This window comes from Astyanax mexicanus, chromosome 16 (genome assembly GCF_023375975.1).
Source record: "Astyanax mexicanus isolate ESR-SI-001 chromosome 16, AstMex3_surface, whole genome shotgun sequence".
NCBI classification, from domain to species: domain Eukaryota; kingdom Metazoa; phylum Chordata; class Actinopteri; order Characiformes; family Acestrorhamphidae; genus Astyanax; species Astyanax mexicanus.
In genome coordinates this window covers 23,924,160-24,376,876 of record NC_064423.1, presented here as the reverse complement: position 1 = coordinate 24,376,876, position 452,717 = coordinate 23,924,160, and the positions used below count along the sequence as shown (strand labels likewise).

The 452,717-nt window shown below is 38.2% G+C and overlaps 2 protein-coding genes and 2 long non-coding RNA genes across 18 annotated transcripts; 3 read left to right on the top strand and 1 right to left on the bottom strand.

Annotated features, from left to right (window-relative positions):
• The first annotated feature begins 7,310 nt into the window (after nt 1–7,310).
• Nucleotides 7,311–67,187, top strand: rgmd (RGM domain family, member D). Of its 2 annotated transcripts, XM_022669800.2 has the most exons (10): nt 7,311–7,397; nt 19,760–19,919; nt 24,463–24,677; nt 30,221–30,324; nt 36,661–36,740; nt 52,435–52,555; nt 58,999–59,045; nt 59,735–59,895; nt 63,705–64,216; nt 65,573–67,187. In XM_022669800.2, exons 6-10 carry the CDS (start codon nt 52,505–52,507, stop codon nt 66,275–66,277), a joined length of 1,476 nt encoding a protein of 491 aa, XP_022525521.1. In that variant the 5' UTR covers nt 7,311–7,397; nt 19,760–19,919; nt 24,463–24,677; nt 30,221–30,324; nt 36,661–36,740; nt 52,435–52,504; the 3' UTR covers nt 66,278–67,187. The 2 variants fall into 2 exon arrangements, with proteins under 2 accessions (XP_022525521.1, XP_049321730.1); XM_049465773.1 differs by lacking the exons at nt 7,311–7,397; nt 19,760–19,919; nt 24,463–24,677; nt 30,221–30,324; nt 36,661–36,740 and adding an exon at nt 42,705–42,720.
• Nucleotides 67,188–69,042: 1,855 nt separating this feature from the next.
• On the top strand, nt 69,043–93,689 carry LOC125782168 (uncharacterized). Of its 2 annotated transcripts, none has more exons than XR_007424718.1 (6): nt 69,043–69,231; nt 82,080–82,194; nt 82,391–82,562; nt 90,848–90,941; nt 91,607–91,789; nt 93,252–93,689. It is a non-coding gene; the product is annotated as an uncharacterized LOC125782168 (long non-coding RNA). The 2 variants fall into 2 exon arrangements; XR_007424717.1 differs by having other exon boundaries at nt 69,048–69,231; nt 82,391–82,566.
• celf5a (cugbp, Elav-like family member 5a) lies at nt 80,818–389,671 on the bottom strand. 13 transcript variants are annotated; one of them, XM_049465288.1, is made up of 13 exons: nt 389,492–389,671; nt 385,116–385,215; nt 360,478–360,560; nt 214,255–214,303; nt 143,936–144,064; nt 141,456–141,535; nt 129,140–129,286; nt 119,052–119,217; nt 94,710–94,925; nt 93,326–93,418; nt 91,682–91,825; nt 87,321–87,487; nt 80,818–82,692 (listed from the first exon to the last, which is right to left on the bottom strand). In XM_049465288.1, exons 2-12 carry the CDS (start codon nt 385,132–385,134, stop codon nt 87,360–87,362), a joined length of 1,254 nt encoding a protein of 417 aa, XP_049321245.1. In that variant the 5' UTR covers nt 385,135–385,215; nt 389,492–389,671; the 3' UTR covers nt 80,818–82,692; nt 87,321–87,359. The 13 variants fall into 13 exon arrangements, with proteins under 13 accessions (XP_049321245.1, XP_049321240.1, XP_049321235.1 ...); XM_049465283.1 differs by lacking the exons at nt 385,116–385,215; nt 389,492–389,671 and adding an exon at nt 382,216–382,699 and having other exon boundaries at nt 94,710–94,922; nt 119,073–119,217; nt 143,936–144,061; XM_049465278.1 differs by lacking the exons at nt 385,116–385,215; nt 389,492–389,671 and adding an exon at nt 382,216–382,698 and having other exon boundaries at nt 143,936–144,061.
• On the top strand, nt 109,415–117,945 carry LOC125782169 (uncharacterized). The gene is made up of 2 exons (XR_007424719.1): nt 109,415–110,523; nt 117,482–117,945. It is a non-coding gene; the product is annotated as an uncharacterized LOC125782169 (long non-coding RNA).
• Nucleotides 389,672–452,717: the final 63,046 nt, after the last annotated feature.

The following is a 452,717-nucleotide window of genomic DNA, read 5'->3' as shown; positions in this document are numbered from 1 at the left end:
ATCCTGGATATATGGTAATATTATGAGTGCATCATTAGTATCATGACATTCTGGATCATTGACTTCTGTTACAAATCTAATAAAAGTTTTAATTTAATTTTCATTTTGTTGCAGTGGTATATTTTTGAAATATTTTTTAGTTATCACAAAAATGAAATATGAAATGAAATATCATCATATTATTTTTGGGCCATATCGCCAACCCCTAATGGTTTCTACTTAATTCCATTTCTAACTTAGCTTTGTATAAATGTTAGAGTCTGCCATCATATTATTAGTCAGCTTATGTTTGGTAAAATGCTCTGTAAAACGGTCATCATTTTTAAAGTATTGTACTGTTACTGTTCTGGACTGTTGACAATAGACATCCAGATGCTATTGCTACTTGCAGTATCAGGTTTTAAGATAACATGTTTTAGCTAGTTAATAATGCTAGTACAAGCTGAAGACGCACATAAGTGGACTGTATTGGTGCAATGGGATTTTAAGACGATACATGATGTTTTTTAACATTGATTCAGCATGTTATGTATTCAGACAAGATGCAACCTGAAAAAGGGAAAGTCAGGAGGCGCTCATGTTGCCAAAAAATGGAATAGCTACTCATTGACACGTATGCAGACTCTTTCTTCTTTTACCCCACTTTCTTTCACACACACTTTCACTTGCTCTCTCAGATGCACACAAAGACGGGGGGCCTTGTGGGGTAAAGGAGCAGGCCCGGCTGCGTCGGATAGCAGCCAGTAACACCTGCAACAGATTAGTGCTTCTAATGCTGGGCAATAAATCCCCTCCCCCTCCACCAGCATCACCACGAGTAGCACACTCCAACACACACACACACACACTCTCTGCACACACCTTGAGTATGGCACTTCAAACACTACACACACACACACTATGTGAAAAGCACTCCAAAGACATGCACACTTTCTCCCTCACACACAATGAGTCTGAAATTCCAACACAAGACACAGACAAGTAAGGCACTTCAAGCACACATATTCACTCACTCACACCATGAGTCTCTCTCTCTGTCTGTCTGTCTACCTATCTGGATTTAATCTGTCTGATTATCTGTCTGGAACTGCTCCTTCTCCTTCGTCTCCTCTTGAATATAGAGAGTCTGTGTTCAGCTTTATTTATCTGCAGTTACGCTATAGCTGCTCAGGTCAGTCTGCTGTAGCTTCCCCGCTCTAAAGGAAAAGCTGGTAAAACACTTGTGGGCTTAAACACCATGAATCTCCTGTGCAAGAGAGAAGAAGACAGGAGCTGCTGGCAGGGCAATGCTATGGCTCATCCATCACTGTCTCTGCTTTAAACGGCCGTCACCATGAGGTCTGCTGTAGCGCTCGTTCCCATGTGACGGGGCAGACTGTAATCTGACAGCAGCAAAGCCATCAGCCAGCTTTCTGAGGCGTGAGATTCAGCTTCAGAGAATTTTGATTTATAAGGCAGTGCGTGATTCTGAGATGGTCTGTCTAGAATAACTGTAGAACGTTTTGACATTCTCTGAGAGTTCCCTGAACATTTTGTTCAAAATGTACAGTACTTAATATTCTTTGGACTGTAATCTCAGTGCTACCATCCATAAGGAGCAACATCAATGACAGATTGGAGTTTAAACTAAAGTCACAGCTTTTGTGTCCAAGTTGCAAACACAGTCGAGTAATGAGTGTTAGTATTATACACCTAAAGTTACAACATGTTAAACACCTAATGTGTTTGAGAGCATCAGTTGTTAAGAGCCAATTAAATACTTCACAGAGTATTTGGGTTTGTTTAACACTTTTAAGTCACAACATGATTTCTTACGTGTTCCTTCATAATCTGGATGACTGTAGTATTCATTTACAGTGTATGAAAAAAAATAAAAAAATTTAATGAGAGTGTGTCCAAACTTTAGACTGGAACAGTACGTTTTAAATACTATGAGATCAAAAAAGTAAGCAGTATAGAGCACACAGTTAACATAAAGGCTGTTAATTGCAATATATGGTCTACAAGTTTCTGAGGTGACCTGTAGGTAATCACTATAGACTGGCAGTCAGTGTCAGAAACTGGGGGACACACCCTATAGAGCCAATAGAAAAGAAGTGGTTAATGGCAACAGACTAAAGCCAATGAATAATTGGTTGATTTACATCAAAGATTTGTGTTTAAATGTATATGAAATAACCCATTTTAAATCAGACCTAGTTTGAGTTTAAACTAATTGTGTGTTTACAGTGCAATTTATACTAGTCTGGTCTGCCTGGATTGAAATGTCGCTAGCATTGCTGTCAGTAACTATTAGCAATTAGTCAAATGCTAGCCTTGCTAATGTTATGCTTGTTGGGACAATTTCTTTCTGTTGTTGCCAACTCCGGTCCCCATCATGAAGACCAGTGGCCACTAGCCCACAAATATTAAGGCTAGAGCAGAAGATCATTTTATGACAGTTTGTATTCAGTTCTATTGAAACCTGTATTTGGGACATTGGTGACACCATTCACAGAATGCCAGCGTCAGCAGTGACAGAAAGGGTGATGAGACGGAGGTGGTGTGAGGTAGGGGGCATGTGGCCTCGCCCGCCCCCTTCCCTCTCTCTCTTTCTCCCCCCTCGGCGCTATTCAAAAGCGCACAATGGTTGACACCTGTGTCCTTTCAGAGCTGCCACTATTATTGTTTATGCGTTCCGCAGAGGGGAGGAAGAGGCCAGAGGTGCTGTGAAGCGGGCCAAAGCCATGCCCCCCTCCCCTTCTCTCCCGCTTTTTCTCTCTCTCTCTCTCTCTCTCTCTCTCTCTCCCTAATTAAGTCTCCTCGCCCATGCCCAAACTCATACCAAGGGTGTGTGTGATGCTGCCCCTCTCTCTGCTTTTCTCTCCCAAATATATTCTGAATTAGCTTCCATTTAGGCTGCTTATGTTCTTCAGATTTTGCTTAATTTGTATTTAATAAACCCATTAATACATGGGCAAAATGCATCAGATCAGCCATTCCATTTAAACCATAGGTGAATTTAATGAGATTGATTGATTATCTGATTATAAAGGCAACTGTCATAGGGTGGGCTATACAGTGGCTTGTAAAAATATTCATACCTTGAACTCTCTCTCACATTTTGTCACCTTACAACCGAAATTTGAATGTATTTTATTGAGATTTTAAGAGATAGACCAACACAAAGTAGCACATGAAGTGGAAGTGGAATGAAAATAGTACATGTTTTAAATTTTTTAATCAAATAAATTGATAAATGCAGATTTTTGTAGCCCTCCAGAGTGACCATGAGCCTCTTGGCTGCTTTTCTGATCAGCGCCCTGCTTATTCGATCTCTTAGTTTGAGGAGAGTAAACCCTGCTTTAAACTTCTCCACAGCTTTATCTCTGACATGTCTGTTGAGTTCCTTGGTCTTCAACATGCTGTTTGTTCACTGGTGTTCTCTAACAAATCACTAAGGCCTTCACAGAACAGGTGTATTTATCCTGAGACTAAGCTGGACTCTATTAGCTAAGTAAGTGATTTCTGGAGGCAGTTGATTACACTGGATTTTATTTAAGGGTTTCAGAGTAAGGGGAGGTTAATACTTTTGCTCGTCACACTTTGCAGTTTGTCATTTGATGACACTTTTGTTACATTTTACAATGATGTGCTACTTTGTGTTGGTCTATCAGTTAAAATCTAATTAAATACATTTAAGTTTGTGTTTGTGAAGTGACAATGTAAAACAAAAAGGGGGTATGAATACTTTTGCAAGCCACTGTACACTAACATGCAATGGGCAAAGACAGAAACTAGTGTGTTTGTCTTGTTTTTTTGTCATGTTCCATGGAGGCTGAAGCAACATACACTGAACAGCATTGTGGGATATGAATGTATTTTCTGCCAGTTTTCTGTTGCATGTCTCTTTGCATGGAGAGTTTAAACCAGATGCCACCGGTCACAATCATTAATGCCTGCTACAATGTATTTCCGATGCACTTGTGGCACTGTGGATCCCATTCATCTGGCATCCACTTTCAGGCTAGAGTTTAGATTCAGGCTCAATAAAATGGTCTGTGAAGTAGGCGTCTGTTTTTAATGCAATTTTTATTTTGTATAAATATATGATATTATAATCAAAATATAGCAAATAACAAATCAAACTGTGTTTTAAAAAAGGGTCACAAGTTAGAATTTTAAAATCATGCAGCTCTGGGCTCACACGTGAGCTCCTCCACTTGTCCACATTAAGCGCTTGACTTGCAGCGCTGTGTGTTAAAGAACTGTTGTTAAAAAACATTGTTCTTAAAAAATAGGTCTTTGCTTCTTCAGTGTTGCAATATTAATAACCATCAATTTAAACAGATCTCGCTCATTGAAACAGCCTAAAATGTTGTGCAGTGGTCAGTACCTACCAAGAGATAAAGTACTCCAACAAAGAAAAACAAGTAAACCAGCAACAGTGTTATGGTCATCCAAGACTCATGCATGTGATCTATGAAGAGCCCACCTTGCAATCTATAGGACTTATAGCTGCTAGCATTTGCTGCTAACAGCTTATTTGGTGCCAGATACCACAAGACACTTTCAGAAGCCCGGTGGAGTCCATGTCTCAATGGGTGGGATCTTTTTTGTGTTTTTGTGGCAAAAGTAGGATCTACACAACATAGGGCTTGTGGTTTAATGTTATGGCTGATCAGCACAATATTACAACAACAGAAGGCAAATCTGTTCAAATCTATATTGATGCAATACTGTGTTTGTATGCATGTGGAAATGTGCATGTGCACGCATTTGATTACGAGAATATTCATTGCATTGTGTTATCAGTATGCCTTGTCCACCTACGCTTGGGGCACAAAGAATGTTGTCCGGACAATGGGCAGTTGTATGGGAGCCTTTTGAGGCCTTGCTTTGTGTGCATGGTGTTTTGGTCTTCTGACAGAATTCCAGTACAGGTTTTCTAATACAATTATATTTCTGTGTATTATTTAAGATGCTTTGCGACACATTTGGAAGTACTGGTAAAGTAAATGCACATAATCCACTCAGAACTTTACAGAACCATTTGATAGGTGTTTTTTTAATAAAGGGCTTAAATTCTAATGTTGCTCTTTTTTTAAATAAACAAGTTATGTGGTATCTTAGTATCTCACCTATTTAAGTTGCTTTGCTCTACATTTGGAGGTAAAGTAGTGCCACACACACTTGCATCTACTCTTAAACATAGTGATGCTATATGAGAACCACTTCAGTTCTCTACAGATTCAGTTTACAGGTGTTTTTAACAAACTTAAATTCAACCCAACTTAATTTTAAATTCAACTTAAATTAAAGCTCTAAAAATGGTTGTCATGATTTTTATGTTTTTGTATTATTTTCATGTGTTTAAGTCTGGCTTTCTTTTCAATAGTAATTTAGGCTACCTACACTGACATGCCAAAAGTCGTAGAACTGGAACAACTATCATGTTCCATGACTTATGCCATGTCTGATGGAAGCTAAAGCATGATGTATTGGCCTGAGGGATATGCTTAAGGGCCTTCTGTGAATGTTGATGTGAATAAATGTGGATGTGATCTCTGGATGTTGAACAGGTAAAATTGTCAGTGTTTTACCTAACTCAACAAGATAACACAATTTTTACTTCACAGTTTTTTACAGGTGTGGGCATTTATTTCGAAGCCATCTCTTGAAGAAACATTTCATGCTCAATTTAAACACTGCCGTCTCATGAATTTTGGCATGTCTGTGTAGTAACGAAAACATTCTGTTTCATTGATTAATGCTAAAGAATAACAGGGGGTTGGGAAATTGTCATATAGGAAACAAATTATGACGATTTTCATACAGAAACCCAGACAAATATCAAAAGTGGATTTCATGGGTAATAAATAATATACATGAAAAATGCAGGACATGGGGTCTTTAAAAAAACATTCATTTGAAAGGTTCTTTAATCTTTGCAATCGATGGTTCTTGAATAGCATTGCTGTAGAGAATGCCTTCATTTTTAAGAGTGTATGGTGCATGGGTGGCGGTTGGGGGTTGGATGAATTCTTCTTTCTCTCTTTTTCTTTCTCTCTCTCCTCCATAGACGAGTGAAAGACCAATTAACAAAGGATAAGAAGTGAACCGTAAATACCCTCAACAAGGCCCAACAAGAACAAGAGCTCTCTCTCTCTCTCTCTCTCTCTCTCTCTTTCAGTGTGTCTCTCTGTCTCTCCCCCTCTTTCTCTCTCTCTTGCTTTCACCCTGTGTCTCTCCTCCCCTCCACCTCTCACAAAAAGAAGGCTCAGCGCTTACAAAGTGCCAATTAACACTGAATGTTTGCCCCTCGCACCTCCCTCGCCGAGCCGCTGACAGTGATGGTGTTTGGGTTAATACCAAAGGCCTGCAAAGAATTATAAATCTCCTCCTTCAGCCCCACCATCCCCACCCCCCATCCCATCATCACCACCACCACCACCATCCCAACACACACACACACACACACACTCACACACACATCTCCCCTCCCTGCTCTTCTACCCTCTCCTCCACAATCCCTTTATTTTGTTTCCAATGGGGTGGTTTTACAGTTCAGTGCACGTTCAAAGAGTGATATAAAATGACTTTCCAAAGAATGTTCGTTCGGAGAGGAGGAGAAGAGGCTTGCCCGGGGTTAGGGGTAGAACCAGGGGTGGGGCAACAGCACCAGGGAAAAAGTTCTGGGCAGAGAGAGAAGGGAAGCTTCCTTTAGTACAGCACCATTGTTTTGGTTCGGTGTGCACCGTGTGCACTGTATTGCATGTTGTTTTGAGCCGTTTGTGTGACTGTCATTTAGCCGCTATGTTACAGAAGCAATGCTTACCTCATCAGTCATGGCATGTTTGGTCTGGTGTAATGTTTGGTGAAGCTATTAAAATACTTTTTACTAATTTGACTAAAAAGTATTTTATGCTAATAAGCCAATAAACTAATAACTTATTTGCAAAGTGGTAAAGCAAGATTATTTAGCACATTTACTTTAAAGTAATGTAAAATGTCAAACTCCTGTAAATGCTCCACTGACATTATAAGAGGGATCACTGCTACTGCATTATGGAACTTTGGTGGAGCTCCACAAGAAACACACATGAGAATGCACAAGATATGTAACAACAACAAAATAAATAAATATAACAATTGACTGTATAATACATTATTCCATGATATTTTTTGTTTTCATTTTTGTTTAACATTTTATCAATATGGCGTATACATTAGATATCCAGTATCTTCAATTATCAGAATATTTACTATCAAATTTGAGTTAATTACTTTCTATTCAGAATTAACACTGCATATGTCTTGGTCTGTTTCAGCACATTGCAGCTACAGTCATGGGAAAAACTTCTTCACAGACTTGACAGTTGTCCAGAAGACGATCATCAACACGTCTTATAAAGAAGGTAAGCCACAGGAGATCATTGTTGAGAAGGATGGCTGTATCAAGCCATATTAATAGAAAGTTAACTGGAAGGAGAAAATGTGATAGGAAAAGTAGAACGAGCAACAGGGATAACCATAACCTTGAGATGATTGTCAAGAATTTACAAAAATTGTCCAGTCGATTTAAGAACAGAGGCTTACAATGAATTGATTGAGGCTGGTTTCAAAAGACAATGTCAGAAGTGTCTTATCTTTTTAAGCACTTAGAGTCTGCAAAAACAGTAGAAAGGTACATAATTCAAGGTGTCTGGGGTCCAGTGTGAAGTTTATGTAGTCTGAGATGGTTTGGGGTGATATCTGCTGGTGTTGGTTCACTGTGATTTATCTAGTCCAAAGTCAACAAAAACATTTACAAGAAGATTAAGAGGAATTCCTGATTGCATCTGCTGACAGGCTTACTGAGGATACCTGCACACAGTGTTGAAACTGTGCTTGATTGGCCAGCCAATTCACTGGACCTGAACCCTAAGAACCCTAAGAGTCTATGGGTTCTTCTCAAGAGTAAAGGGGAAATTACCCCCAAACCAAGTATTGAGGGATTAAATGAACATGCTTAGACATTTCTGAATCAGACATTCTTTTCTGTTTAATTTTTTGAAATATTCTAGCAGTTTGAGATACTTCTCTGATTAAGTCTATAAGCTACACGCTATATTTGAGATATAGAAATTTACATTCACTACACAACAAATGCATACAAAATTTCCCACGAATCCTGTCTAACCCAAATGTGTTGAAGTGTGTTCTTGCCAGACAGACCGAGGCAAGTGTGAGACACTGCTGGTTTGAGTCATTTATCAAAGGGCCGGCAGTGACACGGTTGTTTTTCCTCCCCTGCGTGTGCCCATAAATCAGTGTGCTGAATAAAAGAGTGGAGAAGGCGGAGGGCGACAGGGGTTAAACCCTCGGAGAGACTCGCACCCTCCTCTCTGTCTGAAGATTCCTCCTGACCCCCAAATCTGCTTCACGATCAGTCCCGCTGTCCAAAGTCTGGTGATAAAGATCACAAACTGACACTTTCACGATAGCTGCAGATCCAGTGGCACATTATTATGGCAGCCTTGGCTAGGCCTGCAGAGACAACTGGATGACCCTGACTGTAATGATGGATTTGAACTTGCAGGACATAAACTATAAGGTGGGAACCGGCATAATTTATGGTTGATCAATTAGACCTGAAAGAGTTATCGTAGCCAAAACAAGTACTACTTGAAGATACTGTACATTAGCCTCATAGCTTAATCAAAAAATCGCAAAACACAAAAGATGATAGTTCCTTATCATTCATCCAGACTGAGTGGAATGCTCTGCATCAGCTGCACATCAGCCATAGATCACAACATATCAGCTAGTGAAGTACTGCTAGCAGTAGCATCCACCCAGTACCTGTGGGATGAGGTGTCTTGATGTTTGTGATCTATACACATCTCATTTCAGGAAGATGACATGACCCCCATAAGTCCCCCATGTGACCTCCAACAAACATATATATATATTTTTTTTTCTTCAGTATCCTTCCCTCTTACCTTATATATTTTTGTATTGCATTATCAATAATCAAAATAATCAATATGCAGCAGAGCCGCACAATCTGTAAGAAAGGTAGGATGTCTGTAACGTTTTTGAAATTGAATGTAATTAAATTACTACAGTATTACATTTATGTACTACACTACTATTATGGTGATATTGTAGTGAATATCTATGATGAACATGTACAGCTCTGGAAAACAATTAAGAGACCACTTCAGTTTCTCTGATTTTGCTATTTATAAGTAGATATGTTTGAGTAAAATGAACATTGTTGTTTTATTCTATAAACTACGGACAGCATTTCTACAAAATTCCAAATGGCTAAAATAACGAAAAAAGATGCTGAACTGCATGAATTTGAAATTATATGAAATATATGAATTATATGAATATGAAATTATTGAAATTATTTGAGCTTTCAGAGCTCAAATAATGCAAAGAAAACAAGTTTATATTCATAAAGTTTTAAGAGGTCAGAATTTAATATTTGGTGGAATAACCCTGGTGTTTAATCACAGTTTTCATGCATCTTGGCATGTTCTCCTCCACCGGTCTTACACACTGCTTTTAAATAACTGTATTCCACTCCTGGTGCAAAAATTCAAGCAGTTCAGCTTAGTTTGATGCCTTGTGATCATCCATCTACCTCTTGAATATATACTACAAAGATTTTCAATTTGGTAAAATTAAAGAAACTCATCATTTTTAAGTGGTCTCTTATTTTTTTCGAGAGCTGTATACTACTACATGTACTCTGTGACATAATTTCAAGAACCATTTAAAGTGAAGATTTTTAATTTAGCCTGAAAAGCACAATCCTGAATCAACACAGTTGATTCACCTTTGGGCAGTACACAGGTATAGGAAGTGAATACATGTCAACATTGTGCAAAATCTCACAGGATAAAACTGCTTAGGATGAGTTTGTTAGAATAGATTAAATGTATTGGTGGCCTTCATTTCATTCGCACTCTTTTAGGTTTTAGAGTTTGTTCAGTATGATTTACAGTTTTGTTTTTACAAAAACGGACCCGACTTTAAGAGCAGCCCACATACTTTCAGTAAGGTTAAGGTCAGGACATTGGGAAGACCGTTCCAAAAGCCTAATGAAAGCCTGCTTCATCCATTCCACACCCACCTTTGATGTGTGTTTGGGGTCATTGTCCTGCTGGTGCACCCAATTGTGTTCACCACCATCTAGCTTAGTCCCAAAACATCTTTGATCCATCCAGCAACTTGTGATGAAGACCAAAAGATCATGATGCAACCACCACCATGCTTAACAGTGTAACAGTTTCTTGTAATGTTTTTTTGTATATCACTGTGTTCGTTAAACTGTTTTCAACAGCATCTCTCTCCACCTCCTGTCCACCCACTGCCCACCAGTGGCCTTCACATTGAGCAAAAGGACAGGAGCGAATGATTATTTAGTGAACAGAGTGAACATTTTCATTTATTGCACGGAATTGTCTTGCAACAACTTCCAAGCACTGCTGCCCAACTGATGTCTGTAAAATTGGCCTGTTTTGTCCTGGAGTGAAGATGGCACCTCACGCACACACAGATGCAAAGAGCAGCCGAAATGGAAGCGATTACATCTAAGATGTGCCATCTGGGAGCGATTGCTTTAAAAGACGAATTTCAAAGCAGATGAAGATGACAGAGCGAAAAGTAATTGCACGGGATTCGCCAATCTGGTATCCTATTCACATCTTGTTTTCGTGGCCCTTGACCCACTGCATTCATGCATTTATTCATGCATCCTCTCTGACTCGCACACAAAGCTGTTTCCCATATTGTCTCACTGTCATCCACGAACAAATAGCTGCACTTACTGCGAGCTTGGTGTCGTTTTTTATTCAGTAGGGTTCTTAATTACTAGCTCAGTGCACTGTTCAAAACAAATCCACTCAAATGATTCATGCATTGGAGAGATAAATCTAGGGAAAAAAACTTAGAATCTAGAGTAGAAAACAGAAAATATGCTTTTAAGAAGCAGATGAACATGATATATTACTCATCCCAGATGCGTTCAATCAGGCAAGACATGTTTGGTATCTGAAGTCTGTTTCTTTACTCCAGAACAGAAGAGGCTAGTCTAGCTTTGCAATATGGCAAACACTGGAATATACTAAAGTCTTACAAACAGAACATGTTTGCAGTACTTTTGACGTTTTGTTGGGGTTGGGATCATTGTCTTGTTGGTACACCCAGTTGTGTCAAATTTTCAACCATCTAGCTGAAGGTCGGAGGTTATGCTGAAGAATTCTGAACTGCGCCATAATGTGCTGTTGCTACCACCCCCATGCTTAACAGTTGGTACAGTGACTGACATGCCATGTGACATGGGACAAGTATTGTGTCTCATGACTTTTGCCATGACATTTTCCACATCATCTTTTAATATGTGTTTGGCGTTGGGATCATGTTCTTGTTGTTACACCCATTTGTGCCATAGTTTCCACCATCAAGCATAGGAATTGAGGTTGTGCGAAATAATTCAGTAGTGCGGTAGTACTTGCTATTTCTCATTATTCAATCTATCAGAACTTCCACATAATGTTCTGGTGCTCCCACCACCATGCTTAACAGTTGATACAGTGTTCTGACTCTGACTGACATTCCAAATATCTTGTGATATTAAACTATTATTGTGTCTCATGGCTTTTGTCATGCCATGTTATATTTGAAAACTAATTATTTTTGCACTGACCTGCAGAATATTTGTGATTTGTGCCAAAGTCTCTTGTTTGATTCCATAGAAAATTTAAGACAGATTCTGCTGGTCACAATTACTTCAACTCACTGCGTTGTCTACTATGGGTAGTGGTTCTTCCTGTGATGTCTTTCCAGTGCTTATGTGACACTGTGCCTTGATGAGTCTTCAGTAGTTGAATGTCCTATTCATCCAGTACCAGCCATTTGGCCTCCCTCAAAATCATATGATAACAGCTCACAACTCATACAGGTATGGGCATTCCCAAGCCATATCTAATGTAGAATTGGAGATGATGGCTAACTATGTAACAAACAGTACAGTGAACATTTCTCACAAATACTTAAATACATTAAAATACTTGTTTTTTTAGTGCCACTATAAGTTATGAGATGAGTATAACAAAGGTAAAAAAAAGGTCAGTTAGTGCCATATATCCACTGCAAAACACAGTGTCTCCTGGCTTATTGCTTAAAAAATCTGTCTCCATCAAGTCTGCCCAACTGCTGCAGCACAAACAGTGTGGATGGAGGAGCTTGGCATATCACAGGTCATTTTCCATAATTTGGCCTGACTGGAGAGGACATAGTTGTGTTGTTTAATGGCAGCACAGTGGCCACTGCTTTCCCCTCTCCCCACCCGTGCAGACCCTCTCTGAGCCCCCCTCCTGGTCCTCTCTCCACCGTGTCCCCCGGACCCTCCCCCCTCCCTCTCACAGCTTGCTGTGACCCATCCCGCACCTCTCAGGGCCACAACAGACGCGGGGTGTGTGAAGAAGGTCAACAGTTCAGCCCACAGCTCTGTGTCTGAGTGTTTTGCCTGATCTACTGTTGCCATTCAGAGCAGGTTCAAACACAGTGCAGAGCTGGCACCAGCACCAGGGGGAGTGTGGGGGGATCGGAGTGGGGGACAGAGGGACTTGGGACAGGCCGATAGAGGGAATCGAGAGAGACTGTGAACGAGAGAGAGAAAGAGAGAGATGTGCTTGATTACACAGTTGCTAATTAGGCACTGCTAATTGCTGGGGCCTTGTTTGTCTTTCATTTTCTTAAAGCATATTGCATTTGTTTTAACCTAAACAACCAGTTAAATGTAAGCTATTAAGCAGCTGAGAGAATATGTGAATACATGTTAAAAATAGGCAGTTTAATTTAATTGTAAACAAACACTTCTAAAAAATGCACCACAATACATTATAAAGAAATGTGGTGTCAATAGGTTTGTAGTTTGCACGTATCAGCAAGTTCAAGTATTTAGTACATCTCAGATTTTATAGTCTCAAATCTCTTAAATGCAATCCAAATCAATGAGCCAAAGTCAAGTCCATTCATGTATTGACTTTTGAACTTCAAGTCTATAATGTCATGGTGATGATTGGGAAAGAATGAGTAACAGTATACCTTTTGTAATAGAAAAACAAACAAGAATTTGGTGCATAACATTTTGGGCTTTCCCCCTTTCACCATTATTACTTCTTCTGTAAAGTGTACAACCACAGTGCATGAAGCTACCTCCACCGTGCTTAACAGTTTTAACAGTTCTTAGAGTTAGGGTTAATGCTGCACTTCCCAATAACTTGTACAACTCTTGGGTCTTGGAATCTGCAGTTGTTTAGAAAGGGCTTCAACACACATATGAGGACACAGGGTCCCAAGAGGTTAAGCATAAGGTCTTACAGAATATTGGGTCATGTGGAGGGCATAGTATAATGAAGTTTCTCTGACACAAGACAAAATTTGTAGTTTGTTTAATACTGATAGTTAATACAATAGTTCCGGAGGAATTTCACTCCGGTGTGTACTTAGTTTTTAAGAAGTTAAATATTTCCTTTACTCTACTAAACCATTTAGCTCTCTTCTCCTCTGTCTGTATGAATTTGCCCATAAAATTAAGTTTGCTTCCATTTTCTGGGTGATGTTGTTCAGTGTCTAATTGCCGCCATATGATGACCTGTACCGCGCCCCTGAGATGAGGCCACAGTTTTCCGAAGCCTTCAGCACACCAAACTGATCTCTGAACTATCACAGGAGCAAAGAGGAACTGACAAATGTATTCTGTCTCTGTACTAACTTTAAACTTTAAACCTAAGTGCTGTGTATCACAATGCAGCCTTTAAGATATAAGGAGAAGTTGCTGAAAGTTGAGTGTGTATAATGTGTGAGTGTGTGTGTGTGTGTGTGTGTGTGCATGCTGCAAACTCAGCAACTGTGAAAATCTGTGAGTGAGAAAAGAGCAGCAGTAGAGCAGATGTGAAAACTGGAGTGTGGCCAAATCGAGCCCCTCTGTAGTCCAGCGCCTTCATCTCAGGAGAACACAAAGGAAAGGTGGGGGAGACAAGGAGAGCGAAAGAAAAGATCAGCGAGAGGCGAAAGGGAAAGACTTTCATCTGCTTGTTCACTTTCTTTAGATGCTACAGCAATGGTCGGCCTGATGGTCTGACTGCAGCTGAAGTCACATTTCATCTTCAGGCTTAATCTTCGAAAAAGATCTTGCAAATTCTATGTATTTAAAACAGCAGAGCTTAAGTCTGGGTTCCTATCTGGGTGGAGTTTCCATGTTCTCCCTGTGTCTGCATGAATTTCTACTAGGGCTGCATGATATATTGTTTAAGCATCGTTATTGCGATGTGCGCATGCGCAGTAGTCACATCGCAGGCAATTAAATCAAATATGTTGTGTTGCAATATTTTGATTCTTCACACAAGAAGTAGATACACAGCTCTGTCTCTGTGTCTGTGTAAGTGACAGGCTCCTGCTGCCTGTGCAAAAAGCGTGAGGGTAAAGGGGTGGGGCAGGAGTAAACCTCAGTTCAGCACAGTTTTGCGCATATATTTCCAGTTACAGCTGAATTCACAATTTTAATCCCAGAAAACTCTCTTATTTATTTATTTATTTATTTTATTTATTTATTTATGTATATATTTATTAAAAAGCTATTTAAATGGCTGATTAAAGGACTGATTACTGTTGTTTTGATATTTTCTTCGGGTTTTGAGTGATTGGCGCTGACTCTTGATTGGTCTGAAAGCGAGACAGCGCGTAGGTGAGGGGCTGGGCTGGTGACATCATGGGCCCTGCATTGTTTAATATTGCGATATAAATTGCCGAAAAAAGCAACGTTTGCAATGTACATTTTTTTCCAATATTGTGCAGCCCTAACGTCTACCACAGAAAGGTGAATAGGACACTCAGACTCAAATTTTATTTTAATTGCCCTGGTGTTATGAGTGTATGTGGGTGTGTGAATGTGCATATGATTGTATGCACACACTGATACGGATTGGCACTGTGTCCTGGATCAACTGGGTCAACTCCTCAGAGTCCAATGCAGTCTTCCAGTTGGACGTACGTTTCCGTTTGAGAGTACGCTGTGTGCTGTTCTCACTGGTGTGTGCTGGTTGGTTGAGTGCTGAGTGTAAATGATTGTTTGTAGAGTGTAATTGTAAGCGTCCTTGTACTATATACATGTAACTGTAATGTACAATAGTAGTAGTACAGCAGTGCAGAGCAACTATAGATTAAATCTGATACCCAGAGTCATGTCAGCATGAGTTCAGTAACTGTAGAAAAATCTGAGTCACATGTCTGAGGCAAAAAAAAAAGTGGAATCTGGTCAGATGTTTAAACAAATTCAGCCGGAAATAACACAGACATGCTGGAAGGGCAAAATAACAAGCAAAGTCACTAATAATAACAGTAGCTACACGTGACCCAATGCTGGCTTTACAACAACTGCATATTCAACAAAGCACACATGTGCAAGATGCTATCGTGTCAGTGGTGTGGAAATACAAATAGTCCAATTTTGTGCCCATTTGCACTCTAATATTTGTTTTGAACTCTGATATTTTGTTATTTTTGGAATAAAAAAGTATAGCTAAAAAAAGCCTGCATTTTGTACATTGTTAGCTGTGTACTACTTTCTGTTGTTTTTGAATAGTTTGTTTCAACAGTTTGAACAGGTACCTTCAGACATCAATCATTGAAACCTGCCAGGAAAAGTAAATATAACTATAAAGGTAAAACTGTCTCAATTATGGGCTAATTATGTTATCTAAACTGAGGTACAAAGGATGTTCAGTACACTTGTGAGGTACCAACTTTAAGGCCTCTGGGATATTTAGTATCTTTATTTTTAGTAAGTGTATCAACATTTTATTATGACTTTTTTTGAGATGGCTAAATGAATGCAAGGATTGATGGACAGGAGAAGGTGTAGAAGGATAAACAAATTAACACCCATACAGTTAGATGTGCAGATAGATTAATGAAAGGATAGATGGATGTACAGTGAGTGCATAGACACATGATTAGACAAAATTCAAATGAGGCAATGGATGAATCAATTAAAAGGCAGAAAGATAATATGTATGGATTATGACAGATTGATCGATAAATGGACAAATTAATGACAGAAACAAACATAGACAAATAAATGAATGAAGGGATGGATGGATGGATGAACAGATATAAATGCACAAATGGATAAATAGATGGACGGACAGACAGAGTGATAGATAGATGAATGAGCAGACAGAGAGATGGATGTACAAATGGACACACTGTTGAAGTGACAGACTGATTGAAACGAATAGAAGAATATATGAATGGAGCGAAAGTCAGGCGTAGACAGACAGATGTATGAATAAACCTGCACTCGCACTCGCTCCTGAAGGCTTACGCTACCTCCCGGCCGCTGCGCTCCTCCAATGAACGTCGCCTAGCTTTGCCAAACACTCACACAAAGCAATCCAGACTGTTCTCATACAGAGTTCCCCAATGGTGGAACAAACTACCTTCCACTACCAGATCAGGAGAATCTCTCGCTATCTTTAAGAGACTCCTGAAGACAGAGCTCTTCAAAGAGCACTTACTCTCTTAACACCTCTAACACACTAACTACTTCTAACCTCATTTCCTTCTTCCCCTCCTTCACTCCTCTATCCTATTATTCCCCTTTGACCTCCTTTTATCCCTATCCAAAGATGTTTTACCTTTAAACTTATTTTACATTGTACTTGACTATTGTAAGTCGCTTTGGACAAAAGCGTCTGCCAAATGTAATGTAATGTAATGTAATGTAATAAAGGGATGTGTGATTGAACAGGTAATTTACCAGAGGGTGAATGGACATACAGAAAAAAAAATGAATAGATAAATGAACAGACAGACAGATGGATGTAAGAATGGACAAGTATGAACCTATTGATCAATGAATCATGCAGACGAATTAATGACAGGATATACTGATGGATAGATAGAAGAGTGGATGGATGGACAGAGAGATGGATAAATAGATGAATATGAATGAATATGCAGATAGACAAGACAGGACACTAATGGAATTTGGCCACCGCCTTTAACCCATCTATGCAAACAGTGGCATACAGTGGACACAATACCCAGAGCAACAGCTTGCAGAGCCTTGTTTCACACAAACCGTTGCTCTATCCAGTGAGCCACCACTCAAGAAGGGTGAATTGATGTATGGACAAATAGATAAATAGAAAGCTAGATGGATAATCTGATGTAAAAACAGACAGACAAACATAGTAAAGAAATAGATAAATATATAACAATTAAACATGTTGGGTGTTGCTGTCATTGTAATTATATGGAAAGCACAGAGCTATATTGGTCCACTACCATCTTCCACCAATCAGACACTGTTGTTTGGATGGGTGATTGGCTGAAGAAGGCCAGTGCAGATGGTCATCAGACTCCATTCCAGACAAGCCCTTTCATATTGGGCTCCACCAGCAGAGAGAAAAACTGTACCCACCACAGTGGCTCTCCATGGCCATGTGGAACTCACTCCCACCCCCTTCCACCATCACTCCACTGGCATCACACACAGTCTGTCTGAATGAGCACTACTGCCTTGTTTTTCCATCAACACTGGACTGTGGAACAGGTCACTGGCCAACCGTCCGACTGCACCTTCAGCTGTGTTTTCCAAAGTATATGGGAGTGTGTGTGTGTGTGTGTCTGTCAGTCTGTGAGTGTGTGTGTGAGTATGTCTGAGCTCCATGTCGCCTGGAAACCTGCTGTTTACAGTCTGATTATTTAAGTTTGAAGACTGATGAAAACTTAGTCATATGGACATGAATATAGCCATAAAATATCATACGGCTAAATTATGCTAGGCACAGAGTTGTGCTTTCCAATCTGTTCGTTGATGGACACAGTAATGACCTGTAGAAAAACCTCACTGACAGATGCTCAGCTGGGTAGCTGAGGGCAGTGCTGACCATGGTGGAAATGTTAGCACACTGTTAGGGCTGTTAATCCATGTTTCAGTGAAAATATGAGCTAAAATTATTGCAATCATACTCTTTCAAATAAAGGTTCTTCATATGTTTCTATAAAACCATGTTTTTGGAAAAGTGTGAGTGTGGAGAACCTTTAAATTAGTAACAAACTGTTCATCAATCTCAAATAATTCATACCGGTTGTCACTAATAGGTGGACCACTGTCCACTAAATGGACCTTACCAATTTTTATCCCATTCTATCCCCAGTTCACAGAGCTCCCTTCGAATAGACAATTCTAGCCAGATGTCACCAATCACTATCATTACTACCCAGAAAAACTAGTGCATCCATATTTAATGCTGGAGGCCCAACATGCACATATCCCACATATCAGTGCAGTGTTTATTAGCTTATTTGGGACATGGCAAAAGTAACGGAACCCATTACAGGTTCCTGTCTTAATTATACTGTAATTTTCATAATAATTGACTAATGCTCAATACTGAAGAGTTTCACACCTCTCTAGCCCACACTTGACATTAAGTATGGTGACAAAAAGACTATTTAATTGACTTTTTCTGAATTGTGGATTAATACTAAAGCCATCCAAACTAAGAAGAAAAAACATGTAATTATTTAGTTAACAGAAAGTGCTAGACAAACCATAAAAAGAAGTAGGCACCTCTTGTTTAGATGATAGCTTTGCACATCTTGTAATTTTTCTCAGTCAGCTTTATGAGGTAGAATCACCTAGAATGACTTTCAGTTGCCAGCTGTGCTAAACTTGTCAAGAGATCATCAGTACTTTTGGTAAGAGTTAAAGATCCTATATAGTTTATAGTCTTATGTCAGTAATGTCCTAATCCATATAATGGCAAGAACTACTCAACAAAGTAAAGAAAAAATTGCTTTAAGAAATAAAGGTCAGTCAGTATGAAAAAATTCAAGAACTTTAAAAGTCAAAGTTCAAAGATCATCATAACAAAAATGTTATCATAACAAAAAGTTATAATGAAACTGGCTCTCATCAGGACCACTCTAGGAAATGAAAAGCAATAATTCATCAGAGTTGCCAGCCTCAGAAACCGCTGGTTAACAGAACCCCAAATAAGAGTTTTCTGCATGATTTCTTCTGTGTTAATTCATATTTTGGATTATGTGTTGTTTCATAGTCTGGATCACTATTAATGTAGGGAAGACAGAAAATAAGAACACTGAATGAGAAGGTGTGTCTAAACTTTTGACTGGTTCTGTATATGTTATTTTAGTCTTTCCACTAACAGAGACAGAGCATTATACAATAATAGAAACTGTATGTAGGTTTTATATATGGGTTATATGTACTTGTAATGGGATTTATAATAGAATTACTTTAAAGTGACCTGAAATAGACATTTTTTGAAATAGACTTTTTACATTGACTTCCATTGAAAGTTTAGAAGGATTTTTCTCTCTCTTGTAAAGTTGCTCTTTTGAAGATACTTGTTTTTCACTGTACAGCGACTATATTCATAAAGCAATGGATGAATGGGTGCTTGGATGGAAGAATAGGCCATCCTCTTTCTGACGTTAGTGTTCTGTCTATTTTAATATGAGCAATAAATGACTGTAATCTTTTTGCAGACATTTTGCACATTATAGCAAACCTGTAAAACGTAATGTTTTTCTTTCTTTCTCTCCACTGTGAGTAAAGGTTGAAAACTGGAAAGTTTTCATGGCAGAACATTGAGTGAAGAGACATAAAGCAGCAGCCACTGCTCTTTGTGTATGCTCTAGATACTGCTGCAATTTCCTTCTCAGCAGTGTCATTCTCTCTCAGACAGAACATTTGGAGGAGAGGCCTTCAAGCAGCATCTGCACTCTTCAAATGGGCCAGATGTGCCTTTGGCTCCACCGCCAAGTCTTTAAGCAGCAGCGGAACAAGCCCGCTCTCTCCCCAGGGGAGACTCGCATAATAGCACAACTGTTTCAGGCAACAGGTAGCCCTCCCTCTCTCCCTACACACACACTCACACACACAAGCTCACACACACCTCCTTATACTTATGCTGCTCACTACTCATAGTGCGAGACAAGCTGCAAGCTGCACCTAAGCACAGCAGCTTTACCCAGACAGATAGCAATGAACTTGACTTCTGCAGTGGTGCACAATGCTATCTGTGCATTCTATAGTTATTCTACATCCACTTTTCTTTTTTTATCATTTAAAACTTTTGGCTGTATGAATGCTAGTGGTGTAACAGGTCACGTTTTTGGCTCAAAACAGTTACGTAGTTCAGGTGATAATTGTCTAAATCTCGATGCAAAGGTTCAGTAGAAAGACAAGCCCCTGTGTTACATAAATAAAACCAACCAAACAATTTGCAGCATCACAGCTTCTGAAGTATAGAAACACCTCCTGCAACTTTTAAATCTTGTAAGTGGAAATGTTTAGTCTTCACTGTAACATATGCTGATGGTGAAAACAGGGACAAACCTGTCCTATGTATTATCTAGGCACTATGGCAAGATATAGCCATATGACCACAGCAATACGTCCATCATGGCACCACATTTACAGTGGCATCACCCGAGTGTGTCAGAGATCAAACTGGGAGCCAAGACACAACAACCTCTAATCACAACCTTTAAGAGAGGGTTAAAACTGTTACCACTGTTATAACTGTTATCTACTGGTATGTTTATCACTTGGGGCACACCGCAAAATCCCTTCACGCACACTTCAGTACTAAGAAAGTGCAGATGATTATTAGGAGGAAAAGATCAAAATAGTCAACAGTGGATGACTATTTGGAATAGTATACCTTGGATAATTTGTTGACAATTTTGACTTTTCAAGAGTCAAAAGGCTTTTACTGTCATTTCATCATTTCATCTATCTATCTATCTATCTATCTATCTATCTATCTATCTATCTATCTATCTATCTATCTATCTATCTATCTATCTATCTATCTATCTATCTATCTATCTATCTATCTATCTATCTATCTATCTATCTATCTATCTATCTATCTATCTATCTATCTATCTATCTATCTATCTATCTATCTATCTAATAAATAGTCAATTCATGGGATTGGTGTGGTTTTAATTCCAAAATAAGAGATTTGTTTATGTGGTAACACTTGTGATAAAACTTCTAGAGACCACAACTTTTTTGTAGATTTTACACGTATTTATAAAATGTATTCTGCATTTGTGTTTTATGTGATAAAAATCTGTGTAGATTATCACAGTTAAGATTGTAGAAAAAGATGTTATTTTCCTCGAAAAAAAGATACTCACCTTTCACACGTGGCTGTAGGGATAAGCACTTCTGTGGTGCTCAGAATAAAAAATAATGAATAAACTATATAATAAAATATAAATAAAGTTAAACATTTATATGTTTTTCAAGTGTAATAGATCTCTATTGGCGCGTATAACAAAAAAAGCGTTTTTATAGGCTGTCAGAGAAGATCTAATGATAAATTAGAATTAATATACATTATGAAAGTATAAATATATACATTATATGTACATAACATACATAAAAAATAGATTAAAACATGACATTAAAAACAACATGACTTCTATTCTTTAGGTGCCGCTTGTGCCACTGAATAGAACACAGCTCAACACTCAACAGACAAAGCAAAACACTCCCGCTCCATCACATGCTGAAAATACAACTACCAGCAACAATACTGAGACATCATCCATGTCATCACAGGTTTAACAGAACCAGTCCCAACACGAGCCCAATGGGACTGAAGGTGATCTCAGAGACAAGCCTGTTCAGGTTTATTTGAATACGTTTCTCTGTTGTTTTAAGGAGGTGAAACACATTTAGTTTAACTTGCCTTTGAAAAGGACTTAGAAAACAGATTCAGTGATAAGTGGGACGGTGCTGTGTTGTTTGGCTTTATAGAGATAAATTAAGCAGTGAACTATGCTAATGAAAAGAAATCCAGCTAATAACACACAACTATGTTATAATAAATCTGTTGTAGCCATATGATATCTGTTTTGTTTATTTAAAGCAACAGCCTGTAGGTTTTTGGTGATTTGCACAGAGCATGTGGAAAAGTACTTTTAATACAGATCAAGGTGTAAGTAATTTGCTTTGTTAAATTCTGTGTAATTGCATTCAGTAAACCTAAGAGACCACCCTGTTTTTAGAATAACTATATTACTGTTGCAGGGATGGTCCTGCCAGGAAACGGATGCCTTTATTTGAATATTTTGTTTCCTCCCACCAAGGAAAAAAAATAAAATAAATTGATATTTTTACCTTAATAAATATAGTAATAGCTTAAAAATTATGATACTCTACTGATTTACAATTTGGAAAATCCTGTAATATTCCTGTACTAGACCAGTCCACGTGCTTCTTTCACTTTTAGTGATGGTTCTGTATTTCTCAGCTTGTCCAGAAATGTATTTGTACAGCATGTTCGTCTACCATTCACCTCTATAATCATGTACCATTAATCTCTATAATCACCTCTATAATACTGAATTGAGGTTCAGTAGACCTCAAGGCATGTCTTGTAGGCACAATAACAAAAACATCCTGTTTATCTCTAAACTTTTTTGTCTGTTTTTACAACATGTTAATTCATAAAACTTTACAAATGTCATCTACCTCAGTGGAAAGAAAGAAATTACAACATGTTTAATAAAAACAGGTAGAATATGGACCAAGGCCTAGTCTGGCAAAGGTAAAAAGGGTTGTCTTCGGTATCTTTTCACAATACATGCAGAAGGCCCCGGGGGAAAGAATCTGGACAACATTTGTCTTTTAATCCATCCAGATGGATTGGACAGCATGCACTGGAATTTCTGACTCGCATTCACTCGCAGAGATCAAGGAGATATCTTGAGCTATTCAAGCAGAACTGTAAGGATTATTGGCTTTTTACATGAAGGCCACTCATTCTATCCAAATTAGTCTGCCATGAGAGCTTCCCAGGTCCACCCCTTTGCCCAACATGCATTGTAAAAGGTCAGTTGTTCTGGAAACACTGTGATCACAGGGCAGGAATTCCCATTGCAAAAGGACCTTCAGTCCACTGTAGAGTTATTAACAATGAAGAACAAATTGATCAACAGGGAGTGACACTTTTTTTATTTGACTGTAAAAGACAACCCTTCCAATGAACTGAGATGAATCATTTTTGCAACATTAAACAAATCATCCAGGTCAGGAGAAACCCCATGATGTCATTTTGTCTTGAGCCAAGTGTCACAGGTCATTATTGCAAATCTCAGAAGTGTTTCAGTCATATTAAATACATCTCAGAACAGAGCACATGTAGTCTTATACATAAGCAGCATTTTGTGACAATTGTTTATTTTATTTTTATTTATTTATTTTTTTTTGCTCCTGGGCCTACAGTGAGACAGAGAGTGTAATTTGTACTTTGAGCCACTTCCCAAACACATGCTTTACACATGCCTTTTTAGACAAGCTCAGACATATTATCACTGAATTCGAAAGATGCATGTGGATTGATGCAGTAGAGTAGTATGACAGAATTTTTGCACAGTATAAAGACATGCAGACAGTTCTCATATGAGCTTTTTACTGCCCACTCCTCTAAAGTTACAGAGTGCAGTAAGCAATCTTGCCTGGAGTGGTTATGATAAGAGATACTATTCTGCAGGTCACTATTTTACACTATTCTACAGGTCCGTAGAGCAGTGCAGAATATGTATTTTTGTGCATTGTTGTGTGACCTCCAGTCCCATCTATGCTTTAATTTTTTTTTGTCATAATAAATACATAATATTTAAGTTAAAATTCACATTTTTGTTGTGATATCAGTTGGTTCTTTTGAAGATCATGGGAAGACCAAAATTAAGTATGCTATTAGCATAGCCACCATTTAGCTATTTTTCATGTTAATGCTAATTCTATGCAAAAAACTCATGCCTTTAATTCTTGTTATTAAAAACATAAAAAAGTAACAGGAATGAGTGACAGTAACGGGAGTGATTTCTTGTCATAAATATCAATTATTTAAACATGCTGTCAACCATTTCTTTAAAATAAAGACTTTCTTGAGAGAAAATTAAAGGAATTAATGGACTTATATTTAAGCATGCTTTTTTAATGTCACATGAGTTTTTTTTAACCATTTTCGGCTTTGAAACCTTGTATAAAATTAGGTAAAGCTGCCTGAGTTTTACCAGTACATGTTTTGAATAGGTAAATACATGTGTTATTAGATTCAGAGTTGAAAAAAGATTAAAAAAAAAATAGTGTAATTTGGAAGAGTTACAACAAGCAAATGGCACCCATTCGGTGGAATAGCCCAGTACTTTCAGTCTTTTACTGTAATTATGCTGAAGTATGTCAAATCCTAGCATAGCTTTAGCAGTGTGATTTAGGATAGTAAAGAAAGAATGCATGGTATATCTATTCACTATATTTTTGTTGGAAAGCCTCTGTTGATAATGCAGCGTTTTTAAACCAGTCTGCCCATGATAGCAATTCCTGATGTGGTTTAACACAAATCTTTCTTCGTTACGTAGGCTGAGTTATTCAGGTAGGCCTGAGCAGGCCAGGAGAAGCCCCAAGACAAACACAGGGAGAGGAACAAAGGAGGTGAGAGGAAGCCTGAGTCCATGCTGACAGACTTCGACTCGTCTTTCATCCGACTGTGTGTGTGCAGCACCCCCCTTTCAAAGGCACGCTAGAACTCAGTGAAAGACGGGCAACACCGTTCTAACACCAAACAGCTCCTCAGGTCATCACCACTGGGTTTCAGATTTCACTATTTCTGGTAGTTGATATCAAAACATTTGGGTAATTTATACGGGATACCTGTGTTCTTATGGTTTTAAGCCGTTTAAATGGTAACACTTATTTAAAAGGGAAGTTAAAAGGTTTTATATAATTAAATGTTTCTATGTAAGTAAAGTAATTCGAAGTGGTTTGTTGTGATATAGATAAATCTACAGACCCTGTATAGAAAGTTCCACACTCAACTAATAACTGCCTAGGACTAAAAAGACCCTAAAAATATTGTTATTTAAATTTATTTGCAGAAAATGAGAAATGGCTAAAATAACAAGTTCATATTCATAAGGTTTTAAGAGTTCAGAAATCAATATTTGGTGGAATAATCCTGTTTTTTAACACTGACTACACATTGATTCTGCATCAGCAGTAGCTCGAAAAGGGGCAGTGGCTGACTTCACATGTATCAGAGGAGACGTGCTAGTTTTTACCCTTCTAGTGATGGAAGGCATACCTGTCAAGTCTCCCGTTTTGGCCGGGAAACTACCGTATTTTACTCCTCTTTCCCGCCGTCCTCCCGTATTAGTATTTTCCCGTAAATTTCCCGTAAAATATATATTATTGAGGATACAGGGCACTGACCGCTCTTGTGTCTCTTAACCAATCGTGGAGCCGGTTCAAGGAGAAAGTCCCGCCTTTCAGGAGAAACAGCCTGCAAGGAGGGTCCGTGTGGGGAAGCCCCGCCCTCTTCGCTGTGAGTTCAGGCAGCTAGTTGGAGCTGCTGATGTTAAATCATACATGCAGCGATTTTTCTAAAAGAAAGGTAACGGTAGTCTAATCATGGAAACTGCGATGAGATTTTTCTGATAGCTGCTTAAAAATACTCCGAAATAAAACACAGCTTAAACCTCTTAAAATAAAAAAAATTACAGCTTGTGACTCAGTTTAACTAGAAATGTGGAGAGGACCGACATTAACTGAACTGATCAGGGGTGGAGTGATCAAAAGGAAGAAGTATTAATTAAAAATTATTGTGTAGGCCCCTTAGTACTAATTTTTACTGATGGAATATATCTGGTCCATGTCCTTTTAGTAAAAGCTCATAATACCATTTTTAGGTCACCAACAGTCATTTTGCAGAATTTGTGCACTCTTTGTTCAATTTTAAATCCATTAAATAAATAAAAAATATATCATATAAAAGAGTGCATTTATTACAAAAAAGACATGAAATCTTAAATAAAAAAAAAGATATAGAAAAGGGTTTTTAATTTGGCTGTATTAAAAGAATGACATATGTAGGAATGTCCACAACATGTTCAGATTCTGATAATCTAATTGTAGTGTGTAAGTGGTTCACATGTGGTTATTTTAGATTTTTTGTAAACCTGTTTTAAAATGTAAGGGATACTGAACCTTCGTTGGGCTGGTGGGACGGCTTTAAGCGGACAGAGGAAAATATCCCTTATTTTTAAATCTAAAACTTGACAGGTATGGGAAGGAATTCCTATGAATAGGAATTTGATCATTGGTCTTCCAAATTAGGGCGTAAATGGGGCAAAATTAGAAAGAAATGTATTAAAATACATATTTTTGTTGTAGACAGGTCACATTTTCCATCACTCCCACATTAAAGAAATCAGAGCATGTTTTGCTGTTTAAACTGGTGGCAAAAAAACCCTTAGTAACTTTGTCAAATAAAAAAAAATGTACACACATAAACAAAAATGACATTAAATCAGACTTTTAAGTTGCTCTTGGTAAAAGCATCTGCTGAAAGTTACAACAGTAGATTTTAGTATCGTATGCGGCAAAATAATATATATATATATTTTTTTCTGAGTTGCCAAGTCCCTGATTTTTGTTCTAAACAAGCATTTTTTTCTCCTGCATGCCAACGAGAGGCCATTTTATTCACGTTGTTTTTTTTTTCTTCCTTTTTTCATGTTTTTGTTTCTTTCGAACAAACTGCGGGTCTTCAGTCAGACTGTTGCTTTGACAGGTGAAGATCAACCAGAGTCATCGCTATTGGCCACCATGTAGGCCTGAAAAGCGAAGGTCAGAACAGGGTCACCGGCAGCTCCGTCATTCTATACCTATTCAATAATATGCCCAACCCCCTCCGGGTCAGAGGTCACACACAACATACCTTACCCTCCGGAAAGTTCTCCGGAGCAGCAGCTCAGGATCACCAAAGCGCGGTCAGTTTCACAAAAAGAAGACCTTACGACAACAAAGGCTTAAAAATGTGCTGAAGAGGAAATTGTTGTGTCGAAGAAAGAGATACTGGCTAGTTAAGCCACTGTTATTCCTCTGTATCTCTCTTTCTCTTTCTCTCTCTCTCTTTCTCTCTCTCTCTCCCTTTGCAGTAGAGATCACTTAGGTTTGGACTCCACACGTTAAGAGAATTTAATTTCATTGCCCAACAACTAAGTCAATTGAAAGCAAGCCGTGGTGGGCCGTAAAAGGCTATAATAGCACAGGCACTTTCATTAGCAATTATCATAATGCCGGTTGTGCCTGTCACTGATGAAAAATTTCAGTGGAGACAGTAAAGTATACTTAACGAGGCTGTGCTAAACGCTGAGCTTTTAACTGCAATTAACAATTAATGCTTAACACATGGGTGGAAGCACATCGTTCTGCTGAACTACCTCATCCCCAGGCCTTTTAACTGACCAGCTTTTACTGCAGCTGCTGCAAACCAACTGTGACCAACTGCCCATATTTCTCAACAGCAGAACTCTTATATGGAAGAAAATTATGTGTGGTGTTCAAAAGAACACGGGCTTCAAACTTTCAGGCTTAAATGACTAACGTTATTAGTCCATTACATTTAAAATCTCTTTTTAAAGTCTCTTTTATACTAATTGAATTTTATTGTATGCTTATATAATAATGCTTTATCAATGTTGTTGATGCATTTTTAAATAATACAAATAAACTATTAGTTAGTAAACAGGTTTAGATTAACTAGTAGGAAGTAATTAATAAAATAATATTAGATGTCTCCAGAATGAAGCTGTAGACATTTGTAAAATAATTGTGTAAGTCAGTACTTAAAGTGGGCCAATATGCACTTATATGCACTGATATGTAGTACCAGAACTCTAGAACAGTACCAGAACCAATCAGGATCTTCAGTTTGGACCAGGTCGGGACTTCTCCCAAACTCATTAGCTTATAAAGCTTTTTTTTTTAAATATGTACTAATGAACTAATAATAATACACCTGTTCACACTTTATTTTCCGAGTCTTTTACTGTTAGCACACAAAGAAAATAATATTTTTTTCAGGAATGCTAGCTAACACAGATAGAACTGTGTTAGAGTTTGATGAATTTCTTGGTAGATAAGACATTGAGGAAGTTCTATATTATAGTATACTTTAAAACAAAGTTGGAAAACTGATTAAGCATCATAAAATATCCATTATTAAATAAAGTCTACAAGTTGAATTCATCTTGAGTAAACAACTGTTAAATCTTATAGGAATAGATTACTAAAAGAAACTCGCATTGTTCCCAAAAATCACGTTGATCAGACAATACGTTTGTAATGGATAAAGTTAGCTTCATTAGTTTAGAATGGAAGATGTTGGACTAATAATTTTATAATAATACACTGCCAAAAATATAATGTCTGTGAATACAAGCAAATGAAAAAAAAACAAATTAAAGTAGCTTTCCTTATAGATAGATTCTGGCAGTTATGTATTAAACTAAGAGAAGACTGGTTACATTCTATGTAAAGTGTATGTTAGCAATGTTAGCATAGCATCTCCTGTTCTAAAAGAAAGAAGCACACAATTGATATATATAATGCATATTGGTTTATTGACAGCATCTGGTGTCAGTGATGAGTTGTTTTCATTAAAATAGGTAAAATTCACTGTATGACCAACATTATTGGGACACCAGCTCATTTACTTTTTATTTAAAATATATCAATACCAAATAACTAGAGCTGTACCATTATAAACAGATAGAACAAAATGCAATAAAACTTATACATGTAAAAAATTGAATATCCTAAGAGCACTTTAACAGATTAGATTCAACGTATTACACATTTTACAAAATGAAAGTTCTTTGAGCGGAAGAACTACTTTGGGGTCCATAAAGAACCTTATTTGTAAAAGAGATGCTCAAGTATAAACAAACTTATAAATCTTCAAGGAATCATCACCTAATAAAAAGGTTCTTCACACTCTTATTCACATCTCTATAACAAACAGTGGTTCCCTCCAAGACTCTTTTGAAGTACCTTTATTTTGTCAGTCTGTATCATGTTGAATCAGGTGTGTTGTGGCAGAAAGTAGAGAAAAGTGCTTGAACTTTATCCTCAGCATTACCTGCATCAGCCTCAGGCTCTGAACCTCGAGTTGGACCTAAAAACAACGAATCCCATCTTTTACTTCCACACCCCCTCCCTCCATCTCCCCCAACACTCTGTGAAAAGTGTTTGGGAATTTCTCTTGGGAGACAGACGCAGATAATTGGTCGCAGATTTCTTTTTTCAGGAAACAAAGAGATCTCCTATTCAGGCTGATGCAGCTGTCCCATTCACAGGCCCATGCCGGAGCACCCCGCTAACTGGCCTCCAGAGCAGCCTCAACCTGAAGGCTCTCCTACTGACTGGACCTTCCCCTCGAACACAGCCCCATTCACTGCCCCAGCGGAGGCAGCATGGGTGCGTCCCCTCCCCTGGCCATGACCCTCTCTCACCCCCAGGATCCCTCCGGTTCAATAGACTGCCCTAAGCCGTTATTAGTCCAGCCTTTGATATTGGGTCAGTCATCAATTAGAGGCCACTGGGCCACTCGGAGGACTGCACCTGTTGGACAAGCTGCGGGTTCGATGGATGACTGTCACTGACAAGGGTCATTCTGGCCTGATTATATTTTGCTGGACCGGAGTTCACAAGGCATTAGGGAGTGGTTAAAGTTGATCCACCATGTTTAAGCTGCCAAGTCTTTACATAAAGAGGTTAAGAGGTTGTTGGGGATGAAGTGAAGAAAAGAACCAACATGTAGAAACATCTTGTATGTTTGAATAAGTCACTGGTGTAGGGCCCTATGAAATCCATTTTAAACTTTGGCAAAATTCGTTTTATTTCTTTCTGTTTCCGTTTTTTATCATTTTTTCCCCCAAATGTTGGATTTTTAGGTTTTTAATAGTGCTGTCAGGTGATTTTAAAATAATCTAATAAATTATGTGTATATGTTATGCAAATGTGTATGATGTCTGTACATTACTCTGGTTGGAGCACCAGTTTTTATAGGTAAATATTTTTAATGTAGAATAAAAGGTAACACTAAACTGTTATTTTATTATTATACCATGTTATACAGTTTAGATTAAAGCAGGTGTGTGATGTATATATCATATTTTATTTCATTTCATTTTACATATATTGAGAAGTAATAATGAAATAGTATAAAATAGTTCTTCTATACCTTGGTACCTATATAATTTCCATGATATCAGTTTTTTCATGATAACATGAAGGCTGGTGCCCTCCTAAATGTATGATTTTCTTCTCTTTTAGACTCCTGGTTAGTTGCTGTGGTTTTCTAAAACTGGTTTATTGTTGGTCTCACCCTATAAACTGGAGCATAATGTGCAGATCCTTGACTTCTTATTGCTCCCAAGGTATGGAATATTCATCTTCTATTTCTCCAACTCTGCTTTTCCTTTTTTTTTCCTTCAGCTTTTTTTTTTTAGCAAATCTTTACTTTTTGATTTGCCTCTCTTAATGCTCTTAAAGTTTAGTTTGTTATATTTGTAAAATTACATTGTACTCAACCACTTAATTAAAAAACATAATTGAGTATAAGAAATGGGGGGTATGATTGATATTAATTCTTTATATCAAAGTTGCAAAGTAGTAACTTAGCAACACAGTAATAATCACCTGTAATACTGTACTCAACCATCCTGCCACCATCTTGTGATATCACAAGTACCCTATGGCAACATTGCAACCACCCAACAATCATATTAGTATAGTAACAACACTATATTAACCACCTTGTATGAAAATGTAAGTTATTCTAGGTTATGGCTGTTTAAGCACAGAAACATATGATAAAATCTAATATAGTTGCAAAGCAAGGACTTACCAAACACTATTAACACTATATCAACCTAATGTTTGTTACCACCTGTCCACCTCACAGCCACTTAGCAACCCCTTACAGTAACAACACCATATTAACCACCTTGTAAGGAATTTATGCTTGGTTATGACTATCATAACCCATTTACATCATATGTAAATGTGTATAAATGTATTTTTTTTTGTTGCAAAGCGAAGACTTAGCAACTGCATTGCAACACCACTGCAACATGTGATGCTGTGCTCAGCCATATTGCAACCATCTAGCAACTCCATAGCAGTGATGATATGGCTACTCCCTTACCCCCTTACTGTAGCAATACCATGTTAACCAGCTTGGAACTGTTGGTGTTGCTAGGTTTTGACTATTATAGCACAGAATAAATATAGATATGTTTTCTCTGATACTCTGAATTGTGAAAAATGGAACAGGCCTAAAATGGTCACCTAAGAACATTAAATCAAAAGGAGTCCAAATGGTGGATGACTGTTTTGAAAGAGGCACCTCCTTGCACCCCTATCAATTCAGGCCATGGTTTGTGGGCCTCTGATACTTCCTGTCACTCAGCCATCTTAATGCCTCTCTCTCTCTCTCTCTCTCTCTCTCTCTCTCTCTCGTCTTTGCTCCATGATTCATGCTTTGTTTTACACTGGCTAAGAGCAGAATTCATTGACATCTGACAGTATTCATGTCTAAATGCTCTGAAAATCACACAGGGAGGAAGTGGAGGGGAACTGGGGCAATACTCTGCCTCTGGAAACAGTTGAAAGTGGGCTAACACGTTTTCAGCGGGACTGCTTCCTGTGCTTTCTCCCCACTCTACCTTAATGGATTACATGTGTGGAAATGATATATAGCACCAAACGAAAAGTGTCAGAGACTACATGGCGGCTATGACAGAAAGAAAGAAGGTAGGAAAGAAGGAAAGGAAGGCACACCACTGTTGAAAGTCCTGCAGACACTAAGCGAAGCTCCATAGTCTGGGGGGAAAGGTAAGAAGAAGCAGAATGATTGCTCTAGCAGTCACAAACAGTCTTGGAGCGAGTGATGATGGCATAGCCAGGCGAGGGCCGTCTCTCGGGACCCTCTGGAAGCCAGGGGTCAACCACCCCTTTCCTGATGTGCCATATGTTAAAGGAATTCGGCGGTGCATTGTGGGAGCTGAACCCCCACAACTTTGAAATTACTAACACATACAGCTCACCGCTGCCTCGGCCAGGATCCCTCTCCCTCTCACCAGATCCATCTAAAAGAACTCAGCTGCTCCGGCCTTAGAGAATAAAACTCCATTAAATACTGGCCTGAAAATCTTCAATTCTCCTGCTGTTTGCAGTCATTTCTTGACTTGATCAAAAGACGATTAAACCTTGCTCTGCTGTGTTGAAAGAAGGGTTGACAGAAGGCCCACAGAACTTAACCAAGAAACTTTAAACTGCACGTTGTAGCCTTCAAGAGATTGAAATAATGTCAAATAAAATTTTAAATACTGAAATACAGCCAATGTAGCTATGAGAACACCTAGTATAGCCTCTGAATGCGTTTTACGGTAAAGGCAGTAGTTTCTGTATCGCAGCATTAAAATAAGCTCTAGAAGAAGCTAACTATATCTCTTTACATTACATTACATTACGTTAGGCAGACGCTTTCTGAAGTACAAAAAGTAATAGAAGTTAAAGGTAAAAAACATCTTTAGATAGGGCGTAAAGGAGGTCAAAGGGAAATTATGGGATGAAGGAATAAAGGAGGGGAAGAAGAAAATGACTGTATGTCCTCTATGTCCTTTATGTCCTTGCCTACATGTGTTGACCTAATGTGACTTGTATCTGGATTGTGTCCTGATAATATTTTAACCACTTTTGTTCATAGCTAGTAGTGAAATCCGAAACATAAAAAGAATAAAGAAAACACATTGAATAAGAAGAGGCGTGTCCAAACGTTTAACCAGTACTGTACATAATACAGACACAGAATGCAGTTTAGGAGTAGCATATTTATATTGCATCTTCCAACCCACACATCAGCCAAAACACACCCATGATTAATTAAGAGAATTATTTCATGCCTTTTGCGCCAAGCAAGGCATATTTTTTTGCGCCACAAAAACGACATAAAATGACACACAGACGCCCTCTGAATCAAGCTGCTTGATGCTCAATTGACCAGTGCACTATAGATCACTAAAATAGGGCCCTTGGTCTAAAATAAAATGCAGAAATTGAGATGAGTGTGGGTTCCTGCTGTTTTCCTCTAGGAGTAAGGTTTAAACATTGCATACTTAGCAAATGAAGAAAGTTACTGCCTAGCGCTGTGTAAAATACCTGTTCACTGCATGCCACAAAGTGGGGGATAGAGGAAAAACAGTTACAGGACTGACAGATGTTTGTCAGATGTCAGCTTGTGAGAAGTGAACCAAAAGAAAAACAAACACAAGGTAAAGCTAACACGGTGGTCTGCAAATGTATTCACATAGCATTTAAGTGTGCACATCATAACCACAGGATCTTGTCAAGGGTACATTGATTAATATGTACATACAGCTCTGGAACAAAATAAGAGACCTTTGATTTTACCAAATGAAAAAACCTCTGGAATATAATCAAGAAGAAGATGGATGATCACAAGCCATCAAACCAAGTTGAACTGTATGAATTTTTGCACCAGTAGTGGCATGAAGTTATCCAAAAGTAGTGTGTAAGACTGGTGAAGGACAACATGCCAAGATGCATTAAATTGTGAGTAAAAAAACAGGGTTATTCTATCAAATATTAATTTCTAAACTCCTACTTTATGAATATGAACTTGTTTTCTTTGCATTATTTAAGGTTTGAAAGCTCTGCATCTTTTTTTGTTATTTCAGCCATTTCTTATTTTCTGCAAATAAATGCTCTAAATGACAATATTTTTATTGTCGAAATATTGGGAGAAATGTTGTCCGTAGTTTAAAGAATAAAACAACAGTGTTCATTTCACTCAAACATTTACATATATATACCTATAAACCTATACATAATAAATATTAAAATCAGAGGAAATGATTCAAAAACTGAATTTTTTTTCTAGAGCTGTATATAAAGAAAATCTGTCCAGCTGCAAGCACTGAGTATATGGGTGGGCTAAACTGCTGTAGGTTCCCTAGGTATATACATATACTGTATATACATATTTATTTTTGAGACGTCACTTTTGCTGTTTTCAGATTAGTTTATGCGTGTGGATTGTATGGACTATAGTGGGTTAATTCTACATTGTACAAAATACATCTATACAAGATTTTTCTTTTAATAAAAAAAAAAAATAATAATAATAATTCCACATGCTAAAAAATAGTTGAAACACCTCAGATAAAAAGCAGACCATTACAATAATTTAAAAGGTGTTACAGGATAAAAGAGACTATTAAGACTAATGCAAAAGAGGACTATTAGACTATACAGACTATCAAAGGCAATATATCACATAAGAGGGAGCTTGTTCCTGCTCTACTACTAACAAAGCTGAACTGTTAATAAGGAATTAGTTTGGTGAGTGAAGAGTGAAAATACAGACATAACAAAAGATCCAGCACAGCGAATGGGGCGGTGGTCAGGAGGTCTGAGTAGAGTGAAGCAATTCCAAAGGCCTGCTGCAGCAAGGGGGTTTAGGGTGTGGATGGTGTTTGCCAGCTGCTGTGGATCTTCATGGACAAATACACACACACACACACATACACACTCACATACACATGCCAACACATGAAGAATGGGGAAACAGGCAAGCTCCATTACATACACATATGTAGAATACTATAGCTCAAACAAATGGAAGTGTCCACACCCTCACACACACATTAACAAAAGTAGTCGGACACAATCGCATTCATTGTTACGTCTGAAATCAATGGTATTAATAAAGGTTTATGCTGCTTTTGTTGAAGTAACTGTCTCTTCTGTTAAACAAAAGCTTTCAGATCATTGCTCTGAGGATTTAATTGCATTAAATGACAAATTTTAGTGTTCTTATTAGATGCATTCAGAATGTAGGATGATCAGCAGCCCACATTATCCACAAACAACTAACTAAAAGTATCCTAAAAGTATTGGATGGAGCTCCATCATTCCAAATAAGTTTATGTTTAGAGTTAAGGAATAGTTTCACTGCTCCATAGTTCAATGCTAGGGGACTTTATACCTCTTTAGCACATACATGGCATTAAACATGTTGCCAAATATGGCTCATATTTATATGCATCAGAGAGTCCTATTTTATTGGCAGTACTAATTTACAGGGACTAGACAAGCCCCTTGTGAAAATTTGCTTATTTGTATCGGAAAAAGTGGAACTTTTTGAAGAGTATGGCTGATGAAATAGAACTAACGGTTATTGTTCTCCTCCAAGCATGTTAAGCCCTCAAGTGGTGTCCGTTAATGACATTAGAGGTAGATAAATAAGATGTGGTGTTGTTTCAAGGCTCTCAAAAGAAGCAACATACCAGAATACCCTCTGGTAACGCTGTGTGAAGGGGAAGACCTTGGGTAAAAATACCATAATAAGTTTTTGAAACTTTGGCAAAGATTTGTTTTAGACTGTGATCCCACAATACAGTGCTAAACAGAAAAGGGAAAAGCTATAAATGTCTGGAACATGTTTTAAAGAACTTGATGGAGTTATGTATGTTGGAATGGCAACGCTTAACCACTTCCCATTAGTACAAAACAGGCTTTTCATGTTTTATACTAATCCACACTATAATCATTAGTATGCAGTATACAGCACTGAAAAATCAACATTGTTGTTTTATTCTATAAACTACAGACATTTCTCCCAAATTCCAAACAAAAATATTGTCATTTAGAGCATTTATTTTCAGAAAATGATAAAGAAAACAAATAATGCAAAGAAAACAAGTTCATATTCATAACGTTTTAAGAGTTTTGAAATCAATATTTGGTGGAATAACCCTGGTTTTTAATCACAGTTTTGTGCATCTTGGCATGTTCTCCTCCACCAGTCTTACGCACTGCTTTTGGATAACTTTATGCCAGTCCTGGTGCAAAAATACAAGCAGTTCAGCTTGGTTTGATGGCTTGTAATCATCCATCTTTTTTTTATTATAATCTGTAGGCTTTTAATTTGGTAAAATCAAAGAAACTCATAATTTTTAGTGGTCTTTTTTCCAGAGCTGTTTACTTCAGTGTTGGTGTGTAGTGTTTAGTTGAAAAACTGTTACTGATATAATAACATGTAAAACATGTTAAAATGTAACAATAACTGGATACAATTCCCAATCCTGGTCAATCACACATAGAGTAGTCAAAAGTCAAAAGTTTGGACACAGCTTAAATTCAGTGTTTTTTGTTTGTTTGTTTGTTTGTTTCATGATTATAACATTTTCTGCATTGTAGATGAATAATTAAGACACCCCAGAAAAAAAAGAGTTACCACTGTTGCATAGTTACCAACCTCAGAAAACACAAGTTAACAGCACCCCAGATAAGAGCTACCTAAAGTAAGTTTAACGATTTAAACAAATTAAACTCAAGTTACTTCAAATGGAACCATGTTGTCCACAGACTGAGCAGTGAGGACACACACACACACACATAGATGCAGTGTGGAAAATGAGCGTAAGCTGTCTTCCACTCATTCTCACACCCACACAGATTCCTAATGGCCTGCTGAACTGTAGGTGCAGTGCACTGTGAGCACAGCCTCTCACTTTCAATGAGAAAAGCAGGCAGCACTGCAGAAAGCACGCTGCATACAGTAATTTATGAGAATGTATGCCTGTTTACTTGGTTATTTGTAATGTAAAGCTTATGTAGTATTGTTAGTATTCCTATTTAATATATGTTTCCATTATTTGATTTATTTGATTTATTTTCTCCCTCAGATCAAGAGGAAGAAACCTTGAGAGGAACAAAGTCTCAAAAAGAGAATGAATCAAAAAGGGGAATCATAAAGAAAGCAAAGGTATGTCCAGTGAATAAATTAAATAGAAACAATATGTAAAATTACTGTGAGATAATCTTGAGGTGAAAATATGAAGTCAAGTATTTTAAAATTGAACATGAATTACTTATATATTTTTTTATGATATATAATATACTGGTGCATCTCATACAATTAGAATATCATTAAAAATGTACTTAATTTCAGTAATTCAGTTCAAAATGTGAAATGTAAGATGTGAGAAATGTGAGATGTATTACACACACAGTGAGCTATTTTAAAAGATTATTTCTTGTATTGCTGATTATGACTGCTTATGGCCAATGAAAACCCAAAAATCAGTGTCTCAGAAAATTTGAATATTATATAAAACCAATTTGTACTTTTGGCAGGGTGGGCAGTGCTGGAAAATGAAATTCGTATCTTCATTGAAGTTGCGAAAGGGAAGCATAAAGTGCTGTAAGATTTTCTGGGAAAACACTGCACTGACTTTAGACTTGATATAACACAGTGGATCAACACCAGCAGATAACATTTCTCTCCAAACCATCACTGATTTTGAAAACTTCATACTAGACCTCAAGCAGTTTGGACTGTGTGCTTCTCCACTCTTCCTCCAGACTCTGGTCCCTTGATTTCCAAATAAAATGAAAAATTTACTGATGATCAGTGATGATTTGGAGAGTCATGTCATCTGCTGGTGTTGACCCACTGTGTTTTATCAAGTCTAAAGTCAGTGCAGTGTTTTCCTGGAAAATCTTGCAGCACTTGATGCTTCCTCCTGCTGACAACTTTTATGGAGATGTGGATTTTATTTTCCAGCAGGACTTGGCACACTGCCTACACTGCCAGAATTTTCATAGATACTAATCATACATAATCATCAACAATAAAATAAATACGCTTACAAACACTTGAAAATAGATCACTGTGTGTGTAATACATCTATATAATATATGAGTTTTAAGATGCACATATTTAATGGTGTGTTTATGTTTTGCTTTAATAACAATGTGCATTCCAGCACTATGAACTCCATGAATAAGTTGTGTAAAACCATGTTGTATACTGGGCAGATCAGACCCACCTGACAGTCATAATGGTCTAAACATGGTAAATATTCTACAGAATTGAACATACTGTATATTGAAATATTTATCAAAAATATCAAAAATATATATAATCTTTAGAATTAAGTCCACAAGCCCATGAAAGAAAATGTGTACTGTGGCCTATGTACCGAATGAACCACAATGTAACGCATGTAACCAAACGCAACCACAGTGTGGTTTAGAGAGAGGTCCGCAGTGTCAGTGGGCTAAAATCATGAACACTGCAGCATCCTTCACATTCCTGTCATTTAGCATCTGGGTCATGTGTTCACAGCAAACCGCAGGGTTGTGTAAGCTTGATTATGTGGGCTACTTAGATAACCAAATGGTTGCCAAATGGGATGATATTCGGCCAGTTTGAAAATCATTTGTCTCTTAGTTTTACCGCCTTCAACACTGATATATATATATATAATTATAGTGGGCAACCTATTATGAAGACAGTAATGCAATTCAAGTATTCAGGATATATTTTTTTTATTATTTAGAATACAGGATCAGTCCTCAATACATTTCAAAAAGGCAGAAATATAGTAACTTTTACGTTATTTAATAACATTTATAAAATAAACATCTATGGCAATACTGCATTAGCACATTTACTGTACATTTTATTACCTAATTTAGAATTTATAAGGGTCCCCTGATGCAGTTCTGCTTGGAGGACTGTGGGGGGACTGCTATTCCAACTTCTTCACAGTTTGGATTTACAGTACTCTTTCCAGGTCTTTGGTGTAGAACTTTCTTCATGAAACTTTAAAACGGTCATTCAAAGTATATTTCTAAGTTCCAAATTCTATAAAGAACCATAAATTGAATAGATCTTAATGGATTTTTAAATGGTCAAGCAGGTTTGTAATTACAGGTTTTTGCAGTTTTTTTCATTACAGTTGTTACAGTATGAGAGTCTTCATCTGCCATTGCAGTAACCACTCTCTGTGAGCTTTTCCATGATGTCCCTCTGGAAGATGCTGTTTTGATAAAGTTTTGAATTGAAGGAAATAAATTTTCCAATGTTACGAGATGCCAAAGAGCTGTGGAACTAGTGAAAAGCAGAAGACATGATGAAAACAGACCTAAACACCACTTTAATGTACCACAGTACAACGTATTCTTCAAACTGAATTTAAAACATTATTTCCAAAGTGCTGGTAGGTTTTTTTGTAGACCAGTAGCAAGGTTACTGACTATATCACAGTAAAAACTTATTAAACAGATTGATTTGTACTGCAGAAAATATTTCTCCCAAATTCCAAATACAAATATTGTCATTTAGAGCATTTATTTGCAGAACATGAGAAATGGTCAAAATAATGAAAAAGATGCAGAGCTTTCAAATCTTCAAATCTTAAATAATGCAAAGGAAACAAGTTTATATTCATGTACAAATAACAACGATACTAATGTTTTAAGAGTTTAGAAATCAATATTTGGTGGAACAACAGCTTTCATGTGTCCTGGCATGCTCTCCACCAGTCTTTCACACTGCTTTTGGGTGACCTTATGCAACTCCTCACGCAAAACAAATCGTGCAATTTATGTTTGGCTTTGTTTGATAGCTTGTGACCATCCATTGTCCTCTTGATTGCATTCCAGATGTTTTGACACAGAATTAACCCCTTAACAATCCAGGATTTTTGTCAATTGTCTACCTGACATTACACCACTACATTTTGAGGATATACACCAAGCAGCCATAACATGCAAAACACCTATCCAGTATTGCGTATAGGCCCCTCTTGTGCATCCAAATAACTCTGAACCATGAAACCATGGAGTCCACAAGACCTCTCTGCTCACTGTGTGGGCGTGTCTGTAACTGTTTTGAATTCAAATGAAGGTACAAAACTTTCTGGAAGTAGGCAGTCATAAGTCACTAAGAGTTTTTATTTTATTTATTTATTTATTTATTTTTATGTTTGAAAGACTTCTGTCCTCATATGTGCGTGAGACTTAGCGGGCAATCTCTTCCTTGATTGGCTGGTCGCCACGTCCGTATTTATTTGCATTGTAAAGTTTCACATGCAGATTGTATATATATATATATATTTTTTTTAATCTAAAATGTATTTATCCACTAAGCTCTAGTGCATCCGTGGCTTTAGGTCATTTATTTGTGAAAAATGTATGACTTTTTTTTTTAATATATATCATATATACTGTATATTTAGATATAGTAAATAAAGTGGACATGATCCAAAAAAAGTTGTTTTCAACTCAGCACATCTTGTGTGCACTACTTGCCATGATTTTAATTTATTTTTATGTTTTATTTGCTTTGACTTTTGAAGTCGTAAGCAGCCGGCAACATAAGACACATTTTGTCCTTTATGGCGCTCGAAAAGATGCTGATTTATGCTATTCTAAAATGTAAGTGTAAAATGAAAATGTAAAGAGTAAAAAAAAGTACATAATGTAAAACCGTCCTGGGGCCAAAAAATATGACTCAGAATTTATGAGGTGTTGCTGGAGGGATTAAGTGAACCCTGCTGTCTTATTTATTTATCCCTGTTTTTATTATGTTTTTTTCTTTAGATTTTTCACATATGCATACAGCCCACGTGCTGCTTGATGGATTTAGTGAGTGTGAACATTAAGATTTTTTTTTGCTTCTCAGCTCTGAGGAGGCTGGAAAACGCTGATGAATGTGAAAACTGTTTCAGATTATGCCGTTTTGATGAGTCGTGCTTCTAGACTTAAGACTGAAAATTCCTTTTTTGAAAAGAGGTGCAGGTGCACTGAAAATATTACCCTGCTACTGTCAACCAGATAAGGATAAGAGGATAAGATCAGTAAAATATGTATACCAGGGCTTGCAAAAATGTCATATTTAAAAAGTAAAAATAAAAAAAGTTACACATTTGTAAGACATTTAATAATAGGTATATACAGTGACTTGCAAAAGTACTTATACCCTTTGAACTTTTTCACATTTTGCCACCTTACAACCACAAAGTTAAATGTATTGTATTGAGATTTTAAGTGATAAACCAATACAATATAGCACATAATTGTGAAATGGAACTAAAGTGATTCAGTATTCAGCCGCCCATATCAATGCTTTGTGGAGCCATCTTTCACTGCAATTACAGCTGCAAGTCTTTTGGGGTATATCTCTACCGGCTTTGCACATCTAGAGAATGAGATTTTTGCCCATTCTTCTTAGCCAGGTTGGATGGAGAGCGTCTATGCAGCAATTGCAACAGCAATTTTCATGTCTTGCCACAGATGCTTAATGGAATTTAGGTCAGGATTTTGACTGGACTGTTGTGTTTATGCCTTGTTTATTACTTTGTTATTGCACAATATTATCACAATGTAATTATTGTGTTATTATATTTGTAGTATTACTATTGTTTTTTGCAGTGTTATTAGTTTAGTGTTTTTATGCTCTAATTAAAATATTAAATAGATATACACATAATGTGTTGAGGTTGAAGAAACTCTAGTACTGCAGTTGTACTGGGAAGGACAGGGAGAGGAGGACGGAGGCCTGTAAATTTGCACAGTAAACCTAAAGAACTTTTAGTTTGTATGAATTTGTATTTTCACAAACTAACCACTGAATTAGAAACACTGACTGACTAATTTATTGGAAATATTGGCCACATTTCTGCTGACTGACTAACTATCACTCTCTGGCACTGTTTTATTAGAAACACTGACTTTATATTTCTGTTTTATTAGAAGCTGTATTATTATCAACTGTTCACTTTATTAGAAACATTGGCTTTCTACTTCTAATTACTGACTTCTATATTAGAAACACCTCGCTTTATGCTTCCACTCACTTGTCACTTTATTAAAACATTCATTTTCTGTATTGATTCCCAAGCCACTTTATTAAAAACAGTTTAAACTGTAGAACAGTTTCTTTAAAAAAGAAATGTATTAAACTAAAAAAAAAATTCCAAAAGAAAATTGATGCATCGATACTCCAGTATCAAACTGACCCATCGTTAGTATTCGGTGAGTAAGACTACGTAAGGTCAACGTTCACCTGGTTCCTGTCCTGTCTCTGAGGACTCAGGATCCTGCCACTGGGGAGCTTTCTTTGGGGGCGGGGTTGCTCGGGTGTTTCAAATTACCGTGCGGGTGCGGGGAGGATTTTATTTGTCTATCAGGTGGTATCAGGGGGTGAACCCTAAAATCTGACAAATTGCCGAAAATTGCAGACATGCACTCGTTCCTGTTTGGACGCTTTCGGAACATCTGGTTGTGATTTTTGGCACAAAGGATCCTCTGCAGCCCCCCCCACTCCCACCCACTCTCCTCCTCACAGCTCTGCCACATTTTCTCCCAGGCTTAGAAGAGTTACAGGAAAGATATCCCATATCCCTCTCTTTTTCTCTCCCTCTCATTTTCTCTCTTTCTCTTTATTTATCTTCTGCTTCCTTTATCTTTCTCTTTTCTATCTATTTCTCTCTCTTTTCTTGTTTTTTTTTCTCTTTCTCTCTGTCTCACACTTTAACTATCTGTCTTTATATCTCTCCTGCTGCCTTTCACTGTCTCTCTCTCTCTCGCTCTCTCTTTTTTGCTCTCTCTCTCTTTCTCGGTGGGGGGCAAGTGTGAGGATGTTTGACAGATGTCCTCCTCAGAGCGTTCCTTCATGCTCTTCCAAGCCTTTACTGGAGCTGCAGTAGATTTAACCCATTAAACTCCAGTAGGGTAATTTAGTTGTTAACCATCCTTTCAAAATAGCTTAAATTAAAAGCATATTCTTCTGTTACCAGAATGCATGTATTTATTAAAGCATGTTTTTGTATGCTAAAATGCTTTTGTTTCATGCAGACTGGAATGTAGGATCATTATTGGTCCTATTATTAGAAGATCGCAGGCTTGATTCCTTAGCAATACCAGAAAGCACTGGACTGACCATGGTCTGTCTGGTGAGTATGCACCCTTCCACCATTTTGCTCCCATCACTCTGTGTTATTGGAGGCAAATCTGTTGGCTGATGTAAGAGAATTGGCCAGTTAGAGCCTGGTCACCTAATCAGTCTTGAGTATTAGGATTATATCTGAATAAGGCTAAGTGACATAAAAAAACAAGGGTAAACGCACCCAATACACATTTAGAACAAATACAAGTATGATATCACAAACCACACCAGGAAGTGTAAAAGCATCCATCTCTTAAGATGCATTCAACAACTCCTCCCCATGCACTATGATATTGCTGAGTTAATCTGTGTAAATAATAGATTTTTTTGTTTTCAGCTTGGACTGTTAAAGGTTTTAATTTCCCTACATTTTAAGAAATGAACAACAGCATGTAAAATTGTGAATTTCAAAACAGCAACCATTCTGTGAAAGCACAGGAAAAGGCTAAACAGATAAACAACAGTGAAACAAGCAGATCTGCATAGTCCAACTCCCACATGTTGATTATATTTCTATCTAACTAAACAGACATGGATTTAACTACTGATTGTAAATGCATGTGGCTAAAATCTTATCAGGATACATTCCCCATACTCGTCACCTGAAGTAACCGGATGTAAATGGGGTCTTTGGTTATGTTCGAACTGCAGCTATATGTGTCCCATTTGTTTCCCTATTAAACAGCAAAAAAACAAATAGAATCTGACATGTTCAATTCTGATTTGGGGCAGTTCAATATGTGGTATTGAAATCTGATACATGCATGATTTGTGACAATGCAACTCTGTCTGAATGGCTAGAATGAAGTGACATGTGCAGGTGTAATGAATCACGTATGAACCAATAAGGAGTCGGAATGGATTATGTTCGTGCAATCTCATCCAATTTATCTGGATAGGGTAGTTTTCGCAATGATAACAAGCTGAATTTAAATAGGAGTAACGATGTTATTGTTAAAATCTAAGGAGTAGAAAGTTCAGATAATTGTGTAAAAATGTAAGGAGTGAAAATTAAAAGTATAAATAGTAACTAATTACTCCAGTAAATATACATAACTAAAAAGTATTTGTTCTTCATTACTTGACACCTCTGTTTACTGCACACAAATGCAACAGCAGGCCTCCTAGTTGGGCAACCTTAAACAGAGCAGATAAAACATGCACAGATAGATTTGGTGCGTTTGGCGGCACCCTGGCCCATACTCGAATGATTAACGCTTCAAAAGGCCCAGACACCACTGACAGCCTGATAGAGGCTGCTCGGCTCGGCACGGCCCTCTGGGTATTAGACTCCATGGATGATTATGTGACTTATGCACCAGATGACTGGATGCTCGTGTTTCTGCATTCTGATCGTAGCTCCGTACGCCGGCTAGCACTTACACACTCATCGGCCACTTTATCAGAAACACGCAAACACCAATTAGGCTTCAAGGTCGCTGCCAGTTCTGTATTCAACTATGCTACATACATTTGTTCATGTTTACAGAAACAGTGTGTCGTACAGTGTCAGAAACAGCACAGACAAATCCAGCAGAGATTACTGAACAATCTAACATGGGTTGAGGTAAGGGTGTGATAATTTAAGTATGCAGTCTGAACAATGCAAATTGTACCCATTAGCTTGGTAGCGAACTCCAGACGGCAAATGTCATTGATTGACTGGAAAACTAAAATAAAAAACAAAAAATAAAAAGTAAGTAAGAAAGTTTGACTTCTCAGACCGAATACTACTCATGATACTTGAGTTTTTGAATGGTTTATTTTATAAGTGTATCTAGGCCCTTTTCAGGGGTTCTCAAAGAACCCAAATAAAATCTCAGCACCCATAAAATTAAAATTACGAAACACTATTAAAAATAAAAATGCTGTTTAGGGTTCTTTCATAATTGCCACCGAAGAATAATTTTTGTTTTCATGAACAGGCTGATGAATTAAATGTAAATGTTTATTTATGTTACTATTAATACATTATCTTTGTGATAATACAGTGCAATATAGTTCAGATATTTTCTGAATCTGCTCCATAAAATGCAGTAGTGCAGTAAACATGCCATATATGACCTGTGAAGGATTCATTATATAGTCAGTTATTTAAGTAGGTATTTGAGACTCAAAGAAAAACGCATGTCTGTTTACATTACTTGATGCTCATTGCTATCTTACACCCCGTCAGCAGTCTATTTTCACGACTATAACATAGCGTCAGATGGGTGTGGTGGTCTGGAAGAGAGATGTGTTTCATTAATTTCTTGTCTTTTGGTATCTTGTTGGCGGAAAACACAGGTGCGCCACTGACTAATTTAAACCCTCACTTGTTACAAACACAAACCACACTTTTACATCAACAATAAACAGAACACATAATAAAATAACATGGCTGTTCCTGTAAATGACCTGCTCATGCAGGAGTGCACCTGGCTCTTATAAGGAATGGCAAGTGACACAACAGTTGGTTTATTTCACACTATGCCCAAAACACACCCATGATTAATTAAGAGAATAAGTACATACCTTTTGTGCAGTTTGAACTGCGCAAATTGTACTTTTAGCTTCCTCACGAAAGACCAAAGACACACACATCATTCGCCTTATTTCACCAGTGCAGCTGGCAGCAAAATTGTGGAAATTGCTCTCTTGAAGGAACATTCTACTGACCACGACAGTGTGCTACCATTGCTGCTGGCAGTAGAAGGATTTCTTCCCCTGCTCAATTGAAAAACACTGAATATATGGTTTGCTGTCATTTTGCTACTACTCTACCGCTACTATTTTTTGTAAATGCAGTGATGAAATGAATTGTGCATGAAACTTAGTACTTTGTTCTTGGGTTTTAAGTGGTATAAAACCATGCAATTTCAAAAAAGACTTGAACATATCTCCTTTACAAGACGTCTTCACCAGTACAAGCTGAGGAGAAGTGAGAAAGATCTCAAAGTTACAAGCTGCCAATATAGGAAAGGCCTCCAGCCATGAATGAAATCATGGCTGGTCTGTCTGTCTTTTGATGAATGCTTGTCAAAAACCAACCCCAAGGACGCAATGATTTAACATCACTCAGTTCTCCCCGTTGCAGAGCAGCAAGAGGAGCAGAACGCAAGGCCAAAATCCTCACTCACAGTCCCAACTCCATCCGGCCCAGCCTTTCCAACACAGCTGCTGGGCTTCTCAGGTTTCAGATTCCATCATCCAGTTTCCTGCCCTCAACCCCAACAAGCTACCAAACCCCCTCAACAGACCCCACCATTTACACCCCCACCTCCACACACCCATTACAGAACCATGATGTCACCCATGTGCTCTGTTTGCCTTCATTTTTGCACTTCTATTGTTTGCTAAATAGTATCAGGTGCAAGAGCTCACAAGCTCCTTCTCATCTCTGTTCCCGTCACATCTGCTTCAGTTTGGACGTTGGGTGTTTGTTCATGTGTTTGCCCTTCTTCCCCAGTCCATCCGCTCCGAGAAGGGCAGTGGTCACACTTTGATGTATCAGAGCTTTGTGCCCTGTACAATCTGGACCTTAAGGCCTGTAGAGAGAGCATTTAACATTGTCCTAAGAAGTCAACATAAAAATGAAAACAAACCTTTTTTTTCTTTTACCTTTTAACCTTCTTATCCTCTTAGCTTCTTAGTTTAAATTGAGCCCAGAGTCAACCTTGTCTATTTGGATAGTCTTAATTTTTGGAATTATGTTAGCTGATTAACCAAGAAATGCTGCTTTTTGCTGTTCCCCCAGCCATATTAACAATAATTAATCATCTGATATTTAAAAGGATTGACAAATTGCAACCAGAACATCAAATACTTGATTAAATGTCCCTCAGCTTGTTACAACTTAATTCAGGAAAGTGTACTAATGGATGACCACATTTTTGCCCAACTGTGCAAAAAAAAAAAAATAAAATAATAATAATAATACATTTTATTTATATAGCGTTTTTTTTTTAGTTCTACAAAACCTCATTAGAACATTATTTACATAATAGGCACAGTTAATAATGTACATAGTTCCTTTCTTTCAGGTTCTTTAGACCCCTCCCCTTCTACAGAGGATAAACACACCCAGGTAAGTATAAGCCAAGAGCTAGCCCACTGGTACTCTTATAGACCTTCACAGGTAAGTAAGAACATTAGAGGTAAGTATTATCATTACAGGTAAGTATGAACATTACATATTAACCAGATGGTAATGTGTTGTGGTACCATATATCATTACACAATTTTACCTGATCTCCATGTTTTTGGACTGTGGGAGGAAACCTTTACATACACAGGGAGAACATGGAAACTCCACCCAGATAGGGACTTAAACCCAAGACCCCGATAATTGTATGTTTTTGCTCTATTATTGTAATTACTTACATCATCATTATATTCACTCATTACATTACATTACATTTCCCAACACTGATGACCTGAAAAACCCAAATATCGAACAAACAACCTTGTGGTTGATGGCCCTATGCTCTAATCGCTTAGCCACCACTGCCTTATGGTCGTGCACTATGGTATCACCACCATTGCAAAGAAATATGACTCTACAAGTTCTAAGCTCTACAATACACCATTTCTAATCAACCCACTCTGATTGACTTCACATCTCAGTGACTGAATTACACAGGCATTTGGGTAAATCAGTGGAATTCCCCTTTAAGCAGCTTCGGATGATATGTTGTGTTTATGGAAGGGCCTTTGAACGATGATCTTCATTACTACATCACCTTCTCATGTTGGTCTCCCAGGGTTCGGACCACAAATTGTCCGGCACCAATGAGATCTAGGTTCTCACAGACAAACCCAAACCTACTGATCCACTGCTGTGCCTCAGAGAGTGAGGGAGAGAGAGATAGACAGAGCGATAGAGAGCCTTGTAGGGAGAGCGGCGGCATTTTATAGCTTGAGAGAACTACATGAGGAATTAGCTGGCATTGTTGCAAACGCTGTTGTGCAGCTGTGGTCTTCACATTCCACTCCACAGCAAACAGCGCCATACACATTTCCATTCTCATCACAGAACAAACACACACATACACACATAGAACAACAGAAGAGCAGTTCTCCAAGAGAGAGAGATGGAGCAAGAGCAAGAGAGAGAGAGAGGGCAAGAGAGAGTCATGGTCCACCCTACACCTGCTGTGTTCAGTGAGAGCAAGCAACAACTGGAGTTCCAATGTAGTTGTGTGTATTTGTGTATATGTGTGTGTGTGTGCTCAGGGTGTGGACAAGACACATTCATTTGTCTGAGGGTTAGTGTACATGTGGATGTGTGCGTTGAGTAACATACCCATGCCATGTTTGTCTGTATGTGTGCATGTGAAATGATCTCGACTCATTTTAACCCTCTCCTGAAAGCCAGGTTGTCGCCGGGGGGCTTTGGATGATTCCATTCTTCTCTGAGAGAGAGATATGGAAAAAATGTGTGGAGCAAGGCGGAGATTACTGTCCGCTAACGGCCCAAATCCAGTGGTGCCAGCATGCCGCTATCTGGACCCTTCAGTATCTGGAAAATATGTTTGCCATGTCTTCCAGCGCTGTCACTCTGACACTACTGAGTCACTTTATATGTTAGTGTTAGCGTCTCTGTATGTGTTATTCTTTTGCAGTTTAATACAATTGAATAAAACCTATCCACAGCTTATTTGCAGCTTTTAACAGCTAAAAGCTGTAAACTTAGCAAAGTAGCTACATAGATCAGAGCTGAAAAACACACAATCACTATTCACTAAATAGCATTTGCTATATAGTGAACTAAATATGGAAGACCAAACAGCCAACAGTTTTTGTTTGTGCCACTCTGAGGATGTCTGACACAACTCAGGACTCTATTTTACCAATCTATAGACAAACCTTTAATCGTGCAGCTGGATTTAGATTGTATCGGTGTGTCTTTCATATTGTGAGGACACAAAAAATACACCTTGTGCAGCTCGAAACGTGCGAAAGGCATAAACTAATTCTATTAATTATTCATGGATGTGTTTTGGGTGTAACAGAAAATAAACCAACCAGCATTTCACTTGCCATTCCCTTTAAAACCGGGTATGCTCTGACTTTAGTGCGTTAGTAATTTAAGGAAATAGCAATTTTTTCCTTAAATTATTATAATATTATTTATTTTATTCTTTATTCTGTTTATTGTTGATGTAAAAGCTGGACTTGCTACGATGGGTATGGATGGGTGACTGTTGACTGTTGTCATGGTTTAAATCAGTCAGTGGTGCACCTTTGTTTTCCACCGCCAAGATTCCAGACCACCACGCCCATCAGCGTGGATATATTCCTAAACTCTGACGCTATTTTAACAGCATGGTCCGCAAGGCTTGAAAATAGACTGCTGACAGGGTGTAAGGTAACAAAGAGCATTCGATTTGCCTTGCACAGGGTAAACAATAGGGCACTGAATCCTTGCCTAATCTTTGCCTAATGCAATGCATTATGGATGTTTAAAAGTGAGCTATATAGGGGATAAATGTACAGTTGAAATTTTGAACAACACTAAAAAAAAGTCTGACAAACAATAGTTTACTGTTTCTTTAGTAGGGAGTGATACCAAACACAGCTCAGATTTTGCTGCTAGTTGGTTTTTGATGGTCTAAGCTGTTCCTTGATGGTCAAGATGGTAAAAACACACCTTATATTTAGATAAGCCAACTGATTATCCAACTCTTGAACAGCAGTGGGTATGTCAGTTTTGATCTAGTTTATATACCTATACCTATTGTTTAGTTTGGTCAGATTTATCATGCTTGTAGACCAGCTAAACAATCAAACCCAAAAGCATCAAATAAAAACATACATTATATTGGTCAAGAGCTAAACTGGTCAACCAGCTTAACAAGCTTAATCATCTTGAGCTGGCCAGGCAGTTTTTTAGGAGGGTACAAAGAAACCATGCTATTTTCAGGTAGTCGCGTGCATATATAATTTATATGGTACATATCTTTGACCACACAACCAGAGAAGGTATAAAAACAAACATGTGTGTGTGTGTGTGTGTGTGTGCCTGAGCAAGCGCCTGCACATGAGAGCAAGAGAGAGGGAGGATTACTTGTTAAAATAGCAATGGATCAACTCAAAGACAACATTGGCTTGATTTGTAATCACTGCTATTGGAATGAAAGGCCAGTGCAGCTGTCTATTTGAACAGCTGCTCGTTTGAAAATATTTGACAGAAACAAAAAGGAATTTGAACAAAGTGGGAATACCCGATGGCCCATGACCTTTCTTTAGACAACTTACATGCGAGCACCCAACTGTTATTTTGAGTCAAGTTAATTCTTGGTGAGCTGCAGTCAAGTACCCGAGATTTATGACATTATAATAATACACAACATATCACCGGGCATGTGTCTATAGACTGCCATTTTAATAATCATTTAAAGCCTGAGACTTTTGTAATTTTTGGACACTAATAACCTGTATATATTTTTGTAAACAAGTTTATTGAAGTTGGTGCATGACCGATATGGACCGATATAAGGTTAAAACAATGCAGAGAGATAATTAATACATTGTATATAGTCAAATATTACTAAGTCAGACATGTTAACTATTATAAACATTTGTATTATGTGTAATTTAATACATAACAATAAAGTACAATTATTTGTGTGATGTTTAGCATTATTAAGCCATTGCACAGCAAATCTGAAGCAAATAACATAAACATGTAGACTGTTCTGGCTTTTTTGTTGTGGACAAATTATAAATATGAAAACACTATAAAAAAAAACGCTATATGTGTCCACTTACTTTTTTTAAAATGTATTTCACATTGCCACATCTCTCAGCTTGTCTTACAAATTAAGCAAAAAGAATTCTTAGGAAGAATCCAAGTCTGGCAATCCAGATTCTGCCGTTACTGGCCTACCACCATATTTGAAAGTTTTGCATCAGCTCACTCTTTCTTGATTGGCTAAATGCAATGCAGTAAATGTGATAATGGTAATAAATTTCAACTGTGCAACCCAATACTTCAGACAGCTGTCTGTATTTAAATAATTTGAAATTTCTGAGATTAAATGGCAATGTAGCTAGAATATAGCTTAAATGAGTGTGCAACTAATACCAACAATAACAACCGGCTGCAACACTATTTTGTGCTATTTATTTCAAGTATTTATATATTTAAACATGCCTTATTAACAGTTATTATCTTTTTTCCATGGATCCTATATTACATCCTAGTATTTGCATTTTTGCATTGCTCCTGCATCGTTTAAATAGCAAAGATGCTTGCGAATATAACTACGCTGATGGGCATTGTGGTCTGGAATTAAAGGGGTGTTCAGATACATTTCTGGTGAATTGCTATTTGGCATGGCAATGGAAAGCACAGGTTCACCACTGACTGAAATGTACCTAGACAACAGTCAACCGTCAGATGTCCATAGCTGTTACAAAGACACACAAGGATGCACAGCAGTGCACAAACCCAACTTTTCCCATAAATTACCTGCTTGCGCACTTTCACAGTGTGAATGAGCATGTTTGTTAAAATATTGTTCCGCCAAAGTCAGAATGTGCCTGGCTCTTAAAGGGAATGGCCGTGATGCGCTGATTGGTTTATTTCACATTACACTCAAAACACATTCATGATTAATTACAGAGTTAGTACATGCTTTTTGATGACTTTGAGCTGTGCAAGGCTTTTGTCTTATTAATTTCTCTGTGTACTGTCATAGTTTTGTATGTTTTTACGCACCAGTAAAAATGTACTAAAACTAAAAAATAGACCAATTCTAATATTTACAGAATTTAGCTAAAGACAGCCAATATTTCATTTCACACACATACATAAACATAACCACAATACACAGTTCCTCGCAAACTTAGTTTTAGAAAAGTCATAATGTTAAAACTGCTGTAACAGCCTAAAAACTGTGGCAGTAATAAATCAGGTGACATAAAGGAATTTACTCTAAGTTACAGGATCTATACATCAATTAGGAAAAATAGTTTTCATTATACTTTTGTTTCCCCACATAGTCACCAGAATCACCATTCTCTCACCAAACAAGGTAGTTTGGTCCTACTGTCCCTGTTGTGTTCACGCATATTGCTCCTTCCGTACGCATCTCATTAGTTTCTGAGGACGTCCAAATCTAACACACTAAACTAACTAAACTACAAGTATATCTCCAGCCTTAGCAGTCCACGGCTATAATAAATTATTCAGCAACATCTATAAAACTAATATGCAATTTATGTGGAAACTGCAGGACTCCATGCAGGCTTATAGATTTAGGGGTTTAAATGCATATTTTTAATATACTGTATGTTGGAGCACACAGTGATTAATTCTCCAGCTTATATGACATATGTAGCACGTTTAACCCGCCCGATAGCGCACAGACTCCTCATTCATTTGCTGCATAGCTTTACATGCTCATATTAACAGCATGGCTTTACCATACAGCGCATTCACTCAGTCTGTCTTTCTGGACTTTGGAGAATATGGACGCTTGCCAAGGGTGACACATGTTGTCAAAGCCTCTGAATGTGTGTGTGTGTGTGTTGTGCATGTTTGTGTGCATGCATGTGAATGTGTTTGCGTTTTTTTCCTCTCTTTTTTTTTTTTGCTCCATCTAATCTCGCTTCCCCAATATGCAGGAATCAGAGAACATCGCTCAAGCAGAGGCTAATCAAAGTGCCAATTCTTTTAAAGACAGCTGTTGTCATGTGTATTAATTCCATGCTATCTCACTATCTCCCTATACAGAGCAATGCTGGATGTAGACGCATGGCATAATCAGCCAGGAAAGCAGAGGTAATTCTCCTCTCGCTGTGAAATGCTCCTCCGCTGGCCCTTCTACCACATACTGCAGCCGCAAAGATCCAAGGTAAGTTCTGTTTGGATTTTGCGCCATCTTTATTAAGCCTTTTAATATTAGTAGTGTAAAATTACTGTAATTTAAACTTCTCCATAAAGTGGATTCATATTTAATCCTTGCCAAGTTTAGTCTTGTTTACCTGTATTATTTTAAAACCAGCTTTTTAAAACAGATATTTTGATCTGTTTCAATAAATAAAATATTATTGCATTTTGCTTTATGAGCACAAACAAATATCTAATGCAGTATCTTTTCAGTTTAATATGCATTAATAACTGTGTGTCTATTCTGGTGATGAGACCAGAATCAGATGTTACAGCATGATCTAACTTGGTTTATATGTGTGGTTTTTGGAGTTCGTTGTAGTGCCTTTCCGTGCGGAACATGCCAGTAGTTCTGAGCCTAAACTTAAAGATGATTGGCTGAAATGCCTTGGATTACTGGCTGCTCTGGACTTCATCTACGTCTGCTTTTTCACAGCCCCACTCTTGAATACATTAAAAGCATCATGGCCAAGTCTTCAAACATAATATTTTTGTAATAACTGAGAATAAAGAATTTTAAGTGACTATTTGGCCAAAAATTGTATTTGCACACTTTCCACTTCTCCCAAAAAGACAATGAGTGAAGACATGTCTGGTGTCTAAAAGTTTCTTCTTTAATTTTGGACTAGAGCTATAAAGAAATGACAGCTAACAGGTATTAGAAGCTCTTCAGTCACCATTTTTGAGCTTATTAAAGACTTTTTTTTAAGTTTTCACTTAATAAAAAACTGTACGTGGTTGTGTATGCATATGTAGAAACCTTTAACCATGCTTTTAGTTTATTTTTTAGTTGGTAGAACCATTGCATGAACCCTTGGAGATGCTCTTTTTTGTTGTAATCTAAATGTTCTTGTTATTTCTGACACACATATAACAGACTTTGTAAAGATCAGAAAATAAGCATTCAATTTGCTATAAGAAAATTCTTACAGAAAAAAACTTCAGCACCCTACAAATGAACCACAAGTGCAGACGGTACTTAATTACTCACAGAAATCAAAAGTGAATGTCCAGTAAAGGTACTTTTACAGACTGTATCAAGGAAAGAGGGTGCATTGTGTTCCCATGCCTGAATTTCTGAACTTAAAAAAAAGAGGCTGAGAGTGGAGTCCCATTTGATTCCGGGGATTTATTTGGCCATTGTGCGCTCCCACACACTGCCCTGCAACAGCTGAGGGGTTTGAAATGAGATCCAGAGCAGGTGTTTGAGTGGGAGAGAGGGTATTTAGGAGAATTTGCACTGCTTCTCTTCCTCGGGCTGCTCTGCCTTCGCTGCCCGTACGGTTCGCTGAGAGAAACTGAAGAAGTTAAAAGAAAAAAGTATAGCAAAAAAAATACCAGTAGAGTTTTTGATGTTGGTAAGACAGGGGTCTGATGGCTAAATACAAAATGTATTTATTATAATTGAAAAATTATTTGTGATTTAAATGATCCTATTTTATTCGATAATGTTGTACTAAATTGGTATTTATGGTCATAGTAGGGCTGTTCATCAAACAGTATATTCTGAATTTTCTTCTCAAATGTTTTATTAATTCATTTAAAGGCAATTAAAAAAGCTGTCCATAATTAGACATAGCATGTATATTAACAAAGGAACCTGTGGGTTGTAATATAGCTACATAATTCTTGAAAAAGGTTGCACAAAAAAAGAGACCTTTTGACACTGTTTGGAAATTTTTTGAAAAAGTTAAAAGACCACTACAGTTTCTGAATCAGTTTCTCTGATTTTGCTGTTTATAGGTATATGTTTGAGTAAAAAGAACATTGTTGTTTTATTTTATAAACTACAGACAACATTTCTTTCAAATTCCATTTTTTTTTTCATTTAGAGCATTTATTTGCAGAAAATGAGAAATGGCTGAAATAACAAAAAAGATGCAGAGCTTTCAGACCTCAAATAATGCAAAAAAAAAAAATCATATTCATAAAGTTTTAAGAGTTTAGAAATCAGTATTTGGTGGAATAACTCTGGTTTTAATCACAATTTTCATGCATCTTGGCATTTTCTCCTCCACCAGTCTTACTCACTGTTTTTGTATAACTTTATGCCACTCTTGGTGCACAAATTTAAGAAGTTCAGCTTGGTTTGATGGCTTGTGATAGGTAGATAGGTAAATTCCAAAAATGTAAAAACAATGATTCTCAGAACATTATTAGACAGCCAGAACTGCACTGAATTATCATACATTTCTACTTTAGACTCTTTCTAAAATCTACAATTATCTTAAATCCAACATTGAAATTTCGGCCCAGTTCAGTCCATTGAGACTAGAGCAGGTATGCAATGGTTTCAGTCAGCTTAGTTTCTTGTCCAGTGTAAAGAGATCACAGGCTTTGCAACCAAACTGCCTCCCCCTTTCTGTTTCTTCTATCAAAGCAACCAAGACCTCATGACCCCGAGTCTAAGGTTACCTGTGTACTTGTGTTTTTTTAAAGCACTGATCAAACTAAAGATAGTTCTTTAGCTCTTCAACAGCATCTCCTCAACCGAAAAGAAGCAAATAATGAGTCTAGAGAAAAATAATACAATAAAATAAGAAAAGCAAAAGTCAAATCCTGATTGTTCTATTTATGACAAATACATACAAAGTGGGTAATAAAAAGCAGGTCATACACCTTTAATTATATATAAAAAAAAACTTTAAATATATGAACATTTTGCAGCCAAGCTTGTTTTTTTGAGGCGAAGTTTCAAGACTACAACCCTTTCTTAGCATTATGAAGTCTCTGTGTGCTATGCTTGCATAAGCATGCTAATCAGAAAATAACAAATTGTCACTGTCAGAGATTAAAAGAGCTACTTGAACTGCCCCCAAAAGGCCCCACTTCCCGTACCTCGCCTACCCCCAAGAGCCTGGTCGGCCATCAATCAAAGCGGCTAAGTGGGATTCTTCAGCAGAGATGCTATCAGGAGCAGCCTCTTATAGACCCTCACACTTCTGTCTCTGTTATCTGCGATGATAATTGCCCTGAACACCCAATCTCCGCAAATCCCCGAGCTATACTTTAGAGCCACTCAGCCAGTTAAGTTTGGTTTAATGGCTGAAAGGAGATGAAGCTGTAGCACATAGCAGTGTTTATTTCCTTATTTTTACATAGTGTCTAAAAGTGTGGACATAGTTTAATTTGATAGTTAACGTTGTCAGCCAGCAAGCAAAGACATTGCTATAGTGAGTTTTAGCTATAGTTATAGCTATAATAGCTAAGATAAGACCATGCAGGTAAAAGATAATTAAACAGAGAGCTACATTTTACAGATGTAAAAACGTAGTTTGCTATAGTAACAAACAGGATCGAGGAGTTTCTAATGAGGAAAACAGTACAACAGGGCTTTGCTGTGTGTAACCTTACAAAACAGAAAAAGCGTTTACTATATGCATTGCATGAACGTTGGAGTTTTCTTGAAAATGAACATATTAAGTGATATAAATGAATGCCAAAAAGCCAATACAAAATCATTTAGAGAACTTAATTAATAAAGTAACAGAAAAAAGAAACCTGCCAACATGGTAACAGCTGAATTTTCTCATTACCATTAAGAACCTCCAGCTCTGTTTGGGTGCTAGAACATAACATGAAAATCCAGCTAAGGGTGAGCAGCAGGGTTTATTTCATACTAGATACCCTGCTTTATATGGCTAACCTGGAGCTAAATATGAAGCAAATTGTGATGAGTTCAATACAGGAGAGTCTGTTTGATTACAAAACTAAGCATGGACATTGTATATCTAAATGGCAACTATACAAAAGGAAGGAAAAAAACAACAACTTTATTTTCAACAAATGTCAATATAATACGATTTTATACAATTTTTAAAGCATTTCTAATAGTCAATTCATCATAATTTCTGACACAATGTAAGGACAGTTGCCAGATCATTGTTCTGCAAAACTATGTTTTACCACACAATTAAATTTTTTATATACAGCTCTGGGATAAAATAGACCACCATATGTTATCCACAAGCAGTGTGTAAGACTGGTATCGGAGAACATGCCAAGATGCATGAAAACTGTGATTAGAAACCAGAGTTATTCCACCAAATATTGATTTCTGAACTCTCAATACTTAATGAATATGAACTTGTTTTCTTTGCATTATTTGAGTTCTGAAAGCTGCTCTGCATCTTTTTTGTTATTTCAGCCATTTCTCATTTTCTGCAAACAAATGCTCTAAATGACACTATTTATATTTGGAATTTGGGATAAGTATTGTCTGTAGTTTATAGAATAAAACAACAATGTTAATTTTACTCAAACAAATACCTATAAATAGCAAAATCAGCTAAAAACTGATTCAGAAACTGAAGTGGTCTCTTAATTGTTTTTCCAAAGCTGTGTTGTTTCTGTTGAGAAGTTCTTTATATTGTGTAAAAACATCATGATAATTGAACCAATAGAAATATTCCAAAATGTCTTTAAATTGACTTCTATTGAGAGTTAAGAAAGGTTTTTATTTCCTCCTTTAAAATTGGAGGATTTTGTCAGACACTAATAATATATTCTAACAATATTTAAACAAACTAAATGAATATACACAACAAAATTGCAGTGTTAACTACTATTTTAAAAATACATTGACACATTTGCTGTGTGATCTGTTTTTTAACTTATCTGTTGCATCAGCATTATACAGTCGATTACCACTGGCAACAACCCCTCTGTACTTAGAAAAGAACAGGACGAACTGTGACGTAAAACACTGAATTATTTGGCCACTATATTCTACTACAAATGTGCACTGAGTCGAAAGGGTTTCTTTTATTTTGTAAGTTCATGCAGGAAAACGTGTCAATATGACTGAATGTGGTAACGCCTGAATGTGGAGTGAATGCTGCACAAGGAGATCAGGCTGAAAAAAGCTTGAGTATTGCTTTAAGGCCCTTGCAGTGCAGCCAGTAGACCAAACCTGTGTGCCTGGCTGCCTGGCTGCCTCCATACCGCAGTGTGATGGCCCTAATAACAAAAACAAGCCGCACAGTGTGGATCTGCGCCCGCCGTGTGAGCGCCATAATGAGGACCATATGCAGCTGCCCAGACATACAGTCAGTGGAAACCCAATACTTCTTCCTCCTCTCTCTCTCTCTCTCTCTCTCTCTCTCTCACACACTCTCATTTCTCTCTCATTTCTCTGTCTCTCTCTCTCTCTTTCCTACTCTTGTTCTTTCTTTCCTCCTCTCATTCCTTCCGTTTCACACTGCCATTTAAGGCATGAGTAAAACCTTGGACAGTTGGTCAGCCTTGTCATGTTCAGCTGTTCTTTGCCGATACTAGCTGATCCCACTTCAGCCCCTTTTCATTTTTTTATTTTATTTTATACGTTCACTCAAGAGATGACATTCTAGGCTGGTAGCCAATGGTCTTACCCTGCTGTCTTCTTTACTTTTACCAACCATAAATGTAGTCTTTCTATTCCTCTAGCTGACTCTAATTCTCTGGCTCTTTTGCCCTCTCATTGGTCTGGCATTCATACTTGCCGTGAAGTGAAGGGCTAATTTTACCAGCCTGACATCATTCGCCTATTGTATAAAGAACAAGTGAGTCAGTGTCAGGAGAAATGCACTGACCTATTCTTTCTTTTCCTCTTCCTTTCTTTTTTCCCTTTCTTCTTTTTTCCTTTTTTACCTGATTCATCTCAGTAATTGACATCCCCCCTCCAAAACCACCACACCAAACCCCCAATATGTATATTCACTGGATCATGCAATGTAATATGGTCCCAAGCTCTGGGGAAAGAAAGGACCTTTTCTCCACCCATCACCCTCGTTCGTCCGTCTGCTGGCAGGAGGTGCTTGTAAGAGGCTCACCCATCCGTCCACCTGAGTGAATGAAAATGTTTGCTTCACTGGTCTGAATCTGAATGATGCCTCTGTAGTATCAATACCCTTACGGGCCTGAGAGAGGAATGACTTTTTTGGAGCAGCCAGCTCTCCTGAACTAGAGCAACCACATAATTAATTCTGCCACAGACAACACTAATGCACTTATTGTTGTGAGAAAGTTTGCGAAACTGCCCTTAGCAACAAGTCCCAAATGGTTTACAAACAAAATGTTAAGTATTAAATGAATAAAGACATAGTTAGGTCGAAAAAGCTAACGTTTCAATCAATAAAAACACCCATTGATTAGCAGTTGCAAATGACATTAAGCGACACAGTGGCTACGACATAGGCATGTCTGCTAAAGCTAAGCCTTGAAGACAACGATCACCTGCCAAAAAACACCAGAAATATGATCCTGTCATGTCAACATGCTGTTAGAAAAATTCATAAATTAAAGGCAGCATATATATTAGCATTCATAAATCATATGTCACTCTGGAATCATGACAGAGCTTCTGCCAAGTGCCATAAATGTCAAATATATTTGATGGATTGATTAATCTGGATGGATTCTTTCTTTCAGAATATCTGTCCACTCCAAATGGATGCAAGTAATCTCTTATTAAACAGGTAAGAAAACTTAGCTTTTTGTATGTAAATAATGAACTTTAACAAAATATTTATTTTGATAAATGTCTCTTAATCTGTAAAAAAACAATGGACAGCACTGAACAGCATCACAACTTCTTTGTAAGTACTCTGTGGTTAGTTCCTTTTTGCTGTATTTACGTAGTGTACATACTGTAGTTATTAGAGTAAGAAACTATAGTGTTGAAAGACATACATGCCCTCACAATTTAAGTTAAATATATTATTAATTATAATTATATAATTAATTTAATTAATTATAATTAATTTAATTAATTATATAATTATAACGTTTATTAAGAAAACTGTTTTATTAATAAAACATAACTAAATAAAATAAAACATAAAACATAAAATTAAACATAAGAAATTAGTAATATAGGCCCATCATACACACACACACACACACATATATATATATATATAAGGTAGCTATATATTCTATTAATGAATTATTGTAACTAGTTACTCTTCCCATCTCTGTTTATTAGTCAGTATGTCCTCATTCTTCTTTACTGGCTTCAGTAAAGGGGCTACTAATCACTGCTTGTCATCCTCCAAAAAGGGGGCTGGCAAACTCGAGGCTCCACCCGTGAGGGTCTTTCTTTAGAGCTGTTGGAGGGCCTGTGCTTCAGGAGGAGAGATGAAAAAGTTTGTGTGGCTTCTCGCAGCTTCAGCGTCGGAGAGCAGCAGCAGGAGCAGGAGCCGGAGCGCCCCATTCTAACTGAATGGATTGGCATGGGGAGAAGCGGACCTTTCAACCTGGCTAAGCTGCAGCTTTGGAACTGGATTTGCCTGGTGATGCTTTCCCTGTGCCTGCTGTTCCGACCAGGTGAGGCATGGTGTTCATTTTCGCATTGGTACGGAGAGCTGCTGGTAGATCCGTGGCGGAGCGCTGCTTACAGCTCTGCGGCGGGTCAACCAGGAGCTCTGCCATGCCAGCGCGAGTTTTAAACACATATTTTGGGGAACACAGTCAGATACAAACTCAGAGTTTGAGAAACTGTGTTTGTCTGTGTGTCTGTCTTTACAGTTTTTCATCAGTTTGGGATTATTTTAGAATCCACAAAAGCTGTGTAATGCGCGTTTGCGCCAATTGACTCTACCAGAAAGCGCTGCAGTTAGAAAGACTAGCCACCAAACACAGGCATGCTATGCTGTGCTATGCTATGAAAGCTTATGCTAAGCTAAGCGCGAGTTGTGCGCAGAGATTTTCTGTTACGGTCCCGAATTTAGAGCTTAATGTCTTCTTAAAGTCGTGAATTGCATGTGAACTTACTCGTGTTATTGCTGTGAAAGTACCTAATCTGGTTTTACTCCACGAATAACGAAGTTGTTTGTGTTTTACCGACTTAATACAAGTTTGAAAACAGCCAAACTAGCCAGCGTTAGCTAACCTAGCTAAGGCACGGACCACACCACAGTTTGTTTTTCCCCTATTATTTTGAAGTTCATTTGCTTTAAAAACTAAAAGCGAACTTTTTGGTAGACGAAACGCGTGTTAAACAAATTTAGGCATGTTTTCCAGGCAAGTTACTTTCTACTAGTCGTGTCAATGTTTATTTGAGTTATGTGTGCGCATATATACGCCAGTGTGCGTTGCGAATGCATTATTACGGTAATCAACAAAACAATAATAAACTTCTCATTAAACAGTGGTTTAACTGGTATAAAAATAAGACAGACAATATAACGGTACTAGAATAATGGAGATTAGATAAATAAAGCCAGTGTTTTTAACTTAAGTGTAAATTTAAAAGAACAACAACCGTGTGACAAAAAAAGTGTGGGAAAAGGACTTGGTCTTGAAGTTATTTCTCCCATTCTCCTACTGTTTGTTTAAAACATATGCATGGATACATATTAGCTATATACAGCTCGTGAAAAATTAAGACCACTTCAGTTACTGAATCAGTATCTCTGATTTGCTTATAAATAGGTATATGTTTGGGTAAAAACATTGTTGTTTTATTCCATAAACTACATACAACATTTCTCCCAACGTCCAAATATAAATATTGTCATTTAGAGCATTTATTTGTTAAAAAAAAGAGAGAGAAACGAGAGAAATGCCTGAAATAACAAAGATGCAGAGCTTCCAGACCTAAAATAATGCAAAGAAAATAAGTTCATATTCATAAAGTTTTACAACTTAAAATCTGTAAAATTATAATTATGTGCATCATGTCTATAGATGATTTTAACGTGGTTTGAAGGGATTTTGGAGGAGCCTGTCTTATATAAACCTATAGGTTAGTTTGGTTTGCTTTTATTTGTTGTTGGTGGTGGTATTGTATATTGAGAGTCATAAAGCTTTCTGTGGCCTTCAATAAAACGTTTGTAGATGCATATGGGTTTGTTTCTCTTCTGCTGTAAATGTTTAAAACATCCAACAACCAACGATGTCAGGTTGTCCTAGCAAGTTTAGGCCAAGACCAGACCACAAGACAGTAAGGACATCTCTAACAATATCAAAATATTGTCACTGGAACTTCAGGAAGCATTTTACATAGTTAATGTCTTTACATTAATGTACGTGTTTGGTGTCTGAAGTATACTTTTGGGTTGTACAATTAAGCTTCAGTTTTACACATCAAATAAACAAATATACTTTGCAAAGCTAGAACTGTAGTAGCAACTATATTTAAGCTTGTTTTTATGGATAGCTTATAAAATATATAATGCCCGTGTTGATTTAAGCATGCAGTTTGTTTGATGCTAATTGATGACATCTTACCACATAATACTTGTTGGCCACATTAGCCCTACCTCATGTCTGTGCAAAACTAAAGCATACCTCATATGTTTAACATAGGATTAGGAAATTAGGTTTTTCAGCTAAATCATTCCTTTATGGTGATAACATTCATAAATAAAATGCTTCCACTCACGTTTTAGGTATACAAGAGTTCAGATATAAAATAATAGCTTGCTAATCACACTATTTTCATCTTTTCTGATGTTAGCTGAATTTTTCTTTTTTTTTACTGTAGATAAACTGATCAGCTGCACATTTCCTTAAAGTGCACTAAACATATACCACTGTGTGAAGTGTGGGCTAGTGTTTGCATATCAGTCTTTAAGGTCTGAAACTACTTGTGCATTTTATTTGCATTGTATGTTACCACATGTTCTTTGCATTATGTGTTGCTACAGGGTTGTTTTTTATTATTATTACAGTTTTAATGAGCTGCTGTGCAATCAGTTGATTGCTCCCTCCCAGAAGCAGAGGCTAATTATGTCCATTACTTTTGGATTTCCTTTGCCATTAAAGGACAATTAGTGAAGTACAGCTTGAACTGTTGGTTTTATTTCTGGTTTGGAGAATGCGTACTTCAGAGGTCATGTTTGTGGTCTGATGGTTTTATTTTGTCTTTAAATTATGTGATACCTTGTTATTGGTATGATAAGTGTGCTGCTCAGTGGTATTGATATTTGTTAACTTCATACTGATGTTTGTTTGTTTAAAACATATATTGGGTATAAAAAGCAAGCCCTACGTAAGCCTAAAAAATGTTTCAGTTTATCTTTTACCACAAATGATAATGCATGTCTTGTTTGCAGTTTAGTGCATTTTAATCTAATGCACACATTTTAAAATATGAAAATCTGTCACAATAATAGATTATTGCGTAGATTCACAGGTACTAAAATGCTAGAGAGAGGTGTTTAGTTAATCTAAGTATTGCTTTTTTGCATACTGAAGATAACTATAACACATATTAAACACCTAATGAAAACTGAAATTCATAGCCCTGTATAACCTAAAAAAATAAATGAAAATATGCATTTTTTCATTGCTGCCCACCACACTTCTTCTCCAGTTACACCCTGTTTTGTTATGAGAAATGAGTTCAAAACTAGAGATGACCCAGTATAGCTTGACTTTGATTGGGTTTATTCTGTCTGATCATGATTTTTTTGCTGACATCAGCCAAACCCAGTGTCAGATTGCTCTAAACTTTAATTGAAACCATACCACCGTTACTGACTATGGATCTCCTAATCACATTCTTTTTCCTGGGCTAGTAAGTAGATGTCTAATGTTGTCTCATTTGTATTTTCATAGATAATATAGAATTAGAGTGCATACTTTAAGTTCACTTTAGGTTAATGAAGCAGTATTTATAGGGCCCTGCACACTACATTCATATTTGCTATAAGTTGCTATAATGTGCAAACATGCTTTATTTCAGTTTTGAACAACCCATGACTTGTTAGGCCTGAAACATACTCAAAACAGGTAATGGAGAATCCCTGCATGTTTAAGGCTGGAGAATACTGTATTTGTCCATTATGCACAGCTGATTTAACCAAGTTTGCAAAAGTATGAACTACAAGCTAGACCATCCTACTGTAAATAGAAAGCAGTTAAAGTGTAATCTGTTTTGCTAGTGATCTACAGTCACTGTACAGCACACATTGTAATATTTGTCATACTTTTACTGAAGGTCCTAGGCCACATTGGTTCTCTCTTCCTCACCACTTCACTCTTCTATAACTAGTTATACACTTTGTTACTTGTATGTTGTGTTGTGTATAAAAATGGGTATTTATCTTTTAGATATGGTTAGAACATTTCTATTCATCACTTGTGATTTTGGCCAACTTAACTTTACCCTCTTTCTCTGTTCCTCATAGTGTACTGTCAGACATGTCGGATCCAGAGGTGTAATGCAGAGTATGTGGCCTCTTTCTCTCCATCCGGTGGCCTTCAGGAAGAGGTCCTCACAGACGTGGACCATTGCATTGCCTTGAGAGCCTATTCCCTGTGCACCAGACGTACAGCCCGAGGCTGCAGAGGAGACCTGGTCTACCACTCTGCTGTGTTCCGCATTAAGGAGCTCTTTGCCCAGCACAACTGCTCCAGCGACGGCCCCACGTCTTCGGCCAAAGCCCCCAGCACTTCCAGGCCAGCCGTTGTGGACGTTTGTGACTACGAGAGCCGAGCTCTTGCCTCTGGCCCTGCGGCACAGCAGAAGAAATATGGCCACTGTGGATTATTTGGGGATCCCCATTTGCGGACATTCAGAGATGAGTTCCAAACATGCAGAGTTGAGGGCGCTTGGCCCCTCATTCATAATCGCTACCTGTCAGTACAGGTCACAAATGTACCGGTTGTGGAAGGATCAAGTGCAACAGCGACAAATAAGGTAAGCAATCAGTACATAGTTTAAAAATAAATAAATATATAGACGCAATCAGTTTTATTTAAAAAATTCACATAAATGAAACATTTCTTTCTCAAGCATTTCTTTCTGTCTAAGAAAATAACACTTGCAACTAGACAGGTGTGGAGTTCATGCAGATTATTTTTTACTTTACCTTAACTGTCAGTTCATGAGGTCAGCAGAACAGGGCTTTCTTTCTATCTGTTTCTTTTTTGGTCACAGTACATTAATACTGAGTATTGGTCAATACCAATCTGATATGATCTTACTATGTAGAATGTGCTGCTCTCAGTTCCTCAGTAAAACACATTTAAACCTCAGTTATCGTTTTCACGTTCCACTGTAAAATAATTTCATTAATGGTGCTTAGACGACACAGGAGGGTGCTATTCTACAAAAGTAAAAACAAAAAATTGGAAATTAATAAAAAGTATTGCTTTGTTTCTCCCAAATGTTAAAGCTCCTAGTCAGACCTATGTAAATGTATTTTGTATTGAAAGCATTTATAAGAAATTACACAAATGCAGTCAGTTATGGTTTGATACAGTTGGACAGTTGGTACTTTTGCAAGGATTGTTACAGGTTTGTTTTTTTTTTGTTTTTTTTTTTTTTGTTTTTTTTGGAGAAACTTTTGAGAAAGTGCCTTAGGTCACTGATCTCAATATGACATATCAAAGATATGAAGTGTCTGTAGATGACAGTAATTTGGAAATGTTCTATCAGTAGCCATAGTTACACAGCAGTCCAGAATGATGTACATTTTTATTTATTTATGTTTCTCTATTGACATTCATTTCTGATAATCCTTATATGATGAAAAATGGGGAAAAAAGTAGTATCTGCCTTGAAGAGAATAAAAATTCTTGTTAGTTGCCAGTTTGTTGTTAGATACTGTTATTCTCCTGTCATGTGTGCTGTTTTCTGTTCTCCTGCTGCCACACTGTGGTGTGAGATGGTACTTCACACCACAAAGTCAAGCTTTGATTTGTAGACAAATATGGACTATTTGGACTAAAGTATTACGATACCTGCTCATTTTTTTTTAACAACTGTCTTTGCTCTTCAGGGGAAGCTTTCTATTAGATGTTAATGCATTGCTGGGTATCAGTATCATTTTGCTTGGGTGAAAGTTAAAGTAGCTGAATGCAGTCATTAGATTGGTGATTTTATTATTTAAATGTCTTGTACAATTACATAACTTCTTGTGTAATCTTCACAACGGTTACTGAAGTTAAGTCTTAAGGACAGTTAATGAATATTAAGCCTGGGGTTCAAAGTGTAAAAACGTGATTGACTGCTTTCACTGTTACTCACCAGTCCCATTTGTCTTGTCCACAGATAACGGTCATATTCAAATCGTACCACGACTGCACTGAACAAAAGGTGTACCAGGCCACCACAGAGGACTTGCCATCAGCCTTTCAGGATGGCACACGCAGTGGCGGGAAGGGTGGCAGCCTGTATATCGTGGAGGATGGTAGCAGGAGCACTGGTGGACGGCAGGTGATGATCCAGGCCCGCTACCTTGGTGCGTCAATCATTGTGCGGCAGGTGGGACGCTACCTAACCTTCGCCATCCGCATCCCGGAAGAGCTGGCGGAGGAGAATGGTGGATTGCAGCTGTGCCTGCATGGCTGTCCCCGCAGTGAAGTAATCAAGGCCCATGTGCTCACTCGACAGCATGGTCTGCGTCCGCCGCGACTCCTGGGTTCCTGGTACGAACCGGAGGAAGAGGATGGTGGTGGAGGAGAACTGAAACCAGGTTTATCCGCTCAAAAAGATATGCTAGAACGTGCCACCACCAAGTGTAGAGAGACTCTGCAGGTGGAGGACGTTTACTTCCAGTCTTGCGTCTTTGACATCCTCACCACAGGAGATCTGGAGTTCTCCATGGCTGCGTACGGGGCCTTGGAGGATCTGAAGGCACTTCCACCCAGCACTCTCAAGCAAAGCTCACCACGGACTCCACACATTTATAATGGAGCCACCACAGCTTCGTCATCCCTTTTTGTTGCTCTGATCTTGGTGTTTCTCTTTTGCTGAAGTGACCAGATTATCTGGCATGAGCTTGAAAGGTTGGATTGCAAGACTTGATCTTCTGTTGTTTTTTTTTTCTAAATTGTTATGGATGGTTTGAGTTTTAGAAGAAGCATTCAAACAATTTTTTTATGCTTGAACAACCCCATCGAACCCCGAGAGACTGCAAGAGCAAAAAATATGAACTCACAAGGCTGTGATCTGTATTGCCACTTAACACTATATGTGTGATCTTTCCAGAGTGGAATTGTGTTGCAATATAATAATACAGATATATCTGAAGGGTACGTTACGGTCTGCAAATGCTAAGGGCAGCTAATCAGAATAGGTTCTTGAACGTCATTATCAAGTTGGCAGGACAGTGTCTTTTTAATACACATACTATTTTAACTTTCAAAATGATACACACTAATATCAGACTGCAGGGAGATTAAATGTTAATGAAGTATGGACATGGACACTACCCTGTCATGGACTGGTATGTACAGACAGTGTTTCATTCTTCCTACATCAAACTTGGCACTTACACTCCACCCTTTTAAAGCAAATGAAAAGTTAATGTAATGGGATCCAACAACTGATCGAAAATACTACCTATCCATACGTCTGGATCTGGGTTCAGAATTTCCGTAAAGAAAGCTACAGGTATTGTATGAAAAAAAAAAAAAACACTAATTCTTCAAGCTGCTCTGCTTACAGCATTAATGTTTAAGGTTAAGAAACAAATTCTTTATATAATAATATATTGAAAGAGTGTATATATGTGTTGTATAATGTGTACATTCTTCTGTGTATAGATGATTTTAAATGTGACATGTTTTGCAGCTGTTTTACTTAGATTTTTGTAAACTGTGTAAGAAGTAACTAATATGTAACCCCTCTTCTTTTCCTAATTAAAACAAAATATTGCGACCTATCTTGCTGTTTTACTGCCTTCTTCTGAAGTTTTTATGTGTAGGTTTGTTGCCTTATGTATAAATAATGTGGCTTGATGGCCTGCTGTACTGTGCTCCCAAGTTTACGTTTTTTTCGACGCATTTGAGACTGTCTGACATAATCACCTCTGGCCCTTGCCCAAGGACAATAATTGTTACTGCAAATGAATCATGGGAAATCAAATCAGGAGACAGATGGTTGTTTACCTACCCAAGCAGGTAATGAGTAAATAAATACATAAATGATTAGGTATACCACAAACCACTGTGGGGACAATAAAAAAAAGTTTAAACATCTGGAACAGTTGCCAAGGGGAGATTCCCTTAATTCACATGTTGTCCTTTGAGAGTGAAAATAAGGGCAAGGGAGAGGCATAATAGGAGAAACCCGAGGTTCTTTCACATTTAGGAATGCATCAATATGGTCTCTGTGCTTGGAATTTCTCATTAGAGCTGTCATTTCTACTGGACAAGGTATGATAAAGGTACAAAACACACTGCATTAGTCATGTTTTTCCATGATAAACTTAGTGTAAAAGGAAAAGCAACTTAAACCAATCAGATATAATGCAGGATTGACTGATGAACAAAACAATATAAAATAAATAGAGAATATCATGCAGCAATTTATTTACATTCACCTGTCTGAAAATTATACATTCTGAACAGAGAGCTTTCTTAATCCTAAAAAGGTTCTTCGGGGAGCCTGGGAGAATTTGTTCTTTGTTCTAAAAAAACTTATTTTGTTTCTTAGACGGTCCAACCAGAATAAAGCTGTTTTTTATCCATCAAATATCAAAAAAATGTTTATGCTATGATGGGGTGGAAACCTTAAAATATTGCTTAAGTCAAATGAAAAATGGCAATGGGGAACATTTATTGTTAAATAAATTATGTCAGACTGTGAGTTACATGATTCTCTGATCAAGTGGCATGGGTGTACAGTGATATATTCATCTGCTGATGAAATATATATATATATATATATATATATATATATATATATGTGTGTGTGTGATGTTGATATATGCATTTATATACTTTTTTAAAACTTACAGAGAAAGTAGACACCCCGGTATAGGTTTAGAAACTAATACAATTAGCCTAAATCATTTTCCAGCAGGACCTGACACTTCCCACACTGTCAAAAGTACCATTTGGTCTTCTATAATATTCAAATTTTCTGAGACAGATTTTTTAAATCATCAACAATAAAATAAATAAATGCTTAAAATAGATCACTCTGTGTGTAATAAGAATATAAATATATATTGCACCAGGAGTGGCATAAAGTTATCCAAAATCAGTGTGTAAGACTGGTGGAGGAGAACATCAAGTTGATTGAAAACTGTTATTAAAAAACAGGGTTATCCCACCAAATGTTGATTTATGAACTTTTAAAACTTTATGAATATGAACTTGTTTTCTTTGCATTATTTAAGGTCTGAAAGCATCTTTTTTGGTATTTCAGTAATTTCTCATTTTCTGCATATAAATGCTTTAAATGATAAATTTTATAGAGAATTTGGGAGAAATGTCCGTAGTTTATAGAATAAAACAACAATGTTCGTTTCACTTAAATATTTACCTATAAATAGCAAAATCAGATAAACTGATTCAGAAACTGAAGTGGTCTCTTATTTTTTTCCAGAGCTGTATAAGATATAATTCTAATACTATCGTATCCCCTACTGGAAACGTCTGGCACGTGACACAGTACAGCTTTTCAGAGGTAGCTTTCGACATTTTAAAATGCTTGTGAAAAAATATGATAATTGTAATCATAATAACGATATATTTAAAATATGGGTATGTAAAGCTTGTCATTAAATATAAACTACACAAAAGTAAGAAATTGTGCGGCCCACGTGACCCCTCCTCCGCGCGGTCTGTTTGATTATGCTTCATTCTCAGGTGTGGAAGCACCTGTAGTTGGACCTGTGTTTGGACATGGCGTCGAAAAAGCCTGAAGATATTTGACGGAAAAGAAGAGACGGAGAGACGCGGCTCGTTCGTAGTTTGGAGGTAGGACAATGTTTTAAGCCACAGTGGTTTAATATTGTAACATCGAGCTCGAGTACGCGTACCCATGCTAAAGCAGCCAGCTAACACGACCGTTAGCAGACTAGCTACAAGCCTTTAGCTTAGCTAGCTAGACATGTTAGTAAGCTAACGTTAAGTGTTACGTTGTAAGTAATTTATTATGACAAGTTATTTATTTTACATTGTGAATATGGATTTTTTTTAATATAGTTTATCATGGTTACTCAGCTAACGTAGTTCGTTAGCTAATTAGCTATGCTATTTCTGGCCAGGCTTCGCTAATTTATGGGCTTGAGCTTGCTGTTTCTTTTAGGCCTCAGAAGCCATTAGCCAAATTTACGTAGTTAGGTCAGCTTAGCATACTGTATTTCAGGCCGTTTATTTGGCGTTTGTTGTGTACTTTAAAGCCACTGGTATGTAATTGTGTAGCTACAGGTGATACTTTCACAAAGTAATGAGTTGGTAAATGGAAAACAGCTCTCTAGGCCCTCTAAGGACTGCTGCTTGTGAAAATGTCTTATGTAACTTAACGTTATTTTTATAGAAGACCATGGTCTCTTTGTAGAAATGGTGAAGTACTTGTGCTACTGCAGAAATTGTCGTTTTATTGCTTAAATACTAGGCTCGGCCTAATACTTTGTGCTGTGTATATAAAGTTCAGTTCTTCTATTATTCATGAGGCATTGCACAGATGCAGTAATGTTATAGGTATTTATTAAATTCCATTATTTTATTTGTGTATTTTAACGTGTGGTGCTATTGTAAATGAAAAAAAAAAAACAGTTTAGTGTGTTAAGATATTGAGAAGTTATTTTTTAGAAATAATGAAAAATGCATGATCTACTGAATTATTGTTAATTCCCTTGTGGTTAAAGGTTGGGTAGAAATGATAATTAGAAGTTTCAGATGGTCACCCTGTATCTATCTGATCAATCTAACGCCGTGGAATGTAATTTGGGATTCACATGATGTTATTCTTTGAGTTTGTTGTCTTGTTGCAGTTTCAGTGTCTTAAATTCTATCTATCTCTATTTTATCCATATATTTTATCTATTTATTTGTCTATCGCTGTGGAATGAAGTGTGGGTTTTACATGTTGCTTTATTCTGTGAGTGTTGGCTGGTTGCAGTGACAGAGATTGAATTTGAGACACTGTGACAATCTGTCTGTCTGTCTGTCTGTCTGTCTTTAAGTAATGTTTTTTGGGGTTTTACATGATGTTATTCTGTGAGTTTGTTGGCTGCTTGAAATGGCAATTAGAAATTGTCACAGTGTCTCTTTATTTCTGTATCTATCTCTATCTAATCTGTCGCTGTGGAATGAAGTTTGGGTTTTACATGATGTGTTAATCTGCGAGTTAGTTGGCTGGTTGCAGTGACAGTATCAGATTGTCAATTAGTTTTCAAATCTTTTTTCAGAACTTAATATTGAAGTTATTTTAGAAATAAACACACTAAAATACTGAATTTATTGTTAATTCCCGGGTGGTGGGGTTGGGTAGCAATGACAATTAAGAGGTATCAGTCAAAGTGTCTCAGATTGTATCTATCAATCTATTTATCTGATCTGTCTAATGCTTTGGAACGAAGTTTGCGTTTTACATGATGTTATTCTTTGGCTTAATTGGCTGGATGCAAACATCTGATTCCATTGTTCCATTATCTAATTACCCAAGTTTATGTAAATACATTAATCAGATTATAGACAAGCTCCAATGTTCCAAGGCCATTCAAAGTGAGTGTAGAACTGATGTTTGCCCTTGGCCTTCTCAGTGTCTAAACAAAGGCTCTGGATTACTCAGGGGCACAAAAATTGTTGCAACCAAATGTTGCCATATATTGGTTGGCATTACACACTTGTTTAGTCATTTTCAGTAAGGATACATTTATGGATGATGCTCAATCTAGGATTCACAGAAACATCTGCAGCCAAGTTAATCACTCCGTCAAACTGCAGGTCCATGGAAGGGGTTAAAATGTCTCATCATTTCAGCCTCATTCATCCTGTTATGGTGAATCTATTCCTGCAGGGTCATCTACCGCGCTCCACTCTCTAGTCCCCAGCGCTTCATCACCCTCGGTTTTAATGTCATCCAACATGAAAAGAGCAGAAGAGGCCATTTCTCAGGGGTGCTGAAACCTGTCAGAAATCATTCTGCCCAGTATGCCAGGCCAAACCGCTACTTAACATACTGACAGCTATAAGACTCCTTCTCCCTCTGGTTATACAGACTATAATATAGGGTTATATGCTAATATAAGGTTCCACAAACCTTTATTCTACAGTGTTCTTCCACAAAAATTACTCTATAGAGAAAGTTCTTAACAATTACAGCTTTCCCTATTAACTGTTCCAAGGCAGGTAGCATGAATATGATGGGATGAAAAGCTGAACCTGCTTCATTACATACTCACTTTCCTGTAATAAACAAGGGCAAGTATTGTGCTAATGATAAAACCCCCCTCAGGAGTGATTGATATTCGCAATGAAGAAATTAATTTAATATTAATAGGGCTTTTGGCAAGATAAATTGATGGTACAGGCAACGTCTTCTCCTTGATTGATAAATTGTTAGATTGATGACTATCTTTCAGAGCAACTTTGTGTTTTAGTAGGTTAATTACACTTATCTGTAAATGTTCCTGAGTCATCTGTTCCCACCAAGAATTTTTACCTCTAGGATTTTTTTGTGAAATGACAAAACTACAGAGGTCTGGATGCTATTGCAAACATCCCTAATGAAATCTGGCAGCTTTTACTCAAATGGACAGTTAAATCCATATCAGGAGGAAGCATTAATGTAGATTCTGATTTGCTACTTGAACCCTGCTTCCTGATATTCCAGTTTAAACCAGCCATCTGACTGGCCAGTGGATGGATCCTGCTTTTTGCTTAGCTGCTTGAATTCATAATTTCTGATTTGTTAGTTCTCAAATTTGACCTTCAGTTAAGGATAGGATTACTATATGCTGCCTCCTGATGAGATTTAACAAATGTAATCCTACTTTCTTACTATTAATATTATTGGTTTATTTGTTACTGTTATTTCTTGAGAAAATGAGGATTAAAATGTTCAGAACTGTTTTAAAAATGATTGAATTTATTGAAGACAAAAACTGTCTACCTTATTTAATAAAATAATTGGTCATTTATATATTTTTTTACACATTGTTGATTTAATGTTAAAGACATAAAAACAATTAAGGGTGACTTTTGGAATTTCGTAGTAAACAAACCAAAAAAAGCGTTTGGCCTCCAAATGGGATGAGTGAATTGTGGTGATTTGGGATGAGCTGGAACACAGCGTGAAGAAAACGCAGCACATCCAGGAACTCCTTCAAGACACTGAAAAAACTGTCCTAGATGACTTGTGAAGACACTAAGAAAATACCAGGAGTGTACAGATTTGTGGCTACTTAGAAGAATCTAATATTCTTTTTTGTTTACCAATTTTTGTTTAAAAAAATAATTCCACTTGTGTTCCTGAATAGCTTTAATGTCTTCAGTATTGAATTTACAAGGTAACAAAAATCACACAAGGAAAGAAAACACGTTAAATGAGATGATGTTTAACTGGTACTGTAAGTCAGAACAGGTAGTTAGCTTGTTTCATGTCTGAAATTCTACGTAGTGTTTTATCAACAGTAAGTAATGTTATTGTGATCTGTTGGATGTAAACTGAATTTAGAGCATTTGACTAGCATGTCAGTCAGCGGATATTTAGATTTATTTAATATGGATAATAAGGTAATATTAAGTTTGCAAACTAGGAAATGCATTTTATAGAATTAAAGGACAATGTGGCATCACAGCACAGGGCAGCCTAAAACAGTGTCTTAACAGGGTACTGTAGGTTTGTTGTTTTCAGGAGCCATGATGGGCTGTGGGTCTGAGTCAGCTACTAAGGATCATGGGAGGTAGTGCTCTCTCTTGATTGAAATGGTTAGGTGTGGGTTTTTGTTGAGTTGGTTAATGTTGAACACACACAGTGGTTGGTGTGGCATGTGGGTTTGTATGCCACAATGCATTGGCATTGTTATGTGGTCTCTGTGGATGAGACACATGGACCGGTAAATCAGAGCTCTCCGGTCTTCTGCTTTGTAGGATGTGCCAGCTTTGAGAGCAAGATCAGTAAAGAGTTTAAAATGAGTCATTTTCCTCATTCTGACCCTTTAGTATTACTTCAGTATTATTACATTTTCATGACTTCAAATAATACTTACTTAACCATTTAATGCCCTCACCAAGAAAACAGCAAAGCAGGATTTTTTGGCTCAATAAAATAAACAATTAAAATGTATGTTATAAATAGTTCCAGTCATCACAACCTCTGAAACTATAAATTCTGAAAATATGCGTACATTCAAAAATTCCACCAAAACCTTCCACGTGTGGAGATTTATGGATGAGAACTAAGACAGTGACATCTAGTGGATAATTTGTACACTGTAACATGTAAGGTAAAATCAAATATCCATTTATTAGCAGGGACTGATTGTTTTATCCATAGACATCTTATACATAGATACATAAATACACACATTATATACGTGTGTGTGTGTGTTTACACACAGACCACTTTAGTTTCTGAATTCATTTATCTGATTTTGTGGTTCATAGGTATATGAATGTTGTTGTTTTATTCTATTATTTATTCTCTTATTCCACTCAGTAATGAGCAGCGCTGATGCTCCCTCCAGTGGGAAATGGACAATCTCTAGGATGCCATAAATGGTGCATATAAAAGCGTGTAAAAAGTAATAATTTCTATAGTGTACATAACCTGTGTTAATGTGTGGTGTTTAAAATGATATTTGCTGCCTCCACATGGCCAAAAATTAATAACAAATAGTATTTATTGTGTATAGAGGGGGGGGGTTAATCGAAATGTATTGTTGGGCATATATTATTAAAGTATAACATACACTGTTTATTATATTATGTACATATACATATATGGGCCATACCACCTAATGGGTACCAGCTGCTTGTTGAAACTCCAATTTTATTTTTTACTCTGAACCAGTTTTAACTTAATATGAAAAGAAAAAACATCTCTGAAGGATTTTGATAAATATATTTTATGGTAAAGTTTATAGGTGTGTTTGTGTGTGTGTGTGAGAATATAAAATAATTTATAAACCTTATTAATATGCTGTACCATATGTCTGTCTTTGTCAAAAAGTATAATATAAAGTATTTCAGCATGAAAGTAATGTGTGACAGCGTCCTCTGTCATAACTATATCTCTGCTATTTGTAACAAACCAAACCGTGTAAAAATCAGGAAAAAATGGCTGGAGTTGTGATTTATTATAGGTGTATTTTACACCTTCCTCAGTGTTAATTAATGCACTCGGGGCGCAGGGTTGCCTCTTTCAATATGGCGGCCATGCAGGCATGTCAGCTTCAATATACAGCGTCAGTCGATTCGGCGTCTATGTATATGATGTCTATGGTTTTATCCTTGTAGCAAAATAACTTACACATGTATGAGTTTTTCATAAAGTGGTGTGGGCATTGCTTTAAGAATCCCTTAAACTGAGGTTATTAAAGAGATTATTATAGAACGTAGTGTTAATCCATATTGTATTGATAATAGGTGGTGATCAAATATTTTGCAAAGCTTTATTTACTTTTCACCATGCAGTTACAGTTATGTTAATGTTTATATTTTTAAAGTAGTAATGTACTGTAAGAGAATTGTCTATAAAGGTAGAGCCTTAATGAACAGTTCTTAAGCTGTTGTTCAGTTTCTAACCATGCTGAAATTGTAGGATTGGTCCAGTATATAATATACTCTTATTTGGTTAGTTAGGAAATGGTTATATATATTTGGAGCATTAAGGCCTCCAAGATTTGTAGTAGGATTTTTGGGAGGATTTTTGAAGTTTTGCCAATTGGTTTTCCCAGTAGAAATAAGTAACAGTAGCAAGAAAATATTCTATTTTTGTTTTGGAATTACATTGATCTTACTTTTGGAGATCCTGCCTAATAGGGAGATGAGTAAATTGTTCCATTTAATTAACTGATATTTTATAGTTAGAATAAAGTTAAATAAAAATAGTTTAAATATATATTCTCCTGGGTATTTAATAGAGGAAAGGTTTAAATGATAGACCTTTAAATGTTTGTTCTGATATAGGGAAAATGTTTGCCCAGTTAATGGAGTATTTTTGCCGAAGCTACTGATTAGATTGAGGACTCATAGGCTGAAGACTGCTGGATTTGTTATGTACAGTAATAAGTCATAGTAATAAGACTTATTTTATGGTGATTGTTTACAAGTGATTCCTTTTTATATTATTATTTTGTTGAATTGTAGCTACATAAATAATGCAAGGAGTAATGGGGATAATATAATTCCTACAATTTCCAGACATTGTGAAGCTGGAAAGTGTAGGAATTATAGTTGTATAATATTTTGATCTAGTGAGTAAAAGTTTGCCCTAATCCAATTTTCCTAGGGTAGCGAAAAGAAATGGCAGGCATACCCTGTCATGCATTTCCAGCATCCAGGGATAAAATTAAAGTAGGTGTTCTGATTGTGAATTGTGAGGTGGTAAAATATATTATATATTAAAGTATTCTCATATTTTTAGAATATTGTCTGTCTTCAGATACAGTATGTACTGATCAATCTTTCCTAGTTGTTCAGAATTGAGTTATTGTAAGCTGACATTGCCTAGAAAAGTGTTAATTTCATCCTCTGAACTTTGGATTGTTTTAATCTTTATACAGCAGAATACAATTATTACATGTTTCGTGATGAACTGCACAATTTAATTTAATTTAAGCTTAGCAAATAAATGAATAACTGGCACAGACATAAACGTTTCCCATTATAAACATCAGTTAGTAACTATTTAATTAAATTGATAAAAAGCTATACATTTATAGAACAATTACAGCAGATGGTGTCTTTACATTATGTTTTTTGTTTTTTTACATTAATTGCTAAAATATGCTGCTCTGTAATAAAAAATAGCAGCCCTGCTTAAAATTCTTAAAAATAAGATGGAAATAGAGAATTTAGATATTAGACCATATTTTTTTTATCAAATGTTTACTTAAGAAGTCCAAATAATAAATAAACATATTTTAAAGTATATAATTTTTTATTGTTTTCTGTTTTGTTTGGGTGGGTTTACGAGCACAGGGTGTTTACACATAAGGCTCAGTGACTATGATCACTGTGCTGTACACAAAACACTCACTGTGTATTAGGTCACAAGCCTGTGTCTCTAAACTTTCTAACAAATGGCTCTTCCACACCCAGAGCACGGAAAAACCCAGCTCGGAAATTAGGCAGCTATATCATAAATCTTGGAAAGTTATAATAATTTGCAATTCACTCCCTCATCAAAGGCAATATTAGCCTAATTTATTATCTCTGCGCGTGTGGGGCGCTCAGAGGCCGTGGAGATAAGAGTCTATCAGGAGGGGGATTGATTTTCATTAACTGATTGTAATAAAGATGAACTGCCAGGCCTGCGCGCTGACCACCAGCCACACTTTATTGTAATTGGGCCAATTTATTTTGTGAGACACTGCCTCCACTTTTTACTCTTTCTCCCTTGGCCTCTCGTTTTACCTCTCTAAGACACACACACAGACATGCACACAAACACATTATGGGTAACATTTCAATCAAACTGTTTATTCTCTTTTTAGTCTCCCTTTCAGCTGATCTATTCAATATTTTCAATATATTCAATTTGTTTCGTTTGTTGGATTTTGTCGATAAAGATTTGTGTATGATCATTCAGATTGTATTCATGATAGGATGCTATAAAAACAATGACTAATGCATTTTAACTAATGCCACATTTTGTTTTTTGTTGTTTTTGGCAGCTTTTACCCTGAATCACATTTTTATGATTAACTGACTACTAGAAATTAGTCAGAATTATTACTCTTTACATTAATCTTAATTTCCCATTACTTTATTAAGGTTTTGTTGATTTTTAATTTGTGTATGATCATTTTATTTCTAAATCCGCTTCTCATTCCAAATGCATTCATGACTATGTGTCAGGGCTATGTGAATTCTTTTAATCTAAAAAAGTTATTTACTATTTCTCGTTTACAAACAGGATGTCCAGACGTGCGCTCAATGCTTAATACCAAAATCTAAATGAACAGAGTTTAATAGCATTAAAAAAGCATTTAATTCTCGATTATATAAGCCAGCTTGTGGGGCTTTAGCAGTGTTCTTAGCTTTGTGGGATTTCTTTTAGAGCACAAGTATAAAAAATATAGAGAACCTTGAGAGGGAGTTTAACAGCAGCCCTACACCACCTACATCACTTTATGTGGTCATGTGTATAGCCATAGACTGTATATAGCTGGACAGAGCATCATCTCTCAAAAGTAAAACCACCACAGGTCGGGCGCCCCCTGCTGTTCGGCTGCAGAAAGCTGTATAACCCCACCCATCCCCATAGGTTTCAATGGCAAAACAGACAACTTTCAATCACGTTTTTTTCTAATATACTGTAATTCTACCTCCTTTATTTAAATCCAACTGCTAGTGTAACCTCTGCTTATAATGTCAAATTTTTATATCCCCACAGAATTCGTTTTTTAAAACGTTATTCAGCTCTATTCAAAAAAGGTGTGGTTATTGTAAAAGGGCTGGTTATGGGCGGGACCAATAACAGACTGTCGGCTCCGCTCCACAGTCTGTGAACGCGAGGCAGCCCTCAGGGACGGGGTTATTTAAATGAGTAGGCTGCTCTCCACAGTCTTTCTCCCTCCTCTGGTCTCTTCGCCAACATGGCGGAAGATTTTGGCTTCATTTTCATTGAATGAATGGGAATGGCGTCCATCTTTTTTTTACAGTCTCTGTGTATAGCCATTAGCAAAACATAAAGCATTGAACAAGTGCACAGAAGTCAAGTATACATTTAGTTTAAAATTTTATTGTAAAATTGAAAAAAAGAGAAAGAGAAAAGCCCATTATGCGTTTCCTTGATGTCTTTTTTTCGAAATGTAACCATTAAATAAGGTAATCCATGAACACAATTGTCAGAGCATCATTCATAAATAAATAAATAAGTAAATAGATAAATAAATAAATAAATAAATATTTAAAAATTAATTGGCAAATCGGTAGGAGTTGGCATAACAAAAAAACATTTTAAGCAGCTGAAAAGAAAAAGCTTACAGAAGAGCATTTAGTTCCTCAAAAGAAGAGTGAATGTATCTGCCCTTCATCGTAAAAAAAAAACAAAATATAACCCCAAAAAGAACCGACACTGCACTGTAGTTCAGTTGGTCATTTTGCACAGAGCGATCCCAAACAGGCTGTTTGTTTTCCGTTTGCTCATTTCTTGAAAACAAAGGGAAGAACATAAAAACCCTAAACAAATCAAATCAAGTGTAAACAGCATTGTCTCGTTGCCCCAGGCTTCAAGAGCATGGCCTGGGGCACCTGGTTGGCCCTCTGCACACGTCCGCGCAGTTGTCAGCAAAATCAATACTCTTGATATATTGTAGACTTCCATATGCTTTGTGCTGAGAAACCAGAAGTTTAACATGGTCTTCATAAAGCAGAAACCCCGTCCCGCCCTAAACCCTCCCACAACCAACCAACCCGCCCGCCACCCCACCGACCGACAGACCATCCTCCCGCCATAGAATCTGAGAAAAGTTCCTGTGCTGCTGTTCCCTAATATACACATTTTATATCTATAATAAGCTACTTTCCTTAGCATACAAACCATAGGTAAAGAATCATATTGTTAATACGAGTAGTACCGTTATTATACTTTTAAGACCCCCCCCCCCCCCCCACCCATCCCACCCGCTACCCCCTTCTGAGCATGCTCATAGATCAAGTTGGGCATCTAGGTGTGAAAAATGAAAACTGTCATGACTGTATGGGGAACATAAGTTATAAATGCTGGTGATTTTGAGCGAGAGGGTAGAAATAAGACTTTTTTTTGTGTCTCTTGTGGTCGACTAATGCCATGAGATTAACTCACGTTAACACACTCAGTCCACTCACTCACTTTAAACATATTATGCCACCATCTCTCCCATGTTTATTTCATTTTATTGGTTTCCTTCACCGTTTTTTCACCCCCTTTCTCCTTCTTAACGATATCATCTCTCAAACTTATTAAACTTCAGGCTAAGTTACCATTTTTAATTTGCAATACTCCTGCTGCTACGTTAAGGCCAAATTTAATTTGATTTTAATAATTCACATGTCTGGCATGTAGAGATTCGGAGAGGAGGGCCCCTCACAAACGCAGGGTTATTAGACCACAGATGCCCACAGGCTGCGCGCATGTATATATCACCATGTTCTCATAGGCTACCAGTGGACAGGAGAAGGAGAGACAAGATGAACAGAGGTCAGGAGGAAAAAGCCATTATAACCTGTGACTCGATCCATTTCGTTTTCTGCCTGGGGTGGGCAAAAAAAACCTGTCACCATGCGCCGCTCATTCTTTTCAAAAGAACAGATTTTCCCAGCTCCGCAAGAGCGAATATCAAACATGGCAATATGTTTCTGGCTATGACAAACAGGTCAGAAACGGTGGCTCCAAATTAATTGAGGTTAAAAAGAGGTTTTTCCATCAGCATCCATCCATTCTAGCGCTCTCTGGCCTAAGATGCTGAGTTGGTTGGGCTGTGTCATGTTGGCACACCCTGTAAGTAGTGAGGATAGATGATGAAAACTGCAGTAAATGATGAGAACTGAAGTCAAATAAAAGACAAAACTGACAGATCTTTATGAGGGACACTGTGCATATTCACTCTGTATTTCTGTGTATGTTTTAATAGGGAATGTAGAGGCCCTTCTGACCTTTTTAGAGACAAAACAATGGAGTGTGCTTGCATTCCACCTGCCAGACAAAACACTAGCAGAAGTTGATGGATAGTTGTGAAAGCATGGAATATTAGCACTAAATGTAATAGAAAAAAACAATGTTTGGTTCTATTAAAACCATGTTTTTAAAAACAGATGTATGAAACCTCTTTATGTAAAGATTCCCTACAGATTTGAAGGTTTTTAACACTTACACATCTGTGATAAACATGGTTCACAGAACCAATTGTGGTTTCCTATTTTAAAGAGTGCATATTTGGGTTTCTAATTTAGAGAAGATATTTTAATGTGATTTAAATGTTATTGTGTAAATAAGCTTGTGTGTTAGTGAGCTTTTCATGATATGTATCACTAGCTACTCAAATTCAAAATTTAGACATTTACTTATGATAAGTGATTTTCCACTGCATAGTATCTACAATACTTTGTTACTTTTGTTTTTCAGCTTTTTGCATGTTTGGTTCTTGGAACCGGGCACTTTTCAGTTTTTTGTGGTTCCAAACAAGCTGATCAGGAAATAAAACATTGAGTGTTAACCTTGCAAAGATTTGCGAAGATGGCCACAGAAATTTGGCACAATTTGTGAAATATCCACCACCCATTAATCTGCAACACAATCCCCTCAGCAGTGTCCATTTGTTACAGTTTTTTCAATTTAAAGAAGACATATTGACTTTTTTTTTTTTTACCAGCTACATTTTTGAATGGTGGGAGCTATGATACTGAAAAAAAAAATTCAGGTACCAAAAAGCATGTACAGTTGAGTAAGTAAGTGCAGGTACCATGCAGTGGAAATATGTCATTTCGTGCTGAGTCCTAAAATGTCTCAGAATTTCTAGTGTTGCACTAGGTATTTGAAAGCTGGAAAGTGACACGGGACAAGATTCTTTTATGCACTTTTCTGCAGCCACATTTTTTAAAGTAAGAAATGTATCCTCTATCCACTGGCCTCCAGCTTTTGTTATATGGAGTGTAAAAAAATGAACTTGGTTTGTCAGTCAATCCAGTGGAAATGTCAATGTGTAATTGATTGTGCGTTAGCTGCCCTGAGGCTCAGGCTGGCCTCTGGATCGATATCACCCGTATGCTAATCATGCAGGGTCTTGGGCCTCAGGTGTATGTTAAAGAACTATTACGGCTTGTAGTTTAGGAAGCTCTGAGCGCTTGCTGGAAACGGGAGTGGTCTCAGCTGGGGTCGCTCAATAGCAAAGACTATGGGTAAAACTCGCATTAATCAAAATTGGGCTTGTAACGGCAGCGTAATGGCTTAGCTAAAGAGCTCATCTCCGCTGTGGCAGGTGGTGGTTTTGTCAACCATGTGAAGGTCTAATGTGTCCGTGTTTACTAATATGTGCTTTGCTCAGAGTTGATGCTTCATCAGTCTGCTGGTGTTGTGTCTAGTCATGCTAGGCTAGTCCAGTCAAATATGAAATGGGTAAACAGCAGGGAAGTGTAACTTTTAAGCAACCAGTAGTAATATACTAGTCTACAGGCACATGTGCTTTATCTAATGTCTCTTCAAGTTCAGGGGGCAAATCTATAAGACGAGTGAAGGATGACCAGGATGTACTACACAAAGACTCTCTGAATGTCCATGGATGGAAAATGTCCGAACACGCCCTTAACAATCTCCAGTCCACATATTCTACTCCACTAAAATAGTATAGCTTTTAAAATACTTTTTTTTTCTTCTTTTTTGCTATTTTTGTTTAAATATTCTGAAACCCAGTAGTTATAAATGTAAAAGGAAAAGAAATCAAAATCCCTTTCCTCTTCTGACCTGAAGCGAGTATCTTCTTACATTTTCTTTCTTTCTTCTTTTTTTTTTTTTTAAACATGTAACATCATTAGTTTAGTAGTAGTTTGTAATCGTAGTATTAGTATCATCATTAATACTATATATTACTGTTGAACAATAAAAATGTTTGGTCCTTTGGTCCCTTGGGGTGAAAGGTGATTTTTTTTTTTTTCTTCTTCTTTTTTTTCAGTTGCACTGAAGCGATGGAAACCTCCGTGACCAGAGAAGGTCAAAAGTTCCGCGCTTGCTGAAAGAGAGAGAGAGAGAAACGGCGACAGAAGAAAGGAAAGAGGGAAAGAGAGAAAGTAAGTCTGCCAGTGGCATAGAGGAGCTTTCTTCCACTGCTTTTTTTCCTTGATCTTCAAGTTATAACCCTCATTAGTCCAGTATAATTAAAAGCTGGAAGCGCCTCTTCCGTTATATAGCATATGTGTATAGAATATGTATATAGAAATCTATGTTGTTCTTGCTGCTCTTTTATCCTTGCTTGTTTGTTTGTAGTGTAACTGACGACTCAAGTCTCAGCGAGAAAAAAGTTCCAGAGCTTAAAAGTCCTCGTCCTTTGAGATTTCCCTCCACGTTCCTGCTTTTGTCTTTCCTGCACTGTGCTGCTTGTGGTTTGTCCGTGGAGGCGCTGGTCCCTTTGCACCTCTCCGCTCTGCTGGACGTCCTTGTAAGTAAGTAAATGCTGATATGTCTTGAGAAAAAAAAACTTTAGTCTTCTTCTTCTTTTTTTTTTAAACTTGTTTTATTTATTTTTAAAGAAAAAAAATTACTCCTTTTGAGATTTCAGTCTTCAAAACCTATAAAAGATCAAACACATAGCAGATTAAACTTAGCTTTAACTTCAAAAAAAGCATCTCTTATTGAATTTGACTGTACTGGGGGAAAAAATATAAGCTTTTTCATACAAACTCTTTTGCATCTGTGCCAAAGACGGATTAGGCTTTTATCATTAAATTGCGCATTACAAATTAAGCCATTTGAAGTTCTAAATCAATATCTGTCTGCATAAACAATGGTGGAAACATTTCCTTTTAGCTTCTGGCTGTAATAGAAAATGTCAAATGATAGTGTGGATTTTTGTGAAAAGCCAAAGCTGTGAAAAGACCAATCAATAATTTGTGTTTTACACTGAAAGAACCAAAAGGATGAAAGCAATGCTGACTTTGTGAAAATAACCCTGAACAATTGTACAAAAGTGGAAAATGTAATTTTATGAAGGAAATAGAATGGTAGTAAAGTTTAAGGGGTGTCCCCTTTCTGGGTAGGGAGAATATTGGTATATTAAAATATCTGTATCTATGTAATAATTTGGTTTACAATATTGTGCCAATTTTCAGTAAATTATTTTTATTAGTTTACATGTATATACGGAGCCCGAGAGGGTCCATGGATAAAAAAAAAAATCAAATCGAGTGAACGATATAGCACTTCGTGCTCACGTTTTCTTTAATTCGAGTGAACGATTTGCAGTTTTCTGTAATTTGATCGAACAATTTCTATAATTCGAGTGAACGATTTTTATAATTCGAGCGAACTGTTTCTATGATTCGAGTGAACGATTTCTGTAATTCGAGCGAAGGTTTTTTTATGCGCACTAAGACAAGAAGCTCGGAGGAAAAGAAACATTTTGCTCTCTAGGGCTGTTACAGGGCTGCTGTGATTATACAGTTATACAAACCTGCTGATTATTAAAGCTCTAGTGTTAAAGGTAGAAAATACAGTGAGCAGATTTTGTCTCCACAGCGCGCGGGGAAGAGCCGACTGTGGCGTACCCACAGCTCCCCTGCCGTGTGGGTACAGCACGTGCAGTCCTTCGCACAGCTTATTGACCAACAATAGAGGTGCTGGTCAACGAATTAGAATAATTTGAAATAGTGCAATCATGAAATTCTTTGAATGCATTTTTTGTGCAGAAAGCAAATCAGGTGTTCACCGCACCTGTCCTACTCGTTAGACTAATCACAGAACTCGTTACCTGGAAAAAAATTTGCTCAGCTGAGCTTTCCAAAAGGCCCATTTAGGCCATTTAACTGTGACACTGTTGTTTTATTGAATTAGAATAATGGAGAAACCGTTTCATTGAATTAGAATAAATGCTCGAATTTTTGTTTTCTGTTCACTGTGCAGTATAAAGTCAGGGTTGAGTAGAATTTCTAAGTTGTAAAATCAATCATGGGTAAGCAGCGCGACCTCTCAACCGGAATAGTGGCTCAAATTCAAGCCCTTCGCCAACAAGGCTTGACCCAAACTAAAATTGCTGAGCAGCTCGGCATCAGCCAGTCTTCCATCTGCAAAGCTCTCAAGAAAAACTGCGGCAAGCGCACCAACTGTTGCGGCGTCCGAAAAACTTCTGCTCGCGACAACAAGCAGCTGAGAAAGATCGCAGTCAGCAACCGGTTCAAGTCCACTTCCGAGCTCACCGACTTGTGGAACAAGCAGACCGGCGCTGACGTCTCCAGATCAACCATTTACCGTCGTCTGCGCGAACTCGGCTTCAAATCTCGCGTTCCAGCAGTAAAACCGATGCTGAACAAGAAACAAATGGAGAAACGGCCGAAGTGGGCCAAAGAACACGGCGAGTGGACTGCTGAAGACTGGCAGAAAGTGGTCTTCAGTGACGAATCACGCTTCTGCATCTCCTTCGGTGACCGAGGTCCTCGTGTCTGGCGTCGTGGTGGCGAAACCTACAACCACGAGTGCGTGAAAAGATCCGTCAAGTTTCCCCAGAGCGTTATGGTCTGGGGATGCATGTCCGCTCGAGGTGTAGGGAAACTCTGCTTCCTCAAGAAGACTGTCAATGCTGCCGTATATCAAGATGTTCTGGAAACGTTCCTGATTCCGACTGTTGAGGAACAGTTCGGCGAAGAAGACTTCATATTTCAACAGGATCTTGCACCGGCTCATGCGGCAAAGTCGACCAAAGATTGGTTCACTAAAAAACAGCTTGAAGTTTTGGCATGGCCGGCCAACTCGCCTGACCTCAATGTCACTGAAAACCTTTGGGCCATCGTCAAGCGGAAAATTCGAGACAGAAAGCCTACTACGCTGGACCAACTGAAGCAGAACATCGCCACTGCCTGGGAAGCTGTGAGTGCGGAAACTTGCGACAAGCTGGTCAAATCGATGCCGCGGAGACTTCAGGCAGTCATACAAGCCAAGGGGGCAGGCACAAAATACTGAGAAAGTGATGATTGTAATTATAATAAAAATTATTCTAATTCAATGAAACGGTTTCTCCATTATTCTAATTCAATAAAACAACAGTGTCACAGTTAAATGGCCTAAATTGGCCTTTTGGAAAGCTCAGCTGAGCAAATTTTTTACAGGTAACGAGTTCTGTGATTAGTCTAACGAGTAGGACAGGTGCGGTGAACACCTGATTTGCTTTCTGCACAAAAAATGCATTCAAAGAATTTCATGATTGCACTATTTCAAATTATTCTAATTCGTTGACCAGCACCTGTATACATATTCAGTCAATTCCAGCCATTAATAATGAAACAAACATTTTTTCTGATGCAGTATGACTGTGTGCTATTAAAACCATATCAAATCAAAGTTCTGATACAATGTGGAATTGTGTTTATTCATTTCTTATTATTCAGCCAGCCTCCAAGAAAACGCACCCCTTCTTAAATCTGGTTAGCATTATTACTTCTATCATACGTATTTTTTATATATATTATATATAATATATATTTATTTATTAATCTTTGTAGCAAACAAAATTAAAAACATAATTCAGGAAATATAGCTGGAAGTTTATAATTATTAGTTTTATATCTTTTTGAGGCTTGTGATGTTTCTGAGCAGAACACTGTAATTTGACAATATGCAGATCTTTAGGCTATTTTATCAGATACAGAAACATCATATGTTCTATATGAAATGCGATTTTGTGTTTCCATCATTATGTACATGTGAAAGGAGACCAAATTGGAAGCTTAAAGAGCTTTGTCCTGCCGCTATCACTAAAATATGCACAAGAAACAGTGTCTGTGATTATACTGTTAATGTATGTTTCTGAGCTCATAAATCTGGATTATAGTTTTGATTTGTCGTCTAGTACATTATTTAATTTACATATAATTCCCATATAAGTTTATTTTAGATTAGACATATAAATTAGTTCCCCGAGTGCTGTGGGGACACCACCGCTATGACAAAATCTGCTCACTGTATTTTCTACCTGTAACACTAGAGCTTTGATAATCAGCAGATTTGTATAAAACTGTATAATCACAGCAGCACTGTAACAGCTCTAAAGAGAAAAGAGAAGAGAAGAGTCTTAGTTCACATAAAAATCATTCGCTTGAATTACAGAAATCGTGTGCACGAACTGCAAATCATTCACTCGATTTAATATTTTTTTTTCTCCACGGCCCCTCCCGGGCTCCCTATGTATAGATTGGTTTCAGACAGTGATTTTTTTTGTTAAATTCTGACCACCAGCAATGTTGTCTAATCATAAGATTAGAGTTTAGATTCTCTGCCTAAGCAAGCTCTACTTACTAAAAAAAATGTTGGCTTTAAATTGGACTTTTAAACTGTTTCTTGGCACTTGCGTTGGTGCTACTAATCGATTCTCAGGCCTTGTGCAAACTAATATGGAGACAGCACATTTATTAAACAATCACACAGAACTCTGTAAAGCAGATAGAAATGGCATGTCACCATGCCTAATGCTAATGTGGGATAGAGGGGTATAAGGGCCCCTCAGCAATGGAATTGTCTTCTTTGGAATGATGGTGCTACTTTTAATACTTTAGGGATGATTTGGGAAAAAGAAATGCAATCAAACAGAATTATTTTTAGAATTCCAGCACTAATAACCTACAATAATTATTATGGAGGTGTTTTTTCTTTACCTTTTTAATCTAAGGCCTGAGCTCAATAGGCAAGTGTAGTAATATTCACAGTTCATCACTGACCAGCAGCGGAGAAAATGCTGTTTAACTGTGGACAGAAGGCCAAAGCCAAGAAAACCATTCATGTTTTCAAATGCATCCATATTAGTGTGGACAAGGCTGTAATTGGTTTTGCTCCTGATGATGCCCCTGCAGAGTTTTATTGCAGCTCTAATCAGATGCACTTGATATCCTCATTCAGATGCTCCTGGAGGCTTGATGAACTCAATCAGGAGTGTTAAATTAGGAGTTTGTAAATAAATAAAAACTCCAGCAACAAGGCATGCAGTGCTGTTGCAGTGTTCAGTGTAAAATCAAGGTCCACACATTTTTGAAGATCTTGTGCCAAAGTTTTTACATTTTACAGTTTTTCAACATTAGGAAGGATAAAAGGCTTGCTTCCTTACTTTTGGCCTTCAGTTTTAGAATTTAACCAATCAACACTTCAGAACATTCTTTAAATGCTAAGTCTCTATCTACTTTCTTTGACTAAGTTTGGTGAGTGTGTTTGTGTGTACCTGTGCTGTTTCAGAGATCCTGGTGTGTATTGGGCTGTGTCAGTAAGGGCGGCTAGCGTCCTTCGGCCTTTTTAACTGTACTTTCAATCGCTTCATGCCGATCTGAAAGCCGTTCATGGCCTGGATGGCTGCCTGCGCACTCGCCGGGTTATCAAAACTCACAAAGCCTGCAAAAAAGAGGGAATGCCTGAGGGTCAGTGTGTGTGTGTTTTTTTTTTTTTTTTTTTTTTTAATCCCATTCCCAATACAATTCTTTGTCTCAGTATTACCCGCAACCCCACGTTTCACAAAAAAAAAATATATATATTTTTTAAATGCTGATTATGGTCAGCTTTGCTTTAGACAGCATAGTAAAAAGTTAATTTCCTCCATAAACATACATATAAACAAAAAAAAGACAATAACAATAAAACAATGTGTGTCTTGTTGTTTTGCAAATATGTATAATAAGATTATTATACATTATTATTATTACTTTTATTGGTGATTCATTCTGCAATTATTTATTTGGCCTTTCCCCCTTTTTTTTATATATATTCACAACTTTAACCCTTCTGACAATTATATCAGTCTTTTGTTTTTGGGAGAAACCAGTTGTTTTTATTGCTGTTATTTTAACTGTCTTTGTGAATGAAGTTATTTATAACGAAAATGAAAAATTGGTTGATATGGTTATTTATTAGAAGGGATTTTTGAGGATAATAAGGCTCTTCCGACTGTGTACCGATAGGTTATCGACCTGTAGGAGCATTCAAATTAAAATGTCCCACTTGAATGAATTCAAGAATTCAAATGGAGAGCAGCATTAGTCTAATAGAAATTGTTTTAATTAAATTGTAATTACTGTAGCTTTGTTAATAGTACAGAAACATTTAAGAGATAACTGCAAAGCATTTTAACCAGAAGGAGTTGAATAGGTAAGCTTTAGCCCGACCTGCCTTGACCACTAAGCATCTTCTAGGCAAATCTGTGAAAGCATTTCCAAGAGCTCTGCAGGATGTATAGGCAGCAGGGAAGTGTGGAAAAAGGCCTGAATATCCCCAAAGGATGTTGTAAGGGAGGTCACACCCGCTGGTCACAGCTGACCCTGGCTCATCCCCATGCACCATGTTCCCATCACGCTCTAAAAGCCCAGCCTGGAAAGCGGGTGAGCAGAAAGTGTAGTGGAATAGAGTGAGGCTCTGGTAGCTGTGTTCACTCTCTCTCTCTGATGTTTCGCGTGTCAGGAGGACACAGCATTGAGCTGTGAAAAGCACTGAGGGCCTCCCGGTCCTCCTGCCTCCTGGGAGAGGCGCAGGCAGGGTAGCTAACCAGGCCTGTCCACGACAACCTCTTTCAAGCTTAAGTGGAGTTATGAAATAACTGAATTCTAGAAGAAGAAGGAACATGCCTGAAGCTTCTCTACCTCTGAATCCTGTGTGTTCGTTATAAGTGTGCACATACATGCGCTAACGTCAGTGTTTGACAGTTTCTGCAGTCCACAACCACCCTCCCGTCACATCTTTTCAGAAACTATTTTTTTAATGGTACAATATTTAATCCCATTTAAAAATGTCTGATGAACTTTATAATTTATTGAAAAATTGACAAATTATTTAACTTAAATGTTGTATCTTAGTTTGTATAGTTAAACTTTCAAGTAACATCTAATTTTTTTTTGCATTTTTTCATATGTAATTTGTTAAAGCTCTATGTAATGCTTTGTTAAAGCATTCGTGTATAACTAAAATACTTTAATATAATAAGGAAATGCAGTGAGAGCCTTTAGATCCTCTACTAAGTGCCTGCAGGGTAGCTACTAAAGACCTGTTCAAGGTCTTTTTTTCAAGCTTAATAGAGAGTTGTCACTGCCATAAGAAACTTTAACATTGTTTAAAAAAAAAAACGCCTTACAATTTGTTCTCAGTGTTGATAAACTTAAAGGATAGTTATATTTTTGAGTCACAGTGTCTCACAGTGTCTTTTCTTTACAGTAATTTTCTTGTTAGTTGTGATTTATCTGTTGTTTCTTTAAACATTAATATTCACATGTATCTAAATAGTTTATAATAATAGGGGTGGTGCATGCAAGTTAGCAAATTGGACATTCCCGTTTTAAAGATTAAGTGCAATTTTATTTTCACAATTGCAATTAAAAATGAAATGCCAGCTGCCTTTTATACTGTTACATTTATAATCAAAAGTAATTCTCTCTGTCTGTAGTAACAAATCACGTGGAAAAATATATATATATATTTAATAGGCTAATAAATATTTTTTTAGCCATATGATCAGTAATAAAGTTCAGATACAAACATTTAATGTATTTTTATATTCTCCTGTAAAGTATCAGTTTGCACTATTTTCACAATAGCAGCAGCATTGAGAATGAGATGGACTTTATAGCAGTTCACAGAGGAATGCAGGCCAAAATCAAGGAATCTATACGTGTCACTGCTCTTATTCTACAAGTATAAGCCTGGCTCTCCCTCGTGTACTTCCTCAGTAGATTAATTACCCCACTAAGTGCCCGCTCGCTTGACCTGACATTGCGTTTTAAATGCATAGTGTATAAGTCAATACTGCAAATAGGTCCTCCTTCACACATTCATGTTATTAAGCTCCCTCTGGAGACTGCAGCCAGTGTTAATTGTGGCCTGAGAAGAGTCCCCCGTTTTCTGGAGTGATCTCAGATGCTGACCCATAATGAGGATTTTGTTTGAGGTTTATCCAACCTAGGCATTTTGGGGAGTGGGGGGGGGATTCAGTCACTTGGCCAGGTTCTTGTGGCCTGTTCAAACCAGTGCTTCCCCTCCTCAGGCTCCAAGATTAACAGACAGGAGAGCTCTGTCCCAGCATTATAGTTATGCTCTGCCAGGGTGTGAGTACAATGCACAGGGGTGGAGTTTCCTGATTGGTTGTACTACAAACAGCAACTTTCATTGCCCCCAATGTCATTCTTGTATTCTGCCAGAGGTAGAGCATCCTCATCTGGTCTTGGTAATGTTAGAGTACAACTCTCATGTTTCTCCAGATCAAGCAGCCATACCTGGGGCACATCAGCCATGCCTTAATATTTCTAAATGCCTCTTGGGCTTTAAAGGTCCAACAAAATGGACATAAAATAGTGAGTATTTGTTTGCCGGTTGGCAAATACAATAAAGTTGAACTGTGAGAGAATGCACTTTTTCCCAGCTTGTTCTTTTTCTTTACTTTTGAAACAGTAGACTCCTTTTCTGACATCTCAGCTCAGTAGGCAGTACTCCCCGTTGACATCCATTTGAATTCAAATGCCCATAAAAACTGCATTCAACATTTTTTGAAAAGATCATCCTTCCGTATTAATGTGAAGCCTCAAATAACCTGCTCTCTCACCATTGAAATTCACACTTTTACCCATTCATTATTAAAAGAGAAAGTTCAGAGACAATTATCACAGGTCTTGGGGTTGGCGCACAATTTACAACTCCGTCTGTCTCTGCAAAATTCAATGCCGTTTCCTCAGTTAATGGTCCAATACTTTGACTACTTTGGGTTTCTATGTGCAGAGAGGACTGATCATTCCCACAGGGGCACATTAGGATGAAAAATCTGACTGACTGAGGCCTAAACTTTTCTACAAGTATGAGAGAGCTGAAGGAGGTAACTCTTTATACTGTATGTCTATCAATATATATATAAGCTATAAAAATGTAGGCAGGACAGCCTAAATGATTATAGAATGAGTTTTGAGTTGAAACAAACATTCTACATTATTTTTTTGTTTCGTCAACAGCCAATAATGAATGGAGCTTCAAAAATATTAAATTAACTATGGTTAAAAAATTGAGTGTGTGGATCCTCCTCTGTCTATTCACTGTTAATTTCCATCTGCAGGTTAAGATTTCCCCAATCTATATATACCTGACAATAAAGGACTTTGATGGGATTTGATCCCCTTTGCCAAAATGTGCCAAAAAAGAAAGTAAAGCTAAATTTCTCAAAACTGTGTGTTAATTGTAATTTTACTATCTACTCATGTGTGTGGTAGTGTCCTGTAATAGGGGGAGTTCAAACCTGCAAGTGGGAGGAAATAAATTGTAGAGCAATTTTAGCTGCAGCTTGTATATTAATGTTTAAAAATACAGTGTTGATCAAACTGACTTGTGTTCTACAAAATGTAGAACACACAGATGTTCTGTAAAGTTATTTTATAAATGTTTTTTTTAATACATTGTTTCTATATAAATAGAATCAACAGTCTTTTTCCACACTTCACTAAAGGTTTGTTGTTCCTCTGTGTGTGTGTGTGTGTGTGTTGTGTGCAGCCTATCCCAGCAGGTCACTGTGACACTGACATCATGCAGATCTCAGAAATCTCTTTCTGCTCTTTAAAAACTTACCAAAGCACTTGCTCTGGTTGGTGGCTCTGTCCATGAACACCTTGGAGGAGATGACCGTTCCAAAGGGCAAGAACATCTGCATGAGCTCGTTATCGCCGAACTCCTGTGGTAGGTGGTAGATGAAGAGATTGCACCCCTCGGGCCCTGCAGCAAAACAACGGCGTTAGATTAAGGATTAAATGCGGAGCGAAATGTATCCCAGGGGAGGGTGCGGGTTGGAATTCAAGAGACAGAAAAGTCGGAATGTGTCAGCGCACACAGGCCGTTAGCCATGGCAAACTGTTTACGCTTGAAATACCATTACACTGTGGATTAAACGCGGGCTGGAACATCTCCCAGGGGAAGGCGATGCATGAAATTCAAAATGGTAATAGAAAGTGGTTCAACACAGCACTTGTTCATAAAGACTCCAATGTACTTAAAAAGGTCTTCCAAGCGCTGTTTTCTCTGCTCTATCTTTGCAGCAAGTTGCTTATTTTGAGGATGTGGGATTTAGGGCTAGTTCAGATTTTTTTTTTTTATCAAATGATTATCATTCAGAGAGGATTGTCAAGAACTGTGCTTCACTGTAGAAATGTAGGGTCAGGCAACTTAACATAATGTAAGAAATTTCAGAGGGTTATTTGTGTTAAAGTAATTTAGTTTAGTCTAAATATTCTCATATTACATCTCATACACTTCAGGTAACAGTTGAACTCAAACATTATTAAATAAACTGCCACTGAACATAGTTACATATTGGCCTCTTAAAGCATGCAGTTAGACAATTGTGCCACTCTAGAGCTGTGAAGCCATGTACAGACTGTCTAAGACATAACTGAAAGGTAAATTAACTCAGAACTGTGATTTATGTAGTGCTTTTTCTTAGCTCATGAGAGGCACAACAGTCAACTACCTGATGGTCAAGATACAGATGTCTTATTATAGACATTCAAATCCCATCAACCACCATTGGCAACAATAGAAAAAGCCCCAATTGAAAATGGGAATAAAGAGTAAACATATTTAAAGAGTAAGGGACACATGAATAATTTTATATGTAAGCTGCAGTCCATTTATTACTGTTTTTGAGGCTTAAGTCAATGTATACTGTGGACCAAGCTGAAATGCAGAGGTAACGTAGGAGTTAGGAAAATGTTTGCCTAAACTAAAATGAGTTAGCTCAAAGTTATGTATTCAGTTATTAATTAATTTGATTGATTTAAGGCTTGTTAATAGTGTAGACAAAGTGAATGAGATGGATTTGTTCACACCTGAAGTAATTATTATAGTAATTATTATACTTTTATATTATTTAATTGCTAACAATTGGGTTTTACACTAAAATATTAAAAGCCAATTGTATTGGGTAGATACATTAAACTAGTGCACAATTGCTGATATATATATATATATATATATATATATATATATATATATATATATATATATATATATATTTATATATATTAACATTCATAAGCATGTTAAATGTTCATGTTGGATTATAGATAAAATATCTATTTTTGTATTGCTGATTATGTGACCTCTGTTCACTTGTTGGTGTTTGACAATTTTTTTTTTTTTACAGTTTTTAAAGAAGTCAGAAGAACTAGTGACATGTTTTACTAATTGCATCTATTATAAGAAAGAAAAGTCTCTCACCCTCACCTTCTCTCTGCTGCTGCTGCTGGATGACTTGGGGTGGCTGTGGCAAGCTTTGACCAATAGGGGTCAGTGTGGTTGCCGGGTAGATCGCTATAAAGGAAACAAAGAGACAGCATGGTGAGCTGGCCAGGCTCAGAAATGGAAAATATTGTCATACAGCACTGACTGTGGGTTCTGGATGAGCTTAAACCAGTCTTTAGAATTAAAATATTACATATTAAATGTCACATTTTTATATATATATATATTATTGTTGTTTTATTGAAGAATTAAGGCAGGTTTTTGGGTAACAATGCATCAAAAAAACTTTTTAATTTTTGTGAGTATAAATGCAAACGTTATTAAAATGATTATTCGCGTCTTCACTGTGCTTGAATGTCTCAGCCACCGTGTGGTAGCAAAGCACCCTCAGACTCGTGAGAGACTGAGTGCATTGGTAAAAAGCCTATTTCAGCGTGGAAACAGTGTTTGCATCATGGATGTGCCCTAGATTAAATCTGCACGATCCTTCCCATTCATAAAGAATAAGAATGCATGACTTACTCTGGCTAGTATTCCAATGTGTATCAGGCTGTTAATGTTGTTTGGTTATGATGTTTATGGTAATATTCCATTCATTTGTAATTTAAAGGAGATACTGTGTGGGGCTACATGCACGATTTTTATCTTTAAATGTCACTGCATATAAGATTTTAATGATGCAAACATTAAACAAGCATCATTAACCAGTGCAAGCCAGCTGACCCATCTGTCTAACAAATGCAGCCAAATATGACTGAACTGGAATCTAAAGGCAGGTGTTTGCAAGATGTTTAGCTTGGGTTAGCTCAGAGTGACACGCCCCATTACTGAGCTCTTACTTTATCATTAGAGAAAAAGCCCAGAGGTCAATGCGGTTAAAATGGTGGAAAAGTAAATGACGTTGACAATTTTCACATATTTTCACATATTTTCCACTCATCTGCCACAGTGAAAGGATCTGTATGTATATTCTAAAAATAAAAAATATATACTGAATATTGGTCCACTTATCACATATAAAGGTCACTTATCAATATAAAAGGCAGCTGTCATTCTCAAACAAAAAGGGTTATTAAAAGGCAATGATTTTAGAACTAACTAAAAAAAACATTTTATTTTATTATTTGTCTTGCTCAGTTGTTCTTTTTTATAATGGAGATAGTCTTGTCCTTTCAAACAATGTGTCTAAGCAGCAACATAGTGTTATTTAATTTATGAAGAAAAATTTTAAACTATATAAAATCATGTTAAGATTGTGGCACTTTGTACTGTAATTTTTGTATTTGCATTTTCCTATCTGTCCAAGCTTTTTCTGGTTTGAAGTTTAAAAATACTAGGAAACAAAAACAGGCAGATGTACCTGTGTATTGTTGCACCCCAGTGAATGCTTGTTGGAGTGTGTCTGCAGCAGTGGGGCTTTGAGTGGAGTAAGGAGGCATGCCATTGGTGTAAACAGCCTCAACAGCTGGATGACCGTTGGGCTGGTGTGGGATGCCGGTGAAGCCATTGACGATAGGAGTGACGATGCTGGGGACGGCTGAAGACGTGATGTTTGCAGGCGGTGAGCTGAGACCTGCTGGAGCAAGAACATAACATCTCTAACACATGCCTATATATATATATATATATATATATATATATATATATATATATATATATATATATATATATATATATAAAATATGTACATTCAATTAACAACCATTTTATTTGTGCTAGTTGCTAAATTCCCACACTACCTATGACCCTAATACAAAATGTTACCAGTAGCACTGGGAGTGTGATGATTAGGGCTTTTACGGCAGCTAATTACCATATGCTGGAGTGATATGAGAAGAAGGACCATACAACCCACCCACAGAAAGTAAGGCCAGTTATAATTTCTTGAACTTCCAGCCTCCAGGTGGTCAAATATATCTCCTGATGATAACAACTAAGACAGTTAAGCCACATATATACTTTGTCATATTATCACACACTGAGTGATGCTGTAAAGTCAAATAAGATCTTTAGATATCTAAAAACATCCCAGGTGCCTCAAGTGAGTTTTCTGAATTCGTCCAGTTTTCCTCCATTAATTTCACAGTTGCCATGTAATTTAACCTTGGATATTTCCCCTAGCCTGATTAACTTAAAAAACTTTAACATGTAAACCTTGCAGCATTATCATTTTTTAATAATAATATTCAGAGACTATATCTAACGTTTTTAAATAATGATGAAATGTTAATGCTGTTAAAAAAAAAAAAACAAAGCTTAATTTTATGAGTATTACAGCATATTGCAAAGTATAACAATGAACCTCATCATCTACAGATGGACTAAACACTAGTGCAGAGTGACAGTGTGTGAAGGCTGGCCTCTGAGAGCTTATCTGTCAGAGTGATTGCAGAAGAGAAAGCTGGGGGAAAAAAGAAGCTCCCATAGGATCACTTCAATATGTGCCCACCAATGCCAGAACGACTGACACGCACAGACTGTCCGTCACGCAAGCCCTCAGGCGTACTTCAGCCTCGCTCTCAATCTTCTGCCACAGCTGAGGACCCTATAGATGAGTCTTTACAGGATCGACTGCGGCCTGGGATAGAGAGCCGGTCTGTCCTAAGCAGCCTATCCCACTAAAACCAGACCAACACAATTTGTTTCCTAATACCACCTGAGCCGTATAACACAGCTGCAACCTTGAAAAGCAGCAGCCCGGTCTGAGCTGAGGTGTGTTCTGTGTGCATATACTGCCTCATAAATGCAGAGTGATACAGTATTACCATTGGATGCGCAGGATGAATAAATCTCTCCCTCACATTGAGCTGGGTAACAAAATAAGGAAAAAAAAAAAAACTTAAGGCCAGGCAGGCAGGTAGGCATACTACAATCAACAAAATAATAACAAAAAATATTCCTGCGTTTCACTAAAGTGAACAGAAATTCTACACCCATAAAGCTCACCTACAAATGGTAGATATAATATAATTTCAAGATAGTTTGCATTGGCATACATACAGCTGAAATACAAAACTGTTGTCCTGGATTTTATGTGACAGACATTCTTGTGAAAGGTGTCATTCATGTAACAGATATCATCCATGCAACAGATATTGTCTGTGTGACAGATGTCATTTGGTGACAGACAATCTAATTGAAAGATGCCATTCATGTGACAGATGTCATCATTGTGGCAGAAGTCATCTGCGTCATCTACCTGACAGACATGCGTGACTGATCTTAACAAAATAGGCATTTTGCAACCATACAATCATGGCAAATATGAATAAAATATAAGTGTAGAATATTTTTGCACATCCATATAACTGAAGATTTAAATATAACTGAACTAAACCAGGGCATATATTTTATGCAACAGAAATTATTTACACAATGTAACAGCTGTCATCTGTGTTTCAAATTACACAAACGATGACATCCATAAGGCAGTCATCTTCCATGCAACAGACCTCATTAGTAAAACAGATTTATGCAATATTCAAGCTATTTTTGATCAATTTGACTGATTAACTTAGGTAAATGAACATTGTTCCCATTGTTAAACTTGGGAATCTGCAAAATGAAAAAAAAAAAAGAAAGTAAACATACTTCATATACTAAATGGTGAAGGCAAGGTCCTACAAAATACTTAACATAATTAAGTAATTTCATCTTTGCGACTAAAGATATTTGTGCAGCTCATGCCCTCTGTGCAAAAGACGCCACCCACATAACAACTGTCATGTATGTGTCAAACATCGTATATGCAACAAATGCCATTCATGCTACAGGTGTCATCCATCTGATAGACATCTAACTGTGCTAACCATGATAATCATCAACTTGCTACTGATCAAAGATCAGTGACCCTCTTATTTCCTATGCACCATATTGATAAATTACACAATGACTCTGCTTCTGTCAGAAGCCCTGGAGAACGTAGGTGTTCAGTCAGGTCTGATGGGTTGTTTAAAGGCATCCACACGGTTGTAGCGCTGGAATGATGCAAAGTCTTTATCACCACTGTGCACTACTTTTAAAAGCAGACAGCAAGGGTTGCTCACAATCTCAGCAAAGTCTGAGCTCACGGAGGCAGTGTTTGAGAAAATTGCTCATGCAGGAGATTGGGAAAGAGCTGGATAAGTTTGATATACATAGCTGATGTTGTCTGCAGCTGCATCTATTCACACAGCATGTGTGACAAAGCAGAAATATAGGACACTACAAAAACAAGTTCATTTATTTGAGATTCAAGCTCCTACATGCTAAATCAGTTCTTCCTTATGCAGAATGTGAGTGGTCACAAATAGCCTGCAGGGTTTAAAGTGGGCAAGCCAGATCAAAGCTAAACTGCCCTCGTGAAAATATAAAACGGGATGAACTGAGCAAATTAATATTTTGTGTGAAAGGTTTGCACTATAATATATTCCTTAACCTAGTGTTAGGAAAGTGTAATTATATTTGCATTATCAATGTCTGTTCCCTGCAAGCGTCACTGATTTACAATCTAGTGCGTCTGTGGCAGAGAATTACAGGGAATTACTTTCTGATGCATTTGCACCAAAGGATTTATCATGCAAACAGCCCTGTTTTGGACCCGTGATTATGAACATTCACTATGATCACTAGGCATAATTTTATCACAGAAAAAAAAACACACAGAGCTTAGACTGACATTCCGCACATTGTTAGATAGAAACTAGTATTGGGTCGCCCATTTACCATGAAGGCTAAAGAATTTTACATAGACCTGCAGGATGTGTGTGAGATGTTTCCTGTATTGAATGTGGATGTGCTTTTTGAGTGTTTTGTCCAGACAATTCAAACCTGGTGTTGTCAGTTACTATCGTTAGCACCCACTGCACTGTTTACTGTGGGTGGTAATGCCTTCTGTAACAGCTTAACAGTCACAATACTAGAAGTTGCCTTACCATAGGCACACCAGCCAGCGTTCAACCTTACTCACAAGATAAAACCTCACAACCTGTACACACAGATGAGAGGGAGAGCGAGAAGGCTTGTAGTGAATTTGTAATCCAAGTGTAAATAAAACCACCAGTGAATGTGGTTTGAAAGTTTGCACATGGCAAGTGAAACTCAAATGTGATCTGATCACCAAAATGCATGTTGATGCCTGAGATTTTTAGAGCTCACTGTGGTTCTACAACTCACTTCAACCACCAACAACAACCCAAGTTCAATTTCTGAGGTTTAAATATGACAGGCTCCTCCAAGAACTATCCAACCATGTTCTAAACATCTATGTTCTGTGCCTAAATCTAAAGTTATATGTATATGTTTTACATTTAGTAATAAATAAGACTGTCTCCTAACTTCTTCTTTAGATGAAGATTGAATTTCAGTAGGGGTGGGAATCGTTTACTATCTCACGATTCGATTCGATTCCGATTTTGGGGGCCACGATTCGATTCAAAATCGATTTTTGATTCAAAACGATTTGAATTATAAAAATTTCTGCTTCTGGCTTATGAATCTTATTGAAAAAAAACCCTCCATAATATACACTGGTCCTGGAGCAAGTAATGTGTTACAAAAACAATAAAATGTGCAGGAATGTGGGTCCTCAGTGACAGAGAAATCACTGGGATATCACAATGACGTTAATGAACAATAAATAAATAATAAATAACACTGCTTTATTACCAGGCTACTAGCGGTGGTGTGTAGGTGACGCTGCTGGGCTGATGTGATGATAGCAGTGAAGCGCTAAAGTTCAGGAGCAGCTGCTGATTAACTAGTTAACTTTAAGGTCGTTGTATTTCTTCAGAAAGGGGGCAGGAGGTGGAGAAATTAATTCATATTGTCCATTCCTTAATTCCTCTGTGATGAGGAGCTGAAATTAGCTCTGATTAGCTTATTGTTATTTTTCCGTTCCGCCTTAAATGCTGCAGCCCGCTGCCACCTGTAGCGTTATTTAAGGTGGAACTGGAAAGTTAGCTAGTTAGCTAGCTAACAGTTACTGAAACTAACTACTAGCGATCTTTTTTATGCTTGTTATGAAGCATTCTGCCATAAAACATTGAAACTACACGTTAATCTAAGGTAATATAGTGCTTGTTCTGCCATCTTACCGGTGATTCTCAAACACCTACGCTCTGTGTGTGTCTGGAAGATCTCCGTTTGAAGGGACAAGCCCTATCCCCAGGGTTGCCAGGTCCAACAAAAATACCCAGCCCAAAATCAGTCTAAAACCCGCCCCTCAGAATCGATTTTGGGACATTTTAAATCGATTCTGAATCGTAGTAAATGAGAATCAAGATTCTTATGTGAATCGATTTTTTGGCACACCTCTAAATTTCAGACTACATTTTTCAAATTATTTTTAAAAAGACTGTGTAACTGTTTAACTGTGATATTCTAGCCAATATCTACCATTACTATATTACCCATAAAACACACTTACTCCTAAGAAAACTAGGGCTAAGACTTCTGCACAGCACTGTATCTAACTCAAACCATCCATAGTCACCCATAGCTATTTTTTTAAACCCTAGCTGATCCTCTAGTGTTCCTCTACTGCAGAGAGAATATTCTGCAGCAGCAGTTCAACATCTATCAGTTTATACACCTGCAAAAAAAAAAAAAAAAAAAAAAGTCAAGGTGAGCCTCACCGTCCCCATCATCAGAACAGAAATGATCCGAGCCTCTCCGCCAGGTCACAAATAGTGTGTCAGACACCTCATTAACTCAGATTGTTGCTTTAAACACAACATTGTGCATATGCTGGAGCACAGAGGGCCTTTCATCCATCTGCAGAGGCTTCAGAACAGGTTCCCCCTCAGATTCCATCAAACCAATGTCAGAGCGTGAAGTTCAGAAAGAGACAAATCACACGTCCCCCTACACCCCCGGTTCTAACTCATTTGGTGCAGGCGCTGACAATTAGGCCTCTCCACTTCCCGTTCGCCGTGATTTCTTCATAGTTTAGGCGCTCGCACCTGCTGAGTATTACTCCAAAAAATAAATATAACGCACATCACCATGCATCATGGTACGGATACATGCTCTAATAGGAAGTGCCATCTGGCTGAGAGCGTATGCACCATCGAGCTTAAGTGCTTTACATCTGTTGATGGAGCAGACGTGCCATTGTTTTCCAAAAGCCCCCTTAACCTTTCTTCCAGCCTCTTAAACACTGCTGTTACACACACACACACACAAACTCATGTACGGTGGATTGATGCTCATGTTGGAAAGCACGTAGGTGATGAGGTGGGTCAAGAACACACAATTTGAACCATGAAGAGCTTAAGTGTTCTTGCTGCAGAAACACAAAAGGTTCAAAAGGTCTTCTGTGTGCTCTGATGTAACACTGATGCAATCAAGACAGGGTCATAAAGAAATAGGGATGCACAATGATATCAGAATTATTGGTATTGGCCAATAATTGCTTTTTTACATCTTTAGCTGAATTTTGCCAATATTTCACTGCTACTTGCTGATGTATTTATTGTATGCTGGAAAAGGACTAAGTGTCGCTGGCCACACTATTACACTTAGCAGAGAGAGGCTGTGCTACTTTAAAATCCACAGATCAATTACAGCTGTCAATATTAATGTGTTAACGCATGCAGTTAATCTTTTTAGAGCAAATTAATCACGTGAAAAAAAACTGACAGAACCTGATGATGCATTAGCAGTTTTATTTAGCATGAAATACAGCGATGCTTACTGTAAAGTTCAGAAGGTAGATTACCTTTTATATATGCTGAAGTTTATGCGCTCTCTCTCTAACACTATCGTGGTCATGCATATACACACACACACGTGCACAAACACACACACAAACAGAGCTGATGGCTTTAATGGATTTTAATGTGGAATATGGAGCTACATCAGGGTTTATTTTCTACATTAAACTCAGTAACTCAGCAAATTACAATATTTAAGTTTTATAAGCATCAAAGCTACTCTGAGATATTATAATACAGTAAATAAAGATCTAGTCTGCCAGGTGTAAACTCCACACCACCATTATTTTTATCCCCTTCCCAAAATATAGTTGTACCAGAATTTAAATAAAAATAATCATGATTGTATCTATGATTTAGTCACAAAATATTGTTGTGATTAATATAGTTATTTTTGTAAGAGATTGGCACCAACAATACAATTGGAAAATTAATTATTTTTTCCAATTGAATCAATTGACACTACTGGTTTCTTTAACCTGTTAATTTTAAAAAGAGGGTTTAAAGCTGTGACCAGTCCATGGAAGGACCAGTTAGCTAAATAACTGTCAAACCAAAAAAACAAATTGTATTGTTTGTGTACAGTTGGTTGAAAGCTAAAATATATGAATATATATAAATATATATGAATGTAACATTTGTTTCTAAAGTTATACCAGGGTGTCTAATCTCTCTGTAATATGTAACTGTATATATCAGTATCAGCATCAGCAAATCTCTAGATTTATTTTTATAAAGCAGTTAGACATGACAGGCCATGCATTACGGTACTTTTACCATGATTTTACAGTGAATTTAACCAGGGTGTTTTGGCTTGGGGCTGCTCAATGTTAAAAGAACAGATATATTCTCAAATTCAGTGGGTCTCTTACCCTCTCTGCATGTTAGAAAAATGCATATTAGAGGGTTTATGATACATTTGCAGAGGGGGGGCTTTGTGGTGCCAAATGTCATAGGATAGCATTATGCAAACTGATCATAATCAATTATAAACTATACAATTCTCAACAGACTGTCTCAAGATTAACAAGCTGCAGGATTTACCATGGCCCTCACAGCCCTCCATCCTAAACGTCATTCAAAATCTGTGAAAGAACATCAAAGAATCTGACAGGTCCTAAAGCCTTTTTGCAGTGAAGAATGGGTAAAAATCCAACAAAAAAGAATAAAAACTTTTTTGGAGAAAGTTCAAGTTTAAGTACTGACCCTGCAGGGTGCCTAAACACTTGCTTCAGGCCCTTTTATTTCTCTAAAACTATAAAAGCTTCACTGTAAATCAGAAACACAGCACAGATCACTTCAAAAAAAACTTCAATTGATACGGCAGAAGGCCTGTCATAACATCTATTTTGTAGGCGATGTATTGTCCCAATATAAATTTTTAATAAGTTATATTATTGTCACTGTAAGACCATTTTACACAGCTGCAATAATGATTATAATATAATAGCATAGTAATGCATTTACATAATTTTAAAGAGGAACGAACTTTCAAATATTCAGACACTGAAAGTGAAAGTTAAAATGTTTATTGCCTATACAAATAAAATAAACATAAAATGTTGACACACCATTGTTTTCACATTACTGGGTTTGTCTTGCTCAGTAAACACAATGAGTAATATTGGTCAACAAAAATGATTGAGGTTATGTCCATATATTGTATAATAAATTGGGAATATGTCTATCATCTATATGGCATATGTTATTTGACTTTCTGTTTTTGCTCTAATTAAAGGTAATCTTTCAGCCTGTAAAATAATATGATTTCTTCTGAATCTTTCTATAAAGTCAAAGATAAGAAGCAAGATTTTATGCACCACAACAGATCCAATTTACAAGTTAAAAGTCCAGAATCTCAACAACTCACTTTTACCTAGAGATATTTTTTTTTCAAAGAAACATCAAAGATTTGAGAAGCATTCTCCCCCATATTCAGCTACAGTATGTTCAGCTTTACATTGCACATGCTCCAACAGGGAATTCTACAATTGTGTGTGCACACACACGTGTGTGTGTGTGTGTGTGTTTGTGTGTGTGTGTGGTCACGTGGTTGTGTGTGGCAGATGTGTTAAATAAACCAGAAGTGCTGCCAGCAGGATGCAAAGGAATGAATGAATATGAAAAAATGAATATCTTATTTATTGTAGTCCTTGGAATATTTTCAACACTATCTGGTCCAGGATTAATAATGCAGCGGATTCCAATAGGTTCAATAATAGAAGGCAATCAGCAGAGTGAAGCACAGGCGGCAGCGTGGAGAATAGGGCGCATATTTCTCCTGGCCACAGCAGGACGGCACAGCAGCACCAGTCTCTTTCAATTAAGTCGGCGTAAGAAAGGCCTATTCACCCCGGCAGCCGCGCGGCATATTAATATGACATTGATCCCAGTCAGAACGGAGGAGATTCAGACAGAAGAGCGCGGCTGTCTTACGCACAGCTAGCTAACGTTTCATAAACACAAGCAAACAGCTAAGAGTGGAACAAACAAAAGAACTGTGATGCTGCAGTTAGAGGTATGAGATGAGATCTGAATGGAAAAATGTTTTTAAAGCAGTTTTTCAATCTCTTGTTTGCAGTTCTTGATTGAATGCTGCTCTACAAAAAAGATGAAACTGACCCTGGATTTTATTTCACTCACTTTTGTTTGTAAATTTAATGAAAACATATCTTGCTTTGTTTAACAGTGGAACAAATAATTTCCTTTCTGTTTTTCATTTAATCTTTTTAACCGCTTAGCCTGGTCCAGGATTGCAGTGAGCCCAGAACCTGCCCACTGGGTGCAAGGAGGCAGAAATACCCTCTGGACAGGGCTCTAGAACACAGTGGGGTAACACACACACACACATTCACTAAAACCCAGGGGTGATTTAGCAGAGCCAAAGGAGAAAACCCACATGAAAATCAGGGGAACAGACCAAACTACTCAAAAAACCAAGTACCCCTCGCTGCAGAACCACAAGTCCAGGGGGTGGGGCTGGATCTGATCCAAGGGGTGGAGCCTGACCTCCTGACCACCCATATCTTCTTTTCATTGGTTTTAAGTCATCGCATTTCAATTCGTCGTTAAACTTAACACGTGTCGCTTACGTTTCCCGACCAGGACTTTTATCTTATCAAATAAATCCTGGAAAATGTTATTTGCTACGTAGCACATTTAAATCACACAATACAGATTTAAAAGAAGGAACATGTCTGTGATTACAAACATAATAAAATGCTGTACATTTCCTATATAAATATTAACTATTTCATTTTTTATCTTTAATAAAAAGGGCCTAAAGACAAAATAAAAAATAAATAATTAAAATAAAGGATGCCAATGAGTGTCTTATCTACCAGCTACCATGTTCATTTATTATTACAGATATTAATACACAATCAAAACGGCGAACAAAAAACAGAGTTCTATAAAAAGAGTGTAACGATGTATAATTTTCCAAAGAGCTTGGAAAAATGCCCAGTACACTGAGAGTATAGAATGAGGATGTTGTTACTGCCAGATTGTTATTTATATTTTTTCTTTCTCCTCTTCCCCGTTCGTGATTGTTTACTTGACTCCGAAAGGCGAGTGAGTAAAACCGGATGGGGAAGAGTCCGATCTGCTTCAGACCAATGAAAACACGACGTAGGAAGAGTTGGATCAGATCCAGCCCCACCCCCTGGACTTGTGGTTCTGCAGCGAGGGGTATCTCCAAAAAACAGCAACCAAAACTAGGATTGAATCCACAAGCCTAAGCCCCAACAGTGTAATTCCACTGCCTGAGAAATATTGTGTGTGTGTGTGTGTCATTTACCCAAACACCCAATTACACTGAACAAAATAATATACAAGTGTATAAAAAAAAAGAGAGGGAAACTAATTAGTTTCAAATAATCATCACAAAGTCATCATTTAGATTTCCTACTAATTGAAGGTCAATATTTCACTAAAAAGTAAGTTACTAACAATTGTTACTTCCAAAATATGGAAAAGACTTTAATTTTCTGTGTATTTACCACTAAACCTAGTGTCTCATGTTTTTTAAAAGAACATGTGATCAAGCCTGATGCACTCTGATAAGTCCTATAAAATGCTAATGGTAAAAAAATCAATTGTGTATTTAAGTATATTTAAAGAAAAAGGATGCAGGAAATTATGGAAATAACTCCTCTCCTACTGTTAAGCATTAGGGGGGGTTGATCATGCGTTCGGCATGTGTTGCAGCCAGAGGCATATGGAATATTTCACAGGTAGAACAAAGAATGGATTTAATATGCCAGCAGATTTTGGAGGCAAACATCAGAACATTCAGCCTCATCTCCTAATGAATACATCCACACTGGTCATTTATCATCTTCTCGTAAAACAATTTGTGACATCTATCAGCAATAAAATGTCTAAAGTTGACTCTTATAGAGTTGTCTCACAACTCATAACATTGGTCAAACCCAACATTACTGTAACCAAGCAAAAATGTACCAACCAAAATCATATAATCATTAAGTTACCGTAACCTACACTTGTCTCTAATCACATCCTTAACACTTTAATATACAGCTGAACCAAACACTAATCTTACACTCTAATCCTCAACATGAAAAGAAGAATCTTTTCCATTTCTCCAGTCATTTCTGTCTATTGATTCTTTTATTTCCAAAAAAAAAAAAAAATCTGTCAGTACTGTTTTATTAATTTATCTTCGAGTACATGAGAGAGGTTTGTGTGTTACCTTGTGTATGACTTTCAATAGGGCTACTAGCGCATGAGTGGATACGTTTTTTTTTTTTTTACTGTAACAATTGAAACATTTGGATGTTTCTATCTGAGATCAGGTTGAATCTGTGGAAATGAAAAGCTTTTGCTTTTGCCCTCACAGTAGCCTAACCTAAAAATCATTAAATATCTGAGGAGAGACTCTACAATAGTGCGGCGATAACATCCAAAAATCTCACTGATCTAGAGTCTTTTGCAGGAAGAATAAGTGAAAATTCCCCAGGAAAAATGTGGAGACTCATCTGCCACAAAAAAATACTTACAAAATGAAACACTTATCAAACTGACCATGCAAATGATGCTTTGGAGCTTTTTTCTAAAAAAAAAAGAAAAAAAAAAAGATTGAAATATAATCTTTTCTCCACAAATTGGAAGAACAATTAAGAAATCTCTGTTCATATAAACTCCTCCTATAACTAGCAATGCTCCAAACCTCAACACTAATAAGGTGAAGACTAGCACAGGGCAAAATCTACCACCTCTTTTTGTCAAACTGCCACTGCTGTAACATTACTGTGTAGCCAGCGTGCTGTGTGGAAAGCGTCAGATCCCCAGCTCTGATACATCAGCTAACAGACGCCTGCGTGACCAACATCACACTAGAATTGATAAAGGGAAAAAGCAGCAGCTCCCCACCCCAGAGAGAGCATGGTCAACTGCTTGCAAAATGCTACTGTATACATCAATACTATAACATGAATAACATGCTAAAATTGGCCACTCCCTCCAAATTGACTATCCAATTGACTATCAATAGAGTGCGCTTCTTTTAATAAATGTGCCCTTTACAGTCTAAATACCTCCACATAATGTAAATCCTCTAGCAGTAGAGGTTGTTCCAAGAAGCAAGTGTCGACGCCAGAAAGCATTTAGGAGTCCTGATGTTTCGTATTTGATGTAGTTATTGGCTTGCTGGTTGTGGTGATTAGCTTGTTGGAAGAGACTTGCGGTAACAAACTTGATGCAAAATTGGCACGTCTTAACCAGACAACGTCCTGCTCCTGCTGTCCGCTTCCGATGGGCTATTCTTGTTGCAGGCACATGCTGGTCCGGCGACGCTTGTGTCCTGACGAGATTCATGACAAATTGCAGTGTCTGGCTGGCATGTAATTTTAAGAACAGCAAGACAACATCTACATATAACGTCACACATGGACGCCTTCAGCCTTCAAGAGCGAGAAAGAGGCTAACAGTCTCGCGTGTCACATTTAATTGGCCGACTTGCCTGTTTCTGAACGGTGACTTGTAAAAGATGTCACGCTGCATTCAAACCTCAGACTGATGAAGGAGCAAGGCAGCTATTTTAAAGCCTCAGCACTTGTCCTTATTTTTACTACATGAACAAGCATTAAAATCACTCCGTCGTTTTACTGCCTACCAAAAACTGTCTTCCATTTATTTTCACTAACAGCATTGACTTGTTTTTACAGTGTTGTTGGACTCTTAGTGCGGATCTGTTGACAAATAAGCTCTGCTTGGGAATATTGCAGAATCAGCAAATGCGACAAGATACACATTAAAGTTCCCATCAGATCCCTCTCTTTTACACTGCATGATGGGGACGTTTGAAGTGAAAAACAAACACAACCAAACAGAACTCCCAGTCTTTCATGTTCAAGGTCAGATTTATCTTCTATTTCTACATCTACTATTCATGTTGCCGAGGTGGTTGTAGCTAAAATTTTAGTAGTGACCTATAAGACTAGTCCTTATAGTGAAGTTCTTTCAGTTAGTCATCTTCTTGCCAGTGGCCTAAGACAGCTTGCTCACTGTCATTCAAGTACAAACTTCAATCTCAGCATGTTTTTCTGTTTATTTTAAAGTCTGTTTAAATTGACTTACAAAACCCTGTTGGCACCCAACATGGCACATAGTAGGCACAACATACTAGTGACAGCTCAAAGGATAAATGCAGTGGCTACGTCATGAGAACATGGAATTAAGGTTTTAAAAAAGGCTATGAGATAATGCTAGCTAATCAGGTAAAGAAATGACTGGAGAAGAGGCAGACCACCATTAAAAAAGGTAAGAGTTTTAATTCTAAAGCAAAATAACATATGTATACCACTGACCTACAGAGACAGTTTCATATAATACAGTCATCTTAGGGCTCTACTGGGTAACACAACCAATGACAGTTATTTCTAGTCAAACAAACACAAACTCCCATTTATTTGAATAGACACAGCCCTATAAACTCAAATATACTTGATTCAGTAAATGTATGTAGCAGTTGGTGTGTGTGTTTGTAGAGTTTACCTCACATAATAAAAGAAACTCTTTTGTTGATGTTTTTTTGGCTACTATATATCTCCACACTTCATTTTTTAAACCTCTGAACTGCTTGCTACTATTATTTATCATAACTCATAAATGTATAACGGATCATATATTCATATTTTAATCAATTAAGCAGCTTACGCATTAAACCATGTACAAAAATGTGTGGTATTTGAATAGTGAGTACACAATTCTCAATGTATTCAGTAACATACTCCATTACAATACATTAAAAAGTAATGTATTCAGAAGACATTTACAACACAAATTGGTAAGAAAGACTGTCAGTTTTTTTAAACTGCTGTTTCGACAATAACTCAGGCAAGACCACTATCTCCTGAACCCAGCAAACAAGTTGCTATATCCCAGTAACAACTGGACAACTCATGCTTTAACAGAGTTCAGTAACACTGAGATAAATAGCTGATCAGAACCGTGATTTATCAGTCTACTCATGCTTTAACAGAGTTCAGTAACACTGAGATAAATAAATGATCAGTACAGTGATTTATCAGTCTACTCATGCTTTAACAGAGTTCAGTAACACTGAGATAAATAGCTGATCAGAACCGTGATTTATCAGTCTACTCATGCTTTAGTAGAGTTCAGTAACACTGAGATAAATAACTGATCAGTACAGTGATTTATCAGTCTAATCATGCTTTAACAGAGTTCAGTAATATCAAGATGAAGAACTGATCAGCACAGTGATTTATCAGTGTGTTAATGTATTCAGTTCAGTAGAAACTTCTTATGATTCCTATAGTGTATCTGCAAGAACAACTGCATTTATCACATGAATGTAATCAAGCAAGGGTTTAAAAACTTCCACAGAATGACCACAAAGCCCATACATTTTATGTTTTGGGGGATTTTTTATACAGTGCATCATGAATTAATTCCATATGATCCCAAATAGTAATGTTCCACACTGACTGGCACTAAAATAATTAGCCCAATATGTGTGTATATAATCTTAGCAAAAGTAATCAACAAGACCCATCTAAATTTAATGTTTGTTTTTTTTGTTGGGTAACTGCAAAATGCAGGCTGCAAACCACTGTTGTAGAACAAAGTAGTGTGCTTTTGAATTTACATATATGACAGCCTCTTTCTATAATTCATTTTACCCGTAACTAATTAACTTCAACTATTTATTGCAGATCTAGTCGAGACAATAAAAAACATGAACCAGTCGCATGGATGCCTAGGAATGGAGATAAAACTATTTTTTTCTACAGGCATCATCCACTTCTTTAAAAATTACCTTGTACAGTTGGTGAGCAGTTAGATGTAGCCCATCTGTTTTATGCACAGTGTGTGTTTGTGTAACAAGTTTAAAAATACTTATTTGTTTTTCTGTTAAAATTCCACCAAAATCCTGATTTTTGTGTAAATATCTGTTTTATGTTCCATTTATTTCATATTTGTACTGGGGGATCTTTTATTTTAGAGTGTTGGTTTACTGTGTACTGTCCCTTTAAGAGACTCAGCTCTATTTGGCGCCATCGGCGTACTGATCTCAGTCTGTGTATAACTAACAGAGAGAAGGTACGTAGTTCTGATGTCTGTGCTTAAAACACATATTTTTCTGTTAAAACAGCATAATATGGGCAGTAAGTAGTGTTAAAAGCTAGAAACAGGATTGTGAATGTGTAAATATGCAGTAGTTTTAAGGTGAACTTTATAAAATGTCTTTTATGTCGAGTTTTACTGACACACGTGCTCTGTGGCTTCACGCCCCCCCCGTGTGCATTTCTGCTAACAGAGAGAAGGAGGCTGATAACCTGCATGTATATGAGAGAGAGAGCAGCGTGTATGTTCACTGCAGAGCTGTATGTTCAATCCAGAGCTTTATGAGCTTATTTATCTGTTTATACAGGTATGTTTCCCCCCCCCCCAGTCACTTTCATTTACTGTTTAAGCATATATCTGTTAATTCGTTGTGTTTTTGCTAATTTTATTTAAATGCAGAGCTGGTTTTAGCTAATTTTATTATTTTTATTTTATTTTCATATATTGCTAACTCATATGTAAGGTTGCCTATATATTCAGAGTATCTCAGTCTGTGTATAACTAACAGAGAGAAGAGAGAAGGAGGCTGATAACCTGCATGTATATGAGAGAGAGAGCAGCGTGTATGTTCACTGCAGAGCTGTATGTTCAATCCAGAGCTTTATGAGCTTATTTATCTGTTTATACAGACCAGCAAAATTAAAGCATCCAAACCAGCAGTGGCCGTGGTCCGAGTCCTTCCTCACCGTGTCACAGAACACAACGCAGAGTATCCATGGGTTAACGGGAGTGTGAATGGACAGTTCTGACCATCTCACAGTTCCAATACACACCCGTTACAATGGTGCCGTGACGCCTTTGGGAGGAGAAGATCGACGTCAGCTCGTTCGCCGTGGGAAGCTGCAGTTGCATGTGTTTCTGGTCAAGGTATTCACATAGACTGTGCTTAGGTAATTAATTGGACGGAACAAATTTTGGTAATTACTGACAAGTTCTATATAAGCTAAAACGCTAAGAAAAAAAGTACTTAAAACTGAATCAGGGACACTGGATTTTTTTTTAAGCTTTAAAAAGGACTGAACATTGGACGGTGTCTATATAAAAAAAAAAAAAAAAAAAAACGTCATGTTGGACATTGTTGAGAAAAAAAGCTAAATGTGGAAAAAAGTACTGAACTACAGAGAGTGTTGAGAGTATGATTTGTCTGTGATTGTTAAACTGCTGATTGCTCTGATTTGCATTTTTTTTTCTTCTTTTTTGGTGAAAAACTAAAATATGGCAGATGGACAGACTTATTCTAGTGGGGGTCAGGGTGGTGATGAGAGCTTTGTGAGACACCAGTTTGGTGTAGGGAGGGGCTTTATTCATCCCACAGTAACCAGTACACCAGGACCTAGATTTATGCCATTAGAAATTCCAATAATCACTTCCACTCCTTATGTAGACCAAGTTATGTCAGGTCTAACTGAACAGAATCCAGACATAGATACACTCATCACACAGATAGCTGAAAAGCTAGGCAAATCCATTACAGCTCAGCTACAGTCTGAAAAGGGCACACACTGTGTTAGACAGTCTGATCAGTCCTCAGAGATGACATTGTCTAATGTCAAGCTTATCATGCAGCATGATGCAAAAGAACCTCCAATCTTTAGGGGAGATAGCTCAGATAAGTTTACAGTGCAAGAATGGGAAAACCTGATGACTTTATACTTGAGGAAAAGGTCCATCCCAGTTCATGAACACTCACAAGAGATCCTGGATAGGCTTATGGGCAAAGCTGGTGACGTAGTGAAGATAAAGCTGCGTAACAACACATCAGTTGACCACACTATGAATCCAAACGTCATCTTCGACATTCTGAAACAACACTTTAGTGAAGTGACATACTCAAGCATGCCCTTAGCCGATTTCTACAATACGTTGCCCATGCCAGGCGAGGATGCCATGGAGTATTGGATAAGACTCAACAAAACTATGGATGTTGCAAGTGAATGCCTGAAAAGACAAGGTCGCTGTGTGGGGGACCCAAGCCACGAGGTCAGTATGATGTTCATCAAACACTGTCCAGACGAGTCACTTGCAGGTGTTTTCAAGTTCAAGTCTGCAGAAAAATGGTCAGCCTGCGAAATTCAAGAGCGCCTTGATGACCATATGCAAGAGAAAAAAACTCGATCAGCTCTGAGACCTCCAAGACCAAGTATGGTCGAACGTAAAGTCCATACTCAGTGCTCTGTAAATGAGGTAGATGTGTCAAGCACAGCTGCACCACCTCTTTTGACTCCAGCTCGTGCCAGTACAGACGGTGACTGCATGAGGAGCTTGGTCTCTTTGTTGGACAGACTAGTCACACAGCAGACACAAGGAGTGGTGGAACCACAGAGTAGAGGTGCAGTGCCTCAGTCTTTCCGAAGAGTGTGTAAAATTTGTGGTGCTTGTGAACATTCTACATTGTCTCATTGTAGAAGGGAGAACAGATGTTTGAAATGCTTTTCTCCTGGACATTGGAAAAAAGATTGTCCAAAGCAGACTGTGCGTCACTGTTCTCAGCCTCACTACAGTGAATCCCGTCAGAATCAACATTTAAACTAGATCACTCGCATCTGGAGAGGGGCGGTGTGAGTGCTATGAATGAATCCCTCTGTAAAGATGATGATTTGGCTCATTTATATGAAGACACTCGTGCCAGTGCTCCTAAGGGGTCGACAGTAATCGTCCAGGCAACCCAGAAGGTGCAAGCTTTTAGCGAACTGTTCTACACTCCAGTTCTTGTCAATCATCATGTGCAGCTTAAAGGAATGTTAGACTCGGGTTCTATGGCATGTACTATCAGTGGCCAGGCTGAAGAGAAACTCCGTGCTGCAGGTGTCCTACCTGAGAAGCAATACTCAAAGGAAAAAATTATCTTGGTCGGTTGTGGTGGTCTGCAAACACAACCCGATGGCTTTTATGACCTAGAGATTCAGTTCTACAACACAAATTGTGTTGTTCCATCTTTAGTTGTTCCTGGTCAACGTGACGACATAATCCTGGGTTCTAATGTCATTAAACATCTGATTCATGACCTGAAGAATGATGGTGAATACTGGAATATTGCTTCTAGACATGGAAATCAATCTAGTCCTGATATAGAGCAGTTCCTGTCGATGTTTACAGGTGTTGAGCGCTGGAGAGGGAGCAGTATTCCTGATAAGGTGGGCACCGTCAAGCTCACTCAAGCCGTCACGCTCCTCCCCAAACATGAACACTTGGTTTGGGGCAGATTACCCGCCAATGTGCCCTTGTCACCTGGTAGCACCATTATTGTTGAGCCAACAAACTCTAAAGCCAGACCACGAGGCATTCTCATTGGTCGCCTTGTCACACCTTTGTGGGGAGATAGGTGGGTACCCATGACTGTCGTAAACCCATCTGACAAAGCTGTCACTTTAAAAAGAAACAGCAAGTTAGCAGATGTTTCGCCCTGTTTGGCAGCTGAGGATGTTTTTCAAGGTTTGCACATCAGCTCAGAGACCCAACAACACCCTGACACCTCCTCTGGTGATTTCTCTACTGCCCAAGCCAAAAGCCTATCTGACATTGGACTTGGAGATATTGATATTAGTTCATGTCAAGTAAGCAGTGGCTGTATGTCTGAGCTCATCCAGCTGTTAACTGAATTTCAGGATGTTTTCTCCAAGCATCCATTAGACTGTGGTGAGGCCAAGGGATACACACACCGCATCCGTCTCACTGATGACCGACCCTTTCGTTTACCATACAGGAGAGTGCCTCCTGCTCATTATCAAAAACTAAGGCAAGTTCTAACTGAAATGGAAGAAAGAGGGATCATAAGGAAGTCCTTGAGCGAGTATGCATCCCCCTTAGTGATGGTGTGGAAGAAGGATGGGGGACTAAGAATCTGTACAGACTTCAGATGGTTGAATGCCAGAACACTAAAAGACGCACATCCTCTGCCACATCAATCTGACTGCCTGGCCGCCTTGGGTGGTAGCTTGCTCTTTAGTACAGTGGATCTCACATCTGGATTTTATAACATCTCGATGCATGAAGATGACAAAAAATACACCGCTTTTACAACTCCACATGGACTATATGAGTACAATAAAATGGCACAAGGTCTCTGTAATAGTCCAGCGTCCTTCATGAGGATGATGCTCGGGATATTTGGTGACATGAACTTTACAAAACTTCTCTGCTATCTTGATGATCTTCTTATCTTTGCATCTTCAGAAAGTGAGGCTCTGTCCAGGCTGCGGGAAGTGTTCCAGAGGTTGCGTGAGAACAATCTAAAGCTGGCTCCAAAAAAATGCCATCTGCTACAAAGGCAAGTCAGGTTTCTTGGCCATGTCATTGACGGTGGCGGTGTGTCCGTTGACCCTGCCAAGGTGGAGATTATTGCAGCAATGAGGGTGCAGGACTTAATGGAGGATGATGGAGCAACACCTTCTGTTAAAAGGCTCAAATCTTTTCTTGGCATGGTATTTTATTACCAGCACTTCATACCCAACTGTTCCTCCATTGCAAAACCTCTGTTCGCACTTACTGCTGGGCAAAAGAGACGAGGCAAATTGGCAAAAAATAAAAAGTCCCAAGGAGTGTACAGAAAACTTACACCTGCAGATTGGACAGCTGAGTGTGAGAGCGCTTTTGTCCAACTAAAGACAATGCTGCTAGAGTGTGTCGTGCTGGCCCATCCTGATTTTGACTCGCCCTTTATCTTGTCAGTTGATGCATCATTGGATGGACTAGGTGCTGTGCTCTCTCAAGTGGCCAAGGGAGAATCCAAAGCAAGACCTGTGGCTTTTGCAAGCAAGACACTCAGTACATCACAACGAAAATACCCAGCTCACAGACTTGAATTTCTGGCTTTAAAGTGGAGTGTGTGTGAGAAGTTCAGCCATTGGCTAAAAGGAACTACATTCACAGTCTGGACTGACAATAATCCGCTCACTTACCTCATGACAAAGCCGAAGCTGGATGCATGTGAGTTACGGTGGGTTTCAAAGCTTGCTTCTTATTCTTTTGACCTTAAACACCTACCTGGAAAAGTGAATGTGGTAGCTGATGCTCTTAGTCGGGACCCTTTTGCCAAATCCATTGGGCAGAGACTACTAGAGGAGCCATACCCTAACCTCATTCAGCAGTCAAACGGGGTTGAGGAGGATTCTGTACAGGATGTTTTTAGAGCCACTTGCCAAGTCCAGATATGCAGGACAGAAAATCATACGCCATTCAGAACTACATACAATGCAGCTGAGATCAGAGCTCTTTGTCAGTCTCATTGTGATTGGACTGATGCAGCAGAGGTCAGAGCAGTTCATTTAGCCCAGCATGTCCAACAACTTTCAAGCAGCCAAGAAACATCACCCATGTTCTCCATGGAGGAGCTTAAGTTGAGTCAGACAGGAGACTCAGTCATCTCTAAGGTGTTACCCTTTGTCACAGCCAACAGAAAACCATCCAGACGGGATAGGCAGGGTGCTGATTCTAAAGTCCTCAGATTGTTCAAGCAGTGGGGTAAGCTACGTGTTCGAGATGATGTTCTGTACAGAGTGACTAAAGACCCTCAATCCAAGCAGAGAAGGTTTCAGTTTGTCCTACCTGGTAGTCTTAGAGACAAGGCACTGTCAGGAATCCATGACCTCGCTGGCCATCAAGGTCAAGACCGTACTCTATCACTTGCTAGACAGCGTTTCTACTGGCCTGATATGGAGAAAGATATCAGAGAGTATGTCAAGTGTTGTCAAAGGTGTGTGTTGGGAAAGTCACCAGAACCAGCTGCACGTGCACCTTTGGAAAGCATCAGAAGTTCAGTACCAATGGAGTTATTGTGCATAGACTTTTGGACAGCAGAAGACAGCAAACAGCGATCAGTAGATGTCCTTGTAGTCACTGACCACTTCACAAAGCTGGCTCATGCTTTCGTTTGTACCAACCAGACAGCAAAGCAGGTAGCCAAGAAACTTTGGGATAACATTTTCTGCATATATGGGTTTCCGGAGAGGATACACTCCGACCAGGGCACAAATTTTGAGAGTCGATTAATAGCAGAGCTTCTCAATCTAGCTGGTGTTAAGAAATCCCATACCACCCCTTACCACCCGATGGGCAATGGCTGCACCGAGCGATTTAATCGCACATTGGGTAACATGCTCCGTACTCTTCCCCTCAAAGCAAAGCACAAATGGCCAGAGCAGATCCAGACCCTCACCTTTGCCTATAACGCAACAGTTCATGAGACCACAGGATACGCTCCATTTTTTTTAATGTTTGGGCGGGTGCCTAGGCTTCCAGTGGATATCATGTTCGAAACTGTCTTGACTAGTCCAGAAGTGGTTGATTACAACGTGTATGCAAAGTCCCTGCTTTCCAATCTCAAAAGCGCTATGGAGATCGCTCAGAAACACTCAACAGCTGAACAGCAACGTCAGGTCCAACAATACAACAAGCGCATCAAGGGCGGGAATCTGTCTGTAGGTGATCGTGTGGTGGTAGCAAACAAGGGAGAACGAGGCAAGAGAAAGTTAGCAGACAAGTGGGAAGACAAGCTGTACACTGTCATCAGTGTGGACCCTAACATTCATGTCTACAAAATAAAGGATGCAGCTGGACGTACAAGAGTCGTTCATCGGAACCTACTGATGGAGGTCAACTTCTTACCAGTTCCTGGGCTGTTTCAAAGCAAAGATACCAATAGAACTGACCAGTCATTTTCTGAAGAGTCTGATCCAGAGGATCATGATGATGAAAGACAAACAGCTTTGATGTCTGATGAACTAACTCAGGATGATATAGAGAGTTTGTCAAAGTCCAGTGATGATGATGATGAGTCACAGCTTTCTGACAAATCCATTGAGTCTGACTTGACCATTTCGGATGAAATTCCCCTAGCTGACCCTGCACCCTGCACTGAAAGCTCTGAACCCAGCACAGTTTTAACACAAACAGAAGCAGCACACACATCTAATGTAGATACTTTATCACTTGCTGATTCACACATACCACATACTTCCGAGGTAGACAGTCACGTTTGAACACGTGCAGGAAGATTAGTAAAATCAGTGAATAGGCTGATAGAGTCAATGGTTCAGAGACCATTCCTAAAAGGTCCACATGTTTCTATTGGGAACAGTTCCTAAACATTTTTTGTTTTAAAGCTTAAACTCATATAGAGCCTTAATTTGTTTACATTTTGTCAGTGCTTATGTTATGAGTTTATGGTGAACAAGTATTGTGTGGTGTATAAGGCATCACATTACTCTAGGGAATTTTGGAGACCTGATCAACCTCTGTCTTTCCTGAACCTTGCACTTGAGGTAACTTTTGAGTTGAATGTAGACTAGGTACTACTGTTTACTTGTTCCAGATTGTATCAGCATAGGGCACTTTTGACTCCTTATCGCATCCAATCAGGATGTTGGCGAATTTTAGGAGGGGTGAATGTAACAAGTTTAAAAATACTTATTTGTTTTTCTGTTAAAATTCCACCAAAATCCTGATTTTTGTGTAAATATCTGTTTTATGTTCCATTTATTTCATATTTGTACTGGGGGATCTTTTATTTTAGAGTGTTGGTTTACTGTGTACTGTCCCTTTAAGAGACTCAGCTCTATTTGGCGCCATCGGCGTACTGATCTCAGTCTGTGTATAACTAACAGAGAGAAGGTACGTAGTTCTGATGTCTGTGCTTAAAACACATATTTTTCTGTTAAAACAGCATAATATGGGCAGTAAGTAGTGTTAAAAGCTAGAAACAGGATTGTGAATGTGTAAATATGCAGTAGTTTTAAGGTGAACTTTATAAAATGTCTTTTATGTCGAGTTTTACTGACACACGTGCTCTGTGGCTTCACGCCCCCCCCGTGTGCATTTCTGCTAACAGAGAGAAGGAGGCTGATAACCTGCATGTATATGAGAGAGAGAGCAGCGTGTATGTTCACTGCAGAGCTGTATGTTCAATCCAGAGCTTTATGAGCTTATTTATCTGTTTATACAGGTATGTTTCCCCCCCCCAGTCACTTTCATTTACTGTTTAAGCATATATCTGTTAATTCGTTGTGTTTTTGCTAATTTTATTTAAATGCAGAGCTGGTTTTAGCTAATTTTATTATTTTTATTTTATTTTCATATATTGCTAACTCATATGTAAGGTTGCCTATATATTCAGAGTATCTCAGTCTGTGTATAACTAACAGAGAGAAGAGAGAAGGAGGCTGATAACCTGCATGTATATGAGAGAGAGAGCAGCGTGTATGTTCACTGCAGAGCTGTATGTTCAATCCAGAGCTTTATGAGCTTATTTATCTGTTTATACAGACCAGCAAAATTAAAGCATCCAAACCAGCAGTGGCCGTGGTCCGAGTCCTTCCTCACCGTGTCACAGAACACAACGCAGAGTATCCATGGGTTAACGGGAGTGTGAATGGACAGTTCTGACCATCTCACAGTTCCAATACACACCCGTTACATTTGCCATCATTTCACCTTTCATTTACAGTCTGTTTCTCTACAAAGAGCTTCTTCTTGCTGGATATTTTTAGATGGTGGACTACTCTCAACCTAGCAGTGAGAGTGTAGGGTGTGAAACACGCATCCCAGTGCTATAATCACTGTAAAACCTATAACATATCACTGCTGCATTTTAGGTGTTAGGTTAGGTGTTACAAACTGATGTGAACAGATGATGAATATAGTTCATAACAACTTCAATTGCAACTTGATAATAAATTAGCAAGTAGAGTAAAATCGAAATATACTAGGGCCCAATCCCATTTCACCCATTGGCCCTACCACTTGCCCCTACCCATTGTTTTTGAGTAAAATCCTCCACCCTAAGAACTGGGTCACCCTTCAAGCACCCGATACATCAGTAACCGAGCTGCTGGTTAACCAGTTAACATTAGGGCTTTATTGTATGTCTTCAGAAAGGTGGCGGATGGTGCAGAAATTAATTATTACTGTCCATTTATTAATTCCTCTGTGAAGAGAAGCTGAAATTTGCTTTGACTAGATTTTATTTTATTTTTTGTTTTCGCCTTAAATGTTGCATCTTCTGCCATCTGTTGCTCCATTTAGGGTGGAACAGGAAATTTAGCTAGCTAGCTACTGAGACAAACTACTAGCAATCTTTTTTTTGCTTGTTATGAAGAAATGGGCCATAAAACATTGAAACTACACAATAAACTATGGTAATATAGTGCTAATCGTCACTTTTAACAAGGAAAACAAAATTACATTTGTGGATTTCTTACCACTGATTTCCGTACTTCCTTATATGAAGTGTGCATCATCCCCCTACCCCTCCAGCCTCACGAGAATCGGGACAGGGCCAAGGGGTGAAATGGGATTGGGCCTAGGTGTGGGTGTTTGTATTAAGGAGCTGTTATCACATGCAATCCCACAATAAGCTTAAGCTTTTCCCACAACAGAGGAAATGAAGCGAAGTTGCTTACCCAGAGTCTGATGAAACTCACCCGACACCGGGGTCATGGGGGTGGGTGGGAGACTGTTGATGTTGAGCGCCCCCATCTGGTGGATCTGGGTGGTAGGGAAGGCCACACTGGGCGTCAGGTAGCCTCCATGACTGGCAGCCATGAGGGCCGCCTGCTGCTGCATCAGCTGCCAAAAAGAGAGAAAAAAAAGAGAGAGAGAGAGAGAAGTTACTAGGAGGGAGCAGCCTATATGGGCCAGTGATGGATGGGTAGTGCTCGGTAGAGTTGAGGAGAAAGTGGAGCGGAAAAAGAGAGAAAAATGTGTCAACCTATGTTTAGTGAAAGCGTCCATCTTCCTAGTCAGGGAGCTGTCACGAGCCTCTAGAAATGTTTCAGTAGCTGTCAGCCCTGCTCTTTCTAATGGAGGAATTGACATGCATATTCTTGTAGTCCTAAAGCGACCTGAGAGTTCACTGCCAAAGTAGTGGATTGTATTCATCCTTTCATTTCAAACTTCAGGGTAATTGTTTCCTAATGGTGGTGCCAGGATCCCGCTTTTGTCGTTTCTCTTTTACTATGTGTCAGTCCTTCTCAAGAATAGCAGCTGGAACAATTTTAGTAAAAGTATAAAAATATAGTGTATCATTAAAGAAGTTTTTGATATAATACATTCAACAATACATGTAACAGACAGCTGCAATTTGTGCTACTTGTGGTTAGCACCTTAGCTAGTTAGATTAGTGATTTAGCTTATTGTTAGGGTAGATAACATGGTAATGTAGGGGCTGTATGGGTAGCCCAACTGGGAACCAGAATATTTTGTCCATTTGCTTCATGTTGATATTAAATATGGGCTCTATGTGAAATGAATACTGGACTCTGTGCCTAGATTGGACCCATGTAAGATTATGATGTACTTTAACCACGGAGCCCATAAATGAAGCCCAAATGTGCCTCAGTACAATCACTTCCACAACCTCACTCAACACCAACACACCTGAAACACGTTTCACCCATGTGACACTGGCTAGATCTTTTATATCTTGCAATTAGCATGTTTAATATTTTACAGTTAGCATAGTGGTTTGCAGATATTGTGTTTGTTTTTTGTTTTTGATTAGCACATGTGTACGGCATTAGCATTTTAGCTTCTGGATTGATTCTCTGTAAATTGCTCTGTGAATCAGTGGAACTACAGTTTTACTGTATTTTATTTAGAAAACACTACACATATTATAAAGCTGTGTGTGTCTATAAAACCGGAGTGAATGTGCCTCTCACTCTAGCAAATAAAGCTACCTGTGGTTAGCAGAATTAGCCTGCAATTAGTTGATAATCTTGTGATTTGTCCGTTTACTCATGGCTAGAATTAATTAGATCAATTTTCTACCAATTTAGCTTGCAGTATGTACATGTGTAGTTGGTGTATTAGTCTGCAGACAATGCACCAATCTTTATTTAAACTGCACTTGATTTTGTTTAGAACATTGTCCGCATTAGGACGTTAGCTCCTGAATTGCTCCTCTGTTAGTTTTTAGAACTATTAGAACCGAACAAAATTGCTGTGGTTAAAATGAAATGTCTCTCAAATCATGCCACATTTTGACACTGTTTTTACATAAAAATAAAGCACAGTTTTTGTCTACAATGTCCTCTGAATGTGAAGTGATGTAGAGATCATGTTGGGGTACAACGTTTCAAGGAGACCGTGTGCTGTTGCCAAAACCAATGTCATTGCATCTGTTTAGGACATGGACAAATAGTTGGTAATAAGCTCCATCTGTGTAGAAATGTTAAGGTGTAGGTGGTCAAATGGACGACTCCCATTGTGTCCTATTATTAGTTTAGTCCCCCGTTGCGAAACAACTGACACAAATACCCAGAGCCTGCCACTTCAGCCGGCAATAATCCAGCAGCCTCTCCTTCTCGCTAGCTGGATGCTAATGACAATATTGCGAGGTGCACGCCGCTGTGCTCCATGCTGTATTTGCATGGAGTCCCTGGATGGGAAAAGCCAATTATTTTCCCTCAATGCCCCTGACAGGTAGGCTGAAAGCGGCTGTCCCGCCACAAAACGCCAGCCGCTGGCACCTCATCCATAAGCTCCCCCTGCCTCGCCCGCGCTATCTATTAACTCCTCCTGTCATTTGCATAATTCTATCAACGTGACCAATGAGGATCATCCATTTTGCGGGCGAGGAAGATGAATTGAGCTTTTTAGGTAAATAGAGGAGAAACGAACAAGAGGGAGCTAAACAAAAGCTTAATGACACGAGAAAGAAGAACACACAATGTGGAAAGGGGCATCTGAGGGCCATGACAGTTTGTGTACTATAAGGGCAAGTTGATGCATTTAACAAGTTTAGGTTGTGTATAGGATGAGATGGTCTTGTCTTATCTTCTGCCTCTCTCTGTCTCATTCTCTTCCTCCGTTTGTGTCTGTCTTTCTAGCGGCCCTTCGAAATCTCAGTGTCACAGTAATCAGGACCTATTGTGCCCATCTTATGGCCCGGGCCTGCGAGCTGAATGGGACTTGCCGAGTTAAGCTGACTGAAGCCAGCCGGGTGCCAGTTTGCTAATGCTTTTTTAAAAGCTGGAGGGACAGGCCTTGGGCAGAGCGCAGAGCAAAGCTGAAGGCTTCCGCATTTCTAATTTCTCACCATGCGCAGCTTGGCTAATGTCCCTTTTCATGGCAGCCACCAGATTGCTTCAGATAACAACGTAGCGTTCCGTTCTGCTCTTTAGGAATTAAAACACAGCAAATTGGAGGCTCAAGCATGTAATTATGTCGGGGGGAAGTGAGCAACATCGATTCGTTCTTGGGAGAGGAAAAGGGAAGGAAGAGGAGGTACGGAGGGAAAACAAAGGTCTATCGACTGACTGCGCCGACAAGACTATTCAAAACCTCCAGAGCAATTTCTCTGCCTTCACCCAAATCTCACTCATACATCCCGAAACCCATTCTTCTACTTCGCTAGGCTTCTTAAATAGGAAGCTACTGTCTGCTTCCAGGGAAAGGGGGACCGATTTACCTTCAACTGAGTCTTCATCATCAGGGTCATAACCTTTCCTTCCTTCAGAAGGAAGAAGAAAAAAAGAGAGAGGAAAAAAAAAAAAAAAAAAACGTAGGCTGAGGTTGAGGGAAGAAGTTGCTCCGGCGACGGTATTCTTCAGTGTCAGGCATCTGTTTTTTTATTGCTAGGCTGATGGCATTAGTTTCCCCTGGTGCCAGCAGGCAATCACCTCTTTATCACACGGCAATTATCCGGCCAGCCGCGGCGCGTGGCTCCCATACCTCTGCCTGAATCACATGTGACCCCTCTGAGGCAGTCCGGTCCAGGCACTACAGAAAAGCGAGGGATGGGTGGAGAGATATTTATAGAGGGGGAAATGGATTGGGCTACATGCGTAGACCCTGACTATTAAGGTCCCCAGCCTGGCTGATTGTCTGGAGCCGCTTTCACACACTGAGCCGATCTGAGTGCTGGACATATACAGCTGTAGCGGCTCTACACCAGAGGTGCAGTCTGTGTGATGTGCAAGTATAAGCACATAGATACTAAAAAAAGAAAAATAAATACATAAAAGCTGTTGTTAAATGCAATGGTATGTTGAGGGCAAGGGCCAATATCTATCATTTGTAAATATGAAAGCATACACTATCTACCTACTGCTCCGGGCACATGTGCTCACAATCTAACAGTGTGTGTGTTCTGAGTGTGTGTGTTTACTGCACAAATTCCATCTCTGCCCGGCACAATTACAGTGTTTATGCAGTTTTTTCATTTTGTCTATTTAATGCCTTTATATTATTGGAATGACAAGAATTTTTAGCTCTGGTTTAATTCCTTGTTGATATTAATCCCAATACATTTCATTTTGTTAACATAAGTATGTCGTGTGGAGTCACACAGGGCTTTATATTACTTTAGGTTTCTTTGAATTGATTTTAATTATTATAGAGCTGCTATACACCCCTGCAACTGCAGGTCTTTACCATGATCTTGACATTTCTTTTGCAGGAACTTGCTAGCCTCTTTTTTCTGCAGAAGCCTTGGTGTTGTTATGGATGAGGAGTTATCATTCTGGACTGATCTGGCTCAGTCATGCAGATTTTTCTTTGTAAAACCCAGGCAATTTTTGACCTTTTCTCTGTAGATTCAGCCCTATCTACTGCCACTGCCTTTTGCGCGATCTTCCTATACGTACAATCAGGTCCTTGCAACTGATCCAGAACATGAGGGCTCATCCTGTCTTCAATGTTTAAAGTACAGCCAATTAGCTCTTCTGCTAGTTTCTCTTCAATGGCTTTCTATAGCTGCCAGAAACATATTCAAAATGCTAATGCTGGCCTACAAAGCCAATCTTTTCTATACTTGATGGAAATGGTCAAAACTTGCTTGTCAAGATGCATGCAAGTCAAGCATCCAGACTTGTGGTACAACAAACTTCTCATGGGGGTCTGAATGTAGTTGTTTGCTGTAACCAAACACCAAATAAAGACTTTGGTAACTGAAGTACATAAATCAACACTTAACAAAGGCTTGCGACACACTTTATACATGTCCTACAAGATCGAAGCTTAAAGAAGAAATCTGGAGTAAATTGGACTTGGGGTGCAGTAAAATATGGTAACAACTACAAACTTATACTACTAGTAATAGGGGCATAGTGTTGCACATGCAAAAAAATAACACCATTAACAATCTCAAAGAAGTTCCACACTTGGCAGGTAAAATTCTGAGGGCCCTGATTTTTAAAACAAGGCACTGATTTAAAAAAAAAAAGACAAACTTTTGAATAAACAGCAAAGCACTTTTATTAGTCTCTAAATGTAAATAAAAGTCAAATTAAAATAGTGTTGGCTTACATACAGGGTCTAAGAGGTTAAGCACACAGACACACATTATTGTGATTTATGAAATGTAGGGCAGGAAACAGTCTAGTCTTGAAATACACAGAATTTTAAATGGAGAGGACTAGACTAGACTACGACTAGATTTTATCCCTGTCTGGGAAACTAGTCTGTAGTGTTAAGAGTAGGCTGATATCCAAACATGAGTTTAATCCGGTAGAGCAGAGTCAATTGACTCTTCATTTGGCTCTTCCCTTACTTTGTGAGTAAAATCCCACCAAAACCAGAGTTTGGTTTGGTTATGATTTTAACTTGAATCAGGACCAACAGGGGGCGATGTTGGTCAGCAGAAGAACACGGCTTGTCCCCCTTCCCAAAATACCAAAACAAACAATCCACCCTTCCATTTCTACCTGGTCTTGCAGCGTATTAAAGTGCTTTCAAGTAATTTGTGTGTCATACGAATCTAATGTGTCGCCTCACACAATTGCCGTCAACTGAAATAGGCATCTTTCAGCACCCTGCCATCTCCTCCCAACGAGCCGGCTTTCATTCCCTTTCCCTAAAAAAAGCCGCAGCCAAAGATGGCTGCTTATAGAAGAGGCGCGAGATCAAACACAAGAGACAGTAAAGAGGCGAGAGGAGAAAGGCTTTTAAAAGATATACAGCGGGGTGCCTGAAAGCAAATTAGCGCTTCTCTCTTTCATCATGCCTTCCTGACAACGCTCCAAGTCGCATTTGATATTTGGGACATATCTCAGTATATCCTTGTGCCACGGGATCATAAGCTGACTGCCAGGTAGAGGAGTAAGGTGAACCTTTCAGTGGGAAATAAATATATAAATATCGAAATAAATAAATAAAGCCTCCGTATTTTTGGCACTGTATTGTCAGGGCTGTTGCCCGTTGCCCCTCCAATTTGTTTTTGCAGCCCCCCTCCTCAGCTTTGACTAAAATCCAATTTGCTGGCTGTCAACTCAGCCCACTAATCCTCTGCACAGCTGTGTTTGTGAAGGAGCTTCCTAATTTGCTCATCCTCAATGTGCGATTCTGAGAGCACCGCAGCCGCACATATCTGTATCTGAATGTCTGGCTGATGCGCTGCTGACGCTATATTAAGGATACGCTGCTATACGTGCTGTGCGGTTTGGAGGAGGTTGGAATGCTGCTTTATTCTGATGAGGCTGTGCTACAGCAGCAGGAGGCTTACTGATACGGTCTAATTCAGACGGTGGACTGGGATCGTCACAAACAATCTGGCTACCAAACAAGGTGCGACTGTTAGCAGGCAGGCTAGTGGAATAGTTTTACATTAGTTTGGTGTATACTCTAAAAAGTGTGTTTTTTGGGTACAACAGTGGTTCTATATGTAACTTTGAGAACTTAAAGAACCAATTGGATGTATCAGTGTTCCTTCAGACTGGTGGAAAAAGACTTGCATATGGTTCTACTCATATTGAATTCTGCTATATCTCACCATATACATGTTTATATAGCATTTATACAGATGTAGCATTTATACGGTATGCATTTGCACAGTACATTGTTTATACAATTAATTTTGATTAGCAATAATTAAGCTCCTGAAAGGCATGTATTGGGCATGCTCCTTTTTTTTTTTACCTCACTATTACTCTAGCCTAATTATATTAAATGAGCACAGTTTGCAGCATGAAGATCAAACTCTGTTTCTCCATGAAGGTTATGCTGTTTGTTTATTATAGTTTTTATTAATTTATAATAGTAATTTATTTTACAGCCCCAATTATATGTGTTAGATATTTATAATTGATATATTGTGGCTGTCCAGATTTTACTTTTTGATATAATTTATATCTGGAAGTTGTTTTAGAAGTTGCTTCTACTTTTATTAAATAAAGATTGCAAAGAAAGAAAAAAAAGAAATGCTTCACGTGACCATTCTGTCACATAAATATGTTACACATATACAGCGTAAGGCTGAAATATATGTTCCATATAGATATTTCAATGTGTTGAATATAAATTAACTTAATTTTCTATGAACATGTTTTTATTGACATATGCCAAATTATTGTTTATTCTAAATAAGAATTTAAAATTTAAAGCACCACATGCTAATTTAGTACAGCCTACATGGAACAGTGCCCCCTTGTGCACAGTCCCCTCCCTGCTGTGGGTGTGCAAGTGAGTGAGTGAGTTACAAGCAAAGTTTTATAAGTCACAAGGTGCCTGGTTTCTAATATAGAATTAGAAGGCATGCTCATGTCTCTTCTGTAGAGCATTAAAATTAGCATGTTTTATATAGTTTTGCACAAAGACCCTCACATTTCTCTGCCAGAGCCCAGATGTACTACCTGATGGCAGTGTGTGGAAGGTGTGTGGGCAGAGGTTCTGTCTGGAACGCTGAGGCACTGAGACAATGTCAGAGCAGGAGAATTGCACGCTGTACGCATCTCTGACACACCACATAAAAGTCACTGCCTACCTGCAGGAGCCACAATGGCTGCCCTGCCTGCCCGCCTGCATGCCTGCCTGCCCGCCTGCCACTCCTGGACATTTGCATTTCCCACATTTCCCACGGACAGTCCGCATTTCATGAATTGTAATGAGGGTACTTTTATTATTTATTTATTATTTTCCTTTCTTTTTTCTACAGAGAGACTGCTTGGTAATTACTGTAGGACTGTCCGGCTGTGTATGTACCACTGCCTCGTGAAAAGCCTCTGATATGGAAATGAGGGGGATGGATACGGCCATGGGTTTCACGTCGCGTTGTTAGGGTCATTATAATTCAATGCAAATAAATATACATTTTAATGTCCACGCCTACCAGCTCCAAGTGTACAATGCATACAGAATGCACTACTGTACAAAAAAATGCTCAGAATCATGTCATATTAATAACTGTAGCTGCTTAATTCAGTAATAACTTGTAGAAGGAGGAGAAACTGAATGTTGTAGACAGAATGTATCTGTTTATGTATTCAACATTTTAATATATTACAACGCTTTTTGGACTCAAAAAGTTTAAAAAATAATAATAATAATAAAAAGTTTACAGTTATTTTGTTTTGAGATTATCTGCTTCAAAGTTGTATGCCTTTATCTTCACTTGTTTGAAATCTATGGACTATTGGAGTAATAGAAGTAGGGGTAATATCACAATATTTCATGGTGTTTTTGCTATAACAATACTTTTGGCGATAAGACAAAAAACTGAATTAGCAAAACTTATTTCAAGTAATTTGTAACAGAAGTTGAATGTCATAATAGTAAAAATGCACTACAAATATCTCTATATATCCAGTAATAAAATAAAATAAATGATACTGGACAGATATAATCTGTCTCTATTAGAAATATAACAGGAAATGAGAACAGTGTGACTTTTTCTTTTCCTAAAAAAAAGCAAAAAAGTAGTACCCTCTTGTGATAATTAGTGGTGGGTGACATGGGCGTGGTAGTGGGGGGAAAAGTGGACCTGACTACCCAGGGCCCGAGTAGGGAGAGGGGCCCATGAAAATCCTGATTTTTTTTTCGCTCACTTTCCTTTGTTTACTGGCATGGATAGGGGCCCATTAACATAGAGGGTGTACAGGGCCCAGAATTTGCTGCTACGCCCCTGGTGGGTGATATGGCATGATATTTGAAGGTATAATATTGTTCACGATATTTAATTCACAAGAACTGTTGATGTTAGGGTCAGAGGGGCAGGTGAGATGTGAGGTGTATTGGCTGTATTTGTATGTAGTTGGATGGCTGACAGCAAGGGGTTGATCTCCTTCAAGTGTGTGTAATCAGGCCAGAGTGTGTATAATCAATGAAACGTGGAGCAGCAGCAGCTGTAGTTGAATTCAGAAAATGCATGAGAGACGGTAAGCGTGGCGTGAGAGCGTGAGATTATAGTGTGAGATTGCATGAGTCTTACGCTCAGATGCGTGAGAGCTGGCGGTCCTTTGTTTGCTGATTAAGATTTAACACTGCATTTTCATCCAAACTGAATCAATTCCCTCAATAAATGCTGACCGCTTTAGGGTCGCTAAGTTGCTAAATAACAAACCTATTTGAGTGTGTATGGAGGGCTGTGGACTAGTTTTTTTCCCCTGAATCATTCTATCTACAATATGCTGTGTGCTTAAATTTAGTGTATAGGTTGACTATGGCATGACAAACCTAGTGTAATTAGTAGGGTACAATCTAAATGGTTGGAATTATTAAAAGCCCCTGGGAACCTAAATCTGAGTTTTTTTTGTATTTATGTAATTCTGATATTTCACCAGTATCACACTCCTCTCAATGTAAAATAGGCAAGACACCCAGCACCCAGCATACCTCTGTCCAATCACAACATTAGTATGGCTCCACCCTCTCTTCAAGCCGTGACTGGGGGAGCACAGCATTTTAATGGACGTTTAAAGTGTTTTATCAAATTTCTGCTTTGAGTTTGCTATTGAAACATTGGTGAACATTCTGCTTAACATCCAAGTTTAGTATGTGAACTCCTTGGGATTACTTGGATTTTGCATAAATTGATCATTAAATGTGTTCTGATCTTCATCTAAGTCAAAACAATAGACAAAAACAGTCTGTGTGAAACAGTTTTGTGAAGAGGAATGGTCCAAAATTCCTTCTGACTGTTGTGCAGGTCTGATCTGCAACTACAGGAAACGTTTGGTTAAGGTTTTTGCTGCCAAAGGAGGGTCAACCAGTTATTAAGTCCCAAGGTTCACATATTTTTTTCCCCATTTACAGTGAATGTTAACATGTTGTGTTCAATAAAACCATGCAAATATATTTTTTTGTGTGGTATTATTTTAAGCAGACTGTGTTTGTCTATTGTTGTGACCTTAGATAAGGGTCAGAAGACATTTAATGACCAATTTATGCAGAGATCCAAGTAATCCCAAAGAGTTCACATACTTTTTCTTGCAACTGTGTACAATAAAAACAAGTATTTACAAATAAAAATGTATTCCCAGGGTCTGTAAAAGGCATATAAGCATTCTGTATCATATTATATGATTTCAAACTTCTAAACTTCCAAACATTTCTGTGTAAAACTGCCTTTGATCTCATGGCCATTCTTCTTTTTTTATCTGTAGGATCTTCACACAGGCTAAAAATACACATATCATCTTTCCGACGGAATACTCTGCGTCATCCCTGGCCGGTCGTGAGCCGAGGGAACGTTAGCGAGTGAGTGGGCAGTTGGAGCGTGGGCTGGGGATGAGCTCAGTGCTGGGCACTGGTCAGGAGGGATTAGGGCACTCACCGCGTGTGCGTAGCTGCTGTAGGTGCTGAAGGGCAGGGCGATGGCCGGGTTAAAGATGCCGAACTGGCCCACCATCTGCTGCATGCGCCGGATGGTGCGCTCCTTGTCCGTGTCAGCAAACTTGACCACCAGGCTGGACGAGGCACCCTGAAGGGGAAGCAAAGGCGGCGTGTTACGATTAACCTGCTTTTTGTGCTGCCGTAGTGTTTACCTGCTATTCTGAAAAAGCATTTAGTGTCTTAGTGCTGCTTTATCATCTATTATATTTAACAAACAGATAAAGATATTCATACAGTGGAAACATTTCTAAGTACTTATGCTGGAGGAGAGCAGTTCATATTGTTAATTTTTCCTCATGTAAAAAATAAATAAAATAAAATAAAAAAGGCCAAATATAACAGTATTTAATGTATCCACATTCAACAGGCATGCCAATATATTGGTTTGCTGTTAATATCAACCAATATTAACAACATCATAATAATTTAATAAATTTCATAAAATTATAAATGTATAATAATTAAATGGACTAGAAGCGGATTGGTCTGCTACAACTTCATTGCCCAACAAGGTGCCTGGCAAGCTGTCAGCCTTTCATTGGCTCATTGTGTTACCTTTAATACGTGAAGTGTTTCCATTGGTTGTTTTGTAATTGTGTGTTTTAAAAGCTGGAATGTTATCAACTCTTGTCTTTTAACCCTGATGAAGGCCTGAGTGCCCAAACACGTTGGTTCTTTTTGTATTTCTAGTAAATTGGAAATTCTACAGTCAACAAGTGATGCTTAGAATTAAATGTAGAAACAGCCAAGAATAAACAGCAAACTCACTTTGCAATATACAGAATTTGTATATTTTGAAATACAGTTTGATGAGTTGGAGAGTTGGGGAAGAGGTATGGTTGTGATCATCTAACATCCTGACCATCCTGAACACTTTTATAATTAAATGCAATCAAGTCCTTACAGCAATGCTCCAGAATGTCCAACTAGCCTTTGTGTGACAGTAAAAACAGTTACTCCAACAAAAACAACATATATTTTTAATAAATAAAATATAAAAAAAATAACTAAACAGAAGCTTCAGTAATTTAAAAATATGATAGAAAACTGTCACTGTATCTCAGTATCAACAAATTTATAGGAACATGAAAAATGTGTCTGCAAAGATGCACCACTTTAGAGGATTCCAAAACTACTCAGAAAATTAAGCTGACATAAAAGATATCTATATATAACTATTTATTAATCATGCTTTTCACAATTGATTGAACAAAACATGTATTATGTATTATATTACAGAAAAACAGAAATATTGTGTTTATATGGTGAGTAAACGGGAGTATTTTGTCACAGTCACACAAAATCCTCTCCAAAATCTCCAAAATGGCAACCTTACAGTAGAAGAATAATTAGAAGCCTTATTAACTTTCATTAAAAGATATGTTAGAGCATTTCTAATTGTCTAGTCATCTTGAAGTTGTGACATAATGCCAAAAGCATATTATGAAATCATGTCAAAAAGTGAAAACATTACATTGCATTACATTTAATCTCTTAAAACCAGTCACAAAACTCATATAGTTCAAGTCAAAACGTACATAACGCTGAGTTCTACTACAACAACACTGTTCTCTCACATCAAATTTAACAAATCTCAAGAAACACACTCCAACACAAACTAACAACCATCTAAGCACCCTTTTCAGCATCTGTTTGATTGGCACTGATATGTAATGTAGCTAAATCTGACCTCTATACACAATGTTTTAAGTCTTTCCTCAATAGGGATTAACACCCCTTGTGAAAAGTCATAAGGATTAGAGCGGTACGTAGCTGCGATTCAAGACTGACATGGCCACCAGCAGGCGTTCCCCCAGTCCGACCCTGCAGAGCCGCTGCTAAGCCACTCGCTTTCATTCTACTCGGCTCTACAATAGAGAAACACCTGCTGCATGAGCCTCTTACGTTCATTACCACCCTCGCAGCTATTCAGCCTGACCTTTATCAGGTCGCGCCGGCCCTCTTCCTGCAGGGCCCCAAAATAACATCCGCAGACACGGATCTGAAACACGCGTTCTTATTGGATTTGAAGTATTCTGTCATTTTCACACATATTTCAGACTCGCTTCCACTGCCAAAGCAGATGTTGCTACATGCAGTCTGCCTTTACAAACATTTATAAAAAAAGGAGACATTCTGAAGTGCTAACTAAGTTCCATCATGGAATTTCAGATTCCACCTTTCTAAATATTATATTCCACCATCAGCTGTCCATCATACACCTTTGAGAAGAACAAAGACTGTAAAGCATTTTGTCTGACATCAGTATTTAACTTCACAAATGCTCTTCTGTACAAATGGACAGACAATCTGAATTCATAACTGGATGTCATAAAATCTCCTGTAGATGTCCCTGTACTTCTGTCCATATAGTGTATAATGTAAGTCATGGACTTTATTATATGAGGTTTGGTTTTGGGTACAAATCTTGCACAGCACAGACTCTAGATGTTATTAAAAAAAAAAAAGATAGAACAGGAGGAGTTGCTGCACAGTAAAACAGTGCAAGAAACTCTAAAGTCTGCCAAATCGTATATCCTATAAGGGGTTTGCTTTGCATTTCCAACAATTCTACCAACAGTTCTTTAGGTCTACCAAGAAAAAAAAAGTTTTTTGGCCTTCCTGACCTTAACTTGACCTTCGGTAGAAATTCTGGTTAACTGACAATTCTTATGGTGTTTTCACACCTAAAAGTCCGGACAAGATTCCAGCCAAAGTTTGTGTTTTTGTTACATTGAATATATTTACTCCAATTAGATTTGGTTTCACACTGCAGTTTATTGAGCTGACTAAATAACTTTAATACATCCCGTCATCAACAGCGTGGGCGAGTCTCTCTATGCCATGTACTTATCGGTTTGTAGAATGGTTGTTTTGAGTTTGGCAAATTGCTTTACCAGGTGTTGTGACAAATTCTAGCTCTCTGTCAGAATCTGACTCCCTTTTGCATACACACTGTACCAGATTACCCTTAGATTAATTTTATTTATGTTTATAAATAAGGATTAATCTACTGTTACAGTAAATAAATGTATTCATAGTCTAAATATCTGTGTCTATACTGCTGTGAGACGCGCCTGGCCACCATATTTTTTTCCACCAATATGTTTAAAGTGTGCCTCAACTTCATGTAATTGGTCCAAAAGTCTGAACGTTCTAGAAAAGTGCTTTTACACTGGAAATGAACCACCTCTTTTGGTGGGACCAAACTCTGGTCCTTTGGTGCGGACTGTGGTTTACGACCCTTTTAAATCAGCAGGTGACCTGAAAAAATGGCTACATGTAAACATTTCCCAGTGCTGTAGACATCAAATATGCTTAGTCATTTTGGCTTAAGGTTTAAGAAGTCTTTATATTTATTTATAAAACTTTGAGACCTAAGCAAAAGCATGCTGAAATGTGTTTTATAAGGTCTAGGACTCAGCAGACACTCATATTAAACTACAGTACATTCACTTACCTACAGTTCCTACAGTGAGCCACAGTGCTTTATTGCACCGGCTGAGGAAGTGTCTGTAATTGAATGTATTCTTGGCTGTACCTGATCCCGGTGAAAAGACTGAAATTAGGCGGCGACTTGGCAGGAAGACATCAGCCCAGATAAAGCTCTCACTGAGATTGGCCTGAGTCTGTCAATAGTCACTCAGGCTCAGGGGCAATTGTGAGTGGAAATTGCTGCTGTGGCTTGCGCTAAAGCATGGTGTTGAGGTGTGTATCTTTCTTTTCAAACCATGTGTACCATGGTCTGTGAACAAAGCCAATACAACTATCTGCATTGCGTTTTAAACGCAATAGTGTATTTCAGCCTTGTACAGAAACGGCTTCTTTATCTGATGGATCTTTATCAGGTCTGGTAAAACAACTGACATAAAACCTTTTTATCCATATGACTGAGATATGATTCCGATGTGACCAGGCCAAAACTGATCCCAAATCAGCAATTCCTCCACCTTCTGCCTGAGAGAACATGTCGATCACGTCTCATTTTCTGGTTCAGCGGCTTTCTCTCGAGGCTCCACGCCTTGCTTACTGTATTTGAGCAAGCTTCACAGAACACAGCAGGTAGGCTATGCTCAGAAAGACAGTCAGTGGAGTGACAAATAAACAGTGTCTGTCTGCTCTGTTTTGGCTACCAGGCTCGTTCTTTCTGCTTGTCTGCGTAGAGGAGAAGAGTTAGCTTGGTTAGAAGTCTGGAACAGCATCTAGAGACTTCATGATTAAATAGTACAGGCCTCTATGGATCAGAGGGACAGAAACCACACTTATGCTTGAGTCAACAGCTACATTTCTTAAACATAACAGTGTTACAAAAGATTCTTTTTTGAGAAGACTGCCATAGAAGAATGATTTTGTTACTATAAAGAACTACGACTGAACTGGACTGTTGAATCAAAATGACAGAACAGTTTTTCATTTTGCCTCAGTGCATTTTGGGATAACATAATTTCTTAATTTTAACGATGTACTGTAGATTTTGGGATTTCCAAAGTCTTCACAATGTAAGCGAACAGTAGGTTTAATCAAACCTACTGAACCTGCCATCAAACCAAGCTGAACTGCTTAATTTTTGGCACCAGGAGTGGCATAAAGTTATCCAAAAGCAGTGTGTAAGACTGGTGGAGGAGAACATGCCAAGATGCATGAAAACTGTGATTAAAAACCAGGGTTATTCCATCAAATATTGATTTCTGAACTCTTTGATTTCTTAAAACTTTATGAACTTGTTTTCTTTGCATTGTTTGAGTTTTAAAAGCATTATTTCAGCCATTTCTCATTTTCTGCAAATAAATGCTCTAAATGACAATATTCTTTATTTGGAATTTGGGATAAATGTTGTCCGTAGTTTATAGAATAAAACAACAATGTTCATTTTACACAAACATATAGCTATAAATAGCAAAATCAGAGAAACTGATTTAGAAACTGAAGTGATCTCTTCATTTTTCCCAGAGTTATATATTTATATTTAATGTATGAAAAGGCAAAACTTGATTTTCATTATATGGGCCCTTTACAACCATACTGATCAACCATTAATCTGTCACTGTGTGTTAACAGATTAGGACTGGTCAGCACACAGTAGGTGCAACTGCAAGCAGTGACGATAGCACAGTTGTAAATGGCAATACTGCGATAAAAAAAAAACATATATTTTGCAGGAGTACTGCTCCAGCTAAAGCTCCAGATAGACTTTTCTGTCCCTCCTCTCCAGGCCAGCGCAAGGCTGCAAGTCAGTACAAGGCCTTATCTAGTGTCGCTCCAATTTTTATCACGAAACCTGTTAAAATGATTGCTGGGTGTAACTCCAGGGGAGTCTGTCAGAGAGCGAGACCGGAATACCAAACTGCGGCTCATTCTGCTCATATTCAACCAATGAGGCATTTTAAAAGCCGGTCTGGGGCTGACTGTTGAAGTAATGAGAAATGGAGTAGGCCTATCAGATCAGTCCTCCATGCTGAATGCTAAGATTCTGCTGCTGCTGGATTTAATCTTTAGGTATTAAACTGTCTGCAAAGCATAATACTTTGGTTTACTGGTTTAAAGGACCCGTGTTGTGGAAAACAATTGTTTCAGTTTCAGATGTGGGGTTTGACACATTTTAAACACTGTCCAAAACAGTGGTTTCTGAGTGGTATTGCTTTTTAAGTGTTGTCTCAATCTCTGGGGACACAACAGGCATTCAGTGGGCAATGGCCTGTTCCATTTCTGAAGTTTTGTAGACATTTAATATTTCTGAACACACAGTGTGATGTATTTACTCAGAGTACATCATAGAAGGCATTACCAACCACAGTGGACTGCTCAGTGGGCAGAAATGATCGTGACCTGCGGCTTCTGGCTAGAACTGTCCTCACATACAGACTGGCTGTGACTGGCAGAAATTTGATGCAGAAGGTTGCACATACATATCCCACAGTTAAGTGCAATGTTCTTTAGCTTCTATAGGACATGGAGAAAGTCATGGGAAATGAAAAATGATTTCTTTAAAGAACCTTTCAATGGATTTTAATAAGCTGAAGACCAGTTAAATAAATGACGCTACACTTATACATAGTGCCTTTCAAGACACCCAATTATGTTTTACAATAAACACTCTCCATATACAATTCTTCACACAAAACACTGAACCAACACACACACACACACACACACACTGGCAAAAAGGGAGTGTCAGGAGGCAACCATTGTGGACATGGGTAGAAAATGGAAACAACTCAGACAGGGACTTGAACCAAAGACTCCGGTGATGGGAGACGATTGTGCTAGCCAACAACCCAAGTGTGGAGACAATGTAAACAATGTAGCTATTGAATTGCCCTATTTTCTTCCTTATTCTAGAGCCATATGTCCAAGCCAGGTCCACTGAGGAACCTTTGTATCCTTACAGTCTCAACACAACAGAGTTTACCTTGAAATTTCAAAAATATCACTGCCAGTACTCTCCGGATCCTTTTCTCCTGTATGTTTGCCGTCTCTCAGCAGGGATAACACATTAATATAAGAGCTGGGGGTGGTGCAGATAGAGAGAGAAAGAAAGAGAGAGAGAGAGAGAGAGAGAGAGAGGGAGAGGGAGAGAGAGAATTAGAGTGAGGTGGATGAACTATGAAGTAAAACTCTCATTAAATTTTAAGCTGCCGAGCGTCTGAGAAAATTCCCACCAGTCGTGGAAGACCTGAAGAAACGGATTCAGGAGAGAAGCTGTGAAAAGGAAACGTGCGGCTTCTTCTACAGAGGAGGTAAGAAGGGTCCCGGAATCAAAGGGAGGAGAGGGGCTTTATGGGACAGCTCTGCACAAGGGCACCCTGCTCCTTTTCTCAGCCCATGGGCTGACCACGGGATGTAAAGGAGCTAACTAAGCCTTATTTGACACCACTCCAACTCCACACATCTGTCTCTGTGCCTTTGCTGCAAGGCAATAAGGCCGGATTATCCTTCGCTCTCTGCTGTCCACTTACATAACCACCGCTGTCCTATTAAAAAAGAGGAAACGGACTGCAGGGTCGTCTCTTGAGTGTCATAGCAATGTGCCCGTCACCTGTGCCATGATCTAAGAGCTGCAGAGAGTAGGCTGGACTTACTTCTCTTTTATTTTACTCTTGAAATATGTGGTACAGTAGAGTTTTTTTTACACATTAGAGTGGCGAGTATAACACTAATGTCACATTTCAATGTTACATATATATATATATATAAAAAAAAGTGCCCAGACATTCAATGGCACAATAATTAACTATATACATGTACCACATAATGCATCACAAATTGGGCTGTTTTTGATAGTTTCTTTTTGCATAATAATAACCTTAAATAATAAACCTTAAAATATTCTCCAAAATCTTTTTGTACACTCACTTTTGAAAAAAGAATTGAGGTTATCCTGTGAAGGTTTTTGTGTAACAGAAGCAATATGCCCATATATTAATATTTAAAGTCATTCTTTCTTTTAGAACATTTTCTGTTTTGCCTTATTTAGACAGCAGCAAGATAATTTACATGTTTAAATATTTTTTTTTACTTTGCTAAAAGATTAATCTCTAAGTGAATCTGTGTTATGTAGTTATTTAAGAGGCTTCTGTAATTGTTCTAAATAGAAGTACAGCAATAACTGTGACAAGGGTGTCAAGGGATCCATTACTTTTCAAATCTGACCTGCTATAAGGGTTAATCAGTAAAGACAATGGTTGTATACATCAGCTCTCTGACCCCGCCCTCTCATGCTGTAATGCTCAGCACTCTGCATCACCAGAATTCTGATCACCAGCTAATCAGGTCCCTCTTCATAAGGGCTTCAATCAGTAGACTCTGCTGTGTATTCTATATACTGAGTCTTTGTATGTGTTTGTCTTGGTATTTCTGATCTGTGCTTTGTTTTTGGTCACGTCTTTGTTGTGCCTCAGATAGGCATGATAGCCTCTGCAAATGGCAGGGGGTGGGTGACCTTACTCTTCGCCAAAAACGCTTTCATCACATCCAAGCAACATGTGGAAGAAAACATCCGTACCACAACATCGACAGCCATTACTATGTTGGACCAGCCATTCTGCTGAAATTGGTCCTCATACACAGCCAAGCTCTTACAAAGAAATGAATATCCAGCCCAACCCAGCGGCATTCCACCTCAGGCAGGCGCATAAACGCCTCGGCACACAGCCGATCTTAATATCAGATAGCTTCTGCGGTTTCATTTCAGCGCCTGTATTTGTTAAGATACGGGCCAATCCCTAACGTGTGTACTCAGTCGAAATTGAGGGGTCGGAGTGGCGTGACCCCGACCTTCTCCGAGTGTAATTCTGTCCCAGGACGTCCGCCGTACAAGGCCCTTCCAGAAGTCTCGCAATTTGCTTTACAGCTCAAGGGTGTAAATTTTTAATTGTGCCACGTCCGAGGCGTGGGGGGGGGGGGGGGGGTGGATTGGGGGGTGGTGTATGGGTATGGGGGGGGTGGAGGAGACACACAGGGGGCATGCGTGCCTGGAATAGAGATACTGCTCAGAGCAGGAATCTGACCTGACCCATCATTACTGTTTCTCCGGCACACACAGACACACACACACACACACACACAAAGCTCAGAACACACTCAGTAGGGGTGTGCACACATGAATCCTATCACTCAATCTGATTCATTAGATTGGATTCTTTTTTTGGAATTATAAAAAAAATGGAAGAACTATTTACTCCATAATTAAAAAAAAATAAAAATAACAAAAACAAATTTCTACGCCGTCCTATTTAAAATAGCTTTGGAATATTTCTCCAGCCAAAAAGCGTAGCGCACACTTGTTACTACAATGTGACTATAATCGATTAGTATACACACACAGATGCGTTCACTTACCATCACATATACACTCATAAAACGCAAACACATTCAGTGCCAGCTTCCTGAGCTGGAAAATCGGATCAGTGAGTGTGTGTGTGTGTGTGTTCTGATCTATACTGTGGGTATGTGACAGTGAGGATAAGCGAGGGGAGGGGGGGTGCATGCATGCATGTGTGCATAAATATAATGCATGGAGAACAGGGGGCTGAGCTATGCTACAGGGAAGTGACCCCAGCCTGAAAGGATACAGCCTCTGTGAGCTACAGGGTTTGCATTCAAAACGGTTCAGCATCAAGCTGCTCACTCTACCTTCAAATCAACCTGCAATATGGCAGTAAGCGTACACTGCCTCAGTCCACAAACAACCACTGCAAATGCTCATATCACTGTAGTATACACTCTCACCAACCTCTGCACCTAATCAATCACGCAATTATCCAATCAACCAATCGTGTGGCGGCACAAAAACTTACAGATATGGGCCAACAGGTTCATGCAATGTTCTAATTGTCCATCAGATAAAGAAAAATGACCACACTCATTGAAAATTAGGCAGTCATAAATTGGACACTACCTAACAGACAGAAATGTTAATCAGTCTAGGCTGCTAAAGGTGGAATAGCAGTGTGCAAAATGTTTTTATGACTTACTTTGGGCCTGTTAATAGCAATCACTCAAATGCTACAGAATGTTTGAGTATTGTTGCTGACCATGTGCATCCCTTCATGACCACAATTTATCCATCTTCTAATCTTCTGGACACTTTAGGCATGATATTGCACCATGTCACATGGCATTAGTTGTTTCAAACTGATTTTCTTCTTAGTGCTCTTTAGTTTTCTCAGTAATTTGTGTAAACCCAGCATCCTGATGAACATCTTTGGGATGTGGTAGAATGGGAAATCTGCAGCATTAAAGTGAAGCAGGATCTCAAATAAAAAGTTTGTACAGCAAAGAGAGGCTCTTCTATTTTTTTTTTAGTTCTGTAAAAATCAGATCGAATCCTCTGAGAAATCGTCAGAGTTTGAGGCTTGATGATGACCTTTCATGTTCCTCTGCTATTCTGTGCAAGAGCTGGCACTGCCTTGAACTCTGCCGTATAAAACATCTCCATGCTTGGTGTAAACAGTTCCCCTAAAGGCCAGGAGAATGCTGGGGTCAAGCGGTCAGCCACCTCGCCCCACGGCTCCTCACGGCAAGGCTGTGATGAGGGATTTTATAATGAATTTACTCCACGAGGATGCTACACGCATGTTCAGCACAGCCTCTGGATGGTTCCCTGTGGCTCATCCTTCTCTCTCTCTCCCTCTACCTCTCTCGCTCTCTCATTCTCCATCACTCTTTCTCTGCCCTCCTGCTTATACACCTATGAATAATTCACCAGCCGATTTGGTGAAAGGTGAGGTAAACAAGTCTATTGCCTAATATCCCGGGAGGATGGGGAGAGGAGGGTGTGTGTGTGTATAAGAGAGAGAAAGAAAGAGAGAGAGGGATGGGGGTGGTTATATCCATACACAAGTGCACCATGCTTCACCATTCAGCCTTCGTGAATTGCACTTACATTGACCCCTGCTGTCACACCAAAAGCTGAAGGCATCTCCTTCTTTCCCCTTCTCCTTTTTCGCTCGCTTCTTTTTCTTTTCTCTCCAATTCAAAAATAAGCTTTATTGGCATGTCCAGCACATTTGTCTTTTGTTCTCTCTCTATGAAAGCACACACACGCTCATATACACACACACACAGACGAACGGCGCGCTCTGAATGCCACACATTGAGATTCGTCAGCCAGCAGGAGTTTGGGAGGCAAACAAAGCAGCCGTGAAAGCAAGAGATTCCAGGGCTACTTTAGTGTGCTGAATAGCGCGTGTGAAGCTGAATAGCTGTGTGATTCAGTCGGCCCGCAGTCTGAACAGCAGGCTCCTGGCAGCTCCGCCATGCACCGACCAGCCGACTGCACACCTCTTCAACAAAATTAATGTACGCACAGTTTGCAGGAGAGAGGAACGCACCGGCGATTTTCTCCGATAATGACTTGGCAAGGTGGGTATGCTCTCAGAAATAGAACAGTTCTTTTATGCAAGAGGGTCTCAAACTGGTCCGCAAAGCCCCCCCGCACGGACCACTGTTTTGTGCTCACTCTCGATGCTCAGCACAAAGGCAAAGAGCAAAATTATGGACCACCTGGTGGGACTTGAGGAACTGGTTTGGAGCATTGCTACTTTATGCAGTAACACAAGAAACACTTTTGGTCCCCAAGAAAACTGGAGATTGGCCAATGGATGATTCTTTAGAGAACTACAGTATGTTTCACCATTCAGTGTTCATGAATTACACTTACATTAAACCCAATGTCACACTAAAAGATGAGGGTATGCCCTTTGTTTACCCTTCTTTTTTTTGCTCTCAGGTCTTTTATACTCAAATGTCATTTAATTAAATAAACTCCATTTTTGGAGCTTCTGGAAGAAACATTGAGGCTGGGTATGAGAACCACATCTGTCTGCAATGACAGAAGATCCTCATGAAGATTGTTCAATTAATGCTTCTTCAGAAAAAACAAACAATGTAGGTACAACCTTACTTTTTCAATTTTCTTTTAAATGTGTTCTCAAATTGCAGATATAATGCATCTAAAACATACCCTGAGGCCTGGTGTGAGAATCACATAGCTGTACGCAATGACAAAGAAGACCCTCTTTTGGTTCCCAAAAAGATGATGGTCAATTCATGATTTTTCAGAGAATCATGTTTCATGGCTTCGCTTAACTTAAAAAGTTTGCAGAAGAGACCAAACCTCAAAAACTGTTACATTAGAGTATTTAGACACCCCCACACAATTTACATAAACACATCCTATTAGAAAAAGCCCTTGTCAAAGTTGGTGGCACACTAAAATGTAATGGTGACTTCAGGAGATCACTGTGTTGTTGATACTGGAGATCTGCATATTAGACATGTATCAGGCTAGCTATGGAAGTAGATTGCAAATGAGCATCCACACTAGGCTAAAAGCTAATACTATCTTTCACCACCTCCCCTCTTTGTTGTCCATTTAAAAACAAACTGGTCTACCCTTAGTTTGGGGGAATGGCTAAAAAAAACTGATAACTTATATAGTCTCATCAGCTTGTTTAACAGCACACCACACTGATAGGGCACAATAAAAGAACATAAGTAAGTAAAGAAACAAGTAGTGAGTTTTGTACAGTGTAGTTACTTTGTTAAAACTATCCAGAAAGGCAGTGTTGTAAAAAGGGTCACTAAACTGCATCTGAGCATTTACAGTATACATCAACATGCATCTTAAAATATCCAATAAACACATTCTTTGGCACCCAAAATTTAGTGTTGCTACTCTAAGTTCAAAGAATCATTATATCTGTATTGATTAATTTGAATAGCAGATATTAGTCAGTGGACAAGAGTGGACTCACCGGCATGGTCTGACTGCCATGCAGGGCACTGATTGCAGACTGAGCTTCAGCATGTGTGGAGAACTTAACGAAGGCGCAGCCTGTAAGCACACACACACAAACACACACACACACACACACAGAACACATCCATTAAACTCTGTGAAGCATTAAACAGAAGCGCGTCAAAACATTAGATTTAGACTGCGAAGCTGCTGGAGCACAGCAGGATAGCCCTCTGCAGGCTGCTGCAGCTCCAGGCTGCACGCTCCAGACTGCACTGATTAAGCAGAAAAGCATGCTAGTTAGCGGAATGTGGCCGCCTGCGCATACTAAACATAAACGCAGAACAACTGATGTTTTTAAAACTATTAAGTGATATTTGCTGATGCGTTTATTGAACTCCAGAAAAGCTGAATGCTTAAGTGAGGCTGGGCTACTGCGCTAAAATACACACACAGTGAAAGATTTGTTAGCAAAAATAGTTGCATCCAGAAGGAAGTGACAATGCTATTGCAATGCTATTCAGAAGGAAGTATAAACGATTACATTTTTAGACATAGAGCTCTGGAAAAAATTAAGAGACCACTTTAGTTTCTAAAAAGGTTTTTTCTGATTTTGCTATTTATAGATATATGTTCAAGTAAAATTAACATTGTTGTTTTATTCTATAAACTACAAACAACTTTTTCCCAAATTACAAATAAAAATATTGTCATTTCGAGCATTTATTTGCAGAAAATGAAAAATGGCTCAAATAAATGCAGAGCTTTCAGACCTCAAATAATGCAAAGAAAACAAGTTCCTATTCATAAAGGTGGAATAGCCCTGTTTTTTATCACAGTTTTTATCTATCAAGCCATGTTCTCCTTCACCAGTCTTACACACTGATTTTGGATAACTTTATGCCTAGTGCAAAAAATTCAAGCAGTTCAGCTTGGTTTGATGGCTTGTGATCATTCATCTTACTCTTTATTTTCTTCCAGAGATACATGGTCTATTAATTTTTCCCAGAGCTGTATATGGATATTTATAGAGCTACACGAAGTCACAAGTGTGTACTGCATGTTTAAAACAACATGCCAGAAGTTGTATAGGATCCTGCAACAATCCATCCAATTCAGGTTGAATATTTTTGAAGATTTTGCAGCAGGAGGGAAGTTGTGATAACTTATCAAATAGTCTCCCACACATTTTCAACCAGGGATAGGTCTAGCTATCTGAGTCTTTAAGGCAAGCTCTTGAGAAGACAGCAGTATGTGGATAATCATTGTCCTCTATGAAAAGACAGGCAAAATGAAAGGCACTGGTTGTAAATTCTTTTCAACATTAAGTTGGGCTGTCAAAGGGCCTGTAATAAAGACTGTACTGTACTAAAATGGACCTTCAGGACAGGTGATGTGTGAGAACAAACCATTGATTTTGATGTTGACCATGGTGCTTCCAAATATGGATTTACTGTCAGTCTCCACCAAGACAAGAGTCTCAGTGACAGTCTGGCGTGACTACATAAAAATGAACTCCTGTCAGGTGTCTCCATCTGGATGCAAGTATATATTTTTTTGACAATTAGTTTACATTAACTTTATTGAATCATCTGATTTAGTATTATTATGCACTGATTTATTAAACAAGATCTTGGATTACATATTATAAATAAATCAAGCGTCCCATATAGGGCATTTTAATGATGTTTTAATAATAATAGTGAGGTAAAATCACCATTTTTACTCTTACTCTAATATTATTCTTTTACAGCATGAAATAACTCACTAACTCTCAGTACTAACATATTAACAGTATTATGCGAATCCTTTCTCTTTTTGACATGGATCGATGCCTCATATTCTTAGGTCTGTTGTGACGCCACAAGGGAATGAGCTCAATATTAGGCAGGAGGTGTTAATGTTATGGCTGATTGGTGTATAAGACAGCACTACAGCAAAGTTATATGAAGATAAAAGTAGTGTAGATAATAAGTATTATTATTATTGTTGAAGTCCTTTATTTTCTCATTGTGTTTCCGCAGCTCTTTTTCATAAGTGTGCTTTTATTCAAAGCACAGGACTCAAGCGTTACATACTCAAGCGTTTATGGAAATATCTGGAATGGTTCTTGACAGTCATCTCCTTCCTCTCATCCACAAGACTGCTGCAGATCCTGAGAGCTACTCCCTAAGCTGCGGAAATAATCTCCCAACAAGTTCCATAACCACTGGCAGGGGAAAACTACAACTCCCACAGTGCTTTGCTAAATGTCAGACCATATTAGTGTCTATCAGTGTCCCTTAAGCCTCAGTGGGCAATAAATGGAGTCTGCAAAAAAAGAAAAAGAAAAAAGAAAACAAGCTCTGATATGCACTTATGTTTCCTTTACAGCTACAACGTGCCCCTTGTGGATGGATTTTTTTTTTTATAACAAGCTTTTTTTAAAGCCAAATAACCACTGCAAGCAGATTCTGCAGCTCCATCGTCATTACACGTCGGCAGAAATGATCCTACCTTTGCTGTTTCCGTCAGGGCCTCTTAGCACAGTGCACTCCTCTATGACTCCGTAGGGCTCAAACAGACGATACACGTCCTCCTCCGTTTGTTGTTTGTTTAGCATCCCCACAAACAGCTTCCTGTCTTCTGAAACAAAGAACACGCGCAGTATAAAACACTATTCTCTTCGCCTCCCACCTTCCCAGTAACATAACAAGCCCATAATAAGCCCCCACCCCCAAACACTGCCCCAAATCTGGACGGCAGCCACTATGTGAAAACAGGGACTGTGCTTTTTTTTTTTTTTTTTTTAATCTGGCCCATTTAGCTTGTGGAGTGGAGTCGCAGCAGTCATTGTTCCCCATGCCAAGTCCGTTCATTTTAATTTGGCCAATAATTGGGTTCAACCCCTCTTTTGAAAACTGTGGGCAGGCCTGAGGTGCTCAGGCTGCACTGCTGTACAGAGAACCCTGAGGCAAAGGCCAGCAGCAAGTTACTGAGAGCCAGTAACCAAGCAGTCAAAACACACATACAGAGCAGAGCTTTCACTACTGCTGACCTTGAATTTTAGAGAGCACATTCAGTTCTCAAACCCTTTGTCCTAAAAGTGTGCTGAAGTTCTAGTGAATGAGAATTTTAACTGTTTTTTTTCAGTGTTTGGTAAGGTTATACGTTATTTTACAGTTTTTTATTTAAGTATGAGAAGTGAAACTTCTAATAGATTGTAAAATATATTAGTACCATGACGAGGGTCTTATTATCTCAATTGAAAAAAAGGAATTATTCTGCCTTAAAAAATATATCAATGGCATAAAATTTTAGGCTAAAGATGTTCTTGCTGTTTGGCCACACGTTTGCACAGAACCAACTTCATCATGCATGTAATAGTTTACATACACGACACTGCATACATACATTGTGGATGTATAGTTAACAGCTAGTATATATAGTTGTGTAACACTACATAAAGAATGATACTGCAAATAGGATCCAATAAAGACAAGAATTGGCATACAGCCAACAATAACAGCATTTGCTGTGCTGGAACTGTAAGTAATTATACCATTACTTACACATTTACTCATACAGTATTTAGCAGGCTGAAGACCCTCCACAAGTAGAAGATCTTTGTGTACACATGCTTTTTGTTAGCACCATTGAGAGGGAGGAAACTGGCATGAATCCATAGCAGCAGGATCTGTTAGATAACTGTTAATATTACTTTTAGCAGCAATCCTATGGATGTAATGTATGAGAAATTAAGCATTTAAAAGACAAACTTGTAAATAAACTAGCACCATGACTAAGATCTTTTTAGGTTAAATGAAAAGGAAATTAGTCTGCCTTAAAAAAAAGAAGATATTTCTGCTGTCCATATTCATAGGATTGGTGATAAACAAAAATTCAATGATGCAAACACCCACCCATAAATGAGACACATTATAGCAGTGTAAATACATCCATCTTTAAAACTCCTCCAAGTCCAACCAAAACACTGCTAACATTTACTGTGCACAATCTCATATTATGTCCCACACAGCAAGTGGATTTTAGTCTTTTCAAAGATTCTATTGACAACCAGCTGTGTAAATAAGGGTCTAAGTAACATAATACAGACAGAAGATCACAAAAACTGCATCTAATTACTGAGGTAAAAAATAGGGAGTCGCCCATTCCCGTCTCCTATACTCTACCCTCCCAATCATTTACACATTTAATTACACAAAAAATACAAGATCCTAGGCCTAACAAATTGGTTGCCACTGCAGTGTATGATCCAATCAGTAACATTTAATAATAATAGATGAGACAATCCAAAACATCCAAATCCAAAGCATGCTCACAGGTAGTCACCTTATTTTATCAGGGTTTCACTAAACTAAGCCCTCAACACTCTGCAGGTCTTAGCAGTGAGAAAAAGTAGAGTTTAACAGGATTTTACTCACAAACTCAACACCAACAATTTTCAAAAGGTTATTAACAGTTTTTGGAAGATCTGAATATGTCATATGGGTACTTGTGGGTAAATCTCACCTGAACTAGCACAGTGTGATCCTGCTATTAGAAAGGAAATCGCTACCTTTTACAGATTATTTATTCACTGAAAAGTACTCCAAAAAAAAAATATATATATATATATATATATAAAAAAAACACCCACTGAAGCATTCTTAAATTAACTGAAAGTTCCTCCTCAATGGCACGGCTCCAAAGAACACTTTTTGGCACCTTCACAAGCACAGAGGCATGCCAGTGCCAGTCATCCCATTCTGCCTCTGGGCACATGGAACTATAGGCTTATTGATATTCCTGTGGTGCTGTGACTCTTCATAACCCATAATGCACCTCTGGAATAATCCTGAGTGTTGGCGCTGTGTCTGGGGACGGGCCGGCCCTCGCGCGGTCTCTTTATTGTTTGTGGCAGGATCAGAGGGTACGTATCAAAATAGAGACGATGCATTGTGACATCTGTCACGGTGCATTGGGAAGCATTTATCTGCAAAAAAACAGACCCTGAACTGGAAGATAAAAGGCCAAGGCGGTCCATCCCCGAGCCTGGAGGGGACGTCACCATCTGAAGGTGGGCCGCTGCCGCTCTTGGTTCAAATCCAAACCCAACGCTCGGCCCCCTCCATACGTCCCCACGTGTCTTCCTCTCACATAGGCACACATCTGGCCTCCAGCTCTGCTGTCTGAGTGCGACGTCGGCCATGCCTGGCTTAATGCATGCAGCTGACCTATATGAATCTCGTGCAGCATGTGCAGCGCCATGATATTTATGCCACAAGCACATTCTCCGCACTACGCTTTAAAATATGATGCTGCGGACGTCCCCGCTCTGAAAGATGGCCTCGCCGGGATATCACCTCCAGCTGAATGGAATAATATTTACGGCATGAGGTGGGAGAACTAGAGATGCACAGCCTACCGAAGCTACTTACTAGTGGGAATAAAAACAGAGGAAGAATTCAGTAAATGGATATAATAAAACACTTTTTGAGATAAACTGGCATCAAAATGGACAAATTTTGCCACAGTAACAAATGAAATAAAGCCTTACATTATATAATTTCAAAAACATTTTTTAGGTTCTAATGAGGTAGATGCAGTAAGTGAATTAATTAATAAATGTGCAAAACTGTTGTGTAGATCAATTTTGATTGTATTTACTATTATGGCTAATCAGAACTAGAAGCTTCAGTGCTATTTCTAAAAGGAAACTCAAATGCTTCATATCCTTCACACATCCTTCTCTATTGCAGGTGCTGTTTTGTTTCCCTCCAACCAGAGGTTTGGCACCACCCCTGTTTTTTATGTACAGCAGGATCTGCGAGGGTCTAGATGTTGCAGACCTGGGCCAACGATGGGGCCTACGCCAAAGTCTGTAACTTTACATCAATTGTAATCTATCTTATCGTTAATACTATCTAAATTAAAGTTGCTATTAAAGGTTGACTTGTGGATTTGTTCAGGTGAGAATGTGGAATTACAAAGAGCATAAGGAAGAGGCCTGTTAATACAGGTTAAATGTACATAATTTGCTAAATGAAAATCTGTGCTTTTGATCATTTTGTTTTGTCCATTCATAAAATATTGCAATACAATACATACTATAATACAATGATTATATAGAACAAACCAACCAGACCACTGTTTTTTTAGAATGAATATATTAGATGACACCATTATTTAGAATAATAAAAAAAGCAATTACCAAACTAAGTTTTGGGTAGATGACTGGAAATACTGGACATTCATCCAGTATATATTGCACAAAAGTATTAAGAGAACATTAGGCCATGTAAAGGTTATCAAAAAAAACTTGTTTCAAGGCACTGGTACAAATATTTGTCTTTAGTTCATGCAGTAACTGTCAGTGAGAACTTTTGAATTCATCAAGTGAAATATGTGTGGTACACTATGTGGCATCTCCAATTTAAAGTAGTTAAAATTTGGCCTTGGGTTGAGTCAGAAAACTTCCGCAATACCAGACACCTGGTATAGAACCTTAACCTTAGTATCTAAAAAATACTTTTGCAGCTCTTTTATTCTTTTAAATAAGCACTGAAATATTTGTGAAAAAAACACATTTTTCCTTCATTGAATCATCCAATGTCCCCACAGCATCAAAAGTGGTCATTTGAACCCTGCAAAGAGCTTAATATACAGCACACATACACTCACACACACTTCCCTCTCTTTCTGGCTTACTCCAGTATGAACAAATCAGCACGTTGGAAGAGCCCCATTTGGTGCTAAAGTAAACGTTGCTAAAGCATTTCAGGGCAAAACAGCCGGTGCTGCAAAATCTGTGTAATGAAGTTTAGGGGAGAAAGTAAACATTATATAACGGATCGTTCTCAGTTGTGGTGTGTTTAACGGAGCACAGTTTAATTAAATTACTGTTAGAATTGGTTAGAACTTAAAGCAAGACCTCGGCTTCTTGTGTAATCTGTGGGACACACTGTGTGCATGGTGAGTCCTGAGATGCACCGTCTTAAATCCAGAGGCCAGAAGTGTTCCCAGTTCAAAACATGTACAACACAGGCTTTGATGGAGTGCTTTTGTTCCCCAGCTCCGGTGCCACTAAGGTGCTCTTCATTTTCATCTTGTTTCTAATTGATTAGAGCTCTGTGCATTTGCATACCTTCCTCCCTAGTGTCCTTGATACTGGGCACAGCCCCGCCAGCTGTGCCGCTGCATCCAAAAATTACACCCATCAAGCTTCATCAACTTCACCTGCTACGATGAGTTCTGTTTAATACATTGCAAATTAAGCGGCGGGAATGATAAGCAGGCAGTATGATACTGTAGGTGGTTAAACGTCTCTGGGAATTTAAGGTGTTACGAAAATGGAGTGACCTCCATTCTTGTTTGTTTACTTTTAGAAGTGATGATTTTCATTTCATTAGCTGCTTGGAAATGAGCTCCAATCATGAGGCTACAGCTCGGTGGGACTACTGCATATGGGATGCGTAGATACAGGTTTAATTTAGGAAGTTCTTTGCGCTTAAGTACAACTTTAATGGATTTCACCTTCACTTTCTGGTTCTTTCCTGATGCTTAAGACCAGTTTTTGCTGGTAGCTGGGTTTACATGGTGTAAGCATAAAGGCCTTTGGTGGTCTTGAAAATGGTGGTTGAAAATATGGTGGTGAAAAAAATTGCCTGATTGTGGACCACCCTGATCATGCAGGTCAAAAAACTTTTAAATTTTTGTCAAAAAACTTTTTTTTAATGGTCTCATAGTCCTGGCACTCAAGGTCCCCCAGGTGGTCCAGAATTTCCCAGCTGATGTCCACATTCGTACAATAGGTTCCTTGGAGCACTGGTTCTCAAGGTCTTGACTGAAGGTCAATAATTTTGCTTTGTCGTAACACCTAGAGATATATGGGCCACATTGGGGACCATGTGTATGACCCTGTGGACCAATTTGTGATCCACAGTCACAAAAAAAGGTTCTTCAACAGCAGTGGTACCCAACCCTAGTCCAAGAGGACACTGCACCTTTAGTGCTTTTCATGCTCTCAAAATACTTGATCCATTTATTGTTGCTACTCTGAGCCTGGAATGCCGTCTAAAGTGTAATGTAATTCTGGTAAAGCAGACTAAACAATGCTTGAGAGAACTGTGTAACAATGCATTATACAAGCTAAGTATTTCTGTTATTTCTTTGATTATTTTAAACAGACTCTTTCCACATGTTACTTTTATTTTAAATGATGGTTCAGAAATGCATGCATGCAAACTATTCTTTCTGACTGTAGGGAAATACAAAAGCAAAGAGAAAAGTCCAAATAAAAACTAAATTAAAGATGAATTATGTGTTTCGCAGCTGTGTTCTCATAAAAATGGATCCTGATGCATTTCTAATCATGAAACAGGTGTTTGGTGACAATATTGCTTATTGAATGCATAGATGCATGAACTATGTACTAAGATCGATGTGGTTAAGTACAACTTTAATGGATTATCACACTATGTAGCTCTGGTGAAGCGGACAGGACATCATTTGCAAGAAATGCATAATGCTTCACGATCCACGTCATTCACCAATCTGCTTCTTCTTCTTGAAATTATGGTTAAAGTATGTATCTCTCAGCTTGTCCAGAAATGCATGTAGGCAAAGCATGAACTACACTTTCTGACTGTAGTGGTAGCCAAGGAATACTCATAATTAAGTATCAATTCTCGCCATAGACTGTATATAAAGATGGACGCCGTGTCGCCGTTCCCATTCATTCAATGAAAATGAAGCCAAAATCTTCCTCCATTTTGGCGATTCAGAGACCAGAGTCTGCGCAGTAGAGACCAGAGGAGGGAGAAAGGCTGTGGAGAGACCGCCTACTCATTTAAATAACCCCGCCCCTGAGGGCTGCCTCGCGGTCACAGACTGCAGAGCGGGGCGGAGCGGAGCTGACGGTCTGTTATTGGTCCCGCCCATAAGCAGCCCTTTTACCATAACCACACCTTTTCTGAATAGAGCCGAATAAAGTTTTAAAAACCAAATTCTGTGGGGATATAAAAATTTGACAATATAAGCAGAGGTTACACTAGCAGTTGCATTTAAATAATGGAGGTAGAATTACAGTATATTAGAAAAAAACGTGATTGAAAGTTGTCTGTTTTGCCATTGAAACCTATGAGGATGGGTGGAGTTACACAGCTTTCTGCAGCCGAACAGCAGGGGGCGCCCGACCTGTGGTGGCTTCACTTTTAAGAGACGATGCTCTGTCCAGCTATATACAGTCAATGATTCTCGCATAATGCTACTTTAAATTTGCTTTTAAGTCCAAACAAAAGTTTCAGGATTGTAGGGTTCATGAAGTTTGTCAGGGGAAGTTTTAACCTTCAGATTTTTTTTTTAATGATAATCATATAATAATACGTACCTTTGCTATTTGAAATTGGACAAATCCCCCCAAAAAACATGAATGCCACAATCTGGTTACACATTTTTACTATTATTCTGAAAGCAGGCACTACATAGTTTGCAGCTGCACAATGTCATACTGTATCTGTGGCAAAAGCACAACAAGAGCAAGGGCAAGTGCAGCTGAAAGAGTGTGCCTAGCTCTTCACAGGCCTGTCCAAGCCCTTAGGCCTATTAAAACCTCACACTGCACAGAGCTCCATCACATGAGCACGCATGAACAATCAGACAGTAGGGGTGATGGTAATTAACCTACAGTGAAGCTGCTAGATCTTAATCCAATTTATTACAAGAAAAGATCTTGTAGTGGTGCAAGATTTAATGAAGTACACCAATCCTCTATGACCTCATTGTTTTTGTTTCAGTCTCTTTTTTCGTGTATAATGTTCAGTGTACTGTGCTCGTATGATGTTGTTTCGTAAATGACTTTTAATCCCCACCTCCTCTCTCTCTCTCTTTCTATCACTGAAGGCCACATTTTACTGTTGTTGTGTTGGCACAGTCTGTGAGGTACCAGGAGTGTATCTCATCAAGGCTTTGGCAAAACAGGTTAATCTACCTCTGAAGTTTGGCACATTCCATCAAACAGAAGGGCATCAAAATTTGATCAAGAGAAAAGTCCCATTGCTTATTTCAGTGAGCCAAACGGACAGCAAAAAAAAAAAAAAAAAAAGCATGTGGGAACCTCGCAGAGCTGGCCTAAAGCCATGTTGCGTTAATGGATCTGTATATTTGCACTGCCAAATCACAGCCATATTCCCTGTCAGCGCTGGGGCTACTTTTAAGGACGAACGGGGACTGTTCATTGCTAATGGCCAAGTTTCATCATCGTTCTATTGAGATGTACTTTTCACAAACAGTCACCAACCAGCAGGGCCTTGATATGAATACCACAACACATCCATCACTAAGGAGTCCGCTGGGAAGCGTAAGTCCAAATGGCGTTTTACACACAAGCACACACACCCAAACACACGCACGCATAAACAGGCACCTGAACAATGGGACAAGTGAAGCACCTCTACCTCACACTTTTATTAGGTATATTTATGCTCCCTTACCTTTTATTTGCAAACAAAGTACAATTTACCTTATTATTTATCATTTTTATACTAGTTTGTGAAAAAAAATGATATAAAAATGACAGAAAAATCTATGGTGTCTTCAATATAGTTGCTTTGGCATCTTATCAAACATATAAATGAGAGATTAGCTAGCTACTGTACCAACATGCTAATGCTGCACAACCTTTCCAAAGGTATCTAACGGAATAGTTAGCTAGGGAAGGTTAAAAACTGCTCTATACAGCATTTAAAAGGATATTACTCTAATAAATGTTTTTACTACTGAATAACTCAGTTATGGTACAGGGAAGCTGTCTAGCTAACAGCTAGTGGTTGGTAGCTGTTTGCAATGTGTTTAGATCCTTAGATTGTATATCCTTACAGGTTAAATGCTGTCAAAGAAAGCTAATCTTAGTGGCTATCTTAACAACACTTCCAGGCAGATTCTATACTGGATATTGAAGTATGGAGAGAGTAAGGGGTTAAATGTAAAACTAGTAGCCAAACTAATTCTTTACTTACAGCATCACATCAATGTCAAAAATCTGTGTGTTTTAATATTTTGTTTGTGCAAATTTACTTCTTGCGAGTGCAAATGTGAAACTAGCAAGCAGTTTGGTTCTAGGATTAGAGTTACCGCCCCCAGTGAATGCTATTGGCTGATATCTCCAGGGTTTGTGACAGACCGCCTACTACCAACAGCCAGAGGTGGGCGAGAAAGAAGGACAGCAGAATAGTTAGCTAGCTAGCTATGCTAAAATCCCCAACAACCGGCTCTCCGGAGCTGTTTTCCCAGAATGCTCCATGGAACGTGCCACTCACTCCAGACTGTAAGAGTTAATGTCTTTACACCGCTTCCCTCTACAATAATATTTCAAGCGATGATACAAACAGTATAACATCAGCCAAACTAATAATTACCTCTCATCACTGACGCTCGGTGAAAAATAACACAAATATCAATAGATAGTTAGTCAGTGAGGGCAGTTTGGAAAATTATCCAACAGCATTTGTTGTGTTATGAACCTTGTTTTGCTGGTAACCGGTTTTAACCAGAAACTACATGATATACATAAGGTAACACTTTCTTTCGCACTCTGACTGGATAGAAATGTGTACCTTTAGCTAAACCTGAAGGAAAACAACTGCAAAATGACACTTTACAGAACTCAGTAACCCTCCACCACCACCAACCCCAAACTTTCCTTTCTTTACTCTTCCACTTCCACACGGAATCAGGTGTCCCCACACACACACACACACACACACACAAACACACACACACACAAACGAATCTGCCAAACGCTTCACCCAAAGCTCACTGCTCTGTGCTAGTACCCAGGCTGTAGCAACTATTGCATCATCTTACACCAAGCATTGGACAGGGAGTACGCATCACTTGAAGACCACTCTCAGCAAGCGGCTGACACATTTCCCACACTGTTCACTCCAGCGGAGTTTAAAAAAAAATCATGGCCCATGCTATTCTCTTTATACTCTGAAAGAGATATGTCAACTCTTTCACATTGCAATCAGACGGTAGAGGTGAACAGAACAGAAAAAAAAGGAGAAAGTCGGAGTATTGAAAGGCTTTAATTCTCCAGAGTTTCTTCTAGTTATCCAATGGCAGTCCACTCCCTGCTGCCCGAGGGATCACCGGGAGCTGGAAGCAGTGCTGAAGCTACAGGGCCAGCAAGCTAAGCAATAGCTTGGGGTGGGAATGAACGCCAAGCTACAAATGTTGCTCAGAATTAATGGATGAATCCTCACTGGCGCTGTTGTACAGCCAGTGCTTCTGTCCGGGTCCCTGTCCACATGTACCTAGACCTTTTTTGTCCGGGTGTTGGCTCATTATTTTGTCATTTTGAAAAAGCTTTTCGAAAAAAGAGAATTTTGAAAACTAGTGTTGCTGTGTGGGCAGGTAAAATTTAACTTTATTAAAGTGTTGACATTTCAATGCATGCATATGTATGGCTGAGTACTAGATTTCAGATTTTGACCAACGAATAAATATACATACTGTTCATATACAAATATATAATGCTCTAATTAGATTTAAAATCTGGAATTGTACGAGTCATACAGTACACTACATCGGGAGCAGTAGGGAGTAATATGGGATTAAGCCTCTCTGTTTTCTTCCTTTTTTGTGGTGTGTTTCTTTTATAAGATACCGTCAGCACATACACTGCATACTGTCTTTCAGCTTTTGGTTTAGTAGTATTATTTAACTTAATAATTTAACTATTTTCCCACTATAAGGCGCATCTAAAATTTAAAACGTAAATGTAAAACTTAATTTTCCCAAAAATCAACAGTGCGTCTTATAATCCAGTTTGTCCTAGTGAGGTATTAAGGAGCAGTAGAGCCAATCCACTGAAGTACAGCGTTATAAAGACGTTTCTGTGAAGTTTTTCTCCAACAATAAGGCTGAAGCAGTATTAGCATTAGCTGCTAATCGCAGCGCTAGCTCTGTCGTCTGTCGTCATTCAGAGGGGAGTATATTGGACTGTAGCCTGCATGTTTACTGTGTTAAATCAAGCTTTGTTGGACGAATTGGAAGCTGATAGCACCCTGGCTTACTAGAACAATCATTGTTCCATGGCTAGAACTGCTGCTAATTATGCTTAAATACTGGAAATCTAAGCTTACTGTAAGTAAATGGAAGTGCTTTACTTACACAAATAACAGTTTTCAGAACAGAAATCTGTGTAGACTAACACTCGTTTGACTTGATTTATGATTATTTTTATTACACTTTTGTTTACTTAGGCGCTTCCCCCAGCTTCCAACATGACGACAACTTTGTTCCTAACTATTGTGGCTTAAAATGTGTCTTATAACACCTTATGTATGTGCCTTGTGTATGAAAATAGACCAGAATATAGACGTTCATTAATAGTTGCCTTATAATACGGTGCACCTTATATTTTAAGGCATTGTACACGCCTTAAAAATCATTAATAATCAGTTATAACAAATATGTAGAAAGGGCAACAATGTAGATGGCTGTGGGTTCACTATTTGGCAAACCACAGGTCATTGTTGCCCTTTCTACAAATGTGTTATAACTGATTATTAATACTTTTTAAGGCATTTACAACCTAATTAGTAACCATTAATAAACTATATGTAAACCATTTATAAACCCTTTATAAAGGTACTCTTATTTTAAAGTGGTAGCCATTTTTCTTATAGCATCTTCCCTCAAGAGCATCAAATGAATCCACTCCACAGAACTCTGTGATGTCTGTGAGAAGCTAATAGAAGGGTTGAAGGGTTTACTCAGGTTCTCCAAACGTCTAAAAACTGCCACTGGCTGGAAGCAGTGAAGAGATATTTACGCACCACTGACTGGTCACAGCCTCAGCTCCACACACCAGCAGCGCTGCAGCACGTCACCCTCAGAGGGAGGCGCGGGACAAACAGAATGGAACAAGAAATGGACTAAAACATTTTATCTTCGCCATATACTTCACTGCAAATTTACACTCAACATGATAACTAAGGTGAAATATTACCCGCCGCCCGCTGCCAGCTTCAACGTATTACTGTGCGGCCCATAAATCTCACAATTGCCGCACAACGTCTACGCGAGCTCTATATAAACATTTACAATATTGCAGTACTATTTATATTGTCTGCCTTCATAATGCCATTGGCCGACCTCTTCCGTATCGGCTATGCCATTTTTTTTTCTCCATCTACTACTGCTGTTTCTATTACTCTGCGTGTGCAGCGCTTTTTCCCTATGTTTTACAGTAATGTTCCATACGTTTGGTCAACATTAGATCTCATCTGTCACCTTAGAACTGCATCTGTTACCTAATTATTTCCCTGTCAGTTCACTGGTACTGATTTATGAATCAGCTGTTGGACCTCCATCTATATCCCAGAGCACAAAGTGTGCCTCGATGCGGCTGCAGTGTGAACCTATAATGTAATACATTTGAAACCTATCTGAAAGGCTTTACCAAAACAGTATTCGTTTTTTTTTACAGGTTGTGAAGAGTTGTTGACAATCCTAGACAAGTATTTAAGTAACATTTTAAGCTTACACAGTTTACAATATATATTTATAGGTGGCAAGAATGTACTAATAGCATATACAGCATAAATAATGGCGCACATGAACTGAAATAAACTGTGAATATTTTAAATGCTTCCATTACTTTTACCACAACATACAATTCATGGGACAAACAAAAAAGTAAAATTCATATGTTCATTTAAAAACGGTCCACACATGTGACTTCTTGTAGTAGATATTGTAGGGTCCTATTTCAGCCATATATAGGCAACAGCACAGCTTAATTTAGGCTGTGTCAGTGTGTCTTTACTATTGTAGCAACGAGGAAAGTATGCCTTTTTGTTCTAGATGTAAGTAGCTCCTCCCTTTCAATTATGCATTGCATTGTGGGATAATGGTGTCTAGTAACTATATTCAAAACTGACTGGTTCTGAGCATTATATATCTTATATATTATACTATCATACTTCATATTCACAAACTTGTTAGTATTACTAATTAGTATGCAATTAGTGAGTTCCTGACTGATTATATGAAGCACCAGAGACCTAAAGAGCTTCACACCAAGAGAAGGAGCTGGTAGAACACAAGAAGCTCTAGAAGGTTCCTGAAATGTATTGTAATTAATGACCAAATAAAACAACCTCAAACCACCTCAGAAAGCACATGATTAGGATGATTTGTGATGATATAACAATTAGGCATGATATATGAGGCGTGTGTTGATTTACAGTAGGCATACAGTTAGCCCAATGCCACAATGCTAACATGGCCACATTTCCAATGTTAGCTACATTAGCCTTCCAGCCTCAATGGAAAACTACATTTGAGTTAGGCTGATTGAGCACAATTGATTTTTAGCTTGAACTACTCCTTTAAGGCGACAGTCAGGAGAGGCTGGGACTGGAACAGCTGTAAGGAGCTAGCGTTGTACACGGGGGGGGAAGAGTGAGGCGAGACAAAGGCTGGAGGCCGAGATGAAAGCGCAGAGGCCTGTGGTAAGAGAGTTGTCAGGAAGGAAAGCAGGCCTGTAGGCTATATGTTAGGAAATTGTTTCTCTTTCAGCGTGTGGGAGAGAGCTGGCTTGTTGGCAGATCTTAAGAACGGCGTATAAAAGCGGTTCAAAGGGCAGTCAACATGTCACCCACTCACTCGAGCCTTCCGGAGAAGAGCCGCGGGCTAGATAGAGAGTTAGCGAGCGCGAGAAAGAGAGAAAGAGAGAGTGAGAGAGTGAGGAAACGACGCACTTCACCACGCTGTAGCCTTGCCGAGACCTTGGCGAAGGTGGGATTGCATATGCGCCGGCCGCATTATGCAGGAGACCTCAAGCCTCGCGGATGCATTCCTTAATCCATATTCATTCAGTAATCTGGCAGTGTGTTGGCGCGCCGCTCCGTCCTGTATCTTTACTCTGAAAACTGCAGTGTTAACATTTATGCGTGGGAAAACGCTGGATAAGGTAAAGCCGTAAATACATAAATAAATACATAAGCCCAGAAAAAGCGTGTCCAATATTTCTGTAATTTCATAATAGCTCGGGTTGAGTTGTCTCATACTGTATAAGGGAGCCTGAAATGAAAGTGTGCTGCAAACTGATAAACCTTGAACTCCGCACCTTCTTTCTCTACAACTCCCCTCCAGGTTCACACCGCCCATCAGTCTGCGGCTGCAAAATAGGGTCTTACAGTAATATTGCAGGTTCAGGGAGATGCCAATCATTCTGACAAATACGCAGCCTCGCTTTCCATATGGTCCGTATAATGCAGAATTACACTGCGCAACTCAGCAAGAAAGTAACTAACTTGGCTAACTTTCACTGCAGATACAGCGCGCTGTCGCTCCGACAGAGATCATCCCACTTCTCTCTTTGTTCTAGAAACTTCACCATGGACGTCTTCACTGCGGAATTTTCTTTTCTTTTATGGTGGCATTCATTTTTATCACGTTGCCTGTTTTATCTTCTCTCTGTTCTGCTTAGTGTATATTCTTTTCTTGCGTTCTCTCAGTACATTTGGTCTCCTTTCTGAGCAGACATGTTTACATACATGTTGAATTGTATTTTTAATAGCGTGTCATCTCTGTAAAACAAAAACCTTGTATCACCATTTTTGATCTAATTGAAATCAGATGGTGTTCTTTACATTGAGACATATTGCATTATGATTTTATCAATAGTAAAGCTCTAAAAAACATTATACACTGACTATTGAAAGTTTGATAGCATTGTGATATGTTACAATAGGTTTATAGTAATTATCTAAAGGGCCCACCAATAGCTATGTAGTTACACATTAACAATCATGTAATAACCATTGGTAAAATATGCATTGTTACAGATTTATTACAGTTGTACAGGTGATGTAATGACGTGTGTATTAAGGTCAGTAAGACCATAATTAAACCTGAATACTGATTAGAATGCAAAAACAATCACAGCCCTAATTACATGCAAATTTAAAGTTGTTGGAGAAATTTAAATGTATACAAAACGTATTCCACACACACATTTTTACACATACAAACACACGCAATATGATTGCTCACACACAAGATCTAACTCTAGATCCAGTCCTATGCCTCTTGGCATGTCAATTTAGTTTAAAGAACTAAGCTTGGTTCCAGATTTCTCATGGACACCACAACCATCTTAACTGATGCTGTGTAGCTGCCATTTCATTCATACAAGGTTTTGGCATGAGAATAATAATACACTGAACCATGTGACAGGTATGTAGCAGCTGTGTGCCTTGAATGGAACCTAATTAGCTCAGACAAGAATAGCATGTTCAGAAACATTAAATGGTAACTACTGCTGCTAAAGTTGTTTACAGTAGAGATGGATTTTCTGTGATCTGGGCCCTTGAAGGTAACTAATGAATTCTCGTAAGTATACACCTGTCTACACACACACACACACAACACACACATGCATGCACATCAAGCCCTGAAGGGCCTGTCTGCTTTCTCTATCCGACGGGGGGCTTTAGCTAGGGAGAGAAAAGCTTCCTTCCTGGTGCTGCAGGCTTGCCTTTCCCCTAATGCTTATTAAAAATGGATTAGAGAGAGAGAGAGAGAGAGAAAGAGAGAGAGAGAGAGAGACTCATTCCCTCCCTATCCCAGGCTTCATCTGTGAGCTTTGACAGGCCCATTTGTTTTCATTTACAGGATGTTTTGCTCGATATCTAATGAAATACTGTAACTATCTATATATCGACCGGGCCATCAGCCGTGATGGCCGTAATTGGTCATCGGCTGTCATTTCACTCTGCATCTTCCACCATTCCGCCACCCATGTTTGTTTGATTACATTTGAGTTGTCACAACAGAGGCGAGCGCTTCTCTAATATGCATTCACTCTAGCCTGGGCCTGAAAATGGTCCCATATCCATTATAAACCTACATAAAAATACATCTTCAGGCCAATCGCTTCTACAGGACGTTATGCAATGCTGTTTCACCCTGAATATGTTTAGCTTGTATCAGTGGAACAGCAGGAGATGGAACATTAACTTAAAAGAACTCAAAAATATTAAAACAGAATTATTTTTTTCATTTTAAACACATGGACATTTGATCTTCATTTGAACAGTATATTGTTGGCATTAAGATCATTAAATGGCACTAATATATATTATACACCATGACGTGCAGCCTCGGTCTGTCCCAGCTGGCGCACATTGGACCAGCGTAAAGAGCTTCAGCCTTCACTCGAGAGATACGCTGATGGTGAGAGGAAGGCTGAGGCAACACAAACCCAAACACAAAAGAGACACTAATGTTCAGCGAGTAGAGCCGCACTGGGCTGTTACTATGTTTCTTTAAGTTTGTTTTGGGTGTTGATGGAGGCCATTTTTCCTAAGCAATGTACGTTTTGAGTTCATTTACTCCCTGTGTCTGTGTCTCTCTGTGCTTCTGCAAAATGGGGCAGGCCTACAGTCACAATATATGTAAGTGCATTTTGTAAGTGCAAATAAAATGGACGATATCATGATTATTAAAATGATTGAGGTCATGCTAATTTATAGAACGATACGTTGATAATGTAGTTAATATGACAGGCCTAGATGAAGGTTATATAATAAACAAATACAATCATATGTAGTTTAAATATTTCTGTGATTCTGCAGTAAAGATAGAGGGTTGATAGAATGTCCAATAACTTCCCACACAGTTTGATGTCCCAAGGCAAGCTCTTGGGAATCAGTAGTATGTGGACAAGCATTGTCCTGCTGGAATAGCACATTGGAATATGCATCTAGAAAAGGTAGGGCCAATGGTTGCAGGACCTCGTAAAAATAACTTTGGGCTCTTGATATAATTTTGGGCTATTAATTTGCCTGAAATGAAGAACAAAGTGATCGGGCATTGTATAAAATCACACCTCACATCATAACACCAGGCCTTCTGGATGTGTGATTACAAGTAAGTGGAATTTTGTTTTACATGAAATTTAATAGCGTAACAATTAATAATGAATCGAGACTGTTATGTTAGAGTTTTGGGGTTTTGGAAATGGCCCACTTTCTAGCTCTGTGTTTATTGAGACAGGTTTTCTTTTAAAGATTGTCTGTGATGTTCAGGGTATGTGTCCTCCCTCTACTGAACTCTCATTTTACAACTACTGTTTGTCAAGATAAATACAGTTTATATACAGCCATTTTACGATTACTGTAATATCACTCTGCTTGCATCATTGTTCAGGCATGTGGAATCAGTTTGTTAGTTAGTGTTGCAGAGTTACATCCGAGTTTTTAATCCTTTAGAAATGAAATTTGTACAGCTCTCTAATCAGCCTAACAGGCCTCAGACTTCCAGGCTCAAATACACCTCACCTGAAATAAGCACAGCCTGAGTGTCGTTACGGATAACCCTGGATAAGTAAATGATGAAATGGTGAGGAAATTCGAGGGAAAAGTGAAGTATTTCATCATACGGGGAGGATGATATTTGATATTTGTCCTGCGCATAATTTTTCATCTGATTTCCCCCCCCCCCCCAACACACACTTGATCTTTCTCTCTAAGGATGACTCTCAGGGGTCCTTTTTTTCCTTATTGAGGCTGTCCTTGAGCATTGGAGGGAATTTTCACTTAAGTCTAATATCCAACATGGCTGTCCTTTCGCTTCCTCTTAAAGCTGGCTAAATAGAGGAGAAAAACTCCCTCTCGCGCCTCATTTTATATTCCCTCGAGCCGCTGAAGGAAAGGTTATATATCATCAGTAGAATGGGATGGATTTAAAAACGCTAAAGCTCTCCAGAAATACAAACATTTATGGAGAAAGGCTGCACACCTGAACGGCGCCTTTACAATAAGCTATTACCGGGAGAGTGTGTGTGTGTGTGTGTGTGTGTGTGTGAGAGAGAGCGTGAGTGAGTGAGTGAGTGAGTGAGTATGTGTAGGTGTGTGTCTGCTGTTTGCTCAGTAATGGCTGGAGGAAAGTTTTAATCTTGGCGGCGCTCCGTCAGCGCTTCATTAAAAATCGTCCCTTTTCAGCAGCCCAAGCAATATGATTGACAGCGAGCGGGACTGGGGGCGTCCCGCATTTCAAATATCAATTGGCGGCGTCAGCGTTGCCAGGTAACATGAGGGATTATCTGAAATTAGTTTAGTCAGTTCATAATTTCAAAGGGCAGTCACTCCACTACTGATTAGTTATTGTACACACTTGTCAATTAAAGCTCCCTGGAGAGCCCCACAGCTCAGAAGGCTATTCTGCCATAAACCACAAAGAGTATGAGAGAGAGATAGAGAGAGAGAGAGAGAGAGAGAAAGGTATGGGCATAATGGAACAGAGTTAATATTCTAAGTCACATTTAATTCCATTTATTAAAAGATGATAGACTATAGAAGAACACAACAAACAGTAAAGATGCTTAAAAATAATTACATCTAATATATAATATATATATAATATATATAATAAAATACATACCCCTATATTGTATATATCTGTATTGCAGACATCACTATAAAGAAGCATAAAGAATCATTAAAATATATAGTAGATGAACTGTGCTATAATGAACCTCTACACAGGGTAAAAGGTGTTTGATATGTGCTTTTTAACAAGTCTAAAATGCTATAGTTGATTAGTTTTTGTAGCCTTGCCTCCATATGCAAGTGTTCTTTCACTTCTGGTCTCGGGTAAGTGAGTTTGCATTGTGTCACAGAAACTTCAAGACCTTCAAGTCCTGTAAAGTAATGTTGTGGCATTCTCTTGAGTGTCAAACTGATTTGGTGGAACATGGCCAAGATCCAGCGGTTCTACATTGGAAAGGAGATGGCTGGCTAATTAATGTTGACAACGACTAACGGTGACCAGGAGTTGGTCGACATTACACCTATGAAGGACTTTCACATAGGTAATGAGGTCACAGTAGCAGATCTTAAGGATTTAAAAACTGTCTTTGTTGGATTAATACTATTAGAACTTATTGCTAGCATTGCTCTTTATCCAATGGAGAAGCAGCTAAGAGTTTATTTTTTTTTTAGGGAGCAAGTAATGATAGATAAGAGAAGATAAGACAAAAGGATAGCTTTAGCTTTTAGCCTAGTTCCACTGTGTTCTATTAAACATTTTGCCATCAGAAATCTTAAGAGTGGTCGTGTGGCAGTAAAGGTTTTACAGGCCATAGACATAGTAAATCCATCACCAAGCCCATAACATTACATCACTGAAGCTGCTTCATTATTATATTAATCCCTGATCATTACTTACGGTTCTTAATTAAAGTGATGCCACATCTGGCAATATATTGATCGTATTCTCCCAATTATTTCACTCAGTCTTGATCACAGCAGACAATATGGATTTTCTATGCTGCTCAAAAAAAAACCCTTCAGTTTTCAAGTGTTTGCATCATTCAGAATAAGAGTCACATGTGCAGGGAGTGTTCTTGTCGTGCCAACTGGCCTCAACTAATTTCACTGACCACTGAGGGTTTGAAGATAGAAAGTGTGTTTTTCCAGGACTTGGGATGGAACTGCTGCACTTACACATGCTATGAGGAAACCTAAGTGCAATCAGAACACTGTGGTTAATCTTCACCCACATGCAAATGTGTTGTTTTTCTGAAAGCACCATTGTATGTAATTTGCTGAAGAGATGTGAGAAGAATGCTTTATTTTACACATTTACATATTATGGAATGAACTACATTTGAATGAGGAAATTCCCAACGCTCCTACTCCACCCACATAACTCAATCATACACTAAAATGTATACATTTGTTATCTAATTTGTTAACAAGAGCGTGATGAAGCTACAACCAAATACAATCAAACATCATCCCACTGACCTTGACTCAAATATTTTATTCTTATATCTTCCTATCCTACAATACTAATATATTAACACCTTCCTAAAACAGTTCTTATGGATATCTAAAAAAATAATCAAGGGTTTAAGAGGATAGTTAACATACAGCCGAGCAGCAGAACCAACAAGAATCAATCCTAATTCAACATTCTGAAAATACTGAAGGAACAGCCACAAACTGTAGAGCATTATTAGCTGGCTTTTTGGACTTAGATATTTTACTGACTAAAATGCTAAGTCACATTTTATTTTAGTCTCAAGCCCTATCCGGGCAGGATTAGTTTCTCAGGGGGACGCCTGAGAAAAATATTACACACTTCGTCGTTATTACACACTGACATAGGGTTTAGTAGCTCCTCCATTTCCACTCGCTGTGGTGTTTACGTGAATCTCTGTGGAAACACGCACCCAAAGTGAAGTTACAGTGCCTGGCAGTGGACAAATAGCTATTTTATTAAACGTGAGGTGACGAAGCTCAGAGATGTGCGTCCAGATGGGAATACATTTTCGGAGGACCACTGAGTTAATCGAAAAACTGTAGGTAACTGTGCCTGTAACACATACATGGTCATTCCGGACGGGAATATAATCACAGAGGACACCCCATAAAAGAGAAATTACCCCAGGACCCCCTGAGAAACTAATTCCATCCAGATAGGGCAATAAATTAGCTTAAGTCCCACTCTTGACATAGGCCATTATCCTTAAAGGGGTATATATGAATTTAGCCCAGGTCGCCATGCAGCATTATAAAAAAAACGATTTCTGGTGCTCACAAAATAAAAACATTATCACACATTGGAGGGAAAATTATGTTTGGAATACATACGATATCTGTCCTTAAATCCGATTGGCTGAGTCACGTCTGAATCACTATTTAATGACAATTCAATGTGCACACATCACCACGTACTTCAGTGGCATTTTGCACTATGAATGTAAGCATTAGTGTATTCAATCATATTACACGTGTTCATGTTTATATAAAACTGTACATTAAATACAAAGGTTAATATAAACCAATACGCCTCTTTTTTTTATCTCGAGAATTGAACAGTTTTGGTTATTGCTCATCACTACATTCCTGCCACTGCTATAGAGCACCACAGAGCTACCATAGATATTTTTAACATTAATGTACAGTATGCGCAGAGTGAGCTTTTTAAAAAGAAATATATGATGTGAAAAATCTCCAGCCCTGCCCTTTCAAAGACAGTCCACTCGTCCACTCATCCACACCCCCCACCGAACGTTCACTCTGCAGGCCAGCTATCCATTTGAATGAATATGAGCAATGAGCTGTTCTTTCAGATTTCTCTCTCCTCCACTGTAGAAGCCCTGGAGTTCCCATGAGGCCGAGAGAGAAGAAGGAGGCTTCCATAGAGGCATAATGATGTGCTCTAAAACGGCGGGGGGTTGGATGGTGGGTGGGGGTGAACGTAACCTTTCGCATCAGAGGACGGCGTTATTAAAGCAGGCAAAGTCAGCGCAGTCGTTTAAGTGTGTCCTGATGCTAACTGCTACTGCCATTAGTTCCTCTGCCTGTCTGCTGAAATGCTGGAAGTGTTGAGGGTTTAGGGGGGGAGGAGAAGGGGAGGGGGCGGAGGAGGAGAGGGTGGGGGGAAAAAATAAATGCCACCAGAACAAGAAATAATGGAGCCCTGTTTCCTACTATTTCCAATTCAATTTCCAGCCAGTGACCTGAGGTAAGGAGGAGAAATCAATGAGAGCGCGCCAGGGTAAAGGATTGGGCACGAGCAGGCAGTGGCAGCTCCTTCTCTTAAAGCCCAAGCGCATCCGTCAGCCCGCAATGTCAAAGTGACAATCCTGCTTGTCTGATCCTGATGCGCACATCCTCTCCCAGCGTAAATTAAACCCTTGAACCGTGGAGTTACCTGTGATTAATACACACTCCCCTCTCCTCAGCAGGATGGGGAAAGTCTTGATTGATCCCGCTCTGTAGCGGTTCAGAGGGGAACAAAAAGCTAGCGTGATTCTCCCCTGACCTCTCCTGACAGAGGACAGAAAACCCAAACCTTCCCTTTCTAAACAGAGGGAGAGTCATGGTGCAAGGCGTGCGATGGTGCAGTCAGAAATGCTATGAACAAAAAATATCCAACTGTTAATGTACTGGTGGAGAGTAGCCTTTTGCATCTACTGTAGTATAGGGCTGAACACTCAGCTTGGTCACCAAAAGTGACCAAACACAACAGATTACATATTTACTCACTAAATACCAGAATATTCCACATTAAAAACATCTCCTGGGCATTCAGATCCATCATTTAGCTTTTTCTACTGTTTTGAAGCGAAAGAAAAAAGCTAGAAAAAAAGAGATGTACCCACAAGAAGACAAGATGTAGGGCGTAGCAGAAATAATAATTGATTAATCAACAGATCAACTAATAATCATTAGTTGGGGCCCTACTGTAGTTACTTACATTGCACAAATAAAGTGCTGATGAAGTTGTAGATGTTTACAGATGATAACAGTTCTACATTCTAAGACAATGAGTGGCTTGAATAGTTCTATACACCATTTAAGAAGTTTTAATACCCAAACCTTTACTTCTAAACAGAGGGATAGTAGCAAGGAGCAAGGTATGCAATAGTGCAGTCGGAAATGCAATAAACAAAAAAGTAGTCTTCTGTTAATATACAGATAGGTAGTAGTACGGTAGTGTAATGCTGCAATGATTAGTCAACATGATCAACAATGTCAATTATAAAAGTTCCAGTGTCTATTGTGACACTACACAAAGTGCTGGGTATAGTAACACAATCGGAGAGGGTTAAGGGCTGCTTAATCATTCAGTTTACACTCAGCTTGGTCACCAAAAGTGATCAAACAATAGATTACATATTTATTCACTAAATATCAGAACATTTCACATTTAAATGTTTTCTTTAAATACAACATTCAGCTGTTTCTATCATTTTGAAGCAATAGAGAAGACTACTTTTGTTACTAACATATGCAGAAATATAGTGTCATTGAAGTTGTAGTTCACAGGTTTACACATGATAACCTTTCTACATTCTAATACAATAAGCAGTCAATAAAAAAAAAAAACATTATTATAGTATTAAAATGGTTCTTTCTGTGCCACGGTTCTATACAGAACAATTACCTTTGCTAAAGAACCCTTCAAAATCTTTTTCTTTTTCACAGAGTCAGTACTGCAATGCTCAATCTCACACTTTTATAATTCTATTTTAGAGAAGAAGCATTTCAAAATAGATAAGAATAGCACCTATTAATCTTCAGTTTTGCTGACAGATGCTGCACTCAACTGTCACTGGGGTGTTACCCTCAAGGGTACGTCTTTAGTACCTTTAGTAAAGGCACATGTTTCTTTTATATATTTTTTTATACCGTTTTTTTTCCCTATTTTAAGGGACAGCACTAGACCTGAAGGATCATACTGTACATTTGAGAGTCCAGCTGCACTGTTTGTACCTGTACCTTTACAGTACTTTTCTGGCAGTGTGTATGTTCTCAGCAGTTCTATTTCTTTCTATTTTGTAAGGAACTATAAAGACTGGACACCTTTTTGAGTTCAGTTGGGATAGACAACGTACGTTTAATTACCAATATATCACTTGAGCATGGATTTAGGCAGTATAAAAAGTGGTGGGTGATATAAACTCAAATCATATCATGATTTTTGAACATTGTAGCTCAATTATGAGGTGTCACATGACTATACATATGGTATGTATGTTTTTTCAAAAAGACAGTACATGAACACACATTGGGAAAAATAGTAACAGTAGAAAAAAAACAGTTTAGATACTGAGATGAGTAATTATTGAGTTGAGTTAAACTAATGTTCTATTAATTGACTTGTTTAAGTACCAAAACTACCAAAAAATAAAAGTACTGGGTAAATGCAAACTTGGAACACACTTTTGGCTACATAAATGTGTTTTCATATCAACTCCATTAACTGAAATATTTCTCCCAATATAACCTAGAGTTTTTACAGAATAAAGTGTACTAGGCAATACTGGAACAGGAATACTGTGGTTATAGAAACAAGGCCATACTGATAACAGCAGCATAGTGCTTTAAGAAACACAACCAACACATCTGGGATGAGTTTGATTGGTAAAAATCCAAATCTTCCTCACTAATTCTCTTATGTGGCTAAATGCAATCATAAGCAATCCTCACAGCAATGATCCAACATCTACTGTAAATCCTATCTAGAAGAGTAGAGACTACTGTGGCAAAGATTGGGTATACTTTTTAATCGTTTAATGGATGTCATTTCAGAATAAACACTGGATGAGCAGGTGTCCACAAACTTAGACCTGGGCAAGTGTAAAATCAGGAGGTAATCTGAGACACATTTGAGCCATATGTTACAGCAAATCTCTACAAAACACATTTAACAACCAAAACTCCTCCCAGTTCAACTGAAATTCCAATTATAATTAACAAATTAACAAATACATTTGTATATTCCATCCCAAACATCAATCAGACTCCAGTCTAACTAACTGAAGACGCATTTATCTACAGTAGTAAATGCATGTGGGCAAAATCTTACATAGGACACGATCTACATACTAGTTACTTGAAGTGACCAGGTGTACAGGGGATCAAAAGTGTAAAAATTGTGGAAAAGTAAAAAAGAAAATAAATCCTTGCTCTGTATATATTTTTTTATTATTATTATTCCTGGTTACTAGGGCTCCTGATCCTCTCTGGAACGAGTTGAGCCAGGGCTTCTGTCTGACGTTGCAGGCTGCAAGACTGCACGACTGCAAGACTGAGATGTGGCAATAGCTTGGAAATGTGAGGCAAGAATCTGCTGCACTGCTTTTAGATTGGAGCTTTCAATTCACATTCAGAGAGTGGAGTGTTTATGCTGCGCAGAGCTTCAAATTCAGAAGCCCTGTATGCTCGAGGGGCAGGAGAATCAATGCTGGACATGGTTGATTCATCGCCTAATGACAAGTACATCTGCACAGCTAGCCGCTCTAATAGGGTCCGGGTTCTTGTTTGCGGGAGCTTAGAAATATGTCTTTAATGAGCGACAGTGGTAGGTTGGAGGCACAACCTTGCTTTTTTATTACAGGTTTGATGCAATGATGGAAGCCAATCCCTGAATCCCTTCTGATCAGGGTCAGGAGAAATACTGTTTGATGCACATGAGTTTTTGTAAACATTTTTAGAAAACACTGAGGCTGTGCTGGGTCATTAAAGCAGCAGTACTTTGTTTCTGTTATTAATTTTCTTTTTTACTGTACACTGAAAGCACAAGTATTACTAAGTTACTTTTACTGGCTACCTCACCTTAACAACCGCAGTGCTGCTAATGGCATTAATACAAGAGGTACTGCAAACATGGAGATATCAGAATGGCAAACTCAGTCTTAATCTGCTTATTCATGCATTCTTAAACAAAAGAGACACAGAATTAGAACTGAAGAGAGCTGGCAAGTTGAGAGAAAGCGATTTTTTTCCGGTTACCTGAGCAAACACAGTGCTGATGCTAATGGTGCTGAGGCAAGAGCTACTGTAAACATGGACATATCAGAATGGCAAACAGAATGGTAAAGACAATAGAGTGCTGACAAATTGAAAGGGTGGATAGACAAGTGTGTGTAAATAAAATAAAAATAAATCAATCAATCAATTTTGAGGGAATTAAAAAAAAAAAAAAAAAAAAGAACTTATCCAGGCCCGTTGCAACAAGGCAACCAAACCAATCAATTGCCAAGGGCGCCAAGCAGGCCTGTGGCAACGACAAACTGTGTGAGCGCCCCTTTAAAATTCTTTGACGGTCAAAGCAGGAAAGTACCACAACAGTTTTATCAGAATCTCACTTAAGGAGGCCCCTCCAACTAGTTGCTGGCAGCAGCCAGCCAGGTTCATTATTCCTGCAGCCAGCAAAACATGAGACTTCAGCAATTATCAGGAAACCAAGAAACAAAGATGAGAGAGAAAGAAAAATGAACATAAGTAACATAAGTAAGTAACTCATATTTTGAAGTACATTTGATTTTATAGTTACTACACAACTTGTACTTTCATGATATTTGATTGTTATGAGATGGTGGTGGTCCATCTTGCTTGGGGCCCCTAAATGCCTTGAAATGGCCCTGCACTAATAAAAATAAATAAATAAATAAATAAATAAAAATGCTCATATAGTTGCTTTCAAAGAAAAGCATGTATCTAATTTTTTGCCAGTCCTTTACACTTTATGGGATGCTCCAGAATGGCGTAGCTGAATAACATAGTTGAAGATCATTTTCTCCTTGTCTTCTGTAAAGTTTTTGTTTTGGAGATACATACATGTTTTTTTTTTGTTTTTTTTAAGCGATAATATGTAGATTTATCCACAGTTAAACTGCTCTGTTTAAAGATCTCCTTCATCCATATATAAAAAACCATATATAAAAAATGTAGAGCAAATACCATAAAACAACAGTTTACAAGCGTTTACTCAGGCAGCACCCAACCCCACTCCATATTTCCTCCTCCTGCAGGTCGGTCCAGTGTGATGAATACTGTGATGCTTTCAGCGTGCGTGGTTTTTAGCCTGCACCTTGAGAAGTCAGCTTTTGAGCAATAGGGTCCTGTATATGCAGTGCGTGCAGATGAAGGTCACGGCTGTATACAGTATGGGTATACAGCACACTGGTTGTATGTACATTTATTATCAGACGGGTGACGGTGGCATTAAAAAGCTCAGTAGGCCGTTTATTTTTCCTTCTTTCTGTGAACTCAGAGAGGATAAAAAAGAGAAAAAAGGGCAGCTATGGAGCGAGCACTGGCCACCGTCTAAATATGGATTCTTATGTTTTGGTCACTTTTATCTTCAAACAAGGCTTTCAAGAGTCTGCTGTGTGTGAGGCGGTCAGAGTGGAGAGACCCCCAGCTCTGAAGTGGCTGGCAAGAAAATGGAGGGAAATGCAGTGAGGCTGTGACTCCGGTGCTGAATAGGAGGGAAAAAAAAAACGGACAAATAACTTTTGAAGCATGAAAGACTGCAGATTTACTTTTCCCTTTCATAAGAAAAGACTTAAAAAACATTTTCAAGGTCAGAGTGATTGTAAAATGTTAGTTTTTATATTTCCATTCTTGGTTATTTCCAAAGCTTTTATGGGCTTGAAAGGCACGGTTACACTACTTTAGCAGCTGGCCTGCTTCTTAAGTGCATGCAGGGTGTGCAGAATTATATGCGGCACATGGCCTCGTCCAGGTCCGTCTGAACGAGTTCCATTTCCACATCCACCAAAATTAAACTAGCTTTTATTTCAGTTTTGACCCTGCTGTTGGTTTAATAGTTTTAAATAGTTTTCTCCCGGTGGCTTAAAATATCTCTCTATACTCAGCAAATACAGTATACATATATTAACTCATAGGAGCCTGTGTTACGTTAACTGATCTATGAAGCAAGCACTCTAACATATATGGACAGTTCTTCAGTTCTCTGTACTTCACTGTACAGGCACTTCAGGGGCTAATCAGATTTCAGCTGGGGCCATTGATCCTGTGGCCCCGTCCCTAGAACTGCCAGTGCCACTGAGGCTCATGGGAGGGAGTTTGCTTCTGATGCTTCTTTATAAACTAATAAAATCCCTCAGTAACATTATCTGGATGCATCACAGGACTGTTTTTGAATGTGTGTTCATGTGTTGTATGTGTTCATAAAATTCTGGCATGCTTGGTTTGTGCTTGAGACAAAATAAGCTCAGTTTTATTTTTTTTTACTTTTTGCTGTTTTGTCTGTTTCAATGCATTTAACAACTAAATTACTTGATTAAATCATTACAATCATTACACTACATAACTAGTTTTTCTGACCCCATTCCTATAACAAAATTATGAAACACACATTATGAAATGTGTGTTTTATCAGGATTTAACCTTAAAATATTTACAGAAAAAGACGTGACCTCTTTTTGAAAATTCAAAAAAAATTTCAAAACTTGTATGCATTAAAGGCTTCATATCTAAGCTCTTCTAGTGTTCAGACAAATAAGAAAAAAGACCAAATAACTGTTACTAAACAACGCAAAACAAAACTTCTTTGGTACTTGGCCAAGTATGTAATTTTTAAAACAAGTGCATTCTACAAACAACAACAAAAAAAACACTCTAAAAACCTACAGTTAACTACTTTACATCAGAAGCAAACTCCCTCCCATGAGCCTCAGTGGCACTGGCAGTTCTAGGGACGGGGCCACAGGATCAATGACCCCAGCTGAAATCTGATTGGCCCCTGAAGTGCCTGTCCTGTGAAACATTTTGTCTATGAACAGTAAAAAGGCACATAAAGTTAATTTGTTGCCAAAGGTTTTACTCTAAATTATAAAATTTGAAACAAAAATTGCAGAATATATACATATAAAAACAAATAAATTAATCAATTAATAATTAAATAAGCATAAGAAAACTGGAGATTCCAGAAGCAAAAGACTTTAACAGCAAAAATTCACAAAAATCCACCATAAGAGCTGCAAAAAAAAAATGCAAATAATTTTTACAAATATTTGATTAATACTTTTACACCATATTTTATTATTTTTTTCTTTTGCCACAAAATTGACTACATACATTTTACTATCTAAGCTTTAAAATGACATCAAGTGTTTGAACATGGTGCGATTGGTAAAATAATACTTGAGTCCGCTATGAATACTGTGGCCCCTAACTCCCCCCCCCTAGATCCACCACAGCTCACAGCTCAGTGTCTAACACAGACTCTATTAAATCACTATCACCTACTAGGTTTAACGCTAGTCTGGCTTAAGCTGCATTGTATGGTTGCTAAATGCTAAATGATAAAGGATAGTATCAAATGGTGACAGCCCTTTGCATCCGGTCGCTCCCTCCTGTTCTTTCTGCTCACAAATACTGTTTTTTTTAATAGAGCCCAATTCCCTATGAAGTGGTCCTCATTTACATATTTTTTGTTTCTGTTGTCAGAGAACAGGATGAGAATGAAATAGTGAGTGAAAGGCAGACCATTAAAACAAGCCGTTTCCAAGCTGCTGCTCCGCACTGCTAAAATTCACATTTTATAACCACAACATCGTCTGACTCAATCACTACACACATGATTTAAACACAACGGCCGTGCTGCGAGTTCAGATAGCTGCTTCTGTGAGGCCCATTCAGAGAAGGGCTGATGGGAGGAAGCGGCATTGTGAGTATCACTTGTGTGAACCACACAACACACACTCAGGCTTTTTTCACTGAACATTAATATTAGGGGTGTAGCATATTGTATTGCATGCAATAACCTGATAATGTGAAACAATCTATATCATGTTCTGTTTTAAAAGCAGTCTTTGCATTTATTTAGCTATTCATTGTGAAATTTTAAGGGTATTTTTTGCATAATTGTTTATGTTTACAGTTTATATGCATGTGTTTCTTAATGCTTCAAGTGTATTTTCAAGGTTTATATATATATATATATATATATATATATATATATATATATATATATATATATATATAATTTTTTTTTTTTTTTTAGTTTTTCTTAAAAAAAAAAAAGAAAAAGTTCTGCATTAGGGATGTGCCATATCGTACCTTGTGCAATAATATCACAAAAAATGAATACTGTTACAACAAAAATACCCTGAAATATTGTCATTTTTGGTCCATATGGCTGTCTGTAGCAGATAATTGCCAAATACATTTAATATTCATTTGCATAAGTGTATTTTTAAATTATTATTATTTAATTCAACATTCTGTCATTTTGCCATATTTTTCTACATTATTATTAGTAGAATTATTAGTAAAAATCCAAGTTAATTTTTCAGAAATCAATTTGGCAACCACTGTCAGGCCTCACTTAATCTCTGATAATTCATGTCGCTTTGCCGTGAGCAGGCTGACAACTTCAGTGTTTAACTCTATTCAAATATAAGATAACACCTCACAACATATACAGGTGTGGGTGTTCCCAAACTGTCCCCTGGGGGAAACACTTTATGATCAATTGTCTGGTTTTATAACAGCCATTTAGCCAGTACTATTATTATTTCACAAATACATGCTTTCTATGTTGCAGTATTACAGCGAATTACATTGCACAAAAAATTACTTATCAGTAAAATAAAAATAAAATAACTTGAAAAGTAGCATAATCATAGTTGCATGTTTTTTGAAGGTTTTGATCAGAATGCATTGATATACAAAGTTGTGTATATTTATGTGTGTGTGTTTATGCAGGACTTGGTTCATCTGCTGTTCAGCCTTCAGAGACGCTGGAAGTGTGTCTCTGTCGGTGAAGCGAGTGCAGCAAATAAGTTTGTGGGATATGACAGCAGATTGCCATGCAGAACACACTCCACACTCCACGCAACACCAAATAAGCCCTAAACCAAATGGCCCGTAGAGGCAGCTGTTAGAGCGTGCTGGCGCTGATTGGCTTCCGAACCCTCCCCTTCATCACGCCGAGCCCGTTAAGCAAACTGAGCATGCTCTAGGTGTTACGTTTCTGTTACACCACTAATCCTCTTTGGCGAGACCAATCTGCACCCACGATGGAGAAGGAAGGAAGCACGACTCGCAGACCTTTCGTCACTCGGAGTGACGGCCTATCTCCCGAGTATATCGTGGAGATAGCGCTGGCGTACGAGCCCGTGTTCTGCCGATTTTCCTCCAATCTGCCAAACAATCCGTACTTCTCCTTTACCGTGAGACAATTTAGGCCCGTCCTTGACTTGTGTGCCGCAACACTTGAAATGTGTTTAGATTTGGTGCAAACATCAAAGAGACTCGCGGCTTACTTTCAAGTAGTTTCCGCCCCGAGGCGAAAGCGCGGCTTCTGAAGCTGCTGCTCCATGTAAATAGTTTGGCTTTCTGAGCTCAAGCTCACTGTGAATTTCACTCCTCCTCCTCCTTCTCCTTCTCCTCTTCTTCATCTCCTGCCTGTACACCTCCCCGCTCCACCCCCCCCCCAACACTCCACATCACCTAGAGCTACCATAGGAAAATCACTTCACATAATAGACCTGCCGACTGCACTGCAAAGACGTCGATCAGCGCTGCTGAATTGAAGGCGTTCCTGTTTTAAAAGCAGAGCAGAGCCGCAGTAAAGCTGCACCAAATCCAGACATAAGTTATGCTAGCAGTTAGCTGTTTACTCGCTACCTGTGTGAGCCTATAGGAAAAGCTCCCATGACCCAAAGTACAACCCATCTAAGAAGTTTAGCAACGTTTAAAAAAAAGGCTCTAGAAAGCTTGGCCTGTAACTATACAAAAAAAACATTCCAGGAACGTTCTGAAAAGATTGTGATAAATACATACACTAAAAAAACAAAAAAACAAACAAACAAACAAAAAAAAAAAAACAGTTTTCTGTGAATCAGTTGAAAGATAATTTTAGGAATTATAAACTTCTATCAGTTGTTTGGATGACTCCTTTATTGTAAATGAATAGAACCACCCTGGCACCACCCATCAGCAGATACTATTGGTAATCTAGTGTATCTGCCTATTATTCATTTTGCTAATTCTTACAAAAACACCTTGTATCTGCACTTCTTTTTTTTTTTACATAATTTGAATTAACTAACCATTAATTTTACATTGTTTCCAATGTTTTACCTCACATACTGCATTACTTAACTTTTTGAAATGCTGCAGTGTTTCTCAACCCAATTTCTATCTAATTTCTGATTTCAATTACTGCCTAATTCAAAACATTCTCTGCTGAAATACTGAAACTGCAAACCTACAGCTGAAGCCAACAGGCCGGTGCTGAAGCAGATGCCCACTGGCCTCTACTAAATGTCTGTTGCTGTTTTTTTTAGCTTTTTTCTCGGTTCAATTAAATGTTTTTTTCAGCTCCTTTCTAAGTACAGAGCAACTGTGCCACATCTAGAGCATACGGTTGATTTCAGCAGACTGTAATTTAGGCAGAGAGTGAAGTACTCCTTTAAAATCGCCATCTGCAGTGCAGTACTGAATGCTAATCAAGGATGTTTTCTGTGTGTGTGTCTATGTGGCTGTTTAGCTGAATAGCTGGTTAGCTCGTGAGTATTTGTAACATTTTCTTACGACAATCTGCCTAATAAGAGTTATAGTACGGCCATTTAAGGACACACATTTGCTGTGCTGGCGTTGCTATTTAAGACAGAATATAGAACTAAAAATCTGCTTAAATCCTTTGGGAACGCTAGCTCTGAGAATGTTTCTGAGAATGTCTTGTTCTGAAAAAAGCATGGTAATGACGTTATCTCTTCCTACTGTTCCTTAAATACAGTTTCGCTAATAATATTTCCAACAACAAAAAATCCTATATAATGAATTCATTCTGGAAGACTTGAGGGTGCAGCAGTAAGGTTTTCTGCACATTCGTTTCCAACACGGTCTACTTAGCTTTCATGTCCTTAAAGATACAAATAAAATAAAATGCCAAAATGAAGGTGAAACTAATTCCACCCACAGGCACAGAAGCACACACACGCACAAGCACATACACACACACACACACACAGAGCTCATCGATAAGCATGCCCTTTCAAGGAAATGTATTTATTTCAAATTCCCCCACATCACAGCGCATTAGTGCTGAACAAATTTCAGTTAATTACAAAGCAAAATGACTTAAAACGCTCCCCAGACCTTTTCAATCTGCTTCGCCATGCTCAGCACGGTTGCTCATATCTAGCCGAGCGACGCGGCCTTAGCACCTATTATTTCTCTCATCTTGTCGTGAAAAGGAGGGGAGAAAAAATACAGAAAAAAAAAGAAAAACACTTGTTTCTCCTCTCTTGACTTTGACCAATATTGGGGTAGCTCTATTCCACACTCTATTCCAGCCATGGAACTTTAATGAAAGGTTTTGCAACGATGCACTGCCTGCTTGGTTGGTCTAATGAGCTCCCTAACTGTTCCTGCCATCTGCCAACCTGGAGTCATGACATTAGCCATCCAGCCTGGCCGGATTCATCCATTTTTATACTCGCTATTCACTTAAGTCAACAAAAAGCCGAGGCGCAGACTCTGCAGATCGCTTCCCGAGTGAAAAAAACCTGAACAGCTCAGTGTTTTATAAGCTAATATGTCATAAAGACGTAAAGACGTGAGGTTATCAGTCAGCGCCATTTGAGTTTGCACACGCCACGCTAAGCAAACACCCATTATCCTTTTTATTTAGTTTATTGCCTCTTTTTTTCGTACATCAACAATTTTTCGACATTTCACAAAAGCTATTACCCCCAGAGAGCCATATGGATTGAGAGCGAGTCCATTAGGCAGTGTTATCAGAGGCTAACATTACTATAACATTATAGGTGGGCTGTAATGGGAGTGTAGCAGGCCAAATTTCTGCCTAGGCCTGCATTACAATGGTGGTGCTATTCTACCATAGTGCTGTTTCCTTTTTCTTTTTTTTTTTTAAAGAAATTCAGGACGCAGCCCCAGCAGTGCACTTTCCTCCCATCCACAAAATTGCCCTCGAGGTAAGAAAGAAAGCAAAAAAAAAAAAAAAAAAGTAAAGAAAAACGTTTGGGAGCTTCTGAAATATTGGCGGCCTGGTCTTTTTCATTTGTATTACTTTGGTCCAGTTCTGACAGTGTGCAAAGTGTCCAGCAAGGCTGAGCTTTAGATAAAACTCATCTGTAGTGTTTCAGGGGCGCACAACTGTCAGCCTGGCATTGAGGTCACTGTGTGATTGAGGGGAGAGAAAGCCGGTGTGATTGACTCGCTACTTAAAGGGAAAGGGATGGGGGGGGGGGGGGGGTGGTAGCGGTGGTGATGGAGGTGAGGTGGGGGAGGGTAGGTTAGCCTCTCTGGCCTGGCTCTCCACAAACACGCCGTCCTTCACAAGAGTACAACTTTGACCGACGCAGGGGCCTGCAGAACAAAACAAGCCGCAGAGGATCAGATACAGCCTCCCAATAGCAATAAGCACTTTCCATATTGCTTAGCTCATGAAGCTTCCGGTGCTGTCGTCCCTCAGCGCTCAGGATTACCTGTTCATTTTGTCTTTTGTTATCTCCTGAGTTTGCTTAATTTACTTTTGTGTACTTTACTTTGCGTTCAAAAGGTGCAAAGACTTTTTTGACAAGTGTTTCGACTTCTTCTTACTGGTTCTTGGAAAAGCTCTTAAAGTGGAACAGAGCCTTTACATTATGTTGAGATTCTTTAAGCTTTCAAAATGTTATTCACACAAACATATAGAGGCAGTTTCCCAGAGAGGGATTAAGCCTACTCATAGACTATATTTTCCTTTCAATGAAAATCTAGGCTTAATCCCTGTCTGGGAAACTGTCCCCTAATCTTTTAAAGAAGTATCCAATGAAAAGTTATTTAGTAGGAACAGACAAATGCTACTTTTTAAATGTAGACCAATACAGATATTTTAAGAAAGAGGTTGGTGGTAAGGACACTATGTTATTGATGACAGGGTTGTGTGTTCAATGCCAAGGTTCATCATGCTAGCACTGTTGGGCCCTTGAGCAAGACCCTTAACCTTCACTGCTCCTAGGTCATGCCTGCTAACATAGCTGCCCACTGCTCCGGGCAAGTTTGCTCACTTGTGTGTATGTGTGTGTTCCCTGAATGCATGTGTTGAAGGTAGAAGTCAATGTCAACATGATAATCTTTTTCTTTAACCTCATAAGACCTGGACATTTGCTTGGTGTGCATTTTTAATTTTCCCTAACTGTTTGGAATTAGTAGGACCTAACAAGTATAAGGACTAAACTTTGACTTTGTATAGGAAGTAATTTATGCGACTAAAAAACAAAGGGAAAGCAAAAGTTTAGTTTCCTACAGTAAGTAAATAAACTACTTTTAAACATACAATTGGATGAGAATATGTACCTGGCCCATTTTTAAGAACTTCTATCTACAGTTTTAGTGGTTAAATCTGAGCACATCTCTTTCTAATATATGTTTTCTGTTTAAAAATGTCATAAAAAAGCATATGTTCACTTGCTGTTTTGGTGTCTATAAACAGGTTAATAGAGATTAAGCCTTGTCTGTTTTGGAAACTAGTATATATATAGTATATAGTATTTAGTATATGTTACACTTACAATATGTTTCTAAAAACATGCCCAAAATGACCCAATCCTTCCAAAGTTTTCTCTACGATCCTGAACCCCAACTGAATCACGCTCTGCTGGAAAGAAAAGTAAAAAAAAAAATCTGGAAAAAAAACTGAACACAGTCTGCCCCATCTGAGACCGGATTAGACCCTTCTCCCTCAACATGCTTAAATTGCCATAATCTCCTATGCAGATCACATCTGCAGCTAATTGATGGATTTGCTGGAGGATCTGTAAGAGGCGCGGTCCAGTGTGTTTAAACTCAAGTTTATTTAGTCGAACGAGAGCATGAGAGAAAGAGAGAGAGAAAGAACGCGAGAGAGGCTTATTTCCTTTTATTTTTATTTCCTCATTTAGCCACAGAGTGGCTTGCTGAAGCTGGCTGATCAGCAGTGACCTGCTTGTCAAGAGGCATCTCCAGACATTTCCCCAGCAGCCGGGCCGTACATAATTACAATGTTTGTGCATGCTCTCAAGTGTGTGTTGGCTTTGCATGAATAATGCAATGCACAAGAGGCATATTGTTGTTGCCCCCTCCACCCCACCCGTCTAGAGTGGTTTGTTGGCCAGATCAGAGTGCATCAGTGAGGGAAATCCACAAGCAAGGCCAGCTAATGTGGGCTATGTCCTTACAAACTGGTGAGCCAAGGCCTAACACCTACATTTCATTACCTGCAGAAAAAAAAAACTAACCACTGTAAGACTTTAGTACAAATTAGAAGCAGCTGTGGTTATTGGAACAAGGCAAGAGTTTTTAAATTAAAACCATAGCAGGTTAAGTCAATAATACACAGATACGATTCAACAGGGGATGTCTACAAACCAGGCTGGGTACATTCTTTTTAGCATGGTTAGCTCACCATAGGGGCCACAGAAAGGTTTACTGGAAGCCATTGAGTCTATTGGGATCCACTAACTGGCAAGCTGGGGTTTGCTAATGTCAAAATAGGCTGGTAGTCAGCGTGCTAGCATCGCAGTAGCACTCCCGGGTTGCAATGCTTCGTACCTCCCAAAAGTGCTCCAAGGAATTTTTGTTCAGGTTTTAATGGTATCGCTTAGGGCTGTACGATAATTTGCATTTTTATTGTATCATAATATGAGCTGTGATAATGCCTTGAACAACAGAAATTTCAAAATGCATTACCTGTTTGCAGCAACAGAGGGAGCTCTTTAAGCGGCAGTTTGGGTTCAGGAGATATGACTAGGCTGGAGGCAGAGCGAGGTAGAGGTTCACAATGGATTCAGACACTAAACTACTTCTTAGCCTGGGATAATTGGATGCAGTCAAGTGTTGAAAGACCTTTAAGGGGCTTAAACTAATTTTGAATCCTAATTTATCGCATTTCACACGGAGATAACACATCAAATTTTTGTATAAATAGATATTGGTCAGACATGTTCTGGATGCCTACACAATATGTTATGACTGATTAGTGTCCTGACATATTAGACACATATTAATCTTTTACAATGAAGGTCCTACAAAGGGTTCTTTAAGAGATCCCACAAAACATTAAAAACTGTAAAAAAAAGGCTTTGAAACATGTTTTTTAGGCTTAAATGGAAGCCAAATTGGTTCTTCCGAGTAGGCTGGTGGCGTAAAAGTCCAAGTGCCGAATTCTATTTATGTAAAGTGAAGGTTTTGGGTAAAGCAGCAGTAATAAAGTAGCAATACTCCACTGCTTTCCACCTCTGCTTTTCCAGCGTTTAATGTCTTATGCATAGCTGCGGTTGGAACAAACACAAGCCCTGGAACACTCTGCTCTTAGTGAAACCACTCTGCAACACTAAATGGCTTTTAGGCATCTAGTTTACATTCACAAAACACCTTAGGGTGAGAACACTCTGAATTTGTCCTGAAAACTGTTCTGGTGAATAAAGTCTCTATGGTCTAAGAGAAGCACCGCTTGGTTGGGACTATGTGAACACAGGAATATTTTTGACTGTTATAAGCAGAGTGAGTACCATTATCCATTAGCACATATTTTAAACCTGGAGTTTTATCTCCATAGAAAAGCGTTGCTAATAGAACAGGATGCTTTGGAGCAGCTGCACGTGAGCCAAAGGTCACAATGCCCAATGGCAGGTATCAGTAAGGTGGGTATAAAGCGTCAGAACTGGGTTGTAAAGCAGCTGAACTGTACTATCTAGAGCTAAGGAGGTGCTTCAAAGAAATGTGGTATAAGTTGAAGTGGCATTTGAGTTTTAGAGCTGTGGTCCAACATTCCTGCGGCAGAATGCAACCAAATTTTCACAGCAACGAAACACAACATCTAGTGTAATGTCTTCTACAAAGAGTCCAGAAGAGATAATACAATAAATTGTGAAAAAAATGGATTAAACATGTACACTGGTTTCAGTAAAATATTGTTTCAGGGGGTGCCTACAGACCTAACCTACTTTTACTTTAGACTTTTACTATTTGAATCTACAGTGACATGTCAAAAAAAACATAGCACAAGAAGTTTTACATCTTTAAGTTGTGAGGTGTTATCTTGTGACTGAGGTTAAACTGGCCTAGTGGTTGCGAGATCGATGGAACATTCCGTTATCAAAAGTTGAGTGGGCTTTTAACATTCCTAAATTCACAGTGTCACATGTGTGTGACATTAGACATGCGTCACAGAAGGCATTACCACCCACAGTGGACAGTGCAGTGGGTGTAAATGATCATGACCAGCGGCTTTTGGCTAGAATAGTCCATGCATACAGATAAGGGATTCAGCAAAGGTATCCCTTATCCCATATCCCATGGCATATTTTAGACTATGACTGTCATAGTATAAAACATGCCATCATATGCTTGAAATATGAGTAAAAGAAAAGTGTACAACTGAACTGTTGGATCGAAAAGCCCTCAAGTGCCCGAGGTTTATTTTTATTTATTTATTTATTTATTTATTTATTTTACATATTCTTGAAAATCAATACAGTATTGCAAAATGTAATATTGTGATACTTCATTATATCAACATTTTCTTATTTTGTATGGGCAAGGGGGTATTATTTTATGCATAATTGAATGGCTGAGTCTGTTGCTAAGCACTATCACTACAGTATAACAGTTAACAGGTTAACAGGAAGGTTCAGGAGCTTGAAGGAGAGTTGTGTGTGTGTCTCTCTCACTTTGTGTGTGTGTATTTTGTGGGTGGGGGGGTACGTTTGTGGGCAATGATCTATTTTTTTCCCCATTATCCGGGCTGCATACGTGGGGCTCATTTACATTCATGGTTATCCAGATAATGAAGCTTTCAATCCAGGAGATCCTGCGGTGAGAACAATGAACCCAATTACCTCCTGCCGCCCGCGAGATGGGATGGCAGACTCCGAGACAGATGGGATAGGCTGTGGTCAGCCGGCAAACCAATCACATTCATCTCACACCCCTGTTCACTTTACCACCCTCCCCACCCCCAACACACACACACACATACACACACACACTCACTCACCTTCCGATCATTCTCACATCACGACTCATCAACAGGCTGAGGCCGAAACCCAACCAATCAAAACATCAAATACCACAGACACAACACACCTGCGTTACACACACCTATAACCAAGTCAAAGTGGCATCATGACGGTTGTGTTTTAACACAGATATTAAGCTTTGCTCTGAATGTAGAGAACTTCGAGTATAAACGAAGATGAAGCACATGCAGTCCAATTTAATGCACGTTATTAAGAGCAACATCCATTTCTCAAGCTTATAAATGTAATGCTATGACAATCACGCATAAGTGAAGTGTTCTGGATGGGTATAGAGAAGCATATGCACCCTTTTCCTAGTCAAATTGAAGACAATGACAAATGGGTTTTGGGGATTACAAATTAAAGACACTTAAAACAGATTAAAAGTAAAAACAGTAAGCCATTTTTTTTTAAATATTTGTTTCTGGTTTTGCTATTTATATGTATATGTTTGAGTAAAATGAACATTGTTGTTTTATTCTATAAACTACGCACAAGATTTCTCCCAAATTCCAAATAAAAATAGTAATTAAAAGCATTTATTTGCAGAAAGTGAGAAATGGCGGAGTTCAGAAATCAATATTTGGTGGAATAACCCTGTTTTTTAATCAGTTTTCATGCAATCTAACATGTTCTTCTCCACCAGTCTTACACACTGCTTTCGGATAACTTTATGCCACTCCTGCTGCAAAAATTCAAGCAGTTCAGTTTGGGTTGATGGCTTGTGATCATCCATCTTCCTCTTTATTACATTCCAGTGGCTTTGAATTTGGTAACATCAAAGAAATTGTTTTTAAGGGGCCTCTCATTTTTGCCTACATTACTGAACACATAGAACTTTACATACTTCATAGTTTAAATGTATGAGAAATTAGGCCTGCATTTAGCCACTGTTTGCCAACTGTTGAGTCTCACAGCCTTGGTGCAAATATAGGAAATTGTCTTGCAGTAAGTATAAAAGTGAAGTAGGGAGAAAATGTGCACCTTTCTGCATAAAACTATCCCCTTAAACAGTGTCCTGCAGCTGACATAATGCTAACCTAGCATATAAGCTTCTATTATCAGCTGCATTTACCTCACATCCTCTGTGCAAACCTAAAAAGAAAAAGCCAAGCTGATTACTACATTTGGAGTAACAGACTATTTTTATTTATTTTTATTTTTGGCCTACACCACGAGTTTAAATTAAGTTTAGGCGATGAATTGTGAAATGATCGACTGTATTTAGCTTTTGGAATTTTTGGGGATTTGTCTCTTATATTAACATTCGGATCTGACAAATGGAACTTTTTTTCGCTTCAGCGTAATGTCTGGTACATTTGACCTGTTGGAGCGGCGGAGGTGCGGTTGGCCTGCCTCTGTCCTGCCTATCGAATTCCTGCGCTGATGAAAGCTGACTGGAACACAGAATAAATATAGCGGACTGAGGAGAGGCAAAGAAAAAAAGAAAGAGCCCAAACAGCAGTTTCCTGGCAGCGGTAGGAGGCAGGTGAGGCTTGGCAGAGACGACGACACCAGCCAAAGGATTAATGGTCCCGGGGGAAGCCAAGGTAAGTGCGCGCTGCTTCGGCCTGACATCTTTGTACTTGTAAGAGCACACAAATTAACCAGGCGACGCGGTGAATAATGACCGGGGCGCTTCCATCAGTCCTATTTAACAATGCATGCAAAAAGCGCTGGGCTAGTGAGAAAAGAGCGAGAGCAAGAGAAAGAGAGAAAGAGAGAGAGAGAGAGAGAGGGAGGGAGAAATAAAAGGTAGAAAAATACAGAAGACTTAGGAAGCATAGATTTAGCCTTATCTGAATCTGAAGTTCAAGTACAAAACTCCCAACAGAGCAGAGACCTCCCAGGATCCCTTGCTAGTACCATGCAACCTAATGCTAACAGACAGTAGCATATTTTGCTGCAAGCTCCCTCAAATCAAGCTATTAGCATGTGCTGACTATTCAGCATTAAACACACATACACACAAATATACATGCAAATGTAGGTAAGTGCTGAAGGTGCGTGATTAAGTCTGCGTTTAACACATTTGAGCAATATATAAGTTGAAGTAAAGCGAAGCAGACAGCTAAGCGCGCTAGTCAGCGGCTCGCTCGCTGTAAAAATCCCTGGCTCAGCTGTTTATTCAGTGTTGTTTTAAATGCCTCTCATGCACCAGCCTCATTTACCCATTTCTCATTTTAGCCTCTCTTCAGAGAAGTTTTGTGGTGGGGTCTTTTAATTTCCTTTAATTCGCCCGCTATGAGACAAATTGCCCCTAATTCTTTAAATACCTGAGCAAGACCTGAATTCAGAAGTGGCATAATCAAGATGTGTTTCTCTCTCTCCCGCTCTCCCTCTCTCTCTCTTAAGCTAATCAACAGCTAGCATGAGGTGTTTTTTTTCTCCTCCTACTTGAGCCGCTGTGCTAATCCCAGCACATTTTAGCTGGAAGGTTAGCCCAGCAACTACGTGAAGCTAGCAAAGGCCTGAGGAGAGGAAGTGCTTAAACTCTACCTTTGTAGCTGTATGAGCTTCTCAGCAGTTTGCCTGCTGTTCCTCCTACGCTAGCTAATCAACAGCTAGCATGAGGCGTCTTTTCCTCTTCCCCTTTCTGGAGCTGCTAATTACAGCATATATTTCACCTTACAAAGAGAAGCTTGGCAACAAAGTTATACTAGAGGAGGCCTGAACAGTACTGAGCACAACTGATTTAACCTTTTGTCCTGTATATTAGCATTTCGCTACCAGTAGTTATCTGCAACTAATTATTAGTTGGACGAAAGTCTTTTATCCGTAGGTTATGGTAACAGTCTATGATCTATAATTTTCTATAATTGCCTCAGATTTAGTACATGGATTTTCGAAACTAAGAAGATTTTACCTTTAACTACTCTTAAATTCATTCATTCTGTCCATAATAATTGGTCTATGTCAATTTATTGAAGGGAAAGTGAGCAGCCTATACTGCATATTAAAAATGGCATAAAAACTAATAAAAATCTTCATTATTGATTTTAAAGCTTTTCTATTGGTTGCTATACTAACCAGTATTTGGTAAACCTTGGTATATGAGTATACGTTAATACCCTTTTTTATATAAAATTTATTTAAAGGGGACATATTATACCTCTTCTTACCCACGTTAGAATAGTTCTATGGGCTACACAAAACATGCTTATAAAATTCTCTGCACAAAATCACTCTCACATAAAGAGACCTCACCAGCTTCATTCCCTTTCAGAATTAACTGTTTACTGTTTGAGTTTTTTCAGAGGCAGTCGAGACCCAAGTGGAAATAAAAAGCACGCAAAAAAGTGAGTTTTGCATAATATGTCCCCTTTATGTCCTTCCCTCCTCAAACTTGTATACTGCTATAGCGCTACAACTTAGTCCTACTTAAAACCCCTCAAGATACTAACCATGGTGGATGCCTATCCTCCGTAAAAAAAAGGCTACATTTTTTACAGAGCCCGAACAGTTTCAAGAGCAAGATTTTCCATCCAGTTTTTTTCCAGTAGTTACTGCTAGAAAGCTGGATTTTATATCTTTAATCACCAGCCTGTACAATAGTGTCTATTACCTTAGTCAGGATTTCTTGTTTCTTGATTTCGTATTGCCATTGGGGAATTCTAAATGGTTGTTTTATTATTATTTTTTTTTTAATGCAAGCAGGATACTGTATTAAATAATACAAACTATGGGTTACAGGATTTATGTTTATTAAAAATCTTAATCAGATATTAGTTTATTGTAATTTATATTTAATTGTGAGTTTAACTGTCAGTAAATTAACAGGCACAGAAGTCTAAGCCATGGGCATCAAAACACCCAAGTGCACTTGCGGTTCTTTTTGTAGTGTTGTTCACGCCAATAATGTCGCACCAGTGAAACCAGTGGGAAAGCTCCTCGTTATGCTGCTCTAGTATAATGACGGTGGAGTCACTGCAAAAACTCTACCAAAGGGTAATGGTGGAGTTTCTAGCTGTGCCACCCTTCTCCACATTCTGCCTGTGTGTTTCTCCCTCGTTCTCTCCCTCTGTTTCTGTAATGACGAGGGTTCCAGAATCCCCCGGCCTCCCGCGGGCAGACAGCTGCACATTCACTCCTCCCTGGGCTTCCTGGACTCCAGATCTACGAATTGGCCGGTCTCTCGCTTTCTCTCTCCCCCTCTCGCTCGCCCAGACGAGCTGCTGAAGCAGCGTGCCATTGCCAGCGCAGTGGCTTAAGCCCACCCAAAGCCCACCAGCCAATTTACTCCCACAGAATGCCCTTCCGCTCCGTAATGGGGACACCAGGGAGCAGGAGCAGTGAAGTCCTTCCACAGACAGGGGGCGATGAGTTGCGGAAAGACCACGACCCCCAGAGACTTAATTTCAGCTGCGCTCAAACACGAACAAATCCCTGTTTGATACTTTCCAAACCAATTTGTTTTAAATGACCAAATCCTCCTGGAAAGGCTGTTGCTTTTTCCCCCTCTCTCGCCCTCTTTCTCTCTTTCTCTCGCGCCCTTTCGCACCCGCGATTTTCATGCATAGCCTCTGGTTTAGCTTAGCCTTTACGCTATCTTCAGAGAGTAACAGTCAAATTGTAGAAATGGCCACGCTGAAACTGTCTTTGTTAGTCTAACTAATCATGCAAGCCACGTCCGCCGCTCTGATAAGCAGAGTGCCTCCAGAAAGGTTCGCGCCAATAGCGTGCGCACATTCGCTAAGCTAATTTGCAGCAGACTGGCAGGGCTTTCACACTATTTGGAGATGCACTTTAGATTTCACCAGGGAGGTGAGGCGCTAGTTTATGGACTGCCATAGTCTAATACATGGGCTGGCTTGAACTGCCCTGCATTAACATTTCGGAGCTGTTTAATCTGCATGCTTGTCTCAAATTCGATGCAAAGTGTGTCCATACACTCTCCTATTATGTGCGTGATGTGTTCGGTTTATGTAAGTGATGAAATAAGGAGAAAAAAAGCACACTTTGAAAAAGAGAAAAGCCGAAAAGCTTTCTGCATTTATTTTAGCACTTTAGCTCTTTTAGCATTTTAACAAACATCTATTCACAAAGTTCTAAAGGGACATTGGAGAGTCATTCTGCAAAATAGATGCCATTTCCTGCCTGCAATTTTCAAAATTCTCTGCCAGGGCAAACAGTTTAAAAAAAAAAATCCACAACATGAAATATTCAAATGTTCATTCTTTAAAGAAAAAGATCATTTTTCCACCTCAGGCATACAATCCTTATTAATATCACTCCTTCTATACAGAGACTAGAACCATACATAGAGCAAAGTATGGCTGTGTGCTGGGGTGGTAAAGTTCAATTAACATGAGCAGGTGGATTAGGATGAGCCTGACAGACCTGTTCAGAAAAGAAAAAAAAAATCAAAAACATAAAAATGTGTCAGAATTTACCTGTTTTGGCTGGGTCATGTGTGTTTCAAATGCTTACTTGATCTCACTTTTGTTTGTGACATTATTAAAAGCTACAGTATACTCTTGGTCTTCTTTTCTTGGGGTGCTTCTGATTAGAGCCAGTTTCATCATATCGTTTTTGATGGTGTTTGTGACTGCACTTTCAAAGAAGATACTAATTTAAATTAAGAGTAACCTTTATTTCTTAGTTATTTCTTCTTCAGTTATTTCTTTCTTCTTCTTAGAGTAGTTGTTGCCATTATATGGATTAGAACATTACTCAAATAGGGCTCTTCCCTGTATACCAACTCTTCCTCTTCACAACTTTACAAATGATGCTCTCAAACACATTAAGAAGACAGGAAATTCAAGTAATTAACTATTAACAAGTTCAGCACAGCTGTTAACTGAAAGCAGTCCCAGGTGACTTTTTCATAAAGCTGACTGAGAAAATCCAGCTAAGATGTGCAAAGCTGTCATCTAAGCAAAACGTGCTACTTTGAAAAATCTAAAATCTAAAACATATTCTGGTTTGTTTAACACTTTTTCGTTTACTAAAATGTTTTTCTTCAGTGTTTCTCCATAGTTTGGACGACTTTATTCAAGAAATAAAAAATAAAATAATGAAAAAACACTAAATTTAGGTGTTCACAACTTTTGAAAGAACATTAAATTAGTGATATTACAAATGCAATGCTCTGGTTGGTAAATAAAAACATGTAAGAATGTACTAACTAATTAATATTTTATATAATTTTACTATCTGTTCTTCTATATTTTCTTTTTCTCACAACTTGGAGGGTCAATTACTACAATCCAGCTGAGGCTGACTATGGCTAGCAGCAGGACCTGGGGTTCAAACCAGAGATCCTTGGATCATAGTGTCAGTACCATAACTTATAAACCTTTAATGAACTAAATATTTAAATAGAACTGTACTTTTTACAAATTAATATTTTCTCATGCATTACATTATCAAGAATACTTGAATTGATAGCTTTGAATTAAGCTATTTTTGTTTTCAAAGCACATCATTAATCCTCGCAGTGGAAATAGAAACCATTTTGTGTAATGACTTGAAATTATAAAAATACTTTAGTATAGGGAGCAAACAGTAATGTTAAATATACAGTAATACAATTACTGACTTTCTCCCAACACCTTTCCATCCAATACAAACTAATCCAAATTAGCAACGGCTGTACCTTTCCCACAAACCACCACAGCCACTAGCTCCTCCAGATGCTCCTAAACACTCTCCCTTGGTACAGTGCACTCTCCGTGTTAACACGGGACCTATAAGTGGCTTTGTGCAGGTGCCAGTCCGAGGCTGGTTGGCGTGTGCCCGCGCCAAAGCGCTAGCCTGTCGCAGTCCTGGCAAGGCTAATCCAGCTGGTTCTCTCTGGAGCATGCCAGGACCTCCTATTTCCAAACACGTCAATAATCTGCTTCGAGGTGCTTCAGAACACATGGCAGCACTGTCCTCCGATAGGTGCAGCCGAGCCGGTGCCAGCCTTCACAACGCACCTGCTGGCCCTCTGGTCCTCCACCCAACATATTGGCTCAGAACTCGGGAACAACAGCAGCGTGCGACCATCACGCTATTATTTCTGCTGCCGATTGGCTGACAGTGGGTGTCGCATTAATCTTACTTGAAGGGATCTGCTCTGGAATGATGAATTCAAAACTAAACATATAATCACATAATATTGTAAACCATTATTAATAACAAAAAAGCATATTTGAGACCTTTTAGAGGTTTATCATGCTTTAGAATGTCTTGTAAACTAAAATTCAGTTTAAAGTTAATGACTAATATGTAAGTAATAATTAACACTGAACAACCTGCATGCTTCTTTCACTTTCAACGATGGCTGTGTAGCTTGTGTAGCTCAGCTTGTCCAGAATAACACGTCCTTTAGGGGTCTAAAGCCTTACAGTGCAAGTTACACACAGGTCAAGTTATGTACCATATGTGTGTATTTGCACATCTGGGTCAGCAATGGGTGCAACTTAAAGTAGCTGAATGCATCTATTTATTAGAAGAGTGACCACAAACATTAGAACATATATTCAATTTACATCTAGATGGCGATTAAAACAAAATTTGAATGTTCAAATCTGTATAAAATGTTTAGCTACACAAACTTTATATGTAACACTGCCTACATTTGACTGCAGATAGCTTCAGTGTGAAATTTAAAAGAGAAACTTAAAGTGACAGTTGGTGAGTATTGGGAATTTACCGACCCTGCACACAGAACAGAATGTGCAAGAGTACTTCTAACACATGATTTTTAATACATTTAATGTGGAATTTTTGGTCTTTTAATATTGTCGTGTTTATTTATTGTCTGTAGAGAGCAGTTACATCTAACAAACCTACCAGACAACTATGTTTTTAGAATAATATATTAGACGATGTAGGGATCGTACAGAGAGACTGATGCCATTCAGTTGATTATTTTTCCCTTTCCAACTCGGGTTTTCTTAACTGATTTCAATTCTTGAGAACAGGATTCAGGCACTGCTGCTTTAATATATATATACACTAACTAAAGTTTTTTTTTTCATTGCTACTCAACAAATGTTTGCTAAAATCGCCCTTTTTTTTTTTTTTAACAATGTGTTTTCATTTTTTTTTTCAACAATTCTAAATTTACCTTTTTTCCGTTCAAATTAATTTTTTCCTTAAAGCCCCTGGCATTTTACTGCAAAATGTTGTACACTGTGTTTTGTACCATTTCTGTTTATTGACTGGACTTGAAGAGCCTGAATGGCGAGGGAAAGAACGGAGGTGTTCTAAAACTTTTGACAGACAGTGTATCTGAACTGACCGGTCACATTTAATGTTAAAAAAGAAAAGTTGCAGAAATGTGATATTTTCCAGACTTTCTCTCCAGGCATCACCTGGACTGTGAGGACAGTGAGTGTACAGGGTCAAAAAGCTGAGTTTTTCCCTGTGGCTATGGTCGCCCTTTAGCCACGGCCTGATGTGCACAGCAGTGTGGCGGCAGGATAAATGTAGGAGCGAATGCTGATGGCAGATCAGACGCGACTGAAGGATGTCCCTGTGACTCTGCATGCGAGGGTGCATCTGCGGCAGGGCTAAAATATTGTGATCTGTGATTATTTCCCCTTCACGTTTCATTTACGTCAACCCGGCTAGGACCCGGGCCTCGCAGGGACTGAATGGTGGGGCTTTTTTTCCCCTCCTTTTCCAAGCCATGAAGGAAACGAACAGGATTACTGACCTACAATATGGCAAATTGCTGCATCTGTTATTCCTAGTATGAAGGGGGGCCTGCCGAGGGTCCGCGCACAGCGAGCGTTTAAGAACGTTTATTATTCAACAAGTAACAGACTGGATGCGCAAAAGCGTAAAGCGGGTTTTTGTCAGCATATTTAGACTAAAGACGTGCTTGTAATTCCATCGCCGCACACGCCTCGTCGAAACCATGCGCAGCTGAGTGCTGCACCTGCCCGGTGTGTAAAATAGCAGGGCCACGATTTTCTCAGCAGTACGTGGGGATAACAAAGGAGAAAAAGCAGGACTGAATGAAGCGAGGGAAGCAGACAGGAAAAACAATCACACACAAGCTCTGTGAGTCTTGTTTCTTTACTGGATTAATAATGCAGATTGTACACAAGGGAGGCTAAGAATAAATGTGGTAAATGTAGTGGGGCAGGACACAGCAGCACACCAGCAGATCAACACCACATTCACAGGGGTGTGAGTGTCTGCTTGGCAGGAATTATCCAGCTGTCAATAATTCCTTTAACCCCCTAGAAGTCCCGTCTTTTGTTACACTTACTGTCTTTGGGCTTTACTTTTTTTTTTCTAAATACAACTACATAACTGTATACTGAACTATACATTACATACAGTGCGTAATATATACTGTTTCAGTACTCCAGTACCCTCGGGGGAGGGTCATATTTAATTTTTCATTTTTACTTTTTATTTTTTATTTTTTTGTTTACTTTTATATACCTACAGGGCCAGGATGTACTGTATTGGCTTTTTAGCACATGTATATACGTGAACATGTACACTACATGAACGTGTACACTATATGTACAGTGGTAAACTTGGTTGTCAGCATGCATAGCCTTAGGGTATTAATACACTTGCTTTTTAGTACACATACCCAAAGACTTGCAGTATACTTGTTATCAACATATGAGCCACCATATATAAGCTTTTCAGAAAAAAATTCCAGTACCATGGGGTTGTGGTATACACTAACTTTTCAGTATATGTACTTTTAGCAGTACACTAGCTTTTCAACACTTTTTGACATTTACCCTTAGGGCAGTGATATAACTACTGTTAAGTACACATACCCCTAGGGCAGCAGTAGAATTACTGATTAGTACATGTACCCTTACGGAAGTGATATAATTACTGTGCAGTACATGTACACCTAGGGCAGCTGTATAATTACTTTTCAGTACATGTATACTTAGGGCAGCTGTATAATTACTGTTCAGTACATGTACCCTTCGGATAGCGGTATAGTTACTTTTCAGTACATGTACCCTTAGGGCAGTGATAAAATTACTGTTATGTGATGTACCCTTAGGGCAGCTGTATAATTACATTTCAGTACATGTACCCTTAGGGCAGTGATCTAATTACTGGTATGTGATGTACCCTTAGGGCAGCGGTAGAATTACTTTTCAGTACATGTACCCTTAGGGCAGCTGTATAATTACTGTTCACTACATGTACACTTAGGGCAGCGGCATAATTACTGTTCAGTACATGTACCCTTAGGGCAGTGATAAAATTACTGTTATGTGATGTACCCTTAGGGCAGCGGTATAATTACATTTCAGTACATGTACCCTTAGGGCAGTGGTATAATTACTGTTCAGTACATGTACCCTTAGGGAAGTGATATAATTACTGTTCAGTACATGTACCCTTAGGGCAGTGGTAGAATTACTGTTCAGTACATGTACCCTTATGACAGTGATATAATTACTGTTAAGTGATGTACACTTAGGGCAGCAATAAAATTACTTTTCAGTACATGTACCCTTAAGGAAGTGATATAATTACTGTTCAGTACATGTACCCTTGGGGCAGCTGTAAAATTACTGTTCAGTACATGTATACTTAGGGCAGCTATATATTTACTTTTCAGTACATGTATACTTGGGGCATTGGTATAATCACTGTTAAGTACATATACCCTTAAGGAAGTGATATAATGACTGTTTAGTACATGTACCCTTAGGGCAGCGGTATAATTACTTTTCAGTACATGTACACTTTTCAGTATAAATAAGCTTTTTCTTCCATCAATCACCTTGCATTGTGAATAATATAAAAAATTAGCCTGTGTTTCTCATGTATACAATGCACTGCTTCTTTTGATGACAACAGTTAATTACATTGAATGATAAAAAATCAATTTCATGCAAACACTTGTTTTTGAATCTGAGAGAATACCATTTATTATTTAATCAGTGCAATCATAGCCATTGTCAACAGAATTGCATTTGCCATTTTAAATCCTAATAAAATATCTCCTTTTCTGCTACAGGACACAAATGAGGTATTGATTGAGAGTTTTAAATCTACAGTTTGCTTCTTTTTATGAGCTGTGATGGAGAAATAATTCCAATTAAAGTACAAGCTTCTGCTACCGTTAGAGATAACAGCTTCAGAGGGTTAGCAATTACAGTACAGTCCCTGCTAAACAAACAACATTTTTAAGCCGGGGTGCTATCGACTAAATTCGATAAAGTACTTTTTTATTATTATTTATAGCGCACTAGTGCGCTTGTATAATGTCCGAGGAAGATTAAATCAGCACTGGCCTTGTCCAATCCCACCTTCGCTGCGGTCCAAGGGGCCTACACTCTCCAAATGAATCCTGGTTTGAAAGATATTAGCGGCAGCAGGCGTGTAGGCCTCTTCTAAATACATTCTCCCTCAAGCATATTTTGCAACTCCCTTATTCCCTCACAGCATTAATGGGAGGCAGATGTCCATGACCAGGTCCAAGTTTTTTGTCCATATTACAGCTTTAAAGAGATTCGAGCCCATGCCATTTTTCTAAATCTCAGACGACATAAATAGAACATGGGACTATCGAACAGTTTGTGTGTATGTATGTGTGTGTATGAGACAAAGAGAGAGAGAGAGAGAGAGAGAGAGAGAGAGAGAGAGAGAGAGAGAGAGACTCGTAGACTAATACAAGTGCCTCTGAAAGCCTCACACAAGAGGGGAAAAAAAATCAATACTTTTCAAATCTTTTTGATTCATTATATGATGTTGTCTTGTCATCTATTTGGAAACACTGCCAGCCGCACAAATGTACTCAACCTGGAACCCCTGGAGATAGCCGGCTGCTCTCTACAGATATATGAAGCAATTTTTACATTCAGAGCCCATACCACTACCTGTTATACAAACAAATGATTATATTGAGTGGGGCTGTCCTGATTAATCTAGCTTAGCTGATTAAAGGAGCTGTGGAGTTAAATTCATCTTCTTGATGTATCTGCTATGGTTAGTTGGTGATTTGAATGATGATGATGCATATTTTAAATAAATCCTCCATCGGTGTAAAGAACAGAGTGTGATAGCCACGCCCACCTGTTCCATGCAATACTCAAGGGTTGGATGGCACAATCATAATACTATATAATGCAGTGTTTAAATAAAATAACAGTATCTCCAAATGAGGATGGTATATAACATTAATGGCATGTCTGATGTGCCAGATTGTTTTTTTTTTATCCACAGTACTGTGCATGTAATGCACAGACAGTACAGCTCATTCATTTATTGTGCATTTATGTTAATTCGTAAGCTCGGTTACTATTTAAATTGCACAGGAGCAAAGCATGAAAATAGGCTGTTGGAGGGATGTATGAAAGCATAGAGCATCTCAACATGCCTTGTCCAGGATATTATATAGGACAAAATCCAGTACTGTTTGCAAAATCAGTGAAATAGCACAAAGAATAACATTTTCCTATGTTTATTATTATGCAATTAGAAATGCATAATAGTTTTATCTAGTTAATATACAGTATGATATTTTTTGTTGTTACACACAAAAACTGACACTTTAATATTATGCCCTTTTTATATTGTATCACATTATATCAAGATAAGACTTTAGTCATACTGCTCAGCTCTATGATCAAGCATTAATGATATCAAATGATATCAAATGCTTTCTGTGACGTCCACAGACAGAGCGCACCACAAAGTTAGCTGTTTGAAAAGCCATGAAAGACTGAAGGAGACAGCAAGCTCTTATCTCAGCCTGCCTTTCCATCGGCAGCGTGTGCGTAGGAGTTTTTCACAGCGATTTCTCCTGCTGATCACGTCTGTCCTCCCTTACACCGCGATCTCCGGCTGCTCTTCATGATAGTGCATCTCTGTCATTAGCCGCGAGTTCACTTGGAGGAGGCTAATCTGGAGAGAAAAGTCACCGGGGCTCTGATCTTGCCAATGAGCCTCCCCTGCCATCAAAGTGCTCTTTGAAGTTCATGTTCTTGGAGAAAAAAATAAATAAAAGATTGGTTCAGGTGTCAGGTCAGGGTTTCAGTAGCCAAAGGTAGGGTGACCATTTGAAGCCCTTGGCCGCCTTTGTGTTCTTACCCTTCCCTTCATGTTTATTACACGAAAGCAATCAGAAGGGGCTGACGCTGTTGCACGCCGGCTTTCTTCTTCCCAGGACTTTTCCCTCTGCTCTGAGTGTAATTTCTTTTGTGGAGATTACCTTTCAGAAGAGAAGCTGTTTTATGTCATTTTGTTTTGGCCTATGCTGACAAGACATGCCATGTAAAAAGGCTCTCTGTTGGAAGCAGTTAAACAGCACATTTAGAGCAAGTAAAGGATGTGCTAGCACTGCTAATAGGTCTTATCAGAACATCAATCGGCATGGAATTTAATAACTAAAAAGACTGACATGGCAGGAGGTGGGCAAGAGCATCCTTGACCTTCAAAAAAAAAAAAAAAACAGTGAAATATAGCAAGCAAGGACGAAACGGTCAGAACTATGTATTGTTAGCATACTCACTGGTAAGAAGTTGCTACTCTATGGAGCTAGCAGTGCTAATAGACCGGACGTCCATTTATCAGATAAAGTAAAGGGTACGTAAGTGCATCCTTGACCCTTAAAATAATAGCAAAACACAGCAAGCAAGGACAAACAGTCTGAACATCCCTGCTAAATTATATTAGCAGATCCACATATAAGAAAATTGCTACAGTTTGTAGCTAGCAATGCTAATATTTTAGAAGTTAATTCACCAGAGGGAGAAGACGGTGGACAAGAACATCCTTGACCCTTAATATAATGTCAAAACACAGCAAGCAGGGACAAAACAGTCCAAACATCAAATAAAACTACATTCCCACTGAGTGATATTAGCAGATCCACAGGTAAGCATTTGCTATAATGTGGAGCTAGCAATGCTAATATACTGGCTATTTATTTAGCAAAGGGAGCAGGGGGTGGGCAAGAACATCCTTGACCCTCAATAAAATATCAAAACACAGCAAGCAAGGACAAACAGTCAGAACATTCCGTGAAAACAACATTCCTGCTAAGCAACATTAGCAAATCCACAGGTAAATTCACTTGCAATATTAGCAGGGAGCTAACTATGCTGAGAGTTTATTTGCGTATTAATTTTTTTGTGAAGATTACCTTTCAGAAGGGAAGCTATTTTAAGTTATTTTGTTTTGGGTTATGTTGACAAAGGCCAACATGTAAAAATGCTTCTCTGTTGGAAGCAGCTCAACAGTGAGCTGTTGTTCAGAGCAAGCAACAGTGCTAGCACTGTTAATAGGTCTTATCAGAACATCATCAGCACGGAATGTGATAACGGAGGAGACCAGACAGGGCAGGACGTTGGGCAAGAACATTCTTGAACCATAAAATAATGGAGAAACACATCAAGGAAAGAAGAAACACTGTCAGAACATTAAATAAAACTTTCCCTCTGAGTGATATTAGCAGATCCAAAGGAACATGTTTGCTAAAGTAAGAAACTAGCAATGCACCTATGCTAAAAGTTTGTTTGTGGAGATTGCCTTTTAAATGATAAGCTGTTTTGGCCTAAATTTACCAAAGATGCCATGTATAAAAAAAAAAAAAAAAAAAAAAAAAAAAAAAACATCTGTAAATAGCCAAACAGCACATTTAGAGCAAGCAAAAGATGTGCCAGCACTGCTGATAGACCTTATCAGAACATCATCAGCATGGAATGTAATAACTGGAGACCAGACGGGGAAGAGGGGGGGGGGGGTAAAAACCTCCCTGACCCTCAAAATAATGGTGAAACACAGCAAGCAAGGACAAAATACAGTAAGAACAACATTCTTATTAGCAGATCCACAGGAATGCATTTGCTTTCAGTGCTAATATACTGACAGCTGATTTACGTATTACCTATTAAAAGGGAAATGGTTATGTGATTTTTGTTTAGAGGTACAGTAGCAGTCAAAAGTTTGCATTGCAGACTAATACTGAAGTCATCCAAACTAAAGGAACACCTCGTGCTTAGAAAACAGTTTTGTACATCTTGGCAATTTCTATTATCTCAATCAAGAGGTAGAGTCACCTAAAACGACTTTCAGTTAACAGCTGAGCAGAACTTCTTAAGAGTTAATTACTTGAATTTCTTGCTCTTTTAATGAGCATCAATTGTAAAGTTGTGGTGTACAGTATATAGCCCTATTTCAGTAATGTTCTAATCCATATTATGGCAAAAACTTCTCAACTAAGAAAAGGAAAAAAAAACAAATGAAGGTCAGTTAATGCAAAAAATTTAAAAAACTTAAAAAGTATACTCAAGTGCAGTCGCAAAGACCATCAAAAACATTATGATGAAACTGGTCCTCATCAGGATTGAACAGCAAAGGAAGACGAAGTGCTACCTCTGTTGCACAGGATAATTTTCACAGAGTTACCAGCCTCAGAAACCATAAGTTAACAGCACCCCAGGTAGGAGCACCTAAATGCTTCACAGAGTATTATGGTTTACTAAATGATTCCTTGTGTGTTCCTTCATAGTCTAGACGACTCCAGTATTTATTTACAATGTAGGAAAAAATAAATAAAAACATTGAATGAAAAGGTTTGTCCAAACTTTTAACTGGTACTGTATGTCGCAGCTCAACAGCACATTTAGAGCAAGCAAAATATGTGCTAGCACTGCTAATAAACCTTATCAGAACATCATCAGCATGGAATGTAATAACTGAGAGGAGCAGACGGGGCAGGGAGGTGGGCAAAAACCTCCCTGACCCTGAAATTAACGCAGAATCTCAGCAAGCAAGGACAGAACGGAAAGTCAGAAAGCTGTGAAAAACAACATTTCTGGCTAGGCGACATTAGCAGATCCACAGGTAAGGGTTAGCTACGGAGCGGAGCTAGCAATGCTAATACGCTGGAAGTTCCTTCACGCTCCGCGGCAAAGGTTACAGCTCCTCCGACTGTGCCACTTTTACAGCTGCCCAACGAGCTCTTCTCTTCACATTACCTGCACGCTCGTTTGCTTTCCCCAGCGGGGGAATCGGCGGGCCGCGTCAAACCTCAGCACGCTAACTCGTAAGTAGAAGTAAGCGCTGTTTAGTGCTCTTCTGAAGCAGCATGACTTTAGCATAATGGTGCGCTGCCCCTGCGAGTCCTGGCCAGGCCTGGTTTGGATCCAAGGTCTAAAGGCTGTCTGCCACGGGGCTATTTTTGGATGTGCGGTGGGCATCATAAATAATGGAGCTGTAAACGATCCGCGGCAGGTCTAGCAGACAGATGGATAGAGCTGGGGAGCGAGGAGAGCGTAAAGAGGGGAGAAAGTGAAAGAATTTAACCTACTTAGGTCCCCCCACCCTCTCTTCTTATATGGCATTAATTATTTGACGTCCACAGCTTGAAGATATGCTATCAAAAGTGCAGAATGCAAATTTTACTTTGAAGTTTTATGCTATACAATAGAATAAATAGAAAATTAATAGAACACCATATAAGAACAGAAGCTTTTATTGTCATTATACTTTTACAAAAAATATATAGTTATTCCCTTTGCATGACCAAGTATACAAGACACAAAAGAGCCAGAGTGCAAGATCAAACATGTTACAGCACCCCTGGAAAAGAGAGACTTACGGATGTGCTCAGAAGCTCAACAGTAGCTTAGGCAGTAAATTCACAGCCTGGGAATTGAACCCACAACCTTGTCAACACAAACCAACTGCTCCAAGCATTGAGAAATCCCTATACTAGAGATTCCATATAAAATATACATTTTAAAATCATATACAGCACAACAATCACTGTAGCCTATCAAATTGATTGATCAGCTCAAATTGCCTTAGGATCTTCTATTGTGAAAGACGCTGTTTTTTACTGTTAGTACAGGACTGATTAACCTCTTAAACCTTCACAAACAAACAAACAACTAGCTTGCTAACCCACCAGCTACCTCACGTGACTGTACTACTAATGACTAATCAACAAGCTTGATCTAAATATAATGCTTCATATTTGTAAAATAATTGAATACAAATATATTTTAATTGATGTTTTTGGATCATATATACTCCCCTCAGGCTAAAAAACACCGCACTACATCATTATCAATGTAGCACATTTTTGCATACAATACAACATTTTTACATATTTTCAATCCAATTTCTTAGAAATATGTGTAAATCATCAAGGGGAACCCATGAGCACCATTTGGACACCCATAAAATTACCGCAAGATGACACCACTTGTTTTTTCAAAGTGTTTCAGTAGGTTTACCACAGTGCAGAAAGTTAAGTGACTCAAAGCATCTATAAATTGTTTTATTCAATCTGTAAAAAGTCTAATTCAGATACAGAACTAAAGTCCAATGTAAATTTGAACAGAATGTAACCCATGCAAAATCTATATTTGGACACTAAACTCGTGAAAGGGCAGCTCTGTATAGTCCAGACCTGTTTCCCCAAACATTTTACAGAGTTCATATTGTATGTGAAACTGCCTTTAGAGAGGTTTCTAACATATCATAAGCTGTGTGTATTGGTACTGTGAAGCAATTCAACACTATGTTACACATGAGTCTCATATTTCATTTTCCAGATTCTTGTCAATTCCTGAATCGAAGGTGGATAAAGCAGTAGCTGACGATGACATTTTCTTATGAGTCTATGGCTACCCACACGCATAATCTATTCCTGATCCCGTCATCCAAAATCCCTCCTCCTTCCATCCAAAAAGCCATTAGTCTCATCATGTGCACATTGCTAAGTGTCTCTGAGGAAAAGAAAGAAAAAGACCCGGCCTTTTGATTTGCGCTCAAATGCCTCATATACTTTCCATTCACCTGACTTCTTCAGAGTGTTTTAGATCTTTGAACCGGAGGAAATTGAACCGCACTGAATTATAGAGTTTAAAAAGGAACACAAAAGAAAGTACATTCATTGAAAAGCTTTCCTTCAGTCCTAAGAAGAGCTCGAGAAATACTGTGATTGTTACTATCTTTGTCCTAAGGATGGGAAAAACATAAGTGCTCTCTCTCTTTCTTTTTTCATCTATTTAGGATAGGCCAAAAAAAGAAAAAGGGAAAAGAAAACACACAGCTCCTCATTCCTAATCTGATGGTGCTTTCTGCAGAGCACTAAAAGGGTACAGGTCAGTTTCTACTGGATTCTGCTTAGCATTAGGGGAGCATTACGGAGGAGTAAATTCATGATGTATCCTTGGTCTCCGTGCTCCAGCAACACAGCCAACCACACAAACCTTTATGTATGTGACATTTATAGCAATAAACACCAACATAACGTGTTTACAGCCTGAAAAAGCCAACAGTCTGAAAAGCAAATATCTGAAAAAGCCATAAAACCAAATTAAACCACATAAAATCTCAAAATGTAACACTTCTTTTAATGTTTTACAGCATTTGAAAAAGCTAACTGCCCTTTACCTTGCACAGATTATGCTGAATGGGCTTACAGAAATGATGCAAGATAGGTTTTTAGTATCTTTCAGTCATGTTTGCAGATGCCGAAAACATTTATTCTCTTCTAACTTCACATAAGTTAAGCCTAAGTTCACATTTACTAGTTTTTTTTATTTCACTGATAAAAAAAGACCCATCAGCGGAAGCTGCTATGGGTTACAAATAAGGCTGAATCACATCTGACGCTTGCTCTATTTCCTGTTAACGCTTTTGACACACTGTGTACTCGCCTAACCTTGGCCAGGCTGACTATTTTACACCTCCAATCCCGGCTGTGTAAAAAGAGCTGAGGTTCTTCTACGATTCACCCGATGCCGATGTAAATAGCATCAAACTGAGCAGGCATTCTGCACTCTGACCTCACAGTAATTGCTCCGGGTCCAGTGTGTGGAGTATAGAGGCATTCAGTGTCACTGTCCAGGTGACCTACACACAGTCCAGAAGAACTGCACAGATACACATCACATGCGCTATACACTGGTGTTTAGCTGCTGTCTTGGATTTATTTGATGAAATTAATGTGTTTTTAGTATTGGTAAAGCACTGCTATAAGAAATAAGCACTCAATGCCATTCTACTTAACGGTTTGATGGAAAGTATTTGAGTATCTAGGGGTCCAATCATGGAAGGTGTGTCGGAACATTTTTTTAAAACTTTTTTTAACTACCAATTTTATGATATTATAAATATAAAAATCACACACACAATAAGCCACTCAGACTCCAAATTTGGCACAGATTTGTTTTAACTACGCAGGCAAGTAAAACAACCCCAACTAGCCTGATTGTGGCACTATAGAGAAATGTTTTGCTTTTAGGTCAAAACCTTATTGCATCTAGAGTGAAAATAAATACAATATTAATACAAATATATTCTACATTATTTGTCATTAAGTGTGTGACTGCAGCTGAAGTATGAAAAATGTTTTTCAAAAAGTTTATTTACAATCCTGATATTTTTTGCCACAGAAACACACTGGCATTGTTTGTATCGGGAGCTTGTAAATATGAACTGATTAATACAGCTCTGATTGGCTGGATTACTGGAGCCAGTAACAGCATGTACAGCCCTGGAAGAAATTAAGAGACCACTTCACTTTCTGAATCAGTTTCTCTGATTTTGCTATGTATAGGTTTATGTTTGAGTTAAATAAGCATTGTTGTTTATTTTATAAACTATAGAGAATATTTCTCCCAAATTCCAAATAAAAATATTGTCATTTAGAGCATTTATTTGCAGGAAATAAGAAATGGCTAAAATAATAAAAAAGATCCAGAGCTTTCAGACCTCAAATAATACAAAAAAAAAAAAACAAGTTCATATTTATAAAGTTTTAAGACTTCAGAAATCATTCTGTCATTTTGAAGTGGTCTTTTTTTTCAGAGCTGTATATTGGGATTTTTTCAAACAAATTTTACAAAAACTGTCACAGTACAAAAAACTGAAAAATAAATGTTTACCTTGTATACTGTTACCTTGCAGCCTTCACGTTTGCCATTTATGCATTAATACAGCCTCAAGTAAATGTTAAAAAATAAAATATATCATATTTAATATTGCTTTTATTTTCCCACCCCTACAAAAGTGCAACAGATAATCCATTCCTGGAAATTCCAGTTTTTCCATGTAATATTGGTGGATTCTGATATGTGTCCTGGATTTTCTGGGTAACATTCAGCAGTTCAAACCTGTGGCTTAAAATCCTTGAGATATTTCTGCAGCAAGCCCTGTGTGTAGGAGTGTGTATGTGTGTGTTTGTGTGTGTGTATGTGTATGTGCAGCCTACAGTAAGCCACTCAGATGGTGCCGTAGCTGTGCGGAATGTTCTGAAGGATGCTTTGTGTGTGTGTGTGTGTGTGTGTGTGTGTGCTGGGTCTCCATGCGGCTCTACAGCTAGTTAGGCCTAATCTCCTCCCATCTGCTGATGGAGCTGCTCGCCCTGCACTGAGCCCAGAGCCTGCCCCGCCCCATCTGGGCCGCTCCAGCCCACCATCAGCCCCTCTCTGACCTGTGTGTATGAATGTGTGAATTACTTACAGAGAGAAAATGGTGTAAGGGGGAATGCTAGACTGAGTAATGTGTTGCACTATATATGTATATATTTTTTGCATTCTTTTAAATCTGTTTTTTTTTTTTACACTATGCATGATAAACAAACAGAACGGTGTGCGGTTCTGTATTACTGCATAATTCTGTAATTATTCAGATATATAAGAATTGATAACTAGGAAAAATAAATGATGATGTGTATGGAAGCCTGGTATTATATATTTTAATAAAATATGGTTTTCACACTCAAAAATGAGTGTGATGTCAAAAAGAACAGCATACCATTAATATACAGCTCTGGAAAAAAATAAGAGATCACTTTAGTTTCTGAATCGGTTTCTCTGATTTTGCTATTTATAGGTATATTTTTAGTAAAATAACCATTGCTGTTTTATTCTATAAACTTAGGACAACATTTCTCTCGAATTCCAAATAAAAATATTGTCATTTAGAGCATTTATTTGCAGAAAATGGCTGAAATAACAAAAAAGATCCAGAGCTTTCAGACTTCAAATAATGCAAAGAAAACAAGTGCATGTACATAATGTTTTAAGAGTTCAGAAATCAATATTTGGTGGAATAACCCTGGTTTTTAACAGTTTTCATGTATCTTGGCATGTTCTCCTCCACCAGTCTTACACAATGCTTTTGGATAACAGTTCAGCTTGGTTTGATGGCTTGTGATCATCAATCTTCCTCTTGGTTATATTCCAAAGGTTTCCAATTTGTTTAAATCAAAGAAACAATTTATTTCCAGAACTGTATATCCACCTACTCAGTCTACAGCAGTTTAGCCCCGCCCAGTCATGCAAAAAAAGTGGTAAAATAAGTGTTAACGCCTAGATTGCAAACAATCAGAACAAAGATCATTCAAATATATTGAGTTTCTAAAAGGCACAGTAACACAGGTTTGCAATGTTGCACTATGATATACTGTATAGTTTGATATTACAAAATATGGGAGTTTTCAGCAGATTTGGTACTGTGATACAATGTATTATGATAATAATAATGTCTTTTGTATATAAAAGTTTAGAGTTTAATCAATTATAATTGGGCATATATGATCTAGTACAAATGGCAATGAAAATGAGAACACTGCACATTTACTTTGTATTAAGAAAGTTATAGCAAGGTATGTTTAGTTTATAATTTCCCTTATGTGATATTTTACATTCTGTAATGTGATAAATAGTATGCATGCACATTTTGCATTGACCACAAAAAAGCCAGAAGCCTAAACATGTCAATAAGAAAGATAAAAAAAAATCAGAAGTGAACTATGGATATAAATAAAATAAAATAGAATAAAATATGTAAAATACAGACTCTTAAAAGTTCTCAAAAGACTGTTACAATCATTTTATGCATTTATCTGCAATCAAATTGTTGATTCTACACTGATTCTTAACATTTCAACAATAGTACATGTGCATATGTGTGGTATATATGTATATGTGTGGGTTTAAAAGTGTTTGAGGGTGTGTGTGAGTGTGTGTGAGGGGCAGTATGGGCGGAGCGGGTTTTAATGAGACGGCTGCATATGAAGGAGCATCATTAGCACAGAGAGAACGAGCAGCCCGGTGATTGCTGTGATTTGGCTGGGCTCCTTTTGACCCAGCCGGCCAATCAGAACACTCAGAGAGCCTCCTTCAGAGCGCATGCAATCAGCCAGCAACACACTCACACACTCCTCTCTACAAGAGCCTCCAGCCACACATCTAGAGCACACTCCCAGCGAACGTATACTGTATGAATGAGGACGACAAGACAATGTGCCTCTGTAAAAGCAGCACAGTCTATTAAAAAATAGTTTAAATTATATTTCTCATTGGCCGATCCTTACAACAGAAATCTAATCAAGTCTAATGTTATTTGAAGACATGTTTTCTGAGTTCAGTCTGACATTTTTTAAACTAACTGTTTAACAAAATCTAAATAATAGAATAAAAAAAAACATATTTGGAATTCTTTGGTGTCTTAAGTTTTTTGGCCATTTCTGAAAGAATTCTGAGGAATTTACATTATTAGGATGTCTTGCATAGACCATCTTGCGGTAAAAATACAGGTGCGACTATGTTTTATGCACAAAAAAAAAAATCAAAGACAACACAGACTAAAGAAACTGACAAGCCAATCGAAAAGAATTTCAACAATCAGTCAGTGTCTAGATTAATATAAAATATCTACAAAAACAGATGAGTGGAGCCTTTGTGGCTCAGACTAATGCTGCATTCCATTTAAACTTGGAAGTTGGATTTTCCAAGTTCATAATAGAAAATTTCACCTTTTTGCTACATGGAGATTGTCTACTTGGAAATCCAATATGGCTGCAGTGGTAATCAACAGTACTAAATGCAGTATTATTGTACAGTTTATTAGAATGTTGTATTCAGATAGAATGACATTAAAAGCATATTGACTTAACTTCTATCTATTTATTTGTCAGTAATTTAGTCTAATATCTATCAATAGACACATTTACAAAGTTCCATCTATCAGTAGACAAGTTATAGTGCACAAAATATGCACTATATTCACCATATATTGCAATGTTATTAACTGGTACAATGCTAACAATGAAAATCTGTGGTACCAAATTTGGGACATATTTTGTCTGGATTTGCCATAAAACACTGATCAATGATAGTCATGTTGTGATAAACTGCTATGTCTTTAGTTAGCTTTTTGGAAATGTTGTAAAATGTGTTAATATCCTGTCAAATAGCAGCCCATGGCATAGCAGGAGTGTCTAGCCAGGCAAGCTGTTACAATGACAACAGTATGTGGATGAGCTTTGTCCTGCTGGACAAATAGCCAGACGTCACAGTTAAAAATCCACAGCTGAAAATGTGTGGGATGCTATTCAACACGATATCAACACTCAAACAAATTATTTCATACTGCACACTACTTCTGTGTTAAGCTACATAAATATAGCCAAAATCGGTCTAAAATGGTATCATTTATTGTTCCTGGTAATATTTAACTTTTTTCTAAATAGAATTGCAATCAAACACTTCAATAATTAGAAGCTAAGCAGGACTCAACCCATGACGTCTAGTTGAAAGCCAACCTTCTGACTACAAGAACTCTTCTGAAATGCTAGAATGAACTTCCACCAAGCTGACAGATGACCAGACAATTAAGACATGAAACTCTATTGGGAGATCGCCGGTTCGAATCCCTTTCATGCAGCTTGCCATCAGCTGCCGGAGCCCTGAGAGAGCACAACTGGCCTTGCTCTCTCTGGGTGGGTAGATAAAACTCTTTTCCCCTCATCACTCCAAAGGGTGATGTCTATATGCACAAGGCATCTGTAAGCTGATGTATCAGAACCGAGTCGCTGCGCTTTCCTCCAAACATGCTGTGATGGTACTCTGCAGCTATTGCTGCTACTTTGGCAGCGGTTTGAAAAGAGGCTTTATGTGTCAAAGGAGGCATGTGCTAGTCTTCACCCTCCTTGTGATGGGGGATATACAGCTGAGTAGCAGCTGAATAAGTGAGACAGTTGGCCAAGCTAAATTGGGAGAGAAATGGAAGAAATTTAGAAAAAAAAGACATGAAATTTTACCGTTTGAACCTACAGAAGGAGAGCATTAAAAAGGTGAGTTTTTGTAGCATCTGTACAAGATGAACATTTGCACTCAACTGGGGTTTGACATCATTCCCCATTCCCACATCCAATTTCCAATGTAAATGGAAAGCAGCCTAACTGTATTTAGACATAGGAGGAAAAAATATATATATATATACAGTTGTGTTCAAAAGTTTACATACACTTGTAAAAAAAACATAATGTTATGGCTGTCTTGAGTTTTCAATAAGTTCTACAACTCTTATTTTTCTGTGATAGAGTGATCGGAACACATACATGTTTGTCACAAAAAACAGTCATACAATTTGGTTCTTTCATAAATTTATTATGGGTCTGCTGAAAATGTCACCAAATCTGCTGGGTCAAAAATATACATACAGCAACATTAGTATTTGGTTACATGTCCCTTGGCCATTTTCACGGCAACTAGGCGCTTTTGGTAGCCATCCACAAGCTCCTGGCAAGCTTCAGGTCGAATGTTTGACCACTCTTCTTGACAGAATTGGTGCAGTTCAGCTAAATGTGATGGTTTTCTTGCATGAACCCGTTTCTTTAGCACTGTCCACATGTTCTCAATGGGGTTTAAGTCAGGACTTTGGGAAGGCCATTCTAAAACCTTAATTCTAGCCTGGTTTAGCCATTCCTTTACCACTTTTGATGTGTGTTTTGGGTCATTGTCTTGTTGGAACACCCAACTGCGCCCAAGACCCAACCTTCGGGCTGATGGTTTTAAGTTTTCCTGCAGAATTTGGAGGTAATCCTCCTTCTTCATTATCCCATTTACTTTCTGCAAAGAACCAGTTCCACTGGCAGCAAAACATCCCCAGAGCATAATACTACCACCACCATGCTTGACAGTAGGCATGGTGTTCCTGGGATTAAAGGCCTCACCTTTTCTCCTCCAAACATATTGCTGGGTGTTGTGGCCAAACAGCTCAATTTTTGTTTCGTCTGACCAGAGAACTTTCCTCCAGAAGGTTTTATCTTTGTCCATGTGATCAGCAGCAAACTTCAGCCGAGTCTTAAGGTGCCTTTTCTGGAGCAAGGGCTTCTTTCTTGCACGGCAGCCTCTCAGTCCATGGCGATGTAAAACACGCTTGACTGTGGAGACTGACACCTGTGTTCCATCAGCTTCCAAATCCTTGCAGACCTGCTTCTTGGTGATTCTTGGTTGACTCTTGACCATCCTGACCAATCTCCTCTCGGCAGCATGTGATAGCTTGCGTTTTCTTCCTGATCGTGGCAGTGACACAACTGTTCCATGCACTTTATACTTGCGTATAATTGTCTGCACAGTTGCTCTTGGGACCTGTAGCTGCTTTGAAATGGCTCCAAGTGACTTCCCTGACTTGTTCAAGTCAATAATTCGCTTTTTCAGATCCACACTGAGTTCCTTTGACTTTCCCATTGTAGCTTTTGTAGCTGAGTCTAATCACTGGGTCAAATGAGCCCTATTTAAATGGGCTCATGAGAAGTCAACAGCTGTAGTCAATCAGAATCACTTACAAGAAGTGAAGAGGCCATGACATGAAGCTAATTTGATTGACACAACTCGCTACATCACCAAAATTGACAAATTGTGTTGCTGTATGTATATTTTTGACCCAGCAGATTTGGTGACATTTTCAGCAGACCCATAATAAATTTATGAAAGAACCAAATTTTATGACTGTTTTTTGTGACAAACATGTATGTGTTCCGATCACTCTATCACAGAAAAATAAGAGTTGTAGAACTTATTGAAAACTCAAGACAGCCATAACATTATGTTTTTTTACAAGTGTATGTAAACTTTTGACCACAACTGTATATATATACATGTGGTTTACAACTGTCATTCCTTTTGGTGTGCAAAACAAAAAAGTCCAAATGAAGATGCATCGTCAGATCATCACTCCAGCGTAATTCCGCAGGCTGGGAATACCAGGGGCCGGGCTGGCCCGCCCTGCTGTGTGGTTTTTCCTGCCCCGCTATGCGTTTTGCTGTAGGATAAGAAGACGAGTTTGTTTCTCAAGGTGATTGTGGTGGTGATAAGGGAGCGGTTCTTATTGAGGGTGACAGCGGCTGGCCGGGCGGCAGCGCTGACCGCATAACCTTGTGCCTGTGCGCCCTTCTGCAGCGGGCCTCCCCTGCCTCGCCTCAACAGGGACACAATCTGCTGGCTGGAATTACCTCGCAGCCGGAGGAAAACTAAACATGATTTCTGACCTTTACTTCTCGTGTTCAACAGTAACCTTTGGTGGTCCTCTCGCGCAGCCCAGCGCGGGTGCTAAAATGAATTCTCCAATGCTGCTTTGCATGATTAGGACTGCGTGAGTGTGTATGTGTGTGTGTAGGGTTGATATATCTCAGAGTTTGTTGGCCAAGGTAATATGTAGGAGTCCAGCTAAACAAACATTCACTATTTTGGAGGATATTAATTCATATGCTGGCTAGGTTTTGAGGTTAAGGCAAATGTTTTTTGCACTTCTCCTACAATCAATTCTCTTTTGACTCTAGTTTTGCTTCCCTACAGATCTGCTAATGTGGTTTCTGACACCGTGTGACTACTTCTGTGTAAGTTTCAATCATTTTATTTCTAGACATTACAGCAACACTACTGTAGCATTTTTATCAAAAAATAACTTTAAATCAAAGTGAATAAACCATGTAACTCCTGTAAGATAACTCTCATGAGAATTGATTAACACAACTCTCAACTTGTCCTTGTCCAGAAATGCACATCTTTAAGGGATAGCTCGAAAGGGGTTTACACTTCCTGACTGTAAGCATCCAAGAAAAAGGCATTTTTAGTCTGTCTGTCTGTCTGTCCTTCTCTAGCCATTAATAGACTGTGGTAGGGAACCAACAGCTCTGAACACCCAAACAGCAGTGAATCAACAGTTTTCAAATACCAACAAAACCATAGATTCTTGCCGTTTAACCCATACCTAATAAATGACTCAAACTACTAATACAAGTCTAGTTCAAGCCAAAGAACAAATGTCTGCTCTATCAGAATCATTTTCACTACCCAGATCCTCTAGATATAAGCGTATTTCTAACACGTGGCCCGGGCTTGGCCCTCACATTGCGACTGGCACAACCTTATCCTTTTCATTCTCACGCTCTCAGACTCATATTTACTCTGTGCCGAATGCAATCTAAGCAAGCAATCTACAGTTTCTGTCTCTCTCTGCAGGAAAATACACAGTTTCCACCACGCTGCCCTCTCATTCACACTCTTCCACAGCCAAGGCCGAGGAGTGCAGCAGAGGATGTCAGCTAAGCCAGTTCATCAAAGTGTTTGAATCATTACATTCTTTTCCAGATATCAACTGTGTGCATTCGCAGTACATAATCTTATCAAGCAAACTCAAGCATCACGGTTATCCACCAAATGAAATTAATCTGATTCTCACCTCACTACCTACTTCAAATACCTTAACACTTCACATACTGGAGTTTTAACGGCACATAAAAGTTTGATATGTAATGCAACATGCCAGACGTCTGCATGGGGTTGTAGAGGTTCCTAATGGAGTCAAATAGTTGCCCATGCTAAAGCAGCAGTGTCTCTCCAGGTAAGCTGTTACAATGGCAGCAGTATGTGGATAAGCATTGTCCTGCAGGAAAACCACACCAGACTGTGGGTTCAGAAAAGGTGGGGCCACAGATTGCAGGGTCTTTTTAATGCCACACTGGGCTATCAAACTGTCTGTAATCAAGAACAAAGATGACCTGGCTTTGTACTGATGATAAATACTTTTTTTCAGATGATGAGAAACTTCAATCGCATCTTGTTTACATTCCAAGTAATTTGAAGAAACGCGGGAGTCAACTCACTACAAGGAACCCCTCTGAAATGCTAGAATGAACTACCACCAAGCTGACAGATGGACAGACAAGCAGGCTAAGAGGGAGAATTAAGACATGAAACTCTACCTTTCGGACTTACAGAAGGTGAGTATTAAAAAAAAAAGGAGGTGAGTATTTGGGGCATCTGTACAAGGCGATGGGCATAAGGAGTGTGGAAATCAAAGGGTCTCAAAGCTGATTTATCCTCTGTTAGGGCTCAAAGGCCTCGGAGGGGCATTGAACAGCGCTTCAAAAAGCAATAGCAACCACCTTTATATCCAGCCAGTGCCAGTCATCAGCTTTGCCTCTGAAGTAAAATCAATCTGTTTCATATCAGAGCGCTGGGGGGAGAGATGGGGACAGAGATGGCGAGAGAGAGAGAGAGGGCTAGAGGGAGAGAGATGGAGAGAGAAAGTGTATCAGAGCAAGGATAGAACAGTGTTCAATAAACATGTCATCAAGAAAGCTGTGAAGCCGAAATCAAAACATGGATGGGTGCATTTGAAATCCCAGTCAAATAAGCTTTCGCTTTTAATTTTCGAGTTTCTAGTCGTCACACGCTTCCAGCCGCTATGAATCGCTGGACTGGTTGAATGAAAAGACTGCTCCCCCATTTCTGAAAAAAATGCTTGCTTGCTGGTTCTGTCATTTCCACTGTGGAACAACAACAACCGAGCCCGAGCTGAAGCCGAAGCTGTAGCTGAACGAATGTTCCAACAGCATTAAGTGTGTAGACATGATAATTGCTTGCTGACACTGAGATATCACAACCAGTTAGGGTGCCCTCAAGAATTCTAGAAGAAGGTTACAACCTGTCATCACTTGCTGTGCTTTTAATGATAACCCACCGCCGTCGTAATTTATCCAGGCAGTGTGTCAACCGGATGACCCATTGAGGAGATCTTTATATATGTATGTAAATGTCTAAGCCATCCTGCTTTATTACGGACAAATATGTACAGAGAATTGAAAAGGACAATTTTGTAATCACATTATCTCTGAAGTCTTAATAAGCAGAGGCAAGACAAGAGTCAGAGACACGATCCATGTGGACTAAGGTTTCTTTGGTTTAGATTGGGCCCTCAGAGAGGAAGTGATTGGCCAACCTACCCCTCTTCAAACAGGTGCAATGACCTTTTAACCACTTAATGAGATTAAGCGAGTAATTAAAACTGCAGACACCAAGGGTTCCACCAGCCAAGCTTCTACAACCCAAGAGAGCAACCACTGCCCATCCCTGGTGCCATCCAGCCATTATTGCGGGAAGCATAATTAAGTTCTTTTGCATGGATCCTCCACTACCTCGGGGAGTTGGAGAACGTCCCCATGTAGATTGTAGAATGAGCACATTATCTATCACTCAGTTCCAAGATGTAGCTCAACTCAGCCCGCCGCCTCGCCTTGCCTCTCCTCATCTTGTCTTGTCCTGCCCCGCTTCACCGCACTGGCATCCGTATCCAAAAGGATCCTGCAGGACGAGGCTGGGAGACGGTTAGAAACCGACCCAAACCGTTAAAGTCACATCGGTGTTGGATTGCTCCTGAGGTGCTAGTCTGACCTGTTCATTTAAGATGATGTGTAACTATTGGGTCTGGCCTAAGCACGCTCTCCATCTCCAGCAGGATCACCAGGAGTCAGGCAATAAGGGGGCCTGAGGACGGCCAAGGGGAGCCTGGGGAGCGCTAAAGCCGGCCACTTGCAGGGAAGTCCAAAGACAGCTGAGTGTCGTGGTTAATGCGAACACACACCTCCACAATGGCAAAATCAATGGAGCTTTATGAGGCATCAATCTCCACAGACCGAGACCCGCCTGTCTACCGCTGGGATGGACCATTTGGGGCCAAATTGGGAGCCCTTTCAGAGAAGAAAAAAAAAAAAAAAAAAGGAACACAGAAAGCTTTTCTTCTTTTAGTATGGTGGAACGGTCCAGAACATGCTGCTAGCTGCCATGTTCTTCCAATTCATCAGAAGAAAACTGGATCTCTGCAGCTCTCTAGAGAACGAGAGAGTGCAAGCAGAACAGCACTGCAAGCAAGACTCTCATTCACACCTTGTCGCATCGGATAAATCCACCACAATACAGGGCTGCACAACGTAGCGTCTGTTCATCCATAACATAGCACTGGAACTTCTGATGATGATACTGCTAAAGGCATATCAATAGAATAAATATGAATAGAAAGAAAAATAAATATGAAATACAGTGTCCATAAAGAACCTGATATATGTTATTTGCATGCTTTGAGAATTGAGACGGGATAAACGGAAGCATCCAAAACATATTAGGAATTGTAATCAAAAGTCCTTTATGTTTAATAAAGGTACGCAGATGTTCTCTAAGACATTTAAAACCCAAAAACCAGAACCAGACCAAAAAAAAGCCAGAGTAGAAGACAAAAAGGTCAAACAATGTTTTCTCTGACTCCTCTACTTCTCCACTGAAACAGAACAAGAAGTTTGAACATTTTATTGCTTCAACTCAGTCAAATATATAGTATATCCTTATTAACATTAGCGAAGGAAAAAATATATATATATATATATATATATATATATATATATATATATATATATATTATATATAAATACACAGCACTTTAAAAACACATTGTGAATGTTATTCTTCAATAACTTTGAGTTGAGTGGTAAGTGACGCATTGGGTGTAAATTTTTTTTTTTTTTTTAAATAGATTATTTCTCTCTTTCATACCAACAGAACAAAATATTTGTGGGTTTAGCTCATGCTAAGCTGCAGTAAAAAAAAAACAGTTTAAAAGCCAATTGAATGAATTACAAATAAGTTTGAATAGTGATCAAGTTCACCTAATACTTAAATTATGGAAAGCTTTGAGAAACACTTGTTAATTAAGGATTTTTTTTTTAGGAAATAGTCAATAAAGTACAAAGCTTTTGGGAAACTCAACCCTGGTCAGACCATTTAGCTTAAAAGTGGCGAGCTATTAAACTAATACTGAATTTAGTAAATCCAGAAGGATATATGAAGCAGGTAAAGTGTAAAATGAACTTGAACCTGATATTGTTCCTGCTCCCAAAGCTGTGTGGTATGTAAAAAAATACACAAAGCTATGCTATATAAAGCTAGGCTGCATGCTGCTATGCTACACTCTGCTGCATTCTGTCTTCTTGCCTTGTCTTTTACAATATTTTTTCAAAAGCAGCCTGGAATGAAACACCCCTTATAGCTTCAGACTGAATAGTAACTGTTGTGTCTGGCCTAAGCATGCTCTCCATCTTCAGCAGGATCACCAGGAGATCAATAAAAAGGCAATAAGGGGTCTGAGGACAGCCAAGGGGAGCTTGGGGAGTACTACAGCCAGCCATCTGCAGGGAAGTTCAAAGGCTGTTTTGATTGGCTGCCCTGTTTTGATGCCTTATTTTATACACAGTATGTGCTGAAACACTCTTTATAACTTTAGAGTTAATGGCCAGGGTTAACTGCTGAAGGCTGGACAGAGGCATTTATGATATGTATATACAACTCTCAAAACATTAGGAGACCACTACAGTTTCTGAATCAGTTTCTCTGATTTGTTATTTATAGGTGTATGTATGTATGTATGTTTGTGTAAAATGAAAAATGTAGTTTGATTCTATAAACTACGAACAACATTTCTCCCAACTTCCAAATAAAAATATTGTCATCTAGAGCATTTATTTTCAGAAAATGAGAAATGGCTGAAATAACAAAAAAGATGCAGAGCTTTTAAACCTCAAATAATGCAAAGAAAACAAGTTCATATTCATAAAGTTCAGAAAATATTGATGGAATAACCCTGAATGTTCTCCTCCACCAGTCTTACACACTGCTTTTGGATAACTTATGCCACTCCTGGTGCAAACATTCAAGCAGTTCAGCTTGATTGATGGCTTGTGATCATCCATCTTCCTGTTGATTATATTCTAGAGGATTTCAATTTGGTAGAATCAAAGAAACTCATCATTTTTAAGTGGTCTCTTATTATTTTCCAGAGCTGTATATTCACACATCATCAAGATTGATGTGGTTTTAATCCATTTCATGCAGCTTTACTACCAACGCAAACCGCATGTCCATCTACACCCAACATTCAGTAAAGCAGATCACACAGAAGGGATCAAAGGAGAATGAATTATGGGTGAATAAATGAAGGTCTTGGCAAAGACCCTGCAATATAATTGATTGTTTGGCAAGCTGCGCATCCTCCTCCACCCAGCCCCCACATCCCGATGCCGTTTACACCTCTTGTTTACAATATACCCCCTCCGCTTGACCAGGCATCTAGTTGGGAGTTCGAGGCCCAGGGCTGCCGTCCCAATATCCCAGCTAATTACTTTTTAATTTACAGTGTGTCGTTAATGGGCTTGGCAGGGGGAGCAAGGTTAGACAGGCAGCAGAAGCCACTTCCTTTCCATTCAGTGGAAGCTCGTCCTCCTTAATTAAAACGAATACTCTGGACATCCATCAGACAGACAGAGAGTGAGCGAGAAAGAAAGAAGAGCGAGGGAGGAAGAAAGGCCGAGAGAGGGGAAAAAGAAAAGAGGGCCAGAGAAAAGAAGCATAAAAGAGCATTTAAAAAAAAAAAGTAGCGTGGGAAAAAGGAAAACAACTACCTCCACGGCTCTCGCTGTCAGCCGGCTTCACCTGAATGGGGCGAGTCATCTGTGAAAGAAAAAACAAAAAAAGAAAGATACAGACATTAATTCATTTAGCTCATTTGATACCATATACAACTACCGGTGTCCAAAGTGTTAAGCACCAAGGAGGATTAAGACCACCAAAAGCAGGGGTATTATACTACTGGTCCACACGTCACATCTGCTTTTTGAGGTAGCTTTACACAGCCCCTTGCGTTCTAAACAAATTAGGTTTAAATTTGGCAGGCAAGTTCATTTGAATTGTATTTTTATTAGAAATTCCATCCTTTATCATATATTTTTAAATCTTTTTTATCTTGATTCATAATATTTTGTTTCTAGCTCTATAGTTTAGTTACTTTGCCATACTTTGCCATATATACTTTGCCATAGTTTAGTTACTTTGCCATACTTTGCTCTATAGTTTAGTTACTTTGCCATCCAGTGTTTTTCTTAAATCTTGCTCACTGGTACACCTCTCATGCTACTTAGGGGTGCTAAATCACAGTTCACACAAACACACACAAAAAAAATAGTTCTAACTAAATTTGAAGAGTAATTACTACTGCTGTCAATGTTAACGCACATGATTAATCTGAAAACTTATTTTTTTCGGCTGTAATTTACAGCATTGTTGCAGTGAATTTTCCCTTTGTTTTTTTTTTACACACACAGAGACTTACAGCAGTGCACAAGCCCATAGCGCTTGCCTGTTGGCAGCTATGCAAACTTTTACATTTTACAATAATGAACAGAATACAAAATAACCCTATTCTACATCAACACATAATATAGATCATTTTGGTATTTTACTTAAAATGACCTGCTTGCACACATTCACAACGTGAATGAGCAGGTCAGTTTCCTTTGCTGAATAGCAATGGACATGTTCAGGTAGCTGCACCCCTAAAATAACTAAAAAGAAAAATTCAGAGCACACCTGGCTCTCAAAAGGAATGTCAGGTGACATTAGTATATACCTTTTGCATGTTTCGAGCTGCGCAAGGTGTGCTTTTCCTGTCGTTACGACAGTGAAGACAAACTGACATGCACTTAATCAAGCTACATGGTGCGCAGTTGATGGCTCATTGCTACTGCTGAGTTCAGAAGGTATATTATTGTTTTTTTTATTTGAAATATGGATTAAATCAAAAAATGGACTTTCCCTTTCCAAAAACTTCATCCTATTTCTTGTATATTCTTGTAAATTCTCTGTATACTCACTGTATACACACTCAGATTAGGTGAGATTTGAACCTAGGTCACTGAGCAAAAGGAGAAAGCACTGCAGCAGTTGAGGCAGGTATGTGTTCATATTCTGCTAATAAAACGTACTAACAGATGTAAGTCTGATAAGTTGTCTAATTACATTAATGATCAGCGATGCAATGCTTAACTCAATATATTTGTCTATAAAAGAATAAATGGCTGATGTAAAATGACTGAGGAACAGCTATTATAACCCAGAATATCACGAAGTTAATATACCAGAAGCTGCATGATGTCATCTACTGTACATAGTGAAAAGTTGATATTAGAGAAGATTTTTTTTTTCTCCCACACAGTTTCTACGAAAGGCTTGCTTACACAGCTTTGACAGCTCTGGCCCCCCACCATGCAACATACTGCCTGGCTAGTGGCCCCCAGGTAATTTGAGTTCAAGACCCCTGACCTAAAGGCATGAGGGGTTTTTTGTAGGCCTGCTCTACAACCAGCCAAGAAAGAGGACATTAAAGGTGTTCACTCTCCAAACTAGAAACTTTTCTCTGTTTATTCCATGACGCATGCTCAGGAGCTGCACGGCAGTAATGGCGAGGGTGAAGTGAAATGCAACAACAATAAAAGTGGAGGCCGCCTCGGGAGAGGAGGAGATCAATGCGGCCCTATTGATCCCTGGCCCTTAGGCTGTGGAGAGTGTCTGGCGGTGAAGGATTCTGTGGTTAGGAGGGCTCACAGTAATCCACTAGAACCTGATAAGAATGGCATTTGTTGGATTAGAAACCTCTGTCACTCTAGTCTTTGTGTCCTATATATTTTTTTTTCTTCCCAGTATTTCTATAGCTTGATCTCTTTTTTCATTATTCTTGTTTGTCAGTTTTCTCCACTACTTTTATAACTGCAAAAAAAAAAAAATGAAGCAAAAGCTACTGCAGAGAGTCCAACCCCATCGCCCTTTGGTGAAAACCTTTAAATGTCTATTCTATAGAACACATTCATTTTAATTAAAGTATTCAGTTAGTAAATTAAAAAAATGTAGACTGAATGCCTTTACATCCAGAATGACTTACAACTGAACTGTGTTTTACAGGTAGAGGAATGTAGCGTTTGGATAACCGCACAAGGACTCTTATTCTTATTAGTGCAGTATGGGGGGCTTGGTACAACCAGGGTATTAAATTCCAGTTAATTATAGGAAGAGCAGTGATGTTAGCCACTATGCTACACCAACTGCCATAGTAAATTCATACTAAAGAACAGCTTAAAAGAATTAGCTTAAAAATAAGCACAATAATGTTAAAATAATTAAAATAATAAAATATTGCAAAGTACCTAAATAAAATAAACAAACTACCAAAAATACCAAACATCATGTGAACTAAAGGGTGCTCGCAATACAACAAAAACGTTGAAAAAAGCTACTTAGCGACTTGGCTAACTTAGTTTAGTTTGCTCAACTAACAACAAAGTGAAAATCTCTTTTAAAATCTCAAAAAAGGTCCAAAATTACTGTCTCACTCACTTCAAATTTTAACAATACATGTTAACACAATACAATTACAGAACGTCTAAAACAAAGACTTAAACTAAAAGACTGATAATAATAATAATAAAAAAATAAAACAGAAATTATTCTTCAAAGCAGTGTAATCAGAATCTTCACATTAGCTGAAATATATCTTTAAATTAATGCTTAAATTAATTTATTAAGTTAAATAAATTAATTTCTACACATTAATGCTTATTGTCTTTACTTACTGATAAAATCATAATATTGCCTATTAGTTTACACTCATGAATGAGTCATTGTTTAATGCATGGCATTGCTATATAAAGCTGTTGACGATGTTCATATAAAAGGATACATAATAATACCATTCTATATAAAGCATTTATATACACCCACATGTGTATACAGTCTTCAGTTACTATTTATGCTAAGTGTACATTAGTTATTTTAAGTAAACAATGTGTTGTGTACATAAATGAAAAGAAGCATATTCAAACACACTAAAAATATCCAAGAGATCTGAAGGTAAACTGAAGAAACTGTAGGAAGATTTTGCTAGCTAATATCTAAACATTAACTTAACAGAAAAAAAATTGCCATCTCATACTGGAGACATAGTAGTAGTCTTTAATATAAAATAAATATAAATGAGCAATCAAAAATATCTACATAATACTTGTAAAAAATTATAAAGACTTCCCAATTGCCCAGCATTAGCTCAAAATGGAAAGATGCTAATGTAAGATTGTTTTGAGGCTCTTAAAATGTGCCAAAACCCTTCAAGTCTCCTAAAGCAGCAGATCACTGAACATCATAATTCAGAATAATTCCCACTGAAGTCACTGCAGCGTAGACATTTAATAACGACTAATACTTCAACAGAAATGAGAGAGTTCGTCTCGTACCATTTACGCTAATCCCCCATTGACTCAGGAGCTTTTAATCGATCCATAACAAATTGCTAATAGCAACACAGCAGGCAGAAGTTTGATGAAGGAGGACTTGTAGGATTTGTAGACTTGTGCCAAGTTTTCTGAACGTGCGCTCCTAACAGCCACCCCGGCTATCCGAAAGCCTGTTTTATTACTGCGGCAGCTTCCTTCCCTCACCAATCCCGACTGAGAGATGCCCCTGAAAGCCCCTGAAAAATGTTTGAGAGAGTCCAGGATCAACATTTTTTCTCTCCGTCCAACATATTTTCTTTTACTGTCCAACTCTGGAGGCGAGCTGAAAAAGGTCAGTTTTAAAGACAGGCCAGTCCCATAAAAGCATGACTTGTTCAAGGAGAAACACCATAATGGGATTTTAAAACGGCTTAATAACATGCTGATATATGGGGGGGAGAGGGCCAGGCCGGATTCATTAAGTGCTAAACGTATCCATTTTCACCTTGAGGAACTGAATAACCTTCCTCTCAGGAATTATTCCATAAATTTATCCATCGTAAATAATAACTAGCCGGGGCTAAGACTGTGCGGGAGCGGGGGAAAGGGGAAGACGCCAGGCTGTCCCAGGTCTGGGTTCAGGAGCTCTGGTTCTTTGTCTTGGTCTGTGTGGTTAGGTTAATGCTGCTAAAAGCACAGCTAACACCTTGTCTGAATTGAAAATAAGAGTGAGGTAATGTATTAGGGCATAGTGATGCATTGGCCTTAAGGTGCTTAATGACTGTATAAGAGCCATGGTATCCAGGGTAATGTCAGCATACCACCAAGAAGGACGAACCACATTCAACAGGATTAACTGTGGATGCAAGAGGAAGCTGTTTGAAATGGATGTTCGGGTGTTCGTTTTTTTTGTATCCAAAAAACAAAACCTAGGCTGCCCAAATCACAGCAGAATTCAATGTGCTGTACTTTATGACTTCAAGAAAAAAAAAAAAAAAAAAAAAACATAGCATCCATTTCTTGCACTGATTTGTCTGACGACAAGGCATGTCCCCCCTGAAGGTTGATGCCACTTCTGGACGTGATTATTATAAAGCTTCTGGTTTGTTCGCACAATACGTTTTAAGTGTTTTTTGTGAATGCAACTCTGTATTGTATTGTAGTGTTTGCCAAAGGTTTACCAAAGTAATTCCTTGTACATGAGGTTCTATCAGCTATTACTGGATAACTGAATAACTAATTACTTGATTTAGTGCCATATAAAGGACTGAAGGGCACTGCTGTTCAGTTTGCGCTTGTGCTTCTACATTTCACACAATAAAATTCCTCCCAATTATTTGATATTATGTACTGTAGAGATTTGCAACAAACAGGGGACCTACTGCCCATTTTGCTCCTCAAAGTCTAGTCTTTCATCTATTTAGTGTATTTTTGCTTTCTTGCCAAAACTTTGTATGTAAACTTGACACTAAAGAAGAAGAAAAAAACCTTCTTAACCCCTAAAGGAGGTCCAAATAATTGAGGAGCATTTCTATTGGTCCATTCATCATGAAATAGTAATAGAAATGCCTGATTTCCGTACACATAATGAACAAGCAGTTAGACTGTTGCGCCACTACAGATCTGTTATTTTACACTACATAAAATTACAATTCTCAGTATTTTCCCTTAATGTTCTTTCCTAGACATGAAAATGTTTGTCTTTATATATGCAAGGTGGTGCAACTATCTAACTGCCTGCTCTTTAAAAGAGAGACGATTGTAAGTTCGAATCTCATCAACACCAGATTATAAGTTCTACCCTTCAGATTGGAATAAACAGTAAACAAATTAAGAGGGAGGGGCACAGGCTAAACAATATTCAACCATATATATGTAAAGAATCCTTTTTTTATGATTTTAAATTAAACAATGTTTAAATTAAACAATTTGACTACAGCCAAAAAATGTTCTGTTATCAGTTATCAGTTTATACAATTTATACTATACTTCTATACCATATTGCTGTTTATTTTTTTCTCCATGTTAGAAACTGTTCCACAAACAAATGAATGAATGAATAAATAAATAACCTCTTCAGGAAACATTCCCATCTGCAGCAAATCGCCCGGCATCAAACACAAACAGCGATGCTGGTGAAGTGCCTGACATCAGACGGAATGTGTTCCTAGATGCGTTCCAAACTGCACAGCAATCCGCATGCAACACTGTAAACGCAACACACTGTAACACAGGTCTGTTGCTGAGGCTCCGGCTTCCTCTACAGCACAGCCGACTCCCTGCCCTCATGATGAGGACGACTCCCAAACACATCGCTCTTATTCGTGAGCTTTATGGAAGCAGGTGTAAATGTAGTGACTGCCCTAAACCATTAAACGCTGCTGTAATGGCCTGTTTGTTTGTGTGGGGGCAAACAAACAGTGTGCTCTGTCTACCTCTAATGGCATGGACACTCATCTGGCTGGCGCACACACAAACACACAGATACACACACACAGATACACACTAATTCAGTCACTTCCAATCCTGACCCTAAACTATTTGTGGTTCAGGGGATCAGAAGCAACATTTTGGCTTTTTCCCTTGATCTAAAAAAAATAATTCAGCTAACTAGAATGAAATGTTGACAACAAATAGATAAGTATACTAAAAAAACATATATCTGCTCATGCTAAAAATGGCATTCTTTAGAAGGTTTAGAATTTCTTTTTACATTCACACATACTGTACATTTAGGTAAATTGTGATCATTTGTCATTTTTCCACCTGTCTACTTGTACATGTATAGAAAACCGGTCGGCAGTCGGTCATACACTGAAAGAAGAACTGAAAAACAGAGCTGGGAGATAATGTTGGACATGTTGGAGACAATACTACTGTTTAGGAATTTTTCGGAGTTTATATATAAAAAAAAATAAATAATGAACCGAATTTAATGGAAAACAGACTTAGAATTGACAGAATTCCACATTTTACTGTTAGGCTTGGATGTTGATGAAGGTTAATCTTATGGTTAGATTAAGATTAAAGTTAAGGTTAGTTCAAGGTTAGATTCAGGTGTAAATAAAGGTGTGTGTTATGGTTAGGTTCAGGTGTAAATTAAGGTCTAGGTTATGGTTTGTTTAAGATTAAGTCTAGGTATGAGTTGCAGCTGGGACTCAATTGTGGCAGTTGGGACTTGAGCATGCTTTACCTCTAAATGTTGAAAAGGTCATTGATCAACAAGGGGAAAAAAAACAATATGAACATTTTTAGTTGGAGATTATAGAGATGAACCAAAAGCAATGTTTGTTTATGTTTGTTTTGTTTTAGTTAGTTAGCCAGATACTTTAAGACCAAGCTAAGAATGTCCAATAAAAATTCCCACTCATCTTTTTTTTATTGGACAGACTTGACTTTGGGATTAAGTGATATGGCTAAATTACAAATCCTTCTCTACAGTATGAATCCCTCATGCTGCCTCTTTTTTTTTTTTACAAACGTTTCTGTCTGAAACCAAAAGTGGTTTTATGGCATCACTCAAAGAACCCTTTCTAACACCTTTAGCATTTTTATGTTTTATATGAGTCTATCCAGTATTAAAACTAGGGCTGCAATACTCTACACACTCTACTACACACACACACGCACATACACACAAAGAGAAAACAAAGACTACCAGTTGATGAAATCATGCGGTTGTCAGGGAAACCATTCATTCAGCCCGGGCCCTGAGAGAGCTCCTGCCTTTCTCTGCTGCTCGACGCGTTCGTACTCTGTGCTTTCCTCACCCATATGATAAACTGGAGACACAGAGGGGATCACCTAATGCAGCCGAGCAGCTCAACTACAACATGTGTTCTAATTGTGATAGATTCCACAGAGCTTCTGTGCTCGGAAACGGCAAACGCACCAAGGTGTGGGAGAATTTGGAGGGGGTGGAGGTGCAGAGGGAGAGAGAGAAAGAGAGAAAGAGAAAGAGAGAGAGATGCCTGCAACTGCCAGATAAGATTGCTCCTCAGCTCCTCAGCTGAGTGACACTTCTTCAGTCCAGACTCCGCCCAAACGCTCCCACACATATGCTGATGGAGCCGGCCTAGCAGAAACACACACACACACACACACACACACACACTTCGACACTCCTCGCAGAGTGCTTCCCGCAGCAAAAGTGCAGACGTCCCCGCGTTCAGCAAGCTGTTGTTTGAACTTGGCGGAACAATTCAAATCCCCCCGTGTCCCAACAGGAGCGTGTCAGCCGTGTCTACGTCCGTTTCTGATGATACACGGCGACTATCGCTCCCTTGGTTAGCGTGGCATCCCTCCACAGGCCTTGGTGGGATTTGAATTAGTCTGTTTTTTTTTTTTTGGGGTGTTTTTTTTTCACTTCGGGAGCGGAAAAAAAAAAACGCCCCGCTTGCTTCTTCGTCCTTGCTTCCTTTTGTGCAAACAAACACAGGTAATCCCAGTGTTTACTACAGGAGCAGAGGCCAATTGAATGGAGTAAATAGTTGTGGAATGGGGCAGGCGTGGGGCTTTGTTTTCCAGAGAAAGTCTGGCTTTTCTCCAGCAGTAAGCCACACAGAAAAATGATATATGATATATTACTTCTCTATATATTGTATATACTGAGAATTGCATATCTAATACCTATACTACTCAGCCTATTTATTATATAACATACTATACAGGGGTACTATGTATTAGATGCATTGGCTGAATTTCACTTTAAGGGGTCCTGGTAGCAGGTTGAGGGGTCAATCAGCTAAAACTATGCAGCAGAGATATTGTTAAGATGATTGAGGTGACCACCCTGCTGAAGAACAAAAAAAAAGCTTGGACTGTGTTGTTTTCTTTTGATTTGATGGTATACAAGACCAAGCTGGCTAAGCGAGTCAACCAGTATGACCAAGTTTGTCAAGTGTGACTAGCACTTGGTCACCAATTTGGTTTTCATGCTGCTTTAACTGTATGACTAGTTTAAGAAAGCTAGATAACAAACATGACCAGCTTTCCCAACAAGGCCAAGCTACTCAACCAGTATGATCATGCTTGTTGGTGAGCGTGGTCTACCAGCATGACCACCGTAGTCACCAATCTGGTTGTTGTCAAGCAGGTCATACTGCTACGTTGGTCATACTAACAGCTGGTAATGGTAAACCCATCAAACTCAAATGGAAACAAATGCTATGCTGGTCAAGAGCTAAAATGGTTACTGGTTCATGGTCTGTTTTTTTTCTAGATGACCAGCTTTTCAACCACATTGTCCATCAAAGGCTAGATTTAGATGCAGGTTTTGAGTTTTGACTTTTCAGCAGGCCACCACTCTAATTCACTACAGATAAATTATTAGAAATAATTATTATTAAACCTAACAAACAACTCTTTGCTTCACATTGTGCTGCCAGAAAGGTGGTACTAGCTACTTCTGAACTCTTGGCCACAGAATAAAATATACTGGTTCATGGACTTTAAAGAAGATCATAAACGAACCCACTGTTTTAAAGCTAGATCACATAATTTTCCTTGTCACTGTATCTAGCAATACAAAAAAAATGTGCAAAATGCTAAATCTCTCTCTAAAACAATCTAATTCCACACATCACAAACATTACACTTCTGCGTTAGTGGCTGTTTAGATTGTACAGACATTACAAGGCTTCCACAGCTCTCTTAATTGGATCATATTCTGTCTGCGCTAGCATAAAATGCATGTTTAGCTATGCTAACAGTCTCCAATCATAAACAGACACATACAAAAAGTGTTTACATCCTCACTGATGGAGTCACCACACAAACTAACATCTAAAGTAAATATATTTTTAAAGAAATGTCTTTCACAATCTTTGAACGACTGTTTCTAGAGGAAATAATCATGATCCTAGCAGCGGTGACAAAGGTGAAAGTATTTTTCGCTCCAAATCCCACTTTTTTCTATGGACACTGGTGGGAGTGTCGTGCAGAGGACTCTGGGAGTGGTAGTGGCATGAACTTGGCAAAAAGCAAAAAGTTAAAAATTTGTCCAACTTTATGAAAACGAAAAGTGAGTTATGCTGGGCAGTAGCCAATCAGCACTGAGCAGAAAGGGGTTTGTCACCACACAAACCACTAGCTGAACTCAAGGTGAGAAGATGAAGATGCTACTAAAGCTAAACTAGCCAAGGCTTTCCTAAAATTTTAGCTTGATGCTATCATAAGAAATTCTCTAGAGCAAGTTTTTCCTCACAGAAGAACGTCATACAAAACAGCATTTGAACAGTGAATTGAAATACTTGTTTTAATATACATTAATAATTATACATATGATAAAAAAACAGTAAACAGATCTAATTTTAACACATTTTAAACAGAGTTAAACAAGAAATATGTGGCCATGCATCAGGGGGTTCATAAAGTCCGCTGAGCTCTACTGTATGCAGATTCAGGACAATCAGTACATTACAGGCAACAAATCTGGACCGTGTGCGCTCGCTTTCTTACATGACAAATGGGCAATAAATCTAGTGTTGGTTTTGCAGCAATGGGTGGCCATTCATACAGAGAGCAGCTGCCAGGGTTGCCCATTTTTTTCCAGGGAAAGAAAAGACGCTAAATGCTTGAAAAGACACTAAAAGATGACAAAATGCACTAATTTGCATATTTGACAATATCACACTGTACAGAATAAACCAAATGAATGATGTGAATATTTACAAAAAATTTAATATATGCATACTGATAAAAAAAAAAAATGAAAATTGAAAATTGGCCTCTTTACTTCCACCTGAGTGAAGCTATTACAGACAAACCAAGTCTCCCTGAAGCTGCGGGAGTCTCCCGCATTTCGGTAGTGGCTCCCTGATTTGTTCAGTGAGTGAGAGAAAGCAGATCATGGCGTAGGCAATATTAATAATTATTGTAATATGAAATGTTTTTGATGTTGTGCAATTTTTTGTGATATTGTAACTGTCAATTTTTGTAAAAAAAAAAAGAAAAAAAAAGAGAAAGGAAAGCAGAGGCAGGGCCTTCCAAAAAGAAAAAGAGATAGAACTCATTTCACCTCTGAATACTTTAAAAAAAAAAAATTAATTAACACAAAAGTAAAGTTTCGTTATCCTTTGGTGTGTGTGCAAGTTTATTTTGTTTTGTTGTGTTTTTTTTTTTTTTTTTTTTTGGGGGGGGGGGGGGGTTAACCTCCCTGAAATCAACTTTTGCAACTTGGGATGTCTGCTATTATATAACAATTGAATAAATGTTTAATATAACAAATGCGCTTATGTGCAACATTATGAGACAAGTGCTATTAAAATACTGTTTAATGGAAAAAGCTGTAGATTTGTGCAAAAAAAAAAAAAAAAGTTTTATATAAATAACCTGAGGCTTAAAATACAAGTGTGTTCATGCTGTAGATTTTATTATTATTATTTTTTTTAATAATTGTGGCTTGCTATGACACACAGTCTCATTAGAAGACATAATCAGACAAAACAAAGACGCAGGCAAACACACGGCCAACTCTGCCTCAGTGCTTGGATTAAAACAAATATCTACTTCTAAAACTCCAAAAAATACCTCTTTATTATAAGTCCTATTTCCAGTACCTCTCCTGGAAGAGTAAGCTTATGCACAGACTACAAGACTACAGAGACGGGAGTGTGTTTGTGTATGTATGTGTGTGTTTTCTTGACGTTCGGCCAGTTGAGGAGGGAGATAACAGCCTATCCCCTGATCATTAATAAGCATTAGCAGACCATCAAAGCTGCCTCTCCTCTGTTATTCCTAATAGGGGAATAAACATGTTTAACTGGAGCGTCCCAGCTGTGATAATTAATATTTCCAATTATTGATTTAAAAGTGTGCTGAGTGGTGACAGCCCAGGGCCTCTGCTCACCTAATAAATCTAGCTCGCGCTGGAGGAAGAAAGGACAGGAGGAGAGCAGGAGAGAGAATGAACGAGTGAGAGTGAGAGTAAGTGAGTGAGAGAGAGTGAGAAAGAGAGAGAGAGCTGTGGTGTGGTTAAAACTGATTTAACGGTGAACTCATTTGTTTTGTGGATGCTCTTCAAGGCAGAGAGTGAGGCAGAGGAATGAGAGAAAACAGACGAGCTGCAAAAGGAGGAGTGAAGAAAGAAAGAAGAATGGTCCAAGGGCTTGTGGGAGTCTGCTGGTTTGTGTGTGCACACTTTGAGCATGTGTACACAGAGTATATGTGCATCCATGTGCAAGTGAATGTTTGTGTACATGTTTACAACCCCTTTCTATGTGTGTCTGTGTGTGTGTGTGTGTGTGTGTGTGTGTCCTTGCATGTTTGTGTACACAGTATGAGTGTGTGTATATTGGTGTGTTTGTGAATCCATGTGTAAGTGTGTGAATGTGCATGTACATGGTTCTATATATTATTTTATATTCTCTACATAAACAAAATCCCCATCCTAATTCTGATCATTTCATGCATTTTTAGTGTTAAATGTGGATTATTCGTGGATTGGGATTATTCACATGTGAATGCAGGTGTAAACACACCCTTCAACACAGATTCAAATCAGGTTGCTCAAATTAGCTACATCAGGAGGTGGTCTGAGACGCAGCCGAGCCAGATGTTCTACAAGTGTAAATACATCTGTCTCTCCAAGCCACATCCACTAACCTAATCCTCTCCCAGCATTATGACAGCCTCATTTGCATCTGGCATTAATGATTCATAAATCAAACAGTCAAAAAAAAAAAGAGGGGAAAAAAAAAATGTCATTGCTTCATCCCAAACTATAGAACTGCAGTTGAGTGATCTGGGCTTAAAAAGCACCATGTTGGACGTGGTGCAGTGCAACCTTTGTGCAACTAGTTTTTAATGTTATATTACAAATGTTGAGCTAATCTATCTTTCTCTATTGTCTTTTATCCTGTCTTGTCCATTTCTTTCCCATTCTTATCAACTATGTACAGATGAGAAGATTGGGTTGAGCATCATCACGTTTTTTCCAGAGTTTCCAGAATTTCATAGTAATGGCACATTTATATGCATTAGACGTTTAATAAATTGTTAAAGGAGAACTGTGGTGTAAAATTGACTTAACCTTTGTTAAATAGCTCACCTCAGTTCTCCCGCATCTTTCTGAGATAAAGTCATTTTTAGCAGTTGATCCAAATATGCTTTAAAATGGATGATATGGGGCATATTTTGCGCCTGCAGATAAATCGTTTTTTAAGTTCGTTATTCAAATGAATATATCCCATTCATTTTAATGGAGAGAGCTGCCGCATGCTGCAGTGCATGCTGGGTTGTTTACATTACATTATATTACATTACATTTGGCAGACGCTTTTGTCCAAAGCGACTTACAATAGTCAAGTACAAGTAATAGGAATTAAGATAAACCGTTTTTAGATAGGGCTTAAAGGAGGCCGAAGGGAAATAATGGGATAGAGAAGTGAAGGAGGGGAAGAGGGAAATGAGGTTAGAAGTAGTTAGTGTGTTAGAGATGTTAGGAGAATAGGTGCTCTTTGAAGAGCTCTGTCTTCAGGAGTTTATTAAAGATAGTGAGAGATTCTCCTGATCTGGTGGTGGAAGGTAGTTTGTTCCACCATTGGGGAACTCTGTATGAGAACAGTCTGGATTGCTTTGTGTGAGTGTTTGGCAAAGCGAGGTGATGTTCATTGGAGGAGCGCAGCGGCCGGGATGTAGCGTAAGCCTTCAGGAGTGACTGCAGGTAGGAAGGAGCTGTTCTGTCGGTTGTGTTGTGTTGATTACAGTTTTGCCGTATGGCAAAAATTATTTTACACAGCTCAATTTCATGCGAATTAATATGGCTGCCATGCTTCATCCAGGGACAGAACAGGAGCCTTTCCCCCACAGAAGGGAAGCTAAAAACAGCAGGATATGGATGGACAGAACTATAGATTTTAATCGGGTTGATTAAAAAAAATAATAAATAAATAAATCTTACAATTATGGTTAACTATACAGCTCTGTAAAAAAATAAGAGACCACTTCATCTTCTAAATCAGTTTCTCTGATTTTGCTATTTATAGGTATATGTTTGAGTAAAATTTAATAAAAAATGTTGTTTTATTCTATAAACTACAGACAACATTTCTCCCAAAATATTGTCATTTAGAGCATTTATTTGCAGAAAATGAGAAATGTCTGAAATAACCGAAAAGATGCAGAGCTTTCAGACCTCAAATAATGCAAAGAAAACAAGTTAATATTCATAAAGAGTAATAGTTCATAGAGTTCCCTGGATTTTGATCACAGTTTTTTAAGCATCTTGGCATGTTCTCTTCCACCAGTCTTACACACTGCTTTTGGATAACTTTATGCCACTCCTGGTGCAAAAATTCAAGCAGTTCAGCTTGATTTGATGGCTTGACGGATTATCCATCTTCCTCTTGATTATATTCCAGAGGTTTTCAATTTTTAAGTGGTCTCTTATTTTATTCTCCAGAGCTGTATATGTTGCTTCATTTAAATTCAAAAACATCACAGACACGTCCACACTGTAAGCCGAGGGATCCGGCATGGTGAAATGCATTTAAGAAAATTGCGTGTGGTTTCTGATGGCAATGGCAATCTTTACTTCATTGATGAACATGACCTGATTTGCATACTATGCGTATTTCAGTTTAACTAATCATTGATGGTTTTCACTACCATGTGTAAACGCATGTGTTTAACATCTTATCTGGCCAAAATCAATACACTAGTTACATGAAACGACCAGCTTTGTTATGTGTGCATGTTGTTTAAGAAGGTTCCTTCCAGACCTGCTGTGAAAGCACTGATAAGAGAACAGCTGTGCTGCTCGTCAATGACCAAATCCACAGCTAGAGAATTCCTTCAGCTCGCAAATGAGTAACACTCCCTCCACCCTATTCCCAACCTCCTCGTACAAAGTCCTTCACAAATACAACTCTGAGAGCTACAGTTACGTGACATCGCCCTCAAATTCTCTACCTGTACTGCGTGCGTTTTAGGAGCCCTGCCCCTCAAATTCTCTCTCAAAGGTCAATGTTCCAGATGAAATCTCCCTCCTCATATCTCTCACTGTCCCTGGTCCTGGCAGTGCGGAACAGCCGCTGACCTTTTACCCGTTTCATCTAGCCTTCTGTGTAAAGAGCATGGAGCGACGGCGGCTATCTGAGTCCGTACAAAGCGCTTTGAGTGACCCAGTCACCACACCGGCTTGACTGCTGATGGATGGACGGGCCAGGAGGAAAGAGTCTTAATCCTGTAACCAGCAGGCAGGCCAGGCACAGAGTTCAGCAGGGTGTGGAGGAGAGATAAAGAGAGCGAGGGAGCGAATGCAACGGAGACTGAGAGAGAAAAAGAGACAGACATGCAGACAGACAAGGACGCAGACTGAGAGAGAGAGAGAGAGAGAGAGAGAGGGAGCGAAAGAGAAAGAGAAAAGGATATGCCCTCTCCACCCAACTTCACTTCATCCTATGGTCAGTGTAGAAGCATCTTTCACTCAGATTTGCTGCAAGGCCACAGTACAGCTCAGGGAGCCTCCTTCAAAGAGCATGTTACGCCGGATTTCATACTGTGCAGCATCATACTGTGCTTCTGGATTTCTACTGTTCTTCTATCTACAGTTTTACAAGGATTCTGACAAATTCTGATAAAATGCTTAAAATGCTTAAAAGCAAATGCAGGTGCTCAAAATAAGCTGCATATAATTAGCAGATAAAAAAAAAAAGTTTTTGGAGGAGCCTGTCCTATTTAAACCTCAGACATGCAGACCTTGTTTACACCTGATCACTTCATGTATTGTATTTAAAATTTGCTATTTACATGCAACTTAAAATCTGATTGCTGTATGGGCATGGCCAGGTAAGTACATTAGAATAGGTCTATGGGCTATATATTATACTTAAAAAAAAAAATAAAAAAAAAAGATTGTGAAGTTCTTTGCACGAAATCACAAATGATCAAACACAAACAAGCTAGATCATTCTTAACTGTGATAGAAATACAAAACTCATTATTTTAATGTAAATAAATATTCCTCATCTGATGATTTGACATGACCCACCCTGACTTGCCACAGATCCCTCTCTCAGACAAAGTCTGCTGGCTAATCTAGCTGTGTACTGTTTGAGGTTCTCAACCTGTAAACTGAAATGGCATTCCTTCAACTAATCTAAGAACTAGGGCTCTGATGAAGAGTGGTCCAGACGTGGTTCTGTGTAGGTTTACTTATTGTGAGGTCACAGTAAGGAAGCTTAAAGGGAAGCATATGATTCCTGAATAAAAGAAAACAGATGAATGAATGTTTTTTTCATGCTTTAAGTGTTTATAAGAGCAGTCAGGACCCAACTAGAAATACAAAATAATCTGGGAGGTGTTTAAAATCAAAACACATTTTGCGAAAAATGGCTTATTTAAACGATGTCAGACTACAATAAGCCTAAGAATTGTCCAGAAACTAGCTTTGCTCTTCTAGTGTACATATATTTCCTACAAATTTCCAAGGGTCATTCTGTTATCTTGACACATTCAGGCTGCGTTCACCAGGGTAACATTAAGTGACGCATATTACATATTAACAAACTAAACGCTAGCTCCAGCGCACCTCCGCTAACAGCCCGCGGCCCCCTGCTGCAGCCAGCTGTGCCTGCTTTGCCCTCCTGCGGCTGGAGTGAGGGGAACATCCCCTCGCTGTCACTGCCACACCGCCACTGTGACAGATTACAGGGCACTCCTCTGGCCAATAGGCAGCCGACTCCACTTCCTGGCCGGTGACCCATAATTCCCGGCACACCTATGCCGAGTTGACGTTTCTTTAATGGCTTACAGACCTCCGGCTAGCCTCCGCCTCTTCAGCGCGATGATAGCCTATTAGCAATTCACCACTGCTTGCACTTTTTTTTTTTTGGCGGGCTTGCACCCTGGCCAGTCCGTTCAGCGCCTCCTGAGGCATTTACTCCAGCAGCGGGAGGATAGAGAGAGACAGAGAGAGAGAGAGAGAGAGAGAGAGAGAGAGAGAGAGGCAGTGGCAGTTGGTCAGAATGAAAAGAAGAAGAGTAAGAGGAAGTAGGGGAGAAAAGGTGAGAGTGAAATGAAAGGTGACAAAGTAAAAATCTGGCTTACTGGCTTACCTTTATTACACTATATAGTATATGAATGCTATATTATGGTATATAATAATACTAAATAAGGGATCTAACTGAACCCATTTTTGGTATTCTAGCAAACCTTACACAAATGGGTTTTTTTATACAGTCATTTACAGATGGCTTTCCATTAAATTGAAGACCCCATTCAGTGCTAATGGATGGGATCAATTCCAATTTTCTATAGAATAATTTTTTAAAGGTTTTCCGAATCACCTTCAAAAGTTTTCCAGCAGTGCAGAGAAAGCACTGACTGTAAACGGATGTAATCAGTTTTGATGCTATATAGGACCATTTTAAAGGAGGTTCTACAGGGGTTGGACAATAAAACTGAAACACCTGGTTTTAGACCAGAATAATTTATTGTCTCAACGGACAGTTCTGGTGGAAACAGGAGAATTAAGGAGCACACTGAATTCTGCCGTGATTTGAGCAGCCGTGGTTTTATGTTTTTTGGATACAATCCGGGTTAGCACCCGAACATCCCTTTCAGACAGCTTCCTCTTACAGCATCCACAGTTAATCCTGTTGGATGTGGTTCGTCCTTCTAGGTGGTATGCTGACATTACCCTGGATACCGTGGCTCCTGATGCATCACAAAGTCTAGCTGTCTTGGTCACAGGTGCGCCAGCAAGATGTACACCAACAATTTGTGCATTGCAATATTTTGAGCTAATTGAACTGCTAATTGAACCTTCACACTCTGCTCTTACTGGTGTAATAATGTGCAATTAAAAAAGACTGGCCACCAGGCTGGTCCAAATTAGCCATGAAACCTCCCACACTAAAATGACAGGTGTTTTAGTTTCATTGTCCAACCCCTGTATATACCAGCCTCTACAAAAAGATATGGCTCTAAAAACATCACAACATGTCATGGATTTTTTACACTAACTATATTCTTGGTGATATGACAATATATATTTTTTATTTCAAGAATATACTACTGCAACAAAATAAATATTACAGTTTTAGTTAGTAGCAGTTAGTGTGACAAAATAAAAAAGTTATTTAACAACAAATCTACCACAAAACTATTATGCAGCATATTAAGTGCATGCATATGAACTGCCAACTAGAAGGTACAAGTAAATACAGTAAATAGTAAAATAAATACAAAATAGAATAATTTTAGGTAGATAGATTTAACATATTTGATGTTCTATAGAGCCATTTGTATAAATGTTTAACTATCTGAGTTAGAGATGCACAGTCTTTTCTCTGTCTTGGCACTTAGCACTAAAATAAGCACCTATCTTCTAGGTATCTTCCAGGTATCCTTTCTGACTTTTGTATTTATCAGTACTTAAGTTTAAGGTAGCGTTTGATGCGTTAACCTAGCAAACTTAAGGAAGCAAATGACTTTTGTCGCTCTGGATTAGCGCATCTGCTAAATATCCTAAAATATATGTAAATATATTGTAAATGTAAATATAAATTCAACAAAATATCACACAGTGTCACATAACTTTGAAAGCAATTAATTAGCCAATTTAAATAAAGCACATTTCTCATTGTGCTTTCACTAACACCCACAACAATTAACAATTAATGTGGTTTCTGACAGTGTACAAATTGACTCAAGTCTATTAGCACAGCTAGAAAAAGCAGCAGCAGATATCTTAAAAGCTTTCGTCCATATTTATAGGAAACTGTATATGAGTCTATTAAAGATACTATTTAAATGAAACTGAACTGAAACTGAAAAAGCGCTACAGTTGCCTTGACAATGAATAGAGAATGATCAGATTGTGTGATCAGGGTTTTATTGTGTGTGTGTAAATGTGTGAGTGTGTGCATGTGGACACCAGGCCAGAGCTCAGAGAGGCTCCAGTATGCTCGGTCCATCTGCCTGCAGTTCTAATCCAAGGCTACTGTAGCAACATAGCACCATCCATAGCCTTGATATGGCTCTGTTCTACAGCACAGCACTCATTTAGCTCCTGTTTTCATCCCTCTGTTCTCTCGCTGTAACCCAGCGTACAGAGCGCTAATTAGACATCTGTTTGCATCTGTAACCATTAGCTGGTTACATTTTTACAATGGAGGAATGTTTTAGGCTGATACTGAAATAGATCAGGCAAGCTAAACAGCTAACGATAGCGCTGGATTTAACAAATAGGCCTGGCTGATGAATCCTCTGTTTCCAGCTACACACAGGCCTAATCCTATTTCTCTTTTGAACCCCTTCCCATTGTTTTTTAGGGTTTCTTTGGTCGCTTTTGCTGCCATCCTGCCAGCGATTCTCATAGCCGTCTGTTTGGTGTGTTCCTCTAGAAAATCTCAGGTTGAAGGGTGATGTACTTTAACAGGGTGATGTACTTTAACATGGGTAAGATAAATGTGGCATTTACCTTACCCATGCAGACTAACAAGAATCGGGACACCCAACATGCAAAACAAAGGGGTAGGTCTAAGTGGTAGAGGCAAACACCTGACATAAAAACCCAACCAAGGTTTTTTGGGATGTGTTGGAAAGCAGAGTGAAGAAAAAGCAGTTAACAAGAGCTCAGCACCTCTAGGAACTCCTTTAAGACAGTTGGAGAACCATTCCAGGTTCTACGTCATTAAGCAGACCTTGGGAATAATGCCAAGTGTGGGCAAAGTTGGCATCAAAGCAAAGGTGCTACTTTGAAAAATCTAAAGTATAAAGCATATATATTTTGATTGATTTAACACTGTTTTTTTACTTCATATACTTGCATATGCATTCTTTCTTAGTTTTAAGGTCTTCAACATTCATTTACAATGTAGACAATTATAAAAACTATATCCAAACTATTGTGTTCCAATAGTTTGGATATAGTTTTTATAATTGTCTACAAAAAAAAACAAAAATATGTACCACATTTTTTGCACTGTAGGGCGCATTAAAATCCTTTAATTTAAAAATCGCCAGTGTGCCTTATAATCCAGTGTGCCCTATATATTACTTTTACCAGTCAGGTTGTAAGGAGCAATAAAGCCGCTCCGCTGAAGCACAGCATTATACAGGAGGTTCAGTTTAGTTGGAGGGTGGCTGGAGTGGCATTAGCCTTAGCCGCTAACCGCAATTTCCCCATTCAGAGGTGAGTATTATTGGCCTGTAACGCTAACGATTAGTCACTAATGCTAATGCTCCAGCTTTAGTGCTGGAGAAATTTGCAAATCTAATTTCAGGTTTGTGAACTATTCTTCAGTCTAGCAGTGACACTTTAAGAGTGTTTAAGAACCCCAGCAGCACTGCTGTACCTGATCCAGCATTGTTCTAACACACCACCACCACCAGGTCTGCAGTGCTGAGATTAATCCACTAGTGAAAATATAACCTTCTCTGTGGTGGTTCAGTCAGGTCTTGGCCATTGAAGTAATGGGTGAAAAGAGGCCAGAGAAACAGATGGACTAGAGTCTGTAATTACTGAACTATAAACTGCTCCTGTATGGTTTGATAAAATGGACAGTGCGTACAGAAACAAGTAGGCTGCTTGCGCCGAGCTCTGCTGGAAATGGGGAATTTTATAGGAAGAAATGACAACAAGTAAAAACAAGCATATTGTTATGATTTCTTTTGTAAATTTGGGTCAGTTTTGTATGGATGCTGGAGCCCAGTGAGGCAATGTTTATCTGTTCATTCGGAATGCGTTTCTGTTTGGATAACTTTGTTCCAAGTGGGTAATTACTCTAAAAATATTCACCCAAAAAATGTAAAAGTAACTGTGTTCTGAATAATGCCTTTTTCGACTGAATAATCAATTCATATTGTGAATACTTTTATTCCATTACATCCCACTGTTGACTACACAGCACTTCCCAGCAAAGACTTCATAATTATGACTTTGCAAATGGAAAACAAGACCAACCGAATAGATGAATAAATAAGGCCAGGATGATTTACATAAGGTCACAAAGGCCCTCAATAAGAGTCCATCCCACACCTTCTTAACTCTGGCTAGTTCTTCTACAGCTCCAGCAGCTTTGTCAGCTTTTAGCATGAGTGACGTGGTCCTGCTAACTGACACATGCCCACCACCCACAACCAGGTCAGGATCCATCCATTTATTCATGAGGGCACGCTGCACTTAAGATGGACTTCGTAGTCAAAGTTGATGTACACATACAAAGAGAGAGAGAGAGATGTACAGAGATAGACACTCTACTTGAACTCCCACTCTTGCCCCTCGAAAGCCCCTGCTTTGCTTTGCTTAATAATTTAATCTCATATTTAATAAAGTTCACAGGCACTTCTTGCTCGGCTTGTAGGGATATGGAGCCATGCTAACTCATGCAGTGTGTACCTACAGAAAACTGAACCTTTCGCTTCATTTTTAGAGCCACAACACAAAGACAAATATCATTAGAGGCCATACCAGGCATGAGTTTTTCAGTTTTCTTCATAATTTAGTCGATGCAAATAACACCCACAAGGAAGGACTCCTATTACATAAAGACATATGAAGAAAAGCTTCTGCAACATCATCTTTCGGCAGCTCAATATGCTTGGAGGAGAGCACTAATACTACATACTACATAGGGGTGTCATGAGCCAGGAAATCTTGTAGTTGGTAATGACAGCTACAAACAAAAAAACTGTTAAATAAACATATTTTCAAAGATGAACAATGCAAAGTTTTGCCAGAAGACTGTAGTACTCCACCTTACCTTAACCAATCACCAGCTTCCACCTGTTTCTAAAAGACTTCTAATTACACCTTCTCCTTTCTCCTTCGCTTTAAGATGAACAACTCATGTTTCCCCTCCATCCTCCCCAATGCCACCAGGTTGGTCCCATCCAGTTTCCCAGGGGTTTGGCTCCATCCAGCCTTCTCCAAATGCCATGATCTGCATGGGTCCAGATGCTACAACGCATGGGTCGATGAAAAGGCCAAAGCCTTAATTTAAAAGCACCATTTTTTTTTATTTACTTTTTTTTACTTCAGATATTGTCTCCAATCAAATTGCAAAGATTCTACACTACAATCTTCTATATTTTTCTGTATTCTCGCCTATGGAGTCTGCTGGTAGGGCAACAGTTTTTATTTTCCCTCCAATTTCTTCAAGAAATTAAAAATGCATTATTTAAAACAGGATAAAACTGTGCAAAAAAATAAATAAATAAAAAATATTACAAAAACAGTGTCATCTAGCCTTCAAGTACCAAAAATAAACAATACTGTCTTATGAAACTCACTCTACTTCATACAGCATAGCATATAAACAGGGGTACCCAGTCTAGGCATTAAGGGTCTATAGATTAGAACCAGTTGAGCACTGACTGGGTTCCTAGTATCAAGTCTAGCACTGCCACATAACCAAAAAATCATAGTCATCGTGTCACAGTAACAGCTTCCTTGACTATAGACTTCCTGGTTCTTTTTTATGACAAAGAAAACAGATACAGTCATTCTGCCAAATGCTTATTAAGTCTACGCCATGCCACTCAATGCCTGTGCATATATGGCAATCATGTTACGATTTCTTTTTTTTTTTAATTTACTGTGTTGCTAAATCAGGACCAGGGCCTTGCAATAACTATGATGCTCACAACTGCAGTCGTCATGTGAACAGCCTCACATTCCCACCCCATTATCAAATATCAGAGTTAGCAAGTTAACACGCTAATTTGTAAAAAAGAGCATACTGAACTAACAAAATATGAAATTATGGTTTCTATTACGAGAAATTACAGGAAAGCATAGCACTAAATGACGTGGGACAGAGAGGGTAATCCTACCCTTCTGAACATACAACTACGAATGGCTATGACATCAACACAGATAAAAACTGGGTGCTCAGTTTGACAGTCAACACTTAGATACAGTATCTGCACTTTTACGAACCAATTCCTGCAACTCAATAGAGCAACATTTCAGCACTACTAAAAATAAGCAACCAAAAAAAAAAAAAGCGCTTTCATAGCTGCACTGCTGCTCTGAAACCATAAGAAATAGACAGAAACAGAAAGAGAGAGAGATGAGAAAAAAATCTAGGAACAGAATAGAGGATGAGAAATAGCGAGGGAGTAAAAAAGAGGCGAAAGAAAAGTGATTTAGCCTCCTAGTTCATCTTCATCTGCGCCCTGTCCCGAGACCGGCTTCATGAAATAAGTCCTGCTGAAAATCAATGCGGGCCTTTAGAGGTGTTAAGGTGACCCGCGCTGCACAGGTGGCCTTTGTGGGCCGCTAAAATCCACACTTGTACTGCTAAATAGAATTAATGGAGTGATCGATTAGCCGGCGCACAACACAGACTTCACCGAGCAGGAGGCGTTTTAGAGCACGGAGCGGAGCGGGGCATGGAGGGAGAGAGAGGGGGAGAGAGAGAGAGAGAGAGAGAGAGTGAGAGCGAGAGAGAGAGAGAGAGAGAGAGAGAGAAAAGAAAAGAAAGAGGGAGAGAGAAACAGTTTCTGCAAACACTGCAGCCAGAATTCATTTACACCATGAAAGTGAAAGAGTGCAGTGAGTTTGCCCGTGTGTGTGTGTGTGTGTGTGTGTGTGTGTGTGTGTGTGTGTGTGTGTGTGTGTGTGTGTGTGTGTGTGAATGTGTGTGTGTGTGTGTATGTGTATGTGTATATATATAAGCCCCACATGTTCCTTTTTGCTCTTCTTAATAAAACTATATGCAACTGAATGTGGAAAAGGTCACCATTTAATAGTTATTTTCCTTTACTCCACTCTATCTCTCTCTCTCTCTCTCTCTCTCTCTCTATTCAACTTTATCTCTCGCTCTCTCTCATTTCCTTGTTTCTGTCTTTTCCTCGGTCTGAAGTCTCTTTGTGTCATCCAACTCTATCTATCTTTATCCCTTTCATACTGTTCTATCATATCTCTCCTCTCTTTTATCCTATTCTATACTGTTGTCTCCCATCTACTATTCTAACCCGTCTTCTCCCTCCCTTCCATCCTTATTAGTAACAGTTTTCTTTCTCTCATTTTCTCTTTATCATATTCTATCTTGTTCTCTATCTTTCTCATTCCTATCTTTTCTATCTTGTTCTCTCTCTCATCCTACTCTCTTGTTCTATCTCTCTCTCTCTCTCTCTCTCTCTCTCTCTATCTTTTCTATCTTGATCTCGCTCATGCTATTCTTGTTTGTTCCTTCTTCATCTTATTCTTTTATTTATTGTTCTCTTTTTTTCCAGCTTCTTCCCTCTCTTGCCTTTTCAGCCTATTCTATTTTGTTCTCTCTCTTTCATCCTGCTGTATTTTGTTCTCTCATTATTTTTTCTCCCATTTCTCTTATTCTATCTTATTCACTCTCCTTTTTTCTCCCCTTCCACCACAATCTCTAACCCTTTTTATCTTGTTCTTCCTCTCTTCTACTGTCTCCCTCTTTTATTCTATTCTATAGTTGCCTTTTATTATGTCCATCTTGTTCAAAATCCCTCTCATATTTCTATATCTCTTCTTCTCTTTATTTCTCTACATCTTTCCCCTTTATCCATTTCTATCTTGCTCACTCTCCTTTTCTCTCTTCCTCACTCCTCACAATCTCTTTTCCTTTTCTATTTTTTTCTCTTTTTCTCTCACTGTCACAATCACATTCTATTATATCTTGTTCTCTCTCTTTTTCTTATCATTTCCTATCTTGTTCTCATACTGTTTTTCTAACTCCTAGTTCTTTCAATCTTCCCTGTATCCTACTAAATTTCTCTCCTACACTATTCTCTCTATTTCTCTTTATAACCATTTTTCTCATCCTAATTTATCTTGTTTTTTCATCACTCTTTCACTCCCTCTCTACCACACACACTCTCATCCTATTATATCTTTTCTCACTCTCCCTCTTTACTTTCTGTCCTATTCTATTTCACTCTCTCTTTCTCTTCTGTTATATAGCCATACAGTTTAATGTGTGTCCAAGAGGGCACGCACGCACACGCACGCACATGCATGCACACGCACACACACACTCACACTTACTCACACTCAATTTAGTTCACATTAAATTAATTAAGCCCTTTATTAATTGGTTATCTTTTGTAGTGTTGCCATGGCAACCATACGAGTAATTTAATGGTAGTAGTAACAATAATGAAGAACAATAACAAGCATAACAAGAAGGTCTGCACATAAAAATAACTGGACCATATAGAAGGAGCATATAGTCCAAGAGCGCTAACATGTATACACACACACACACACTTTTACTTTTTCTCTCTCTCTTTCTCTCTCTCTCTGACGCTTTCTCTCTTTCTGTCTCTCTCTCTACTTAATTCCTTTATCATTATATTATATAATATATTTGCCATATAGTTTTGTCTACATTGTCTACATTATTCTCAAAAGTTAGTTTTGAGTAGCATACTTAGGCATTCTTGGTGGTCTTTATTAAAGTGATTGTAACAATCTGAAATAAATATTTTTGTCTGTTTTTTTGTGTGTGCAGGGTGAGTTTTCGCATATGAGCATGTTTTTTTATGCATGTGTGTATCTATGTGTCTGTATATGTTTTAATGAAACATTGGGGGGGGGGGGGGGGGGGTACGATTTTATGCACCTATGACAAGCATGCTAAATCAGGGAAGCTCATTTATAATGTATATCATGGATTTGCAAAAGAGAATTCCCATGCATACCAAATGCAGCACCAGGGAGTGTCTCCCTGGCCGAGAGAGAGATAGGGAGAGGGAGAGAGAGAGAAAGAGAGAGAGAGAGAGAGAGAGAGAGAGAGAGAAAGAGAGAGGAATCACCCCTGGAGGCCGATTTCAATATTCTGTACTGTTTGTACTTTCACACTGTTAATTTATATACACCCCGTGTTCATGGGCGTGCTACTTACGGTGGGAGTCAAAAGGATTAAGTGGCTCATGACTATGTGTAAACACGGCTAAGATTATTCAAATTGCGGCGGGATACGGCGGCTTTAGGACAGCGGCGGTGCTTCAGAGGGAGGCTTCAGAGCTGAAGAACGCTCTTCAGATCCCTACAGTTAACAGACGACGGCCGGCGCATAGGAAAAGACGCCACGAAGCAATCTAATAACGCTTTAGCGGGATTACTGCGGCTCGCGGAACGCGGACGCCTTCACCTTTCCTCCGTCCTCTATCCGCATTTAAACAGCTTAGACAGCCGCCGTAGGTGTCGCATTTCTGGGAAAGAGAGAGCGAGAGAGAGATAGAGAGCGAGAGAGAGAGACAAAGCGAACGGAAAAAAAAATAGAAAGAAATAAATAAACATGACAAGTGGCCACTTAACCGCAGACTCCCCCATTGAAACCTGATGAGCCCTGTGTCTCGGCAAAACTTCAACAAATGCTAAGTGACACGCTTAAGTGGGTTCAGGTTGCGCATCCTGGGTAATTCACTAAAAATACAAATGAGGCAGACGGCGGCTGCAGGGGAGGGAAACCGATAACTATTCACCCATTCAAATGAGCGCCCAGAGCCAGCTTCTCCTTGGGGCGCCCAGGAAAGCGAGCAGGCTCCTATTGACCGCTCCCTCGGCCATTGAGCCGAGAGGTAAACAGCCTGTATAGACATCATGGATTTCCCTCATTGAGAATCAATATCAAATAACCCCACTGTTCGCTGGCAATTATGGCCGGCATCCAACATCCAGGGCCTCTTTATTTCCCACGTCCGTTGTTAGGTGTGACCTTCAGGGCGCGTTCCCGCTCCCGTTCTCGGGCCGCAGCGGGGCTAGGCTTTTGGGAGATTCTAATGGAAGTCTCACGGGAGGGTTGCGAGGGCATCTTCCATGACAGATCAATTATGGCCGCACCACCGGGCTTTGGGCCAGCGCTCCTCCCAAGGCCATTAATAGAATCCCAATGTCACCGATGACATTACTGACTGGATAGGTTTAGCTCCATGCTGGAGGAGCTGGAGAAGCTGGCCCCCTACAATCTGACCACTTGACCTACACAAAGGGGAGGGCTCTCATTTCAAATAGAAAGAGAGAAACCTCTCTTCCTGCTGGACTTCATGTATAGGAAACTTGGGTTTCTAATTAAGCTCAAAGTGTAAGCACTGATTACATTTCACAAACATTCCACCACCTGTGAAATCACGGGTGGTGGATGGAACATCTGTGTTCATCGAGATTACCATGGCAGAAGGAATAACTAAGTTCATTATGATCACTTTGGTAGGTGGGATGTCCATGTATATCAAGATCATGAAGGTAGGTGGATTGTCTATGTTCATCAAGATCACAGTAGTGGATCACTGTAGTAGAAGGGACATTCACAATCACCATGATCACTGACATGAACAATTTATGTTTATGTTTTGAAAGCCTGGTTGAATGAACGCCTGCTTTCCTCCTAGTTCCTCTGCAGCAAAGCAGGTCTAGCAGAGTTTTGCTGCAGGATTTGGAGATTACTTTGGTGTGCGTCTGTCTCTCAGTAGACACTTGTCTCTAAGGAGCAGGTGCAGATGGAGACAGGAAAGAATAGCTGTTGATTCCAGTGAAGAGATTGAAAAACTACTTCTCAAACTCGCTTCCGTATTCAAACTATGCTGCGCTTAATCTATTAATCTATCTATAATCTATAATCTATTGTATACTCATAAATGCACATCATAATAACACAACTGACCACATTATGATCAGATCCTGCATAATATTGCATACTTCAACATTTTATACGCAGTATTTACTGCATTCAGTCACTGATAAAGCAATGCATTAACCAGAAAATGCCATATATAACTTATGGGATGGTGTGTCTCATTGAGAAGGGCATGAGAAGTTCCTGAGCGGTCTAACAGCAATCACAAAAAAAAAAAAAAAAATCAATCAGCAGAATCACAATTTCAGAATGTTTTGGAGACAGGCTGCATTCACCCAGACTTTGCTACTGCTCCTCTCCAACCCCAGAATAAGGCAAAGAAATGGAGGAGAGGAAAGAAGCAGGAGGAATGAAGAAAACGAGCAAGTGATGAAAGTGATGTAAGAGATGAAATGAGCCAATCACATCATTTACTTACTTTTAGCTCACCCTTAGGCCAACATTATTGGGCCAGCTGTTGCACAGATCCAGAAAATATATGGTAATTCCATTTTTGTAATTTCTATCTGTCTATCTACAGTGAACAGTATAATCTGACTATACTTCCTGCATAGGTTGTGATGGCATTTCAATGCCATTGGTTTTCCTTTGTGTGTGTTTTTACATTTTAGTTGAACAAAGTCATTGACTTATTAACTTACTACAATGCTTGTACCAATTAAAGTAAATCGAGACCTGTTCTACAACAGTCTTATGATTTTTTAAAAAAACCTTTAAAATAAACTTCCTGGTAAGGATACTTGTGTATTTTTTTTTACATGGATCCTTTTGTTACTAGTATTCGGCAAGCTGGAGAATTGCAACACAAACAGGATGACCTTACAAACTTTTAGGTTTTTCTAACGCAGTATGTGTGACCAATGATACATGTTCTGTTCTTTATAGCACATAGGCAAGTACGTGAACAGTTGGTTCATGACGCATTGGTACACAAATGCATCGTCAAAAAGCCAATATATTACTATACTGCATGTGAAAGGGTTTAGGATAATCATGTTGAACCAAAGGTGCTCTGGTTTCTGAGAGCTAGAGCTTTGATAAGCAGCCTTGAGGGTTCGAAAGCCATGCACTAGAACAAAACACCTACACAGATCGACCAATAAGTTCGCTATATAATACATCTCTCTATAATAAATACTGAAGATGGCCTGCATCTTATCAGATAAAAAATATCGTAGATGCCTGAAAACCAAAAGCCAGATAATTTACTCTAATTTAAAAGACTTAAGCAGCTATTTTCATATTTATTTCATTTATAGCAAATGTACATGATATTTTGACACAATGCTTTGTTACTAGCAGACAAAAGCTTTGAGTTCCAAAAGCCGTAGATAATGCATGAGACCTTTTTTAATGATATATGACTCATTATGTCCCACTCTCTCGCTCAGCAATGATGTTCTGGGCCTCGTCCATCTGTCTCTATCTCTCCCTTATTCTACTGAAGCTCTCTCGCTCACTGTGTACTTTTTTAAATCTAGCTGAGTGCGATGCCATGCTGGTGACACCCACAGCCAAGTGGTGACAGGTTTTTTACATTCACTGCAGACAATTAGACTTATTCCTGCTGAGAGAGGGAGAGGGTGAGAGAGAGAGAGAGAGAGGGAGCACGAGTGAGAGAGAAAGAGAGAGGGAAAACATGGCAGCGATGAGCGCTTGTTTGACAGGGCCGACGTGGAGATGGAAATGTGGTAATTTGGAGTAATTCGGCAATACGACGGCAGTAGCCGGGCCTGCCTGTCTGTCCACCGAAATAAATGGGGTCAGCCGTGTGTGATCGGCAACTTTCATTTATATGTAAATGACCCCAGTCGCTATAGCGCCAGCAAGCAAGCGCACACACTCACTCACTCACACACACACAGAACACCCTGGGCTTTACTTTTTCTGTGAGCGTGCACACACACACACACACACACACACACACAGAAAGAGAGAGAGAGAGAGAAATCCTGCTATATTGCTGTGCTGCAGGGCCCATGTTTTCTTAGTGTCAGGCCAAACTGCAGGCTCTGACTCAGTGCTGTAAGTGGAACACATCACTGGGGAACTGTGGGAAAAACATCTAATTATATATTGTTATAATGCTTCTGTCGGTTTTGCCGCTACACTAGAATGTCACGAGGTTACGCTCACACTCGGGCTAGTCCGGGCTATGGGGTGGGCAATATGACAATCTTATCATTATTGTAATAAATGACGTCCCGGGAGGCATCTTTGAGTTCATAAAGGATATTGTCAGTATACAGTATATAGTTCTACACACTAAAACAACAATGGCCATGGACTAGAAAACATCAATATGCTAATATGTTTTCCAATACAGGATATATATATTTTTTAATGGTATCATATAATTTAATTTATATTCATTTATAATTGATTGATGTTTAGTTATGTAAAGATTACTCGTAGTTTGTGTCAGACATTGGTTCAGTTAGTGCTGTGTTTAAACTCTTAACAGCTAGGTAGCAGTAATAACACTACTTACTATGTAATTATGTCACGTAAATTCTAAATTTAACATAGAACCTCATAATTTTGGTATTGATCCCCATTTACACTTATTTGTTGAAATCTAAGTATGAATGTATTATATGGATGTTCTATATGGACATTGTAGTTTTATGACTTATGTTGTTCCCTATATAGCAAGTAAGATATATATTTGAGATTCAGTCAGACACTGTTGAAGGCAGAAGTTTCCCTCACTCCAAATTTAAAAATATTGCCAAATAGCAGTGTGCCATATGCCATACTATATGCAATAATATTGACAAAAGTTTAAATATCGCAAAAGCACCAAGAAATATTGTGATATTATATAGGGCCATCACACTGTTCTCAGATTATATCTGTCCAGTATCATTTATTTTACTTTAATCCTGGATATATGGATTGCATTATTAGTATCATGACATTGAAAATAGGACTATTTGGAAATGGTACCCCAAAAAATGGAAGAAATAACACACTACACCCTGTATTATGTACTATGCAAGTTATACAGATTCTAAATCTATAAGAGCATTATATATTTGTAACAGAACAGTATTTACTTGTATTCACCTGTCAACCATCTAAAATATAGTGCTATATGCATGTAGATGTTGTAGTTTTATATGGGAAGTGAGGAGGTATATGAGCTTCAGACAGAAACTCCACATTTTCATCCAAACTAAGCCTACAGCTTGTATGAGCCTGCATGCAAGCCCTGTGTCAGGGCAATTAGTATTTCACAAAGCAAGCCAGCAACGCACCACAAAGAAGGATGAACTATTTAGTAAAGAAATTTCAAACAGTCAGTGGAAACCATTTTTGTTTGACTATTTCATAAACAGTGACTAATATTTGTAAAAAAAAAAAAAAAGTAAGTCAACAAATAAATAAACATAAAACAATGCTATGTACAATTAAGTAATAATATTGATATTATATTATGGATTTTTTTTTTTTATGGTTTTAAAAATTATATTACTGTGTATGATAAAATATGGCACACCCCTACCAGAAAGTAATAAGGTATAGAGATTTAAACATAAATACTCCCGTAAGCATTTTCATTTATCTCCAGTTCCCCTGTACACATCACAACACTGAATACACCAAGAACACATCAGAGAACACTGTCTCCACAGCTCTAAAGACGGTTTTAGTTTTTCGTGTGGACGGGAGGCCAAAACTCCTCCAAAACCCTCCTGAGGTCCGCTTTTATTCTCCCTGTTGAATTCTACAATTCAGAATAAAACAGCCTACAAGAACCAGTGTCAGACTCGCAGTTCTCATGCTGCACATGCTGAAGCCTCACGTTTATTTACCATGACTTATTCATGAGACCCAACCTTTGAAGAAATACCAACGCGCTTCGTCTTCGGTATATTTTCTTATCAACTACTTCACATCAGAATTCTAAGTGAAATAAGTGGGATTGCATAATGCATAATTTGTGTCTTTATCTTATGTTTTTTTAAAGCGTGGTCAATAATTCATACCCTACGATAAATATATATTTACTGTATATATCAGCATAAATGCCTGACACAGGAGAAGCACTGTCAATGTGATATAGGAATAATACATAATGCACATATAAAAACACAATATATACACACACAATCACACGACAAAAATCATGGGACAGCATTGTGTCTCATGACTTTTGCCATGTCCTTTAGAAGTTAAAGAAGATGCATTGAATGTGGTTATGTTTCTAAGCTCATTACTGCAGACTGTGCGGTCCACTGTGGGTGTTAATGCCTTCTATGAAGCATTCCCAGTAGCCTACATGAGACACTGTGAATTAAGCAATGCTAAATGCCCAAAAATGGAATGTCCCATCTATTTGACACCCACTGTCAGTCCTTGCTCAAACTCACTCACCAGATAGCACCTCACAATATATACAGGCATAGGTGTTCCCTGAGGATTCAATTTATCTACTGCCATCCCAAGAGCAAACTAAAAGAAATCTTAGAAGTCTAAGGCTTTAATAAATTAAAATTAAAACTTAAATTAAAAGTTCTATTTTTTTCTTCACAGAATTTGTCCACTCTTACCCCCATTGCTATCTAGGAGTGTGCCAAATCATATTGTTCGCAATAATATCGGCAACATTTTTTTAATATAATATACCCTGAAATATTGTGCCATATCTCCCACCGCTTATTATCATCAGAGTATTACTTTTTTGGCTGTTTTTAGCAAAAGTTAGCAAGAAAACCACATTGTTCTCATTTTACATTTTATATCTGCTAGAGATAGATTATATCTGTTCAGTAACATTCATTTTACATAAATTCTGGATATATGGAGATATTTGGAGTGCATTGTTAGTATCACGACATACTGGATCATTGACTTCTGTTACAAATCTGATAAAATTATTTTATTTTTTAATAATCTTAGTTGTGAGATATTGTGTGCCATATCATATCGTATGCAATAATAAAAAAATAGTATTCTTGAAATATATTTTGCTTTAATTCAGTGTTTTTGTCATATCACCAAGAGAATTATTATCGCAAAAATACCAAAAAAATATTGTGATATTATTTCAGAGCCATATCACCCACCCCTACTTCTATCCCAACGTCTGGCCAGTCACTGTGCATTGTTAAGTAGCTCCTGCTGAGATTGAGGATGGAAAAGCTCCTACCAGAGAGCATGCTGGGAAAGCGCATGGCCTCCTTAGCCAATGAGATACTCTCCTGCTGAGCTCAGGAGCTGCTGAACAAGAGCTGAGTCAATGTATGTCACATTGCATTGTATCTCCTGTGCCCGCACAACACAAGCTAAGTGTTTCTTGGTCTCTCTTGCAGCTCACTCACTCGTTCGCTCTCCCTCTCTCCTACAAAAACAATAACCCTCTTGTACTAGAAACCCCAGCTAAAAGAATTGATTTTTTCTTGAGAAAAGATATTGTTTGTGTTTTGTTTTTGTTTTTTTTCTGGAAAGAATGTTCATCTTGTGCATTGTTTACTGCCATTAAAGGTTAAAGTTGGCCTTTCTGTCATCAGAAAGCTGTGTGGATCCAACCATAAGAGAAGCAGAATACAATGCACTGTATCTTCCAACAAGTTAAAGCAGTGTTTTTTTTTTAAAGCTTTCAGGCTGGCGGGTTGCAGGCTGGGGGGATTTCTAGTGGATTGCAAGGTAGCTACACCATCATACACTTTTGTATGTTTTTTTTTTTTTTTTAAAGAACAGAGCAAATGTTTCTGTACTGCACCATTAGAGGCTGTTGATGTTGGCAACAACATTACATCATCATGCCTAACACTTTTTTTTGGGATATACAATATGTTTGCATCATTTTTGTAACAGGCAAAGAGCAACAGTAGAGCCAGATTAAATAATAACACTCCAAAATAATATAAATAAAATTATGCTTGCATGTTGCTGCAAGCATGGTAATATTTGTGGATGTGAACTTCAGCATCATTAGCATACAGTCTACTGTTCTAAACTGAAGAAGCATAAGACAGATATGAAATATTTTCTTTTTATGTTCCTTTAAGAAACAGTTAATATAATATATAATATAGTAATATCTGAGGATGCTTTTAGGCATGCCTTGATTGGTCAGGACTATAAGTTGGAACATTTTAGTTGGATCTGAAGCAAAATAATAGATATGAAAGGTCCCATAGACTAGGATCTGGACCAAAGCACCGAAAAGTGGTCTGAGCAAAAAGAGGTGTTCTCGAACCATGTCTGGGGTGTTTTGCAGTGTAAAAACACATTTTGGATGGGCCTGTCTTTAATCCAATGACTAAAAGTCATGAATCTTCTGTAACTGTAGATTACATTACATTTTTTACATTACATTACATTTGGCAGACACTTTTATCCAAAGCAATTTAGCAATAGAGAACAGAATTCAAGGCAAAAAAAAAAAACATTTAAGGCAGGGCCTAAAGAAAGCCAAAGGGAAATAGAGTGGGATAGAGGAGGAAGGGAGGGAAAGAAAAAAAGAGGTTAGAAGTAGTTAGTTTGTTAGAGGTGTTAGGAGAGTAAGTGCTCTTTGAAGAGCTCAGTCTTCAAGAGTTTCTTAAAGGTAGTGAGGGACGCCCCTTTTCTTTTTATTCTGACCACCCAAATTATTATACACCCAGCACACTAGTAAATGATTTTAAGGTTAAACACGATCACTACTTTGGAAGTGAGGGTAAAACTTGGACCAGGCCAGGGGAGCTACCAGATCCTAGGCTAAAAGCTAACAATCTCTAAAGCTAGCTAAAATATGTTAATAATGTTCCCAGAGACCTTACTTATTCCTCATGTCAAAGAATTGTCAAGCATATTGACGGTGTCTCCCTGATGCCTGCAATTCATGTATGTATGTATTCATTATCCTGGAAATCAGTATATTAGGCAGTCTGTGCAAATTTTGGGTGATAGAGCAAGCAAGACATGGATATACTGGTCTCTTCTTATGCTCATGTCTATAAAATCTGCATCAAATAAAACCTGTGTTACTTTGTGTTGCCTGTACGGTGGGAAAATGACTGCAAGACACTTTCACAGATACAGTTAAGCTTATTCATACCAACTCCAAACAGACATATGGTTGTTAGATGTAAATGCTCTACAAAGCCCACCAAACACATAAAATTACTATTTAAACATCAAAGAACTTAAAATATTAAAATACTGAATAAATGCATTCTTTGGTTTGGAGATTCAGCTATATGTGATTTAACTCATTGTAACTTATTGCAGATACAGTGATGAACAATAAATGATCACACTGATATTCACTTTACTTCACCACTGTACACTGTACTTTTCACTTTCCTATGTCTTACAGCCCTGAGTATCAGTCAGAGCCCGATAGCGCATGACCCTCAACACCTCCACCCAACCCCCCCACACCCCTCCACCCCACCCCTGCCCCTCCATCCATGCGGCTGTGGAATGAAGACTTCAGGGCCAGACAAACAAATTCTAATAAATTGCTGCAGCGTGACTGGAAAGCTTGAGTTCTAATACCCACCTCCCTATACAGACACACTCCTACACACACACGCACACTCTTACACACACACACACTTCTTCCCCTTTCTGCATATCGGCTGCCACATTAATTCTCATCAGTGGTCCGCGGCGAGTGGATGTGACTGGCTCTGTCCTGCCGTACTGCAATTTTGCCTATTGCTCCGCTTCACTTTAGCCCTTTCACACACACTCGCGCACGCACACACACTCACAGCCAGAGAGGGCCTTTAATAAAAACGTCAGCGGTCGCATCCGAGAAAAAACGCTAAGAAAAACATGCTGTCAGGACTTGGGAGTATAAGAGAAAAAAGAAGAAGCAAAGGTGAGAAAGAGAGAGAGAGAGAGAGAGAGAGAGAGAGAGAGAGAGAGAGAAAGAGAGAGAGACTGGTGAGAAAACGAGGCGAAGCCAGCAGACACTGGCCGTGGTGCGGGCAGTGCGGTATGTCGCCATGGAAACGTCTGACCTTTAAAGGTGATGCAAAGTTGAGCAAAGTTGTTTCTCTCCCTCACTTAAAGGGAAGTGACATTTAATAGTCCCCCAGGTCAAAGGAGGGTAACAAACACCAAATAAAGGCTGCCAACGGCTTGAATAAGAGACTGCTATATTATCAACATCCCCCCCTGGCTGTGGCTGTGGTGGAGGAACTCTCGGGCCAGGCCAAGGCCTTGTCTGCAATGTCCAACAGAAAAAATAAAGAAAGATAGAAAAAAAAGATACACTCTGAAAAATATAGGTGCCACAACGGGTTCACTGAACCCATGCCACACAAAAACACCTTGAGATAATGAAACACTAACACCTGCTCTATCTGCTCTGGACTTTTGGACTTTTTTTTTAGTTTAGTCCAAATCAAAATAGCAGGTGTGAAAGGTTCCACAAATCATGACCTGGCCCTAAGGACCAAAATGTGGTCCGAACAACAGTTTTTGGCTGCAGTGTGAAAACAATTATTGGATGGTTCGAACTTACAGAGCAGTATCAGGAACTTAAACCAGGCTACAATCATCCAATAAACAATAGAAGAAGAAAAATAACTTGTGTAAAGAACTGCTGAAATCTGTCTCCTTTATTACATGCATGCATGTCATGCAGCGGTATGAGCAACACAGTTTATGCTTGTGACTCTTGTATCTACTGTAACTGTAGATTAGCTCTTATTTATAAACAGAAGTAAAAAAACAAATCTGAAGGTTGTGTTCATTCTCATGTGAAGGAAAAAGTCATATCCCTGGTCTCTTTACATTCTACAAACCAATCAGTGTCAAGCATATGTGAATACAGCCCCCGTAGGTGATGATAACAGTATCAGGACATACAGTAGCTGGACTCAAGATCCATTTTAAGGTGTTGTGCATTTTCACTCATGCTTCAATCCATGTCTTAATCCAGTGAACTCAGATACTGTGATTGGTTGGGGCCAGTGTGAATACAGTAATCATATGTGGATGCAGCTCAAAGCAACCATATAAACATGGTTAAATGGATGAGGTCTACTTTAAACTTTAAAATGGAAAGCATTTGATCTGGCCTCAATTTTACCAAACTATCAGATGTAACCAGATTGTGCACATAGGCTTGAGTTAAACAGCTCTTGTTTCCAGGTTGAACCTGATATATAACCCAGATTAATACAGATAATAGCACATGCCATTACTCTCACTGGTCCATGTTAAACTGCATAGAACAATGCACTAGTCCAGCATACAGGGTCTTCTTACTGTATTTACTTTCTTGCTCTTGCACCAGATTAAAGGTTTTACCATTAATTCATTAATTCAAACTTGTTAAATTAGTAGTCCAAACATAGAAACCAAATCAACTAAGCGAGTTCAACCTTGGTGCTTCACACTTAATAGGGAAACACAGAGACTCAAAACAGTTACTCCGCCTAGAGCGAGTTCGCCAGCAGCAAGGAACCCCTGCAAAGAACTTTAATTTGATGTACTTTAACTGTTAATCATTGTGCAGCTTAAAACTACTCTTTATAAATCAACATCACAACATTTGTTTGAGTCTACTTGAGCATTTCAGAAAATGCCACTACAAAGACAAATCACTTTTGCCTACAGAGAAGAAAAAACCCAAAACCCAGGGGATGCATTAGTGCTGCCATCCTGATTTCTTATCCAGCAGATGGCACTGCATCTCTGAGCCAATGGCTTGCATAGCATTTTCAAAAGTCCTGCTGAAGCCAATAACAATTAGCAGTTTTCATACCAGCAAATACAGTAGAGCTTTGTTGGCATTCTGTTTATACATTATGTTAAAGTGGCTGTCTAGTCATTGTGTTAATCTGGGTATGCATTTAATTATATCATCTTCTATTAACATAAATAATTTAATGTTTTGGTTTGGTCGTTTCAACTGAGAGATGTTTGTTCTTTTTTCTTTCAGATTTAAGTTGGACAGAACTATACTGGAAGACGTTGACGAGAAGACATCCCTCAATCCAATTAAAAGTCATCACAGCCCTGCTCCACACAACGGTGGCGTCACCCAATCAAACCACTCTGTTTTCTGAAAAATCGAACCAAAATGCTGTTAATGTCTCAGCTAATTATTATTAGCGTTTTGCCAGGTTAGCATTATTAGCAATTTCTGTTTGTAACAATGCATCAGACAATATTCTGGGCATGTACAACAGATGTGAAAAGAAAAGATGGCACAGCCATCTTAAATTGGAAAACTGGGCTTGGTGACCGTGCTAAAAAAATCCAGCTTAAGACCAGAAAAAAAGCGCAACCAGCAAAGGGTATGTTAACTGTGGATAACCAGCTGCATTTTTATAACCAACTTTTTGAGTGGCAATTCCAGCTTGTTCCTAACATTCAACATTCCTAACATTTAGTGGATTTAATGATGAAAAAAGTGCCTATTTTACAAAGCATCAGGTAATATATAAGTCTGCAACAGTGAAGCTGCGCTGTGGGGGGCAGTTTTATACTACTTGTACATTGCCTTTACAACTAGCTTTGTTTAATGATCATTAAACCATAAATTTTTAGAAAGAGTAAGACTTACTAAGAAGGTACCCTCTGTTCAGTAGTAGTTTTTTGCTAGCACTGCTAACATTTTTACCCAATTTTTTCAAAATCTTTAACCCCTTCATCTTGACCCCTTTTTAGGTAGGGTTAATTCCATACAGCTCGTAAGCTAGTAACGAGTAACAACAAGGCTAAGTTAAGAAAACAAAGACAACAATGGCTGATTTAGCTGTTTAGCATGAGCACTGTTAGCTTATAGCTGTAGGTGAGTTTGTTGAATGCAGGGATGCAAAAGCTTTAGCTTGACAGAACTATAGATATTTATCTGTCCTTGTGACATTTACCAATGAGGTCCCCGAAATTTCCCCCGAAGAGAAATCTCTGCAGCAAGGGCACACTAAAACACTTTTAAGTAATGGCCTGATGTTCCCTATAAGACGTGGATTAAAAACGGCAGTTTTACTCATATCAGACAAGCCTGAGAGAGAGAAAATACAGAAGAGAGCTGAAACAGCCATAACCCTGTTCCCATGGGCTCCTGGCCTCTAATGCCCTCTAACTGAAGAAGAACAAGCCAGGCCAGCAGTACATACAGTAAATGCATTAATTACAGCCTCACTGAGCTCTAAGCTTGTGTAAGGCAGATGCAGAGCTTGGAAAAAGCCAGCGGACGGGAAGCATTCTCTGGGGAACACTGTCCAGAATCCCCTCAGCTAATTACAAATGCAGCAAGGGTCCATCTCCTATCCCATCGTACTTATACACCTTTTATTTCTGGCATAATCTCTTAGTAGGTATTTCTTACATGCCATAACGAGCAGATTTATAACTACCCAGGGAGGAGAGAGGATGGGATAGGAAAATCGAGAGGGTCCAGACATTAGCCTAGCCTACTCTCTACTGGGTTTAGAATGGCCTTGTTGAGTTTAGAACTGTTACACTGCAGCATAGCTCAACTAAAATGTGCAAAAGGATTTCTTGAAAAGATGAGAGATGAAAGCAATAATTAAAAATCAGGGCTATCCCACTAAATATTGATTTCTGAACATTATTGTTGCTGTTTCTAAATGAATATGAATTTGTTGTTTTTTTTGCATTATTTGAGGTCAGAATTTTGACCATCTTTCATTTTCTGCAAATAAATGCTCTAAATTACTATTTTTATTTGGAATTTGGAAGCAATGTTGTCAGTATTTTATAAAACATATAGCTATAAATGGTAAAACCAGACACACTCAGAGAAACTTTTCATTGGTCTCTTTTTTTTGTTGACTGTATGTGCTATGCTATGCTATGCTACCACAACCACACAGCTAGTCAAAGCTATTGGCTGGCAGAGACTCTCTCTCTCTCTTGGGTCATGGGTTGAGGAAACAAGAGTGCTAGCTGGCGCCACATCCAGTAAACACATAGATAAAAGTATGAATAAATTGCGCACTGGACCTGCATCCATCTAAGACAGCACCTGAGGCAGAACTGAGAGAAAGAGAGAGGGGAGAAAGGGAAGGATGGTTCCTCTGCTCCAGCTCACAAGCAGAGGAGTTTATTATCGATCTGGAGTGGCAGCGCTCATCCAGACATTCAGAGGAAGGTGGAGATCGACCTGTCAGTCAAGCTAGGATTGACCCTCTGTTCTGGGTCCAGGCTGTGGGATCGAGCTTGGGCTACTTTCCACTTTTCAAGCAGTTGTTTGAATAATGATTTACAGCCTAACATAACATATAGGCATAATTTAGCCTACAGTTGATGTATCATAGTAGCATGATTAGCTGTCATAGCTTTATTACTCTTGCTCTTTATATGTGTAAGACTGGTGGAGGAGAACATGCCAAGATGCATGAAAACTAATTAAAAACCAGCGTTATTCCACCAAATATTGATTTCTGAACTCTTAAAACTTTTTGAATATTAATTTGTTTTCTTTGCATTATTTGAGGTCTGAAAGATCTGCATTTTTTGTTATTTCAGCCATTTCTCATTTTCTGCAAACAAATGCTCTAAATGACAATATTTTTAGTTGAAATTTGGGAGAATTGTTGTCCGTAGTTTATAGAAATTCTGTTAACTTGCGGTTTCTGAGGCTGGTTACTCTGATAACCTTATCCTGTGCTACATGGGTAACTTGATCTTCTTCTCCTGGGGCGGTCCTGATGAGTGCCAGTTTCATCAATTTGTTTTTGATTGTCTTTGCAATTGCACTTAGGGATACTTTTAAAATTCTTGAAATGTTTTAGTTGACTGACCCTCATTTCTTAAAGTAATTTTTTTCTTTACTTATTTGAGGAGTTCTTATATGAATTAAAACATTAATCAAATATGGCTATTCACTGTATACCAACTCTACCTTTTCAAAACACTAAACTAATACTCTCAAACAAATGAAGAGGACAAGAAATTCTAATGTGGCATCATTTGCTAACTACAACAGGTTTTCTCGTTCTATCTATTTTTCGTTATGGAATGCTAGATAACCTTTACTAAGTGCTTTCTATATACAAACTGCCTGAGTGCTAGATACTTTTATTTGTACTAGCAACTGCTACCTTCTATAACACACTGCACCAACAATGCCACTTCAGCTAATAAGACTGATTTAATATGAGTACACAATATAGACAAAAGTGTTGGGACAGCTGTGTATGCATTGGGTCTACAAAAGTTAAGAATATATAAAATATATATGTATATTGTGGCGGCTCTGGGTTGTGTGTGTGGCTGCCTGTAGGCATGTTTCTATTCTTGTGTGTGTGGGGCCTCTTGTGTTTTGTTGTGCTGTGTTGCTCCAGCCTACGTAATTGGTACCTCCCCCGTAACCTAGGGTATAGGGAGGGGCCATGCAGATGGGTGCTGGTTAGGGCACTCACCGTAAAGTAGGTGGATAGTGAGTTGAGTCACTTGGCTCTGTTGGTAGCCTATAGATGGTTATAGCTCTCCTAGTCTTGTTAAAGACTGTAAGTGAGTGGCAAAATGGTTCAATAAAGGAGCTGTTGAGCATTCTGCATTCACCAGAGTCTCACGGGTCTTCCTTCCTCTTCCACGCCACAATATACCCTGCTTCAGTTTATCTCCACTGTACAAGAATTCATGAATCTGTGTCAACATTAGAAAATCAGTCACCATTTAAACCTGTACACTGAAATTAATTTCAATTAATTTTAATTCAAGTCAGACACCTTTAGAATAATGAGAAAATTGTAATCAGTGTAATTCCACATTTAAAAGTGAAGTGAAAACTGTAAATTCAGAACAGTCTCATGATTCTCAAAATTATTTTAAAACAAACAGCTCCAGGAGATCTATATATACAATAAGTGATGAGCTAGAAGGTTTTGACGGTTATTGTTCTGTAATTTGTTTTCACCTTTAAGAATCACCATTCATTTTTGTTCTGTACTACAAGACAAAACTGTACTACAGAAAAAAAAAGAATGCACCCATTTCAAACCTGATTTCACAGGCATGACAGGCCTATGTGATGGGAAGACAAATACCCACATGCACAACCTCATACACCATTACTCTAGAGCCGATCAGAAGCACATGGGATGGAAGGGGTGGGGGGTGCACATGGGGCGGCTGTATGATGGGGGCAGCTTAGCCAAGCCTCATTAATCTCCCATCTAATAACAGTGGTAATGTTACACATTATTGAAGAGAGACAGGCCAAATGAACTAATATGTTATGTGATCTGGGTTTCTCCCTGCTCACACACATGCATGCACACACACACACACACACACACACACACAACCCACTCCCAAGGACATTTACGGTTGGGAGACAGGAATAGGAACGGAGGAGAGATAAAAGTGGGGAGGGAAAAAAAGAAAGCAATGAGGGGGTCGACAATGTGAAATATTTTCTGATATCGACCCGCTGGTTAGGGACATGCATGGATTTCTGTATCTGGAAGATAAGTGGCTTTGATAAAGTAGGTTAGCATTGATTAATCCATGAAAACTTGGAGCTGTGGAGTTGAGAGTTAATGAGTTGAGGTTTTCTATTGGCCTCCTCACACACATACATACACACACACACACACACACACACACACACACACACACATATATACACACACATAATCTCCCTCATTTTTACCACAGCCAAGGGACCTTTCAGCCCGGCCCTCATTTGAGCAGCGTGTTATTTTGGTGTGCAGCAAGCAATCAATGCAGCTGCCATTTGTTGGCTTTGGAGGATGCACAACACCGCTGAAACTTAACCGCCCCAACATCCCGGCTGCACGTGCAGGGATCCGAACGGTCAGGGCTTATGAGGGGCTGGGTTATTTATCTACAAATGCATAAAGGAAGGAAACCTAAACAAGCACAGCCAGTAATAGAGAGTGCAGGCAGGCACACCCAATCTCTGCTGTGCAGCCCAGTAATTTGCTTTCTGTTGTAAGCTGCAAGCAGAGATATAGGGACCAACCATGAGGTAAAATCGATGAGCCACAGACTCATTCAGACTGTTGTTAATGATGAATCTGGCGGAGCGGGGCAGGTGAGGCTAATATCACAGTCTGAAAGTGAGGAGGCATATACAGTACGGGTGTGTGTTGGGGGGCGGGGGGTGGTAATGTATTAGCAGCAGCACAGAAAAGCAGAAACTTAAAGGGACCATGTCCTTTAAATTTAGGAAAAGCACGTTCTTTCTCAAAATTCTCAGATACAGTCATAAATATTTTTTTTATTACTGTTTTTGACAGACGTTGCTCTTATATTGTGCAGTGAACGGAAGATGAAATTACTTGGAATTAAATATTTTACATCAACTTAAACTGAAAGCTAAGAAGGTTAGAAATGTTAATGGCTTCTCGTGTTAAAATTGGCATTTTCTTCACTAACCTGCAAAACAGACTGATTCATTAAAAAAATGCACATGGTTGTAAATCCACCACCCATGGTACAGTACCTAAGTGATGAAGACATGTTTCACCCTAAAATGGATTTTCAATGAGACCCAAAATCACATGATATATTAATAATCTGTTATTTTAAAATTTGTTTCCCATGATATTTTCTTTGCTGCACTGCCCTGTGAGAGATGTATGGGGCTCCTTAATTTTATGTGGATGTGTGGATTTGATTGTGACTAGAATCGCTTGTCTGCTCACATGGAGCATTCTAGCTAGACCCCGCTAGTCATGATTATTACCGCCCACTGCGCTGTCCACTACTGACAGTAATGCTTTACAGTATAACTTAAATAATTCACATGAGTACACTGTACAACATGTCAAGTTTGTTGTTTTTTTTAGAATTTGTTACTGACTTTTAATTGCATTATAGTCAAGAGTCAAGTCAAGAGTCAAGAGGCTTTTATTGCCATTACATCTGAGTACAGGTACACAGTGTAATGAAATTATGTTCCTCCGGAACCATGGTGCAACATAGAACAACAAGCAATAGACAACATAAAGTGCAGGAGTGACGACAGTGCAACATAAAATTATAAAATTATAAAATTATAACACTAAATAACAATAAATACAATAAATACAAAGGAGGAGACAATTTAAGACAGTGACAGGACAGTGCAGTACCGATACAGTATAATAAAGTGTGTAGTGGGGATAAGGTGCAGAGATGTGTGACATACTGTGACATATAGAACATATATAATCACAGCAGTTACTGAGGTAGAGTTTATAGTTTTTAAGAGTGCAGCAAATATTGCTGAAGGGAATAAAGTCGTATCAGTCTCTGTGTGCTGACTGTGTGGTAGGACAGTGTTTGTGTAAATTATAAAAATACAATAAAATCCCTTTTTAATACATTTATTAAATAAATAAATTGATTTAACAAAATTCTACTAATAGTATGCATAAGAAAATGCTTGTATTGATATTAATTGATAGGACACAAGCATTAAAAAAAAGCATTTTGACTAGGCTACAAGTTGCCTATGGTGCATGCCTGCACTAGTCTGCAGCTTCTACCATTTCTACTGTATGGTGGAAATCACTGAATGCATTGGGGCCTTGTCAAATATGTTCCATTTTCAGTGGCTGAAGTAATGTCTGTTGTGTAGTAACAAAAAAGCAGCAGTGCACCCTGGTCTGATTTTATTCTGATGTTGAGACCTTTGATGTTCACAGGAAGTCATGTATGCAAGAAAAAAAAAGGTGAGAAAGGAAGATCCACACATGCACAGTGATACAATAATCTACAGTCGTTTTTTGCTAGTTCCATTAAAATTAATAATGTTACATATGTTACAGTAACTGCAGAGTTTAATAAACGGTTATGAAAAAAAATCACTGACTGTTATTTAGAAACGTTCCATTGTTTCTAATCTGCTTCTCCCGACTACATGGGAAAACACAGGGCATTGACAACATCCAGTGGCTCATAACCATCACTGCTTTTTGGAGCAAATGTACACTACCGTTCAAAAGTTTGGGGTCACATTGAAACGTCCTTATTTTTGAAGGAAAAGCACTGTACTTTTCAATGAATATAACTTTAAACTAGTCCTAACTTGAGCTGTTGTGGGAGCAGCATGACCGTATGGTATGCCAGAAGTGCCCATCCAACCAATCCAACTTGTGGGAGCTGCTTCTAGAAGCGTGGGGTGCAATTTCTCCAGCTTACCTCAACAAATTAACAGCTAGAATGCCAAAGGTGTGCAATGCTGTAATTGCTGCAAATGGAGGATTCTTTGATGAAAGCAAAGTTTGATGTAAAAACAATGTTATTTCAAATACAAATCATTATTTCTAACCTTGTCAATGTCTTGACTCTATTTTCTATTCATTTCACAACGTATGGTGGTGAATAAGTGTGACTTTTCATGGAAAACACAAAATTGTTTGAGTGACCCCAAACTTTTGAACGGTAGTGTATGTTCCATTGCCTAATGCTTGGTAAAGAGACTAACAATACATTTTGGTCCAAATTGAGCTCCAGGAATGAACCTGTAGTGCCCTCAAGTTCAAGCTCGAATCCCACTTGATGATTCAGAAACTCAGGGGAAAAAATAATGTCTGACGTACTTAATAGAGCCCTAAAACCAAAATAGGGTTCCATTTCGGTCACAGCTAGAGATTCATTTTGGTCACAGATTTACCAGACTCTGATACACCTGCCCACATGAGCCCGGCATCATCTGCAGAGCAAGTGTGGAGAGGCTGGATAATCTCCTCTGCTCTAAACAAGCTGAAGCGCTCCCTCTGTCCAGGAAGAGCTGGAGAAAAAGCCTTTTAAGTCTTTGCATCATGCTAAACCCTACTGTGTGAATTCAGCAGCCTTCGCATAGGGGCTGCTCTCTGCAGCTCTTTTTCTAATTCCCCTCGCCCTGCCGTTCCCCGGGTGTAAATCAAATACTATCCAGGACCCGTACACCCCCCTCGTTCTCTCTCTCTCTCTCTCTTTACTCCTCCACCCTTTTGTTTTAATGTTGTTTTTCCAGGAGGAGGAGTGCAGGTAATTCCAGGAAAAGACAGCGGCAAGGACCCCCTCCCCCTGACAAGCCACCTAAATCAGCACACGCTGTGAGGGCTAATAGTGCTGCATGAACCTTCGAGACCACAGGGGGCCACCAGTGCCTGTGCAATGCTTGGAAAAATATGGACAAATACGTACACAAACACACACACACTTACACACACTCACACACTTACACATAGTCATTATCTGCTCTTCTTCTCTCTGGTAAACTTTCAGAAGGTTTACTAGAGTTTGGAATTTAGAGACTGTCCACTACTAACAAACGTTATTTTCAACATTCCAAGTAAGATAATAAATACATAAATACATAATAAATACTCTGAAAACTTTGGCTCCTTTAAATGGCCACCTATCATATAAATGAATAAAAATTAAATTGTGGTGAGTTGAAGGCTGACAATAGTATGGAATGGAACCAGCCCACCTAAATATGCATTTTGCCCATCCAATCACCCAAGGTTACGAACAAAAACCAATAAAGATAATTTACTAACTGCTGATTGCTACCTACTCATTGCACATCTGAAATGTTAACCCTCATTGGAAAACAAGCTTTAAAATGGAAGTTTGAGTCATATTCAGTAAATGTATGTGTATTACCTGTTTACTGAACAGTGCATTTTATGAAGCACGGCTTTTACTCATGATCATTGGTAGACAACCCAAATGAGGGGTGGGAACTCATTACCTACTGCCAATCACAGGTATACTTATAAAAATTACTGATATATTTTAGACTTTATACTTATTTTTGACTAATCATACTTGAGAAGACAGATGTTTCTGATAGATGGACAAAGGGACAGGTAGATAGATTTCAATATATTTATAATGTTGGCCCCATATTCCTATTACATGTTTATACCACCCCTATATCACCCACCTATTATTTCTACCAGACCACCTTAATATAGCAGGCAAAAAAAATTGGGTTGAGTTATGAGTGTGAGTGGATGGTTTTCTGTGATAACCTACGAAGCGCTGGCACGGTCTCACAATACAGACATTAATATTGAATATTTTCTAAATATCACAAAATATTACAATTGTTTAAGTCACATTTCAGAAAAAAAATGCAATAAAATAAAGGAAACCATAGAGGGATCTAAATACAGAATGAAACACTGCTGTCTAGTGGGCGGGATTAAGACACAACACTAAATGAACCACTGTTCAAAACCTTTAACCTAAATCTTTACATGTAAACTAATAACTAAAAATTGATAGCATTCCAAAACAAAATACTGCTATACATCAAAATACATACATCCCTAATTGTGGCCTTGCCCAAAAACAAGTGGATAAGTAGATGGAGGTATGGAGAGATGGATGAAATGACATCTAAACAGGGATTATTGAAGGTGCCTGGAGGAATAATCAACTGAATCCTAGTACTAGAAGCTACAAGATGGAGGATAATAAAGTGCTTTGAAAATGTCAGCCTTCTATTCCAATAAAATCAACTGTTCATTAAGTGCTTGTGTCAGAAAGGCTGCAACCAATCACTGCAAATGGTATTTAAAATAAATGAACCATAAGTGACACCACAGAACATCCATGTTGGGTTCCATACAACAATGTAAATTTTAATTAGCACCTGGTGAACGTTCTTTAGACCAAATAAACTCTAAATATTCACACCTCTGGTTCTTCATGAAACATGTGTTTGTATGGCCTGGCCTCTCTAGAGCACCTTAATTAATAATAAACAATGAACTTTTAATAAAACTTTCCTGCAGAAATCAGTAATAACCGATCCTGTACTCCTTGCTGTATGAACCCTGCATCCCCAAAGTGAAAAAGGAAAAGTATAGTTCTACTTTATCTCGTATTCCATCGTTTCCTACTCGTTCTAGGCATCTGATGCAATTTCAGTTTAAAATTCAGCACTTATTTATTTATATTTCATAATCCAAGGCCTTCTCCTCCATTATTCCACTCCTGAAATTTACCAAGCTGCCGCTGCATGCATTTGCTTTCGCTGTAACTGTCAACACACTCTCAAGCCCTAAAGATATTCTTACACTCTTACAATCCTCAAGAGTCTTCATACATTTTTTTTTACCATATGAAGATGAGTGTGCATCTCGTTTCCTCTCTCCCTATAGACCACAACTACTAGTCTAGATTTTCTATAAATGATTTTCAGCACTTAAGAACATGTTCCTCTGTGGAACAAACCTATAAAGGCTTAAAACCATGATTGAAAAGGATAATTATATTTAAGCATTTAACAGTGTAATGCAAAACATAACAGCCTGACTGAAAAGCAGAATATTTTTTCCAACTTTCCTACTTTTACAGTGTTAGATGGCTTTTGATTAATTGAGTGTATATAAAACATTTTATTTCACATTTTATTTATCACATTCCATGCTCTAAATGTATAATTTATTTGTGAAAAATTATAAAAGATGTACCTATGTAATAAGTATATATTAGGTATATAAAACTGAACTATAAGTAAATAACTATACAGTAGAAGTAACTGCAGTATATGACTACACTACAGTGTGCCTATATAACCAAATACCTACAGAACATAACCAAATAACTGCAATACATCAACTAAATAACTACATACAGTTAGCCTACATAACCACATAACTACAGTGTATAACCAAGTAACTGCATTATATCACTAAACAACTACATTATTTAACCAAATACCTACTGTATATAACCATATAAATGCAGTTTATCACTAAATAAATACAGTATTACACAATAACTGCAGTATTTCAGTAAGTGACGAGAGTATCTAACCAAATGACTGAAGAATCACTAAATAACTACTATATATATATATATATATATATATATACACATATACATATATAATACCTGCAGTATATTAGTAAGTAACTACAGTTACAGCAGGCCTATATATCCGAAAAGCTACAGTATATAACCAAGGTACTGCATTGTATCACCAAATGCATACTGTATATAACCATATAAATGCAGTAAATCACTAAATAACTACAGTATATAACACAAAACCTAGTATACAACACAATAAATGCATTGTTTTAATGAGTAACTACAGTATTTAACAAAATAACTGAAGAACCACTGAATAACTATAATATATAATAATTCCTGCAGTATATCAGTAAGTAACTACAGTATTTAATCAAACAACTGAAGAATCACTAAAAAATAAATACAATAGGTCAATATAACAACATAGCTACAGTATATAATCATATGACTGTAGTACATAATTAAATAACTACAGTATACCTTTATAAACCAATAACTACAGCATATAACCAAAAAGCTGCAGAATATCAGTAAATAAATACAATTGATCTATATGACCAAATGACTACAGTATATAGCTAAGCCCTTACAGAATTAAACTAATTCTAAGAAGTAACTGCAGTATATTATAGAATAAGTTGAATCTGCAATCTGATCAGTAACTCCTGAAATCTTCAGGATTTAAATGAGCATTAATGATAATCAATAACATAAAGTCATCAATATTATAACATATACTGTGGTAGAATGTTTGGCCCTGTAATCCCAGCATAGCAGAGTGTGTATGAAGAGCAGTTAAGCAGAGGTTGGCTGACTGAGCCTGTGAATGTGCAGTAGCTTATGGAAGCGAGCTGCGCTCACACACGCGTGATTCATCGTCCCTTACACCTGACTCACTGCCCAACCACTGACTCACCCAGGCAGAAGGGAGGAGGGGCGTGTGTGTGTGTGTGTCTGTCTTCAGTGGATGTGACAGGAAGGGTCAGTGTTGATGGTGAAGCATGCTAGCAGGCCGCTCCCCTAACACTCTCCCTCTGGCAGAAGACATAACTGTCATCACTCTGACTCACACACTCACATACACAACACACATACACACACAAACACACACACATATATGTGTACATGTGCCCAGCCTCCATCGCTTCTATCCTTCTATCCATGTCTTCACATGTAGAGGCCATAACTGTAGGCCAATTACATGCTACACATACGCACACATACACAAACACACACACACACATACACACACACACACACTTCATATACAACCTGTCAGGCAACTAATCACCGCATGAAACTGCTTCATATATTTATATCATTAGGTTCTGCAGCTGTAATTCATGCATGACCCCTGTGACCTTACCCAGTTAGTCCCTCAAGCAGTGCTTTTCTCCAGTTATCACAGGTTTTAAATATGAATTGTTTCTATATACATACTATAGGCTACAGTCTATTGTAATTAGCTATGGCTACTTAACACCAACAGATAGGCTCACTATATATAGCACTATATAAGCGATGATAAAGCGTCACAGAGTGTTTTTTTAAGTAGTGGCAGTTTGGTCTCAAGAGATACTTGTACATATCCAAATAAGACTGTGTTTTTAATCAGTTAATGAGGCTGTAAACTTTTGTAAAAAATTACAATATGGTTTTGTTTGATTAAACCCAAGTGCCTCAAAATGTGTTGTGAGAACATTGTCTCTTCTCTCTCTCTCACCTGTCTTAAGAAAAAAAGTTATTTTGGGGAAACAAAAAGTGTCATTTTTGTACATTCGTGTGTGATTACTATTGTATACTCACACCTGCCCAAACTAATGAAACTGGTGAAAATGAAGGATCCAAGGGACTATAAAGTTGAGGTGTGAAAACACCTTATAAGACCATATAAGGATTCTTAAAATGTGTACTAGTTCACCTTAACCTAAACCTTACACCTAAAGGCCAATTTATATTTTTGCGTCAACCCTATGGCATAGTCTATGCATATCCAGCAAAAGTATCAGTTTAAACCACAAAGGCTGGAATGTGTGGGAGGCCCGGCGGTCCAATCACAGCTGAAGCGACGCATAGTTACATTTCCAAAGAGGTGCATGTCGTGCTACGGCATAGTATACACGGTGACACATGGCTATGGCGTATGTTCAATGCAGAAGTATAAATTGGTCTTCAGTCTGATTCTAACATTTACCGAACGTAATAATAGACTAACTCTAACCAAACCTTACTGGAATATGAAATTCTTGCCATTTCTGCATTCATTTTTGTCCATTAAGACTTCTTCAGAAGCTCCCTAACAAAGAAAAGCAGCATGATTGTACAGTAGCTGAAGCAACATGACCTGCATTTCAAACACCAGGTTGCAGCCAAGGTATGCTGCATTTCTCAGCCACTACTGTATGTCTCTGGAATTGATGGCTGTTCCAAAGGGCAGAAGGACCCTGCCTAACAGCTGAGAAATGCACACAACGTTCTGAGAGATTTCACCAACTCACGTAATGTATCCTTCCAGGAATTCTCTGAACAAATACAATATAAAGGGCAAAATAAAAAGACGCAAATGGCAGAAAAGTAACCCTCCTGAACAGAGCTTGTTTAAAAATGTTAGTTTTTCACCTTTCAGGTGACACCACCGTGCAATCTCGTTAAACTGTTCTATATTTCTGACAAATAGGCATCTAAGAAGTAGTCTTTTTAGGACAGTCCTCTTGAGGTCCCACCCTACCTTGACTGCAATTCTTCTTCGAATATGTGGCAGACAAATTGTGTGGATTTGGCAAAAGAGCCATGTAAAATAAAGTGTACAACAAACCAAATGGCATGAAAATGCTAATTATATTTTTTGTAGTAGAAAAACAATTATAAGTGTGAAAACACACTTGGGCACTACTAGTGCTGGGCAGTATACCGGTTCATACAGTATACGGAAGGGGAAATTAGAACCGCCAAAGAAGCACACTAGTCAGAGGGCGCTAGCTAAAGCTAGCCAGTTAGCATAACAAGCTAACACACTGAGGTAATGGCAGCTCAGCTTTTGTGGAGTCTCACACTGTGCTGCCTGGAGAAACATGAGAACAGAACTTCTGGAGTTTCTGCTGCTGCTCCTTGCAATAAAAGTAACTATAGCCTTTTTTTCAATATATTAATACTGTAGAGTGAAGGATAACATTAATGCACATTGACATGAATGAATTTGTTAACTGGAAAAGCAAGAGAATTGTGATAAACTGATAATACCTTAATACCTTTAATGGCTTAAATAATAGAATATTGTAAATTGGTATTAAACTTGTGTTTTACTTATACAATTAAACATTTGAGAAATATCTCTTTTGAATACTGACATCCTGAGTATTTTAGGATTCTTTGTAGTGTTTATGGAACTAATTAAAATATTTCGTTTTATAAAGGAAGCTGTGTTAAAGTTGTTTTTAAGGTCTATTCTTTGTGTTCTTTAGGTGTTTATGTTAATTAAGTCTGATTTCTTCATATACTGTGTAATTTTGTGGGACAAAGTCAACCCAATAGTAATAAAAAATTATTTAAAGCCTTAATGTTTGATATTATATGTACTGCCAACAGTACACAAACCTATATTTAAACCCAGTTAAGCAAAATATGTGTAAATTTAAAAAATGACAAAAATATTGTGATCTACTGTAAAACCATCAGAATATACATTTTTGGTCATACCACCAGCACTAGGTGCTACAAATGAAAACAGTTTATTTTAAAAAGATGAAAGTTGCAAGATGCTGCAAAAAGAAAAGTAACAGATCTGTATCAGTCCAGACTTCAGTATCAATTCAAGACAAGTTTTTCATATAGAACTTTTTCCAAATTGAAGCCACACAAAGTGCTTTACAAAAGAACGAAATAAAACATTAAAAGTAAGTATCAGTATCAGTATCAGAGACAAATACACATCATCCTGCCATCTCTACTCTCTACAGTTGCCCATCACAAGCCAGTGTGAGCACACTGCTCAGTTTCTGCACTACAAACAGGGGGATGTTTTAGTCTAGCTGTGCCGGCTGCCACAGACCGCACGTCGCTCAGCTCTGCCTGTGGCCTGGCAGCTACCTAATGGGAGTTTTATAGTAATTAACTGGCTCCTCTATGGTGGATTTGGGCCAAGAGGCGGCTAGAAGAAAACAAGCTACCACCAGGTACGTGCATTCATATGCAAACACACACACGCCGGCACCTGCTATGCCGGGTTTTGGGGGTGTGTAATTAAATTCAATAAATAAGCAAAAGGTGAAGAAATAAATCAAGCAGAAACTGATGAACAACGGGAGATTAAATGCCACTGAGGCGTGCTGACAAATATTTCAGTCCCATTTTTAATAGAATAAAATGCACACAAACACATGTACACACCCACACACACACACATGCACGCACACACTTGCAAATACACACGCAACCCCTCCCAGCTACGACTCCCAAACACACCCAAAACAATAATCACCTTCATCATTTATGACACCAACATCTCAGCATGCAAACATACACACACAAACACACACACACACACACTTCAGTGTTTTCACGCGAGTCATCTCCTCTGGTTGAGGAGCACCAGGCTTTATTAATGACTATCGGGGATGCACTTAATGCTGAATAAAACATGAGCGGCAGCTGCGAAAAGCCCAGCGATGTTGGTAATTAAGTGCTAAAGGGGAGGGGGCAAACACAGGTCCTGTGAATATTAATGAGCTCATTGTGAAAGTGTGGAACTAGTAAACTAAAGTAACGCAGCAGAAGAGCTGGTGGGCCATCAAGTCAAAATCCAGGAATACAATGGCTGAATGACGCTGAATTTGTATTTGTATTAGTAATATATGTATTTATGTATTTTTTTTTTCATCTGCAGATAACGTCAGTGCTGTTTTACTTTTAAAATGTAAAAATCACAGATTCTGCGATTCCGCATTGACTGTATTAGAGACAATGGGATATGTGCTGTTGTCTCTCTGGGATTGGTACGCTGCTAACTACACTATGCAACTTTTGAGTACTATGTGTAATTATGTGTAATATTTGTCATATCTGTGTAAAGCCCTGTATTGTTTCTACATCTACCTCTTTTACTTAACTTAAAAGACCATTAAGATATATATTATATTTTCTGTAGTAACTCATAACGTGATCAGGAATTATCATCATATATTAAGGGAACATGCTCAGTTAAAGCACAGACAGCAGAGCTTCAGCCAGTATTCTTTTATTAAAACTGTGCAGTACATCACAGAAATCTATGTGGAATGTAGCCTCTGCACCTGCCCATCGTCATTACCACAGTCCCATTTCCACAGTCAGGGTTGCTAGGTATAAATATCAATATGCAAACTGTGCTACAGCCCTGGAAATGTTTGAGCTGGCAATTTTTCTGCTTAATATGTAATCACTGAGACCACTGAGCTTCAGTAAGCTTCAGCTGCTAACCATAGCTAGACATTTAACTACCACCACTAGCGTAAACTGGCATTTTGGACAATGAAACTGATATTCAGCGATCAGCTACAGAGTAAAACTCGTGATTGCTCATCACTATGATTCAATCTGGCAACCCGTGCGAGCAAGTATAGGGAGGAGTTCTGGACACCCTTTACTACTGTATTCACTTTTTACAGTTTATCCTGTGCTTCCACTACAGATAATTAACAAGCCCATCCTAAGGTATAGGTAGTGTGTAGGATATTCTTGCAAAGTTACTCAAATGTTAAAGGGGGTCTTCCAAGAGCAGGGTCCCAACCACTAATCTAGAGCATATCTGCTAATCAGTGATTTGTGCCATATGAAACTAGACACATTGGAGAAACATAAAGCTCCAATTTGTAGTAAAAGTTGTTTACGGACTAAAATATTAAATATATGACAGTGCAGATGGTTTAGCACAGTGGATAACCCCACCACATCCCCTGTAATAGGCTAGAGTTCAATTGCCCACCTGGGGAAGTACACCACACCACCCCTTGGGCTAAACTCCCAACACTAACACATGTCCCTACTTAACACACGTAACATGGAGATATCTATATATCTATATATATATATATATATATATATATATATATATATATATATATATATATATATATATATATATATATATACACTGTTGTTAAATATGTGCCTTTGATATCTATATTTATACATAAAGGTTCGCTGGATTATAAATCACAATTTAAGAGACACTACAAATAAGGAACTTGTAATTCGGCAGGTCTCGTCACTGGGTGGGGGTGGGGGGGTAGCTAACTAACTAAACAGGAAAACAGCGAGCGCAGTTAGCGGGTAATGCTATTGCTGCTCCAGCAGTGCTAGCCGGGATTTGGAGCAGGCTACAGGCTGATTACCCTGACCTCTGAATGAGGAAATAGAGGTTAGCAGCTAATGCTAATGCTACTTCAGCCCCAGTGCTGGAGAATTAAACTGAAACTCCTGAATAACACTGCAATTTGGCAGAGTGTCTTTACTGCTCCTTATAACCTGACTGGTTCATAATTCATAATACATAAGATGCACTGGATTAAAAGGTGCACTGTAATTTTTGGGAAAATGAAAGAATTTTAAGTGTGCCCTATAGTGCGAAAAATACGTCACTAGTTTTCGGGCTTTCAAAGACAATGTACCTAAATCATAATCATATTAGAATGCTGGTAAATCAGGTTTTGGGGTTCAATTCTATGTTGAAAAACTGACCTGAATGTTCATTAATACAGCTAAAAGTATAATAGAATAAAAAGGAACACATTTCTCAAAATCCCCCACATCCAAGCTCTTGTAGGCCACTTGTATCTTCCCGAGTGAAAGAGCCAGCCACAGTTACCCTGAGTGTGGGCCATCTTAACACTGCCCTGTAGCTGTGCCACTCTTTATCGTCCTTGACGGTGACGAGGAGAGGCAAGGATTGAAATTGCAAGGGCAAAATCACTTTCCCCTCGCCTTCGGCTCCTCACCAGAAAAGTCCAGATCACTCCCCTCCTCCTCCTCTTCTTCATCCCCACCCCTCCTCCCCATCCCTCTCTTCTCAGCCTCTCAACAGCTGCTCACTCTCTCTCTCGCTCTCTCCCTCTCTTTCTCTTTATTATCTGTCCCTCCTTCCCTTCGCCTGCCCTTTTCCTCTAATCCACCAATACACTCCCACACGATCGCCGCTCCCCGCAGAGCCTGCGCCTGCTTCGGCCGCCGCTGGCTTCTGCGCTCCGCATTCTTGCTGGCATTTGCCCATTGTCTCTCCAAGTTTTCATCCCCCTCGGGATAATAAGTCGAATTAGGACTTGTTTTGACAGTTAGTTAGAGAAGAAGCAGAGGGTAAAATGCCGGAGAGGTAATTGACTTGTCCTTTAGACATCGCCATTTTTAGACTTCAATACCAACAGCAGATGTGGACCGATCCTGTTTACAAAGTCTTTGGGTTGCTTCCTAAATTTTTAAATGGCAAATGTTTGCTGTTTTTAGCTGACTGTGGTAATGTGGAAAAGCAGATGCAACTAAAATCAACACATCAGCTAAAGCTTATCATTGTCCTTTACATTTAAATAAATTGAAAAAAAAAAAAAAACTGAACAGATAGTCTCAATTAAATACACTGTATAGACATAAACCACTGGGGCACACTTCGTAATCAATTTATTCAGGAGTTTCATTCATTTCAATTGTAACCAGTGTATAAAATTAAGCACCTAGCAATGAAGTCTGTCTTCACAACATGGTGAAAAATGCTTGGGTTGTTCCAAAGAGATCACAAAGTTCCAGTGTGGTACTGTAATTGGATGCCACCTACATGAAGTTACTGAAGTTAGTGGTGTCGCATGCATGTTGTAGCTGCAAAGAATGGACCAACTCCATATTCATGTCTATGTATTTAGAAAGGGATGCCCAGAAAAGCTTCTAAAAGCTGGGTTTAATGACCTGACATGAATCATTCATTGATCAGTCAGGTGTTTTCTGCTATTTCAATCAAAATTTCAGGAAACTTCACAAAAGTACCCCCAAAATTTCTCCCCAAAAGTTTTTCATTGAGATTTCTAAAAAGTGATCCCAAATGCTTACAATTCTGAGATGCAGACCATAACATTATGTTGGACTATATGTTTACAGTTACACAGATAAAAGTGTTATTGGAAGTAAACAGATAATATACAGATTCAAACTGAATTTATACTCAATTTAAATTGAATTTTAAGCATATTTTTTAGAATGACATCAAATGTCCTCAAAAGAATCTCTAAAACTAAAAATGATGATTCCAATATCAAAGTCTGAATCGCAAATTTACAATTTACAAATACAGATTCTTACATTTATATTGGAATGTAGTTTCTGTAGCAAAGTTTTACACCGAAAACCCCAAACGTTTCAAATTGCAACGTACCAGATTTCCAATCCTTTGAGAATTATTGTTCTTTGCGCATTTTTTTATCTTACCCTTTACTTTCTGGAATAAAGGCTAATGGATACTAAAATAATGCAATAAATATAAAAAGAAAGAAAGAAGAAAATCCCATGATAAATATCTCAAAATCCACTAATTTACTCATCTTTTCGCAGTTGGAACTGCTTTTTTTATTCCCAACACATCAATTAATGTTTATCTGGATTTTTCACACAAATTATTTATAAGAACCGCACTCTGATTCTTAACACAATGGCCACTGCTGTCCAAAGCCATGAACTTCAACAGCTTTTATAGTGGGGGGAATAAATCATGCTCTGCTCATGCCCTGCAGTGGCTGTAAATCTTTCTAGTAAAATTCATGAGGCCGGGGAGGGACTTCCAAGGTGCAGGGGTCATGGGGAATGTTAGCTGGCCTGAGCTGAACTGTACTGGCCTGTCTCTCTTTTTTCTCTCTCTCTAACCCTGATCAATAATCAATAACAATGTCAGAGCTTGTACTTTCAGACAGTGCTTTAAGCGAAGCCCCAAAGAACTGGCTGACTCTATACTGTATATCCACTGCTGCTTTATACAGTGAAGTTTTTTTTTATAAAGGTCTGTTTAATATTTAGTGCATTTTTTTCAGTTTTTTCATTTGTTTTATTTATTTAGGATATTAAAATATTTTTATATTGGAAGTCCAATGTCTGCTCTTAATAATATAAAGTTAGATTAACTGTACAATGGTGTAATAATATTATGCTAGTATATTATTACTGTGACAGATTGTCTTAAAGCTCCTTTGGGAGCCCAGAAGCAGGAAAAAAGTATTTTCTATAGCGACGCTTTAAAATGACAATATTATCATTTATCGCAATAATTTCTGGGACAATATATTGCCCTGAAAATGTTGTTATCGTGACAGGCCTATGCATGACATTTCAGGGACAGATTAGTTAAAAAATAAAAACAGATACACATCACTTACACTTCTAAATGCGAACTGTCAAGACAGACAAATCTGATCTAAGCAAAAAAATCTGAATTGCCCATTGGGAACTAATGTGAACACAGCCTTAAAACACACCTAGGAATCTCCTAGCATCACAGGAGAGTATGATACCAGGAAGCCTCATTTGGTCTAGTCAATTACACCCACCCTAAAGGCAAGCCAGTAAGACGTCCTCCCGCACAGATGTGTCTGATTAGGTATGTGATCTGGAGCAGATCAAACCCAGCGTGCGAGGCTTGTCCGATTCACTCGCTCACCCGGGGTCAGAACAACACAGGTGCAGGACAGGAACCATAAACCAACATGACAGCGCTCATTTGACTTTGCCTTGGCCCAATAACCTTGATCAGGCTAGGTATCAGTCATGGTGGCTGTTCAGGCATCTCCCGGGCTTTTCCCAGCGGGAGTTCCATCCCTGACTTCGTGTTCCAGCTCAGGCTGCTGCTCCTGCTGCTGCTGCTGCTGCTGCCTAACGTCTCTAATTTGCCCGATTAGCCAAACAAACTGCGCTTCCCTCCTCAGGCTGAGCCACGGTCAATCCCCGTGTCATTAACCTCGCTGGAGCAATCCTCGTGGAAAGGTGTGCAAATCCTTTTCACAAAGGTAGACCAAGAAAATATATGCATATATGCACAGCTAAGCAAGTGTCTTCAGGTGTTTGATGCATATAATCAGTATACTGTACTTCACACATTTAATATACACCTACCAAGCGTTTTATTAGGAAGACTGTACTGAACAGTGGGTGGGGCCTGGATTTGTATGAATGAAGTTACAGTTATGTAGTGCCTTTCTAGAGATCACACACATTTTACATTCCTTTTACATTTTTCATTTACATTCAGCACTGAACAGAAACACACAAGCACTTAATTGGGCCAATCGCACATAGCGTACTCTCAACCGGAAGACTACATTAAGCACTACAGCATTGATCAAGGAAGGAGTGTCAGTCCATATCTGGGCATATGGTCATACACACATTCACAAACATATACACACACATTAGGGCAATTTAGAGCATTCACATTCTCTGGGAAATTTACAGTGTCTCCATGGACTCCATGTTTTTGGACTGTGGAAGAAAACTGCACCGAGATAAGGACTTGAACTCAAGAACCCAGCACTGGGAGGCAAAAGTGCTAATCACTAAGCCACAGTGATGCCCAATTTGTACTTAACAAGGCTCAATTCTTTCAAAAGATGATTCACACAGAACATTTTAAATCCAAAAGGAGGTCAAAGCTAAATCTGCCATCTTGTATAAGTTTGTGCAACACAGATAGGAGTTGAAGCCACGTAAATCAAACTAACTACTTCTAACCTTCTTTCCTTCTTACCTTCCTTTACTCCTCCATTCCATTATTTGCCCTATCTAAAGATGTTTTTACCTTCAACTTCTATCACTTTTGTGCTTCACTATTGTAAGTCACTTTGGACAAAAGCGTCTGCCAAATGTAATGTAATGTAATGTAAAAATCCTGCCCACAGTTCCTAGTGGCAAGGCCTCTATTTAATTGTATTAAAAGTGAGAAAACGGTATGACCACACAATGCAGACTCAATCAACTCCATGGCAAGTTTGTAAGTACATTAATATGTTGATTACTCTCTTAAAGTGCCTTCATATTCATAACAGCAGATGTCCAGTCAACTGTCTGTCACTTTGCCCACAGCTGGCAATCACTCCATCACCACACTCCCTTAAATATCACTGAATACTGAACTGACAAAAAAATACTGGATATCCAATTTTAAATGAATATGTCCTTTACGCCCTACTTACTTACATAGGATTGGGCAGGGCTAAAAGTATGCGAGACAATTTGGCTTCACTTTACAACCCCTGTTAGAGTCTCCAATCGAGACTCTCTAAGGTGGAAAGGCACCTGGAAACATGTACATGAAGTCAGTTTGAGATGACAAAAATTACCTGTGTGCTCATATGTGAGAAAAACACAGTGCATCCCACAAGAACATACATTGTTGCACCCATTGTTCAAAAACGTCTACATCTGAACAATACCACTTCAGGAGTCTTTTCATGTTTTGCTTCCATAAATGTTTCATTTAAATATATGGACTGTTAGTCAATGTTATAGTATACTTCAGTCCTGCCTGAAGTTAAGTTAAAATGATCTAAAAATGACACATTTTAATAAGAGTACAGGTATGCAGTTTTTTCTGTAAACCTGATGAGGAATTCTGTAATCTGATTATTGTCTGATTAACCCAAATCATTCACCTTTCTTGTCTCTTCATTACAGAACGCCGTTACACGATTCTCTTGCAACCCAACTGTGATTGAGATAGATAACATGCCTTTGATTTTCAAAAATGATTCTTTTTTGCGAACAAATCTTTTCATTTTCAGAGAAAAATTGGGTTTCATAGCAGAGTCATAACCCAGTGAGTGATTTCTCATTATCTGCAACAATCAGCAGGTAACAAATCTGTGCACTTATTACAAATACACGGTACAGCAGTAGATGAAGAGTGTGCCTCGCATGCAAGAAGGATTCTGCAGAGTAAGACAGAGAGGCAGTAGAAAGTCATCACTCAGAAAGGAGAGGGAGTGTGTGGGATGCCCAGAGACAAATGCCCATGACATTAGCCATTAAAGCTGCAATCTTTAACCAGACACTATTACTCTGAGGGCATTCCCAAAATACATGCACAAGCCGGCGCGCTGTTCCAGTATCGCAGTACATACCTGGCAATGTGGGTCTACAGAATATTTCATTAGATATGCTTCTGCAGTGGAAGTCTATGCCCCAGTGAAGAAATCTGAAGTGACCCTGAACTGAAGTGGAAAACCCACAGAGGACTGCAGCTCCAAATGCAGTCCAATTCACCACAAAAGGCTGTGGGTTTCCAGATATTTCAGGGACAGAAAAGAGGACACACTGCTTTCGTTTTTTACAGGGAGTTGAGCCGGTAAAAGTGTGTAATGTGACATAGCATTATTTCATATTTTAGATTTCATATATTAAATATTAAACTTACTGCTTTTCACAATGAAAATTTTAATAAGAACATTCATATAAAATAACATCATGCAGCAATGTCACTTTACAAAATCTTTACAATATTACAGTGTAACATGTAACAGTCAGAAGAGTATCTTTATCATTGCTACTCCAGAAATCGTCACACTGGGATGTAAGAGGGAGGTAAAACATAGGGCCCTATCGTACACCCTGTGCAATGCTGACTGCTACCTTACACCCAGTCAACAGTCTATTTTCACACCTTCCGCTTGCTTTTTTTTTTTTTTAATAGCAATGGTGCATGCAAATAGAATTATGCTGACAGGCATGGTATCTATAGATGGGTGCACCATTGACTAAAAGCTACCTAGACAACAGTCACTAGCCAGACATTCATTGCTATCTTGGCAACACTGGTGTGCCGCACATCCCCGCTTGTGACAAGTGACGCCCAACACCCACCCGCGATTAATTACGAATTAATACATGCATTTCGAGACACGCAAGGTAAACTTTTCCTGTTGTTACAAAAGACACACAGACACACACTAAATAAAGCTGCATATGTCATAGCCGCCTATGACTATCGTAAATCTGCATATTAGGCATTTTAGTTGTGTTGTTTTGGCTGATTGATGAATGTATTCCTAGGTGTTCTAGGTGTACCAATGATATATAAACAGTGAAAAGTATACTATGTACTATAAAATAATTCACTATGCTAATTGGAATATACTGCCTACCCAGCAGAATGTACTGGAATGGGACAACTTGGCACAACTCTCCACTAGGATGGGATGAGCCTCTTGAGAAAAAGAAACTGATTTAAAAAAAAAAAAAAAAAAAAAAACCCTGATAAAAACACAGAGAGTAAAGTCTCAGAAGTGAGTGGATGGAGTAATAGTGCATAGCCCCTGACAGCCTCTGTGTGGATGGCCTGTGGGTTTGGTGGGGCTGGTGGGGGTTGCAGGCGGAGGTGATCGACGTCAGCCGGCACGTGCGGAGCTCCGCTGCTGCAGCCGCTGGCGGCTCTGAACACGGCTTCAAAGCCAAGCTTTGGCAGATGCCTTCAGTCCGCTGCACACTGGCCCACTGCTGCACTCCCGAGGGGGGAGGGGGCTGAGACGCCTCGTAAATGCACAAGCGCATCAGGAGTCAGCGACACGAGCTCAGTGGCAGTGAGAGAAGACTTGAGGAAGTATCAGGGTTTAGGGGTTGTGTGCTTTATATACATCTTAAGATACAACACTACACTACTTTCTGAACTACAGTACCTAAACTATAGCTCATTACAACCAACCAAATGTACATGGCGTAATATCTTTCTCACCAACTCCAGCTGAGTAGCCCAGACTAGTGTCTGAGTGGTGTTAAATTTTTGCTTTTTAGTTTTGCATATGAGCTGATAGAGGCAGATAGAATACATATATATATATTTATATATATATAAACAGCTCTGGAAAAAATTAAGAGACCACTTCAGTTTCTGAATCAGTTTCTCTGATTTTTCTATTTATAGGTTTATGTTTGAGTAAAAGGAACATTCTTGTTTTATTCTATAAACAACGAAAAACATTTCTCCCAAATTCCATATAAAAATACTCATTCTCAATATTCTCATCTCTGTTGTGACCTGTTCCCAACCTGCTTTACATTTGACTTTATCTAGTCATACTCTTATTTTTGGATTCCACAAACGTATATAGTACCCAATATTGTAGTTCTTGCCATTTCATGATGAGTGGACCAATAGAGAAGCCCCAAAATGACTTTAAATACAATCTTTTAACTTTGACATCCATTAAAAGTTAACAAGGGTGTTTCCATGCGCTGTAAAGACGTCCTTTTACAATTAAAATATTTAAATTGTAATTGCAATACAGCTCTGGAAAAAAATAAGAGACCACTTAAAATGCTGAGATTCTTTGATTTTATCAAATTAAAAACCTCTGGAATATAATCAAGAGAAAGATGGATGATCACAAGCCATCAAACCAAGCTGAACTGCTTGAATTTGTGCACCAGAAGTGCCATAAAGTTATCCAAAAGCAGTGTGTAAGACGGGTGGAGGAGAACATGCCAAGATGCATGAAAACTGGGTTAAAAACCAGGGTTATTGCACAAATATAGATTTCTGAACTCTTAAAACTTTATGAATATGAACTTGTTTTCTTTGCATTATTTGAGGTCTGAAGGCTCGGCATCTCTTTTATTTTATCTCTTTTATTTCATCTATTTTTCTGCAAATAAATGCTCTAAATTAAATTTGTTTTGGAATATGGGAGAAATGTTGTCTGTAGTTTATATAATAAAACAACAATGTTAATTTTACTCAAACATATACATATAAAAAGCAAAATCAAAGAAACTGATTCAGAAACTGAAGCAATCTCTTCAATTGTACATTATCACTTCAAAACAAGTGAATTCCTCCACCTAAGAATCACTGGAGGGTTCACATTTAGGAGATAAACACCTATGTAAAAATCTACAGTGTTCCTCTGTACACACACTCCAGCACTGTGCAGCAGTGCTACACACACCTGTCAAGACTAAACAAAGAGTGGAATAAATGTAAAAAAGCCAACTTTAGTTTTCCATTTAATCCTCACTACATTACTGCAACTATGTTTTGTTTCACTCCCTCCCCCCAAAATCAACACTCGCACACAGCAGGACGCCATCACACACCCCAAAAAAGGGCGTGTGGCCGGGTGGACGTTTAGCGGGTCACGTTGCAGTGATGGATTAAAATATCTGCAGCCCAGAGCCTTGTGTGGACACAGCTGCCATGAGCAGAATGAAAGTCATTGCTCAGAAGAGGCCATCGCCCAGCCTCAAACGCTGCCCTCATCTCTCTCACTGACCACATACCTCTCTTCAGCACATTACAGACTAGACCAAAGATCCGGCCAGATAAAGACAAAGTACAACATGAATACGGGAGAGTAACACAGTGATTGGTTATCGGTATTGTGATACGATATAATGACAATACGCATTTATGTGAATTTATCATGGATGTTTTTAAAACTTCTTCACAAAGGAACAGGGGCTTGATATAATTACCAAGAAAAAGCTCTTTGACTTGCAATCAGTGATGCACTAAGTATCTGGACCAAATATCTGAAATTATTTGGCAAAAAAAACAAAACAAAAAAAAAACTTTGTGTTTATATGAAAATTTCAAAGAGTTGAATAATTTATAAAGTAATTTAAATGTTTTTATTATGTGAAATCAAACCTTAGATATGAAAATCTGCAGTTTCCAGCCACATTTCTTTTTGTTAGGTTTCACCTAAAACCTTTTTTTAATATCAGTGCATCCCCACATATAACAATGGTAAAACCCTTCGTAAAAACCCTGGCATAAAAATCTTATGAGACTGCTTTAAGAGGTTATCAGACATTTTCTCATACTTTATCACATTAACCGTAAAATATAAACATGAATTTAAAACAAAGCAAATCAGGACAGAAAGAAATTAAAGCAACTTTATTTTTAAATTACATCATAAAATAATGAAACTTCAGTCACTGCCACTCCAGGGCCAAACAGCTTTTTTTGCACTCTGTAACTCTGGTGAAGCTACACGAGAAAATTCACCAAAACCAGGGAACACTGTAACACTATTTATATTTGTAAATATAAATATAAAATCCTGTAATACTAATCTACTGCTACATACATGCTATATCCACTTCATGCTCCCCAACATGCACAGTTGTGTACAGAGGTCCATTAGGGACTTATATTTACGGCAGTGAAGTAAAAGTGAATAGCACTCTGCAAGTGTAGCAGGAGCTCAGTAGCAAAAAATACAAAGAATACTGTTTTAAATAAAAGCTAAAGGCTAATTCAGCTACTATACTGAACTACTACAGATAATTACAAACTGAGGACACAATTAAAGAGCTAAAAAAAAAAAAGAGCTAAGATCTAATTCATCTACAGCTATCGTTAAGTCTGATGATTTGGATAGTCTACAAGCATTATCAATTTGAACAACTTAGATAATCAATCCCTGATAGCAAAGAACTGTGAATAAACGTTGATTATTATGGTCACACTACATCAAACAACCTTCAAACAACATTTATTTAACATTGCCTAGAAGGCGCCAGTGAAAGTGAAGTTTTGACATTGAATCAATGTTCATTTAAAGGTGTTATAGGGTTACGGCTCTGAATCAAGACTCATCAAAACGTCTACTAAATAGCAGGATTCAATATAGACATGTCTAAATATGAATTGCGGACATTTGTAAATTAAGTGTCCAAAAACCTAGAAAAGAGATTAAATGGATATCTGTTGTTGGAGTTAAACTTTGGAATAATGCTAACCTGGATTTATGAATGTGTAGTTCATTTTCGATTTTCAAAACAAAGAAATGTATGGTAAATTTTGAAGGTTACAAATGTTAATAGTTTTTCTTTTCTTTTTTTCTTTATTTTTTTATAATGTAAGAATTCTGAAGGGTTGTTTAATTTGTTATGTTGGACAGGCATCATTATTAGCATAATGCTTCCCCCAGTGCCTTTTCAGTCCTTATTTTGCTGTACATGTTTGTAGGTTTTTTTGTATTATGTGATGATGAACTGGCTGAAAAAAAAATCATCATCATCATCATCATCACAGATCCACACAAAATCACAACGCAGAGCTCTGAATTGTAATCGAATACTAAGGTGTCTAGAGATTCCCATCCAACACCAGCATAGAACACCCGAAACCATCAAGCAGCAAAAGCCGGTATTGAGCTGGATTTTCTGCAGGAAGTAATAACTAGCTAATTGGATTTTCTTTTTATTTATTTCATTCATTTTATCTTTACCAACTGTCTGATTTATAAAATCACTGTCATGTTCTCCTATTCCAACATGTTCACAAACCTCCAAAAATATAAAACATCATACTAAATATCATGTATCAGAAAAGGTCTTGATAAACTTGAACAGCTACGAGCAAAAAAAAAATCTAAAACACAATCAAAGCTTCCCAGGCTCAATTTAAACTCTAATGCCTCGCGGGTGTACTTCCAGAACGTCTATATAGCAAATCAATTTTGAATCCTAGTTGTATATTGGAAGGCCCTCCCATCCAGCGTGAACAGGACACCAGCGTGAACCCCCAATAAAAAACAGTTACACCCAGCTGAGCTCCATCTCTTATTTCCTCTATCTCACACATTTCATTTTCGCTCTTCGTTCCTTTTCCGAGACGCGGGGCGCCTTTCCTCCCCCTCCTCATTTGTTCCAGCATCTTCTTCTCCCACATTTTTTTTCTTCTTTCATGCCTCTCTCACTTTCTCTTTCTCTCTCTTTCTTTTTTTCTGTTTCTCCTTGCTCTCAGCTTTTCCTCTTTCCCTTTATCTTCACTTCATACGGAATAACTGCGCGCTGGGGTGAGGATAATGAGGTTGTTCATCCAGAACTTCAAACCCGCGTCCCCACGCTCGAATCCGCCCCGTCCTAAAACAAATCTAAATCCCCGAACAAATATTTTGACATTCAGGCACACACGGTGAGACATTCACACACCTCATGTGTCTGATTCATCCTCAGTCTTAAATAAAATAAAATAAAAAAATAAATAAAAAAAAACAGAAAACTAGAGCAATGTGCAAGCTAAGCTAAGCTTATAGCTTTAGGTGACGCCAACGTATAGCATGAAAACAAAAAAAACTCTGTGCTGTGCATCTGTGTGTAGTATAGCATCCATAGCACTGCCTGTTCTCCCTCTTTGATCCTGATATTAATGTTCAACTGAGATGAGCAGATGTGATATCTCTGTATGATGAAAAGCGAGTGGTAATTAAAACTGAGAGAGAGAGAGAGAGAGAGAGAGAGAGAGAGAGTGAGAATAAGAGAGAGAGAGAGAACAGGAGAGCGTGTGCATGCAGAGCAATGATGGAGCGAACGCGGCTATAGCAGCAAATGCGCTGCCGTGGATCACGCTAAATTGGCGGGCCAGCATATTGTGCGCTCACACCTGCTAATAGCTGCAGGTTTGTAACTGTAATTGCAGTCGGTGGAAAAGCCCATGACACCATGTTGCCATGCCATTTTTACCATAAGGCAGATTAATACAGGGTAATTACTGTAGCGTAATGCTTAAACACTGCACCACAAATGTATCACCACCAATTATTCCCCTCTGCTCTCCAAAGAGTTCGAGCAGCTCTTCCCATTTCGGCTAGCGTAGCGGCCTACGTTGAAGAGTGCATTAAAGCCAGGCTTGGCTCAAAAATTTCCGGCTTTATTGCAAACATTTTATAGTAGTAATTTGTATAGAGAACTGCAGCCAAGGCATTGGACTTTTAAGCAGCTTTATTTTAATATATAGAAAGACTGAAATAACCACAACAAAAAATGGTAGGCCACTATAAGACGAAGAGGCCCTTATTCACCCTCCACACTGAACACTAGCCGATAAATAGCATTCTTACCAGTGGAACTCCCAATTTCTAAATAGACATTTTCAACTCCTATCCCTTCCACAAGTAGGATTTCCTACTCGGAAAGTCATGGGAGATCCTCGTCAAACAATATTTAGTACTGTTCATTAACTGTAGTAAAAACAGTTTTATTGTTAAATGAATTATCACTGGTTATTACTATTTGTTTCTCATAAAATCAGCTGTACATGCAGAACTGTCCAATCCCTATTCAGTATCAACACATATCATGGTAACTATGCTAGTCCAGGACAATGCCAACAATAATAAGCTGTCATATAATAAGTAGGACATATTTTTGATTCTTTTGATTTTTGATTTTCATAATGTTTTTAAATAAACGTAAACGCATTTAGTGTCTACATTTTTCTTCTTCAGCTAGGATAAGGATAAAGTAGCTAACATATAAAAGTTCAATGTGTAACATACAGAAACTTTAACCAATTAGCATTGAGCTTCATGGCTAAAGCTTATTAAAGATTAATATTAAATACAGAGAAAAACAGAATCATCATGCTCATCATTTCAGCTGTGTTTGTGCATAATTTGTTTTGAAAGTTATAAATGAACACTGCTGCTTTATTCATCTTTTGCAGTAAGTATATTATCAAGACCTCTTCTAAAAGACAATACAGAACATATTTGACTGAGAGTCTATTGAGAAAGCTCCCATCCACTGGTGGTGGTGTTTTGCCAAATTTTAACAAACTGGCTGCCATGTACTCAAGGAAGAATTGAAAAAACATGCATCCTGTTTTGCTCTGTTATGGAGCTTCTGAAATAGGAGTTAGATATTTAGGCATTTGTAAGCATAGTACAAAAAGAAGTGTGTATTTTTGGGACACAGGATATGAAAGGCTTTACTGCTCCTTACAACCTGACCGATAGAATTCATACATTCAAGGCGCACCGGATTATAAGGCGCACTGACAATTGTTGGGAATATTAAAGAGTGCCTTATAGTGTGAAAAAAATGATGCAGTACTATGGAAGTTTACAATCTGAATGCTATTAACCGATATACCTAATGGATCTATGTTGAGCTAAATATCACTTTTTCAAGTGGTATTTATTTTATGTTTTATGGAACAGATGGTTGCCTTTATTCTTGATGGAATGTTGCTCAAGTTGGGTTGCAAACCTATACACCTATATATATACGCTACAGAAATAAGCCAAACAATGAAGAGCAGCGTAAAGCTGTATGCAGTAGAATGTAATGGGCTCATAAAAGGGGCTATACATTGCAGTAGATCGTGCAATATCTAAAGCGCCTGCTCAGACAGGATACACTCCCGAGAGTACAGTTTAAAGGTGAAGTTACCTTGTAGGACATAATAGGAATGCAAAGCTCTGGGAAATGCAATTCTCCAACTGGGGAGGGGTGTGTGTGGTGTGTGTGTAGCACATCATGCTTTACACAGGCAAGCCTATTTAAGATCTGAAGCACTCCTCTGCTACATGGTAAGACATTCTGTTTCCATTAACCTATTAGCCATTTGCGGCTCCATAAAACTAAAGAAGCACACAATTATTACGTTAAATGCGTCTCAACTGTACATCTACATTCATATTAAGAGGCAAATTTGTTTTATTTTTGGTTTGTTCATCCCTTTCAGGAAAACAGAAATCCATGTAAAAAGTGAGGGTGGGGGTGGAAACAAAAGAACGCGACTCGTCATCAGGGCTGTAATCATTTCTCTTGTTGGGCTATCGATCGTGTGGGTGGCTGTAATTTTGCGGTGTGTTCAGTGTATGAGGCCCTGGTAGGTATTTTGCTGTGAGAAGGCCACTCTGAGAATACTGGAGACAGCGCTGTCACTGTAATGAGCAGCCTGTAAAAATGAGCCCGTGTTGTGTTGGACTTTAGAGTAGTTCATCTCTGCAATGAATAGTTCCCAATGGGTCAGGTGGTTAATGCCATTTATTAATAGAAGCACGTAGGCAGTACATTGGGCCTGAGCCCTCTGAGAACCCTTTATTAAGGCATCTGGACAGAGCGAGAGAGAGAGAGAGAGAGAGAAAGAAAGAAAGTGAATGAGAGGGAGGGAGAGAGGGAGAGAGAAAGCGAATGAGAGGGAGAGAGGGAGAGAGAGAGAGACCCACGCTATTGATTGTTCAGCAGATTGTATGTGTGTGCGTATGTATGTGTGTTAGAGGAGAGTGTATAAGGAAGGACGTCCCAGAGCATCGATAAAACTCATTTGATTGGGTAGTGACAGTGATTAAGGAAGAATAAAGCTCGGCGCCTTGCCAATAGTAATTATCACAAGCTCTACTCTTTGCCTCCCAGCCACGGGAACGGAGTTCAAAGGCCAAAGGTGGCCGTGGACCAGCCTAGAACGGAGCCATTGTGAGGCAGGATCAAATAGTAATTAAAGCGCCATTAGAGCTGACATTACAAAGCATGACTGAGCAAACAGCAGCAGCTGCGCTCATGCAAGAGCCAGACAGACATTCTCGTACAAGAGAAAGCATCAGCATGAGAGAGACGGCCTGATACCGCTAACTGTCTCCCTTCTGATACTCATACTGATATCATATCTAAGTATCATTTGATAGCCACAGTAATCTAAACACCTTCTCCAAGCTTTTAAATTAGCTTCACATAAAACAGGAGATATACATTATAAAATAGTTCTGCTTACTGTATTAAAATCCTTACATGGCTTAATTTTTTACCTAAATTTGCTTAACTTAGTTACCCAGCTAGAGTCCTACTACATTAGAAGGAAAGCATGGTTTCTTACTCATGTCACATAATGTGCCTTATAATTTGGTGTGCCTTATGTGTGAAAACAGACCAAAACATGAAATTGACAGTGCTTTGATAGTGCGCCTTATAATCTGGTGCTCCTTATAGTGGGTAAAATATGGAAATTGCAATATTAAGAGGTACATGTACTCCTACTGTAGACAAGGTTTTATAGCGTCCCTAACAGAAGGACAGATCATTTGCCTCCTCCAAATCACTCTGTATACTAAAGGTCCCTCAGTTTGGAACAGCCTTCTATGATGTAGCTGCTAAGAAACCCAGCCCACCTCAGCTGCTACATCCTACATCTCAGCTCATTCGGTAAACCCATTGCTGCATTCTCCCAGACCAAGTATCTCAGACTGCCTTCCTTGAGTTTACAGTGCAGCCTAAAGGACCAGAGGTAAAGCAGCAAAGCAGGTCATGTATTTTATTATTTTTTGTTCTGTTTGCTGCTGAGCATTATTGAGACTTTTTTATGCAGCAGTGATGATTAAGAGAAGAAAAATTATGTTTTAACTGTACTTGGACTTGTTAAGACCAGACTAGAAATGTAAGCAATACAAAACTTCCAGAGATGCAGAAACATGGACAAAATGAAGTTAAAAACAGTATCTCCAGACTCGTAAGGGGTTAAGTGCAAAAATATCTAGATGCCCAAGACTTTCCTTCAGGAGTTAGCTAATAGCTTTTAGTGAGTTCAGTGAGATTTATCAGTATTTTGGGTGTTTAGTAGTAGAGGAACCATTGAGAACTCATACTATTGTACACTGTCTGCACTGACTTCAAGTCGGGATTTCAAATCTAGGGCCAAAACCTGGACTCAAGGTCTAGAATTACAACATTTATAGTAGTTTCTAGACACCAAGACCTTCTTTTGAAAAGAGCCCTTTACCATTCTGTGAGTTCACTCAAATTTCTTAATTTTTTGGCTGTTCAGCAGAAGATCCTTTGAGAACTCTATTGAACACTGATTGGTGCTGATGGGTCCTCTACATGAGATGGTAGATCCATAATCAATAAATTACTGTACGTATGAATAAAAAATGTTCTTACCTGGATTATTAGCCACATTCAGAGGTCAGTCAGAGGAAACAGCAGCAGTGGAGGAGAACATGGAAAAGAAAGAGATGAGAGAGACTGATTAGTTTCTAACAATACCCTTCTAGCAGTGGTGTATTTTAGTTTTTTCTACCTTTGGAATGAGATCAGAGAGTAAACGCTGGCGTTTATAGACTGCCTGAATTCTCGCAGCCAGCGCTGGCAATAATAGCGCTTCTATACTTCTGTTCTGCATGTCGCAGTTGGTGCCGCCACAGGTGGCAGAGTTTCAGGAATAACACTGCAGATAAAGTCTTTGATGTGGAGTCTCTCAAATGAGGCTCGGAAAACAGCGAAAACACAAATAAGAAGTTTTGCGGGAAAATGGAAACACACGCTGTTAATGTGTTTTTGCACAGTCCGACAAAGCCTGACTCCTCAGCCTCCTGCCTGTTCCATTCCCAGACTACAACTACAACAAAACACACAGACACTCTCTCTCACACACACACACTCTCTCTTTCTACGTGCTTAAATATGCATTGGCACTCTGCAAGCACAGACCCCCCGATCCATACTCTGCCACGGCCATCTGCATTCGACGGAGTCAAGCTGCGCTCGCCGCTTTCACCCTCCTCCAGTCCTCCATACATCCCTACAGAGCCAGATCCCTGCACCCGCATCCAAGGCAACCTACACTTGGCAAACAAGATGGTAAAAAAAAAAAAAAAATTTAACCTGCACGCAGCTTGCTTCTTGCTTCTCAGCGCTGGCTCTTCCCCGCCACCAGTGCAGAAAATAGCAGGCGAGAGAGATTACTTTCATACCCCGCACTCCTGCTTAATGTTATGGAAACTGGAGAAAAAAAAGGGTTTGTGGACAGGCTTGGGTAATATAGTGGGACATTTCTGTGAAATATAGGCAGATAAGTGTAGGAGTTCTGAAAGTGTTACTGCTTTCTCAGAGTATATGACCATTAAAAGACCTTAACCCCTTCAGTGATCTGCTTAACTCCTGCGACACATGTAAAAAAACAAAGCTGTACAGTACAGAACCTTTATATAATGGTTCTTTGTAAGGAATTCGCAAGGTTTTCACATGTGCCCAAGGTAAAGGATGGATCAATGGTTCTATACAGAACTGTGAGAACAGTCTTCAGTGTTTCTGCTAGACAGCTAGCTCCCTGGCTAACACACCTCTCTGAAGGAGTCATAGATTAGTGGGACAGTCACAGCTGAAGTGAATCAGGGTTGAATATAGACTAAGTCAGGAGTAAAGCTGGAGATCACTGATACAGAACCATGACCTACCTCCTATCGACATAGAACCAACTTAACCCTAGATCTTTGATAGTTCTTTGCCTGGTTAAAGGATTTGGTAGTTCTATTCTATAAAGCATCAAAAAGTAGTCGACTATTACTATTGTTCTAAGTCTAAGACCACGTTCACACCTGCTCATTTCATGTGGCCACATACATTTTAACATGTATTTTAATTTATAAACTAGATACATTCAGTGAGAAGCTCATTTATATTTTATATTTTATCTTAATGTGGGTATATGATTGTAAATATGTTTACATCCTAATTTAATATAAATGACAACTACAATTCCCTAACTTGCATTTTATTTTTGTTTCATAAATTAAGTCAGAACTTGTTGTTTAAAACAGAAAACATTTAATATTAGAATTTGAATTGTTTAACTTGGTTAGAACAGAGCTGTATATTAAGCACTAACCCAACATACCCCAAAACACAGTATCAGTCAAGCATTTGGATTAATAAACCTATTCTATTTAAACCTGTTTGAATTAATGCCTATTTATGCTGTTAGAAAATGTATAAAACTCTGATTTTAGCTAATTTAATAAGTTGTATAGTATAAATATGTGCATTTTCATCTCAGTGTTGTTTGAAAGCTCACAAGCCCACAGGCCTTACCCCAGTTCACATAAGCAGAGCTGTTCAATGCTCAGTTTATTTTCTTTTTCGTGGTATTTTGATGTATTTTTTATATAAATAAGTGTTGTGGTGTTGCACCATCACATAGATGAGTCAGTCTAATCTCCACTACAAAGAGACTGTTCTACAAAGCGCAGCTTTATTGCTCTTATTTCTATGTATTTATTTATCATACAGCTCATAATGTATTCACTTTTTCAAAACTGGATCATGTATCCTGTTTTATTGATCACAATAAAAGAGATTTAAAAATTCACTTATAGCATTAAATGGATGCCTCAATATTTTGCAGCATTTTAAGGACTGCGTTGCTTTTATCCTACACTCTTATATTATAAAACATGCTGCTTAAAAGGGGTTATTTGGCACAACACTCAAGCATAAGCACTGCTATTCCCCCTTAAGAAGCGTCTAACGGATGTTTTATAGAACCGTTTCAGGACATCAGTGTTAAGAATCTAGACAATATGCTCACTGTGATTTCCGGGATATTATTCATAATTTGCGGGCATCAGGGAGCCCCTATTAAAATGTGTGACACTTCCGAAACTTCCATGATGGGTGGGATGTCGGTTATATCCAAACCAATATTCACATTCTTAAAAAAAAAGCAAAGTTTGCTCTATAAAGAAAAATGTACAATGTTTTAACCTCTCAAATTTCTTGAAACCACCAGTAGATCATTATGGAATCATACATTTCTTAAAGTCATTGTTTAAGAACCTCTTTTAGCACCTTTTTTATTTTTTTAAATGTACCAAGGGACACTTTACTTGTGATTGATTGATTCATTTATAAAGACCATCATACAGGGATTAAGAGAGGTAAAGAGAGAGGCAAAATGTGTATTTCAGCACCACATCAGTGTGGACAGCTCTCTGAAGAGCCTCTTGCTGCACGAATACAAATAGGTGGTGCCATCAGCCAATAGAAAATAGGTGCCAAGTTAAAAAAAAAAATTGCAGAAGACTAAATACAAATTGATTCAACTCCTATTTATTTATTGATTTATTGATTATTTGAGACCTTTAAATAGAGAGAGAGATGGACAGAGAAGCACAGTGTAGTTCAGTAGTTCAATAAACAAGTGTGTAGAGGATATGTTTACACTGGTTTAACATCAAGGGCCCTATTTTAGCGTTCTATAGTGCATCGGTCAGTTGGGTATTGTTGTGTTGGTATGTCTTTGGTATCTGAAGACACAACAAATACGCCTTATCTTAATGAATCATGAGTGTGTTTTGGGCGTAACGTGAAATAAACCAATCAGTGTGCCAGTTGCCATTCCCTTTAAGAGCCAGGTGTGCTCTGACTTTGGCATGTTGACATCTTAACAGACCTGTGCTTTGCGGTCCAGGAGAGTATACTGATCTGCATGTTCACTATGTAAAGGTGCGCCAGCAGCTCTTTTATGGGAAGAGTAATGTTATTTTAGTTTTTATTCTGTTTATTGTTAATGTAAAAGCTGGGTTTGTGCACTGCAGTGAATTTATTTGTGTGTGTAACGATTGAGGACATACACACGCTGAGAACATAGATTGGGCAGCTGACTGTTGACTGTTGTCAGGGTTTTAATAAGTCAGTGGCGCACAAAGACAAACACACCAGATATTTACCTGAACACACCGCTTCTAGACCGCCACGTCCATCCATCGTTGTAGATATATTTCTAAAATCTGATGCTCTTTTAATGGCGCATGCACAGGGTATCATATATATATCATATATTTTTGTTTGCAATACATTATTAATAACTGGCATCAAATATCGAAAAATGTATTGAAAATTATGTTATATGTATATTATGTATTATATATAATGTATATAATGTATGTCTCAGACCACCTCCTGAAGTAGTTTAAACATGTCTTTATACGTCCACATGAAAATACTTCTTATAGAACCTGTATGTATGCAGATGTTCTTTACATTTTCAAGGTTCTACAAGGTTTCTTCTGAGAAATGCTCTACTTTCCATTCCATTACAGAGCCCACACTCATCTCCTGCATTCATTCCAGCCACAGCCCCCCACCACTGGATTTACACATTGTTAAAACCCAGTGTTTGTCCCAGTTCTCCAGCTCAACCTGAAACTTCTATGCAGATTTAAGCCCCGCCATATACACTCTCACAGCTTGTATCCAAGCATTAAGACCACTTGCTGGGACCCTTAATAAGAAGCTTTCCTTCTTACATTCATTCAAGGGCTTTCAAAGGGTTAACTCAAGCTATACGCTGTGCAGGGCCGTGATCTATGCAGCATTAATGCCCACGATGTTACATGTAGGTGCATGTGTTACAGGCCAAAGAGGCTTCTGGATGGAGGGGAGAATCTGGTCTTCCTCTGGTCTCCTGCTGGGAGAGTGAAGCTCCTTCCTATCAGCCCACTTCAGAGAAGGATGAGGCATTTTGCATAATGCGTGATGTATCTGAACTCTGTGAACCTAGATAAGTTGAACATCCAACACTGGCTGCCTAAAAATTGTATGTTTACTGACAACTTGAGATGATTAAATGTAAATCTTTTTTTTTATATGAATTACTTTAAACAATATTTGTATCTAACTAAAAGAGTTTTTAAATATTTATATTATTTAAAATATAATATTTTTTTTATTATTTTGATACATACATTAATTTTTAAATATATTTTATTATTTAATATATGACAAATACTGACAGCATACTTTTATCGAAATACAAAAAATGCTATAATGTTGTGAACACTAAAGCAAACAGCCAACACAGAATTAGTAGCTCAAGCAATAATAACTTGTTTAATGCCTGTAAGTTTACCATTATATATCTACAATGTAGCCTGGGGGAGTGACTACACACTAACAGCCCCATTCATTATACAAACAGATTGTGTCCATGGCTACACTAGACTAAACTTATAACTAATAACTATAACTTATATAGTTATTAAAGTGGCATAAAGTTAGCCAAAAATCAGTGTGTAAGACTGGTGGAGGAGAACATGCCAAGATGCATGAAAACTGTGATTAATAACAGGGTTATTCCACAAAAAAATTATCTTTGCATTATTTGAGGTCTGAAAGCTCTGCATCTTTTTTGTTATTTCAGTCATTTCTCATTTCTGCAAATAAATTCTCTAAATGACAATTAAATATTTTTATTTGGGATTTGGGAGAAATGTTGTCCGTAGTTTATAGAATAAAACAACAATGTTCATTTTACTTAAACATATACCTATAAATAGCAAAATCAAATAAACTGATTCAGAAATTGAAGTGGTCTCTTAATTTTTTCCAGAGCTGTGTTTGGGAATATTGAGTTTTACATACAGCAGTCTTAATTTATTTGAGTGGAAGCTAATGCGGGGTTTACAGTGCACAGCATAGCTACTTTGTTCAGCAGCTGACAGTGTAAACTCCTGGGAGCAGCGTGGGGACTGAGCTTAACTGACGAAATTCCAGAGCTTATAGCTAACACACTTTCTCCAGCATCTCAGGCCCGGGTTCCACCAAGCTCTGACGCAAGAGGCCCGAAGCGAGAGTGCGCCGATGATGATAAACAAACAAGCGTTTTCTCCTTTTTCCAGGCGTGGGGTGGGGGTGGGGGTTGGGGTGAGGAAGGAAGTGGAGGGGAGGACGAGAGCTGTGAAAATAAGTCTCAGGGGCTCTGGAAGACGAGCTGATTTCAGCTGCGCTCAGATGGGCGTCTGAAGTTGCACGCCGAGCGTTAGATGTTTGAGGAGGTCTGACGCAAGAGCGAGTGAAGCGCAGCGCGAAGGAGGATGGAGCGCGCGGAAAGTTCCATCTGACGGTGCGGGGGAGGCCGCTCGGGCTGGATTGAAGGCGGAGGTTGGGAGTTGAGCTCCATCATCACGACACTGCTGCTGAAGCTCCTGACATGGACTGTAATTGGATAACGATAAAGTACAGAGTGCAGTTTTAAAGGGATTGTGTGATGTGAAATTAAATTTTCTTTTTTTGTGTGTGTTTGGAAATAAAACAGCTTGATTTATTTTGCAAAAAATGTTCGTTTTTCTTTCCATTTTAATAAATTATTGTGTTTTCTCTTTTCTTTCTAACAGTTTTTGGCCATTTGTGCTGAACTTATAAAGGTCTCAGTCTGCATGGCTTTTAAACTGATCCAATACAATGTAGCCAAAGTTATTCAGATAATGCATTATTTTATTTTTTTTTTGTGAAGAAAGCACCCTGTTAATTTCCAAAAAAAATAAAGTAGGGTATTGTAGAAAAAAATAAAATTACTCTTTTTGACATTTAAAGCCATACTCATCACTAATATACACAGTCTTGCTTAAATGTCATGCCAACATCAAGAATGCACAGAAGCATGTGGGCAGAGAAAGTTAAAATTTTTGAGATAAGCACACTTATTTTCGTACATAAATGAGCCAGTTTCTGCCTGTGTTAGACACCTAGGTTAAACAGAATATTATTGCATGTCATCTTATAACTAAGCAAGTTTTAAAAAGGATTTTGCACGCATGGTGGAAGAATACATGCAGGGAGTTGTAAGGTAAAATAGTCCTTAATGAAAACCTGTTCAGACTTAAAAGTATTTCATCTTTAACAAATTTACAAATAAAACTCAAAAGGCATGTAGCTCTCAGAGTCTTATGGAGGAAGCAGAGTAAAAACGTACAGCACCAATAACCAGATAACCCTCTCAAGAGTACATCACTCATACAGCTCATATAGTAAGCATCAGAACAAACCAAAGCTCATCAAAACAAACACCATTAACCCCACAAAACAGAAAATGGTGTGAATCAAATTTAACCACAACAAAAAGTAACTTGCAGCAGCTATAGCTGGAAGCTATATGATGATTCACATCCAAGTTAATAGAGTTTTTGGCAATATATAAACAGCTATTTTTGAGGGATTAACATTTTGAGCTCCACAGTACAGTTCTGCAGGGCATTCACATAATCTCTTAGATGGTTCTAAGAGTTCCAAGAAAGTGTTTTATATGTGGTTGATTTTTAAAAAGTACATTTCCTGTTGAAAGGCAATGCAGAACATTAGAGAAGCACTGCACGATTATGCCAGGAAAGGTAAATCAATAACTACTGACACATTTAAAGCTGATCAATAATAAGTATTATCCCCCAAAAACATTGATGAACTTATTGATGATTTATACATACTAAACCAGCAGCTTTAAGCTTCTATTAGATTTTGTACAAAAATAAACACAGCAAACCCTGGGCACAAAATCTGTTTTGACAGATTGGCTACATTTAGAGTGTGGCAAGACTTCCATAAAATGAATATTTTTACCAAAATATCACTTTAACAAACAGGCCAGACTACACTGGTCCTTTGTCTTTCTCATGTTTAGAAAGAAGGGAATGTTCGCAGCTGAAGACAAAGCCTGAGCTCTCCTGTGATAATTTTGGGTCTCCACTTCAATCAGCCTCCTCAGTAATCGCATCAGAGTCTCTCCATCTCCATCTCAAGCCCATGCTCCCCCCCCCCACTCCCTCCTCGTACAAAGAAGCCTTTTGTCAACCAAAAATGCTCTATTGTTCACAAGAAAAGTAACATAAATCCTGAGGGGAATGGAGATCAAATAATTGCTGTCAATTTAATCAGGCTTTTTCAGGCCTATGGCTTATTAAACTTCGATCATAAAATTTCATACTCTCTCATATGCGTCATGATAATTGTATCAAGTCATGGAACGGCATTTAATGATAGAAAAAGAGTCTTATAATCCCTCAACGGCAGCGAGTTACTCAGTGGTAGAGGATGAAGATTGACTAAATAGTCGGATCTGACAGAAGTGAAGCTGTAAAATCCCCGTTTAACACTATTAACATCCGACGGCACACCGGAACGCGCTGCCAGTAACACGGCCTAATTTACGACGCCTCCCCCGATCCTTATTTTTATGTGTGGCAATAATTGGACGTATAGATATTTAGCATGTTCCATACTGTGAGAGTCAAGTAAGTAAAATTAGGCCATGAATGATTCATAAAGGCAGTTAAATTTTTATGGGGAACACAGAGCGAGCGAGAAAGCATTTATTGTATATTAAAGATCAGGACCAGGCAGAGGGTTAGGAGGAAAGAGACGGAATGATAGTGAAAGGGAAAGAGAGAGAGAGAGAGAGAGATGGAGAGTTAAGGAAGGGATGAGCTGGAGTGATAAGTAGCGGTTGTGACAAACAGGGGACCGGGGATGGGATCCGTTCCTGACACTACGAGATGTGACACTTTGCTGACACGTGGGCGGCGGATCCCCTGCAGTTTGTCTGCACACACACTCCGCTCTTAGACACATGTATTCACACATTGGAAAGTGTTACATCTGCACAGCACACACACACAGACACACATACCACACACAGGCACACAAAAAAACAAATATATATAAGCCATTCACCTATAAGCATTTATAGACTAGCTCAAAATGTGCATTTCAGAAGTTAAGTCATAGTAATCTAAGTGTTAATTCTGAGATGAGTTGTGAATGCTTTAAGGCATAGGAATAATTTTGGAGTTAAATATTTAAAGCATAAAAATTTAACCTTTCTTAAGTAACATTTGAAAAAGATAACGATTATTCAACACTCTTATTTTACTGAACAAAGTAAACAACGTTTTTCTTTGGTACAATCTGCTCACATTGTTCAGTTAGCTGAAAGTTTGAGTTCTATGTTTGCTCTATTGGACAGGGTGGAGTCATATGATCACACATGCAGTAGTATATTACTGAGGAGACACACTTTAGGAAAAGTTTTAACAAAATTTAATCAATAGGAGTGATATTAATATATATATATATATATTTTTAATTATTTCCCAGTGCTAAGATATAAAATGTTATAATTGACACAAAATGACTCCAAGTGGCCTTGAATTGTTTTACAGAGAAAAGGTAGTCTTTTGAAAGTACTGTGAATAAAAAATATCACTTTACTGACTATGATTTATATCATTATATCAGTTCATAATGTCCAGAAAAAACATAAATCATCAGATGAATCAAACATGTGCTTTTCTAATGTGCAATAGTCTGATCGATAACGGTCTGAAAAGAAAATGATGTGATTACCACATGGCAAGGAAAAGCTGTGAGAATATAATCAACTGTAGAATAGAATGTCATTAAGAGTTAGCAGTTCAGGGGAACTGTGGGAGTCAAGATGAGTGTGGAAGATCTTTATAAAAAAAAAAAAAAAACAGCAGATTAGCCCTTATTTATAAACAAAAATAAAATCAAACTGAAGATAATCTTTTATACTCATTCTGATGCAAGGTGATGTTTATCAGAGACACCAGAAACCAGAACTACCTGGACCAAATGTAGACAATGTAACAAAATCAAAATGATGAACCTTTGTGCGGACTATGGTTCCAAGAGAATTCCTCAAACACAGATAAGACCCCAATTCGACAATCAAGAACCTGCATGAAGGTTTATCTCAAGTCAGAAGGGAGGTACACCTTTCATAACAAACTTTATCAAAATGAAACCGTGTCAACAACCTTATCATTGAAAATTCTATCAAACACTTACAGAAGCTACTGAAGTTGAAGTACTGTGGACTAATCAGAATTACTAAAGTCAGAATTACAAAAGTTATCTGCATTTAGATAAAATAAGGAACAGCATTTCATGAACAAACACCACATTGCCAACAGTGAAATATGGGGGCTGAACTAAATGAACAAATGTACTGGGACGCATGTTCATTCATTAAAATTAAGATGATCCCGCTTTTGTTGAAGTTACTGCCTCTACTGTCTCCCTACAGCCTGGATTTTAAAGTACTGCTGCGAGGATTTGATTGCATTCTTAGAAAAGAGCATTAGAAAGGTCAGAAAGATGAATGACCACCACTCTACCTCACCTCATTCTCCAACTCATCCCAAATGGGATTCTGGGTACTGGGTTCTGGATATGGAGATAAAGCAGCATCCATCATTCCAGAGAACACAGTTCTACAGCTGCACAGATCAATGCTGGAGAGCTTCGTAAAGGTTCTTTGAAGAACCTTTATAAAACGATTCTATACAGCACCAAAAGGGTTCAACTATCAAAGAGCCCGTTTTCTGATACTGTAGAGAAATACAGTTCCTTTGTGCTTTTCATTTTTCCCCCATGAACTAGTTCTCACTAGCTCACAACAGGAACTTAAAGTGAGATTTATAAAAACCCAGTGCTTCTCAATTACAAGCTATTTTGTTGTTTGCGTGAGCAGCACAGTAAAACATTTTATCTGAAGCATATGTGCTAAATCAAACGGACAAATAGGCAACTGCTGGAGGGTCGAAATGACCCTATTTCTGCTGCAGACGAAACACAGAACACACTTTTACTTACACTAACACACACTAACACACAGAGAAAGCTCTGTTCCCATGTACATGGATGTTCTTTGCCAACAAATGAACACCCACACATACACACAAACACACTTTAAACAATCATGTTATAGGAATAGGGACAAAAATAGTTGCACCCAGAAGGAAGTGTCCATTTCTGATTCTATTTAGAAGGAAGAAAAAGGTTACCAGAAACAATACATGATTACAAATTACACAATTACAGTGTATAGTATGTAATGCTTGTTTAATGTAACACGCCAGATGTCTCAACATGGAGTTGTATAGGCTCCTAATGCATCATGCACCTTGGATATTCTCACTAGCCCCTGCAGTTTATGTGGTAGGGATGGACTGGAGTGTTGATAGCATGTCCAATTGCTCCACACACATTTATTTATTTATTTATTTTTGTTTATATCAGAGACCAAAGGATTATGAGAGCAAATTATTATGAAGCAAGGGGACCCTTTTTTAAACATCTAGATGATGTAGAGCTCCATGAGAGAGATTCCAATGAGTTATAATTTAAAGAGATGTTGTTTTAATTATGTCCTGGGATGTTGCCTTCTGCCCCTCCTCCTTTTATTTATTAGTACGTACAACGAAGTTAACACTGTTAACACTGTTAAAATGTATATCATAGTATTTTTCAAGATTCTGGAGGTTTCACAGTAAATCATGGTATTTTTTATTTTACCTTATTTATTTATTTGTATGTGTTTTCATAGGTTTGTGACGTACTTTACTGTTAGGACTACATATAATATCAAACATTGAGGCTTTAAATTAAGGCTTTAATTACTACTGGGTTTACTTTGTCCCACAAAATTGCACAATACAAGAAGAAATCAGACTTTATTAGCAGAAAAAACCTGAAGAATGTAAACAATAGAACATTAGAAAAGGATATGCCAACAACTTTAACACAGCGTCCTTTTTAAATTGTGCTATAAACACTATAAATGGACCTATACTATTCAGTGCTTAAGTATTTAAAATATATTTTTTCAAAAGCTCTATTACACAAGTCAGACACACGTTTAATATCAATTTATAATGTTTTTTGAAGACATTAGAGGCATTACAGTATGAAAATCAGCCAAAGTTCCTTTCTTTCTCCAGTTAACAAATACATTCATTTCAGTGTGCATTAATAGTATCCTTTAAGTTGCAGTATTAATATATTTCTTTTTAGGGAGTTTTATTTCTTGTGCTGAATAAATGACCGTTTCTGGGCTCGTCTGGGGCACAAATTTCTCTGAGCTGTGGATCGATTGCGCAATTCCAGTCGGTATTCATGTCTATGCTCCAGTCACTGCAGTATATTAGCTTGCTATGCTAACCGGCGGTGCTGATCTACACTGTGTGCTTCTGCACAGCACTCCACAGCGCCTCTAGTGGTAAGGTGGTATAGGAAAAATGAATGCTGGTTCAAAAGACTCTTTCTGATATATCGTATGAACCAGTATACTGCCCAGCACTATGACACAGTATCTGTGTCTTCAAGAGAAGCTCTTGAGATAGCAGCAGTTTGTGGACAAACATTGTCCTGTTGGAATAACGTAGCAGAGTGCGCATTCAAAAAAAGGAGATCCACTGCTTAAACGATCTCCTTAATGTAACATTGGGCTGGCAAGGTGCCTGTAATGACAGTCTTCTAGACATGTGGCACATGCCTCCACACACTGATTAACTGGTCCTCTCCACCATAAGAAAAAAAAAAAACAGGATTCCTGAAAAGTCTATGAAAATCTGGCACGACTATCCACAGAGTTTCATTTCTGTCGGTTGCAGCTATTTCTTTTTTGACGATGAGTATATTTTACAAAACAGACACACTTCACACATCAGTCCACCTTAATCACACGTACCTTCATCAAACACACACACACACACACCTCTCAGCAATCTGATGGATCTGAGCAGCTAGACAGGACATAAAAGGCGACAGAAGGATCAATTTAAATGATCTATGAAAGATATTAGTAATGACATTTATGAATACTTTATGGAACATAGAGAATGTCATCATAAATTTTTATATAGGGAAATGAGGCAAGAATATAAAACAAACAGCATTAAAGTTTGAACGAGGCCCCCATGTCAAACCACACGAGACACGAGTGCAGCAGGGAGAGAGGGAGAGAGAGAGAGAGAATAAAGGAGGATGTGAGAAAAGTATTTTGTCATATAACAGCTATTCTGGAGCTGTGAGACTGACAGGGCTGAAACAGGTCCAGCCACTGAATGAAGCAGAGGATAGAGGAGAGGCTTTAAGGTTCAGCCACCATTGTCAGAACAAGGGATACAAAACTGACTATTTTCCAACTGAGTACAAGGACATGTATTTTTACATAACTACTTAAAGGGAAGCAATGAGGAGCATTATGTAAAAATGCTGTTGTTAGTGTAAAGTAGTGCTGGGAGGTTAATTAAAATAATTTGATTAATTAAATTACTGTTTTAATGCGACTTTCAAAATGGGATAATCTTAATTGTACATCTGTCAGAAACTCATTTATATGGAAGTGTTTTTTTATGTCTCACACTGTTCCTTAAATGAAATACAATGAGGTTCTTTTTTACTGTGTTTAATATAAAAGCCTCATATTACGTTGAAGATAAAAAAAAAAAAGAACTGAAATGAAAAGTTATAGAAACAATAGATTGGGCATCACCTTAAATGGTCTGTTTACAAATAAAATAACTGTAACAAGTTATGTAACAACTAAAAATTAAAATTTTAATAGAGAATCGCTCACATATTTTATATCGCATATTTTATAAGAAATTAAGAAATAGCTTTTATGCAACTACGCCATGAAATGTTAATTTATTCTATTATGTGACATTAGGACCATATCAGCCAATCAGTGGCTTTCAGGGAACAAATATTATTGTTTAAAGTATGTTAAAAGCCAAGAAATCACTTGGAGAGAACTGCTCAAATCCTAATATGACTGTCAAAACCAACATTCAAGCTATGATGAAATCAGAGTATGATACAGTATATTTGGATATTAAAACAAAACCTTGCCAACTATGAAGCATAGAGATGAATGTCTTCAGCCTTGGGGTAGTGTTTGCTGCCAGTGGCACTGGGAATGGTGGAAGAATCTGAAGAACTAGACATTAGGATTTGCAACAATTATTATTTTTTTTTAATACAGGTATAATGAAATTTTACTTCCATGAACCAATTTAGAGATTTTAAATTTAGATAGATTTACATTTACATTGCTTATTTACTTTTACATTCCTTTAAACATACAAACATAATGAATCTAAACTGAATTTGATGGGAAAACAGCTTTATAGTATCATAAATTGCTAGAAACAAATACTGGAAAAAATTAACTAGTTCAGTTTTAATGTGCATACATATATTGTAATGCATGCATCAAATTTTTTGCATGCTTGCATGTTTCAGTTTGCCTGTTCTGTCCATTAGTTTCCAGTGCATCTTAAATTATAATAACCGCAGTAACATTCAGGCAACAATAAGCACATTTACTCCATGTAATTTCACCTGCCACTAAAATTTGCTCGAGTTGGCGGCTTTGCTGACGTGTGATTGAATCTCTTTTCATTTCAGGATGCAAATAAGGCCTCCGCTGATTTAAGTCAAGGACATACCAACACGATGACATCCACTGAACATGCGGAACTTACTACAGACATCATGCTCCACTTCCAGTCTGCTGCTTACCGGTACTTTGAATATCTACATTAAATTTCCTTGTTTAATTATTTACAAAGTAAAATAAATATTTTGTGTAATAAATATTAAAAATGAGTGACAATTAAATTCATGCAAGCTGCTTCAGTTGTTTCCTTTTGAGGTCTTTGGCTAGATTTTAAATCAACCTCACTAATAGCTGATCTTTTTGTGGATTATATTTTATATTTAAAATAGTAATTAATAAGATGAAACTTTTTCATTTATATTTAAAACTAAATTAAAAAAATGTATATTACATACATTGAGTTTTGTGATGAGGCTGCAGGATAAGATTAAGATTTCCTTTTTATAAAGATTATGTGGTAAAGAGATAAAAAGTTCACCAACTTTTTAACTTTTATGTCCAAATGTTTATGCACACCCCTTCTAATGAGTTAATTCAGCTACTTTAGAGTGGACCCATAGCTGACAGAGTGGTATAAATTCACACAGCTTGTCTAGTCTCTGTAGAGACGTTTTGCCAATAGAATAGGACTCTGGAACAGATAGAGGCAGCATGCATCTACCACAACTATGCCTAAAGTTAGATGTGTGCTAGAGGTGTATAAAGCCCTTGGGTTTTAAGGTGAGAAACAGTGTAACTCTGTTCTCAGACACAATGGTGCTCTGTCCAGTACTTTTGGTGGAGTTGGAGATTAATACAATGCTCAAAAGTCTAGTAAAAAAAAAGCCTTTTTAGACAGAAGAGTAAGTTATGCCTAAAAGAAATAATAAATAAGCAGATGTTTTAATACTTTTCTCCATGACACAGACTCTTAACAGCTACATAAAATGGTGTGACTTGCCTGTCTTACCAGCACAGGAGCATCAGGTTCTATGAACTAAAATTCCTGTGCCACAGTGTGATAGAGGGAGTTGCAGCCGGAATAGTAGCCAGGATAGCCGGAAATTATGAAAACTAAGTCTCAGCTGAACAGGAGAATCCACTGCTTTAGTGTTGTGCTGTACTTTGACACTGCACTCTTCCCATATGGTGTGGAACAAGCAATATGCATCTTGCATTTCATGTATATCAAACAGCATCTCCTGTCAAGAAGGTCCTTCATGGAAAGCGATCCTCTCTGGGGAAAGCTCACTCTAGAAAGTTCTCAGTTATAAAGCCAGCTAGCGCTGCTGTTTTTTCCACCCCCCGTCCATTTACATAATAGTGAGGTATCCCTGTTCTCCAAAGGCCTGATGTCATGACAGGTGAGGGGCTATAAAAAGCCGACACAGCCTGCCCAGATGGCTGTGCAGAATGAGAGATAAAACGGAGGGACGTTCACTTCCAGGGCCACGGGCATCATGCCCCATGCTAATCTTTAGCACAGATTGGGTTGCCGTGTGGAATTTTAGCATGTTTGTTACTACAGCCACTGCAGGAGAAGAAACTGTATACACAGTTTAAATGCCTGGCTTTATATATATATATATATATATATATATATATATATATATATATATATATATATATATATATATAAATAAAACATTAAAAATCTGATTTAAATACTCAAAATTTCCTTAACAATGAGCTAGAGCTGAGAAAAACATGCTCTGAAACCCAAAGCAGCATCCTCTCCTTCTGCACGACGCCACCATGGCCCTAGCCAGATTGTGAAGACCCTCGCTGATGACTCAACAGATGTCAGGCTTGGACCACAGCTTCCGCTGGTAGCCACCCATTAAAGTACACATGTTGTAAGAAGTGGCTGGAACAAACTGATCAAAACAACAATCCTGGTACAATGTGTCCGTATTTATCCGCGGCTGCAGCGCTAAAGACTTCGCATTCAAGTAGCACCTGTTTAGGAGGGGGAAAAACATGCACGTCCAAAGTGGGAATAATTATAACGATTTGGCTAACGGGAGGGAGCGCGTGGCAGCTAATTGCAGTGGCTCGCGCAAGCAGCTAAAACCCCGAGCTTCTAGCCCCGCCCCCCTCCGGAGCCGAAGCACACGCTGCCATCGCATTCAAAAGAGACACAAGACACCCACTGCAATTAAACCCCTGTTGCCAAGGCAACACGTGGCCAATGTGAGTATGTGTGTGTGTGTGTGTGTGTGTGTTTTTGAGTGTTCGTAGTGTCTCGTATCACTTTTTATTAGTTGTGGCTTAAAAAGAACACAAACATTTTTTTGATAATAATAAGCGGATCTTAATGATTCTGATTTGCCGGTGCCGTGGCTCGCGGCCCGAGCAACGAGGGCCCGATATCAAAGCGCCATTAAAGTGCGCGCCTCCTCCCCGCACTTAGCCGCTGTTTGGCTGTCGTCGGCGGCCCATTACAAATGATGTTATTTAGCAAATGTCTAAACCGACACCCCGCGGGATGCGGCGCTTGATGGGAGAGAATGTATAATATTACATAAAGCATTAGCGCGGTGTAGAGGCGCGATGATTGGTGTTAAGGTTTTCATTACATGAAGTGAGTAATTGCTTGTCACTCGGAGCTGGCATGTCCCACAATCATCTTCGCTCGGGCGCTATCAATCAGGCGTTAAACTGCTGACGAGCCGCTGGGCTTCACTCTTTAAAAAGGGGGGCTCTTGGCTTTCTTATTCTAAGAGGCAGCTTGTGTCTGTTGCCTTGGAAGAGGCTACGCAAGTGCAATCGCAAGAGCTGTTCAAAAGGCCTCAGTGCTGGATGTTTCTGTAGTCAGGCCGATCTGCTGAGAGGCTGAAAAAGTCTGTGTTTGAATAATTTAGAACATTTTCATTTTGATCAAGAGGGCTTTAATTTGATTTTCTATGTGGAGGACAGTGTGCTGCAACATGAAAAAGAACTTTGCTATGTTCTTTTTTCATCATCATCATCATCATCATCATCATCATCATCTATGTGGGCTGCATCTCCCTCTATTTGACAATGAGTGGTTTGTAGAATGCAGAATTTGTAGAAGTTATAAGCCTGACCAGGTAATGTCCTGGATTCTGAAATTATGCGCTTGTCATGCATTACAAGAAGCATGACAAATGAAAAGTTGGATTTCAGCAAATTTGGATTCCCAAATCCAAATTCCAAAACATCTTGAAATGCAAACAACAAACCAGACCATGGTTCTGTAGATCCAGACCGAGACCACCACCATCATTTGGTCTGAACCATGGTTTACGGCCTGCTGATACACCTGTTATTCTGGTTTAGGTCAAACTGTAAAGTGTAAAAGTGAAAACCAAAATAATTACACATTATTTTACAAGCCAGGATGAAACGGTGACAGGCACAAGCCAGTGGTGAGGTGATTCAGACCACTGTCTCTTCAATCTATCCACAGATTTTCCAGGGTGGCACAACGGGGACCTGGAATTGTAGTGTCGATCCTTGCTCCTATCAGTCACTAGCTGTGTTGGCAGGTCAATGTCTAGGCTTCAGGGGAAATACAGCAGGTCCTCTGCTGAAATATCCTGTACTATATTTTTTATGACATATTGTTACATAAATAAATACAATATATATAGACACTTAATTTAATGGCACTAATATGATGGTGACATAATGATAATAATAAAATTACACCAACTTAACAGACAATTTTCTATTTTTTAACTGCAACTTTCTATTTATGCTATTTTGGAAAATATTTATTATAATGTTTTTAAACATGCAAAAAACTAGATATAGAGAAATAGAGATATCATGGACAGCAAAAAGCACTGCGGTTCTGTCTATTTATTGAATAAAAAGTAGATAACGTAATTTTTGTGACAGGCCTAAAAAAACAATATTGCCATACAGGTTTAATTTGACAGAATTCAATACCCATCTTTTCCCTGTCCTAAAGCTACAGAAATAAAAGCATTTTAGAATCAATTGGTATTTCTACATACATAACTTATCACTTGCAGCACAAGACATCATCAGAGTTCTGGGGCTCGTTAAGTTGCTCCGAGCCCCAGTCTTACTGTCTGTTTACAGAAACCGTTTCAAAGCCATACTCTGGGATTCCTGCAAAGTTAATAACCAGGCAGAGAAAACCAGTAGAGTTTGGCAGGGGCTACTGTTCAGCCTGATTCCCTCACTGGAGTAAACAACAACGAACCAGGCAGGCAGCAAGGAGGGAGGTCGCGAGGAACCAGCTGAGATCAATAGCTTAATGGAATTAGCCCGGCTTTGAAATGTGCCTGCCAATCATATTTACCGAGGCATGCTTCGCCACGGCCGAGGCCTGTTCAATATTTAAAGCCAGGCCTGCGAAACGCTATCGCTGCTTTAACGCGGCAGCTGCTGTCTGAGGTCGTTTACCTCTAAAGCAGAATAAATGAGAAACAAGGCCTTGTTAAAGTTAGGACTGCATCCACAGGCTTCTTTCAATTTTTAATATGCGCAGGGGGTGCGATGCTTTTCGTCCATAGAAATATTCTTCGTAGAGTATGGATACACACTCACACTCACACATTCACTCTCACCTGCACAAACCAATTCCCACAGCACTACTATTACGTCACTGTCACAGTCAGGCTTGCTCAGTTTGACATTTCTAGCCAAGCACAAAGCAGCCTCGGCTAAGCATTGGGTAACATCCAGACTGCAGCACTACACTCCATTCAGAGTCATACAGCTTGAATAAAACAGCTGAATAAATCCATGTCCAGTCTGAGGGAATTGGTTAGTGGTTTCCTGTTCAAATTTCCTAATTTCTGTCACACAAAATAACAGTCAAAACTGTTATCTTTAGTTGCAACTCATACAGCTTTAATTGGACGTACAATTTTGAATCGAGCACAAATAAAAAATAAGAACACTTTGTCACAGAGCAAAATTTATCCATTTTACAACAGAATAAACAAGCACATCAGTAACAAAGCTTGCAGCTTAAACGGTTTGATCTAAACCAAAGAAGCAGGTGTGAAAGTAGCCACAATCCTGATCTGCAGCATCAAAAATACCTTCTTTTAAATGGTCACGGTTAAATAGCAGAAGAAGAAAAAGGAAACCCTGTTGTGCTGAAATCTGACTCTCAATGTGTGCACACATCATGTAACAGTATGGATACAACATATTGTAACAGTATGGATACAACATATTTTACAAACAGTTGATTCCTATATCTACTGTGACTGTAGATTAATTCTTATGTATAAACAGAAATACAGTTAAAGGAATCTGAGGCATTTCAGCACAACACCATGAAAGATACACTTCCTTTTACAAACCAATCAATGTAAAGTATAGAAAAATGCAGCCCAATTAGATTCTGACTTCATAATGTGGCAAAGTTCTTTAGTGTGCTTGTTAAACTGGCATTTAAAACCAAACATACACCATGTGAACAGTTTGAGTGATTTTATTCATCATATGAAAGATACAAAGCATTACAAATGTGCTGTTTTATAGTAAACAACATGTCAACAGTGAAACTCCGTTATTAAAATCGTTCCATAATCAAAACTGTACACTTTGATTTAATTCACTAACTGCAATTCTATCAGTAACTTCACAAATGTCTCGAATGTCTCTACTGTGGGCCGGGCGGGGGCAAAAAAGGGTCAAGGGGAGCAGCCCCAGCCCCGCGTTCAGTACTGGGCAGGGTTGGGCCATTGTGCACGGTGGGAAAGCGCGATTAAGGACACGAAGCAAATGCCCACCTGCTCCTGCTGAACCTGGCTGGGCAGCGGGTGCCACCCGGGGTCACCCTGGGGTGCCTTAATACACCCGCTCCATCTGTCGCCTGGACAAGGGAAGGTCTGAGACGGCCAAGAACGCCGGCCCCTTCTCCCACCCTGGCTCACCCTTGCCCTGGCCTCCCAAACCAGAGACATATAAATGCTATTATTTATTTATATTTGACCTCCCTCTTGTTTAAATGCTTGTTAAAAGGGATTCTCAAGCATTTTACATTAGCCGCAGAAATAAAGGGGACATGATGTAATTTCAGTGTAGATGTTAAACAGTCATGGGATTCAGTGGATTTCATGATTAGGTATTCGTCACAAACTATGAATTCAAATCAACAGAATTCTGTAACCGAAAATCTCCATGTATTACTCCGCCACAAACAGGTCACCTAACATTAATGCAGCAAAACTACAAACAGAGCAGTAATGGAATTTAAGTGTTTTATAACCAAACAGATCATATTTTCTCGTTCATTTTAACTAAAAATCTTGCAATAAACAGTGATAAAGGAACTGTGGTATACTCACAATAATACACTAGAGGTTTGTGTTATAACGTGTAATATTTGCACTGCTGTGCTGATCTACGGTCGCAGCACAGCAGTGCCAATATTACACGTTGTAGCACAAACCTTGAGTGTATTACTGCTTAATTATATACACTCACTCAAGGAATTTAACCAGCTAACAATTTTTGGTGAGTAGAATGTTTTCTAAACATTAAATTCAAAATGGTAACATTGTGGCGCGTTTAATCTGTCAAGTTTTAAATGTTCTTAAAACTTTTTCACTGTTTCACAGTTTTAAACATTCTGGTAACATCTCTGCAGCGTCACTGGTGTCAATGTTTTAATTTGTACTTTCAGGATTGTTGCTTTTTAGAATTCCATTATGTTTAGTCTTTGTCTAGCTTCATCTAATATATAAAAAAGTTTTGTTGTAAATCATTGTTCTCTTTTCAATATGCACAGCAGGATAATGCTCATCCACATACTGCTGTTCTTTTAGGAGCTTGCCTTAAATATACTATACAGATACTAGGTCACGGCCAGCCACATTTCCCCAATTGAAACTCCACCCCTACCACACAATCTGCAGGGACTGCAAGAAAATATTCAAGCTGCATAGGACGGATTTTGGCCGGACATCATAAAAATCTTCTATTGTCAAGAGTTTCTTATATCAGTATAAACCATTTGTTGTTCCTAGTTATTGTTCCAACACTTCCTACTGAGAGTGATTTTTCTGCAATCATTTTCTTAATAATAAGTGTAAATGTAATATTTATCTGTCAATCATTTTAAGAGCTTTTTGTCATTCCAAAAAACTGATACTTTGTTTTGTGAGCTGAATTTTAGGCAATGATTAAGACCATATTTCAGTGAAAAATAGGCATTTAAGAGCAAGATATCCCCCTGGGATTTCTCACAATCGCTTCTCCCCAGATGCTACGCCAAAACAGCAGGGTGTGCTCGGGCAGCACCATTTCCCTTTCATATTCCTCTTTTATTCAACATTTATCATTTGTTGTTTTCAGCCTTCTTCAGAGGGCCCATCAATCATAAAATATCCACACCGTCACACATAACAGACAGTAAAAACAGTATTTCCTCTTACTTTTTCTTTTGCAACTTTCAAAGAAACAAAAAAGGCAGGCAAATTACTGTACAAAAACTGAAGTTAGAAGGTCTAAGCTTAATAAAAGAGAGTGGCAGACAACTGAGCTCAAAATATTCCACCTCCTAAGATTCCCTACCTTCAAAACCTCTGCATAATGGTGCACCAATTACTGTCGCTATTCCAAACTAAAATATAAAAATGTTGGTAAGGTAAGAGCAATGTGAGTTTATAATTGTTAAGCATGAAATATGTGATTTATTAAGATTTAAAAAGAAAAAAAGACTATTTGGGACCAATTTTGTGGGGTGACCTCTTTAAAATATCCTTTACATGTTATTGAAACTACATGCACTTTACACTCAAGACAAAAAAGGTTATTCTGCCCAGTTTGAAGGTGTATATAGAACATTTTACACAAGTTTTTCCACCAAACCCGACCAAGAACTATCAAATCAAAACTTGATAGTTAAACAGGAAAAAACTTCTAAACTTTCAATGGAAGTCAGTGTAGAATTTTATTTAGATTTTTTAGACTTTATTTCAATAAGTCTTGGAACATTTCTGCTGGTCTATTAATCAATAAATGTGAATGCAATATAAAGAACAACGACCAAAATCTCATAATATCAAAAGGTTAGCAACAGGAAAAACGGAGATAGATGTCTTTTCACGTGACAGAAACAACATACAACCATAGACTTCGTGTTTAAAAAAAATAATATATATATATATATATATATATATATATATATATATATATATATATATATATATATATATATATATATATATATATTATTAATATATATATATTTTTTTTTACAAATTATAGGTCTATTTTTACAAGTTCTCTCAATTTCTCGATCATTTTTACAAAACACAAAAACGATATGCTGCCAAAACAGCCAGTTATCTGGTTATCTGCTATTAAACATTACTAACATACTGGAAACACTGGAGATGTTTTGACACAGACATAAAGCCCTTACAATGTGGTTCTTGTAAAAGTACTTTAGATTTTAGTATTATTCCCCTATACTTTTCCTATCCTTAGCATTCCTGCGAATGAGAAACTGAGCTCCTAGGGTTAACACACGAGGCAGTTCTCTGGTTCTGGCTCTGACAAACTGACGCGGTGTTTGTTAATGTAACGAGGGAACGAGAGGAGAGCGAGAAAACGGATGACAAAGCCTTCTCAGCACGTCTCCTCTGATGCAACTCAATCTTTCCATTAATCAAAGGCAACTTGTCTGGAAATGCTGTTGCTGCTGTTTCTCCATGCCGCGGCGATAGAGTGGAAAAATCACTTGAGTATACAGAGTTCGCACAGTGAATAAAACATGGATAAGTACACATAGTTAAAGCTTTGTCAATCAGACGGCAGTACTAAATGTTCTCTCTCGCTTTCAGTCACGCTCGCTCACTCCATCCTCTCTTTCTCTGCCTCCTTCTCCCCTTTTCTCTCTCGCTCTCTCTCCCCCTTTCTTTCTCCGGCTCTCTTTCCCAGTCGTAAATGATTATTATCAGTTCAAAGGCTCCTTTTATTCTAATTGCCTTGTAAATAAACTTACTTGTCATTACTTCTCAAGCCAATTACATGCTGTCTAATGGCAGCGCTTAATTAGCACACATTCTGCTGGAGACAGAGAGACAGAGGAAGAGAGAGAGAGAGAGCGAGAGAACGAGAGTGAGAGAGCGAAGGACAGGAAAGGAATGAATGGGAGAGAAAGAAAAACGTTGGTGATGGAGGAAGGGGATGCATTCGAAGGCTAATTATACAGTCATCAGTTTTTCTCCTCCGGCACAATGGCCAGCAGTCACTCTCTCGCCCTCTCCTGTCTCTCTCTCTGAGCTGGAGTGTCCAGCACACAATGCCCCTCTCAGAGGGGTGTGACCCACAAGCCATAATAGCACTTTGGCAGGCCCAGCATGTGAAGAAAAGAGAGACGATAGCTTGTAAGAAGAAATAAAACCTACTTTTTTTCTCCTCTCTAAAGAGCAACGCAGATACCTGTGGAGATCTGTATTTTTCTTCTTCTATTCTTCTCTGATGTTTTGTTGTCTCTCTGCAGTTACCCTGTATTTCTTCAGATTCTCAGCATGGAGACATTTTGGAACATGTATTTGGAGGACATATTTCTTTAGAAAGAACAAGAATGATTTTTAAATCTCCAGCGTGCAGAAAAAGTCATCAGCATTTAAAGCTGTATTACTAAAAGATCTAATAAAATTCATACATATATGACAAAAGAGCATTTGTAATCTTTGTACAAAAATACTTCTTACAAACTTATATTACAATTGACAAGAGGCTACTGTTAACTGGTGGCATGGTTTTGCCAAATACACACAACTCAGCTTGCCATGAACTTAAATATTTGCTTTTCTGCTTTTTTTTTATGTTAAGTTTACGTTAGGTTAAGATTGAGGTCAGTTCAAGCTGGAGTTGAGGTCTATCTCAACTTAATGGTGAAACCATATCAAACTGAAGATATTCCTTGTTTTGAAAAATTGAGTTTCTTCTTTTTGTTTTGTTTGTTCCATCTATCTCCCCAAATGCTACAGCAACTGCAACTGGCAACTTAATAGTGGCACCTGTAACAACCACAATTTTCCTCTGGGATCAATAAAGTGTTTTTGATTCTGATTCTGAGGCTATTAAAAAAGAAGAAGAATAAAGAGAAAAGACTTTGTTCATATCTCTGACTGGATTTAACATTAAGTATAAATGAGCCTTTACACATAATGTTAATGCTTTTTAAGTCATGAAGTTAAATAAAAAATAACTCAACATCTCTGACATTGTAGCTTGATACCAACCAAATAGTTTTGACAGATTTGAGCAACATCTATCTGACATGTAATCTAATTAGTATTAAATGCCTGCTAGGAAGATTCCATACATGCTACATGGGCAACAAATGTGTTGATAAAAGATAAGTGTTTTTGTTTAAAGTTCTTTATTTAAAAAAAAACTGCCCTGTAAGGCCTATATTCCTTAAACTAGTCTATTTATTTTCCTGTTCATCCACTTATGACAGCTTTATTTTTAAGCTTTTACTTTATTTAAGATTTCAGTCACAGAAAATCAATTGTAACATTATGAAATTGCCACAGTTGGATCCCCATGGTCAGAGCAGTGGGATGTACTTTTCTTCTTTCTAAATTTGTCTGTGAAGGAATTTTTCGCCACCTATCTTTCACCATTTCTGTCCGATTTGCTGTGCTTTAGCGGAAATCAGGCTGAGAGACTATGCCTCGCCCACTCGCTCTTATCAAGGACGTCCAATCTGATGTGTGGGGGGAGGTAGGGCTGGGGGGTGTGGTGTGGGGGGGGTGGTGATTACAGCAGTGTTAAAAGCTGACACAGATCTATACACGCTAGGATTAGATTCTGGCCATTTACAGTGTGTTTATGTGTGCATGCGTGTGTGCGTGTGTGTGTGTGTGTGTGTGTGTGGTTTAATATAAGACAGCTGCCAGCGTAATCGCGTTTCTCTTATCCCTGCTTGGCATCTGCCTCGTTTTGCCACACTTTCGGCCCTTATCAGCCTCTGCTCTCACCCTATCCAGCGTCCAATCAGGCCTGTCAGGGTGAGGCGACTGGCAGGGAGGGGAGGAATACTGAGCTGATAAGAGATGGACTTTGGACCCTTTTTTTTAATACTTTTTTCTGCATTTTGTGTCTGCTTTTTTCCTCTCTCTAATTTGAAATTTCTCGCTTGGCTCGCTTATCTGCTTGGCATTAGAGCAGGGCCGGCCGTCAGGTGCTCTCCGGCAAGGCTGCTTTGATGCCGCTGCCCTGAGGGAAGGCCTGCTTGGAAGGCTGAATATAGACACTGTTTAGAGAGGCTAACTAGAGGCAGAAATCTCTGACCTTAGAGCTTTTTTTGGGGGGGGGGGGGGGGGTGGGGGGGGTTGGTAGTGGATGTGGGTGGGGGTTGGATGACTACATAGTTTCATTTGATTAAATTAGTTTGACACAATTCAGAACAGTTTACATTTATTATGCAAAGTGTGACTGATCTATTTGCTTTCTTTTCTATATAGTAGTGCATAACTGGACAATAAAAAGAATATTGCATTATGTTACATAGTTTAAATATTACCATTATTAATTATTAATGCACACAATCCCAGCAGGCACTAGACATCAGCTTCTTAAAGATGAAAATATATAAGAAAATCGCATTGATGTCAAACCCCAGCTTTGTACAGATATTGTTGTACATTTCTGTACACACATTTTTGGTATGAAAATTAAAGTCACATATTTGTGAAAATTCAACATTTGCTTGATATCAAGCTTCAACACTACAGATGAAGAGTTTTGGTTAAAAATGAAAGTTCACATCTTCGTAAAAAGCCATGATCAAGCTTCAAAGTTAGATACTATGGCTGAACGATCAATCGTTCTTAACTAAAATCACGATATGACTTTTCAATGGCAGGAGCTGCGATTTGATTTAGCCAGTAGCCTGCAAATGTGTGTGTAAAGATGCAGCCCACTATCCCGGAGAAGCGTCACGGCATTGAGGCACGTGTGCCGCGACGTCATGCCGTTTGTAGTCCGTTGAGTGCTGGGGATGGTAGACTTTGGGCTCAGTCACTCCCATGATCAGTGGGAGTGACAATTTTTTATTTATTTATTTTTTATATATAAAACTGACAACTGAATTTAATCTGACAATTATATTTATATTTATGTTTATAATTATATTTGATAAATATGTTAAACACTAATAAAAGTTCAGGGTTTGGAAAAGTTGCAAAAAAAAAAAAAAAAATTACCCAAATCGTGCATCCCTATTAGATACAAAGTCTTTCGGCAGGAAATGAAAGTCACATATTGGTCAAAAAACTAAACTAGACTGAATTCAAGTTCCAACAATTTTGGTCAGAAACATATAGATCACACACACATCACATCTAAAATATGTCAAAAATGTATGTCAGATTCTCAAGCTCCAGCGTTGGAAATCAATGTCACATTTCTGTTTAACCATCATTGGGTTGCCATCAAGTTCCACAGATGTTGTGTAGATGTTTAATTGTGTTTGAAAAGACACAAATCTATTTAAATCTATTAAGACCAACAATGTTGACATCAACATCCAACATTAGAAACATACTGAATGTTGGTTACTAAGCACCCTGAATTAATACATAATAACATAAAATGTTATGCTTTTTCAGATTTTTTACATTAATAAAGTGCTGGAATGTGACCGAATTATGGTTACTTAACACTTCAGCTAAAAACCATTAAAATATCAACATCAGTTTTCATCACAATTCAACAACAAACTTACGTTGGCTTTAGATTTTGTCCTTGAAAGAGATATGTATGTTTTAAAATGTACATAAAATGCATTACAAATATGATTACTGTTTTAATAGGTAAAACCCTTATACTAGTGGTAAAATCACTGTAATAAATGGCTTTAAGTGATGCACTGTTTTATTAAAATACACAAAATACAATCTCACTCTACCTCGCTCTGCCTCTAGTCTAGTTACATCACATGAGGACAATGTGCAGCGTAAAAAGCTTCCTCTGTTGCTGCACACAGGCAGTGTTTATGTTATTGAGTTTGCTGTTAATCACAATGTCGTCTCAGCTCATTAATGAAAACTTATACTGCAATAACAATGAAAAACTATTTATCTTAAAAATCTTGTAATTCTAACATTGCCACCTACAGAATAGTGCAGTGATGCCTTTCTCCAGCACTTTGGGTAACACAGTGTCATTTTTCTGTTCTATACTGAGAACAAGTCATGTGGAACTGGATGTTTTTACTCCAGCTGTCGAGACAGCATGGGGACAGGCAGCACTACAGCAGAAAGGACTTTGTTTACAGCATTGTCAGATATACATTCTGTGCATGTGTGAATAAATCCAAGGCCAGAGGCTGCAGGCAGCGGGGTAGCATGAATACAAAGCGCATTTTCTCTTTAAGGACAATTTATGATGGTGGCTCATGAATTCCTTTGTCTGCACAACAAACAGAAATGCCAATGCCAACACCACATAGCATTTATCATGCGTATTTGGGTTAAAGAAAGTTAACAGTGTGTGCGAGCGTGTGTGTATTTCCAATGAACAGAAGTGAGTGAGTGTGACTGCATTGGTAAATAATTTCTACAAATGAAATTTCACTACAGAAATGAAAGAACACATTTAGTTACATCTTCAGTCTGCTGAACAAGCCCCAGGGAAAAGGGGCTGGTTGGGAATTTAAAGGGCTTGTATCATGGTAAAAACTTCATTTCCTACTGAAAATAGTCTGATGCAGTATTAATAAACACTGTTTTAGAATATACTATTAACTCCCAAGTCCATACAGTGCATGCCATACATGGAATTGACAGATTTTTTGGTACTACAAAACCTACATGTACATTACCGTATTTCTTAGACTATAATTGGCACACTTAAAATCTTTTAATTTTCCCCAAAACGTCGGCGTCCCTTATGTATGAATTTTAACAGACAGGTTTTAAGGAGCAGTAAAGCCACTCTGCTGAAGTACAGTGTTATAGTTTAGTTCTATAGTTTACTTCTCCAGCACCGAGACTCATGACTGGAGCAGTATTAGCATTAGCTGCTAACCGTGCTAAGTGCTAGCTCTTTTGCCATTCAGAGGTGAGTATTATCAGCCTGTAGCCTGCTCCTTACCCCGGCTAGCACTGCTGAAGCAGCATTAGCATTACCTGCTAACTGCGCTAAGCGCTAGTTAGCTCTTCCGCCATTCAGAGGTGAGTATGATATAATACAAGCCTGCAAGTCAAAATAAAACAACCTGTTTTAGCAACCCCTGTAGTGCTGGATATTACCTCCAATAAATATCATGAATAATTGAACATTTTACAATGATTAAGATTAATACAAAAATTATATAAGCTGCTTAAACTGTGCAACACATTTAATGAATGAGTTTTCCTCCATGTTGCAGATTGAACAGGGCGAAGTCAAGTGACTACATATGCTGAGGTACTGTATGTTTTTAAGGAAACAGTATGTTGACACAAAAAGTTGGGAACATATGAAAAAAGAAGAAAAGAAATAGCACAAAAAATAATTTTGTACAAATTAAAGTTTCTCAAAAACTAGACTGCAAGTTCTGAATTTTTTTTTAAACAAAAACGGCGTTAACCACTTCATACACAAAACGAATGGCGAACTAAAAACATTATGTACTTTAACAGTGTTAAATTTGTTACACAGGGAAAAAAAAACATAAAAATATAAATAAATAAAATATTCCGATATATGTGTGATGTATATATATATATATATGTTTTCATTGTAAAAAAAGCCTAAATCTGTTATTAAAATAGATCAAATGAAACTCTTACATAAGGTTGTATATGTGCAATAACAAAATAGATAAAGAAAGGTTAGATAGTCATGTAAAATGAATTCTGACTGTATATATGAAACCTGAGGACAAAATGTATGATGTGTCCTTCGATCACAATACTGTGTACAGCTCTATTATAATAGCAATGTTTGGAATGTACTGCTATCTTTCTTAAATTAATGCATATAAAACAGATAAAGGAATAAAGAAATACTGCAGTGCTGCAATTTCTGTTGCAGCTGTTCTTTCTTTCTAACTAAAGATCACAAAATCCGGGGCCTAAAAAAGATCACAAAATCAGCACTCTAGTTTCCATATCAGCGTTGCGATCAAACAGAAAAAGTGCTGATATCTAAATAATCATCTGTCACTCCTACATTTAGAAGGTGCCAAAACCATATACTGCATACAAAGAGAATTTCTGCTTATTGCACAAATTTTTGTGCTCACTTTGAATTCTAAAGACTGTAGCCTGACATCGACATAGCAGCTTGAACCTGCTGCAGTTCCACATCCTGCTTCTTACCTCTGTCTCGCTGTCTCTTTCTCTCTCTCTTTCTCTCTCTGCTATTTTTTCCCCACTCTTTTTGATGTAAATTTCTCCTTTCATTTCTACAGCCCCTCTTCAGCAGCACTAAGGCCACGTCTTTCTTTCTGTTCTGAAAGCCGGAGCCTCGCCGCCACCGCTGCTACATTTCAAGCCTTTCCCCTTCTTCTGACCTACACTAACTCCAATATACTCTATCTCCATATATCTCCATCAGATAAAGCTATGCCTAGTTGGAGCTGAAGAGAAAGGAGAGATATTTCCAGTCTGTGGGGGTTGTTGGTGGAAAGGAGGGGGTGAAGCGTGCAGATGTAAAAAATAATGATGTGCCTTGTTTGTTTTCTCCCAGGTCCAAATGAAGTAGAACACAGATAACAGGGCGCGGGTGATGGCTGGCACGGCGAGCCGCGTGCCGAGAGAATGCGAATGCGTTTATTTGTATGTGAAGGCTGATTACGAGGGGTATTTTTGAATCATTCATTCCCCAGCCCACTCAGGCGGCGAGAGATCAGGAGAGAGAGAGAGAGAGAGAGAGATTTCCATACAGTAAGAATTGTGTGCCGTTATGCACAGCAACATATGAAGCCATCATATGCTCTACCTCAAAGTATTTAGTGGCAGAGCCTCTGGGGACGCAGCACTATTTGTTAGGAAAATTACTGGGCTTGATGGGCTACTACAGGCAATGAGAGTGACATGGCAACATTCATTTTAGCTGAAACAAATTACAGCAGCATCTCGCGATGCCGGTGAAGGTTAAAATAACTCCTAAGGGCACCGAACTTACCATTAAAAAGATGATTTAGAAAATAAATTGCAATGTAAACTAAAGCAGGCAGAAGATATGCAGTTTTTACTGCACATTCTATCATATGATTAGTTTTTTTCTTTTCATTAATCTTCCTTTAGGTTTGTTGTAAATGTGCCTAAGATTGCAAAACTGTACTTTACACTAGCATATTCGTTAGGGGTGGGCGATACGGATTTAAAATAATATGATTTAAAGGTATTTTCGTGGTAACAATACTCTTGGCGATATGACATAACACTGAATTACAAACTACAAATACAAAAATGACATTTTATTACTGCATACAATATGAAATGGCATACCTCCAAAGATCCAGAATGTCATGATACTCATCACGCTCACAAATATTTCCATAAATACAGGACTAAAGTCAAATAAATTATCCTGGACATATATAATCTGTCTCTAGTAGATATATAATGGGAAATGAGAATAGTGTGAAATTTTCTTTTGCTAAAAACAGTAAAAAGTCGTATCCTGATGTGATAATTAGGGGTGGGTGATACGGCACAATATTGTAGGGTATAATATTGTTCACGATAAAAAACGTTAAAAAACGTTGGCAATCTTATTGCGTACAATACAATGTTCATAATATGAAAGCAACAAACCGTGAACCTCAAACTCTGATCCAGCAAAACCAAAACAGAGCAACAGGAAGCTGTAGAAAAAAAATATAAAAATAATTCTGTCATTGAAATAGGAACACCCAAACACTTATATAAGACTGTGTTAGTTAGGTACAGTTATTTACATAGAACAGATAAAGAAAGTTTATTAGATGGTCATATAAAAATTAATTAGGACTGCTTTGCTGAGGAAGCTAATAGTAAAGGTGATGGGCTGACAAAATACACCTCTAGACCTAACCTCTTATGAGCATCTGTGGGGCATCCTCAAGCTCTAGTGAATGCCATGCCCAAGAGAGTTTAGGCAGTGCTGGAAAATAATGATGGCCAATGTTTTCAGTGTTTTAGACACCAATGGCTGTTTGCTGACTTATTTTGAGGGCCCAACAAATGTACAGTGTTATAGAAGCTGTAAACTGACTACTTTACATTGTATTAAAGTGTTATATCTTGAGTGTTGCCCCACGAAAGTGATAATTAAATATTTACAAAAATATGAGGGGTCTTCTGAAATATCAGTATTGTAACATAAATACATATGATACAGTTTTTCTCCCAACAAATTTCCATTTCACTCCACACATCACCCTGACATCATCACTACCAGTTACTTCAACACACATCTGATGCAAAAACTTGGAGAACCAGAAACAAACACAAATATATTTATTTGTTATGCTTCCAGCACTGTCTACTACCCATCCATCACATTTCCACCAGTAGAGACCAATATCCTTCTCTTCCAGCTGCTGCCTTTTATCAGCAGCCACTCCAAAAAAAGAATCCACAGTGAAAGGGAAGGAGGGATGGAGGCAAGAGCAGAGGGGAGGAGGAGGGCTAGGGGAAAGGGTGAAGGAGGGGGGGGCTATACAGCTGATGCAGTAATCACCCCGGATTTATGCAATACATTTTTCAGCTGGAGAGAAGCTGCCATCTTCCCTGAGACCAGATGGCAACATTACAGCACTAAGGTTGACTGATTACAGTTTGCAGGCCTGGCGTTTGGAGAGGAGGGGGTTTACACTTACGACAGGATCCTGCCACCTCTCTCTCTCTCTCTCTCCCTCTCTCTCTTTCTCATCAAAACCCCTCTCTCACACTCTGTGAGGGTTCAGTTATAGCTTAACCCCCTGAAAGCTGGGTTTATTTTTGATATTTAACTTTAACTTTAAGATATACTATCTAGTACCATAGCTAATTATTTATGATGCCTATAAATTAGAGTAACTAATTATTCAGCAAATACTATAAATAATTTAGCAACTACTCTCAATTATTCAGTCACTACTTCAAATGATTCACTAGCCGATAATTATTTTGTAACTACTATAAATTATTCAGTAAAAACTACAAATGTAGGAACTGCTAATTACTCAGAATCTACAACTAAATATTTCAACGTATGAGAAAAAGGATTTGACATATTGACCCATATAAAAGCCATCAGATTTTAGGTTACTGAAGGGATACAGGAGAAACGCTAAAAGTTTTCTCTTGCCTACTTGCCTTCTTCAGTCTGTTCCTTTAATAACGTACAGATTATTACCTCAGACACTCATTTTAACGGGTTCTAATTTGTTCATTTCTCTATGTTCAGAAATGGCCAGAAAACTGGTTGACTCAAACACACGTACAGAACTGAAGCTGCATTTGACAGTTTCTGCATTTTCTGATAAATGATTCATGGGAAATATGTATTTTTCACTCTCATACTTAGGATTCAGTTGGTTGGCTAGGTGGAGTCATTATTCCTTGATTATAAAGTTTTTATGAAGGTTTCTGAACTCTATGTTCCTGGAGTATCCCTGCCCAGCACTTCCCATGTCCTTATACTGTAGCATCCTTCCAAAAGCTTTAGACGATCTAATTTTATGAATTTTATGTCCAGATCTGGATGTTCTATCCATGTCATGATCTGGATGTTCCATCTGTGTCTGGATTGGGATGTTCTACATGTCCTGATCTGGATGTTCTACCTATATCATGACCTGGAAATGGACTTTTCTGATGATAACGGCCATGTAGACCAAATATCATTAAAGTTGTAATGTGTTAAGGAAAAATGCATAAAATGCTTGAGCGCAACTTCAGCTTAACACTTTGGAACTTCGACAGAAAATTATGGGTAAAAAATATGAGCCAAGAATACATCAGCATTTATGTTTTGGATGTTGGTTGGTGTAGTGAATAACACTCTATCCCAATGGCAGTCTAGGTAACGATTGTCAAGTCCACCATCCTACTCCAATACGAGTCAGTGGGTACGGTTCCTTAAACTACTTACTTAAACTTGGGTTTAATGGGTCTATGGTAGTTTTCTTTTATAGTAGTTTGTCTCAATGACACACAGACCTGTAGTTCAATGGGAAAGAAAATTGTTTTGCAACAAAACAAATCAAGAACTGCACATTTACTGTTAAAAACATTACATTTTTTGGACAAAATGCAGCTTTACTGCATTTCTGCTTTGTAAACTCAATAGAGGGGTGATCTCAGAGAAAGGGTGGATCTACCAAACTAGTAGGTTAGTCTGGCTCTGCCTCCGGTCTCTACTGTGCGGACTCTAGTTGCAAATACGACAACATGGTGGACATTTTTGGCTTTATTTCTACAGAATGAAAGGAAAGTAAATCATGGCATCCATTTATATACAGGCATTGGTCTAAATAAAAGAATAAAACTATGGCCCAATCTGAAACTGAAGAAATTCAAGAACAGATAAGAAAAATTATTGACATTTAATAGTCTTGAAAAGGTTACAAAGCTATTTTTAAGGCAAATCACAGCGACACAGCGAAACACTGGTGAATCTGCCCAGGAGTGACAGATCTACCTAAATTACTCCAAAAGGCATGGACAATGCATCCAGGAGGTCACAAAAGAACCCAGAACAACATCTAAAGAACTGCAGGCTTTAGTTGCCTTAATTAAGCTCAGTGTTAAAGATTCAATAATAAAGAGACTAGGTGAAAATGATATCCATGGGAGAGTTCCAAAGCAAAAAAACTGTTGAAATTGCTGAACAAAATAAACACAAAGTCCCATATCTAAAGTCCAGCAGCTAGGTTTCTGAACTTCAGCACTCTATGGCTATCACAGCATGGCACAGTTGTCTACACGTTCTTTAAGGATTGTTCCAATTATTAGAAGAAAAGTTACACTTGAGTACAAATTTTAGATGGAAATGGGCCTTTATTTCTTGTAAAACCAAACAAGTGTTCAAATTTAAAACTTGAGTAAAGCACAATACTTTATATATTAACTTAAGGCTTTTAAATGACCATTGAATACACAGCTGCCACATATTTTAAATGCTTATTTATGTTATTCAACAGCTATCCAGTGCCTTTTATCATCAGTGACTGCATGCATGTTTTTTTTTTTTTTCTAAGCAAAAATGAACAGATGAACAGGTCATAAGTAGTGTTGGTGTGAAACAAACATGGCGTATAGAGAGTTTTAGCCGCAGAACTGAGTCTTCCTTTAACACCACGTTTCTCATCTTCTGGAAGCTCTGCCCTTCCCATTCTCGGTTCTATGTCAGAAAGGATCATTTTCCGAAGTGCTGGGCTGCTAGTGCTGCTGTTCATCAGGCCTGACTGGATATGGGAACGGGGGGGGAAGGGAGGGGACGGGGGTGCGAGGCTAACGGGGTGGCACAGTCACACTGCATCAACAGGCCCTTTGGTTGCCAGGCAATCTTGTCACTGCGGGGTAAGCCTGAAAAGCTGAGAGCTGGAGTAATCTCCGAGACAAAGGTCAACAAGTCTTGGAGTGTGATGGAGAGAGGCATGACACACCTGTCACATCACGCACAGCACACAAGCCAGGCATGAAGCATTCAGCCAACGAAACACCAGGAGAGAAACCATTACTGGTTCTATGGGAAAGGAGGAGATCTTGAGACAGAATGGGAAAATGAGATACAAAAAAATAAGAAAGAAAAAAAGAGAATGGGGTGTGGGCAAATCTTATCTGGCTAGACGATCCAAGAGAGGGTTTAGATAGAGGTCACACTGAAGACCTTCACAAACTGCCTGAAAAAAAGAAGTTGGCAAAGCGCTGAATGAAGTCAAGAACGCCTTCAAAATCTTGCGACCTGAGAAACTTTCTGTGGTTAAATGTTTCCGGTTTCCCCTGATGATGATATCCCAGTACTCTGATTCTGCAATACTCAATATATCACAAGACAACTCAAGGCATCTGTGTTGCTGAAAAGAATAAAATACTCCTAAAGAATCAAATACTAGAAATCAGTAACTTTAATAAGTCAAATCACAGGATGAATTTTATGTTTTCATTAATATCTTGTAAAAGAAATTGATGCGATATATGACAATGTTGATTTATTGTCCCACCACTATTCCACCCCTACTTTTTAACAACCAATCACATGTTCTGTCTTTGTCCGCAGAGTTCGCCCAGCTTCCATATTCACATCAGGCTGAGCGAAACCACATTGCAACGTCTGTAGTATGTTTGTTTTCTGTAAATTTTTTCCACATGGCTTTTCTGCCGAAATTAAATGAACAATATCTCCACAAGAAGTTTTCTGTGTTTTTCTGTTTCCTAGGGTCTCTCTGATTTCATCAAGCCACAGGTTTCTAAGATGCAACAAAGGTTTCCTAAAGGTTCTTAAAACACTTCTGGCTTCATAAATCCTGTACTATAAACCATGGAACCATCTTTGTAAGAGGGATGTGTGTGTGTGTGTGTGCGTGTGTGTGTATGCGCGCGCGTGTGTGCGTAAAGAACCATTAAACTGCCAAACAGCCTTTATTATATAATTTTTTTTTAGGAGTGTAGAGTCTCCTGGCCCTTAAAAAGTAGGTGTGTTGCTCCTGTAACTCACCTACTTCAACTCACAAATGGCTGTTCATTAACTGACAAGATGGAACAGTTGTTTGGGAGCAGAAAATGGCTAGTTTTACACCTATAGTTGATCTGAATCAGTTAACGAGTTTTTGAGCTTGGAAAGTTTTTTCCTTGGATTGGTTTGAATCAGGAAAAAAATCAGACCTGTCTGGGGAGGGAACAAAAAGTAAATATAAGAAAAAGGTTCTGTAATCTGGATTAATGCATATTTCTGTGCAGTATAACATGAAGCAACAGAAGATAAGATGTTTTATTCACAGCTGCAGTCATTAAGCTGTTCTAACAAATAACCACATATCAAACGTTTCTCCTTTTTTGAGAGAAATAAGTTATTTTCTTTACTTTCATAAGTTGTTTTTTTAGTGCCCGCAGGATCTAAATAAAGCACATTTTAGTTAGTAAATAATAGAAAAGAATAACCGATTTCTCCTGATTTTTGAAATGGCTGATATATGTTTTTTTTTTTTTTTTTTTTAACTATCTGAACAATGTACCGGACTAAACTTCTAGTTTAGCTCATATTTATAAAATACACCTGATATTTTGGTTGGACTGGACTGATAAGACCTTTTGGTTTTGGTTTGACTGGCTGTGATTACTTTATGCATTCACACCTGTCCAAGCAAATTACTAGAACGGCGACAACGAATCAGTCTGATTTAACCCGACTAAAAAATGCAGATGTGAATATGCCCTAAAATATGCAAGGCAAGTTTTTTTTTTTTTCAGGACCACAGTCAGGACAAACTGTGTTAGAGGACTTGTGAGGGCAGTAAACTTCATGTCCTTTACTGATGATCTTGCTACAAACCTAAAGCCTTGTCTGTTTTGTATGGAAGTTATGGTACAGAAAATCAGCACAGCAAATCTAACAGTGTTAAATCAACACTGCCATTTATTAATGGTGTAGACAGAAGCTAATGATTCTTGATTGAGTGCCTTGTAAATGGCTTTTATGGGGTGGAAACATTGCTCAACCATCTCAATTCAGCCTATGTTAACATGATGTCCTTCTCTGGTGATCACAGAGTATTTATGGCCAACACTGAGATATAAACCTGAATCTTTTGAGGGATGCTACAGAAGAACATTACACCATTATTGTTTTCTATAATCAGTCTAAAGAAGCTCCATATAAATGTTACAGTCCTACTGTACACATCAATTATCCGTCAAACATCAAATCACACAGTTTATGCTCTTGAATCATACAATAATCTTTGTTTTTAAAATCAGAGGTAGAAGCAGCTGGTTCTAGATCAAATGAATTGCAGGTAACTTATAGGTGAAACTGCAGTGTTAGGATCTGACCTTGGACCAGCCAAACACAAATGCATTTAGAACTTCCGACAGGCCAATAGATGCACATCTCTGATAGGCTGAAAGAGCGTCGCATTAAAATGCATGTTCTTGATTTATATTCCTTGGCTGGGCATGCTCCACCAAACTAACTACGATTGGGATCTTCCTTTCCTTTTTCTTTTATTTTCTGTTTTCTCTTTGTCTCTCCTCTTCCTACAATTTCTAAGTATGCCTTCACTTCCTGTCCTCCACTGACATCTACCATCTTTCTCTCTCTCGCTCTCAGCTCCACTAGCAGGCTGGCAGGCTCGGCCCCTCCCCAACTCCCTCAGTCCCTAAGGCTCTCTCTCTCTCTCTCTCTCTCTCTCTCTATTCCACCCCCCCTCCCTTTCTAGCTCTCCCTCTCTCTCTCCCTCTCTTTCACACCCCCCCCTTCACTCTAGTGACAGGGAGTTTTATTCATCTCCAGCCTTGGCCCACAGCGCCCCGCCAACATCTGCTTATATAACTTGTTTAATTTGAAGTATGTATGCCCAAACTGTCAGGCCTCTCTCTCTCTCTCTCTCTCTCTCACTCACACTACTTCCTTTACTCTTCTCTCTCCCCTTTCTCTCCATTCGCTCTGTAATATGTTGATATAGAATCAAATAATACCGATATTCTTATGGGACACTGAGACATTTACAGCAAAACAGCAAATCTGTGCCAGATGCTCTACGGTTCAGTTCATATTGAGTCATCTGTCACCAACAGGAACAATGCAGCACCAGCTCCAACTGCAATAAACCTTAGAGGCTGAGGAGCGCTTTAACACATGATGTGAATATTTTTACTTAAAACATACAAACAAAAAAAAAACCAGCAAAATAATCCTGAAATATTTTCCTACAAACGCAACACTGACTTCAAACTATATTTTTGATTATTTACCATATTTATAAGACTTTAGACTACACAGAAATCTTCATTTTATGTCATGCACGCATCAGTGACAGTGAAAATTTTGGTAAAACTGATTTGATGCCATTTGATTTGTTTTTCTAAAAATATTATTTTCAAAAATATTATATCTTACCAAAAGTATGGGCAGATTAAGCATTACCTAAAGTAAGTATGGAGAAACTATGAGAAATATTAAGAGAAATTCATATTATTAATTGTCTTCAGTCCCATGATAATGATAATAAAAGTAGATGGGCTGTGATGTCAATGAAAGTTGGTTGTGCCAATATGACTGGGTGGATATGGGAATTCCTGTACATGTTAGAATAGCTCGATATTTTTTTAGGAACTTAGCTGATCACAAGTTATTAAAAATAACAAAAACTATATTTTATTTCACAAAAACAATGTGCTATAATACCACTTAAAACAACTTTCAACTTAACCAAGCAGACTTCACCCAAATCCTTCAGCTTCAGTATCACCCCAAAAGTGTTTGGTCCCTAATTTGCAGGTGCTGTGTCAAATACTGCTCACTTATTTCTGGTACCAAGGTTTGTTTTCACTTATGTGCAGACTCTGAAATCTGAGAATACTCCGGTCAGGAGTTTACATGGAGTAATTTGTATTAACCAGATTTCCAGATCTTACTGCGATCAGAAACATTTATGTATGTTGTTTAAATATTTATATTGTATTGCAATACTCTGTTTGGCAATACTGTCAATTTTTAAAAACACAATATTGATGTATAATAATTTATTTAGATGTAAACAATAGTTACATACTGTGGTTCACATTTAGGGAGTTGTCACACCTGTAGTTTGTTAATCTGGTCTTGATTAGTTAAGGAGCTTGTTTACTTGATTACTTGTTTTACCCATCATTTTATTTATTTATTTATTTTGTTTTTTTTACACAGGCAAAAACTTAAACGCCCCAAAAAAACATGGGAGGACATGGGGAGGATGTTGTCTCCTCTGATTGGTCGAATCGCTAATTACTCTGTTTAACCTTACTAATTAGATCTCACTGTGTGATTGGATAAAAAAACATTTCTGTACTGAAAGTTAATAAATACAACAGTGTGTTTTTAGTACTATGACAGTTTTTGTTCTGAAATATGATTTAAACAATTGCAATAAAATGTTCTGCTCAGAGTATCACAATAAATTACAATATATTGAATTGCAACTTCTGTACCAAACTACAAATCAAATTGTGAAGGTCTTTCCAATACACCACCCGACATGTTAACATAACTTCCTAAATGATCATCTTAATAATCAGAAATCAGCAGTACTAAGCCCCAAAAACTGTGAACTTTATGCACTCATTCACTTTGCCAGTCTTAAGCTATATACCATATTTGCACTACTGTTATATACTATTTATACTGTCATTCCATCTCAATCACCATCAATATTGCACTATTGTCTTCCGTCTTACGTATGTTTATTGTGTCTTGTTGTATTGTACATATAATGTCTCTTTTATATTCTATATCTATTTCTTTTTTTTTTTTACTATATTTATATATCTATTTCTCCCCCACACTACTGCACCTTGTTTTTGTCTCATGTATGTCTATTTGTGTCCCTGCTGTATTGTACCCATAGTGTCTCCCATTCTCTTTTATTATATCTATTATCTGTACTTGCTGTAAAACTGGGAAGGAGAGTAACGTAATTTCAATTCTCTGTATGTAGTGTACATATGCAGTATTGACAATAAAACTACTTGACTTGACTTATGAAGAGAATTTTGAGTGTGTAAACACAGTCAGTGACCAACAGTGCACCATGTCCAATGAAGTAAGTAATCAAATAATCAATAAATATTTAACAAAATATTTATTTAATGATAATACACAGGAAAAATGCTTCCCTGATTCTGATTCTTTACATCCTACCAACAGTAATAAACGTATGCATCAGCACTTCCACCAGAACACGAGCTAACCTCCCCAACTCTGCTGCGACTGAGTGTAAAGAGCAGAGAGCAGGAGGTTCCTGCGCGGTGGCAGCGTGCCGAGGGCCCGTGGCTGGGAGTGGGCCGGCGACGCAGGGCCTGTGATCAGTAATGCAGTCCCCCAGTGAGAGCGCAGATTCGTGCGCAGGGAAGATAAGGCCTGCCTGGCCGCCTGTTCCTGCTGCTCCAATAAGCCTCCTCACACGGGGCGCCAAGAAGCCTCAGCGACTGACTGGGAGGCTTTGGCCCAGCGCTCCGGTCTATCCATCGTGGAGTGATGCCTCTATTACAATGGCTGCCCCACAGCTACAAGAGGGCCTGCGCCAGCTGCAGCGGATTATAATTAGAGGAACCATGAAGTGCCCTGGACACTGGCAATTGATCTGTCTGTGACAGTCCAATATTTCCACCAGGGAAATAAAATCTTGCGTTGCGTCGCGTGGGCTGAGGCTAGGGGAAATAGGAATGTGTGTGTATGTGTTCTGTGACTTTCTCCAAACAAAAAATGTCCCAACTTTCAAGAAAATCAAGGTTAGCTACATTTTCTGTAATAAAAAACGACCCCACTTTATAATAAGTGTCTCTAATAAGTGTGTACAATCATTTAATATCAGTGTAACTACTGCTGAAGTACACACTGTTACAGCGTGATTACAGTTGTGCAGGTTATGTAATTACACAGATATATAAAGGTCAGTTAGACCTAGCAGAATATTTTGTCCATATTTCCATAATGAAATTTGAATCATATTTTTTAGTATTTAAAAATCAAATCACACCCTTAATTGCACATCACATTAAAGCTGTTGGAGAAATATACATTTATACACTTATTACACTTATTAGACACACATATCCACAAGTAGAAATTCACACACACACTATTGCCCTTAATAGATGTCAAAATACATAAAGTATACAACTGTGATAAATATGTAATAATGCATACTTCACCAGTAGTTAAACTGTTATTACATGTATTGTTAATGTGTAACTGCACAGCTATTAGAGACACTTATCATAAAATGGGACCTAAAAACATCTCATTTTTAAAGAATTTGCTTTATTTTTGTGACTGAAGGAGTAAAAATAACAATCTGAAAAATAGTAGCTAAAAACGAAGAGGTAAAACATTGTGCGTTGTTTTTTTTTTTATATTTTGACTCCATGCATTCTTCCACAACACACAACGCAGCAGCTTGACATATCGAAATCACACAAAGGCACATTAGATTATATTTCACTTGAGATTTACACAAAAAAGATGGCCAGTCTCTTTTTTAATTCACATACAAATACTAAAACTAAATAAGCAGAATCTTAATGGATTGAACAGTTAGTGTTTTTCTCCTAGCACAATAGTCTGTCTGATGACAGTAATGTCCAACGACTAATGTCTTCAGCGACTCAGTGATAGTGGAAGCTGTACCACACTGAACAGTTAAGAGTTCTCCTCCAAGCGTGTTTAGCTGTCCAATGTTTTCTATGTCTAACAATCGATTTATAAATATAAGGCATATGTTCCACTTTATTTAAAACATTAATAAAATCTAAAGGCGTCGTTTCTGCTATCTTCACAAATTCTGTTTTTTTTTTTTAATCGATACATCTTGATCGATCTTGTGTGTGTGTGTGTGTGTGTGTGTGTGTGTGTGTGTGTGTGTGTGTGTGTGTGTGTGTGTGTGTGTGTGTTGTATCCTTGGTGTTTGCTCAGCCTGTGTGTTTTTTATGTGTATATTGAGGTGAAGTGTGTTGGAAGAAGACGTCTCTTTGTCTTCCACGCTGCATTAAAATTCAAAAGGTGTTTTGACTAGGCCTCTGCTTATAAAGCAAGGCTCTCATTCATAGTGGCAAGTTACCCTCACTCTTTATCACACTGATATTTGATGTGGGGCTTCCAAGCAATAAGTACGCGGCCTTTTGTGTCTGACTCAGAGCGGCAATGGAAACATAGCTTAACCATGTCAATTCAGGCTCTGTTATTTTTCAAATGAGCTGTCGAGGATCTTTTGTTCGACAGCCGAGCACGCTGCTGTTTAAAGTCAAAGTAATTTCAGGTCAATTCGCCAAAATAAATTAGATTTTCTTTTTTTTTTTTCTAGATCCAAACGCCGGACTTGTTTCTTCCTTTTGTCACTTTCCTGTTTTCCCAACATTCTAATTGGTAGATAAGCCTAAAAAAGGAAGAAGAAAAAGAACTACAGATGCTGAACAACTGCTATAAACAACACAGGGGCTTAGCGAGCGCGACAACGAGAACGGAGCAACAACAAGGTTCAATTATTGTTAGCTGATTGAAAATGCAACGGAGATAACCACAAACAGCACTTAAACATAGGTAAGTGGGAAAAGCACATAATACAGCCATCTAAATTCAAATACTGCATTCACATCTGGGTAATAACTTTCTGAAGACCTCAACAGCTACAGTCACGTGATAAAAAAACAGTAGAACACCACATGAAAACCTTTGTTTGGCATAGCACATGGGCACTTGATCTTCAGTGAAACAATATTGAAATTTATCATTTATATTGAGGTACTGTAAATAAACTCATACATTTGTTTATTTAATGTTGTGTAAGAACATTTTTGTTATGAGGACCGAAATATGTTTAAAAGTAGAATCAATCTGTTACAGAACATCAAATGCTATCAATTATTTAAACTAGGGATTTACAGTGATATCAGAATTCTATCGGAATATTATTATTTTATTTATTTATTTATTTTTTAAAAATGGCATCAGCCAATATAGCCAATACGTCAAACTGATGGAAAATCCAAAAGGACGTTTCTACATTTGTCAGAAACTGGCTGTGCCATCTTAAAGTTCTTAAATGTTATACCTTGGTGTCTAATCTCTTTGTAAGTTATAAGTGTGTGTATCGTTACACATCATGTGTAAGATATCAGCATTGGTCCAAAAATTCCCACATTGGTGCAGCCCTAAATAAAAACATTGTTACAGATCATTTTGGGGGAGCCACAAGTTATGTTTTGCTTTTCAAGGTGAAAACTCTATTTTTTCTCTTCCACCAAACACTAAAAACAGAGCTTTAAAAAGCTTTATGAGAATACTGGTAATACAATGCATGCACGAGTATATTATAAATACAGACTTCAAATTAGAATTTGTTCCTTTTTTAACCAGAAATATTTTCAAAAATGGAGGAAAATTTCCTTTTTTAATTTTTAAAAAATATCTGGAAGAGTGTAAATGGGCCTAGACGTTTAGTACAGTTTTCTTTCAATTAAATAAAGTGGAACCATGGTGATATCCAAAAAGCTCTCTGAGACCTTCAGAGAGAATGCTATAGACGTGTACGAGTTGCCACAGTTGGTGTCCGAGTTCATGAATCTACCATCAGTAACTGTTAAAAAGGTCAAAGGTTTTATTGGGGTGCTCTAATTTTGCTTTTTCTGTTTCTTACAAAGAACAAATCCCCCTGTAGTTTGGTAGATTAGCTCCACTGATTAAACTGAGCAAACATTAGATGATACTGTAGTTAAAGATTCAGATAAATAGCATCTTTGTTCTGTTGGAAACGATTAGGCTCACATGAAAAATGGTAAAATTAATAAGTAAACTGAGAAGCTTCTGTTAGCAGAAAAATAGCTCTCCCGTTTTCATCCGATTGTCTTCTTCTGCTCAGTTGTTACATAAATTATTTGGCAATTACATACTAAATACCCACCAATTAACTCTGAACTCATCTAACCTATGCAGCATCTATCCATTATTAAACAATATCAATTTTGCATCATTAAAGATGAATAAGGCATGAGGAGGGGTGAGGAGGAGGAAGAAGAAGAAGAATCAGAATGATGCAACTGTCCCATTAATTCTGATTAGGACGTCAGTCATTCTGGTCTGACTGAGCCAAGCAAGAAAGGAAAAAGAGAAAAACATGACCATAAATGATCGATAACTTCTACAAACCTGAGCAAACCGCAACACTGGACAGAATAGTTGGATCATGACTCTAAAAAATTAATAATATCACAATAATATGGGCTCAGAGTGGTCCAGCGGGCTAAGCGCTGCCACTATGATCAGGAGATTGCCGTTTCGAATCCTGTTCATGTAGCTTGCCATCGGCTACCAGAGCCCTAAGAAAGCACAATTGGCTTTGCTCTCTCTGAGCAGCTGTAAGCTAATGTATTGAAACAGAGTCGCTCCGCTTTCCTCCGAGGGCACTATGATGCTACTCAGTAATGCTGCATCAGCAGCAGTTTGAAAAGAGGTGGCTGACTTCACATGTATTAGAGGATGCATGTGTTAATCTTTTTCCTCCTGGTGTGTTGAGGAATCACTACTGATAGGGAGAGTCCTAATGACTGTTTTGTGAATTTGCTGTGTAAATCGGGGAGAAAATGGGACATTTCTTAAAATAAAATTATATTAAAAAAATATCATCACAATATTGCAGGGTATATTTGCAAAAATAATTGTCTTGGCCATACGACAAAACAATTAAATATATTTTTACAAATAGTAAAACATACTACTTCTACAAAATAGTTCCGAACATTTAGAAGAAACAAAAACAGGCAGTAAACATTTGTTTATCTTGTAGACAACAGTAGTTATTTCTAAGTCCATTATCCGTTTAATAAGATGCACTAAATATGTACTTTATGACATTTTATAGTTCTAGAATTACAAAATTCTAGAAAAAAAAGAAAGAGTGTAGAAACAAAGAGATGATCATAGTTGTATGCTTGATTTGTGTAATAATAAAAAAGTACCACAAAACTAAAGTACTGGATATTTTGTGTACCTCAAAGCTTCACAAAAAAATAGGGGTGGGACAACATATCATTATATATCCTGCTTAAATTTAATGGTGTCAAATATCAATATTTTTATTAAAACATGTGCTCTGAACTAGGGCTGAACGATTAATCGTTTTTTAATCGAAATCGCGATTTGAATGGACGCGATTTTTCAATCGCAGGAGCTGCGATTTGAATTAGCCAATAGCCTGCAAGTGTTTCCAACTTATGTGGTTAAAAGCGCCTGTTCTGTGTCTGAGAGGCTTGTGTGTGTGTGAGCACACCGCCTGCTCTTCTCCGATTGGCCTGATGCAGCAGGGGCTGGATTCATTTGAATATTTTTTTCACTGGAGGGCGGGGCTGCGTTCAACGCAACGAAGCCAGCATGCACTGCCGCTCTCTCCATTGCAGCTACATCAGGGTGAATTAAATTTAAAGTGGCGCTTGGACATGAGTGGAAGACTTGGATAAAATAATTTAAAGCCAGGCGGACACTGTGCAATTGTTTAAATGCGTTGTAGAGTTCAGATTGTCTGCGAACCCGAACCTGACTTGATGCCCGAACTCGCGCCGGGTCAGCAGAGAATTCCCTCCGCTTTCCTTTGCGCTCTGTCAGATGGTGCTCCAGAAAATGGTCTGTGAGGTAGATCTGTTTTAATACAACAAATCACACTATGATCTTTATGATGTACCACAAGTTACACTGTTATAATCACACAGTGCTGCACGCGTGTCAGCAGCTGCAGCTCTGCCTGTTTAAAGCTCCGCGCGTGGGTTAATCGGTTTGCGCCGCACACATCGCCGGGGTGACGACGCGTCTTTTTGGGGCAGAAATAATATTTCTTTATTTTATTTCTGCTATTGCGTGCCGTTTTTCGTTTATATCTTTTGGAATTCGTTATATTGTAATTTTATTAGTATTTGGGGATTATTAAATAAAATATAAAAGTAATATATAAACAGTATAAATAAATATCAGTTTGTACCAGTGTTGGGAGTAACGGCGTTAAAACAGCTTCTGGCCGCTGTGCCTGTGGTTTGGCGTGGTGAAGTGAGGCACAATTGTGACGATTTGCTGCTCTAATCAATTCAGTGATTGCCGTGGACAAGCCAAGTTCCGAATTAAGGACGTTAAGCTCTTTTTAGCTGCTCCGATGTTTGTGGTGCTGCTGCTTTCTCTTTTAGAGCTTAGATTTTCTGCCCGAACCTGACCTGACCCGAGGACCGACCCGAAATCGGGCTCCTATTTTTATTTTATATAAAGCTTTGGTGTGCTAATCATAATGTTGCTAAGTAACCAATTGTTATTGTTCACTAAAGCGAACGAAATAGCGAAAACTGAAAGTGAAAAACATTTGTGTTAACTGAATCTGATAAAAACGGCAATTAAAAGAAAATAACATAACTATCTCGAACTGTATTTTGTGTTTATAAAACTAACTACAACTAACTGAAATTACTGATAGAATACCCTCATTTTCGTGTTAAATTAATTTAAAAGCGCTGTTGTACAGCGGAGTTGTACAGCGGGCGGTGTTGTGCCGAGCGCGTGGCACCTGGTCCGTGGCGTTAGTTCTTGTGTAAAGCGCTCGCGCTAGCCGCAAAATACGACAGAAAACACTGAGAAACTGCAGAACTATCTATGGGATTACAATATGAGCGCCAGGCAGATGAAAGAGAAACAGCAGATACAGCGTGAGAATATTTACCTGTGAGTAGTAACTCACACCAGAAATCTCTCTCTCTCTTTCTTTCTCTCTTGCAAAACGTGCACGTTTTGGGCCTGATCTAAGCTCTATTCTCTTTTGGCAAGGCTGTTGTTATACATTTTAACGGTCATTAGATTGTTGTTTTTGTCCATTATTTTTTTTTGTTTATATATACATATTTCCTTTGAGGGTGGCTTGGTATGTTTAATTTCATCCCCAGACGCGTTTTTCCGTTTTTTCCGTTTTTTTCAGTATTACAAGTTTTAGTAATTTTCTTTGGTTGTGTGGAGAATTTCGTTTTATTTTTTTTAAATTCGTTAGATTATATTTTTGTCAACATTTTGGGTTTATTTTCGTTTGTTATTTTTCTAATAGTAAATGTATAATTGATTTCCTTTTTTGATGGGCGAATATTAAAAAGTAACGCGATTAGTTACTTTTACTGGTAACTAATTACTTTTATAGTGGAGTAACTCTGTTAGTAACTCAGTTACTTTTTTGGAGAAGTAATGAATAACTATAACTAATTACTTTTTCAAAGTAACGTGCCCAACACTGGTAGCTACCAGTATGAAGCTAACAGCTAAAAACTGATTTACTTTTAAGTTCATTTATTTGTAAAAATGCATCTCAAAACTCAAAGAGTTTAGTATAAAACCGATATTTTGCTTTTTTTTTAGCTTTTCTGCTAAGGCATTACTGTCCACAGCGGACCAGTCAGTTACTGATGTTGCAGTTATACCTTTTGTGCATGCAAGCATTAATGATGCTACTTTTGCATTTAATGTGCAAAAAAACTGATTTACTTTTAAGTTAATTTATATTGTAAAAATGCATCTCAAAACTCAGACTTTACAGTTACTGATGTTGCAGTTAAACCTTGTTATTTATTTTGTTGTTACTTGCAATTTAAAAATAAAACTGAAAACTGCATTTAATCTGAGATACCTGTGAATATTTTATGTGGAAGAAGTTTATAAATTTATTTGATAGGTATGGTAACCACTAATACAGGTTTAGGTTTTTGATGGATTAAAAATAATCGCAATTTAAATCGCAATCGCAATATTCTGTGGAAAAATCGCAATTAGATATTTTGCCCAAATCGTGCAGCCCTACTCTGAACTCCCTAACAATTAATCCTCATTTCGGCTCAAAATTAAAGTTACAGGGTAAACCTGTGGTGCAGAGTATTGGTTGTCAAATTGTGTGAAACCGACACCAATAAATCCCCTGCTAGTGTCGTAGAGAATTGTCATGTAATATATCAAGTATTGCAAAATTACAGCGTTATGATCGTAGGAAACATATCAGGATATCATATACGAGATGCCCTGTGATTTCCACCCCTTGTAGCAAATCAAAACACATACAAAACAGGACTGCGTTCAAGATAGAATATCACCATTATCAAAATATTGTCTTTTTTTCTACTGTTTCAAAAATGATAATGATATTGTAGTGAACTATACAATATGGCAGATCCCTACCTGACATACTGAAATAGAGAAAGAAAAAGTGCAAGAGAGAGAGAGAGAGAGAGAGAGAGAGAGAAAGAGAGTGAGTGAGGGTGACAAGAGAGGACTTTTTAATGCTTGAAACTAAGTTTTATGTTCTATCGCTTCCCATTTAAATTCCTCTGGTGGCTTTTGAAAGCAGTGGCTGTAATCTTTCGCTATATAAAACCCACTGATTGAAAAGACTACATTCAGGCCGAGCCGTTCAGACAGAGCACAGGAGGAGACTGACGAGACAAGACTAGCTTCTTCTTTTTTTTTCCTCTTTTCTTTATATAAACGTGTTTAGTCAGGCTATCTCAGATGTATCAGCTCACGACACAGAGCACAGTATCTTGTGAAGTAAAAAAAAAAAGAAAAAAAGAGGGGGAAAAAAAACAGGGTAAATCAAGGCTCCGCTGTGCACATCTCATCTCTCTGACAGAAAGTAATGCGCTCTCTTTTCATCTGGGGGCCATGCCTGTATTATCGGTCTATTAGATGTATGGCAAAGCAAGACAATATTAATGGAGCCTCTCTGCAGCTAAATGCAAGAAAGCTCAGAAACAGAAACCACTCTCAGCTCCGCTCTCAAGCCCAATGATTGCATACTAGATCAAAGCGAGTAATGACCGCTCTTTCACTAGAGCAGCACCATTGACATACTGTAGCCGACCTTAACACTGCCGCACGCCTGGATAATTATCAGAAAACGTTGGTTATTATGATTTGATTCTGTATTAAAAGGGCAGTGTTTTGCGTGATTTTGTATTTTTGCACCTGGGTCTCGACTGCCCCTATAAAGTACCCTACGAACAAGCATTAAAAAAAAAAAAAAAAAAAAAAAAAAGGTTTTCTGTGAATCAGTTGGAAAGAGTTTGGTTCCAGGAATCTGTGTTTCTATGTTTTATGAGCTATTTAGATGGCTCCCTTATTGTGACATCATAATAAGGACACCTGCATAAAACCACCACCACAAAGCCCGTAAGCACAAAGCCCCACCAACTAGATCAGTTGTAGAAATGGCATTTTGGTTGAGAACCTCAGACAGTACAAAGCAGATTAGCCAGCAGACTTTGTCCGACTGAGGGATCTGTAACTACTATCTGTGCCAAGTTATAAGATGAGGGAGATCTAAGTACTTTCAAATAATGAGTTTTGTCATTATTTCCATTTCTCTGCAACAGCTTTTTTGCATAAAAGTGAGAGAGCCCTCAATGGCTCATTCTAAAAGGGATTAAAACTGACGATAAGATAAGAAGATAAGAGCTGGTGAGATTTATAACAGGCTAACTATGCCAAAACAACATTTCAACAAAATATTTACCCTTATTTACAGCTGTTAAAGGCATATATTGGGACAACACATAGCTGGCAATCTTACATATCCACCACCTACCAAAAAGTGGGAGCTGCGTCTGTGGTTGAACGAGCTAAATTTAAAATATCCACTCAAATACGTCCATATGTCTGTTCTTACCAATCTGAAAAGGTAAAAATCTGTTATGAAGCATTTGCTGAAAGCTGAAGTTTTATAGAAATGTATTAGGTGATTTATTAGCTGGAGAGCTAAGCTACGCTAAGGTAAGCTAACCTTCTAGACGGGTTTCTAGCTAAACACACCCTTCATTTGATTTGGAATGTAAAGCTGCAAATGAACAGCTTTACATTCCAAATCAATGATCAGATTTCTATTTATTCAGTTCAATTCAATTCAATTCCATTCCTTAAAATAGTGACAACATATATTATGATGTCATGTGAAACCCAAAAACAAAACCCTACTATTATTATAAAACTACACTTCCTATTGCGAAAAAAAATTAAGAATTCTTTGGTACCCAAATTGTTTTAGCTAATTTTATCTTCAGGAGTCCCTCAGGGCTCTATTGTAGAGCCTATGAAACTGATGCTAATTGTAACAGCACTGTAATTAATAAAGCAAAAAAACTCAAGTGTGTGTTTACCAACAAGGTCTACGGGGTTAAAAGTCTTGTTATTCCCATTGTTCCCACAATTTCTTATGTGAAGAGTGAAGAGTAAAGTTCGCCTAAAATGATAAGGAGTTCACTAAAGGAAAGTCAGGGCTCTTGAGAATGGACTGGAGCAGTGTGATGGAGGTGGGCATCATTCTAATCAGGCTAAACCAAATTCAGAGAAGGCCTGGACAAGGCCAGCACAGCTTCTGACATCATTGTCTGATCATATTAAATCAAGCCACGCGGGAGCAGGGAGCTTTCCATGTGAATGCACAGGCTAGTGATCTAATTTCTCTCTCTACGCAGCGGACTGAAAAAATAGGGTGGTGATGGCGGGGGGGGGGGGGGGGGGTTGTGGGTTTGAATGAAGTTGAAGGAAGGGAGGCACTGGAGCTTCTTTTTTTTTTTTCTCGGCTAATTATAAAGCATAAGCTTAATTGGAAACCAAAGCGGTTATTTCATATCATAAGCCAGTGAATGCATTATCTTTTTTATCTGCTCTATTTATGCAGATAGTTTTTAATGAGGCCCTGTTAAAACTGCACACAGGCAGAGAGTGAAGGCTAGCCGGCACATGCTAAGCTAGCTGTGACAGAAGTTACTGACACAAATCAGGCCTCAGGAACTCTGATGGAAGGGTTGATTGAGGTCAGCTGTAGCTGGCATATGAATAAAGGTGAATCCTCCATGCTGAAAGGGCAAATACTCAACACCAGAGTGGGTGAAAGAAAAAAAAAAGATATATACTTACTGTCTCATGTTACTACTATAAAAGTAGCTACAATGTATATACAAATACAATAGTGAACAAAAACATTAAAAATATTTGTGTAATGAATGAAGTAAAACTTTCACACTCAACCAACACACTGGGAGGAAGTGTCAGTCAATTATGCACAGCAACTGAATTAAGTTAACACTGATCCAAAACTAGATCTAGATATACAGACACACACTTATGTACAAACATACATGTATACATACATACATATATGTAATTTAGAGCGACCAGTTCTTGGGCCATTTAGAATAACTGATGTTAGAATGTGTGAGGAATCTAGACTCCCATGAGAATACCTGTAAAGAACATGAAAGCACCACTCAAATAGAGACTTGAACCCAAGACCCCAGCCCTGAAACTTAATTTTGACTTAATTTTCTGATTCATTTGAATTCTCCTGCCCAGTTGGAAAACTGAAATTCCCCAGACTTCTCATAGTTGAAAGCTTCTTTATTGTGGACAAAGCAAAAAAAATGAATCATGTTGTTCATAAGCAGGGTAAATTTTAAGTTTGTTAGACGCATTTTGTTTTTTTTTCACCGACACAACTGTTTTGCTTTTTTCGGCTTTGCTGTTGAAAATGTCTACAGTTCGGTACAATATCAGCTAATGCTAGATAGTTTGCTAGTTAATCTACTCCCTTAAACCGCTTCAGGAGAAGAAGGAGGTGGTCTTTAGGTCATATTCTATAGCAGTTCACTACATTTGAACATCAAACTTCTCCCAGAACAACCAAAATACCATTAATAATTATGGTTTAACAAGCCAATTTGGAATTCTATCCAAATGTAGAAAATCCAGAAAAATGTCACATGAAGTGACCAGGTGTAATTAGGATTATAGTACAATCTGATTTACTGATTCAATCTGATTCCCGCTTCTCAAACTCTCAAATTAGAACAGGGCTGCTATAAACTGAGGACTTTTGGAGTGCATCCATAAACTAACTCTGCAAAAAAAACTTTTAATTACCATTTTCTTGTAGATATATCTTTGCGAATAAGCTATAGGAGAGTCAGAAACCCTTCAAAGTTTAAAGAACCTCAACATAATGTAAAGATTTTTCACTTCTTGGAAGGTTCTTGGAACAGAACTGTAGAAAACTGTCACCAGTAAAAATGTCACCCCTGATAGCACGGATTCCTACATATTGAAAAACACAGCCTCAATCTTCAGCAGGCTGGATCTGGCGTAGTTAACAGGCGCAGATATGAGGGCCGGCTGTCTGGTCATGTAGAGACTTTCTGTAGGTTGTAAAATGGCTGCAGGAAAGCCTGCAGCGTCTGAACGAATCCAGTCCCGCGAGAAGCAGAGTGCCGGAGCAGCTGAGTGAGTGAGGAGAGAACAGGCTTTGATGGGGACAGCAGCGAGAGGGAATAAATATGTAAGGGGGAGAACGGGGTGTGTGTGTGTGTGTGTGTGCGCACGAGTGTGTGTGTGATGAGAAGGGGGAGGGTGATGGAAGCAAGAAGTTGAAGCGCTGAGTGCACTCATGCAAATAAGTCTTTGAAGTATTTTTGTCATGTGTACAAATGAACGGTATATGAGAGAAGCAGCTGTTTAATAGCCTACAGTGCGGACGCTCAGGTAAGCAGAGAGTTCACAGGGTTCAACACCAACAATCTGAGTTAAATCCAGCGCTAAATCAGCATTCAGGTTGTTTAAAACAGCTTTCACATCTCGTCAGATCATCACGAATGAAAAAAAGCACATCAAGTTTTAAAAATGAATGTGTATATAGTTTTATTTTCTTATTTTAGCCAATTTTCTCCCAGATTTGGAAGGCCAATCACCCCACCCACTCATTAGGACTAGGATAGTGACTAGGAGAGTGAAGACTAGCATATGCTGCCTCCAACACTTGAGGTCTCTTTCCACCTCCTCTTCTTCAAATGATCACTGGATAGCCAGGGCACTTTGAGTACTTCCAATCCATCAACCCACAGACACCTGTGCTGACCAGCATCACACTAGGAATGATATGGGAAAAGAGCACCATCTACCCACTTCTGCGAATTGTGCTCTCTCGGACTCCAGCTGCTGATGGCAAGCAGCACAATAGCAATAGAGTGATGCCCAATTTAAACCAGCAATCCTTGGTTCAGAACACATGTGCTGTATATTAATGATGACTTCAGACTGACAGCAAAAAAAACAAAAAAAATGCAGCTTTGCTGTATATGTCGATGCAAAAAAAATCAAGCTGACCAATCAGAGCTGAGCTCCTCTGGTATGGCTGCAGACCGAATGAGCCTGAACACAGAAACATTAGAAAAAATTGTACCTAGGTATATGATGAGTAGCATACGGACTATAAAATTTAGCATTTTAGTCTGTTTATGTTCTGCAGAAAAACATAAACTTTTACTATAACTTCCTTTACTTATAAAGCAGAGTAAACAGGGAGTGGGTAATTGGCCTTTCAAATTGGAGAGAAAATCGGGTAGAAATTGAAATAAAATTAAAACAAACACTTCAACAGTAAACAGAATGAGGACTTCAGACTGAGGCCTTTGTTTCCAGTTCCAGTCAGTCTATAATATTTCACTGCAGGAAAAAGCAATTACTTGTTTCCTTTGACAACCCCATTTGGTCGAAGAACAACAAAACATTTAGACCAAGATTAAGTTGGCAAAATAAGTGATTGACTGGCATAATGGCAGGTGGGCAAGCTGAGCCCTAGAGCTAGATTTCCTTCCAGGATTTATTCATTTATATATTTATTTAGGATTTCTGAAGGCTTCTAGCTCCTTTAAGCCAGAAATACAATTCCATCTGGTCTTACAAGATGTCTGGCAAACAGTAAAGCTGTTAAAAGTGATGAAACATAACATTTGAAATGGGTCAGGGGTTAAAGCAGTGGTTGCAATGTGTATGAACTGATGGAACAAAACGGCGTTTGTATGGATTTCAGGAAAATTACCTCGTTGCTGATGTTTGCCATTTCAAAACACTGTACATCACTCATAAACACCATACAGTGTTTCAGCACCATGGACAGCGGCATGGCAGTGGCTTACTAAAGCACCTCATTAGTATAAGGCTTATGTTACTAAATACAGTAAATAAATAAAACTAATTTAATTATGATTTTACATACTTTCTTATTTACCTGATTAGTTTAATTATTACTGTATTTACCGTATTTTTCGGACTATAAGGCGCACCGTATTATAAGACGCACTATCAAAGAACGCCTATTTTCTGCTATTTTTCCATACATAGGGCGCATCGCATTATAAGGCGCGTTAAGTGACACTAGAAAGGGTGCCTATATCAAAGTGAACAGGGGTGGTCCCACCGGGGGTGGTCGCTTGCCGGTGGAGCGTCTCAGTATATATAAATCTAGCTCTTTCAAAGTCAAACGAGTGCTGGATATTAATCTACACAGATTCCTCTCCTGAAAACTGTTTATTTGGGTGAGTAACGTGCTTCAGTTTATTTACAGTAAGCTTAGATTTCCAGATGTCCACTAAGGCTTGCTGCACCAGCGTTAGCATAGCTATCCGCTAGCACGCTAGCTAGTCACCTAAACTAGTAAAGTTAACCCAAACTTAAACGACAGCGTTACACTGAGTAATCCTGCGTGTTCTGGTAAGACAGTGAGATATTAGCTAGCGATTCGTCCCCCGTAGCTTGTTTTAACACTGTAAACAAGCAGATTACAGGCTGATAAAACTCACCTCTGAGAGAGTTAGCGCTTAGCATCTAGCTAATGCTAGCCAGGCAAAGCAGCACAGACTTACAGGCCGATAACTCACCTCTGAACGGTGAACGCTTAGCGATTAGCATCTAACTCTAATAATACTGCTCCAGCAGTATTAAAAGTGCTAAATTTAGAAAATACTGATCTCTGAACAGTGAAAAAGCTAGCTAGCTAAGCGGTTAGCATCTAGCTAATGCTATTGCTGCTCTGCACGGAGTGTGTGTTTACTGCTCCTTACACCTGACGGGTAAAATTTAGATAATACTGATCTCTGAACAGTGAATAAGCTAGCTAATGCTATTTGCTGCTCCAGCCTCGGAGCGGCACGGCTCTGCACGGAGTGTGTGTTTACTGCTCCTTACACCTGACGGGTAAAATTTAGATAATACTGATCTCTGAACAGTGAATAAGCTAGCTAATGCTATTTGCTGCTCCAGCCTCGGAGCTGCACGGCTCTGGACTCTGTATAGCACTGAAACTCTCTATAACGCTGCACGGAGTGTGTGTTTACTGCTCCTTACAACCTGACGAGTAAAATCCATACAAAAGGCGCACCGTATTATAAGACGCACTGTCAATTTTTGTGAAAATTAAAAGTTTTTAAGTGCGCCTTATAGTCCGAAAAATACGGTATATTATTTATTTAAATACATATTTTGCCCTGAGCAAACATAGACGTACAGTATCAATATAAATACATTTATTAATATTTTCTTTAGGTACTTTCACTATTTGCAAACTCCATGTAATCAAACACTTAAAGATTTCAAATGAAAATCAGACTTTTAAAGGTATATGTAAAAACATTTCTACAAATTATATTTTTAAACTGTCTAGTTGCTCAATTTAACATATTAGTGAATAAATAAAAACACTTATAAATGTGGAACACAAAATTTAAGGCCCTCCTTTTTTCCAATGCGCAAATAAATAGAAAATGGGCTTTGAATTGAAAGAATGTAAAATATCTGTTCATTTATTAGAACTTTAAACTCATGTAATTTTAACAGAAAGGCTCATACTCATATCACTTGTTTGGAATGCTGGATGTGACATTCTGCTACGCCCTCGATCAGTAACTCCACTGAAAAATGAGATGAACACAATCTAATCAGTACAATTTTTGGCCATTTTTTTTACAAAATCATAATTAACCCCAAAAAATGTAAATTTCCAAAGTTTTTTGTTGGTATACACATGGCTTGGATGCCATTGTTTGTCGAAGGTTAAGGAGTAGCCTCAGAGGAAGTTCCCTGGGGAACTCTAACTCACTCTGCTTTCAGTCACATGACCACAGTCTGCAATGTGAGCAATTTTATACTGCTTTTCTTTCATATATAGTTCTTTTAATTATTTCATTGTGATAATTCATATTTGCGATAATGATAAAACAACAACTCTAATCTGTAGCGTGTACACTGTACACACCAACACTGAGGATTTATTTGCTATCAGCATAGTGCTGACTCACAGCATCATGACTTTATTTAGGCTAATACAGCACTCTTAAAATGAAGCTCTGAAGTGCTTTTATGATTGTCACCACCTACACACATTTAACACACACACACACACACACACACAAACTCCAGGAGAACAAAGGCAAACAGTCTTAGACCACATGCACCTTTCTCAATAAATCTCACAAACAGAGAGAAAAGGCCTCTGTTGTTAAATCTCCAGCCTTGACGTGGGGAAGTGAGTGGGCAGGTGCAGCGAAAGCTAAAGCGAGAGATAAAAAAAAAAAAAGAGTGAGGTAGAGAGAGAGAGATTGCCCATCTTCAGATCAACTTCTATATAACACCATTCACTGTGATAGCCAGCCAGGTGACTTCTGACTAATGATGCTCTGAAAAAAAAAGAGTAAATTTACGATTAAGAGAGTTAAACAGGGAGTTGAGTGTGTACATCATTCCCACATTAATAAATGTTCTTTTCTGATAAGGCTATACCCTGAATAATGAAACATTGCTGCAAGGATTTGTTTGCATTCACATTTAATAAGCTCTATTAATAACAACATTCATTCTGTGCAGCTCACAAACTTAGCAAGCCCTCAACATGAACATGCCTATTTTTCATGTAAGAAACAGCTCCATTGTTGAACGCAGCAGTGTGATCAATACTACGCCTCGCGTGATTTCATTCACGGGTGCTCTGAAGCTCAGCCTATTCACAGCTTCTCCATCTCCATTATAGCATGTAGTGGTTTGACCTTCTACACAGTTCATGGATGAAGAACCAAGGTAAACTGAGCTGTTTACTCAACATTAAACACAAAACATCACCGCGTTTATGTAATGCACTGCACCCATGTGGAAAATGGTGTGGGGGAGAGAGGGTCACAACCTTACATGATTTGCTTTTTGCTTTGGAATTTTAAAGTATTTAAAGTATTTAAAGTACAAGACTAGTATTAGAGGAGAAATCTACACATCTTTACAAATTCAAGCACTTTCCAAAAGACAAGTCATTTGTTACATTAGTAAAACAAACCATACGCTTGCTTTAAGTGCATTACCCTAAGGCAATTGATTATTGTAAAGATAACAATAACCTAAAAAATATAAAATCAATAATAGCAAGATTACAAATCCAGATGTGTAAGTGAAATACACAAAGTCAACAAAGAGTGGCAAATATGATAACGTATATAGATTAAAGTGCAATCCAAAAGAGTTAATGGAGATACCCAAAGAAAAACAGACAATGGAGGAGGTAAATACAAACAAAGATCATTTGATGATGTCTGACTGTCAAACCCATTCTAGAAACTGGTCATATGTTTATAGATGTAAAAAAAAATGTTATAAAATGTTTAATATCAAAGCCAAAAGGCTCATAAAAATCAGGCTGTAAAGAGAGGTACAACCCGAGAGTGAATAAAGAAGACAAAGAAAATGGTAAGGCAAAAACAATTAACATAAACCAGGTCAAAACCAGAAATATAATACTGATAGTAGCAAAAAAAAAAAAAAAACACTAAGCAAGTATGGATCAGTAAGCACTGTCAGGGTGTTGGTAATACTTTGCAAATACTTTGCCTAAATTTAATTCAGGATTAATTAAGTGTCTGTCTGACTAATTGAAGAGGTATATATGCACAGGCTTCATTACAAAGTAGTAAAAGGTAATCAAGGACCAGAACTGTGTAAAAAAAAACTATTCCTCCATTTTGCGGTGGTGCTCAAAAAAACATAGTGTACTCTAACAATTCCACAATTGGCTATAGCAGGATTTTAATACACAAATAGGTGTAAATCCACCTTACAACACAGTAATCAAAAATGTTAATCATTTTAGATGAAATATTTTTACTAAAATGACTGACAACGCCGTTGGTTATGGAGAGAACATGAGAACATGACTAAAAGGACATCATACTAATATCCATCTCCCACTTTAGCCTGTCTTACTGTGGACTTAGCCTGTATCCATCTGTACTGATTCACACTGCAATCTACGCTCATTCACTCCATCTACAGCATCACTGCCAGGCATCACAGACTAACCAAGCTCATGATTTCAACTCCAGGAGATTCCCTCCTGTAGCTGTAGCTCACTGTAGGATCGGCCCATTTGAACTACTCAGCCTGCAGCCTCGCCCTTATCCATTCTCTCTTCTGGCAAACACTCCGCAGAGAGTCATCAAGCAGTGGTCTATTTTTAGCTCGGACTAAGCCATTTAAATCTGTGCCATGATCTTTAATTCGATACCTGAACTTAATTAAACTCATCCATCGGACCACAGGGGCTTAGAAGTACAATTCGTCTTGTAGTGTTAATGATGGAGGCAGCTGTTATTAGTGTTTGCGCAGTTTGGGCTATATACTGTACTACACTAAAAAAAAAAAAGCCATTTGTTATGAAGTATTTTCCTTTCCTGTTAAAGGATGCTGTTGGTATTATATACATATGCCATAAGAAATTATAACAAAAAAATCTACCACATTATCTTTTCAAGGAGAAAAGCACATTATTTAAGACTTTCGGTACAAAAAAAAATGAAAGAAAAAAATTGAGAATGGAAATTAGATATACATGTTGAACACTCTACAACCAACAGAAATTTGATAAGCTCAACTGAAGAATCCAACACTTATATTTTGTTTTAAAATGGTCAGTAATTTTTTAACTCAACCGTTTCAAACCTTTCTCTGTAATCTGGAATTAAACCAGTGTTTTTGGTCCTGCACCTTTAAAACAGATCCAAAATATAGTATTGATCTGATTGGCTGTCCTGTTTTGCACCTCACTCAGAAGCACTCAGGGCTAAAACACTGCTTACACTTGCAGTATGACTGGGTGGAATAAAACTGCTGACTGTAGAAAAAAATTAAAGCACAGACATATGATTACGAAATTTGACAAAGAGACCTGGATTTTAGCTCGGTAATCAAATGTCAGAGTAAATGACATTACTCTGATTTCTTTCCAAGTGATGAAGTTTACATCACATGATTCTGTTAGATTTTTTTTTTTTGTTAGATATATTTAAAAATCTGATTTTTGCTTAACTTAATATAAATCTGTAGTTTTTCTATTAACCACGTGAATAGAAAATGCCACCACTTTTCTTTTTGAGCTTATTTACAAAATGTGGACTGCCTTGTCTAGAAACACATAACTTCAAACTTTTTAGTTTTAATATAACAAGGATTATATATACAGCTCTGGGAAAAAAAATAAGAGATCACTTAAAAATAATGAGTTCCTTTGATTTTACCAAATTAAAAAGCTCTGGAAAATAATCAAGAGAAGCCATCAAACCAAACTAAACTGCTTGAATTTTTGAACCAGGAGTGGCATAAAGTTATCTAAAAGCAGTTTATTAGACTGGTGGAGGAGAACATGCCAAGATACATGAAAACTGTGCAAAAAGGGTTATTCCACTAAATATTGATTTCCGAACATTTAAAAACTTTAGAATATGAACTTGTTTTCTTTGCATTATTTGAGGTCTGAAATGTGGCTGAATGCTTGAATTCATTATATATAACAAAAACACATACACACATTTCTATTAAACACAGTTCTTTAAACCAGAAGTAATTCTTCTGTGGCATCATTTAAAGTACCATTTAAAATACCCTTGCTCAACAGTTTTCAGTTAAATAATTGACCACAAGCCATGTGGACAACACTTTAAAAGTAAAAACACTGAATAAGGAGTTTTTCTTGCCATATTGATAAACAGAAAAAGAATGATTTGATATTTCTGTATAGATATAACCTCAGCACAGCTCTGTTGCCCCAAGGCCTTCATATCTTCCATTAGAACAACCTGTTCTAGGCCTTCAGAATAAACACAGCAGAATGCTAAAAGGTGCAAAAGCCAGTGTGGAACAAAACCTGATTTAAGGCCAAACAAAAACACGCATTTATCTTCTGTCTTATCCTATGAAAAGTCAAATTTGAATAAGCTCTGGATTTAACATCAGGCAAATAGATTATGAAGGTAAAATAATTAGCACAGTAAGAGAGAAATATCAGAAAATTTGATGCACTACAGGCGGCTTAGACTTACCACCTAATCAGCAGCTTAATAATCTCCAGATAAGTTTAGCGGCAAGCCGCTCTATCTTCTGATCCAAAGACTGTTCTGTTGTTGTTGTGTTATTCTCATACACGGAACCATCGGGCGCTGGCATGATGTCCTGCTGAATTTCCGCTCATCTGCTGCCATTTTTCCAAAACAGAATTGTGGGAAGTGCCAAGAGTGGCCGGCATAAACCACAGGCCTGGCGGGCCGGCCTCCAAACGCCGTGATAAAACTGCACAGAGCACGGCCTTCCACAGGAGCTGGCTGAGCCGGGAAATTACAGCCTATTATGCTCCTCTCTGAAGAAGCTACAATAAAACCTGCAGAGGAAGTAATGCCTTCCCCTCTGAACTTCTACTGTGCGGAAACCAACGTCTAATAAATTCGGCATTAGCAGGAGCATGGGCATGTAGGAGCAGACCAAGTGTGTTGGGGTGTGAGATGAAGCCAAGGATTGGTGGAGTTTATGAGCTTATTACAGTGGAAATAACACATGGGGACTCTCTTCATGCAACCACTCACATATCCTCTCATTTGCATACAGTCGGTTAAACAAGATGTTATATGATATAGGTATGAGTTATAAGTCCTAATATTTTTTATACTATCGCTGTTATAAGAAAACAGTCTTACTTGTAATAATATTATTTACACTAGTTTTTATGCTACATCTTGCTACATTACTTGTTTAAGATATCTTTTTGTTGTTATTATTACAAAACTGATTTTTGAAGAGGATAAAGATGAATATTTTACACATAAAAATATACTGGTCACTCCTCAGTCTGCAGAGTCCATATTTTGAATATATGCTGTAAAACAACCCATTCCTTTTAAATGATTTAATGATATCCTCAAAAAGCATAAAAATCATTTACTGATATTTAACTGTTCAGTTTACAGCAGTTTAGCTCCACCCACTCAGTCCTTTAGATTTTGTGATGTCAAAACATTTACTGACTATTACCCATCCAACTGCGTAGCAGACATCAGTTAGCCCATCCCACATGCAGTGAAGAAAGAGTGCTTCATCTCTAAGGTTTCAACACAGTGTCCACTCCTTAGTAGGGCTGCAACGATTAGTCTTTATAATCAACAATGTCAATTATAAAATACTGTCGACTCCAAATGTTCATTGTCGACTAATTGTTAACCCTCTTGAAAAACTGTGATTAAAAAACAGGGTTATTCTACCAAATATGGATTTCTGAACTCTTAAAACTTTATGAATATAAACTTATTTTCTTTGCATTATTTGAGGTCTGAAAGCTCTGCATCTTTTTTGTTATTTCAGCCATTTCTCATTTTCTGCAAATAAATGTTCTAAATGACAATATTTTTATTTGGAATTTGGGAGAAATGTTGTCCGTAGTTTATAGAATAAAACAACAATGTTTATTTTACTCAAACATATACCTATAAATAGCAAAATCACAGAAACTGATTCAGAAACTGAAGTGATTTTTTTCCAGAGCTGTATATTCCTTGGTTCATGACTGAATTTAAAAAATAACTTACAATAGTAAAGAAAATAAATGATTTCTCTCAAAAGGGAGAGATGTTCTGCATATGGGTATTTATGGAATAAATAATAATAATAATAATATAAAATATATTCTTTCTATTATATCATTACTGTTTATGATAGAATATAACACTCAAATTTGGAACCAAATACAATATGTTACTTTGCTTTTTAAATCCAAGTCTAGCCCAGAGTCTGGGACTGGTCATTAGTCAGCAGTGAAAGGAAAATAACCTTCATAAAAATATACAGAGAAGAGGAAGTTGTGTGTGTGTGTGTGTGTGTGTGTGTGTGTGTGTGTGTGTGTGTGTATCCATGCTGCCTGGCGGAGTAGTGAGTGAATCTGTTTTATATTCAGGAGGAAACAAAGGAGAGGCCATCCCAGTGCCGGCCCGCGACACTCATCAATACCATCATAAATAATAAATAAGCAAAAACAGGTAAAATAAACCCTCTAAATAAATGTGTTGTCTTGTCTTTCCTCATTGCCCCCCTTTTCCCCTCTGCACGCACACGCACACACACACACACCCCTCTCACTCTCTGACCTAATGGATTGTGCAGTGGCCTGGTATGTGGTTTGCCCATGTTGCCATGGCGACTGGTCAGTGAGCCCCAGCGGCAAAGTGTGATGACGAGCGACGACTCAATTCAGTCCTGCTTCTACACACACACACACACACACACACACACACACACACACAAACACACACAAGGAACCAGCAGGGCACACATACACGCCGCAGGGACCCAATGGGGCACACTCACCAACACACACACACACACACACACAGGCTGGAACTTATCCGACCTCGCTGCCGCTTTGCATCGACCACTCAGAGACGACGCAAAACAGAAATATTACTCCAAAGGGGTGTATTATAGCTACAGGGGCTTCTCTGCTGCTTTATATTACAATATTGACAATCCGAGGGACAACACACTCCTGTTATATGAAGAACATGGATCACCGCCGGCCACACGAGGAATCCCAGCCACATAATTATTTTATTTCTTCACAAATCGTTCCTCAAAATAATACCACAATATTCCAGTCCGGCTCTATAGCCCGTAGTGCCCACGCTGACAACTTAATGATTACCCCCAGGAGGCCTCTGCTGGCCATTGTGCTGTTCTATAATGGATTGGTCACTGGGGTGTACTGCTTTGCGGAGTTCATAGCCAGAAGTCACGGTCAGCAATGTCTTTCTGAAGGAGAAATAATAATAATAAAAAAAGAAATAAACAATAAAGCCCCGCCGCACGTCTTTGTGACACTTTCATTTGCTTTTTATTTGAGTTTGAAAATCAGGCACGAGGTCTCGATCTCGGCGTGAACATATGTGAGCGTGACACGTCTTCACACAAGCTGCTTTAGTCCTAGTTCCACCTGACGTTCAGTAGCAGACAAAAAGACACAGAAAGGAAGCCCTTATAATTTTATATTTGTTTCACTTTGACAGTTAGATATATTTATTTATTTATTTATTTATTAACTATAGATCTAGGTCTGGCATGGCATGGTATGTCATAGACTAAAATATGTAATATATGAGCACAATCATTTCAGCTGAATCCAATATAAGTTATTGTCTTTATTCAGTAAAAAGAGATTTTTTACTATTTTCAAATAGTGTTTTTTTATTATTTATTCTTTATTTTCGTATTTATGCATTTATTTAAACCTTTAATGTAGTCCACAAGCACTGTCTAAATATTGCACTTTACTACATCAAATAGATTTAAAATGCCTATAATATCATTTATTGTTCTCATTCTAGGGTATAGATGTGTTTTAAATATATATATATATATATATATATATATATATATATATATATGTAGCATAGTAACATAGTTATATGTACTTAATTCCATACTAAGTAAGGCTGTATTTCAAGTATTGTAATATTTAAACTACTTAAATACTGATTTAAAACAGTGTAAATTGAACATAACGTAAAATTAAATCAGTGATTGGCCACTCTATCTTGCCCAAGGATCTTTTTACTTTGCAGTTTTTATAAAAAACACTTTTTAACAATCAAAATTCCTAAAATCAACTATTTGTATATATATTCAGTTTAAACATTGTTACAAACTGTGATAGTTTGGGGATATATAACTTAATTATGATTTCCTGGGTTCACTGACCTGCACAAACATCACAAGGAAAAAAAATCAAGAGATGTGTAAAATATGGCCCTTAATAACATTCTGTTTTGAGCAGCATGACTGTCTACAGCTCTGTTTATGCTTCAGTAGCTTCCTCTTAGTCATCATGTATGGGGAGGCTGTTACATGAACCAGCTTCAGCACCGGACAGCGACCAAGAGACCACTAGATAATGCACTAGAATTTTACACAATGCCTGTTAAATGTTTGTAGACATTTTTTAAGCTAAACAAAGATCCTTTGGTCTACAAGAGTATAAACAACAGCAGGGTGTGTGCAAGTATGCAGACATTACATATAACAATTTTTTAAAGACAGGACAAACAGCAGACAAACCTAATATTAAGCTTACTGACAGTCATATCACATTGTGAAATGCAATGTGTGTAAATATACAATTTGATGGTTTATTATATGTTAAGACAGATTAAGAATGATTAGATGTGCAAGAAAGTTTTACATTATGTTAACATCATTATACACAATCAAACAACAATATTATGACCATAAAATTATGCTAGTTACTACAATCATTGTCCATCTTATCAGCTCCATTGAGCATATAGGAGCACTTTGTACCTTGAAATTTACAGACTGTAGTCAGACTTCATCTGTCTACATTTAAAGCTTATCCAATTTGGCAACAGTCGCTATGAAATAACCTTTCACTTGATTTACATTACCAGCATTTGGCCTACACTACTCTCCCAAGAGATTTATAGCTCTGGAAAAAAATAACCACTTAAAAATTATGAGATTCTTTGATTTTACCAAATTAAAAACCTCTGGAATATAATCAAGAGGAAGATGGATGATCCGAAGCCATCAAACCAAACTGAACTGCTTGTATTTTTCCACCATGAGTAGCATGGTGGAAGAAATGTTGTCTGTAGTTTACAGAAACATATACCTATGAATAGCAAAATCAGAGAAACTGATTTAGAAACTGAAGTGGTCTAGTTTTTTTCCAGAGCTGTATCTTCAACCTTAAGTCCAACTTAACCAACAAAAAGCACTGGCAAAAAGTCTCTATAGCACAAGAAATCAAGGTGTTTCCAAACGCTCATCATGACCAACCTTGCACTTAACTAACGCTCAGGTAATTTCACTGTACAGCTCCAGAAACTCCTCACATGAGCATCCGAAGTGGCATAGCACACTCTCCGCAGGCAGACAGGTCATGGGCTGTCCCGTCATGGCTGCCATCAATCAAACGTGCCGACACCTTCCTCAGCAAACAACACAGTGGCCCTGAAATCTGCTGACAAACAGGCTGCTGTTCTGTACCTCCAGTCTGCAGCGCATCTGCCTTACAAATGAGGCAGTGGGCGGCCCAGAGTTGGTGTTAGGAGGGTTCCTCTGCTGGGTGGTTGGTGCGGGGGGCGGAGTATGTTTTAACACAGGCAGATCTAACCCCACGAAAGTACAGCTTCACGCTGCCAACATGACCCCGTGTCCTCTCTCTCTTTCTTTTTCTCAGTCTCTTCTTATTTCTGCCTGTCTGTTTACTAATCTTTGCTGTTTTTACGCATCTTTTTATGGATCTCACTCTAATTCTCAAATCTTTATGTATTCAAACATATTTAAAGCAGCAATATGCAATAATTGAGCTCCCCTATAGTTTGGAAGTGTAATTAACTTAAACTTCAGAATTGGGTCATGGGTTCCTATGCGAATTTATTTTTCTTGGATTGGGATTTGAGACCATTTTAATTCTACAATCCAAAAACAGACAATTTTGTCAGAATATTTTCAGCTGCCAAATAATTAGTTAAAACAAATATCTTTTTTTCTGAGAGAGTGTGAATCTATTTAATTGTATTCTTCCATAGTTTTACACCGATTTAGGACCATCTAATCCCTCAGATTTTGAATTACTCAAACATTTAAAGCTGCCACCTATTTCAAAGCATAAGTCTGCATTAGCACACACACGATAAATTTACTGAGGCCAGGCAATCAACCATTAAATAAGATAACATATATAGCTCATACAGAATAAATATTATAATAAACTAACATAATAGTGTAGCACATGCTGGTTAGCAAACAGTACGGGTTTAGCTTAGCTATACATTTAATCTGTTATTCAATCCAAAATACATTAAAAGAAAAAATTATTTTACTAAGGCATCTTAACTGATACACCATCTAATCGTAAGCAGATTTCAGAAAATTCTGTTTTGCAATGTAAAAAGCTTCACTTGTGCTCAACATCCTCATCATACACTAATAATGTGACTAAAACACTGTTAAATCACAGTTTTACTGTGTTTAATAAAAAACAGTATTTTACTGTTGTAATTTGCCAGTATTTTCACAGTACTGTTTTCTCTTAGACTTGTAATCTATGATTATGACTAATGTTCCAGCATCTTCACGTCTGCTCACTGCACCACTCTTAGTCATGGAAGGAGGAGGAGGAGGAGAAGGGTACATGTCAGAGCTGATTAGCTTTCGCATGTCTTAAGTGTGTCCTTCATCACCAAGCACAATGACACATTCTCCAAAGCCTTCCAGGGCCGCCACGTCTGTCTATCAGTTTGTCTATTTTGGTATTCCGTATCAGCTGCAGCCTCCAAAAGCAATGAGAGAAAAAAAAACACAAAAAAAGCAAAAGCCCTGGTCGTAATTTATCTCTCCACCTCTCCTTCCCTCTCTCCGGCTGCCATTAGAGAGCTGGCTGGAGAGCACCTGCACTCGCGGACCTGCCGGGGGAGAAGGAAGATGGATTGGCAGCAGAAGGAAGTGGGTCTTCGCTGGGCCATCGCCGAGCCATCACCAGGCACTCCTTCAGCCCTCATTTCAGCAGTCCTGCAGCTAGACTCAACACCCCCAGCCCTATCCCACCCCACCCTAGACAGGGGAGGGCCCAAGAGGAAGAGACTGATGTGCCATCAAGCACAGAGTACAACCACTAACCTAACCCAGATCACACTGTCACATGATTCAATTCCACAGGCACTCGCGCCCCGTCTCCAGCCGTAACCTGAAATAGACTAAAAGAGGCTAAAAATAAGAAACATTAATAATTCCTTTTTACCCCCTCTCAACCTGGGCTGCCTGAAAAAATGTCACAGAGGCGACTCACAACAGGCCAGGTCTTTCTGGACAGTTGCACAATAAAAAGCATACTGCTGCTGTTACAACAAAAAAGAAGGTTCTATTTGTCCATTTGAACCAATTTCAAAAGTCCAGAATTCCCTAAAATAAAAGTTTCTTGCATCAAAATTGATTAAAACAGCAGTCTGTATTTTTTTTCTTTTAAACTATAAGCAGAAATATAGCTTTTGCAGGTAACCTACACATCTGTTCTGCTGCTAATAGTGCTGATGCAATTGCTACTGCGAACATGGTGATCCAAGAATGGCAAACTCATCTGCTAAAGTGGGAGAACTGCAAAGTTTAAAAAGAGGAGACTACACCACAATGCACATCTTTAAAGGAGAACTCTGGTGTAAAATAGACTTTTGGAGTAGTGAAACGTGATAAAAGTACTTACCTTTGATGAATAGCACATCTCCGTTCTCCCACATAAATAACTTAAAAAGTGCAAAAGAAGCTTATTTAAAACCACTGTTTACATCCTATAATGCTAGCTTCAGCTCCCAGCGCCACCATCACTGAATTGAAAAAAGTGAGCCTGGATAACAGTGGAAAAAGCGATTTAACAAACTGTTAAAGTTTCTGGACCTCGGAACGCTGTGGGAGCATGAAGGTGTGCTATTCATCAAAGGTAAGGACTTTTTATCATGTTGTACTACAAATGAGAACTACAGAGTTCTCCTTTAAGGTACTTTTCTGTAACCACACACTCTCACCAAATCCCTAAAACTCACTCACAGACGGTCACTTTAAAGTTTCAAAAAAGTAAAATTTTTCAGCTTTAAAAGTTTCAGCCCACCCACAAGTACCAGACCTCCATTAGTAAGCACCGCAATGCATGTGTTTCTCTCTCACTCTACCTGAAGTTATACAAGTTTTAAAGCCCCCCAAAAAAGGACTTTGAGGTTCAGATACTTTGTTTACTTGTTTTTGTGTGGTATTATTTGTTTTCTAGAGCATATGCTTGTGATATTACCATATTTTTCCTAAAAGCAACCACCAACTGCATGCACAGCACCGTGCATTCTTGGATTTGGAAAGGAGATATATATATATATTATATATATATTATGTATATTATATATATATATAAAATAAGGTTAATATATATATATATATATATATATATATATATATATATATATATATTAATTTTAGATAAGGCCTAGGGCAATGTTTTGTCACTTTGTGACTTCCTGAATTTAATCACTACATGTGTAAAGAACTATACTTTTTTTGCATGAGGTTGAAATGGTAGTTTGAAAGATTTGCACTGCCTAAATTATCTTGAAAATAGTGCTTGGGCCCACAGATTGCTGCTTCCAGCTATATATAATAATATATTACATTATTAAAGCATAAAATTTGCATAAGATAATGGCGTAATAAGGCATAATAATAAGTTATAATAAGATAACAAGCTGGCAGCGTATTTTCAAATGGGCAACACTGAGGTCATGTCCATACAATGCATGTACAATAAGGTGATAACATAATTAACATGACAGGCCTAATGTTGGGTTTAATATTGACAGTCAAATCCTGAAGGGAATGTAGATGGACAGTAATTGTCTTAATAGCTTGTCAAGGATTTTGAAAAGATTACGTAAACCAAGTGTTTAACTATTCTGTTATGTGAGGAAATATAACCATTGTTTTTTTCTTTCTTTTCCTGAAATGTAAGTACAGACTCAGCAGTTGGAAGTGCAACGCGCCACTGGATGAGATGTTCTACCTTCGATGAAAAGAAAGCATTTTCAGAGTTTAGATAAAAGTTCTTTTGTTCTATACACATTTCACGGCCGTGTAACACTAAATGACCCTGTTAGCTTTAGGCAATTAACAGCAGAAAGTGTGTTGTCGTTGCCTTTATCGTAAGACATGTTTTGTACGGATGTCATTTCCTCACAGAGCAAACAAAAGCTCTTTTCTTCAGAGCCTGAAAAACACACTGCAGAGAAAATGTGATAAAAAGCATTGCATTCAGGTGTGAAAAACAAACGGTTCCAGTGCCCACGCACACACACACACACACACACACACACACACACACACACACACACACACACACCTACACCCCCAAACACACACACCTACACTCACAAACACACATGCATTAGAAAGTGCGCACACACACTCAGAAGGAAGTTTGAATTATTCTGACTTTGCAAGGCAGGCCGAGGAAGAGCAGGTGGATTTGTGATTCCAGTAGGCATCTGAAGGCCCTGCGGATGCTACACACACACACACACACTCATATACACTAACGCATACACACAACTGTGAGGCAAGCTATTCTCATTTCCACTGAGCAAGGTCGAGCCTTACGCATCTGTGAGTGTGAAAAATGTGTCTGCGTGCTAACAGCGAGCGGCTAACAGCTAACAGTACATTTACTTATGGCTTCAACAGGCAAGAAATACGGCCACCTCATCCTTACTCATTCAGCCGGCTTCATAAAGCACTGCCATGCAAGGCCTTCCGTGATGGTAATGACTTATGTACATGTGTGTGTTTATGTGTGTAAGTACGTGTGTGTGTGTGTGAGTGCGTGTACGCACGTGCAATGCAACTTTGCTTACATAGGGCAAGACACAAGTGCTTTAATTTCAATTAAATACAGCTTTTGTTTTGCTATTGTCTCCATGTTGTCAATACACTCATTCCATTATGTTAAATTAAGCTTTTTGTGAAAAAATTAAGAACATTTCTGTGGAATTGCCAAAATGTAAAATCATATGGTGTCACACCAGAGGAAATGGTCTGAAGTTTAGCTCAACTGAATATTCTTCTGTTTTTGAAATTGCTTTTCATTCTTTACACACACAGAAAGGTATGGTACTTTAAGAAACAAACATCCCAATTTGTTAAACCAAGCTTTCTGTGGGATACATCTATAAAAGGTTTTCAGTGACAAATATACAATGCAATATAAGCTTTTAGAAAAACATATATAACAAGTGCTTCAACATAAGTGCCCTAATTTATTTATATTTATTATTTTCATGCAGTTGTGTGCAAAGCACTAGCGTTCCTGGGTAAAATACATAGAATGACAAGTAAAAAAAGGTTTTTATGAAACTGCATTCAAAGAAGTTACCTTACATATTTATACCCGACATATTCATCAATATTTGTGCTTTTTTTTTTTTCACACTTTTCACAATTTCTATTGGTACAGGCATCACAAAATTTTGACATACAATATAATGGACAACTGCCAGATTCATATTAAATCAAAAGCATACACACACAGTGCCCACTCATGACCCCACACACACACACACACACACACACACAAACACACACAGATCCATGCTGTTAGTCCTAGATGCTCATGACGGGCTGCCATGTATACATGTTGATGTTATCGCCTCTTTCCTCGCGCGCTACGGCAGTGCGGCTCGGCAGAGGACGCTGATAAGCTGAGAGCTATGGAAACAGACAGCTGTCAGAACATCTTCATCTCCTCAACCCAACTGCCAACACCCTCATACACGCTCCCACACACTCCTCCTCCTCCTCCTCATCCTCATCCTGAGCCTGCAGGGCTCTTTCCTCAAATACACACCCTCGCTTCAGCAAACAACTGCCCAATAGTGACAACACACACAGACACTCATTCTTACAATATTTACTAAATGACAGAAAAACACTTGACAATTGTGCGTTATTTGTATTAATCTAAAAAAACATCTAGTCTATCAAACGTGATCATGTATTTAAGCAGCACTTTGGTGGGGCTGCACAAGGCCTCCCCCAAAATGTGCAATCATACAAAACTTGAGTAATATTTGTATAAAATCTTTTAGTATTACTCTACTATAAATTAGTCAACATACTTCTTTAACGTCAGATGCCTAATGTATATTTTAATTATATTATATATTATTATATTATATAATTATATTCCCAAAATTGATGGGAGTGTAGGATAAAAAAAAATACTAAATCTGGCATAAAGCTGCTTTAAGTGTCAATCCAAGTGTGTAGGTGAGGGGAATTTGTCTTTTTTTTTTTTATACCTGGGGGTTTGACGTTCTAGAATAAAGTTCTGGCTAAGTTGTAGGTTGTATTCAGGGGTGCTCTTCTGCCCTCACTTCAGGACTTCAAACCAAGAAGCGAGCAGACCCCAAACATCTTCTAGTTATAATGGAAATGTGGTATAATCGCAATAATACACTCAAGGTTTGTGCTATAACATGTAATATTGGCACTGCTGTGCTGATCTACGGATCTACGGACATTAAAGCACTTCCTCTTAATTGCTTAATTTTATAATTTGTTTTGTTTATTATGTTGATATGTGCCCACTTGTCTACTAAATGTATATTGTTACATCCTACATCTATCTGCTCAATTTATAGAGAGAGAGCTAACACCTGGCAAAATCAAATTCCTTATGTAGGTAAGAACTCTAGGCCAATCCAAAACTGATTGCGAGATGCTATAAAATTTATTTTAGTCTGATGTACATTACTACCTAAGTAACATACATAAGTAAATAATGATCCACAACATGCATATATTTAAAACCTGTTAACATTAGAACATTTATCACAAAAGCAAACTTTTAAAGCTTTTATGCATAAAATGTCTACAAATCAGTAAAAAAAATAACTTTTGTGCACACTAACACAAACACTTGCCTAAATTCCAGCTCACATATATTAATAGTTGATGTAAATTAAACAGAATGATTCAAAGTGAATAAATACAAGCTTGTCTGTGCTGACTAATCGCCCACTGTGTTACAAAGCTGTTAAAGAGTTAATGGCGAAAAACGCAGGTGTAAATAACTCGCAAGCCCCCTCCTGTGGAATCCTAGTTTACATGAATTGGGTTGTAGCCTTTGGCAAAACTGCATATTAAGCAGGATTTAGCAAACAAACAACTGGCACGTCTACTTACCATCAGCACGCGGCAGCAGCAGCAGCAGCAGCAGCGGGGTTTCAGTGCTGAAAGATTTAGACGGCCTGGCCGGGGCTCGCTGCAACTCGTCCAGTTTTTACAGGGAATGGAGAGTGAAGATAGAGTGGAACACGCTCAAACACACTCACACACACATACACACACTATCTCTGCCTATAAAGCCACAGTTTTTTCATTTTTTTCTCATGGGAAAACAAATATGTGTATCCAGTATGGCTGATTCAATTGTACTGTATCACATATGGTATATGGCAAGACTGTCCATGTAGGCATATACAGCAGGTTTCTAGGTTAGTGTGTTTGAGTGTGTGTATACTTTCTCTTTGTTGTCAGACACACAGGGAGTAGTGCTTACTTCTGACTCTCCAAAGTGTGTGCGTGTGTGTGTGTGTGTGTGTGTGTGTGTCTTGGCATTAGAGCTGTGTATTGGCAAGAATCTAGTAATACGATATGTTTTACAATACAGGGGTCATGAATATATTGCAAAATAATGCAAAACTGTAAGCAAGACAACATTTACTGTGAATTCTAGGAAAACTGGCATAATATAAACAAATAAACCATCTGATGCATATAATAAGAATGAAAGGAAAGTATACATTTTTATTTTTTGAGCAATCAGAACTATGACTGCATCGATTATACATCACTGACATCGTCAATTATAAAAAACAACTTACAAAAAAAACGTATGTGTTTTCATACATAAAGTGCACCTGATTATAAGGCGCATTATGTGACACTAGTAAAGAACAGGGTGTCGCCATGTTTTCCTTAAGCAGGGCTGGCCACATAAAGCTAAACTAAGTTAAGTAAACAAAACTGTAATTCTTAAAAAAAAATACAACTACATATATATAAAATGTATTTGTACTGATGTCAAATGGAGCTGGACAAGATATCGATATTCAAACATATCTTGACCAATATGCAACAATATTCCCATTGAGGATATCATCATTGATAAAGGAACACTAACACAACTGTGTATTTCATTACATGGTGTGTAAAAAAAATCAAGTTAAACTGAATGATGTTCAGTAACAAAAGAGTGATACAAATCACTGGACTATGCATGAAAGAGTATTTGAATAGGAGTTTTTTTACAATCTGCCACTACCATGATATTGTTATGAACAATAGAGCAAGATAATATAAGTGAATGATTTTGTACACCCAGAGCTGTGGCTTTTATACTGTTCATATCAATATTGGATTTATATCATAATGACTGAAATTAGGAAATATATTATGAGATTCATTTTGGTCACACTGTCCAAACTAATCCTACTATCCTACTATATCTTATTATAATCCTACTATCAATTAAGTATGTATTATACATATCCCTGTTAATCTAAGAAATAAGTAGATATTTACATTTTAAATGAAGACGTATTTGAGTAATCTAGGAAAAACTGACCTGAGCAGCTAAGAAGTCAAGCTTCTGTAAAACATGCACTGGAACAAAAGCCTCGACAGGAAGCAGAGATAGGGAAGCTTGACAAAGAATAATCGTTGACTAATCGACTAAATCGACAAACTAACAAAATAAAATAGTCAATAGTTGCAACTAGAACAGACTGGATCCCAAGACCGACTACAACACTGCTATCTAGCAGTCTAGTTTTAAACACAACACAAACTAAACCGCTGTCAGCCACCAATCTTTACATAAAAGATGTTAACACTTACAATCTACACTTTTTGTATTTTTAAGAATTGATACAGTATTGCAAAACATAATATCGTAAAACTTCTTTATATCAATGTATCATCATACACCCCTACTTATAATACAGTCACCACTGCTGAAAATAAAACTTTAATGTCATTGTCCGGCACCTCTCGTTCCTAATTAGTCTCATCATATCCAAATCTTAAATCTTTCAATGGCCAGCTGCTTTAAAAGTCCCTCTCCCCTTAAACACACACGGCCTCCTGCTTCCAAGTCGTTCATCTCTAGATCCCCCCTAATCCTAGTAGCTGGTCAACTCTGACTGATGCCTGAGAGGTTGGCATGCGGGCGTAATTAGTGTCTCAACCACCGACGGGCACTGCCAGCTTAAACATCATCAACTCAGAGGAGAATCCTGCTTCTGCTTCTCCTTCTTCTGTTTTTTCAATACTCCGCTTCACACACTCATCGCCTCCCACCAACACATCCCCTTGGCATTCTCTCAAAGAATAACTTTCTTTTCATTATTCAGATGCCCTTTAAGGAAAAAAAAAGCCCCTCAAGCCTCGAGCTTGGCAAATTTTAAGGGATAAAAGAAACAAGTTGTTTTTCAAGGGACCGCCGGCGTCGTTCAAAGTCGCCGCCACCGTCGTATTTGCATCTTTAATGCGGAGCGTGCGCCTCTTGGCGCGACTTGAGTCTCCTCGCAGCTGTTTTATAGCGCCTGTGCGTCATTCGCCGCAAGCTCACTGATGTCCCCGTCCAAGATTTACGCTTTTTTGTGATGTGGCCCGCGTACAAGCTTAAAAATTAAGGTGCAACAAATGGGTTCTTTGTATTGTCTGCGATGCTATAGAAAAGTGGTCCTCAAACTGAAATTCGTGTACCACTGGTGGTACAACAAACATTCCAAAGTGTTACAGAAAATCACCTGAGGAAATCTGCTGCATCGCACTTAGTAGTTTTCTTACCTTTAGATGTGTTTGTGTTTAGAGCATGTGTGCAAACCCACTCTTCAATCTCACTCTTCATGCTCATTACTACTGTACTAATAGATTTTGAATATTTTATTTGCTATTAACATAAGCTTTAAAGGCCCTACAGTAAAACTATGTGGAACTCCAAAAAATGTAAAAGATTTAGCATTAGGGTTCAAGGGGATGCCATGCAGACACTGTAGTTCATTACACTGTCTCACACTTATGTTATTTCCATCAGTCACAAGTAGGCACAGTTTACTGCATTGGCCAGAAACAAGGTCAACATTAGCCCCAGTTTGTGATACTATGTTTTTCTGATGTTTTGTTCTGGTTATGGCTGGTATGAAATCTAAAACTATAATGAGAACCACAATCATAAAATTACTTTTAGTTCCATGAAGAAGCATGTGTAAATGAGATACGTGGGTGTGAAGAACTGTTGAACCTCTACACATATATCACAATATATTATCCCAGAAATGAAAAGCTATATTCTTGTCATTTTTATGATATTATTGCCATATTAGGTTGCTATATTGATAATGTAGTAGAATAGCAATGCTTTTTCACCCATTTTATTAAAGGAATCAACTTTTAATTTGTTAAATTAAGAGAGGTACTGTATGCTTTTTGCCAATTCATACTGACAGTCAGTTCATTCTAGCCTTGATCAACACCTTTACAAGTCTACTTTGTACACTCTGCATGTATAACTTGAAAGAGCCCACTAGTAACACAATGGCCAATCATTTTAGTGGTAGTATGCAAAGCATCCCAAGGTGATACAGCAGAGGACCTCTAAAAAATAGCTGCATTCACAAAAATATTTCTGAATGAATTCTTTAATCGCTTTCATCTGTATTTTTTATAACTTTAGACTTGTTTGTTTAGTGCTTAACCTGTTAGATCCTTTATGTAATGTATAATCTGGGATCAGCTAAATTTATTAAGGTCATGTACATATATCATACAATACGTTGATATGGTACTTATGAAGAGACACCTATTCACATGTCATACATATGAGGTTTCCCAAGCTTCATGCAAGCAAAAATGGTTCCTCTATGAAATCAGTGAAGGCTGGTGTGAAGAAGTGTCATACATTTCTTTAGACGTTATCAGCAATTGAATCTCAGTACAGGGTAAAAAAATCCCAGAAGAACTCAGTGTTCCAAAGGACGGTACGTCTGCTAAACCCAGTGCTGGTGTTTATTTGTGCTTGTACAGTCACCTCGGTGCAAATGGGCAACAATGACTCTCCAGCCTATTTTCTATTTTTTTCCTTTTGTAAATGGGGCAATTTGTGGAAAAAAAATGAAAGAACAAATGAATTGACATTTGCTGTGGACCCCCTTCCCACCCCCCAAAAGCTTCGGCACTGAAAGCATCTGATCAATGGCTGCCGTAACCCCTGGGAGAGGCAACATGAAACTGCTTTAAGCCTGATCTTAAAAGGCTGGGCTTATCGATTGATTTCTCTTGCTGTTTCTTGGCTTTCTAAAAACACTCCTGCCTTGGCTTTGACTGGCATGGTGGCCCCTCCTGAAGTGAGGGAGGCCACGGGCCGGCGGAGGTACTCACCCCTGGCAGCGTCTTCTGTTCGTGGAGGGCGTTCTGGGCTTTGATGGCCGACTCGCGGGCGCAGTAGGTGAGGAAGGCGCAGCCTGCGGGATAAAGAAAAACAGGAACGTTGAGATGTTGAGCGGTCAATCAGAGCCGGCTTTGTTTAGACACTCAATAGCGGCGCAGGACGTGGCCATTATTGTGACAGTATGCCACCCAATAATCACAGTCAACAGGGCAAATGAATAATCCATGAGGAGGGTAAGAGGACCAACAGCACGTTCTAAACAAAACTGTGTCCCAATTCCAAAAGAGGGTGTAGGCTGACAAAATCCCCACGTCCTCCTGAAGGATTTCACTTGTTTACATTAATCTAAGGGATCAAAAAATTCAAATTTGTACAATTTTCAGCTTACACTAAATGTAATCAATCAGCCAGGACATGTTTGACATTTAAAGTTCTGACATATAATTACACATATAATATATACACTATAAAATAATTCCACTTGTGCTTGCCAGTACTTGATGTTATTTCAGGATAATTATGATATTTAACCATATTTTGACTAAATTTATATTTTCAAATAAAATAAATCTTCAGAAAGTAAGAGGACAAACAGGTGATCTATAGTTTTTTGGATTGCTCAGATATAAAGATCATAATAGTGCATTGCTAATTGCCCGCCTCAGCAGGCTTGAACCAGATTAGCTGCAATGATACAATTTTCTGGAGCTGGATTATGTGTTGATAGTTGATGAGAGGTCAGTGCCACTGGACACATATAGTATTCTTCACTGTGTTTAATGATATGAATAATATGTCTTTACTTTACTTTGCTTTGATCCTCAGTTACAAAGCTCTAAATAGTGGCATGTAGCTGAAGTTCAATGAGGATTTTATATCACAATACATTTTGCTATCAAATTATTGTCCAGCCCTACATAAACAATTTTATTAAGAACCATTTTTAACTACCCTTCTAAGTACAAATCGTCACTGTTCAATGAAAAACAAGTATCTTGATATTTGTTGATTTTTAGTTTACTACATATCTTGAACAAACACACTGTCCCTTATATTGTGTCATAATTCCATAATGAATGGCCCAATATTCATTCTCCACATTATGAATTTATGAACTCTTTTTCCTTTGACTATTAAAAACTAAAACTAAATTCATTATCTTGGAGATATTTACAGCCAAATGTCATGGTTTTAGTGCACACAGTTTTATACAGATCAAACAGTGTGCAGTGAGATATGGGCAAAGTGCCTAGTTGGAACCTAATGAAACAAGCAAACTCAAATTTTAAAGCACAAGATTCTTAGAGTATCTTAAGCTGTAAGCTTTGGGCTAGAACAGTTAGAATGTGCAAGGAAAGTGGGGAATTTTGTGAATACTGAAGTATCATTCTATTAATGGTAGATTAGAAGAGGATGGTGTGGAACTCGTCTGATCATTATTGGTTGGTTTTAGGGTGTGTGTAAAGAACATGCTAATATTTACACACTACAGACCTATAGACTACCCCATCGCGGCATTATGAACATCATATGTAACAAACTTTAACTGCAACGGATATTTTTAATTTATAAAAAATAAACGATTTTGTTGCATTTTCTCCACCATTTCTGCCTAACTTGTACCAGACTCTGAGGTCTGAAGATTTTGTGACTTCATATTAATAGCAATGAACTACCAACATTAAAAGGAGCACCTACAGTATAGTGCCAGCCCAGGTACCCCTTTCTAGAAGCTAATGTAACCCATGCACACTGACAATTGATCATTTTTCAATTCTATTTCTTCTGAAATATATCAAGAGTTTACACTGCTTCTATAAGAATAACTGACTCTACTGACCGGGAAAGGCTTTCTAGGAGATTTTGGAGTACTGCTGTTAGTGCTGGACGATATGGCCAAAATTCATATCACGATATATTCCTTAATTTCGGTCGATACGATATAATTTCGATATCGATATAAATACTTAGAAGGCCACAGAAAACTGCGAAGAATCCCTGCAATGGAAATATGTACCTACTACTGTCTGAAATTTTAATTTAAGTCTTTGAAACCTCCTTTCACGAAAACATTATAATACTTAAGAAATAAAAAATAGTCAAGATAAATCAATGCTCAATTTTATTTGCATATAGCAAAATAAAAACATGACATCCCTGTCAAACATAAGCCTATATAACTATTACCAATAAAAATAACTTTAAATTAGGATAGAAGCAGAGCTTCTTATTCTTTTGTAAACAAATTTAACAGATCAAAACAAAAGTGTTTCAACTAGGATAAAGAATAAAAGAAGCCTTTATATACATAAAAGCAACAAGATTTTCCAGTCAAATAAACAAACCTATAGGCTTTATCAACTATAAATAACTTAGTTACAATATAAGCTACAAAAGTGCTTCAGCCAAAATACAACTCTTTATAAACATAAAAGGAACATGATATCCCCGTCAAATAAACAAACCTAAAAGATTCATAAACTTTAAATAACTTAAATAACTTACAACATACGCTATAAAAGTGATTCAGCCAGTATAAGGAAAATATTGTATGTAGTGGAACTGATTGAGGTGGTGGAACAGATTAGATGTTTTAACGTTACCGCTGCTAACCTGCTCCACTCTCCGGCACAATTTGCAGCAAACTGAAGTTTAGCAGACCTTTGGGAGTTGAACCAAATCCTCACCACTGAATTAGACCTCCCTCCTTCAATTGATCACTTGTGGAAGCGGCAGGGGCATTCATTTTGCATCAAAAATGTCCCGTGCTGGGAGCCAAGAGGACCCGCGGCTGACCGAGAGGACCCGCGACTGACCGCTGACCGAGCGGACCCGTGGGCGGACCGAGCGGACCCGAGGCTAGGCTAGGCTAGGCTCGGCTTGGTTCCGCTCCGTTCCACTCCAGCGCGGAGCATTTCAGATGCGAACCGAGCCTACCTTAGCCTTGGATCCGCTCGTCCCGGCTCCGTTTGGCTCCAGCGCGAGGCATTTTAGATGCGTAGCGGACCCGAGCCTAGCCTAGCCTAGCCAAATCTAGCCTAGCCTAGCCTAGCCTATCTGGCTACGTGCCTATGTGATTACATCATCACGCACAGAGATAGTCCAGCTACGGAGGCTGATTGTGTTCAGGTGTGCGGCGAGCTGACGCCAGTAAAACACCTGTCCGTGACAGATTCTGTAAATAATACATATCGATATACCACAAAAATGATATCACCGTTATTGAAACATTTCTTATCGCGATAAATACCGATATCGAATTATTGTCCAGGCCTAACTGCTGTGAAATCTGATTGCAGTCAGCAACAAGACCACTAGAGTGGTCACTCGTCATAAAAATACTGTATGGAGCACAGTAATTTCAGAGAGCACAGTTCCACCACTCCACAGCTCAATGATGGGGGGCTTTATACCCCTCTAACCTACACCTGTCATTAGATATGGTGCCAATAGGTTTATGTTCATCTGCTCTAGAGAGTCCAATTTTATTGGCAATGTTTCTTGACAAGAACTAAAAGCAGTACGTGTGCAGAAATAGGCAAAAAAGTAAAAGTAGCTGAATATGTACATAAATTAAATATTTTCCAAACCATTGCCTCATCTCTCACAGCTCATCTCTCAGTAACTGCCATAAATTATTCTGAAACTGCTATAAAGCAAATATGTCAGGTGTATAGTTATGACAGGTCCTTTCAGGGGTTAACTGCCTGCTCAGAATCCGCCATATCTCAGCGTTGTAAAATCAAGTCGGCACAAAGCAAGCACGTCCCTTACAATGACAGGGCCAGCACCGCTCAGAGAAATCCCTGTAGACTGGCTAAATACAGACAGTCTATTTCCTAGCATGGGGGAGCCTGTCCAATCCGGTCCTCACCGAATGTGTGTGTGCGTGTATATATAGCTATATGTGTGTGTGTGTGTGTGTGTGTGTGCGTGTCTTAGCTGCAGCCCCAGCTCCATAGATCAGCCTGCCGTCACTGTCCAAACCACCCACTCCCAGCCGTGCGGGATAAACCCTGAGCGCTACTGACACAGAGAAGGTGCAGAAGGAAAAGCCCAGGGGGGGCAGAAAGGAACAGCCACTAGGGAGAGGACAGGAGAAAAAGAGCCCTAGAGCCCCGGGGGCTTCCAGAACACAATGTGAACCATATACACATCCTCCCACTACACTGTAAAAGGCATGGCAGCAGGGATGTCAGGAAAAACTGGGGAAAAAAAAAGAAAACTATATCACACCAGTCCCTTGTAATTGAACTTTGAATTAGCAGTTAGAAATACATGTTCCAAATACATGAATTAAAATAAAACATCTCTACATTTAAAATGACTGTACATTTACACTATTTCTCTATATAAATACAGATATATGTACAAACACAAATACACCAGTTTTACAGTTTAGGACCTGGTAATATATTGTGAAAAAAACTATGTACAAGGGTACAATCATTTGTCTAACAAAGGGTCCACAATATATTGCGATACTATACACAACGTAATAGCGCTGCAACGATTAGTCAATATGATTGACAATTTGCCACGCAAAATATCATGTCAAAAAGGATTATCGACCTTTTCTTACATTTTGAAAATACCAAGATATGAGTTTTTAATCATATCGTCCAAACCTACATCACAGATATGCCTGCATTCAGACACTGCCAAATGAGGGGCACTCACTAAAGCTAAGTGAAACAAGGCGCTAGAGCACAGGGCACTGCTAATGCGCTCTTGCTCCATGACAGTGACAGTAAACACACAACAGTCGTGTATACCCACACCAGTGCCAGCCGCAGCTCTGCCAGGGTTAAGCTTCCTCACTGGCAGATATCACCACACAGTGGGGATCACACTTTTACAGGTGTGAAAGCCACTGCTATAAAATGGATCCTGTCTCCTCTGCTCTCGTCTCTGTTTATTTCTTGGCATGTAAATGCACGCTCTGGAGAGAGGAAGGTTTTTAAGTATCTGCCATGGATTTGTTCATGTGACCCGTTCACTTATTTATTGAGTCACCAATCCATTCACTTAGCAGCGGGTGCTAATTCGACACCCTCACAAAAATAAGTGCTAGCATGAATGCTAACCGGCCATGTGGAAAGTAATGTGGGCTAATATTTAGCCTGTGGGAGCTGCCTGGGTGCACAGAATGCATAAACATACTTCTTTATACTGTCTGAACACAGTTAGCTGCTCTTTTAGTTCGTTATCTTTTAGTGTTTCTCTACAGGGACAAGATAAGCAGTGTGCATGCATTTACACAGGAGTGTCAGCAATGGGTGCAACATAAAGTAGCTGAATGCATTTATCAGCAAGGGTATTTCTATGCTCTTTGATGCATAGCAAGCTGAGTAAAGAAAATGCATGGTAGTGAAGAAGTCAATCAATATGACATATTGCAATTGCTACAAAATGCTAAAAGTTTGTAACAGCAATCAAATGCCAATTTAAGCCATCTGTGATTATTGATATGATTCTGATAGCAAATAAAAAAGGAGTTGCCCACTTGCTGTAGCACAATTATTTCTAGTCACTCTAAAACAGTGCTTTTTGGTTGATTTTTTTGGCATGACAAATCAAATGGCCCCTTCCTATCAAAGTAGCTGGATGTTCAACACATTAAAAAGTAAAAACAAAAAAAAAAAAACAGTAACCTGACAGTAGTCCAAAATCCAACTTGCAAGACTACACTTAAATCAGATTGAGCTCTTTTTTGTCCACTCACAATGTAGAGATCTGCAAGCGGTACTGTCTCTCTACATCTTGGTCTCCTGATAGAGACTGGAAGGAACTCAGGGTCATGACCTTTTTCCCACAAGCTAAAATAGGCCACGTCGAAGCAGGGTTGGCTCGCTCCAAAGACTGTCCTGACATAATGATTTCCGATTGTAAACAAACAAGGCAGTGGACTGTGTTCTCTTTGCCCATTACAACAACAACAACATCTTACTGAGCCAGCACTGCTTCCGAACACATCAAAGCTTTGTTATGTCTAGAAACCTGCAGCCAAGGCACGCTTTTCCTGACCCCTCGGCTGGAAGGGAGAAACGTGTATCTTTGTATCTTGCAATTACGGTACTTCTAAATTGGATGCATTTGCAGAGGCGGAAAACATGGGGCATCTAGACTAAATTAATTGCTGCAATAATATTAGCAAAAAGAAAGAAGGAAAGGGGGGAAAAACACGGGCAGAGAAAGAAATACAATCTCAATTTAAAAGTGTTTCTCTGCGCTTTAATGTATGGTGTAATACGAATTTGCAGCCCACAGGCACGGGCTCTAACAACTTCATAATTGGAATCCAAACACGTACAAATTACCGCCACGCTGTTGCATACCAAGTGCAGAATTTTTTTTTTTTTGGCTGCATGATGAAACTGTTCGAAACTCGGCATAAAGGGAACGCAACTGGACCGTGCTGAAACAGCAGCGAGTGGCGGAATAGAAAAGGGACGACGTGAGGAAATTATCTGGTGCGGCGTCTGATAGCAATCTAGAAGAGAAATCACCTCCCTCCACTTTTGGCGCTTATGCAATGTGAACAGCGTTGCAGCGCTCTGAATGCTGCCATTTCTAATGAGCAATCGTGTGTACTGAGGGTTTTTTTTATGTACTCAGGCAAGTCTAAAGGAGTGACTGGGGCTTCATGGGGAGATGGAGAGACATGGTGGTGATTAAGCAGGCTGAATAGCAGCAGCTACTCTGCCTCCTCACCACTGACAGCCTCCATTTGCTGCTTTATTTACTGCGGGGCTACAGGAACTCAGCAACAGCGTTGCCGGTGCTGCTCTTGCTGCTGTCGTTGTTGCAGGAACAGTGATTTTGCTCCTTCACCTTTGGCCCTGCACTGTGAGGTGCCCATTAAGAGTGGAGGTCTTCTGGATAAATCTTCCTCCACGCTCCCATTCTCCTTCTCTTAGCCTAAGCACTTTGCACCTCTACAGCACCGTCTTCCCTGACATCCCTCCTAAAAGGTTCATGGCTTGGACATGCAGTCCTAGAGACAACCATTAGCTGGTGTTGAACCTTTGTTACATTAAGTGGAGGTTCTTTACACTCTAAAAATCTATTTCACATCCACGCACCCATCCAAACAAACCTATAAAAAGTACTTTTCCCTTTTATTCTATTCTCTTCTTTTTTTCCCCCAATTCATTCTTCTCTGGGTTTCAGGGAAAAGTTAATTAGGTGACCAAAATCTGCTCTTCAATGGCCTCACTTCAAAGAAACAAACTGTAATTCCCTTTTAAATTAAATGCATTCCTATTTTATATAGATATCTATAACATATTATACCTAGGCTGTAAATGCATCAACACACTGTAAAATCAACCATTTTTAATTAAAGACTAACTGGTCATCGAGTATTATAAGTGTGAGCTACTTCTCTTCTCTTCTCTAAATGCTCTCTAATCTGAAATGCACTGCCCATAACGAGCTGACCACCAGCAGCAAAGTCACCTGGGTTTGATCCCCTGCAATGCGATCACAGTAATTGTTCCAACAACAATATTGTCGCTGCCCCAGCCTAATTAGCTTGTAATGAGCTCTGTAATATAAGCAGTACTCTAGCGTAACCTGTAAACCTTAATTAAGGAAGGCACCTTTAAGTGTGTCCAACATCGGCGCTTCCTGCGTCGCCAAACGTCAGCAGGACACTCGGCTTCATTATAAACTCAGCCTCTGGTTGCTTCACATCTGCTGGGATTAACTCCTACACAGACCCTGACAATGTTCCACCTGATGCTCAGAATACAGTGATGTGGAATACGGATAGACATCACCAGTTAGCTTTCAAATTATACAATAAATACAGCTCTTTAGGGTCTTTAAATTATTAATGTATAATTGTTTAAATTCTGAAAGCCTATCATTGCATCTTGATGGATGAATAATGCTGGAAAAAAAAACAGAAAATCATTACATAAGATTGCATTACTTTAGGTTCTAAAAGTATAAAAAATAAATAAATAAATAAATAAATAAGCAGAAAAATACATAATACTATATTTAGTTCAGACCCTGCAATATGATTGGCTGAAAGATGTTTTAGAAGTGCCAGTATTGAACAAAATTGGCACTCTGACTGATTTCACCTCATGGAACATCTTTCACATGCATTACTGATTTAAAAAGGTGCAAGACTATAAAGGTAATTTAAGGTTAAATTACTTAAAAAAGTTAAATTCTTTACAACAAAACAACAAAAAATGCTTTACAATATTACATGAGATATTACCCTAGGGCAGGACGATATTGGAAATTGGATTCTGGAGGGTATCATATCATTTAAAATGCTATCTTTATTACTTTATTCCTCAAAACAATCCTGAAACAACATTTATTTATTTTATAACACTCCCACATGGGTCTATTTTATAACCTATGAAACTGATGTTAATTATCAGTGCAGTTATTTAGGATGAAAAATAAAGGGTGGGTCTGTGTGCAGGGTTTAGAAAGTTAAAACACAAACATTACTTTGAGTCATGATCTAAAAAGAGCCATGTTTGCAATAGAATTATGTGAGTAGGAAGGTTGTTTAAAGGTTCAAAAGAACCATCATTTGAAGTGACTGTTACCAACTTACCAACTCATGTTCACTTTTGCATATCTCTAGAATTTTTTTAAAAGAACAGAAACACATTTTTAAAAGAACAATATAACACAGCCTCACAAGCTTTGTTTCTGTTGAACATGCTTTATGTCTTTATTCGTCAGTGCGCAATATTCCCTTGAAAATCCTGCTTGCAAATGAACGTTTGTACTGCGCTAACTGTAGAAGCAGTTAAGCCACATCTAAAGCTACTGCTTACCAGTACATCAAATAATATGTATGTTTCTATATTCTATTCTGCATTGGCCTTCAGATCTTTGTGGTGGATATGAAGGCTATATATAAAGGTCTTTTGATTTTTTTTCTTCTTTTTCTTGAAATTATTACTCATACTCTAAATAAATAACTGGCTTCAAAAAAACAATGCAGAAGCATTTACAATCACATGGTGTGTAGAAAGCAGAGCTAATTGTATTGAAGAATCTGTATATAAATCTGTAGAACGACTGCTCATATTTTGCTCAACTGCAAATTAAACACACTTTTCCTACAATTGCTGCTGCTACACAGACCAAATGTGATTACTGATCACAGACATTTACAGGATTAATAAACAGTAATAAACAGGAATAAACAATAGTGACCTATTTCAGTGACAGAGCAAAAATAAGTCAATGTTACCCACTTGTCCAGCAGGAGAAAAACAATATGCCTTTCCTTTTCATGCCTTTCAATATTTGAAAGTATTGCCATCCAAACGCCTTACCAAAGTTTACAATAGTTCATGCCCTTACCCCTCCATTTACCCCATCCTGTGCACAACCACAAATGCTCGCCTTTACTGATTGGATAGTGTATTGTTAGGTGGCTAGGGCCGAGTTAATTTGTTGGCTAGATACATTCATTTAATTTTATAAATTGAATTGTACTAAACACATTGTACTGAACCTAAATTATACAGAGCACCTTCAGTATTCATCAGTATTTTAAGAACTAATATTTGCAAAAAAATACAAGGCCACTTAAAAATTATGATTTTTTTTTTTATTTTACCAAATTGGTTTACCAAACCTCTGAAGTATAATCAAGAGGAAGATGCATGATCACAAGCCATTAACCCAAACTGAACTGCTTGATTTTTTTGCACCAGGAGTGGCATAAAGCTATCCAAAAACAGTGTGAAAGACTTGGAGGAGAACATGCTAATATGCATAAAAACTGTGATTTAAAAAAACAGGATTATTCCCCCAAATATAGATTTCTGAACTCTTAAAACTTTATGAATATGAACTTAAAGCTCTGCATCTTTTTTTATTTCAGCCATTTCTCATTTTCTGCAAATAAATGCTCAAAATGACAATATTTTTATTTGTAATTTGGGAGAAATGTTGTCCATAGTTTTTATAAAAAAAACAACAATGTTCATTTTCCTCAAACATATACCTATAAATAGCTAAATCTGAGAAACCGATAAAAAGTTGAGAAATGTTTTTACTAATTTAAAAGTTCTACACACTTAAAAATGAATTCTTTGTGAAACCATATTTGTGGAAGAGCATGTGGCAAAAAGGGAGAGCATACAAACGCATCTCTATCAGGCTGTTTCTTACCAGAGACAACAGACGAAAAGTGTTCACTGTCAGCGTCCAAATCACTTACTAGTCAGCACAGGTTCAACAAATAGCTATATTAACTAGTTATTCCTTAATCATGTAATTTTAGATTAATCCCCAGCCCCAAAGCTCTGTGAAGAACCTGAGTCATGAGTGTGCCCGCAGTGACCGAGAGGACGGAATGAGATTTTGAAAACATGTCAAGTAAAAAATAAATATGGAAGAAGAGTTATTTTTATTGTGGCTCCAGTCTGACCAATTTAGAAGCCTGAAGTTTGGGTCATTTTTAGGAAACCTCGAGTGACCAGATCTCGAACAGGTGACATTTCCTAATGTTCTGACAGCACAGCCCAGACACGGAGGACAAAGGTGGACAAAGAAACAGTCACTAAGGACAACATGTCTCCCTGTTTTCCCATTGCTATCCCTATTCCTTCCTCTCACTTTTTCTTCCCCCTTCTTTTCCTGTTTCTTTCTCCCTTCCTCTCTATTTGACCCAGCTTTGTCTCCCTTTTGCTCTCTTTCTCCTCCCCTCCACCTCTCCCTCACTCTCTCTATTTCTCCTCTCTTTATTACTCTCTCACACTTTCTCTTCTCTCATTTCCATTTTTCTTTCCCTTCAACTCTCTAATTTCCTTTCTCTTACCCTTTCTCTATCTCCCTTCTTTTACTCCATCTCTCACTCTCCTTCAATTTCCCTTTATCCCAGCTTTCTATTTTCCCAGCTCTATCTCCTCTGTCTTCTTGCCCTTTCTTATTCCCCCTGTTACTCTCTCTTTTCACCCTCTTTCTCTTCCTCCACTTTCTTTAGCTCTGTTTTCTACCTTCTTTCTCTGCCTTTCTTTCTCTTTCTCACCTAACCCTTCTTCTCCCTCTCCACCTATCTCACTTTTTGCCCCTCTGTTACTCCCTCTCACATTTCCCCTCCACCTCTTTCTCCCGACATCTCCTTTCCCAGCTTGCTCTCCATCTGTTGCTCCTCCTGCTTCCCTCTCTCTCTCTCTCTCTCTCTCTCTCTCTCTCATTTCACCTTTTATTTTTTCCATCTCTCCGTCTCACTTTCTCGTATTCGACAGCTATCTCTCTCTCTGTTGCTCTTCTTTCTTTTCTCCCCTCTATCTTTCTTTTTGTTGCCCCTCTTCCTTTATTTCCCCTCTTTTCCTCAATCTCGCTTTTTTCTCTCTATTTGTTTCTCTATTTGCCTGTTGATTTCTCTCCTCCCCTCTCTCCCTCTCCACATGTCCCTGTCCCTCTCCATCTCTTATTTAAACATCTTAATTGTGATTCAATTTAATTAACTGTTGACATAGCAATGCCGTACAATGTTAATGATAATAGTTACATTGGTAATGAAGAAGAGGAAGAACAATATACAATAAAACATCAATATTCAATATTTGCATATATGTACTGTAGTCTACCACTGTCCCTCTCTCTCTCTCTCTCTCTCTCTCTCTTGTATACTCTACTCCCACTCCCATGCTCACGATCTCTTCCTCTTTTCACGCTCTTTCTCTTTCCCCCCTCCGCTTCCAGAGTCTTTGGGGGGCGCGGCTGGCAGCACAGTGGTGATGTCATGCCAGCAGTGCAGCGATGGAAGCTTAACCTATTTTCGGAAATACCACAGATTTCTATTTATAGCCCTGCTGAGCAGCGTTCCTTTCAAACACATCCCTGACGGGTGACACAAAGAACACTAATAATATTTCTCTGCATTTCGCTTCTCATCCATCTTATTCTGTGGCACAATGTTCACACTAATAATTGCAATAAAAACAGGGATCATTACTGTTATTAGGGCGGCATGATACGGGCAACATATCCAACACTGCTATTGAATACTAAATATGCAATGACGAATCTACATAGTTGGATCTACTTTTGTGGGATTGTATAAATACTAGTGCAAACACTCATTGGAATTTCCAGCTAAGATCCTACATGTCAAAATGCACATATTGATTAAATGTAAAAATTCCATCTACCTGTTTTTTATCCTACAATGGACAATCCTATAATGACTATAGGAATAAATACTTAAATATTTATGGATATTTATTATTACTATAGAGCAGATATGTTAGTGCTAAGAGTTCAGATAATAGGCTAGATCCCCAAACACTGAGTTTGTTAAGAGGGACACCTACACATCTGTCAGATTATCAATTATCAGTAGCAGATTTACATATGGCACAAGCAGCCGCCCAAGGTGGCATCTTGCTGGCACACCAAGATTCAAGGTCTTTCACTAAGAAGTAGGAGATGGGAGGGGCTGTCAGTTATATTTCTGTCTTACCCTCATCACTTCTCAAGTCTCCAGTACCTGGCTTCTATCTGCCTGAATATGAAGACAGTAAGAAATGCTTAGAACTGAAAAAAGGTATAAAAATAAATAAACTACAATAATAATAATAATAATAATAATAATAATAAGTAAGACAAAACCGACAAAAATGCCATGGTGCATTTTGGCTTGTCACATAGATCTCTGCTTGACTCTTTGTGTTAAAGAACAGGCACCATGTTGACCATTACAATACAGTTTCATTTTTCAAGCATTAACTAGCATCACAATTTATTTGTATTGGACAACACACATACTAGGGCTGTGTGTTGATAAGAACTTGGCAACATAATACAGGAGTTACAATTCAATATATATGTCACACTATCTTATTATTGCAATATTTTAATAATTATTTTAATTCTGTAAGCAAGGTAATGAATTGTGATTGTTAAAATAAAGTTTTGGAAAAAATGTCATAGTATACAAACACAAAATCATAATGAACCATTGTCTGACGTCATTCATTACAGGTAAACTAGTAAAGATTGTTTCTGTGTTTTTGAAAAACACGGTGTTCACCTGGAGCACTATAGAACACCTCTATTATATAGCTCTGGAAAAAAGAGATAATTTAAAAGTGATGGGTTTCTTTGATTTTACCAAATTGAAAACCTCTGGAATATAATCAAGAGGAAGATTGATGATCACAAGCCATCAAACCAAGCTGAACTGCTTAAATATTTTTTTACCAGGAGTGGCATAAAATTATCCAAAAGCAATGTGTAAGACTGTGGAGGAGAACATGCCAAGTTGCATGAAAACTATAATTAAAAACCAGGGTTATTCCACCAAATATTGATTTCTGAACTTTATAAATATGAACTTATTTTCTTTGCATTATTTGAGGTCTGAAAGCTCTGTATCTTTTTTGTTATTTTAGTCTTTTTTTTCTAATTTTCTACAAATAAATGCTCAAAATGATATTTTTATTTGGAATTAGGAAAAAATGTTTTTCTATAAACTATGTACAACAACATTCATTTCACTCAAATATATACCTATAAGTAGCAAAATCGGAGAAATCTTTTATTTCCTTTCCAAACTTGTATTTTTAAATATATTTTTATAATTATAAAGATGTACCTATATACCAAAATTATGTCATATTATGATGCAAGAAATCCCCCCTCATTAAGCCAAAATGATCACTTGCATTAAGCTACTTTCTATTACTTTCACAAACCACTACACAAACAACATACATTTATATCACTAATAAACAGTACATCTGAAGTGTTATATTGGGTGATAACAACCATCGTTTCCAATACTGTATATGCTGCTTCTACAATAAAGCAGCTCCAGGCTGAGCTTGCACCACCGCTAGTGATAGTAGTTTGCTAGTCGTGTTAGCTGTAGGCCTACAGTGTCAGCTTGTCATATTCTGGCAGCTTTTTGCAACAGTGATTATGCTCCACATCTGCCCAGCCTGCACACCACCCACCCTCCAACCCCCAACCCCTCACACACCTTCCCTTCATATTAAATCCCTTTGTTTCCTATCCTCCTCCGCTGCCAGACTGGATCTGGCTCTGAACCCTCAGCAAAGAGCGGGGCACCTTCTGATTAAAGCCACTATTTGTTTTCTCTCCATCTGACAATCACTCCATCTCTCTGTCTGTTCATCCATTGTGCTTAGCCTCCTGCCAGCCTCTCATTTCTCTGCTGTCCGGTTTGGAGAGGGAGAGAGACTGAGAGAGAACGAGAGAGAGCGCTACATTTGTCAGCCTCCACTGACTGACACACTATGACACACCAATGCCCCTAACACACACACACACACACACACAGCTTTACACCTTTACAAAAAAATACTGGGGTCAGACCATCAATATAATGTCCTTACAGCTTGCAGTATATTGTTTGTTATTGTAACAGAGCAGCTCTAGTAGCCTATACAAGCTAAGCTAGCAACATCACACAAAATATAGATAGATAAGTAGATTCTTCAAATGCTTCTTTATCTTTAATGCCATAGAATAACCAACACTGGTTCAACAAAGACCCATGGTTGTATAAGATATGCACAAAATGGTATGCATCTAAATTCAGGTTTTTGTGAGAAACCAAACCTGAATAAAAATGACACATTTTCAAAAACAGATTTTTCATTAGTTTTGCTATTTCCACCACTAAATAAACAAAACAATGCATGTGTTTACATCAGCAGTCCAACTCCTTTCATGAATTTACATCAGCAGTGCCAATCCACTCATAAATGTACCTCAGCAGTGCTATTCAAGTGAAATTTATTCAAGTGGCAATTGTTAGGTAAACAAACACTAAATCTCTTATCTCAGCTAACACTACTATCCTAGCCCTGTAAAGCTCATGTCTTTCAGCTGGAAAACATTCAGTGTTTTAAGAACTAATAACCAGAAACCAATGTGAATTTATGCTGAACTTTTACCAGGAGCTTGCCAGATGTTTGCCTGCTTTGTAGCAGTTTGTGGCAATACACCTAAACAAACATTTTGCAGAATGTTTTTTTTCTCCAGGCTTTCTCCCATTTGCCACTTTTCACCATTGAATACATATAACAGTATTGTATGTAAAAAGCTATTACAGAAAAACAATTTTAAAATAGTTATAGAGGTGCTGAGGGGAGATGTATGACATGTATGAACAACTGAAAAAAGGTTAGAACAATTGCTGCACTATGGCATCAAATAAATAATTTGATTCAATAGAATTAGTCATTATTTACTATAAATTATTTTGTCTTTCAACCTATAGGGTTTCGTTTGCTATTTTTGGGCAAATATTTTTGTTGCCAAATATGCTATGCATCCCTAATATTAATTACCCAAATAATTCCCAACATCATTAGCAGTATATTCTAGCTAGTAGTCACACATTAGCATGTTGTCACTTGCTTCATAGGGTTCATCAAGCAATTCAATAGTAGAACCTCTTGTGGTTCTTCACACTCACACACATAGGTAATTCTTCAAATGCATCACACATAGAACTGTTTGAAGTAGCTTTATTTTTAAGAGGTATGAGCCATATAAGCAATAAACATATCAATAAAATGGTCTTGAACATTTTCAGCCTTCTATTTCAGCTCAGTTTGAATTTTTCACCAAAGCTAAAGAATCCTTCAGCGGTCTCCTCAATACACCTATACGTCTCTCCTCATCACAGAGCTTTTCTCGCATGACTTCCTTTGAATCAACTCAGAATTGCGAGTGATTATCACAGAGCGCTACAGCAAAGTCTCTGAGGGATTGTCGATTTATTTTCCTTTAAGAAATGCATCTCCAGCTCAAAATAAAAAACAGCATTAAAATCGGTCGGCGGTCCGCAAACAGCAACCTTGTTCATTTCTTTTAATATCTTCTCCACATTCATCTCCTTCCTTTTTTTCCTTCTTGTCATTTTTTCCACTCTCATTACCTCAGAAAACAGAAGCAGAACAGAAGCAGCACGAGCTCACAGCGCTCCACCAACAGGCCTCTGCCTATTCGCCTCCTACAGAACAACTCAAGACCAAACAGAGACGGTATTAAAATATGAAAAACTGCATTGGTTTCACAATGTCTGCCTATGAATATTTGCCTATGCCTGCCCTGATGCAAAATGATTGCAATCTAGTTGCCATGACAATACTAAGCCTATGCCTGCAGTGATCTGCTGACAGCTGTAAAACCATCTAAACAGATGTCGATAGAAATGATCAGCGCAAAAATAAACTTGCCAGAGTTTGGAATATTTCATAACAGTTATCAACCCTCCAGCAACTTTCTGTACAAATTATGCATGCGTGAATGCTTTATTTATACATGTGCCCCCACTGCTTCAATTCCCCTGTTAGCACACAGTGCACTGGATACAGAAAAGGGCTTTAGTGTTTCTGCAACTTTCAGTATGCAGTTTCCTTTATTTCAACAGAGCAGCTTTGCTATACAAGCAAGATAAGATACTAAACAAAATAACCAGCATACACGGCATTTACTATCTGCAAGATGTTATTTACAAGAGAGCCACAGTGTGGAAAAATATTTCAAGTTAAAATGTTTTTGTTTCTTTTAAACTAAAAGCAGTAGTATTTCTCAGCGGACAGGGAGCAAAACATTCTAATAAATGGCATTAATATGTTTCAGCAACCAAACTTGCATAGCCAAACATATTCATTTTAAGTGGTCTGGAAGGTTTTCTCATGAGTTTATCTTGCCTAAACAGCTTTTTCAGGTTATGTGTTTAACCACTGTGCTGCTAATGGCACTGCTACAAGAGAAAATATCAGAATATCAGATATAAATATCATGTAAAACTCAGTTTTGTCTGCTCATTTACCCACTTTCAAACCAAACATAGACATAATTAGAACTGAAGAGAAATGGTGAGATAAGGGAGACCTAAGATGATCCTTTTTTATATTGCTCCGAAAGGAGACAGCACCCCTAAGCATGTTTAATTTTTTCCCTCACATCCCCAAAACGTCCAAACTGTCACTTTAATGTATTTGAGAAGTGAACACAGTTAAGCCTATATAATTAGTCAAAAAAACTCAAATAATTACTAATATCATTAGTAGTTCACACAATCAGTAGTGACTGCCCTATACTGGTGGAAAGTTTATCCATACATCCTAATTTAACTACAATTAAAGGAACAGAAATGTCTAGCATTTAACATAATACCACTAGAGTAGTGCTGGTCGATGATTATTACTTATATGAATGGTAAGAAGAAGTTGACTTTATCGTCATTATACTTAGTCTATAATTAATAACAATGAAATTTGCATATCCCAGTTTGAAAATCTGGGGCCAGAGGACAGCATCATTCATGTAACAGACCCCCTGGAGCAGAGAGGGCTAAGGGTCTTGCCCAAATGCGCAACATTGGCAGATTGGCAGACTGCAACCTACAACCCTGCAAACAATAACCCACAGTGAAAACCACAGAGATACCACGGCCAAAATGAGCAAGATTAGCATTGCTGGCCAAACAAGTAGTTCTTTAAAATAAAGTTTTAAACCTATAGTTAAGTCAACGCAAGGTTTACAGCAACGATATAGAACCTTTAATCATATAAATACAAACTATTTTGAAGAAACAAAGAGAAACTTGAAAAGCTGTCTAAACAATACACTGAAGCACAGAAGCACAGTATGCTATGATATTGGAAGGAAGTTGACTCCTTGATGCCACTATTGATGCCACTATTAGCACATATTAGTGGTCTAATAGTATGTGTATATGTACCAAAGTAAAGTCACATGGTATGCACAAGGGGTGGGAATCACAGGGCATTTCATGACACAATATTATTATGATATATTGCCCACAATAACGATATCACAATGTTGTGATCTCAAAATAGTATCTCAATGAAATAACACAAATATCTTAGAATCTCAAAATAATTAATTAATAATTAACAATTATTATTAAAGTCAGGTATAGGATTCCGTAGTATACTACAGAGTGCTACAGAACTTTCAACTATGTCTCTGAATATTTCTCCTTATAGTTAATTCTAGGTATACTCATAAAAACACCCTTCTAATCTTGCCCACTACATTAAATAACAGTAACACATGGGCAGCTTAGACTATTTAGTCCCTAAACCATTTCAAGTATTACAAATTGTTAGTGTGGTCCTGAGCCTTGCATCTCTTTTTTTTTTTTTTTTTTTTTTTTACTTTTCTGTATAGATTTTCTTCAGCATGTTCTTTAACTTTATAATACATTAAGCAATAGAAATGTTAAATTTACTTCAAATGCATACATTTACCTCTTTCAACTTTTGTTTATATTGACCATGACAATATTAAACATATTAACCAGTGCTACTGCGCATGGAAACCACTGTAGCGGTTTTATATTAATGAGGGTTTTAAAAAAATAAGCTAGCATTTTACCACATACTGTAGGTTCTTAGATTTATTGTGAAGAGCCTTCTAGGGCTATTTCTGCAGCAGTTATAAAGACATTAACACCATGATCCCTACAACATTAGCTTAATGCTGATATTCCACTTCAGCAGATATGAGTGTTATATCAGTCGCCCAGCATCACATTTAACGATGAGAGTGTGTGTGTGTGCGTGCGTGTGTGCGCGTGTGTGTGCGTGTGTGTGTGCCCTGCTATCTTCCCTGCTTTTCACCTGTGATGTAGTTACAGGAATTCCAAAAATTAAGGACAAACTATAGGAATTAGCGCTAGCAATGCATGCAAAATGGTATCTCTGACACACTGTGGTGCTTATAAGCCATTTCGATCTGAAGAAGCACAAAAGAGACACTCTTACAATAGATTGATAAATATTCAATGAACAAACTTTAATTAAGTGCTGTGGGAGTATTAGACTTTGAGCGATCAATCCTGAAATATCGTGGGGGCAAATGCTAACTATTAATACCAATCAAGGGACAATAATTGCCCCGGGGTTGGCATTGAACAGCATTAGTCCCATTAAATACTGTGAAGTAACCAGACCAGAGCACTTTTAATTGGGAAAAGCAGGCAGTGTTAAGGGACAGAGCTGCCGATCCAAGGGACCGAGGCCTCAGACAATAACTACAGTCGCTAATCCTCTTCAGTCGAGTCATTATGGTCATGCCTTATTATCACGCCTAACAAACTAATTCCATGTTTTCCTGCGTGAATTAGCAGGCCGAGTTTGTGCCGAGATGTGTTCCCTTTTCCGAAACGCGTCCTCTACGTTTGATCCCCTCAGCGAGCACATCCCTTTACATCACAAGTTAATGACAAGAACAAAAGACTTCTATAGAAGCTGACGTTCTATAGAATCACAAACTGGAATGCTCTTTGATGAACATCTGTAATGGCAGTACACACAGACCATGCATAAACATTAGCTGTCCTTAAATGTCTTGTGTCCTATATATTTGGATGTATTGGAGTATTAAAGGGGCTGTGGAAAGAGTCCTGTGAATAGGATTAGGCTTCAGTAAGCTTTGCAAGCTAATAGCATAGCGGCTGTGAATTGATTCACAGCTGAAAAGAGGAAACTAGCGTTACTTAAAGGGTGAAACTTGGATGTCCGTTGACTCGAAAGCTTCTTATTTCATCATAATACTGAGTTCACTGTAGCTTATGGGTAGCATTAAAGATATAAAGGTGCACAGATTATCATTAGGTTTTGTGATGAATTCAATACAATAGAAATGTTTTTTAATGTCACTAACATAAACCTTGGCAGTCTAAAGGTTTATTTGCCTTCTTTTTGTGGGAACTCTTGTCAATAATGCTCTGATATAGGAATTCTGGGCTGATACCATTATCTGATATTGCCTATGAAACATGTCTGTGCCAATACCAACAGATATACATACAAAACATACTGTAATTACACTGAAAATAAATGTTTGTTTTTTGGGATAAAATGGGTAAAGGTCCTAAACAATCTGGTCCTCTAGTGTTCAATGAAAAATCAGCAACCAATCAAATATTGGTTTAAATTATCGGTTAATCTAGTAATCGATCAAATATTAAGCAAGTCATTTTCAGCTACAATTGTTATCATTAATGTATAATTATATATAAATAAAACTTGATAACTACGTGTACACTATCAGGGGAAGAAAGAGTGGTGGGGGGCTTATGTAATGCAGGCACCAACATATAAATGATGACTTTGGTGATGAACACGTACATTTTGGGAGCTTGATTTTTAGGCCTTGTTAAAAGTCATTTAAAGGGGCTCCGAACAGGCTAAGTGCTCCCACTATGATCCGGAGCCAGTTCGAATCCCGTTCATGTAGCTTGCCATAGCTTACCGAAGCCTTGACAGAGCACAACTGACTTTGCTTTCTCTGGGTGGCGCTCTCTCCCCACATCATCCCTAGGGTGATGTCAATCAGCACAAAGCTGATGTCTGTGAGCTGACGTATTTGAACCAAGTCGCTGTGCTTTCCTCCGAAAGCACTGACCCAAGTGATTCTGCCATTAACTTGTACCTTTTATATATTAGTTATCAACTAATGATTATAAGTAACTAAATAATAATAATAATAATAATAATAACAATAATAAATGCATAACTGAATCATATGGGGTTAGTGGCAATAGCTTTTAAACAAGCAAAATGTGTAGGTTTTTTTAGCACAGGCCTAACTCCAATGTTGAATGGCTGAATTTAAACAAGTACAAATTAAACACTTTAAATACATTTATTTAACACACTATCAAAACTACAAAAAGCATTTATGAATAGAAGTCATTTCTTGTTTACCTGAGACTTATTATTCTAGACAAAACTGGGTTAACTAGCAAAAGAGCAGCAGCACTGAAGCCTAACAGCTTACGGACCCGTTGTTTTATTCTCTACCCGCATTCAGACAAGCCCCGCCTCCTCCGCGCCTGGATTGGCTAGTAGTACACCTCGGTTCGGCGTGCTGCTGGCGGCCTTGGTGAGTATGAGCTATTAGCCAATCGAATTGCACGACGCCGATACCAACAGCCAATCCTCTCGCAAGGAGGCGGCGCTTGCCCAAATAGGAGCGTGGAAAAAAACGCGGCGTTTACGTTCCAAAACAGTGTATTACCCAGAAACGTGTCAGCTGTGCAGTCAGAGCGCTTTATACAGAGAGCACCATAAAGGCAGCAGCAGCGGCGGCGGCAGCGAGATTAATAAATGATGTCTCCCCATCGCAAAAGGCAAAGACTCTCCTGCAAAATACATCTCTCCTAAGCCATCTTTTGCCCCACTTCTAGAGAAAGGCTCACAGAAAAAACGTTTAAACGGCCGCAGCACTGAAATAAAGGAAGAAGAAAAAACACCCTTTCTGTATCAAAAATATCGTTTGTCTATTAATACGAACTTATTATTATAATATAGCCTAATAAATAGTATTGGTATATTATAGTGGCTAGAATACCAGATACACAGCTATTAAGCTAGTTTCGCATAACAAAAATTATAAACATTAATTCAATTTAGTTTTAAAACCAACAAATACAACAAATACAAAGATATACTAGTGTAATAGTTTTACAAATCAACGCCAGACAAAATAACCAAACTAGCTGCGTACGTCAATAGTGTATAGTGATTCTAAGGTTGTAACAGCTGGATAAACAAACCTACAACAAACACAATAACAGCTAAAAAAAAAAGAAAAATATATGTAGCTAAAAAAAGTACTGTTTCCAGCACGCGCTGCTCCAGCTGAGCGGAACTATACCGTAGTAGGCTGGTAAACAATGCTGTCAGAGGGGGGGGTTCAGGCTTTACCTTTGTGCATGCCGGTGTATCGGTCCTTTAACACTGTCAATTCGTGGATTTTCCCAAACTGTTCGAACAGGGGTTTCAGGTCTTTTTCCTCTAGGTTCCGCGGTATTTGCCCAATAAACAGTTTTATGGCGTCTTGGTCTTTCATGGTGCCGTTCTCCGGATGAATGGAGATGGGTTCTGACCCGTTCATGGGTTTGGGGAATGGGGTCTGCTGGGCGCCCGGGTGCTGGTGCTGGTGCGGGAGAGGGAGGAGGAGGAGTGGATGTTGGGTCGGTGAAGCCCCGGGTCCGGTGGAGAGCAGGCTGGAGTGAGCGGGATGGGGCTGCTGGGGGGGAGGCTGCTGCTGCTGCCGTCTTGTCTCAGTCTGAGCGAATCTGGCCATTCTGAGCAGGGGGAGCAGACTGGATAGTAATAATGACAGCACACGCGCGCACGCACGCGCACACACACACGCACACAGTGAGAGGAGCGCAAGCACTCAGCTGGAAACCCAGGCTCACTTTCTAGCCTGACACACATCACACAACACACACACACACACACACACACACACACACACACACACACACACACAGGCTACACACACAACAAGCATGGTGTGGGGGGAGGGGGAGGGAAAAAAGGCGCTCCTTCAGCTACTCTTGAGTGACACCACATGGTCATAGCGTGGTACTGCAGGTGGGATTTCTTTTTAGATGTGAAATAATATATATTTTTTGCAGAAGCTCTTTGCACCCAGGTGTATGTAGTAGTAGTGTGTACTATTCGCAAACAGTTGTATGGATCAGTGTGTTCTATTTGTACCCAGACATAAATAACTGTACAGTTACTAAAATACGTATTTGTTTTGTATTCATCATGACACAACTTAAAGAACAACTGCCATATTAAAATTATGTAAAAATTGAGATACAAGTTTTTTTTTTAATGGCAATTTACACTCTTAAAACTGCATTTAATTTTCACAATTTAGCCACTATAATCTCTTTTGGCCACTTTCACCTAAATATTACATTTGAGAAAACCAAATTTAAATCCATTTGATTTAATTGTAATCAAACAGTCAGTACATGCTGTACCAATTATGCCTCTTTAAGTTTTAAACCGAACCTGGAAGACTTTAAGCAAACGAACTAACAAAGAATATATAATTTTATAAAATAGTACCATTTGTTTATATACTCAGCTCAAGGTGATTCATAGAGTGCTTAAGGAAAAAGAGGCAGACATTTTACCCACCAATAAAATTATGCATGTAACAAACATAAGTAAGGCAATATAAATGGAAAGGGAAACTATACAATTAGAAATGAAAAAAAAGTTACAGCTATAAAGCAACATAATATTTTAACAAATGTTGACAAAAAAGTATTGTGAAAAAGTAATACTGTTAGCAATAAAAGTAAGTTTAAAAAAAGGTTATAGAAATGTTGTAGAAATGTTAAATGATGTCAAATTAAATGTGTAATTTTGCTAGAAAGCTTTTGGTAGTGCCACCATTGCCTGTGTAAGCCAATCAAAGAAAATAGAAATAGAAAAAAGTGCCACAGTGCTGTTAGCCAATCAGAGGCTATATGTTTGCATGTCATGAATATTCATGATAAGAGCTAAAATCCTTCCCTGCCCACTCTTCCACCGAACTAAACCAGCCTAAAACAGGAGCACCAAAGTACTATCTTACAAAAAACACATCACAGAGCATTCATTTAACACTAGAGACCAGCACAAAAACATGAAATTAGAATTTAAAGTAAAGTCAAATAAAAAAAAAGCAAAGTTAGAAAACAGTTCTATAGCTAGCTGTAACTTATAAAGCCTCATTCAAACTCACCATGTCTGCCGCAAACATACAAGCCTACTCTTAAGTACCAAAATAACACAGTGCTAATATTATCAAAACACACTGTAAACACTAATCCAACTCTAGATTTACAGATTAACAATGTTTATAATATGGCCACTCAAGGTTTCAGCTACAGACTGGAGCTACTAGGAAGCTAACACAGCTAGCAGCACATACAAAGCTGCAGTTTCACAAAGCAAACCCCAAGCCTGGCCAAAAGTAGGCATGGTTTGGCCAGCATAGATTTAATATTTTAATAATATAATATTGCTACTAATTTTGCTCATTAAATCACCACTTTCAAAGTCAGAGCATAAAGTTAGGTACAACAGAATTCACTGCACAATTTGCTGGCCTTTGATTGTGTGATGTTGAGATGCCAACACTATTTAAATAAACACGAACAAGCAAATAAAGCAATAAAATAATATTGTAAATATTATGAAGGAAGGATGACAGCAAATTTAATTTAAGGACAGATAAACATTTTATTTATGCTCACTTGTCTAGGACACTCATAGAATGGGACAAAATGATATACTGGGTTATAAAACAAAATAAAAGCACTCCCATCCAGGCATGATTTCATGACAAAGTGCACACGATTCATAAACCAATTCCTACTGACTGATTTAGCCAATTAGGCAGAAAGTGACATAGCGAGTTAGCCATTTAGCTAAAGTGCGGTTTTGTAGCTCACAATCAAGATGTAATTTCTTTAGCTGTAGTCTTTGTCCTATAATCAGGAGATCACAGAGTGTGATGCTAGTTAACATGAGCATTTGTTAGCTGAGATAAGGGGATTGAGCAGATAGCCCAATTGTGTTAAAAATTTAATGATGTTGCATTATCTAACAATTAAAAATTATGCCAGTTTGGGTAATTTCTTATTAAATATGGTGGATTTAGTTTGAAACTGGCTGGGAAAATTTGCTTTGACAGATGGATAAAATTTGGAGTGGTCTGTAATGATTTAGTAGGTTTGGCAGGTAAGGTTATATACATATGTGCAAAAATGTATTGCTTTATAAAACAGTTACAATTTAAATAGGCCTACCTTTTCGTCGCATCATCATTGTCAAATGGTTTGAATTCCAGGTTCTTCACTTCTGTTAGGAAGACACCACTGTCACATCCGTCGATGCTGGCTCTCGTTCCTAAAGTGGAAAATATAAGCAAAGTTACAGAAAATAAAGGAAGAATGACTCTGAACAATAGCATTGGACAGCATCTGCTACAGAGGATGATTCTAATGTACACAGCAAGTTTTCCAACACTGACATCAGGGCCTATTTCCTGAGCTTGGAACACATGTCTTAGTGGTTGCCAAGTATTAAGACTTTTGCTATGGCCAAAGTGGTAGAGAAGATTGGATTCCTCTATGCACTAGCAAACTTGGCAGAGGGTACCTAGTTTTGCTGTTGGAAAGTGGCAAGACCAGTTCTGCTGTCTTGCTGACAAAGTCAAGGCAAGTTCCCAGCAAAAAACACGAAAAACATTCCCCTAATGCTTCATTTTGTTTGTGGGAATGTTGCGCATCAGTGTTTCCATAATGTACATTTGGTTAGTTTTCTTAACGTTACACCTCAACTTCATTTTTGCAAAGACAATTACAGAAAATTAGTGTTACATTTTGTTTGCAGGAATGAATTTCTGTGTAAATTGGTCTATTTTTCTTAGCATTACCAGAATATTTTTCACAAAAAAATGTCACAAAAATGTTCCCAGAATTACCATACACATGTAACATTTTTATAACGTTCCATTAACATGACTGAAAAAACATTTGCAACAAACATTGTGAAAACATTTATCAATATAATGTTTTTAGAATGTTCTATTACTGTTAATGAGACGATGGTTGCTCCCAACATTCAGAAAACGTTTAATCAGCATTTTATATCATTTTTAGAACATTCCATTAATTTTACTGAGAAAATGTTTGCTTCTAACATTAGGAGAACTTAAATAACTTAAATAAAATTAGTCAAAGTCATGCAAATGTTCTTAGTTAGCTGTGTTCTTATGTATAATGGGTATTCCTTTCCTTAAAAGTATAAACTTTACTTGCATGTATATGTTTTATTGAGATAAGATTGGGTCTTGTTATAAAAAGTAGATAAAATTTACTCCTGGTTTTGTATTATTTGCTCAATAAACTGTTTTATGGCATATTGGTCTTTCACATTGCTGTTCTCCAGTAAAACAAAGGTGGGTTTATGGGCAAGGTTTCTATTACTTTTAAGCTTCTATACTTGTAGCACCAGTGTAAAAACAAAGCACAAAATCAGCTACATATACAATATATTTAATTATTTTACTTGAAAACCAAAATATTTACATAATTTAAAAGGCCTACACATATTAAGAACAATATTTTTCACTAAACATTTTAAAATAATCCCATATAAACATGATTTCATCAATGCAGCTGAACTTTACATTGTGACAAAAAATAACAGTAAATGAACCATTAGAACTGATTGAAAAATGAAAGACATGACAACATTTCTTTACTTGACCTTACATGAACATTTAATTACATTCCTGACTTGTTTTCTTTGACAGTGACGATGTAAGGAGTATGAAATATTAATGTCACTTGCCAGACGCTCTGTTTCAAGCAGCACCGAGCAACTTACCCCTGTGTGGTGCAGAGAGGACAGCAATGCTACCCACAGGGCTATTCTCACGAACATACATACATACCAACAACAAATACTGAGATCAAATAGAAAAAAAAATTAAATATCTATTGATCTTCTCATTCACATTCACTACTCAGAGTTAAGGTGGATCCAGATGATGCATTTAAGGCGCAAATTCCTCAGAAATAAAACTTGTTCCTCTTGCTCATTTGGTCGTGTCATATGGTTTGTGTTGAAAGTTAAGAAATATGTAGCCTGTCAAGCTTTTTAATGGATATACTTTTATGCAAAATAACATGAGTGGATTAATGGTAGATGTTTAAAAATGGCATGATCTTTGAATGAATGTACAAATTTTACATTTTATCTGTAAAATCTTTGACAGGACACAAGTCATCAAAGAAAATAATAAACAAAGTGCCAGTATATTTTAGGGTGAAAATGGCTTATTCTTTCAGTGCTACATGTAATTGTGTAGATGTTTTTAGCTTAGCACATTTAATGGATTTGCCAAAATGGGTCTGATCCAGTTCTAATACCTCTTTTTTGAGATGTGTTGTTTTAATAGACATCATCTACAACATTTTATTTAATTTGAAAATTACTGGTATCCAAATGAGGCAGGTAAAACAAACATCAAGTTGGATCACAAGTCAACATAAATAAAAAAAAAAGTAAAATGATATTTAAAAATAAAATGGGCTTAAAACAACAGAACATCATGTCTTACTTAAACGGTGCCAGTAAAATTGATTCGGTCATATCTAACAAATCATAAACATGGTATCATGTAAATATCATGTAACATGGTGTCCCACAAGGGAGTATTTTAGGTCCTTTTTCTGTTATATATTAATTATTTTTTAACAGGCAGATGATTTTTTTAATCCCCTAAGAGTCTCATAAGGATAAGATATCTGCTATATATAAGTAATTGATAACAGACTATTTCTACATCTTGGAAAAACAGAAGTTATCCTTTTTGGTTCCAAAATAAAGTGGGGTAAATCTTCATGGCTTCATGGATGTGATTTGGATGTCCTCCATCAGGTTAAACTAAGACACTGAGAGCCATAGAGCTGAGTCAATCAAAAACATTTTTTTAGCTAATAAAGCTTTTTTTCTTTTTGATACACCTACATTGCAAATATTGGTGGGATCTCTAGTGCTGCCTCATTTTGCTTGTGCAGTTAGCTCATGGTATACTCAGTTATCTTTAACATTTAAGAATAAGTTACAAAAGGCCTAGGCTCAAAACAACCTACTGACGCTTAACACTACATCTAGTGAACTGGTTAAAACTAAAAGGTTACCTGATTTCTAACAGACTTCTTAACAGACAGACAGAGTTTTTACACAAGTTTTACAGAAAGTGCTATCTAGAAATGGCTGGAGCGTTAAATCTTTACTACAAATTGAGTACTAAACATACAACATCATTTTTTAGACTGCCATCTTGTTGTCTGTGTTTTTTGTTTTGTTATTGTTTTCTGTGGCTGAGGAGTGCGGATGTTTATTTGTGTGTTTTAGGTTTGAAAGGCCACAGTGATCCTCAATTATTTGAAGTGTGTAATGCCTGTTGTTTTTTGTATGACTTTTTAAGTTATTAAACAAATTCAATCAGTGAAAAAACTTTTTTCTTAGAGAGCAATAAAACAGGAAAGTTTTTTTCCCATAATGTCAGCTCCAGTTTAACATTCAGATAACTACGTTATTGGAAATATTTCCACTAAAGACTTTAACCAGCAATTCATGGCAAAGGTTTGCATTATGAGCACTAAAAGCTCAAAATACAAAGCAATACAACAGGACACTTTTTCCATATTGCTAGTTCCAGTTAAACTGTAAAAAAAAAGAAAACTGTACATTATTGTAAATTCTTCCAGAAATCAGTAGTTCCAGTAACAGGAATGAGTGCCAGCCAGAGGAGTGATTTATTTTATCATAAATATCAATTACTTGAACATGCAGTCAAACAGGTCTTAAAAATTAAGACTTTCCTGTGAGAAAATCAAAGGAATGCTTGTTGCTAAACATGCTTTTTAAATATCACATGAGTTTTGTAGCCATTTTCGGGTTAGAAACCTTGTTAAAAATTAAGTAAAGCTGCCTGAGTTTGATCAGTACATGTTTTGAATAATTAAAAAAAAAAGGTTTAATTTGTTACAACAAACAAATGGCACCCATCCGGTGGAATGGCCTTTACAGTGAGTATGTAACGTTACACTGAATTTAAATGCGTTCCTAAGTAATTTATTTATGTTGGACAATACCTGGGCTCTAAATACTCCAACAGGCTGTAAAATCCAACAGTTTTCACTCAAGACAGTAACGTGTCTTCCAGTATCATCAAATTGAGCTACTTATCTGAGTTTACTGCTGAATTTATTATGGTTTTGGAGAGTTTAAGGGAGAGTTTTGTTGCCTGACTCACTGAATGCGGTTAATTTAATTTAAACAAGTAACGTTAAGTTAACATAAACAACCGCCATATCTCCTCCCCAAACCCCACCCCTCAGCGCGCTGACTTTACTCACACTGTTTTCAGACTAAAATATCTACTATAACTACATTTTACTTAAAACAACAGCTTAAAATAACACTCATTTTACTCTTTAGTTACATACTGGAGCTTTGTTAGCCAGCTTACTAGCGTTAGCATTAACTACATGACCCCTAGTTAAAAACGTTACTCAGTACACAGAAAACCTGGGCAGGTGTTTAATTAGACTGATTCACCTGGTTAAACTGATTAAACTTGTTATATTGTGATATAAAGCCTTACCTCCACCCCTCAGCACGCTGCATTTATTCACATTGCACGTAAATGCTCTTCGTAAATGCTCTATTCTTCTCGCTTACAAAATATCTGATAAAAAACAGAGTTTTACTCAAAGCAGCAACCGGCGTCATTAGTTATTAGGTGCTGGAGCCGCTGCTGGTGTAAACCGCGGACTGGAATCCAGATCCGGTAAGGTCGTAACGTTACGGCAGGTTCGTGGTCCAACGCAAAATGCGGACTGGATTAAACAAGTGGATCCGCCTTGTTCACCGAATATCCCATTTCTAGCTACGTTAATTACGACAATATCGTGCAGTCTGTAGTGTGAAGAGCTCCCTCTGTTGCTGCATGCGGGTAATGCACTGTGAGATGAGTTGAAATTAATTCATGATGTCATGGCAGCGTTTTTAATATGTTTATCATAATAACTTGCACTAATAATAATATCATGCTAATAATAAAAAAGGTTAGTGGTCTGTGAATCCTCCCACATAAAATCTATAATAATGAATTAGATGCAATTTTACGGGTTCCCAGGTTAATACCTAATTTTACCTACAATAATGATTTAATTCAATGATTATTAAGAATCAGACACAGCTCCCTTATCAGCAGCTCTAGCTCTTTTAACCACATTTTAACACACAAGCAGTTACACATCATACTTTAGCACTTCTGAGTTATCTATCATGGCATTTTTGGCACAGATCTAGCTGCTGTGCTGGATGTTTGAATCTGCCTCTCTCTCTGTCTCTCTCTCTCTCTCTCTCTCTCTCTCTCTCTCTGCAGCTCCTAGGCCCGCCCACCTCTCAAGCTTTTGACTGACAGGCAACTGAACCAATCACCTTGCATCAACTCACAAGCTATATCAACAGAAATTAGTAAATTAAAATGTGTGAGCGCAAATCGTCACTGTCCAATGAAAAACTTGTTTCTCCAGAACAGCAACTTTACAGGAGAGAGATAAACATTCTTAATTTTCAATTGAGGTCAATGTAAAAAGAGTTTATTTCACATAATTTTGGAGAAATTCTATAGGTCCATTCATCATGACAGTTTAGGTGTTGACAAAAATGAAGATACTTGTTTTTCATTAGGCAGTGTTAAAATACATTTTGTACAAATAAAAATTTTTGATTAGAAAAAATATTTAAAAAAAAAAACTTTATTCAAATAACAGGGAAATTCAACAAGGCTACTTTTGTTAAATCTGTGTATGTGGAAAGGGGGATATAATAATATGAAATCTGGATGGGGAAAACATATAATTAATTATATGAAGTGAGATTTAATAAATTCAGTTGAAAATAATGCAGATCTGATCTGTGGTGGAGTGCTATTTAAAATTCTCTACTTGGAATTAAGAATTTTCCTATCAAAAAGATTTTGAACGTGGCAACAGTAGTCAGAGTTGGCAATGGGACACTTGGCTACTTCAGAAAGGCTACATCCCACTCTACTGGCAGTGCTTTTCTGAGGAGATTATACAAGCTCTATGTGCATAAAGTAGGTGTGTCTTAAAATTGCTTCCTGACAATGTCAAGTTGTTTTACAGAACTTTAACAGAAAACACATTTTCCTTACACCAGGGTGTGTGCCGCAGTTTTCATAATCTTCCTTATTGACAGGAAGTGGCAACTTTAATATAGCTAATCAATAGCTCAGTCAATCCTGTAGAAGAAGCATTTTAAGTACTGCAGCATCTTTTTTATTTTTGGGCTATTATTTAGTGATTTATGAAGTGTACATATGTCTATTTTTCTTGAGAATAGAAACTTGCTCCCTCTTGGTTCTTGGTAAATAAAGCCACGTCCCTGGCAGAACCATCATACACTCATACGCACCACTGCATATTAAACATGTTGTAACATATTACCTATATTAGCTTCTAAATGATAGATAAATAAAAAAAATCTTGTTTCCTCACTTCCCTTCTGTTCCCTCTTTGTTGGAACATGATGCCACATCTGCCAAATGTTTATTTCTTCTCAGAGTAGCAGGCTGCTCAGAAAGATTTGTGACGTTCATGGCTATTCCATACATCATTTACTGCTAAGAATAAAAAGTGTGCAAGCAAGACCGATATCTGATTTCTGGGATATTGTATATTATTTGCAGGCATCTGGGAGCCTTATAATCACAACAATATGCCTGAGAATCATGATAATTACAGGAGAGGTGAGGTAGATCAAGAATATAACCAATTATAATGTGTGGTTGCACTTTTAGTTGCTGTTTTTTAGTTTCAATGAAAACTGTGCTCCCTGGGAACATTTCCTGACATCCTTCCCCAATTGTATTGTTTCTTTGCCAGTAGAGTAACTGATTGGAGTCCAAAAGTTCCCACCTTCCACTGTAGCTCATCACCTTCCCATCAACATGTGTTTGCCTTGAGGCAGTGATGGGAATAACGGCGTTGAAAGAAACGGCATTACTTACGCCACTACTTTTTTCAGGAACGAGTAATCTAACTAAGTACTCTGACTGTCACTATAATGGCACTACCATTCCCGACACCCCGTTACTGCGCGTTACTTTAGTCGCTCAATTTTTTTTCTTTTTACTTCATGCATACAAGCAAAGGCGCAAGTGTGTGTGTGTGTGTGCGTTGTGTGTGTGAGTCACAAGGGAGGGGAGGATGAGAGAACCGCCTAAGCAATGATTGTTGTCTTTGCTGTCGTGCACTCTATTCATCTTGTTATGAAACACGCTCTGAGAAGGTGGGGGCTTGGGGGTTACGGGGGAGAGTAACACAAAAGAAAGGCAATATTTACTTTTACTGGTAACTAGTTACTTTTATAGTGGAGTAACTTAGTTAGTAAGTAACGTGCCCAACACTGCTTTGAGGTCTAAAAATTGCTTGATGCACCAATAAATCCTTTTCTCCTTTTCCGTCTTCGCTGCCTCTTTGTGGAAGGGAGATGACATGGATCCTAAATTAAGCATTCTTTGTCCCTGGAAATTATCATTCACATTAACTCATGCATAAAACTCCTCAATAAACGACTTAATTCTGCAAACATGATGGAGTTTACATCATTACATAACAAAGGTTTAGGTCATTGGTTTTAAGTGGGTGTTCGCTTTTAACTACACTTTCCCCACTTGAATGCAGGTTGTCTAGTTTAAAGACTGTGACTCTTGAGATGATTGCAGGGAAGCCTGATTAGGTGTAACACTTGTGCAGTCTCGCCTAACATGACCCCACTGAAAGCTATTCAGACAGACCTTGCCATCTGCAATAAGTAGTGGAGCGGAGGGCTCATCAGATCTACAAACCTCCCAGTGTTTCTCTCGTGGCTGCGCTAAAGGAAAGACTTATTGAAATCTGATTATTATATGAAAAGTGCATGGGCATTATGACAGCGCATTCAGGATTCTCATATATATCTTTTTATATATGTTATATACAGTAATTGGGACTTTAAGACTTAACTAAGACAGTATCTGTTTTCTCAACACATATTGCTAGCATTTCTAAGTGTGTCATTTTAAATGTGCCGTATCAAAAAACATACAATAGCATCATTGTCTAATAGGACCTTTGATTGCATCCTTCAACGGTTCACACACCGCAAAAAAAACAGTACAGATTGAACGTCAATTTACAGCAATCTTTAAAAACAGTGGGTGTGCTAATATTGTTTAATAGTGTGAACATGTCATTAAATGCAATACATTATCTCCCAATGGCCAATGATCTATTGTGAGAAGAGCCATTGTAGACTCATCTGGAGTAACATGATTCGGGTCACGGCACCAATTTAGCTTTGTGACATCAATTGTAAAAAGAGCTTACACAAAAACAAATTATTTGATTTGAAGCATTAAAGCAACAGTTTTGTATTAAATATATGTTTTTACTTAGTGTTTTATAATATTGTAATGGACTATAAGCCATAATCTTAAAAATTAAAATAATAAATAAATATTTGAAATTGTAATCAATCTATACTATATGTGAATTTTACTTTTTTGAATTACTGAAATAAATTCACTTTTTGGTCACTCTAATTTTTTATTTGCACCTGTGTAAATAAAAAATTTAAATTTCAAAATAGAATGCTAAAAAAATTCACATACAAAACTGAGAAATATAAAAGACAAACACCAAGCAAGGCTGAGCAAACCGGAACTTAGATAAGGATTTTATGTGAATTTAAATATGATTGATCTACTTGTGTGTATCCGTTCCACTCGCTTTACAGTAGCCTTGGCGCGAGGACGGTGGACTATATTTAGAGGGCGAGTTTGATGGGGAGGCAAGAGCGAGAACTTTCTGTCTGTGTCGTTTATTGACCATTGCCATTAGTATTTCGCTTGGCTGAGGGACCGTGACAAGAAATCAATAGTGTCGGCACTATTAGTGCCGTCCAAAAAAAGTTACACACAGTTTAGCATGTGAGAATTTCTGCTGCTTGTTAAGCACTCAATGGGTGTGGAGAGGGAAGGCAGTAAAGCCTGGGTTCAGCAGCCGGCCTGTCAGTGGCTGGACCCTGGGGAGGGGAGCAGACGGCTTTAGGAGCCACTTAGCACACTGTATGCACAATGCCAATTACTCTAGACTATGCTAGTCTTTCCTCTCTCTAATGACACACCAGCATGTGTACATGTGTTACCGGTGTTCAGACAGCTCTCCCTAAACTATAAATGTGCAAATTTCCAAGTTTACCTCAAGAAAGCAGAGAGCAAGAGGCACCCACTGGATATTCGTAAACAAGGAGGAAACTCGAAAGCACTGAATAAACACTGCATTCTGATGCTTATGGGAAGGTTGTATCACTTGGTTGAAAAGTAAATGAGACTTGGAAAATAATGGAAAGTAGGCTGTAGTCTGGAGAATGTATCCTTCCTTTGTCTCTTGACTTTGCCTTAAATCACACAGAAGCACAGGTGTCATATTTATTCTCATTAACATCAACGTTTTCCAGGTTTAAAAATGAAAAAAGCTGAGTTGCACAAATTTACAGTACCAGACATTCAGTATTTTCTTTGTTTGTTTTGTGGCATTAAACATTTTTAAGGGACACATGGAATTACATAGTAAACAATAATAAAAAATAAAGTGTTTGATCTCCACAATTCCCTGACCTAAACCCACCTGAGATGGTGATTTTTTTTTTTTAAAGAGACCATTTCAGTTTTTGAATCAGTTTCTCTGAATTTGCTATTTATAGGTATATGTTTCCAAATTCCATTTATTTGCAGACAATAAGAAATGACTGAAATAACAAAAAAGGTGCAGTTTTAAGAGTTCAGAAATCAATATTTGTTGGAATAACCCTGGTTTTTAATCACAGTTTTCATGCATCTTGGCATGTTCTCCTCCACCAGTCTTACACACTGCTTTTGGATAACTTTATGCCACTCCTGGTGCAAAAATTCAATCAGTTCAGTTTGGTTTGATGGCTTGTGATCATCCATCTTCCTCTTGATTATATTCCAGAGGTTTTCAATTTGGAACTCCTCATTTTGTCAAGATGCGGGAAGGAAGGACGAGGAGAGCGGACGCAAATGCAAGTGAATTTATTTAACAAATAACAAAACACAAAAATAAACAAATAAACTGAAACTAAACTGAAAACAAGAAACACGGGGAACAGAGGCGCAACCATAACAGGCTAACAAAGCACAAGAACCGACACGAGAGAAAGGGAGCACGGACTATAACTAGTGTAACACACACGGGAAACAGAAAACACCTGGGGCTAAGGGGCGGAGTTACAATTGAACACAGGTGAGGGCAAGAAACACTGAGGAACACGGATCACGTGGGAGACACACTCACAGGCACAGAGACAGGCACAGAAAAGGTAAATAAATACAGAAACATGAGAACAGACAGGGACCACGTTTTTAAGTGGTCTCTATTTTTTTTCCAGAGCTGTATATTTTGTGTATTTATGCACAACAAATATACTGTGGTTTCTATCAGAATAAAAATATGTAAATGTTATTTATATATGTTTGGATGGCTACTCTGGAAAAATCTTATCTATGTAGTATTAAAAATGTTCATTTACTCCTAACAATAGGGAAATCCTTTTCTTTTTTGGTTTTGTGGTTCTACAAGCAAAACCAATGATTCTTCAAAACAAGGTACAGTGATGGTTCACATTCTACATTCTACATACATAAAATCTACAATTTTATTAGTGATTGTTGTCTTTTTTATTGTTTATCTATTTTATTATGTAAAATACATATTTTAGAAATTTCTTACAAGGTCAGATATGCATGTCATGAATATATGACGTTTAAAGAACATTGTAAGACAAAATTGGTGTTATATAGTGGAATTATATCTTAGTGCTATACATTTGCTCAGATAGTGCTTTAAATAGCATTATATAGCCGACATTGCTTGGCTTTAGATGAAGAATAATTAACATTAAAATTAAGTTAATATGGCAATTGAAAATGTTATTGGAGTTGTCATGATGCTATAAGAAACTTCTTTATACCAAAATGTTTTTAAAGAATCCCTTTGGGGATGAACAGATGCAGTGGTCCATCCCAGAACATACAGGCCTATGTGGTGATTAGTGTACACTAAAAATGAATGCATTGAAACACGAGTCACTGGTTGCATTTTCATGAAGTAAGAACTGGAATGCATAATTTGACATGCACAAACTCTACACTTTCTCTCACAGTGTTTGAGTTGTCTGAGTTTCCCATTTGAGAAGTGTTAGGCCCATCAAAAAATATGACACTTTCTGCTCCAGTAGCTCCATCATGTTTTGACTGTTTGAGGTCAATACCTGGCCTTACCATTAGTGGTGTCCTGTGTATTGATCAAAGGCTTGATCAAAGAAAAAAGTATTGCAGGAAAAAGAGAAAGAAGAAGTAAAATGGAAGGGAAGGTAGCTGGCATCACTCTGAAGAAAATTATTTTTATTCCATGTACACTCATCTGGAATACAGTAATGCTGTATTAGCACTAGTTATAAGGGTGAATCTAACTTCAGGTAGCTATAACACCTCATAACTTCCACTGTGAAGGAAGATGAATTGATGACAGCACATGAAAAGGGAGAGTCTAACAGTGCATATGTACTATATGGTACAGTATATCAGCACATGCTTAAACTGTAAAACAGTCTATCACCACCAGATGGAACCTGTGCTCCACACATTTCATGTCCTTATGAGAAACAGTCCCTTCCACCCCCTGACCTTCCCATTCAAGATGAGAAAATAAAAAGGAACGTGAATTAGTTTGTATTTGAGTTTCGTCGGACGAGACAAAACTGACAGGCAATCTCATCACACTGCAATTACGGCCCTGACTTAATGAGAGACAAATTTAATTAACTGTCAGTCTGTTTAACAAGGCTCAGTATCCTTCATGGTGCTAGAAAAACCACAGCAATTAGATCCCACAGGTACTTCATCTGTCTTTAAAGTTGAATGTTTGAAAATTAGACTCGTACCGTGCAAACAAATGAACCCAACACTACAGCCAAGAAGAAGCAGGCATCCATTGTTCTTCTGACAGAGTTCAGATGGGATTTATGCCCTGAAGCATATTAATTATATGTTGTGTACACATCTCAAAAGGTGATTTAAATGGTTATGGGAGCAATGCATTGAATAACCACTTTTGTTTAAAAAACAAAAACAGTATTTGTAAAGGAAGAGTATTTGTAAAGTGTGAGGAATGAAGATATTATCTGATAATAAAAAAAAAGGTTCTTTACTATGTTAAGGATTATTTTGTATCACACACATGGTTCCTACAAACCTAGTTTTTGATTTCCTATGTGATTAAATTAATTGTAAAGAATCATACAGATTATAAAACTTGTTTTTCTACTTAAAGACATTCAATACATTCAATTTGCCAAAGCAATATTGAAATTAACACCCTATGAGACAAGGTGTCAAATCATACATTCTGCGCAAGGGGCGTTGCGATACTTTGTGCTATCTACGCCTTTGCATAAAAATAGTGTCAGAGATTAGGAATACATCTCCACTAATGATTGTGGTAGTCTGGATGTGATGTGTGTTCAGGTAAATTGCTGGCGTATTGCTATTTTGGTGGTGGAAAACACAGGTGCGCCACTGACTGATTCGAATCCTGACAACAGTCAGTCGTCAGAGTCCATTCCTATTGGTGCACTGTGTGCTCAGTGTGTATACAACCCCCGCTCGTTAAACACACACACACACACACATGGATGCACTGCAGAGCTCACACCCGACTGTAAAGATGCGAAGGCACCAAAGTCTTAAAGTCTTGGTGGTTTATTTCATGTTACGCCCAAAACACACCCATGATTAATTAAAATAATTAATACGTGCATTTCGAGCTGCACATGAGATATTTTTTGAGCCCTTACAATATCAAAGACACACCGACACTCCCTAAATCCAGCTGTGCAATCTGCAATTGAGCATGGTGCTATAGATTCCTAAAACAAGAAGAAAGTCTATGAATAAAATCTAATCAGAAATGTGGACTTCACAAAGTCTTACAGCCTTACAGGGTTCAAACAAATCTTCACAATTTTACCCAGGGCATGCCCAAACTCAGCTGCAGCATAGGCATTGGCAATGTAGCTGGTTTCTCAATTCTTCTTCAAGTACATGGCAGACTACCACCAGTGAATGGGAGTTGTAGTTGAAGTTTAACAGAAAATATGTCTTGGGGTACACTTTAGTCATGCATAAATTAAGGTTATGTAGTCTTGTTGCTATTACATCCTAGCTAAAAAAGAAAATCAGAAAATCAGAAATCAGTGCCCCTCCACCCCACTATCTGCAAATCTTAGGTGTTAGGTAATGAAGGTTAATTGGGGTCCAATAACTGATTAAAACTTGTTTGACCATTGGATTGGGGGAATCTGTTGTTTATTTCAGGTAAAATACAGCATCAGTATCTGCAGTGGTAGTAAATTGTGCATTCTGTTAGTAAATGCTTGACTGTAAGGAGAGTTTGACAGGTTTCACACTCTGGGGACCCCTCAGCACATCTCAGTTAATTAAGAAGTAAGAAAACACAATGTCCAGGATCCCTCCAGCTGCACCTTTATCTAAAGGAAAACTAATTAACCAAAGCTTGATTAAACAAGTACATCCACTGCCTGAACAGACAAATAAACAAAAACATGATTATAAAACCTGTGAGAAATCTGAATGTAGCTCATTTAAGTTGCAGACATTTCTGACAATGCTGAAGAGAAGTTCTGCCAATAGAATAGGACCTTCTGAGACACATTAACTTTAACTTATAGGCACCATGCCTAATGCCTGTAGACTGAGCTCTTCAAATAGAACTTACTCTCCTAACACCCCTAAGAAACAAATTACTTCTAACCTCATTTCCTGCTTCCCGTCCTTTATTCCTCTATTCCACTGTTCCCCTTTGATCTGTTTTAGGCCCTGTCTAGAAATGTTTTTGCCTTGAACTTATATGTCCTCTATTGCTAAATGTACATCATTATTATTAGTCCTTTCACTGGAACTGTGAAGCAGTTAAATGTGTTCTCTGCAATTATTCATTTTTTGCTTTTGTTATGAGTTGTTAAGGATTTAGGAAAGGGATTGGGGAGATCATCCAACATCCTGATCTCATAATAATTTGTCATTTATTGCAATCAAATCATCAAAGCAATGCTGCAAAATCATATAGTATAGTAGAAAGCCTTTCCTGGGCTGTAGCTACAGTTACTTTAATAAAAGTAGAATGCTATATTATAACTCTATATTACTATATTGTTCAAATAGTAAACATTTGACACAGCACAGCACATACAGGTGTGGTGATTGAAACCAGTCTACCACAGCGCATACATTAAGCATTTTTCAGCAGTGAGTCATTCATCATCTCTCAGATCTACTGTCATATTAAAACACCCATTGTCGTATTGCCTGTTTGTCTGTTGAGGACTGTGTTAATTAAAGCAGTGGGTAGCAGGTGGCTGTGGAATTCATTTGAGAGGTTACACTCCATGAAGAATCCTTCAGTGAGAGCTGAAGTCAAGCTGTTGTCCTGGCCATTCACCACCCGTTCAGATTAATATTTCACATGTATAGCTGCCCATCTACGCCCTGTGACCTTGAAATGCAGATGAGTTGTCAGGCGGGGCCTCCGCGGGTTCCTGTTTCGTCCATCTCCTCCACGCTTATCCATAATTACACAATCTCACGCGCAAGTTCTGCACCTGAAGCTGTCTAGTCCAATCACACTGAGCATTAAGGAAGCATAGGCTCAGTCTGTAATTCATCAGCGAGTATCAGCCTCACCGCACAGCGTTCCTTCTTATTAATTCGTACGGCTCGGTGGTGTGGGTGTCCAACACGCGCTCATTCCTCCTGTGTGTATTTTTTGAAGTTTGATGCGAGACCGGACCCTGCGGCTTATAGCATAGATTTCCATACCGAACAGCGAGAGGCAGAGGTAGGAATCCTAACAACTTTAGCTCAAGTCAAAAAAATAATAATCACTCGATCCTTAATCAGCCCAAAACCTCCATTTGCAACACTTAGACATGAATTTTACTGAGTGATGTTTCATCTATTGATTGCAAGACCACCTAGCAGGCAAGCCAGGAAGAGGTCTTTTCTCTTACTATACAAAGCTAAGAAATACACAAGTGCTTAAAAGTTTGTGAACTCTTTAGATTTTTCTATATTCCTGCATACATATGACCTGAAACATCATCCGATTTTCACACTTCCTAAAAGCGGCTAAAGAGAACCCAGTTAAACAAATACTGTATTTCTGGCTCTATGAAGTGCACCTAAAATCCTTTAATTTTCCCAAAAATTGTCAGTGTGTCTTATAATCCAGTACGCCTTATGTAGGATTTTTACCAGTCAGGTTGTAATGAGCAGTAAAGCCACTCCGCTGAAATACAACATTATACAGGAGTTTCAGTTTAGTTCTCCAGCACCGGGGCTGAAGTAGAATTAGCATTAGCTGCTAACCTCTGTTTCCCCATTCAAAGGTGAGTATTATCAACCTGTAGCCTGCTGTTAATTACGGCGTTCACTCCTGGAGCAGTATTAGCATTAGCCGCTATCCACGCTAGCTCTTTCGTCATTCAGAAGGGGAGTATATCGGACTGTAGTCTGGCTAGCGATTAGTGGCTAATGCTAAAGCTCCAGCATTAGTGCTGGAGAAATTCAGGAAATTGTAGGAGAGAAATCTATGTGGATTAACATTCAGCACTCGTTTGACTTAAAAAAATGTTTTTTTTTTAATTACATTCTTGTTTACTTTAGCTTAGCTTTACTTAACTTAGTTTGCTACCCCCCGCCCACTACAGCTTCAAATCTGGGATGTTGCTGGATTTCCTCACATTAACTTTATTCTACTTGAACCATTCTTCACTAAAACGACTTGTGCAATTTGGGTCAGTGTCTTGCTGCATTGAGATTCAGTTCATGGATAGATGTTTGACTATTACACACCTTGCTTTTGTTGTGATGTTTATTGAGCAACTACTCCTGGGGAGAGTAACAATGGTCTTGAATGTCCTCCATTTGTACACATTCTGTCCGATTATGGATTGGTTTGATTCCAAACTCTTTATTTTTTTTCATAATAAATGTAATTATCTTTTAAAAACTGCTTTTCATATTTACTCAGGCTATCTTTGTCTGATATTAAAATGTATTGGTTAATATAAAAGACATTTGTAAAGGCCCAGATACCTTTTTTTCACAGCACTGTATATGGTGTTTCACATCAGTATCATATTATCCAACAGCATTATCAGACATAGTATTTTTTTAAATATCATACTACCCACCTGACATCAGAAAACAGCCCTGTTCTTTTTAACGCGGTGTAGAAGCATTTGCCTCCAGTTATCTACTGCTGTGAAGAGACGAGCAGTAGAGAGACAGCTCTGTAGCGATACAGAATTCAAGAGCTTTCAACAGTAAACTGGTGACATGGTTCACGTCTGCGTAACGCTTCACTGCAGAGTGTTCAACGCCATTCAGTCACATCTCAAAACTTGCTTTTCAAACTGTAGAAACCCCAGCCTCCCAGCCATCCCCTAGGCTGAAAGACTGGATTTTTCAGCCGCCAAATTTTTCACCAGCTTTTATAAGTAATATGCAGCTTGTTTGGGCTGCTGTCTGGAGATCCTGCCAGCTTTTCTCTCTGTCAATTTTTATCTTTTGTGTCAGGTGAATGCGGAAACCAGGAACAAAAAAGCTGCACAGACAAAAAATAAAGAAACAACAACAGTGGAGATCTTAGCCATTTCTGAAAGGAACATTTCGTCTTCTTATACAGTGTATTAAATAGCATAGCATCATTCATAAGATGCATTATATGTTCAAATGTTGGTGGACACCTTTTGTAATGAATGCATTCACGTACTTAAAGTTGCACCTATTGCTAATACAGATGTGCAAAAGCACACATACACAGCTTGTCTCTTCTCTAGAGAAGTATCTCTGGAGTAGATAAGCATGAACCTATTGTCACTATGCCTAATGCCAGGCATGGGTTAGATTTTTGGCTTTAATTTTTCTTTTTAAAAGAAACAGTAACTGTGCAGAAGTCCCAATACTTTTTTTCCCCATATTGTGTATTTTTATATATGAAAATGGCTTATTTAATTCAGAACTGGACCAATAACATTCATTTTGCTAACAAGTAATGAGAGTTTATGTAAGTCGCAGAGAAGTTATGTCATTAGCACAAGGCTAACTGATACAGTTCATTCCAGTTCCATTCCTTGTTAACATTAGCCTTCATACGTTAGCATTAGCCTCCAGGCCAAACTGTAAAAAGTTTTACAGATATTCCAACAAGAGTGACCCTAAATCTTGAAAGAAACAGAAATTGTGCAGGTGTCCCAATATTTGTTTTTCCATATAGTGTATTTTTTCGTATATGAAAATGATCTATTTAATTCTAAACTGGACAAAGACACTAATATGGCTAACAAGTAATGAGTGTTTATGTAAGTCTCAGACAAGTATGCCATTAGCACAATGCTAACTACTACAGTTCCAGGCCAAACAGTAGAAACATTTACTCCAACAAGAGTAACCCTTAATTTTTAAATAAACAATAATTGCACAGGTGTCTCAATACTCTTGTCCATATTGTATATGTTTAGAATCTAACAATGGCTTAATTACTTTCGCACTGGAGCTATGAAGCTAATGTAACAAGCAAGAAATTAGAGTTTTTTTAGTCGTATTCTACTCATGCAGTTAGCCCAATGCTAACTAGAATAGTTAGATCCCATTCCATTCCCTGTTAGCTACATTAGCATTAGCCTCCAGGGCAAAACTGAAGAAGCAAAATTTAGATACCAAGCATGTCTAGGCTCACTTCTCACTGCTTCTCAGTTTGTTGACAAATTATCACTTTAATCTCTAGCAACCCTGTATCGTAGATGATTCACCCTTGAGAAACGCATGCCCTTTAAACTCATCTAACAGGTAAATTAGTTTATTCACTTGTCATTTCATGCATCACAGACATTAAGGTGCATTGTGTTGAAGGCTATATGGGAAAAGGACAAACGAAAGGCAGAAGTTTCCTTTTTAAGATGCAGGCCGGTTTGTTTCGGTCACGGCACTTTATGAATGAGTGCAGCGGCTTCACCTGCTCCATTAGTTCTCTGAGGGGCATCCGTCATCATGAGCTGAATCCACATAGCACACTTTAATGACGTGACTTGAGTTTCTAATGGCGAAGAGTCACATTAGCTGCTGAAAAAAGTCAAAGAATTCATTCATAAGCTCTTCCTTTAGTCCTGTGCTGGGTGGTTTGGAGAGAAGATTGGTTTGCAGAGAAGAACAATAAATGTGACTATAGAAAATACATTTGTTGGTTACACTGTATCATGATAAATGTTAGAATTAGTTAAATTAGTTTTGCATGGGTGTGTTTTTATTGCATCTGCTGTAGGTCTCAGTCTGCCTTAAACATTGGATAAACATATGACTTTTAAAGTTGGAGCATATTATAAACAAACTGGACATGTTCATCTACACAACAATTTTTGCAAAAATAAAAAAATATATATATTGTAACATTTTAGTCCTGATTGCTTTATGTTTATACTCACATATTTGCAATCCCAAACCAAATTAAGGGGAACGGGGAGAAGGTGGCATATGCTGCACGTATGACAGAAGGCTACAAGTAGAGGACTCCACATGACTCTGTGGGTCCACTCAATCACTAGCGGGTGGGATTTAATTTGCAGCATTGCGTCATAGCGGGCAAATATCATGCAGTAATGAATCAAATTAAACCAGGCGTCTTAATATTAGTATTAAATCACATTTTGGATCATTTACATGTATTACTTTTGATGTTTTATGTTTATACCCACACAGAATGACATATGGTAAAGCTGTTATATTTAATAATACAGTACACACCTTTTTCTAATGAATGCATTAATTTAATGCAAAATTTTAATAGGGAGTAGTTCTGAAACACCATGTAGTGTGGTGGTGTGTGGTTTGGGACACAGTCCCGAAACTAAATCATTACACACATAAGAAGTTAAAGCATATTTTGTGGGCAGGAGTGACTCCATGCATGTGCTGCAACAACGCCTATATCATAACTATATCTTATGACATCATGTCCTGTATTGGTGCATACTCTTTTTTGGTTCATATTGTGTTCATACTTCAAACAAATGACACAATAATTAGTTTAGAAATAGGCCTAGAACCACTTGCTTAGACAGTCATGGTCTAATAAAAAAAGTACAAGTACTAACAAACACTTAAAATCTTTTCTACTTCGTACCATCTAATGCTACATTTGCAAAGCAATTATTAGCAAATCCAGTTTTTAGACCAACTGTATCGATTTTTGTAATTCAACATCTATCCAACATTCACTTGAACATTTCCCACTCCTGGGCTGTGGCAAATGCTCCAAAGAGCAATGCTTCATGTGAAGTTTCAGTTTCCTCTTTGCCAGCAAAGGAGGAATCATCAAACAGTTCCATTGGCTGACAGCTGAATATCGGATTTGTATCAGATTTCGGATCAGAATTCCACATATGAAAGTGTAATAATGTAATTTTTGATATCTCATCTGTGTGTCACTTATAACTTATATAGAAATATCATCAGCGTAGCAGTTTTGAGAGCAGCAGCAATTTGATCAACTGTCTTGATTCCTGTCCGTTTATTTTTCTTAAAGTAGCAGTCTGTATTATTTTGTATCTAAACTGAAAGCAAAAGCATTTCAGAGTGGAGAAGGGACAGAATATTGTGTTTAATGGTACCAGTGTGCTGGAACGACCATCCCTGCTAAGCCTAATACTGTATATTTATTCTAAAAACTGGGGTGTCGGGACGCTTTTTGCAGGAGTTTACGTACACGTCTTTACGTACTTACGTCATACGTACAGCCTCTGAAAGAGGATCTGGCTCAGTTTTACTGAATGCGAGTGGCTGGTGGAGCAATGGAGACTTCAGAAGAGGAACCTCAGAGTTCAGTAGCTCTATTACTCATAGAAAAAAGCAAAGAAACTAAGCAGTAAAGTTTCTGACTGAGACTCTCTCTCTCTCTCTCTCTCTGACTGAACATAACCTGGAATCGTATTCATCCACTCTGAAAGGAGACCACATCACACCCGCCCAGTTTAAAATGATTCTTCCACATGCTCAATGCAATTACCCATTCTTACCAGAAAGAGCTCTAAATCCCCAAAATTACAGACATCAGCATTAACAAGAGCTCTTTTGTCAGCGCCACATCCTTTCAGATGTACAGTGTTGACTGGCTTTTCTCACAGTGGATAGATGGATATAAACACCTGATATTTCTGATATGTTTGTGGTTTGATTGATTTTTCTCTTCTTTGTGAAAGATGAAAGCTTTAGGTGCTTTTTTATCTAATTCAGGCAGTTTCGTTGGTTTACTAGGTTGGTTTACATGCACAGTACAGTTGTTAGAGGTTATGACTTTTCTGTGACTTTTCTTTTTAAGCCAAGTAGAACATCTGTTCAGCCAGCACCTGTTCTTGCCTCTTGTGATCTTAACACACTTGAGACTCTAGAGGTCTTGGACTAAGAGTTTTGCAACTTTTGTACAGTTATTAAAGCTGAACTCGCATAAACTTCAGACGAACCAGATTAGTTCAACTTGTCTCTTTTCTTTAATGTACTCTTTATTTGTGCAGAGTGGTCCAAATAAAACTTCTTTTTTCTGTAGATGCACAGTACAACCGAGTGCTGAGAGTCACACAAAGCACATTTGATGATGATAATAACAGCCTGCTTGTCTATAACAGCGTTGGCAGATGTTTGTGAAAGAGACATGCCAAGCATCCAGCAATAACCACTATTCATTCAAGTTTTGAACACAAGTAAAAGTGATTTAGATATTTGTGCAATCAATCCATCACACTTTGGAATGAATCGTCTTGCGTGAAAATAAACTTGAGATGAAAACTCCCTCTCCCAGACGAGCCCCAGATCGATCACTGCTGCGGAATCAAGTATTCAGGCTGAATGATGCAGAATCATGTACTCGGGCCAGAAGTGACAACGCCCTAAAGGCAACAAGATGAAAGTTTTTCTCGATGACGGAAACATTGTGCTGACCTGAATTAACCTCAAACTAAATCTCTCATAAGCCGTGATTAAGCTATAATGTTGATCTACTTTCTCATTCCCCATTAGCCTGTGTCCTACATTATATTAATTCCCAATGTTCAGACCTCACACAGTTGCGTAAATATAGCGTAAAAAAGTCTTAGAAGTTGAGCCACTTATACAACTCATTTAATGCCACCAATCTCCCAGGAAATGGCTGCTTAAATTAAGGTTATATGAAGAAATAAATGAATAGAAATTCAGCACAGTGTGTAGCCATACCTTTGCTCTGCACTCTGCACTGTTTTCTTGTAGCATTCTGAGATAACATCTGATATCTGATGAGCAGGAATAAAACAGATTTTACTCCTGTAAATAAATGCGTTTGCTGGTGAAAAAAAATATATATTTTTTATATATCTTAACCTAAGTTGAAAACCACACATAACGATGTGCCTACACTAAAAAATATTTTTCACAGACTTTATTGTTCTAATTTCTAAAATTATTTTAATACAATCTGCCCTGAATGGGCATTATCCATTATGTCGCAAAGAATATGTATTGTGTTGCTGATGTTGTGCTGGTATTAGTTGATCACACACAGCAGTGCTGCTGGAGTTTTTAAACACTAGACTTAGACACTTCTACATTTAATGTTTCCTTTCACCTTGTAGATGTAGAAGTCCGAGACAGAAGCTCTGAATCTGTTGCTGCACAGCATGTGTTGGTCACCCTCTAGCCCTTCATCAGTGGTCACATGACGCTGCCTACCAGACGCCGCCCACAGGATGCTGCCCAAAGGAGGCTGTTGATGGACTATTCTCAGTTCAACAAAGGTGTTAATAGACTCCTGCATCACTACTGTGTCTGATCCTCTTGTACCATTTCTACACATAAACACACAAACACTGAGAATGACCCTCTAGCCAAATAATAGCTGCTCTGTGGTGGTCATCTGGGGCCCTATTTTAGTGATCTATAGAGAAGCGGTCAATTGCGGATCGCATAGCTTGATTTAGGGCATGTCTGTGTGTCTTTGGTATAGTGAGGCCACAAAAATTAAGCCTTGCATGGCTTAAAATTAATTATCTTAATTTATGATACATGTGATACATATGATACATGATACAGTCTATCACTTGCCATTCCCTTTAAGAGGCAGGCGCACTTGTGTCTTAACAGCGCTACACTTTGTGCGTTTCAGCAAAGAATACTGACCTGCGTTTTGACGTATATTTTCAGCATATGTATTTTGGGATGGTTGGCTGCCTGACAGGTTTTTGCTCTCACATTCCTTGATTTTGGTTAATCATTGTGTGCTGGAGGACACATATTTTTGGGAAACTGTTTTGGTATGCACCTGTTGATGTGTGTTGCTTTTATTTCTTTTAAGAGACTTTATGTAGTCTCGAAGGGGGGAAATATGATGTATATTTTCAGCATGTGTATTTTCTTTATATTCTCTTTATATTTCTCTTTATACTCTTTCACTAATGCGTGTACTGTAGGCTCCGCCTATGACTGTCTATGGCTATGTATGGCTATGTAGGTTTAAGTGTTTCCAGGTGTGTACCACATACCTATAAAAGGGGTCCCCAAACAAGTGGACGAGAGAGGGGAGAGGAACATCAAATTGGCAACATCTCTCTCCAAGGCTGGCCTAGGAAGCCTTGAAGATATTGTCTTAGTCTTTGTAATAAATAATTGTATTACACTTAACGCAATGTCTGCGGTGTCTTCTTCCTCATCTTCAAGCATCTTCACAGCAAAGAGACAGCGGTAAACGACAGTTTTAACGGAACAACAATGTTAATTTATTCTTTTTTCTTGGTGTTTAACTATAGGTGTCGTCTAAAGTAGCAAAGAGCATCGTGACGCGGCTTGTGCAGAGTGTGAGATGCCGTGAATCATTTTTATGACTGTCAGGAAGAGCAAATCGACCTCAAAATTGGCCCGATTATCCCACGCTCCGGGCCAGGCATCAGATATTTATGGTCTTCAGGCACCACTTCACTTCTCTTCTCTTTTTCTGTCAGTGCATTCAGTCACTGTCCAGGCCTGACTGACAGAGAAGACTGACAAGCCATATGTTCATACTTTTGAGGCTGTTGGTTGTTCAACTATTGACTGGAGAAAGTCGACTTTCAGAGACCTTGAAACTTTGAGGATTACTCGTGAGCTGCTAGCATTCTGTAATGGGTTTCTGTGCGCTAAGGTGACTTCTCGTCATACTTCTTGTTTTCCGTTTTGTTTTGTTTGTTTTTTTGCACGGCTGTTTGCTTTGTTTGAGAAGAATCCTAGACTTCTGACAGATGGTGTTCATTCTTAGTTTTTTTTTTGTTTAAACCCCTGCCCAACTGAGGAGTTAGTGTTTAGCGTGCCTCTATGGCATTTGATATCCTGATTGTAATTAAGCCAGGAAAACTGAAAATTTAATGGAAGCAAAATGGTGATGTGGCCTTCATCACGTTGTGCCCTTTGAGATATGATTAGTTTTCTGAAATGAACGCTGTTTGGAGAATCAGCAGCGGAGAAGCAAATCCTCACAACCAACCAAGTAAGCATCAGTCAATTTACATGGAAATCAGGCCGTGCACTGATTGATCTGTTGTACGAGCAGGGAAGCCACGTGGAATGAATTGAATTCAGACTGGATGCCCTTACTTTTCTTCACAACACAAGGACTTGGCGAGGGCCGATCTATCAAACTGAAGCTGTTGAAGCCGGTCAATACCTCTTTCAGTCTGTAGATTGCATAAGTGGCCTATACTTAAATGGGCTCTTCAATGTCAAACTGTATATTCCTTTGCATTGCAGAGTAATGAGCGTTTGAGTTTGGTTTTCTTGTGTAAGGGACTGCAGAAGAGGATTTCTTGTCTCAAACTCAACATGTGGCAAAGCGAAATCTGGAGGGAGAATCAGGGCCCATATTAAGCTAAAAACTGAAACTAGCCAACTCTAAATGAAGTTTAAAAGATAAAAGTGTGAAGGATTAAAACTGGGATGCTTTTTGTTTAGATTTTTTAAAAACATTAACTTATTGTGTGATGGAAGGTGTTTATTGAAATGATTCATAATCAATGACGTGTGATGATTCATAAACAATGACGACTATTAATGATATTACTTTTTGTTCTATGCGATGATAATGTGTACTGTGAACATTCTACCCTCAGTGAGCTTTTTTGAAATGCTGAGTAAGAGTTTTCTCTATCTGGCGCCAGCAGTGTGTGTCTATGTGTGTGTGTATGTGTGTTGAGGAATGCACGTCACAGCTGTTCTGTCTACAAGTCCTGGCGCCAGGGTCATCTTCCTTTCTGCTTGCAGTATCTTGAGGACCAGCCTGATATGCCCACTAAGGGATTATGTCATACCATATGTCAGAAGAAGTTGACGTGTCACAATGGTGGCACTGTGCCCATAATTGGGAAAGTAAGACAGTAAGGGTTGGGAGGATCTGAAAGGTATAAAAGAGAGCGTGGCACTTTTCCAAGGCAGGAGATCACTCTGTATTCATACGCGTGTCTTCTCAATAAATCTTGTTACTCATTCTGATCAAGACTCAGAGACCCTGAAGTTTCTTTCTTCCTGTCATTATTTTCCACCACAATTGTAGATAAGTGGGACTTTTGCTTGTTTTATAAAGTAGAATAATGTTATAGTTGCATTTGCAGTTATGGGTGGTATTTGTGCTTTTGCAACAGGTTATTTGCCCCAGTGTCCAGTGGTTATTGAGTTGTTTATTGACCAATATCTTTGGTTCTGATGATAGAATATTGATTTAGAGGTTTTATTCACTAATATTTCTTATTTCAGCATAAAAGGGGTTAATTGAAGGAGTTTATAGTCACCATTAATAATATAACCAAACTGACCATTATTTTTTTTTGTCCCATGAGTCCTACATAAATGGAAAATTGGAGTGTTTCAATTAAAGGCAAAAAGCAAGGATTGTAAATAGGCTTGTAAAACAGCATCTGTTGTTTGAAGTCACACACCTAGCATTAACATATGCACTGGGTGATCCTATTCCAAATGATTGCCAAGAAGCATAGACATTCACACCTGTCATTTTAGGTGTCACAATTCTTGTGGCCACTTGCGAACAAATTTTTCACATTATTTCCACTGGATCAGGAGGCTGATTACAGTAGACTCTTCCAGTTTTCTTTGCACAGTCCTCAGCCTAAATTAAGATAAAGTACAGCTTTATCTGGGAATGCTGTTAACTATTCTGATGAACTTATCCTGTGCAACAGAGGTAACTCTGGGTCTTCCTTGCCTGGGGCGGGTCTGATGAGAACATGTTGCATTATAATGTTTTGTTGGTCTTTGCAACTGCATTTGAGAATACGTTTAAAAGTTTTTTTTCTTAAAGATTTTTTTCTTTACTTAGTTGAGTAGTTCTTGACATAATATGGATTAGAACTCAAATAGAGCTATTCACTGTATACCAACTCTACCTCTACCTCTTTTCAACTGATGCTTTCAAACACATTAATTTGAAAGAACTATTAACTAAAAGCCATTCCAGATCACCACTACATAAAGCTGACTGTGAAAATAGAAAAGCCACGATGTGCAAAGCTGTTATCTAATCAAGAAAAATCTAAAATCTAAAACATATTCTGGTTTTGTTTACTAAATAATTCTGTATATTTTTCTTTGTAGTTCGGACAAATTTAGTATTAATCTATAATGTAATGAAATAACACTGAATTTAACAGGTACTGTTTGTCTCCTTAGCAATAAAATTGACCTATGGGAGGTGTGAACAGGGTCACACTTACATATTTATCAAAAAACAACTTAAATACTCAGTAAATGCATTCTTTGGCATTTTTAAATCTTATTGCGCTGTGTGAGCACTCAGAATTTGACAAGACGGTGCAGCAGGTTCACTTCAGGTTCACTCCGGCTTTGCTGTAGCTGACTACTTGTCAGCACATTCAGATTTAGCCACATTTGAATGCTGCATTTGTTACATTTAATCCAGTGTGAGAATCGACTTTCTCAGCTTCTGCTCCACTTCTCAAACTCACTGACTCACTGACAACTGCCAGTAACGGGCAAATCATTCATTTATGCTCTTTCTTTCTTTTGCTGTCTTTCCCTGCCTCTCTCTCTATGTGTGTGTGTGTGTGTGTATATGTCTTTTATTCTATTCTCTTATTCCCCCCCCCTCTGTCTCTGTTCTCACTCCAAGACGGGTCTCTGACTGTTCACCTATTTATAGCTTCACATTGGAGTCAGTACTTGCATCCACTGCACGTTTGTTTGCAGATAAATCCAAAAGTAGTCCGACATCCAAGTGTGAAATATGTGCCAATAATGGCAACTCATCTGAGTTACCTGGGAAAAGAGTTTAGCATTAGCAGCACGTGGCTATATTAGGCTCTTTACTCCAGGAAACCCTGCTGAGATCGCCAGTCTGTATTTGTTTATGCGATATGATATATTGTTGACGACTGTTTTTCTGCTAGGAAAATCGATCCTGTCAGCCTGCTTACATCGGATCAATATGTACAGCCCGAGGCAGCCACTGTCACGCGGATAACAGGCCTAATATGTCTGTTTTGAGGTGAGGGGAGAGAGATACGCTGAAATCACTTCATGGCAGCTGTCAATCCTATCAGCACAGGCAGGCCCTGAGCCCCACACTCTGAGCCCCACACAGTCTTAACACACACTTCTCCTGTCAGAGTGCCAGTGTCCTGCTGCTTCGCTCTTAATGTCTGTCCCCAAACATGAGAGAAACGTCAGTAGCCGAGCAGCACTAAGGCCAAGGGCTAGTTTTGGACAACTTTTCTCAGCAGGTGTTTCAAAGACCTTCCAGAAAATCTCATTTGGAGCACACACTGCCTCTTCACAGAGTCTCCCTGCGTAGACCCAACGCTTGCATCTATATTTTAAGACAAGGGTGGAGAACTGAGGGCTGGAGTCCAGCACAGTTTGCTGATTTCCCTGCTCGAACACACCTACTGAAGTGTTCGAGCATCAAAAGCACAAAACTGTGCAGGTCCCCTCCAGGACCAGAGCTTCCCATCCCTGCTTTAAGAGAAAGTCTTTGACTTATCACGAAATGCTTACCACAGGTCTATCAGTCACATCATGGTAAAAGATTAAAATAATGTCTAATACATGTAAAAATATGCATTTCTTCAATGTTTTTATTGGCTTAAATATGGAAAATGACAGAATGTGCAAGTAAGAGCTATTTTATTTAAGTAATTTTGCTGTGGCTGTAGGCACATGGCTGCAGAAGTGACAACATTGCATGTTATAGCATGAAACTCAAGTGTATTATTGCGATTACACCACAGTCCCATTATCTCTGTTTATTGAAAGATTTAAAGTTAAAGAGGCAGAGAAAATACGATCTGTTTGGTCATAAAATAGTTCCATTTCTGCTCTGTTTGTATCTGTTCTGTTTGGCTTGTAAGCGCTGCATCATTGCTAGGTTACCTGTATGTGGCGAAGTAATACATAAAGAGCTTTGGTTATAGTGCATTACCCACTGATAACGGCGCTCATAGAATGCCTCTTAGCCAATCACATTACAGGGTCAGAACTAACTGTGGGATAATAGCATATATACTACTTTTTGACACACAGATGCTATGCTGTGTAGCAGGCATGATATTATGTTATTATTATAGTTTATATTGCGTATATGATTGTTTAGAAAATCTCAATATTTAGAATATATTGCCCAGCAGCCCTAGTAGAAGGCCAGTCTCCTCTCCTCTGACACATGGGACTACTGAATACTGAGAGAAGAACATGTAAAGTGTACTTGTAAAGATATTTGAAGAATATGTAAGATGTTAGATTGAAAGAAGGGGCTTTAGTTTGTGCAAAGAAAAAAATCAATGATAAGTAAAACCTTTTTGAACCTGTGTAAAAATTTTGATTTCTAAAATAAAAAAGATGCTTTTTTGAACCAAGACTTTATTAAACCAATAACCTTTAGAACATAGTTTCACTGGTCATAGAATAGGCCTATTTTCGGAGCACACTGCAGTGCCAAAGATGAATCACCACTGGAAGTTCATTTTAGACTTTAATCTGGCTCTGGGAATCTGGCCAAATGTAGCTGAAATACCCTGCATGAAATGACCCCATTTATACCTGGTCACTTAATGTGAATAGTATCTGGGTTGTATCGTGATAACATTTTAGCCAGATTAACTTACACTTGATAGTCAAAAGTGAAGTTTATCTTAGACAATTGGATTTGCACCATTTTTTTCAGTCTTGGGTGTGTTTACACTCGCATATTAATTCTGATATAAACCTGATGTTTATTATAGATGCAGTGACCAGGTGTGAATAGGGTCAATGAGTCAAAGGTGTAGTTGTTGGCTTTCTCATCCTGCAGGGATTCATATACTGTAGCTTAGTGGGCAGTACTGCTGGCCAGAAGGCAACAGACCAGGTATAAAAAAGCCATGGGATACTAAAAGGATTCCTTGGCCAAGTCACCCATGGCTTTGACTAAAGAATTGTTGATTTCTGTAAAAATCAAAGTGCATAGGGTACTTTCACACCTGGCCTCTCGGGTCTGAACTTTCAGGTGTTTCAGTACTGGCCAAACCAAAACAGCAGATGTGAAAGGAGTCCAGAACAAAGGACAAGAATTTGGTCTTCAGGAAAAAAGGTTGTCTTGGTTTGGATCTACGGAACCATTCTCCAGGTTGTCTAAAGTGTAAAAGCACTTTTTTAGATGGTTCAGACTTTTTGGCCAATCACGTAAAGCTGAGACAAGCTGTCTTCAACCTTAAAACAAACCAGAGGACAAAAGAAACAGTGCTAAAATTCGACTCCTCTTGGCATGCAGGCATGTCACACAGCCTTAAGGATATAAACGTTTATGCTAGTGATGTCTGTATCTACTGTAACTGTAGAATAACTGTTATTTATAAACAGTAATAATAGGAATCCAAGGTAATTCTGTTACACATATTCTGGTGCATGATGATGTGCATGCCTTTGAAGGAGAGTTGAATTCTGTCAGAGTGGTAGAATTCAGCACAACACTGGGAAAAGCAACCCGCAGAGATAAGAGCATTCTTCAAACCAATTATTGTGAGGTATAGAGAGACACAGCCCAAGTTCTTTAGTCTGCTCACTAAACTGCAGTGTGGAATCAAAACTACCCAGACTAAATATATATACATTTATATAAATGTAAGGAACCAAATGTTAGGTGAAAACACCTTTAGACTAGTTAATTAAAAGCACTCTGATGTGAACTCAAATGCAAATAGACTGATTTTTAAGTATGTGGAGATAACTTTATCTGTATCTGTCACACCTGGCACTCCTGCCTCTCCCACACACAATCACATGACACATCACTTGTCTCTACACTGTAAACCCATACGTTGTTTGAACTTAAATTACTTTAAGCCTGTTTTACATAAACTTGGATATTTCTAAACAATAATCAATACTATTTTGAGTTAGTTGAAAATTTGTGGGCACATAAACATTCAAACTGAGATTTTGTTGCCATTGAAAACTTCTTTTCTATTGGCTTCTGTCACAATCTATTTGCATACCGGGTGTGCCCAACAGTTTCTGACACTCACCATCAGTGTGTAGTGATTCCCCCTGAGCTACCTTAGAAATAAGTCTAGTTTCCCTTTATTTGTAATAACTTGATGTTTTAATTTATGCGAACTCAAATTTTCATTCTCCATTACTTAAAAAAATTGAGCAAACCGGCTGCCTTAAAAAAATTAAGTAAACTCAACTTATCCGGTCTTACAGTTTAACAAAGAAAAAAGTTAAATCAACTTCCCCTTTAGATGTAATAACTTGATGTTCTAAGTTATGTTAACTTAAGTTTTCATTACCCATTACTTAACTTTTTTTATTGCAACCGGTTTCCTCAATTTTTTTAAGCAAATTAAACTTATCCGGGCTTACAGTGTACCAGGAAGTCAGTTGCCTGAGTACTGGGCCTCCTGACCTATAAAATAGACTCATTTTGCACTCTAGCCATTCTGAGTATTGACGGTCTCATCTTCGTACAACGTCTTTCCTTGCCTGTGTTTATTATCTATTTTTTTGACCTTGCTTCATTTACTGACCTCGGGTTTCACTTGCCCTCGCCTGTGTATAAACCTGGGACTGCTTACGTATCCTGGTATGTTATTTGCTTGTTGCTGCTGTTTGCCCTTTTGATCTGTTTCTGTCTGACCATCCCTTTGCCTACTGCTTTAATCTAATAAAGTTGTTTTTATCTGCATGTGCACATGTGTCTGTATTCTGCCCAGCCATGACAGGATCTCATAATGGCAAACGTGTTAGAAAAACTAGAGCGAGAACTTTTTTATGTCCCAGTCAGTGCAGATTACAATAAAATTACAGTTCAGTGGAATGATAAAAAATCCTATAACCTGTAGAATAATAATTTTGCACATCATGAAATAATTTTGATAAAGTGTTTGTCATATGATCTTTCACTACTTGCTAGTAAGCATCCCAGTTTATAATTCTGAAGTATGGTTGTCATTGCTCTCGTTAGCAGGGTTCTCCTGAGGACACTGTACCCTGAAAGACCTTGAGAATGAACTAAAGAGTTCTTTCAAGTGGTTGAATCCACAATCCCCACAGAACTCCATGGTCGTTTTAAAAGAGGGAAGATGTAAGTTAACTTGGATCAAAAAGCCCTCTTGTCGCTGTATGGAATAGTTTGAGAAATCAACCTCACAGAGTTACTGGCTCAGAAGGCCTTACATTTACCATCTAAAAGTGTTCTCAGCCTGTCAGGCCGAGTTACAGCAGCTAACATTTTTGGGGGAAATGACTTTTGATGGCTTTGAAATGCTAATACTTTGTCTGAAGAGATATTTAACTTATTTCCATCAAGTTAAGCAGATTTTATGTAAAATAACCTGCTAAATCTGATCAATCCCGATCTCCGTTTGTAGAAAGCTGTGTTCCACTTTAATCCACTGTCCTTAATTGATCAAGAGCTGAGACAAGCGGTGGCGTGAGTTCAGTCTGGCTGAATAAAAACGAATTACTCAGATCAATGCATTTCCTCAACTCGCAGGTAATCAAGCCATGCAGGTTTTGTTTGCTATGTCTAAGCCTCCAAACTTTAATTAGGTCTGTTTACTTGTGGGAGCTTAGCTTACAGGTGACCTTGTTAGATTTGTAAGCATGAGCAGTTAAGCAAAAAAAAACATGATGTTCGTTCCTTGAGTTCTGAGACTCATCACTTCTAATTCTCTTTGTTTGTCAACCGTGATCTTTTGAGAAGACTGGCAGTTATTTACAGTCTTCGAGAGGATTTTGAATGAGGTGGGGGATGAGAACAGGAACATTGCAAGGGACTGTACCTTGTTTGTGGAATTTTTATTTTTAGAATTACTGAAGGGTAGGTAATTTAAATTGTTTTTTAGACTAATCAAGAAATAGCAGCAGGGAGCCCTAATGCTTCAAAAGCAGTGGGTCTAATGCTGCCTTCTAGTCGTCTCTGAAATATCGTATTTACCAGATTTTTAGATCAGCCCCAAATTTCCCAGTTGGGGCCGTGTCAATTACAATCAATAAATTGTGTCAATAAATTGATGCAGACAGTTTGTATTGTAAACTGCTTACACTTCTGTTATTGCTACATCAAAAATGTAAAAGTCTAGTATGATTCACGGATCTAATGGAATAAAAACATCACTTACCTAAGGCGTATCTTATTTGCTTTATTCTCTTGGAGAAGGGGAAAATAACCCCCTGTTTTTTTTATGATAATAGACCAAAAGTATAAACAAAAAGATTTTACTAATGGCATCCATTTCCACCAGAGGAAAAAACACTCAAATCCATATCAAATAGTTATTGAGACCTCCAACCGCACGAGTATTAATGTCTGAAGAGGACATGAAGGCTGCATATTTCAGTGATTCCCAATTGGTGGTTAAGGACCCAAAAGTGGGTGGCAGACACGTTATGGGCGGGTCACAGACAGCTTGTAAAAAATAAATACATTTAAAAATATATATAAAAATCTGATTTTGTATTCATCTTATATATTGGGAAAAAGAGACAGAGAGTTTCTTGATAATGTACTCTGAATGCAGAGATATGCAGAGAAGTGAAATATCTTATTTTGTGGCCTTATTTACTTTGCGCAGTTTTGATATGTGTTTATTTTTTATAAAATTATTTTAAAAGCAATAAAATATGTATAAAACATGTAATTGTCATGTTTCACTTCAGTTTCTTAAAAATATTGCTCTTAAATTCACGTTGTATGTATATTTATGTTTTAATGGGTTTTTAAAAGCTCTTTTCTCAAAAATTAATTTCTTTGGTTTGTTTTCTATAAAAGTGGGTCGCAATTGAATGACCATGAGAAAATGTGGGTCCTGTGCTGGGACCAGTTGAGAACCCCTGATCTAAATCACTCTAAATGCCCATTCACTTCTATTATAGTAACTTCAATGATGGGTCAGTCCTAGCAAAACCTAGAGTTTTTTTTGTTTTTCCTTCATAAACCAATAGGATAGCATACCCTCAGCTGAAACAACTGAAAACGTGCAAGTCAAGGCTCAGTAGAGAGTCCCCCATGGTCTACTATTATGCTAAGGGCTGATAATTATGTTATTATGCTAAGGGCTATCTTTCAGCAGTGGGTTATATGCAAAACTAAACACAGAACATCTCAATTATTTCCAGACTGCTCTTTTGTAGAAATCAGTGTGTTAGTTAAGGTTTGCTGAGCTCTAGGCAATCAATTTGTTAGGAGAGTAGGAATAAACAGGATTCAAATTGATTCAGCACCACATTGAAGAAATATTTTAAGATGTGTGAAGTTTCCATTTAAAAAGTGTTTGAACAACTTTTCTTGCATTTCAAATTTCCCCTAAAGGTTCACTCGTAAGATGTGTGTGTAGTTTTCTATTCCATAAACAGCCATTTTCATTTGATACACAACTCTTTTCCAATCCTTACCTTACTGCTTACTATTTAACTGTAAAAAAATCTATCATCTCCTGTCTGTCTTTGTGTTTTTACTGCTCTGTGTTCGTTTACCTTCCTCCTCTGTGCCTGTGTCATGCCCCACATGATCCTGTGTGTTCCTCCTGCGTCTCCACCTTAAGTGTTTTAACCTGTGTTTTATTTGTAGCTCCGCTCCCTTGTTACCTGTCTCATGTGTTTCCTGTTTGTCCATGTGTATTTATAGTCTGTGCGTTTCTGCTCTCTGTTGTCGGTTATTGTACTTTTTATGTTAGTCAGGTTACGTGTTTCCTTTATTTTCACTATTCTTTTTTTTTTTGGTTCTTTTGTTGGTTTGTTCCTGTTTATTAATAAATTACTTGCTCCTGCTTCACAATCCTAACAAAAAAGGTTGTGATACTTTGCCTTTAAAATATATCAGACAAATGGTCTCTGTTCTGTATTGTAAATTTATTTTTTTTAAAAAGCATTTAAACTTAAAACTCTCCTGAGAACTGCATGCATTATGCATGAGTGTCTCAAACAAAATGTATGGAAAGGTTGGCTAAGCTTTCGCTTGAGGGAGGGTCTGGGACATATAGGATAAATAAAAAGTGCAGGCTGAGAGAATACTAATCCACTGGAATTTGAGAGACTCTGTAATAAACGTGCAGAAAGAAGAAAGAACTTAAGGTCTTTCCATTTGGTCCCTGATTGGATGCGCCCCAGTGGTGTTTTGTGCTAATTGACTTGTGAAATGAAATTGCTTTGCATTGTTTTCCTGATGTCTGAACGGCCTGAACTCAATTAAAAGTAGTGGGGCACTTTAAAAAGTGGAGGGTCAAATGGCTACTTGCTTCTGTTGTTGGGTTATCATTATATACTACAGCTGTTACTGTAACTGTAGCTCTGATCAGATACGATGAGACAAAGCAATCTAAACAAAACTACAGATTACAAATCTTAATAAGAGTGTCTTCTTCATAAATCATCAGGACAGTTTTTCTTTTGTTTATTTGTGAGGATGTTTTATTCTCTTGAATAGTTTGTAAAAGTTTAATTTGTCTGTAGACAGTTTTCTAGTGTTATATTCTGACATTCTCTATTCTTATCATTTGCCTTTATAGGGGACATGAAACATTTCAGTTTGTACAAGTTTTCTAAGGGATTAAATATAATGGTATTTATTTGGGGGGGAATTTTTTATATAAAATGTTTACACACTGAATTATAATATATTTATGTTTGTTACGTTTGAGCTAGGGCGCCACCATGTTGCCCGTGCTGCACTGGTGACGTCACGAGGTTGGTTAGTTTAAGATCCCAGGCATATAGCTAGAGGAAAAGAGCTTGTTGTTTGTAGAGATTAGGGATGAAGGCAAAGCTGAACTAGGCTAACATGGAGCATTTACTCAGAGATCTTTCCTGTATAAACCTGAGCAGGACTTTTCAGATGCTTTTCTGAGAGAGAGACGTTTTGGGAGTGTTTATTCTCTCTCTACGTGGAGCCGTGCAGAAACCCTGCAGCGCGTCCACAGCAGGTAACCTACTGCCATCCAGTTAACCAGCTAGTTTATATACATTTAGCTATTTAACATGTAAAGTCCATTAAGACTGAATGAAACGAACATGATTTAAGTGGCTATTGAAACACCCAGGCGCTGTTTGGTTGATAAACCGTTCAGTTTAGAAGTTAGAAAGCTTACTGGGTACTTAGCTTCATCTAGTTAGCTTTAGTTAGTTAGCTAGTGTTGGCTAGCTATGGTGAGATAGCTAGAAAAGTAGCTAACACTAGCTATGTTATCTTTAAATTGTCAGTTTATCTAGACTTTCAATAACGGTACCTCTCGCTGCTGGGTGAGCGCGTTGTTCTCGTTCCGTGCGGCTCCCAGCTGCTGCTCTCATAGTAACGTTACCCTCAGTCGGACGGTCTGTACATCCCAGCTGATCAGAGGAAAAATAAAAAACGGAGGAAAAAAGCCTCGGACTGCAGCTTATATATCCGGCGCTAATGCTCCTGAGTCAAACCCCTCTCCTTCATATAGTCCTGGTCTAGAAAGTGCTCCCTCCTAACCCCTAGTATTGCAGCTAACCGGAGGATTCTCGCGCGTCAGCGCCGCTAACCACCGCTGAAGAATAGCTGACCGCTTAAGAGGTAAATACGTGAAGTGTTTCACGTCCTCTTTAAGACTGTATTATATGCAAAATTTCAGAAGTACAGAACTTTTCATTTTTTTCTATAGAAATCAGTAAGTTTGTAGAAATGTTGTGGCCATGTTTAGACTTCCAGCCCAAATCCTGTTGTTTGGCATATCTAGAGTATATCCAGATACCGTGTTGGAAGTCTGAAAACCACATAAAAAAAAGTTTTTGCACCTTTTGTTTTTTTGCAAACCACATAAACTTCATTGGCAGGTGGTTTAAATTACAGTTGGATTTGTACAGGTGTGTTTCAGTCTCATTTAATCCAGAGTGACAGAATTACAGGGATCTATAAAAGTGACAAAGGTTAGTGACGGTACCACTGCAACCCGATCAGATACCTTTATGCAAATCATATCAGATTACTTTTAAATAACACTGCAGACAGTCATCTCAACAAACCTAATTTGAGAAACAAATCCTCATCTCTTTTTTATATAAGAGTGATAAGCAAGAGATCTATTTCCTATATTTTTGGTCATCTGGTTGGTTAAAGTTTATGGTTTTGTCTGTGTGCAAACTCACACACTCTTTTATAATAAACCTTTCCTAAAATTTTACATCAGTGAGCATCTGTTTTATTCCTTAAACCTGATAATTATAATAATCAATCTGATTAGATTATTTTTTACTAAAGTTACTTTATTATTATTTTTTACTAAAATTCTCTAGTTATAATAAAATGATAATATAATTATATTCATGTTTAAACAAACAAAATACAAAAATATGTATGTATATCTTAAATATGTACAGAATCAGTCAAAAGTCTCATTCCTTTTTTTTATTTGTATTATTTAATACATTGTAGATTAATATTGAGGACTTAAAAACTACAAAGAAACACATATGAAATAAAGTGTTTTGCCTTCACATGCTCCTGAAGTAAAATCCCAGTGCAGGTGGTTTTGGGATGAGTTGGATTGCAGAGTGAAGGAAAAGCAGTTAACAAGAGCTCAGCATCTCTAGAACTCCTTGGACAGTTCTAGACAATTGGAGAACCATTGCAGGATCTATGTCATGTAGCCGAGTGAGAAAATAATGCCAAGAGTGGGCAAAGCTGGCATCAAAGCAAAATGTGCTACTTTGAAAAGTCTAATGTATAAAACATATTTTATACATACATACATATGTTCAACATCTTGTTGAACACTTTTTGTTTACTTCATAAATGCTTATGCAGGCCTATATAAATAGATAGATTTGATGTCTTCAATATTAATCTAACTAATAACCTTGATGTCACGCTGGCCAAACACACGACAGACACACATGGATACCAAACACACAGTTTATTAATAAAGGGAGAAGACTTAAAGGAGTAGTCTGAGACAGGAAGGATCAGTATCAAAATGACAGCAATAATAAACAACATACCAGTGTGCCCAGAAAAAACAGTCATACACTGAAAACCCAAACAGGAATAGGGCTAGGCAATAAGAGTAGTCTAAAATTCAAAAATTCCAAAAAGGGGTCGGTAACAATAGAAAATGGACAAAAGAAACACTTAGTAGAAGAGATAGACTAGATTCAATACCCAGTGAGGGACAGAGAAAACCGAGGGATGTATATATACAGGACAGACCAGGTGTGGGCAATCAGAAGTTCGGAGAGCATGAACACCATAGCATCACATGATCAGCAGTCAGGGAAGTCTAGTGACAGAGCATGCTGAGTCTTTTTTGTCAAGTTCAGAGTCCAGGGCAGGCAGACTGACACATAAAGAAAAAAACATTTTCTTCATGAAAAGTGTGTGTCTTAAAACTGGTACTATATTTAACAACCAATGTACTTTAAGTTCCACTAAAGTTCTGCTGCCTAAATCCAAATATAGAACAACCAAAACTAAACATAAGAATAAGTACAAAACCTTAAAACAGACGTTTGTGAAATAGTGCAAATGTCTGTTTCCCTTTAAATGCCAAAGCAAAACAAAAGAAAAACTAAAATCTATTCAATAAAACACAGATCAGAGACAGATAAAAAGTACAGAGACTGTACTTTTAAAGACATTTTCAATATGTCCATCTCAATAAAACATGCATCTCAGTTCACAGGGATAGTCTGAATTCAGGGAATATCAGCAGTTACAGTCTGCCATCACCTCTGTGCCTTTGATTATGATGCATTGCCAACTGTTTGACTCCTCACCATGACATTAGCTGTCACTTACATCACTCACACACACACACACACACACACAAACAATGCGGCTTTTAAGCATAAGAAATTATACAGCAGAGGTGGACATTTTTTCCACCCTGTAAAGTCTACAGGGTTTCCTCCCACAGTCCAAAAACTTGGAAATCGATAAATTGGATATTCAAAATTGCCCAGAAAAATGAATACCCTAGTGTGTGAATGTGTGTAACTGTAGGTCCAGAAAATGATTAAAATTTCCGGGTCAATTCCTCAGTGCCTGATGCAGTCCTCCAGGAGGACAGTCGTTCCGGTTGAGCGTATGCTGTGCGTGATTGGCTGTTGCTTCTCACCGATGTGTGTTGAGTGTATGTGGAAATTTAATTGTAAGCATCCTTGAGTGCCTAGAGTGGCAGAAAGGCATTTAAAAAGTGTAATTTTAAGTAAGTCTGAACTCTCCATAAGTATAGGTCTTCTCCCAGACCGGAATCAGCAGCACCAGCATAGTGTATGTTGCATTTGGTCATGCTAGTCCACCAACTCCTTCCTGCTAGTCATGCTCATCAACTATCCTGATGATGCTGGTCATGCTTGTTGAACAGTGTGGCAATGTTGGTATTAATGATGCTGGACATGCTGGTCAACCAGTTTGGGCAATCTTGATGGAACTAGTTTGGTTTCTCTTGCTCAGGGTAATCATGCTTGTAGACCAAGCAAAACATACCCTATGCTGGTCAAGAGCTAAGCTGACCAGTTGAGCTGATCATGCTGTTTTTTTTTTTTAGCAGGAGCATAACTTATAAAAATCGTGTGCTTGGATGTTGGATAAAATTACATTACAGAAAGCAAGAGGACAAACAGGTGATCTGTTGTTGTTTTTAGCATGTTAGCTGCGATGCAAACTGTTGGTGTTGCTAGGCTTGGACCAGGTTAGCCGTGATGCACATTTTTTCTGAGCTGGATTACTTGCTAATAGTTGATTTCAGGTCAGTGCCACTGGTCACATTGGGTGTTCTTCACCATGTGTTTATTATGATATGAATCTCATGTCTGCACATCACTCTGTTCTTCAGTTACAAAGCTCAGAATAGTGGCCTGTAAACTCTATTATCTCTCCTTCCTCACTTCCCTTACCAGATATGGGGGGCTGGCCTCCTACTACTACAAGCAGAAACTGTCTGAACTCCAGCCCAAAGGTTCTCTGAGTTCTGTCCCCACACTTCAGTCACCTGCTGAATAATCACATTCTGATGGCATGTTCTGAACTAACACATTGCACTCATGATTGGCTGTGGTATGTAAATGGATCAAACCTTCAGTCTTCTGATGTTAAGATCAATGCTTGGACAGTGATCATTTACAGGGGACAGTATGTTCATGCACACTTTATACATGAGTTTAATTGTTAATTTTAGGAGTTTTAAATGTTAAAAAGTGAACATAGAAGATTATTCTGTGCTTCTCATTTTCAGGTATATATCATTTGTTTCAGCTTCAGTTTCTCTTTGCTTCTTCAAACCCATGCCTGCCAAGCTTCTCCCAGAAGCCTAAACAAACACATCCAAGTCAGGAAATCTCTGAGCATACAGATCTGTTTTTTCTTGGGTGGAATGAGCAGGTGCAGGCTACTCGAATACTAATCCACTAGAATCTGCGAGGCTCCACAGCAAAATGTGCGGAAAGGAGAAAGGACTTGCCTCTTTTCACTTTGGTCCTTGATTGGATGCGCCCCAGTGGCGATTTCTGCTAATTGGTTCGTGAAATGAACTTGTTTGCTTTTCTGACCCCACAGTTGTCATGGGTTCAGTCACTTCTTCTCATGCAGTTTCATGATTACCCGTGCATCACTCTAAATGATAATTCATGTAGATTTCGGTTTACATGCACTCCAAAGAGTTGATGCGAGCCTAACCCTGCGTTTACACTGGCACGTTGCCCCAAGTTTGTTTTTAGGAAGCTACCTATCGAGCTGTCCGCCAATGTCTTCCATACTTCATTTTTATTCAAAATTTCCCTTTATATGAGCAAAAATGCATCATAATAAAGAGGACAAAATAGTCAGGAAGGGTCTGGCTGACCCACATGGCAACGCCTTTAGCTCAGTTTAACCTTGGACTAGGTCTCAGCAGTGTTACAGTTGTGAAGAGAAGAATTAGATGTCTAAAAGGTGAAGTGCTATAATAAATAAATAAACTGCTGACAAAATAAAAATGCAGCACCGATACTGCACTGTACTTGTTCCAAGACATGCTGCATGTCAGTGTAAAGCATCAGATTTGGATATGGACATTCTTATTAACGTAGTTCTATGTATTAATTGCTGTTATCTGCTGTTTCTACAGAACAATTAAATGTCTACTTCAATAAAATAAATTATTTTCTTCCTAATTGAAGTCATCTCACACTGGTCATCTCTATTCCATTGTTATTTATAAAACAAAATTTGGTTCTTCTATAGAATCACTCAAAGAACCCCTGAAGCATCTTTATTTTTAATAGTATAATCACCAAAAGGATGGCTAAAACTGGTCTCAGAATCTGTCTGCTCATTGGTTAGCTCCACAACAAACTGTCGTGGTCTGGTTTAGGTTGACCAAAGCTTAGTATAGTTAAAGTACAGTGCAGACTGATATTGGTCAGACTATATGAGATCGGTTTGGAAATCTAAACATGAATCTTGAAGACATCATTACATCGTTTTTGTTGTTATTCCAGCAATTTCATGTGTGTGACAGTTTTATAACAACATGTTGGAAAAGACATAATCATTGGCGTTTACTTGTTGGTATAGAATCATAAAAATGAAGGCTTGGAGCACAAAAGTCCTCAACAATTGCATTCCTACTGTGAGAATAAGAGCTTGTCGGCTTCGGAAAGGCTGTCAGTGTTTTTTTTTTTTTTTTTTAAGGAGGACAACTCGTTCATGAATACACATAAAGAGAAAGAGGAAGACTGAGACTGTGCTGGCATGCATGTAAACAAGACTAATAATGGACTAGTTTTATTCAACACATGTAAATGTTCTGATCAGTTAGTTAGACAAGACAAAACAAGACAAGACTCACTTGCACTTCCCAGTGAATGCAGTGCTAAAGAATCCAACAGAAAAGCAGAACTGACACTGACAGAATGAGTCTAACGAAGTATGACATTCTTAGTTTCTGAGGAAAATCTTCTCATGCAATAAAAAAAAAAAACCATACCTCTCATCATGTCCTTCCACTGAACTGTGAGGGCTTTCTTTCACCCAGTGCATTCAAACAAGTTAATGATACTCTGAAAGGGATGTATTGTGAATATAGGCTGGCTACAGTCTCAATAAGCACAGTATGAACTAATATAAGGAGCACTAAACTAACATACCAGGGTCACTAGGCATTATGGATCCTCACAGTGGGCTTTCTTCCCTGCCAGGAAGCCAAAAAGCAAAAGCAAAAAAGCATAAAATGAATCACCAGCTCTTGCAGAGCAAGTTCGGGTAAGCCAGGTCAAGAAGGCTCACAGTTTTCTTACATGCACATAAACAGGTGTACAACTCTGTATAATATTTTCTCAGAACTTTTAAAGTATCTGAAAGTAGCACCACTGATTGTGATTTATATTAATTAAACTTTACTCTTAAAACAAAAGATTCATAAATTTAGTCCTTATTTATTTGAATGTCACAATCACCATGCATATTAACAGTATTTATTTTTACGCTCTCATGCCTCCCACCTGCTTCCACAAACGTGCATTATTGACTTAATTTCCCACCATTTTTCACCTTCTATTGAACCTTCTGTCACATGCTCATCCACAGCCAATCAGAGACAGGTCTCATGTTTCCAGTCGCCTGACTATTTTATATTACACTAACCTATCAATTATAAAGAGTTTTGCACGTTGACGTTGCGAAGTATTGCCAACTTGCCTGATGCATATTCTGAGCATTATCTCTGGTGTTTGGCCTTTGTTTGTAATCGATCATTCCCTATTTAACCTTGACTTGCTTTTAGCCTAGACCCTTTTTTGTTTCGGTTGTTTTGGTTTGACTACAATGAATATGTCAAAGAACGCATTACTACCCAAAGTGGACAGCACTTGACCAGTGACTCAAATTAGCAGAAATTTTATCCACATGTTTTTGCTCAGGAAAGATGGCAACTTTTCTAATTTGAGAGATATGCCCACTTATTTGCCTGATACAGATTTGCTTTGCATTTGTGGATGTTGTGGCCAAACTGTGTTCACAGGCAGTCATTTCTGGAAATGTTCCTGCAGTGATTCCAGTACAGGATCATGCCTGTTTTAATGCTTTAAGATCATCAGCATCTATTCAAAATCGACTGGCAGCCTTGTATCTCATGCACAGAGATTAATCCAGATCCTCTGAATCTATTGATGATTTTATGTGCAGTAGATGGTGGGATATCTAAATCTTTTAAAGAACATTTTCTGAAATTGTTTAAAAATATTGGGATGCAAGCACTCTTTTTATACGCAATCTTGTTGAGTTAGTTGTAAATTAGTCCAATTCAATCCAATCTTGTCCAGTCTTTTTGTTTCCACTATCAATTTCTAAATGTTTTTTTTGTATAACATGTCAAATGTCTCACTCATGTGTTCCAAGTTATATTGTAAATAAAATATGGCTCGATAAGATTAGCTTATTATTGTTTTTGTTTTTAACCTTTACATACATTTTACACAGAATTCTAACTTTTTAGAAATGGGTTTGTAGATATACAGTATAAAAACGTTCCCTCCTTTTTCCTTCCGAATAAACCAGTTATGTGTTTTTGAATGGTCATGGTTCTAACTGACCCTGGAGCCTTTTTATATAGTGTATTATATAAGCTTTATAATGTTGCTTTTCACTTAATCCTTTTATTTTTCTCATTTTCCAAAGATGATGCCCCTGAAAGAAATCAAGAGTGTTTTCTTTACTATTCATTTGAGCGTTCTTTGAGAACACAAGTCCGATATTGGCTGCTCTGAAGCTAAACAAGCGATTCAGGAATCTGAGTTTTTTGTGTTTGGAGGATAAAGATCAAGCGGAGGGCAGGAGTGCAGGCTAAGCATGAAGTTCATTAAGTCAGGCGTGGTTTGTTTCATGCTGCGATGTGATGAATGCGGCTCGGAAATCTCCCACAAACTTGAAAGGTGTAGAAGAGGCGGCCAGGGAGGCGGCCAGAGTGCAAGTCAGCTCCCGTTGCTGATTGTAGCCAGCAGATTCAATTTGCACCCATTCAGCAGGAGAGGCTCCCTCATCCTCTCTGACACTCTCTGGAGGCTACGCAGCAATCTCATATAAGAAGACTGCCAAGGACATGGCAGGGGATTCCAATTAATAACAAAAAATGTTCTTGCGGAGGCACACTTGCTCACATATCGAAAGAATTACCAGAGTGTTAAAGTTGGCCCGCTGCCCATTAATGCAATCAGACTACAATCCATCCGATGCCCTCTAAAACACTGTCATTGGTGGGGGGTTAAAAAAGCATAGCTTTGCTCAGCAAAGATGAATGACAGCCTGTCAGCAGATTCACTTTCATTGTGTTGCTTAAAAATCCATTATGTGTAATAGCCCTTTGGTTTTCAGCCATTTTCAAGGATGGCATATATGTATATATGTGTGTGTGTGTGTGTGTGTGTGTGTGCTGTGCTGTGGGGGGTCAGTTCCTGCGGGGTTTGACCTGCCGGGAGGCAGCGTGCTGCAGTTGATAAATTGCCGCTTCTTTGATCCGTGAGCACCATGACAGCCACTGATTAAGTATCTGGGGCTGAAGAAGCAACAAGCAAATTCTGTCATAGTCTAAAGACTTCCATTTAATCAGACTCTAATTAAAGTCCGCTTGCCGCTCCCTATCCAGGCTTCAAAGAAAGCACACAGTGCCCATTAGCAGACAGAAAAGGTTAACTGCCACTGTTGACGTGTAACTGAGATGATGGGTAAAGAAGAATGGTTCCATCCACGCTTGTTTTTTTTTGATGATCGTTGATGATAGTGTTGTGTTTTCTTCCCCCATCCCTGAAACCTCGGGTGCTCAGCACCTCACTAGGTCAGGGGCTTGGTCCTACCATTAAGAAAATCAATGGACCTTGTCTTTTCCTCTCCGTTTTTCCCTCTCATCTGCTCTCCTTCGGTGAGCATATAGAGCTAAACCGGGTGCATCACCACTTCCCCGCCTTCTGCTACTCCCTTGAGGCATGCTGTTCTCCAAAGCTCCTTTACCATTCCTCCTTTACCCACCCCTTCATTCTTCTCTCACCCTATTTTTCCCCCCTCAATCCGCAAACCAATCTCCTCAAACAGCTCAGAGACATATTGGAAGAAGGGTAACGTCCAAAAGGAAGTCATTTAGGTGAGTGCAGCAGATTCAGCTGCATTCTTAGCTCTTTACATTCTCAGTAAAGAAGCTAAATCACAATGATTCAAAGACCTTCCTATTAGACCTTGACAATGTCCTAAGTACGCTTCAGCAGCTCCAAAAGACTGTAATATAATAAGACTGCTCTGTACGTACATTCATATTCCCTCTGCATTACCAGCTCGACCTGAACCTTCCCCTGAAAGAAAAAGTGAGTGAAGAAATCAAGTGAGAATTTCATGATTCTCTCTTTAGAGGATGAATGTCCCAAGACAAGCCAAAGACCCAAGTGAGGCTGCAAAGTGTAGACAACTGTGACAGTCAATACATTTACTGCTCATCCAGTCCTGCGTTCCAGCGGTGGGACCCAACACTGTCGACCCGCGTCGTGTTCCTCCTCCTTCAACAAATTATAGCCGACATGCTGTGTACACTCTCCTGCTTTTGCTCCATTCAGCTGAGCACAGAGGCTGGTAAAATGTGCACAATAACACTCACACTGGATCACTGCATCTTTGGATCACTTTATTTCTCTCTCTCTCTCTGTGTATATATATTATGTTATATATAGTAGGTGGTAAAAATATGTATTTTTAAAGGAGAAGGAAAATGAAGTGAAACTCAGTGTAAAAGATTTTATTCAGATTTATTTTGCAGCATTTGTGTCGGTCTGTTTGTCATGGAATTGAAATATAATGCACAAAACAACCACCAGATTCACATTAAATTACAGTCACGATCTAAACGTCCGAACCCTGCATTCACACAGGAAGATGAGAAGTCGCTCTTCTCACTCCAGGTTTTTCACTTTTGTGTGTGTTTGCAGCTGCTAGCGCTGTTGCATGCGAGCGTGTGTTGGCGTGGCTGGGTAGCACAATGGCTAATCTAGCAAGCTACCCACTTTAATCTTAGTGTTTGAGTAAAGATGCATCGTGTACAACAGGACACGAGGCATCAGCAGCTATGATCCTCTTTATCCTCTATGTCCAGATACACATTTGGTCAATCAGTTTTAATAGGAAATCATGTTTATGTATGGAATTAGCTTCCCAACCCAAACATTTAAGGTTCCTAATTAGAGCTGCAATATATCATTTCAGCTTTATTATCTCAATGTGTGTATTTGTCAAAGCGCAGGACGGGCTATCTCTTGTAGCATCAAATTTAATTTCTTACATTTTTATTTAATTGCAAAATTGAATACATTACTAATGCATTACTAATATCATTACATGTTGCTTCGTTAAGTTCACTGTAGCACTGTATTTTTTTTTTTGCGGGTTTGTCTTTTTTTTTTTGGGGGGGGGGGGGGGGTACACATATGTACCATTTCATAAATGACTCATTATGATGAGTTATAAAGACAAGGATTCACATGATTGATTATTAAAGTTGGTTTGATTAATATGGGAGGATTACCTGTAAAAGGTATTAAAGGACAGACCCAAACCACAAGCTCTGTCCCATGTTTCTGTGAGTGAATGAGTGTTTTCCTATTGTCACCAAGATACATAAAGCTGCTATCCCCCTTTGGGCAAACAAGATAGAGTTAAAAAGAGTTCATAGAAGTTCCTCTCCCTTAAGAAAAGAGACAGTTGTCTGTGTCTGGCCAGACATGAGCTGATTAGAAATCTGAGCTTCAAGGAGATGTTAGCAAGAGCCAATATCCTTACAGACAAAATATGATGATGAAATTAATGACATAGTCTGCTCTCCATTGTGTCACCAAAACATTACTAACGATGAATGGCTCAGAGCGAGAACACAGTTAGTTCAGATAAGAAAAAAAATACATTTAAACACTTTGGCATCTTTTATAGATGTCTTTTCTAGGGATGGCGATAATGTATAGAGTGAGCCACTGTGAACAAACACACACCTCTCTGTTTCGGCAGACTTTAACACACGTTGGTCAGTCCCCAAAGGACTCATGTGAGATCATGCAGCAGAGAAGCTGTTGGGTTTATGGTACGTCCAGCTGCAGTACAAACATTACTAACAGACTGTTCTGTCTTTTACTGCATATGATAAAACATACATAACTTTAATCTGAGTAAAATTGATTGACTTGCTTAATATAAAACAAAATCATCTGCAGTTTTACATTTTCAGACGAATAAAATATTTTCAAACATATATTTTAACTTAACTTATTCTCCTTGAGTTGAGTGTCTCATCACACCCCTACAAACTATTATTTTATTTATATTTATTTTCAGACAAAATCAAAGTAAAACTTGTATAAAATCAATGCATATTTAAGAATAACAAACAGCTACTTCAATACTACAAGCCGTTTTCATGTGAAACAAGGATGCAAAAAAATCAGTAAAAAAAAAAAAGAAAAATATGAAAAAATATAAAAATCACTGCCGCAAAAAATAAATCTGTACAGGTGTCTTGACAGAAGCACAAGCCTACCCACTGAGATCACTCTGGCAGATTCTTTATGTAAAGATGTACAATCTCAATTATCCCATTTTGAAAATTATTAAAGCGTTGAAACAGTAATTAGATGAATTAAATTAATGTGGTTAACTGCCCGGAACTAGTTTCTAGTTTCTGATGAAGAAACAGCATTTTGTAAGTGAGCTCTTGTTTTTGAAGATGAGCTTGGAGAACAGAGTGGAAGGCGCTCACACATTCTAGGTAAGGAAGGTTAGGCCCATCAATTGGACCGTTACCTGGAAAGGCACAGTAAATTAAACATGAACCCTCTGTCTGCCCATGTTAAATCAAATATATGGAAATACATTCTGCTGCAAAATGGAGACTCTGCTGTGCCCTCAACACTACCGAACTGTCACTGAGGTATTATAAAAGGTATCCTTTAAGATCTGTCCTCGTACCTTCAGTTAGTTAAAAGTTCTGCTGAGGACTGTGTTCAATTCTAAAGTCTTCTTGAAGTTACATTGACCCCATATGCTCTGCTCTGCTGTGAGAAGTTTTTTTGTTTGTTTTTTTTTGTTTTTTTTTTAGTTTTCTATATAAAAAATAGTAGAAAGAAAGTGGATGTAGGCAACCTTTGAGATACACAGCAAGGCTGGACCTTAAGGACCGAGCAGTAGCTTTGTAGCTTTGTTTGTGTCCTGGTGAACAAAAATAACAGATGTGACCTTTTTTCTGACAGTGTCGGGGGGGCGGAAAAAACAGCACTTCAGATCCTGAAAGGAAAAGAAATGTAGTTTGGAGATGTGAAAATGTAAAGTTACATCCGCTTCAGCATCTTCCATACAGAAAAATTCAATTGAATTCAATTTTATTAATGTAGTGCTTATTACAACAAATGTTGTCACAAATAGATAGGGGTAAATGCCTCTTATGAGTAATGACTCTGGTAATAGTGGCAACAGTGGCAAGGAAAAACTCCCACTAAGAGGAAGAAAACTTTGGAAGAACCAAGACTCAGTAAGAGGAACCCATCCTCCTCTAGTCGATCCAGACAGTACAAACAAATAACATAACCAAAAAAAAAAACAACTGCACAAAGATATACTGGAGAGCAGGGCTCTCAAGGTTTGAAGCTTGGTGGGCGTGATGTTGGGGGGGGGGGGGGGGGTTTGGTGGTGGGGGTGCTCTCAGTTCTTCCTTAGTTGTTCGAATCGGACAGTTCTTTGCGCCTGACACTCTGGCTGAAACTTCACCCTCTTACTAGGTGTGCCTAAAAACAGAGCAATCTATATTCTGATTGGCTCAACAAGAGCACATTATAATATGCAGCCGATGGATTGGCAAGCGTGAGAAATACCATGTGTGGCGTGTGAGCGTGTGAACTCGCTGATGTGCGTGTGTCACATGCTCAAAGCATATATCTAATACAGAAACAGGTTCTGAGTTATTATGTGTGTGAGTATGTAATGGGCACAGTATTAATGTTTAAAAGATAATGGAGAGCTATAGCTTATGTAGTTAAACAGGTTATGAAACTACATGTTAAATTATGGTAATATAGCAATTTATCATAACTTTTTAACATGGACAATACTTAACAAGAAAAATACTTATGGGTTTCTCTGACTGTGAAAAATCTGTGTGAAGGGCCATGCCTAACAAGAACTGACACACCCTACTTTAGGCGTGCAAGCGCAAAACTGAGGGGAAGGGCTAAGTGGTAGGGTCAAGGGGGGGAATGGGATTGGGCCATAGTTTCAGTGGAGTTGCATCATAAAGCCATAGGTTGTTTATCTGTTTTATATATAACACCCGTTTTAAGTTATATAGGGATTTTGAGAAAGAATTAAGTAATGTCATTTTCCTATCAATGTACATCATAATGATTTTACTTTATTTCTAATCAAATCCAATCAACACCATTTATAGTTAAATCACATTAATACAGATGAGTTAAAACGTACTTGCTTGGGCCCTTACAATAGTAAAAACCACAGAGTATACAGATTTAAAATACAGACTATATATATATATATATATATATATATATATATATATATATATATATATATATATATATATATAGTTATATAGTTGTAAAAACAGCCAGTGACTTGGGTGAGTAGAGTCCTGTCCTTTACAGCATATTCCTCCTATACCTCCTCAGGCAGCAGCTGGTGTATAAATCCAGAAGGCTAGGCAGTTGATGAGCTGGGCAGTGTGTACCACCCTGAGCAGAGCTTTCCATTTGAGAGCAGTGCAGTCCCCATACCAGGTGGTGTGGTGTTCAGCCCATCAGAATGCTCTCCAGACTGCAGGTGTTAAAAGAGTTTTAATGTATACTAAACCTGAGAAAGAGAAAGTGCTGTCGTGTCTAGTTCCTCACAAGTCTTTAGACTCTTCTCAAGATCTAACCTCTGAATCTCCCATCTTGGTCAATATTATTTGTGCAGCATCATGCAGTACATGCACATAAACTCATCCACAGATATGCTTTAACCTTACAGTGAGTGCCTAATTTCACTGTAGACCATTTTCCTGTTGTATGACAGCGCTTCCAATAATGTTAGCAGGTTCAACTGATGCATATATTAAGATTGCTAGAGCATTTTTTGTAATAATTAGCCAATTAAACACAATAGTTTATTTTGTGGACAAAACAAAATTAGACATCCCACTTCTCCTGCAACTTCTGTGATTCCTCTTTTGTCTTCATGATCATATCTTTATGATCATTATACCTCAAATCAGTGAGCTCTTTGGGTAGCATATACATCCTCTTTGATTTGTTTTTGTGCTCACTTAACCTATCAATGAGCTTTGTGGGTGGAATTTAAACTCTATGTCTCTCTTTCTAGACTAGAGCAATCAATTTAGTGTAGTTCTGCAGCTCACATACAGGTCAACACAGGGAATATATAATGCACTAGACCTACCTGCCGTTCCCATGGTGGCCAAATGGCTGTAAGTTATGTTGAGGCAAGTTTACAGCATTTTTTCATTGGTTAAACTATATGTACTATAATTGGGGTTATGTCCCTGAGTTTTTGCTGGGTGGGATGTCTAAAATAAAGTTTCTGAATCAGTTTCTCTGATTTTGCTATTTAAAGGTATATGAACATTGTTTTACTCTTAAAACTATGGACAACATTTCTCCCAAATTTCAAATCAAAATATTGTCATTTAGAGCATTTATTTGCAGAAAATGAGAAATGACAGAAATAAAAAAGATGCGGAGCTTTCAGACCTCAAATAATGCAAAGAAAATTTGTTCATATTATAAAGTTTTAAGAGTTCAGAAATCCACATTTGGTGGAATAACCCTGTTTTTTAATCACAGATTTTCATGCATCTTGGAATGTTCTCCTCCACCAGTCTTACACACTGCTTTTGGATAACTTTATGTCACTCCTGGTGCAAACATTCCAGCAGTTCAGCTTGGTTTGATGGTTATGGTCATCCATCGTTCTCTTGTTTATATTCCATTTTTAATTTGGTAAAAAAAAAAAAAAATTTTTAAATGGTCTGAGCATGGTCCATCACAATATTGCAATATTGTTCCAGTTGGAGTTCTTCCAAGTGGCACTGCTTTCTTATACAATATCCTGAACTCTATTGTGTCCTTCACCTCTCAAAGATACAAAAACCTTTCCCAGGATCATCCTCTCGTCCTCTCCTGAGATCCTTCCACTGGCTCTCAGTCACAACTTGACTGAGTTACAATCATTAAGAGAAAACACTCTCCCCTCGCACTGAAGCACTCTTCCACCTCTCAGGCTCTCACACGAGAGTAATGAAGTGTTTGTCTCATTTGCAACCTACTCTAAAAGCCAATTTAAATCACACATTAGATCAATTTCTGTTCCTAAAAGTACCCAGAGCAAGTGAAGGAATCAAAGCTGGAATCAGGTTTATGCAGCTCTTTACTCTTCTCCCCTGTGGCTACAGAAAACATTCAGCAAATACTAGCGAACTCGTTTTTGTGAAATAATCTTTCAACCTTTTTACAAGCATTAGTGTCCTGCTTTTATGTTTCTCTGGACTCACAACAAGTCAGACATGAGAATCTCGTGCCATTTGACTATCAAAGAACCTAAAGGCCACGGCGCACAGGACACGTTGCACCCCGCGGCTCCCTGCAGTGTCCGGAAGCTTAAATTCATTATTTTATGAAGGTGTACACAGCTGGAGTCCTCAGAGGGTTCCATCACTGTTTACTTTTTTTCTCAGAGCTGCACAAAATGTAATATTAATGCTAGGCTTTTCAAAAAGGAGGACACTGAAAATTAAATGTGAACATCGCAGTTGGTCGCAGGAACATGGTAGTGTGTATGAACAGCATGAGGGTAGAATAGAGGTAAATACCTCTAAAACCTTGCAACTTTGTGAATACATTTGACATTTGCATATTATACTAATATAATATGCAAATTCATTAAAAAAATGTTTTTACATTGTAAATATAATATTGAAGACATAAAAGCGCCACATGAACACATAAGGATTATACAAAGGAAACATGCTGCAGAAGAGCTAGCTAACTAGATTCAATACTCAGCGAGGGACAGAGAGAACAAAGAGCTATAAATATAGGACAGACCAGGTGCAAACAATCAGAAACTCGGGGAGCGGGATCACTGTAGTCTCACATGACCAGCAGTCTTTCTTCAAGATTGTGTACTGTTCCAAAAAAAAAAAAAAGTGGAGCTATCAGTAATGTCAAAAATCATGATATATTTTCGATATTTTGATTGAAATCGCACAAAACAGCTGATAATCACATATGGCTTGTTGAACCCTGAGTCTTTTAGTATTCTGGTTGTAGCTTTTCTTTCAACAGCATCCATCCAATTGTTTGCTTGGGAGCAGCAGAGGGTAATGAATTGCAGTAATCAGAACTACTTATGATGCTCCAACAACCTTGTTCTGCCTGGGGAATAGATTACTTAGATTATTAATGTTTGCTGTCCAGAAGGAGAAATGCTACCCCAGGTGCATAGGCAGATGAATTTCCAAAGCTTTTCAATGGATAAAAATTATAAGATTTGGTGAAAAGCTATTCACAAAAATCTGCACCCTTACACAAAACTTTGCACCCAAAATTGCACTGTTAAATTGCATTTGGATTGGTAGCATTTTATAAATGCTGTTATAAAATTACCTGTCAGACAACTTTGTAAATGAAAGGTCTATGTTTTTAAAGTCTAAAAAAGTATCTCATGATTCTATACATAAACAAAATTGTTCATGCGGTTGTTTTTGTCAGTTTTTTTTTTCTTTGCAGAAGTTTTTAAAAATTTGCATTGTTTTACTGCACTGCTTATTTAAGATCGATTCAAAAATGCTCTATGATCATTTTTCTTCAGATAATTCATGGTGAAATCTGATGTAGGTTTCGCATCATTTTTATGGACAATGTTTGATTTTTGCACCAGAATTTGCTGGTATTTGTGAAATTCATTCTTCCCTCAACCCATGCAATATTACCAAAGCTACTGACAGCAACACAACCCTAATCCATAATAGCTCCCCCTGGGTACTTCACAGCTGGCAAGGTGTTAATTTCATACCATTTCTGATTATAATCAAATATTTAAAATACACTAGCTAAATAGCTAAAAACTCATGTGTATTTTGGCAGTCATATAAAAGCTTAGACTCATATGCTTGTCTTACCAGCATGTAAACAGAGAGTCAGAAAATTGAAGATCTCATCTTTACTTCCACACTTCCCCTGAACTGACATTCCTGGTAACAGTTTGCACTGTAAAACAAACTTAAACAAACACAACAAAATATATAATTTGGTCAAAGGTGTCCAAATGTCAATATAAAACAGGATGTATTACAAGATAAGACTCATCAAGACATTAAAGCATATATTTATAACCATGCCCTAAAATGATAGTAGTTTTGCAGTTTTGAAATGTCTTACAAACATATTACCAGTGTTGGGAGTAACGGCGTTAAAACTAACAGCGTTACTAACGCCGTTACTTTTTTCAGTAACGAGTAATCTAACTAATTACTGTAACTATAACGCCGTTACCATTTCCGACACCCCGTTACTGCACGTTACGTTATGGTTTGGGTCTCATAATGACAGTTTATGGTTCGGGCTTGGACAGAACGTGCACGGGCTCCGGCTGGGTCGGGTCGGATTTTTTGGGCCGATCTAAGCTCTATTCTCTTTTGGTGAAACTGTTATATTAATACTATTTTAACGGTCATTAGATTGTTGTTTTCGTCCATTATTTTGTTTGTTTTATATATACATATTTCCTTTGAGTGTGGCTTGGTTTGTTTAACTCCATCCCCAGACGCGTTTTTCCGTTTTTTCCGTTTTTTTCAGTATTACATGTTTTAGTAATTTTCTTTGGTTCTGTGAAGAATTTCGTTTTTATTTTTTGTAATTCGTTAGATTATATTTTTGTCAACATTTTGGGTTTATTTTCATTTGTTATTTTTCTAATAATAATAGTAAATACATAATTGATTTCCTTTTTTTTTGACGGGCGAATAATAAAAGTAACGCGATAGTTACTTTTACTGGTAACTAGTTACTTTTATAGTGGAGTAACTCCGTTAGTAACTCAGTTACTTTTTTGGAGAAGTAACGAGTAACTATAACTAATTACTTTTTCAAAGTAACGTGCCCAACACTGCATATTACAGACTATCACAACAGTGTCTCAGTCATCAGGCGGTGTATTCATACAAATTTTCAACTAATTAGCGAACTAATCCAGTTCCTTTCACTGCCATTCTGAACAATTGTGAGGACAGCATGTTTCACATCAAAGCCGAAACGCTTTATTCTATTATGTGAGAATCACTTTATTTTCTCAGACTATTTGAAAATTACTGCTTTCTTTTAAATCTTTGCCACACTCTGAAAGCTCCTGTCTCTTTTTATCTGCGTACACGCTGTGTTGAACCTGTTTGGACATTTTGCTGGGTTATTTTAGCATTGCTGGGATGTTTGTGGTTAGCAGTTTTGTCACAGTAACAACCCCCGGCAGTCACTGCTTTTCAGGGTTGATTAAAAGCTGAGAGCAGCACATTGTTAATTACAGTTTTGAATTACTTTTACTTTTAGCAATCAAGAGGTGAGCTGTCAACCGTGCACTGTGAAGCTTTATTTAGGGTGTGTCAATATGTCTTTGCTATCGTAATGATGGGGAAAGTACGCCATGTGCTGCTGCTTGAAACTGACAAAGGGAATGTACTAATTCTCTTAATTAATCATGGGTGTGTTTTGGGTGTAATATAAGTGTTTTACCTGGCATTCCTTTTATGAGGCCGGTACACTCTAACTTTGGGCGGATTGCTATTTTAGAGGTGCAGCTAACTGGATGTGTCCAAAGCTTCTCAGCAGAGGAAACTGACCTGTTCTGTTGCTAATTAAACGAAGCAGTCGCAAGGTGTGAAAAAAGACTCACCAACTTTTTCAAATAGACATATTAATTAAAAAAAATTGTAGTCCATTCATGTAGTTTGTCAGTTTTTTTTCTTGGTTTTACTTTATTTTTACAAAAATTTCAACACAGTTAAAAATATTTAAATATTTAAATATTTTTGAAAACTGATTTTACTTATTTTTTCCAAAAACACACACACAAATTAGTTTGGAAGAGGGAGATGCTTCAGGCATGTTCCTCCTCCCAAAATGTAGTTAAACTGTAGTCATAACAACACTCAATACAGCGATTTTCTGCTAATAATGCTGCTAATCCTGATTTTTTAAATATATATATATATATATATACAGGGGTTGGACAATGAAACTGAAACACCTGTCATTTTAGTGTGGGAGGTTTTATGGCTAAATTGGAGCAGCCTGGTGGTCAATCATCATTAATTGCACATTGCTCCAGTAAGAGCAGAGTGTGAAGGTTCAATTAGCAGGGTAAGAGCACAGTTTTCCTCAAAATATTGCAATGCACACAACATTATGGGTGACATACCAAAGTTCAAAAGAGGACAAATTGTTGGTGCACGTCTGTGACCAAGACAGCAAGTCTTTGTGATGTATCAAGAGCCACAGTATCCGGGGTAATGTCAGCATACCATCAAGAAGGACCAACCACATCCAACAGGACTAACTGTGGATGCAGGAGGAAGCTGTCTGAAAGGGATGTTCGGGTTTTATCCAAAAAACATAAAACCACAGCTGCCTAAATCACGGCAGAATTCAATGTGCACCTCAACTCTCCTGTTTCCACCAGAACTGTCCATCGGGACAGTACATTATTGTGGTCTAAAACCGGGATCTGTGCTCAGGTTCAATCACAAGGCAAATGGATCAGGCCAGAGCACACAGAGGCCCCAATACAGTTCACTAGAGTCAAATAGACTCGGCTTTTAGAGGGAAATTTGCTCAGGCATGGTACCAATCGCCTAGTGTGAGCATACCCATAAGCAATGGTGGTTAACAGGGTAACCATGGTTCTTTGGTACATCAGAGAAATTATATTAAATGTCAGACACCTGCAGATTTTCATAACCACTCTAATTTTGCCCTAATATTGGAGATATGTTAAAATGTTCTCCATAATCGGAGCTGTAGAACTTGGATTAAATGGTTTGCCTGCAGTAGAGAAGTCAGAGAAACTCAGAGCAGTCTTAAGGCATTTTTAAAAAACGGGCTGCTGCACTGACAGAACCTCTATCCCCAAAAGCCCAGCAACTAAAACTAATCATGAATAGAATGGCTGCGGACAATTTCCTCAGAAAGAAGGTCCAGACTGATTTCCTCCCTGCAGGCCTCTGCCTACGGGTCAAGCAATCAGACAGAATTTTACATTTGTGCCTCTACAGTAGTTCAGACAGGAGGAGTTTTAAATAAGGAGATTTGATACATTTTTATCAGTATTTCTGTGTCATTAATCCTGTGCTAATTCGTCATATCTGGAACTTTTAACTCATCACACTCCTCACTCCTACTATAAGCTAAAGTACACAAATAACGTCAGATGTAGAGGCTTGATTTAGTGTGAAAATGAGGGAGCACAGTTAGAGGATTGATGGCCCAGGGAAAGGATTTCCTTTTAGGGGATGTTCCAGCTGTATTAGTCAAATGTATGGGTTGCCTTGCATGTACATATCCCTTAAAGGCCAAACCACAGCATCTGAAGTCCAGACTCTGACTCAGCCATTCTTTTTCTGACATTTTAAAATTCTGTTAAAGTCACCTGGAAAAAAATATATACAACTTGAATTCATTGTTCCCTCAATGACGGGGATCATCTAGGTCCTGAGGCAGCAAAGCAGCCCCAAGCTATGATGCTCCCTTCACCATGCTTCACAGAAGGGACAAGTTTTTAGTGATAATTGGTGTGCAAAGTTATGTCCATAAAATATTTTGTTACCAGAAGCATTATGAAATGTGAAATGGGTTTCACAGTGGCTGCATTTGTGATGTCCTTTCATGAACACCTTTCTTACTTATGAATTTGTATTACTGGATTCATGAACAAATCGTAACAGGCTGTCTTTTTCTGCTATTATCCTTTTGGTTCTTACTTGTCTTACCTTTTACTTTACCTCTTTACCTATTTCAGGATTGCCTGTTCTGCTCCTGGAGTGATCTAAGGAGAAGGCAGACTTCTAAGGAGAGTAGCAACAGTGCTTTTCTACATCTGTCAGCAGCACGTCCAATCAGATATGAATATACACCCAGGTATTTAGCTGTAGGTTTTTTGAGGTCATCTGAAAGTTGTTTGTATCAAGACATGACTCACAAAATCTGGTGTTCCTGTTATGTCTGTAACAAGGCTTTGCCTATCCTTATTTTTATGGGTAAAGCAAATGTTAAACTCATATTTCCAACCTTGAAAAACAGTTTTAGGAGAAGGCATTAAAGGGGATTCTGATTCTGATATTGTAAGAATAGGTTATACAAAACAGGTTCATGAAGTTCTTTGCAAAAAATCACTCCCACATGAAGAGATAAAGAGATCTCACCAACTCTATTCTTCCCTGTATTAGTTCATTTTAGAATGAGCCATTTAAGGGCTCTGTCATTTTATACCAATAAGCTGTTGCTGGCCATGCTATATATATGCTAAAAGTTTACAACATGTTAGAATTAGCTAATGCTAAATAGCGAAACACAAACAAGTTACCTCATGCTTAATAGCAATAAAAGCACAAAACTCATTATTTGAAATGACTTGCATCTCCCTCATCTGCTGACTTGCCTCAGACAATAGCTACAGATCCCTCCTTCAGACGAAGCACGGCGCTCATGAAACCAGCAGTCAACTATCATGGATTTACAACTAATGTAGTGGGTGGGGCTTCAGTCAGGGTTGATGGGTGAAGGGTGGTTCTTAATATGGTTCTTAATCAAGAGCCATCCAAGCAACAGAAAACGGATGGATATACATATATATACATATATATATATATTTATTTTTTTTTATTTATTTTTTTTTTAATTAAAGCAGTAGTTGAAACCCAAGTGGAAATACAAAAGCATGTAAAAAGTGAGTTTTTGTTCACTTACTTTTTCAAGCCTGCTTTTTGAACGTTTACTCAATGTGCTAAACATCAGATGAGGACAGTATAGCTGTTTGTGTGGTATTAGTTTGCATTGTTTATGCTCATCTCGTGACTTAATACAAAACTGCCATACCACATTTTATTAGTGAACTAGATTATTTAAAAATAAATTAGTAATGTGTTCTCTTAACTTGATATGATATGGCTGATAGAAGCCCCATATTAAACTATTATATTAAACTATCTCCAACAGGATGATACATTTACATAGAGTACATTCCATTAAAAGTTCAACCACGGGCAAGCGAGCTTAATTATCATGCATTCTCACGCGTTGGTGTTTGATCACGGTGTGCTGCTCATCAGCACAGTGTTGTCATTGATTTTATTATGTCCAGTTAATAGCAAGCTGGCAATTTTTATGAATCATAAAAATTACATTACCTTTATAACTTAAACCTTATCCTCTCTAGCAAGCAGAAATTAGGAGTGTGGACAGAATGTTGAATGTGTATTGGTTTCTCCCAGAGAGCATATCCTTTCCTGTGTCTCTACACAACCTGCTGCTCACAACACCGTGACTTTTGCATTGACTCCCTCCCATTGGCCGTGTGTGGGAAAGGTGATAAGATGTGTACGCTGGCTGGTATTTCAACACTTCTATTGTCTGGACGCCGGACATGACTCCTATCAAAGCTAGAACAGCAATGAAAGGTCAGCTTCTGACCACTGGGTTCAGGCTAAAGCCACCTTGCCCTTCATATAGTTTCCATTATCACAAAGCCAATGGAAGTTCCTTATGTTTAGAATATAACCTACAAGATCCTTCTTCCTCTCTTATAGGATGAGTAGCATCACATGTGACTCTGACTCATGCATGTATATGTTTGTGTGTGTGTGTTTGTGTGTATTTGTTGGTGTGTGTTGATGTGTAGCTGCTGTGTCACGTATATATTTGTTCTAAACTGTTCGCTGAGCTGTACTGGAAAGGTCATTGAGCAGACTGAGATATCTGATCGAATGCCTATCAAAGTGTAATTTGCCCCACCGCCCGTCAGCAACCTTAGCCAGCGCCTGACTGAAGAATCGGTGTGACATTTGCCGCTTTACTCTTCTCTAAACATTGACTTTAGTAGGATTTTATCACGAGCGTTCATTAATTGAGTGGAGTTCAGCGCAGTACAGCCATTTCCCCTTCTAGCAAAGGTTGTTGTTAATGTTTATTAATGTTGGTGAATTTATTTTACAGTTTCACAGAAAATAAAGTAAACACATAAACACAGGGTTAAGTAGAAACATAGCCAATGTTGACATTCAGGGAGAGAATCCTTCTATAATTTAACGTACATTCCCTCTCCATTGATGATAAATGTTCATACATCGTTTATTAAGTTTTGTGAATATCGTAGTGGATATGATTTTTTTTCACATTTCTAAACATACTTTTTAACCCTTGTGTGGTGTTCGGGTCTGTGGGACACGTTTTCATTTTTCATCAAATGATACTAAAAAAATAATTTTTCGAACGCAAACTCATTGGCATTGGCTCATTTTTTGTGAAAAACATATATCAAAACACATTTTCGATAAACACACACTGTACACCCCCCCCCCCCCTACACATTTATATTACATACAGTTTGTTTGGCCAAGGGCTAATAAACATTGCTTCATTTGTAAATTTGAAACTAAACAAATTTTCTACTCATATCTTGAGTTAATTCATTTTCTTTTACATTTTATAAAAAAAACTAATAAAAAATAAGAGTAGCACTTTTTGAAAGAAATGTAACATAAGAAAGGTAAAGGGCAAATATTAACCATGTAAGCTGTTTATATTGCTTGCAATTTAGGTGAAGCAAGCATGTGTAAAGCATTTTAATGTAAAATGGCTTAATTTTGCTGAATTAAATACAAGTAACAAAGTAAATGAGTAACAAAAATATGAACACCACACAAGGGTTAAGATATAAAAAAAATGGGTAACACTTTCTACGAATGTTATCTTTATTAGACTCTATAACTACATTCATAATATATTATAATGCATTCATAAGGCATTATAAACATGGCTATAAATATTTATTTAAAAAAATGCATAACCCACTATAGCCATGTTTATTAAGCATTATGACTTGTGATCATAATACATTATAAGCCATGCTTATGATATACATGTTAAAATAGTATATATCTATCGTTAAAAATCAAGTCCCACAATGAAAGTCTGTCACTTTACTTAGAGCCCACAAAGACCTGTTATAATACATTATAATTGACTATAACTAATATTATGTTCAAGACAAGTATAATTCATGAGTGGTTAAAAATATATTTATAGGATTACTGAGGGTGTGTTTTTAAGTTGGAAGCTTTTTTAGTCATGATACAGATACAGGTCTGCAAGCTGGGACTGAGTTTCTTGGTATTGGCGTATAACATGTTATAAACACAGCTATTAATGCATTATAATTACAGTTCATGATGCATAATAAACATGGCTATGATGAATTATAGAGTTTTATAAATATCTATAGCCATGTTTATAATGCCGTATGCATTAATGCCTTATAATATGTTATAAAAATGTTTATAGAGTCTTATATAGATGACATTCATAGAAAGTGTTACCAAAACAGAGTGAAACAACGTTTATTTCATGTTACTCCCGGAAAAAAAAACACCCGTGATTAATTAAGAGAATTAGTATATGCCTTTTGTGCATTTCGAGACACTTAAAAGGTGTACTTTTCCCATTGTTATGATAGCAAAGACACTCAGACACACCCTAAATCAAATGGTTAATAGCTTGCCTATAGATCCCCAAAATATAGTCCTAGGGGCCCAATTTTAGTTATCTATAATGCACCAGTCAATTGCGGATCATACAACTGGATTTAGGGCTTGTTGGTGTGTCTTTGGTATCTCTACCTTGTTTAACTCAAAACGCAAAACAAAACAAGTGAGTAAAAATGCTTATAAAACATAATGGCACATTAAAACAGATAAGTCAAAAGATATACAATATAAAAAAGCCAGAAAATTTCAACAGCTCTTCTGATTTAGCTGATCATTAATCACAGATTTAACAGAACAGGTGTTCATAGGATGATAACTCTAAATAATATTAGACTGGAGATGTTTTAATAAACACAATGATGTAGACAGACTTCTATTAGTATCATTGTTTTTTCTATTTGTTCTAATATTATGTATATCATCGCTGTCCAATGAAAAACACTTATCCTTACTCCATTTTTGTTGATGTTTAGTTTACTACACAAACTGTTCCTTACACAGTGCCAACATTTCTTGATGAACAGACGAATAGAATCTCTTCAAAATGACCTGAAATAAACTCTTTTTACATTGACTTCCATTGAAAGTTTACAAGGTTTTTTCTCTCTCCGGTAAAGTTGCTGTTTTGGAGGTAAGTGTTTTTCATTGGACAGCGATGATATGTATTATCTAATCCCTGACTGTGCAGACAATGAGCTTTTTCTTTCAAATTTTCTCAAATGTGTTTAATCTTTTGTGCACAGTACTGTATGTGTAGAAGTTAATTTAAGAACTGATATAGACTGGTGATTGGTGATTTCCTCTAGTGTGCAATGGGTTGCCACTGCTCATCATTGTGTGTTGGTTGAATGCTGACGTAAAGGATTGTGTAGAATGTTGATTGTATAGCGTCCTTGAGCTCTAGAAAGGCTCTATATAAGTGTATTTTTTATTCATTCGATATATAAGGTTATTGAGTTATATATTGAGTGTCGGAGATTAAACCCATTCAAAGACTAACCGAAAAATACTAATTTAATGGAAAAAGATTTGTAGTTCAGGGCTAGGTTTCATTCTGTTATCATGGTTTGCAGTGGTGTTTTTATCCTATTTTCTCCCCAGTGTAGAAGAACAATTACTTTACCCACTCAATAGAACTCCCCAGCACTGGGAGAGTAAAGACTAGGACATGTCTTCTCTGATACATGTGTAGCAGCTTCCCACCACTTCTTGTTCAACTGCCGCTCATGCAGCTTTACAGCGTAGAATCACAGTGCGCTAAGAGGAAAGCGCAGCACCCCAGCTCTGATACTTCAGCTAACAGACGCCTGTGCTGACCAATATTACCTTGGGAGTGATGTGGGGAAAGAACGCCATCTACCCTTCCAGAGAGAGCAAGGCCAATTGTGCTCTCTCAGACTCCGGCTGCTGATGGCAAGCAGCATGACTCTGGGATTCGAACCAGCGGTCCTCAGATCATACATTGATTTTGTTTACATGTAAGGATTGGTGTCAGAATTCTGTGTTTAAATCCTGCCCACTAGATATCAGTATCATACTCAGGTGTCTTCAATTCCATCTGTTCTGAGTACATAAAAAGTACATTTTTCTTTCACTCACATTTGATCAATAATGCAAAATATTTCTCCGATTACAGTTTTGTAATATTTGTAAGCTCTGTACTGTAAGACAGGTTATTGTATCACCAGGTTTTTGCAAATACAATACAATGCCCTACATGGCATAACCCAGACAAATATCTACTGATACATACAGTATAAAAAGAGTTTTCTGTTTTATATGTTTTAGTTTGTTGAATAAAACTGCTGTTTTTACTTTGCATATGCAAGTATTTTAAATGTATTTTTTCATTAAGTCCTCTGAAGGTCAAATACACAAAACACTTGTATTTTAAATAAATAATTGAATGAAATGTTTCAGCATTTAATCAGATTGTTTTCCTTCTAAAATGCACATGTCCATTTTTCTGGCATCACATTTCCAGTTATGATGTTTGTGATGTTATATATTTGTTCTTAATACATTCATAATTAATCATTGTTTGGCCTTCATCATTCTTCATCCTTCAAATCTCAGCAGGTAGAGCAGGTTTCTGCCTCTGCAGTTTAATACAGGATCAAGATAAACAGACTCAGTTCTGATTGGCTACTCTGTATTGGGCCTCGCTCGGCACTAAATTAAATGAGAATGCTGTGTCAGTATCATCAAGCTGAAGTTCACCATGACATTTTTTTAATTTGCCAGTGTTGGTTCAAATTTCTGTTCAATCTTCAGAGTGACATAGTCATTCCCAGCTGAAAATAAATCAAAGTCTGGGCAGAAGATGCAGGATGTCCTGAGGTTCTGCTTGTCACTGGTAATCACTCTGACAGGTTTGATCTTTACTTTGCTGTTTGGGGACCAAACTCAGTTAATCGTTTGCTGTAAAGGTGAAAAATATGACATTATGTTCAATCATATCACAACACAGTGTTTTGAGCATGTTGTTTTTATCATCATTACTAATAATACTTTAACCTCAAATCAGAAAAGTTTGGGGCAGTATGGAAAATAATGTTTAAAAAGCTGCAGTGTTCATTTACTTTGAGTTTGAATTAATTACAGACTGTATAAACTAAATATAATTCATGTTGTATCTACTAAACTCTATTTCATTTATTAATATGCACCCATTCCTGCATTTCAGACCTGCCACACTTTCCAAAAAACTTGGGACAGAGGCAAAGGTAGTCTTATAAACAGGAAACAATGTTATTTATAATGAGGTTGTGATGTTGATAACATAGAAGCAGTGCAGTGTAACAATATTAGGTAGTAAAAACTCATGTGGAAGTTTTCTACTCATTACAGATCAACACATCAACGTCAAAAAACGGTTGTTCACTTGCTTCCTAATATGGATATCCCACACATTGTCTTGTACTTGTATTATTTAGGAAATTAAAGTTAAAAACTCTAAACATTGATGTGATTTTTAGATGGGTGATGTCAACAGGTGCACACTAAGAAAAGTAAGTACAGATTTGTACTTAAAAGAGTACAAAGCTTGTCTCTGGGGCTGTATCTTATATTGAGGTACAAAAAAGTATTTTTTTGTACCCATGATTTTGTGCCAGTAAATATTATTAAGATTATGAAAAATATCATCAACTGAATATGTGTGAAGAACTTGATGATCCAAAACTGACTTTCAAATGAAATTTGGCTGGTTAAATGGTACAAATCTGTACTTCCTGCTGTTAGAAAACACTTTGTACAAAGGGAACATATCGGACCCTGTAAAGACCAATATTGTACCATTGAGGGTACGATTATAAAGAATGTACTTTTGAGTACAAAAAAGTACTCATATCATAACTCTGTTTTTTTTTCAACTTTCACTGTATGGTTGATTTTACATTAATTTTTATTTATTGCAAATAATGCTTTAAATTCATTAACTCAAGATTGGGCCACGGTACCACGACGGTTCTGCCACCATCTGAAAGAGTCTGTCCTTGGCTATCACGATTGGAAGGGATTTGCATATTTCTCTCTCTACAGTGCAAAATATCATTAAACCGTTAAAAGTCTCAGGTGAAATTTCAGTGTATAACAACAAATGCACAAGCCTAAGCTGAATATCTGTGATGTCCGACCCTTCAGACTGCTCTGCATCAAGAACCGTCATTTATCTTAAGCTGATAGAACCACATGGGCAAGAAAGTACTTTGGCAAACCTTTGTCATGCCTTTGAGTTAATCTCAAATGGCATTTACAGTAAATGGCTTTTTTATCTGCAAAACAGAAGCCTAATATTAACCATGTCCAGAAGCAATGTTGCATGATTTCTCTGAGCTCAGAGGCATCTGGGATGGACTATCACATGGTGGAGACATGTATGGTGATCAGACAAATCAGTATTCCAGACCAAAAATGAAAAGTCTATGTATGTTGCCCACAAAACCACATCTTTTCACCCAGAAATGCTTCTGCTTTCAGTTTAGAAACAAAATAATATGGACTCCCACTTTAAATAACACTAAAAGTCAATGCACTCTATTTGTCTATATTTTCAACTGTAGAACAACTGGTGCATTGTGTCAGTTACATTTCATAGCTCATCTAAAAGTATTTCAGCATATACCATGTGTCATTTAAAGTTGATCTACATTGATACATTAATGGACCTGACTGTAGATGAGAAATGGGAAAACGTGGAGGTTTTCCTGCCATTCAAACTCTTAACAACCTGTTGAAATTGCATGTAAGTGGCTGCATGAACAAATCCTTAGAGCACCAGTTGTGCTCCGCTGTTCTTTATGCATAGCTGTAGTTCTCCAGCAGTGTGGTCTGAATGCTGCTGTAAATGAGATTCATAAAGTTGTACATATCATGAATACACTGATGAGGAACGGGAACTGCTGTGAATAATCAAAAACGTAACTACTAACGGAATAAACAAGTATCAGATAAATCAAAGACTGTGAGGCAGATGGAAAACCAAATGACCTTAGAAGTGCTACTAGTGAGAAATGCAGTGTGTGTGTGTGTGTGTGAGTGTGTGTGTGCTGTTATTGGTATGGGGGGAGACTATCCCCCCAATAAAATCTCAAACAAAGCCCTTCTACGAAATTGGTGCCAAATGGACATGCTCTTTTGAATGTTTTTGAATTCAAGGCATCAGAGTTGTTGGTGCTCCATAGATTCATTTACATAATACAGATTTTCTATCCCTCGCTATTTAGATTTTTATGCAAAATAACACTGAGAGTTACAGCCTATAGGTTGGACCAGCTATGCAGGATGGGACATTTCAAAGAGAGAGAAAACAACAAAATGCACAGCATTATTTTACTGGACAGCTTACCAGTTTTTAAGTTTTAATTATGTCCCTTCCTCTTCATCATAACACATATTCACGACTAAATAAATTCCTGTGACATGGAGGAAAGCAACATTGTCACATCTTTGAAATCCTCTAAATGTTCTAATTTCTGTTCTAAACTCTGTTCATTCTATTAATAGATAATAGATAATGGACATGACAATGGACAATGGAATTTTGTACTTACCAAAGTTATCAAAGGTAGTCTTATGACTAAGAGTATGTAGTGATGTTGATTAAATAGAAACTTTGTAGCAACATAAGAAAGTAGATAGCTTACATTATGTGTTTGCTGGGAAAATGGAAAGCTGTCATCTAAGCAAGTGGTACTTTGAAGATATAAAATATAAAACCTATTCTAATTTTAAAATAATAAAAAAAACAGAATTTAAGGTTTGTCCAAATTTTGACTGGTACTGTTTTTAGTCTTAGTAAAATATTACTCGAGTAAAAAAAAAGTCCAAAATTAATCTTTTTAAGGAGTTTTTAAGGAGAGAATTGAGACCTTTGTTGATGTCTTAAGCGACACAGGTCTCACTTAAAACAGAAAGCTAATTCTAACCAAAATGCAGGTTTATCTTCTACTGCTGGATTGTTCTCTAGAGTGAAACTTACTGGTTTAAACCCACTTCTGATGACTTAAGTGGAAGGTCAGAACATTTTTGAAGAGGAAGATTCCACTTCTTCCACTAGCAAGTGAATGCAGAAAGAAGACAGAGAGTTCTTACAAGAACAGAAATGGACTGACCATTTGAAGGTTCAGTAATTCTTTCTGTGTCAAGCCAGCTATACTTACATTTTTCTAGATTTTCTATGTTAAGCTTACAGCCAATGAAAACCCGAAAGTCAGTGTCTCAGAAAATGTTAATCTTATATAAGAGTAATTGGTACTTTTGGCAGTGTGGGCAGTGTGTCAAGTCCTGCTGGAAAATGAAATCCACATTTCCATTAAAGTTGTCAGCAGAGGGAAGCATGAAGTGCTGTAAGATTTTACAGGAAAACACTGCACTGACTTTGGGCTTCATATAAATAACACAGTGGACCAACACCAGCAGATCACATGACTCTCCAAACCCTCACAGCTGTGCTGAACTTGTCAAGAGTTAATTACATGCATTTCTTGTTCTCTTAATGTGTTTGAGAGCATCAGTTGTGTTGTGAAGAGGTTGAGTGGGTACAGTATACAGTGAATGGCCCTGTTTGAGTCATGTTCTAAGCTATATACTTGATAATAAATGAAATTGAACTAATTTGAAACTGTTCAATACATTTCCACCAACAGAAAAAAGGTTCTGGAACCTGAAAGGTCTGTTTACAGCTGGAACAAAAGAAAAGTAGGTCCATCAGTGTGAACCGAGAGCCGTTGTGCAAGTCTTTTTTGTTGATGTTGATGTATTCTGTCCAAATGAAGAACCAGAGTTCTTTTGGTTGAAAATGACTAAGAAGACAGACACAGACAGAAGCTTTTGTTTCTACAAGATTATATGTGACCTTTATTCTCTACCACTGTTTCCGTCCTCCCTGCTTCTGTGTTGTTTTTTTCCCATGGAGGCCAGAAAGCCCCGCAGTCCAGCAGAGATCTGGGAATCACTGTGTTTCCGGCTCAGCCAAGGATTTCTACCTCATTGCTTTTAATGTAACTTGGGATTATAGCAGTATTGTTTTTTTTTTTTTTAGTGCTGTTAGAATAGTAGTGTGTTATACAGTAAATATCCTACTCTGTCCTAGTTATTAAAGATTATATTATAAAGGATTGTAGAAAAAAATTATTTTAGGGATGAGGAAATTGTGGAATTGATGCAATCACTGCGTCTCTCTTGGTTTCTAAACAGACTGCAGAATGCTCATTTCACAGTACTAGAAGCTTTTTGTTTCACATTTTCTGAAGACCTAATGGTTCTAATAGGAAAACACTCCTTAGAGGAGCTGTAGACTATTATACTGACGCACGTCTTGCTATTTCACGTCTTGCTATTAAGCCTAAATCTGACATAATGTAGCTTTAATTATACATGTACTCTGAGCAGAGACGGGGGGCTTTCATGCGCTTTGTTTCTCGGCCTGCTTGTTTATGGGTCTAGGTTTTGAGTGCTGTGATTGATTGATTCTTCTCCGCTCGCTTGAGTGACACATGGTAATTGTGAGCTCTGTTTTCGAGAGATGAGACAGCCTGAGAGATTGTGGTTGAAAATAGGGCAGAGAGAGAAAGAGAGAGAGGGAAGGAGACAGACAGAGAAAAAGAGAAAGACAGAGAGAGAGACTCCTATTCCTCCAGCAATTATTTGAGGCTCCACTTCATCTAAGAGATGTTACACACATACGCATATATATATATATATATATATATATATATATATATATATATACACGTATATACTCTACACTCAGACAAACGTGGCTTGGGCTGAGGACGTATTAAACGAGAACAAAGAGCACTAAAATCGCTGGTGCTCCAAAGCCTGTCGGAGACAAGAAGGCTTGATGTTTTGGTTGATCTTTTGCCTTGTGCCTTTCCCCCCACTCAGCCAGATGAGTTGGAGACGTTCCCCTGTTTGAAAAATGCTGCACTTTCATTGTGAGCTGCTCGGCTTGGAACCGCAGAGAAATCTCCAGAGATACTAAGAGAGAGAGAGAGAGAGAGAGAGAGAGAGAGAGAGAGAGAGAGAGAAAAAGAAAGAGGCAGGGAAAGGCCTTTTCCATGAAGCATCATCAGCGGCACTAGAAGGTGCAGAGAAGGCACTCGAGAATAATGGAGCTCTTTAATGACTGCGACTGAGTTTTAGGAGACTTCCTAATGAAATTGGAAGATAAGCCCATTCTTAGGGGGTCCAGGCACTCCTGGACTTCAGAAAGCCCACACTCCTTTCCATATGACTGTAACTGCCAAATAGGTGATGCATCATTCAAGCAGTGTTTGAAAAATACACACCCACTCTCCCCTACTAAAATATAATCAGACTCTAGGCTGGGTCATAAAAGATAGCATTTATAGCTAACAAAACCTTATAGCCGGAAGGCTAAGCAGCCCTGAAAAGATAAGTTTTGATTTTTGATTCTTGAGGGATGGTCTTTAAGTGATGATTCTATCAATAGGCAGGTCGATATTGACTTAAAGCAGCAGTCCATAAGGTTTCTTTTTATTATTGAAAGCAGTAGCACTCCTAAGTTGGGAGCAGACACAATATTCTAATTAATGTTATCATTGTTCTTGCACAACAATCCCTGCAATACCTAATATATTAATTATATATTATACAGTGTCATAAAAAAGAAGAATGTAGAATCTAGAAATCACTTAAATGCAATTTGTCTGACAACATAAAGCATCCAAAATATCTCAAAAAGCAACATATTATGCCCCAACTTGAAACAATTCAAGAACAGATCCAAGTCAATCCTGCCTGAAAACCTTCCAGTGTGTCTGAATTAAAACAATTCTGTAAAGAAGAGCACAACAAAATTC

What these genes read in the sequence shown, in the direction of transcription:
- celf5a (XM_049465277.1), bottom strand. Translation starts at nt 382,597, where the DNA reads ATGGCCAGATTCGCTCAGACTGAGACAAGACGGCAGCAGCAGCAGCCT. An exon ending in ACAGCAGCTACGCACACGCG is followed by an intron (nt 119,218 to 129,139) that starts GTGAGTGCCCTA and finishes TCTTTTTGGCAG; the next exon opens with CTGATGCAGCAGCAGGCGGC. An exon ending in TGAGTTTCATCAGACTCTGG is followed by an intron (nt 94,926 to 119,051) that starts GTAAGCAACTTC and finishes TTCTTGCTCCAG; the next exon opens with CAGGTCTCAGCTCACCGCCT.
- rgmd (XM_022669800.2), top strand. Translation starts at nt 52,505, where the DNA reads ATGCTCCTCCGCTGGCCCTTCTACCACATACTGCAGCCGCAAAGATCC. An exon ending in AGTAATCTCTTATTAAACAG is followed by an intron (nt 59,046 to 59,734) that starts GTAAGAAAACTT and finishes GGCTTCTCGCAG; the next exon opens with CTTCAGCGTCGGAGAGCAGC. An exon ending in GTGCAACAGCGACAAATAAG is followed by an intron (nt 64,217 to 65,572) that starts GTAAGCAATCAG and finishes TCTTGTCCACAG; the next exon opens with ATAACGGTCATATTCAAATC.